General features: G+C 36.9%; 3 protein-coding genes and 2 long non-coding RNA genes across 13 annotated transcripts; 3 read left to right on the top strand and 2 right to left on the bottom strand.

Moving 5' to 3' along the window:
- Positions 1-48,163: 48,163 nt before the first annotated feature.
- CCDC102B (coiled-coil domain containing 102B) lies at positions 48,164-227,534 on the bottom strand. Of its 7 annotated transcripts, XM_087736415.1 has the most exons (9): positions 226,914-227,534; positions 218,439-218,506; positions 213,128-213,748; positions 211,048-211,262; positions 205,635-205,743; positions 204,128-204,201; positions 176,591-176,695; positions 119,793-119,828; positions 112,199-112,519 (listed from the first exon to the last, which is right to left on the bottom strand). In XM_087736415.1, the coding sequence occupies exons 3-7, from the start codon at positions 213,731-213,733 to the stop codon at positions 176,599-176,601; spliced, it is 1,101 nt and encodes a 366-aa protein (XP_087592541.1). In that variant the 5' UTR covers positions 213,734-213,748; positions 218,439-218,506; positions 226,914-227,534; the 3' UTR covers positions 112,199-112,519; positions 119,793-119,828; positions 176,591-176,598. The 7 variants fall into 7 exon arrangements, with proteins under 7 accessions (XP_087592535.1, XP_087592550.1, XP_087592541.1 ...); XM_087736424.1 differs by lacking the exons at positions 112,199-112,519; positions 119,793-119,828 and adding an exon at positions 48,563-48,690; XM_087736432.1 differs by lacking the exon at positions 204,128-204,201.
- A 3,702-nt stretch (positions 227,535-231,236) lies between these two features.
- Positions 231,237-235,073, bottom strand: LOC148057398 (uncharacterized). 2 transcript variants are annotated; one of them, XR_015699662.1, is made up of 4 exons: positions 234,952-235,019; positions 234,672-234,714; positions 232,987-233,047; positions 231,237-232,793 (listed from the first exon to the last, which is right to left on the bottom strand). It is a non-coding gene; the product is annotated as an uncharacterized LOC148057398 (long non-coding RNA). The 2 variants fall into 2 exon arrangements; XR_015699661.1 differs by lacking the exon at positions 234,672-234,714 and having other exon boundaries at positions 234,952-235,073.
- A 3,486-nt stretch (positions 235,074-238,559) lies between these two features.
- LOC148057397 (uncharacterized) lies at positions 238,560-250,754 on the top strand. The gene is made up of 4 exons (XR_015699660.1): positions 238,560-238,799; positions 246,934-247,034; positions 250,357-250,429; positions 250,509-250,754. It is a non-coding gene; the product is annotated as an uncharacterized LOC148057397 (long non-coding RNA).
- An 11,501-nt stretch (positions 250,755-262,255) lies between these two features.
- On the top strand, positions 262,256-294,958 carry TMX3 (thioredoxin related transmembrane protein 3). 2 transcript variants are annotated; one of them, XM_087757534.1, is made up of 16 exons: positions 262,256-262,378; positions 262,647-262,701; positions 267,133-267,172; positions 268,462-268,585; positions 271,778-271,823; positions 273,400-273,480; positions 274,883-274,982; positions 275,235-275,312; positions 277,560-277,626; positions 280,220-280,318; positions 282,330-282,387; positions 283,257-283,310; positions 283,630-283,686; positions 287,256-287,385; positions 289,618-289,686; positions 291,943-294,958. In XM_087757534.1, exons 1-16 carry the CDS (start codon positions 262,330-262,332, stop codon positions 292,207-292,209), a joined length of 1,374 nt encoding a protein of 457 aa, XP_087613660.1. In that variant the 5' UTR covers positions 262,256-262,329; the 3' UTR covers positions 292,210-294,958. The 2 variants fall into 2 exon arrangements, with proteins under 2 accessions (XP_087613660.1, XP_087613651.1); XM_087757525.1 differs by lacking the exon at positions 291,943-294,958 and adding an exon at positions 290,858-291,691.
- A 20,093-nt stretch (positions 294,959-315,051) lies between these two features.
- Positions 315,052-330,345, top strand: LOC104018229 (protein-glutamine gamma-glutamyltransferase 5). The gene is made up of 13 exons (XM_087736366.1): positions 315,052-315,142; positions 317,500-317,679; positions 317,980-318,222; positions 319,215-319,333; positions 319,842-319,970; positions 320,203-320,380; positions 321,305-321,437; positions 322,457-322,560; positions 322,665-322,907; positions 324,374-324,700; positions 325,569-325,726; positions 326,057-326,190; positions 327,159-330,345. Exons 1-13 carry the CDS (start codon positions 315,136-315,138, stop codon positions 328,855-328,857), a joined length of 3,654 nt encoding a protein of 1,217 aa, XP_087592492.1. The 5' UTR covers positions 315,052-315,135; the 3' UTR covers positions 328,858-330,345.
- The last annotated feature ends 197,589 nt before the right edge of the window (positions 330,346-527,934 follow it).

The following is a 527,934-nucleotide window of genomic DNA, read 5'->3' as shown; positions in this document are numbered from 1 at the left end:
GGGCCTGTCTTCATCTAATATGGAGCAAAGCTCTGAACTTTGAACTCAGATTTCATCCAATTGCTCTCAGTTACAAAGGGAAAAAAAGAAAGAAATAGAGGGGAAAGAGAGGATGGATTAATTTTGTTAGTCTCATTCTGATTTGAGAAAACAAGCCAAAGAAACTACCACCAAAACCAGTATCTTTTGAAGACCTATTCAACAAAACAGCATACATCAATAGAAACATATTTTGTTAAAAACATTGTAAAAGCTGTAATTAAATTATTTCCAGTGCTTTAGCTATATGATTTTATGTGGTGTTTCATGATAAATTTTATGTAGCAGAAGTACTGTTATCTTTTTCACTGCTGAATATATATTCAAAGACATTTATCTAGGGGAAAAAAAAAACCAAAAAGTGTTTCGGAAAACAAATGTTTTCTAATTACCCAAAAATAAAAAAAATAATAAAAAAAATCCTTAAAACGCACATATGTACAGACACATATACATACACATATATATGCTAAGAATGAAAATTAACTTCAGTCCTATGTAAAATCATTTATTGTTTACCATAAGATTACCATACTGTGATAGAACCTCTCTGTGCTTCTTAGTTTAATGTAATGGTAATATCCTACTGCATGTCCAAAGTTTGACAGAAGCAGTACCAAGGAAATCAGCAGGAAACATAACAGCTGCAAGAATGAAGATGCTGAAATCAGTAATGCTGTGGCTCTGGGGAACAGTGGGATGCCCAACCCCAGGTTGGTATCCCCTAGGCTAGCAAAGTTTGCTTTTTCCAGATTAAGCTTGGGATACAAGTACAAACTGAACTTGAAATGTACAATTCTAGGTAGCAAGGAGGAAGAGAAACACTAAGCTTAACTGATGAGAGAGAATGTAGACAGATATTGCAATAAGCAATCTGCTCACTTCAGTATAAAGATGGAAGTAAGTGGGCTAAAGGGAATGCAAGAAAGCTTTCTGGGGAAAAGTAAAGCAGAGGGCTTACTGTTTTATGGTTTTATGCTATGTGCTACTTATTGTGAAAACAATACATTAGTAATCTATTCAGAACCTGTTTTCTAGTCATTTTAATCACTTTGTTGTTCATTAAGTCCTGGAGGGGGGAAAAAAAAGTATATTTGCACCAGAAAACATGTTTGTGAAAAGAGAGTCCAATACATCTCCTCATTTAATTAGTGGCAAAGCTGTGCAATTCCAGAGTTAAGGGAAATGAAGGCTGTCAGATTTACAATATACAGGCTTAAGGTATATTTGAAAGAGCCTGGCACCTGTAAAAGACAAAAAATATAAAAAAAAGACAAAAATATATAGCTAGCCATCTGCAGTTTATGACTTGTCCATTGCTATCAACTTTTGAACAAAGAGTCAGAACTTTTTTCTGGTGAGCAAAGATAGTGTTTAAAAGGAAGTTTTGAATATTGGTGCAGGGACCACTGCTATTACTGCCATTAGTATTTTCATGACATACATATTTCATGCAGTGGAAGGGAGAGATTGCTGTCCTTAGGCAGTAGAACAGGAACCTGAATTACACTCTTCATTATTTTCATGGCTCAGACAAGACAATCTTAAGTCTATCAGGAGACAATCTGATGAAGTAAAAGGCAGCAACACCAACCTGTTTTTTTGAAAGTTGTCTTCAAATACCCCAAATTTGGAAGACATTGCAAATAAAGCAGTGTAACCTTGTAGTAAACTATATTTCCTACCTATTAATCCAAAAGCTTACTGGGATTCAGGCTGATATCCGATATGTAGATACCCACAAAATAGGTATATAGTCTTGATTACTCTTTAAGATTTGATTTTACACTACAGCATGATTCTTCTGGTTAATTGTTTGCAAACATTTTTCATCTGCACTTTATAAACAGAAATACAAAGGTATTTATATAAATTTCTCTACCAATTCTTTCTGGACCAACAACCTGTCACACCAGAACAGTGAAAAAGTTATCTGCAAAAGGAAATGAACTGTATAAAAGAGAATAATTCAGAGGGGAAGAAAAAAAACCAACCCTAATTTCCTCAAGGGATTGTATAAACCATATGAAACACTGGATAGGAAGGGTAAACTTCAATGTTGTCCTAGAAGTGAAAGCTCAGCAGTTCTTTCAAGAAAGAACATAAGATAAGGTAGATCAAGGGAATTTGTCTATTTGCATTTACATCAGCTCTTCAGAATCTGTTTTTTTTTTGTTAAAGTTAGTTGCAGTAGCCAACTGACAAAATAATGAATCCTTTCAAGTTCTGCTGAACAATTTGGGGCCCTTGGGACCTTATGCCAGTGCAATAAATGTTGTAAACGGCTGTAAATCTCTTACTTGATTTCTGTTTCAATGTTTTCCTTTTTTCAACTCAAAGTTAAATTTAAAATTTCCAAACAGGGAGTAGCAACTAGTTTTTGAGTGCACACAAACAAGTATAACAGTGAAAGAATAAAAAAAAAAAAAGGAGGAGAGAGAGATTGAGGCAATATATTAGTAACAAGTATCTATATTGAATAGACTATATAGACTATAGAGAAGAGAGGACAGGCGAGGCGAGGTGAGGCGAGGACAGAACAAGACAGGACAGGACAGGAGAATACAACTGCAGTCAAACTTATACACCTAGCATTAATTCATGAGTCTAAAGGGCATTAGCTGCTGTTCTTTCAAATAAAAAATATTAAGGAAGTTCCAAACAAATGGAAAAAAGTCCACAAAATCATACCATGAGCACAGTGCCTGGACCCCCACTGAATGAACTCAAAACATGCCATTGGCTGTAGGCAATACTGATTGTTGTGGCTTAACCCCAGCCGGCAACTAAGCACCACACAGCTGCTCGCTTACTGCCCCCGCGTGGGATAGGGGAGAGAATCAGAAGAGTAAAAGTGAGAAAACTCGTGGGTTGAGATAAAGACAGTTTAATAAGCAAAGCAAAAGCCACGCATGCAAGCAAAACAAAACAAGGAGTTCATTCGCTACTTCCCATCAGCAGGCAGGTGTTCAAACAATCTCCAGGAAAGCAGGGCTCTATAATGCATAATGGTTACTTGGGAAGACAAAATGCTATCACTCTGAAAATACCCCCCTTCCTTCTTCTTCTCCCAGCTTTATATGCTGAGTATGATGTCATATGGTATGGAATAGCCCTTTGGTCCGTTGGGGTCAGCTGTCCCAGCTGTGTCCCTTCCCAACTTCTTGGGCACCCCCCGCCTACTCGCTGGTGGGGTGGTGTGAGGAGCAGAAAAGGCCTGGACTCTGTATAAGTGCTGCTCAGCAGGAACAAAAACATCCCTGGATTATGAACACTGTTTCCAGCACAAATCTAAAACATAGCCCCATACTAGCTACTATGAAGAAAACTAACTCTACCCCAGCCAAATCCAGCACAGTGATGCCCACAGTGAATCAAGCCAGTCTATTCCTGTATAGAGATCAGTATACCTGGAAATATTGCTTTTGTCCTTGCCATTCAGAACGTTTTCTTTGGCAATAAGGAAGAAAATATTCTCTATATTCCAACAATATGAAGAAAGCCTCAAGGTGAAAATGTCACCTTCAGTCTTTTTAAACTTCCTGTGAGTACTTTAAAAAAATAATGGGTTTTGTTTGATCTGTAACCAAGTCGTCTGACATGGTGCAGTAGCACTGAGACTGGACCTGCAAGATGTTCAATCAGTGCTGGGCACAGGGTCAGGAGTTCAAAAAGGTACTGGTACTAGGGGATGTGAAGGCAAATGGATGGAATTTATTTGTGTGTATATATATTTATACACATTTATATGTACATACACACATGTATATGCATATATAGCGCTTTAAAAATAAACAGCCCAGCAACGCCTATTGAGATTACTTACTTATTGGAAGGAAAAAAAGAATGTGATTCTAAAATATGGATGCATATGAAAAATATGTGCAATTTTTTCTATATGAAGTAGACTGACCCAGAGGTCAAGTGCAAGGAACCCCCTCTGGGTAACATGAGGAGCTGAACTGAATTTCTCTAGTGCACAGGTCATGGTACACCAGATTTTGAGACAGCTACTCTAGTGGATGGCAGTACAGAATGGATTTTATAATCTATGATGGACAATAGCTCTTTATTTATTCTATTTTTCCATGTTCCTTTAAAAAGGGAGAAATTTGGTCTGGTGGAACTCCCTAAAAAGGTGGAGTTTTGTCCTCTCCTGGAAGAAATTGAATAAACTCAGGGAGAAAGTCTTTGAGACTGCAGATTTTGAGACAGAAAGAGCTAATACAAGGAGCTGGAAGTTTGCAGCACAAAGAGAAACTGCTGAGGAGAACAGATAGCAGCCAGGAAGATCTCAGATGAAACAGCAGGGACTTTCTGCAGATCAGTGGAAACTGAAGTATTTGTTGCAGTTTGGTATTTATAACGTTCTTTTAAAATTTTTTGTTCTGTCTTCTCTTCTTTTGAATCATCTTTTTCTGTGTAAATTCTAATAGAGATTGTGTTTAGTCCTTACTTATGTCATTTAGTCTTCTTGGAGATCTCACGATGAGGAAGAAGTCAAGACAGATTCATCCCACAATTCCAGCTGACTTCAGTTTAGTCAGCCCATTCCTTAGGGATTTTTATGGACCTGTGATTGCCAAAAAAACTTTTTAAGTTCTCTTTTCTCCCCTACCCCATCTTTCTAATCCTTTTCTTGTGTCAAGTACCAGCAGTATTTTTGCTCCTATCCCTGTTCTCTCTCTACTTAGTATAATAGTATGTATATAGTATAATATAAACAAAGCATCAGAAATGTTCAGGACAGCAATTACTTTGGGTACTTGAAAGTAGGGAAGCAAAAATACTTGTAGTAAGGCCATGGTGTGCCCATTCATGTTTATATTAAAAATAACCTATCTGTGGTGAAATGATTCACTCTGTTTTGGATGAAAGGATTTGATATTCGAGCATGGGAAGTGGCTTGCAGTACAGCTAACAAAAATATTTTAAAATTGCATTCTTGAGGCAATATTTTGCTTACACTGATAACTGCTCAAGAAATCTAGTACATAATTTCGCGTAGGAATATGATATTGTCCTGGTTTCAGCTGGGATAGAGTTAATTTTCTTCCTAGTAGCTGGTACAGCACTGTGTTTTGGATTTAGGATGAGACTAATGTTGATAACACACTGATGTTTTAGCTATTGCTAAGTAGTGTTTATACTAAGTCAAAGACTTTTCAGCTTCCCATGTTCTGCCAGGTGCATAAGAAGCTGGGAGGAAGCATAGCCAGGACATCTGACCCAGACTGGCCAAAGGGCTATTTCATACCATATGACGTCATGCTCAGTATACAAACTGGGGGGAGTTGGCTGGGGTGGGCAGTGATTGCTTCTTGGGGACTGGCTGGACATCGGTCAGCACACGGTGAGAAATTGCATTGTGCGTCACTTGTTTTTTATACTTTCTATCATTATTATTATTTTCTCTTCCTCTGCTGTCCTATTAATCTGTCTTTATCTCAATCCATGGGTTTTACTTTTTTTTTTCCAATTCTCTCCCCCATTCCACTGGGGGAGGCAGGGAGGGTGAGCAAGTGACTGTGTGGTGCTTAGTTGCCGATAGGGGTTAAACCACAACAGATATCTTTTAATCCTAAAATTTAAAAATCTGAAAAATCAAATGTGAGTCATTAAGTGGGAAGAGAGGTCATGAACAGCACGGTAATAAAATATTAAATTTTTTTCCAGTTATGGGTATTTCAGTTTTACTTAACACCCATTGACTGAAGAAAAAAAATCCTCACTAGTGTTTCCCAGGTTAGAAATGATTACAGAAGATCAGGATTAGAAGGATAAAATGGAACATAGATCTTTAAGGACAGTCTGTTCTCTGACCTATGGGACAAAATGTCAACAAAATAAAATGAAATTCTGAAAAAATTAATACTTTAAAGTGGATACTGAGGGTTTATCATTTTTCTTAAGAAGTAATAGCATAACACTCTTGCACTAGGGATCAGGGTAGAGCTGAAAGCAAGAAAGGAAGGATGTTAGAGCTTGCAGTTTTCTAATACTTTATTGTATTTATTTATTTTATGTTTAAGTCTGTGGCTTCCTGCCACACAGAAAAAGAAATGCAGTAGTTATCAGTAGCTTGAGGGCTATCAGAGTGCACACCATCTATTCCAGGGCAGTCAAAGTGACAAGAAATTAGTAGCCTGCTAAAGGGTGAAAGGAAAGGAAGGAGACAGTAAGAAGATAGTAAACTACAGAACATATGAGGGGAGAAAAAATGGTAGAGGGGTTAGTGTAAGTTCAGCACAGTGACAGAAATGAAGTAAAGAGGTTAAATAGTGAGTTCACTACCAAAAAGTGATTAGATTTTGTGTTACCCAAAACATTTGCGAAGGGATCCACCTTTGGAGCTGGATAGCCAGCTGAACCAATGCTATTTTAGAGGATCAGTCAGCTATAATGTACAGAGCCAAACACAAAAAGCAAGATAAGAGGAAGCGTGAGACATCAGCAATTCCTAGAACGAGTTCTACCACACAGGCAGAACAGGTAGTTGCCTAGGGCAGCAAAATATTAAGGGCAGCAAATGGTTTAGTGACCATTTATTGTGCCAGTGGAGGTTCACCTGCATGAACATTTTCCAGATTGCCTGTGGCAGCAAAAACTGTAAAGCAAGTGCTGCCAGTTTCAGCTAGATATCATCAGTAAAAAACAGAGATTAGTTTTTCTTAAATGAGGGAAAAAATGCTAAAATTACTCTTCAAACCTAGAAATGAGAATCATGGGAATTATTCCCAAAAGTTCATGTTTGTATTTCACAACTGTAGTTCCCATTGTGTGTGCATGTGTGTGTGTGTGTGTGTGCATGCCTCTGTTCTTGGTTTGTGTGGTTGGTTATTTTTGTTCAAAAGCTATTCTGATGCCAGATCCTATTGCTTCTGGAAAGGCGCACGCTTGTCTGAGTCCTCTATTCTAGCATAAGTGCAGTCATCCTCAATACTTAGGGATCTTTCAGTGTCCTTGGAGTCAGGTCAATGAGGGCTGAATTAAAGCATTTATTTTTTTGCATCACAATATAAAGTGTAAAAAAAAAAATCTGTTTCTAAATGCTACCCCTTTGGAATATTTATATGCAATGATTATGGCCAGAAAGGTTTTGGATTCTAGTTTTTTCCTCTGTACCATATTCCATATTTTCATACTTGTATGTGAGAAATTGCCCTTTATGTTTTAAAATAAGTTTCTGGTTTTCCATTTTCACTTTTGTTACTGTCTTATTTTCTTCCAAGTTCAATATAAGAGCTTTTGCATTATTTTAGACCATAGACAGAATTTTTGACTTTCTGAAATAGGCTAGTTTGTTGAAGATCATTACAATAATTTTAACTTGCAATCTCATAAATTACAGAAAAAACTCAATACTATATTTTTTGTTTGTCTTATACTTTGTCTTTAACAGAAGCAAACTAACCAGGAATACACAAAAGCATCTGTTATGACCACATTGTCAAATGACAGCTACATACATCATGTTCATCAAATGGTTTCTCCTCACTAAGTCTTTGGGGTTTTTTATGAATAATTACAACTTTAGGCCAGATTTGCTTTCCTGTCCAATTCTATGGTTTGTACCATTAAGTAAACATGAAAGAGACTCACTTAAAAAGAAATCCGATAACGTTATTTTGAGAAAGAAATTAGAAGCAACAGCAGCTCATCTTTCATCAAAATTGTCAGTTTGATGCACAAAGAGAAAGAAAATGCTTCAATGCTGCAATAATGACCTTAAAAATTATTTCTTTGAACTGTGAGTACTGCCTTCCTCAAACACTGTCTTTTGGTTCCACGCTGAAGAGAAAAAGAAAAGAAGATTAAAGTGTCTGAATACTTAACTAATGTATGTTAAACATTAATAAAGTAAATAAATACACAAAATTGTGTTGCTTTTCTGATGCTGTGCATATTTTAGTTCCTTCAGAAAAAGATCATATCTTTCTTTCTTTGCAGAAGATTGATATTCAATAAAAAATGTAGGTTGAAAGGATAAAGATTTATGTAAAATTAAACAAAGGAATCAATTAAGGGCAGGAAGAGAACTATAGGGACTGGATAATTGATGAGAAGAATTGGTAAGAGCTATACTTTATACACAGAGCAATAATGTATAAAAGCAATAACTGAGAGTAAACTAAGAATATTAAGTGCAAACAATAGAAAATCATCATACTCTATGAAAAGAACATTGATTTTTTTTTCCCCACTGTGTTTTTTTTCTGTCTAGAATGCTGGGTGTTGAAACAGTTTTTGTGCAGAGCATGTTTTCTGCGATTATACGATTATACGATTTTTGTGTGCATTGATGTGCATAATGTGTTAATACTTGTTGTCGTGAAAAGAAAAAAAAGAATTTTTTTTTTCCATCCATCACATCTACTGTGACATCATTGTGTTTCATTATATAAGAAGGGATTTCTCAGAGTAAGGGAAAGCATCTGAAATCTATCATCTCCTGTGGTGTAAATATGTGTAATTGCTTTACACTTTTTTATGAGATTAATTAATTTTTATACAGTTTTTTCCCCCTCCTCCTTTGAGATCTTGACCATTTGCAAATACTTCTCAGCGATCAATTAGAGTTCACTTCTACTTCATTTCAGTTTGTCTTATTCAAGGAAGAGATTTTAATCAGAAATTATTTCAAAGATTCTATTGCAGGTGCTGTTAACAAGCCTTATGGGCTTGTAACATCCTGGAGACTGGTCTAAATAGTGCTGGGTTCTGAAAAAGAATTCTGATGACATGCAGCCTGACCAGGCTCCCCGCAAAACAAGTTGGAGTGATTTTGCTGACTCAGGGAGCTAGAGCATTGTTGGAGACTGTAAGCTGAATTTGCAAAGTTCTCTGCTTTGGCTGCTTTTATGGAAGTAAATGAGAATATCATCTCTGTTACCATTCGTGTAACTAGGAAATGGTCCCTGGGTTGGGAAACATACAAGGATCACATCAAAATGTCAGAGACACCACCAGGAAGCTCCCTAGGCTGGTAAAATTGTCCAATTATTATCCACTATTGGTAGTTCAGGTTGGCAGCAATGAGGTAACTGATAGAGGCACAAAGACAATCAAAAGAGACTGTAGAGAACTGGGGCAATGACTTGAAGGATCAGGAGCACAGGTAGTGTTTTCCTCCATCCCATCAGTAGACGAGAGGCATACAGAAAGGAAGACCCATCTCATTAACACATGGCTCAGAGGCTGGTGCCAGCACTGGAATTTTGGGTTTTTCAATCATGGGGCAGTTTACAGGGCACCAGGCCTGCCGGAGACAGGTGGGGTTCACCTGTCACAAAGGGGGAAAAGGATTCTGGCTCAGGAGTTAGCAGGCCTCATTGAGAGAGCTTTAAACTAGATGTGAATGGGGACGGGGATAAAACCAGGCTTGCTAGGGATGAACCTAGGGGTGGCATGCCTGTGTTGGAGAAGAGATCAATAGCCCAACTGAAGTGCACTTACACCAACGCATGCAAGCATGGGCAATAAGCAGGAGGAGCTGGAAGCCATTGTGTGGCAGGAAAACTATGATGTGGTCGCCATCATGGAAACATGGTGGGATGACTCACACAACTGGAGTGCTGCAATGGACGGCTCCAAGTTCTTTAGAAGGGATAGGCAAGGAAGGAGAGGTGGCGGGGTAGCCTTGTACATTAGAGAGTGTTTTGATTGTCTAGAGCTCAACAAAGGTAATGATAAGGTTGAGTGCTTCTGGGTAAAAATGAGAGGGAAGGCTAATAAGGGAGGTATCCTGGTGGGAGTCTGTTATAGACCACCCAACCAGGATGAGGAAACAGACGAAGTATTCTACAAGCGGTTGGCTGAAGTCTCACAATCTCTAGCCCTTTTTTCTCGTGGGAAACTTCAACTTACCAGATATCTGCTGGAAATACAACACAGCAGAGAGGAAACAGTCTTGGAGGCTCCTGGAGTGTGTGGAAGATAACTTCCTGACACAGCTGGTAAGTGAGCCCACTAGGGGAGGTGCCCCACTGGACCTGCTGTTTATGAACAGAGAAGGCCTGGTGGGTGATGTGGTGGTCGGAGGCTGTCTTGGGCTCAGCGACCATGAAATGATAGAGTTTTTGATTCTTGGAGAAGTAAGGAAGGGGGTCAGCAAAACCTCTACCCTGAACTTTAGAAGGGCAGACTTTGGCTTGTTTAGGAGTCTGGTTAACAGAGCCCCTTGGGAGGCAGTCCTGAAGGGCAAAGGAGTCCAGGAAGGCTGGATGTTAGTCAAGAAGGAAGTCTTAAAGGCGCAGGAGCAGGCCGCCCCCATGTGCCGTAAGACGAGCAGGTGGGGAAGAAGCCCGGCCTGGCTGAACAGAGAGCTTTGGCTGGAACTCAGGAAAAAAGGGAGAGCTTACCGCCTTTGGAAGAAGGGGCAGGTGACTCAGGATGTTGTGAGGTTATGCAGGGAGAAGATTAGAAAGGCGAAGGCCCAGCTGGAACTTAAACTGGCCACCGCTGTTAAAGACAACAAAAAATGTTTTTACAAATATATCAGCGACAAAAGGAGGGCCAGGGAGAATCTCCCTCCTTTGTTGGATGCGGAGGGAAAGTTTGCCATCAAGGATGAGGAGAAGGCTGAGGTACTTAATGCCTTCTTTGCCTCAGTCTTTAATAGTCAGACTAGTCATTCTCACGGTTTTCAGGCCCCTGTGCTGGGAGATGGAGATAGGATGCAGAAGGAAGCTCCAGTTGTCAAAGAGGTAACAGTCACTGACCTGCTCTTCCACCTGAATGCCCACAAGTCCATGGGGCCAGATGGGAACCACCCAAGGATACTGAGGGAGCTGGCAGAGGAGCTTGCCAAGCCACTCTCCATCATTTATGAGCAGTCCTCCTCAACGGGGGAGGTCCCAGCTGACTGGAAGATAGCAAATGTGACGCCCCTCTGCAAGAAGGGGTTGGAAGGAGGATCCGGGGAACTACAGGCCTGTCAGCCTGACCTTGGTGCCAGGGAAGGTCATGGAGCAGATCATCTTGAGTGCCATTATGCGGCATGTGCAGGACAATCAGGCCCAGCCAGCACAGGTTTATGAAAGGGAGGTCCTGCTTCACTAACCTGGTCTCCTTCTATGACAAGGTGACCCGCTTAGTGGATGTCCTGGTTTCAGCTGGGATAGAGTTAATTTGCTTCTTGGTAGCCGGTATGGGGCTGTGTTTTGGGTTTAGGATGCGAACAATGTGGATGATACACTGATGTTTTGGTTCGTGCTAAGTAGTTGCTAAGTGGCGCTCGCACTGGTCAAGGCCTTTTCAGCTTCCCATGCTCTTCCAGGTGCACAAGAAGATGGGAGGGGGCACAGCCAGGACAGCTGGTCCAGACTGGCCAAGGGGCTATTCCATAACACATGATGTCATGCTCAGTATATGAGCGGGGGGAGTTGGCCGGGGGACGGGGGGCAATGATCACTGCTTGGGGGACGTGCTGGGCATCAGTCAGCAGGTGGTGAGCAATTGTACAGTGTATCGCTTGCTTTGTATTACTATTGTACAATTATTACTTTTTTTTATTATTATTGCTATTATTACTATTACTACTGTGCTATTTTTATTTTACTTTAGTTATCAAACTGTTCTTATCTCAACCCACGAGTTTCCCCTTTTGCCCTTCTGATTCTCTCCCCATCCCACCAGTGGGGGAATGAGCAAGCACCCGCGTGGTGCTTAGTTGCCAGCTGGGGTTAAACCATGACAGTGGATGAGGGGAAGACTGTGGATGTTGTCTACCTGGACTTTGATAAGGCCTTTGACACTGTCTCCCACAGCATTCTCATGGAGAAACTGGCTGCTCACGGCTTGGATAAGGGCACTCTGCGCTGGGTTAAAAACTGGATGGACGGCCGAGCCCAGAGAGTGGTGGTGAATGGAGTCAAATCCAGGTGGTGGCCGGTCATGAGTGGTGATCCCCAGGGATCAGTGTTGGGGCCGGTCCTGTTCAATATCTTCATTGGTGATCTGGATGAGGGGATCACGTGCACCCTCAGTAAGTTTGCAGATGACACCAAGTTGGGTGGAAGTGTCCATCTGCTGGAGGGTAGGAAGGACCTGCAGAGGGATCTGGACAGGATGGATCGATGGGCCCAATCCAACTGTATGAGATTCAAGAAGGCTAAGTGCTGGGTCCTGCACTTCGGTCACAACAATGCTACAGGCTAGGGGAGGAGTGGCTGGAGGGCTGCCTGGCTGAAAAGGACCTGGGAGTGTTGGTTGACAGCCACCTGAACATGAGCCAGCAATGTGCCCAGGTGGCCAAGATGGCCAATGGCATCCTGGCTTGTATCAAGAATAGTGTGGCCAGCAGGACCAGGGAGGTGATAGTGCCCCTGTACTTGGCACTGGTGAGGCTGCACCTCGAGTACTGTGTTCATTTTTGGGCCCCTCACTACAAGAAAGACATTTTGGTGCTGGAGCATGTCCAAAGAAGGGCAACGAAACTGGTGAAGGGTCTAGAGAACAGGTCATATGAGGAGCGGCTGAGGGAGCTGGGGTTGTTTAGTCTGGAGAAGAGGAGGCTGGGGGGAGACCTTATTGCTCTCTACAGCTACCTGAAAGAAGGTTGTAGTGAGTTGGGAGTCAGTCTCTTCTCCCTAGTAACAAGTGATAGGATGAGAGGAAACAGCCTCAAGCTGCACCAAGAGAAGTTTAGGTTGGATATTAGAAAAAAACTTCTTCACCAAAAGGGTAGTCAAGCACTGGAACAGGCTGCCCAGGGAAGTGGTTGAGTCTCCATCCCTGGAGGTATTTAAAAGACGGGTAGACGTGGTGCTCAAGGACATGGTTTAGTGGTGGACTTGGCAGTGCTAGGTTAACGGTTGGACTCGATGATCTTAAGGGTCTTTTCCAACCTTAAAGATTCTATGATTCTATGATTCTAAAACCAGTAAAAATCCTGTGGAAGTATTGTTGTCAGCTGCAATATGTGATGACTAACAAGAAAAGATACAGGCCAAACCAAGATAATTTATCTGAAACCACAAACTAATCCTTACAAATATGTAAAACTTTAAAAATCAGACATAAAATACATCCTGCCTGAAATTCATGGGCTTTGAAATGACATAAAAAAAAGAGGAAGTAAAAACTAAAATGAAAATCCAAGCTCTTCTCATTAAAAACACAAATAAAGACCACAGAAATCAAAAACAACAATGAGATCTGCATAGAAATTTGAACCCCAAACTTTCAGTTATTTTGTTCATTTGGGTAACAGGCAACTAGACAGAGGGCAGCATTCTGAGCAGCTGCAGGTTGGGAAAATAGCTATGGCATTCTTCCAATAAAATCTGTCTGCCTGGAAAGTTATCAAAAAGTGACTTCAAGCAGAATGTCAGTTCTAGCAGAAAGACGTCTAGGTAAACAGAGAGAATAATAGCTTTAAGCCACCACTGCTGGTCTTTGACTATCAAGAGATGTCATACAAAATTCGAAGCAATTTTGAGTAGACTCTCAGTTCTGCAGGTCAAAAGCCATATCTCTAGTTACCTAACAAACCAGAACTGTATTTCTCACAAAGACTGAAAGAACAACTTTATCACCTCTGTGCATCTTATTGTTGTCATTTGAATTACTTTAATACCACTTTATCAGCAATTGATCTCGTATGCAATATTTAAATTCTTATGGGATAATGCCTTAATATTTTTGCTGCTGCAAATATGCCATCTCCCTTTCTGCTTTAATAAACTGCAAGCCCAGCCCATTGCCCTCCAGCTCTTTTATGCCTGCCTCCCTCAGAAACATGGGGTGAATCTTCACCTTTAAGTTATACAAAATCAAGATATGAAATCCATGAACAATCTTAATTGATAATAATCTAAATGTAAATTTTTATCAACAGGCACTTTTTGTTATTTCAAATAACATTAATCTCATTCTGATTTGTGGGTCTAAAAAGTCCAAAAAGGCAAATTATCAAAACTATATAATCTTTATAACTGCTACACATTTCAGAGTGTTTCCGAATTGCTCCAGATTAATCCTTTGGCATGCGAAAACTCAAAGGAATGCAAATCTTTAAGTAGTCTCCACAAAACTGCAAATATTTGCCATTAGTCAAGAGAGCTGAAGAAGAAACCTTCTTCTCTACAAAGAACTATTCCATGATGTTTTTGTATTGTTAATGTGCCTGTAAAGCCTTCAGCAAATAAAAAACACTCCAGAGACGTAACGACATTTTGGATTATTTCCCTGATGAAAGCATTATTGTCCCCAAAATTCACTTTTGCTGTTATCCTAGCAATTTGTCTCTTTACATCCTAATTTTAATTAGCCAACAAAGTAGTTCACCATCATTGTAACATCATCAACAACAGCATGTTTTTTTCATTAAATCTCAAAGCAGATTGTCATTAAACGCTAGCCTGTTATGCCTTTCACAGATATTTGTGAAAACCTGTGTTTTTGCTGTCTAATGTAATTGCAGCATAATTTCCTTTTCCTAGATGTGGGAAAGGATTTGTTTGGTTCAGTTTTTTTGTTTTACTAAGGTTTGATCCAATTGAGTTTGTACCCCCTGAGGTCTGTAATTGTTTTGGAATAATGATATACTTGCACACAAACCTGACTATTAGCTGACCGCCATACAAACCACACATCTGCTACAGACCCAGCCTCAATCAGTAATTCTGTGACTGATCACTGCATAGCTTCTTCGAGTTTGAAAATCAACCCAAGTTTTATATTGAAGATTTTGTACACTTCTATTCAGAAACCACAGCAGAAAATACATGTAATATCCCAGGAGCCCAGGAAGAAAAAGCTAACAGAAGCTCTGGGCAAAAACTTGGCTGTGAGGAGCTGACTAACATTAGAAGGAATAGTGCTTTTCTGGTGCTCACTTTTATTCTAGTCTTGTTCAGCTTCAGAAGACAACAAATCTTTCTGGATTCCTTACAGTTGTCACAAGAAAAACTATTGTGTATCTCCCAGCTCTTCCAGTGAATTATTTATTAGATTTCCCTGTTAGATTTAATTGTTTTTCATTCTTTACCAAAGCACTGTGACTACAAATTCAGTTAAACATTTTTCCATTTATAAGGGTAAACAGAGACACTACTTTTCTTCTTAGTAATAAGAGTCTAATTTAGTCAAAGTTTTTAAAGCAAAGCTTAATCAAGATCCCGTTGAGGATAAAGAGAAATCAGATCCACAAAAGCACCTAAATGGATTTTGATTACTTTAAAACTGTGGTTTTAAATTCCCATCTCAGTAGCTACCAAACTTTAGACACATGCAAATATCTTTGAGGCCATAAGTTTTATCTTACAGTTTTCAGATACTTTATATTTTATCTTTTTGCCTGTTGTGAAGAAAGAAATTCTACTCCAGGCTGAACTCTCTCTCATGTCAGCCTGATCCATATTTAGAAATCTTCACAGATTAGGAGAGCACATACTTCTCAGAGCATGCCTCTATACACGTAGATGAGCAAACTTCTCACAAAGTATGGGCTAAGATGCTTTGGAAGTAAGAGATAGGTATTAGGTCCTCGCCAAGGCCTCTTAACTGAATACTCTCATATGTAAGTTTATGGAGGGAAAAGTAAAAGACAGCAACATCATTAGCTCTGAAAAGAGTGACTTTAATTTTTGAAAGATGTCAGCAAAGGTTGGAAAGAAGTGCTTCCCTGTGTACAAGACACTGGTAGATCAGTATTTCTTTCAGGCCAACAGTAGGTTCCAGTCTGATGATAAAGCTGGTTCTTTTGTATTCCTTTTTAAAGCACTTATTTTACATATATATACATATATATATACAAAATATAAATACATGGGATGCCAAATTAGGGTTCTAGGGTTAAAAAACAGGAAATTATTTAAGGTCAACATCTTTTGACAAAAAGTGTGCAGCTCCCTTAGGCCCTTCTTGGCTGAACTCCAGAGATCATTAAGTGGTTCTACTCCTACATCTGTAAATTTGAGGTTTGAGGATATGTTTCTTTATGAGGTGTATTCTTTTTATAATTACACTATTGCATTTTCAGAGCCTTAAATAATTAATTTTAGAACAAAATCTCACCATATTTCTATATGTGCTTATATTTGAGTTCCAGGGATCTACTCATACTTCAAACAATAAACACATGCATGAGCCATTCCAAATTTAGGTCTCTATTGCTTCATATTAATATATATTAATGCTATAAAATTATCTTTCTATAGGAATATAGACAATAACTTTCATATCACTCCTGATAGCTTGTGGAGAAACTAGGAAATTAATATTGAATGTATGTACGTTATTTATAGCAATTGTCTTGCAAAAATTTAGCATTATTGGCATTAGGCAAGAGAAAATGGATTCCTGAGGGAAAGAAAAAAACAAAAAGATAACTGGAGTGGAAGACTAAGTTTAATAAGTACTTTATTTCAGCTGCTGCAAACTTGCATGCAATTACAAATATTTACAACTCCTAATTTTGGGAATGGTGTATAAAACTAAAACCACTGAGAACAGTTCTGGGTCCCAGTTCTAGCTGCTTTGCATAGCTTCAAAACAGCTGCTAGCAAGTTGCTCTAAAGACTCATTCTAGGTTTTCTCAGAAATGTATACAATTATCGTGTACAGACCTTTAATTCATGAGACAGTGGCGGCTCTAACGCTTTTCAGCCATTAGGAATTTCAACAGAAAATTCTACAGTATATGTTTGTGTGTGTTTGCATGTTTGTAGCACAGAGAAGGTTTAAAGGAAAAATATTTCACAAACAACAGTATAGGTCATTGATTACAAAGACAATACTAATAAGATTAGAATATTTAGTTGTAATATGTTGGAAAACAGAAAATTAGGTCGTTATTACTTTTCTGCTTTCTCCTATGCACCTCTTGTTGGCTTAGCCTGAATTGTCATATGTCCATCCCTGACACCTTAGGCATAGCCAGAAAATTCCTGAGTGAGGGCTACTGTGCAGGCACACAAATGCAAGAACTTTGTAATGCATTTACTAAACCTGATTTTTCTAGACTAAAAACCTCAGTTGTTCAAGCTCATCATAAGGAGGGCTGAAGCATACAGTTATATAATAGACTCACACCACTCACCTCATGGACAAAATCACAGGAGAGCTGGGATGCTGGGATCTTCTAACTTTCTCCTCCATGCTGTTTTTCATGCTCATCCTGAGTTGCCTCATGCCCCTCTCGCTAACTTTGGGTATAACCAGAACACCGCCCGCGCCGCCACCCCCCCCCCCCCCTCCCAAGTAAAGCTGTGTAACATGATGATGGACTTGATGATGGACTTGATGATAGCATGTATACTCTCTGTGCTTAGCAGCAGGCAAATAAAGCTCAAAGAGTTATAAAAGTGTGTGTGTGTGTATGAATCTTACTATCCGTAAGGTAAGAGCTACTCCAGTATAAGAAAAGGAGATGAAACACTAAACATAGCTAAAGAGATATGGCACAATATATAACACTCAAACAACTTCTGGAAGCCTAATAGCCAAATCAACTCTTGAGGCAAACTGGCTGTAGTCTTCCACTGTCACAGGTATCTTGTCACCCCAAGCAGTATCCCAGCCATGAGCCTGCAGCTGATCTGAAGACAAGGCAAAGGAGAGGATTTGTCTCGTTATGAGGAAAAAATGTGCTTGTTATTTTACATGGCATATTTTCTCTCAATTATATCACCCTAAGTGCTCCTGGAGTGGAGGATGAATCATCTAAGAACAAATGTATATTTTTATTCTTAAATCTCTGTCAGAACAAGGAGGCCAAAGGGTTAAAAATGTGCCTACACAATTAAGAGCGGGAGTTCTCTGCAGCTGAGCTTCTAAGTCACTTACATATCGTGGACATTTTTCTTTAGGCCCTCTGTAAATTGCTGTCATTCTTTCAGAGTCAACAAAGTGATGATAGCCTGTAATACTGGGAAACCTGGCCCTATGTTTCTAATGTCATAATTATTATCATATCTTTAAGTAGCTGTGCTTCCCTGAAAACATTTTCTCGTTATATATTTTAAATGTAAAGTATTTCCATAGGATATAGTTGTCAACAAACTGTAGATTTAAGAGAAAGTGTTTGCTTTACAGAACAGACCAAGATGAATTACAGACTTAAGTTTTATCTTACAAAGGTTTATACAATGGTGCCTTCACACAGACTATTGTAGAGTTTTTACCTATTATAATTTTTCTTACATGTGCAACCTTTATGAGACCACATATGACCTTGGTCAATAAAAATGTGGCAATTTCAAAACTTCACTTCACTCCAGCTCAGTTTTCTCAAAACTCCTTCTTTTTTTTCCCTTAGCTTATCAGAGCTGTAAGATTTAGATAACTGCAATAAAGTAACTGAGAAAGAGCAATACATTGATTAATGTAAATCCCTGTACTTTGCTTGGCTAATAATGGCTGCCTGCAATTCAGAGTATGGGAATTTGCATACTATAGTAAATTTCTAAGAAGTGTGCTATCATTATGCAAATACAAGTGCAAGAAAATGAGTGACTAAAAAATAAGAATGTACACTGAACTGTAAGGGTGAATTAGGTAAAAATGTAACAACATTCTTGAATTCTGACTGGTTGAAACATTTCCAATTTTGAAGCAATAGTGCTGCGATAGTTAAAATATGTAGAAATATAAAATAGGGAGAGGAGGAACAGAACCTACAACAGTTTTCAGTGACTTTCCTAGAAGTTAATTTTCTGCCAATATTCCTATTGCAAAATGAAGATAATGTTTGTTCACTTTATAAAGATGTCTGGGCTCTTAAACCAGTAATGAGCTCTGAGATCCTTAAATGAAAGAGATAAGCTGGAAGTCTTAGGTGCTACAACAATGATGATTAGTATTAGAAATATGCTAAAAAATACAATTATTTTATTCATGCTTCTATTTAATTTTTTTTTCTGAGTAATAGTATGTTTTCATGACATTTGGAAATTATGCTGAATTTTGACTATTGTTTGAACTTAGGTATATTTATTCTGGATGTAAATATTATGGAATGGGTCAAAGTGTATCACAGAAATGAGTCTTTTCTTATTCTTTACTCATATCTTATTTAAAGCTCATTAAATGGCATGTCAAGGTAAACATTCGCTATGCATTCTAGATATTCTAATTGTAAAGGGGACCCTTCTCACCTCAGATCAAATTATACAGTAACTATTGCTAAGATGATGTCAAACCTGTTATACATGATATAATAAGGGGATCTAGGAAATGGATAATTGTGTTGACTTCTTCTGTACCAGATTTTCATGACATTTATGCAAAATTGTCATAGGATAAGTCTGCTGCCCGAGAATACATCAAAACTATTGATCATTAAGTAGACTGTATGATTCAGCATGAAGTTGCCTGGCATCTAGACCTCAGGACTTCAAGGAAGCTCTATCTCCGGGAGATTTTCCCCTGACCTATTTGCTTGTTTCAGCAGCAGAATGAATAACCAAGCTCATAACATTTCCTTGGACATGTTAGCAAACAATAAAAGAAGCTGTTCTAGAAAATTGTCGAGAAACACTATGGTTTTTGCTGTTTACATCATTGTTTACATCCTATATTTTAAGTTAGACTTGCTTTGTTTTTCTTTTTTCACTTTTCAAAATTGCAATCATGACATCACAATTAATTTTTCTTGTTAGAATTGTTGTCCTATGCCACACTCTACAGGGATGTTCTCACACTTTATGCCTGCACAGTCCCAGTTTACAAGCTCTTTGTTGCAAAAGGATTTCCACTTCTGAAGTTAGAGCATTGTCTGAGCTCGAGCAAAAGGGGAAGGAAAGGGATGGAAATCAGGAGAACCAAAGGTAGGTATGCATGGCATAAGACCCATGGAATGCCATCCATCAGATCATGTTGCTGCAGCGTGTCAATGTCATGTCTACAGCAGGTCAAAACTGTCAAGTAAGCATTTTGCTGTCAACATGGCATTTTATTTTCCTGTTGACTGATACTTTCCAAGAGAAAATCGCAGATGCAAACAAACCATTACCATAAGCAGCACTCACAACTATGAACTGTTGGTTTGATGTGGTACTAAGAATACTTTGAAAAGCAGTAACAGAACCTGGAGAGACACTTAGCAGTGACTCTTCCTCCAAAGGCCCTAATATAAAATCCACATGGCAATGTCAGGGCTTTAAACAGTTGTCTTCTTCAGCGGAAGAATTAACATTTAGAAATGATGAGGAAATTTAGGCTAATGGAGAGACAAATGTATCCATAGAGAATTTCCTTTGAGGTCTTTGGAGCTACTCCAAGATTGATTTTTTTTCTTGTTGTCTGTGAAATGAAAAGACATAGCCATGTGTGTAATAATGAGAGAAGTAATCACTAATTTCAGAAAGGAAATGTGTAAAAGGACATCAGGTGAAAGTGAGAATGGGAGCAGATTGTAAGGAAAAAGTTAGAGGAGACAGATGTTGAATATGAGAGGTTTAATTTCTCACCACATGTCAGTCTGATCTACGCTACTGGCCAGAATAAAATATATGAAATAGGGACTATATGAAATAGGGTACTTTATACATTAACTTCCCATCCTGGAGCTTTGCAATAGCTAGCAATGCAATTATAACATTAAGAGATTTAAAAAAATGTTTTATGCTGTAATATCTCTCCACAACAGTTGTTTTTCTTAGTTAGAGGAAGATGGTGCAAAAAATATACCTGCAAACATTGAAAGATATTGCTATATCTTTTCTGTATTGGTCACTGCAGTTAAAGATAACAAAAAATGTTTTTACAAATATGTCAGCGACAAAAGGAGGGCCAAGGAGAATCTCCATCCTGTGTTGGATGCAGAGGGAAACATTGCCACAAACGATGAGGAGAAGGCTGAGGTACTTAATGCCTTCTTTGCCTCAGTCTTTAATAGTCAGACTAGTTATCCTCAGGGTATTCAGCCCCCTGTGCTGGGAGATGGAGATGGGAAGCAGAATGAAGCCACAATAATCCAAGAGATAACAGTTAGTGACCCAGTACTCCACCTAGATACTGCCAAGTCTATGGGCCCAGATGGGATCCACCCGAGGATACTGAGGGAGCTGGCAGAGGAGCTTGCCAAGCCACTCTCCATCATTTATCAGCAGTCCTGGTCAACTGGGGAGGTCCCAGCTGACTGGAAGTTAGCTAATGTGACAGCTGTCTACAAGACCAGTCAAAGGGAGGATCTGGGGAACTACAGGCCTGTCAGCCTGACCTCGGTGCCAGGGAAGGTCATGGAGCCCCACGACACGGCACGTACAGGGCAACCAGGTCATCAGGCCCAGCCAGCATGGGTTCAGGAAGGGAAGGTCCTGCTTGACCAACCTGATCTCCCACTGTGAGAAGGTGACACACTTAGTGGATGAGGGGAAGGCTGTGGATGTTGTCTACCTGGACTTTGGTAAGGCCTTTGACCCTGTCTCCCACGGCATTCTCATGGAGAAACTGGCTGCTCACGGCTTGGATAAGGGCACTCTGCGCTGGGTTAAAAACTGGCTGGACGGCTGAGCCCAGAGAGTGGTGGTGAATGGAGTCAAATCCAGTTGGCAGCCCGTCATGAATGGTGATCCCCAGGGATCAGTGTTGGGGCCAGATCTTTTCAGTATCTTTATCGATGAACTTGATGAGGGCACCCTCAGTAAGTTTGCAGATGACACCAAGTTGGGTGGAAGTGTCCATCTGCTGGAGGGTAGGAAGGACCTGCAGAGGGATCTGGACAGGATGGATCGATGGGCTGAGGCTGTATGAGGTTTAACAAGGCTAAGTGCCGGGTCCTGCACTTCGGTCACAACAACCCCATGCAATGCTACAGGCTTGGGGAGGAGTGGCTAGAGAGCTGCCTGGCTGAAAAGGACCTGGGAGTGTTGGTTGACAGCCGCCTAAACATGAGCCAGCAGTGTGCTCAGGTGGCCAAGAGGGCCAATGGCATCCTGGCTTGTATCAGGAATAGTGTGGCCAGCAGGACCAGGGAGGTGATAGTGACCCTGTATTCGGCACTGGTGAGACCACACCTTGAATACTGTGTTCATTTTTGGGCCCCTCACTACAAGAAAGACATTTTGGTGCTGGAGCATGTCCAAAGAAGGGCAACGAAACTGGTGAAGGGTCTAGAGAACAGGTCATATGAGGAGCGGCTGAGGGAGCTGGGGTTGTTTAGTCTGGAGAAGAGGAGGCTCAGAGGAGACCTTATCGCTCTCTACAATTCCCTGAAAGGAAGTTGTAGTGAGGTGGGGGTTGGTCTCTTCTCCTAGGTAGCAAGCAACAGGATGAGAAGAAATGGGCTCATGTTGTGCCAGGGGAGATTTAGATTAGATATTAGGAAAAATTTCTTCACGGAGAGAGTGATTAGGCATTGGAACAGACTGCCCAAGGAAGTGGTGCAATCACAGTCCCTGGAAGTGTTCAGAAAATGTGTGGACGTGGTGCTTAGGGACATGGTTTACTGGTGGACTTGGCAGTTTGGTTAATGGTTGGACTCGAACTCAGTGGTCTTTTCCAACCTTAATGATTCTACGATTCTATGAATCTATGATTCTGTTTTAATCTGCATTCCATACCGTCAGAAACAATGTCAGCTGCAGAAATATTTAAAGATGCAATTGTGACATGATGAAGTAAGCCAGCTGAATTTTTAAATGTTAGCTATTAAACAATATAATGATATGATTCTTCAGTTCTACAAGCTTTCTAAACTTTTTTTAAAGAGATATCTGCCAGCATCTCACTATGATTATTTTTATTAATAAGTAACTGTAAGTAAGATTATGACAAATAAATTAATAAATAAAGGATTCTAAATTATCAAGTTCAGGTCTAAAATATTTCTCTTTCAATTTGTTTGTTTCTTTGCTTGCTTGTTTTTGTTAAATTCAATTTTGAGCCAGTTTCCTCCTACCCAATTTCTGATTTGGAAGGCACAGAGGAAGGGTATAAGAAGTTGCAGCATTTCAGGTAAAAACACAATAAATTTTTCACTTATATTTGTCACTTCATCCCTTCAAAACAGCTTTCAATGCATGTTGAATAATGTTAAGGCAGTGAACCATGAATGGCTTTCCTGCAATGGAGACAGTTTTTCCTAACAGTACATTAGATTCATTCTGACACAAAAGAAGAAAAAGCAATTTTATTGTCTTTTATTCTCAGATATTTCATGGTGGTACAGAAATATTTGGGAGAGAGTGGTCACAGGCATACTTCCTTTGATGGCAAGATGAAGTAATAGCCACAGGAATTTAAGAAATAATGCTGTACAGTACTCTGACCTACATCTCAGTTAACAGCAACACATAGCATTATTTAGACAAAGAGGATGAAGATTAGGGAACTGTACATAGTCCCTAGGTTGAGCTAGAGAAAAGGGGAAAGTAAATAGCAGAGAAATAGCTAGCAGAAGAAAAAGCAGGGGAATTTCTTTTAGGACATTGAGTTGGGATAATGGCTCAGGAAATGTGAGAGTAGCCTTCTTCAACACCGCATTGCTGTAAACAGCTTTAAAGCCAGAAACATTAGGTTTCTGACAGTGAGATAACTGGAGAGTTTCTGTGCCGTATTTTTTAGAGCTGCAAGTCAGGGAACAGAAGCCTTCAAATAAGTGTTGATTGAGTAAAAGGGATGTTTTGTATTAGCACTTTTGTGAAATGAAAGTTTGCCCACAGGAAAAAATGTAATCAGCATCTTTCACAACCAGGACCACTCTTTCTATGCCTAGCACTATCCATCCTGTTTGCTATTGATAATTCTTTCAGGGTTGGAATAGCAATAGCAATCTAATGTCCTACCTTACAACAGCTAGGAAATAAACTGATGGCTTATTGGAATTAAAGCATAATTTAGGCCTAGATTCTGGTAGACACTCACCGGTTTGACAGTGCATTCCCTTTGTTCCTGCAAAAAATGGATGCAAATTTTTGCTACTCTGAGTAGGTAGTATGTTAACCTAGAACAGAATTCAGACTATCTAACATTAAACACCCAACAGGCCAGTGGCATCTTTCTAGAGGATGATTCAGAGGACTCAGGTTAGAAAATTCTCTTATGTTTCACATACCCATAACTCATGATATTCATTCCAAGAAAAGGTAGAAAGTTCACGCAATAGGTAAGCAGATATTATGTTGTCAAGATATCTGGATCCAAAAGAATGCATTTCCATTGATGTAGCATCCATGGAAAAAGAAAGAGATCACGTTAAGTGATATTTAACAAATATTGCTTCAGAAATTCCACAGACTTAGAAAATTCCCAAAGGCTTAAACCATACTTAAAGTTCATAGAATGGCTGAAAGTGTTCATTAATTGTTCCTGGCTTGCCTTTGGGCCATCTGGTTTCTAATCGGAGAAAGTAACGAGAAGGGATCTATTTTGTCATACTTTACAATGCCTATACAAAAGATAAACATCCAGAATATAAAAAAGAAAGAAATGTATATAAATTCAAATGCATCTTTTCCTCACTGATATCTATGCATCACTTTTGTTGTGTCCCCCTTAATGGGAGTCCATGCTGTTAGACAACAGCTTTCTCAAAGACCTCAATCTTTGACCAATTTCTCATTTTGCCAGTAGCCAGAGAAAGTGCTTTTCTTTGGTTTTCCATCTGTTGCAGACGGTGTCAAAAGAAACACTGACCTAAATGACTGTTGGTGATCACCATTGTCGTTATACTGCAAGCCGAATGATGTCAACTGATGTGAAAGGGATAGAAGGCAGAGAAACGATTCTTCCCCTAGCTAGACAGTGAGAAAGAGGTTGCCTTTCTTAACAGCTGTTTACATATATAGAGGCAAAAGAAAGGGCTTAAGCCTATAAAGTTTGGCTATGATATTTCCTCATTGAAAAGGTGGTTGTCTTCTTTTGCTCTGATGTTTTTTTTCTTTATCCCATACTGCTATAAGAGATGGAATTATCTGCAGAAATAATATTCAGGAAATAGTTTTCAATAGCAAATGTATTGGATAAAATTAAATTTATTGAAGAATTAAAAATTCATCTAAAATTAAATTTCTCTAAACCAAACTGCAACTGGAAGGAGGTACCGGTTATAATTTAACAATGTGTATATAGTAGTTTATAAGCACATTTACAAATGATGGGTGCAGCTCTCAATTGCATGCTTCCTAATTACAACTGTAAAAGATTAATTACACATCTCAGTATATATTCCTCAAACTCCCATTTTTAAAGAGACTGAGAAACACAGCACCTCATTTTCAGTCTGGTCATGTTCATAAACAGGACTTTCTCCTGGATTTCTAGTGTGAATGTCTGTCCAACAGGTATTCTCAGAGGATATTTAGCATTCACCAACTTCAGGAATTACTTTCAAAATGATTTTCTTTTGAAATGCTGCTGGAAGTATCAGTAGTGCTAGTATTCTTTACAGCTTTAGTTAATGAATTGGTGGTGGCAGTACTTACAGCTTTCAAACATTTATTTTTTTTCTAGATTTGCAGACATGTTTTGTTTAACTAGAGGTCAAAGAACTGAGGCCAGCCCAGGAAGTCTCTTATATTCTCAAATTGAATAAAGAGAATGGTGTATTTCTTTATCTGGATAAATAACTCTATTTAAAAATAATACAATAAGTAGTGAAAGGCAAAAAACAGATTCTGGAATTTCTTTTCATGGTTGAAGATGTGAAAAAATGGAGAAAAAAAAGCAGTTTGATTACTGAGTTATTCAATATAGTGAGAAAATGTCTTGCTACATATTAGAGCTTTTTCCCATTTACGCTACTGGAATGAAATTCACATAAAGAAGTATGTCCTCAAAATGACCTGTTCACAGAGAGCCTGGAAAATGGAGAAAGGTCATGATAATACACAAGAAATCTTGTGGTCTAGAGGTTTCTATTGGATACAACAGAAACATTTCTAAAAGACCAATTCCTATGGTGTTTAGTCATTCTTCAGTTACTAGTCATCACGTCATGTCCCTAGGAAAACTCAAGAGAATTTTTAGGAACTCAAGTAATAACTAAGCTATTCACTAAAGACAGATAATGCAAGTTTGCTTGGTATCTCTGTGTTGACATCTTAAGATCTCAAGAGGAAAAATATTTGTATGCAGTATTTTCAAGAGGCAATACACAATAGTACAATCTTTGCTCCTTTGTTGTTTGATGAAAAGGAACAAAAAGATAAGATTTTCTAAAAAATGGTACTTCTCAATCAAGGAGATATTTATTGCATGCTAGAAGAAAAAAACAGACTCTATGTTTTAATGCATTTTTAAAGCCATTGAAATGGAGCTAGAAGGATATAAACTGTTACCATTTGTTTATGTCAATAAAAAAGGTGAAAACCGTAGGAGAATTCTCTGCAGAATGTCATTTATTTTAAGAGACTGTATGAAAACAATATGTCATCATTTTTGTACTGAGACATCTACTTCATGCTGCATAAAGTCAATTGTCATAAATGGGAATCCATATGTGAATTCATACTCTCCTGACACTGACCAAGGTCTAATTTTTATATGTCCTAACCTCCTGTTGTTCAGTGAGTTTTAGAACTATGGAGTTCAGATTGTTGAGCTTACTTGGCCTAACCAAAATTAATTTTACATTTATATCTAACCATAATAGAAACAAGCAAGACCATGACTTAAATAAACAAATGACCTGGAATAGATCTGCCATAACACATTTAAGAAATGTCAGGGTTATAAACAAAATTGATTTAGTCATTTTAATAGTTTCAGGGGACCGAAGCAGTCTTCACAATTAGTACAATTTTTAAAAACTTTTTAAGAAAGAATAAACTGATATTTACCAGGGGAGGATAAATCAGATAGTGAGATGACAAATACTACAAATATTGTCTTTATGCAGTCTACAAGGTGTTTCCTGAATATACAGACTTAGCCTGAATATCTGCTAAAAGAAACTCTCATTATTGTGTTTCTCTCAGGAATTATCATTTTTACAGTGAAACCTTGCGATCAGTTTAATCATATTTAATTCATGTAGCAGAGACAGTGGAATAGAGCGATGCCCCCTGCTTCCTGACTTGAAAATGCAATACTTCTTCATTGGGATATTCAGAAAAGAGGTCATTCACAGAGCAGAGAGAGAAGCATTAAGTTCTGACTTAAAAAACAGGTTTCAAGCATCTCATGTGTTCATGCCAAAAGTAAGTGAGGAATATCAATATGTCTCCTATGGTCTTGGGAGTTAAAAGAGAATTATATTACAAAAGCCTAATGAAAATCAGGCTTCATACACATTACTGTAATGGAGAAATATAGATTACTCCAGCTGAAGACACGTTCCACAAATGAATGTAGCATGTGAAACACAAATCAATTTTCCATCTCCTCTTAAATCCTAGAAGCTCGAGAGTATTTCAGAAATCAATCTAGGATCAGCTCCTTCTCTCTGGAGAGACTGATTTCCTATCAGGGAAACACTGAACTCTAATAGAAGGTGAAAAGTATATAATACTGTCGCTCTCCCTGATTTATGGTTTTACCATTAAATAAAACAGACAACAGTGTAGGATTACTGGCACTTCCATATTGCTGTTATCAGCATGCTCCCACTGGACGCTTGGCCAGGGTGATGCCCAGGTGTCCCTAGGCATTACCCCAGCCAGGGGGAGACTGAATGCAGCTCTGAGAGAGAGAGAGCCTAGGCACCCAGATGCAAGTGATGCCATCCCATTTGGCCTCAGGACCCTGTACAAGTGGCCCCTGGCCTGTTTTATTTAGAGAGATGTTACTGTTTGACTATTTATCAGCCACCGAGAGGGTGTACAACTGAAAGATGCTGTGCAGCATGTCATACCTGCATCCTCACCATGTGACTGCAATAAACACTCTGCAAGCTGCCCGAACCTGCAGAAAACCATGTTCAGGTATGCTATGGTGCATGTCAGGCTAGAAGCCATGATTAGGAATTTAGAGGTCCTGTGCTCTGGAAAGTTGGTCGGGCTGTGCCCCAGCCCCAGCCTGCAGGCTGTAGACGATGACAACCTTGGTCTTAAAATGCTACCGATCTGTCTGCTAGATATACCTTTGTTCTCAACTAGTTTGCCAGATTTTCTGGAGGAGATTCTATCAATGACTCCTGAAAGGTAAGGTTATAGATGTAATTTGCCTAAAATGCAGTTGGAATCACTAGGGCATATTAATATTTGTAGTCTGGTCAGTCTGTAAGTCAAGTCACTCATTCCCTTTCAGCATCTGTGTCTTCAATCCTTTTTAAGCATTATTCCACCTTAGGCTTTATGCTGCTGAACAAATGTAAAGGAATACATATGTTTCTTATTCCGCTTCTAGTGATACTCAGTTTTTTTTTCCCATCTTTTCTGTTAAAGGAAGACTCTTGCTCAATTTAGCTAGGACATGTCTACCCATTACATAAAATGAGAGGAAACAGATGAAGTGATCTCATTTCCCTTCACATGCACTTGACATTAAAACAGAAAAACTAGAATTGCAAAGCAGACATAAAAATGTAATGAGTGACTCTAAAACCTGATGAAAATTTTAAATTTAGAATTCAATTACAACAAAAAGGAGAAATGAAAAGAAAAATCCCTCAGAAATGGCAATACAAGCCACAAACATTTCTAATTATCACCAATCAAACAAAGAAGGCATTTTTTCACATGAGAACTGCCAAAATATTTTAAAATGCATATAATTTTAACTTTTAAAGCACATACACTCTGCACAATTTTTCATTTTTACAATGTAATAATAATAATAGTAATAATAAGAGTAATAATAATCTGGATTTCAAAGTAATAAACACATCTTCACTGAATAATAAAAAAATAATTAAATTATTATTTATGCAAAATGTCCTGATTTGGACCATTTGTATCAAGCTAAAGAAGGTTTTTGAGAAAGGAGAACCATGACATGGACTTTGCTGATTATGTTCCCTATCTGTTGATAAGTTCTATATTCTGCCCTATAATTCTCAGGTGTGTAGAGATATCCTGGAGGTCAACTGTACCTTGTCTGCTGTTCTTGGTTTTCCACTGACTTTTTGAGATTTTTAAGAGGCTGAATGAGAGAAACTATGCTGAGGTTGAGCAGTTCAGATAATCTGCATTATAGCACTTGCATATAAAATAAACATAATAGTTTTAGGTTATATAAACTAAAGTTTTTTAGTTTTTATATTACACAAAGATAATTTAAGAAAAAAAACCCAAGAAGATGTTAAAAAAACTAACATTCGTACATTCACACAGCACTGCATTTTCATAGAGGGGTTTATACCTCATTTTAAAGACACCAACTGTGACATATATGAGATTAGATTATCCTACGCATAATAAAAATATTATTTTTATCATGAAGAGAGAGAGTTAGAAGGAATCTTTTAATGCTAAGTGAAAGTAAAGCCAAATGTTCAGATTTTTTTTATAACTTTATGGATAATTCAATGAATTCAAGTAAAATAACAAAGTATTTCATAGCTGCAGAGAAAGCTGAAAAGGAGTCAGTATATGACAAATCAGAGTATTTAATAATTTATATAGAATACTTCCCAAAAGAACTACAATTCCATCTGATAGGGTTTTTTCCCAGGTTATGTATTGAGGAATGACAGGAAAAATAGTTTTCCCTTAGTTTTTGCTACCGCCAATTTGATACATTTAAGTGCATTAGTTGCCAAAAATAAAAACTTGACTGAACCTCCAACTGGACCTTGATTATATCAAACTTATATAGGAGTTCATAATTCTGCAATGTTTCATATAAAAATCAACAGAAATAACTAATTATCACTATTGTCTGGAACTCAGACTAAAAATGTTTTCTGGGTTTGCCCATCAAACATAATGAGCTCTGAAATCATTAAAGTACTTCAGAACATACTATTTTAATGACAAAAAAGTAGTTCTATAAAAAAAAAAGAGCAATTCTAGATTGAAATAGAAAAGATTTTAGAACACATTGTAAGCACTGACACAAGACATTCATGTATTGAGAAAAATGTTATGACTACTTACACATAGAGATTTTCAAGTATTGTAAAGCCACAAGAAGGACTAACTTGAGTCGAAAGAAAACTGGAAGAAAAAAAAAATTCTATACAGTGATTTTGCATTGGCCATGAATCTAGAACACAAATACTTCTTTTCGCTTTCCTTGAACTCTCAGGAAATCACAGATGATGATTTAGGACTCATAATGTGGCTGTCTCTTGAAGTGCCTCTCTGGATTGCTGTTCAAAAAAAAAAAAAAAAGTTTTGCTTAACTACCCATATTTTTTTTAAAGTAAGCAATGTTTTCCTTACTCTGCAGTTCTTTGTGCTTTCTTGGTCATGTTCCAAACCCTGATAGGCCATAGCTTTTTTTGATGTGCCAGCTGGATTCAAGTTATTTTTACAAGATATAGACTTGGCAACTCTTTATTCACTGTGAATGAAAACGTAAAAAAGTAAGTAAGTTTCTTCAATGACCATTTGCATTTTCTATACACATATTAATAAAGGTAAAATCTGACTAGTAAGTTATTATTTCCATGAGGAATAACTTTATGAACTTACTCAATTCAAAACTTTAACTACGCAGTACTGAGTAAAAAATCTATTATGTGGCTAGTTTGCTAGTATTGATTTGGGCTTGAGATATATTCTCACTTACTCTATTATACCTTTATTACATGTGATTTATAATAATGTCTACTTTCTGCTGTGTTCTGCATCCATGAATCTCATTCTATTCCCTGAATTCTCACTGGTTTCAAAGGTTAAAGTACGCTTTTCACACTGAATTAAGACTACTATTTATATGTTTCTGGAGGAGAATTTACTCCTTCTGTGTCAATCCGTAAGCAAGACAAAGTATGACTGCTTTAATAAAAGTTTCTAAATACACAGAAAGGGGAGATTACAACTGGAAATCAAAGCAGGACTTATAACTCATGGGAATCCTGTTGCAGGAATGTGCTGATTTTGGCTGGGGTAGAGTTAGTTTTCTTCACAGTAGCTAGTATGGGGCTATGTTTTGGATTTGTGCTGGAAACAGTGTTGATAATACAGGGATGTTTTCATTACTGCTGAGCAGTGCTTACACAGAGTCAAGGTCTTTTCTGCTTCTCACCCCACCCCACCAGTGAGTAGGCTGAGGGTGCACAAGAAGTTGGGAGAGGGGACACAGCTGGGACAGCTGACCCCAACTGACCAAAGGGATATTCCAAAACTTCCAGCAAACATCAAATCCATCAAAAGAGCCAGGAGTACCACATTTTTCTGGTAAATACATATACACACACACAAATATGTGTGCACTCACACTACCCTTAGGGATAGGAAAGAGATGGAAAAAGAAAACAAAACAATTTGCTAAAACCAAAACCAAAGGGATATGATATCATTTTCAGCATATAATGCTGGGAGAAGAAGAAGGAAAGGGGGGACGTTCAGAGTGATGACATTTGTCTTCCCAAGTAACCGTTACGCATGATGGAGCCCTGCTTTCCTGGAGATGGCTGAACACCTGCCTGCTGATGGGAAGTAGTGAATTAATTCCTTGGTTTGCTTTGCTTGCATGACTGGATTTTGCTTTACTTATTAAACTGTCTTTATCTCAACCCATGAATTTTCTCATTTTTATACTTCTGATTCTCTCCCTCATCCCACCCATCCTCCCAGTGAGCTAGCAGCTGTATGGTGCTTAGTTGATGGCTGGGTTTACACCTCAACAAGGAAACACTTACCTATGTGGCCTAGGTATGTGGGGACTGTACTCCACCTGTACTTCTGTGAGACTTACTCATCTGGAAGGATGAGGCTTCCTTAAAATGGAGCCTAAATAGCTAACAAAAGCACTCTACTCAAAATTCATCAAAAGATGTCTAGGATTTTAAAATTCATAGTTCTCATAGAAACAAGAACAAAAAAAAAATCATTTCATAACACATTATAATATTTCCATCAGCCTATGTCCTATTAATATTCTGCAGATGTTTTAACACCTCTCCAGCAGGTTTCATAGGTCCTGTCTGTACAAATAAATAAACCAGGGTCAGGTTTGAGATGGTACCACAATTATGGTCTGCAATTGTATCATGGTTATAGTCTGTTATTACTGCATGCTCAGTCATTATCATGGTCTTTCATACATTGGCTCTGGCCAATGTCAGGTGGCATTCTGCCATGTACTGCCCAAAAAGAGTTTGACACAAAGGGCCGTTCCACACAAGCAGTTTTGATGTTGCCCACTTCTTTTGGGAGAGAAGAGAGTACAGGCATGTGAATGTGAGCTAGGCTATGTCATTTTGATCTCAGAGCCAGTGAACAGTTCTTGACATCTTTTATTGACAACTATACTCTTAGCCCCAGGGACCAACAAATGATCTGCATCCTTGGAGAGAAGAAATCCGTTGGCTCCTCCAAAAGCCTTTCTGTCAAGTTTCTAATTGATTAGTGCAAATAAAACCATCTATGATTTCATGGATGTTTTGCAGCCAGTATAAGAAGTTCCAGCCTCAATGCCATGTCCTACTACTTCTAGCAAAACTCTTGTAGCTACATGTTACAAATCTATAAACTGAAAATGAAATGTGATCATAGTTACAATAATGCTATCATTTAAAGACAGTTTTGGAAAAAAATTAGTTTTTCTGAGGATTTTTATAAAGCTGTGGAGGTTGGAAAAGATACATGGGTTAGGCTGCAGTTCTCTAACATGAAAAGTGAATGTATTATTGTAGAAGGAGTACTGGATGAAAAGGATAATGTTTGAATAAATACAAGTGTGAAAATTAATTTAGATTTTGAATTGAACAGTGACACTGGTGCAAAAAGGGAGGAAATGTATTTGTACTAGTGATGCTTTAAAACGTTATGTAATAATCTAATTTATTCCATTGTGATAAATTTCTGTTTGCCAATTAAGAAAGGAACACTGTACCAAAAAGCAGACTAATTCCTCATTTAAAGTGAAGATGATATGAATAATTACCAGATTTGGCCAGAAAAGGGGAATTCTATGTCATTAAAAATTATAAGTTTAGAAAACAAATTCTTTTCTGGGGAGTGAGGGGAACTGAAGACATCCTGAAAAAAAGCCCATACTGAGAATATAGCTCATGGCCTGGTGCTTATGGCTGTCATCTACTTTGTGGATGGCTGAGGTCCAGCCTCTATTATGTAGGTAACATGCAGAACATTTCAATGTTCTGAATAAGCGTATGCTGAAAAACTCCCAGAGAGCACCAACTGGTTTAGCTGTTGTTCCCACATAGAGATCTATTCTTCTGCTGTTGCCTAAGAAGCAAAATCTCAGTTTGCCATTGGGCAGCGTAGAGTTGATGGTACTTTACACCTGTAGAATGAAGACACAGAAGATAAAATAATTTAGGCAACTTTTTCCTATAGTCAGTCCTAAACTGTTGTTAGAGGGACAGAATTCAGGCCTCTTGTGTTTCTAGTCACTTAAAAACATACTTGAATAATATGTATTTGAATGTTATGACAACATTTGTCAACACAGAGACTGAGTGTTGTGGAGTAGGTTAAGTGTGAATCTGTGGCTATCTAGGGTTATTTCAAAGCGTAGATACACCATAATTCATAGGTCATAGAATCATAGAATCTTTAAGGTTGGAAAAGACCCTTAAGGTCATCGAGTCCAACCGTTAACCTAGCACTGCCAAGTCCACCACTAAACCTCAAGCACCACGTCTACCTGTCTTAAATACCTCCAGGGATGGAGACTCAACCACTTCCCTGGGCAGCCTGTTCCAATGCCTGACTACCCTTTCGGTGAAGTTTTTCCTAATATCCAACCTCAACTTCCCCTGGCGCAGCTTGTTACTAGGGAGAAGAGACTGACCTCACCTCACTACAACCTCCTTTCAGGTAGTTGTAGAGAGTGATAAGGTCTCCTCTGAGCCTCCTCTTCTCCAGACTAAACAACCCCAGCTCCCTCAGCTGCTCCTCCTAAGACATGTGCTCTAGACCCTTCACCAACTTTGTTGCCCTTCTTTGGACATGCTCCAGCACCAAAATGTCTTTCTTGTAGTGAGGGGCCCAAAACAGAACAAAGTACTCGAGGTGCGGCCTCACCAGTGCTGAATACAGGGGCACTATCACCTCCCTGGTCCTGCTGGCCACACTATTCTTGATACAAGCCAGGATGCCATTGGCCTTCTTGGCCACCTGAGCACATTGCTGGCTCATGTTCAGGTGGCTGTCAGCCAACACCCCCAGGTCCTTTTCAGCCAGGCAGCTCTCTAGCCACTCCTCCCCAAGCCTGTAGTGTTGCATGGGGTTGTTGTGACCCAAGTGCAGGACCCGGCACTTAGCCTTCTTGAATTTCATGCAGTTGGCTTGGGCCCATCGGTCCAGCCTGTCCAGGTCCCTGTGTAGGGCCTTCCTACCCTCCAGCAGATGGACACTTCCACCTAACTTAGTGTCATCTGCAAACTTCCTGAGGGTGCACTCGATCCCCTCATCCAGATCACCAGTGAAGATACTGAACAGGACCAGTCATCAACCTTCTCTTCTTAACACTTGAGAAAAGCCTCTGCTATGTCATGAAGTCCATTCACGCTCTGTGAAAGGCAGCAAGCCTCTTCTGCCTCTATGAAACAAGGATTTCTCTAGAGTTCACCACACAGCCAGGGCGCAGGAGTGGTACAACATACTGTTTACCTTGCCAGCACTGCTTGACTCGGTGGCAACAACTGCAGGCTGACCTGGCAGTGGCAGAGCCAATTGTTTGCTCGGTTTGATGATTAATCCTCATATGAGATTCAGGGGCATTTCAAACATATCAGAAAACTTTGTCATGCAGTCTACCAATTCAAACAAACAATTTACTTCTTATATCCCAAAGGATGCAGAATTTCTGACACTGTAGTCACTTTTAGTTAACAGGCCTATAATAACACACTTCCCCTTTGCTTGGACATAATTTACTGTTATCATTATTTCTACAAGTTTAGATACAGTATTTCTTAAATACCTTGGAGAACAGATATCTTGGAACAGCGTGATAGATGCTAGCATTATATTATTGCAGCCAGAATGCACCGTTACAGCATGCAGCCCAGTTGATGCATAACTGCAGTCATTCAATCACTTTCTATCATTCCTAATACGTCAGGCTAAGCTCACACATTAGACTCCAGAAGATATTGCAGTCCACATTTCCATCCCTTTTCTAATAATATTTACACTTCAATTTAAATAATTTTCAAATTTAATGCAATCATTGCATCATTCATCTTGTAACATATCATGACCTCACAAGAAAGGATAGGGACATTGTTCTAGTTGTGAAGATAAATCTTTCTTAGTCAATTTATGGTCATACACTACGGCGCTGCCATTGTTGCGTGGCTTATATAGTTGCTTTCTCCCACATCCAGTGTGCTTCTGCGTCCTCCTAGTCTTTGTATAGTAAGACAAAACAAAAAGACCTATTCTAGTCAAATGAAATGTTCTTCATGTCTATACCTGTTTTATTAGCCCTTGACTGTAACTGTTCTGATTTGAATTCAATTTTCCTGAACATTGGCAACCAGAATTATAGGTAGCATTCCAGACATGGGTCCTCCAGTGCCTCTCATTACAATTTCCTCTACAAACAGCAAAGCGCTTCTGAAACTTGCTGGTGGCTTGCTTGCCCTTCTCATTTTAGACTGCATATGTCACAAGATTTAGGAGAAACATGATTAGTTTCTAATTACACAAACTTGGATTTTGTACTGCTGTAGATCTTTCCATTTGTATTACTTAAAGTCACTGGGTTGTTCAGTTCTATTTCATACGTATATGATATGCTAGTTTTGTTTTGTTCGGACAATACTGTCTTTGTTTTGTCAGCACTTTTATAAGCATACCATAGGTTTTGTGCCAAAACCATTAACGACCGTATAAAACAAGTTAGATCAGAAGACCAATACTAGAGGAAATCTATTAATGTGCTTTACAACCTCGTTTGACATTATTATAAACCAGTAAAAATTAGTAAATAAAGACTTCTCAAAAACATACATTTCACTAAAAACATTTATGAATTTAGTAGTTATGCACCTGATAAACTTTAAAACCTTCTGATTATTAGATTTAGTTTAAATTAATCTTTCAATCACTTTTACTGGTTCAAATATCAGTAAGATTTTTTTTTTTCCCAGTAAAAATCCTTGTCAGGAAAGATGATTTTGATGGGCTTTAGAGGGTTAACTTGTAAAAAAAAAAATCAATCCAATCATACTTTTTTTTTTCATTAGTCTAATCAGATCTGAGAAAATACATCCAGCCTATTCCTATATTGTCACTTCTGAAAGTGGAAAATATACTCAAAAAGCCACAATTAAAACCAACCAAACAAACAAAGAACAAAAAGGGTGAGAGTGATATTTTTTAAAACAAATCCTGAAAATCCAGACCATCTGCCCATGGTAGCTATTATTTTCAAATGCTGAATAGCAAAAATGTGAGAAATTATATTTTTAATACAACTTAAATTATACCCTTGGGAATTGGAAAGCATTATCTTTCTTGTTAGACTTGTGATAAACAGCCTAACTATGTACAGTATGGAATTATGGCAATGTGTCCCTATGACCCACTTTCTCCCTAAAGTTCATGCATTCTGCCACACAATGTTTGAAATCTGCTGGAAGCAGATTTAACCTAATGAGTCCCAATATACTGTGTAATGTAAGGATGAAAAGTCTATTATGTTTCTGTTTTGATCATTTTATAGGCAATTTTTTTAGCATATTTGCTTATGTTACTGTATATGTATTTATAATTCTCTTATAGCTCTTATATTTAAATATTTATATTTTAGTTATTGCAAACCCTGATCATAAAGAATAGTATGCTTTGGGCTAAATTTGTGTTGTTCCTTTTGTACACTTCTGCTTTTACCTGCATTAACCGTTTTTAGTTTCCTACCCCTTTCTCTTCTCTCTTCATCATTTGGTCATATTCCCTAATTTTTTCTTAATTTTGGTCACTTTTCTTCAAATCCATGTGACTTGAGGAAGAAAAGTAGGACATTTGACTATTTTCCTTGAATGATAAGCACCAGAAAAGATACATTAACATGAACTTGGAGTAGTTCTCCTAAGTTCCATATATTTTTATACCTTTAAAAAATGTTGCTACAGACTTTGTTACCAAATCCATAATAGTTTAATTCTGTTTTGCTAACTGATGTCAAATCTAAAGATAAGTATGTAGCAAAGAAAAAAATTGTGATTTAGTTTATATGCTTCTACCCGCACACATGCATATGCCATTGTTCTGAAGATTTTATTCCAGATTTCTCATTGATGGAAGCTTTCCATGAGTAAGACCAGAGGCTGTCAGGACTTCTGTAAATAAAACAGTTATAGATCTTCCTTTACATTTAGATTCAGATGCATTCACCTAACCTTATGCGGTTCATCAAGCTTCTTGGTATCAGTGCCTTAAATTATGCTAAATGTATTCAATCATCTCTAGGATTGCATTGTACGTGCTGGTTGCTGGAAAAGGAGGTGAGCAGATCTGTTGTACATTTCAAACATATTTGTATCTCTAGTAAGCACTTAATTCTTTTTTACTCACCAAAAAAAATGTTATTCTGGCCTGAAGTGTTACAGTGCTATGACCCATGAGTTAACAGATTATGCTCTTTAGAACTTGTCTTGTTTCTTAGGGTCCTGTGTTCAGCCAGATGGCTTTGATGTATGTTGGAAGAAGATTGCATTCCCATACCACTTTCTTATGATCTTTTGTGTTTGCATGCAACAACACTTACTTGCTTTTTAAATTCAATATAAATATATTATAAAAATAATTTTCAGTGAGAGTGTTAAGTCAACAATAGTCCTAAATCTAAATGTTTAGGACAGAGGATATGGAATTGTTAGCTTAAGAAGCAATACAAACAATGAACTACACACTATTGTATTACAATTCAGCAAAAAATATCTTTCCTATCATTTTCTCCTGGGCATAAAGGTTTCCCTTTTGTGTTATACCTTTTCTAGCTTGAATAAGATGTGCATTAACTAACAATTAGTGGAGTATTTTCATATTAAAACCCCAAGATTTTCTGGTTTATTTTTCCTAAATGACCAAAAGCTTTCATAATGTATGATCATGCTGTACATATACAGCATCCAAATCAATATACTGCATTAGTTTGATATGCTTAAACTAATAGCTTAGATGGTTATTGCATCAAGGCATAATTAGAAACTAACCGTAAGAAGAATCTTTCATTCTAAAATATTATAGGTCCAGTTTATTTTTGGCCAAATCAATAAAATATACCCATTCAACAATGCTTCAGCAAATTGTGCTGTAAAAATAAAAATATTTAGCAAGAAAAGACTATCTTTTGAGCTGTAGCATCTACTTTTTACTGTCTAAAAATTAGTTAGGAGTAAAAATTTCGGCTTTCCTTTCCTTGTCTCTCCCACAGGAAACTGTCTAAAGAAAATGATTAAATCTTCAGCAGTCAAATATATCTTTTCCCATGGGTGAAATGTTTTACTATGGGAAGTCAGGCCTGAAGAAATGGCAATTAAAGAGGACTTTGAGTTATACTGTGCATTAGTTCTAAAGCAAAATGAAGCAATTTTTTTCCCTTTAGGATCAGCTTCGAGAGTGATACCTGTAACAGTAAAAGGGTTTTTTTTCACATCATAATGACAATAGTCTTTAGTTGCCCCTTTTCATGTGACCCTTACAACTTTCCCAACATTCATGTTCAGAAATCAGCAGACAGAGATGTAGGAAAGTGTAACTGGCTTAGCCAGGAGTTGATTTTTTTTCTCTACCATTCTGAATTTTTCTCTCTTTTTCTTTCAGAGTCTGAATACTCCATTTAAGAATTTGAAAAATATCACTTGCCATTAATCGCAACATGCTAAGTCTTGCTAGCTGTAATTATAAAGTTATTTTATTTTTTACTTTTGAATAATGTAGTACCTGGTCTTAAGAAAAAAAATAAAGTTGTCTAGTATTAGAGGTGGAACTAGGCTACACATAGTCCCTCACATGAATTTATTATTTGTTTTCTGAAACGAATTTCTTTCTAATTTTTTTTTACCAAAAAGAAAAATATTGAAACATTTAGAATAGGGATGAATACTTTTGACTTTAAACACAAAAGAACCTCTTTCTGCATGTCTCTTATTAGTTTGCAAATAAATACCTAATAAGACAACAGACACAGAAAAACTTCAAATTTCTGGAAAAAAACACATGGAAAACTGAATCTAACTTCCCTGTCTACATACAGTTACTCAAGGTGTTATGTGGACACAAAGACAAACTACAATACTAATTTTTGAAGGAATAAACTTCACCTTACTAAGACAGTTGGGAGGACCGAAGCATGAAGTCTGTGCTTCTACATATGCAAACAAGGTGAATAAATGAAAGAATGAAAAGAAAATTCATAACTAAAATATATCTTCATTATGACTTTTGTGTCGGTGTTGTATCCAATTATCTTTGGATTTTTTTCCCCTGAAAAGTCTGGAGTGATCTTTGATTAAAAAGGACTGTGAAAGTGGAGTCTCCTTAATAATCTGTTTTCAGCTCTATGGGCAGCATTTTCAGACTAAGATAAACAACTACAGAGCAGTCACATTTATAGATTCTGGTTATATTTTCCAATTACATATATTTTTAAACAAATTTTAAATATACAAGACTTCCAATAGCCATCCAACTCATAAGGTTCCCTTTTCATTTAATACATTAAAGACCCTGTCCCGACCCAATGTCGGGGGAGGTTTCGATACGATCCCAAGGACGAGATTAAGACGCTGGAATCGGTCAGATGTCGTACAACCTTTTACTTTTATTTGGGGGGAGAAGAGAATGGAGGGAGGAGCAGGGGCAAGGGAGGAGAGGAAAAGAATAGGGGAGAGAGAGAGAGAAAGAGGAGTTTATCACCACCACTTCGAGTCCGATGATCTTCCACTGGGGGGGGGGGGGGGGGGGAAGCCTTGAGGGTGCAGGAACGGAAGGAGTGGTCTCGCAATGTGTACGTGCGGTTCGCCACGGACGTGCTGCCCGCGCCTCGGCTCTTTTCGCGCCTTTAGTCCCTGCGCAGGCGCACGAGGCTGTTTTTCTCAAAACTGTGGAGAAGAGGGTTTTCTCGAAGCGCGACGCTGGATGGCGCTACAGCGGCAGTGTCGAGACAAAACCGCATTTTTGGTGATTTTCAGCTTTTAGCTCCCAGCTACCTGGAACCTGCCAAGTTATATATCTAGTCCTCATTATCATTGAAGAGAGTACTGTTTATTTTCCAAGAACATTCCTGCATTTTCTCGTACATTTTAACAATTTTTTTTTTGCTTTTAAGACAAAATGTGTAAAAAAATGTGTCTGTGACAAACACAAATGAACAAAAATAACAGTAGCAGATTTACAGAGCTAACAAGAAATAAAGAATTCTCATTAACCTTACTACACTTCCAGCTTAACTTATGCTTCTTTTAATTTTTTAGAAATGAATGTAGAGGTGTATTCAGATCATGGCGAACAATCAAATTTGGACCCTAGGAATTTACAGTAAGTTTAAAGATTTCATGTTTTCCCTTAATACATCTGTAACACTCACCCTTTTTCATATTCAGTATTTTCTAAGCTAGTGCTGCTGTTTGCATATTACATGATACAAGGTTTGAATAATGAGATAAAGCAAAGGCAGTACTGTGAACCCGAATGCAGCAAAACCAAAAGGTTGACACTGTCTTTTGATGGAAGAATGTGGAAGTGATATCTAATATTTCTAAAAAAGACGTTCCAGATATTACTTGCTGATGACATCAAATTACATCTTAGGTTTCTTTGGACTGGACAAAATGTATCTATTTGTAGAACTGATAAAACTACTATAAGCATCTTTGCACCTTGTGAAAATTTTGAAAAAAAAAATCTAAAATTAGATTAAAAATAAAATTTACATTAAAAATTAAAGAAAAATGAAAATTTAGAAAAAAAAATAAAATGGAATTGTATGACACTATTACCTCCATGGCTACATAGGACATATCTAGAATTTTATAAGTAGATATTCCTAAACTATCTTGTACAGACAGAAAAGGGTTCCAAAACTTGATTAATCAGAAAACCAAGGCAGTTAAAAAATATAGCAGTACATAGGACATAGTTGAGCATAAAGGAAATAATATGAGTTAATGTAAACTAAAAATACAATTTTGTTACACACAGGAATGTTTTTTAACTGTGCAGGAAAATCATTATTTGCAGAATTTAAAAATTTGTTAAAATCAATATATTAAAATTTGATTGCAGAGACTGCAGGGTTTTTTTATGAGCAAGGCAAAAGCACGAGTAGAATAACTTTGTAGTGAGGAGCGAAAAGCTCAAAAAGCTCAAAAAGCTCAAGTACTTTGCACATTAACAAGCTGAGAAAAAGATCAAAGGCAGAAAGTGATGAAAGGAGCAAGAGGAAGAGTTCACAATTACAATGCTTATTAAAAACAAAATAAGTAAAGTTGCTTAGCACTGGAGAAGAGAATACATATGGAAAAATAGCCTTTAATTTTTTTTTTTGTTTAGTCTTTTGTTTTGCTTTGGCTATACTTGATAACCAGGTGCTGTGAAACTGAAACTGTGAGATGCTTATATGGTAATTTTGGATAGATTCCTTTAACTATCCAGAAGCTTATGCTGTTTCATGCAGAGTATTTAAAAAGGATTGAGATAATTGATTCTTCAGTTTGGCAGCCAAACTGGGGAAAAAGTACTTCAAAGCAGGGAAAAAAAAAAGTAACCTTTCCTTAGCAGAAAGAAAAAAATTGAAAAAAAAAATCAAATCATATTGTTATTGAACATGATATTTTCTGTTCATCCTAAAGCTCAGCAGTTTGAGACACTTAAAAAAAAGAAAAACAAATGAAAGGTAAGGTTCATAAATCACCTGTAGTTACTTTTATTTCAAATCTCAGCAGTTAAAGTAGTCAACCAGGGTGCAAGACAAACAAACAAAAAACAAAAACACAAGAAGAAAACCGGTTCGTGCTCTCTCCAAGCAGAATTTTCTGCTTTCCAGTGGAGCGCCTTTATCTCATAGTTACCAGGCAATACTTAGAGGATAACGGCACTATAAAAAGAGTTTTCCTCAACTGTTCTTTCTGGATCTATTCCACTTTGAATAAAATACGTATTTTTTAAGCATTAGATGTATCTCTCATTACAGACTATTTGTAGTTATGTAAGTGAAGAGAAAACCATAAGATTTTATCTAGCATACCCATGCCAGGGTTGAATGAAACTGCTGGAAAAGTCTGAAGCTCTAGAAAAGTAACTCGTCACATAGTATAACCTATACATGGTACTTCATAAGTTATACAAAGTGGCTGTATTTTTATTAAGAGAACAGAAACCCATGGTATGTTTTTTTGGAAACAATTGTAATTTACTAGTAATAAACTAGGTAAGCTTTTTCTATTATTGTTGATCAAGTTGTGTTATTCTTGTACACTTGAGTTTTCATTGCCAATTAGTGTAATGAATGACAGTATTGGAAACTACTTTTATCAACCATAGAGAAGTATATTAAATTTGACCACTTTGGAACAGTTCGCTACACTGGAGCACAGCCAGGATTGTATTGGATAATTCATGTAGCCCAAGAAGAACTGATACAATGATCAAGAGATCATTCAGCAAGAGATCACAACAACTGAATAGTGGTAGCACAAATCTGTTTAATTAAGACAATGGGGTAAGTTGACTCTAACTTATGTTTTATCCACTGTTCAAATTACTCCAGAAAGAAATGTTTTACTTTTAGGATAAAGACACTTTTAATGGGTTTATGTGGCAACGTTTTGGTAATGGGAGGGGGCTGCAGGGGTGGCTTCTGTGAGAAGACACCAGAAGCTGCCCCCATTTCAGACAGAGCCAGTTCCAGATGGCTCCTAAATGGACCTGCTTCTGATCAAAGCTGAGGCCATCAGTGGTGCTGATGACTCCTCTCTGATGACGTATTTAAGAAAGGGTTAAAATGTTGCACAGCAGCTGTGAGAGAGAGGAGTGAGAAAAGTGTGGGAAAACAGCCCTGCAGACACCAAGGTGATCTAGATGCTGGAGCAGAAGTTCCCCTGCAGCCCCTGGGGAAGACCGTGGTGATGCGAGCTGTCCCCCCGCAGCCCATGGAGGACCCCATACTGTAGCAAGTAGACATGCCCTGAAGGAAGTGGCAGCCCATGGAGAGCCCATGCAGAAGCAAGCTCCTGGCAGGAGCTGCAGTCTGTGGAGAGAACTCCATGCAGGAACAGGTTTTCTGGCAGGAGCTGTGGCCCATGAAGAATCCACTCTGGAGCAGCCTGTTCCTGAAGGACTGCACCCCGTGGAAGGGACCCATGCTGGAGCAGTTCATGGAGGACTATATCCCATGGGAGGGACCCCACGCTGCAGCAGGAGAACAAAGTGAGGAGGAAGGAGTGCCAGAGAGGAGCTGTTATGGACTGATGACAACCCCCGTTCCCCATCCCTCTGTGCTGCTCAAAGGGAGGAGGTCGAGGAGTCAGGAGTGAAGGAGTGAAGTTGAGCCTGGGAAGAAGGGTGAGGGGTCAAAGGTGGTTTTAGTTTTGTTTTTTATTTCTCACTATCCTACTCTGTTGTTAATTGGCAATAAATTAAATTTCCCCAAGTTGAATCTGTTTTTCCCACGACAGTAATTTGTAAGCAATCTTCCTGTCCTTATCTTGACCCTCGAGATCTTTCATCTTATTTTCTCCTCCTCTCCTGTAGAGGAGGGGGATAGAGAGTGGCTTGGTGGGCACCTGGCAGCCAGCCATGATTAACCCACCACAGTACTGCAAAAACAGAATCTGATCAATGGTTATTTATACCTAATTATATGTAAGCTTTCATAAGGCATTTAAGGTGGAAAACAAATAATTTTTCCATTTAATGTAGTAAAAGCCTTTAAACTTCCTGTTCCACTTGATATGATTTTTAACAATATATGTGACAATACATAAGAGCAAAATAAGATGCAGAATTAGCATACAGAAAGGAAAGAAAAAATACGTAATTAATCATATATTTATAGTCTTATGTCAAAAAACTTTTGGGATTTTTTTTGTTGTTGTTTTTAAAGGTGGTTGTTTCAAAATACATGTCTCAGATACGTCAAAAGACAATAAAGAGACTGTGTTTCCTTGTTTTATCTTTTAAGGGCAGACACCTCAAAGTTTGAGATTCTTCCTTGTTCTGATTTGTTTTCTTAGAGAATTATCATGACAGTAACTACTGCACACAATTTTTTCTTTTTCTTTTTTTTTTCTTTTTTGAGAGACTTATATGGTTTCATTGAGCTCTAATCAATGCCAACAGGACATTAGGGAACAACTGAAGTGGCCTTCAGAAAATGCTGCCATTTCAAAACTCTCAAAGCTGTGCCTCTTAAATTCTGTTTGTGGATACCAATAAAATAGTGCAATGTGTAATGAGACGCTATGTAGAACATTGGTTTTTGAATCCATTAGTATTTTTATTGATTATCTGACTGGAAGAAAAGTGTTAATTTCTTAACAGAAATATAGTCTATTGTACATGTACCATAGCATTTTGTTGAGTTAATGAGATTAGCAAATCCACTTTTATCTTCTGCTGTGTTCACTGATTGATGGTATGCTAATACCTCTTAATTTTAGACTCTTTTACAAAGAAAAAATTCAAAGCTTAAATGATAAGTAGCATGGCTTTGTTTGTCCTTTTCTTATCTGCGTTTTCTCCCTTTCAAATGTTAATAACCTTTAGAATTATTTTATCCAATCTTAGCATAAGCAGTCATTCATGGTCCTTTTCTAATTATGATCAATTGGCTCCTGAAATGACATTGCCTGGAAAATACTCTATTCATGATTAAACCAGGCAACTGAATCACACTTGCAATCTAACATAGTTATATTTGTTGAACACATTGAGAATATCCCTTGAAATTAGTGTTTGATTTTTAGATCATTTTCATTTACATTGTACAAAAATATGAATATACCTTTTTTATTTCAGTTGAATAAAATTGCTTGCCTTTTTCCTGAAGTTATGTGATAAAAGGTCTGTAAGGTACAAGGCATCCAAGAATCTTTGTAGTTCCTGAGAAAAAAATATGCCACTTGCTTACTGGCATATTTTTAATTTATTATTTAATTTAGAGGATTTTTTTCCCTTTAAAATGAGGAAAATAGACTCAGGTTACTCTGAGATAACCCTTCAATTATGGTAAGATTTAGGTGTGGAGGTCATGGAGGCAGTAGGACTTGGGGAATAAAAGGGTAGAGGTTTCAGTAGGAAAAAGTCACCAGTTTTAATTAAACTCTGATAGTTCTGATAGCTACTGGAGGCAAAGCTCAGGACTGGTCATATACTCTTCGTAGTTATTCTCTACTGTTTATCAAGTGAACAGTGGAATAAGAACATATTGTTTTGGCAAGCATCTTGAAAAGTGTTTACAAAAGTACTGTAGAGAGAGATTGAGACATCTCTCAGAAAAGTAGCACTTTATTTAGGAAGGAGGAAGTATAACACAGTGTTAACCACGGTATCTCTATTAACTACTACATGACCACCAGGCCACATAAACCATTCTTTCCTATCTTTCTGCATTTGCACCAATATTAAATACGCATTTGTGGTATTAAACAAGGTTTAATGGAACTTGCCAATTGTGAAAATTGTTTGTAGGTCTTTCTACTACTGTGTTTATAATCAGTTTGTATATCTGATCCACACAAAACAACCATGCTATTTATCATCTTAAAAAAGAAAACAAGAAAGACTATATTTTGTAAAGTTTTTCTAGAGGCACACCACTTTTTTAGGCACCACTCATCTCAAGAGATGAAGAACAGATCAGTGGTTTGCAGCTAGATTTAGGGTTAGGAGTTTTCCCAACTTTCCTATATTTATCCTTAGTGACCTTGAGTGAGTCACTTTTTCTGCACAAATCTGTGTGTGTTCGCTGCCCACGAGTAAAATATGAAGAGGAATGGATAGGAATACTGGTGTATAGCAAGTATCATAAATGTATATTCAAGATCATGAGACATTTTAGTATTATGATGAAAAGGTCATAAATTAACATTTTCTGACATTCTCAACTGCAGTCAGGGCAATCACGCATCCTCTTATTTTAGCTTACTTTCAAGTGACTAATTTAAGGGTTTACTTCTTTGCAGAGACCTCTGAAGTTCTCTGTGTACATAGTTGCTGAAATAAATATTTTATGTACTTAATGGAAGTAGCTGAGTTTTCTCTTACTCAGGGAATAGGGAGAAATTATGAAAAATGAAAGCATCTTGTGTGATCTATCACAGTTAAGCAACAAAACTTAAATAGCACTACTGAGAAGGAGGCACTTGAAAGTAATATATGATCAATAAAGTGATTACAAAGAAGTGGGTGGGATAAATGTATTAACTACTCCTTAAGAAACTATAGTTTCCTCATGAGAAAGATTGATTTTTAGCCACAGATATTACTGTGGGCTGAAAAGATACCCTGGAGCTTAACGAGATTTTGCCCAATTGCTGAAACCCTAGGGCTTTATCTCTAAAAGACCCATATCTCCAATGGCTTGTAAGAGGAAAAAAAAGGGGGGGGCAGGGGCCTTGTCTCTAAAGCTTATCTAAACCATACAAGCTTTTATCAGTACGCTGTTGTATGGCATTACTGTATTTTCAAGTGCTTCACTGTAACCATAGGAGCACATTTGGCTGTTACAGTGTTTGAAAATCAATAATTATGCACTTTCCCTTTCTATTGTGCACATTGACATTTTCAATACAGCTATGTTGCACACTGGGGTGTCCTGAAGATGCTGGCATAGGAAAAGCTGATGGAGTTTTAGAGAAAGTCAGTGTGTCATTTCACAATGCATGGAACAAGGCCAGAGTTCTTTTGTTTAATATAAAACCTTGAACCAGTAAGCTTAGAAAGGGAGGAAGTTTGGATTAAAAAAAACCCAAACCTATTATGAATCTTATTTTATTGTCAATTCCTATAAGTTTTAAATGTTTAAACTTCATTTAAAAATAAATTGTCTCACAGTACCTCTGTATCTTGTTGACGAACTTGTATATCAGCTACTGGCAACAAAGGCAGCATCCTTTCATCATGTATCCCTTAGTGTATCCTGAGAGGTAATGGCTGGGATTAGGTCAGCATTTGTAAACATGAAAGAAGGTTAAGAATATAAGACAGTCAAAACACAGATCCTTCTATTTTAGCCTCCCATCTCCAACAGTGGCCAAAAGCCAGTGCTCAGGAAGGGCCATAAGAACAGGTAAAGCCTGCTGGCTGATCCCAGCCTCCAACCTTTTGCAGCTCAGGGGATTCCTGGGCAAAACAAGGTTCCTATGTAATTAATAATCTTTAATGTTTTCCATTCATGAGCTTAACTAACCTCAACTTGAATCTAAGCACATTTCTAACTATATACACACTGTCTTCACAAAGCCTTCTACACCACAATTACCAATTGTGGAAATAGTAGTTTCTTTTTGTATGGTCATAGGTAAATTACAAGAGAAATCAAGAGGAGATGACACAATCTCTGCAGCAGACTTAGAAGGAGAATTCAGTATATTAGGGGCAGGAGAAATACTGTTGGATTTAAATATAACTAGAATTTTCTTAGAAGTTTTCCATTTATAGGGATATAAGGTATGAAACAAACATATTGCTGAGAAACTAGAGCAAATTCACAGAATCTCTGTGAAACAGAATCTCATGTACTCATTAACAACTGTATAAGGCAAAGAGCAACCATTATAATTTGTGTCTGACTTGGTGGTTGAAAGTTGCTGGCATTTTTATAACTCATGAGTTTTCTAAAAGTCTCAAAATCTGCTTTTGCAGTTTAACTTAATATATTGATGTTACTTCCTATGTGATATTTACAGTTTTTACATGGATAATTAATAAACTCAAATTTAAATAGAAATGTGATATATACTTTAACATAAACTTGAGGTGCACTATTTCTACGTATTCCTATTATGTCTTCAGTATAAGAAACACAAAGAGAAACGGTACTTTTTAAATCTAAATGTATAAGTGGTAATATTCAGCTATTTTAAATAAAATAACTTCTTTAAATATTATGATTTTTTTTTAATGAAAGAAAGGTGTAATACGCATGTCACCCTGATAGAACTGGGGAAACAGAAACGGAATTATTTGCCCATTGTATGAAAAAAAAAGGCAGGAGCAAAGCAAGAAACAAACCATTGACTTCTATTTCAGATTCATTGTCTTCCCAGAACTGAAAGTGAACCTCTCTCCTATGACATTTACACTCTAAAGTATTTTTCCTAAAGATAAACTATGGGCCATGTTAACTGAAGTCCACCTTTTGCTTTACAAGAGAGTAATTAAGACACCTGTAAATGAAGGACAGACAGCTGCCAACAAAAGTTCTAAGTTGGTACACACTGACACTAGCATATTTTCCTTAGTTCTTATTGAAAAATCTGGAATCCATAGAAACAATGCATACAGTGTTCCTATATATGTCTGACATGCACTTTTTCAATGAAATTTTCCTGTAAGTCTTTAGGAAGAGCGTAAGTTCTTTGACCCTCCTCTTTACTGTTAGCCTTGTTGCTGCAGGGCTGTTTGATGATTCACTGCAGCTTCACTCACTGTCTTGGTAGAATCTCCAGCAACATACAAGGAACTTTGCCTGGTCCCAAATCCTGAGTTTGCTTTCTTCTATCTCTTTACTCTGAAATGAAATTTTTAAAAAAGTGTGACCACAATACTAATCAGAAAAGCCAGTTTAAGTTTAAAACAATTGCAGATCAAATCTCTTATAAGAAAAAAGTTTCAGTAGGAGACAGTAGAATTTAAATGAGACAATCTTTCAGTATTGTTAACTTTATAGTACACATTGGGTACTTTTTCAACTGATTCTTTAATAAAGAAGAAAAAAAGTATAGGGTTTCAGAGCAATTACTTGGAATTGCCTTTCACAGCAAGAAGCAGGCTACACTTGCTTCACTTTTGATGACTAGGAGCCATTATTTATTGATTGACAGTTCTGAACTGCAGTACTATTGCTATTCAAGATACATTTAAAGTACTTACGTACAACTCATGGGCCTTTTTATTGGAAGAAGGGAAAGTGAAAAAGAGTGAAAAAGATCAAAGATATCTCAAACCTCTCATTTGACAGAGTTCTAGCCACTAGTCCAGCATAATGTCTTCATTGCATTAATGGCAATAGGGAGTTATTATTTACAAAATCATATTCGTCACAAAAATTATAATTAAAACATAATAATTATAAAAATATATTAGTTTTTATAAGTCTTGGTTTGATAAATCACATTTTCCAATAATAACGTGCAACAGAACAAGAACAGCCACTCAAGTTGGGCACCAGAAACAGGCTATTATGTTCTCCAGAATTCAGAACACAGTGAACAGGCACTCAGTAGCTCTACACAGAATAACACATGTTTATCAAGATTTACAAGCTCAAGTACTGCCCAAAGTAGCTACACTACAAACTGATTCAAGAAGAGTGCATGTAAGAGTGTGTCCTGGTTTCAGCTGGGATAGAGTTAATTTTCTTTCTAGAGCTGGCACAGTGCTGTGTTTTGGATTTAGGATGAGAATAATGTTGATAACACACTGATGTTTTAGTTGTTGCTAAGTAGTGTTTACACAGAGTCAAGGCCTTTTCCTGCTTCTCGCCCTACCCCACCAGCAAGTAGGCTGGGGGTGCACGAAAAGCTGGGAGGGGACACGGCTGGGACAGCTGACCCCCAGCTGACCAAGGGGATATTCCATACGATGTCATGCTCAGTATATAAGCTAGGGGAAAAGCTGGCCATGGGTTCACTGCCTGGGAACTGGCTGGGCGTCAGTCAGCAGGTGTGAGCAATTGCATTGTGTACCACTTGTTTTATATATTCTTTTATCATTATTATTATTTTCCCTTTCTTTTCTGTCCTATTAAATTGTCTTTATCTCAACCCACGAGTTTTACCTTTTGGTGTTTTTCAGTTCTTTGCCCCATCCCACTGTAGGAGAGTGAGTGAACGGCTGTGTGGTGTTTAACTGCCTGTCAGGTTAAACCACAACAGAGTGAATAAATCCTGGCAGATCTAAACTGTTTCTGTATATTACTGTTTTTTGTCTCATCCATGGTTAATTGAAAATTTCCTGTGCTTTAAGCTTAGGGGCATACATCTCCAGCTCTCTCCATATCATCTTTGCACTTTCATTGAAATCCTGTCACAAGCCACAGTGCAACTTCTGTGTTTCTTGTCTTTTTTATACATCTTGAACCGGTTTTCAGAGAAAGGAGTTCACAAACCCATTGGTATAGTCTTGACTCTGGGAACCTAAAAGTCTTGTGAACAATGTCTGAAAAACAAGTCAAGGAACCTGAGAGTTTTTAGCAAACTGTGGAACACAGTGGTCCCCAGTTACTTCTTTGTAGCTGTAACCCAATTCCTGGCAGTGTGAATGCATCAGTCACGCATTATGCATAAACATCTATTCTAATATATCTATTATTTAAAAAACAAGTTAGCCCATTATGTTCTTAGAAAAACCTAGCATCACATATTAAAATCACTCTGGGCTATGTAAGCTAACAAAGTGTAAAAACCTTTGAGCTAGCATAGCAATGTGATTGCTTACAGCATCACAGACCCCATGATGTTCCTGTTCACTGGTGAACATGCCCACTAATCATTCCAGATACAGACTGATTGCCAAGCCCTACATCAGTAAGAATCAATAAGCTGGCAAATTTCTCACCCTGCTGGATACACAAAACTAGTCTGATCTGAAACTTGGTTGTCGTTACTGAATTTCACTGGAAATTTTTTGAAACAGCTGGCTGTTTCCTTTTTAATCACTTTAATTTAATGATTTCCAATAATAACTTTTCCTCATTAAAAATTCTAGATAATTTCTATTAACAGCTCCTTGTTATTAAAAATACTTCTGTGAATATATTAGTGCAATGTCACTCAGTTCTTTCCTTTTCCATTCATTTTGGTAATCTAAAAAATATTAATATAATCTAAAAAAAATCCTTAAAACTAGCAACTGAAAGATTTTAAAATTAAATTTAAAGAAAAGAAACTAAAAAATCTGAAAAATATTAGTCATAACTGATGAGTATAGGCTTAAATTATGTCTTGTTCCCCTGGGAATAAACATAGTACCTTTTCAAGACAAATCAAGTTACTTGTTTTTAAAATATTTCTTATTTAAACATTTTAGAAACACCTAATCCGGTGGTTCTAGATGTAATGTTAGTCTACCTAACATCCATAAAACAAGAAGAGAGTTTCATTCTGACTTCTATTTCATAATCAAATTAATGCAGTTACACATATAATGAGCTACTACTAAAACCAGTACATGAATACATACACTGGTAAGCTTTGAATGTTCATACAAAAGCATACACACTTGCCAGAAATCACTAGCATATAGACGATATCTTATTTAAAAGACTAGTCCCAATCTGTAATGAGTCACAAAACTTAAAAGTGCCTAGTGGCAAGCTAATGTACAACAACTTCCTTTCATTTCCCATCTGGTTTATAACAGTCTTCAAACACCTCCTCTAAGAACCCCTGAGATCACTGCTTTATGTAAGAGAATTTTTGCCAAGGTATAACTGGAGCATATTACTTGTATGTCAAAAGGGTTTGGCTCAATTGTTCTTCTCCGTTTACAAGACATAGTAGTGTACTTGGCGGTGTTATGTTTACAGTTGGACTTGATGATCTTAAAGGTCTTTTCTAACCTAAATAATTCTGTGATGCTGTGATAATTCCCCTCAGTAGTTCTGCACTTTTGTGATTTCAGTGTGTTTATTCCATGTGACAGCAGTAATGAATAACCTATTTAAATCTGAATATTTATGGAGTTTGTGCCATAAAAAAATGAAGGAAATGTTTCCCATTGGTAGTCTGCACCAGCCGACCTTGACAACACCTGGCATCCGGGAAGGGTTGGGGCAAGAAGTTGTTCTGTTCTGTCCCTCAGCCACGTAGTAGAAGGGCACTAGGGAGCCAGGTGAAATGAGAACTATCTCTGCTTCCAGTTGGAGCGTGCTGAGGTTCCTCAGGGCAGACCGGGAAGCAGCCGAGTGCACAAGTGCCCATCCGGGTTGTGCAAAGCCTGGTCAGCTCTGCAGCTGCTGCTGTTGCTTTAGCCGTCTGTTTAGCCAGCACTGAGAGTGAGTCAAAACCCCTCTGTACTTGGAATGACTACACAACTGCCAAACTATTGCCAGACAGGGACTAAAACTGTAGAAAGCCTAATAATAAAAGTAGAAAAAAAATTTTAAAAATTGGGGTACAAATGAGTAAGCAAAATATAACGCATAGGTTTTGAACTCCAGATAAATGAGCAAAACATTTTAAAGCCCTTTTCCTAACAGCAGAAAAATAGAAAATGCTATCAAAGTCAGCTAACAAAATCATGAAAATGCACAGGCATATAAAAAGGCAGCACACCATATGTCCACCGATATCTAGTACAACAGGAACATTAAGAAAGCCATTAAGGTAGTGTCCCCATTGTGCCCAGGTATACAATAACATATGGTACATTTCCTGCTTCACTGTGCATTTCCTTGCTTTTGTTGTTTAGCATCACTAATTTAGAGCTTAATTAATATAGTTTGTGCATGCATTTCTCTGCAGAATATTTTAAAATTCTTCATAGCTGCTTAAAATTAATCTTTCTTTAGTGCAAGTGCACAGTAAGTATTAACGTAAGGTAGGATTTTTTCCAAACCTTAATTAAATGGAAGAAATAAATAGAATTATTTTAAGGTAGCTACACATGATACTTAAATTATTATTGTCTTCTTATTTAAGTCCTCACACAATTTGCTGTAATGATGCTACAGAGAGACATTACAAGGTGGTTGTTTGTTTTAGTCAATGAAGACTTCCGAAGGACAGATATGGATATCTCTCAGGAGTGTAGATTAGAGGCAAAATAGTAAGGGACTAATGTAGCAGTGTTAAAGAAAATACAGCAAGAAATATAAGGTGACCATGTACTGATAAATGTCCACGTGTACATGTGGAGAGGAGAGGGAAACCAAGATGTCTGAAAGATTTTTCTGCTTCATGGATATTTATTCTTGAAAACCTAAAGAAGCTTAAGGAATCTCAGGATTCCCAAAAAGAAGATGCAAATTATTTGTAAAACACATTGTGTCTCTCTTTGATATTAACGGATGCCACATCTCCTAGAAGAGCTGAACTTTCTCACACTAGCTTAATCCTACCAAGGTCCTTATTTGATTTCAGGACTCCTTATGAAGAAAATAAGATAGTTCTCAGTGGAATCTTGTTAATTAACTTATCTGCTCTTCTAAAAGATTCATATACTGTTTAATGAGTTTGATATAGAAAATGAAACTAGAGTGAAAATAAAAAAAAATCAACTTCTCAAATGTTTGCATCAGAAATGTTTAGATCAAATAACTGATTAGACCAAATAATTAATATCCTGAATACTTAATTTTAAAAGATAAAGGGTAAGAGTTCACTTAATAATAATAAGTAATAAACATCAGTCCAGATCCACTAGGATTTGCCCTTTACTGTCTCACCCATGACAGTGGCGCTATGCAGTACTATTTGAAAAATCATGCGTATTTTATTTCCAAGCGTAGATGGAGAAGGAAGGGATCTTTGGTCTGAAACCAAATTAGAATGAAGAAAGGAAATCATTACAAGCTTGAGTTAGTATCTTCACGGGTATAAACTATACCTCAATTTTAGACCTTTATTAATGTCTACAATAATTAATATTCTGCGTGGATTTACAGGTTCCTGCCCAAATTATAGTAACATAGATTTATGTCAGATTCTGATTTAATTAAAACACACTTGCCATTTAACATTAGGGGACTGTTACAGACCATGAGTGAACATATGGATATTGAATTAGGTTTCATATCTTTACAAAGCAGAAATTGCTCAGACGCTGTGTAAACTCATCTACTATATGATTCCAATATCTAAAAATACTATATGGGCTCTCAAACAGTATGACTTTTTCTTTGAATGTTGTGTTTCCTTTGAAAGCCACAAGACCCCAAGTCATGTTTTCCTGTTTTTTCTCATTCAATTATTTTTATTTCCTCAGAACTCATGCAAAATTATGTTTTTTTGATTTTCCTTACAAGAAAAGGTTTATGTTTTGCCGTATAAATATATCCCCTTTTAACTTCAAAATTAATCTCAGAATTAATTTCCCTAGTACATTTCTGGGTACAGATTATTACAATAGCTACCACTGAAATTTACTAAACTGTTACATTTAATATTTTCCCTAGGGTGCAATATGACAAAAATGACAATTTTGATCAAACTTTAGCTACTGCAAACTAGAAACAACACTTTGCAACTGAATCACTGTAGTCGTACAGATCAGAACCCGAAATTGATATTTCTGGAGATTGAATAGTTTAAGTCACTCACTTTAAGCACTTTAGGAATGGCAGAGGATGAACATTACCAGTGGGTACCTAACAGAGGACTCCTTCAAACACACATTCATAAATTCAGGTCTTGTTAACAGTGAGATTTTCCAAAAGAAGAATCATTCTCATTTATAACTTAACAATTTCACCATTCTGGCACATAATAGGAATTAAGATGACCTTTAAAAAGGTCTGTTTTTTCTTAAATTGTTTTTTCCTTAATTCTCAGATAATCACATGTTTTTGCTCAGTTAACTTTGCATAATAACATCTTTCTTCAATTGTAACATTTTAGAATCTGATCATGCCAGGTTATGGCATGCCCAAATAAAACTATTTTTCTGAAGAAAATGCTTCCTTCCAACTACATGATAGAAGAAAAAATCTACCCACTCTCCCCAACAAAATGAACACATAAATAGTTTCAGCTTTTAGGGAACCGACAGTAACCTTCTGGCTTTTCTAGCTTTGTTTTTTAGAATACTCTGAACCTACTGGAATGAACAAGAATATCCATATCACCTACTTTTACAGTGAAAGAATGCAGAAAAAGTACACTTTTCACAACTTGTTTGAAAATGTTTTTTTCTCTATGTCAGTCACTATTTATCTGTCTCATGTAATTGTGCCAATAAATATGTAATTCCTTGCATATCACAACAAGAGAGCAGAAAATGTCCTTATATTTGCATACAGAGCATGCTTCAGATCTTTTGCTATTGCTAAATGTACATTAAGGTTAAATACAAATTGTTTTTGCCATTATTCTCTGCAAATAGTTGTGTTTGACATTTGTATTGCAAGCACTCAAAATTTAAATACATTTAAAAGTAAAAATTGAAAAAGAGATGTCAGAAATACTGAATAGTGATCAACACAATACAGTCAATATGTTTTTATCGTTTTTCATATGGTCAGATTAAATTAGAGGAAAAAAAAACCAACCCATGAACTTTTAGCTAAATGACTTACTTATTGCTAAAGAAAACAATCTAAAGTCTGTCTGGGAAAGTAGATACTATAAGTGGCTGTTTTAAGACTTGTACGTAGATAGTGTAAGACTTATTTGTGTAACATGATTTAATGTTCTTTACAAAATGCCTTCTGATTTCCAAACACAGGAACAGTTCTTCTAGTCCTAAAGAGAAGAAGATATCAATAATATATACACTCCTTTCTAAGAAGTGTGATTTTCATGGAAGGCTTTTTGTGGGCTATTTTTTAAAAGCTGAAAAAAGGATAAGAAAGTACACTTGGCACAAGCTCTTTTCTCATTCCTTTTTTATACATTAAGATTCACTTTCTACAGTAACATTTTCACCTACATAATCTCCAGCCAATAAAAAGCATGATCATTTCCCTTGCCAGTAATTACATGGTTGCCAGCTTCAATTTAGTTCCATTTACCCTTTCAGAATTCTTAACTTTTAACAGTTGCTCAACATGCATCTTCATTACTTTCCTCGTACTTCTTCTAGGTATGAAAGGTATTCAACTCTGTAGCAGACATTAACTTTCCTCCCTGCCCATTATCCACTTCCTATTCTCCACCTTTTGTCTTGAAACTAAGTAGGGTATCTTCAGATTCATGTCAAGTAAGTTCTTTGTTATGTACTGTCTTTTTCACACTGAAAACACTATGCTACACTAATATTTAAATTGAAAAAGAAGTTCTCTTCAAAATAAGGAAAAAAACATGTACACTCAACAAAAGAAACCATTTAGTTCCTGAAAAAAATACTTTCTATACTGCAATATCATTCAATATTATGCCTCCTAGTTATAGTCATTGAATGAAAATTATATTAGAGTTCTGGGAAGCACTGGAGAGTTCCGCCATACACCATGTTCTGCCTTGGACCATTGCTCAAAACACTTTTCATCTTTGACAGTATTAAAGTCTGATATCTCTTGAACCGTCTGGAGTAGAAACAAATGCTGTGCATCACTGCTGTGCTGTGATTACAAGCTTTGCAACAGTGAAAGCATTTCTTTTAAAAGCTTGTAAGGCTGAGAGACAGAATGTGAATGTGTACATCACCAGTACTTATTCTTCTCTTTTCCATTCCTTTCAGCTTCAAATTCTGACATGATAGTGGCTACTATCTCACAAGCTGTTAAAGATAGCATGCAGCTAGAAAATTATCTAACTGGAAGTTTGAACCTCGATTTTCAAATATCACAAAGCACTAATCTCTAGCTCTGTGGTTTGTAAGGTTTTGACTGCTGAAATCATGTGGGAGCTGAAGTGAAAAGCAACAAATGGTGATGGTAATCTGGTGATGTGAAGGTTTCATTATCTTAGGACCTACCATGTCTGATAAAATAGTACAACTGTTCTCAGGACCAGTAAAATTATCTTAAGTATGCAAACAGCAGGGGGAAAGCACTGATCCCTAAATGGCAGTAAAGCAGACAAAGGAAAAAGCAGACAAAGAGTAAAGCAGTTAACAACAAGAGGTAAAACACAGTTAGATAAGATATAGATGGATCCTTGTCCATTTTTTGTAACAAAGTTTTATTTATTTACCAATGTATTAGAATAACAAATTGGTATTTGCCAAATACCATTCATACTTTTGGTTTCATATTGGAAAAAAATATATTATGTGTTTTCTGAATTTTTCAGTAAGAAAAGATGCCTCAAGTTTTTCACATCTCAGTTACATTCATAATGTACCTAATTCTCAATACAGTTCAGGACAAGTTGACCTATTATCTACAAACTCCTTTGAAAAGCCTAATTTTAGTGTCGCTGACTGTGACAGTGCCAGGACATAAGCTGGCTGTGTTTCTACTGGTTATTTTTCTGGTACTCTTCCAGCATTCAGGACCACTGTATCAGGAATGTTTGAGGATACATTCCTGCTTAGTGCTTTCAGGATGCTTTTATTGAGCTGTTCCCCAGCAATTCAGATAATCCCTTTTGGAACCAGCCAATATACTCTGCCTGAGTAATCTCTTAAGACAGATTCACAGCAATGAAGTCCAAAATAATTTTCGTGACCCTTTGTAGACTCCCTCCAGTATGTCCATGCCTTTTTTATACTGGGGGCCCAGAACTGAAGCCAGCACTCTTGATGTGGTCTCACTAGTGACGAGTAGAGGGAAAGGATCGCATCCCTCAACCTGCTGGCCATGCTTATCCTAATGTTGTTGTCTTTCATTGCCTTGAGGGTGCATTGCTGACCCATGGACAACAGAACACCCCAGCTCCCTTTCTGCAAAGCTGCTTTCCAGCCAGTTGGCCCCAAGTCTGCCCTAGTGCAAGGGATTGTTCCTACCCAAGTGCAGGATTTGGCATTTCCATTTGAACTTTATGAGGTTACTGTCTGCCCATTTCGCGATCTTCTTTAGATCCTTCTGAATGACAGCACAACTACCCTGTCTATTAATGACTCTTCCCTGTTTTGTATCATCTGAAAACTTGCTGAGGGTGCACTCTGTCCCATAATTGAGATGATTAATGAAGTTAAACAGTACTAGCCCCAGTATTGACCCCTGGCGTACAGCACTAGTGACTGCCCTCCAGCTGGACTTTGTTTCACTAACCACAAATTTTTTAGCTCAGCAGTTCAGCTAATTTTCAGTCCATCTCACTGTTCATTTATTAAGTCTGTACGGCATCAGATTGTCTATGAGTATGTTATGAGAGACAGTGCTGGAAGTGTTGCTAATGTCAAGATAAACAACATGTATTGCTCTCCCATCATCCACAAAGCTAGACATTTCATTGTAGAAGGATATCAGATTGATCAGGCATAATTTCCCCTTTATAAATCCATGCTGACTGCTTACAGTCATCTTCTTGTCCTCAATATGCTTGGAAATGGTTCCCAGGATTAGCTGTTCCATTACCTTCCCAGGGACTGATGTGAGGCTGACTGGTCTGTGGTTTCCTATATCCACCTTCTGTCCCGTTCTACGCAAACGGCTGCACAAACTGCTGCACCTATTTGCTGCCTCTGTTATTCGTGCTCTCCTCATGGCTTCAGTGCTACCTAGATCTCATATTTGGTCAACAACAGTGCCACGCTCAGCTTATCCACTGCCCTCATGATTCTGTAGATCTCATTCATACCCCTTTCATCTCTCTTCTCTTCAAGTGAAAGAGTCCAGAACTCTTTCCTTGAAAAGCAACCTATTCATCCATTCGATCCATTCAGAAGCTTGAGCATATACAACTGTGGTTTTATTGTGTATTTATGCACAAAAGTAAAAAAAAAAAAAGCATGTATACATGAAGATGGAATATTAGCAGCTCAAATTATATGTAATTGAGGATAGTTTCACATCCTCTGCAATTTTATTTATAACTTTCAGTGAAAGAAAAGGTTTTATATCTGAACATACTTGCTTTCAGTATCAATAGAGAAATCTTGTATTTTCTCTTTTTTATCTGGATAGATTAATTTTATTACTGTTGAGATTCTGGCTGTCGCTTTGAAATTCTGTGGGTTTTTATATCTCTAAATCTTTTGCTACTTCCACAGATCGAATCTGTCACACTATTCTTTAGATGCCTGAAAACCTCTACTTTTAAAAAATATTGTTGCAATAAAAAAAGGAAATATGTTTATCTTTCTATTTATGGCATCAAAAATTAACAGAATATTGGACTGACGTGCTATGAAGCTCTTCTGTGACCAGAAATAGAATCCATCTTTTTGTTATATTGTTAAACCAGGCATAACTGATTCAATGTAATCTCTTTATTTCCTGAAAATTATGAATCACATCAGGTGATTTAGAGTGAGCATCATTCTACTGGGATCAGAAATAACAAAAGCAGGTTGAGAAAATTGTCTGCATAGTAGATGTAAGGTCTGCATAGTAGATGTAAGGTAAGGATGGGATCAGGAAGGCCAAGGCTCAGCTGGAGCTGAACCTGGTGAGGGATGCAAAGAATAATAAGAAGGGCTTCTACAGGTACGTCAACTAGAAAAGAAAGATTAAAGAAAGCGTACCCCCTCTGACAAGCAAAACTGGCAAGCTGGTAACAACAGATGAGGAGAAGGCTGAGATACTCAACAACTTCTTTGCCTCACACCTCCCAAGTCAATGGACCATTTGACGGGGATCAGGGGGCAAAGTTCCTCCCACTGTAAGTGAAGATCAGGTTCACGACCACCTGAGGAACCTGAACATACATAAGTCTACGGCTCCTGATGAGATGCATCCCAGAGTCCTGAGGAAACTGGCTGATGTAGTTGCCAAGCCACTCTCCATGATATTTGAAAAGTCATGGCAGTCAGGTGAAGTCCCTGGGGACTGGAAAAAGGGAAACATTGAAGCCATTTTTAAAAAGGGTAAAAAGGAGGACCCTGGGAACTACCGACCTGTCAGCCTCACCTCTGTGCTTGGGAAGATCATGGAACAGATCCTCCTAGAAGTTATGCTAAGGCACATGGAGGACAGGGAGGTGATTTGAGATAGCCAGCACAGCTTCACCAAGGGCAAGTCTTGCCTGACCAACCTAGTGGCCTTCTATGATGGAGTGACTACATCAGTGGATGAGGGAAGAGCTATGGATGTCATCTATCTGGACTTCTGAAAGGCCTTTGACACGGTCCCCCACAATATCCTTCTCTCTAAATGGGAAGGATATAGATTTGATGGACGGACTGTTCAGTGGATAGCTAACTGGCTGGGTGGTTGCATCCAGAGGGTAGTGGTCAATGGCTCGATGTCCAGATGGAGACAAGTGACGAGTGGTGTCCCTCAGGGGTCCATACTGGTGCCAGTGCTGTTCAATATCTTCATCAATGACATAGACAGCAGGATTGAATGCACCCTCAGCAAGTTTGCAGATGACACCAAGCTGAGCAGTGCAGTTGACACGCCTGAGGGATGGGATGCCATCCAGAGGGACCTGGACAAGGTTGAGAAGTGGGTCTGTGTGAACCTCATGAGGTTCAACAAGGACAAGTGCAAGGTGCTGCACCTGGATCAGGGCAATCCCTGGTATCAGTACAGGCTGGGAGATGAAGGGATTGAGAGCAGCCCTGAGGAGAAGGACTTGGGGGTACTGATAGATGAAAAGCTGGACATGAGCCGGCAATGTGCTCTCGCAGCCCAGAACGCCAACCGTATCCTGGGCTGCATCAAAAGAAGCATGGCCAGCAGGTCGAGGGAGGTGATTCTGCCCCTCTGCTCTGCTCTGGTGAGACCCCACCTGGAGTGCTGTGTTCAGCTCTGGAGTCCTCAGCACAGGAAGGACATGGACCTGTTGGGGAGGGCCACAAAACTGATCAGAGGGATGGAACACCTCTGCTATGAGGAAAGGCTGAAAGAGCTGGGGTTGTTCAGCCTGGAGAAGAGAGGGCTGCAGGGAGACCTTATTGCAGCCGTTCAGCAATTAAAGGGGTCTTATAAGAACAATGGGGGTAGTCTTTTTAGCAAGGCCTGCTGCAACAGGACAAGGGGTAATGGTTTTAAACTAAAGGAGGGTAGATTTAGACTGAACATAAGGAAGAATTTTTTCACGATTAGGGTGGTGAAACAGTGGAACGGGTTGCCCAGAGAGGTGGTAGATGCCCCATCCTTGGAAACATTCAAGGCCAGGCTGGATGGGGCTCTGAGCAACCTGATCAAGTTGAAGACGTCCCTGCCAATTGCAGGGAGGGTGGACTAGATGACCTTTAAATGTGCCTTCTATCCCAAAACATTCTATGATTCTGTGATTCTGTGATTCTATGTTCTTAGATTTTAGGAACTTTTACAGCATTTTGTAGAAGATACAGAATCCACATAGTTGTTAGAAAGTAAATGACACCACTATAGAATGTGTAGAAGTCAGAGGCACATACATTATCTTTGCTAAATTTAAGAAACAAAAAAAAAGAAACTGAAAAAGCTATTCTTTTCATTGTATGATTCTGAACTTTTTTCATATGTTGTGTTGTAGATACTGGATTTGATCAATTTTGTGCCAGTATAAATCCATTAACTTCATAAACTGATGCAAGACGAGTATTAGAAATATTCACTGTCAGATTCTAGTAATGGATGTCCATGTCATTTTGGTAAAGTAAGCAGCTCATCTCTTTCAAGTTATATTAGATAAAATTGAGGGTAACATAACGATATATGAAAATATAGACAGCTGTTTGTCACAAATACATGTATGTGTATGAGTTAGTTTACCTCTGAATATGAAGTCATAGCATTTCATTATTCCTAAACCCGATATCAGAAATATTTTTTTGCCCTGAAAACTGTGAAAGAAGCACCACAGACAGGTCCACACTGATGTATCTTTAACACTCATTGAGTTATTTTCACAAAACTAACACAAACTCAGAGCAAAGGTAAATCATTTCCATGGAACAACTTTTTTAGTGTTATTAAGAATTTTTGAGTTTTCTTAAGCCTTTCCTACTTATAACCTAGAAATTTGGAAACAATGGACAAATAATATGAATAATCTTAGCTCAGCTTTTACTTTACAGTGTTTCAGTTTTGCACAAATATCACTTGGGAATTTTTGTGACAAGTGCCACTGTAGAGGGAAGAGAAAGAAGTTCCTTAGTGGCATCTTCAGAATGAAGCACTGAAAATCCCTCTAAGAGGAATACACTTGCATTCTCCAGGTCTGAGATACTGTTTGGCTTAAAAGATCTTAAGTCTGGGTGAGGACTATATGCCCAAAACATCCTCCCCCAACAGATTTCTTAGATTTGAATCTAAGAACTATGAGAACCTTTGATTGCTACATCTTCTCTTTTCTACTCATTTTCTAAATTTTGGAACATATCTCAGTTGAAGCATGAAAACGATAATGAAAAACTAACTTTGACAAATACTTTACAGGTAATAGTAAAGAAGCACAAGGTTATAAGCAGCACAAATGCTGACAGGCCCATGAATATCCTCCTTGCTTCTGTTCATTTTTCGTAGATAAAGATATATGCCTGTGTAAGACACATCATAATGGATACAGAAAAAATACATTACTATTTCTCTGTCTGGAAAGGTAGAAGAAAAAAATGCAGTATTTGGAGTTTGCAAGGCTCAAGAAACAATTTCGCACATCATCATTCAGAATCTCTAAAGGATGGAGATGAATTATAGTTGCTCACAGTGATATGGAAAAGAGTTTTTCCTTGCTCGCTTTTAATTTGTCTTTCAAAAACAACAACAAAAAAACTCTGAACAACTTACATGCACAATTACATAGCCTTTAGTTAAAACAGTGATCTTGAAAGATGTCAAGCATTTTTGAGCAGGAAGAAAGTATTTCAATTTGTGAATTACTAGACTTACCTCTACTGTAAAAATAAACTAAGAAGTTAAAAAGCAAAGATTATTTTTTCAGTTCTTTTGTATCTTGCCTTTTAACTTCTTTGTTTCTTTATTATCTTCCACTGTAAAATTTCCTATATATATACATGTATATGTTATTGCAGTCTTTCATGTATACTTTGCTATGTGGTTAGGAAAGTAACTCTGTGCATACATTTGATTAAAATCCCATGTAAATCTATATACAAATTTGGCGTGAGTTTTGGACAGATGGCAAGCCGCCCAGTGGACAATCAGACTTTAAATTTTTTTCTATTGTTGACCTAATGTAGTGAAATGAGAATTTTTAGAATGTTTTATAACTAAAGAAAACAGAAAAAAAAGAACATAACTGATAATATTAAAGTGAAAGTTTACAAACAGAGAAGATTTCTGGAATAATTATTTTTTATCAGTCTTTATGTAGCAGAACAGAAACATCCAAATTGAGGTGTTGCACAAAATCCAGAAAATGTTATAAAAAAATTTTAATAAGAAAAACTTGTGGTATGGAAAAATCTCCAATGTAATGGAATTAAGAACAGAAACTAATGAAGGTTGTAAAAATATGTCTGTAAAGATGATAGTTTCAGGTCAGTGAAGTGACAGTGAGATCAATTCAGTGAGAAGTGATCACTAGACTGCCAATATTCAAAAAAGAAGAAAAAAGTCATATAGGAATAGCTAACTTCTGATTTGAGACAAGTAGATTCTAAATAATCTGAAGGCAGGACTGGAAGTAAAAAACTTCTGAATTATTCCACTTCTAAAACTAACTGCTTTTTTAGTTATCTCATTGCTTTTTCAGTGAGAACATGTTGCTCTTTTCCTTGCAAGAGAAAAAGTTGTTAATTATGCAGAACTTGAAAAGCGATAAGATAATTTAAAAATGCTCTGGAACAGTAAAGGAAAAAAAAAAAGATGTAAACTATTAGAAGAGAAATGGAGAAAACAATAGTTATTATGCTACCATATTAATCCAATAAAATAACCACATCTTGACTACTGAATACAATATTTACTGTATCTGAGAGAAAATCACACACATCAGGAAAAGGTTTGCAGAACAACAAACATGCAAATAAATGTATGGGATGGTTTCCACAGGAGGGATGACTAAACAAACTTCAGGATGCATATGATGGAGTGAACAAGAACAGGTCACAATCTCTAACAATACAGAAAGTAGGGAGCATCAGATGAAACCAGCAAAAGCAGGTTTGATGCAAGAAAGAATAACTTTTAACAGAAGACAATTAAGTCTTGAGACCTCTTGTAGTAGGCTGTTACAAAACCTTTACAGGGGTTCAGAAAGCTATTGAACGATTTAATAGAAGAAAACTCAATATAAGTCTTAAAAGATACCATCTCTGACTGAAGAGTCCTTGACCTTGATTTTCCTGGAATGTGGCACTGTACTCCTGGGATGTATGTCTACCTGTCTGCTTTGCTCTTACAGTCTTACACAAATCCACTTTTGTCCACCACCAGAAACAGTATATCAGTTTAGATGGAACTTTGTGTGGTATTATTGTTATATTCATTAAGCATTAATAAGCATACAGAACAACATTTGAAATTAAGATTTTTTTTTTTCAGACCCATACTTAAGGTTGCATCAGAAGAATTATAAATGTGAAAGGCACTCTGCTAGGACTTCGAGGACTTTTTGTTTCAGCTGTTCTTTTCTCCAGCTACATTTAAGACACATAGCCTTACTCACCATGGAGAAACTTTCAGACTTATAAGCATGGGTTTCTATTTTACATGAAATCAGTACCAATGGAGAAGGGAGTACAAAGTTCATTCTTTGGTATTTCAGATTGTGACATCTCTCTGTCCAGTAAAACCCAGTGATATTTTGTATGTATTATGACTTCAAGGATGAGATGAAGCTTCAGTTTCTCCTTTGGAAGCTGTCGGGCTTATATTTCATTGCAATCAATGTTAATTTTCTTGTTAATATGATGAATTTAAGTAATTCAGATAATTATAATATATTTTATTTTCTTTTTGAGATTAAATTTTGCCTAACAAAATGTCAAAATAACATCTCCATATTTCTCACTTAAGAATTAAAATCTATTAGAATAGTATTGGACTCCAACAAAGCTGCACCTTGTTAAAATATGTAAAACTGGAAGCATCACAATTCTCTTGCAACTTTGCTATATATGTTCCAGTTTCAAATATAGCTCATTTGGCACAAATTTTGCAATATTGCTTCTCTGGCTCTACACTTTCCCATCATCCCATCAGAAGATATTTCATTTTTCGTGTCTTATGGAGCCAGCTTTAGTTGCAAGCTTTCACCTTGAAAAGGGCCATGGCACTAGAATATGGAAGTAGATCTTCTAGGTACTTATGAAAATAATTAATCATTCAAATGACAGGTTTCCAGGACCTTCTGCAAAGTATATTATTGCTTATAAATCCCAGCAGTTGGTCATACATCACTTTCTAATTAGTTTACCTCTTTCACACTACTTTTCACATTCTCAATTTAGTATTGTGTCTCTTTGTTGCAACTGTAACAATTAATTTCTTAATTATTCTGAATTCATGTACTGTGCAACAAATGACAAGCCTTCTGGTAGTTCGGTTCTGGGTAGAAGTATTAATTTTTCATGTAGCTCTCAGACACTAAAGTTTATGTCAATAATTCCAGTTTGTTTATTTAAAACTACAATGCCATAAAAAATATACATTTATATTTACTAATTGGCTCTTAAATGAAATGACATGTCATCAAAAACTGATTTGTGTGTGTTAAGTAAACAGTTTGGCTTAACTTTTAAAAATTTGTACTTCAGAATCTAAATACTGATCATCTGGTTTCCTCATATTTAGGCCAGTGATTGCAAATACAGAAGTTTTACTGAAAAGTAACTTTACTACAGCTACTGCTGTGATGGGTTGATACCACACCCTGGTGAATTTTCTCAGATTGTATTGTGAGACTTGTCATAGAATTTTAATTGGTAATGGTGGTCACTACAGATCTATGATAATGCTTCAAAAATCTTCCATGTGTTTTGTATACTGCTATATTTTTAAACATGCCTCCAGTGTGGGCAAGCAGACAAAATCAATTATTTAAAAGCATCTCAGAAGCTTCTTCCAAGAAAAATGAGTAACGTACACTAATATTTTTTGCAAGTGACAGTAAATGCAAATCACAGCAGGAGGCTTTCAAGTAGGGAGCTGATGGATGACAAACATGTTACCCTAAAAAAAGTGTATGCAATGCAAGCTTTAACTTTTTGGAAATATTGTTGAAAGAAGCTATCTCATAAAAATGCTTCACATTGCTGTCTGAAAATTAGAAGAAAGTGACTCTTCTGGTCTCCAGAATAAAATATAACTGAAATATGTGCTAAGAAGTGGTAAGCACATCTAAAAGATTTAATTAAAGCTCTCAGGAATAAAGAAAAGAGCTACCGACACAGAAACTGTCATGACAAATTATCTGTTGAAGAATCTTTAAGAACTGGAAAATACACAGCGGACTACAGAAAATGTTTTAAAACTCTTACTGAAGACAATTAGCTGATCTGGGCCACGGTACACATTTATGATGTTCACTATAAGGTCATCCACTTACTCTGATACATTCAGAAAAGTTGAAATTTGAAATGATTTGTAAAATGAAGTTTCATTCTTTTATAACTGATATGCAGCAGTGTGGATCTTTAAAAAAAAAATCCATAAAATTACATTTCAAGATTATAATATTTAGTATTAGCCGTAAAGCACTTGGCTGTTTAATTACCAAGCCAGTAACTCTATTAATCATTCTACAAATGGTGTTTGTGTTTAGTGACAAAGCTTCAGGAAAGATCGATGACTCATTTTAAGAACAATCATGGTAATACTCCACCTTTTTTTTGAATCCTATATCTAACAAAATCATCCACTACTTCAGGTTAGCTTTCAGAATAATACACTGGTTATCTCTACTTTATATAATAATCATTGAATGAATTCAATCCCATTGAAAAAAATGGGTAATTGACATCAATAAAAAGGTTAAGAAAAAAAAAATCACATATTGAATCTAATTGTTCATTGCCTTATGTTAGTGATTTCACCAAATACTTGCTCCACTAGTGCCCTAATCACTTCTAAATAATAAAGTGAAATAGAAAGGATTTGTCTTGTTCATGGAATCATATGTCAGGTTTTTCCTTTGGAATCACTTATAGAATGATGTGAAAATGCTCATGCTTACTGGGGTGGATATTTCATTCAGATACAAAATACAAAAGAAGATAATGTTAAGGAAACATTCTTTGCAGATAAGTAATATATTTGCAGATAATAATATATATGCTGTTGATATTGGAGATAATCAGCATAACATAAAAATATCCTCATATATTGAACTTATCCAAACCCATAAGAAGCAACGTGGGTGATGCTGTGGGCATTACTACATTGTCAGTCAAAATGAAAAAAAAAATGGACTTGGATTATTGGATTGCTAAATCTTTTTTTTCTAGTGTAGAAAGTTACTTCTGTGCTGACAATTAAATCACTAGCATGAACAGGTTAGCAACTTTTGAAGCTTTAAAGAAACTGATGGAAGGTTCATATAAGAGGGGATAAGTGCAGAGAAGCAGGCTATAATTTCAACAGATCATTTATCAAAGACTATTGTTTGGCTTTCCAATTTAATAGAGAGGGCAAATACAATAATAGAGTGTTCTATGCAACTCAAAGAGCATGGAAACTCTCTTTCTGTTATGTTCCTCTAAATGTTCATATATAATCCATCCACCACCTCCTTACGTTTGCTTCTTTATAGATTCTATTAAACATCAGAAAACTTAAAATTAGTGATAAGGACACTTTTTAGAGATTGCATGCATGCAAACAACACAACGATGTCTTATGAAATGCTTGTTCAAAATCAGCCTGCATTTTTAAATTTTAGAAGAGGTATCAAACAAAAACATTTTGCGCAAGTGTATTTCTCATTTTCAAAGAGCTATAGGTGAAAGTATTCGAAAAGAATGGCAACTTAGCTCAGACCCTTTCTAATTAAATAAAAAGAATATAAAAAGAAGTAAAAAAGAAGCAAAATTTATCATTTCCTTTCCTTAGTTGATTTTTTAATTGAGTTAAGGACCTGGGGAAATGCATTTTTCCATCTGCATCGGACGGATAATTCCTCATAAACTCTATGAATGAAAACAAGTTATTCAAGATCTTAATAAATATGTAATGAGATAAGTTCATTGCTGATGTCAATTTAGAAAACAAATTCAATTTTGAGAACGAAGGATAAAGAAAATATAATACATCTAATTATGAATTTAAATTTTCTGGAAGACCAATTCTAAAGCTATAGAGAAACAGTATTAATATTTCCTTATTTTGCAGAAGTTAATAGCACCAGGATGCTGTACAGTTTCTCCTTTGTCTGGGATTTTTTGTCTGGTAGAATAAGTATGCAAGATCTTGTCTTTACAAAACTGTTATATATCACTCAATGTTCTTTTCTCACATTCAGTTTACACAACATAACATAATCTCACATGTTTATTGAAGTAGTATCCTTGTGATTCCTGCCTGCCAACTTGGTAGGTCAAAAAATGTGATTTTAATCTCTAGATTAGAGGGAGAGTTGCTATGGTACTACAAGTTTAGAATCAATCAATCCCCATGAAGTGACTCATTTCCCAAGACCTACTGATTCACAGTTCTTTGAACTGTCACATCCACTATGATAATAAATACATATAACCATTAAAAAAATAAAAAAAATATAAAATACAATACAATACAATAAATAAATTAAATATCCTTTCAAGGTACTTAATATCCCCTCTGCAGTGGCAACAGCGTCAAATGCAATTCTTCACACTTTTTTGTTAAGGGTGAAGAATTGCATTTTGTTTTGCTCTAAAAAATCCTTTTTAGAGCCAATTTTCAAGTAAATGTTCCGTTTCAAATTTGATACAAACATAAACCTTTAGCAACTTTGCTGAAGTTACAATCTATTAATTTTTAACCATAATTTAATTCTCCTGCAGGAGATAATACTGTAGAATGCACATCATTTAGATTTTGCTTCTTCTGGGCTTTGTCAGTTCCAAATCTCAAGTATCTAGCTTTACATTAGTGAAACCTTCACCTTTCGTCATTCCCTGAATATCAGGATCTGCTTAAATACATTTTTTTTAGGAGAAAAAGTTATTTAAATGATTATTTCAATACTTATTCTATAGATTTATTGCTTAATGCTGTTGGTAAGCTAATAAACTATAATTAAGCATTGTTTCATTCTCCTGTGAGTGTAAATATCTAAAGAAATATGATCAAGTCCTCATTGAAGGCTTTTATCCCATAAACACAAAACATGGAAAAGAAAGCAAACTCAGAGTAACTAATATCTAAATATTGACTGAACATCAATGTTTGATGGCTATTAGGGAAGGCAAGTTTTCAGTGAAAGAAGGTTAAACTAGGTAAAATAAGGTTACTTCCCCTGTAAGCATTTGAATAATTCATTTTTCATATAGTCTGAAACCTGGAACCTTATTTCCAGATCCCAAATTTCATTTCAAGAAATGAAACTTTTGTATATTCTTTTCAAACTACTATTCCATGGAGGTAACTCGTATACTTCCAACAAAGAACTGAATTACTCTGGAATGCTGATTCGTAAGATCACAGACTGGAGGTTAAGAGGTCCCTTAATACAGACAAAACACTTATTTTAGTTCTTTCAATCCTATATAATAAAAAGTTAATTTTCTTCAGTAAAGATGGAGATATTGATCAGTTTAATCAGATCAGTCATTCTGAAAAGTTAAGTCCACCTTCTCCTCCTCCCTTGCTCTTGGAAGACATACTATTACTGGCAAAAGACAGAGAAAGAATTAGTCTCCATAGCCATTTTGACTGGAGGGAAGTGATACAGAACTTCAGATTTTATCCTCCCCTAAGCACAGGGAAAAAATGAAAAATTCAAATGGTGAAGGAAATGTATTTTGGAAAAGTAAGGCTTATGGCTAGCCTATTGCCGGTTGCTACAAAACCTATAGAGGTGTATGGTTACAAAATCAAACATCTCAGAGGCTAAAAATTACAGAATTGAGATCTCCAACATTTTGGTGCACCAAAATTTTACTTATAATACAGTCTTACATGTATGGTTGAAGACTGTTTCCCTATTCCAATCTACCCTGTTAATCACCCTTTCTGATCCTATTCTCCCTCTGTCCCATCTCCTCCTGCTATCTGAAACTTTTTTTCCCCCTCCTATTTTGCTTCTGCCCCCAGTTCCTTCCTCCATTCTGCACCATGTCAGGCCCAGCCCTGCTGCCCTTTACCAGTGTCAGCCATGCTACTCTTCCTCAGGATGTGGATGTCAGAGGGGGAGTGAAAGCAGAACCTACCCTGAAACCCGTGGCTTCCAGATGTCCTCTGTGGCTGGAAGGAGCAGATGTAGCAAATACTTTATTACCTTGCAAGTCAGGATTGACGTACACCAGGTACACAGAGAAGCTATGAAGAAATTTGCTGCAAAACTCTAACAAATTTCCGATGAATGTGGGAAATTGATTTCTACAGGCTTCATCAGAATATTCAGGTTTTCATGGGGAAGGCAAAAGACATATACCTGACAGCAGAATAATCAATCTGCCTAATTTAAAGTCCCTACTCCAAAGCATTATGAATGAAAATGTTTAAACTTAAGAATTATTTTAACATAAGCAAATCAGTACATTTTCCTGGAGGCTGCCAAACCCTTATAGCAACTTTATATAGCTGTATACATGCACAGAGGCACATACACACATAGCTTCAGGCTGTCCAGGACAATATAATGCTCTACCATAGAAGTTTGCCAAACTTATAAGCAGATGACAGACAAAGGATTTTAATTGTTACTACTATTATCATATCCAGGTGCAACGACTGCTATAAGCATAAGCTGTTTTTTAATCAAACCAATATAAAAATAATGTCTTTTTTTGTATACAGACAACCATAGGAGATTTTGAAAACAGAAGAGTCTACCTTATAAGAGTCTGATCCATCCAACTTTCTGAATATCAAGATTGGTTTCTCCTGTTGTCTACAAGCTGTTCATGCATGCTACCCTGCTGGAGCAGAGTTTTTCAACATTTATGGGTACAGTTTTACTGATGTCCACAGGGGAGTTGTTGTGAAATTCTCTTCGTTACCAGGAGGTTCTTTTCTAATGTACTAAACACAGAAATAAAACTGTACTCGTTGCACAGCTGTATTTTTCATTAATTTCAGAGAGCTGCAGGTTTCTTAATAGCCTCCATGGCCTCCTCTGGCTTAAAGTCTAAAGTGATTACAGGAGCTAAAATATTGTCATCCTTCCCTTGTACCCTGTAGGAGAGAAGGACATGAAGCTATGACATACTTTCCAGTGTGCAATAAAACCCACACTTACATGGTCACTGGTGAAATTAGAACGGGAAGAACTGAGGCAATAGAAATGTTGATTAATGTATTTCAAAAGAGATTAATTGATTTTGAAGGGGAAAGTCCAGCATTTTCCTGTTAGGCCAGTTTTAAAAGCAAATACACATTGTATTATATTCTGAAATATAATCTTAAAAAAACCCCACATCTATATTTTGTATTGTATTATAATGTGCATTTGGTTACTGGTCTAATTCATTTGGGGATCTTTTGGTTTGGTTTAGTGTGTTTTCCATCTTTTCAGTCATTGTCTAATATCTGTAAGTAAACGGGAAATACACTATATGAATAGCTTGTGAAAAGGAGTTTCAAAGGACGAATGAGTCAAGAGTTTGAAGTCCAAAACAGATGAGGCTGAAAAATGTGCTAATGCAAGCTCTGTAGTATTGATTTGTCAACTAGCTGTTGAACTCTCAATCCAAATCAAAATTAGTTCACTAAAAATCACAACATGTATGTGATGAAGAGCACTGGGTGGTGCAAATGGTGTGGGAGAAAAAGCATACAATGATTTGGTTTTTCTGTTCCTTAAGTTTTATTTGGTGGTAATTATGCTATTGTAGCAATTTAAATAACAAAACTAATAAAGTAGGTATCAGTTTAATCTCTTTTCTTAAACTACAGAATAAACTATAGCAATAGTACTAGAGGAAAATATATAAAGCTGGACAAATGTGAATCTTTCTACCAGGAAAATTATCTGGCATTTTCCTCTACTATTTTGAGGTTTATTATACAATTGCTAAATTTTTTTGAAAGGTGTCAGTTTATAGATCTCAGGATAGAAATAGCAATATGCAGAAAAGTATTGACAGCTTTCTGTGCTGCCTGTGTGCACTCTGTATTCACTTTCACTTACTGTTAGTAACAAGCAAACATATGGGTTACACTATAACAACATCACCTAAAAAACTAATTTCAATGCTGAAGACTTAATTAAGATATTTAGGAATAATATCTGGGCAGCTTAAGCTCCTCACTGATGTCAAATCTGGCATATAACTGTTTATAAATTCTTGATTGTAGTCCATGATACATGTAGTAAGTACTGAATTAACTAACAAAAATGGATATATACAGAATGCCAACATTTTCTATTTATTAAACCCATTTTAGAGATCTTTTGTCAATAACAATAAGGCATATGCAATTTTATATTTTTATAAAATTAGAATTTTATATTTTTGTAAAATTACATGTATAATCATATGTTTTCCCATTATTTTCATATATATATTAAAAAACATAAAATAATTTAACCCCTGTATTAAAATGCCATCTCTCACTTTTAACTCCAGCACTGTGTCTATAGAAGTTATCAAATAGTATGGATTTTACTCTGTTTCAGTTGTTTTATCCAAAAGTAAATTTTAATCAATTAAAACAGGAAGGATCTTACTACCAGGGACAGCGGGGTCCATCTCCACCATTAACTCTCTAACCTGCTGACTCTTTCTCAGACTTATTTCCTTTTCGGACTTAATGTACTGGTACTAAGCCTGGCACCACTGCACAATGGAAAAGGAAGCATACGCTAGCACAGGCTGGATACTGTGCCAGAGCTGTAGCCCTCAGAGTGTGCAAGGTGGGAGGGAGAAGGATGACCCTCACCAGCTAAAACAATAGAGACAATACTGAGTTAAAAATGAACCAAAAATAAATCCACTGAATAAACCTTACAGTTCAAGAAGTCAAACATAAGTTTTACATCCCCTGAAGGGTAAGCAAACTTAAAAATAATACTTCCCTAGTTATTTCAGGTTTTCACTACAAATGGAGGTGTCACTGAAATACCTGCAAATGTTTTTCGTTGTTCAAAGATAATTTTTTTAATTTAAAAAACCTTAATTGAAGGCCAGTAATATCCAATACAGACTTAGGATGAGTATTTCAAAGGTTTTATGAGACATCTCTTAAATGTTTCCATTTTCTAAGTATATTGTGCAGCTACATCTTGTCATTCAGCATCAACAGTTTCAATGAAATTGCATAAATATTGACATTTTATATAAAGGTTTTAACAATATTATTTTAAAAACAGAGCACACTAGTAGTCTGAAATCTATGCATTTGCTTTTAAAATATTTAAATTGATATATATTTTGTTTGTACTTATTTCCCCTGAAAATTAATAGGACTAAATGTTACTAAAATTTCCAGTTGATTCAGAAAAAAACAAAAAGAAATTAGGAGTCTCCCCCAAATTAGATAAATTTATCTGAAGAATCAGGTTATGTATTTCTAAAGTATTTTCAACAATCTTGAGAAAGCTGATGGATCTTCTTGATGGCTCTCCAGGATATTATATGCATACAGGAAAACAAATAAAACACTAAAGTCTTTTAAATTGGAAATGTTCTATTTCATAACATTATAGTGTTTATATTTTTAGAAAAGCCAATATGTCATATAAACAAAATAAGTTACATTCTATTAGTATCTTGTCTAACAAGGAGATGTAATCGTGTCACTTATTTTCCTCCAAAAATGATTTGCTGTTTCAAAGTGCAGCCTTCTTCAGGCACTGCAATAGCTCTACAAGATGTCTATGTTGATCAAGTCAGTATACTTTTAGTGTGAGGATTCCCCTCACCCCTCAGATAGTATCAGCCATTTTATAAGAATATATATGAATTCTACCAAAGGCTGATTGTGAATAATATACTTATGTAATAGATGATGTTTAGTATTTGCCTTAATCCTGGATTTAAGTTCTATACACCCTTCCCAAATGATTTGTTTGCATAGGCTGACTCTGTCTTGTCATCCACACAAAAGTCCAGTCCCTTTCTAGTCTTGCTAATGCATTTCAGAATGTATCCTTTAGCATCAATGGTGCCACAGGTTTGAAATATACTTCCTGATAATTGGCGCCTGACATTTACCACATAGGTTGGTTGTGATAAAGATGCTAGGAACTCACTGAAGTATAATACATATGAGCGCGTTCCTCTTTGGTTTTGCTTTGATATGAAAGTGTTATAATAAGCAATTTTTACATTCCTAATACTGGTGCTTTGTTTCTAAGACGTTTCTCCTTGTTCTTGGTGTTATTATTTTGCTCTTCATTCATTTTATCCTCCTTTAAACAGACACATTAACATTGGAATACACATGCTATTCCATCATATTTCTCCAGCTACTTCTAGCTGCTTTTTTAATGCAGATACTTCAACAGCTCTAGACTACTGTCATTCATGGTTGTTGTGTTGGAAATGACAACAGCTGTCACATAAGTTAAAAAAAAACCCAAACCACAAAATCCTGTATAACAGCAAAACTTATATTTTGAGTTTTATCTCTGGATAGAAATGTAGTTGCTTCTCAAACTGCTTCCTAAATTCAGTAAGATGATACATCACTGTTTGAGAATAAATTACTTTATGATGTGTCTCAGAAGATGCCTTTCACATCACAGTAGAGGCATGCTTGCTTTCTTTCTGGAAGCTGTAACCATAAAAATGGGAATATATGTAATGTGACTTTAACATAAAGACTATTGAAATGCATGAACTGTGGAAGCAAGCCAGGTACCATTCAACTAACAAAAGTACAACTCTGCACCCTGCAACTCTACCTTTGTGTCTCTGTACAGAATTTGTATCTTTTCTCCAGATTATTAAGGATTTTAGTTCAGGTAAAGTGAAACACAGCTCCGAAACAGAAAGCAGATTGGATTGGTGCAGCATGCAATCAAGTAAACTTTCCTTTAAAACACTGATCTCCGGGGACATTACAGAGAGATGTCTAAGTAGTATGCCAGTTATGCTTTAAATTTCTTGGCTGTCAGACATGAATACAGTCTAATGATGCTTATGGCCTGAACAGTATTTCTTTTTTCTCCATTCACATTCATTTGAAGCTTGCAGAACCTTGAGACAGGTAATACAAACTGAAGCAGAACAAAAGATAAAAATCAGGGACTTTAATGAAGGAAGAAAGCAGTAAGACTCCCCCTGGAACAGGTCAAGGCTCCTTGGTGCTCTGTATGGCAGCAGTAGTCAGCTTGGGCATATAAACAGGGGATGGGGGATGGAGAAAGAGTTACTGGTTATGCTGTTTTGCAAGGACTGTTTCATCAATTTGCCTTTGGCCACACAGCAGATGTGCAGTCTGAGCAGAAGCTATTAGAATATATCACGAAGATGGCCCAATTGAATGCAATGCTCATCTCAACTGCAGTGCCAGCTCTTGAGATTCTAGCTCTGCAAGGTGAGAATAAGGACTATCCCAGGAAAAGCAATACTGTTGCCAGATGCAGTAACCAACTTCAGAGTGCCACACAGATGGCTCTTTGGAACAGAAAAGACATGCTTACATGCTGCCATGCCTTTGCTTCTTGGTCTGGGAGGCCCAGCAACCTGAGCCCCAACTGAGCAGGATGAGATGTTATAGAGAGCAAAACAGTTCATGCTCTAGAGATTGTCTAGACCACAGGTAATCAGGTAAAAAATTAGCTGTGAAGGAAAGATGGAATTGTATTTACAAGGAAGTAAACATTAATTCTAAAATATAGAAAGTGCCATAAAAAAAAAAAAAATAGAGCAATACTTCAGAAGCCAAACTTAACTGTATAAGGAACTCAGATTTACAAAGGGTGAATGACAACAGAAGACAACACTTTTTATTTTGTATAATACTCAGGAAATGTCCAATGATGTTTCTTTCTGCCCTCCTGGTCTCTAGAAATGTATGGATCAGACTACAATAATATAATAAAGTCAAAGAATGAGGGTAAGGAAAGGGTTTAATATACTGTTTTAGTCCCTTTTGTACTTTGCTCTTTCAACAATCAATTTGTGCAATGAAGCCTTGACCTGGTGGAAAGGTCCTACATGAAACACAAAGCTCATAAATCTTGTAATAACACATTTAGTAAAAGAATATGCAAGTGTGGTGGATTGACCCTGGCTGGATGCCAGGTACCCACCAAAGCTGCTCTATCACTCCCCTCCTCAGCTGGACACAAGAGACAAAATATAACAAAAGGCTCATGGGTCGAGATAAGGACAGGGAGAGATCATTCACCATTTACTGTTATGGGCAAAACAGACTAAACTTGGGGAAATTAGTTTAATTTATTACCAATCAAATCAGAGTAAGGTAAAGAGAAAATAAGAACTAAATCTTAAAACACCTTCCCCTCACCTTTCCCTTCTTCCCAGGCTTAACTTTACTCTTGAGTTCTCTACCTCCTCTCCACCAGTGGCACAGGGGGATGGGGAATGGGGGTCGCAATCAGTTTGTCACACGTTCTCTGCTAGTCCTTTCTCCTCAGGGGGAGGACTCCTTACACTCTTCCCCTGCTCCAGCGTAGGGTCCCTCTTATGGGAGACAGTCCTCCATGAACTTCTCCATCATGAGTCCTTTCCATGGATTACAGTTCTTCATGAACTGCTCCAGCGTAGGTCCCTTCCATGGTGTGCAGTCCTTCAGGAACAGACTGCTCCAGTGTGGGTCCCCCACAGGGTCACAAGTCCTGACAGCAAACCTACTCCAGCATGGGCTCCTCTGTCTCCACAGGTCCACAGGTCCTGCCAGGACCCTGCTCCAGCATCAGCTTCCCATGGGGTCACAGCCTCCTTCGGGCATCCACCTGCTCCGGTGTGGCGTCCTCCACTGCAGGCAGCAGGTGGATATCTGCTCCACTGTTAACCTCCATGGGCTGCAGGGGGACAGCCTGCCTCACCATGGTCTTCACCACGGCCTGTGGGGGAATCTCTGCTCCTGTGCCTGGAGCACCTCCTCCCACTCCTTCACTGACCTTGGTGTCTGCAGAGTTGTTTCTCTCACATATTCTCACTACTCTGTCTGGCTGCAATTGTTGTTGCACAGAACCTTTTTTCTCCCCTTCTTAAATACGTCATCCCAGAGGTGCTACCACCATCGCTGATTGGCTCAGCATTGACCAGTGGCAGGTCTGTCTTGGACCCAGCTGGCGTTGGCTCTGTCAGACACAAGGGAAGCTTCTAACACCTTCTCACAGAAGCCACCCCTATAGCCCCTCCGCTACCAAAACCTCGCCACGCAAACCCAATACATCAAGAAAGAGTTATTCATAAAGCTCTAACACCGTAACAGTGATAGTGTATGATCACATCTATTACGAAAAAAAGATAGCAAGTAATAACATTTATGTATGGGATAGTTTATTCTTCATTATTATCTGCTTCTGCTATTCTCCTCATAGCTACTCAATAAACTGTGATTTTAAATATAATAAGACAAGTTTTTTTTCTCAGAGAATATGATATGATGGATTTCCATTTACTGTAATTACTGAACCTCCAGTGATTTAGTTATATGTAGAGTTGTTATATCTTTGTAGAAATAACCAAAATTATGTCTTATTAAAAGTAATTAGGAGCTGATTAATTAAAGAAACCCTTAATAAGAATGATCCTCTTTTCAGCAGGTTTCCCACTTCAGCTACAGTGTTATTGATTCAGAATACAGATACTTATAGGTTTTACTGATATATTGCCATGGAAGACTTGGAATAGTTCATGTCACAATTAGAGGAATACAAAAATGTTCTGATAATTTGAAGAGAAATGTTGTTGGAAAACTACTGACAGTGTGATGGCCAAGCATCATTAACAATCTGGTGCTTATTTTTGAACAGGTGTACAATTTAATTATCAAAGCCAATGGGCAATATTAATGCCAATTTCAGAGAAGCAAAACACTGCTGGAGGTTCTGAGCCAATGAGCGAATAAATATCTCATTTCAGTCAGACAATCTAGGATAATCAGGAGTAGTCAACAGTGCTATGGAAAGTACTGCAGGCAAGAAATAAAAATGGTACTTTAATTCTCTGTGGTAAAAATAAGCAGTACTTGTCATACTGACACATTCCTGCCAGAATATTTTGCCCTTCATTAGCCCCTGAGATAATTCCAGGTCTCATGCAGAATTACAATGGGCAAGATCTAAATAGATAAGATACACATAAGTACTACATACTATTATTTGGATTCTTTTCCTTTTTTATTAATTATCTTAAGTAGCAAGCTTCTAAAAGTTTTGACTTATAATAATTTATCCAAGAAAACAAATATATGAGTCTAGAAGATGCAATTTCTTTTGGTTCTTAGACAAAAACCCTTCTAGATACTGGAATGAAATAGCTTTTACTTGTAAACTCCATTAAATTTTTGAATACTATTGCATTGTACAGAAAAACAATTTTAGTTAACTTTTTTTGAAAAATTCCACTAGAAATTGCATTAGTATTCTTGGACATTATTCATAGCAAAAAGAAGTATACCCTTTAGTAACACTGTTTAAATTATTTCCTCCAAAAAGGAAGATCTTATTCTAACAGATTCTTCCATCTTAACTTTTTGAGATTCTTTAAAATTTTTAAGGTATTTTATTCATAACATTCATAACATGTCAAATATTTTTCTACACTTTTTAATAGGTAATTTAAAAACCATGCCCACCCTCCAATGTAGTCTCATATATCAAAGTCAAAACCATTATTTGTTCACAAATTGTTTTTGCTTACATAGCTTTCTTATTCATGTTGACGGCATAGACCTAAATCTTCATCTAATGGAACTGAAACAAAAAGTTTTCCTCAAACTTCTATTGGTCAATTTTTACAGTGTTTTATACTTGAAAGCCTCACTGGTGTTTTGGGGATTAAATAGCATGAAATTTGTTCCTTTTGCCAGATCATGAAATTTACATGGTCAGGTCAAAATCACACGCAAATTGAACTTAGATTAAAAGAAATCAAATCTGAAACCTTTTCTTGGGCATTTCTGCTTAACATAAAATATAAATCCCATGGCATTTATGGGCAAGACATATGGCACTTATAAGGCACAGGCAAGGTGTAATAAGTTTAAATAACCAACCATTCCAACCAGTCTGCATAGGTCATTGTTCTGTGATCTGCGTAAGCTTTAAATAAACAGGGATAACTCATCTGCATTACATACTATGTGATTTACAATCTGGTTCTCCTGCTGCTGCCATAGTTGAAAAAAGCAGTATTGAAACTGGTGATCCATGGAATTAAAAAAAATTTAAAATGAAAAGAGGGGAAAAGACAGAGAGGGAGGGGGGTAGAGAAAGAGATAGTGAGCGAGGGGGAGAGAGTGATGGGAGGTAAGAGAGCAAGAGGGGAGGGGAGCTTGCGAGACAGGAATGAACTAATAGTACTTCTCTCTTAGCAGCTCTCCGTTTTTGTACTCTTGCCTTGATCTGACAGAACTGGGATTTGTCAAAGGACACACTGAAAAGCAAAATTTTCCCCTAAATGTTCAGCTCTGCCACTCTGAATTTATACAGCTGGTGTGAAACATACTGCATCATTACTACACTTCACTTTTTTAATTTAAAATATTAGGCAGATGCTTCTTTTTACATGATTGCACACTGATCAATTAAAGAAATTACTTCTGTACACTATATTGTCACCAAAATGTTCCTAGAGACTACGTTAGAGGACAGCTGTCAAGTTAAAGACCAAATGATTTTTATAAGTTTGTCAAGGGTTTTATTATCTTAAACTGCTTTGCTAAAGATGTGCAAATTTTCCTACATAATTGAAAGGTGGTTTGCAATGTCCAGCTAATGAAGTGCACTAGCATGGTCCTTACCTAAGGAAAGGCTCTTATTCAAATCACAGAGAGAAAAAGAAACATTCTGGAAAAACTTTGTTCCTCCCTTTCTATTGACAAAAGATTCAACAGATAAGTTAGCATGTATGTTAAAACCAAAACAAAGTCAAAACCCAAATACAGATTACAAAAATATCTGAAGCATATTTTGGTTATTTTATTTCCGTAACATATGAAATGCAGAACTGAGGCTTAATAACAGAGTATACCTTTATTCTAGCCAGACAAGCTTGTTCAAAAGTAATCTCTTAATAGTAAACTGAGAGAAAAAGTATTATACTAAGGTGACAATCAAAGTTAGACTCCTGTTCTATCCTGACCACTTGGTTTACATCAAGGAAGGTTAAGGACAGTAGTGTCACTGACTAATATTAGTTTTCATTAATATCTACTCTTTATGGTCATATATATACATCAATTCTTTTTATGTTCAGCTCACTTCTTATCCACCATTAAATGTTATTTATATAAGGACACAGGAGATATATTAGTCTTAGAAAACACTTGGAGAATATTTAAGGTTTCTCAGAGTACATTTTGACAGCTATTTCACAATCTAACATGGACACCATCACCTAGGTTTTTATATAATTGTCAAATATCAACCCCACTTTGCGCTCATATTTCAGAAAATGGACTGTTCTCTTAAATCAGTTGCTGAGCTACTAAGAAATACACATTTCAAGCAACAACATTGTGACTGCCTCCTCAACTTGAAATAGAAAGATGTTTTAATAGTATTTTAAACAAAATAATTTAATATGCTACAGTTGAGCCACTAATTGCTCTTTATACACAGCTATGCTTTATAAGAAAAACAGACATTATGGATAAATCAGTCTATTTTAATTATTGTTGCCTTGTTTTTATGGAAATAGAAAGACTACAGCCACTAAGTATTAAGATGATGAGTTCAACCAAAATGTCATCTATCAAAATAGCAAACCTCCCCTTTTTTCTACCCCTTTCTTCTTCAGCCATTTTTTAATCTTCCAAAAGATATATATTAAGGATATGTTAAGGAGAACCTTGAATGTATGGAAGTCAGCTATGGTGATTGTGGAAGCCCTGTCGAGTGCCTCTGGGCCAAAATCAGAGGGGTCATCTCCAAGGGGGATCTTAGAGTAGGCATCTGCTGCTGACCTCCAAACCAAGACAATAAGGCCAACAAAGCAATATTTGGGTCACTTAAGCAAGCTTTGGGTCAACAGAACCTGGTTCTTATGGGTGACTTCAACTACCCAGACATTTGTTGGAAGAACAATACAGCAGCTCATATGTCATACATCAAGTTCCTGGAATGCGTAGAGGACTGCTTTCTCATGCAAATGTTAGATGTGCCAACGAGGTCCAAGGAAGACCTGGATAGCCTGGAAGAGTGGACTAACAAGAACCTTATGAAGTTTAACAAGGACAAGTATAAGGTCTTGCACCTGGGAAAACATAATCCAGGAGTGAAGCACAGGCTGGGATCTACCTGACTGGAGAGCAGCTCTATGGAAAGGGACCTGGGGGTCCTGGTGGACAACAAGATCAATATGAGTGAACAGTATGCTGCTGCTGCAAAGAAAGCCAAAAGAATGCTGGGTTACATCAACAAGGGTGTCACCAGCAGAGATAAAGAAGTCATTCTCTCATTCTACTCAGCGCTTGTCAGGCCACACCTGGAATACTGTGTTCAGTTTTGGTCTCCGCTATGCAAAAAAGATGTGGCCAGGCTGGAGAGGATCCAGAGAAGGGCCACCAAGATAATCAATGGACTGGGAAGCCTGCTATATGAGGACAGGCTGAGGGAATTGCGTTTGTTCAGCCTTGAGAAAAGAAAGCTTAGGGGACACGTTATTGCCATGTTCTAGTATTTAAAGGGTGGCTACAAAGAAGGTGGAGACTCCCTTTTTACAAGGAGTCACACGGAGAAGATGAGGGGTAATGGGTACAAGTTACTCCTGGGGAGATTCCGACTGGACACAAGAGTAAAATTTTTAACAATGAGAACAATCAGACATTGGAATAATTTCCCCAGGGGAGTGATGAATTCCCCAGCATTGGACACTTTTAAGATTCAGCTGGACAGGGTGTTGGGCCATCTTGTCTAGACCGTGCTTTTGCCAAGAAAGGTTAGACCATATGATCCTTGAGATGCCTTCCAACCTGGTATGCTATGATTCTGTGATAAAGGGGCTTGTTAACCTTCCATGACACAAAGCCAAGATATTTTGGGAACCTTACAGTTGTTGACTATTGTAACCTTTATTAATTCTTTTGGCAAATCACTACTTGCAAAGGACACAGTAATATCCAACCTAACTCTTTAAATACTTTATTCTGTAATTAACTTCATAAGTTACTTAATTGCAATATTTCTTTCTTTGGTAGAGTGGTTGTGACTATTTTTCAGGTTTTTTGTTTCCCTATGTTATATTTTGTGTATGTGTGTTACAATGAAGTTTATCCAAAATATTTTTTAAGCTTGAATATTATGAGCTTTTTCAGAGATTTTCTTCATATTTGTACATAACCTCAACTAAAATCTGACATTTAACAATGGCCTTTCTTAAAAGGGTTTACCTCTAGATCTAATCTTTGTGCCAGGAATCTATCGTTATTCACATGACTCACATTAGTATTCACATTAGTTTAAAAATTCAAGTAAGAAATTAGAAATTTTTGGGGGAGCATAAGACATCACTAGGGGATGGCAACAGTGGAAATAAGTCAAGCAGCCTGCAATTTATGCTTTTTTAAGATAAAATAGTAAAACAAATACGAAAATGTTTTCCCATGATGTGATGCAAATATACTTCAACCACATCAGAAATGGAAAGAGTTGGGGTTTTGTTGTTGTTCTTGATGTTACAAAAACCATAACAATACAGACACAAAACAAAGCCAGCACCCCAACTATTCCAAAAACATTTAGCTCTGAAGAAGGCAATCTCAACAATAATAACTTAATCAGGCAGTCTGGCAGTTTAATACATAAACACAGCTACTGTAGTAGAATAAAGAAAAAGCAACAACCCAAAGCGCAGCCTTCTCACTCAGCAGGCTGAGTGGTGTCACTCCTGACAGTAATTACACGGTGCTCTGCTACATACAGCACATAATTTTGTGTTTAGTTGATATTTGTAAATTACAAAAAAGCCAACCCAGCAGCCATAGTTTTGAGTCATACATTTTAATCATTGTTTACTGCAAGCATTTGCAGCTCATATTAATCTTAAAGAACTACATAAACACTACATTCCTAGTCATCAAACTTTTAATTAAAAAAAAAAAAACAACAAAAAACCAAAAAGACTGTAAAGTAAATTTACATATGCATAGATTTTTTTTTCCCCCCAGTGCTCAGGGTTTAGTGATGACCTCCAGCATATGTAAGAATATCACTCTGACGCTTATATAGCGGAAACTCACAAGGATCCAAGCCAATACTAACAGGAAACTCAAGAAGCATAACTGATTTTGCAAGCCATACAAGGCTGCATACTGTCCAAGACTTTATTAAGCCAATGCAATATTACAGCCCAAGAGAGCTAAAAATTTGACTTTCACACTGGAATTTGTACCTTTATAAAATATTCCCATGGATTTTTCTCCATGTGTCCAAACAGTTGACTATGTATTATAAATTAGAATTTCTCAACACTACTAGGAAAACCATTGCTACATTCTGATGAGACTGCCAGATATCTCTTATTTAAAAAGGAACAAAACTCCCTAAAACAGAGCTGTAAATTAACTTCCTGTTAGTGCTGTGAATATTTAAGAAAGATCTTTAGCTTTTGAAACAGAATAAAAACTATGAGAAAGTTAATGTATGCTATAAGTAGTTCCTTCTCAAATTAATTACATTTTAACCTCAAATGGTATGAAATTTCAGAACATGACAAGCGTTACATAAAGTTGTGTTAATGAATGTATCATATTATGATAACAAGATCTGTAGGGGCTTAGCCTTGAGTCACTAAGAACACCTGGTCTTTGATTGTTCTGAAAACTGCACATTTTTGTGTGCAGCACATCTGAAAACTGATGTCATTTGCGACACAAGTCAGACAGACTAAGGAGGCCGTGTTATATTTTGACTGCAGTAAGTATGAATGTTTTGAAGCTATGCAAGTATGCTTTCCTTCATAACCTAATTTCCTACATATGACAGGACAGAAAACATTCAACTTCTTTTTCCAGTCAGAAACTCTGAAACCAAAAAGCTCAGGAGAAGAATTGGTTCTTGCCTATATATTCATCAAAAGAAAAGAGAGCAAAAAAATGTTGATAGATTTTACTATGTAAATTATTTGAAAGCACTTGACCTGTATAGTGAGTATTTCCATATGTAATGTGTTTCTGTTTGCTTACATCTCAAATAAGTCTCTTCAGCATTACTTTCCTAACGGCTAAAATGAAGGATGTTTGAAGATAACCTGCTGTAAGAAAAGAGCAAAATCAAAAGGGAGACCACGACTTAATCATACACTGACTAAAGGTTACAGGCTGGCAAAGTATGTATTCCTTGCTTTTTCTCAGTCACCACAGTATCTCTAAAAATCATGCTGGTAGTTAATTTATAAACTACAGCCAAACTTCTGACAAAAGTTTTTCATGGAGTATCAGTATAAGAAAAAGTCTATTTATTCAATTAATTTTCTGCCAAGTAACTCCACTACAGTAGAGATAATTTACAAATAAACATGTACTGTTTTGCGATTCAAAAATATAACCAACAGCTCTAGAAATGAGCATTTTTTTATACATGAAATATTATTAAAATTACTATTTGCAAAATAAAATATCTTCTGCACTTCAATACTCACACTGCATATGATTTGACAGACAGGAAAGGTTACCATAGAGCTGAGGCTGAAGAAATGCACTGAAGAAGGGGCTCCAACATTTACTTTTCAGTTTCATAGCTGGAACAGTAAATTGCTAATCTGAGTAAAGCAAAGCAGAAATCCAACCCGTGGTCTCCTGATGGGGATCCTCATCACTGAGCTATTACAAGGTGAAGGAATTTCAGAGTATAATACTTCTGTAAGGAACAGGTATTTAAGAGCATGGGTAGCTCCTAATTGAAAATAATTAAGAACAAAAGTCCAGTGAAAAACTTCTTTCCAGATATGTTTATAAAGATAAAACTCTTATTTGTCTAATGATGTGGGGCTGATTGGCAGGAATATAGTATACAACAGCACACTATGTCTGGTATTATCCTGTCTGAGGCTGTTATTAACAGATTACATTTGATTAGCAGTATTATTTATCTGAAATGCTGCATTTAATCATACGTACCTCTAGCCCTGGGAATAGTTCATAACACTTTTTGGTTTGTAGTGCTAATTTCCACCCTTGTCTGTCCCTCCAGTTTTCTAAAGGACCTAGTCTTGGATTACAGGTTTGCATGAAAGCCAAATTCTTGCTTTCTTTGCTATCTGCACTTTTGAGCTTCATTTTTTATTCTAATTTTGACATGAATAATTTCTCAGTACTTTTAGCTATGAAGTGTTATAATAAAATGCAACACTGAAGAAACTGGTTATTATAACTCTCATTATAAATTCAGGGTGGAAGTCCCTTCATCAGTCCTTGCTTCAATTCACATAGAGAAACCATAGTTTTCGCATTAGTGGCTACCCTAATTAAAGCGTAGTAAGAGCAAGGGAAATAAAACAGGACACAAAAGAAAAGTAAAGGATTCCTCTCAACTAGAGAGCTGGACACAATGTCCAGGATGCTGTTTCATAAAAAATAAATTGGAACCTAATAATAATAGTAGAAACCTGCAATACCATCTGAAAAATGGCATAGACAATATTTCTTTGTATTTTGCTTACCTTCCAATACAAGCGCTTCCATACTAGATTTCCGTATTGGGAAACTATTTATTAGCAACCTTAAGCAGTGACACAACTACCACTGTAGAGTTAAATCTTGTATTGATATGCAATGTAGCACTGAATCTGTTTAATATGTCCAAATGTCAGTTTGGTATCTATTTGTCCCTTCATCCTTTTGGAAGCATAATTGGAAGGTACTAGAAAAAGACTGTAGGTTTTCTTTTCATAGTCTTTCAACTTTTTACACTTTGCAAGTGCAAACATTTGATCTGAATTATTTAGATGACTGCCTGTGTTATAAATTAGAAATGCCAAAGCAAAATAAGGTTATCAAGCTATGAAAATGACAGTAGTGTTGAAATATCTAGCTGGATGTAAAATTTGGATGTCAGATCTTTCTCTACAGAAGGTAAGGGCTGTTATGAAAATGAATATTACTTGCTGGAAACAATATATAGAACAGTTCTAATTTATTGTTCACATATGCCTTGAAGCACTACATAACTCTAAACTTCCTCTTTAGTCTGAACTCTGATCTGACTACAAAATTCATATAGGCCTGTGCACAAACTCAACCAATTCCTGATTAGCCATGGGAAAATATTGATTGATGAACAACTCCATTTTACTTTTATTTTACTGTTTATTCAAGGTTTTCTTTCTGAGCAAAAATTTCCATCAGCCCAAGTTTCATGCCATTACTTTATGTTCTATGTAGCCCCTGCCTTGCGCTATGCATTGTTCATTACGTAGATAAAGACTGAATCTTATATCAGAGAAGTGCTGTTGGTAGCAATGAGACCTACATTCCTAGAAAAAAGGTTTCTGTTCTCCAAATATTTGTAGTCCCAGTTTTGTTCCAAGAGGACAAGTGGATTTTGCAATTGTTGTAAAGCATAAGCATCAGAAAATTAGATTTTTGGAAATTACTCTTTTGGAATTCTCACTTCAAGAAAGATAACCCTGCTTGAAATATGGCCCTGCTGAACTCATTGACTTCAGAAGACCAGGGTTTTAACCTGTGTTTTAACAACTGACATTTCCCTGTTAGCTTGTCTCTTTTTCTCAGGCTGGTTCCCGAATAAAAATGTGCTTTACCAGAATGCATACATTCCTTCCATGTAGGAGAAAAATGGGGGTCCTTTATGTACTGTACATTTGCATTTAAATTGCTGCTATGGAATATGGGGAACACGTTACTATTTAACTTTTTCTCTTATTAAAAACTCATACTATCAATATTCAGTTATTGTGCTTCCTTCATTATTAGCACAGAAATACAGTGAGTTAATTAGTCATTTTAATAAAATGTGACTGTTCCCTAAAAGATAATTATTAAGCAGAAAATTACAGCTTATCAGCAAAATATTAGCTTTTCCTCCAATTTTTTTTAAATTGATTTGTCTCTATGAAAGATTATTAGATTACTTCAATTTTCTCATGTTTTTCCTTTATTTATGCTCAAATTGGACAACCATCATTTTTCCAATCTACCTTTTATGATTTATTAAGAATCTTTAATAGAAATAACATTTTTACTCATTAGTTATGTATGCTCATTGAATGCTGATGTGAACATGTGGCTTCAGCTTTATGAAACCAACAGAACTTACTTAAATTACCAGTTCAGTGCATGTATTAAGTGGACATTTTTCATCTTTCCAATTTTCTGAAACAAAGCTTACATTGGGCATCCGATCAATCTTCACTTATTCTGATGAAAATTGTCTAGAATTAGGAAGAATCAGCACTTTAATAATGTAAATTTAAATTCCCATGAAAATATTGCTGAGTGTTTTCCTTTCTCATCACTTACGTTTAGACAGTTCTTTATGTGTGCATTTTTTAAAAGTGAGGTAGGGTAAAAAAATTTTTGACAATAGATTAAGACTAAGCAGAATGGTCGCTGGACATCCATTTGTCCATCATTTGTTTTGTCATTAACCTCTCACTTAAATTAAGAACTACAGATTAACTAAATTAATGTCAATTTTATGCTTGTGTGAAGCTAGAAACCATTGCTAAATAATAAAATGTACATTCTGTTGTACACAGCCAACCTCTTTTTTCTCTGTATTCCTTAGATTCTGCTATATTCAGAGTCTGGGGGGGGAGGGAAGGAGTAAGCTAAAATATAAACTAGAGATAATAATTTTATCAAGTACCTGCCCTTGCCTTCTTACTTTATTTTTAAGAAAGAAGTTTTAGAATTTTAATACCATCATTTTAATAATATTCCTCTTTTTTTCCTTTTTTTTTTTTTTTCTTTTTTTTCAACAAGGACATCCATATCCACTTGCTGGCAAAAAATGGTGTACACAAAACACAAGAACATTTTGCTATAGAAAGCAAACTAAGATATAAAATGTAAAATGGTGACAGTTCAGTTGGATTTAGGAAGTGGTTATATTTGCTAAACAGGTTTTCCATAAAGCTAGGCTTATTAAGTCTTCCATCCCTAACCACATTACTAATTAGGTCACAGTGACAGAATAAAACTCAGACTACAATACAGAAGTTATACAGTGTTCTGCCTTGCATATTTTGCAACAATAGCAAGGGATTCAACACCATTAAAAAACAGTTTACTTTTGTTTTAAAGATATTTAAAAACTGTGATGAAATAAAATAATTTTAAGTGAGCAAAATGTGCCTCATTCCTCTGTACCATATGAATGTCAAACGTGGCTATTGGCCATGTCCCTGGATTAGTACAGATTCTCCCAGCATACATGTGATTTTTGTAACAATATACATGAGATGCACATGTTAAACTGTCCTTATTTTACTTCTTTATTTCCTCAAGAGAAAAAATAGGTCTAGCTAATGCATCAATAGTTTAAATGTGATCTTATGTACCAGCAACAGGTTGTCACGATGAAAAAATTTGTTAAATTTTACTGATACTAAAATAAATTCTAAGGCTTCAGTTTATTGCCATCTAAATTTTACAGCACACTTTTCTTATGGAAATTATTATAAAATGCTAAAGCAGTAATGAAAACTGGTCTTTCCTGAGATACAAATTTTTGTTTTAAAAAAAGATATTATGTCTTCTTAACTCTAAACACAAGAAAGTTGCTAATTTGCTTAGCAGCAAATATTAAGAAATTTTAGAAACCATTCACAAAATGAAAGGAGGAAATTTTTACAGATAATGCTTCATGACCTTATGAGAAGAACAGATGGTAGGTGCATGCAGATGCGGCTGAAGGCAGATGACTACTGCTCAGTTTCAAGTCTTGAGGTAAACAATAATCTAATTACTGCAATGGATTGTCATTGTAATGAGAGTAAACAGTAAAATAAAACTGAAGCATCATAATTTTCAGGAGCAGATGCATGCTTTAATGAAACTAAACAATACTAATTATTATATGTAAATTTTGTTAGTGTCAAGATAGGACAAAGTATAAACTGAATTGGTAGGATAGAAGCTACAAGAAATATTTCCTCCCCTTGACAAGCAGACGGCCAAAGATGCCATATGCCATAAAAAGGACACAAAAACATATACCTCAAAAAGACCCCCACAAAGTACAACTATAATATAGTCATACTCTAACAGTTATGATTACATGTAAAGGGAGACTTTTGTTAAAGAGAACAGAAATACAAATATCTGCTAGGAAAGAAGAGCAGAAAATTAAATGAATAACATTATGGAGTAATACATAAGATCTGTTACTCAGCAAATAAATCAGAAAGGCTAACAGATATTTCACATACAGTAAAACGAAAACACAATCATACTTGAAGTTCTTCCTCTCCTTTTTTTTTACCTTTGTCAGCTAAAACTCTAGATAAAAATATCAGTCCAATATTGATACACAAATTGTCTTCTAGCTCACTAAGCTCATATAGGCTCAGTGACCATTGTTTCTCTTGAAATTCAAACTGAGTAGCCAATAATTTGAGTTGTTATTATTATTAAAAAAAAAACAAAAAACAAAACCAAACAGCAAACCCAAAACCTTCTTCCATGCTTATGGAAGTGTTATAAGCAAAATAGACAAGTGAAAGACATTATTTTGTCTATGCTTGTTGCTTTGAATATGTCTTCTGTTGTATTTTCTCCTTTGGTTTTCCACATTTTGACTGACAGGAGCGATTGGCGTAAAAATGTAGCTACGTATTACATCAATCTGCTATCAGTGTTCAATTCCCATTTCAAAAACGTCCATACTTTTGAAAAATGAGTACTATGTTATTCAGCTCTTCATTTTAGACATCTCAGTAATAGCTCCTCATATTAATTTTGAATGACAGCCTCTAATGAAGGGCAACTCCATTAAAATGGAATGGTAAATGTGTTTACCTATGAAATTCATTTAATCATTTTGCAGATGGAACATTTAGTCTTGGACAACAGGGAAAAATGATACAGTAAGCATCCATGATTTGGACAGCTGCAGAAATGATGTCTGTTTATTTTGACTGCAAGGTAATTGTTTTGTTCAGAACACAAACTCCAGGATGCCTTTTTCCCCACTTTGAGAGGCAAATTCACTTTGGCATGCACCAAGAGCCTATACTGACCATAAAAAAGTTTATACAATGAAATTGTATATCTAGCCTCTTGTTCCAGCTCTAGTCCAGACATATATCTATCTTGCCCTTTCCCTCAGTGCTAGAGACAGAAATCTTCCTCCCTGACTGTAACAGAAACAGTATTAGCCCTAATCCTATTATATGGTACCATGTATCAGTTTTTAAGTTTCAGAGTTTCTTATAAAAAAAGAGAACTTCTATTTTACTCTCACATATTGTGGAAATAATGGAGTCACTATAAAGATTTTCCTTCATCTTTTACAGCACTGGACTTTGAAGCCTGACTATGATTCATGCTTTCAGTATTTTTAATGAACAACAGTTGTCATAACCAATACCAGTGAGAAAAAAATTTAACAAAATGATTTATATAAAAGTTAAGTGATCTCGAATAAATAGAATGTAACATTAAATGAAGAAATAAGTAGATGGAAAAACATATAAACCAGGAAAGTAAAAAAATACCTTAGTTCAAGATTACAACTGACAAGGTTTAAGGAACCTCTTGAGCTAAGATAAAAATGCATTGCTTTGACTAAATCAATGCTATTATACTTGCTTAAACTAGATATGGATTTAACCATTTCTTTTACTTTCTTCCAATCTTTTAGAATCCTCTTAAAAACCTAGCTTTGCTTTATTACCATAGAACTGTTGCAAATACATAGGTAGTTGGTATCTCAGAAGCAAAATGTGCTTGTTCCCTCAGACAATATTTTATCAGTCATTTGTTCATCAGTAGTTAGCTTCCTCTCAGAAGTTTACCATATATTGTGTTTAGGACGGGGACTGTTGTTGAATGCACACATGTAAAGTTCCAACAAAAGAGGTTGCCTGGAGAAGTTGTGGAGTCTTCGTTGGTGGAAACATTCAAAGCATTGACTGGGTAAGGCTCTGGGCAACCACATTTATCCTTGAAGTCAACTGCTTTGAGCATAGGGTTGGGCCAGATATCCTCCTTTTCTTAGGTCCTTTTCAACCTAAATTATTCTGTGATTCCAAAATGCTACTGAAACTTGCCTTGAATATTTAGGTCTGACTAAACCACAAAACTTCATTTTTCAATAATTCCTTCTGCTGAAAAAGTAGTGATTGTTAAGCACTTTGAAATGTTTGGAAAACACAGCAACTTGATTGATTTTTATTACCAAATATTTTAATTAGAAATAAGACATGATGCTAGATTCTACAACAGAGAATCTTAGGTACATTAAGGTATGTTGACTATTTTCCAGTGTGTTGTTAAGCATAATCAGTTCACATGATTTACATTTAATAGTCTGATTTGAAGTAATATACTGGATTGATAATAAAAAAGATGTGGATGATTAATCATTTGCAGATTAGTTACTGCTAAAGACTTTAGCATAAGTATGATATTATTTGTAGACTAAGGATCAAAACCTATCAGATTTGAGCCAAGACTTGTATCAGTTGCAATTAATTTGGTTTCAAAATTCTGAAAACATTATTTCATTATCTACATGAGTTCCAGAATTTCAGTTATCTTCCTTATTAATTTCTGAAGGAGAGAGGATTTAAATTTCCAAAGACACAAGGCATGAATATGAATTTGCTTAGGTAACAGCTATAACTTACTAAGAATAATCAGATCTTCTGTTGTACAAACTGCAAATCTGTTATTTTATGTTGTTAAGTGTATGCTATAAATTTTACAGGAACTTTACTTCATATTAAGGAAAAATAGCAATATCAGAATTTAAACAGAAAAAAAGAAAATGTGATATATAATTTAAAGTATAAAGGCAATATTCTTCTTTCAACATGTTATAAAAATATATAGTCTTTCTCTTTTTCTTTTATTTTTCCTCAAAAATAAGACTAGAATTGTTATGTAATTCTCAGTCGCTTCTCCTGAATATTCTGAACTATATTTACTTTTATGCAACAGTTGATTAGTCTTTTGAGAGCTGTGTTCACAAAGTTGCCTTCTTTAAATACTTATTTTTTATGTTTACCAAATTGTCTTTGCACATTTACCAAAAAAAAAATATTGATAAAGAAACACTGATCACTCATCTTGACCAATGGATAAGTGAAAGGGACTACTTACATAAAAAGGTGTCATCCAATAAGTAGGAGTTAACAATTTATTCTCAGAGGAGCAACATATGCAGCATATGACAGTGTCACATTTAAATAATCTCTTTTAGAATAGAATTGCATTTAATACTCTTTATTTATCTGTATAATGGCAGCAGTAATAGAATTTTCTCAAAATTTCTCTGCTACCATTTCCCCATATGTCATATCTTCTGATAAGAGCACTAGCTCTAGGCTCCCTGCTGAGATTACTAAAATAAATTAAATAAAATTAAATTAAAATAAAATAAATCAAAATAAAATAAACAAGTCCAATTACCAGTTCTATGCATTTTACATTACAATGCAAACAGGTTATCTGGTCTTATCTTTACTACAGTAGAGACCCTTTTGGTTCCTGCCATAAAAATACAGGCAAAAAATTGCTAATGAAAAATGTTAATATACAAATTAAATGAATGAAGGAATCAGAGTTCTGTTTTTTGACTAACTATGAAAAGATGGGAATAGACACATGCTCAGATAACAATGCTGGTTTCTGGAAGGAATGACGTACAGGAAGGAAACAAGCTAGAGCAAAGCCAAGGAAAAAGACTGAGAAGAAATAAATTTGTATTATCAGTGCTATCATGTACCAGCCTAGTCTTGAATGTGGATCCTACAAAGGGCTTTCTGATTTGGTTCCAGGCTGCATGTAATGGCTGGAAGTGGTTTGAGTCTAATTAATTGACTATAAAAGCCACTAGAATTTGGTGTGTTTAGAAGTGATGAATTAGGCTCTTCAGGAAAAGAAAATATCAATAACCAACACTATTTTATGTAATAACAGCAAGATACAGAAGTTCTAGCAAAGAGAAATGCAATTAAAATTTCTATTACTGCAGATAAACCTTAGATCTACAGGTGTATACTGTCAAAATTTGAACTTGCAGAGCCATAAAACAGTATATCAGAATAGGCAAGGCTCTCAGAGCACTCACAACCACTTTGTTTTTAAAATGGACACAAACAGCAAAAGTAATTTGTCAGTGAACTAACAAATTAGTGTGTTACAGCAATGAGACTAAAATCCATTTTTTGGAAACACTATTTCCTAGCACAAAGGAAAGAAGAAAACATGGATAATTAAGCTGTACTGTACAGAACTAATATTGAACTTGGAAATCTTAAACACGAAAGTAAGAGAAGTATGAACTTGTAGCAGTTTAGATATATTAAGTTTGAATTGTTATTCCATAAATTGCAAAGCAACATTGGCTTTATATGCAATGGGCAGTTTTACATGAAACTAATGATCTACAAAAATTGATGTTGGAAAGCTAGGACAGTGTGAACTACAGCTGGGTCTTGGCAACTAAAACCACGAGGGATGTAATAAAAACAAACAAACAAACAAACAAACATATAATCCTAAAGCAGAAATCACCGTTAGAAGAAGGGAAGAAAAAAACAATTAATGCATTAAATGAGATAATGTGTTAAAACCACAGTATGAAGAAATAAAAATGGTTCATGAGATCTAAAAGTTTCTTCATCCTAAGGACTTAAACTGGAATGTAAAAGCACCCTAAAATATACTGAAAACACTATATAACTCAATATTTTTATGTCAAACAAGGTGTCACTAAAAGGAACCATTATTAGGGATACGAAATATACACGCATTACCATTACCTGGGCAAGGCTATTAAACAGGAAAGTGTCATAATCCACGAAGTCATCAGAAAAAATTAGAGTAACTCCTTGCAAATGCAAATTTCAATTCTGAAAAATTTTGTTATAACTAGGACCTTTTTTTCCTTGTCATTTGTAATTCAAAAAAGCAGACCATAATACACTGTCAGATTCAGACCTCTTACCTTGAGCAGGAGCTGATTCTTTGGTGGCAATTCATTACCCTTAAAGGTCTGGAAAATATATGCTGCTTTTAGGGAGGCCTGGAAAGTCAGCTGTTGCATACATTACATACAAGTGAATTATTTCGGAGGTTAGAACTCCGGTTATAAAAGTTCTAGATTCAATTCTTTCTCTGTCTAAACAGATTTGAACCCACATTTTCCACTTAATGGAACTCTTAAGTTACAAAGTAAATGTCTAAGTAAAGTAAAATCAATAGACTATGTGTCAGAATACTTTGATTCTGTAATGAATAAATTAAAATCCAGGGCAAGAGTACACAGGAACTTCATGGCTAATGCTACTCATCTAAGAGGACAGATTCTTTGATTCTGTCTTTCATGAGGACTGTCTCACTATTCTACATAAAATTATTATTTGACTTGAATATAAACAAACAGAAATGGGTAAAGGAACTTCAAGTCTGCTCCCTCTTTTCCCAAAGTCTATTTTTAAAAATTAATTTTTCTTACTAATAAACTGGAATATATCTGGTAACTGAAATGCTTCAGTTATTTTGATGCAAATCAGAGTGAAACACCTACAGTAATAAACTTTTCTGATCAAAATGCCTGTGACAGGAAAATTAGGAATAAGAACACAGAGTATGCTAAAAACTAAAAGTTAAAAAATTAGCTTTATTAATGGATGAGGGAAAAAGTCCTTTGGGAAAAGGTATGAACAAATGACTTCAGTGGCTTGGACAGAATGGCCGGTATGTATATGCACTTTACATTTCTCCACAAACTTACAGGGTAATTATGGTTTTCTTGGGCAGAATTATCCAGGTATTCAGTGAGAAGTTTCCTTAAGAACAGAAAAAAGAAAACCATTCGTATCTTCCTACTTTTGATCAGAAATATTTCAGTGTGAGTACTTAAAGTATATTTTGAATCAATTACAGTCCATATACTTTTAAAAAGTATATTTATCAGAAAGTGGTTCTTGTTGGTAACCATTAACTTTTTCTTTTAGTGGTTCAGTCATATATGTCATTATAACGATTAATATTGACATTTCAACAATTATAGGAAAAGAATGTGCATCTGTAGGCATGGCACAAACATAATCTTTGACTGGATCAGTGCATTTGTATTTATGTTTGACAGCATAGTCAAGTTATGCCTCTGGTTTTCTTTATTGTTTTTGATAGATGTGAGAATATTGGCATTCAGTTCAACATTACAAATGCAACTTCTTATTATCAGTTAGACAACTGCTAGTTAGTAACTTAGTTTTAAGCTGGAGCCAGCTAGTATTCATCTAGAGTTGCTTAGTAATGTAAGAACTGACTCTTCACAAAAAAACACAACTTCTCTAGTAGCTAGATTCAACCTCCTTTAAGTTGAACACTACTGTCTTCTGGGTAACATGTGTTTCCTGCAAATTATGATTAAAAAATAATGTATGCATTTCTCATTAAAATAATCTTCAACTTTTGTTATCAAGCATTCACATTATTACTTTTATTTGCTTTAAGCTTGCATTTTCTGTCATTTACAAGCACCACATTGGTTATTTCGTTTTACAACATATGTGTTCTATTTACTGGATATACATGAACCTTCAGTTTTTCTTTAAATTTCGCAAATTTCATTTTAAAGCTTAAATCTTAAAAAAAAAATCATAAGTAAATTTATTTTTTTCAGGCTAGAACACCTCTACCAATCTTCAAAACTCATTAGAAGTATGCTGCTTTTCCAAAGCTGCTAAATGCTTTTTTAATCAATTGCAAAGAAGATACAACATTTGTAGGATCAGACACAATAAATAATTTCAAGTGTAGAACAACAGTGAATATAAATAAAAAATTACTGAAATGATTCAGCCTGATCATTGTGTTGCTGTATAGTTCATGGAAACTTAAGAGTCTAAACCCATGAGGTCCTGAAATGTTTTGTCTCCATGCAATTCTAAAAAAAAATATGTAAATACTTTGATACATAAAAGATAATCAAATAATGAAAGAAATTAAAAAGAGCACTCATTAACTATATTAGGGAACATGATATGTTCTTATTATCAGACTGAGTAGTGCTAATGTAAATGCTGCCTCACTGTAACAATGATTTCAAATAGTTTTATTATATTTTAGAAAAAATAATTAAGATTTAATGTACAGCCTGATTATTCATTCATGAGGCTTGATTAAATATGATTTTTATATTCTTTTGTGACACAATGAACTTAACCAATAGACCATGGAGTTTTTCTTTATGCATTCTTCCCAGCCAATTCATGCAATAAGGCTGGAAAAAAGTTTATTGAAAAAAAAAAATTCCAAACAAATACAAAACACAACCCCTAACACAATTACAAAATGATAGAAAGAGAAGTTTCTTCCTCACTGAGATTTCTGCAATTTGGGTTTCAAAGTTTCTGTTAGCCATAAATCTTTGTCTGCAGGCAGAGGTTTGTAACAAACACTAAACAGAACCCCCATGTGCACATCTAAATCTGTGCTCATTTACTAAACACAGCCATACACTTTGAAGATCAAAGTCAGTTAAAATATGCTCTATTTTATACTAGCATTAAAGACAAAGAACTTTGAAAGACAAACTATTCAATACTCTGTCCTTGCATTAAATCATCAACATCCACAGACTCGTAACAGCCTACTGAATGTGCAAAGAGAAATATGTTTAATTAATTTTCAGAATCTTTTGTTTCTTATTATTCTACTCCAACTCTTCATTACCTGACTTTTTCATGAGAGGTCTTACTGCATCTACGATTTGTCCATTGTAATAACACCAATGCACAGCAGCATGTCCTCATTTTTCACTAGAACTTTAATTACAATTGGAGCTCTAGATCACTAAAGACAACATATTATAAAACTTACTTACACTGAATTTAAAAACTTTTGTCTGTTAGGATAAGCCAAATTACATTTGCTTAACAATTTCTTTCTTAAAACTTACCTGAGAGTAAGATTCAGAATGAATACAGAAGTTGAAGGAAACAGGAAAGTCCATAGCTTTCAAATACTCTAATACATAGTACTATTCTAATGTAGTACAGGTTATTATGTTTGTTGAAATATGGTGTTGCATATTTGAAGCTCAGCTGTTTTTTCCTTGGTTTCAAATGCTATATAAATGTTACACAAGGAAATACTATTTTGCACAATGGGAAGAATGAGGTAGTCAGAAATAACTGGAAAAATCATTAATTTAAAATCTTTTTTCACTGAGCCATTTTATATTTTCATGGAGAAATTTGGTATAATTTCATTTTCATCTATCAAATGAGGTTTTTTGGGAGTTACTATTGAAATTATTTCAGATTTTCTATGAAATTATTGAAAAGCAAGTTATTACATAAAAGTATTATACATACAGGCTAACATACAAACACCTCCCTTCTTATCCTGCCCCGTTCCAAAGAGTCTGGAAACTTCAGAAGCTTGTCATTCATACAGAGTAACTTCTATAAAAAAAAGAAACTTCAAGCAATCATGTCTTGATTTTCTCTTAGAAAACGTTCTGTCTGTGAAAATATAAATACTGTTTCTGAAGTCTGGCTCCAAGTCACAACTGCTACCTTTATAAGAATTTGATAAAAGAGTAATGAACTTGATCACATTTGTTACACATAAGTGAATGTGAAACACAGCAAGTTGAACCATTTTTGTACGGTTCACCTTAAAATTTTACATAGTTCAAATAGCTGTATGGGCAGGATTTCAAAAGTCAAACCCAAAATGTACAGAGATACAGGAGTAACAGTTTACTGAGAGAGTACATCAAATGTGAACAGTAAAGTATACCAAAGTTCAGAGTGATCTCACAGATGGAGCAGCGTACTAGTCAGTACTCACAGGTGCATTTCATGGACTCTGACTCTAGCTCAAGGAAGAGAACTATTTTAGTACACAGATAAAAATATATAAATGGTTGGGTATTAAAAAATAAGCTAGTTGACAGAACAGTGCCCTAATGAAAAAATGGGAATAAAAGTGTTTCTGGATGATTTATTATCAGCATCCTTTCTAAAATGAGATAAAATGCCTGGAGAGATACATAGCCTACTCCCTGACCTTGCTGAGTATATGTCATATGAACAGCAGAACCACAAAGCACATTCTCGAAGGAAACAAATAACATATTTATGATTTACTTGTCTTCATTTACTAGAAAAATGGTTAGCTAGTGTTATTGTCCTACCTTGTGAATAAAAGTACTTGGAAAAGTTAGTAAGGTCATAATGCACTGAGAATTATTGATATATGTAATCCATAGCTCAGTTAGTATTACAATGAAAGCTTCTACATTAAGTCATTGAAAAGTAAATCTAAACCTTGAACACATTTATTTCTCTATTTTTTTAATCAAGTGAGCAGAGTTATAGAAAAGAAAGAACACACAGAAAATTTATCCATACAGAGAAACTGAGACATTATGCAATTCTCAAATATCACCTAGCCCACCAAACCTTCCTAGACTCATTGTAAATTTGGTATCACAATACAGTAATATACTTGAATTTTGTTTTGTAAAAGTTTTAGTAATTTAACTATGATTAGAAATTATGTTTTAGTACAAGGCTGGGATTCTTTGTTACAGCTAAGTTACAACTAGTTACAGATAAATACACCTCAAACTGAAATGAGCCACTCAAAATATTTTTGTGTTTTGGTACCAACTGTAGCCAGATTAGATTGTGTAAAGATGTTGAAATTAAGATATTAACATAAATTAATCTTAAGACATATTGTTAAAAGTATCATCTCTGACTGTCCAGAAAACTGTATATATAAGAATTTAACTATTGTATTGTAATACTGTGACCACCAAGGATTAGAACTATAGCAAGATTTGCACAAAACACTTACAATTTTATTATTGGTTTTTGTTTGTTTTTTTTTTGTTTGTTTGTTTCATAGGGCATTTTAAACTGATTTTTCTACTTTACATTTAAATATCAAAATTCTACTTTACATAAAACATCAAAGTTCAAAAATCAGCACGTTTCTTTATGCTTAATGCTGCTTCTCCAAAACAATACTAAAGCAGCTTCCTTCTCAGAGTACAGTATCAGTGCACATTGTTACCACCAGCTGACTATGAGGACAAGGGTACAGTACACTACAGACATTCCAGACAGAGATTCTCATTTCCAGCATATCTAAACAAGTGCAGAGTAAAATATGTCGACATGTTTGTTGGCATTTGGTTCTCAGATGACTGAGCAGCAGCAACCTTTGACTTGATGGAGCTTGCTTTTATGCATTTGTTTTATACACTGGTACAGTTATTCAAATACTGATGTCTGTATGTAGTATTGTCGTAACCTGTATTTGAGAAGACAGAAACTTTTCTTTTACATTGTCTAACTTCTAACAAAGTCAAAATTTCATGAAGTGATTCCCATGGTATCAAAAGAAATCTGGTAACTTCTTGTCTGCCTTAAACAGAAAAACAACAACCAAAAAAACTACCAAGAAAATGAGACTGAAAGAGAGAATAAGGGGTTACTATCCGCTTGCTGCCTGAACACCATCAGTACAAAAGCAGAGGAATGAGCAAGCTACCAGGCAAAACAGAAAGAGGCGTTAACAATCTTCCTTCTCACCTGGAATGAAAATTCTCATTGGAAAAAATAAAAGAAGAAAACAAAAATAAAAGAAAGAGAGAGAAAGTGGAGGGGAGAGGGGGAGAGAGAAAGAAAGAGGCTAAGAAAGTGGTTGGCTGCAATATCTTTTTTCCTCCTCAAGTACACAAATAAGAAAATCAGATTTGCAGTGGCCTCCAACAATAAAATGTAGAGATGTTCTGAGAGAAATTTCATGCTAAAAGTTTTAGAACCTAGCAGGCTTAATTTTTACAGCATTGACTCAGGAAAGCTATTTTATCTTAAACACTTCATATAATTGTAATTATCACAACCTCAGTTTAAGTCCTTCAGGAATATTTATATCCTGAAGTGCTAAAATTACAGCTGAATTTAAATCCCAGCTGTTCTAGAGGTTGCAGAAGAATACAATAAGCAGTATTTCATAGTCTAAAAAGACAAGAAACTAAAATGAAGAGACAAAGATAGGATGCAGAAGGGGGAAGAACAGGCCCAGAGAAGTGATTGATCCGAGATGTACTCAGAGTCACCATCAGAGAACAGCGTGTCCCAAATCCTAATCTAATCAGTTGACTGGTAACCCAGAGCAGTAGCATTCATGTCACTAAAGGGAAATGGTGATTTCATAATATAATGAATATATCTTATCCAATAGACATATATAATTACACATAATGAGAAATGGAAAGAATATTATATTGAGTAATACTCTTTTCATATATCAACCCATTCCTTTTCCTTTTCGACATCACTATGCTTTAGCTGAATATTTCAAAGTCACATAGCTTGAAAGTAACTGCGAACTGCCTTTCCCTAAAAGTTGCAGCAGCTCTAAGGGAGGCTTTTTAGTTTTATGTAGATTTTATGAGCTCAGTAGCATCCCCAATAAAAAGATGTCACCTTTTTGACATCAAAAGCCAAATTTATCACAGGTTGATTTGCATCTTTACTGGGAAGCTGAAGTCTGTTTTCTAGGTAAGTGTTACCAATCTTAAAATACTGTCAGAAAATAAATAAGAGAAGGAGGTAATGACCACAGCCAAGATCCTTACTGTCTAAAGGCTAAACGGTGAACACTTTGTGTCAATAAAGGTACTTTGATTGAAAGTGAAATGTAAAGTTCCTTTAAATGAAATCAGTGGATGAAGACCTTTACTTAGGACTTTAAACTTAGTCTAGTTAAGGGTAATGTGCAAAAGTAGGGCAAAATTTACATATCAACTTTGTCTCTTACAATCTGTCTCCTTGAACTGAAGCTATTATTCTACTAAATCTAACAGGCATTAAAAGTCACCTTTTTGAAAATATTCTTTTATTTGTTTTAAATATAAATCATAAAAAATTTAAAAAAGATCAGCCAAAGATGGAAAGATCCCTGAAGTAACCTACATTTCTAAAATAATTTTGATTTGTATCAAAAATGAATAACCTCATACTCCTAATCTAAATCATATCTGTGTTTTTTATATACTGTAAATTGGTTTTATGGTATCAGGTCATAGATGAAATCTATTATCCAAAGATGAAAAAAGAAATATGTTGTCATAAAATGGTCTTCAGGAGGCCTGAAGATTCTCCTACTGAAATGCATGATGATAGTCCAATTGGCTGCCCTTAAGACTCAGAGAGAAACAGATTCAACATAATATTCTCTTTTAATGAAGAACACTTTCATATTTATTTAAGCATCCTGATTCTTTCTTGACATACTATTATCTCCTCACTATTAACTCAACTTAAGATGCCTACTAGCTTTTAGTTGACTGCATGGCAACAACAGGACATTTTCAGCAGAAAAACTCTGGAAGATATCTTGGACTGGTTGGCAGTTTAGGAATATATTTAAAAATTCAGAATCATTGAGTTTATAGGAAGCTGCAGACAAGTGTTAAACATGGTGCTTAACTGTAATAATTCTGTTTATGATCATAATGCAATATAACATGCTAAGGCACATAGAAGATAAGGAGGTGATTGGTGGCAGCCAACATGGCTTCACTAAGGGCAAGTAGTGCCTGACAAATTTGGTGGCCTTCTACAACGGGGTTACAGTGTTGGTGGATAGGGGAAGAGCAACTGATGTCGTCTACCTGGACTTGTGCAAAGCATTTGACACTGTCCCACACAACATCCTTGCCTCTAAACTGGAGAGACATGGATTTGATGGATGGACCACTCGGTGGATAAGGAATTGGCTGGATGGTTGCACTCAAAGTGTTGTGGTCAACAGCTCCATGTCCAAGTGTAGAACAGTGACGAGTGGTGTTCCTCAGGGGTCGGTAATGGGACAGGAGCTGTTTAACATCTTTGTCAGCGACATAGACACTGGTATTGAGTGCACCCTCAGCAAGTTTGCTGACAATACCAAGCTGTGTGGTGCGGTTGACACTCTGGAGGGTAGGAATGTCATCCAGAGGGGCCTTGACAGGCTGGAAAGGTAGGTCCATGAGAACCTGATGAAGTTCAAGAAGGCCAAGTGCAACGTCCTGCACATGGGTCAGCCAATCCCAAGCACAAACAGAGGCTGGGCAGGGAATGGCAGCCCTGAGGAGAAGGACTTGGGGGTACTGATAGACGAAAAGCTGGACATGAGCAGACAATGTGCTCTTGCAGCTCAGAAAGCCAACCGTGTCCTGGGCTGCATCAAAAGAAGCGTGGCCAGCAGGTCGAGGAAGGTGATTCTGCCCCTCTGCTCTCGTGAGAGCCCACCTGGAGTACTGTGTCCAGCTCTGGGGCCCCCGACATAAGAATGACATGGACCTGTTGGAGCAAGTCCAGAGGAGGGCCACGAAGATGATCAGAGTGCTGGAGCACCTCTCCTATGACGACAGGCTGAGAGAGTTGGGGTTGTACAGCTTGGAGTAGAGAAGGCTCCGGGAAGACCTTATAGCAGCCTTCCAGTACCTGAAGGGGGCCAACAAGAAAGCTGGAGAGGCACTTTTTACAAGGGCATATAGTGATAGGACAAGGGGTAATGGCTTTAAATTGAAAGAGGGTAGATTTAGATTAAAGGAAGAAATTCTTCACTAGGAGAGTGGTGAGGCACTGGAACAAGGTGCCTAGAGAAGCTGTGGATGCCTCATCCCTGGAAATGTTCAAGGCCGGGTTGGATGGGGCTTTGAGCAACCTGGTCTAGTGGAAGGTGTCTCTGCCCAAGACAGGGAGGTTGGAACTAGATGATCTTTAAGGTCCCTTCCAACCCAGATCATTCTATGATTCTATAATAACTAATATCCTACAAATCTTATGAAAAAAATAATTCTTTATGTTAAAAAGATACTTAATTCTTCTGGAATGGTATATTTTGAAGCTGCGTACAAAGACTAAGGCAGTCATAGCCATAAAAATCTCTATGTATCTTAATAGCCACATAATGTTCTGTAACAATTAATCCTGTAAATTTAATTATTGTCTACTGGGACTTCATAACTCTATCTTATGTAACTTAACATCGGCAGGAATATTTACTCTCTGATTCTGGCTATTCTATTGAAACTTAATAACATGAGAAAAAAAATTGCATCTTGGGTGCTAAAGAATCAGTATTGAAAAAAAGAAAAAAATCCTCAAGAGTTTGAAAAGCCATCTGCAATATTTGCAAAATAAATAAACAGTAATACACAGATAAATTGTTTGAAAAAGGATGCTTTTACATTCAGGGTAACCATGGATACAGAAAACAGCTGGTCATTAAAAACTCATGGAACTGAATAACTCCAGCAGTAGCCCAAATTTTTATTGCAACCCTGCATTTTCAAACAGAATCCCATCTGCTGGTATGCATATAGAGGTCTCCTACGTGGTTTGGAGCTTTCCTATTTCCTGCAGATTCTGTCAGAAATACACTCAGACACAAAGATGTCTGCCAATTTTAGTATATGAACTAACACTTTCTTGGTTTATTAAATCCATAAGCCTTCAACTATCCTAAGAAGGTAACACCACAAAAGCAACAAGAATATTGCATTTAAGAGGTTACCTGTTTACTTGTGGTAACCAGTTTCTGCAGCATGGCTGGCAGCATTGACATTAAAAAGCCTCACATTGCCTGCTGGTCTGCTGTTTAGTGAAGTAGGGGCAAATAACTAAAAGGATATTTAGAAACAGAGTAAATGTTAAATCTTTTTGATTTAACACATTGCTAATTGTCTCCTTAATAAAGGAGCTTTCATTCAGAAGGCTTAATCTTTAGGAGATCTATAGCACGCAGACTTTGCTAAACCTGCAAAGTACATCAATGTGCTGTTAAAAAGAAAAGAGCAGCTGTTAATTTTGTTGTGTCACAAATACATTTGTACTACCATCAAACAATGCTATTTCCCTGACCTTTCATTGCCTACTGTGATCTGTCAAAAACACGCTGTCGTGTTTATTAGGATGATCTGGTGTTACGAGGTGAACACTTGGACTTCACAGAGATCATCCACAAAAAAAAGAAAAATAATGTGTTACTTAAGCATAAGGCAGCTGACCATTGCATTGTATCCAATAGACTGAAATTGATTCTGAGTGTGGTAACATAAGGGATACCAAATTTTGGAGTAAATTGAAAGGTATTTGATGTAACCAAACCATGTTTATGCAATGCAAATATGCTATGATAAACTCAATATAGTGACTGGGTGTATTTCTGTGACAATGCAGGAGAGTCTGCTCAGTCCTAGGGTCAGCTATAACCTGTAGGAGAAAGAGGCTTGCCTAGGTCAATGTTTATTCTTGCACAAAGGTAAGTCAAGTTTCCTAGAGAGGTTTTTTGAAGAGTTTTTTAAAAATTTATTAGTTTATTCCATAACATTTTCATTCTAATTAACTTCCTGGAGTATCGAACATGCTGTTATTGCTATACAGAAGCATAGATTTAGATTTAGATTTAATTGTTTATTATTATATTAATCTATGTAAGAATTGGCACTCCTCATTCAGCCTAAGACCTCTTTGAGGTTGTACTTTTGTATTGAGAAGTGAACCAATTATTAACTGGGTTATCACGAAGGGGTATACTTTCAAGGATCAGACTTTTCTATTATAAGTTTCCACATCAACTTCCTTTCAATTAGTCTTTTTATTGTCATTAAATTTGTTTTTGATACCACTTATGTAGTATCTATGCCAAATACTTTTATTTTCTCCAGGAACAATTAGGAACAGCATGTATATGCACAGCCCAATTTGTCCCTCATGAAGTTCATTCCCCAGGAGCATATTTTTTTTTCCTTTCAACACCACCACCATTTGCCTGTATTTTGTCTTAACATTGTTACATCTGACCCTAAAACCAGCATTTTAGATTTGAAACACAGATGCAGAATAGAAAAAATTAAAAAAAAAAAATTCACTATAAATATTGTTGTAAACTGCAAAGCAAATCATCTTCACTTAATCTACCTATTTTAAAATCACCATTGAGACTCAACTGTTAGTGTAATCTATATACTTTTCAAATGCCTAAACTGATTTTGCAGATTTTCTTTTGCTTCTGTCTGATTATCCATGCACTGTTGTAGCTTTTGAATCTAATTTAGCAAAACATCAAGCTGAAAATACAGACTGATTTTCAAATATCCTAAGCACAGTTTTACTTTGATGTTAGTTATAATGCAAAGTAACATCCAAGAATATTTGAAGCAATCTCTATGTATATTTCATTTTTTAAAATGTTTAACTTCAAAGACTAGTATTCTGCTTTGTATGCCTTAAAGTTGTCAGATTTTGTTGCATGTATATTGTTGTACTGTATATTCTAGGCTACACACAGAAATCCCATTGCTTTAGCTACCTTGAAATTCTTCCATTAAAATGTTATGTGACACTTTATGGACAAGAAGACATTCATACAACTTTTCTTCTAATCACAGACAAGGGCATTTCTTTATCTTAATGTATTTCTCCAGTTTGTGTGCCGCTGCCAATAAAATATTTTTCACAAGACTGGAAATGCAATATAGTACAGAGATGGCTGAGAAATAGGCCATATGTAACTTTCACTCCAGAACTCTAATTTGAGCCCTATGAAACCTCTGCAGTGAAAACTGATAATGGATGAAACTCTTTTTTTCTGTTTTTGACAAATAAACAACAGATGTATGACCAGAATTTCTGTAAAGGCTCATAAAAAAAGTTCTATCATCTGAGCTTGAGCTGATTTCAGTGCTCCATGGCTTTGCGTACTTACAGAAAATTGTTGATGGACTGAGGCATGTATTCTCACACTCAAGAATAAAAATGAGTTTCAAAGGACGAAGTGAATATAATGTGGCACTTAAGTTTCTAAAAGGCATAACCTGGGGGGTCAGAAGTTTGCATTTATATTTCCGAAAATAATTCTGAATGTATTCATATGTATGCATACCCATAATGGCATAACTTGACATAGAGGAAAAGCTTTTAATGGGAGGACTGACGTTAGGGCTCAGAAACAGTTCTGATTCAGGACCTTCTTTGCAATCAGTGTCAAGCTACTTGTAAAATATTCTGATTCTTTTCTAAACAAAGGCAGTAAAAGAATAAAATGATTGGTATCCTACATTATTTCTTGTTCATTAACAATATGTCATTTTGGCCAAGATGATTCAAAAGCATTTCATAATTTGTCATATTACATAAATTGCCATAAATTACAATTTTTGAAACATTTCTTATTAAAAATAAATATAAAAGTTTGATATGCCTAAATAAAAAAAAATTGTTTAGTTAACTAAACTGACATAAAATTATATATATCAATTTAGTTAAAAAAATATTGATTTTCTGGAATGGTACTCAATCATGGTCTAGTATGTTCTCATTAATCAAACTGTATGTGCTACGCAGCATTACATGAGACAAATTTACATCACAGGAAACATGACTCAGCCATGAACAATGTCCCGTATTAGAAAAGTGACTTGAAATACTTGAAAGAAAACTTGTATTTCCGTTCAGCTTTCATTCCAATAGTTGCTAAACAGAAATAATGTGTATACAATAAATGTATTTAAACCAAAGAACATCTTCTAAAAAAATGAAATACCATTGAGTAAACTGTGCTCCAGGACTTCCCTCTACTCTCATATTCTTATGACTCCATACAAAAATAGCATATTTTTCAGTTACTATGATTGTGCTGTATTTCTGACTGTTATCGGTCACAGTAGAAACAGCTATTCTTCAGATCCTGTTACTTGATTACCTTGGAAAAAAGGATAATATATTATACCATCAGTTGTCATGTCAATGCCATTGACATAGTAAATAGATTTCCTCCCAGCTATATATTAGGACAGTTATTTCTATTTCTAACTTTACAATTCTATTTTGTGTATTTTTTTTTTTATCAAAACCTGAATGCAATCATTTCAGTGACATAACTCCTGCTTTGTTTGCTAGTTTTGAAAGGTAGAAACTGAAAGTAGTCAATCACTTTGAAAAAAAAATATTAAGATTAAACTCTTGTCTTCAGGAATTTTGCACATGATTCCTTAAGGAGATAAATTTCCAAAACATTCCAGGTGAAATTCTTGATCTTGGGTTGTTGGGTTTTTTATTGTTGTTGTTGTTGTTTTAAAATTTATTTTAGATTTCTTTTTTTAGGGTTTGCAGAATCTCACCTTATTGAAGAAACCAGAAGTATTTCTTTTCAGGAAAAGTCAGACCATTTGAATAACAATGAGCTTTTAGAAGTTGTCATACTGACTTTCTATATCAGTAGCTGACTCCTGTCACTAGTATCAGCTTTCATGAGAACATTCACCTTACTAAATCCTGTGAGATTTGTTGTTGCATAGTATTTTAGGAACTAATCTTAAAGAACTTGAATAAAGGTATCCTCTCTATAATGAGATATAGTGAAAAAACCAACCATATAATTTATACACTGTCGCCAAATAAATCCATCAAAAATAAGCCACATGTATGAATCTGATGAAAACGAAGATAATGTTAGGTCATCAGTTGAGAGTGCATTCATTCCTGTTTGAGTGAGTTCTTCCTCCTTTGCTGCAAGTGTTGCACATGTTTCTTCCTGCTTAAATAAGACATTTAAGCCTATTGTGAACAGTCAGAAGAAGATAAAATGGTCTTTTTGTCCAGTAGTTTTGAAAAAAGAAAGGACATAATGCCTAGTGGAGACCTGCGGGATGCTATTTAAATTGTTTGTGAAATTGTACTTGGTTACCAAGGTGTGAGACATAAATATACCAGAACTGAATTTAACAGAGTACTCAGAAATGGATAGGAAGAGAGACTGGCAGTTCTGCTTAATGAATGTAAATATTTCAGTATAAGGAGCACTACTTCTTGGGTCAATTTGGAACATGAAGAAAGAATACTATTTCCGTGTTGTTGATTTTTTAAATTATTCTGCCTACAAGTAGAAGGCACACAGAATTAATTAAGTTTTTCACTACTTATAGCAGTTTTGTCTGGCTTCATTTCCAAGTAAAGAGCAGCCTCACTTTTATGTTTTGACCAAAAGTGAATAGGACCCTAGAAACTGAGTGCAAAACAAAAAACTGATGAGTAGGCAATAATTATATGGGTCATTTCTGCACACAAGTATGAATAACTTTTTCTTGTCATGTTGCTCATGTGCATATCCTAGAGCTATTCAATAACTCATTGTTTTCATGAGGGAACTAAATCTTGATAATAAAGTTCATCGTCAGGACTTGACAGAAATAAGAGTGATAGGCATCCTAGTAACACTATGAGGAAAGCAATTTTCTACAAGAGACTGAAGAAAACTGGTGATGTTCACTGATAATAATAAAGTAATACTTCTTGTTCTCAAGAATCAAAAACAATAAACAGGCAGCTTCTGAATGGGAGAGAGAAAGGAATCATTTGTGTTATTCAGTAGTTTTCTCAGAAAAGTGAAACTAATTTATTTAAAAGGAAAACAAATGAAATAAGCATGGGCAACCTAGACTTTAAAACAAAGAAAAGTTTTTCTGAGAACTGTTCACAGCAGTGTTTGGGATGTTAGCAGTTGACATGGTATGGTATTCACCACACTCAAATTGGAGGGAACACAAAACAGACTGAGTGTTACCACTTTGATGCCCTCCTGTTTCATGTCTAGATGTAATGGACAAGTCTTCAGTTTAAAAGATCATATGCTCGTCTGCATTTCTCAAATTACCTCCCAAGAATTAGCAGTGCAATTCATATCCCTCACCAAGTCTGCATGAATGTTGCTGGCAATAACTAGTAACACTAGTGACAATGGCTAGCATTCTGGTAGAGGGAGAAATCCGTCATTCTCTTCTCTTTATGAGTTTTCAGTGTACAAGAGAGTTCCTCCTACACATAATGCACATAGGGAGTTTCACTGTATGCAAAATACCGCAAATAGCTCATTTCATCCAAAGCACGCTTGCATCATTTCCTATAAGTTCTATTCACATTGGAATAACATCTTATCTGGGAGGATCTAAGTATCATTAACAGAAAGTTTATTGCAAACAAAAGCCACAAAAATGAGCTGTGTTAGCATAGTCCCTAAGAAATAATAAAACATGTCCCAGCCAGGTGATTTAGTCACAGTAAAGGAGTCAAGAGAATAAAGCTCTTTAAAAATGGAGTAATTAAGAAAGTTGAAGATACGTAACTATCTTTCCTAATCATGACCTCTGAAATCCCTGATGTTGTGAATTTCTGAGTAGCTTCAGATAAATGGATTTAATGGGTATGATACATGATAACTTAATTCCTTACTACAGTGAATCTTCAGCTGCAAAGAAAGGAATGTAGTCACTCTCAATATCTTAATGAGATCATATGTAGAACTACACTGATTGCATCAAATAAATGTAAAAGTTAAACCTGGGGGCTTTTGGTGGGATACATACTTTACGATTTGTAATGATGGATGATGTTAAGAGGGTACGAATTAAAAATATATATAAATACACAGAAAATGGAAAAGCTGATAAGTACTCCAATGTGATGGACTCTAAATCACTTGGAATATCTATTGGAACTGTAAGCCTTCAAATCCAAAAATCTTAGATCTCAGTATGGCTTCATGAGAACACAGAAAGATACAGGAATCTCACTGTTGCTGAATTTAATTTAAAACTAAGGTTATGTTTACAGTCAAATAGTGAAGACTAAATGGTAAACACCTCAAAACAGTATCATTAGCCTAATATCTGGTGAAAATCTTCACCTTTAAGTGAAAATTCTTTTTTGATACCTATGACAGGGATTAAAGGAGGAGGAGTGGGAATTCTTCAAGGACTCTGAAAAGGATGTTTCTGAGTTAACATTAATAGCTATGAGATCAAGGCTCTCACTAAATCTAGAATTAGTTCTAGTAAGATTTGCAATCATTATAACTACTTTTGCAAGTATTTTTTTAGCCTATGCTTAAATGTGTAAATTTTTCTGCACATAGAGATATTAATTTCCTGTACTCTCATTTCTTTACATGATTTATTCTGGATATTGCTTTCCCATCACATTTTAGGGTAGACCTTAGATCAGAATTTTCTTAGTTTGCATCTGCTGCTCCTAACCACAATTACAAAAGGACTGAAACAAGCCAATAGTAATACACTTTGGAACGTAATACTACTTTGTCAACAAAAAGGATTTTGTTTTGTTTTCTTTTGCTTTGTTTTGTGTTTTGGTTTCTGTTTTTTTTTTCCAGATGAAATAAATGTTACTTGATGGCAAGATGATTTATTTAAGTTCCTCTACAAAGTACAGCATCCCTTATTCAGTTGGGTTGCAGGACTGGAAGTGGTGGCTGTTACAGTGATAATGAATTTGACATTATATAAACAGAGGTCCCAAACAGACTTTAATATATTAGAAGTGTAACAAACTAATTAGACTCTAAGATCCTCAAGATCTGCACTGTTTTTGCTTCTGTGTAGACAGTTTCTTAGCAATAACATGAGCATGAGTATGCTGCATTGCTACAAATAAAAATTACTGGTTTAACTATAGAAAAATATAATCTATACAACACATCCAACAGAAATACAGGTTCCTCAAATATGAAGGCTGCTTAGCAATGTAGGGAATGAAAAATACTGAGTTGAACTGAAACTGTACATAACTAGTTATGTAGAATGTAATTACCCAATTTGGAAGGAGGACAGGGAAACAGAAGACAAATTCTGCCATCTGTTACTGTCATATAATCTCACTAAAATCAATGGGCAGAGTTTGCCTCAACACTGGTTAAACCCTTTGAGTCATGGGACTTAATCACGGCAAGTGGTCAGGACCTTGGATCTGTGCACCTTTTAAAGAAGGAGTAGACATTCGACAGATTATCTTTAAACAGCTGACTCTCATAGAAACCCTCCTGATCTTCTAAACAGTAAGAAACTTCTATTGCCACACAAACGGCTTAGAACATGATCTGTCAGGCTGGAGGCATGGGGGAGGAGAACCAGGTATCACATCTGAAATGGTCTGTATTTTAGACTGATAATACTTCTTTCAGAGAATTAAAATTCTGAAAGAAAAGTAATCTTTTACTTATGAATTGGTTTTGTCCCATGGTTTGCAGCCAGTTGACATGGTACATCATAAAAATGTCAGTATATCAGAAAAGATCTGACACAGAAGACATAGGCAATTATCTCTTTTTTAAAGAGTGTCAATTCAAAGCATGGAGAAGTGACTCACTCGACATCATAACACCTCAGTGGCAGAACTAGAATGAGAATTCAAGGTTTCTGAGCCTTAATTCAGTGCCCTATCATCTGTTGCATACCAGTGCCATCCATGACCTGAAATGTCTCTTAGAAGTTTTTACAGCATTTATCTAAAACATAATTTAATGAAAATATTTGATTAATCTTACTTTTAATGTATCTCTGAAGTTTATTTTCTTTCTTAAACTTCTTGCCTTTCACTCTGTCAAGTGAATTCATACTCTTTTGAAGGACTCATGGTTCAACAAATGGAAGATAAATTTTAATTCCAAACAGACAAAAGTGGCCCTTCTTATGGGAAAGACTTTTGCAAGGGGGGGTGACCTTGCTTTTTCCATGTAACTACTCTTTAGACCGTGATAGCAAGCTTATTTTAAACCTTCACCCAACCAACCATAAAAACAAAATCTAAAACTGTTCATATACAACAGTGCACTCTTATTACACACACCTGAATAATGTTTGTGTTTGAAATAGTGAAGGAACTAGATAAACTGTATACCACAGTGAGCATATATTAAAACAGTCTACCTTATGGCAACTGTTGAACAGAAATAAATACATTGAGCCATTTTTTGTTAGTATTTGTCTTAAAATGTCGGGGGTGTAAAGTTGCAATAGTCAGTGAAGTCAGCGAAAGATAAAAATATAAATCTGTGAGTATTTTGCTATTAGACCTTGGAAGGCTTACTTGGAAAATATTGAGCTAAATATGAGGGGTATTATTTCTTGAGGTATGAAAGACATTATTACTTATTTTCAGGAAAAGCAATTAAGAACAGAAACAGTGGTAATTCATTTTTTCACCCATAACAAGATCTCACTCTAGAATAGTAACAATTTATTTATATCCTTCCAGGTATAGACATCCTTTTTTTCCTTCCTTTGCAGGAACAATATTGCTCCTAAGAGCTTTATGGATGGCCAAATATTCTGCTAACAGAATTATTTATTAAAATCAAATGCTTAGTAATGCCTAAGACCACTCAATAATTTCTTATGCTTGGATATCATGTTTTAAATTATTTTCCCTTTATTATCATCACGAATGTGCAGAGAAGTTCCTGTTGAACCTGTTATGCAGACTCAAAGTCACCCGGAATCCTGCAGAAAAGAAATGGGAAAAAAGTCTGACAATTTATCTTCTCAAGTCTGTTGGTCTGAGAATTTGTCTTCCTTTCAAATAAATGCTAGCATGATACTGTACATTTAATTTCTCCTCAGAATTCATCAGCTTTCTTGGCTATATGAGTTATGTGTTAGAGATCATTGTGAGAGATGTGGGGCCATTATCATGTCTGTTCTTTACCAGCACAAGCAACAAACTTATAAATCTGCTGGATTGAAACTGGGTACCTGGTTTTGGACAATTATCACACATTTACACAGTATATTAGTGCACTCTATGATCCTACTAAAAAGGAATAAGGAAAAAAAAGAGAACTTTTTATTCCTTTCATAGACTTTGTCACTTAAAAACTAGAAAAAACTGCATTTGCTCCCAGTAATCAATCAGCTAGATTAGTCACATAGACTCAGTCAAATATAAATATTGCAGTATAGAAAGTATAATTTAGATTAGTCCTTCAGATACTATCCATATGCTTCTTCTAGATATCTTTGCCATAAAAAATAACCAAAAAAACTTTTTGAAGGCACATATGGTAAGGACAGGTCTCTTCTAAACTCTTTAAAAAATAAGTATGAAGAATTTTTGTAGCTCCAAACTCTTAACTGTACTTTATGGCAAGTTCAGCTGATCAGAAAGTAACCTTCAATCTTTCTGTTACTTCTACAGCATTTTTAATATTGCTTTTTTCCTTCCACATTATTGTGTTTTATCTTTTGTTCTTCCTCCTTTTTTACTGGCCAATATTATTAAGATGGACTGCCAAGATACTTTCTCCAGCCCTCCTTCAGAAGAAGCACATCTTTTCACTCTAGACAGTCCAAAGAATCCTTAAAGTGTACTAACAAGCATGGTCTTATTACAATGTTTTCTAAGTTACATAGTTTAATGCCCATAAGATATAAAAAAAAGATTTATAGATTAGGCAAATTATTACCAAAACTTTCATTTATCTTCCAGTTGACAGTGAAATGATTTTCCTAGTGGTTAATTTTCAGATGTCTTCTTCCACTTGTACTTGATTTTGCTCACAGATACAAATTTTGAATGAATAAGGCAGCAAGCACTTCAGTTGGTTTTTGGTTTTTTTTTTTTTTTGTTTTGGTCACTAAGTTGTCTTTTCCATTCAGCAGTGGGCCCACATTTTCTCTGAATGGTAGCTGCTACAATCCCTTCTTGTTATCCTTTGAGTTCCTTTCCAGTTTTAGATCCTGATGGGCTTTTTCTTTCCTAATTTTATCTCTAAGTGTCTGAGTTTTATGACTCCTCCTTTGTAGACCTGGTCAATTTACACATCTTGAATGCTTTACGTTTTAGTTCATTAAGAAGGCTATGTCATCTTCCATCAAGTTTTTCAGCCTTCCTGCACAAGGGGATGGTTTTTTTTCTGAGCACTCAGTAAGTTTTCTCTAGAACTCAAACAATTCCCCTGGGCATTCTTCCCTTTATGGTAGTTTCCCAGAAGATTTTACCTTATAATTTCCTAAACAAGCTGGAATCCAGTTAGGAAACTGGAAGAGTCTGAACTCTTCTGCTCACCTTGGAAGACTTCCTGCAAATCCTGAATTCAGTCAGATCATGTTAGCCGCACCCCAAGCTGCCCAAGATGACCACATTTGTCACTGCTTGGGAGCATCAGGTGAAGCAGAACATTACTCATTTGGCCCTGAATCTTTTAGGGGAACAGTTCCAGGTGGAGATGGAGACCCTTCCTTCTGCTGGCAGAAGTCACAAGCTCCTGCTATCAGAAAGTGCATGCTCTCTGAGTTTTACGACTCCTCCTTTGTAGACCTGGTCAATTTACACATCTTGAATGTTTTACGTTTTAGTTCATTAAGAAAGCTTAATTGCGTGTTTTTCATCCCTGAGATGGTGGAAACCTTCTCACCTCACGAAGCTGTCTCTCCAGGTGCTACAGTGAGTATATAGAGTATACCTCCCAAAGGTGAGGCTGCCAGCACCTTTAGTCCTGATCCTGGCACTAGTGTGGAGAAACAGGCACTCCCTGAAGCCTAAGTCTGTAGTAGTGAGAGAAGCAGTGGATACATTTGCCAGGGCATGGGATCATGTTGTGTTATCACCATCATCTGTTGCTCTCCCTCCCTGAGCAGTACTTCTGGGTGATCCCCAAATGCTACACTGTTTTATTTCTGTTTGGACATCCTGATCAATGGATCTCCTTAGTGCCAGGTATAAAAGATGGTGGACATGAGTTCAGTCCATCAGTCCACAAGATTTTGCACTAGCAGAGAATTTTTTGTGCTTTCTGTGGTTTGTTTTGTTTTGTTTTGTTTTTTCAAACTTGTCACTGGTTAGTCTGCTGCACTCTTCCTCCTCGCATGCTGCAGGCCAAAATAATTTGTATCTTTAGTCTGTCCTTCTTTTCTTGTTTATCTTTTGGAGCCATTATATCTAGCAAACAAACTGTAATCAATACCAAAGTGTGAAAAACCTGAGTCATGATCCTGCCTAACAGGAGTTTCATTATCCCATTTGCAATTGGAGGCTCCAAGGCTTCACCTTTATGTACTTATCAATCTGAATGCACTCTGTGTCATTTGTTTCTGTGTCGCTGTAGACCATACTGTTTTAAAATGAATCACTAATTACTGATACCACTTGCAGTTCAATTACATTTTTTTTTTTTATTTCATTTTGTGCTGGTCATACCTCAAAACACATGCATTTTATTGATTTAACCTTCATCTGGACTAACATGGTTGAAACAAACAATTTCCAGATGCTTCTCATCTACAATAAGTATTGAAACACCTCAATTATGATGATGTGTTATTTTAGCTATATGTTTTGTTCTGATGCTAACCTGCCATTCTGTCATTTTCAAATCTCTCTTGATTTGTTGATGTCTGCCCCATCCGTCGACGGCAAGTTGAACATGAGCCAACGGTGTGTCCTGGCAGCCAGGAGGGCCAACTGTGTCCTGGGGTGCATCAAGCACTGTATTATTGCTACCCGGTTGAGGGAGGTGATTGTCTTGCTCTACTCTGCACTGGCGCGGCGTCATCTTGAGTACTGTGTGCAGTTCTGGGCGCCACAGTACAAAAAGGATACCAAGCTACTAGAGAGTGTCCAGAGGAGAGCCAGAAAGACGGTGAAGGGTTTGGAGGGGAAGCCGTACAAGGAGCTGCTGAAGTCATTTGGTCTGTTCAGCCTGGAGACAAGGAGACTGAGGGGAGACCTCATCGCGGTCTACAGCTTCCTCACAAGGGAAGGAGGAGGGGCAGGTGCTGATCTCTTCTCCCTGACGACCAATGATAGGACCCAAGGGAATGGCAGGAAGATATGCCAGGGGAGGTTTAGGTTGGATATTAGGAAAAGATTCTTCACCCAAAGGGTGGTGGAGCACTGGAACAAGCTCTCCCGGGAGGTGGTCACGGCGCCAAGCCTGACAACATTCAAGAAGTATTTGGGCAACACCCTCAGACATATGGTGTGATTTTTGGGGTTGTCCTATGCAGAGACAGGAGTTGGACTCGATAATCTTTGTGGGTCCCTTCCAACTCAGGACATTCTATGATTCTATGATCAAAAGAAGGGGCTACATTTACCTAATTCCGTGTTTATCAACTATTTCATTTCACTGAAGATAGATCAAGTAAATGAAGAAGAGTTCATGGAAAGGAACTGGCTTTGAGGCATTTTCTATTTCTTCTATTTGCATTATCCACAAGTCTTCTTACATTATGACTTTTCCCAGAAAAAAAAAAAAAAAACCAAACCAAAACCAAAAACTTTTCTTGCCCATTTTTTCACTTGAGCGGCATCAACATGAAAGGTTGAAACAGTTATTCTTACAATTATTGTCTGCTGTTTGACAGTAGACTATATCAACATTGCTTAAAACAAACATACATGCTACCACATGAGAAGATTTTATACAAATCTTAGGCGAACCGTTTACATATCAGGATTTCTACACACCTGTTTCAACCTATATTCTGGTGTTTGTGAACAAATGCATGAGAATGACCTGGTTCTGATAGTTCTTCAAGGTGGCAGTCTAAAGAGATTTTAATAAACCCTATTGAACTGAATGAATAAAATCAGCATCACTAGTATCTGCAAACTGCTATCATTTAAAAGACATGTAGATTTGATAGAAATTAAAATTAATGGACTATTTTAACAATACATTACAAAGACATCAGTATAGAGTGAGATAAAGTGTGTAGGAGAGAAAAATGAGGCTCTTTATCACAGTGAGGAGCAGAATTGAGATCAAAAGCAGGCAAATACAGCTAGGAAAGGAAACAGCCATGGTGTTGGAAGTTTTTCTTTGCTTTTCAGTGAAAGGTTAACAGGCTTTTTTTCTTGAAATGTTCCATGTGATCATCAAATTGAAAACCTGTTTAGAAAAATTGCTAATCTGCAAAAAGAAAAGGCACAACTCAGTTTAATGATTGCAGCTTGTGTAAGTACAGGAGCTGTGAGAGGCATTTGAAAAGAAATGGTTGAAGGTGAGAAAGGGAGTACGCTGTTACTCACCCTTCAACTAACTGTAGTGCAAAACCCATCAATGAGATTCCTGAATGAAATAAGACCCACAAGCAAATATTTCTTATATAATCCACTCTGTTTTCTCAAATGTTTTTTTATATGAAGACAGTCCTGTCATTGCATATGCATATGCACATGCATTGCATATTGCTCAGGTTCAGATCCTAATACTCACAAAATTAACCCAATATCTAGAACCATACTATGTTTGACAGGTTCTTCCTGCCCAAGTTGGAGCTAGTTGTAGCTGATTGCTTTTCACCTTCCTTTTGGACTGCCAATTGGATATAGCTCCTCTTCCACTCTTTCTACTTTAACCTCCAGAGGACACAACATGTTAGCTGAGAAGCTAATTTAAGAGATATTTTATATCCACAAAATTAAAATTTAGAACTGTGTTATCTTCATAGCATATCTCATCATTCTGTTTTACTGTATGAATTTTAATACACTGTTTTACTCTATATTACTAAAAGTTCTTTTTCTAGTCCTTGTGAAATACTCAAAGCAGTCTGGAAAACAAATAATTGTTTAATGTTCTGACCCTGGTTCTAGTCACCTTAGAGTTTGCCTTCACAGAATCATAGAATGGTTGAGGCTGGAAGGGACCTCTGGAGGCCATAGGGTCCAAACCCCCTGTTCAACAGCTGGTTGCCCAAGACTGTGTCTAGAAGGCATTTGAATATCTCCAAGGTGGGAGACTCCAAAACCTTCCTGGGCAACCTGTGCCAGTACTCGGTCACCTTCACAATGAAAAAGTGTTTCCTGATGTTCAGAGGGAACCTCCTGTGTTTCAGTTCATGCCCGTTGCCTCTTGTTTTGTCACTGGGCACCACTGAAAAGAGCTTGGCTCTGTCCTCTTTGTACTCTCCCTTCAGGTATTTATACATTGATGAGATCCCCCTCTCCAGGCTAAACAGTCCCAGCTCTCTCAGCCCTTTCTCAGGTAGAAGATGCACCAGTCCCTTCATCATCTTAGTGGCCCTCTGCTGGACTCTCTCCAGTATGTCCATGTCTCTCCTGTACTGGGGAGCCCATAACTGGACCCAGTATTCCAGGTGTGGCCTCACCAGAGCTGAGTAGAGGGGAATCACAGAATCATAGAATCGTTAAGGTTGGAAAAGGCCCTTAAGATCATCAAGTCCAACCGTTAACCTATCACTGCCAAGTCCACCATTAAACCATGTCCTCGGATCATTTCCTTTGTCCTGCTGGCAACACTCCTCCTAATGCAGCCCAAGATGCTATTAAAATTATTTGCTGCAAGCACACACTGCTAGCTCATGTTCAATTTGGTGTCTACCAGATACCCAGGTCCTTTTCTGAAAAGCTGCTTTCCAGCTGGTTGATCCCCAGCATGCACTGGTGCCTGGGATTGTTCCTCCCCAGGTGCAGGACTTTGCACTTCTCTTGTTGACCTGCATGAGGTTCCTGTCAGCCCATTTCTGCAGCCTGTTGAGGTCCCTCTGGATGGCAGCAAAACCCTTTGGTGATCAGCCGCTCCTCACAGTTTAGTGTCATCAGCAAATTTGCTGAGTGTACACTCTGCCCCATCATGCAGATCATTAATAAAGATGATGAACAGGACTGGACCCAGTATTGACCCCTGGGGTACACTGCTAGTTACTGGCCTCCAACTAGAGTTCATGCCACTGATCACCACCCTCTCAGGACATCCATTCAGCCAGTTTTCAATCCACCTCACTGTTTACTCATCCAGTCCATACTTCATCAGCTTCTCTACAAGGATCTTGCCGGACATAGTGTCAAAAGCCGTCCTGAACTCGGGGTAGACAATATCCACTGCTCTACCCTCATCTAACAAGCCAGTCATTTCATCACAGAAGGTGATCATCAGGCTAGTCAAGTACGTCTTCCCCTTTGTGAATCCACGTGTACTACTCCCGATGACCTTCTTGTCCTCCTTGTGCCTGGAAAAGGTTTCCAGGATTATTTACTCCATCACCTTTCCAGGGATCGAGATGAGGCTGACTGGATTGTAGTTCCCTGGGTCCTCCTTCTTGCCCTTCTTGAAGATAGGAGTACCATTGGCTTTCCTCCAGTCCTCAGGCACCTTTCTCAATCACTATGATTTTTCAAAGATTATTGAATGGCCTTGCAATGACACTAACCAGCTCCCTCAACACTAATGGGTGCATCCCATCAGGGCCCATGCAGCAAAATTCTCTTCATTTCTAAAGAGCTTCATTTTATGTTGTTTTGGGGATAAAACATTCTATTTGTTTAAAAATAACTGGTATTACTTACACCTTGTTCATTATGTATATTCTAGTTGTGTCTGTTTTTATACATCAAAAAATATTTGATGTGAATCTTTAAAGGAGTATCTCTTTCTCATCTCTCATGAGAAAAATATAGTTTTCTTAATTCATCATAAAGAAGTTAATCTACAACCACATGATTAGAATCTAAACATTTATAACCATAGGAAAAAAAGAAAACTTACTCCATTGTACAGGAAGATATTATAATAATCAGCTATTACCTTGTTTCAAACAAGGTAATATTAGTATTTGCAGCATTATCTAGAGCTGTATGTAAACATGATTTCACATACAAAGCTTGAAAGTTCTACATATCATTACCACACATTGTAAAATTTATTTCACTTGAGAATAACAAATCTAAAGAAAAAATGAACCCCTTTATCCTCAAGACTGGAGAGTTTACTATCAACTCAATGACAATAGTGTTTGGAATCACACTTACCTGAGAAAAGACTTGATCACTTCAATGATTCATGTCCTAAACAGTACATAAAATAATGAGAAAATTTGACAGCACCTCAGATTGCTGCATTAATCTGCATAAATCAGATTGAGCATTAACTACATGTCAAACGTCCTTTCAAAACCTGCTAGGTTAGGCTATGACTATATAAATGTACTCCTAAGAAGGCCAGTGAAAATTAATATGGGTCATATACTAAAATAAAAAGTAGCAGTCAGAAAGACTGAGAACTTTCCATCTTCCTATGAGTCTGAGAATACACATAATCACATTGCACATTTCGTCTGAATACACAGGATAATATCCTGGCAAATGAAACAGAGAAAACAACAAACTACACTTTTGTGGTGTGTTAAAGACATTGCCTGTAGTGTTAAATACAATTCTTTTGTGCAATGTATATTGACAGTGAACATACTGTAGTTAAGTGCTATCTAAAGAAACTTGCATTAGCATTTAGTCTTCTCCCTTTATTCCTACCACTCAGATTTAAACTGAAAAGAGGATCTTCATACTTTAGTTAAATCACTGATAAACTGCTGCGTTAGGGAAAAGAACATAAGTGTAAATGTGATACTTTCTCTAAAAATACAAGGTATCTCTCTCTATATACAAGATTTTTTTTAAAACAATAACGGAAAACATATTATTCCACTACTGGAGGCATTTTTCCTTTGTTCTGCTTATTACCCCAGAAAGACTCAGAGAGAAGATATTTACTAAGTATCAGAGAATTCAGTAGGTAAACAACATCAGGACTTGAACTCTGCCTTTTCACACAACAAAAAAGGTTCAAGATGAGCTGTAGTTTTATAAAATCCCCTTACAATACTGTAACTTGTATATTTTAGTAAAGGAAGTTAAATTATTTTGTATTAATTCCTTACATAAACCCTTTGCTGACACTTCTAGCAGATGTGCCAATTAATTTCAGAACCACAGAGTCACAGAAATGCTGAGGTTGGAAGGCACCTCTGGAGATGGTCTAGTCCAGTGGTCTCAAAACACTTTTGATCATGCACCCTTATCATTAAAAAATGTTTGAGCATATCTCTGGAAAGATAACCCTACTGACTGTATCTCAATAGTTTGTGATTCTTGATGTGCTACCCAGATTTTTAAATAACTTGGAGCCTGTGACAGTTAAAGTTATGAGCAGTTGCATGTGTGCAACTAATCTACAAGCAAGCTGTTGGGTCACCTGTTAAAGCAGAGGTGAGGTTCAGATCAAGAACTAAGAAAGATCATCAACAAGCAAGCTATGATACAAATTTCAGTTTTTCCAGCTAGAGTGGTACAATTGAAGTTTTTAAACAGGAATATATATAGCAAGAGTTTGAACTCTAAAAAAACCCCAACCAACCAAACAAAAAAACCTATCAATGACCATCATCCTGTATTTTCCTATTAATCCTACCATTCCTATCTTTTCTTTTAGATCCATTTGCTCGGGTCTGGTCTTTGGGTGTATTTGACGATCAGAAAGTCAACCACAGGAAATGAAAAACCTTCTAACAAAAGCGGAAGGAAAAAAACCCCACTTATTCTTCAGGGTAAGGAAAGAACTTCTTTTTTAGTTCATCTTCACTTGAGTTATTACACATTGTGTTATTTTATAAGAGTCATATTGTTTAATAAGAAAATGTTTATCTTTACACACTTCTATACAAGAAAGAAAAACTCAAAGGTGAATGGTAAGGAGACGTCTTCTTTACACTATATTATGACTATGATTTTTATAGGTTTCAAAATGCAGCTAGTAATTCACCTCTGTCTGCCCCTTTCCATGAAATCAGAAGAGAGCGAATATGTGACTTCTATGCACTTCTAGAGGAAGAGTGATCCTTGAAATGAAGTGTAATAATGTAAGTAAGTCCAGCCATTTTGCAGAGAATGGGAAAGGCAGCTACTTTCATGAGCTAAGAATATTTTACTAACAAAAAAAAAAAATTTACTCTGAGACTGGTGAGAAAGCATTTTGTAAGCCGGACTGTTTTCAGAAAGAGGACAGACAGAGAAGGAAGAACACATACCTGGCACATACAGTTTTAAAGGAAAAGATTAATCTCTCTTTCTCATAATGTTTCTTTTGAGGGAAGTATAAAATTAAATATTCATGAGTATCTTAAACCTGAATTTAAAGAAACAGCTAAAAATTATTTACAATTACAGTTAATTAAAATTGTTTCTGCCCAATACCATTTTCTAGTTACCAAAATTTAGTTTAATTCACATCTCATTAACAATTTTAATTTATGACTCCTTCAGTCCCCTTCAAAGTAAATCATTCTGAGATCTGAGCAAAAATCAACTTGTTTTAATTTATGCTAACATGACTGTTGAAACTTAGTTAACTGCATTTTAAAACATGTATTAATATTTTACCACCAAACAATGCAGTGTTTTATAAATTACTCTGTCGTAGTCTCAATGACTTATAAAAACATTGACAAAAGTTTCAAAGTTTATACATACAAACACACACAGAGGTAGGAAAGCAAATATGTGTATAGAGGAGAGATATAGAAAGAACAGTATCAACAGTGGATTAGACTGATCCTTGTCTAAATTCAGAGTATAAATCTTGATTAATTTCTGATAAATATATAAATTTGAAAAATTAATAGTATTATTTTTTCATATGCCAGTCAACTGCTGCTGACAAAATAGTATACTACTGGTCACTTCTACTTTGACTGACCTCAACTTTTGACTGTTTTAGCTTCCTATGATTTCCTAAGAATTCTCAGTATTTTATCTTCAGTTGCATGCTGCTTACATCTTTGCTTGCATATATCAATATAAGTTCTGCTACTTTTTCTTGATACTCCTTTTTTAACTTGGTGTAAGCATGCTGCAGATTTTGGGGCTACTTTTAATTAAGAACAGAAAAAAATACAAATGAGAACCCAAGACCTTATCTAGAGTTATGGGAAGAAATCCAACTACTGCTGGGAAAAAAAGCATTATAACATTTCCCAATATGTATGGACAAAGACACTGTATAATAGCACATAACTGAAACATATATTGTTTTTTTTTGAAATCTGTATCTGACCACATTTGCTATATTATCTAGGTTTCTAGGGTAAGCCTTTCAGAGACAAAGACTTATTTAAGACTTATTTAAAAAGATTCCTACTTTATTTATGCTAACAAGTATGTTTCTGTATTTGGAATGTAAGCAATGGCAGAGATTATTTGGAAAAGATAATGGGATTTAAAAAACAAAACACTGTGACATATTTGCAGCTGGTGTAAATTGTCAAAGGTCACTGCCACAGTTTATCACAACATGGTGATTTCCTTGTTCCAGACACTGACAAAGAAAGAATAGTCCTTTCAGCAGAAAGACCACAGAACTATCTAGCTATCACTATCATCTTGTGCTTTCCTACCAATCCTGTGCACAATCTGCTATTTCCTCCTGAGCACTAGTGTTGTATACGTACATTGAGATGATACTGTACCTCCCTTGTGATAAAGTTGGCACTTGGTCAGAAATCATAAAAGCAGTGCAGGTGGGGGAATCATAAAAGCAGTGCAGGTGGGGGAATGACAGCAGGGCTTATTTTAAGTTTATTTTATGTTTCTTATCATCTTGGTGCTTGGTGCCATTACACTACAGTGCAGTACCATACAGTCTGGTAAGAGCAAGCAGAAAAAGTAATCATTACTCTGAACCACTTAGAACACAAATAAAATGAAACTTGACTGAAATTAAAATTTGAAGAAATCTGGCCCATCACCTGCAAAGTTGAACAATTATTATTGACTACCATACTGTTAATTTTTCTTAATATTGGAAAAAAACACATTAGTGATTATATAAAAGAAATGGTCCATAATTCCCATCTCCACCATCTATTACTGTAATTTTCAGCTCCTGTAGTTCCCAAATGGTCAACAATATGTCAGAATGACATTTGTAATGACTGAACTGAATAAAATTTGTTTTGAGCCTGTAAGTGCAGTGAACTAGTCATTTCTAGACCTTGCACACTCATACCTCATCTACTATGTTTATGTTGCATGTGTGACTTGTTGGATAACAGAAATTTTCAGAGAGACATCCACTTTAGGATGAAATGAACTGTATCCTAAAATAGCCCATTCCACTAAATTAAGTGAAATGAGTTTCATTATTTGTATCCCAAGTTACATGTGAAGCCTGAGCTGCATTCATGCAGGCAGAGAACTTGCGAACAGAAAGAAAGACAAAATGAATATTTCTAGTCTATTAAAAGTAACTGATAAATACTACTATTATGGTGTAACATAGTAAATGGCTTTACTAAATACACTCTATTTTTCAGGTACTTGCTCTGTTACCAGCCCACATTCAGAAGACCAAGGTTACACAACCCACATCTTTTCTGAGCTAAGGTGTAAAAACATTCACCCTCCTTCAGAAAGTAGACCCTATCGCTAATATTTAGTTAGCTACAAACACAAATTAGAATTCTACAGCTATTTAGTATTGCCAGGGTTTAATTCCTTCCCTTCCCCCACACAGATAAATATGTATAGATAGTATTGTCAGTAAAAATGGCCTGGAAAAATTCAAGAGCCATGATTTGAAATAGGTTACTGCATCTATGGCTTTCAAAGTTGACAAGTTTCACTCCAGATACTTGGAAGTACTTATGTCCAATTCTCTGACAGAACCAAAAAGCACTTCACACATAGCAGTGTCTATAAAAAGTTATGATTAAGTAAAGAGATTTGCAGAAAAATAGTATACAAAATTTGTCTGTGAATTCTGAATGTTAACAGACACATAATTTAAAAATTGTTTTAATTCCTCTATATGTCTACATTTTACTTGCTGCAAATTAGTTCAGCTGCTATAAACACATGTTGTGGTTTAATGCCAGGCAGCAACTAAGCATCACACAGCCGCTTGCTCTGAGAGAATTGGAAAGGTGAAAGTCAGAAAACTCATGGATTGAGATAAGAACAGTTTAATAATTGAAGTAAAATGAAATAAAATAGTAGTAATAGTAATAATAATGATAATAATATAATAATACAATAATAGTATACAAAGCAAGTGATACACTATACAATTTCTCACCACCTGGCTGACCGATGCCCAGCATGTCCCCGAGCAGTGATCGCTGCCCTTCAGCCAACTCCCCAGTTTATATACTGAGCATGACATCATATGGTATGGTATAGCCCTTTGGCCAGTTTGGGTCAGCTGTCCTGGCTGTGTCCCCTCCCAGCTTCTTGTGCACCTGGCAGAGCATGGGAAGCTGAAAAGTCCTTGACTAGTGTAAGCACTTCTTAGCAAAAATTAAGTGTGTTATCAACATTATTCTCATACTAAATCCAAACCACGGCACTATGCCAGCTACTAGGAAGAAAAATCAACTCTATCCCAGCTGAAAATAGGACAACACATGCATTAATTTGTCTGCAACAGGTTATAGTTTTCTGACTATCAGTTCTGCATTCTGTATCAATTGATGCAATAATATTGACTAGATGAGGATAGCTGTCTTTACTTATGAAGTAAAATAGAAATTTGTTTTACATAGATGCTGTGAACTTCATGAGATCTTGAAGAATCACAGGAAATCACCTAAATGTCAATCCCAGAAGATCATCACTTCTCAGAAAAGCAGCCATAAATGAACATTTATTCAGGTTCTTCACTCAGAGCCAAATAAATAAGAATTTTCTTAATAGCTAGAACACACTGGGGTTTTTTTGGGGTGACTGAAAAAAAAGATATTTTTCTGAAGTTGATAGAACTTGACCTCTTCTTTGTAAGTCAAGCCCATAAGTGAAGAAATGGGGAAAGAGTTGAATATTGGCATGCAGTGATACTATGCACACTAGAGTGTTTCAGTCCTGCGAACACATGGTAATATAATATTAGAAGTGATAGCTGAAGGAGGAAACAGAAATGATCTCTCAACATGGCTCTAATTTTCAATCTGGAAATTATAGCAAGAACACTTTTATCAGTTCAGTACCACAAGTTTTGCCAAGATTTTGTGCAATATGGAGTATACTGGATATACTAGGCATACCAAGAAACTGCAGAACTGCTGCCTTCTTTTGCTTCACAGGTGTGGTATTCAATCATATCAATTTATATTGTTAGATAATGAGCCATCATGATAGTCTTAGATCTGTTACCTCTTAACATTTCTAATATCCTTTTGTCAAAAAAAGCCAGCTGTTTACATGAAGTGGTAAAACAGTAACTAATACTAAAACTTTTATCCTTCTTACCTACCAGAGAAGCCAACACAAATATAATCTGACTATAGGTAAACCAAGAAGTGCTGAGTGCCTACGTGTAAAAAAAAAAAAAACAAACCCTTGCAGTGAAACTAACATTTGTTTGAAAAAAAATCTAGCAAAACAACAGCAACAAAAAACCAACAGCAACAAAATTTGACTGCTATTTGTATTTATCTCTGTCACAACTCTCCACAGCACAAGCAAGCATTGCAAAGAACTCTGGGAATGTGCGAATACAAAGATTCTGTGTGTGTGTGCATGTGTCTGTGTGCATGTGCACGTGTGTGTGTGTGTGTCCACACAGAGAGCAAGAGAAGCAACTACATGGGAATAAATCAGCAAGGTCTGTATTAGAGTATGCACACACCTGTGGTGGGTTGACCCTGGCTAGATGCCAGGTGCCTACCAAAGCCGCTCTATCATTCCCTCTACTCAACTGGACAGGGGAGAGAAAAATAACAAAATTCTCGTGGGTTGAGATAAAGACAGGGAGATCACACAGCAATTACCATCACAGGCAAACCAGACTCAATTTAGGGAAAATTAATTTAATTTATTAGCAATCAAATCAGGGTAAAGTAATGAGAAATAAAACCCAAATCTTAAAACACCTTCCCCCCATCCTTCCCTTCTTCCAGGGTTCAACTTCACTCCTGATTTTCTCTACCTCCTCTTCCCGAGCGGCACAGAGGGACAAGGAACAGGGGGGTTGTGGTCAGTTCATCACACATTGTCTCTGCCACTCCTTCCTCCTCAGGGGGAGGACTTCTCACACTCTTCCCCTGCTCCAGCATGGGTTCACTCTTCCCACGGGGTCACAGCCTCCTTCAGGCATCCACCTGCTCCAGTGTGGGGTCCTCCACTGCAGGCGGCAGGTGGATATCTGCTCCACTGTTAACCTCAGTGGGCTGCAGGGGGACAGCCTGCCTCACCATGGTCTTCACCACGGACTGCAGGGGAATCTCTGCTCCTGTGCCTGGAGCACCTGCTCCCCCTCCTTCTTCACTGACCTTGGTGTCTGCAGAGTTGTTTCTCTCACATATTCTCACTCCTCTCCTCCAGCTGCTGCTGTTTTGCTGCAGTGTCCCCCCGTCCCCCCCCCCATTCTTAAATATGTTCTCACAGATGCACTACCACTTTTGCTGACTGATTCGGCCTTGGCCAGCAGCGGGTCCATCTTGGAGCCAGCTGGCATTGGCTTTATCGGACATGGGGGAAGCTTCTAGCGTCTTCTCACAGAAGCCACCCCTGTAGCCCCCTGCTACCAAAACCTTGCCATGCAAACCCAATAGAACACCAGAATATAGTAATTTCATTTTGAACTGTGTAATTCTTTGTAAGTGCAAATCTGTACCCAGATACATTTTACTTAAATTCAAATCAATCATTACCCAAAAGCTGTCAAAAATTAGCATCACTAGCTCAGCTCTGGTGCATTTAGCTGTAACGTTTAAAGAGGTTTCGACTACTCCTGACCCTATTGTCTTTTGGTTTCTACCCCCACAACAGAATTTGAAGAAAGAAATACATGTCTATGTTTGACTTCTCCAATTCATAATTTAATTGTTAATGAAGTTGGTGAGAATTTGAACTTGTATGCTAGTTTGTGAGCTTAAAGGATTCAAGCAAAAGTGCTAATTCCTCCCAAACCACTTGTACTGCAGTGAAGGAGCCCAGCATATTGAGCTAACACAGATTCGCTGAAGAACATCAGCACACTTGCTGTATTTCTGCTAACCCTACATAGCTTCCACCATTCCTGTTACAATGGAGATCCTATTTTCTGCCTAGGTCACCTTTACAGTGGTCAGAACATTCTGTCACACCAGTAAGTACATGTTATAATTGTGATTACTGGAAGAGTCCCCTAAAAGAGGAAAGAACAATAGAGGAACGCACACTTTTTTAAACAGCTATAAGACTGAATTTGATACACTGTGGTTTTACAAGTGCTGAACACTATGGACCACTGGTCCTTGACTGAGAGTTTAGCTACTACAGCAATAAAAATAAATACTCACTTGGAAGTACATCTTTGGCTCACTGTTCTGTACTTAGCAATTGTCCTTTTAGACTATCTATTAAGTAACTACTAATAAATATTCTCATATGAATATGAAATAGAAAAAAACCAGAAATGAAAATACAACAGAAAACTGAAAACTGGCAATTAAGTATTATAGTTATAATTGCATCCAATATATGAAAGGATAACAAAGTTAAGTGACAGCTGTCACTAATGAAATGCCATTCCAAAACTGAAATATACCCTCTAACATCAAGCATCAGAAAGCAAAAAGCGAAATTCATCCATTACATAAGTATCAGCTATTATCCTGGACTGCCAGAAGATGGAAAACTTTCTTGGAAATCTCGGAAACCTAGAAAATCTAACTTATCTCATAATTAAGCAGAATGGGTGACATTTTTTCACATCTGCCACTTTGCAATATCACACATATCATAACCTAAGTCTGTACCTTAGGCTACTGGGCAACTATGAAAAAGTTGAAAAAACATATACAGACAGCTCTGATAGGGAAAAATATAATTTCCTAACACCTTTTTGTGTTGTGTGGCACCTATCATGATCTCCATTTATCAACCAAAAAAAAATTCCTCCTTGAAGATGCAGTAACAGTTTTGTTTTCTGTTGAAGCATGTGATGTAACATGAAAGCAGAAGGAGAAAGAAAGGCCTTCTTTGGGCTTCAAAGAAGTCACATTTTTACAGCAGTCTTCATTTTAGCCAACAAACCACTCATTCAATTAATGAAGTGACAGACATTTGAAGTAAACCTTACTTTAACTATTTACCCAAAATATTTTGTATAGTCTGTTTACAGAGAGTGATTCAGAACTTAGTTACAATAGAGAAGGGAGAGAGAAACACCTACTAGATATATTGGGACTTGGAGATTTTTTATTTGGTTTTGTTTGGCTATTATATGTAGACATTATACTAAAGAAATTTAAATTTTTAACATCTATTGCTGGATTCAACAGAAATTACCCATGTTGTTCTTTCTTGTCCATCCCACACTCTTTCCAAGAGTAAATTGTAACATAAGATGAATGTTTGCATTTGGTCTTATTTCCACCCATATTTATTCTCACTCTATTCTGGGTAATTTTTGGTAGTTTTTAACTGCTATCATTTAAAAGCTGAACAAAGGGTAGACAATGTCATAGGAAATGTAAATTACTATTATCCATAAATGTAGTTTTTATAAAGATATTTAAGTTATTTTTGGTTTTGATATTAAGAGCAAAGCTTTACATTTGGATGAAATGTATGACATGCAAAACCCTTTCTTTAACAAAAAAAAATTATTACAATATGTTTTTTGAGAGTTTGGAAAAAGACAGTGCACATCCAGACATCTAATATTAATAAAGCTGCAGTAAAACTGAAAATGTTTTATAGGAGCAGACCAAATTGGGTCCTCTTAAAAAAAAAAAAAAAAGGCAATTTCAGAGAAAAGTGATTGAAGTTTCTCCATGTTTTTTAAAATTTTCTTTTTGAATAGCTTGATCATATCAGCACCACATGATGAAAGGAGTACCATCTGCAGTTATAACTGCTATAGTTATCCCATTTTTCAGGGAGAACTTGTTTGCAGGTCAATAATAAAGCTTTGTTCAACAATTATAGTAGAACCATTCTTTCAAAACTGTGTCCTGGTTGGCTGCATCGTGCTGATAGCCTTGTTACACTCTAGCTAGGTTTAATAGGGGCCATATACAGGAACAGTTATTCTTCCATGGAAACAAGTTGACTCAAGTGCAGAATGTACTAACACCATAATCAAAGCTGTTCATTTGAAAATGAGTTAAACACATTAACCATAAGCCAAGAAGAAGCATATAATAAGAAAAAAACCCAACAGCAGACAAAGCATTCTGCAGAGTATTGAAGAGTGTCTGGTGTCTCTGGGCTTGGTCTTATCATATTCAGACTTTAACTTCAGCCCAGAATACAATCATACATGAACTTCATTAACAGAGTTCAGGCACTAAAAAAACCCCAACAACAAAAATTCAAAACTGTAACAAAAATTCTCTTTAGAACAATTTTTTTTCCAAACAGCCTCCCACCATTATTATGAAATAGATTTGTTTATATTAAATATTACATTTCTCTCCTTTTCCATTGTCATCTGATTTTAGAAAACCTACAACAAAAATTCTAGAAAGGTCAGCATGAGTAGTCAAGAGAACTAATCAGTAAAAAACGATAACATGCCAATCACCTATCACCAAAATATTTTTTTAAAAAAGAATGATTAAAAAAAGAAAAAAAACCTGTTAAGTAAACTCACATTTTAACTACTTACTTATATTTGCAAAGGGAGCATAGACCTACTGAAGTTTTATTTGACAATTAAGCTAATTTTAGCCCAAGTTTCTGTTCATACTTTGTAAAACTATCAAGCGGCTCAAGGAGATTCCTAAAGTATGTTTTTTAAATTGGAAGAGAACCTGTTATTTGTCAGCTTCAGAAGGAGAACAAGTATGCAACATTGAAATTTCTAAAGAGAAAGGGGAACAGAAGTTTAACTGGTGAGGACTAGGAAAGAATAGCTGAATGCAGTATTTCCAGCAGATTTGCATGAATCACTTATTGCTACATCTTATTTATTTTTATAAAAATTATACAAACAAGACAATTTCTATTATTCACTAATTCATCGCCTAGTGCTACTGTTTCAAAAATGCCATTTAAATCCATACTCTCAAATACTCAGTTCTAGATTTGATTTGATTTGTGTCCTTTCAAGTTCATTCCTCATTCTGTAGTTTTACAGAATGCAAAAACTACACAATATTTTTAAAGTAGCTTCCTCAGTATTGTCTTCCAAATTCTGTAAAGACCATTTGGTTACAGTATTTTCCTATATAATTTCCCATTTTAACATTACATGCTACAAAATAAAAAAAAAATCTCACATGGTGTCTTCATATGCGCTAAGTCATCAACAAATTTATCCAGTGTTGGCTCTCAGCTTTATAATGACCATATTAGTTTTCTCATTTTCTATTCATTTCTGCTTTACATAGTCAAATTTATATTACACTAGTGATGGTGACATATAGGATCACAAAAAGTGCCATGCCATCCATTCTTTCCATGTGTTTTGTCCTTGCCAGTGATGTATCATGAACACGATGTTAATCTGTACTAGCCGCTAGTTTGAGACTCTGCAATCATTTTTGTAATTGATCACAGAAGATAAAAAAGTCTCAAATAATTCAGTTACCACATTACATCCAGGCATTTTTTCCTAACACTGTAGTTCTGTTCTCACACCAGGAACTTTTAGTTCAGATATTGTAGTACACCATCCCCCCTCAGAAAGTAAAGTGTTCTACATGAATGCTTTAATGACATTCAAGCTTTAAAGAAATGCTATTTTAAAAGATGTACTTTCTAAACATGCTCTTCTAGAGCCTTATCACACAGCAACTTAAGATAGCTGCAACAGTTTGAACTCCTTTACAGTATGAACTCTGGGTAAGTTCTTACTGAAAAAATCCTTCTTAGGTTTAGGAGGACTTCACCAAAAGCCCTTAATCTTCCAAATCCTAAACTGTCACTAATTTTTATTTTATTATTATTATTTTTTTAATTATTTTTTTATTTTTATTTTTAATCTGGGCACTCAATTCAATGTTTTACCCCTCCAATAAATTTACCCTCGGTGTAGATTTTAAAGTCACAATATGTTTCAGAACATCATGCCATTATCAGGGTGTGTAGTTCTGCAAGTGTGGTAGGGTATTCTGCTCACACCTCTGTTAAACTTTTCTAGAACTCCAAACAGAGGATGTAGTCCAGACAGAAGATACCAAAATTGTTAAGAGCCAACAGCCTAGCATTTCATACTTAAAGGGAATCTGCACACTCTCTTTTGAAAGGGACAGCTGGATTATGTTTCCTTAGAACTTTCATTTACCAGTTTGAGGAATCAAGTTTGAACATTACCTTCAGTATATGAAAAAAAATGCAAATTAGATAGGACTAGTACAGTTGGACTAAGCCATTCATTAAGGCATTTTTAGTGACACCTGACTGTAATGCCTTTTTTTACTATATTGCATAACTATTTAGAGAACCCCAAGAAATATGGTAACCTCCAGCAGAAATAAGATGGTCCACTTCTTTAAATGGTTCTTCTGGCACATTTTTATACCACAGCACACTAGCTTATTTCCCACATTTTAATCAAGATCCTTGTGATTGTTACCACATCTGCTGTGGCCCAGCATTGCTCTCAGTAAGATTTTAGCCATGAACGACGAGGTCAGTAGAAAGGAAGTGTCTTCTTATTTGTCATTCACCTGAGAACTGTCCGATATGTTTTGACTTTATTTCTGGAATTGATCTACTAGACCAGCCTGAAGAGTAACAGAATTGTTAGGACCTGTTGCATCAATACTACCACATCATGCCTGCCTGGCTTCAAGCATGCCATCAGGATGATGTTAATTTAAAGGCTTGCTATTAAATATCTTGTGTACTGAGGATAGGATCTGCCTTCACAAGAATCACTGTTCAAATCCAGGATCTACTAGCCCTAGAATTCACACTCTTTCTGCTGAAATTAGGAGATTACACCTAAAATGCATTAGTTAATGTGTGGTCAGGCTGCACCAGAAGAAAAAAATTCTTGCACCTGTCACCCTTTTATCTGCAGGTGAAAAAGTTATGGATATCTTCTCCATCAAATTTACTCTCTCCTTCAGTTATGATGCTGCTAGGTTTTGATGCATTGGGACTTTCGATGAAGAAAGTGAAAAAAAATCATTGACCCTAAAGAAACAGAAAACAAAATCTCAGGGCCTTCACCCCACTCCAAACTCTTGCAAGTCCATAAAGCTTCTTTAGTTTTTCGTGATGGCCTCTGCTACTAGTCAGTTTTCAGGAAGTTTTCCACTAGGCATCACTTACTTTACACCCACTGGCAACAGACATATTCCCTCAAAAGGGTCAACAAAATTGCTCTAAAGGGACTAGCATGCTACTTGCCTACTTCACAGAAGAACATACACTTCTGAATCCTTAAACAAGTCGACTCCTTAGGGCAAGAATCTGCAGCAGCGTCTACTCAAGCCATCAGTGCTCTTTGGCTGACTCCTGTATGTTCTGTGTTCTTTCTTCACAAAATGAGAGAAGTAAGGGCAGTTAAAGGGCTCTTATGTTTTACTAAATAACTGCCTACCCAATGAGCTAGGCAATGGCTCTATACAAGTAATTACTGAGGGGCAGGGATTGGGGTATGTGTAGTATGTGAGAGCACACTAGGTGATGGATGGAGTTGGATAATAGTGCAAGATGGGGCAACTCATTACTAATTTAAAAGAGTAGGGTCAGGCCTAGGAGATAGTATGAGATTTTGAATATAACTTATTTTACTATCATGAGTTATGTGATAGCAGAGTGTAGGGACTGTGGATATGGGAGGCATAGCTCTGCCTATTGATGCCCCAGCCTGGCAAAGAGTCAGCTACTGCTGTTTCCCAAGTGTTAGTGATTCCTGCTGCTAATAATATTACATGAGTACAGAAAGTGTTACCCAACCCACCACTGATGGCTGAACACAAATATCTGTTCAAGAAGAAATGTCAAATCAGGTTTTTGTATTGGTTATTCCAGCAACTGATTAGACATTATGTAGATTTTAATTATAACAGTTTTCCATTCTCCACATTACACTTTTCTTTGTGGTTATAAATTCAAAATATAGAGGAACCTTAATAAAGCAAACCAGTTCAAGTTTACTTTTTTTCATTAGCTCCTCCAACATTTCATAACTGACAAAATCTGAATTTCAGGATATTTCCATGTTCATTGAGCTGTAATATTTTAAGGCGAGGGGTTTTATTACTTTACTTCCATAAATGATTGCCTAAAGAGGCCATAGAAAAAGTACGCAAGCTGATACAGATAGTGGTAGTATACAAACACTTCTCTTTTATTGCTTTAAAAACAGATAGTTAAGGGATTTGCCTATACTAGTCTTCTGAGAGAACCCTCTGTGGACAAAATTAACCGTGCCTAGTCTTAGTACTATTTCACCTACTCGTGCTTTGAAACTAAATGTTTTTCAACTCACTTTTAGTTAAATAAATGATCAATCTATCTAGTTTATCTTGAACATATTAATTTACTGTTTTGATCTTTATGATACTTCATTGTACATCAAGGGAATATGTATGTACTCTCCAGCAAACAATATTCTTGATTTTGTTCTCCAGCCCCATTTTGATGTTAATACTAATATGTAGCCCCCCACATTGACCTTGTACACAGTGGAGTAATCAGGAACAAATTCTTGTAATAATAAATGTTCATCAAACCTGATACTTTCCTATTCAGACTGAGAACTTCTTGAATGCAGATGATTGAGGAGAGTAGTGAAAAATTAATATACAGAACCTGGAAACTAAAATATTAATTGATCAGAGAGGAGGCGGGGGGGGGACCTTGAATATCCAAGCAAATTGGTGAAGGTAAAATAAGGGGGAGAAGAAGGAACATAACAATAGTGACTGGAGTTTTAATTATCAGCTGTCAAAGGACATTTGAAAGTGGAGAGGAAAAAAAACCCTAAGAATAAAGTTGTATTTCAAAGTCTGGTGTACCTCCAGATAGCAAGCAGTGAAACAGAGTCTTGTGGGGTAGGAAATGTGGTCAAGATGTTCTGGAGGATCACAGATATTTTATGAGAGACAGAAGAAGAAGGAGATTGTCACCAAACTGGAGGAACAATGCAAACTATATCATGAGGTCCTGCTTCCATTAAGAGACAATAAAGTCTGCATCTATGACATCTTATTTTATCACACTAAGGATAGTTTGAACAGACATATCCTCTCCCACTATTTGGAAGGCAGGAAAGGTAAGAAATGAATAGGTAGTCAAACTATTCATCTTAGACTCAGTCCTTGAGGTTTTTGATACCCAGTAACTTCTCTCACACTCTGATGTAATGCACATAACACCATGGTATGTGTTCACCTCTTCAGATAAGCTAAAGTAGCTATTGGTCATGTAAGTCCTTGTAACCATCTTTTCTCCTTCCATTTGGCTACTTACAGTAGATAGACCCACCAAATTGCACAAATTCATTTTCCTTTAGTTTTCTAAAGTACCATATAAAATATTGCATAGTACATTAGACAGAAAATTTTAACATAATGTACTTGGAAGGTCAGAATGTAGAGAAATGACTAGCTTTATCAAACTAGTTAATAAAGAAGATATTGTTTGTTTTAGAGGAAAAGAAAAGCACAGAAATATTTGACTCCCTATTATAAATTATCATCAGTTTATGAAATCTTTTATTATGCCTAGAGATTCCCCAGCAATCTGAAATGAAATGGCCTACCTCTGAGGTGCTATTAGGATAAGAATAACTTACAGAAAAAGCTTTGCAAGACACATAGAATCAATCATTTTTACTATTATAACCAAGACAAATTCCCATTAGAAACCATGCTACACTTAGAAGTATCTATTTTAAATTTTTATATACTTGGTGTGCCCAATATAGCAGCACTGTGTCTCAAATTACTTTTGTAAATCTCATTGATTTAATAAATTCACATTTAAATTGCTATTCAATTACTTACTCTTCTTTTCAGCAATTTTACAATCTTGAGCATATAATAGAATGAGAATATAATTAAAGGGCTTATTCATTAAAGAAATACTTCTTTGCTGGTAGGTCAGCTGGGTTTTTCTCAAGATATTCAAGCTACACCAATTCTCTGTAAAAAAGGTATCATGGAAAACTGGAAAATTATAAATATTTGGTAATACACAGAAGGAGACATGCCTCATCATGCAGTGAGTGTAGAGAATTTTTATTTATCTCATATGAACATATATATTCATTACAGATTCATTCGTAATGTTTATTAAGTGCGTATCTGTGGCCAACTAGGTCTACATACATTTTTTCAATTTTTTTTTATAATTTGCAGTTTTAAAAGGGCCACAGCTTTCATATAATTATGTATATGAATGATGTATAGCTAAAAATCAAGCTGCAAAGTTCATCTCCATGTGTGCACATAGAAATGAAAGGTAAAGCTACTTACAGCCATTTATGTGTCACACAGGTGAATTTCTTAAAAGCCAAACAAACATGTGGGCCAATCACATGGCAGAGATCACAACACAGTGAAGAAGTATTAGCATGCAAGTATGTAGAGGTACTGGATATTAGTATTTTAAGTTTCTCTCTGGTACTGTGGACCCACACTACCTAGAGGCTCTATGAGCGATAATTTTTGTTTATAACAAACTAACAAAGAAGGAAATTATCATCCATTTTGATTGATGAGAAATCTGAAGCAAGGAACCACTACCTGTCTTCTTCAAGCCTGTACAAAATTGAACATATAGCACAGATCAATTAATCATTAGGACAGTGCTTTGATCAAGTCCACCACATCCTCTTTTTTTCTTTTTTTTTTTTATCAAGAAACTTGTTTCAGCTTGAAGCTACAATAAATCTTGCTAAAGTGAGATGTTACTCCTCCGAGCACAGCCAGATTGTCATTTTCCCACAAGCAAACAGTCTGCTTGCTCTGCAATTCCAGCTTCCTGCTGAGCATTGCTTAGAGTGCTTTCCCAAAAAATCTCTGCTACCTAGAGTAAATGTGGAGAGGGAAACACTGGCACTACTTCTGCCTGTGGGCTAAGCAAACTATTCCAAAGAACAGCTTGACTCTGCTAGTATGTAGTGGATAAGGTAATTCAGCTTTTCCTCCCTTTGCACTTTTCACGAAAGTTTGTATATCACTCATTCTTCTCTTATAGATGTTCATACACAGATAAAGACTTGATACTGCTTTCTGCATTTGACTTTCTATATTTTATTGTAATGGAATATTTACAATGCTTAAAGATTTCAGGTAGATTCAGAAAGAGGAAAACAAAACAACCCTACATATGGAATATGACTTTTTCTCTTAATACATGAAAGTAACACTCTTATTGATTTCCATATGCCCTGAATTAGAGTATTCACTCTCTTAAATATGATCAATCCAAAAGAAAATCAACTGCAAAATAAGAATTCTACAAATTTACTACAATTGTATTCACTGCAATTTTAACAGCGAAATACAGACTAGTAAAAAATTATCAAAATATTTTTGTAGAGCTCTCTGAAGACATTTCAGTTCTCTAAGCTAACATATATTAATTCTTTAATTAGCATATATCCTAATTTGTTTAAGCTAACATTCCCTCAAAATAAAAATTAAAGCAAATATAACTTTTACCTAAATAAACCTGCTTAAGATTATTAAAAGCTTTTTTGGTTTTGAAGCACTTCAAAAACAGTACAGACACTTATAAGAAGTCTGGGTTTTAGACCAGTAACAGATTTAATGCTACAGTCTTTAAGCTGAGACTTTGACCAAAATTGTGTGTTTGAATCATACCTGACTTCTGCACAAAGCTTTTATACCATAAATTTACTTCGGAAAGTGATGGGTTCAGGGGTTTCATATGTTATTATAAGGGAAAGGTTTATTATCTTCAGTGTTATCAGTTACCTTGACATTTTGATGTACCAGCATTTTTTTCCAGACCAAACAAGTTAAACTTTTGTATGATCTTATCTGACTGTTAGATAAATCTTACAAAATGATTACTGGGGCTATGAGGAATGGTGCCTCTGTTCTACAAAATTTTAACAGGATCATACTTACGTATCACCTGTATGCATCTGAAGAGCTTCACTGAAATATGGACTACCTGCACATGGGATACTACTCTACTAGCATTTTCTTTTTTTCTGGAAGTTGCTGTGCTTGATTGGTAATACAATGATACAATCACTATAAAAACATATATTTTCTAATAATATCTAAGCAATGCAGACAAATACATAGAAATATGCTGGCACTCTTGCATGGAATCTTTCTTAAAGAAACCAATTCCAAAACATTTTTAGTACAATTTAGTGTGTTTTATCTTTTTTAACTTATCTAAGAAAGATAATTTTCCTATCTAGAATAGAATATGAAGACACCTGCTTATATGTATGTACTTTTTTGCACCCTTGTCCCCACAACCCTTTGTAAAACAGAAAATGAGTACGTCAAAATGTTAAGAAGGAAGATCTGAAAAAAATGTTCTTAAAACATCAGCATCTTCTTCATCTCTGACATACTTCATCCTCTTTTCCTACCTTCATGAAAAAAAAATGATTTAAGTATTATGAAGATGACAAATTCCTGTTTTGAACAAGGTGAAAATGGAGGGAATTATAAAACCCTAAAAGAGCAACTCACAATTTTCCTTCTTAAAACAGGAAACTGAGACCTTATATACAGAAGAGAAATGTGGTTCCTTATCAGAAAGAGTAATTTAGCTAGCACTCAAACTGCTAAGTCATTTTAGGTCAAAGCAAAACATTTTAATCATCACTCAACAAATTGATTAGCAGTCAGCAGTGACTGAGAAACTCAGTGATCTTTTTGCCTGAAACTGTTTAGTAATTGGACTCCCTCTCATTTTACAAATCTCATCAATCATGAGAACCATGATGAAATCTCATTTTCATTTCTTCTCACATAAAAGGTATTACACCATTACATTCCACTGAGCTTCTGCCAAGTAAACCTGACCACATGCAACCATATATGCAACAGCAGAAAGATAAGCATTAATACTTCCACACCCACAGCCTGAATACCCAACAATCCACACTTACTTCAAGCATTCCCTTTTTTAGCCCCTGCTTATCCCATTGAAAAGAACAGACAACCAAATGCAAGAAAAAATGCCCACTGTTACTTTTCAGATATATCAAGCACAAAGCATAGCCCTTCTAAAGTTAATGATTGCTGCTGCAGTCTGCAGTTTTGTCAGCAACGTTTCATACTTGATTGTTTCCATGGTAACCAACAAAATAAAGGAACTGTTGATATTCTGCTACTATCTGTTGCCAACGGAATCTTAATACATTACATTTATTTCTTTATTCTACCCACATCTAAAACCTAATTGGCTGAGGTTAAAAAAAACCTTTTGGCACTGTAAGAGCTGTTTTCTGCAGCTGACTCCTCAAATAATCTTCACCCAATAGCAGGAGATAGAGAACAAAGCACTACTGAGTATTGCACTGGAATCACACATTTCTTTCTTCTTACAAGCATTAAGAGGTGTTTGGAGCACGGGACTCATGCCTCTCCCCTCAACCACGATGTCTACAGCAAAATAAATGCTACGGATGTAATTCTCATGTAACCCACTTAGTTTCTACCTTCAGGTCCACAAACTGTCACACAGTAAACCAAACTATGATAGCTTTTACCTTGCATCCCCTACAGTCCCTCCCTCCCAAATGCACAGAAACCTGCTCCATATAAATAAAATATTTATGATTAATTGGAAACTTTATCATGAAAAAACTGAGGAGATAAAACCAGGTTGCATTATTTAAATTATGGTTATATTAATTAATTATTTTTACACAGCTATTTTGGAGACCAAACACATTTCTATGAATAGTAGAATTGGTCCACTGTCTTATGTGTGATTTGCTCTTTAACTTCTCTTATCTTCCATAGGACACATATTGGATAACAAACAATACATACTGTGACTAATCCAGAATTTATGTGCAATGCTGACTGGCTGGTCAGCTGCTGCCACAGATAGCAAATACCAGTCAAATTTTGTCTGTTTTCTATACCCACTTCCACTGAGGACCAGGAAGGAAAACTGATTTGGGTCTTTTTCCTCTTGCAGGCAGGATGATTTTCACAAAGCCTGTAGGAACTCAGTTATTGGGAAGCATTTATCATTTGATTTAATCATTTGACTGTTATTGGCTAACAGGTTCAAAAGTTATTGGAAGGAAAGTGTAGATACATGTAGCCTTACTGTCATTTCTTGGCAAAGCAAACTGAAAAAGAAAGAAAATACTATGATGACATATGAATGTACAGTGAATAAATTAAAAATCTCAGCAGATTGTTCAGGTGATGCAAATGTACCCAGGTCTAGGGAGAAGTTGATACACCTAGGACAGACATATGGTGGTGGTGAAGTGGTAGAGCAGCACAGAACCATTTATCTTCTTGCAGGATGGCCATGTTAACTAATCAGCAGTAGTCCTGCTGCTACTTAGCAATAGCCAAAAAGCTTGTTTCTGGCCAACCTGACTGGGCCACCTGTTTGTAGGGAAGTACTCTTCAGGCTCTCACAACTCTAATGATGTTATCTTTCACTTTTCTGATCTGTTCAACAGTTTGTTGTACAACTGCTCTGAATGGCACCTGAAAATGTCTGAAGAGTCTCTGAATTGCATCCAAGTTAAATACCATGGGAAGATGATGTCACTATCCTTTCTGCATTTTTTTAAAATTATTGTTATATACAAGTTGATATTCTCTCCCTGTTCTTTGATTTTAGTAGATGTACTTAGGTGTGGAATATTTTTCAATATGAATGATATATCCTTACTGTTCACAGAAAATTAGATTCATTTCCAGCTTTGATGTTTTACAATTTATATGAAACTAAAAAAGGTTTAGAATGTGGGTAAATATTAAGAGTTCATTTACCGATGCTAATCCAAAGGCTTGCTTAATTTTTCAGCTTCATTTCCTCTTGTTTAAATTGCAATCTTTGCCACTTTATCAAAGTTTTGATATTGTCAGCATGATCAATATGCAGAATCCCAATAAATTCAGTATATTTCTTATAAGCTAAAACCCACAGATTTGCAGCTTTATCGATTCTTCAATTATTTTTATAATTCACTTTAAGTATTTAAAGGTTGTTTTTAAATCAAAGTAATGAAAATAAGGAGAGATCTTCACAAATAAAACACAGTTAAGAATCAAGATTTAAAAAATGCCTCTCTGCTTTGGAGAATTATTAGTGGAGGCTAGCTAAGCAAAATTTAGGTGAAAAACAACATATATAGTAATTTCAGAACCTATCCTATTCAGTTAGTGGTGGACTCCCTGCTAATTCCTGTTATAAAATTATCTGGGGAGACTTTGATTACTTAAGCCAAAAAAATCATTGAAGATATAGAAACTCTATGTCTGAGAGTCCTCTATTGAAGTACAGCATGCTGAAATTTAACTGAACGTAGAAGTTTTACTGATGATAACCCAGTATGATTAAAGTTCTTAAAATGAAAATTCTTCTTTTCATGATTTCTTCCTTATTTACTTTGGTGGAATATAAAGATATATATACATATAGCAGTTGCTGACACCAAAAGATCCTCTGTTCTTTTACCCTAGTTTTCTTTGAATTCTTATAGCAACACTCAGAAAAGAATCACAGAGATTAAAAAATTTCCCCATCATAAAAGGGACTGTAGCAGTTGGTAAAATTACCCACACAACCAGAAATTTAATGCTTAAAAAATCACAACCTTGCAGAGACCTGCTGAGTTTATTGCAGCTACTTACAATATAGTATATCATGCTAAAGCAAGCCAAGAATCTTCTTTTCACTTTTATTCCTGTTGCATTCATGGTCATCTCTTTGCAATTTCTTACCTTTGAATGATTTCTCAGCTACAGTTGCCAGATTGTGTAAATGTAAATCAAAATTAGCACCCCTAAAGCACAGAGGACTAAACATAATCTCAAAGCTAAGCTTTATTGGTGTGGATATTGTTTTAAAACCTTATTCAGATATCATATCTTGGAGCTATGGTAGATACAGGAAACATTGCAAATTATTAAACACTACTCATCTAATATACTAATGTTGGCTATTAATTATTACTGATTTACATCAAAATCTGAACAATAATTAACTGAATATTTTACCTTCTAAGTGTATCTCTTAGGCCCTCTGCATTCATATACAAATTTGGTAAGAGTTAAATTTGACTTTGCAGTCAATTTTATGAGATACAGATATTCAATCAGCAAAATTTGGGGTATTATGAAAGATAAAGTTGTGCTGAATGAATGATATGCTTGAGACAGAGCAAATAGTCTCTGTTGATCTTTTAAGACATCCATTAACTTTTAGAGAAAGACGTGTAAGCAGGACGTTGTTGAGGCTTAATCCAGTGCTTCTTTTCTAAATGACCACCTCATTAATTATTGACAAGGAATGATATTCAACATGCAGCAGCTTTAAGGGGCAATTCCCTCAATAAGATCATTGTGTGGGGGGAGGCAGAGGATAGGTACCATTACAGAGCTCAAGTAGGAGTTCTTCTCTTAAACTTCATATAACTTCAGAAGTTTGGAGACACCACTGCAATATGGTTCTGTCTTTCAAAATAATACCCAAAAAATTACATCACATTGATGTCATGCAGATATTTATGGTAAATACTGTTGTGACCTCTCACTTGTGCCTCCTATTGAGGACTATCATTGCTTTCATCCTTGGTCAGGAGCAAATAAAGAAAAGTGAATTTTTAGAGTACTGTAAAAAAAAGGACTGCAAATAGTCTATTTATTGGTGTAACTTACGTGCATTCCTCTCACAATGCTTGAAAATTCTACAGGGCAGGTATAAAAGGCATAAAATACAATGTACATCAAAACCTTCCATACATATCGATTGTCAGTTTGGTAGATGCAGTAAATAAAAAGCTCATATTATCATATAGTTTACTGCTCTTAAGGCACTGAAACTTGACTTCAAACTATTGTTAATTACTTCCAATAATTATTTCTTTTAACTCCCAGAGGTATTTTCAACATCATTAACAGATATATCAAAAAGACCAACAAAAATCAGGGGGCAGGAAAATTATTTACTTGGCATAATTGTCTATCCACAAATTTGCAAAAAGGAGTGTAAGGAATTGATGTTACCAACCTTCTTTGCCTAAAATAAAGTCTCTGAGTAGATCCACATACCTCTAAACTGGGTCAAAAAGCAGTTGCCTGTATTACTTGTACTTTAGCAAATATGTCTACATGCGGATTGAATTCAAGCTAAGACCTCCTGACTTTACATCTGACTTTTGCTAAACAAGGGCAGGTCTCCACAGATGTAAAATGCCAGATAAGAAATTCTGCTTACCAGGCATGAAGTATACCCTGACAACAGCATTACACTGCTATCAAGTTTATTGATGCAAACATTGTAAAATTATGAGTCCCTTTTCCTGTTAAAAATCACACAACCAACCATTATGATTCATTTGTTTGACAGTTCTTCAGGTCTGTTGTCAACAATTGTCAGAGAATGACAGGAAGAAACAAAAGAAATTCTTATACAATCATCTGATTCACAGAAACAGAAAATAAAAGTCAACAGCAAATGTAGCTTTTAAGACTGCACTACAGACACTTATGGTGGTATAGTGATCCATATCTGCAAATTTGAACAGGCAAAATCCATCAAATGTGACCTAAGTCACAGCATTGTCTTAGTTTTTTCTACCCACAGGAGTTCAATGCATCAAACACCTAGATTTTCCAAGTAAAAGAATTATTATCCTCTTTTGTCAGAGGACATAAAGAACTGTCAGTTTACTGAATCAAAAAATTCTTGAATTTTAATGAGTCAGAAGGACAAACTGGGGAAAGAAATTGCAATTGCTACAATACTTCACTACAGAAATACTTAATAGTGCAAAAAGGCAATACAAAGATAATTTTTAAACCTACTAATACATATACACTGGGATTACAACCTTCTTTCCTTGCTTTTTCTTACATTTCTCTGTTAAAAAACAGTAAAGACTGTTCAAAGGTTTAAATCCATTCAAAGCCATAAGAACAAAGCCAAAATTACTAGTCAAGGCTTCTTGCTAAACATAACATTTTTGTTTGTTTGTTTTTCACATTTATTGATGATCACTCATAAGATTGAACTTTCAAGATAAAATTGTCCTTTTGACTTTTTTCCTCAGCCTCAATTCTAGCAAATTCCTTTACAAGTAGTGTCTTGGAAATATCTTAAGAAAGAAATTATTTGTGACCAGATGAGCCTCTCCTGCTACTCCCAAGCCAATCACTTACTCTTCCAGGTATCAGCTGATCAACTTCCCGGCCCTTATAGGTCATCATGTGATCAGACTCTGCTGGGATGTGGTGTAAACAGTTACATATGGGTTTAAACAAGCTACCTTCAAAAGAACTCACAAAACCCAAGCCATTCAGTCATAGATATTTACATCACTGTAGCAAAATTTTTTGTTCAGTTATCCATGTTCCTTAGGAAGAATGAGTTTAAGCAACAGGTGTGAGGACATGTACATAAATACAACTAAATGTTATTACAATCTGGAAGAAAGTATTTTAGAGCAAGGAAAGAGACACATCTTTTTTTATTTTGTTATCAGTTAGGAGCTGGGAAAGCAAAAAATGAGAAAGGCAGACTGTTCCACTGAAGCTGTTTAGTTTCACAATATACCTCTGGAGACATCACTTTCCCTCACTCCTTTTAAATGAAAAATTAAAAAGGAAAAGCAGTCATTGAGTAAGACTGTAGAATATCAAGCCTTGCATCTTTTAAAAAACAGGAATGTGTATATATATGCTCAGAGGTTTCCCTCTGGCATTCTATATTGAATTATACTTCAGTTTCATTTTTTCAAAGATTAAATTTTTATTAGTCTTTTTCTCCCAAATACTCTTAACCTGTTGATAATGAACCTGATGCAACTTGATTTGGAACATTCAGCTAAATACAATGAAAATTATACTGCAGATTGTCTATAACTACCTGCTAGAGGATCAGCAGTTAAGCTTCCAAAAAAATTCTCTTTCATTAAGTAGTCTCACTCATTTAAATTAAAACAAGCAAGCAAACAACAAAAAAAAAAAAGCGGGGGGGGGATGGGACCAAACCAAACTAAACAAATGAACAAAACCCAAATGAAAAAATCCACACAGTAAAGGGTGTCTACATTGAAAATATTTCAAGGTTCATACTGAGAGCATGGTGGTGATGCCACTACATGTAATGATTTGCCATTACTAGTAGAAGGCCACAAGATTTCTATTGGCAGTGCAGTGTCTCAGGTCTTGTCTTGACCAGAATTGAGTTTAGCTTTGATATAAAGTCTAGCAGTCAAGTGACTATTGCCTGTAAATATTATTTATGGAAAAGGTTTAACAAATCTATAAAGTTAACGAGGAACAAACACTACCCCTTTATGTTAAGTGGGGTTGGAGGAGGCTATCATAGAACCTAAAGTAATAACAAAGGGGTGAAGACCATTACACTTTAGGTAGCTACCAATGAAGAAAAATCAAATAAAGAGATGGTGATTGAAAACACAAAAAATCATTCCAAGACAGACTCAAGTCTGAAAAGAAAGAAATGCTCACCATTAATTGTATACTCCATGCAAAGAACTCAGGACACAGATAACTTTCTGTAATGCTCACTGTCACCCCATCCCCCCTGAGGATGTCTACAGACCTTAGATACTAGACTGACACCAGAAAGATGAACAAAACATCAGAGAAAAGGAGTAGAAAACTTGGGTAATTTTGGTACAACAAATTTAACTGTATTATTACTGAAACTTTTCTTTATTACCTAGATATTTTGGCCTGTAAATATTAGTGTCATTGTAATGGAGATAGTAACTGCATATTTGGATTACACAGTTAAGACTTTAATTAGACTAACAATAAGTTATTGGCTCTGCATGTACAGTGTGTTCACTTTTGCCCTTGAAACTTCAAGCTTTAAGCAGCTCCTCTTTAAACAACACATAGTGCAGAGTATATAGATGGTTAAATGGAAATGAGGAGTTCTGAGTAAGTGGAGCCCTTCAGGAAGTGAAACCACTCTGTTCATCTCCCTGCCTACTACTCCTACATCACAGACAACTAGATTTTTTCCTTCAGAACAAAACTGCCCATTGTGTTCTGTGATATACAGGAGATATAAAGCGTGACTAGACATTTTAAAGAAGTGGTTATTTTTTACTACAAAAAAAAAGGAGAGTGAGTTGCCTGAAAATTAACTTATGCTGTCATGCAATTTTTGCCTCCGAGGAATATCTACATAAGGCCTTCAATTTCTGCAGTAAAGCTGAGAACATATTTTGTTAAAAAATCTTTTTGATCTCATATGTATTTTTAAATGCAATGTTCAAAGTACAGGCAAGATGATGAATACTGAACATAAAAATATGCAAAGGGTTTTATTCTAAGCGGCTATCCTGGTTCCTATTAAAATGTCATCAGTAGCTTTTGGATGGTAAGCCTCTAGATATGCAACATCATCCAGAGGTATTATAACATAATCTAAAGTGTGGATGAGCTTCCTGAATTAGTACCACCATCATATGCACCTCCTAAGTTCAAGATATCCTCATTATGAAATCCTCTTTTTACTGTTTTATTTCTTTGTCTTGTTCTGATACAACTACCACTCCACAACATTCATCAATCACTCCAAAAGAAACAGAAATAAATTAGGGACAAGTTCAAAGTTCATTATGCTCAAAATAACACCAACAAACTGATTTACTCGCAGTAGTGAAGTCCAAATCTTAAACAGTGACAGCTAATTTTCACTGAAGAATGTGATAAAATAGCATTTAATTAATGATTTCTTCTCTAGTGCTTATGCCACTACACCAGTAAAACAAAAAACAAAGAAACGAACAAAAGGATCAGCATTCTGAAGAGACTACATATTTTTTTTCTTGCATTTTTTTTTTCCTTTAACAGGACAGGTATTCTTCAGATCCTGGAGCACCTGAATGCTATCTAGACACATACTAATAATTGTTACTTTACCTAATCTATAGCTTACTGACAGAATTCAAAGTAAAAAACCACCAGCCGCAGTAACATTCTTTATTCTGCTTCTCCTAACTCTTAGTAAAAGAGAAAAAACAGAGAAGTTTGAAAAATTCCTATGCAACATTTATTGCTGTGGATCAAGAAGCAAATGAAGTTTGAAAGTGAATGTCCTCATTGCTTTTAACAAAAATGTCCATTTATGATACAGAAGAAAAAGACAATTTTTTTTTATTTTTTTTTTTACTTTGGATGGATATTCTATTTATTAAGCTAATAATTTGACAAACTGACAGACATGGCAGACCTAATCAGGTGTTTTCTGCTTTATTCCAGCCTTCTTATTTTGACATGTGAAGGAGAACGTTACACACCTATAGAAAAAGTGCATTGCATGCCAACTGCATGTCCCTCAAAGAACAGGAAGAGATGGGATTTAATGCCATTCCAGAGCTCAGTTGGTAAGAATAAAATCCCATTCAGTATTCTGAATGCTGTTGATCTATAATGAAGTAGCAACTGAAATAACAGAGCTGAAGTGTAATTACTGGTATTTTATATTATTTTTTTTATGTTGATGGTATCCAGGCCAAGAAGAAAAAGATTTTAAAGAACAATCTAAAATACCGCAAGGAGACAGTAATTGGCAGTGGTTTTCTTTTTCTGTCTTTAATCCTGCCAACAGAAGAGACGGTCTTAAGAAGTGCCTGTAATGAAATGCTGGCATCGCAGCTAAGATTGAACTATGGCAAACAAAGAAGGAATTATCTTGAAAAAGTAAATCTTCAAATATGGTCAAGTAATTAGAGAGAATTATTATTTAAAAAAGACAAATTTTATCACAGAATAATTGCTAAGTAGGAAAAGAAGCCAATTAAGAACTAACCAAGCTGCTCATTTTAACTTGTATTGCAAATTCCATCTTTACCACTCTAAGGTTGGTGTATTAGACTTTCAAAATACAAACTTTAGAGAGAAAAAAAAATCTGTAATTTTTCTGATATTCAAGCAGAATTTCAGCTATGGTGTGTGTCCCCCTACTGTGTCAATTACTCAATATTTTAAGCTTTTATTATGCCAGATTCTAAACATAAAATTTATTTAAACTGAAGTGACAACTGAGATGGTCCATATTTTTACTTATTAGGAGCACAGAGTTTCTGGCATGCTGAAAAAGGGCTTTTGGGTGAGTCAGGAACCATATGATAGAATTATTCTTTAAATAGATTTAAAAAATTATATCAAATAAAATTTAATGTGCATTTTACTATTTAAATTGTTACATATGAATTTCTGGCCTCTTTTTCCTTTAGTTTGGCTTTGTTAACATTGAATTATCTAGAATTATTATACCAGCTGTTTTCTAATGCAATCTTATCCAAACCACAAAACTTCTCATATTACTACAACACTGCCATAATGTTACCACAAACATCATAGATTTTGACCAATAAAATATATTTTTTGCCTCTGTAATATATTGTAATAGAGCAACAGTAAGAGAAACCCACACTGCTATGCAGTCATCCAACCAGAGAGATGGTACTTTATTTCCTAGGCATTATTACTTTGCTATTGTCACCATACGTTATGTAAAAAAAAAGGGCAGATGGAACATTTATTTTTGAATAAAGAGAATACAAGAATCCTGGTCCATCTCCAGATCATAACTAAAAGCTGTTCTAAAACCTGTGAATCTATATCTGACAAAAATGTACTATTAGAAGCAAATGTCCAATTAGAAATGGATAATAATAGTTTTTCCATAAATATATTTACATAAGCATATGCTGTTCACATTGTTTAATTTCATCCACTCTTTCTGTTCATTGCCTAGATTATATCACCATAAAGATGTAAAATAAATTATTGAATTAGATGCTTTAAACAGACAAGTAATTTCTCATTTTAAGCAAAGTAATACTGCTTTAACTTGTCTTTAAAAAAGAGTAAAATGTAACCTGAAGGAATCTGTCATAGATATACTGGTTTTGGTTGGGATAGAGTCAATTGTCTTCATAGCAGCTCATATGGTGCTGTGTTTTGTATTGGTGACCAAAACAGTGTTGATAATGCACCAGTGTTTTAGCTATGGCTGAGCAGTGCCTACACAGCGTTACTGCCTTTTCTATTTCTCACGTTGCCCCATCAGCAAGTAGGCTGGGGGTGGGCAAGAGGCTGGGAGCGGACACAGCTGGGACAGCTGACCCCAACTGACAAAGGGATATTCCATACTTTATGACATTGTGCTCAGCAGTAAAAGCTGGGGGAAGAACAAGGAAGGGGGGACATTCGGAGTTATGGTGTTCGTCTTCCCAAGTAACCATGACACATGATGGAGCCCTGCTTTCCTGGAGATGGCTCTACACACCTGCCTACCAATGGAAAATAGTGAATTAATTTCTTATTTTGCTTTGCTTGTGTGTGCAGCTTTGCTTTACCTAATAAACTGTCTTTATCTCAACCCATGAGTTTTCTCACTTTTACCCTTCCAATTCTCTCCCCCATCCCACAGGGCAGGGGAGTGAGTGAGCAGCTGTGTGGGGTTGAGCTGCCTACCCGGGTTAAACCACAAAAGATTACATGAACCCTAATTGGATTACTAAATTAATTCTTAGTTTCTAACCATAGTATCAAGAAGCAAGACTGCACAGAAAATGAAGAAATGTAACAGTCATAAGCTCAATGCACAGCATGAAAAGAAAGGGAGAAAAAAAATGCAAAACTTCTTTAACAAACATCCATGCACCACATCATAACTGCATCCATGCATCACTTCTCAGGCATGTCATGAAATGAACTGCATTTTGTTTGTTCCTCAAGCTCTGTTCCTTGAAGCATGATTTGGTGCCATTAACAAAGAACTACACATATTTAAGGTAACAGAATCATGGTAGGGAAATAATTCAAATCATCCATTGTATCACACCTTGAATATGTAGGAAAGCTACATAAGAAACATTTGTTTTTATCACCATTTACCTTTCTCAGGCAGTTCTACTGCTCTAGTGTCCAGCACATGTACATGTGCTCTATTTAGCACATAAGTACAGTGAATCAACATTTCCAAGAAGTCAGATCTATTGGTTATGACATGTACAGATGGTATGAGCACATTCAGGAAAGCCAACACATTTTTCTCACACAAAGTTTACCCTGTATGGTCAGACCCATGATGCAGAGCATCTGCAACACAACTTCTGCATTTCCCAAAATCGGAGCATCACTGCAGAGGTCTTATGAAGCTGATCTGCATAATGGACATGTCCAAGATCCCCAGATTTTCAGCTATGAAATTTTGTAGTCCATTCAAGACTTGTACTTTGAACAAGACCACTCCCAAACATAGAATCATAGAATCATAGAATCATAGAATCATAGAATCAGAGAATCAGAGAATCGTTAAGGTTGGAAAAGACCCTTAAGATCATCGAGTCCAACCGTTAACCTCTCACTGCCAAGTCCATCACTATACCATGTCCTCGAGCACCATGTCTATCCGTCCTTTAAATACCTCCAGGGATGGAGACTCAACCACTTCCCTGGGCAGCCTGTTCCAATGCTTGACCACCCTTTCGGTGAAAAAGTTTTTCCTAATATCTAACCTAAACTTCCCCTGGTGCAGCTTGAGGCTGTTTCCTCTTGTCCTATCACATCTATCAACAAGACCTTTGAATGCCACTGGAATGCAATTTCTGGGGGTGGGGCAGGGGAGAAGAGAGATGAATGCCTTAGCCTAAAACAATCAGGTTTTTGTTTGATTGTTTTTTAATGCAACCTTATACTACATCTTGAGCTGGATGCTAGCACATTGACGAAACTATTAGTTTTGCCAGTGTATACTGGTGTAATTACAGTCCTGTAAGTACAGTCCTTCTGTAGTATACCTTATCTTGTATATCTAATGGGTATCTTGGTCTAGTTCAATTTACTAATTCCATGCAGCTGCTGCATATTTAAAACATATGGAAAAGTTAAAAGCAACCTTCCCATCTAGATTATCTTACTGACTTGTGTAAGCAGTGTCATGCAGTTGTCCTAAATACACATTAGCACATCATATTAGCACAATATATTATTTTATTCATACTTTCTAGTTAAACTTTTCTGTCTTACTGATCCACTGTATTTGAATGTATTTGTAAACGGAGAGCTTCCCACCTCACAGCAACAGAATAACATTGGTGAGATGGTTGTTTGCTTGTTTTGGATTTGGATTTTTTTGTGAACAACAGATCTCTGCAGTAACCACACAGAAATGCTACCTGTCTAAAAGGATCAAAAAAAAAAAAAAAGAATACTGTATAATTTTGATATTTTCCTAAAAGCCATTGAGTTAGTACAGAATTCAAATAAGCAATTTTCAGATCACATCTAAAGCCTTTTTACGGGATAATATTGTTATTTCTGATCTTGAAAAAAAAAGTATGTAGCATTATTCTTCCCTCAGATGTCCCAGAAGGTACCTCTAATGTGTGTGCTATGCAACCAGTAAGGCACTTCTGACAGCTCTCTTGAGCAATTTACCTGAGGACTATTCTAAAGCAGCATAATTTTCCTGTCAACTTTTGCTGGTGTCATCAAGGGAATTATGCCTAGTTTGGCAGCAGGCTAGAGTAAAAGGGTAAGAGGACACAATACACAGAAAAGTAAAAAAGTTTAAAGATGGAAGTCTTATGGCTGCCTTCTTGGTTTCTGAAGACTATGCATAGAAAGATAGCATGTTTCATAAAAGTTTTTAGTTGATACGTATGCTTTTCCACCATTTCCCATATATGTTTCTCATACTAAAAATTCCTCTTTGCCCGGTCTAACAAGATCCATTTTTCCCCTCCTCAGCGGGAATTCTTTGATCAACCATTCAACTTCTGCTCAACTGTTTCCTACCATGCTAATGACATACTTTCTACCATATATATAAATAGGGGAAATCAGTGATCTTGACAAGCAAAAAGATATAAATATGTTTAAAGTTTGGATAAAGTGACTGACACAATGTTGTGGTAACCTCTGGCCCCAAAATATGTGAATATGCTAATTCAATGAAGACCATAATAGATGTAGAAAAATGGAAATTTTAAAAGATTCGAATGAATAATAAACAATGTATTTTGCTTGTGAAAATGAGATTTTTAAAGATATGCAGGACACTGGAAAATCTTCAATTTGACACTCAGCATCAACAATTTGTGGCCATTTCAGATCATGCAAGACAGCAGACTACTCTGTATTCTTTATTTCTTGAGAAGGCCCAGTGCCTAGATAATAACTACATTTATAAAAACAGAGTATTCTTCGTTCTCTGTATTCTCTAGACTACCTTAAAACCAAACTACTAGCAATAACTATAGTGCTACCAAAGCCTTGTTCAGTGGGCATGCTGAAAGATCACTTTCATTTTAGAAAGAGAATAATTTTAATGATGTTTCTTATGTTTTAAGTAGGGAATACAGACAAATCTTTCATCTGAAATGAAGTATAATCATAGCGCACAGGTGCTGATGACCCTAACACAAAGCATCATGAAACTAATACTGATAAATCAGTTTTTCTTTCTCTGGAGACTGTTTACAGCATATTTATAATCAAATACTTCATATTAGTTGTTATTATCTGGCATAATACAAGATAATTCATGGGTAACTACTGCATAAAATGTCTCTAAAAAGGTAAATCTGCTTGCAAATCCAATGATTTTTTTTTTATTACCATTTAAATAATAAAGCCTCCAAATAAGAAACAGGCTATATGACCACATAATTTCAACAATAAAAATTTTGAGTGAAAGGTTATATTTACTTTGAGATATATTAGAAAATGCCACCATATCATAGGTGACATTTCTAAATATCAATTTAGCTGATTTTATGAAACACAGCTCCTATTTCTCTAGAGCCAAACCGAACAAACACTCTAGCACAAGAGAAATTCCTGAGCCCAGCAGCACCATTTAAGAATAAGAAAATTACAAAGCCTTATAATTTTGTCCACAGTTCAAAGATGGATATGAAATACTCCAGTCCACATACACATCCAAGCTGGACTTTATCAGCCTACCCTCACTAATTCAAAACCACAGTTTACTAGTCTATACACAGAGCACTCATTTTATTTCACATACTGAATATCAGAATTTATAATAATTCTTGTGTTAAAAGAAATATACACCATGTAGAATAAGAGATTGCACAGTATCTATTTCAGAGTTCATAAACAGTATTGTCAAGCATTTTTGATGAATGCTTCTACTATTATGCTGATTTACTGCTTGGACCTGTAAAAAAGTGAATTCACATCAATGTACCTGAGTTTTGGAACATGCCATGAATTAGATGATTCAGAGTTTTCCTATGATTCTCCATGACTATGAAATGTGCTTGTTTATCTTTATCTTTATCTTTATCTTTATCTTTATCTTTATCTTTATCTTTATCTTTGTCTTTGTCTTTGTCTTTGTCTTTGTCTTTGTCTTTATCTAGCTTTATCTTTATCTTATTTATATTTAACTATATGCATATTTATATTAAAACAAACTATATACTACCTAGGAGTATGCAACAGGGCTGTATTTTATCAATTGCTTTCTCTGTCATTAATATCAAGTGTTTTAGGTTAAAAAAAATCCCAAAGTTTTATACTTCCCATGTCTCACCCATGATCAGAAAAGCTATTTAGCTATTTTTTGTCTTCTGTTTAGGAACAATCCTAACAAAAAATAGTTTATTTTAAATACCATGTACATTTCCAACACACCAGCTAACAACTCTTTAATTTTCATAAAACAGTCCAGTTGCAGTTTGGAATATGCTTTCAAGCCGAACACATTTACCGCCTTTTTTTTTTTGCGGGGGCGGGGGCTCATGATTTTAAAGCATAATTCCATTCTCCTATTTTTGGATCAAAGCAAGAAGCCCCATATAAATCAAACTTAATTTTTACTGTGTCTAGCTTTGTATGACCATTTATAGAAGTTTTGTAATTACAAGTTATCCTAACATCATTTCTTTATTTTTTTATATCCTTTTCAGGATAAAGAAAACCCATTAGTGTACTGTATTTAAACATTTAATAATTTAGAGAAGGTAAAGAACAAGTTAAGTCTTAGCTTACACTACTGAACACAAATATTTTTACAACTTTTTCAAATACTTTAGTATTGCATTGTTTTTATTATAGATGTGTTTGTTTTTTTCATCAATTGATTTTATTACTTCAGTATGTGAACACATCTTTATAATGGACAAAGTACAGATGCATGGGATGAATAGACCTATTCAGAAAATTATAGATTATACAGAACATATTTTAATATTCCACAGTACTATACGCAAGTTAGGGAATCATATCTAAGGTTTAGAGAAAAATCTTATTTTCATTAAGAAAAAAACCCAATCTTTTTCTCCACAAGAGGAATAAATGGGATTTGAAACATTTCTAGTCATTGCTCCTCATAAACTCCAGCTTTCACAACTTGTGTTTGATTGGCATACGACCTTCAGCATTCCAGAGTGCAAAATTTCTGCTTCACACACACGAGCCTGATTTGTTCTTATGAAATTTAATGTAGGAATATCCTGAAGCATTTCATTTAACATTTCTGTGCAGGTCGCGTTCACTGTTCAATGGAATTAACCTATCCGCAATTAGAAGCTAGTAAGCACCACACACACTGAAAGGTCTCCTTGAAAACCTCTTGTGAGTTGTCATTATATATTTGGGTCACTAGTAATAAATTCCTTATAAATAAATTAGAAGCTGAATTTCATGACCTGTAACAGTTCAGAAAAATAAGCACTTGGAAAAAAAATGAAAGTAAATTGTTCTTGGATAAGAAATAACTAGTATTGTGAAAAATGGGCCTGGAAATTAAAAAAATGTGATTTCTAATCCTTTGTTACCTAATCAGCTAGTAACAGATTAGTAAATTGTAGTCACAATAGTTTCAGGTCATATCACTTCATTTACATTTATTTTCTTCCTATTTCACAGAATGCATAAATTCATAAAAAACCCTGTAAGCATTCAAGGCTTTTAATTATCTTCAATATATGTCATGTCTTAGTATTAATACGACAATTTTTCTACATTATGGAAGCATTCATTATTTCTTGATAGAAACAAACTTAGCAGTTTATAATATACAAGTATTTGGTGGAATGTTTTGAAAACATAAAAGACAAAAAGGGTAAAATTAGGTTTTGTAGAGAATTGTAGGATTTTTTCCACATCTAGCATCTTTTCTTTAACTCACTTTTTTTCTAACCTAAAGTCTCCCATTCCAAAACCAATCATTTCCAAAGCACTATGGTTATCAGTTCAGATTTTCACCACTCTCCTCTGAAGTAGGAACAGATTCACAAAGGTCCTTACAAAACTATAGCTCCATTGCTAAATAATTTCTAGTACCATAGACCAATTAATGCTGTTTGCCTTACGTCTGGACCATACTTATTTATTCCTTCATTATAATAACAATAAATCCTCATTATTTAGAATATCTTCTTTCTTAAGCAATTGAAGACCACATGGAAGTGTTATGCACTGCTATAAAATAACTGAAGACAACATAGTTATAGAAATACTAGTAAAGCAAACTTTTTGGTATTGAAAAATATTAAAATATATTTCATTAATTAACAGTAATTCAAATAGCATTGAACATAACATCCATTGGATTTGCATATGGCAGATTTGGTTTATGAGTTTGTTGTCCCATACTTTTTAATTTTTATACAGAAGCATGAGTGGCACTAGATTATTTGGGGATTTACAGTTTCTTTACAATTTATTTGTTTAAACAGACAACCCACTCCCCGCCAGACCCTCAAAAACACATACCTCCCCTCCTTAAATCAATATCTTGAGTTCTCTTACAGTCTAATGATTTTGGGGTGTCTCCAATGGAGCAAGAACATAGCAGTTTATCAGTTTCTTTAATACCACCACCATCATTTCAATTGAATTTGAATAAATTCTGATGCAAAATATTGGCAAGTTTTTTTCTCTACAGTACTTATGAATATACATGACAGAAGTGATTTCATATACATATAGGGCTACAAATACAGTTGTCTTAACTAGGAAGAAAGCAGTGCAGAAACACTGGTGTTTAATGTTTTAGGACAAAGAAGCAGCCACATGCAGCCACAACTGTAGAAATGACAAAACGACACTGCTATATAAGCCCATAACTCTGGTATTTCCTCATAGATAAACATGGACAAATTGCTTTCTCCTCATTTTTCTACAAGATTTTCTACAACATTATGACAAATGACAAATACTTTGAGGTTGCAGTAAGCCACTTTATAAAAAAATCAGTTACCATCCATTATCTACTAGGAACCAACAGCGGTATTATAAACAACTTTGAACGTCTGCAAGAGAGTTACATGATAGCTACATCATTAACTACACACATTTTATTGTATGGTTTTCTCTTTGTTGTATTAAAACAACACACTTTATTTGTACTGAATAAAAGACATATGAAGTAGAAAAAACTTTGTAATTGTTACAGCTACTGTGTTTGTCCAGAATTACCTTACAGATGTGGCAAATTAGAACTCTTTTAAATTAATGCTTCATAGATCTTTTTCTTTTGCACTTCAGAACAATACACAAACATATTTATATTACCTAGAGCTCTTCTTAAATTAAACCTTATTACCCAGGCATGAAAAAAGACATTAAGATGAAGTTTAAGGGTTTAATAAAATGGAACATGCATCTCAAAGAGTGTAAACTCACTGCCATCCCTTAGTCCTTCCTATGGCAAAACTGAGAAATGTTCTATACTACAGTATTTGTGTCTCTATAGATTGTAACACCACTGGAATATATTTCAATATTTTTCAATATAGTAATTTATGCCATGTCTTTTTTCAGAATACTCTTCAGGACTACCCATCTTTTATTCTTTAACCCCAGTCTGCTTTTTTTTTTTTTTTAGAATATTGGACCAACACATGTGCAAACATGCTAAAATATCTGATTTATTTCTTCTTTTTAAAAGTTACCCAAGTTACTTTTTACCTAAATAATTTTTACCTAATCTTTTTATTAATGTTTCAGATAAACAGTGCAACACTAGAATGAAGCCAGCTATCACAACTTTTGCCACATACACATTCGTTAAGAATTTACTTCTGAATTAAATTTATTAATGGAAAGGAAATGAATGACATAACCATCTAAATACAACATTCAGCTGGATTACCTCAGAATATAATATTGAATAAAGGATGAGGAAAAAGATGTTAAGGTGAGTTTAAAAGTTGCAGCTCTATGAAACAACGAAAGATAATTTATTTTTTATGTTTTCCTCCATCCCATCAGTAGACGGGAGGCATACAGAAAGGAAGACCCATCTCATTAACACACGGCTCAGAGGCTGGTGCCAGCAGTGGAATTTTGGGTTTTTCAATCATGAGGCAGTTTACATGGCACCAGGCCTGCTGGAGACAGATGGGGTTCACCTGTCGCAAAGAGGGAAAAGGATTCTGGCTCAGGAGTTAGCAGGCCTCATTGAGAGAGCTTTAAACTAGATGTGAATGGGGACGGGGATAAAACCAGGCTTGCTAGGGATAAGCCTAGGGGTGGCATGCCTGTGTTGGAGAAGAGATCTATACCCTAACTGGAGTGCATTTACACCAACGCACGCAAGCATGGGCAATAAGCAGGAGGAGCTGGAAGCCATTGTGTGGCAGGAAAACTATGACATAGTCGCCATCACGGAAACATGGTGGGATGACTCACACAACTGGAGTGCTGCAATGGACGGCTCCAAGTTCTTTAGAAGGGATAGGCAAGGAAGGAGAGGTGGTGGGGTAGCCTTGTACATTAGAGAGTGTTTTGATTGTCTAGAGCTCAACAAAGGTAATGATAAGGTTGAGTGCTTCTGGGTAAAAATGAGAGGGAAGGCTAATAAAGGAGATATCCTGGTGGGAGTCTGTTATAGACCACCCAACCAGGATGAGGAAACAGACGAAGTATTCTACAAGCAGTTGGCTGAAGTCTCACAATCTCTAGCCCTTGTTCTTGTGGGAGACTTCAACTTACCAGATGTCTGCTGGAAATACAACACAGCAGAGAGAAAGCAGTGTAGGAGGTTCCTGGAGTGTGTGGAAGATATAACTTCCTGACGCAGCTGGTAAGCGAGCCAACCAGGGGAGGTGCCCCGCTGGACCTGCTGTTTATGAACAGAGAAGGCCTGGTGGGTGATGTGGTGGTCGGAGGCTGTCTTGGGCACAGCGACCATGAAATGATAGACTTTTCCAATCTTGGAGAAGTAAGGAAGAGAGTTAGCAAAGCCACTACCTTGGACTTTAGAAAGGCAGACTTTGGCTTGTTTAGGAGTGTGGTTAACAGAGTCCCTTGGGAGGCAGTCCTGAAGGGCAAAGGAGTCCAGGAAGGCTGGATGTTAGTCAAGAAGGAAGTCTTAAAGGCGCAGGAGCAGGCCGCCCCCATGTGCCGTAAGTCGAGCAGGTGGGGGAGAAGACCGGCCTGGCTGAACAGAGAGCTTTGGCTAGAACTCAGGAAAAAAGGGAGAGCCTCCCACCTTTGGAAGAAGGGGCAGGTGACTCAGGAGGACTACAAGGATGTTGTGAGGTTATGCAAGGAGAAGATTAGAAAGGCAAAGGCCCAGCTGGAACTTAAACTGGCCACCGCTGTTAAAGACAACAAAAAATGTTTTTACAAATATATCAGCGACAAAAGGAGGGCCAGGGAGAATCTCCCTCCTTTGTTGGATGCGGAGGGAAAGTTTGCCACGAAGGATGAGGAGAAGGCTGAGGTACTTAATGCTTTCTTTGCCTCAGTCTTTAATAGTCAGACTGGTCATCCTTGGGGTTTTCAGGCCCCTGAGCTGGGAGATGGAGATAGGATGCAGAATGAAGTCCCAGTTGTTGAAGAGGTGGCAGTCACTGACCTGCTCCACCACCTGGATGTTCACAAGTCTGTGGGGCCAGACAGGATCCACCCAAGGATACTGAGGGAGCCGGCAGAGGAGCTTGCCAAGCCACTCTCCATCATTTATGAGCAGTCCTGGTCAACCAGGGAGGTCCCAGCTGACTGGAAGATAGCAAATGTGACGCCCCTCTACAAGAAGGGTTGGAAGGAGGATCCGGGGAACTACAGGCCTGTCAGCCTGACCTCGGTGCCAGGGAAGGTCATGGAACAGATCATCTTGAGTGCCATTACGCGGCATGTGTGGGACAATCGAGGGATCAGGCTCAGCCAGGATGGCTTTATGAAAGGGAGGTCCTGCTTCACTAACCCGGTCTCCTAAGTCCTAAGGTGACCCGCTTAGTGGATGAGGGGAAGGCTGTGGATGTTGTCTACCTGGACTTTAGTAAAGGCTTTGACACTGTCTCCCACAGCATTCTCCTGGAGAAGATGGCTGCTCATGGCTTCAATAAGTGCACTCTGCACTGGGTTAAAAACTGGATGGACAGCTGAGCCCAGAGAGTGGTGGTGAATAGAGTCAAATCCCGTTGGCGACCGGTCACGACTGGTGTTCCCCAGGGCTCAGTACTGGGGCTCGTCCTGTTCAATATCTTCACTGATGATCTGGATGAGGGGATTGAGCGCACCCTCAGGAAGTTTGCAGATGACACCAAGTTGGGTGGAAGTGTCCATCTGCTGGAGGGTAGGAAGGCCCTACAGAGGGACCTGGATAGGCTGGATCGTTGGGCTGGGACCAACTGTATGAGATTCAAGAAGGCTAAGTGCCGAGTCCTGCACTTCGGTCACAACAACCCCATGCAACGCTACAGGCTTGGGGAGGAGTGGCTGGAGAGCTGCCCGGCGGAAAAGGACCTGGGGGTGTTGGTTGACAGCCGCCTGAACATGAGCCAGCAGTGTGCTCAGGTGGCCAAGAGGGCCAATAGCATCTTGGCGTGTATCAGGAATAGTGTGTCCAGCAGGACCAGGCAGGTGACAGTGCCCCTGTACTGAGCACTAGTGAGGCCGTGCCTTGAGTCCTGTGTTCAGTGTTGGGCCCCTCACTACGAGAAGGACATCGAGGTGCTGGAGTGTGTCCAGAGAAGGGCAACGAAGTTGGTGAAGGGTCTAGAGCACAAGTCTTAGGAGGAGCGGCTGAGGGAGCTGGGGTCTTGATTCCAAACACCGACTGCTCTTTTTCACAAATTATTTATTATGTTTCAGATTAATGTTGTTTTCAGATCTGTAGGATTAAACTATTTATTTGAGAAGCTTGGCACTGTTGGAACTGAGCATCAACAGCCTTCCTACCCATGATACTGAAAGACAAAAAATTGCCAGCTTATGTTGGAATAAGCCCAAGGACTTGAGTGGGATGTTGCTTATATGTATTCCAGCGTGAAAAGCTATACAATGAAAGACGAACAAGAATAAGATACACGTGGTCTTCGTAGTAGCTTAACTGTTAGGCTGTTCAAGCTGGATAGGAACTGAACACCTCAATCACATCTACAGTGATTTATTACGTGTGGAAGAGCAGCACTGACATAGTCTAAGAGGATCTACCCCAGACTAGATAATATCTTAGATTTCCTGTTTCTCATGTTATTTAATTCTAGGATCTTATGTTTTTTCTCTTTCTCTTCATAGCACATATTCCTCAAAACTTTGGATTTATGGAGTTGATATTTTCTAAATCTTAAAGATTATTCTTGTATGTAAAACCAAGAAAACTTCTTTATTAGATTTAAGAGGTCCCAGTAAGGCCAATGGGAAAAAAGTTTACTCTCAACACAACCATCAATTTCTGAAACAAACAGAAGCATCAATAGCTTTCTTCATCTAATCACTGCAGCCAGATTGATTTTTCAGAAGGCAGACTATTAGGTATGTGTGAGTACCATGACCTTTCAGATTTTATCAACAATATTCTTCATGTAAATTGATCCATCTTATACCACTGGAGCCAGGGATGCAGAACTGCCAAAAGCACTCACTTCCACTTAGTTAGCTGTAAATACAACTTCTCATGAAAAAGTTGCTTCTTCAGTCATGGTATCTGCCTTCTGTATGTCATGTGATGAGATGTAAATGTCTAAGACAATTCAGAACTGCAGATACCTTTACACCTAGTAATCATAAAAGCACAAGAGTGTGAATGTAGAGTAACCAATTTAAACTTAATCAGTTCTAGGCCATTAGACTTGGTAAAAGGTAGTTCCACTCAACTATACAGAAGCCCGTTACAGTCGTTTCCATTTGAAGGTCAGCAACCACCAGAGTTGACCTTCAGTGGGACATAAAAGTTATTAATCGATGAATTTATCTGAATAACCAATAATCACAAAATAATACTAAAAAACAGATCATATTTAATCAATCCGAAGACAAAAGGAACTTAATATTTTGGTGAATTAGACTAGACAGGGTTGAACCTCCCCCTGTTCTACTGCTTTGTACCCTCTTAGCCATGCTCTAATGGTGATACAGTCATTTGATACTAAGTGGGGAGCATCAGGGCTTTAAGGGCATCCTACCTTTCCTGAGATTTGGCTGCCTGAGCTCAGGGCCAATTTAGAGAGTATAGCTGAGTTCATGCCCCTACTCCCCTCTTAGAAAGGACCTTAAGTAAGGCTCTTCCAGAAAGCTCTGCTGGAAACTAAAAGCAAAGGCTGCTCTTCCTTTCCTTGGGAGCTTTTGTGCTGAGGCTCTCCCATGAGACTTGCCTGAGCTCCAGCCTCAGCTGCATCAGAGTCACTATGGACTTGCTTGATGATCTGGACTTTCAGCTGACCCTGGGTGCCCCCACCAGACCTACTCTGCTTTGCTTCCTCAGGTGCTGTGGGACTGGGTAAGGTCTCTGCCTCTCCTGGCCTTAGTCCCGTGCTCAGCTCTTGGCTCCCTTTCCTTTAGGGACTGGGAGCCCCTCTGACATTTTGGGGTAGAGGTCAACATACTGATTTTGACACTGATACCAAAATTACAGTAGTACAAAGTAAGAGGAATTCTGGATTCCAGCCACAAGATATCTATACAGCATTGGCAAAAAAAGCACTCTCCATGGACTAATCACCTGCTAAGTAACAAAAACCTCTTGCAAAAACTACAATGACAGAAAAATATTTTCTAGACAGCTTTTGGAAAGGTTTCTACAACCTTACTCAGGCAGGATATACATTAGTGTATTAAATATAGTACACTATTCCATACTAAAGAAATAAAATCTCTTTCCAACATGGTTGCCACTCCTTTGTATTACACATTTAGTAACATGAAAATAAGTCTCCTTGGTAAGATGCATGGCTTGAAGTAAGTAACCAAACAATGTCAACTATCTGAAAGAAGCACAGAAAAAAGATGCAAAAAGGACTGCAAAAGCAAAATGGAATGAATCAGTGAGTGAGAAAATGTGTGTAGCACAAGCTGAGACCTACAGCAATCACCCCAAATATCCCAATTAGAAACTGGATGAACCACTACTTATTTTGGTATCTAAGGGTTCTTGCTAAATGACTTCTTGACTGATATTTCTGATCATAGACAAAAGGAAAAATAACAATGAAGATTATTTATTGTCCTTTGCAATTATGTTATATGACAACACAGATTAAGAACATCTTGATTTTTTTTTTAACATATCCACTTGTCCTGGTTTTGGCTTGGATAGAGACAGACATATTAATGTATGTGTTGCCCTGGTTTCAGCTGGGATAGAGTTGATTTTTTCTTCCTAGTAGCTGGTATAGTGATGTGTTTTAGATTTAGTATGAGAATAATGTTGATAACACACTGATGTTTTAGTTGTTGCTAAGTAGTGCTTACACTAGTCAAGGACTTTTCAGCTTCCCATGCTCTGCCAGGTGCACAAGAAGCTGGGATGGAACACAGCCAGGACAGCTGACCCAAACTGGCCAAAGGGCTATTCCATACCATATGACATCATGCTCAGTATATAAACTGGGGGGAGTTGGCTGGGGGGCAGTGATCACTGCTCAGGGACTGGCTGGGCATTGGTCAACAGTGGTGAGCAATTGCATTGTGCATCACTTGGTTTGTATATTCTTTTTTCATTATTCTTATCCTTATTATTCTTATCCTTATTTTATTTATTTTTATTATTATTATTTCTTCTGCTGTCCTGTTAAGCTATCTTTATCTCAACCCATGTGTTTTACATTTTTTTCCGATTCTCTCCGCCATCCCACTGGTGGTGGGGAGAGGGTGAGGAAGTGGCAGTGTTGTGCTTAGTTGCCAACTGGGGTTAAACAACAACAGTACTTTTCAACTATAATTAAACAAAGAGACTAGAAATATTAAATATTCTGCACTTAAAAAAAAATTAGAGTAATTTCTTCCACAATGTTTCTGCATTAGGAAGGGCAGATGTAAGGTACAACATCGTCTTTTAAGGAACCACCTTTATCATCATCAAGTATTAAATAAAATTCTGGTCAAAGCATCTTAAAAAAAAAAACAAACAACCAAATTAAAAAGGATTTTAACTTCAGATAGAGAAATAACTTTAGTTATCTTACATCAACTATTATTTTCTTCCTCACAAATTTTCTGAAACGGAGAAAGACAGAGAGGCCAATGTCCCTAAATTGAGAAAAGCAAAGCATACAGGAAGTGATGGGGTCAGATGAGAGGTGTTCAGCTCTATAAATCAATATTTATGCCATTTGGGGACTGCCTGTCTCCAATGTACACAAATGACAAGGTTTGTTTTTCAGCAGTCCCTTGACAAAACTACTTTATCTAATAACAAAATAAAAGTTGTTATTTCTGTTATCTCCTTTGGCGCAAGACTTAATTTTTTATACAATTCTTAAACCTTGAGGTGTTTTGTCTTTTTTTATTTTTAAATAAGGATTCAATGAAGAGTTATATCCTCTGAAAAGCATGGAAATAAAAACAGTAGTATAATGAAAAGACAATGCTCTGTAACAAACAGTTTAACAAGAATTGGACTAAGTGACTCCAACACTAACTCAAATGAGCACAAAAGGCAAGTGTCGAACCAAAATCAGACTATTTCAAATTAGATTACTCTCCTCATATACTGGGATAAATAAACCAAAAAAAAAAAAAAAAAGTCTCTGCTTTACACAGAGACATGCCTTCTACACAAACTTGACTAAAAGAATTAGAAAGTGAGAGGGTAGTTCAGGGATAACTGACCCCCATGGTCTCCTCAGTGAACATAATAATCAAAGATAGCTGTCCTGAAAGCAATAAGGTATGCATAGCACAGCAAGACAAAGCACAAGATATCCCAGGTGTCTACTGCTGGCTGTTTAAAGAACTGAAATTTCCAAAGTTGGTAAGAGATATCACAAAATACAGTTCAAACCCATGAGTACACATTTTTAAGACTGATACTGCTGACAAACAATCCCTTCCGCTCTTTTTTCCAAGACTGTTAAAAGATGCACAAAATGGAAGGCTGAATTCCTGAATTAGCTTCTCTTGGCTTTTTACATTTCTTTTATTTTTCTTAAAAAGGAATTTGTCAACAAGTGAATTTGAAATTTTGCTACTTCAAAAAAGTCACAAGTCAGAAATTAATCAGAAGAACCAATTTCAAATATTCAGTAACTGTAAGAAGTACCTTGCCAACTGAGACAAGGTTACAGATATTCCACATAGGGCCAAAGTTTCTACCTAACTGAACTGATGATTAATCAGTGAAACTGTCAGATTTGACAGGCTGAATTTAAAGGAATGAAATTTGAAGTGAGCATCAACACACTTTGATGCATACACCCCCCTTTACCAATTGACAACTTACTTAATCATGAGACAAAAAAAAAAGGGGGGAAAATTCCTGACCTTCTGTCAACAGCAATAATGTAAAGAACATATTTCTAGAATGAATAAAATAGCGGGGGAAAAAAACAGGATTAGAATCATAGAATCATAGAATCATTTAGGTTGGAAAAGACCTTTAAGATCATCAGGTCTAACCATAAACCTAACTCTGCCAAGTCCACCACTAAACCATGTCTCTAAGTGCCATATCTACACATCTTTTAAATACCTCCAGGTATGGGGACTTAACCACTTCCCTGGGCAGCCTGTTCCAGTACTTGATAACTGTTTGAAGAAATTTTTCCTAATATCCCATCTAAACCTCCTCCAGCACAACTTGAGGGCATTTCCTCTCATCATATCATTAAAGAATTAAAGAAGTTCTGAATTTTATTTTTATCACAGATTTTGGGGAATAGTCTGAAAACACATTCAAGTCTGAGAATAGAGCAGAAAAAAGTTTAATCAATTTCTCATACATATATTGTGGGATGGAGTCTACTGTATTTATTTCATAAAGGGAACTATATTGTATCACGTAATATATCATAACTAGCTGTTTACAAAGGGGAGAAATAGAAAAGATCTTAAAATCTGGCAGTCTTTTTGAAAAGATATAATGTGGCAGGCCAAATAAGATATGAGGAGCAACTTGCAGAAGTTATAAAAGATATTATTAATCCTTTTTCTAATAAATCAACAGCAAGAAATCTGATGGTCTGTTGATCATTACACAATCAATATGAAAAATGAAGGAAACGAAAGCTACTTGAATTTCCTCTATATTCACATAGGAGAAGCATGGAAATAATCCTGTGCCTGTATTTTATATATGGACTATATCGTAAGATCTGTTGACAGTTGAACATTGTCATGAAACAAACAGACAAAATGGGTAGTTAAAAAACCCTGGGAACAGATACCAATCATTAAAGAATTCAGAAGGCCTAGAAAACAGCTAGCATGATAACAATTTTTAAAATGCTTCAAGAAGGTATCAAAAAAACCCAAAGACCTAATACCTGTAATAGGAAAACTGACATTCTTAATTACAAATAAGATGACACATGGACAAATATGATATACTGAAGAAGAATCAAAACAATTTCTGTGCAAGAAAACTTAGGTCTTTACAAATCTATTTCAGTTTTCTGAATGCGTCAATAAATTGAGTCTGCTGGGTCAGAGGTCTAGGCAGGCCTTCAAAAGTCATTTAACAAAGGCCTTCCGCAATGATTCTTATAGAAACTTAGCTGACTTTGAAAAAGAAAAGGCCCTCACATGCTGGAATACCTAGTTGTTAAATTAGGAAAAAATAAGGGAGAAGGGACAAGAAGAGAGCAATAAATGTCCCGTTTCCATGCTGCAGGAAGATCATGTCAGTAGACACCCAAAGGGAACCATGTTTGGCTTTCGACACAGGAAAAAAAATCAAAATTATTTAGGAAGCTAGGTAAATACAAACAGAAGTAAAGATACTAGGGGATTAAAACTGGTAAAGGCCTTCAATACTTAGTGGTGAAAAGAGAAAAAACATAAAGTAAAGAAAATCAAAACATAGTTCTGATTCTACTGATAGAGGTGCAGCTCTGAGTTTACTATTATCACTAAAAATGAGATCTTACAATTATAAAAGTACCCTTATCTAAAAATACCAGCATTTTATTTAAAAAAAATATATTGTGCAATAGGAGCAAAAAAGTAAGCAGAAGAGTAAGAGTTATTAGGAAAAGAATATTAAGCATAACAGAAAATATAATTATTTCATTCATACATTAACATGTTCAATAGTGTTTTTCTGTTTACTATTGTGTCCACCCCACACACACTCCAATTGTATGTTTGGAACTGGAAAGTCAGAGAAATAACAATAAGCAATTGATAACAAGGAATTGCTGGTATATGATAGTTCAGCTGGAGCGGAAAAAAAAAAAACTGAATTGACATATAGGATCCTGCGGTGGATGGAGTGAAGGAAGAGGGAACTGAATTCATTTTCTATTCCAATATAATGAAATTGCAGATGTAGATTTAAAGCAAACAATGTAAATAATTCACCCAATGTACAGATAAATTTATAATATTTCATGGCAGACCACAGGGAATGTTAAATGTTTACATGTGTTCAAAAAATAAGTGGAAAAATTCACAGAAGAAATATTCAGTAAGAAGTATTGGAGTTGAAAAACACCACTCTCATTCTGGAACTTTCTAAGCCATGAATTGCTAAGAAGCCATGACAGTGCTCTAGGAAAGTATTTTTGCTCTGCTCTCAGTACATCTTCCATACATATCCATTTTTGGTCAATGTCAGAAATGGGATACAAGGCTAGGTGAATTTTTGTTCTGATGGCATGCAAATACTCTCATGCTACTCCGCCAAAATAAAAAAGGTAACTGGCATTTAAAAGAAAGCATCTCCAATTGGCTGGGAAAAAAGGGAGAGAGGTGGTGCAATAAAGTTGAGAAATTAAACAATTTTAAATTAAATTAATTTTTTTCCCTTAATTTTTCATTTAAGCATTCTAACTTTTGAAAAGCTATGTATAGAAAAATGAAGAAGGGGAAAAAAAACCCTCAATGCTGGCTTCATGAACTTCATAAGAAAGAAAAGACAAAATAAAAGTTTTTCTGAACTGCAAAAACTCTCTCATTGTTATAAATATGTAATTTACTGTTTAATGAAAAGCTTGGGTGGAGACATTGCGTTTTGTAAACATCTATAATTGCAAGGATGATAGTCATATAGGTGTTTCTCTCTCATATGCACTTCAAGATACTCAGTCTGCCACGAATAGCTGTCTCTTTTAAATAGAAGACAACACTGAGAAATTCAGTATAAAAGAAGGAAATATTCTAACTAGTATAGATAATACTTTTTACATTTCTATGAAAAATTACAGGTTTCATCACTTTGGTCTCACCACTGAGCTTGAGGTTGAATAACTGAAGAGATCTCCAACTAGATCTGCGATTATTTTATGGTTAGAATATATCCCTTAATAAACTACCACATTAAGATATTCATGCTGCTAAACCTATTTTATGAAAGCTACAGGCCAATACTAAATATGTACCCTTAAGTGAAATCAAAACCTTGTTCTAATTAAGAACAAATACAATATAGAATAGCTGATTATACACACACATTAGCAAAACCTATAGTTTTTCTGTTTTTATAATTGCTATAAAATGTGTAATTCAAAATTTTTATACAATCTGAAAATTTTATCACTACAATTTACAGACCCATTCAAGAAGTTAGAAAACAGGAGATAAAATATTAAACTTAAATGAAAAATTTGAAGCATACTAGTTATGCCACTAGTCACATGCAAATGACAGATTCATTTTTAAATCTGGTCTTTGACTTTCAGCTTCTTCTTGTTAGGAATTCTGAATTAAATATTTTTGAAACTGGAAACAATTTGGTGAGGCAAGTACAGAGTGCTTAGTGTTGATCCATGCTAGTTTGTAACCTAGTAATTTTTTTATTATTATTAAACATCAGCATAATTTGCTAGAGGAAATGAACACTTCTGTAAAAATCTCTTTTTATTTGTTTTTAGCTCTACACTGTAGTGGGTTTTCTAAGGAACTGAAATGAGCATTTCACCAGAAAAGTAATGGGAAAAAAAATATCCTATAAAAACAACCATATCCCAAGAGGTAATTCTGACAAAACATATTACTTTTTAAAAATCTGCTAAGAGAGAAAATTGTGCATCCAGTACTGCTTTATCATCACAATAACCAGCCCCATTGAAACAAAGATGATTCTCCATTGGATGAACAGTGCTAAATGAAGTATCAAAGTGTTTAACAATAATACCATAATTATGTCTTCTCTTGAGTTTTGTTCTGATGAAGAGTAAAAAATATATTAAAAACTCAATCCAAGAGATCTGTGACACAAAACCAGGAATGAAACACATGGCAATTAGTATAAGCTGTTACTATTCAAACTTCTCCCACATCATCTGGGCAAATTATAAAATTTCTCCTCTGTACTGTTGTGCCTCCTCCAAACACCTCTGGCAGATCACATGCATTCAGATAGCGGGTAGACAGATCACTGTCTACTGTGATCACTGTTGACATGGAAGCAATTTGCATCTGTTTTTGTATTTGGCCATATTTGCACGAGTAAGTCAGCACAGCAGAAGTCTGTAAGTAGACTACAGCAGTAGGTACTGACGCCCATGCACAAACACAAGAGCCTAGGTTTTGCCTGCTCCTATGGTCCTTAATCCACATGTGATATGAGGCCATCCCCAAAACTGGAATTGGTCCAGACCTGCCCACTCCGTTAGGGCTTGGAGCAAGGAGGGTGAATATCTGAAGCAGAGCTTCCTACATAGTTTCCTTCACAAGGAATGAAGCGTGCACAAAATCACTCTGAATTAAAGCAATACCTATTCAAGAGGGAATGATGAGGGAATCTGCCTTGAAGCCACATTAATTCTTTGAACGAAAATATTAAAGTATGTTAATGCATTTCCAGCAGTTGTCACCTTATCTTATTCCATTTATTTTTCTCAACCACTTCTTAAATTTTATTTCACAACTGTACTTATAAATACTGTTCTAGTTAATAATTTGTAATAAGTCTGTACGGATCTTAGAGTAATAAGGCTATCTCTTGTTAAAAGTGTTCTGCTGTGGTGGGTTAACCTTGGCTGGCTGCCAGGTGCCCACCAAGCCACTCTCTCACTCCCCCACCTCAGCAGGACAGGGGGAGAAAACAAGATGAGAAACCTCATGGGTCAAAATAAAGGATGTTTAATGAAAAAACAAAGGCCATATGTGGAAGGCAAAGCAAAAAACCCTCAAAAACTCCAACCCGTAAACGGAGATGCATTCTCTACTTCCCACCAGCAGGAGATGTCCAGCCACTTCCTGGGAAGCAGGACCTCAGTACACACAGAAGTTGCTTCAGAAGACGAACACCTTAAAAACAAATGCCCCCTCCCACCCCCATCCCCCCAGTTCTCTTAGCTTTTATTGCTCAGCACAATATCATATAGTATGGAATACCCCTTTGATCAGTTTGGGGCAGTTGTCCTGGTTGTGTCCCATCCAAATGTCTTGCCCACCCCCAGCCTACCAGCCTTTGTGCAGGAGGTTGGAGGGACAGCCTTAATGCTGTGCAAGTACTGCTCAGCAACAGCCAAAACACTGGTGCATTATCAACTGCATTCTAGCTACAAGTGCAAAGCACAGCACTGCATGGGCTTCTGTTAGGAAAGTTAATTCCATCCCAGCCAGCCCCAGTACATCTACATTCCAGTAAACTGTTGGAACAAATAAAATTTAATAAAATTTAAAATGATCCAAATATTTCCGGGAAGAATAAAATAGAGTATAAATAATCTTTTTATCTGCCTGTATTGAATATTTTATATTAATTTTCTTAGCAAAAGAGAAAAACATTTAATACTTCAGTTGCCAAAATGGTAACAGAGATTTTGCTTTCATAAATAAATGTAATATATGTGATTCATATACCATATAAAATACATGTTACTAAGATGTGATCTGATCCAACAGCTTCTCATCCAAAGGATTTACATGTAAGTAGTGGTAATCCACTAAAACAGCAGACACTAGAAAAAAAGCGGTCTGATATATACAGAAATAATTTTAAAAAAATCTGTTCCTAACTAGAGATGAAAAATAGCTGGTAGTATTTTTCCCTGAATCATGAAGAAACAGAACCTTATGATGCTGCAAGATTAAAAACTGTGGTCTTTGCAGTTCCCTTTCTTGGGAATCACATATGTAGCCATTACTTCCATGAATTTAGTGTCTTTTTCCCTTCAGTTAACAGTCAATACTTCAGTCACTTTGAAATCTTTGTCATACAATTGCATACTAAGACAGATCACAGCATATGTACTTTGGTAGTCTGTTTCAAACAGTTGTTTTATCTATAGAGAAAGGAAAAAAAGGTACTATACTGATAATAAATCTGGAAGTGAGTACAGGCATGTTATAACATCTTCCTTAGAGATGTACAGAAACAGAGAATTTTGGATTTGAAATTTTTGTTAATTTGATTTTTCTAGATCTTAAAAAAGGAATTATTGATTTTTGATTCCTTATTCAACTAAGAAAATAGATTTAGGGAGCAGCAAATTAGTCTCACAGCCTTTACTGGTGTTTTTTAATTAAAGTTAGTAAGCACATCATTCACGTTGTAACTATGGTTTAGTGGTGGGCTTGGCAGTGTTAGGTTTGCAGTTGGACTCGATGATCTTAAAGGCCTTTTCCAACCTAAATGATTCTATGATTGTATGATTCTATTCCCATACCAAAAGTTTGTGTCCATAAAAAATGGAGTTTACACAGATTTCTCAGTGATAATGTGAAATTACAAAGATTTTATAACTACAGCAGGACAACTAGTTTCTCCCATATAAGAAACACATCATCAAATATCTCATTTTGTAATTAAGAGGAAGAAATACCCCTTTCACATCTTTTATCTAAGAAAATGGAGAGAGTAGACATTGTCCCTCTTGTTAAAAATACAAAGAAAATCAATCTCATTCAAGTTGCTATCATAAAAATGACTTTTTGCCTATAAAGTGTGAGGAACACAGCCACCTACTTCTGACACTGTGGTAGGATGACCTTGGCTGGTTTCCAGATGCCCACCCAGCTGCTCTCTCACCCCCTCTTCCTCTACAGGACAGGGGGAGAAAATAAGACATACGGGCTTATGGATTGAGTTAAATTACTTTCACAAGAAAAACAAACTCAACTCAAAATTAATTTATCAATAATTAAAAATAGAGTAAGATGGTGAGAAACAAAGATGAAACTCAAAAACGTCTTATTTCCCCCTCACCCTTCTTCCTAGGCTCAACTTCACTCCTGACTCCTCTACCTCCTCCTTCCACGCCAGAGGCACAGGGAGATGGGGGATGACAGGTTATGAGTCAGTCCATAACAACTCCTCCCTGCCACTCCTTCCTCCTCACATTGTTCCCCTGCTCCAGCATGGGGTGCTTCCCATGGGATACAGTCCTCCATGAACTGCTCCAGCATGGGTCCTTCTCACAGGCTACAGTTCTTCAAGAACTACTTCAGAATGAGTCCTTTCCATGGGGCAAGTCTTTCCAGAACAGACTGCTACAGCATGGGTCCCCCACAGGTTGCAACTCCTGCCAGGAGCCTGCTCCTGCCTGGGCTCTCCACAGGCTGCAGTTTCCTTTAGGGCATATCCACTTCCTCTGGCATGGGGTTGTCCATGGGCTGCAGTATGGATATCTGTTCCACCATGGTCTTCCACGGGCAGCAGGGGCAACAACCTGCTTCACCATCATCCTCCATGGGCTGCAGGGGAAACTCTGCTTCAGCGCCTGGAGCATCTCCTCCCCTCCTTCTTCTCTGGCTTTGGTGTCTGCAGGGCTTTTTCTCTCACATTTTTTCCTCACTCCTCCGTATCACACACTACTGTTCAGTGTTTTTACTGTATCTTAAATGTGTTTTCACAGAGGTGCCACCAGCACTACTGATGGGCTCTACTTTGGCCAGTGGTGGGTTGCTTTTGGGGCCACCTGGAACCAGTTGTGTCTGGTACAGAGCAGCTCCTGATCTCTTCTCACAGAGGCCACCCCTGCACCCCCCGCCCCGCTACCAAAACCTTGCTATACAATACAATAAACCCAATACAGACAATTTTTCAAATTATTCATGTAAAAAATTGAGTGCTTCCTACTTTTGAAAAATGAAACCTAAAATGCTGGTGATTTAAAACCCATCTTGTTCGGTAATGTTAAACTAAAATGGTTTCATCTGAAAAATACATGTTGTCTGTCATTCCGTCTTTAAAATCTATGGAATTTTTTCCTAAGAACATTATAACCTTATCATATTAAAGACGGAACTTAAATTTAAAAAAAAAAATTAGTCTATGCATCCACAAACTCCACAGTTTAACATTTTGTACTTAGATTCCGTACAAGTCCACTAAAAATATATTCAATGAATCAAATATTTAATAACGACATATTTACAATAATAATTAGAGATAATACAAAAGAACATTTATTATTCCTCAAAATTAATTTAGAAGTTTGTTTCAAGGTCATATTCACAGATGAAATAGAAAATCTCTTTCCATAAACAGCATGTTTTTGGTATTGATCTATACCATCAACAAGGTTTTTTTTCTTCATTTTATCCCTTCCTAAATGAACCAGTTAGGTCCATTTGTTATTTGTTGCCATGCTATTTTTCAAATAATACGGCTATTAATTTAAACGGTATTCTCCATTCCAAGAAGTACGATCGATAAAACTGCGTAGTAACAATGTCTGATCTCAATTGTTTCATCAATTTTGCTCATCTTATAAAACAGAAGTTAACCTTTCAAAAACTGCGTATGGAAATATTTTAAACCAACATACTGCCATCTAAGAATAATATTAAGGACTCACATTTTGTGCAAAACATAATAAATTTTAACTTTTGTGTTCAGAACTTCAATTTGCATGATCTACTACCATGCAAGAGATTGTACTAATTCTGTATTCTGTAGAGGTATACATATTAAAGAGTAAGATAATTAAATGTCAACATGAACTCTTTTAGACAAGGACATAAGGACTTCACGTCTATATTTTGATACCATTTTTAATCTTACTAAAACTGTTATTAAAGACAAAATGTTGCCATTGTTCGTTTATAACCTTTAAAAGTATAAATCAGCCATACATCAATTAATAACACTATATATTGTTCTAAAAAACTATAATGGATCTCCCAAATCATCTCACAAATACAGGGTTTGTAGAAGCTAGGGTGTTATGCAACTGTGTTTTGCTCTGGAATTCATTCCATAACACATTACGCATATCTCTTGTGTCTACTTGCTAAGCCCTAATCATTCAGATTAAGATGCACAAAGATCTTTAAATAGCTGTGGTTTCATCTAACCATCACCCATATTTTACAGAAATCATCCTTCTGCACTGTTCTAACCCTGCATATAACATGTTACTTTATTTGAACTCCAGCTACCATCCCAGAAAAAAAGGCTCCTGAATCAGAAGTCAAAGCCATTCTTTTCATGTTATTGATGGTATTAGACAAAATTAGATAGAGACAGTCTAAGAAATTAGAAAGGCCCAAAAGTGATATTTGGATGTCTCTACATAGGAATAGACAGGTTCCTCCTAAGATATAACTTGAGTTAGGCTAAAATCCTTGAAAAAGCCACTCTCTCCTTCCTTAACCCTTGTTTTTCATTTAATGGCAGCAACAAGGTTAAAAATTGTGGTAACTAACTCTACAAACCCATCTTCTCCACATATGGCTGGCCAGATCTCCAATGCCATGACCGATTTGGAGATGAACTCTTTGTAGACTGATTTTTCTCAGATGGCTGTTTCTGTCTTACTAACTTTTTGCTGCTGTGAATACAGAGTTCACTGCAGCATTAAGGGCTGACCACATTCCTTCTTTCCTCTAATACTGTTGACCTGTTATTCTACTCATGTTGTCAATGGGGTTTTGTTGCCACAGAAGAACGTTTATGGTGGTACCGTTTACTCTGTCTGCAGCCAGAGACCAGGAGGCCTGGAGACAGTGAGCAATATGATTAGGATACTATGGGAAGCCCTGGCAAGGAGTCCTGGCTGGAAACACTGCTGAAGACTACAGGACTGCTCAACCTTGGTGGTGACAACTACAGGGCATGGTTCCCAGGCCAAACTGGAGAAACTGCTCCTGGCACAGAAGATGCCTCAATTCACATCTCTGGATAGACAATGCTCCCATCAAGGTCGCGCTATCTCCCACTGAGGCTGGGGCAGGCAGAGGCAATAACCTTGCCTGTAGATGCTGTGCTCCAATCAAGGAGCTCCTTCACCAAGCTGAAGGAAGGGGCCAACAGGAACCTTGTGAAATTCAGCAGTGACAAAGTCCTGCACCTGGGAAGGAAGAGTGCCTTTCAGCAGTAAAGGGGTGGTGTTTTTTTCCAAAGTAGCTGTTGCTTGGAAACTGGCTAGGCATCGGTCTGCTGGTGTTGTGCGATTGCTTTTGTATGAATTTTTTTTTCCTTCACTTATTAAACTGTCTTTATCTCAACCCACGAGTTTTTTCTCAGTTTTCCCCTTCCAATTCTCTCCCCCATCCCACTGTTGGGGAATGAATGAGGACTGGGTAGGAGCTTACCTGCCAGTTGGGGTCAACCCATCACAAACGGGCTGCCCAGAGAGGCTGTGCAGTCCTGGAGGTTTCTGAGACCCCACTGGACAAAGCCTTGAGCTACCTGATCTGACCTCAGAGATGATTTTGCTTTGAGCAGGAGGTTGGACTGAAGATCTCCTGAGGTCCATTCCAGCCTGACTTGTTCTGTGATTCCATGATTTGCAGTTCTTGTGAATCAGGCATAGAAACAGCTGCAATTAAATCAGTTCCCACCCTAGTCTTTGCATGATAACTGCTACCAATCCACCATCTGGTGGATTACATAGTTTCAGCTGACACTAAAATACAATTTTTAATTTTCTCCTTTAAACTGATAAACAATAGTTTTGAAAAAATCTTATCCTAAAATCATCAGCTATGAAAAGGGAAACACTGCAGGGACATTCACTTTTATGATAAGGAACCAGATGACTGGGCTCTGTCATGACCTTTTGACTTTGATAAAAAGATGTGAAGTTGCGTCAGTTAGAGGTGTGATACTAACGGACAGAACTGATCACACATGTCTAATAGTCTATGTAAGTAACATTTTAAAAAACAAACAAACAAAAAACCCCAACACATCCATATAACTAAAACGTATTTGAAATACAGTAACATGCCTTAACAAATAAGCCTCTCTCTGGCCACATCTCCAACCTCAAATTACTTGCATTATAAGGAAATCATGACAATGCTGATATGATATGGCATGATATGGTGTGATATGATCAAATAAATACCAGTAAAGAAAAATCCAAACCAGGTATTTTTATGTAAGATATTTTATAAAGGCAAGCTATATACGTGAATTGCAATTTGTTGTTGCTGAGCCATCACAGAAATATAGAAAAATCATATTATTACATTTAAAAGCAGACCTCAAGTACAGAACCTCTCTCTCTTAGTCTTTCCCAAGAGAAATTACCAAGTGTAACTATACCCCAAATCTGGTCCTAGTTACTCAGACTGCCATTATTCAACAGTAAATGCACATAAATGACATTAAATTGTTTCCTATTTAGTCAAATAAGAATGTTACTGTTTCACACTGCCCAACTTGTAACATCAAGTATGTACATTTACTGATTGGTTGGGTTTTTTTGGTTTTGTTTTGTTTTTTTTTTCTTTTTCTTACACACCTTTCAGAGCCTAAATGAAAGTGGGAGCTTTCTGGATTACTACTTAATTGTTGGCATAGAAAACCATAAAATAAAGGAAATACCCACAGTTAAGAGTCTCTGAATAATTTATCACATCACGTTTAGCAGTACAATAAGGTTGAAAAGTAAACAAATCTTTAGAGGAATAAAAAATAAGAAATAAGGTTCTTACTTCAGTTCTTGCTTCCCTAAGAAGAGATTCAATATCAGCAAGACAGAGAAATCATTTGTCTCACAACTTTTTTGCTTTGACCTTCATCAGGACTCTGTGGCTACCAAAGCTTACTTAATCTCTTCTGTTCCTTCCAGTCTTCACTTATGCTCCCTAGTCTTGTCAGACATGTCATTTCCCCCCGCCACTTTTAAAAATGAAAAGATATTTCTTTCTGTTTCTGTACTCTACAGAAATTCAAAGTCACTGATTTCTAATTGTCCAGGTCTGAGATGCAGACAAGAGCTGTTCTGTCTTGCACAAGCCTTGTTTTAGAGACACATTTTGACTTTATGAAATAGTAATTCTTTTTGAGAATGCTCCTCAGGTAATCAAACTAAGCAATGCACATACCTTATTTTTAACCAGCATTTTACTTTGTGTATTTTGATGATCACAACTCAATTTAGTTAGTGTTGTTTTATTTTTCATCTCCAGAAGTTCCTGAATTTCTTTTACCTGCAATTTCAGTCTTCTGTTCTCTTCTTCCAAACTTTGCTTTTCTGCTTCAAGTCTCTCTCTCTTACCCCATTCAGAGGTATTCTCAAACTGCAGTCTTTCCAGCTGGGAAGGGTTGGGGTGGGGAAAAAAAAAAAGAAAAAAAAAAAAAAAGAGAGAGAGAGAAAAAGGAAGAGGATTAAAACCCCCTGTTCTTTACAGAGTGAGGCTAATGGTCTCACCTCAGAGTAAGGTGGACATCTTAGAAATCAGCCCAAGATATAAGTTTTCCATGTTTCATAAAATTAAGTACTTGAATTTGAAAAGAAAAAAACCAAGACGTACATTAATCGTACCTTTACAAAAGTAAAGCATAGGTAATATTTTAATATAGTAACTGGTATTTCTTTCCCTGCTATTTATGGAAAAACAGTATAAAAAAAATAATAAAAATTTGTTTTAAATAACATTGAGAGTGATTTTGGTCTGACAGTGTCAAAGTTTACTTTTTATTCCCCAAAAGACGAAAAATCGGCATGTTTTTAGTTACAGTCTGTTTACACTTTAGAAGGACTATCATGAATATTCATTAAACTGAAGAAGTTCTAAAGTATGCCTTCAGTACTAGAAACCGCTATCCTAATAACTAGAGGAAGGACTTTTAAGTTTTCATACTACTCATTCTTGAGGTCATAATTAAGAGTCTTGAGGGAAATATTATCTTTTATGACCAATGCTGTAACCTTAATTTAGGATAACCCAGATTTCTGAATTTATTTATCTAATCCACATATAGGGTGAATTAAATATATCAATAAAAAGCCACATTACTAAGTCATATAAAGTAATTATCTAACAACTGATTTCATTTACTCCTCAGAGACAACTAGACAGAGGTTTTGTCAAGAATGTATGAAATTTTCCTCAGATTTCAAAAGAAAAACTGGTAAAATTAATTTATTTTTATAGCATAAAACAGGTACTTAGCAGGTACTAACACATATTTATCAGAAGATTATTATTGACAAGTACTTATTATTAACAAGTTATTATTAACTGGTACATATTAGAAGATGAAAAGATATTAAGATAGATTAAAAACTGTGAAAATGAAAGATTCCAGTTCTTTCAACTGAGATGAAAAAAGTAGATAAATGCTAATACATAGAAGTAAAAATTTTAAGAACTTTACAATTTTCAGTTCTATGAGAACTAAAATGGATTATTTGACAGAAGTAGAGACTGACAACAGTGCAAGGCACTTCTTCATTGAAGAAACAGGATGTCGGTGCCAATAAGGCTTTAGAAAGAGCCAGAGAGGTGTACTTTTTCAGATATTGGTTACTTTTATTTTAGTATCAATTTCTGGCAAATAATGAAAAGCTACTAAACATGAAGCAAAGAGAATGAGGTGTTACAGCATCAGAGAAACATAATTCAGACACTGTGAATTGTTACAATGTGATTATCTATGTAAATCAAATAGTAAACTTGTCTGTTCCCACCTTATTTCTGAGCAAATAAAAACAGTTAGAAACTCTGTAAAGTTAAAGAAGCTTATTCGGAATTTCAGAGGAAAGTAGAAATACTTTTTGAGTCTCTCTAGTAAGGCCAAAAATCATATTCAATGGAATATAATGAGTGATTTTTTTATTAACAATGATAATATTCTTCCAGATATTTCTCTAGCTAGTATTCTATATACGATAAACTAGAGGATTCCCCAAAAGACTGAGTAAAGTAGGGGGGGGAATAACGCTCCACAAGCTTCATCTTCTCATGATGAAGAATGATAAAAGACAAACAGCAGTGCTGATGTTTCAAACAGTTTCCATGTATAGATCAGACCCTGACCATAAGCTTATCCGTTTGAAAATTAGGTCCATAATGTCCAAAGGCTTACATTATTTAGGTATGGGTACTTTATGAACTAAAGTTGCATCTAAATACTAAAGTATAAACCTTGGAATAAATAGGAAATCAAAGACAAAAGATCTAAGGCATTACAAGAAAATATTTCATTAGCAAATAATTAGAGCCATCTCCAAATTCCATTTCTAAGCATATTCACATACCGTACCGCAGTCACCAACCGTATGAAATTTAAGAGGAGCAAGTGCCGGATTTTCCACCTGGGATGGAGTAATCCTGGTTATACACACAAACTGGGGGACAAGAGGCTGGAGAGCAGCCCCAGAGGAAGAGATCTGGGGGTCTGGGTTGACTGCATGTTGAATATGAATCAATGATGTGCCCTGGCAGGCAAAAGGGCTAAACCATGTCCTGAGGTGCATCAAGCACAGCATAGCTGGCTGGTCGAGGGAGGTGATTGTCCCACTCTATACCACACTGGTGTGGCCCCACCTTGAGCACTATGTGCAGTTTTGTGCACCTCAATATAAACAGGACATCAAACTATTAGAGTGTGTCCAGAGGAGGGTGACCAAGATGATAAAAGGTCTTGAGGGCAAGACTTATGAGGAATGTCTGAGGTCACTTGGTTTGTTAAGTTTGGGGAACAGAAGGCTAAGGGGTGACCGCATCACAGTCTACAGCTTCCTCAAGGGGCAGGTGCTGATCTCTCTCTGGTGACCAGAAACAGGATGTGAGGTAATGGCATGAAGCTGTGTCAGGGGAAGTTCAGATTGGACATTAGGAAAAGGTTCTTCACTGAGAGGGTGGTCGGTCACTGGAACAGGCTCCCCAGGGAAGCAGACACAGCACTGAGCCTGTCAGAGTTCAAGGAGCATCTGGACAACACTCTTCATCATATTGTTTAGCTTTAGGTAGTCCTGCGAGGAGTAGGGAGTTGGACTCGATGATCCTTATAGGTCTCTTCCAACTTGAGATATCCTATGACTCTAAATACAGAGGATGAGTACCAACTACTTCCCTTAGAAAAGTCAATTGTCAAAGAGTTAAAAACTGAATGGATTATGTTTAAAGGCATTTTATTCTACCAACAAAATAATTTCCTCAGACTGTTCCTTCTCATCATGGATTATTTTCTCCCCTTAACAAAGAAAACAACAAGAACAACAAATGAATAACCCTCCCCACACACCCCCAACAGAATTCCTAAAACCTTGGCCAGACTTAACATCATGATACACTGTTGGAGGGTACTATTTAAAGAGAACCCTGAAATATTTCTTAAAACTAAAATGGGCCTTTGATCTAAGATTAGGCATACTAGCAAGTAAGAAAGAAAGGAATGTATTCCTTTCGTACTCTGTATCATATTGGCAGCCTAACTGGGAACTAATTTTAGCTTTTTAAACAATTATGCTATTCAGCAGTTGTCTTTACATTATGGACTTATTCTTGTATGAAAAGACTTTAAACAGCTACAAAACTGCTAGTTTTGGGGGGTGGTCCATCTGGGTAAAGAAAAATACAACAGAGTGAAAGGCCTATGTATTTTATATTCATACTGCCTCACAGTCTTTAAAGGTTATTTACCAAGCTAAATTCCTTAGAATGTGATAAACACCTGTACTGAGATTAAACAGGGAATCAGAGAAGGATAATTTTGTACCCTTGGTTTTGGGTTTGGGTTTTTTTTGGCAAGTCTACCCACTGGTGATAGAGTACAAAATGTTAATTCCAATACACAAGACAATGTTAGATGCTCACATGTTCCTACTGAGGTCTTTAAACTCTATCTACTGAATCTCTGTACAACAACTGGAAAAGAAGGGATCACATATTTGTATTTAGCACCAAATCTTCCCCCCCCCCCCCCCAAATTGTGCAGATTTACATTTGCTCAAATATCATCTACTGAACTGCAAGCACAAAAACTGTATTTTTCTAAATAAATAAGCAGGCATAATGTCTTACAAGTACCCATGAAAAATTTTGAACACAAGAAAGCCCTATGTTCTTACAAAGCATCTGCCAAAAGACACAACTCAAATTTTAAGCCTGAAAGTTCACCTTTTCACAGTGATGACGATAATCAATACCAATTCATTTTTTGCAGACTTCAAGTAAAGAAAAATCACAAACCCATCCAAGGTTGAATTTCAGTCAGACAATTAAGCACAAGATGACTACCAAACCAAGATCTCTGATGTCAAAGATAAACTTACTTATCTTTGTGCCTGTAAAATTTCAATTAATTGCACCCAAGAGGTCTATAAACTCTAATAATGATAAATTTAAATATTTAATATATCATGTACATAAAGAACTCCATAATAAAGTCAGAAAAAAACACTAGCTTGTACAAAATCATGACTACACAATTTTAGTATCATTGATTTTACTATAAATCATTGTCCAGCAAAGTACTAAAACTCATGTTTTCTGAAATACTAATTTTCAGAGTGTTAGTAATCAGGGTTGGTTTGTTTTTCATTAGAGTTCTCCCAAACTATACCTTAGGCTTATTCCAAATGACACTTTTTAAATAATGCTCTCATAGGAAGTATTTGCTGTCTTTCTTCTTTGGTAAAGAATGTGCAAAAAAAGTGAGGTGTGAGATCTCAACTTTCAGATTTCAAGTCAGAATGCTAAGTTCACCAAGTCATCATGTGTAATTCTGTCACTCCCAGCTAAAAAGATCAACCTTCTCTTGAGTAGACAGAATTTGTCTCCCACACCTGTGCAATGCATTCCTAATCGCACCTCACACCGCAAAACCCCTGTCAGGGCCCTTCCAGCTCCAGGAGGTCAGCTGGCAGCACTCAAGGCCAGCTAGCTCATATGAGCTGTTGTAAAGAGCTGGAAGACTCAGCAGAGGGAAGTCTCTCTTTGCCTCGGGGCTGCTTTTAATCTGAATATTCCACCCCCCATTCTTGACGGAGCTATGATGCAAATATTTTCATATTACATTTAAAACAGACAGGAGAGGTTCATACAACGGTAATAGAGATTGCAGAAAACAGCTTTGATACCCCTATTGTTTTATGAGGAGCACAGGTGTTCCTGAAATGACTAGTCTCATCTTTCTATATGAACTTTTCAACATATTTTATCTTGAATCAAATAAAATTAATTATGTCTGAAATTATATATTTTTAACTTATTTAGTGGAAAACTGAAATATTGCTATTAAAAAGGCCATGAAGGAGATTTTTTTTTTAAGTACAAAAATAACTGAAAATTACTGCCCAAGTGTTTGTCGGTAACATCTTTGCTAATTAATCTTCTTAAAGTAAAGAAGGATGTACACATTTATTTTCATTGACAATTAAAGAATATTATTTTACATTACTTTTTCTGAATGTTTATATTCTATATTAATAGATAATCTAATCAAGTCATCACAATTTTTAAGCAGGATACTTCTGGCATACAGAATAATGAGCATGTGTAAATATACATGTTGATATTTGCAGAACAAAAATTCAAAGGAAAAATATGTGCTGCTTACAGTATTTGTCCAATGACACACATGAAGCCAATTTTACTTATTTTTTACTCAGTCATATTTTCAAAACAATGTGAACAACTCTAAGCAATATGGGTATTGCATGTATCAGGTGTGAGAAATATTTCCTATGCAAGTTCAACTACTTGTTCCATGAATTAGCTTCACTCTTTTAATTTAATTAGGAACTAAAACACCTTAATGGCTTACTGATTGCTCAGGATAGAACCAATAGTATATTCAAAACAGCCTAAGAAAACATGTGAATGTACAGTATTATTACAGCTTTTAGTTGTCCATTTGAATCCATAAAAAAACAAAACTGGGTCAGTTATGCATCTTAATTTATGGTTTTTAAAAAGTGACTTAGAAGTTACAACGTTGTAGACTCCTTCTGTTCGCCGTACTTCAAAGATGAAATACAGATATTCACAGCAGTAATATCCCATTCAAGAATCGCACTACTGTTTTTCTAATTGAAGTATGACTTCACAAGGCTAAGTGCTGGGTCCTGCACTTGGGTCACAACAACCCCATGCAACGCTACAGGCTTGGGGAAGAGTGGCTAGAAAGCTGCCTGGCAGAAAAGGACCTGGGGGTGTTGGTCAACATCCAGCTGAACATGAGCCAGCAATGTGCCCAGGTGGCCAAGAAGGCCAATGGCATCCTGCTTGTATCAGAAATAGTGTGGCAGGACTAGGGAAGTGATCCCCTGCACTCAGCACTGGTGAGGCCACACCAAAAATACTGTGTTCAGTTTTGGGCCCCTCACTACAAGAAAGACATTGAGGTACTGGAGCATGTCCAAAGAAGGGCAATGAAGTTGGTGAAGGGTCTAGAACCAACCTTATTTTCCAATGACAAGCTCCCTGCCTTTAGAGAAAGTAACTTTCGCACTTAAAAATGAAAAAAAAGAAGAAAAAAAAGAGTAGTTACATATGCTGATGGGCTCTGTGGACTGTTTCATAACTGTTACAACTAGAACTGCTCTGTGAGGGATCTATTCCCCCTCACTGAGCTTGAATGCACCCCTGGGATCTTTTGATCTACTCCATGCTACACAGTTTCAAAAGGCTGAAAATCATCTCATCTATTGTGCAAGTAACTTGTGCAGACCTGCTTTCCTTTCCGTTATGCAGCCAGAGAAAACAAGTGTCGTGAAACTTAATACAGCAAGATGAGGAAAGCAGATAGAAGAACTTCTCTCAGTAATGAAGTTGAGCCAGATGCTATTGAAAATGCAACACAAGGCAAACATTCAAAAAGCATTAGCTGTTTTGAAAAGAGCAAATGAAATTTCTGTGTATATACTTACATGTATGTATATGTGTACACACATAGACGTGTTCCTGTGCTTCTTTAAAGGGAACCTGGCGTTTTTAATTTTTTTTTCCCCTTTTCATTACATGAATTTAAATTAATCTATTGCTGCCTTAAAGTCTACTGTCTCCTTTCACTTTTCACACAAAAACATTTCACAGAAACAGTAATATTTATTTTTCATTTTTAAATTTATTACTGAAACTTCAATTAAAAATGCAAATTGACTGAATAGCAGTGATACTTATCTCACATCTACACTGAAAAGAATTTCAGGCTTTTTTTTTTCCATGTAAAAGATACATTTTCATACGTGTACAGAAAATAAGTATTTTAGATGCTCTTGGGTGGAGCTACAGATTCTGATTTATAAAGAAATTGAAAGCAACAAGTGAAAGAAACCATTTGCAACTCAATGTTACATGTTAAAAAAACTTGGGATGTTTCATTTTCCATTCAAATGTGAATATTTTCTCTCCAGAATACATCTCCACAAACTTGCACTGAGTTTTGCTTTTCAATAGGAAGACCAGAATAATGGTGGAAGCATAGTGAGGTCAAGGTACTGTCAGTGAAGTGGATAATTGCTAAGGTGAATGGTGCAAATGAAGTACAGTGTACTGACCTTTTGAACCTGGATAATTATGTCTTAGAGCTAACCTACACCATTTTATGACTAATATAAAAGACAAAGGCCCTGAGAAAAACAGACACAGAAAAAGGAACTCCTCCTGGTACAGTTCATTAGCAGGAAAATCTTAATGCTGTAGTTGAGTTTAAGGCAACACAACAGTGGTTGAGGCTCAAAACGTTTTATTGAAACAAGTTTTTCTCCTTCTTTTTGGTCAAGGGAAGATGGAATAGGATGGAGGACAACAATTAAGCTGCCTGCTGATTACTTAATGGGAGCACTGACAGCAAGAAAATAGGATGGCGAAGAGGAGATGTAACAATCAATATTATTTTGGATGGAAAACGGAAAATTCTCCACGCACCCCTGAGGAGCAAGGGAGATTAAGAAAGCTGCAATTTTTGTTTGGTTTTAGCACAAAGTTTTGTTAGCTTCCTATAATACTAACTACAAAAAGTTAGGAAAGTGTATTTAGAGAGTTACAATCTCCAGCTTTCTAAAGGAAGCATTTAAAATAGAGATGGACAGAAGCTAAGAATTATGGTAAAAAGCTGTAGTTTTTATTTTATCTGAATGACAATGATATCAGAAAAAACGCCAGTTCAACTAGAAATTCTCTCTGCAAAAGGTTTTTCTTTCACAAAACTGGCACTTTTTAGCAACAACATTTTCTGAGAAAGATTCTCCAAACGTCTTAAAAGTTATCTGTACAAGATACTTCACATTACATGCAAAGCCTTTTCCACAGCTGAATTGACTGAAAACAGAAGAGTTTAATTTATTTATTTACAATCTGAGCCTTACTCAACCACACCAAAACATTAACTTCTAATGCTATCTGTCTTCATACTAATCTACAGGCAAGCCAGATATGGCCTACAAACTTGTGACCCAGAGAGGCAAGAATTCCTGTTTAAACTAATAAAAAGAAACCTCTGGCAGCCTCACTCAAATACCTGTAAAACATCTGTTTCAGTCTGCACAAATCAAAAAAGAATATTTAAAATCACTATGCTTTTGTGTGCTTTAAATGACTACACAGGACTTTTTTGGGTTTTAAAGCAGGATGAATGAATACACTTTTTCAAGATTCTTGATATCCTCACTATATTGTGCATGGAGGTAATTTCCACTCATCTACACTACAATTTATTCTACAAACGCAAATCAAGAGACAGATTGAACTGAAAGTTAAATGAGCCACAAGCTGATTATGAATTAGGGATCATGTCACCCTCCTAAAAAAGAAAACCTATTGAAACAACTCTATAGATTCATAAAGAATTTAGTGAATTTGACTTTTATAGATCTTGTCCCCACAGTTACTTACAAAACTCAGGCACAAGAAAGTTCTTTTTTTTCTGAAGAAAATGTTCATTTTCTGTAACTCACACAGGAATACTATCTCTCAAAAAAACTCATATCCAATGATCTTTTTAAAGCCAGAGCCAAGAACTCAACAGTTGTGCAATTTTGCCAACAATCTTCCAAGTAATTGCACATTGACAAGTGTCATGGTTTAACCCCAGCTGGCAACTAAGCACCACACAGCCGCTCACTCACTCCCTCCCCCAGGGGGATGGGGGAGAGAATTAGAAGGGTGAAAGTCAGAAAACTCGTGGGTTGAGATAAGAACAGTTTAATAATTGAAGTAAAATGAAATAGAATAGTAGTAGTAGTAGTAGTAGTAGTAGTAATATAAAATAATAATATACAAAGCAAGTGACGCACGATATACTTGCTCACCACCTGCTGACCGATGCCCAGCCCACTCCTGAGCAGCGATTGCTGCGCCCTGGCCAACTCCCCCCAGTTTATATACCGAGCATGACATCATATGGTATGGAATAGCCCTTTGGCCAGTCTGGGTCAGCTGTCCTGGCTGTGCTCCCTCCCAGCTTCTTGTGCACCTGGCAGAGCATGGGAAGCTGAAAAGGCCTGGACTGGTGTAAGCACTACTTAGCAACAACTAAAACATCAGTGTGTTATCAACATTATTCTCACCCTAAATCCAAAACACATCACTATACCAGCTACTAGGAAGAAAAAATCAACGCTATCCCAGCTGAAACCAGGACAACAAGAAATGCAAGGACAGAGAATATACCATTTCACAGTGGTAGTTTTGTTTATTTATGAGATGCCATCAACTTCTAAGGTATTGAATTTGTTGCTGCTGCTAGAAGAAACTGCAAAAGTGCAATTTCCTTGAATATGGCACCTAGGTAGATTGAATCAAATAAATTAAAAAACAAGCTCTGCCTGAGAAGTCTACCATCAAGTGGAAGTGTCACATTTCTTCATCAAGACTGTATTGTGAAACACCATTACAATTTGTAACAGTTATAATACTGGGTCTGAAGCTCTTTTATCAATGGTCTAAAAGTAATGGTATCAAACTGTTACAGATACTTTCATTACAACTGGGAGAAAAAAATGTCTGTACTGGAAGATTAGGAAAAACCTGATAGAGGCAGAAGCATCTTCAAAGAGATATTATATACAAGCAGAAGAGATCAGTTAGATGGCTGAATCTGATTCTCTGAAATCTCTTTTGGCTTTAGGTCAAAAGAGTCTGTAGAACTTGGAAGATGACAGTGGTTCCATCCCACTGCATACCTCCCTTTGGAAAAGGTGTAAGAGGAAGACAGGCTTCACATAAGCAAGACACTCATGTCCAAGTGGATAGGAAATACTTTCAAGCATATACCACAATATACCTTTTTTTTTTGGGGGGGGGGCGGGGGGGAGTGTATTTATTTTATTTGTTTTGAGATTTCTACTGCTAGAAGCCTGTAAGAGTTTAGTGACAACTGCAAAAGGTCCTAGGTCTGAAAAGAAACCCCTCAGCTTGCCTGCTTCCAAGCTCAGCACTGCTGCGCAGAGGTGTGATACTTGCTGGCAAGCAAAACTATTACTCATCATGTGTGACACTAGGCAGTTTTGTAATGATTATTTACAGTGTATGTGACTGTTTCTAGAATTCTTTTCCTTTTTCATCTAAAAGAAGTAATCAAAGACTACCAGAATCCATAGCACTCCTTCCACAGGAAAGGGAAGACAAATGTTGGCTACCTTTTTATTTGACAAGTACTTCAATATTCAATATAGGAAAAAATAATTTACTCTGCTTTTTTTCTTATCGTGAGCAAGTCTGCCAAGAGCACCATTTAGTCCATCAGAAACTATACTGAAAGCATGATAAATGTTATTGTGCCTGACAATATCTTGAGACACCAAGCCTTGAAACAAATTGAACTTTTTAATGAATGCTTATAGTCATAACAATGGATGTATCTGAGCTCCAGCATGTTTAGTAATTAAACATTTCTTTCTTCTGGTACTACTCAAATGTTTATCTGCTGCAAGCTGATATCATTGCATTATGTTGACATTAAAAGAAAAGTTGCTCATTAACTGGCATTTATTTTCCTCTTCGCCATCTGCACACAGAGAAAATTCTTTTGTGTGTATGACTAATTTACCACAAGAGATTTAGGCAGGAATATAAGTTGTCCATAGACACACAAAAAACTTAAAGGCTGAAACTTTACAACAATCATGAATAATATATGCAGAGGCATAAATAAGTTCAAGAAAAGGAAAATGCTGGGAGTGAGGTGGGGAAAATTACCCTTGATCCCACAGATCTTTCTTTGTATGTTGATTCCGTCACTGCTTTTATGAATTTCTTTTTAGTTCAAATTGATACGCGCTATGTATTACATTAAACTAAATAAACATTAACTTCTTCACTGAAAAACTGGGAATGGTGTCCATCTTAAATAATCCTTAATGCAGCTTTAACAGTCCACATGAATGTGCTCATCAGCACAGGAGAGTCACGATATTTCAGATGATGTTTGTTGCATTCATGAATCAAACATAGCATCTGGATGGATCATAATGTATCTGATGGAGCTCCACTTAAAACAATGAATTCACATGAAGAATTGTTTAGTATCAGCTACCTGCTGTTCCAGAGAATCTACTATGCATTCAAGAAAAAAAGTTTTTCTGTCAATGAGTATCAGAGAAAATTATTCATAATGCCAGTCCAAAATTCTACTTTCACTAATTGTCTGAAATTAATTAAAAACTTCAGAGTAACTACTTTTACCTATCTAAACTCTTGAGATCAGTAGAGAGAACAGCAAGAGATCATGCACACATATTTACTGTAAAATTATGAAGTCTTTTTATATTTTATCTTATTTTAGACAAAAGATATATTTACATTTTTCAGGTGGCAAAAATAAGGAAGATGACTAAACAAATACAGAAAGCTTTTTGCTATATGCTAGCCTTCTTCACTGTAATCATAATTCATAAAAAGATTGAGACTAGAAGAATATCCAAACCGTCAGTGTCTACCAAGTTGTACAGTACTGCTTACTTATTTCACATTTTCATACGTGAATAACATGCTATTGCAAAAAATATCTAGGAAACCAGTTAGAACTAGAAAGGACTGTTATAATAAAGATATACAAACACATACTATAAATAAAATATGAGAGCCATAAGATGTAAGGACAATTCTGACAAGTAGACATTCTTGTAGGCTTGCCAAAAAAGCATGAATGTTTGAATGAATATTTAAAAACAAATAAAAGTACGATTATTTTTTCTGACACATCTTGTGCTATTTTAGCTGTCTCTTCTCCAACATAATGTCTATTTTTGTATTTACATAATTAATTACATGATCCCTGTTAGAACCCTACTATCTCAGATTCCCCCTGGTTTAGTATAACATTAAGTAAATAAAAAATTCTTTATCCCCACTGGCCCCAAGATAGATTTTCCTGTTGATGAAGAAGAATAGTACATCTGTCAGGTAAACTATGACCTAGCTGATGATTAGAGCTAGGATTTAAAACTGAAGGGAAGTAGCTGGTTTCCTTCTGACATCTAGGTCCATCAAATGAAATTAAAAGACAAAAAATCTGCCTTAGTTACACCTGCAGGAGAAAGAATTCTGCACTTGCACTACCTTCAGGCCAAAAACAGGTCTACAATAACAATACTTGCCAGTGCCCAAACCTTGGTGGCAACCAGACTGACTCAAAGGTCTGTCAGAAACTGAAAATACGTCTTACATAGCCAAAAGACTGCAGTGTTTAAATGATTACAATTTATGATTAAGAGGCTTGCTATAAGTATATTTCATTTTGCAGCTAAACCCAATTAGCCTTAATAAAACTAGGTCCACTGAAAAACATCTACAATCTCTTCAAGAGACAATAGCTCCATAAAGCTGTGGTCTTTAATTCTACAGCCCTACTTATAAAGTCTGGTAGATAGGATCCTGAAATATGTTAATCCTTTTTAGGAATCAATCAATCAATCAACAAATAAATAAATAAATAATGAATTCTGCCACGAGGATCCAGGATGCTTGTAATTGTGATTGTATCTCCTCAGTCTTTCTCTAATAGCTGGTGACCAGTATAGCAATAAACTGCATGCGAAACAGTGTGGTATCAACAGAAGGCATTTTTCTAACGGGGGGAGGGAGGTGGAGAGATGGGATATTATTATGGCAACAATAATATACTTTTTTTCTGAAGTAAATAAGCTTTATGAAGTGCTGCTGCCTGTTCATTAGTGTACATAATCAGAAGCTACAGACTAACAAAGAATTTATACAAAGGACCTGTGCACTTACCCCTAAAGTAATATGAAAATCAGCTTTCCAGAAGATCAACTGGTATCAAAAGGAGTTATCAATCATAAATTAAATTAAAACAAAAACAAACAAACAAAAAAGACCACCAAACAACAGAGGTTCCCATTCAATGTTTTTGTTTGGTTTGCGTTCTCATATTAAAAAGAAAAAAAAAAAGCAATCTGATAAAAGGCATGTATTCTTGAAATACTGAAATTAACATTCACACTCACACTATGTGGAGAAATCACATATCTCATGTCCTTTATTTTAGTGAATGTATCCAGGGGAAAAGGGATGATTACAGGCATTCCAATAGCTATATAACGTTAAAGAATTTTTCCACACAAGAATACTGAAGAATGAAATCTTCTTACATAAGAAAACACTTCTATTGAGATATAAGCCAAGGGGTAAACCATTTGTAGGCTGTCTTGGAAACTGAGGAGCTTTCACTCATGGTGTGAAGCGAACAAATACATAAATGCTTTATTCATTTTTATAGCCAGGCAATATATCAAACATGTCCACATGTCCTGATCAACTAAGTTACTAATACACATGAAAAATGAACCATGTACTTTATTGTCTTTCAGAACAGAACTCAGCAATCTGTAGTTCAAGATGCAAACCTCATACATTACCAGTCCACACAAATATTTGTAATTTTTCTAATCAGCAAGGTGTGTTTCAGCTGAGAGGAGACACACACAAAACTGATTCCTTGGTTACATATATCTTAAAAAGCACGCCTAATTATTATGAGCACTAATGCATCGCCTATATGCAAATTTAATTAGTGAAAATAATAAAAATAATAAAAACTAAACATGACCATCTTCATCCACCTTGCAAAATAAAATGGAATATCTGCCTCATCTCAGTGGTCATTCTCAGTGCAGCTTTGTGTCATATTTGCTGATATAAATATTTCAATATTTTATTACCATTCCTGGTTGGGGAGCTCTCATTGTACGCCCGTTTGCAGTCGAAAAGGTAACAGGCCATATATTTGCATACGTCAAAATAAAATATTTGTGTAAGACCCGTTCCTGAATTTTAGCATCAATACTGATATTGACTGAATTTCTAAGTAGCCTAGATGAAATAATCCCTGCGAGTACATTCTCCAGGTTAAAGTTGAAAGTATTCTGTCTTCTTGAGTTTCTGAGCACTTTGTGAGGGATTGTTGGGGGATTCATAGGAACCCTCTGAGGAACTTGTGGGTACTGCTGCTGCCACGTAAGGAACCACTGAATAACTGTCCCTTCACTATCAGACTCTTGGACTCAGACCTTCAGAAGGAGGATGCAGCTCTGCAAATGTCAGGCTGCAGGGAATCCCTTGAGCCTCTTGCTGGGCACATGGTGTCCATGACTGCAGGAGGTGTGTAGTTGTCAAGGGGTTGTGCTTCCTTGTGAAAGAGCTGTGGGGAGAGGCCACCAGACTGCACAGCATCAGAGAGGATGAGAAACAGATGGACCAGATCTTCTCTGAGACCTTGCAGCTTTAAGAGTCCAAACCTTCAACTGTAGGGGAGGGGCAGAAAGACCTTATGCCTATGAAGTTGGAAAGTGGGAACTTCCGTGATGATGAAGGCTGGAAGCTGGTGACTTCTTACGGTAGGAAGAAGGTTCATGCCCCACCAGATAAACTGCACTTTCAGAACAGGTTCACTGCCCTTGCTGTTGATGAGAAGCATCTCCTCTTTTTCATTCTGCAAACAGCATCCTAGAATCATAGAATCATTGAGGTTGGAAGGGACCTCCAGAGATCATCTGGTCTAAACTCCCTAGCTCAAGCAGCACCTCCCAGAGCTGGTTGCCCAGGACCATGTCCAGATGGCTTTTGAATATCTCCAAGGTGTGAGACTCAGTAGCTTCTCTGGGCAACGTATGCTAGTGCTCAGTCACCCTCCAAAGTGTTTACTGATGTTTAGAAGTAACCTCCTGTGTTTCGGTTTGTGCTCATTGTCTCTAGTCCTGTCACTGGGCACCACTGAAAACAGCCTGGCTTCATCTTCTCTACACCTTCTCTTCAGGTATTTACAGACATTCATAAGATCACCCGATCATTCTCTTATCCAGGCTGAACAGTCCCAGCTCTCTCAGCCTTTCCTCATATGACAGATGCTCCCATGCCTTTGTCATCTTAGTGGCCCTCTGTTGGATTCTCTCCAGTATGTCCATGTCTCTCCTGTACTGGGGAGCCCAGAACTGGAGCCAGCATTCCAGGTGTGGCCTCACCAGTGCTGAGCAGAGGGGAAGGATCACTTCCCTTGACCTGCTGGCAACGTTCCTCCTAATGCAGTCCAGGATACCATTACAATTCTTTGCCGCAAGGGCGTATTGCTGACTCATATTCAAATTTTACTTAATAGTCTCTATTTTTTTCTTCATCCCACCCCCAACACCAACATTACTAGACTTTCTCTTTTGCTCAACCCTAATCTTATTTTCCAGTTCTGACCGGAGCTAAGACTCCCACCTCTGGCTCACACCATAAAAGCCCTCACAGTACAGATCTCTTGGCTGTCCTAACTTTCCTTTGGCTGCCCTAACTTTTCCAACAGCACCTGTAAGCTTTCTCTTTTGCTCTGAGCTTCTGGCTCAGACTAAGACAAAGAACCTCACCTTCAGAACTTCTGTCAGTATCACTCGCAACCTTGCCTGCCCTGTATTTCTTATTTTAGACACTATTCAGATATATTGCCCTCCTACTTTTATGGCTTTGCTGTATTTTAAAAGTAATGCTTGTGCTACAAAATATACCAACAAATACATCTAAGGTCATATTGGCCTTACTCAGCTGTGCGAAAAAGATGCTACGCTAGCTTACTTCGGTAATTTGACTCTGAAAATTTACTACATGGCTTAAGAAAGTCCCCTTTTGCTATGGTCTTTCAGGCTATCCCATATTAACTTTCTACTTGGGATCCATTCTAGCCTACTTCTTCATGCTAGCCACTTCTAAGGTTTCCCACTTCCTTGAAATTGTTTGTAAGTCAAACATTTTTCATCCCTTCTTGTACAAATCTGAAGAGTGTGACCCTCAGAGTAATTCGTGACTGCAGAAACCAAAGTTGAAGCCTTGGTTCCAATAGAATTCAGTAACTATATACTCATAACTTTCATATTAGGTATCCTTTAAGTAGCCTTTGACTTGAAGGTTGTTTTTTTGAATAATGACAAAACCACTCAGATTCAAGTGCTTCCCACAATTAGAAACAGAGATTGAATCTAAACTCCTTTGGATGTACTGGACATCTGTTTGTAACATCCTTTTTACTGCAAGCTCTTCAAGTTATCAATTTTTTGTTATGTTTAGCAAAATATTGGTGCCTAGATAAGCATGACCTCACATAAAAATGGCATGTACAACATACCCATTTGCTATATTCCTAAATGAAAGTGATATTTGAGATGGGATTAATACGACTTAATTCTCAAACTGCATTTCCTTTTTGCCTAAAGCTGAACATAATAATTATAGTTCCAACCAAGATTAATCTAAATGAACATTGTGGTTTAGGTGAATTTAAAATGTTCTCTAATCTCAGTCAAGAAAAGAATTCACATTTCAGCTAATCCCTTGGAGAATATTGCTTGAAATTTATAAGGGACACACGTCAACCAAACCTCTCAAAACTTCACAAGCCATCACTCATCTGGACAATCAGAACTCCAATGTGCTAACAAGTGCGTAGTTGCTTTTGCTGTTATGCATGGAGAGGTTACATTTTTAATCCAGGCAATAAACAAGCAAAAATTCCCATATTAGCTAACAATCAACTGATCTAGGAAATGTATCTGAAAATAATTTAAAAAAAAAAAAAAAAAAAGAAAAGCTCTTGACATTCACACCAAAAGGGGTTTGTTTGTTTGCTTTACAAACAATGGCATGCTTTTCTTGCATTTGATTGGATTTTGACAGAACACAGTAGGGGTGACAGTGGTAATAGATTAAACAAACCGTGTTAAAAACCCTAAATAAATGGCAAAGATCCTTTTAGGCATAGGGATTATAGCAATTATTTCTCCTAATTTAATTTGAAATCTCAAAGGGCAGCTGGTTTGTAGCATTCTTAACCAAAAAGATCTGAAGCAAAGCATGAGCTTTCATCCCTTAATTTGCCTCAGTGATATCTTAGCTTAAAAAAAAAAAAAAAAAAAAAAAAGACTGCTCACTAGTTCCCCAGTGTGCTTAAAGTTTCAATACTAGACATTTTGGTTTATATTTCGAAAGAAGGTATAATAGGTCTCTGCTGAGAACATTTTTTTTTTTTTAAATGACACTTGAAACCTTTTATTTAACTCTGCTTATTTTCCTTTTCATCTAAGTATTGTTGCAATGGCAAGCTGAAGTTGCCCAGTTTAAGAGTTCTTATGATCTGAAGTTAGTTTACTTCTGTTACTAGTGTTGTTATCAGGGGGAGGGAACTGGGGGTGTGTGTGGTCTTTCAGGCTTTTTTCCTCCCTAAATCTAATACAACAAAATTCTTCCCAAATTAAGGAACACAGACTACCCCCTTAGAGAGCTGAGACTGACTAGTGCAAATCTTTTCCAACATCAAGATAAAGAACAGATTTGTCAGTTTACATGCCTATGAGAAGAAATACATATATAGACTGTACTGGAAGCAAAAATAAGCTTCTATTCTATGGAAAAGGATGACTGATTAATTTTTTAGTCTTAACTCTCAGAACAATGATAATTTATCTGTAATTTACCAAAGATAATTTAAAAATTTGGGATTTTTACAGATAAACAGGATACAAATTTAATTGTAGTTCAGACTATAACAGCCTACCTCACTTTGCTTCAAGTAGTTATCTATTTCTGTGTGTGTAATAATGCTATTAGTTATTATTAGTAACTAATTCAGGGAATAGCCATGAGCTATTATCTCAGTTTACAGTACATTTTTTTATGTAACTGATAATGAATCATACCAACAATACACCAAAACTGACAGCAAGTCAAAGTGCTCTACATTTAAGTCAGGAACTATGCAAGATCACTTATCTTACAGACGAAGACTGTTGACTTTTCAGATTAATAGTTAAGTGGTGCTGGGAATAGGATGTTTGCTGTAATTGTAGATCTCTGAAAATAAATATATCTTAGATAACTAGAATACTAAGTAGTGTGAAACCACACTAGAATTTGTAATCATTACCTTCCATAACAACATACATAATAAAACAACATACGTAATAAAAATTTGCAAGTCTGACTGGACATAATATTAAATTTTCAGGAAAATCAAGACTGCATCAAAGTTGCTAGATGAATACCAGACTATTATACCAACGTTACTTAAAGTGCAGGTAATTTGTACTATACGCTAGATTCCAAAAGTTGCCATGTTCTGGTGCAGTGAGCTTTCTCCTTAAACAACAGCCTATGCTAAAAGGGACAGATTAAACCAGTATTTAAGCTTATTTTCTCTTCTAAACTGAAAGTTCAACAGGATTGAAGAAATGCAGGGGCTGACTTTGTTCAAAGAAATTTTGAAGTGTTGTGTTGCTTAGACTTCAGAGAAGTATGGGATAGAACATTGTTTCCACAGAATATGAACCTGAAATACACAGCTTTAGTCATTTGATCTAGATAAGCAATTACGTAAGGTAATTTCTGTAGTTCAATGGTCTGGTGGCAAGTGCCTGTAGAAGTAGTTCTGCTGTTTTCAGTACAGTTTACATGACACCTCTTCTGAAAACAGTAAATCAATAGTGATCAGCATGATTGGAAGCACTCAAAGCAAGTTCCAATTGTCATCAGTCTCAAGAATTTCCTAGATTGTATCAGTTTTGTCTGAACCATACCTACAATAACACATTTTATCTTGGTATTTTGAAGCTACAAAGGTCTCTGAAGAATCTCCTGGCACAGTTTGTATATCACCTGTTACTACACAGTTTAAATTAGGAACTGATCCAAAGTTCATTGGCATCAGCAGATTTCTCATTGACTTCAGGATATCACTCATCTTGTTGCTCAAAGAAATATGCAGTACTCCACTGATGTTAACAAGGAAAGTTTTTGACTGTATCCAAACAAAACACTCATTAATTTTTTCTAAGACTGAATCCTTTGTTTGAAAGGAATCTGAAAATGTAATACTTCAGTGCAGAGGCACTTACTTCATTGCCAGATAGTTCTCTTTAAGCATGAAGACCAAAGAGGAAAACTTCTATCACACATTAAATAGAAAAAACAAAGCAGGGGAAAAAAAAAAGAGAAAAAAAAAAACAAAACAAAAAACAAACAAGCATGGCTGGTTTTCTTCTTTTCCTACCTCCCATGAAAGTACTACTTTGTTCCGAAAGCAATACAGCTGTCTTGTATATGCTATAGCAGAGTCAAAAAGAACATTCCAGTTCAGCAGCCACAATGAAACAGTAAGTCTGACTTTTTATTCCACACACGTAAGTGAGGAAGCAAAATTACCTAACCATCCTGAAAGCTGAATATAAATTAATATAAATGTATCCTAGATGGTAGGCATGAAGCTACATTAATTCTAACACTAAATGTTTAGAGACCTTCTTTATTTCATAGAACATGACAAGATCCTTTAAAAACAAGAAACTTCATTCCAGCTCTTCATGTGTTTTCCCTTCAAAGGCATGCAAAAAATTACTTAATCCATTTACCATATAGTAAACCTGAAACTCTAGATTACCACACAGCAATGGATTTCACAAACCTTCATGGCTTGCACAGACTTGTGACTCAACATAGGCAGTGACTCCTAACAGTTCTGCTGAGTCCACAACAGAAACTGTTCATAAGTACAAAGATGTTAGATCCTGGATAAATAAAGTACCACTTACACATTTCTTATTAACATTATGACAGGAGCTTGCAAGGTGACAGGGTTAGTTTCCATGGGGAAAAAAAAAAAAAAAATCCAAGAGATAGGAATTTGTTGTTTGTCGGGTTTTTTTTTCCCCCAAAGAAAATGAAGCCTCTTTTTTTTTTTTTTTTTTAGTAGGAAGACCAAATATTTGTAATGCCTAAAAAAGAGCATTTTATTTTCAAAAACTAAGAAAGAGAATGTTCTAAGGCTGTTTTTCCAATCAAACCTCCCCCCCAAATTAGATTTTCATTTTTTAAGTGACACATTGCTACCCTTACCTGGATAAAGATAGACAAAAAGCAACTGCCTCATTAAGTACAAAATTCTATATCTTTAATTCAATGTCTTTAACATGTCAGACATTAAGTTCAATTTTGTACGTTCTACCACTTGTTACATTTAATTCATCAGTGTGGCTTTTTCTTTAAAAAAAAGAAACTTTTTATTTTAGTCCAAGTTGATTTTAAGTGAATGAATAACAAGTAAGCCTACTAGCAAAAATATTTACTTAAGCAAGAAGCTAAGTGAATACTAAGATATAATTCTGAAAGGCAAATTCAGGATATTTAAACATATTTAATAAACCTTTTTCGGGGGTGATTTTTTTGAAACCATACACTGCAAAAAAATAATTTCTGATACAGAACCATATGGTGAACTGACCACATTAATACATTATTAAGAAGTAACTTTGTCATCATTGTGGACTTCCCAGTCTAAGCTATGAATAACTGATTTTGTTAAAAATGCAATGTTAACCTCTAGGACAAAGATTGCTTCATGTATACAAACACATATATACACACATATATATAAGTGTGTGTATGCGCATATTGCTCCCTCATCTTCAAAACATTTCCTCACCAGGTTATCGTTTCGGCAGACCAACAGGAAAAACAAGTATCTACAAATTATGCAGTTTTGGCACAGTATTCCTTTCACAGAAAATCAGTATGCACAGATATGTTTCGGTATTGTCGTAGTTTAACCCCAGCCAGTAACTAAGCACCACACAGCCGCTCGCTCACTCCCCCCTGGTGGGATGGGGGAGAGAATCACAAGAGTAAAAGTGAGCAAACTCATGGGTTGAGATAAAGACAGTTTAATGGGTAAAGCAAAAGCTGTGCGCGCAAGCAGAGCAAAGGAAGGAATTCATTCACTACTTCCCATGGGCAGGCAGGTGCTCAGCCATCTCCAGGAAAGCAAGGCTCCATCACGCGTAACGGTTACTTGGGAAGACAAACACCATCATTCCAAACGTCTCCCCCTTCCTCCTTCTTCCCCCAGTTTATATACTGAGCATGATGTCATATGGTATGGAATAGCCCTTTGGCCAGTCTGGGTCAGCTGTCCTAGCTATGCTCCCTCCCAGCTTCTTATGCACCTGGCAGAGCATGGGAAGCTGAAAAGTCCTTGACTGGTGTAAACTCTGCTCAGCAAGAACCAAAACATGAGTGTGTTATCAACATTATTCTCATCCTATATCCAAAACACAGCACTCTACCAGCTACTAAGAAGAAAATTAACTCTATCCCAGCTGAAACCAGGACAGGTATGCACAGATATGCTTTTTCTAAACATATATCCTCACAGAAATAAGTGAATTTTCATCCTTCAGTTGTAACAGAAGGCCCTTAAATAAAAAAAAAAAAAAAAATTCCTGTTCTTGGTCTGTATTTTCATTGCCAAACATGCAATGAAGACCCAGGAAATACTGGCAAGTACAACTCAATACAGTTTAAATATCTTGTTAGAAGACAGTATAGGGGAAAAAAAGTCAATGAAACAGTAGATTTTACCAGCATTTCCCAAATTACATTTGTAGGAAAATAGGCAATCAAATGGAACCTTGACATTATGCACCATCACAAATAATACTTTATGTTCGACAAGAAAAACATTCACATTAAGTACATAATTTCTAGAGATAACACTATATATGAACTGGTACCTGATTTATGAAAACAGTGGAAAGAATAGTTAAGGGTCTACAAAAATTCTTCCTTAAGCAATGCTCCAGAATTCTTTCCTTACTCTCAAGCCATCTGTAAGATATTGTAATTTAGGCAGGAAAAAGAATGTCTAAAGCAATTTTTAAAGTATTTTTATCAAACCACAAGTCAGATGTGTGGTAACATCATCATCTCATTTCACTGTCTGAAAATCACATCAGCCTCTCAGACAAATGAAGCACTGAACCCAGTAAGGAACACTCCAAATTTTAGATCTAGTCTAAAAATAATGAGATTTTACCACAGGAAAATTAACTGCACTGAGTTTCCGCTCTATAAAGTCATTTGAGTTCTCAAATAATTCAGATGTTGTTCTCAGAAAATTGCCTAATGATATTTTAAAACTCAGCCTTGATGATTCTGACATCAAGGTTTATAAAGACTCCTTTAGCTCACTCAAACAGACTACTGGCTATTCTGTAGTATATAAAATCACAAATTTAATTTTTGGGACATCGTTTTATTCCTATGATAGCTATGCATATTATGGAATATTTCTGTGCATCTTAGGTGAGAATTAAACAGAACAATTCACAGTAGCCAGTATAGCCATTAAGGCTACTGTTTTATGTCTGATAATTATTATGTTTTCTGCAGGATTCAGGGGACAATCTTAAGGCGTATTTAGAGTCAGGCAAAGAGTATAGGATAGAATAGATGGTCCTACTACATGTATCTAAGTTTCCTGTAAGATTATCAGAGTATCACTATTTCTAATTCATGTATGTACTAAGTGAATGAAAATAGCAATTATAGATAAGCAGCTCTGCAGCATCTTCACACTATAAGGTAATTTCCGAATAAAGGTTTCTGGAAAAGGTGGAAATAATGCAGAATCTTTAATAAGAACTAGCTGTTAACAACCTGAGTCTCCAAAAATGCTCTTCCATTTTAAACTGTATTTAAACGTCTACGGTGAGAGTAGGAAACTTGATTTATCCAGAAGCCTCACTTGCCTCAGTGGAGTTTCCTCCATCTGGGAAACAACAGGTAGGGAACTGTTACTGTTCTCCTAAAGAAAGTGACGCACCTAAGTAACAATACATAGATACATAGATTGCCATAATATACAGTGTAAAACATCTATATACTGAGAGACAGAACAGAAAACATTTGTTTTAAAAGATGTTTAAAGATATTTCTTTGGCTCTAGTGCAAAATCAACAGTGCTGGTGACTTACCATCAACTCTGTGCAAAAAAGAGGAAGAACAGAAATGTCTCTGAATAAGATACAAAATGCTAACTTAGCCTGTGATCCTTTTCATCTAAGGATACTTCTTTTGACACTGATGTTCCAATAGGCTTTAAGTACCAATTAGTGTAATTTTTGTCTCATATCCCACAAACTGGGATATGAATTTCCCTCATTAATGACCAACACACTAGACAATGTAGAGTAAGGGCACATTCCGTACTTCAGGTAACAGAAAATTATTTTAAACAACACAGAAGTCACTGCCTATAGTGGCTTTTGTAAGTCTACAGTGCACACCAGTGGAATATGGCAGTATATGCATTTTCTTTACTGTTTTCAGTGTAACGTAAAATTGACTTGTAAATATTCCATCTTATTTAACTTTTAAATCACCAGAAAAGCATGTCCTTCAGAAATGATAAAGACAGATATAAAATGTTGAGGAAGACTTGAAAAGAGTGTAAACAAGAATGTTTTATTGTGCATGTTATAAGATTAAATGAGCGTTCTAAACCCTAAAACTTTAACTGTCTTGCTAACTACAATTCTGTGTTTACAAACATCAGGGCAACACACCAAGGATTCACTCTGTTTTATGTAGAGTCCAAAGACCTAACTAATCAGACTCAGATACATTTTTTGTGTCTTTCAGACTGTAAGGTTAGTTAATTGATCTGTAAACTAAGCTGTATCTGACAAAACTGGATAGCCCATTTCTGGGGATGTTCAACTAGCAATGTTATTGATGTCAAAATTTTTGTATTCTTCAGAGAACTTAAAGATTCCTAGTTTTTCCTACAAAGATTACTTTAAAAACAAATATATCTAATGTCAACACCCTTTATTTAATGGTTTTACAGACTTGATCTTTGCCCTTCTGTGGATTCTCATGCAAACACAACAATAATGCAATTGAGCAATTGCTTCCCCCTTTTTAAGAATTAGGAAGTGTTTTATAGTTGTTAGTAGGTTATTTGTAACATATGTGAAAAGCAAGGCATAGGAAATATTAATTGATTTAGTATCCCACTATGAGCTGCAAGCTCTTCTAGAAGTAGAACTGAAGCTTATTAACTAGACAGTATATACAAAATGTTTTTGACAGCTAAGAAATGTAGACACATAAATCTTAGTTTAAGATGTGATCTTATGGACTGAATATTGTGTAACAAGCCCATAAACAGGTCTCTTCAAAAGCCCCAAATGTATCTAACGATCTCTGATACTGATAGCATTTTTAGGCCACAAATTCACAATAATTTGTAAGATAGGCAATACATTTTCCGTGCAATAAACACAAAATGTAAGGAAGGGACACTCGATTTCCATTCCTCCTTTCTCCCTGGAAAAATATTTGCTATACATAAAGTCTTAATGCACTAGCTCTCTAAAGAAAGCCAAGACACAATTTTCACTATCTAGTCAGCCAAGTAAGGTAAAATTTAATCCCTAGTCTGTAGTGAGGAGGTAATTTTTAAGAAGAATAGCCAATTAGGACTTGGTTTTAAACTTTTATAATGAAAGAATACTTGAAATTAAGGAAAGGTCAGAGAAAACTAAATGAATGAGGACTTCTCAGTGTCTTTAGAGAAACAGACAAAATCACATGCAGTAAAAACAGATGACATTTGACTTTAGCTAACCATTCCTAAAAATAATTTAATTGGCAGTGGCTCTGTCACTTGCAAATCAAGTATTTTTTTTCCACGTTCCCAGCGGGACCGCCAGGTGATTTACCAAAGGAAACAGCAGATTAATTTATGCATGACTGAAACCAAAAACTCTTAGTCAAGGACATGAAAATAATCCAGAGGTAATAATTAATCTGTTACTAATCTAGAAATTCTTTTGTGATTTAATTTTCAACTGTGTATGCAAATCAGATTCCATGCTTAGCCTAATACTTGTCTGCACTTTCATTTCACTTTCAAATTTTTCATTGTCAAAAACCTTGTATGTTCCAGTATCCACTTCTCAACAGTAATATATAGTGACATTCACACACACTTCGCCAATACACAAGATTTGGTTTTGTTTTTTTTAATAAAAGAAGAATTTTCACTTACAAAAAAAACCCACAAATACAAGTAATTTCATTCACATTAGTCAGATTCATCAAGACCAATTTTTTCGTGTAATTTAAAAACTAGATGTATAAGTCTTATAGATCTGAGAAGACAAACAGAATGCTCAACATATCACCTCCTGTTATCAATTAAAGCAATTCAGCATGTTCCCAAGAAAAAAGTAGCAACACGAATATAGGTGTATATGCATGCACATATATAAAAATTGGAATCTATCGATCTCCAACTAATTCTCAGCAAGTTTTTACTTCTTGTTATTCTGTTCCTGCTGACAGTGCCATAAAACAAGACGACTACATTTCTTAAGCAAAACAATTAACTAAATCTAGACTTCCTCTGTTGTGCAAAAGTATGACAAGCTAAAATCTTAATGAGCAAGCAGAAAACAAAGAACTAAAATCTGAAAGAACTCAAATATGACAGAGATTTTAATTTGTTGCTGTGGATGTTCATCTATGAAGGAAATTCCATTTACATATGCAACACCTTGTAACGAGAACTTGGAATTTAATAGACTGGTTGCAATCTTTTCCAAAACGTGAAAATAAAGTAATTAATTTTCCTGGATTATTCCAAATCTGAGATGTTAAATTTATAGGAAATTTTAAATTCTCTATCTATATTTAGTTATATAGGTACACATTTTGGGTTTTGTTGGATCTAAGAGGTCCTCAACCCATTGTTCTGAAAGCTAAATCTTGAAAGCTGCAACACAAACATTTCTTATTCTTCTACTCATGAACTTGGACTGAAATGAACACTTCTTTCCTAACACCATTCCTATGTAACTAGTGAATGTTCTTAAATTACTTGTTTGAAGGCTGATCTCCTTTATAAAAGTACATTGCTTTCTGGCATCTGAACTCCACCAAGAGTTCCCTGTTAAGCTAAATCAGTCTCCTGACACACTTACCTGTTCTCCTCAGTATTAGGACAAACCTTTGTTGCACTTGGAAGATCCTGTACTTCAAGACTTGGCAGCTTTGGTGAACTCCTTTGTTTACCATTCAGGGCTGCCTCCCATGGGATCCTACACAACAGTTCCCTGACTAAGCCAGCGTCCTGCTTTCCTTTCCGGGTCTGTGCTCTGTTGCTTGCCTTTCTCACTTCCTTCAGGACCACAAACACCACTATTTCAAAGTTATTACAGACAAGGAAATTATTCTTCATCACATCCCCAACTAATTTCTTTCATATTAGTCAACAGCAGGTCCAGCTATGCATCACCACTGGTTGGTCCATTTAATACCTAAAGCAAGAAATTATTCCTGAAACCCTCCAGAAATCTCTTTGATTGCAGCAGCCATGTTGCCTTTCTAGCAGCTGTAGAGTCCGTCCCCCATGAGAACCAAGGTCTACAACTCAGAGACTTGAGTTCTTTAAACACTTTATTTGCTTCCTCATCAGGTGGTCTGTAACAAACTCCCACCACAATGTCACCCTTACTGGCCTCTCCTCTGATCCTGAGCCACAAGTCTGACTATCACCCATCCCACAGGAAAGCTCGAAAGATGTGAGCTGTTTATAGATGTGAGGGCAACTTCCATCCCCTCAGCCCTTCCTTGCTAGTCTTTCCTGAAGTCCTTCACAGTACTCCAGTTGCATGAACTTGGCACAGTATCTTAATTGCTCCAACAATATTGTAGTTCTGTAACCACAGACAGCTCTAATTCTTCCTGCTTGTTTCCCAGAATGTGTGCATTTCTGTACCAGCACTTGAGGTAGGTGTCCCTCCGCTTTATTTTGTCATTCCTGAAGTCTTTCTTGGTCCTGTCAACCTGCATCCTGAACTTTCCACCCCTGACCACCACTTCTTCACTTTAGTGTGGTCTGTAATCTCCCACCCCTACCGTTCCTAGTTCAAAGCTCTCCTCATTAGGTTGGCCAGATTGTTGGACCAAGGAGACAACACCTGAGTCCCCATGACCTCAACCCCAGAGCTGTGTGGTCATTCCCAATATGCACCCAGGTGATGTCCTTGTGGATGTGCAGCAGGGAACAGTAGTAAAGGGCTGGACAGACCTTGACAATCTCTCTGCAATGTTCTGGATCCAAGCCCACAGCAAGCCACATAACCCTCAAAAAGGCAAGTGGGACACACAGGGGTTTCTCTCCCCACAGGAGGGTCTCCTACTACTGCCGCTCACTGCTTCCTCCTGATGTTAATGCATGGTTCAGGTTAAAGCTTGCTCTGATGCATCCCCAGTCATGGCTTTCTCCTCCTACTCTGCTACTAGGCTTTTGAACCGATTCTGCAACTGCAGATCTGCATGTGGAAAAAGCCATCCTCCAGCTGCTGGAGATCGTAAGTTTGCAGTTTTCCTACTATGGGACTCTATTAACCTTGCAACTGATCACAGTCTCTGGCTGTCCCTCTTGTGTGGTTCAGACTCTCTTACCTCTGGGATCCTGTGAAGATCCTGTTAATCTCCTCTTTGTCTTCCCTGAGCCTGCCCAGCCTTCTCACTTCCTCCTGCAGCCCAAAAGAGGCAACACATTTCCTCAAACAGTGTACACCTCTTGTAGGCATGGACACCCCTTTCCTTTGCCCCAGCCTCAAGGGAAGGTGTCAGGCACTGCCTGCAGCCCAAGGCCTGGGGACCTGCATCCTCCCTCAGCATCTCTAAGCTGAGGTCTCTGCTGTGCCAGCACCAGCAGCCCCAGCTCGTACTGGGCACCATGCACCAGTGTGCCACTGCTGTTGCTGATATGTCTCACACTGCCACCAGCATGTTTCCAGCCCCCTCCCACATGCAAACTGCTGGACAAACCACCGCTCCTCACAGACACAGCCTGGGACCTGTGCACTGGACCTAGCAGTTACACAGCTCTCCCCCAGTGCCACCTAAATGGGCACTCAGCTCTCCTTAACCAGGAGTCACCTCTCTTCTCGGGATGCCCCCACCACATCTGAGGATGCCACTCCCCTCCTTGCCAGGCTGCCACTGCCGCCCCCACCATGCCTACTTGGTAGCCTGGGAGCAATGTCCTCACGGTGGCGGGGCTTCCCCACAGACCCCCTTGCCCCACATGGGCCCCTTCTGCCTGAATGCAAGCCCAGCTGGACCCTGACCACGGCTCGCTGTATATCAGAACCACCACCCTCACGACACATGGGGACGAGGCACCAGCACTTGCCTCCTCCGGCCGGTCCCTTCCTGTGAGACTATGGAGCTGTAGAGAACCGGTACCAAATGTGGTTTTGTCTCGACACTGTCGCTGTAGCGCCATCCAGCGTCGCGCTTCGAGAAAACCCTCTTCACAGTTTTGAGAAAAACAGCCTCGTGCGCCTGCGCAGGGACTAAAGGCGCGAAAAGAGCCGAGGCGGGAGCCGCACGTCCGTGGCGAACCGCAAGTACACATTTGTGATCCGCGCATGCGTGAGAGCCCCTATATAAGGAGCACACGTGGCCCTCGGCGGGGGCGGCGGCGGCGCGCACGCTCCTTCTGTTCCTCGACCCTTAAGGCCCCCTCCCCCCCCAGTCCCCGACGAAGCTTGAGGCCACCGAAGACTCAGCGTCCTCCCTCCGTTCTTTTCTCCCCTCAAATAAAAGTAAAAGGTTGTACGACATCTGCCCAATTCCAGCATCTTAATCTCGTCCTTGGGATCGTATCGAAACCTCCCCGACATTGGATCGGGACAGGAGCCACCTTGGTGTTGCCCTCGCAGCACCCCAGCACCAGTGCCACCATGGCAGCACATGGTACCTGCACCGGGGCTCAGCTTCTCCACACGCATTCAGGAGGTCCCTCTCCCCAGGCTATGGGGATAAATAGTTCATAAATGGTGGTTTTATCACTTTTCATAAACCCTAGATACAATTTTACTCTTAGTTGCAACACAAGAAATCAGAAGTCTCAATTTTATTTCTTACTCCATATGATAACAATGTACTGCTAACATACCTGTTTCAGGCTTTCCAGCTTGGTTTGTCTCAGTTCTTCATATTTCCATTTCCAAAGAAATAATTCATTTTCTGTCTTTTCCATTTCTTTCTCCAGAAATACATTCATTCTGAAAAAGTAATTTAAAAGTCAATATTACATCTTCTTGAAGTTGACAACGGACAAATTACCTTGAATTTCTTTTTCATAGCTTGAGTTATATTTTGCTGCCTTTGTCAACCATATATATGTTTTTTATTAAAAACCTATATTATCATCATATAATTATTCCAAGAGATTTACCAAAAATAATAGCTAAAGAGAACAAAGAAATCTGGTAGTATAGAATTAAAATTTTAAATTAAATAAGATTTTGGGATAAACTGAAGAAAATTTGTGAATGGAGTTCAGTTAGTGATTCTTGTCACCTAATACATGGCGAGTTAGTGAAGATTCTCAGAGAAAAGATACTGTATCACTTTTATTTGGGTACAGACACAAGATTATTTTAAACACACGTATACAGGGGAATATATACAGTATGTAGACTACCAAAGATGTAGAAACCAAAGATGATCTACTTTAGATGTAAAAAAAAATATTAAAATATATATATTTCATGTTTCAAAAAATGAGCGTTCTTGAAAGAACATGCTAGAAGAATTTTAGGAAAATGGATTATTTAGCTCAGAGGTACTACACCCTCATTAAGCATTTGCCTCTGGAATGTTATTTGAGCATGAAGTCCATTACTACATTCAGGAAAAATATTTAGGATACACAATTTACAAAGAATGTGTGATGATTCCTTGGAGAAAGGTACTGTATTACTGAAACAATGAACTTTGATATTTACTTTTAGCCCTCTTCTAACCAATCAAAATATTTTTAGTCATTCAGGAAATAATGAAAGATATATGAAGCAGAAGAGACACTACAGATGTTCTTGTCTTTGACATCAATTAAAAACTAATTTCTGTGTTCACAACAAACACTATTAGCCAAGTTCCAAAGACAAGAATGAATTTGTCATAATTTCATTTTGTGAAATTCCTTCATAATTTCATTTTATATTTGTGTAATGCATATGCATCATTTTGCAATTTTGCAACAAAATAGAATTTGGAGTATAATTAAAAGTGAAAAAAAATCTTAATTAGAAATAAAAGCTTTCAAATTTTATTTCTAAAATTTCTATGAAATTGAATCACAGTTTAAAATCCTGGAATACTCCATTTCCTATAAACATCAATATAAGACTAAAGCTTATGGAGTCAGGACACCGAAGAAATTTAAAATCTGAAAAAGAGTAAAACTGCATAAGTACTATAATGTTGGGAGGTGAAAAGTTTACATTGTATAAATTCTGTGAAAATGAAGGGATGAAGGCCTACTATATCAGAAAAGAGAAAAATATGGAAATACTTGAAAAGAAAATTTTAATACTGGCAATTAAAGAAACTGATGTATGCCACAGTAGTTATTTTCTATTCTGAGGCTAATGGAATTTGTCAAACTTTTTACTAAAGATATTATTGCCAGACTGACTATAACTACATTCCGAGAATATTTGGTTTAAAATTCATCTTCCACAACAGCATTATTAACTTTAAGGAATTAAAGCAAAGGGTATTGATGAGATTTGTCTGAGGCATATCTATGAAGCATACTGCAGGCTAGCGCAGAGATACCAAAAGTTACCACTGCCTGGTCTGGCTCAGGTCCTGGCAGCAATGTTAGCTACATTAATGAAGCAATCCACTTGAGTGAAGTATCTTCTTGTTCTTTCTTCTTTTACAACCAAACCTAATGCTCTTGAACCAGGGATCTCCTTTTTCTGCATAGATATAGCACATAGCACAGCTTATCTTAGTAAACACCTATGGGTCCCATAACATTATAGTAATAAAATAAACACCATCACTCACAAAGTGGAGCAATATGACTTCTGTCAAGTAAGGTCTTTTCCAACCTAAACGATTCTATGATTCCATATATAAAGAACTTAAGACATGCATTTCAACTGAATAGTTTTCTTCTAAAGTAATGGGATATCTCAGTGGAATGGTATCATGATTTCACTGGGGAACTATAAGAGTTATTAAGAGGGATGTTTAATACAGTAGAAAGTGAAAGCATGAAAAATGACAGTTTAATACATTGAACAATAGTCTATTGACTGTACTGAATGCATTGAGAGTCCTTAGAAATGGCCTAATCTGAAAAGTAGAAGAGGAATATCCAGTATGTGGTGCTTACTTAGAAAATACTACTTTTATTTTGTGTTACAGTACCTCTTAAGTGAGATCAGGTCCTTCTGATGCTACTTAATGAAACAGATGATCCTGGCTACATGAAGTTTACTATTTAAACAAAGAAAACAAAGAGTGGAAGAAAGAATATAGCAGAGATCAGTGAAGCAGCTTATTACTACTTAAACAAAAAATCAAGATCAGAGAATTTTTAATGGATCTTGTAACAACCTATTTTAACTCCTTATTATCTAATTAAATAACAGAATTACACAGAATGGTAGAGGTTGGAAGGGGCGTCTGGAGGTCATCTAGTCCAACTCCCCTGCTCAGGCAGGGTCACCCAGAGCTCGTTGCTCAGGACCATGTCCAGATGGCTTTTGAATGTCTCTCAGCAACCTCTCTGGGCAACCTGTGCCAGTGTTTGGTCATCCTCACAGAAAAAAAAAAGTGTTTCTTGATGCTCAGACAGAGCCTCCTGAGTCCATTGCCTACGTCTACCCATCCAGCCCTAAGCAATTCCTCTTTGATATTATTGACTACCAGTGTAGTTGTGGGCTTTTGGCTTTAGACCAAAGAAACAGTTTTAAGTTCAAAATGGAGCAAATTAAGACCATGAAGACATTTAGACGACAACATTGATACAAAAGATGACTAAAGATAGCTATTTTAGGAAAATGATTCTTTGAAGTGCTGAACAACTCGTAAGATCTTTAATTCCCATTCATGTCAATGAGACCACAAATGTGTATTTGATATGAGCCACAGTGCCTAGTAGAGGATTTTGGTGTGTGATTTTACATTGTAAACCTAACCCTGAAGTTCTTTGAAAGTCAAAACATAAACTTTGAACTCTTTGTTTTGTTTTGTTTTTTGTTTTTTAGAGATCTTTTCTTTTTGTATTTTGCAAAGCCTGATCCATGGCTTAAGGGTATATTGGCATTGCTGAAGATAGCTCTAAACAGAATGCAAGAAGCATAGGTCTTCTCAGGGTGAGGAAGCAAAACATCTTATGGAAAGATTAGTCAGGTAACTACAGGCAAGTCCAAACAATGGATCTGCATGAGCTAACTTGACTCTGTAAAGAATGCAGCCACAGTTCGGGAGTACTGCATGTAAACCAGAAAACTCTGCTAAGAAGTCCTGTGCTGTATGAGTAAGATCATACTGACTGCCTTTGGCCTTGGGGTTCAAGCTGTCTGTGATCCAAGCTTGCTTTTGATGCAGCACAGCTGTCTGTCCTTGGCTCAAGTTTACTGAGAAAATTACTAAGTTGTGAGGAAGAAGCTGTGAGAAAATACTTACACTAGAGCCATGCAAGATAAGAAAAGTAAAAATGCAAACAGGGTTGAGATTGTTGAGATAATCATTATTAGTAGCTCCAGAATCCAGCAGCAAAAATACTGACATGAACAAGTATAAAACCCTAAGAGGAAAAACTGGGAATCTGAAGATGGAAACTCAGCAAAATAAGCCCATTCCAGTAGGTAGCGCAGACCAGCACTTTCTGAGCTGGCAGATGATGGCAGAACATCTTTGCACATGGGAAATGTTACCCAAAGTGACCTAGAGAGGGAGTTGTTACACCAATGTCCGCATTTATGTGGAAATCACTGCTCTGTGAGCATTTGCTACCTGAGCTTGGCACTGCCATATCTTGCACAGTGTAGACATGCCCCAGTTCTTACCATGTGCCAGTAAATTTACTACCTTATACCACAGTCAGTATGTATTTAGGGATAAATGGCAAAATCTGCCTCTCTGAAGTACAGTTACAAATTGGCTAGAGAAACACATGAACAAACCAAAACCAAGAGGCAGAAACAGGGCTTATTAAAATTTTGTCTAAGAAGTGACTAAAAAATAAGAGTTGAAAAATTATCCCCTTTTTAAGCGGAAAGTTTTATAAATGCATGTATGTATTCTGTGATTGCTGTTGAAAAATGAAGTACATAGGACCCTAAATATTTCAATCAGAGGAGAATGGGTGAGGCATCAGTCTCTTAACTCACATGAAATACCATGACAAACTGGAAAATTCAGGCATTCTGGGATTTTTGCTTCCACAAAACACTAAATCCTTTTTAATGAGATAAAACATACTTCTGGTCATCTGCTGCAAGATGATTCAAATAAAGAAGTATTGTGTGCTTTCTACAGCTATCTAATTCATATAACAGAACACAGTAAATACTAGTTAGGAATTTAAAGAATTTTTTTTTTTTTAATCAGATTTGTACTATCTACAGGACAATTGTGAAAAAAACTGACAGGAAATAAATTCTTTGTCATAGCTTACCATTACAGACTCTCTGAACTAAAACTGTTGAATGTATTTGCAACAAAGGGGGCATTTTCTTCCTTTTAATTTTCTCATTAACTTCAGCTGTTTTTGAAGTTACAGTCACATAGTGCCTGAAGTCTCCTACTAAATCCATCATACATCACATACAGCATGTTTCCTTGGAAAGCCTTTTTGGTGTGATTCAGTCTTGCTCAATACTGATCATCTATATGAAACATCAGGGAATCCTACCAACACAGAGACGCGCATGCTAGCATATAGTGTGTAATCAACATATGACTCTTTTAGGCCACCAAAATGCATATTTACTATTTATGCGAGGTAAATTTTATATGATACAATAAGCGTACAATGTGTGTTATTCTTTCTCTGTTATCTGCTTTTGACATAGACCTTACTACAAGTGAAGAGGTTAAGATTAACAGCATTTTGCAGCTGTATTCATGTACTTTTAATTCAAAAACAGCCTTAGTCATTCTGCAGTTGGACTCTTTCAAAGTCTGCTGGTCGAGTATATGAAAATTTGTTATTATGCACAAAGCACACCAATAAGTGAGCATAGCATACATTAAATACTACTTCATTGATACCAAATTACTAGTAAGTATAATTTTTTAATTAACTGTATGTTCTTAACAGTTCTGTATGGAGCACTTCTTATTTAAATGACAGACAAGCCAAGGAAAACAATAAACACACTATGCTGATTTTTTTCTCTAAATTCTTATCAGAGCCTTGTAAATGGCAATTAATAAAGCACAGAAATGAGAACATATGAGCTATAAATGCAAATATCATCATATCTATTTTAGAAAGTGTCTTAAAAACCTTTGCTTTTAATAAAGATTTCCCCAAGTAGGATATATTTTGCACTTACTCTCTTTCCTTCTGTAAGATTTTCCGCATCTCAGCCAAATGCAAATGCAAGACTGAACCATGTATTAAATCATTCTCTGTTGTCTTAGCTGTACTGTCCATATTTTTTTTAGGTTCCTCCAAATAGATGTTGGGAACTCCACTGTGAAAGGAATCAGGAGGCTTCGGAGCTATTTTTTTATTGTGATTGCTTTGGTCTTTCATTACCTCTACATCCTGAGAAAATAAAAATATGACATCCAAGAAAAACATAAATGAAGGGAAAAGTCTAACATAACTTCTGCAGGGCCTACCAAGGCTCTTCTAGACATTTAAGTCATGCAAGAGAATAAGTAACATCTTATACAGTTGCACTGTATATGGATAGAATGTGCAAAACAAGTCATTGTAGTTGGATCACTGTCATTTTGTGACATTTCATACCTTCTGTTATGACAAACTTCATATCGAAAATATTTTTAATGTACCTTTACTAAAGAAATAGAATCCAGTTATCATTAGTTGGCTATAACTATGGTAAAGACAGATTCCTGGAACTCACAAAACCAGGAAAGCAATTTATGCATACAAATAATATATTGAGAAACTCTACATTAAGAACTCTCAGACTTCTAATGTAAATCATTTTGAAGCAGGTGATGGACTTATACAAGTTTTGTATAAAGACAAAAGTTACCTGCATAACATACCAATTTGGATCCCATTCAGAAACCAAAAGCACTATAATACCTATTTTGAAGATACACATTTTGCATACAAAACATAAGCAAAACTAATAACAATTAGAAAAAATCATTAGAAAATAAAACACATCTCTATTAGGAAGATGAACATCTCTTATAAACAATAGTTTCCTTTAGAAATGTATTTAAGTTTTACCACCTCTGACAAATTATGTTTAAAAGCCAATCTCATTTTAGTACCAACAGTACTATTTCATATTACTCTGCCTTTTGAGCTTTTAGAATAATGCCTGAAATCTATATCAGAAAATACTAGAAGCTGCTGAAAAGACATGACTATTTTCCATTCATATATAAAGGTTTAGTTTTAAAGTAGTGCATTATTTTATACTACAGAGAAAGAGAAAAATTTAAAATATATTTTGTGTCAATTTCTTCCTATGGCGCATTTGTCTGCCCAAAAATATGAAATGCATGCATTTTTTTCCAAATTTATTCTCACTACTAACACTATGGTGGTTTTTTGTTCAGAATTCACAGGAATGTAAGGTAATGTAGGTGCATTACAGAGCGAGTGAAAATTCTGAAAGTAATACATTCAGGCCTAAGATCCCAATAATTTTCATTGAACTGAAGTAAAACATTTCCTACATCCTACAATGTAGGAAAAAACATTTTCCAACAATGTAGGAAAAAATTTCCTACATCTACAATGACTGCTATCCATCAGACAAATAACAAGTATAGTTTTTACATGGTGCTGTCTATAACACTATATAATACATGCCAAGGCACAGAATTAAAACTGGTAAAACGTGAGCAAATAGTTCCATTTTGATGAATAGAATTGATTCTTTTGTATAGAATTAGAAGCTGTATTAAACCATGCCCATACTTGATTGTTTAATTCTATGTAACAATGTAATTGTTCTCCTCGCCAAATAAAAATCTTGCCACTTTGCAGAAGAATTTGCCTCACCTCTTCCCTCATTTCAGAAGTTGCTTTAAGGAAGAATTAAATTATTTTATTTTAGAAGGCAGGAACCTACATTACTTTTTTGGAGATAAAAAAAAAAAAAGTACACAAAACATGGAGAATTCAGGTAACAGAGATAATCTGTTACCTTAAAACATGAGGGGGAGTCGGAACAATACTCTAAGTTATTGGATATAACATTCTGCCTCTGTTACTGAAATGTTTAGCCATAGTTGAAGGGTATGAATTGTTTTCCATATTTCTCTATATTAGGAATATTAGATAGGTGAAAAAAGTGGTTTTATTATTGAATGGATGAGGTAATATTTTGGTCAAAATCCTTGAAAAATCCCATTTCTAAATACACATCCATAATCTCCAACTTCCTCATGAACTAAAAAAAAAAAATCCCCATTCTTTACCTTCTTTGTGTCTTCTGCCCCAGGAATCTTGTTGGTTTTGCTCAGTTCTTTCACAGGTTCTTGTTCCAGAAATGTGAACTGGTTTAGGTCTTCTTTATTATAAGATATTTCTGAGCAACTGAATTCTGTTTTCCAAGCGGTTACATTTTCTAAGTTTTCCTTCTCACCTACTAAATCTTGATATTTTTTTTTAAGCATACTCAGTTCTTCTACAACACTGTCTAATTTGATTCTCAATTGTCTTGCTTCCTCTCGGGCTTTATTTCTTTCTGCTCTAACTTTGCTCCATTTCTCCCTCCAGTTAGCTGTACAATCTGACCACCAGCGCATGGTCTTCTCCATTTGGGCAGCTCTGGCTTTGACTTCTTCCAGTTCCCGAATTCTTACTGCTTCAAAAATTTCCCAATCACTGCTGTAATTTGTATGCATATATGGATAATGAGATGGATATGGGTAGAAACTTTGAGACGGCAGATTTGAATTACACAGATGGCCACCTGGTTGGCAACCTCCAGCTAGTTTATAAGGTTGTCTTGGTTGGGTCCCAAAAACCTGTGTCTCTTCCATTAGTTTCTGAATGGACCTTAAATTCATGTTTTGATTCATAATCTAATTTCACTCCTAAAAAAGACAAAGAAAGACAATAATTTAGCTTCCCTCAATTAAATTATATGAATAACCTCAAACAGTAGTTTATTTTACTACTATAATAATGAGATAATCTTAATAATAATGTTGATGGTTTAGAAATGTGCTTCATCATCAAGAAATAGCTATTAAAATATATTTATGTAACACTTTTTGAGTACAGCATAAACAGACATTCTTATTACTTGACTAGAAATTGCTAGAAAAGGAAGTGTCATTAAATGATCATAGTGCTCTCAAAAATTTTTGAGTCTAGAGAAACCAGGCAAAAGCTTTCTTCCTTCAAGACAAGATTAAATTGAATCAATATATATATTAAATGTCTAGTAAGAGGAAAGTATTTATCTAGAACCACAATCACACATTCACGTGCCTTCTTTCCCAAACTGTGGAACTTCATACTAGGCAAAACTTACCTTATAATAATTTGCCTGCCTAAGCAAAACCTCCCCCCCAAAACAAACAAGCAAACAACTGACCTTTGGATTTTCTTTGTTCCATGAGAAAAATCAAACATTTTTATAGGGGGCTTTATTTTGCTGTCTACAGTCCAGAAGCTTTCCAGGAAGTATATTCTTATATTATTTTTGAAAGGGTAGCACTATCCTACTGTACTGTATAGCGTACCTCATGATGATATGACTCTGCTAGCAAATCTTGTAGTGTTCCTTTTCATTATTTATCTGCTATTACTCATTCAGCCCAGAGGAACACTAGTGTCTCAGAAATTGCTTTCCCACCCCAGTGCTGAGAAAATGTTGGTGTGGACAGTCTGTAGAGACTAGTCACTTATACCTTCTTGGTTTTTCCTTTTGAGTATCTTAAAAAAAAAGAAAAATCTTGCTATACCAGTAGAAGACTAAGTTGTTTAAAGTAAAAAAAATGTTCCTATATTCCAACATCCATCTGTAAAAAAAATCATGCTTATATGTTACAGCCATTAGTGTTAACACCTGTAATTGAAATGTAGAAGTCCAATTCAGTAAACAAAATACTGAAGAGTAGATAGTCTTCGCATTATGATTCAGTCCTGTTTCATTTAAGCTGAATAGAAGTTTTTGCAGTTTTTGGTTCCAGTTTCCCAGTTATTTTCAGCTTTTCAGTGCTTTCCAGGACATTTATTTGCCATTTGTTAGAAGCTTCTGGAGAACTGTTGTAGTCAAGTATGGATGTGAGAGAAGAGAAGGAAAATGACAGTAAAGGACTCCAACTCCCTTCACTGCTACACTGCCTGGTGTAGCACCACCAACACCCACAACAACACTACACAGATGTAGAACAGCTGCTGCCGAAGGTTGATAAAGGTCAAGTCTCTTTCTTGTTGCCTGACCTACTCCCAGAAATTCTTGGGAGTGGGGGGGGGGCAATTAACCCTGTTACCCCATTCCAAATTAGATATATCTCTACATATTTTTTATGTAGTGTATAATTATAAAGATGAACATGATACAAAAAGGCTTCTCCACAGAATGGATTCATAGTGTATAGCTAAGACCTATTTATGAATTCATTTATAAAGCCAAAATGATCCAACTAAATAAATAAAACAGGGAACAGCCTAGAAAATCGGACTACATTCATTATCTCTATTTTAACTGATATCTCAACTTTTAGAATACAGCATAAGCACATTAAGCTTCTTTGTTCACCATTTCTTAGAGATAAGTAGGGTTGACGTTGTTGATGTAACGCTCAAATGCACAGACATTTATTTCAACAAAGTATTACAGATGTCACCTAATAACACACATTGTACCTGCCCAAGGTTTTGATTTATCCACAAACTTCTAAATTAAACTTACCTCAGGTGAAAAGAGGACATTTCTTAACTGGAAGATAGTCAAAGGAGATTTCTTATTATTGAAGAATTATTTGCTCTTTAATCTTTAAGTAAGGTCTTCAGCAAAAAGGATTTTTTTTAATATAATTGCTTAATTTGAAAAGAAAAAAACCCCTCAAACATCAAATTGCAAAGTGATAAAAACCTGTAAAACCATTCAAGATCTGGCGGCTTTATAGAATCATCCCTCTAATTTTTCTTACTAGTGCTTAAAATGTAATTCAAATAGAGACTTGTAGAACAGGTTGACTAAACTGAAGAACATTCTTGTTAGTTTGTAGGATAAAGTCTTGGGTGGGGGCAGGAAGAAGAGAAAAAAGCTAGAACTGTACCATGGAGCAATTCTTTTGTTCAGCAGGTAGGGTAACTTACTGAAGAAAAACTCTTGACACCTATGAAGGCACATTGTATTTATATTGGTAAAAACTACCATTTAACTGGTATCTGACCATGAATAATCTTAAACATCAATGAAGTAGATAGAGTAGATTAATGACTAGAAAAACAGACCTTGTCTTTGGTCTCCCCTTTGACAGAGGTCAGTCAAATAGCAAATCATCAATACATGCTTAAATTTCCCTACTTGTAAAACAAGGCTAATTTACTGTTTGAAACAATTATTGAAAAGCATTGCCCAAAGAATTATGCATTGTTATTGCTAGGTGTGCAAAGATTTTTTTCTTTTCAAATAGAAAGATGGCACTGAAGGGTCTACAACCTGAATCCATAATTGTTGTATTGAAAATACAGGTTTGAAATATCTTGGTGTTTCACTATGTAGAAACACACGCAAACTTTCTTTGGTCAGGTAGTCTATTTTCACCCTGCTATATGTACAAATAATTAGCAGCTTTCATTGCTTATGGACAGATTGTTTCATTCTGTCCCCTTTGCACACAATGCAGACAATCAAATATTATCACTGAATCACAGAGGAACTGATTAAGTCAAATTCTCAAAAATAAAAAAATGAAAGGTAACTAGAGCCCATGAGTCACTGAAGGCTTATCAGATCTCTGTTTCATCCATGGGATTTTTTTCTATGCAATTTATCTTGGAAGTTTTATCACTTACTAAAAACAATAGAGGTGTACAAAAGTGCAATGTTTCTTTGAAGTCTTTTAAATTTATTTTTTGTTTAGTGAGCAAGGTGCAGTGGAGGCCTCTTAATCTAAGAAATACCTTATAATTTAACATTACATTTAACACAAGAGAGAACATGACTATATAGAATGTGGGAAACATGATTCACGACTTATTCTGATTTTAATAATAACCTCAAGAAAAAAAAAATCACACTACTGTTTACTTCGTTGAATTTCCATTTCATTTTATAGTGAAACATCCACAAGTCGTCTGCATACAGCCCTGGTTTACCTGAGGTAAAAGGGTGTTTTCACAATGGCATTAATGAAATTAGTATTTTCTGCTTTGCAGAAGTGCTGTACTTTCCTGACCAATGTAACCCAGCACAAATCCACTGCTGCTGAAAAGACAGCCCCTCCTTTCTCACACATGCATCTACATGTTCTTGACTAGGTAGTTTTTTCCCTTAGTAAAACCAGTGAAATAATCAGGTCAAACAGATGCAATATTCGTAGCTAGTAGTTTTTCAGCTTCATCAATGCCCTCATATTTCACTAGTGGCTGCATGAAACCTAGTGTTTCCACAAAACATGGTGTAGAAATACAAGATGGAAGGAAAGTAGGACTGTCTTGTTTGACATCATCACAGAACTGTATTCAATTTATAGAGCTAGTGGAATTACATAAGTAACATCCAGGGAGCAACAGCCAAGAGTTTGTGAACAAAACAAAACAAAAAATCTACATATTGTATACAAGATTATACTTAAAACATGGTATTTGACTTTTGTGAGAATATTGTATGAAACTGAAAGAGGAAAGTGTATTTCAGTGATGACTAGAGCAGATTTGCCCTCCTATGGAGAAAAGGCTTGTGCAGGAACGTCTTTTTGGCTAAAGTGAGTTTTTGCCTACAAACTTCCTTTCTTGGCAAACAACTATGATGTATTATGCTAATCCACTACGGTAACCCTACCTGTCAGGTTAGTCAGCCTCCAAGACCATGGGCGGTGAAAGCAAATGAACTACCCTTTAAACTGCCACACATCATTGTAATGGTATTTCCCAACATTTTTTTTTATTATTATTTTGTAGAAAACTCCTAGAATGTCTAGAATTGAACATTGTAATGTAATGTTTAAGTTTTCTGCAGATATTTTTCAAACATTTACATATAATCAGAAGACTAGCTTCCCATGAGTGTTAAAACACAAGGCTAATAGCATCAAGGATGAATATTCTTACGCAGCTAGTTTAATATCCATGTCTGAATAGAGCAACTCTGATAAAAATGGCAATAGGAATTCTATTTCAACTGTGAATGACTAAGACTTGTGCTTGTATCTATTTTAAAAGAAATACACTAAAATACTAGTCTTGAAAGGAAGAAAAGATTTAAAAATAACAAAAATGTGTTCATTACCATAAAAGTGCCTGAAATGGTCAGAACCTCACCGTTCCAGAGGGATGATTAAGATGGGCTTTTTTTACACGTCACATAAATCTGATCTTTTATTTCCTCAAAAATACCGCACTGATTAAATAATCATAATAAAAAAAAATGTTTAACTGAAGACTGTTGTAATACTGAATCACTTGATACTGAATCTTTAATCATCCCTGTAGTTACAGTGATACTTCTAAAAAATTTTCTCTTCTCTGGTATATGACCACCTCATAGAAAAATAATTCAAGGTAAAATGCCACATATCTACATTGAACCTTGAAAACTCTCACCTGTAGAATATTGCCAATCTATTCCAGGGAGGAACAAGAATAATTTCTGAGGCATATGTTGAAGATAACTAAAAGAAAGCTATGTGTTAATATTGTTACAGACACAAACCTCTAAAAATCAGAAATTTCACAAGTCTGAAAACTGAGGGAAAAAAATAGTCTGCAGCTATTTTTAAAGTTGCTAGCTTGAGTTTGCAGCAGCAGACTAGCTAGCACAGCATATGGAGCTCAGTGAGCATAATTACTTAATGAGAGATAATTGGATGGAAAGGTAAGATAAAGTTAGGGAATTGGACGAAAGTGAGGATTTTCTGTCCAGGGAAACCTTCTGATAGTTCCACTCAACGATTCAGGGATAAGAAGTAACACAGAATACCTTTTAGAGTAGTTTTTCTTAGCTGAATAATCTAAAATAAGTATGCACAAAATATAGGAAGCAACATTCATTGTATCATGCAGTGGGCTGGGGATAGTATGAAAGAAAGAGAGAGCGGGAGGTCCGATGGTTCTCAGAGAAAAAAAAAAGGTGCAGACATTTGGCAAACACTACAAGGAATATAGGTCTAACCCATATTTCATTATATTACAACCTTTGCTTATTTACCTAATGATCATAAACACCAGTAAGAAAAAGAAGAGCTCTTGATTTATTATTACAGGCTACTATTGTTAGGGGCAAAGAGAAATGTATTAACCCTTGGTGGCACAGTTAACAAAATCATCAGGAGAGAAAAGAATTATTAGGCTTTCCCCATGTTAATACCTGCTCACTGAACTCAGGTTTTTCAGTGAGTTCAGTAGCTAGGTCAGCAACTTGAGGATAATATTTCAACACCGTTTTACTAATCGCATGACTTACTTAATCTTTAGTTACATGACTCTTAATTATGGAGACCTCAGCCAAACATTTTTTTAAAGGGATCCTATATCTTTACAGCAAATGTTTGCTTCAGATTAAGCCAGTTAATTTTCTTTGTCTAATCTATAAACGTAATTGGACAAAATTAACCATTAAAACTGCACGTGTGCTTTTGTAGGTGCTACAGGAAAGTCGGAACTTTCCATGATATTGCTGAAGCTACCCCTTCAATCAACAAACCCCTGCAAAGGAAGAAGGCTTCGAGAAGATGGGCAGGGGTCATAGGCTCATTATGGGAAGAATATAAGGAGCAGCTGACTGTCACTCCCTGAAAACTTGGCCGTTTACAAAGGGCTGCTAACTACCGAGCCATCAACTCAAGAAAAAGAAATCAAGTTACATGTGCCTATTCCTGTTGTAAAATTGACTTTAACTAGTAAGCCCTTACCCTTAGGGGTTCCACCCAGTGGCTAGAGAATTGGGTGTAAAAATATTGACAAGTAGAAATATATGGGGGAAAAACCACCACACTGGAAAGTGATTTATGATATAGCTCAGTCTAAGAACACATCCATAGAACATGTATCTGGTCAACAAAGCCCTAAAGATCCAGAGGTAATAGAGAGTCAGGTGGCTGATCATTTGACTAGAATAAATGTAGCACAAAACTCTGAGGCAGAATGAGTACCTGGTTACAATAATGGCTTGGACACACTGGTACTTATGATTTATTTCAACAGGCTGTAAGGAGAGAATGCCCGGTGGCAAAAGCTCTGGCAAAACAAATTGTAGATTTGTGCCATTTTTGTGAAACAGTGGTACAGCACATCACCAACATTTTTACCAACTTCAGGGAAGGTAAACAAATCTGGGAAACTTGACACATAGATTATATTGAGGAATACCATCTGTAACACCACATTGACAAGTATTGGCAACAGGTGATAATGTTGCATTAACCCTAAGATCTAAAGTTAACCTGAATTTAACTATATGTAGTAACACTGGATGTGAAGATGTACATGGTTGTGACAAGAGTGAAATGAGTACTACAGACATGTAAGTAAATCATACACTAGTGGCCCACAGTAATTACCCCAGTACACAATAACTGTACACAATGAGAAAATAATACTTGGCAATTTTTTCCATAAACATTCTTAATAATCACTGGGCAAGTCAACGTAAATGGACAAAATTAAGATACCATTTGTTCTTGATTGTGTATCTTAAAAAACAATCCAGACAACTTCTTAATAAAAGTACCCTTCACTCAATGCAATTGCATGATAGACAAGAACCTATGATTATGGCTCCAAAATTAATGACATCATGTGTACATTTGAACTTAACCAATGTAAAACTACTGCATGGAATAAAACTTGTATTGATCACCTTTATGACTTGTGGCTACAAAGTCATAGACCAACAGGACATAGAACTAAAAGAGATATTATTCAAACTCTTGTGGGGTGAAATTGGTATAAGAACTGAACTTGATACTGAAACCCTAGCAAATAAATCATCAGTATAGGAGAAACTGAAGCTAGGATAACAAGAATGACCTGGAAAATGCTTAGAGGAAAAAGAAGTAAAAATATGATAATAATGAACACACAGCTCGTGCTAAAGCCTGATGTATGCTGGGAGCAGTGCCATTAGGTCAAAACGAGAGCAACACGTATGTAGGCCACAGTGGACAGGAAGAGATAAGGGCTGATATCTCCTGCAGCCATCGTCTCCTACATCTTTGCAAAGTAACTGCCTAGCATTTTTTCCAGAAACCGCTAACTCATGGAAATGCTATAGAACAAACTTCTGAGCTGAAAAGTATGTCAGCTTACCCCTAAAGTTTTTGAAGAAGATGCAACAGCAGTCAGACTGCTGAGGCTTTTGTGCTTGCCAGTGTGATACAGGGGACACCCCCACCATGACAGAGGAGGAGGAATGAGCACTCTTACCATCAGCTCAGTAACTATTTTACTCATAGGTAAGTTACAAATTCAATAACTTGTGAATTAGAGAGGTCATGAATTAATGAAATAATGAATTAGTGAATTCATGTATTGGAGTAGTCTGTACAAAGATGATTCAACCATCGTTTGATGTCTTTCTATGTTTTGGTGGGGGGTTTTGCTGTGGTTTTTTTTGTTTGTTTGTTTGTTTGTTTAAGTTACAGGCTATTAATTTACAGAATGCATTGTTTAATTTACAGAGTACATTGTGCTGTAAATTTGAGAAATCCAAACAGACCATGACAACATATGCAGGTTATCATAATTCCACAGTCTGGGTCTGATCATGGTCTCTGTTAGCAAATTAAGAAAATTATTATTTTAGAACTGAAAATTAAAAGATGGTGATAACAAGACTTTTCAATGCACAGCCAAAGATCATTGTGTTTATTTTTTCCACAGCTATAAAGCATAACAATATTAAACCATATAGTATATTTTTAAGTTATGTTGTTTCCAAACATTATATTCCTTACATGCGTCATAACTAAAAATCAGCCAAAAAAAATGTCCTGAAGAGACAAACCATGCAAATTATTTACTTCCTGTCAGGAGATATCTGCTATTTCCTTTTTTTCCTTTTTAGATTTCTCTAGCTACATTCCTTTTAATATCAAAATATCAACACAAATCTAACTTTTTTCTAAATCCCACTTTATTGACTTCTTATGTCTGGTAACTAAAAACACTTATGCTGTGAAAACCGTAAAATATGAAGTTATGTTTCTCACTTCACAAAGAGAAATGTTCGTGGGTTTGTAGAGTTTTGTCTTTTTTTTTTTTTTGGTCCAATTATGAAATCTGTAAACTGCCTGAAAGAAACAGGTTTTTTCACTGTATCAATTGGGAAAGTATGGTTTGTTAAGTGTGTCTTTGAGATCAAATGAAATCACAGCCACAATTCATTAGTGTCCTGACACGTAAGATAAAAGTTATGCTTATCTTCCTTGTGTAATCTATCCTCAGCCGGAACTTTTGAAGTGTAAGGGACAATGTCAGGCCTAAATCTTAATTTCAAATTGCCTTAATTTTCAAAGTTCCTAAACGACAGGATTAAAACTCAGATCTTTTATCAAAAAAAAAAAAAAAAAAAGACAAAACTGAGGGAAATGGTGAATGGAGTCAAATCCAGTTGGTGGCCAGTCACAGGTGGTGTTCCCCAGGGCTCAGTGTTGGGGCTGGTCCTGTTCAGTATCTTTATCTATGATCTTGATGAGGGGATCAAATGCACCCTCAGTAAGTTTGCAGACAACACCACGTTGGGTGGAAGTGTCTATCTGCTGGAGAGGAGGAAGGCCCTGCAGAGGGACCTGGACAGGCTGGATCGTTGGGCCCAAGCCAACTGTATGAGATTCAAGAAGGCTAAGTGCCGGGTCCTGCACTTGGGTCACAACAATGCTACAGACTAGGGGAGGAGTGGCTGGAGAGCTGCCTGGTGGAAAAGGACCTGGGGGTGTTGGTTGACAGCCACCTGAACATGAGCCAGCAGTGTGCTCAGGTGGCCAAGAGGGCCAATGGCATCCTGGCCTATATCAAGAATAGTGTGGCCAGCAGGACCAGGGAGGTGATAGTGCCCCTGTACTCGGCACTGGTGAGGCCATACCTCGAGTACTGTGTTCTGTTTAGGGCCCCTCACTACAAGAAGGACATCGAGGTGCTGGAGCATGGCCAAAGAAGGGCAACGAAGCTGGTGAAGGGTCTAGAGCACAAGTCTTAGGAGGAGCGGCTGAGGGAGCTGGGGTTGTTTAGTCTGGAGACGAGGAGGCTGAGGGGAGACCTTATTGCTCTCTACAACTACCTGAAAGGAGGTTGTAGCGAGGTGGGTGTCGGTCTCTTCTCCCTAGTAACAAGTGATAGGACGAGAGAAAATGGCCTCAAGCTGCAACAGGGGAGGTTTAGATTAGATATTAGGAAAAACTTCTTCACCGAAAGGTTAGTCAGGCATTGGAACAGGCTGCCCAGGGAAGTGGTTGAGTCTTCATCCCTGGAGTTGTTTAAAAGACAGGTAGACGTGGTGCTCAAGGACATGGTTTAGTGGTTGGACCTGATGATCTTCAGGGTCTTTTCCAACCTTAACGATTCTATGATTCTATGAAAATAAACCCAAAATATTTAGACTGGCTGAGAAGGAGTAAACACAGAAGTGCTGAGTAAAGCCTTATACATTTCCTATAGGTCTGGCCAAATATAAAATCTTGGGAAAACTGAATATCACTATTTTCCTTATTATTTCTTTATGGTATAAACACCATTGCCTTGAAAATAAATAAAATTTAAACTTGGCAGAGGTTAAAAAAATTCCAGAGGCAGTAAAAGGAGTAGGACCAAATGTAAGTAAGGACTTGTGAACAGACTCTGTGCAGAATCTGGAGTCAGATCCCACTTCCGAGTTGATCACTGGTAGATGGTGGGAAGGAATAACATGACAGAGAGAAAGAAGACAAAAAAGAGACTCAAGTTTCAGCTTGGTCTTCTGTTGAAAAATCCAGAAACAAATTTTGTTAACTACTCTATCAAGCCTAAAAAATTCAAAACCAGAAAGTAAATTCAGGAAAATGGTAGCTTGGTAGGGAAAATTGCATTTTACTACTACATAAAATGTTGTGACAGACAAGGTTATCAGCTCAAGACACGGCCTTATTGAACCTCATGAGGTTCAGATGGGCCTAAGTGCAAGAGCCTGCATCTGGGCCAGGGCAATTCCCGGTATCAATATAGGCTGGGGGATGAAGGGATTGAGAGCAGCCCTGAGGAGAAGGACTTGGGGGTACTGATAGATGAAAAGCTGGACATGAGCCGGCAATGTGCTCTTGCAGCCCAGAAAGCCAACCGTATCCTGGGCTGCATCAAAAGAAGCGTGGCCAGCAGGTCGAGGGAGGTGATTCTGCCCCTCTACTCTGCTCTGGTGAGACCCCACCTGGAGTGCTGTGTCCAGTTCTGGGGTCCTCAGTACAAGACAGACATGGAGCTGTTGGAGTGGGTCCAGAGGAGAGCCACAAAAATGATCAGGGAGCTGGAGCACCTCTGGTACGAGGACAGGCTGAGAGAGTTGGGGTTGTTTATCCCGAAGAAGAGAAGGCTCCAGGGGGACCTTGTAGCAGCCTTCCAGTACTTAAAGGGGGCCTGCACGAAAGATGGGGAAGGACTACTATCAAGTAGTGTAGTGATAGGACAAGGACTAACGTTTTTAAACTAAAAGAGGGTAGATTCAGACTAGATGTAAGGAAGACATTTTTTACAATGAGGGTGGTGAAACACCGGAATGTGTTGCCCAGGGAGGTGGTAGATGCCCCATCCCTGGAAACATTCAAGGTCAGGTTGGATGGGGCTCTGAGCACCTGACCTAGTTGTAGATGTCCCTGCCAATTGCAGGGGGGATGGACCAGGTGACCTTTAAAGGTCCCTTCCATCCCAAGCCATTCCATGATTCTGAAGTACCCCCAGAAAGTGAACTATTATATTAGCAGTCCATGTATAGCTAAATTCCCAGGAGACAAGGTACAGGACGAGCACATTAGAGATAGTGACTTGAAATGCAATAAGCCACAGAGGGATTAGTAAGTGAAAGGGCTACTCGGTAATAGATGAAGCTTTTACTGTTTTAGTCAGAAACAAGACAGGATTATCCAGAAACCAAAGGAAAATAAAGCAATAACCAGAATGCTGAAATAAGCATTTTATGCCATACATCAATATTAAGTATACTGCTACTTGATATTCCAGTACTCATGGTAAGAAAAAAATTCTTTGACTCCAGAGGAGGAATTCTTCCTATTGTTTATAGGAGTTTGCTTTTCCTGAAGGTTTTAATAATTCACTTGAAGACATGTAGGGTAAAATTTTATATATATAATTTATAATTTCACAAAAAGAAATGTGAAGTGACCCTGAGCAGCCCTCAGGCTGGCCACACCAGTCACATTGCCAGTTTACCCTCATTTCCTATCCTTCCTCATATAACCTACTCCAACCCTTTGAAATAAGATTTACAATTCGAAGTGGAAATGGTCCTGCCCATTTTAGAGAAATTAAGTTCTCTAGACTGACAGCAGTTCTTTTGAAATAAAGGCACGCTATATAGAAGTCCTGAGTAATCTGCTCTGAGGAGGAAGCTGGATTAGATGATGTCTAGAGGTCCCCCCTAACCTCAGTCGTTCCATGATTCTCTGAGCAGTGTGATTTCTGAGGAACTGTATATGCCTGCTTCTCCCAGTTTTAACAACATTGCCTTAACAGCCAGGAAACACAAAAATCAAGATCACAAATTCTGTATCTCTGAACACATAACTTTTAGCAAAATGGTTCGCAAAACACTATGTAAGTAGAGAAGTGCCATAAGAAATAAACCCATTTTAGGACAACACTAAACTGCCTTAGAAGCAGCAATTCTGTGTCATTGTCAAGAACCATACAGTATATCCACATTTTTCACTTCTGCAACTCTTCCAACTTATTTCTTTTTAAAAATCAAGTACTTTTATAATGTAAATAACTGTTAATAGGAAGAATATAGGAATATTTTGATTTATTGTTTTTCATGTGAACACATTCATGGTCTAGAACTTTGTTCTAACCAACTTGATTCTTGAACTTTTAAAAAACATCAGCAGATTATGTGAAAAAAAGTTTTTTGTTTTCAATGTTGCGTGTTATAAATAACGATTTGTTATTTACATACTTCTAAATAACAAAACGTTGATATTCCATTATACATATTAGCATCAGAATTCCCTCACACAGTTATTGAAAAAATAAACACATTGTGTCTCCTTAAGAATTCAGTGACATATGGAAAAGATTTTCTCTTAACTATATTCTCATTTAATCCATTTTCACTGTAATGATTGAAAGGTAAACCCAGACTATCTGCTTAAAGAAACCTGCCAATTTATCTTATATTTCAAGGGAAGTAATGTAGTTTCTTGGAATGTCCTTGCTTCCATTCCAAACTAAAATATAAAACAAAACCAAAAAAATAAAAAAGCCAAAAGTATGCAACAGTTATTTAAGACTGCTACAATCCACTCTTGAAAATCTCTAATTTGCTAAGAATTTGATCATTTTATGGGATTACATTTATATTGCTTCTGTAATAGATATAAGGGTCTACACACTGTCATCCATCCATCCAACACATATATTCTAAATAGAAATGCAGTTTTAAAATAGCTTGAGATGTGAAACCTGATTGCATATTAACAACATAAAATTCAACTGGGTAACTTTCCCACTTCTATTATTCTAAGTCTGTTTGCTTCTTGTTTCCAGGGGATAGAGAAGTAGAAATTCAAAGAAAAGGTTTGTTCTTAAAATAAGTTTGCAAAAAGCAAGAGATGCTCAAAAGAACATCTACTCCTCACACACCAGAAAAACTCATTTGCAGATTCAAGCACTAAGTATTTAAAGCTTGGCATAATTTAATACTTGGCTACTTTGGAATCAAGCAGCAACTAGCAAGACAAATGCTGGATATAGGCAAAACCAGAGATTTATTTCATTAAGTATGAGCAAAATTTTAAGAAAAGTTAAATCTAAATAAGTACTACAATACGGAATTACTCTGAAAATAAGGACTGTTACATTATATTTCACATAACTTACTTTTTCTTGAGGTTGAGGGGTAGCCAGATTGTTTGCTCAGATCTGCAAGACAAATCCCTGTGAAAGATTACCCTTTTTCATCTGTAGATATTTCTCTTCATTTCTGATAAAGGATCTATGGTGCATGCTTAATACTTATTATTCTTAGGGATGCAGATATAGAGATATGATGCCACAAAATTTTCTTCTGTCCCTCTTCATCATTTTCTAAGATAATTGAATTAGAAGCAAACTAATAGTCTTATTTCCACTGCAGGGTGGGCCCTGATACAGCAATGTGGAAAGGCACAGCTGTAAGGCACAAGGAAAAAGAAGAAAGAAGAATGTGTATAAATCTTGGCTTTATCCCCATAAACTTGTTCTGCCAATATAAACTGCAAATATGCAGAGCACTGTGTGTGAAGAAAGTGGTGAAAAAGAGAATCAAGCATTCCCAGATACTTCCCAGGCTGAAGGTCAATTCTAAGCACAGGTGGAAACAATCAAGATATATCTGTAAGCAACAATTAGTGACTTGCAGGAAACATTTAATTTTCCATAAATTTCCACAAAATTTTATATTTGGATTGATGCTTTTATTGAAACTATTACCTTTACTGTTATTCCTGTAACCATGAGGACTTTAACCATACATTTCTCTCAATGTGTGAATTGCTTCTGTAAAATATAGTGGAAACTTCCTATGCCAATAGAATTTGACCACAGAAGCAGTCAAACCAGGATGGCTAAAAGCTTTTAAGTACTTTTTTTTTTTTTTCTCCTTTCATTAAAAGAATAAAAACCCTCTAGGTAAAAAGATTTTGTTCTTTCAAGTTACAGTAAGACATAAGATGCCAATAATTAAAAGCAGTAACTTAGAGCAAGAATTCTTCCACAGCATGTCTTACATTATTGTTGCCAATGGTGGTCTTAGAGGCTCTTGCTCAAAATGAAATGCTGTAATTCTCTTTGTAAAAGGATGTACCAGAAGAGAGCTTGGTCCACTTCTCTGTGGCCCTATGTACTGCTTTTCCATTTAACATTTTCTCCTCATGTCTAAATATCCATTTTAAAGTAAAATCCTGTTCACTGTTTCAGTTTCTTTTTAAACACACGAATAATATTTTATATTATATAGATTATATACATACTGTACACATAGACATTCATGAAAAAGACAACTTGGAAGGTAGTCACAGATTACAGTAAATTTAAAGACTAAACAAATTCTATTCTTTTTTTCCTTTTTTGGCTGCCACTTTCAATAAACTATAAGCAGTTTGGATACTACTACTTCAAGATGAGAAGCAGTAGTATATACTCATTGTGATTTAGGTCTACAGGTTAACACAAGACATTACATATCATTGCAATATCTTCCAAAATCTTTTACATAAACAAACTGATGTTTCTTCACGTCTTTGAAGTTGTATTCAAATCCTTAAGGTTAAATATGGGTAACATAAATATTTTTACATAGAGGTGTTGCCATTCACTACCCATAAGGCCAAAACAAGCTCTGAAGTACTGCTTTAAATATCATTTACAGTAACTTCATTTCCCCGAGAATGTTTTGTTTGATTACAAATCTTCATAATATATCAAGCAGAATTTTTATACCTTTGAGTCTGTAGAATTGATACTCATTTCTCAGCCACCACACTTGAAAAAATAAGTTGTATAATCATGGGGGGGGGGGGAGCAGGGGGGAGTGTGTGTGAAACAAAAAACTTTCCCAGAAAATCTCAAACAGAACTAAGTATTAAGCAGAAGCCAAGACAAGCTTAACACAATTTAACTAGCTAGCTGTAGCTTTTGAGACACAACAGTTTGCTTGGCTGGCTCCCCTTTGAGGTTGCCTATCACTTTTTATTAATATATGATCAATAAAAAAAAAAAAGGCAGTAAAAATGAACTTCCGAGGTAATTAGTATAAGTAGGAACTGTCAAAGTTTTAGATCTTTTCAAGTAAACCAACTTACAAACAGGTTTACAAAACTTAGTGTAAACTTCTAAACTAAGCAAGTAGCCAACTCACCTGAGTGCTAATCTAATCTCATTGATTCTGTGTGGAGATTGGTAACCTACTATAAAGTACCTTTGTTTTCTGAATGATGCTCTCTGTGACTGTTAGGAAAGACAGGCTATGAATAATAATCTGAATAACAACTTAAATTCATACCAAATTCAGAGTGTATTTAAACTAAGGCAATATTAATTCATATAAATGAATTCACATCAGTTATAGGTCTGGTCTAATAGGCATCTTCTGAATAGCATAGAGAGATTTTTTAGAACAATAGCAATCTGTTCCCAAACTTGAAACAGGTAATTGCTTCAGAAGAAGAGAGTTCACATTAGTTAATATTAGTTCAGTATATTGAAACACTATCTTTTTTAATGCCTAGGGCTAAAGATGCAAATGAACACTTTGTATGATTTATCAAAACACCTAGACTTCTTGTTCTTCAGACACAATAAGATTTGCTTTTAATCACATTAAAATGGCTTCTGATATTTTTTTCAGCTGAGGCAAAGAATAACCAAGTGCATGAGTCTTCTTCCTCTGTTTCCACAGAAAGAAAAGTTAGAGTGAGTGTTTAACGTGACAAACATTTTTTTACCCCACATTGAAACAAACAGTGAAAGTGTCGTAGTCCCTTTATTGGAGACAAGTAGGCTAAGCAGGTAGCTTCTTACACTGCTGAGCTCAGTTGCAACAGAACCAGTTGTCAGTCAACAACAGAGAATCTCAAAAGACTTCACATAATCAAAATTGTCAGTGTGTTGTTACAGGATACGCAGCTCAGCCAATACACACATGCACTGTCTTACTTATACTGACAGACAGCCCCTTGACACGGCACAGAACAATATCCTTCATGGATTTGCTCTGAATTTTCCAGAAAGATGGAAGACTCCAGAAACATACAGGAACAATATCCAAGACATACATCATCCACAAGGTTAGAGCTGCATTTAAGCATGTCATTCATCATTGGTCTTAAAAGTATTTTTAAAATTTGTGAGCATTAAAGCCAGTTGGAAGTTAAAGTCAAAGAAGAAAAGAAAGCTGAAAAACATCTCATTCAGCTGTTTGTTTTCATCCAGGCTGTTTGTTAATCAATTTAAGATATCTGAAACATAAATATTTGCAAGTAAGCTTTAAATAAGCTTACAGTGCACTATTCAGACCAAAGACCATGGTATCATATCAGGTTCTCAATGGTTAGATTCCTTTCCCAGCAATTACTAACATTAGCATTCTACTATTTAATGTTTTATTTATTTATTTTTAAAAGCCAAATTAATGTCTTTGTGAAAGCCTCTGTAAGTTCTTATTGGGTACAGCCAAAATTTAAGATGCTCAGGTACTCCTAAATGGCACTGGAGACTTCAAAGACCTTTGGGTTTTTTTTCACATTGGGCTATAAATCAGGTCAGCTGGGCTCCTTTCAGTTTCAAAAGGAAGTTGAAAGAGGCAACTGAAGACAGACTTTCTTAACATGAAGAGCACTTTACCGAACAAGAATTAGGTCAGACACAATGCTAAAACCTGTCCATCCAAACAGTAGAGGTCACTTAAATGTATAGAGAAGCTTCATTATTTAAACAAAAATCATCGCAATTTTATTTTCAAGAATCTATACCACATTTCGAACAACTTTTTGTATGCTGATCAGTTGGAAAGTGACTTTAAACTGGATGGCTTCACTTTCATTTACAGGCTTTTTTGCTTACTAACAAAACAACACTGAGGGATTTTTTTGCTTGTTTTCAATATGTGAGGATGTAAAGGCATATGCCTGAAAAAGTTTTTAATCCCTGCTTATATTCTGAGAAATTCTTCTTTTTTTTTTTAATTCTTTACAATATCTTAAAATCATATGCTTTATGATATGAGAGATTAAGAATTGTCCTGTTATAGTTGTAAACACTTATGATTTTTTTCTAATCGAAACATGACCTACTTTCAAAAGGAATTTTGTAACACTGGAAGTAGGGAAAATTAATCACAGATATCTGATGCATTGTTTCAGACCAAGACACATAAAACATTCCAATGTTTATTAGGACACAAACCAATTTTTCTTCAAAACACTACTCAGAGTCAATCTGGAAACAAGTTATTTTCCCACCCACATAAGCAGACAAGTGAGAATGCTCATGAACATTTTTTTTTCCTCTTTGGGTCAGAGTCTATGCCTTTGGCTTGTTCAACTACTTTGATATAGTTGTATCAGAATTAACAGTTCTGTTGTGCAGAGATATGCTCAGTTTTATCAGAATAGTTTTAGAAGCCATTTCTTCTATAATTAAGTCTTTAAAAATATTCTTTTAAAAAAGAGATTACTTCTTGGACATTTATATGTAATTATTCTTAATTGTCCTTAACCACTGTAGTGTTTTAACACCATCTTATGTCTTTCAACAGTTCAAGGACTCCTTTGTGGGATTTAATGCCGTAAGATAGCATCCTGTGATGACTCCCAACTCCACTAAGTCTTCTTTGAGGGAAATGTACTTAAGAAATAATTCATATTGTCACATAAGCCATGGTTCTACAATTACTAGAGTGATCACATAAAATAATCCACAAAGTACCATATGTTATATCCTAGAGGTCACTTAAATGCATAGAGAAGCATCTCTGTCTGTTCTCTCAGTGCCCACAGTAGGCCAATGAGTAGTCACACCAAAAGAGAAGAAATCAATTGCATAAGTAACAGTTACTCAGCCTGGCTCCTTCTGCATACTTTCTTTTGATTATTGTCCTCCAGACAGAAGGGAAGTTGGCATCTTTTTGCCAACCTGGATACCTAGGAAAGTTATGGAGAAACCTTCAAGGCAACTGAAAATATATTTAAAAAAAAAATAAATAAATCAAAACAATAAGAGCTTTCATGGCACTTCTTCCCCGGTATTCCTCCAGTAATGTGATTGACATAAAATAAGAATGGATTTGGCATATAACCTGTCTTATTTAACTCAATGTGAATCAGACCTCTGTTTGTGCCGATTTGAGTAATCTAGAATCAAGCTGTTCAAGGAAGATCATTTTCACAATAAACCAGTCAATGAAAGATTATTGTATGGACTAAAAAGGGAATAGGAGCAACAGTGTTCTTTGATTGGAGACCTGCTTTTCCAAAGGAAGGCAGAATATGGTTTCTAGCATGTCTTAATAGGAAATTAATACCAAGATAATGTAGTTTCTATGTATTGATACATCTTTATGTGATGTCAGTTAAAAAAAAAAGTAAATCTCTGTTGTACAATCCTGGTAATACCTTTTTAAAAGACAGAGGGGGGGGAAAAAAAAAGGCGTTTCTAACGACTTGAAAAGAAAAGCACAGTAAGGGTCCCTAAAAATGGAATGGACTACTAATAACAATAAAAATGTTGTTTAAAAGCTAATTTGCTTATTTTTTAGTTATATAGAAGCTTACCAGACATAACTGTAACTGCAATAAAGATCTCTTGTTTTGGGAATGCAGGAAAATTTTTTACATTAAAGCAGCCCTTACAAAATTGTGAGATTAATGTTCGGTTTTCAATTACCGTTGTAACTAACTGAGTTAAGTAGAGTGGAAGATTCAAAGCTGAGAAAGAAGTGAAGAATAAGAACAAGGAAGTTAAAGAATAGACAATCATTAAAGAGGATGGACACTGAGAATTTAAAGGAATACGAATTATGAATCAATCCGTGTTAGGAAAACAAAACACACAAACTTAAACTGAGGATTTCAATATTACTCAAAAGTTCATTATTCTTTCTTCCCTTTTCTCCATTTGGCTAAAATATATAGTTTCATATAAATGCAAATAAAATACTTATCGCTGTTTTCCATGGAACTTCCCTTAAAACTGCTGTTTCCAAATGCAGATTGCCTGGGATACCTGCACGATAGAGAGGTAATTGTGTTTAGACACACTGGCAGCTACTTATAAAATGGATGACGTTTATGGAATTCATAATGCACCATAACCAGACTCTCAGTCTTTTCAATTAAAGTAACAATAATGACATTAGTAACAGCAGATTTCACATGTATATAAATGATTTACTGGCACAGAAGGAACTGTTTCCTACCTCCTCTATGGAGCCAAATTTCACATCTCTCTCTGAAGTACCTTGCATTGCATAGAGATTCCTGGAACGGAAAAGTTCATGCTTGTGTGACTTTTTTAATACCTTGATGAAACTTTTAGTGATGGACAGCAAGACATGTCTACTAAGCAACCCGGCAAGCTTGTACACGCTTTAGTGCCCTATATTCTTTTTCTTGATGCTGGAGTGTTCCGTGGGTTGCTTGCAGTTGTTCAAGTGGATGAACTCAAACCCAACAGTGAAGAGCTGCACTATACACTTCAGAGAACAAGCTACATATGCCTGTTTACAGATCCAATTAGTGTAGCCTGAATGTCAATGTTAGAATTGCTTTTACCTTGGAATTCTGCTTATACTTTATTCAGCTGTACTATTGTAGCGACTTCACCATTTATTAGCAATTGGTACAAGTATTTGATATAGAAAAAAGGCAAAAAAGTAGAAAGCAGTATTTAAATAAAAATAATATATACTTCACTATAAGAATACTTTATAGGTTACAAAAATATAGCTAGTTGAATTAAAATCTGCAACAGCAGTTTTTCCTGATAGAATATTGCCTTAAATGTCCATATGTTCTTGCCAATTATAGTTCAGAGGAAAAGGGTAAAATAAAACTTGTTTAATAAAAGTGGTAGTAGACATGTTGCTTTATTTTGAAAGCTCTATGAAAAGTGATTTAAAACATAAATTTTTAATTTTTCTGTTTGTTAAGTTTAGCAGATTCTAATGGAACAATTGTTATCAATATGGAATTATTATCGTGGGTAACATTAGCTAGTCTCTTCAACCCACAGAAGAGTCAACTAGTAGCATACGCTATGGATATGACTAGTTCAATTAACAATACCTAATATATTACAGAAATCCTTTTATCTTCATTATATTATGCAAAGAATTGCATTCAGAAACCCCCCCAAAATGTACATTTTCTAACACAGGTAATCTGAAACAAAAGCTAGGCTTCTACCAATAGGATTATTTATAGCAGAGGCTGCTTCACAAAAAAGTTGTAAGAATCAGTGAAAAACAAGACAGACAAAATGCAGCTATCTGGATAGTCAGTAGGAGGCTTGTTAGTACTATTGTTATATGTATTTACTAAACTCATCAACATTACTTTTGAAATTTGATCCTTGGTTCTCATTGATGATGGATCATCCATACAGTGTCATACCATCTGGTATATTTGCCTTTCAAATAATGACAAACTATATATCCTTGTCCATCATCAACAAATCAGAGCACCAATAAATTGTATTTCATTGCATTAAAATAATATCATATAGCTACGAACACACTTTTTCCTTATCATATCATCAGATATTTTCTGAAAGAAGTTAGGATTATACAACACATTAGTGGAATTTATGAAAATAAAAACATTGTGAAAACACTGCTTTCTAACAAAAAAATGCAATATAAACTGCTGTGAACTCATAACAGTATTGTCATGACACTTATGTTCATACTACCAATAATGATTAAAAGTTACCAGAGTTTTAATAATTTATCCTGTTGCGGATGCATTTCACACAGTGATTAAAAAAATTTTCAGTATTGAAACAGTATAATCCTTGAGCTTTCTGCATTTATACTAATTTCTAAATCAAAAATAAGAAATAACCATTTAACAAACTGCCACTTTGAAAATTTTGAAAACTTACCTGGTTATGGTAAGCAAGGATCCTACTATATCTGAAAAACAAGCTACATTTAATGGAGTGTTAGAATTAATACTACACAATAGTAGAGAAAAGGACAGAAGAGAAAAATCTATCTAGAGCTAATTTAGCGACATATTTCAAATACTATCTGCTTCAGTACGTTTCCTGTGTATTTCAGATTGTTTTCCTCCTTACCATCAGCATGATAGTAACCCATACTTTGTCCCTGAAGAAAAATATAAAAATTAAACAGTAAACCCACAAGCTTAAGATCCCTTACCCTCTGGGTTTGCTGGGCTCCTCTTGCTTCTCAGTGTTACAGACACATGTGTAAACAACAGAATTTCCTGCATCCTTTTCTCATCGGCACAGTACTGGGAATCGGCCAATGGGATTATGTACAGAATTAAGGCCATTCCACAGTAACTGAAAATGAAAAAGGAAATAGCTTTGCATTAAAATTTAGAGTTTCAGTATTAAAATAGGAGGCAGGAAATATTTCTTTAAAGAATATAAGCTCAAACATTTTTGTAACTGACATGTGACAAATCATGACACCACTGTCCCAAGGCCAATATCACAGGCCACCTAAATGGCAGGTCCTTGAGGCATAAAACTGATATGGTTAGACACAGCTGAAATTATTTGCCATAGCTCTGAAAAGCTAAATATTTCTAATTAAAAAACCTCATCATGTACAGAATACTTAACATTCCTATGTCACGATCTGAGGCTGTGGAGCCAGATTTCCTTACTCATAGCTTTAAGGAACATATCTCTATTTCTCTACTAACATCCCACCACCTTTTAACAGCAGTATAGCAGGTAGTCTTTTCATCATGAATGGTAGCTATGGCTGCAGGACTCTTCACTTAAATAAGGGGATTGTCTGATACTAGGATTTTATTTTTTTTTTAATTTATTTTAAGGAAATGAACAAGCAAAACCTCACATTCCCATCAATTACATGGACACTATGTGACTTTTTGTGACTCACAAAATCTACTCCACTGCCAGGAGACAAAAGACATTCAGTAAAAAAGGTGAGTAAACCGCTAGACATTCCTAGAAAAAACAAAACAAAAAACAAAACAACAAAAAAACTGTTGGAAGTACTGCTAAGTATTTGTTAAATTCTTTGCTATGGATGTCTTAAAAAAACCCAAAGCCTCTTTTTGAGTTCTTTTATTCTGAAGATTCATTTAAAAATAAAAACAAAACAAAACAAAAAAAACCCACAAGCGACCACTGTAATTAACTACTTTTTGGGAAGGAACACCCTACTCTTCAGGAAAAAAGACACAAAAAAGAATTATGCATAATAGGCCAATAATAAAATAGACCAATAGTAAAACTATAACCAAAAGGTGCATTCAAATTTAATTTAAAAAATTATACTGTAAATTTGGGAAGTTACCATGTGAAATTGTATGGACCAGACTATGCAGATGATATGTTTTATAAACTTTGATGAAATATATCATCAACTTTGATAAGAGAATCAAATTTAAAAAAAAAACAACAAAAAAAGCAAACAAACAAAAAAAACCCCAAAAAACCCTCAAAACCTTTTCATAATAAATAAGCTTGTGGATTGCAACTTTTCATGATGCTAGGGAACTACTAGGGAAAGTATTATAAGGTACTATTAGGGAAAGGTAGCAAGGAACCTGACACACCTATAGTGCTAGATTTGATAACCAATTTTAAATGTTTATTGGAAAATTAAGTGGAATAGTCACTTATTTTTATATTTTTGCCTGCAAATATATTCTTCCTTTTTACTCTCATTTGACCATTGTCCTTGATGTTAGGCCTATCACTGTAATAATTACAGAACAGTTGTTGCCAACATGCAAGCTTGCTAATGCATGACCTTCACGTAGGGAGCTGAATTGTCTTCCTAGAAATCTCCAGGTACGTAAACAATTCTTAGTAAGTTTATACTAAAAACACTGATGTGCTCATCAAGGGAATGAGACTGTGGTCTGTCATTATTTTTGTAAGGAAATTGTACTGAAAAAAATAAGATAAAAACTGTAGGCAGCATCAATAATCTAGAACATATGTTTTGATACATGGCATTAGCTTTCAACTGGACTGTTGCATGCCTGATTAGCATGTGATAGACTCCATTCACTTTGAGTACATGTGAACTTTGGCAGCCTGCCTGACCTGCTTTTTCCAAGATCCCCAGAGAAGCATTAACAGAACGTGAAAGCCAAATTTTGAATTTTTAAATGTCAAGACCCATCCCTTTGGGGTCACAAAGGAAGAGACCTGATCCCTTTCAGGATTACTGAGCCAATGAAGAAGATTATTTAATTTGCCTCAGAGGAGGAAGATAGAGCAAGTCTTTTTCAAAGCATAGACGTTAACTATATTTACGCAAATTCCTTAACAGACATAAAAAATTAAATTGCATTACTGTTCAAACCAAAAACAATAAAGCACTTCAAGCACAAACAGCAATAAATCGGGACATTCCTATTAAATAAATTGGCAAATAGAGAGGGGTATAAAGCACTAAAATTGTAACCTTTTGAAACTGGGCTTCCTCAAGTATCCTCCAAAAACACATAATCATGCCAGTTCTTCTTTGTTGATGAAATTCATTTTTAATCTTACTATTATTTCATATTATTCCACATAATTTCATAAAAGTGAAGCAATAAACATCATGATGCATTTGCAAATATAAGGACAGAAGGTCATCCTTTCCTGTACCTCAGCTGCAGACTGCTCCCTTAGACAACAAACATAAATAGAAGACAGTTTGAGAATAGAAGGTACCTTCAAGGTATGAAAGAGAAGAAGACAGAGGCAAAAAAGTCATATAATTTTTAATCTCTGCAGCAGCAGCAAAGCCCAAACTTACATAACAAAAAAGCAAACCTGTAAAGATATGATTAGTTACAGAAGGGATAAGTTAGTAACCAAAACCACCAGCAATGTGACGCCACCAAACCTCATGCATAGACTAGTCAGTGTGGAAAAACATGGTGTGGTTTTGTTTCTTTGACACACAGACTAGGAAAAAGACACAGTTAGTATAATTATTTTCTAGAATCTCTCTCTAAAATTAGAAATTCAAAAAAGGGATAACTTTTCTCCTGTCATTTTCTTCTAAGTTCTAGCATGTACTAAACAAGCAATCATAAGAAAGTTTTTCTTCTATAGGCTTTCAATTCAGCAATATTAATTTGACACGACCCATTAGCGATGCTAACCTAAAAACTTAACTAGTGATCTTTGAACAAAATAATCATCACATAACAAGGGTATTTGTCATAAAACCTTCAAAGCAGGCAACAACAGGTTACACACAGGGATAACATGAACAAAATCACTTAGGTATTTAACACCTCTCTCCTACCCAAAGTAACTTTAAAACAGAACATAAAACTTACAAGCAATAGCATTGCCTTGAGAAAACTTCTTAGTTTATTCTGTCACAGTCATAAAGCATAACAGGAAGTTTATCTAGAGGTAATACTTTGCTCAGCTTGTTAGTCCTATTCTGACTTCACCTGTGCAAGTTAAATTGATTCACAAGTGCAAACAGTTACAGCAGATAAATGTAGACAATTTATCTTGTACAGGTCTGTGCTGCTGATTGAAGTTCTTTGCTTATTAAAAGTGAAACAGGAGAAAACTACATATTACATTTGAGTGGTGTTAAGCTATTTAATACTTCACAGTATTGAAAATTACTTTTTTTTTTTAAATATTCACTGTAAATACAATCTTTACTTTCTGTAGTTCATTGCACTCTTTAGTGAAAATTAACATATAACACCTGAAACTGGATTGCTCATTAGAGATAAGTATACTTCAACACGCCTCAGTTTAGCAAACTACGACTGATTCCCAATATCCATGAAATATAAACAGAGCAGATTATAAAATAGGTTCTAAAGTTGAAGATTCCTGTGCCCTGGAACTTATCTCTACATGGCTGCAGAATTTGTGTTTTATGTTTTAAAAAAAAAGTAAAGAAATCAAGAGAAGCCAGCTCAGTTATTTCAACTGTTCCTGATTTTATTCCAGGTGTCTCCTGACCAATTAATGGTTATTTTATAAGAAGTTATGGAATTTGCAAGAGAACAACATTCTGGCAATTTTAAGGTGAGAAATAGAAGTAAAAATGCAAGAATTGTTCTTTTGTGATACTGTGTTCTACTGAATGCCTACAGAAATGTTTCCATTTTCCATGCATTATAAATAACTCGGCAAAATAGTTTCCAAATAAAGTCTCAATAAAAAAATCATTAAAAAATTCTGGTACATCTGATAGAGAAAACACTAATATAACTTCGTAATTTATATTTATGACTACAGTTTACTGTTGAAATAATGTTGAAATAGCAGCAACATACTTTAGAAGAATTTTAAATGGAATCAAATTAAGAATAAATTAAGCAGGTTTTTTTTTTATGAAGGAAAAAATATTGTTTCTAGTTTGATATTTCAATATGAAAAACTAAAACCAATTGTGTCAAAGAGATATGGTTATTCTTGCTCTTCAGTGTAACCAGAGTGTATGGAGAGGTGGCGTTGCCAAACCTTCCATTCACTGCACACAGGTGTGATGCTGCTGTGAATTCTAGATTTGTTCACTAACGCACTGATGAGAAAGACATTCACATGTAGGTGCAAAGAAGACAGAGACTTAGCACAATTTTTCATTTCATCACCTTCAATCAAACACAAAAATCTGACTTTCAATGCATCAGTACTAATCAACACATCCCTATAAAAGAAATCAAGTTATCTCTATGTATATTTCTGATGAAAAATGTGAAAGGTCCCACACTATAACAAAAATTATGAAGCCTCACATTTTTAGGGTAAATATATTTCTTGATGAATCATTCATATGCTCAGATATCTCAGTTTGCTTTCCTCAGATATCAATCATAAAATAATTTTTTTTTCAAAAAAGTTGACAAACACTGCAATGAAGTGTATGAAGAAGTATTACCGCAGGTATTCAATATTCAAACAGCAACAGTGACTGCCACAAAAACTTTAACCATTGTAAATACAGTTACTGAGTTAAAAAGTTACGGTTTATTCACTTTTACAAGGAACAGTATCTCTCTGGCTGTAGGGTTGCCATTCTCAATAATGAAAACATCTTGTTTCTTCAGCATTTTAAGTGACAAAATTTGGCAAGATTGAAGGTTCTATGTTATTAATAAAATGAATGTTTTCATTTAGGTTCCTGAATATCTGGACTTCATCTGTATCTATTTTGGAAAAGAAGCTATCATAATTAGGTCTTTAAATCAGCAGATTATAAATAACATCCAAAGGAAGACGTGTTCCTGATTTTTTTCCTGTAGTCCAAAACGAAGATTAACATCAGCTGCATACAGATGTTGAAAATTAGTGTCTTAGCACTACTTATAGGTCAACAGCAGTTTAAACAGGCCATGAAAAGAATGAATGTATTTAAGACCTTGGTCCACACTCCTGTCATGACTTTGATTAGATCAGTTGTCCTTACCCAGGATTAAATCAAAATTAGAACCCAAATCACATTTATATGTAGAAAGTCAAGCATGAGTCTGTTTTTTGGTTTTCGATAGGATCAATGTAAATTTTTTTTGTTTTTCATACACAAATAATAACTACAGCAATAGAATACTTTTATCTTTCTGCAGTTTTGTTTACTCAAGGCTATTCTGCACCACTAGAGCATGATCAAATATTTACTTCTTTTGGATAATTCAATAACCAATTTTAGTTATTAAGTAATTTCTCAGCAGCCTAATGAGAAACACAGGAATCTCTTCTTGCAAGCTTTTACTCTATTGTTTGTTAACCTACCTGTTATTGTTGTAAAAATTAATCACAGCTTCAAAACAAACATTATTAATCACCTAAGACTATTATATACAGAGTAAGACGGTACCACGAAGAGATACGCAAACTTTTTCCAACAGTATTGCTGAAGAGTATAAAAAAAAAGAATGCATTGGTCTGGGCAGAGAATCACACAAATGTCTTGAATTAAAGTTGTGGTGCAAATCACTTTTCAACTATGACAGCACAAACAGTATTTGTGGATGTACTTGTATGTTACAAATAAGCTGCAAGTACTACATCATACCACATGCTAGAAGTGGTTGTAAAAAGCTGACATTAATCTAAAGACATGAATCTTTATTATAGTTTAAAAATACCCTTAAAAGTACTATGCACAATTTATCTGGCTCTTTCCATGTAGTCTCACAGCCATCTCTATTAACGTTTCAAATTTTACCTGTCAGCAGTGGTCTGAACAGATGAATACCCATGAAAACAGCATGATGCAGCTGAGGGTCAAGATTGTCAGAAATGTCTTGCATCTGAGATAACCCACACTACTTGCAGAACATCTTTTTTAAAAAATCTCTTCCACATAATCCCTCAGTAACAAGGAACACCTTGGTAAACCAAGCCATTCTAACTGTACTCTTGACAGCCCTAAAGTTAATACATATGAAAGTGACTGCTATGGATTAGCTGGAGAAGTACATCTGTTTCCCAGGAAATTATTAAGATTACTGCTGAGTTGATTGAATTTTATTTTGAATGGTTATGTTCAATGAGAACATGTCAATAGGAATTCTGACTCCAGTTTAAACTTTATTTTCCATACTAGTGAGACCAGAGCTGTGGCCATGTTGTTTTATGACTTTTTGACTGAAATGGAAAAGGACACTGCTTATTACCTGCATTCTGGGCTTGTCAAGGATTTATGTGTCTTCATCATTTCTAACGGAATACTACAGATTGATGTGTATACATTAAAAATATTTACTCTCTCATTTAACACTTTCTTTTACATTTTAATTTCTTCACCTTTTTCAATAGCAAACTGCTCAGCACAATCTTGTACTGCTTCAGAGTACCCTCTCACTAATTATGCTTAATCTGGTTATTTCTTTCTGTTTTTAGTGCCTTTCCATCATAATTAAGCACAGGGTAGCCCAGCAGAAATGAATGGATGAACTTTCCCAATATCCAAGATCCTATCACAGATAAACCAAAGAAATACATTCTGTACTGTTTAACTTGACATATGTTGATGGCTAGCATTTCTCCTGAACAAGAAGAAAAGGACAGGAAAGCAAGAAACAGAATAAAAACTATTCTGTAGAAACTTTGCTCATTAATGAAATTCAGACAGGTAATGTGAGCAGCTACAAGGTTAATTTTCAAAAATCTAAAATATTATTAACTTAATCCCTCATTCTAATATTTGGGATAGTTAAATGAAGGCGAGAATAACCTACGGAAAGTGTGTGTGCTCAGGGGGAAACTAAAGCAAACCAACGAAATTTATGTATGAAAATATCTATAAGTAAGGATTCCTTCACCCTTACAGCAGCATCTTTATTTGTATTCTAATAAAATTAGTTTTGTCTTGCAGTGCAAGCATCCATTCAGAAAGTATTCTTTGGTGAGACTTTTCTAGTCCTTGTTCTGCTAAATCTCCACTCCATTCCTTGCCTAAAGAAAATCAGTGCTAGAGTTGAGAGAGATCACTTTCTAACATGAAATGAGTTCTGTTCTCCACCCCTCATAGTCTAGCTATGAAGATTCAGCTTTAATAATCACTAAAAACCGTGTTGTTGTAAACAAAAAACATGCTTCAAAAATATGGATTTGCAATGAGAAAAAATATGCAGGCAAATTTAGACATCAGAATTAGAAACAGAAACCATCAATAAACTAATTTAGTAACTCAACCATACATAGATTACTGATAAATTTATTTTTTTAAATGGGTGGTGGCTACCATCAGTCTGTCACACTGATAAGCCTTAAATCTTTTAGTGCCTGATGAGTTCTGTTCTACAAACAGGGACTGAAAATTAAGGCCTGCCTAATTCCTGGACAGGTGATCTGCTTCACATGTGTGAGTTTGCCTAGGATCAGCATCATTTTGACTTGGCCTTAGCCAAGTCTGAATTCATCTAGTGTTAGAAGTTTAAGGTTCAGTTGAAATCTTCTAGGTAATATAGTCTTGAAAAATGTTGAAATAAATTAATTAATTACAAAAAGTCTTATGGAATGTTAAAAGAGATTTGTAATCATATCTGTACATCTAGAGGTTTTATCTACAAAGATCAAGGGAACTGTATAAAAATGTATAAAAAAAGTTATAAAATTTTGCTGATAATATGTCTCTGCAGACACAGAAAAACTCAATATACAACTCCCATTGCACCTTCCTTGTTTCTTTTTCTTCTCTCTGCCCACCTTTTCTAAGAGAACAATTAAAGACAGAAAGGTGATAAGAAAGGAAAACACAAGAAGTTTTAAAAACAAAAAATTACCATTGTATCTGTCTGATATTTTGATGTATTATGTGATGTATTGTAACAAGTTAATCTACCACAATGAAAAGATTTAGTCACAAGAGGAATGTCTTCCTGATAAAAATCAAAACTATGCAAGTATTTATCTTTTTAAGCTAAAGTAGACAAATTGAAATGTAGACAGTATTGTGAAGGGATGACAGCATCAAGTGAAGTGGAAATCATTGTTTGACTTCTCAAATAAGCAAAACAAGAAACATTCCAATAAGTGTTAATTTTGTCTAATGTATATGGCATTTAGAGAAAGCAACTACAAGTCTGCTCTCAGAACCCTGGATATAATAACCTTTTTCTCATGAAAAAGAAACAATGCCACTTTCTGTTAAATTGCCAGTACTTGCTTTTATTCAGCTGGCAGTAAGAATTACTGCTGATGAAGGTAAGTGGTAGAAGTTCCACTATTTCCCTTTGGCTAAATACATCTGTTGGCAACCCTGAACTTGAGTGATCTAGTTGTCAACAGTCCCATGACTAAAGGAACAGATTTAAAAGACAGATAGATCACTTCTTTTTCCATTGATTTTTTTTTTCATATGCACATATTTTGTATGCAGTGGGATTACATTTTTTTTTATATCTGTGGCTGATTGAAATCCATTGTGGTCAATCTTAAGACATTAACTTGTTAGTTTAAATTATGTGTGGTTTTAGCCTTGTCTTTATTCACAAATAAGTGCAGTGTTCTTTGATGTATCTTGTGATGAAATTATCTCTCTAATGCAGAAAAAAACCCACACTCATGCATGTGACCGTGGATATATTTTAGTTGAAATTAATTTTATAGTCTGGCTGTGAAGTATTTTAATTTATATGAAAAGAGAAATTAGATGGCAATCTGATACTCACTGAAATAGGAGATGAAACCTACCAGCAGCTGATTACCATTCCTGAAGGTTGTGTGTATAAATAAAAGGAGAATATACAAGTATATAAGGCAGAGGTAATTCAAATGAATCAAAAAGATTCATAATCCTGATACTAACATGCTTTCATACTCAAAAAAGCACTCATGAAATAATAAAAACACCTTAGCTTTGGCATGAGCTTTTTCTTCCTTGTTGGTTTTAGCAAATATTAAATTCTAAGAGGAGACACATGACATCAAGTTATTTAAAATAAACCACACGCTTTTGGCTTTAAACTGTTCTTCTTTATGCGTACCAAGATCTGACATCTGACTCATAATCCATGAATTCTGTTTTATAAATATAAATGAAATTGTAATTTGACCTGTTAGTGCTTAGTTATTAATTTTTCCAGTTTGAACATCACATATAGTTAGAACATATCTTATATGTGCAGAGGTGGCTTGTGCCCTCCAATGCCAAGTTATATCATTTCCACATTAAAGATAGGATACCACTTTCAGAGCATGTTTACCTTACTTTATCTCATCTAAAAGATTATTATCTTCCAAAGCTCGAAATTCTGAGCGATATGTGAAAATGGCTCTGCAAGATTTAATTAGCAAGCAGAAGGATAGAGAAACTGGAAAAACTACTTTGAGCAGATTATAAATCTGTAGATGTCTGATTTTCATGATGAGTGAGAACACCTGCGTTGGTATTAGCTTTTACTGCATTTCCTGCTGTGGCTGTCCCTGGGCAGCTGTGGGGAGACTCAGCCAATTGTAGATCCTTTCTGGCAAGGAAGGTAGAACTGCCAAAGTTGCCTGGCCTGAGTGCCTTGCACTAGAGCCCTAGATTTCTCCCCAAGGATAGAAAATTACTTTCTTTGAATCCTCTCCCAGTCACTTAATACTTCCCTTTGTTCTCTCCGATTCATGCAATATATCTAGATGAAACCAAGGAGGTAGATACATGACAAAATTTCCTCTCCTAAAGTTCATTCCATATTTTTTATATAAGGCTGAGCACACAGTAAATATGTACTAGTATGGCTTAGTAGCATATAATATTTCATTGGAGGTATGTTTGATTAAACTAAAAATATTTTCTTTGCCATTTGGAAACTAGATTTATCTAAAGTCAGAAAGAACATTGATAGGAAACTTTTAACTTCTAACTAAGGATAAAAAGCAGAAAAGATTATGATTATGCTGATATTTTGTGCTACAAAGGAATCACTGTCAACCAGTGCCAGCAACTGCAACTTGAAAGGTAGAACTTATGTAGCTTGTCTTCTTAATGTACTCCATTTGAGGAAAGTAGATAATGTACAGAACCAAAGAAGTGGTGATAGCTTGCTCCTACTTTGCCCAAGTATAATATTTTTAATGTTTGAAGACACTGAAAAATTTTGCATTTTGCTGATTAGATTTCCTGTTCAAGTTCTCTTCAAAGCCTTGTTAGATAAATGATCACCTAAATATATGAAAGAAGCAAGATCTTTGGGAGAGGCAACATATCTTAGAAAAGCTTGCCCAAAAATATGACTTTTTTTTTTTTGCAACAATGTAAAAATGTCAAATACAAAATATTAACTACCTGTGTAAATATTGTCTTTCTTACTCAATATTTATGCATTTATGTATTTTATAATTCTCCTAATATATCTATGATGTCTCAATTGCCATACTAACATAATAAATACACAGACAAACTTAGGTTGGTAAAAGTCAACAGAATACAACTAAGAAAGAGAACAGGTTATCTAATATTAAACAGCATAAGGTTATAATCAGGCTTTCTATATGTGTTTCCTGAAGTAGACTACAACTAAAGTTAGAAGTTATTCTGATACCTCTTTTTTTCCCTGTAAGCACATAACCACAGTTAGCTCAGATTTTCTTCTCCTAATAATATTAATATTCTAGAGTAGGAGAAATGGATAATTTGAATAGAAACAGCTAATAAAGCAGTTTAAAGAGCATTTATGTTATCTATATGAAATTGTGCTGAAATCAAGAAAATCTTTGCTTAAAAAAAATCTTCTGTATATACTATGATACAAATAGTCTGCAAGCTTGCAAAGCTGAGTTATGGAAACAACTAGAATTTTTGAGAATATTTTTTTATTTAATTATTGTTTATATAATATTTAAAATAACTATTTTCCTAACTATTTATCTTCATTTGTTTCTTCTGATAGTGACCAAAGTTTCTCTAGGAAATACTTGCTTCTGGAGCAATAATTATGCTGCAGAAGTCATTGTTTATAAATCTAATGAGGTGTGAAGCAACAGATCCAGATTCTGACAAAGAAACCTTGACTATAGTTACACTAAAATGATGGCTCTTGTCATCATGGCAAAATACGAAGAGAAAAAAAATGTTGTAAAAGGAAAATTTTTTAACTTCCCAATAAAACTGAGTCAGCAGCAAAAATGTGCTGTCATTTCCAAACATGTGAAAAACATCAGTTCTGCCACCTTTTGAAGATTGGACATAGTGTTTTCAGATGGTTTTTGCTCAATTGTATGGCTACACTCTGGGAGGGATACATGTTTCCAGGTAGTTAAAAACATATTCTGTTTCAACTTTACTCCATGTGGCTCCTGAATGGGAAAAGATTAAATCAGCTCCTATATCAGTTTTATTAAAACTTTTTATGGTTCAGTTAAGAGAGTCCTTACCAGCAGGTTATTCTGATTGGAGCTGACTAGTGAAGCTGAGACAATGGTACAGGCACTTGGGCTTAAGAATAACCTGTTTCAAATGAAGGGTACCAAGGAAATATTGATAAACACTTAAGTAACTTTGTAAATTATTTATCCATGATGATGTTTACAAGACTTAAAAATTAGTAACAAACAATGTTTTGCTGTTCTGTGGAACACTATGCACCTTATGCGCTGTGAGTCAGACTATAGTATTGAAATTCAACACTACGGTATGATCATATATGCTTTTGTACTGTCAAAATAAGCTTAAAAATCAAATAATGTATAATGAATAAGCCAGAAGTCTTGCCTGGTTCTTTTCCAGAAATGTACACTGTGAGCAGACACTGAAGAGTGAAGATGAACAGCCTTATTCACCCAGTTCCACCCAGCCTGAACCTGCCATAAGACTGGGACAACACAGAGGTATTTGAATAATAATTCAACCTGTGTATTGGTAAAGCACAATAGTTATTGAAATTGTTCCAGCAGATTTTGGCTAAGGCATATCATGCACACGTATGAAATAGTAAATATCAGTTCTTTGTCCACAGATCTCAGCAAAAAAACCCCAAACAAATCTCTACAAAGCAGATTTCAACAAAAGCAAAACTATCATTATTCTCATCTTCCCATAGAGAAATTAGATGGAACGTTATTTGACTTTATCATACTTATGAGCAAATCAACAACAGAACCATGAAAAAAAAAATAATGTCCTGAGCATCAATGCAGTAGTACTAACCAGTATATATTACCTCATGAGTAAATTTCACCTGCTCTTTGAATTGATACTAATATATTTGTTATGAGACTGTAACATTTCTTTTGGACATCCTGTGCCTTGATGAATAGTCCTGCGGGTAGGATTTTTTACTGCTAATATTCTCTGAATACAGTTCTGTGCAAAGTGTCAGGGCACCATGGGGCCAGGAGGGCAACAGAGGCTCCCCACAGGTCCGTCAGGGCAAGGCCAGGCAGCTAGGGCCCTGCCCCAGCCAGGAGCAGGCAGCCGGGGGCACTGGGGCACCTCCCTGGGGATGGGGATGAGGATGGGCTGAGGCTGGGATATGGGCTCGGCTCTGGGGGCCTATGGCCAGGCAGGGCAGGGCTGTGGGGAACTGGAGACCGGCCTGGCTGGGGTGTCGCTGGGGCAGGGGCCAAAATGGGGTGCTGGGCTGTGGGCAGGGTGGGGGGAGCCCCAGGGGTGGGTAGGGACAGGCAGGGCTGGCAGTGCCTCAGGGCCATGACACAAGGCACTTAATGACATCTTTTTTCCCAATTCAGTCAATATCAGATATTTTAAAACAAATCAGTATAAACCAAAAATGTATTACAGAAGTCAACTTAATTACATATATGAATTTAAAAAGATATAATTATCTTTGATACATTTAATAGTTATCTTTCATCATCATACCTTGATACTTGGCCATGACTTCATACCTGCATGCAAGGACATGAAATTCAAAGCTAGACTTTCAATAGATCATACTCATATGATGAATCCAGTGTCTTAAACCATTTATGCTATGCTCTTTTGCCTATTTTTCCCATATCTGACTTCAATTTTTTGTTTCACTGCCTTCTTGGCTTCTCTACCCGTACTTTTCTCTCAGTAACTTCTCTCATTGATTGCTGTGTGACCCTCTGCTGTGGTATTCAGCCACCCGAGATCCACAGTCCTAGTTTGTATGGCCCCTCCACCTGACCTTGGCTCCAGTTCACTAAGAAAACTTGTTTAGGTGTGAGAAAGCAGGCAAGCTAAAATTAGGCAAAATAAGGAAAGTAAAAGCAGATGGAAGTGCAACCGTTGAAGCAGCAACAGTTAACAGCTCCGAGACTCAAGGGAAAAGTACTGACGTAAAACTGTAAGACCTTTCCCTTCTGCCAGCTCCAGGGAACTGGAAGACAGTAACTCAGCAGCAGCAACAGGGCAGGTCAGCCTGTTTGGTGGAGCCTGGCCCTGCCCCAGCCGACTGACAGCTTGTCTGGCCCGTGAGGACTCAGACGCTCTCAAAGGGATGGTGAGAACATGAACATCTAACCTAGGAGCTTGCTAGTCCTAGCCTGTCATCACATGTATTATCCAACAAACAATCCCTTCATACCACTCAGTTGTATCTCTACAGAGATAAAAATATTGAGGAAAAATTCAGAAAGGATAAAATGCGAGCACTTAATGTCTTTATGTAGACTTCTCAAAATTCAAAATTAGTGACTGAAAAAGTAAAGATATTTTATTCATTTTCAAAGTAGTCCCATTTTTAGAATTTAATCCACCCTTTCTTTGCATCCATGAAATATTAATTGAAGACAATGGTTTTGCATCAACAGTTTTGTTGCTGATATGCATTTTTAGTGAAAAACATTTTGCTGAAAATTCCTACCTAGTTCTTTTGTATTTGGTGTGAGTTTTCCATTAAAACAAAGCAGATTAAGGCATGATAGCTCTACAAAACTGAAGTTGTTAGAAACTGTATTCATCTAACAACACTATGGAAGACTCCATATAGAAACTAATTTTCAGTTAGTGGCACTCGTGTTCAATGTAAGCAACTAATAAAAGTATATCTAAATCAGCATGGAGTGACACAAACCTGATGAAATCCTGTTAAGAAATTCCTGCAGGTATCTGGAAACATAAGATTCTGAGAATATCTAAATTCTTGCAAATTTATGTTAGCACACTATTTCCCTTCCTTGAAACTAGGACCCTAAGACACAGTAAGTATGATTTCTCAGAAAGAAAGTCTCTGGAGTAGCAGGTTGTTAAATTCTGTCCTTTAAATCCTGCTCCAGACTTTACCTGGGACCCTGCCTCTCACATTTTCCTTGACGTTCATGGATATTTCAAATTCATCCATATTGTATTATGAGGTTTAATGATAAAACTATTCTTATAAAGACATGCTATTACAAATACAAAAAGATAATGTAAAACTATACTTTATAAGCAATGATATCAGAGGAAATTTAATATCCGGGATAAAGGAATGATAGAAATTACGAAAATTTTATTTCATGTAATGCGTCAACTTCTCCCACATGCCCTTTTCACTGTATAAGAACTTTAAGAACTTAGACTCCTTAATCTTTTTTTTTTTTTTTTTTTGCATATTGGTATGGGTGTAATGCAGGGGATAACTATGAATTGTACATAATATTGAATTATTTAACTCAAAGCCAAAGTAAATCATCCCAGAGTGAGATTTTTAATTATATGTGTAGCTTCTATGTTCATATTCTTTAGAGCTAATGTTCTGAACAATATAAATTTTCTCTCATGAGACTTCTGAAAGGAAGGGATTAGAGTGTGCTTTACAAACATTAGATCCGACAACACTCTTATGATAATAATATTTTTATGTGTCTTTGCAGATGAAGTAAATGCATACAGTGTATGTCACACGGGAATTCAATGACATAGATGACATGGAATTCAGACTCCTAAACTCTGTCAGATTAGAATCTTTAAAAAAATGTGCACAAACCCAATTCTTAAATATAGGAGAAGAGTGCCAAAGCAAGCAAATAAATTTAAAAGAGAATAAATAAAAATGTTGGGACTTATTTTGTTCTAAATTCAAACAAGATTGTATGATTGCCTACCAGAACATAATGTTTTTAGATCAATAAAAGCAGAATAATTTCTCACGTGGAATCACGAAGAATCAGGACAGAATAACAGCAACCCTCAAAAATATTTTTATAGATATCTCATTTAGTCCCTCATTATCTCTTCCAGTTTCTGCTGCTGCTAATAATCACAGGATGCTGACATGTGTACAACTAGTTTCTGCCAATCCAAGCAAACTGTAGTAAGTATGCTGTAATTTACAGTCCTGAGATGTCGACAGACTGGTTCACAAGCCAACAAAACATTACTTTCTTTTGCAGCTTCAAAGCCCGAAAGGAGGACATAGAGTTCTGTGAAAATCAGTGGGATGCTGGAAAGCTAAGGCATAAGCTAAGCTGTTCCTTACAAAGACTCTGGCCATCATTCCAGAGGGGATATCACAGATCTATCTTCAACAAAACATCTGGCAACAGAGTTGTTTTCTACACAGGCTGTAAAAAATAGGCTGAGAAAGTTTTTCTTAGGGGCCTCAGCCTTGCATCCAGCTGTGTGTCGTTTTTGTGCACCACCAGTTATGTAAAACAGTAATATTTATCCATGTATATTGCATTGTCTATCTAATTCTGTACCTTGTGCAGGTATTTTCCTGACAAGATAAGTGTGTCCTTTTGAAATTTTGGTATTTCGGGACAGCATTTAGAAAATTCTTCTGTAGTTACTCTTCTGTCAATTACATGAGGTTGGAATCCTAAAAATCTCTCTAGTTGCTATTGAAACTCTTGTCTGGCAAATGCTGAATTTTTGCATGTGTAATTGTGTCTCAAAACCCAAAAAGGATGGATATGTTAATACTTTCAGATTACTTTAAAGAAAAACAAATCTTACTTTTGAACCATGGGAAAACATTAACCTTGATTCTAAGCCTCTAACCTCAGGACAATGGGAGATTACAAACAAAGCTAGGACAGAGCAAAGGTCATCACAGACTGGATGCCTACTGACAGAAAATGTCTGGCTCTAAAAGAAAATTCACAGTACTGTTATGTTCACTTGCATGTTTAAAATACCAAGAACTACTTTTGTGGGTTCTGCTGTATCCTTCTACTCAAACAGAACAATACCGCTTGCACTCTGCAGCCACCAGCCCCTAGCCCAGCGACACTCCAGCAGGGCTGGTCTCCAGCTCCCCACAGCCCTGCCCTGCTCTGCCCACCCACGGGCCCAGGGAGGTGGCCGACGCCTGGGGCTGGGGCTGCCCTGGTGCCCCCTGGCTGCCCTGCTCCTGGCTGGGGCGGTGGGACGGGCCCTGGCTGCCAGGCCCTGCCCTGACAGCCCATGGGGAGCCCCCACTGCCCTCATAGCCCCCCAGGGCCACCAGCCCTCACAGCAGCCTGACGGTTTCTCCTTTCATGTTGCACAGACTCAGAGACTCGGGCTGTTGGTGGATGCCCCCATGGAGCGCTCTTCAGCTCTTCTGCCCATGTGCAACCATGGAAAGACGTCCTGCATGAAAGATGGTGAATGTAACATGGTTTAAGTCATACTGCAGCAACTCTCTTTCAAAAGAAGACAACTTTTCTTATGCAAAAATCGTAATAGTTACCAGCCAAAGAGGTTGGTTTTCTTTACTACAGTGTCTGTTTTTTATCACAGATATTACATAGCACCCCACAATCTACTTGCATCCTGTGGGCTCTACAAATAGACCTCTGCAGATGTTTGCTATTATCCACAATTTAGAAACTATTTCACCAAAGAAAAAAACCCTGGGAATTAATCACCGTCTTTGGCAAAGGGCCCTTGAAGAAGCAAAAATGTCAGAATCATTACAAACAAATAAAAAACTGCTTGCATGTCCATCTAAAACAATATGACATTGTTCTTATTAAACAAAAATTAATTTATTTTTAATATTTTTTTTTACCATGCAAGTATTTTACAGTCCATGCTACAGTATGTCTATAAAAGCTCTCCATTAGAAGGAGGAGAAAGAAAATACTTAGGTGTCTGGTGATACATGGACATGTGCAGACCAAGAGTAACAAATTAACCTATTCAAATTCAAGAAGGGTAGTGGTCATCAAACACATAGTGACACATAACTTCCATAAAGTAAATGGGATTGTTCTTCTGTAGTTAATGACATCTAGAGGTACTAAAATTACAGTGATCGGTATTAAGAAGTTATTTTACTCACATTTAATCAGCACCTTAACCTGATATTGCAAAATTTATTTTAAACATAGAAAATTTTAACCATGGAGTTGCCAAGGAAAGAATAATTAAGCTTTAGAGCAATTATAATTATGTTTTGTCCCAATTCCTCATGCAGATGTTGCATAGTGTCTTGTTGACAATATGTTTTCCACATACATGAAACATAGAATCATAGAATTGTTCAGGTTGGAAAAGACCTTTAAGATCATCAAGTCCAACCATTAACCACCACCAATCACCTCCTGGCTACTCTAGGTAGTCTCCCAGTTGGGCAGGTATTTTTTGTTACCTTCTTACATTTCTAATGTTTCCACTTACTGTATAGGTAACCTTAGTGCTGGATCGCACTAAGCAAAAGACACATCAAAATTAGGAGTTACAGGCTGAGCACTGGTAGGAATAAACCCTTTTATGGAACAAACGCTAAATTACTAAAGTGAGAAAAGACAAATTATTTTTTTTTTACTAGTTCAGCTCTGTTTAGCTTTGTATTTTCTTGACAAATGAAAATAAGCTGGTTATATTTAGTTTTCACCTCTTGACTCAAACAGGGCCTAGTGAGGGGTGAAATCAGATTTTTCACAGTACCAAGATAATAACTTAGAGTAAACTATTTAAATAAAATAAATTTAATTTTTTTCTTTCTTTGCATTTGTTACAATTGTTTCCTTCAAAATATTTCTGTCCATTTATCCTTTATGTAACTGACAAATGATATCTATGCAATTTCTAGTCTATGCATTCTGAGCATACCATTAATTGCGAATAGTAACTGACTGCTTTGGCTGGTAGGCTTAAATAAGATTAAAATCAAAGTTCTAATAGAAATGCTTGTTTATTACATTTTATGTCAATAGCTGTGATATTTATGTAGATTTGCTTACTGATGACTAATTATGAGAATTAAATTGGGCACATAAAAATTAAAAACTGATAGAAGTATATTTTAAGTAAATTGATTACAAATTAAAACTATTAGCATCTCATTATTCACCCTCTAATGAATACAATATTTAACAACTGAATAATTAGAAAATTCTACTAGCAACCTAGCTACTAAAGCTGTATTCTTGATTGCGCAGGCATAAGTAATTTCTTCAGGTGAAAATTACATAAAATAATATTATTATTAGCTGGACTCTTCACAAGTGAAATGCCCGTGTTACAGAGTAGGTGCGATAAGAATTAAGTCATATTTAGCAAAATGCAACATTTCAAACTAGAAAATGTAGTCTTTATACTTCAAATGTATTTGTCACTAATTTTGAGATACAGTATAGGTAAGTTCTAAATGTATGCTGTGACTATTTTCAAGGCAGTGTAGTTATCACAGGAGAAAAGATCTTTGGCATCATTTTTGTAGATTTCTCCTTTTCATATAAGACACCCCTGGCTCATTTGCATTTATCTTTCCTTGACCAATGTAGTATACTTCCCAAACATGTAGCTGAATGGCTACTTGTTAGAATTAGTGATTTTGCACTCCAGGTGCTAGTTTTGGCTTTTGATGTGGTTTTATTTCAGGATTCTGTGTTATCTCTTAAAGCTGTAGTGCATAGACACCTCACTTTCTTTTTTTTGTGTGTCTCAGTTTCCCCATCCCCAAAGCAGAAAATTGCTTTAAGATTTTCTGAGAATTTTGCTTTACAGAATCTACATATTGTTATTTATATGGGAACAAGGAGCGGGAGGAAGCAAGAAACTTGAAAATTTGAAATATTCTCTGCATCTAAAGAATCAGGAAACCATGTAAACTTTATTTTATCATCAGAGGGCAGCTATGTTTTGATTAATGAAACTGTTACACAGAGGTCCTAAAAATAAACAAACAAAGATGGCCTGCGGCATGCCCAGACAGAGCACAGCTCTTCTGTAAAGGCTGTATCTCAACACTACCTGCTTGTTACTGTATGACCATGTGTCAGCTGGCTAGAACATGATTTAGCCCAGAGGGAATTCTTAGTCCCTTGAAGGCACTAGTCAAGGTAACCCTCTCCACCTACCCGATTTTTCTCTAGGCCACAACTGGAATCTTTATGTAATCTGCAGTTCACCAAATTTAGTATATTTGCTTCTTGTCCTCATGATCAGCAGTTACAGATCCGCTCTGGTGTGACGGGTGAGGGATGCTTGCAGACACACGGCACTGCCCACAGAGGCAGCCCGCAGACACAGCAGGTGGCAGAGAAGGGCACACAGAAAGGGCCAGATGCTCTGCTGAGAAGAGCATCCCTGCGCTCAGCAGTGGTGGTAACGTCCCACAGGGTACAGTCCCCAGCCTCCACTGGAGGAACTACCCCCACACAGCAGAAACCTCAACCCAGAGCGAGCTCCTAAAGGAGCTGCAGCTCTGCTGATCTGTGGCTGCAGGAATGTCTGGAGCCTCTTGCTAAGGCAGACAGGCTCCTTGCCTGCTTGCTCGTCTTGTGACCAAGCAAAGGAGCTGTAAGAGGAGGTCACCAGCCTGTGCAGAATCAGAGATGATGAGAAATAGATTGGTGAAAGGGCACATGGAAGAGGAGAGCACCTGCTTCATTAAGGTCATCATCTGATCAAGGACCTTTTCAATGCATTCATTGTTATTTACTCAATAATTAGTAAAGGGGGAAACCATAAACAAGAGCCCATGGAGACACAAACCTGGTCATAAACAAGGGATAACAGAGACAATGCCAAGGACCAGAAGCCTCCAGTTGCTAATTGATGGGCCATCAAGAAACTGCAGGCGCAGCTTTGGAAAGGGCCAACCTGAACCTTGTAACTGGTAAGAAGTAGGAAACAAGAGGAACACAAGGATTTGGGATATTTGAGGGCAGCCTGTGGGACTGTGCAAAACTTTTGAAGAAATGTTTAGGGGAAGGGGATTGGGGAGGAACAAAGTGTGAAAGAGACAGGAAGGGCTATAAAAGGGACCAGTCACTTGTAAAACATGGCTGGCCAGCCTGCTTGTCTGACCAAGCTCTGTGCCTAATCGCCACAGTTTGTCCTATCCTTTCATTAAATCCTTTCTTCTTAACTATCTTTCTGTAGAATCTCACTCTCTATCTCATGTGTGTGAGTGCTGTAAGGGCTAGGTGACAGCTACAGACGAGATAGGTGACAGCTACAGACGAGATAGGTGTCAGTGGGTTTGTTGCCAGCTACTGGAGTAGGTGAGGGTTGTAGCATCGGTAGCTAGAGGGGGGCCATAGTTCTTGGGAGCAGAATGACACCACCAGCTGTGTTAACTACCATTAATTTAAAGCATATCTTCTTTTGTTTTCTTGTTCTTTCCTCCTATATCCTGAATACTTTTGCAAGAAAATGATGTGGCTAAGTTGGGGAGAAAATACTGTTGAACAACTCTTTACATTTCCTCTGGATCTCCCAAAAATATCATGATCTGTTCTGGTTCCTATAGTCAGAGTGATGGGCAAGTTTTCTGGCAGCCAGCAGAAGAGTCAAATTAAAGTATAAGAAAGTTAAATACAAATCTTGCATAGGAGAGCTCCCTAGAGTTTCATACATTTCTTTTGCATGAATTATTCTTTTGGAGTTTCAAACTATATCAAATCAGTGTTGTAATGTACAGAAAATCACTGCACTAAGCATAACAGAAATTCAGATGTGAAAACCACTCCTTTGAAGTGCAATTGTAAGCATTGCAAAAAATCACTTCAAAGTGTCTGTAAAATTTAAAAAAAAAAAAAAAAAAGAAAGACTGCATTAATTAGCCCTTAAAGACTGTCAAATGACATCATGGGCACAGGTCTGATAACTGCCAAATGAAAACAAAACAAAACAGCCCACAAAGATAATTTCCAATAAAAATAACCACAATGCCCGTTTTGTTTCAGTAAGGTAAAAGCCGTACAACCACATTCTACATTTGGATAAGAATGTTCCTATGTTACTTGTATTTCTTGAAGTGAATAGTGTTCATTTTAGCTGCAAAAATTCAGTTCGATTCCCAGCCATCCCCATCGAGAGTAAAATACATAATACCTAGCATTTAAAACTCACTTTGTAGTACATGCTCATGTGGAAAAGGTGGATGGGGATTTTTTTTACCTAAAAGCCAAACCCAGCTGCTGGTTAAGAAGGCCATGGCTGGATGACAGCGCCTGTCCACCTGCTTGCAGCTGCTTATGGTCATGCCCAGCTGCATTACGAGAAAGTCATGAATCTGCTGGAGCTGTGCAAACAGGTTGCTGCTGTGGGTGGCTGTCAAGAGCTGCTGTGGCAGGATGACAGGGATGGAAGCTGGAAGAAGCTGCTGTAACACCAGAGGCATTGCTCCAGGGTCTGACTGACTCTGCCTGACAGCCTGGGCGTGGTGTGAGAAGAGATCTAACGTTAGCAACCCACGTAATTACCTATTATGCTGTGTAATTACCTGTAATTGCCTATTATTTATAAAATGCCATATGCATGGAGTATTATTAAAAATTTTCTGTGGTAGCATAGTCCTGTTCTTGTCAGTGTTTCTTGACAGTCGATCTGGACATTAAACTGGTTCTGACATAACTTTTGGTCATCATTTCAACCTCTTAAAACGGACAACTCAGAAACAAAACACATAAACTGAATGCTGAAAACATGAAAACCAAATACTGATTATTCTAACATTAAATTTTGGAAGAAATATATTTTTACTTCGCTTAGCCCAAATCTCTCCTCAATATAGCTCTGATAGGGAAGATGCAAGAAAAATACCTATCATCAACCATGAGAATCAATATCCAGTACATCCTGAACAATATGTAAATTATGTAGGAGGTTCTAAATATAAGTGATATATTATAAATGATACAGCAAACTTTAAACTAAACCCAGACAAAAAAAGGAAAATGCTACTTTTGTAAATACATCCAAAGACCACCAGGTGTCTCTGTAATAAAAGGAATGTAAAAATGTGATTTAAAAAAAAAAATATTCAATCTCCAACCACCCCCCCCCCCCCCCCCCAAGGATCAATCCAAGCTGTTCTAAAAACTAAAGTTATATGGAAAGGTGAAATGTTAATACATGATCAGCCAAATTCTGCTGCCAGTGTCAACAGTATTCATGCCATCACAATTATGTTCTTAATTCAGATTCTACTTCATGTTGCGTCTTGCAAAACCTACAAGCATTCTCATGCAAAGCATGTAAAAAGATCCCCAAAGTGTAACAGAACATGTGCAATTATCTGTTCTTCTAATTAGATATGAAATTATTTCACTACAAGTTTATCACTACTTTGAATTTAACTATGATTAATGACGATCGTGTTACTGGTTTAGTCCATTTTATGAGACAGACTTAGGCTGTATCTATAGGAAGGTACTGACACAGCTGAAGTGGTGCAAACCCACTATCATAGATGCAGTCACCATGGGAAGATACTACATATCAGTACAGCTTATTCCTCTAATGGAAGAGAAATAAGCAGCACTAATATCAACTATTTATAGCAGTGTAACTTTGGATATTGTCTATTACAAAATTCAATACTGAACAATAGTTACTGATATTCTTGTCTGTAACAGTACTTGTATTACGCATGAAGACAAACACTTCTGTAGCTGGCCTGTAGTTATAAGAGTGCATAGAAGTGTTTTGTAAAAATGTAACAACACAAGAAGTGTTGGTTCACAAATGTACACTTATCACTTTCAAATTAAAGTACATATCCTCCATTCCTCTTCATTCCTACAGTCTATCTGGTTTATGTGAAAAGCTACTTGAGTAGTATTTATTTACATTTTTGTTTTGCTTAACACATCTTTGACAGAAGTTCTTAATTGTGAGCGCTGTAATCTTAACTGTTTGATAAAAGGTAAATACCAAGGAGGTGAATATTCTCAAAGTACAGAACACCTGTACCTTACTAAGTAATAAGAAACATATTTTTCCATACCTTGAAAAAGAAAACTCTTAACTTTGAAATTACTAAGTTAATTCTGGGACTACTTCTACTAAAATTGAAATATATGTTTTTCCACACATTCTCAGATTTCATGTAACAGCAGGGAAAACATGAATAGCTGGAAAACATTTTGTATAAAATCTTTGTGTAAATCTTCAGAAATAACATTTTGTAAACTTCATTTTGATGTTTACATGTTTCATGTTCTATAATAGCAAATATTTAGTAAATAATATACAATGAAGTCAAAATACACAGCAAAATTTATATAAAACAAGTAGTAAAATATACCCCAAAACAGTAGCATCAAGAGATACTACTGGTGGCAAAATTAGAAGGCATGTGAATTTCTTGGTTTGCCTTCTTTATTAGATAGAACCCATTCTCTCTTCAGCTTCTCAGCTTCCTGAGTTTTCGTAACTCGTAACTTCTTCCCTCCCTGTCATAAGCTCTTGATGTAGGCTGCATTATCATCTTACCAACAAATCTAGCTCCAAAACTTTGTCCATCTCAGAATGCTCTTCCATCTTCTTCTATGCCTCTTTTTCTTGTTCAAGCTCTCATTTTGCCTTCTTTCCTCTTTTTTCCCCGTCTTTCTTCTTTTCTCTCTTTCCACTCTTCCATCCTCTCTCTACACTTTTAGTCTGATCATTCCCTACAACCTTTCATGCCTGGCTGGGCAATGCTGGGAAGTCTCCTTTAGCATGGTGTCACAGATATTCTGTTCACTGTATAATAATAAAGATGTGCACAAAGAACTTCAATATTCTAAGGATTTTATTTATGCCTATGTGTATTGAAATCGACCTTGGTATCCTGTTGACAATGTTAATGAATCTTAGACAGGAAATTATTTGAAAGAGATTATTTCTATTAAGGCAAAATTCCAGACATTCCAGTAAAAATAAGTCCACATTGTATAATCTAGACAGAGTTACAGATAAGTCCTCTTTCCTGCCCTTCACACAGGGCAAGAAGAGTGGACAACCTGCACAAACAGACTGAAAATCTTGCAACAGCAAAAAAGCTCTGAAAAGCAGCCTTCAGCAGGCCACGAGGCAAAGCTTGTATCTTGCCTTTGTTGAACCTCCCCATCTATTAGACTCAAAAAAAGAACTATCTGGGACAGGAGGACCATTAAATCTTCCTACACAACATGGATTGGAAGGAGCCTTCGAAACCTTGTACGTGAACTTGTCTGTTCAATTTCCAATGTTTCATTGATTGCTGATCTCCCTATAATTCCCACTTTTTCCTGCAGTACCTCCCAGGATTTCAACAGTATTCTCTGTGGTTTTTGCTTTTTATCCTTCTCTGTCTTTTCTTTCATACCTCCTGCTCAGTTCATTTACCAAAGTCATCCCTTTTCTTCTCTGATTATCTTTCTTACACTAAACTCCAGTGAGTTTAGTAATCGATTAATAGTATTTTTTTCAAATGAAATGTTCATAGTAGAAATAATACAAACACAAAACCCCCTTGAGATTTCTCTAGACCTCATCTGTCATTATCCTATTTATTTCTTTTGCATGTCACATGCTTTTCCCACGATACTTTGTTACTTGGCTTGAGTGCAAGAACTATCTTTTATATGCATATCACATCTTAGGCAGTAAAGCGGCACTTAAGTTGTATAAATAAATATAGCATAGTATTGTGTTCTGGGTGTACATAAATTTAGTTACAAAGAAGTAAATATACAGTGACTCCTTCAATTTCAAAATAATATAGCTCAAGAACAGTGAACAGGCTTGCAGAAGACTTTGGCTCACAAAATGCAAAAGTTAGGAAGAGCATATTCCATTATTTGCAGAGAGAATAAACTTCAAAGCTGACAAAAAGGACTTAAACGATGTGCAAATAGCTTTATTCAAATCTATACAAAACTATATAAAATGTTTCTTTCACTTTAAAAGTTATTTAAAACCAACTGTGAACTGTCTGAGTAAGAGAACAGGATTATGCTAATTTAACAGTTACTTGGCTATTCCCATTTTCTCCCATATGGATTTTCCACTAAAGGATTGATGGGGTAAATTGTTTTCATTGTCTCAGTCTAGACAGCAGCTAGATTAGGATCAAAACAGATGCCAGCTCTCATTTGGTCAGGCATACAGACATCACTTAGCTAACTGTGGTATACAGAAAGTGAAATGCTGTGGAACAGAAATTCTCTGTATTCAGCGAACAATTCTCATAGTTTATCCAATACAGATGTTAGCAACTTATGAAACTCCTATTGATGGGGGGAGGGGGGAAAAAAAAGTGAAATAGTCTTATCAAGACGTGTAAATGCTGCATAATCTTTCAGTGAAACACGGCTAAGAAAAAGACACGTCCACCATAGGCCAGAGTCAGATACTTTCGAATTCTAATGTGAGCTGTGGCATACACTCTCAGGTCTTGACCTGTTTCTCAGTCAATAAACCTATGATTGGCAGTTGGCTTTTCCAAAGGGCTGGACAACTCTGAGGATCATTTGATGAATCCAACGTGCTACACCCACAAAGCATTAAGCGATGGCCTCACTAGGCCAGGTATGGCCTAGTGAGGAAGGTAATGAATAGCCAGGTTTTTTTATTTTTATTTAGCATTTTTATTTTTTATTTTTATTTTTTATTTATTTATTTTTTATTTATTTTTATTTAGCATTTTTATTGCTAGAGGACAATGTGCATCTACAGATGTGCAGAAAGACGCACACATGCGCGCACACACAGAGCGGCTCAAAAGTGAGGCAACTGCAACGTTTGCTGCTTGTAGACCATACCATTAGAAGAAGAGACATCAACACTAAAGTCAGAAGAACTGAATTGTCACTGGAAAGAATCTAAGCTGCTCCAACAAAGACAGCAAACATTTGCATGTACAGCTGAGGAAAGGAACTCCAGTATAGGGCAGGAAGACGTATGTAAGAACTTACACTGAAGGAGTCAAAACTGGAAAGGAACAGATCATGGAATCACAGAATGGCTGATGTTGGAAGGGACCTCTCGAGGTCATCGGGTCCAACTCCTCTGCTTGAGCAGGGTCACCTAGAGCTGGTTGTTAAGGACCATGTCCAGGCAGCTTTTGAATATCTCCAAGGTGGGAGACTGGTGGGCAGTACTCGGTCACCCTTACAGTGAAAAAGTGATTCCTGACATTCAGAGGGAGCCTCCCGTTTCAGGTTGTGCCCATTGCCTCTTGTGCTGTCACTGGGCACCACTGGAAAGAGCCTGGCTCAGTCCTCTTTGCACCCTCACTTCAGGTACTTATACACATTAGTAAGATTCCCCTAGGCCTTCTCTTCTCCAGGCTGAATAGTCCCAGACCTGCTCTAACTGAACTTCTTAAAAAAAGGTTTCTCAGCTGGATTACTTGCCCTTCCAGGACCTGCAGATCTGTACTGAAAGAAAGACAAGCTAGTTGAAGACAGGAAAGACTATAACAGGTTTGAAAGAATGAGGAAAGCTAAAGAGAATGATACGGACATTAAGCAGCAGGCAGCAAGCCCGTGTTTTTCATAAGCGTGCTGAAGGAGGGATGATGACATAGCATCATCTGTCAGCGGTACGGAATGAGCTCTACCCATGGAAGACAGCTGGCAACATGACAGGTGCTACACCTTTTCTGCTGAAACTCACCTTCCAAGGAATCAGAGTATTGATTTTATTGAATGATAGAGCCTGGCGGGCTCCAACTCTGCAGACCACTGGAGGTGACAACGTCCACCCACGCCGCGTCCCGTCACCGTGTCACAACTGCCCCCCCCCCCCCCGCCTCCGCGAGCGCCCTTCGGCGGCGCGGAGACCCGGGAGTCGGCGGGGCCACGCCGCCCCCGGGCCGGGCCGTGGCTGCCGTTACTCCCCTCAGGCAGAACCGCCGCCTCCGCCTTCCCACACGCACTCCACGTCAGCTCGCACAAACCGGCCTGCAACGGCCGCTCTCTCGCCCCGCGCCCCCGCCCACGGCCGCCGCGCCTGCGCAATGGGGAGAGGTCGACACCGCCGCGCGCCGCTTCCCCTTCCGGGCGTGCCGGGACTCCTGTCAACATGGCAGCGGCGGGCGGGCAGCGCCGGTGGTGGCTCCTCTGGGCGGCAGGTAACCGCCGGGCGGCCACCAGCTGCTCTGGGCTGGGGGCTGTAGCCTGGCGGGCGCAGGGGGGAGAAAGGCCGAGGAGAGCAGCGGGCAGTGCTGTGGCGGCCGGGAGGTGCGGGGCAGCGGGGAAGGCTGGGACTGTGGGAAAGCGTTGGAGGTGTGAGGGGAGAGGGGGAAGGGCACGCTGGCGGTGAGCCTGTCAGGCGGCATGAGTGAGCACCCCCGGTTTGGTTTGGAGATCACTCACGGTACGCTTTTCCTTACCTCGCAGTGGTTGCACATGTGGTGGCATCAGGTGCAGGTTTTGTGGAGGACCTAGATGAGTCGTAAGTACTGGGGTGTCTTGCCTTATTACTTAAATATTGGTTGGCTTTTTGCGGGGGGGGGATGACCCCAGACTGACAGCTTTGCGCAGGGTGTGGTTGTCAAGAAAGCTACGCTGGAAAAGGTTGTCTTTTTCTTAGCAGGAATGGCAGAAAGATTGTGGCCTGTATTAAGTAGGTGCAATTAATAAAACTGAGAAACACTTTAATTTTGCAATTTTTTTAAAAGCTATTATTACAAGTGCTGTTGCCAAAATGTTTTCAGGTTTCCTTGCTCTTTCTTTGTGGTAGAGTAAATATATTGGTGGATTGATGCCTGCCCCAAATAAAAGCTGATTGCGTTTAACCAAATTCTTCATTAGAGTTTGCTGTGTAACTGCTGCAAGGAGTTGGGAGAATGAGTACAAGTGCATTCATGCATGGCCAGAAATGGAAAAGAGAAGGAGGCCTGCAGAACTAGTTCATGGCTGCTTGAAGTGCCAATTATATGCCAGTGTAAAAATGTGCTTTTACAACAGATTTAGCCCTGAGATTGTGGAGGTGTTGAAATGGGTAGTTCTGCCCTTAACTTGGTTGTGTAGTGTCATTGTTCGTGTACTGCCTTGCTTAAGCAGTTTGGCTATGTATTTGCTGTTCCCAATAAAAACTAACTTTCCAAAAATCAAATTAATTTTTTTTTTTTGTCAGATGAGCAGGTCAATCTAAAGTGCTACAAAGGAGCATGATTATTAGAATTGAAGTAGAAGGTATAGAAAATACTAGTTGGTAGGGGAGGAGAAGATGGCTGCTTTATGATAAATTTAAGCCAGTCAAAGGTGATGTTTTCATGAGGGTTCAATCCATGATAAATTGCATCATAGAGCTAAACAGTCAGAAAACCATTCACTTTTTTACCATATTGCTTATTCAGCTACAGCAGATAATCATAGGATCAAATGAGGTGCAGTGGAATTATGGGGGAGGGAATGGGAATGTGTGGAAGCGATACTGAAGAGGGATACATCAGCATCTCTGACTGGTATTTAAAGTGTTGTGAAAAAGCAGCTGAAGCACATGAACTGCTTGGACTTGATTTTTCAAAGCTTGTTTTTGAAACATGCCTCATATTTTCAAGGACTGAAGATGAAGAGGCTGAGTGAATAAAATAGCGTGTATCTGTGCTCCCACATCACGTTCCCATATCATGTTTCCACAGGTGTAAATTTAAATATAACTGCTGTTTTAGGGTGAAGAAGCATAATTCTGTAGTCACATAACTTTTTTTAAATAGCTGATAAAAGAAAATCCTATTTTAGAACACTTGGATTTTTCAACTACAAAACTCTACAGAGGCCTGATTTGCAATTGGGAATAAGAATTAAATGGTGAGTTGTTCAGGACAGTGGGTTGGGTTTTTTTTGTTTGTTTGTTTTGGTTTTGTTTTTTGTTTTGTTTTTTTTTTTTTTTTCTTTTTAGCTAATTGGCAAATGGTGAAAAAGGTCAGGAAAAAAATTTAAAAAAAAAGATTGGGAGCAGTGAGTGGTGAAGGTTTGAAGTTTTCCATTTTATAGATACCTAAACATTATGGAATTTTTGCTGTTGCTGAAAACTTTGGGGTTTATTTGAATTTTGGTAGTTGCAAACAATGTCTACTAGCACAAGGTGCAGGTCCGTTTCCCAAGCTTACAGGATACAGGAAAACAAGTAGCAGAGAAGAACTAACAGAGGTGCAAGTTACCCAGCATCACCCAGCTGCGCTGTAGAAGGGATGAAAAATAAGAGCTATGGTTCCTATCAGCTTATGCCGATCAAACTGCTGGCTACCTCAGATCAGTACTCATCTTGTTATATTTGCTGACTTGTTCCAGTGTGATAACGAAGTAGATAAGTAACCTGACTAAAGGAAATACTTTTCTGTCTGTGAGGATGCATTGGTGGCTCAACCCAGGATCAGAAGCATCAGAAACAGTGCAAGGAGGGTGAGAAGGGAGACAGGGAGGAATAGAAGCAGCAGCTGTGTTGGTGTAAGGCTGTTGGAATTGTGGCTTTGGTCTTCAGTTTTGCTTCATGCTGGTTTCTTGTAACTGTTAATGATTAAGTGGGATGCATGGATTAAGTAGAGATTGAGACAACATTTGTAGTGCCAAATGTTGGGAAGTTGTATGTATTTGAGACAAATAGTTTTTGATTCAAGGATACGCAACTCCTATATCATCTCTCCACCACTGTGATTGTGCCTGTGTCAGCTGACAGAGAATTGCATAGGACAGTTAAAAAGAGAGACTGAAATTTTACACTCAGAAATGTATTTATAGGGCCTAGAAACAGCACCTTCAGAAAATGCCTAAGTACCCATTTGTACAGAGATTTCTGTTTTTCTTCAACAGTATGTTGAACTTTCTTAATATTGTCTAATAATTTAATCATTGACATTACCAAAACTAGAATGGGTTTGATAGTTCGTTTTAGTCACACTTCAGATTTTAGTTTCTGCGGAAGCTGATTAAATAGGTGCTTGTAAATGCGTGGTACAACTTGAAAATTATTATTGTAAAAATGACAGGTTTTTTTATAATATCTTAAGCCAGAGTTATTAAATTCCCTTGGAATGTTCTGCCTCCAGATGTTTCCTTTCTTTCCCTCTTTCCTTTCTGCTGTCTACTGGTTTTGTAGATTTCAGTCTACCTTTCTCAGTGCTTTAATGCTCTTTGCAGTCTCCCGTAACAGTCATACTGTGGCAGCGGGAGAACATTTCATTGTAAATTCTTCTTTTACAAACCAAAGGTGATATTCTAAATTGAAGCACAGCCCAGGATCTCATGATTCAGTAGCTGCTTTCTGCCTCTTGCATCATAACCAATTATTTGACATTGTAATTGTAGTTAGCTAGAGCTTCATTAGAGTTCTCAAGAGATGCTAGACTCTAACTAGTTCTTTCATTAGCTCTGTAACACTCTAGGGTGGTGAAGTAAATTTTTGGTGAAGTGTCGACTAAGCAATTCTGTGACTTAAAAATGCTGCTTTCCTGTAGCAGTTTTATGTTAGTCGCTGCAAATACCTTTTCTGCTGTACAAGAATTACAACCTTGGTATGCCATCAATAAAACAAAAAAGGCTTGAATTTAACAATGAAATTCTGAAATTCTAAGTTTCAAACACTCAGCACTGTAATTAGATTATATTAATGATTTCTGAATTAATTCTTTCAAACACTAGGCCAGCATCAGCATTAGTATTTCTTCAAGATCCTTGTGGACCGTTACAAATCTATTCAACTTGAAATAAAATATAATAAATGTTCTCCGATTCTGCTGATTGCCTATGAGCCATTTATAGGCATGCTGCATATTGGGAATTGATGAGTTGGGCTATAACTTCTATTAATTGGGTATTAGCTTAGAGTGTAGGTCACACTCTTATTGTGTAATTATATATATATTCATCTTCTTTCATAATAAGTGTTACAGTAAGAATGTTGTATAATGTATTTTATAGCATGTGACATTACTCCCAATTCTAGTCACTCTTACAAAGCCCATCTTCTACAAAAATAAACCTTACATTAAAATTCTGGCTTATTTAATTCTCAACATAGAAATAGTTAAGTAATGTGATAATTTCTATGATCTTGTAGTGACAACAGTTCAGTGAAATGTGTAAGCAACATTTCAAGAGGTACCAAGGAACTTTGATTTATCATGTTCTATTTTTGTTTTAGAGGTTTTAGCATTTAGTGACAGATTTAAAGTTAATAAAGCTAGTCAGTTCATTAAGATGTCATTTGTCTAGCATTAAGTGTTCAGTAGTACTTGTGTATCTGTTTTTATCAATATCTTGAACATTTTTATTCCTGTAAGTTGCTTTCTTGTGTGCACCTTTGATAAAAACATAAACTGGCAGACCTATAGTACGGTGTTGAAGGAGGTCGAACTAAAATTGCTTTGCATGTTAACATTAAAGATAATTTAGTTAGTCTACATTCAGTAAAGCTAAGATTAACAGTGTAGACCAATGCTCTAAGAGTCTGTATTAGTTGATCTATAAAAATGCAACATTTTCTAAACAGTCGACCACAGTATTTAATATAATTAGAACAGCTGCAAAATACTTCTTCCCCTTAGATTACATATCCTAATCAAATATCTTTTGTATGTTTTGATGTGTTTTCTGATTTCTTACTGGTTTTCTGTTGTGGATTTTTTTTTTTTTGGTCTTAGCAAATAGTTATAGAAACCTAATTAGTACAACTGTGTATGTGGTATCATGTGCAGGGGCAATCTTAATACTGAAAAATAACTATTTCCTCCTTCCCTCCACTCCTAAAGAAAGAAACCAAACAGAATTCTTGTATCTATAGCTTTATACCTACTTAATTGTAGACTTTGCTTGTTTCACACACGCACTTCACTTATTTTCAGATATATCATATATTGATTTCTTTTTTTTCCCCTCCTAGGTTTAAAGAAAACCGTAAAGATGATATTTGGCTTGTAGATGTGAGTATATGAGAAAAATGGGAAGACCTGCTAGTGGAAATCAAAACACAAAATGTACAATGCTACACTCTGTAGTAAGGCTGCTTCATCATTTGGAAAATCGTTTATACATGGTGGAGAAAAATTATATGACAGTAATTCTTCTGACAGGATGGATAAGCAATCTGTCTCTATTGTTTAGGAGGAAACAGGAATTAGACTGAGTACTGGATGCAGACAGGCTTCATCCTACATTTTACAGTCCTTAAAAAAGGAAAGCGGATTACCTAACACTTACAGTCAGGAGGTGATAACCTCTGTTCAGAATTTTTACAGTGCCATTCTATAGTTGTACCAGCTAATTTGTGTTCTAGACATTTAGCACTACAACATCAAACATATGAGAGCCTTCTTTTACTTTTCTAACATATTTGGAAGGATTCAGTGCTCCTTATTTCAGAGGCAAGGAATTATTAAAAAGATCGAGCTTGTTTGGGAATGAGATTAAAATTCTTTTTAGCTCACCCAAATATGAACCGTAATTCCCAAATTGTATAATTCAGATCTGTGATTTTTGAGTGGGGAAAACTATATATGCTATTCAGAATTGATCAGTAATGTATAGTAAAACAAAACCAACTTTGTCAAGTTGTGACTTGATCTTGTTATACCAAAACACTATCTTCCTGATTAATTTCACTGAGGTGTTGCAGCAAGACATAGGCAGAAAGATGAAATGAAGTCTCTCAGCTCTGCTTGGCCCTAAGAAAATGGGATCAGTTTTACAGTGTGGTTGTATAAAAGTAGTTGCTGAAGAACTGAAATCCAGAGGGCAGCTTGGGGAAGTATACATATATATATTGCCCTTCCTTTCAGAGAATAATATTCCCCTATTGGCAAATAAATTCATATTCCCAGATAGATTGATTACATGATCTTTTAACCTTCAAAAAAAGAGGAAAATACTCCAAAAGAGATTAGATTTTTTCTTAAATGTTACCACACAGTCTATTTTTAAATAAGAAATCGTATAATAGTATAGCAATTGAATTTATTCTTTCCAAACTTGTGCTTTCATATTAAAAATGGCACCAAATCGTAAAAGCTCTGTTTGTTACTCCAACTTTGTAATTAATTTGCAGTTTTATTAAGACTTAAAGAACACAACGACTGGAAAATAAGCCTCGCTCGTGTATTTGAGGGTTAAACATAGAATCAACTTCTCTTAATTGCTCTTCATTAACTTCTCTCTCTCTCTCTCTCTCTTTTTTTTTTTTTTATTTTTTAAATCGAATGTATTTGCTTCTCAGTTTTACGCACCTTGGTGTGGCCACTGCAAGAAACTGGAGCCTGTGTGGAATGAAGTGGGTATAGAAATGAAAAACATGGGCTCTCCAGTAAAAGTTGGGAAGATGGATGCAACTTCCTTTTCTAGTAAGTATGGTTTGGTTAAGGGTAATTTCATGACAGCCTCTGTTTTAAAACTGTTCTTAATTTTTTTGTTAAGTCATTCTTCTGTGTCATAGCAAATGTATGCAAACAGCCACTGGAGCACAATTTCCTGATCTTTTTCTTTCTACGTGCTGTAGTATGCGTTTATCACACTTGTTTCTGCTTTGTGTAGGGAATTCTTCCTGGCAAATGGAAGGTAAAAGCTTTTCAAAGATCCGCTTTTGATATGCTTCTCAGAGTACCGTTACACAAACATCTTTACGTGGTGTGTCTCTTGACAGCATCCAATTTTAGGTTCCTTGTATTACTGTTTGACAAGTGCTTCTGTTCTTGGTGTCATACTTTTCAGGTAACCAGTCCTTAAGATGTTACACCAAAAGCCAGCTGGAGTCACTGAAGTCATTACATCAGTGTTGAGCCAATTTCTCCCCATGTTTCTCTGTAAATGTCGTCTTGAAGAACCAATTTCAGCTATTTTAACACTTTCTTTTTTGATGATGCCTTTCATATGTACTGACCTTTTCAGAGAAACCCCCAAACTTCAGGTATTCAGAGAAGTGGTTTGCGTAGACATGAGAGGATTGTTGCATGCTTAACAGTATTTTCTCAGTTTTAGAGTGCTTGTTTATTGTCATTTCACTTAAATCTATGTTGAACCAGGAGGATATTTAAGAGGGAAGGCATAGGGGGCAGTGGGGCCCAAGTAAGATATATATGTAATAAAACTCTGTTAATACACGTAATGTTTTTGGTTAATACATGTTAAACCTGATTTTTCAGGATTGTTATATTTGCATAAAATATTATGCAGAATACCTTTTTCAGTGGTATTCCAGTTTTTCTGTGCTTACATATAGCAGAGTTTGGTCTTTTGAGATGAAAATGATCTTGTCTCAAACACCAATTTTTTGTATGTAGCTTTCTCTGTAAAACCACATAAATTTGACCTCATGTTTCATCTTAAAGATACTTATTTGCTAAGGAAAAATAAGTCTGGAGAATTAAAAATTTCAAGATCATGCAACCAGGTAACTTCAAAACTGAGAATAGATTTGGTGGATCTCTAACATTCCAGTCATGTATATAAAATTCTAAATCATATAAATTGTATAAACTCTTACCCTGAAATATTTGCATCTGTCATCCTGATACTAAATTTTTGTATTTGATACCTAGAACAGAATTGGCACTTTGTTTTTGTTCTAAAATTCAGGTTTGCATATTTAAAAATTACTGAAAACTGCAAGGGTACCTTTGTGCCCTAGAAATGTTTTTTTTCTCAGATTTGTTACCAGTTTTATGAAGAACAAAGTCCAATAAGTCTTTTGAAATAGTGTCATGCTTTTATTTTGAAAGTGGAAATTTTACAACATCTGGATATGAAAAGCTCAGTCATCTCTGCTTAATACCTTCCCAATCTAAAGATTCTTTGAAATCAAAGTAATTCAATCTTGAGAATATCAGAAGGAAATGCAGCTGGGCACACATGCGTAACTAGGAAGGAACATGAATGGTTGGCTCTGCATAGTTTGTGTTCCTAATAGGAATGTGAAGTAGTATGAAAAATCTAAACTTTGGGTAGCTTGTCATCAGAGAGTTGAGATCACAGCTGAACATATAAAGCATCCAATAAGTGTTGCCTCTGGTAGCTGTGTGGAATGAGGATACAGCAGTTATCTCAACAGAACAGTCACCCAGTGCGATATCAGTTGAATTTTCATAAGGGTTAGCCTCAGAAGTCCACTGAATGTGAGTGAAGTAGAAATACGTCACACCTGGGACTAGCATAGTTGCTGCTGTTTGCCTATACTGCATTCTTCATATCGGCAAGTGGAGGTAATGATGTAAATAAGTAAATCACTTCTGTGATGTTGAAAGGATTTTAGTAATCTCCGTGGCTGGGATGTTTAAAAAATATATTAAAAAATGTCTATTTTGTAGTTCTGACTGTACCCAAGAGCTGTGCAAGGAGAAACTAACTGCCTGTCGACAGCTCTTGTGATTCGATGTTTTAATACAGATTTTAATGCATTATAGTTCTATGTAGTACAGCTATGAGGGAAAAGGATCAGAATCAAACTGATCCTAGTATGCATATTTCTTAGATCAGTCTCCTTTGACTAAGATGGCAGTAGGTGAGCTGCTAGTTTTATTTATAGTTCTGTGCAATTATGGTTTTGATCCAGGCAGACAACCTTAGGATCATGGTTTCTGAACTGTTATTCAGAGCTCTGCACACAGGTCCTCCCACATCTGCTGCTCTGGCATGTGGTTGGTAGCTTCAGCATGTTTATGTTAGAAGTATTGAATCTTGGTGCGTTTTGAATGCAGGGGTTGTTTTTCAGTAGGGAATTGCACAAGCATTGTCAGAATTTTAGGCTTGTATTTAGCCTTTTTTGAAGACTACTTAGTTTAACTTTTGGAAAACAATGAATTGACTGGAAAGTGTAGCTTGAGGTGGCAGTTGCTATGTTCACAACTGGAAGCGTGGTTGCAAATCGTACTCTAATTGATGGGAGCAAGTTACAAGGTTTTAAACAAACATGAGGTGGGGGAAAAAGTTCTGCAATTATCTTACTTTTTGCCACTTTAGTAAGCAGCAGCTAAGTAACTGATTGCTTAGACAGTGTCTGTTTCGGTCTACAGTCATCAACTTCACCATTTACCTCTGCAGAATATGCTTTAAAAACTAACTTTTTTGTAACTACTACAGTATGATAATGTACCTTTGTTGTTACCCATTACTGTAGCACATGAGTAGTTAATTGTCTTTTATATTTCTCTTAAGCATTAATATTTCCAACTTTACATCCATGAAGCTTAATTCTTGCCTCTGATATTTTTAGCCAATTGTATGTTCATATTAAATGCATACTACCTTTTGGTGAAAACTGACCCAGCATGTCTATTCAGAGGATTCTCATGCCATTTGACTTGTGACATACGAATTGAGAGCCTATGCCAGAACCTTGCAGTACCTCTGAAAGAGGTCCAAAATTTAATGATGTAGCTTCATAACAGCAGCTTCCTGAAAGCAAGTAAAATAATTCATACTGAACTAAGTGGTAGATTTTTCATTTTTTTATGTGGTTTGAATAGTAAACTATGTTTAAAGATTAAGGTAAGAGAGCAAGAAAGTCTTGGTTCACTCTGGCATTAACACATTTCTTTCAGGTATTGCATCTGAATTTGGAGTGCGAGGCTATCCAACAATTAAGCTGTAAGTTGATGCTTCTCACTGAATTTCTAACAGTTACCTATCCTACCACTGATTTCACAACAGTAAAAAATAGTCCTCTCTTGCTTAAAAATCCCAAGCAAACAAACCACAAAAAAGCCCCAAAACAAAACCAACCAAACAAAAATACTCCACCATCTCATTTTGACATTATCTTTGATTTCTACTGGACTGTTTTGCTTTGAAATTCAGTAATATCAAGCATCTTACTTAGAAACAGAATTCTTAAAGGCAGGTTAGCAAATTTGGAATTCATTTAACTGCTGTTTGCTATGCAACTTTGTAAAAGTGTGTGTATATAAATATATATTTCAAATATAAATATATATATAAAATTATTAAAAGGAATTTCATGCACCCATTGATGTGACACCTTTAGCGTGATTCAGGCAGTAAGTGCATACCTGAGTCTTCCTGTTAACTTTTTGTGAGTTGTTGATTGCATTTTCTTATTTTTAATTACCTCTCTCCTCTTCAGTGTACCTGAAAATCTTATGTAAACGACAGTAGCCATTACTATATAGGGTGAAGTGTGAGAGCAGTTATTTGACAAGAGAAGTATATGTAGATTTTTTCTTCATGTAATTAAAATAAAAAAAATCAATGGAGGACAAAATTGATAGGAAAATACCAGTCTGTAATGATATTATACGTACTTACTTATAACATGTATAGTGTATAGTCTAGTACAAGGTCATGTTAAATAAAGGCTTAATAATTTTGAGTACTTTTTACTATGAACGTACTGGGTTTGTTAGCAGGTTATTGTTTAAGCAAATAATATTCATAATGTATAATAAATCTTAAGTTAGTTTTCTCAAAAAGGCAACAAAGATGTTTAGCTTATTAATCTTTAAGGATGAAAAACTTTATTGGCATATAGAGGCATAGAAAATGGGGTTTATGATTACTTTTTTCCTGTGAGTTTCCTAAGCCTATATGGATTCATAGAAAGCCTGTTAGAATTTGTAAAACTTACTCAACTATCCTTATAATGCAAGCATGCTATACCCCCTGTCTGCAGAGTATAATAAACTAACCAAGACTTCACGGAAGCTTAATTTAATCCATAAATTCAGAAGGTTTTGCAGGTCATTTGATACTTTTCAATTATAGAAAAGCATTAAAGAAGGTTATATGTTTGTCTTATACCACTTAGGAATTAGTCCTTGTGAAAATGCTGAATGTTTGGGGTTTGCTTTGCGTGTGTGGGGTTTTTTGTGTGGTCATAAGCAAATGTTCCAAATGATCTGTGTGTTTACAAAATAAATGACTGCTGTGCACTAGAAAAAAATAATCATAAAAGAATGTTAATTATTTTTAGAAGTCAGTAAATCAGATATTGTGTAAATAAGTTTTTACTCCATAATTGCGTTGTATTGCATTATTGAGTTTTATATTTTGCTGTTTCTTTTATCTGACTATTTGAAAAAATACCTTGCTTATCGCTTGCTAAAAGGTGACTAATAAACATGTGAAGATTGAGTAATTCTACATGTGCAGACATAGCTTAGTTGATTTCAGTTCTGTTCTTTTTTTGTCTTTCCTATTTATCTAGCTTAAAAGGTGACTTGGCATACAACTATAGAGGACCTAGAACCAAAGATGATATAATTGAATTTGCTAATAGAGTGGCAGGGTAAGTATACTCTTCTGTGAGACTGGTTCTCGTGGCTTAAAACTTCTGTAGGATTTTGAGGTGGGCCAAAAATTAAATCTATTTAAAAAAGAACAAGACATTGACCTGAAGTTAAAAACTGTATGTACTACACATGCGATTGCATGTGAGACTGGTGGTGAGTTGCACGGAGGAAGTAAGTAGAGACTGGCTAGTCACAATACCTTCTTTACAGTGCAAGAACTAAGGGGCTTTTCAAAGTAGTGGAAACTGAACAAATGAAACTCATGGAAGCCAGAAACAAGAGTACTGACCTAAATGTTGGCTGGTAGGTAGACAGCATTACTAAGGCAGAATCTGTTTAATACTTGAAAATTATCTTAGAAATATCAGTTTAATATATGCTTATGCATCTGAAAAGTTGCGGCAATTGGCAATATAAGGAAATTGCTTTTACAGAATTGTTCATAACAATTTCTGTTGGCTTTTTCTTCCTTCCCTACAGTGGCCTGTGGCCTCAAAATGTTATGGACAGTAATCTTTATGAGAAAAAAGAATCACATTTTTTCCTTCATTCTTAAATATACTTAAGAATCATTCATATAGGTACATAATTATTGTTCAGAATTCTGTAGTTTAGGAATGTCAGTGATGTCTAATAATTCACCAGAATTTTGTAAGATTATTTATTTCTAAAACCACATTTTTTAACTGCTGTGCTTACATTCAGAATTTTATCTCTCAAATCACTGAGACCTTATCGTTGCTGGGAAGACCTCATTGTGGCCTTTCACTGTATAAAGAGGGCTTATAAGAAAGATGGAGAGACACTTTTTATCAGGGCCTGTACTGACAGGATAAGGGGCAACGGTTTTAAACTGAAAGAGGTTAGATTCAGATTGGACATAAGGAAGATGTTTTTTGCTCTAACAATGGTGAGACACTGGAACAGGTTGCCCAGAGAAGCTGTGGGTGCCTCATCCCTGGAAGTGTTCAAGGTCAGGTTGGACTGGGATATGAGCAACCTGATCTAGTGAAAGATGTCCCCGCCCACAGTAGGGGGGTTGGACTAGGTGATCTTTAAGGTCCCTTCCAACCCAACCTAATCTGTGATTCTGTGGCCAGTAAATGGCATGCATGTTTACATCATAGCAGCATTTTGTGCTAAGATATTAATTTCAAATTTAAGTATGCTATTTGAGGAACATAACAGGTTTATTTGGGGGGGGATTTTTAGTTTTTTTCCTTTTAGTTGAAACTGAAATAATAAATTGAAAAATTAAATGAGTTTGCATTGGGGAGTTTAGTTTAAAAAAAACAAAACCACACAAAAAACTGTATGGCATTTTCTTGGGGATTTCTATTTGGGTTTTTCAGCTTGCAGAAACTGAGATTTTTTTTCTCTTTTTTTCCCTCCTCCCAGACCTCTTATCAGGCCACTTCCTAGCCAGCATATGTTCGAGCATGTTCAGAAGAGACATCGTGTACTTTTTGTGTATGTTGGTGGTGAATCTCCTTTAAAGGTTTGAAGCTTGATTAAGTAAAGTTACTTGTTTTGGCTATTCACAGATGTAGTTTAAAATATCTTCTAAAAGACTGAAGTGCAAGCTTGTAACAAATTCTCATCTTTTTTTACATTTATTGAAGTGTTTTTACAATCTTGTGTCATAACTATATTTTCTAATTACGCTTTGAAGATTAGGTATGTCACAAAACTTTTGTTGGAAGCATAATAAAAGTTCAGAAATTAAAAAACATTTTATGTTTTTTTGCAGGAAAAATACATTGAAGTTGCTTCAGAACTAATTGTTTATACGTACTTTTTTTCTGCCTCAGAAGATGTGCTGCCTGAGGTAAGCTGTTCCAGTTCCTACTATTTCCACAGAAATGGTATAGTTCTCGTATATGTAGTTTTACTGTTCTGGTGGCACAGAGATGGCTTCTTACAATGTATTTGGCTTTGATAAATTTCAAACTAATTACACTGAAACATTTAATTTTTGAGTCTATATGGGGAAAGAATACAAACCAAGTTTCAGTCTGTCATTGCTTTTCATTGTCCAAATTACTTGCTTAGTCATATTTATAAAATTAAACAGAAGATATGCAGAACTCAACGTGGACCGTACCTCAAGAAGGTAGATACTTTGAATTTTAGCCAATGCAAAGCTCTTGTTGCTCCTGGAGCCTTTTCACCAACCACTTTTATAACTAGTTTGGGGGTCTGTGTCATGGAGTACTACTGGTACCCTAATAATCAGAGAAGTAGGTGAAAAGGTAAGTTATTTTCACCTTGTGCAGTACAGCTGATCAGAAGATTAGTCTACCCAGGGATCAACCTGATCCAGTCTACTGGCTGCAGAATTCTCATGTGGCTCTTTGGAGGATTCTGTAACAAGGAAACTATTTACAGTTAGTCACAAGGGTGGAAAAAATTGCTATTACTGTTGTTAGTCTAACCATGTTGCTTATGTGTTGAAGCAAAATCAAGAGGCTTTTTCATTTATTGTTATCTCCAGTTGGGATCTAAGTCTACTCCATGCCTGATAATGTATGACTTTGAAATTAGTTTGGGATTAGCAGAGTGAGAACTAGCATAATTTATTTTTCTAGGCACCTGCATTTTCCAACGTCATAAGTAGAACTGGCCTCATTATAAATAGTGTATTGTTAGATTTCCAGAAGCCTTGTATCAAAAATTACCTCAATTTGAATATTGCTATTTGCACTTCAACCCCAGCTGAGCAAGAAAAGTACTGTTCGCTCGTGCAGTGGAAAGAGTGTAAAAGACTGGAACTTTTTGAGATTCTGTGATCACAGTGATGTAAGCAGTGAGCTGATGTTCCTACTGAATGTAATTTCGCACAAATGTTATTTAAACTGAAGTAGTGATGGTATGCAATATTCTATGGAGAGAAGGAAAAATGTTATTAAATCACTGGTTGCTAGTTGTAATGAGGCTTTGCATGACAGTATTCACTGTTAGGCTTTTTTTTGTCACCTTAGGTAATCTCGTTCCAAGCTTCAGGCATCTTTTGCAAGCCATAAGCTATACATAGACTGATTTACCCTTTAAAGATGCTAAACTATGTTTTGGGCAAATAACAGAATAAAGCGACATATAGGATTACCACCTTCTTGCTCATTCATATGAGCTGTTACATTTATAAACATACTGCTTTTACATTTATTTCCAAGAAAAATAATGCAGAATAATTACAGAAGGCGTGTCATTTGTAAAAGCACTCATGATACTGTTCTTATGTTTCCCAAACGTATCAGTAAATTAGACAATTCAGCCAACATCATCATCAAAACTAAGCTCATGATACAGTCCTTTCTTAACAGCAAATGCTATTAGAATTTTAACTTAGAATGGTAGCAAGCAGTAAGGAGTAGATGCAGTATTTCTTTTGTGGCAGTTTACTGAAAACATGAGCTGAATAAGATTCTTTTAAGTTCCAAGGGAAAGGTTTCTACACCTTGTATTTTATTTTTTTTTTTCCAGTATGTTGCTGACCATCCTAAATATCATGTTTAGAATGGTAATGCAGGCATTTGTTGTTCTGTTGGCCTAAATTAGGCCTATTTGCAGCCCTGTCTGCTGAAGCTGTGGTTTTATATTCCCATCAGCCTGAACTACAGGAAATAGCCCAGATTTAGTGGGACATGTTATCAATGTTACTATTTTACTTTACAATATTGACTGTCCATTTAGTAGAAGTAACGGTATGACAAGTATGCTGACAACAGCACAAATTGGGAACAGAGAGCATGATTGATAAAACCCTCAAGTTATGATCTCCTATCTAAAGTTCATGTCCAACCAATAAAATATTTTTCATGCTACTGTAGATACTAGTAAAAGTCCTGCTTCATTTACACTTTGAGACCTACCTCTCCAATACATTTATGTTGTGTTATTTTTAATACGTGGAAACTGATAAATTTATTTTAGTAAATGCAGACAGAAAACATTTAAATGTACTTTGAAATTTTCCCCATGGGCTACATTTCCACAATTTAAGGTTTCTTTTGTTTGTTTTTTTTTTAAAAATCTTTTAATCTTCCATGCATTAATCGAAAACCACCTCTTTCAGTATGTGACATTGCCTGAATTGCCTGCTGTTGTGGTCTTCAAAGATGGAACTTACTTTGTTTATGATGGTAAGTAAAAGTGGACATTACCTTAAGACAAGATATTTAAAGTATATATGGAGAAACTGGAACAGTTGGGATTTTTTCGAAGATTGTGTTTTGGTGCTGGGAAATTCCCCAATTTTATGATAAATAACAGCTCTTTCATGAGGGAGAAGAGAAAAAACTAATTAGTTCTTACGGAACAGTATGCACCTGAGAAGGAATTAGTTTTAGCAATACTGATGTAGAAGTGATGGCGTTTGCTTTGTGTTATCAGTAAGCTGTAGCTTCTGATACTATTGCTTTGCTGGCATTAGTGCACTTATAAAAGTTAGCCCTTCACGCACTGTCAAAATTCATCATATACAAAATAGAAGAAAACTCTTGCTGAAGAGGAGTCACACATAAGATTAATTTATATTTCCAAATGGTTAATCAGATTTTTTTTAAGTGCTCTTCCTGACAGTCAGAGCTCTCTCTCTTGAAGTTAACTTGATTTTTTTTCAGATGCATACTCTGCTCAGAGAGTATGTAAAAGGGTCCAGTTTGAGCTTTTTGTGCCTTGGGAATACAGGCTGTATACTTTCTTAGTATAACAAGCCTTCCTTCAGAAACTGTGAAGGAAGAGGAAACTGATTCTGCCTTTATTCCCAATATTAAAATTTGGAAGGCCTTAACTGATAGCTTTGAGCATATGTGACTTTCACATTTGTGTTACTTGCCTATTGGTAGTGGGAAAGGGTCAGACAGCATAACCTCTCCCTATATAACTGATGGAGCGTACTATGCATACATAGAATGGTTGACCATTCAGTCTGTTTTTCCTTTCCTGAAAGTGTACCCTCACAAAAAGGGGTTATGGAGATATCAACTGTTGTCACTGGAGCAGTTGATATGCAATTTTAGTCTAGATAAACTACTTTAACTGGCTTGTTCAGCATGTAGACTGTAGAATGGTCACCTGAGACTAGTAGTGTTTCATAACACCACTGACAGCAGTACATCTGCCATTTATATAAAAACTGTATATTGATATGTATGGATATCCATATATAAGTGCTAGATTATACTCAGACTATTCTGTGAAGCACATGCTGTATAGTCTGTTCGATGCATGTACACACACGCACTTACATTGCATATAATGGGTTGGCTTATAGGTACACTGCTTATTTACAAAACATCTACTCTTGATTTAGATTATTTTAAATTCAAGTTTTTACTTTAAGTTGAACAGATATCACTCAGAAGATGGTTCTGCTGTTTTAGTTTCTGAGGATCGGTAGTACCACAGCAAAATACTCCAGATGAGCCATCAAGGATATTCTTTGTAATTTCATAGAATGGCTGTACTTGTCTTCCTCTTCAGTCTGTTGCCTTACCAGTCATCCTCCAGATAAAAATTCACTCTATAGCCTTCTTGATTTGCATTTGATTTTTTTTTTTTTTTTAAATGGGCCTGGAGAAGGAAAGCTTGTCAAAGAGAAACACTTACGAAGTGCTTTTTGCTGTGTGGCCCGCTTGCTTCTTCCACACCTTTCAAAACAAACACAAACTTGTAATAATCCAGGCTTCTAATTTACTTTGTAAAAAATCTACTCTTTTATAATATACTGGAAACCTTACTGTAAATCAAACAAGTTACGAAGACACAGTATAAGAGACTGGATAAGGTTAAATGTGCAATTGTTATGACTGGGGCAGAAATATGAAGAGCTCACTATAAGAAAAAGTTTTAGCAAAATCCATTTCAATGCTCTGGCCTTGTCTGGTGTTTTGTTTTGTTTTTTTTTTTTTTTCTTCCCCACAGTAGGAGTATGGGATGCAGATCTACGGGAAGCTTTATGTTTGGAATTGCTTGCTACAATCCTATGACAATTAATTGTTAACCTGAAGCTATTGATAATTCACTCTATACAATAGGATTTAATACAAATTTATTCATTTAATGTGCATTTATATGTGTGTGTACATATATGCATCATATATATGTTTATGTACATTTTTCTTTTTTACTTGTGATTAAGATCTAATTATAATTGTGTTGGTGGAATGTGTTTGATTCTATATGGGTTAAAACATCTAGCATCTGAAACTGTACCCTTCAGTATAATTGATTCTGAATCATATGTAAATATTTGTTCATTTACATTCACAATGCTGTTAATGCATCTACTTTTTCTTGGTTTCTATTTCATTTCAGGACTCTCACAAATACTGCTTTCTGTATTTTTGTATCTCTTTACTTTGTTTGAAACTTGACACCCCACCCCACCCCCTTTAAAAACAGGGATTGAAACTGTTCCTTTCAGCACTGGGTCACAGTTCTCTTCTAGAATAGTATTGTTTGTCCTCGATTTGGGAAAAAATAATCACCAAATCAGTTTTTCGTGCTTTGCTATATACACTTAGCTTTTGTTGAACAATTGAAAATAGCTTTACAAGTGTTAAAACTGAAGAGAAATGTCAAGAAATGTGTGAGATCTTGTCTAACAACAGTAAAAGGAAAAAAGGGGAAAAAATAGCATCTGCCTCTATAGTACTGAAATAAATAAATCTGATTGCCCACCTTACAAAAAAAAAAATTCTAATGCATTCTTTTTTTTCTTTTTTTTCTTAGAGTATGAAGATGGTGATTTGTCATCCTGGATAAACAGAGAAAGATTTCAAGGTTATCTTAATGTAGATGGCTTTACGCTGTATGAACTTGGAGATACAGGTGAGATGCTGCTACTACTAAACTCTTCAGCATCTCTTGTACTTAACACTAAGAAAAGTTAAACAGCACTAAGAATGTGTTTTTTAAACCTCACAGTTAGAGTTAATAGTGGCAATCTTTTTTTGTTGGTGGTGAGACCTGTTCTATTGACTGGAGACTTCAATCCAAAGCGTGCACTAGTCCTTTCCTCACAACATAAAAATTAGTATGTCTAATCCTGTAGTATTCACAAAAAAATAGACGGACTTTTAATTTAAGAGCAGCTTAGGTTTTGCATAAATTACATATTAACTCTTGGAATAGCTACAGGAAGTTTTATGACTGGATTTAGAAGTATCAAATATGGATGGGTTTAGATATGTCTTACATCTAATGGATTCAGATGTCTTTAAAGTAGATACGGTAAGGAAGGGAGGAGGGCATGTACCAATGTGGACCTGTCCTGGAATACTTCAGGTTTTCTTTAGTAAAGATTTTTTGCAAGCCAAATGAAAACTTTGCAGCCAAGTGACTTCTGGAATAGACAAATGACTTGTACTGCTCTTAAGTTATACATACTCTAAAGTAGCAGAAGAAATGCTTTAAGTGTTGATTTTTCCAGGCCAAGATACCTTATAATCTACATTCCATTTCAAAAGAAATAAGTTCATATTCACTACACCATTGAGTTCTTCCAGGTTTTAAAGGTTATGAAACATCTAGGTTCTTACACGTTTGTGAAACTAGTATTGTTACACCTACATTTTAAAAGGTTATTTGCAGAAGTGCTGTTACAAATTATTTAAATGTAGCGTATTTCTTCCTCTTACATTTTTGTCTAAGAATTCCTCAAATTACCAAAAAAAAAAAATTGACTTTATTAATACAATGGAGAAGCCATCATTTATTTTTAAGAGCTTTATGTATAAATACACAGTACTTGGAATTTATCTACATCTTCTTTTCCAGTCTAAAAAGTAGCTGTCTCCTAGTGTATTCACTAGGTAGTGTCTTAGGGTGTGGAAAGAAATGGGGAAAAGTGAGAATTGAGGTATGGACGAAGCGGGACAGGGGGAAGCTATTGCTATTTCACAAGAAAGCCTGGGAATGAATCATTGTTCTCAGGACTCTTCAGTATTAGTTGAACAAGAGCGAGTTTCTTTTTTTGAGGGGAATGCTTCCTGTGGCAGGGTGATAGGTAGGCATTGAGCAATAGATTGGCTTGGTGGGGACGGTTTTGCGTGAATCATGGCGTCTAGAGAGACTCAAACAGTTCTTCTGCACTCTAGAGGCTTTGGCTAACCCAGCTGATGACTACAGTGTTAACAGATCTGCTTTGCCAACAGGAAGTGCATGATCTGGAGAACCTTTGGCCAGTTTTCCAAACATATTTTCATCTGGTTCACCTTAGGAGGCTTTGTGAAGTTTTTCTGATTAAAAGAGAAAAAAACCAAAGTGAATCATGAAAAGATCAATATATTCTTGTGTTTGGTCTTTAAGCTCCTCTGACAGAGGTCTGTGAACTAAGTTGTTTTTCTGATGTAATGAGTTCTGGGCTCTGCCAGTAAATTTTCCAAGTTTTTTTTCAGTAACAATAATATCACACATTTTCAATAGTGTGAAAAATAGTCATTACTGAATCCATACAATACTGATTCAGTCACCTAGAATCAGCTTGTAATTGCCATTATATAATAAAAGTTTCCATAGCCTCATATTTGGGTATATGCAAATATGCAGCTTGAGTAGGGAATTAATTTTTGTGTTTTTCACTTTTAACTTCTTTCTATAGATAGGCTTTTCCTCGAATGCTAGTGGTGTGACATTAAGCCACATCTTAATTTATTTTCAGTAGCTTTAAGAAAACCACAGTTTGGTCAGCTAGAAGAGGGTATTTGGCATCGAGGTTGGTTTATACTTAAAACTAATTCCTATCCCTGGAGAGTATCTGATCTTCTAGGCTGGAGTATTTTCCATCTGAGAATGCATGTTTCTTTTTAAATGGTTTCAAGTGTTTTATTCTTTATTTTAGGAAAACTTTTGGCTATTGCAGTCATTGATGATAAAAACTCTTCAGTGGAACATACCAGGTACAGAATTGAGTATTGGTGGCACTATGGGAGAAATGTTTTGGTATGACATAGAGAAGTTTGGAAGTTTTTTAAATATTAAGAAATGCTAGATTAAATGAATGGTTTTAACTTGGGGATGTTCTCTAATTTATGACTTCAGCATACTGAATTTACTTAATTTATGGCTCTGTTGAAGCACATGTGAATTCAATGAGATGATGGGAGTTCCTGTATCACTCTTCTGCCATTTGTTAATGAGATCACAGGAGCAAACAGAGATTGCGTAGCTTTTTAAAGCTGTTATGTCACCTTTTAAACATAGATGACAGTACTTGAGTTCAGATGACTTTGAGATGAACGGAGTAAGTTTAAACAAATGACTGTTCTTCAGCTCAGTTGCATTAAAAATTAATTTAGTGCTGCTTATATATTAGTTGTGTGTGGAACTTGTATTAAGAAGGGGCGTTTTCCGTTCGGTTGGAGGTTGCTGAAGAGACTGAGAGGAACAAGACCTTCCCCTGTCTCTTTCTGATGGCATACATAATTAGACTAAGAAAATATTGTTCAAGTGCTGTGTATGGTATTTTCCCAGACCTCTTTGGATTTTCTTCAGAGTCACAGTGCCGTATCTTCAGAAAGCAATAGATGGATTGAAGCAGCCTGACTGTCTGTCTGTGTTTTTCTCGTATTGAGACTACATGGTAGATAGCCTTTCAACACTTAGAAACCAAACAAGATGAATGAGGTGGTTTTTGTTAATGGAATAGGGAATCCTTATTGCTGATGAGATACTACTTGCTCCTTACTGGGGAAATCTCAATGTTTATTGTTTGTATTTTGAAAGAGTATATCCTGAATTATCAATGTCACTTTTTTTTCCCCTCCAGACTAAAATCTATTATTCAGGAAGTTGCTAGAGATTATCGGGATCACTTTCACAGGTAGGCACGCATGGTACTATGATACCTTAAATGAACTTCTTCATTAACATTTCTAAGACAGCAGTCATTTTTTTTCTACATTAAAAATGTTATAGTGCCTTCTTTTATATTCATATACGGATATTTAATAAGACAATTCCATTAACTGAGTGTGTTTTGGGATGATGACTGTCTTATAGATGGCCAATTTTTGAATTACATTGCTGAGCGTGTGCTCTCATCTTCAGTTACAGGAAAAATATTTACGGAAGAACTTCTGCTGAAACCCACTATTCTGTTTCATTTTTCATCGTTCTGTTTTTCACTGCTTCTCTTACAGGGATTTCCAGTTTGGCCACATGGATGGAAATGATTATATTAATAGTTTACTAATGGAGTAAGTAAATTCTTATTTGAATACTCTTTCTTCTCTTCTGTTTGTTGCTAAGTATATTTAATTGAAAACAATCTTATGAAGAATTCCTGCCTTTCATGTGTTAAAAAAAATCGCTGTCCTCAGAATTCAATATGGATCATAGTATCAGTTGTTTGTTAAATTAAACTGCGTAGTTTACTGTTAGAAGTTTGGCTTACTGATAATGCTGATTGAGAAAGCTTATCTTTTAGGTCTACCTTGTTAAATTAATTATCCTATTAGAGCTGTGGTGGGTTTTTTTTCTTTTGTTAAGTTTAAGGGGCACTAGACAAATTTAAAGTTATGTCAATTTGTAACAGGAGATGTAAATAATGCTTATGCATTATCTATGTTTTTTATTTCTGGAGAGGCACATTTCATTCTCAATGCATTTTTAAGACATGCATAGAAATATGCTTCTGTAGAGAAGCATCAAATGCATGGAAGATGCTGTCTGCACTTGATATGTACATGGTACATTTTGAAATATAGAAGTAGTTTAACAAGATGGTTGACATTTCCCCTTATTCTGATCCTTGTCTAAAAACGCATAATTGGAAAGTTAAGTTGCTTGGCTTTTACAGTTGACTACTTGTTCTCCTCTGGCCTTTTGAGTGAAAGAGGGGGAAAAATAGGGGTCAATATGCCAGCCCTCTAAGTTTTCAAAACCCCTTTCTTGGGGATCAAAGCATGATCAAAGCATGTGTTCGTGCCCCTAAAGGTTCTAGGAGCTTCATGGGGACTCAGGAGGCATAAAGTCTGTATTTCTGTGGAATGTCTGTAGATTAACACCCGAATACAATTAATTTAAAAACAGCTGTCTGTCAATTGAAGTTAAGTGATGTGATTGATCCGCTGCTCTATAGTTGCCAAAAGTGAGACCTTCCTCATGTTGTTAATTGCTTCTCCTGTGCAGGCTCTTATGTCTGACTGTCTGCTGAGCTGTTTCAGTCTGTCTATTGGGCAGAAAAGTGTTTGCTTTCCTGGCTAGGCGAGTAGGGGAGTTTATTTTGCTGATCCAACAAAACCCTTAAATGTCTTTCCATGTATTCTGCTGAGTAACAGAACTGGTGTGCAAAGAAGCAGGGGAGGGAGATGAGGTTCCTGGGATGAAGAAAATGAAGGGGAAGAAGACAGAACTGCCTCTTACAGCAGTAGTGATCTAGTGGCAAGAGCTGCTCAGCTGGATTGTTCAACTTAATCTGCAAAATGCCTGATTTTATCATTTTTAGTATATGGGAAGTTGCTGTTAAAGTACTCACAGGCTTTTAATTATTTTCTAAACAGAGTGTATACATTTCCAGCATAAGTGGAAAGCAGCAAAAGAATGCAGCAAAATATATTCAGTGTTATAAGTAACTGCTCTTCATGTGGCTACTTGAATAATTTGAGTAAAACCGTATTGCAAGTGCTTCAGTTTTCCACTAGATGGCAGCAAGTGGAAACAGAAAAAGCCACCTGAATCGCGAGACCTCTATTGCAGAATACTTTTTTTACTGTGCTAGATGCACATAGGAACAAATTCTGTTTCTTCACAAAGGACAAAATATTGTATGATTCGTGGGGAAAGTAGTAGTATTCCCTAACAGAAGTACACTTATGAGCTTGGTTGTAACTTCATTAGTAGGCATTATAATTTATCTGTCTCTTCAGCAGTGGATGAGCATGCTTTTGTTGGATTAAAAATGGCATAGTTAAAACCATGCACAAAAGAAGAAAACAGAATATTATGTATTTTACTGAAAGCGAAGATACATCTTTGTTTAAGCTAAGGTATATAGCATCATTGGAATATCAGCTATAGGTGTATGTAGAGTATTAATTCCTCAGCTCTTGGAAGAAATATATTAAATGTGTTTTTATGAATCTCTGTATAGCATATAAAATTTGTATATGGAGTTTATCTTTCAGCTGTTCTACAACCAGCTTCAAGAATGTCAGTTACCAGACTGTTAAATGCAATAGAAGTAATTTTTTTTTTTTTTGGGGGGGGTGGGGGGGGCGTGGGGGTGGGGTGTCTTTTCTGCATCCAAGTAAAAAAACATGTTCTCTTTTAATTGGGATGAGGTATTTTGGCAGAGGTTGATAACTTGTTACCGGGCACTTGCAAAAACATCTGACTTGGTTTGATTGCCTCCTACTTATTTCTTGTTTGTTCCTAATAAATAGAGAATGAAAATGTCCAGGGAAAAATTGTATTTAGACAATCTTATGTTGCACGTTGTCCCTGTTGACAAAGCTTTGTTGTGTGGTTGTTTTTTTTAAAGTTCCTTTCAAAAGATAAAATTATTTTCTTATCACTGTAGTTGGCCTTACATTTTCTGAGGTGCCACCATGCTTTCAACTTGAGTACTGGGAACGTGGTCTGCACCTTAAAATATTCAGCTTTCTAGGAGTTTAGAAAATTTTCATGTATAAGTATTAAACTTGTTCACTTCTAGGTTTGGAATTGAATTTAAATTAAAAAAAACAAAACACCTAAAATGTGTAAGAAAATTTAGAATAATTTCTATGAATTCAAAGAAAAATGGGAATCTTGAGTAAATGCTAAAACAAAATTTTCATGAAATAATTGAATAAGGATTGATAGCCGCAGTTAAGGCTGAAATCATCATCAATATTACATGGATTACAAACGTACATGTGGGGCACTATTAGACAAGAGTAAGAATGCAGAAAAAAAAGGTTTGCATTGCTTCTGCTGTGAAGGAATGCCACCTATTATTTATATTCATTATTGATAGAACTGTAGAAAATTGGAAAAGAGCACAGGAGATTTTTCACCTTACTTATTTAATGTATTTTAAATCTTTCTTGTTGAACAATGTACCTGTGCAGTATTAAATTTTCCTAAACCTGATTTAATTTTGAATTTAGGGCCACTTTGAACAGCGGATGATACTGGTTTATCTCCAGAGATAATTTCTAATCTTTTTCCTTTTTTTTTTTTTTTTTTTTTTTAATTTCTCAATCTGTGATACTAAACAATGCTTATGCATGTGAAGGTCAACTGCTGAGTAATAATTGTTTAAAAACTCTGTAGATCATCTGCCATATCTAAAAGAGATTTAGAAAAACTTTGGTTGGTATGGCTTATTCTTCTGACTTGACAGGTAGAGGTCGATTGATATTGCTGGTCAGTTGGACCATGGCAGTATGGGATTGAATTTTTGGATTATGCTTTTGCCTTTGTGCACTAAAACACTTAATATGTTGTGCTAATAGTACATTTCATCATATACAAGGCTACTATCTGTGATGTCTTACTAATTGGCAAGTCATAAAGGTACCAGATTTGCAGTCACTATAGGTATGTAAAATGCAATAACCTTCAATAGCGTCACTGACACAGATATGAAGGAAAAAATATTAATGAGGAGTGTGCTTGTACTATTCAGGTGATTCTATTCCGCCTTCCCTCTTGCCTTTAAGGAACACACACAAAGTGAAGATTAATGGATACCCTTTTAAATGATGTAGGAATTATTTGAATTGCAGTGTTTTACACAGTAGTTCTTTATATGTATAAACTGTCTGTTTTATGTTTCTAGTGACTTGACAATCCCTACTATTGTTGTATTGAATACCTCCAATCAGCAGTATTTTCTACCAGATAGGCACATTGAGAACACAGAAGACATGGTTCAGTTTATTAACAATATCTTGGATGGTACAGCTGAAGTAAGTCTTCATTGTGACTTGGAATATGTTGGTTGGTGTTTATTTCCTTAGATGCTAAAGCAGGAAAAAAAATTTGGTTACTCTGATTGTTACTCCATGTGTTTTATTTTCCTGTCCTGTCTTTCTTGGGATCTGTCAGTGAATGCGTGATTGTGAATTTTTGAGGTGTGCCTTTGCTCGCTGTTCTAACTGCAGAACCTCTTGTAGAAAGCAAGCTTTTTTTTCTAGCATAATGTTAGCTAACTTCTCTTGATATTCCTTTTACTGGTGTCACTGGTAAATGGAGAGCTTTTTATTCATCTCCTGGTTTGCTTTAAATGCATTTGTTTAAATTTTTCTTTATAGTGTATAATTCAACTCAAACCTCTCTTTTGGGAGATAAATTAATAAATCCGATAGCTTGATGAATGACAGGTTCAGATTAAAAAAACAGTGGTATACTTTCTTTGCATATTACAAACACACTTACCCCTCTCTCTCTGCTCTAAAACTAAAAATGAGCTGTCTTTTGTTAAAACAACAAAATTAATAAATCCATCTGGAATTGATGGCTTGGACAATTTTTTAATATTGGCAAAACAAACTCAGGTTTGCTTATTCCCTCTGCGTACGGTAAGTTGGACAGAAGGCTATGTTGTGTGCATGAAGAAAGAGATCATGGATCAGAGTTTTCATTTGCTGTTATGGGGCAAGAAGGCTTTGCCATGAAGGGGAGCAGTGCCAACAAATCGTTTGGCTGCCTCCTGGGAGAAGCCTATGTTGGTTTAAGCCCCAATTCACTGTATATTGAATGCTTACTGTGTTAGCTGAATCCCACTTTACATTATGCCAGCAGTTTTAGATCATTGGGTGGTAATGACAAGTAATGCTGTAGATAGTTTCAGTCATATAGGGTGCTTTGGTTTATTTGATCTGACAAATTGATGTAGCAACATAATATAGGTGGATTTGCTTGCTGTTCATGACTTTACTGGCCATGCTTCCAGTTGCGAGTTGAGGGGTATTCCTGTAACTTATTTGGTGGTTCTTTGTTATTCAATTCTCACTTTTTTAATGCTTTGTTAATTGCATTGAATTATGTTATGAACATCTATTTGACTCTGTTTAAATATATCCTGGTTGAAACAACAAATGAAATTGGTTTCTGCCTGTTTTTTAATGTTCAGGAAATTTGTTTGTGATGCCGTGTGTTTTTTGTAATAGTGTCACATAGGTCTTTCTACCTTTTGTTTGCAGTATTTCAGCTACAATGATTAAAGGTCTGTCTAAATTCACATCTCTATATGTATGTGAGAGTGCTAATACGAGACAGACAATATAGCATGTGACTTCATTTAAGCTAAATGGTGTCTATAGACATAAAATAGCTCTACTTCGGCTATGTTCAGGCACAAGAAATTGTGCAGCTGTTGAGGAATGACAGTCTTCAAAGTGTGCTGGTAAACAAGTACTAGGATGCAGACTTTCTGAACCACAGTGAAATTTGAGAAGTATAACATTCCCCCCTCCCTTCCTTGGGAAGTGTTCGATTGTTCACCTTGACTTTCGTGTTATTTTCTGAGAGTCTGTTTCATCTTTGTGGACTTTTTCGTAATTTGAGGGGTTTTGGTCAGGGTCAAGTGCTAATCAGTTGACTTCCAAAATGCATGTTTTCTTCCCATTTGTTTCTCTGGCAACTCAAGACATGCGAAAACTGGTCCTATTCAACAGACAAATTGCCTTCGGATTCATGTAGTTATTTTGAAGACTGCTAAATTGGGTGGTAACGTAGGTATAGTCTGTCATTGCTTGACACAAGTTTTCCTTATTACACCTTCGTATCTTCTTGTTACTTAGTTCTTAGATTATTCTAACTGCTTCTGTCATAATCCATAAATAGATATTCATCAGCTGCAGGAAAGTTCAGAAGATCTCTGCAATTTTATAATTGTTACATCAGGACAGTTGGTAGTTTCTCTTAGTGTTTCTCTATGGTAAGAGAGCTAAGTGCTAGTCCACTGTTAAAGTTTGCACTGATTGTTTAAAAAAAACGTGAGAGAATTTTTCATGTGACTATTGAAATGTTTATCCATGCTTGAGAAGCTGGAGTGTCTGGGCATAATGAGATACAAGAATAATTACTTTTCATTTCCTTCTAAAGGGACTTAAGATTGCAAGGTCTGAAGAATGAACTTTTGGAATCATAACTGAAAAGTGTCAGCAGTTTTGACATGGTTCCATTTGAAATTTCAGGCACAGGGTGGTGATGGACTTCTGCAACGAATCAAGAGAATAATCTATGATGCCAAGTCTACTGTAGTGGTAAGTTTTATTTTTTGTTAAATTAGATGGTGCCGTTGTCAATCAAGATGCAAATATTTTCAGAGGGTTCAGAAATATTTTTATGTTTATATTATATATATTGTGTATATATTATAGGTGTATATACATTAGGTTTAAAGCCAAATGAACTTCTTGACTAAAGTTTTTAACAATATTTTCCAGTGTGCTAAATATTCAACATATGTTAATTTCTTCATTTTTCACTCCTTTTCTGCATTAGTCTGACACATATTTTAAGGGATAGAACAGGGAGGATTCAAAATCTTTTCCATGACCCTTTTGACATCCTTTCACTGAAATTGATAGCACTTTCACATTCTGAGAAATGTTATGGTTTCAGTCTAACTAGTTAGAGCATAAGGGGATTAAATACTATAGAATCATAGAATTGTTAAGGTTGGAAACGACCTCTGAGATTGAGTCCAACTTGTTAACCTAACTGCCTGGTGCACCTCTAAACCATGTCCCTAAGCACCACGTCTACCCATCTTTTAAATACTTCCAGGGACTGACTGTACCACTTCCCTGGGCAGTCTGTTCCAATGCCTAACCACACTCTCTGTGAAGAAATTTTTCCTAATATCTAATCTAAATCTCCCCTGGCACAACATAAGCCTATTTCCTCTTGTCCTATTGCTTGTTACTTGGCAGAAGAGACCGACCCCCACCTCACTACAACCTCCTTTCAGGTAGTTGTAGAGAGCAATAAGGTCTCCCCTCAGCCTCCTCCAAACTAAACAACCCCAGCTCCCTCAGCCACTCCTCATAAGACTTGGTCTTCAGACCCTACACCAACTTTGTTGCCCTTCTTTGGACATGCTCCAGCACCTCCAAGTCCTTCTTGCAGTGAGGGGCCCTAAACAGAACACAGTACTCGAGGTATGGCCTCACCAGTGCCGAGTACAGGGGCACTATCGCCTCCCTGGTCCTTCTGGCCACACTATTCTTGATACAGGCCAGGATGCTATTGGCTTTCTTGGCCACCTGAGCACACTGCTGGCTCATGTTTGGGTGGCTGTCAACCAACACCCCCAGGTCCTTTTCTGCCAGGCAGCTCTCCAGCCACTCTTCCCCAAGCCTGTAGCGTTGCATGGGGTTGTTGTGACCCAAGTGCAGAACCCGGCACTTAGTCTTGTTGAATCTCATACAGTTGGCCTTTGCCCATCGATCCAGCCTGTCCAGATCGCTCTGTAGAGCCTTCCTACCTTCAGACAGATCAACAGTCCCACCCAACTTGGTGTCATCTGCAAACTTACTGAGGGTGCACTCGATCCCCTCATCCAGATCATCAGTGAAGATATTAAACAGGACCGGCCCCAGTACTGAGCCCTGGGGAACACCACTGGTGACTGGCCAGCAACTGGATTTGACTCTATTCACCACCACTCTCTGGGCTCAGCCGTCCAGCAAGTTCTTTACCCAGCAGGGAGTGCCCTTATCCAAGCCGTGAGCAGCCATCTTCTCCAGGAGAATGCTGTGGGAGACAGTGTCAAAGGCCTTACTAAAGTCCAGGTAGACAACATCCACAGCCTTCCCCTATACTTGATGTAGTTTTAAAGCAAATATTTTTATCATCTTTCTTATAAGTTAATTATGCTTAACAGAATTTTATTTGGAAGATGTACACAAATCCATGTCTTCACTTGTCCTACACAAGCAAAAAAAAACCTGTGACATGAATTTAAATTGAAACTCACGTGTTTCTGTATGAGTGGCTTCCAAACCTCTGTGAATGTGCAACATGTAGCCATCAGTTTCTGAAACCAAAAGTCCTTCCTCCTGTGCCATTAAACTACTCTTTAATAGGAAGCTGTCTAGTAACATAATGTTTCAGCAGATCCCTTGTTACTCAAACTAATTTTTGACAATAAGACACAAACAAGGGGTGAAACTGGTTGCTTCAAAGTGTTAGTTTAAACTGTTAGTTTAACAATTGTTTCTCAAGCTTCACACAGTGAATAAGATACACAGTTGGCATGTTAACATTAACTATCCCAATGCAACATTGTAATATTTGAACTTCTAAGTCTTTTTCTATGAACATATACTAGGAATTGTTAAAATGAAGTCTTCTCCTCCTTTGTGGGGGGGGGAAAAAAAAAAAAAAACCAACAACAAAACCCCTGACTGTCATTTTAGAAGTTTCTGAATAAATACAGAGTAATAAGAGAAGTAATGCAGTAATTTTGTATATTCACTGAAAGTGTTCTTTACTTCAAATTTGTATTTCAACAGTCTGTGTTCAAGAGTTCACCACTTCTGGGATGCTTTCTCTTTGGGTTGCCCCTGGGGGTCATCAGCATTATGTGTTATGGAATCTGCACAGCTGATACAGATGGAGGGGTAGATGAACATGAGGCAGCTAAAAAGGAAAATGGTGATCGTGAGCTCACAGACGAAGGCAGTGAGGAAGAACAAGAGGAAGAAAAGAACGGAAAATATACAGAACTTTCAGATGGAGAGCTTAAACAGAAAGACATAATGGAAAAGAAAAAAGACTAACTTGTTTAGCAAAAGAATTCGCTAGAATTTCCAAATAGACTTATTTATTGAAGGTAGTCATTTATTGATGATCTTCATGAAAGAGGACCTTTTTGTCTGCATTATGGTAGTTTTGACTTGCATGTATTCAAATTTTATCAGAAATTGACAGGAAAAAAAATTATGGATGTTCTCTTAATTGTCTTTAATAGATCAACAAAGAGCAATTTAAACGGAAGAAATTTGCAGGTACAGTTCTACACCGTTTTTTTTTTAAGAGTTTTGTATTGGTCATTTCCAGAACAGTGAGATAATGTTACTTGACCTTAGTGTATGTCATGAACTACTGCTAATGTAGCCCAGCTGAACACTCATTTGTATAAAATTAAGCCTGAAAACTAAGAAGGATTAAGAGATCTGTAAAGTCTTTCAGAGCCTGATAGCTAAAGACAGCTTAAGAGTTTTCCAAGAAGTCATGTGTTCTGCCTGTTGCACATTATTTTGGAAAAAAAAAAATCCCAAACTTTTCTATTTTCTTAAGTTAAATGTAAATTGTTAGGAATTGGAGGACTGTTTTACCATGTAATAACATAATTATTGGCAGTCAGGAATGTTTACTTGATATAAGATGTGGGAGTTATATGCTAAATTAAGTCTTTATTAGCGCTTTAGCAGCTAAAAATATTGGAAAACTACATTATAAACCTTTTAGAACACGATTGCCTGTTAAATTGTTTTGTGTGAGTGCTTACACAAACTTATAGTGAAAATGATCTTTAAGTTTTCTGAATCCACAGTACAACTTTGATAAAGGAAGATGTAAATATAAACACCCTTTCACTATTTTGCGTAACTCTCTAATGACAAGCTTTTTGAAGGGTGTAAATTTGTTTTACAGTGTTTAATTCAGATTGTTATATATCTTTGAAGTAGTTGGTGTTGATACTTTTGTTTGAGACTGTTACCTACTCTGAAGAAGGGAGTTAATGGAGCATAATAATAACGTTCATAGAGATTGTTCAGTATAATGCATTTTTTTACCTGTTTAATCATAAAAGTCACTTTTAATACAACCCTGTGACTGAGAAAAGGACTAATTTATATCCAGGGTTAAAATCTCCAAGGATAAGCCATAAAGCAGCCTTTGGCATCGATGTCAGGGAGAGTACCACAGAAACAAAACTGGCATTGCTCTTCCTCTTAGTATTCATGTTGGGTTGTTTGTTTGGTTTTTGTTTTGTTTTGTTTTTTTAAGGCTATATTACTGTACAATATAGATTATGATGTCCTCCTTATAAGGCAGCTTGATCACATAAGAAATTACTATGCTATAGCACTAAATTAAGTAATTTTAAATAAAAAACATGGGTAGGCTTAAATAGACAAGTTCTGTGTTTGAGTAAACTTGATGATGATATAAATCATAACCAGGAAAAATGTATTGCATCCTTTTTCCTTGTAGGAAAGAAACTTATTTCTTCTGTTTAAGTAGCTTGGTAACAGCTGGCTTCATGTTGCAGTGCAGAGTACAGTAAGTAGGTGCCTGACTTCAAGGCTCTGTTGTGAAACGGTATAAACAATATCTAAGGAGATTAGAAATTTTTTTTAGAAAAATTCCATGTCTGATTTTGAGTCCAATGTTTTTCTGCTTGGGAAGAGAGGAAAAAAGCCAAGTTCACTGAATACTGAGTAGCAGGTGTCTGGTATGGGTTTTTTTCCCATTTTAATTTTCTCCTTTTTTTCATTTTTTGTTGTTATAGCTAGTTGTACATAGTGACTTGAGTTTTCTTGCTTTTTGATTTTATTTTATTGTTTCGGCAGAATCTTTGAGATGTAGTTTTAGCATATATTTGAAGAGTGAGATGCTTAAAAATGTGTTTAGGAAGTGTTTTAACATGGTGTAGAGCTCTTGAATTGTTTGAAAAAAAATAAAAATAAAAAATCACTGAATGACAAGCCTGTGAATTTCTTTGGAGTTTCACACGACTCAGTGCTGATAGTCAAAATGTAGGACTATTAAGGCAGTAATATGTTTTCTTGATTTGTCTATTAAGACTTGAAATACAGATCAGTTACATATTTAATTTTGGCTCAGGCTGGAAACCTGCAGCTTTTAACTTAATAAAGAAACTGAAGCGGTCACTGGAACACTGCTGTTCCTTCTATGGCATGTAATAAAAAACAATTCTGAATTCTGCTGCACTGCTAAGAACTGTTTCAACTATGAGCCTTCATTTTTGTGGTTATTTTTGTTTGTGTTTATAATCAGTAGTAGCCAAACAACTTGTTGAGAAATCTGAGATATGGACCTGTATATGATAAATACTGTGTAAGAAACAGATCACACTGGGATCTGTTAAAACTGTAATGCTCAACTGCTAGAGTTAAGAGGAAAACATGTCTCAGTCGCTTCTGAACTGTAATATCAATCAGATGTGTACTGAACTGTTGAAAATTAAACTTAGAAAAGTACTACCATTTTCACCAAATCCTTCTCCCAGCTATATTCAACAAGATACGGGGAGAAAAAAAGCATACAAGTCATATACCGGGTGTCAGAACTGATGTGAAATTAAGAGTTTTGCTGTGGTCATGCAAGTAATCTAGAATGCTGTCTGAGGGGGGATCTGGCATTTTATTTTTTTCCTCAGTCTCTAAAGGTTTCTTAAAGCAACTTCACTGTAATAACTTTGAATTCACTAAATAATGCTGCTTTTTTTAAGTCAAGTGTAAGCCTTTTGTTTTTCTGTAATAAAAACATTTAAAAGAGCTTGTTTCCTTTGCTTAATTTACACTGTGTTGAGCTTAGATACTACATATTGTGTAGGAGGCTGTGTCTCCTGGGACACTCATAAGCATACTTTAGGCCCTGAGTAACACAGTAAAGAAACGCAGCTGGTAGCTTTTAAGAAGAAAAATTAGTTCATCCTGTCTGATACCTTCTTGACAATATTTTGAAAATACTCCCTAGAAGTAGGAGTTAATGTTTACTTGTCTTTTATTTAGTGAGCATTCTAGCAGTATAGAACTAATGCATTTCTGAAACAGAAATTTTAAAATACCAGTTCATTCCATTAGCATACTCTCAAATTCTTACAAGAGTTTAGTAGAAAAGGGAACCTGAGGCAGACTGTTCTAGTATACATTTTCTTCTGGAAGAACTTGCGTAGCCTTGAGACTTGGACGTGCACAATCTTACTGCTTCATTATTTACCTAGGCTGTTTTAACAGATACTGTCCACACTGTGGTGCTCACTGCTTAAAGGATGGAATGGTTACACTCTGCTAGATCTGATGTGTTGAAGATGGCACAGAAGTGCTTAATTAATTTGAAGTATTTAAGTAAGAAGTTTAGCTGGCTCTGTCTTGGCCCAGAACTAGTTTACCCCGTTCCTTTCTTGTCAGCATGTCTGAAGAAGTGGTTGTACTTGGAGGAGTGGGAGGGTGGAGAGTTGTTCTGATGACAGCCAAAAGCTCAAGTTGGTGAAAAGGGTGCAAAACCAGAATGCACTTCCCTTAAGCTGTTAAAATCTCATGAGACTACAGGTGTTTCAGGTTGTATTATAATATGACAGAGTGGTACTGGCTCTCAAGTCTTCTCAGGAAGCAAAGCAGCTTTCTGCTGTTTTGTTCTCATCCCTGAGTACATTGCCAACAGATTGAATCGTATGAAGCTGTTGCATGTTGTATTGCTGTAATTGATGAAGACAATTTTGACAGTATTGTGTTGAACGCTTTGTTGAACTCTTAACTTGAAAGGTTTTTGTCGTCTGCCTAGGCAGTGTAGACGTTCCTGAAACAGTTCTATCTCTCTGATTTCTGAAATTTTAACCGTTTTAAAGGATTACTGCTACTATCCTGTGTATCAATTTACTGACATAAAGCACCATTTAGCAGCTGATGTGAACTCTCCTGTTGATAGCAAACTTCCTTCTGCTTATACACCGAGGAATACAGAAATGTTTGCAGTTGTTTAGCAAGGATAAATAGACTACAAGTATTTTACATAAAGCATTTTTGAATGGAGTATTGTGGCTTTTAACAATAAAACCTGAAAGATCTAGGAGGCTCTTTGAAGAGGAGCAAGGAAACCTTTAAGACGATTACTAATTGAGAGGAATAGTATTGCTTTCTCCATAAGTTTAGATTGGAGAAGAGAGAAAACATCACTGAATGAGTGTGTAACTTGACAGCTTATTTGTACTGAAAACGGTTTTGCTTTTCTAGCGAGTGCTTCTGTCATTTCACTTTCATTGCCTCACTTCTAGTACTCAGTAGCCCCTGTTGCAAGGTTGGTGTAGTCTTCAGCTGGGTTAGTGACTGTCCTGCCCAAAATGGTGGGTGGTGTTAGGCTGTTTTGAGTTAAGAGATTGAAACTTTGGTAAGCACTAAGGCTGACACATGAAGGGGGTGAAAATGCATAGGCAGGAGAAATGGGAATGGGAGAAGGGAATGGAGCAGGGCCATGTATTCTCATATCTGTGTCTTATGTTTTGATATAGATGAGCTACATTTAATATACATGTATAGCTAGTGGGAGTTTAAGTCCTTCCAAAAGAAATTCTTGTATCTCCATTTACTTTACAGAGAGCCTTTGGCTGGATAAGTTTGCCTGACAGAGCAAGTAGCATTACTACCCAATCAAGGTTACTTATGGATGTTTTTGCTGTTTCTCAGCAGAAACATATACTCCAAGTCACTCAAAATAACATACTTTAATGTTCGTTTGTTTGAAACAAAAAGCAAAACCCAACTCTCTTTCATCTTAGGTTGCTACACCACTACTTTAAAGGAATGATAACTTAGAGTATATTTAAATTCTTACAAAGGTGGCAACTTGTAGTCTTAATGCTTTCAGGACTTAGATTGATCTAATCAATAGTGATTTGTATTTTCATCTTAAAGAAGTGTTGGGTTTTTTTCAAATAATAAAAAAAATATTGCAACAGTTGCTGCAATTTCATTCTTTTTACTTGATTAGTGAATGTTGACTCTTAATCCAAACCAGACAATGTGCTGTTCATAGACTGTAAAAACTTTAAGTGACTCAATATTAAAAGAAAACAAAAAGACTTTGGGACTTCAGTACGTAAGTTTTTAATCCCCTCTCAATGTAATTTTTTTTCTTCTATACTTGAGTCATTTTGACTTAGAACTGACTAACTCTTTAGTTAATCTTTAATTTTTTTTCTTAGTATGCGTCTTTAAAAGAATTTGTCTGAATATCCTGACAGTACACTGTACATTAAAAATTGAAATGCAGACTGGTGTTTTGGATGGCCACTGGCTAATTTTGTTTATTTCCTCTTTGCTTTTGTAAAATATGTCTTTTTTCATCTTACCTTTGCACATCGAGCCAGTTGAGCTGCTTCTACTTAGCACTTCTTGCAGGATCACACAACTCCCTAAACATATGCTGTTGTCCTCAGGTCTAAGTTAAAATTTATTAGATAACATTTTCTAAAAGCAGACTCGGAGGGGGAAAAAAAAAAAAAGATAACACTTCGAAGCTATCAAAATATCAGAGTGTTTTTGTAAGACATTTTTTGAGATTCTTTTTGTCAACAAACATTTAAATCTTCAAGTATCAGAATAACTTTCCTGTCCCTAAACAGAACATTTGTTAGAAAAGGAGGAAGGTTGTTCTATGGTAGACTGCATCTCAAGTAGGGGAAGGCATGTAGGTGGTTTGTATAGAAACATAAAGTTTCTAGGAACAGAATTCCCCTTTGAAGTAGGAGATCTCCTTTTATGTAAACTGGAAGAAAGCTAAGGCTTCCTTCTTTTCAGTCACTACAAAAATTAAATTTGAGGGTATTTCCTATAGAAGATGGGAGAAATACTTGTTGGCCCAGACAAGTCCTTGACAATCCATTAGTTGCTCCTGAGCTGGAGAAAGAGATTGCCTTCAGCAGATTTATCATTTAATAGCTGTGTCTGAGTCTCAGTGGAGAAAATAAATTATCCTGTGCCTTCATGCGAAATTATGCTTTATGCAAATAACACTTGAGGATTGAGTTAAACCTTGAGGTGGCAATACTATGGTGCATATCTTTGCCCTTTTCTTCCCCATGTTTTAAAAATATATCCTTTTTTTAAAAAACAATTGCAGAAGGAATGCATATTTTTATTCTTCACAGCTTATTTATGAAATCCAAAAATGCTTCAAGCACATCCCAAATGCCATGGGTTGCAAGAGATGATGCAATATATTGTGGTGTTAACTTTTTAAGATCTATCTGATCCTGCTGTGAAGTAAGAAGTATCAAAAGGCTTTCGGAGTGGGTTACAGAAGAGGAAGTATTTTCTAAAAGATAAACAGAAGTATTGTTCTGTGTTGAGTGCCTCTGACAGACAGACCTACCAGAATATGAAAAATACTCTTTGGAAGAGATCTTTTAAGTAGCTGGGAGCTTCTTGTATCACGTTGTTGTAATTTAAAATTAGAAGGATTTCTAGCAGGGTGAGAGTAAGTAATACTTGGGTTTTAGAACAAGATTTAAATGCAGATATGAATCTTGACCTGAACATAGTATATTTCTATTTTTACACTTTGCATCATGTGGTGTTATAATTTAAGTGGTCTGTCTTAAAGAGGAAAGCTGTCAGTGCGTTCATGTGACTCTATGTTGGGTTTTAGTTTCCAGAGAGTTTCCACCTGGAATTCAAGTATAATGCAGAAGCACAGGGTTCTTTCAGTGGGCTGTAACTCTGCGTCAGCTTCAGTTGTCAGAAATCTAAATGCTAAGACACACTAGAAATAAGACATCGAGTTGCTCACTTAGCCTTGCAAAGGCTCAAGCCATGTATGGAAAATTAATCAAAAGCAGGCGTCGTGTGTTAGCTAATGGAGAACAATTATCTATGGCTTAAACAATCCCAAGGAAGAAGCTGCAAGGCTTCTTTTAGTTTTGTAAATAATGGTTATGAGGTGGGAGGAATTTTTCATCCTGACATCCTTAACTGTTGCATCCAAAAGGTGTGATCTGGAAACATGCAGCATGGCTCACAGGGGAATGAAGTTCACAGTGAGAGCTAAAGGCACAATGATTTTAAAGTAAGACTATTCCTCATGTTAAGGTGCAATGGAGGCTGGGAAAGAGCTATAAAGGAAGTGTATAATAAAATAATGAAGCCTGTAAGATTCACATTCAAAAAATATGCTACTCTGTCATGCCAGTCTTCTTAAAAGAGTGTTGATAAGCCTGAGGTTACATCAGGATATGATGCACCATGTAGGTAAGAAAAAAGTGAAAAGTTCCCATAGAACTGGCTGTTCTTTTCATTTCCTCCCTTTAGAAGAAAAAATGCTTCAGTGCAGACCCTTGGTGTGAACTAGCATGGCTGAGCTCCAACATCAGTTTCTTTTCCCACGTCATTTCCTAGAAGCCGGAGCTCAACTGCACAGAGCAGTGGGTCTGGTAGCCTCTGTTGCACACATGTGGGTTAGCCCCAGTGGTTTGCAGAAAGAGCTGGAAGTTGGCCATAATGAACGTGAGCCTGAAAAGTGGCAGTAGCAGAGGCTTCAGGAGCCCCAGCTTTGACATGCAGGACGTGTGCTGCTGTGGATAGTTTTAATGACCATCTGAAGACACAGGGGAGAGGACTCTTTCTAAACACTTTAAAAACTCATCATTGCATTGCTGTGATGATGTATCATAAGGTGAGGAAGAATACATGAGGTAGAGAGGTGAGCAGACAAAAGCCTGTGGGCTATTTCCTCTGTTCAGGCCCATGCACGCTCATTTGAAGCTAGGACAAGGCCACTCCATTTTGGAGACAGTGAGTTCATGATCACAGATGTAGGTTGGTCTGTGCCTGTTGGTCCTTGGGCAAGTGAACTTGCCCTGTCATGTTTAAATTAGAGTGTAGACAGGCCATGGAGCATCAAGTTCAGTTTCTGGCCATCTTCCTTTGACGTGGAGTGCAGTTTTAGGCAAGTTACTTAGGCCATAGTTTCATTATACTGCAACTTTAACTGCTGGCTTAAGGAGTTTTGATCCTCATGCCTTTGTACACTACCCTTCAAATTACAGACACTGCAGCTGTTGGAAAAGCAGTGCTGTAAGTGGGTAAACTAACTGATCCAGGTCAATACAACTCTTTGGACAGAACAGTATGCCAGTGTATGAGAGAGCAACAAGGGTTTGGAGGCAGCAGCAAAGTGGGAAACTTTTTAAGGGTATTTCATGACACAGTGGCTGTGCTGACTTAGGTATTTATTTCATCCTTTGCTTAATTCCTCCAGAAAACAAAGGTGATTTGGCCGAGTCCTTACAGTGAAGAAACTGTGGGTTGCTATCCCATGATCTCTCTTTGAGTAGTGCAGTAACATTGTTTGTAATGTATCTTAACCTCTCCTTGCTAGGAGATGGTTAAAATGGAAGAGGAAAAATCTCAAGTCTTGTCATGTTAGGCAAAATGCATCTTGCACAGGATATAACTAGGTAAGAGTGGGAAGGATGCATTTCTCAGAGTCTAAGTGTGGGCAATCATTGTCATAGTGATAGGATGACTCACTAGGTTATACATTTGTAGATAAATTCTGCTTCACAGTTCTGCATGTATGTTTAAAACCACAGAATGCTTGAAGTATGAGTCCAGACTCAGCAATCCTTTTCATTTGTGCATGACCTATGCAAATAACTAAGAGAAACAGGAGCTACATTATAGAAAGGGACAGGGTTTTCAGACTTATATTTTAGGAGAGAAATTTGGTTCATGTATAGAGAAAAATAATTACATAAATTCTAGACTAATCTGTCTGGCATGTAGCAATTGCAATTGTTTTGATAGAATTTTCCTAATGAGAATCAAAGAACTTTGTGAGGTGGATAGATTGAAGAACTGTTGCAAGAGAAGGTCACATGATAATCTTAAATGTCTGCAATGCTTTAATTTGGAAGCACTTTTCTGAAGTTAGATGAGAACATTGTGGTTGTAACCTTGGAGAAACAGAGGATACAGTACCAAATGCTATATATATTATGTTCCTAGTAACTTGACAGAAAAGCAAAAGGCACCTTTAACCAGCAGTGGCCAGATGTGGCTGATGACTAGCCACACCCTTGACCACTCCTCTTGGCTGAAAAGAATGCTTTCTTCAACCAGTTGGTCACTTGCCTATTATATCTATTAATTCATTCTGATTTGTTTCCCTTCTTTTCCCCTCTCCTCTAATTTTCATTGTCTCTTTTCCATTTGTATTGTACCCTCTAACTCTTTTACCATCTCAGTTTCCCATCCCCTTTTCCAAGCTTTTCTTGATTCTCCTTTCTTTCCCTCCCTATATATTAGCAATCAGAAATATACAGAAAATGTCAGACAATGGTGAAACAATCTGTAGTTAAAAATCTTCATTCAGGCTACTGCTTGACCTCTCAGATTATTTCATAATGATGATATTTCCTCAGTGGCCCAACATGCTCAGTATTCTGGTATCTTACATAGGCTTGTTCATTAATTTTGACTGGGTGAGTTGAAATTAATAGGATATTTTATTATTAAAATAAGGAGAAAGCTTGTTATAGGTAACTTACAGATTTGAGATTTAACAGGTTTATATGCAGTACATAAAATGTCTTGTCTTTAAGCCTTCCTCTTGGCAGTTGTCACACTTCACTCCTATATTTAGAAAACAGAAGAATTTTAGATTTATCTCTTTTGAATTTTTACTACCATTAATGAAGAATTTAACGCTTCCTTTCAATGAAGACCACACAGATAAGCATTTGCTGATTAATTTTGTCTTGACCTCAGATGATAAACATGGTCTTGCAAATTGCTTCTTTCCCTCTAGCCAATTATTAATTTCTGTGATTAAAATACTGTAGATGCAAACTTATCTGCTACTCCTGTTGTTCATACAGTTAATCTTTGGATCAGCAATTGATGTCTAGTTAATTAGAATATGGACGCAGAGCATATATTTTTCAGATTGAAAAAACAATTATTTTTTTCAGAGGGCTTTCCTTTCACCCCTGTCTCCTGTTTTTATAGTTTTGAGTGAAATCTAGAGAAAGCAGATAATAATGTGATCTAGAAGTGAGTCATTTTAATGCAATGCCTATGGAAAACACAATGGTTACTGTCAAAGAGCAGTTGATATGTTTGGTCTCTTGGCAAAACTATTTTAACTGAGCATAACTAATGCTCTTTGTTTTTCCAGAATGCCATAAGGGCACTCTGATTCTCATCTAGCCAAGGTGTATTCATGGAGACATCTTTCTCCTTCCCCTTCTTTGTTAATGAAAATATTAACATAGAAACAAACTACTGGGTCCTGTGCAACTGATAAGCTGTGTGGGTAGTTCTCATAATGAAAATATCTCATTTTGCTTGGTTTAGACATGACCAGTGCTTCTGTAATATTCACAAGAATAATTCCCAATTAGTCCAAATAGTTTATGCTTGAGCAGAACTATAAAATCTCTATGGATTCTTCAAAGCTTTCTACCACTGTAGTTTATTACCTTTTTGCAAGGTAATTTTTTTTGTGAATTGCTTATTTGTCAATGGCATTATGTTAGCAAACTTCTGTTTGTGCCAGTTCTAAATTTCTGTGCAGCCTACAGAAATGGAACAGGAAAAATCATGATCTGGCAAACTCTCTTTTATGATACAACCCCCAAATATCACAAATTAAAAGTTAATTTGCCTGTGATTATTAAAGCTTAGGCATTAAAACTGCTAGTTAGTATAATTTCTAGTATCTGTGTCTGCTGCAATGAGCTGAAATGTTTGATTTTTTTTTTTTTTATATGGCGCAGTTTAGGCTATTCCACAGCTCAGGTATCCCAGAAAAAATTGTGTTAGTCTGGTCCTGCAGCACCAGAGTTGAGGTCTGGTAAACTGTGGTTCATTGAAATATTTGAACCATGGTGTCTGGAGATGGAAGACTGAAGTAATACTTATTATAATCTTATTAAAGATTATAACTGTCAATCATTTGTATAGTGTACATGTGACTCAATTACTGGGGAGGTTAATAGGGAAAATGTAGATTGTCTTCCCTGAAAAATAGATTTGGAATACCATGGGCGGTCTGTTCCACAGAAAATTAAAAGAACACCTCTGTAGTTAACACTATGCATTTTTCAACAAAAATTAAGACAGTTCTGGACAGTTGCTTGTGAAAACAGACCATGGAATTTAATTGGGTTTTCAAGTCTTAATCTTCCAGCAGTGCCTTTCTGTTAATATGTTAATATTAGTAAATGCCAAGTCTCTGAATCTAACTCTGTGTGTTACTGTGGGATCTTAATAATTAACAGCCTAATGAAGTCCTCCTAGTGCAAGGCCACTGGAAGTCGCTGAAATATAATTATGTATTTAGAAATAATTCAATGGAAAAAAGCATAGTGTTTTTCAAAAGAATTTTCAAAAAATAATGTTTTCAAGTCTCTTCCTTTAATGTTTTCTCTTTGCAAACATTCTAATATGTTCCCCTCATGATCCCCACCACTCAGAAAGTGCTTTGTGACTCATTAGTTACAACCGACTAATAAAAATCAGAAGTGGATTTTAATGCTTTATATTTGAAAATAATTGGTGGACACAGTTTAAAATTCTAACATATACATTTGAGAGAAAGACGATTGTTAATTAAAACCCCCTACTAATCAAAAGAGAGACTACATTGCTACAATGAATCATGGGTTTCATTCAGCTCTAAAATAGTTTCATGCATTCCACGTTTAACTCTTAGAGGTTTAAGATAAAGTTGTAATATTAGTTGTAGAGCTAAGTTCTTTTTTCTGTGCCAGTTTCACTAGTAGGAAAAAGACAAGGAAAAAACCCATGGGTTTGATAATGCAATTCTTTTGAAATTAATAGCAAATTAACTAATTAAAGGTGGACTAAGAAGTCACCAAAAGGTTCAGCAATGTGCCATATATACCTTACTTGCCTACATTTTTTCACTTCTGATTATAATGAATACTTTTTATTGTATCATGGCATTTAAAAAAAAAGGCATTTTACTCCAGTTGTGTTTAGATTACCTTTTAAACCAAGTGTTTTATAGTGATTCTTAATAAAAAATGAGAAGTTAGTCTTGGAAGCTAACTTAGAGTACAGTTAGCATTAATTTTTTTTATAATCATTAAGTCATGTGGTTTTTTTCTATTTAATGGAAGAGCTTTTATTTTTAAAAAATTGACTGCTTAATCTTTTTAAATTTCTCTTTTCTTAAGTTTGGGAAGGAAAAGTCACAGTCAGGTTAATAATATGTCTGGTAGGGAATAATGCTATTTTCCTGTTATGTTCTGTCATTTTTACTTACTCTAATTACTCCAAGAATTTCTGAATATACTTTTTAAAATGAATTTGAAAGAGTCTCAGCTGAGTGTTTCAGAAAGTTAAGTGTTTAACATGCCAGATATAGCCAAACTTTTGTAAGTTTTATATTGTACTCATGGATCGTTAGAACAGATACTTTTCAAAGGTCAGTACAATAGCAGAATACAGATTTAAATACAGATTTTTCATGGTATAAACCAGGATTGATATATAAGCAAGATTAATTTGTATTAATAGACACTGAAACACAGGAAAGCATTATCTAATTTTCAGCAGATACTAAATGACTCCAAAACAAATGAGTGTGGTTCATAACTTCATCATGGTTTCCCCCAAATCATAAATATGAATTGAAAGTGTATGGGGAAAATCATGGGAAGAATATATTTTGGTTAGGGATATAGGCAGACTTTAAAGGATGTGTTGGATCTACTTAATTAAAAGATCTAGTAAATCTCTGGTTTTCGATGTGGGAAAATCTATTGCAACTTTTTTACACAAAGGGAAAAAAAGGGCAATGGGGAGTTAGGTATATGTTCAGTATTAGAAAAGACTGGTCAACTATATATCTATCCTAGTATAACATGTAATATGTAATTTATGATATGTATTTGTCCATAGAAATAAAAATGGTTAAAGAAGAATACTGTCGTAATGACAAACCACTTCTAAGATCCTGATCAGCCCTGATGTTTTCCTAGATTGGAACCTCTTTGATCTCATAATGAAGGCAGTGGAATTTCAGTACAAATGTGTAACCTGTTCTGCAAGAGTGATTTGTTGACCATGGTAAATGACAAATGTTAGATAGACATGCTCTTTGAGGTGCTGCTAGGCCTGTTCTTTCTGTGCATGAGGCTTTTATAAAGTGTTCGCTATTATGCACGGCTAAATGGGAATATCCCTATAATTACAGTTTTGTAAGTCAAACATCAAACATTTAAAAAAATATATATCTCTGGTTATTGTGTTGGAATTAAACCGTGAGCTGTGTGTTATTAACTTGCTTGTAGTGCTTAATGCAGGTTGTAACTAAGGTGTTTGTAAATCTTGCATAATGCCCTAACACAGTATTGTTCTAATTTTGTGTCCTATCTTTTGTAATATTTTACTGGGGTTTTGTTTAAATTATATTGCTGTGGAGCGTTATCAGTTTTAAAACTTTTTATATCCCAAGTATGAGTAGCAGCCATCACACTTGTGGAATTTCTTCAAAGTGGGCAATAACATGCTTCAGGAATATGTACAAACCTGCTTCTTCACGGTGAGGTTGATGAAATACAATGTGTTGCTTTGTGTCTTAACATGCCTGTGGTTTGTATGCAGTATATTGGTTAACAAATGCAAAACCTGAAATGTATTATTGCTTGCAGGAAGAAAAACAAATACTTGGAAGGGGAATAATTTTGAATAGACTTGATGACATTCACTTGTTCTAAAAAAAAAAAAAAGGTTGGTCAAAGTATTTGGAAAAGATGGGAGAATTTCTAAATTAAACAATAGTCTCTCACTCCTGCTTTGCTCTTTCCTTCACAGCTGACATATTCTATGTTCCAAAAAGTATTTTTCTGAACAAGTTCAAAATTAACAGTAGATGAAAAAAATGGTTTTCACTGGAATGTGCTCACTCATTGAGGGGGAAATTCACAGAAGTTTGCTGTACTTGAGATTAAAAAAAAAAGAGGGAAAAAAAAAGAAAAAAGGAGGTGCTTATTTAATTAACACTATGATTTTTCACCTAAAGGGTGGAGAGACGAAAACTTTGCAGTAAGGGCTTTAGGATTAGATCACATACGATTTGGGAGATAAGAGTTAAAGTCACAGCTACACTGTTTGGTTTGAAGTAGCTTCTCCTATATCTCTGGAAGCTGGTTCTCCTAAGCCCCAAGAAAATCTTATTGTTATTGCTGCGTTGGTCATATAACAGATTGGCATGTGTCACTCAAAAAACTGCAAAGGTGGTACCAGTTACCCATGTAGTGTTAATTGAAAAATAACAAAAACAATACCAAGAGTTGGCAGTAATTACTTTGTTTAAATGTTTATTTGACATTGAGACATTAAACCAAAAAGACCTCCAGATTCTTGTTCGTTAGGTACTTGTTACCCATGTATGTAACAGGAATGACTCATGTTTCCAGTGCAATGGAGCAGTGATACAGCCCAGGAGGTCTTTTTCGTTCCTCTTGGCAATCAGTTCACACTAGTATGTGAGTATTAAAAATTGGCCTGATTAGAAAAAGGAAAGCTGGTGATGATTCAGACAGAGAGGTACTCACACGCGTGTGCTCTTAGGTGTTGATTTAAATTATTATAATGATCAAAGATATACAGATACTTTTTGTATGAGATGGCCTTTGACTCTCTTTGCTCCACATAATAAGGATAGTGTAATATAAAGATGTTTTCCCAGATCAATAAAGGGAGAGAACATGGGATATTTGTCTTTAAGTATTACCAATAATAAATAACAAGATGAATTACCTGTACTTGTTTTCTTCTCCAAAGAAGCATGAAGAATTTTAACTTTTGCATCATCATGCTTTCTCTTCCAAAGGAAGATGACAGAGTTTGGAGCTGGTGCACAAGGCTGATGACAGCCACTGTACACACCCTTTGCCATTTTCCTTTTAATGATTTACTATTTGGATGATCATTAGCTGAAAAGAAAAAATGTTTCCATAAGAATACAAGACATCCAGGCTCATATCCCTAATTACTATTCTTTGGAAAGATGACAGCACATTTCGCTGTAATTATTGCTCAGCTGGATGTGTGCTTATGAAAAAAGAACTCATTTCAGATTATTGTATAGAATGTTAGGATGGCACTCTCTAATGTGTGGTGTTCGAAACCAGCAAAGAATAGACTTGATATTCTATTGATTTCTAAGCATAGCAAAATTATTTGCAATAGATCTTGTGAATATTCAGTTTCTTTAAACAGAAATTGAGAAACTTGATGTTAAAAAAAAGTTTTAAAACTGAATTGAAAGCAGGATTAGACAAAGACATTACTGATGACAGCTGGATTAGTTTAAAAGGCAGCAAACCAACGTTATGGCTACTGTAACTTCATCATGCAGAGAATCCATGCTTGAATGTGGTAAATTAGCCCAAAGCATTTTAGTATGTCCTTAAAACATAGTCCTCTTTAAAAGCTGACCAGAAAAACTGGAAGGTGCTGCTTGAAATATGTGATACCTGGGTGTGTAGGTGTCTCCCTGCTTATTTTCATGATGCAATTATGTTGTCATTGCACTTTTTTTTACTGGCTAATGAAGTCTTTTTCACTGTGTGAGCTGGATTTTCTTTCTGTGTATCAGCTGAAATTTGGAAGGTTTGTGCACTTAGGAATGTATTAAAGCAACTATAAAAGTAACTGAAAGCAGAATCTTACTCTGGATTTTCTACTGAAAATAATTCAATACACAAAAAAATCAGCGTAATGAATTTTTGCTCAGATGTGTTAGGTGAAGAAGTTGCCTATGTATAATGAGGAACAGTACTTAGCCAATCATATCTGAATTACTGGTCATCTTGGTATAAAAGGATGCATATTCAGTCCTATGCTGTATTTTTCTATAATATGTGAAGGAATTTCATTGAATTGCAAAAACAAGTTGTCCATGCCAATTTTCAGGACAAAACAAAGCATGACTTGATGAAACTAGCACCTTACACTTGTCTTAACTTAGATCATTAACTTACTTAAAATTCAGTCCAGTTAGCATAATGACTGCATCCTGCTAAAAAAACCCAAACAACCAACCAAACCAGCTATCTTCTTTTGAACTCTCTAATATCTTTTGGTAGTATAAATTGATGCTGAATCAAGAATAACTACACAATGTTTTGCCAAAACATTTGCATTTTGTGCAGTACAGCTTTTCTATGATGTCTAATGCTTACTGAATAAAAGCTGTATACTGAATCTAAGTTAAGCTAAGGTGGTTCCTTTTGTTATGATATCTTTTCATTTTGAAGATGGTAGCACCTACATAGCTTTTATATAATATGTTAATGGATATTTTGCTTAGTAAAGCTTAATAAACTGAAGTGAGTATCAGAAACTATTGTAGAAAAGATAAAATGTTATGAAACAGTCTTGTTAAAAATCTGACCATGGCCACTATATATTAAGGTGCTAAAGGACGCATCAAGGATCATCTTGCCAAAAGGCAGAGATCTCAAAGCAAGCCAAGAATGTTTAATGAAACAAAGAAAACCTACTGACTCAAGAACTTCTAGTAAAGGGAGACGAGGGCCTTCAAAAAAAGGTGTTGGCATTTATACCTGTGTTTGTACAGCTGTATTTGTAAAAGAGTTGGAAGTATTTGCTGCTGCATTCTAAGATTATGTTTGTACACCATGCTTGTACAGGAGCTGGAAGTATTTACTGCTTCATATTGAGAGACATCAGCTGTCTTCATGCTAGTCCTGGCTTACCTCCTTTCATACATTGCCATTAGTGTTTGAGTTGACCTGCCTGTACCTTATGACAAAGTAATGAACTAGAGGTAAAAATCTGTTGGAGGAGCAGAATTTGAGTTGGATGAGCAATCAGAAGTGGAATGGAGCCTATTACACATCTAAAACCAGTCCACGAATATACTTCCAACATGGGGCAACAGTAGCTATCGCTTTGACTTGTGCTACCGCCTGCCTTCTCCTAAACCAGCACTTCCAGCTCCCTATCCCCCTTTGACACGTTTCATTCCATGTCTTGTGCTGTATTTATACTGCTGAAAACAGAACTCTGTGTTTCACTAAAATCAATTGCTAATCCCCTACTATTGGGAAGCCTCTGAAAGCTGAGGCAAATACCATTAGAGCAATGTCATTGCCTGGTGTTCCAGTAAATGTGTTAGTTTGTCTGCCCAAACCTGCTGTCCAATCATTCTTGAATGAGCAGAGAAATCACCAGCTGTCAGGCCTGATAATCTTAAAAAAATTTAAACCATTTGCAAATTAGTTGAAATGTATTTGGTTTTTTACCCCCCAAAAAATGCGACATTGGAGCCTACAAGTGATTTACTATACTATTTATCATTGAAGGAAGTGTGTGTCTGTATATATATTTGAAAAGAATAAAAATTGGGGTTTGCATTTCTGCAATGCATGGGGCCTTCCTTACTCTTTATACACAATACTATCTTCTTGATACACCATGTTGTGTATATGTGTAAGATATCCACTATAGAGATCTGAAACAGCCAAGAATCTTGAAAGTCTATCCCTGCTAATTTTAACTTATGAGTCTTTTACTCCCAACTGCTTAAAATAAAAATAGAACATAACTATAGATTTTTAAACTTCAAAATAAGCAATGCATGGGAAATTTTAAAAATCTTGAAATAGTTAGGTCAGGCAGGTATGGAACTCAGCTTGTCAGAACCAAAATACTTCCTCATCTCTGTTTTTAACATTAGATAGTTCTCAGGTAAAAACAAGTGCTCTTTATATTGTAAATATCAGTACTCGAGACACTTTTTTGCTGGGATGGAGCTCTATATTTTAGATCTGTGCCTCAAGATGTTGAGCTCTGCTCTTATATAAAGAAATTTTAAATTAACATCTACAAAAAAGCATTAAAGGAGAAAATGGATTTTTTTAAAACAACAAACAGGCTTATTTAAAAGTTGAAGGTTTAAATTAGGAAACAGAACAGGAGCCAACTTGCATTCTTACAGAGAGCCTCAGACTTCCTGTGATCCAACCCAGTAAATGTCCCTCCTTGTTTTATTCTTCAACTCACACTGCTCAGATTGAATCCTTTCCAATTAGCATTGCCTGTCCAGGTAAAAGATCCATGGTATCTACTCCACTTCTTGGGCAGTTAGACTGGTGGGTTATAATCACAGGCCTGGTGATTTATAGGTTTCTCTGTGTGGGAAAGTTACTGCTCAGTGAGCTGAGGTTTGAATTTACAGTACTGCTAGCTTATTCCACTTCCGTTTTTAAATACAGTTGTGAACAAGCTCATTTGAAAGTGAATTTACAGTCCTCAGAGTAGGTTACCTGGCAAATTACTCAGCTACAAATTCTAGCTTCAGTTTGTGAAAAGAGGTTGGTTTCTTTTTTTTTTTTTTTGGTAGACAAATCAAATTTTTCTTTTTATTGAAACTTATTAAATGCAATTTATGCAATGTTTATAGCTTTATTCTATTAAGTTAACCTGGTCACTGTTGCTACTGTTATTAAGGTACATGAGAAAAGAGCCAATTAAAAAAAAAATACTATGGAAGTGCTATAGAGCAAAGGTGAAGTACAGAAGTAAAGCCTACAGTATGACTCAGGTTAGCATTTTAACTGGGTTCTGTTCTAAATATGATGACAATATGCCTTAAGCACAAATGATGTTGTTGCTTGCTCTTATAAGGTATACATCCTATAATTGTTTGACCTTTCTGCATTCTGCATATACTATGACATTATAGGTGTGTGTCTTTCTCATCAGCACTGTGGATATTGGGAAAAAACATCCTAGTAAATGGAGCAAAAAAGTGGCTTACAGAGTTAATGGAAACCCAGTAAAAGGCTAAGAGACAAGAGAACGAGTAGCTCCACCAGAACGCAAAGCGAGTCTGTGAGCCACTTGGATGGGCGCTCCCTTGAAGGAGTTTTTGGGTTCTTTGTATGAAGACGGTTGGTTTTGTTATGTCAGAAACCACCTATAATTATTTAATGCTACTAATTTCCTCCAGCTTCTAGAAAGACAGCACTGCCATGTACTTCTTAAAACACACAGGCTTCTTGTTTAGGATTTCATTTGAAGCATTTCTTTGCCCTAATTAGTCTGTAAATAGGGTGTTGTAATACTTGCTTACACTCAACAGAGTAGCTGCAAGTGCTTTCAGGTTCTTTAATGAAAGGCACCTTCATTGCAAATTGATTTATGAATTTTAAGAAACTTCTGGGTGTGTTCTGTGACAGAGTTCATGTTAGTTTGCCAGCCTATTGCCCTTGTAACATGAAGCATCTAAATGTTGGATGTGGATTCCTAACAAGCAAGCTTATTTTAGAGTTAACCTATGTCATCCAATTTTTTTCTTCTCTGTCCCCTTTCCTTGTTAGACGTGAATATTCCTGAATTCTTGGGAGCAAATAGTGATGCCAGTTAATGACTTCAAATATCCCAACTTGACAGGTAACTTTTTATTCCATCACTCATTGTTATTTCTACAAAATTGTAAGTTCATTAATAAGGTGAAATCCAAGTTCAGTGATCAAAGGAATACAATTATATGACCAAGTGCAAAATGTGAACTTTAGGGTTGCCTATTGACATGTGCTTAAGTTGAGTACCTAAAATGTTTTTAAGCACCGTAGTTACCCCAGCTTTCCACTAGATGACACTTTCACCAAAACACTTTAGTCTCAATTCACGTATTTTCTGATTCTTTCCTTTATTCCCTGTTAGGCTGTCATTTTGTGTTCCTTTTTCTTGAAAGGATTCCTTGGATGCTTGATTACTGCGACTTCTCTGTTTTTCCTGAATATATTAGTGATGCCGTGGAACTGCATCAGTGCTGTGCACAGGTGTTCTTTCTGTGATTGAAATGACCTGTTCTTCAATCCTCACCTTTTCCTAGTGGCATGATGGGCAATTGAAAGCTATGAAGATTTCAGAGCCTTAGCAAGCACACCATTTGATTTGGCCAATTCTCATCATATGTCAGTCTATTGAAATGCAAGTAATATTTAAAATAAAAAATGTTGTAAAAGGTAAATGTAGTCTGTACTATTGTCAGTACCAATTACTTCAGAAATTAAAAAATCCTCTCTAAAGTATTACTGCATAAATGCTTGTGCAGTAAGGACCAAAGTCAAAGTCTTTAAAGAAACTTAATAACCTAAATGGCTTGAATTTTGGAAGTGCCTAAATCCTCATAAATGTGCTATCCTGCAGAATTTTCAGGCCTGCATCAGGCATATCAGCTGCTTTGTACAGTTCAGGGAACGTTGGATGTGTAAGTAAGATACTGTAGAAATGTGGAGAGGACGGCTTGAGTGAATGATGAGTGAGGCATTAGGGAAAAAGATGGAGGCAGAGAGGCAGGCACCACCACCTGGGACCAAGGCACTATCAACCTTAGCTTGGCGTACCTCACTGTCAGGCAGAGAGGGGAACTGTTTCTATCCAGGAGGACACCCCTTGGGTAGAGGGCAGCCACCTGCCTTGGAGATCAGCAATCCGGAGACAGTTGTTTAGGCAGGCCATAAGCTGAGAAGCAAAACCTTTCTTTGAACCATATCTCTATTTCCTGTTTGTGCTCAGTCTCCCACGCCTCTTTCTTTAGGGTGGTGGCCCTATTGGATGGACTACCTGAGTCCAACTCATATGATGCAGAGCTTGGAAGGCAAGAGGGGTAAGAATAGACTGAGTGCACCTAGAGAGCTAGTATGCTGTGATTTTCTACCTTGTTAAAGATTCTTACTTTGGGCACTTGGGACTTGGGCTTGAGTGAGAGGATCAAGCAGTCTGATAGCTGTGTGCTGGTAACAGCAATTGGGTGGCTTTGCAAACACTAATCGTCAGGAACTTGGGTATCTGGGAGGCTTTGCTTTGGGACTGGGTATCTATATAGTGATTCTGCAGAGACAGATTGGCACCAAAGCAGCTTCAAGGATCTAAGCAAGCATACTTGCTAAAGTCAGTGACTCATATCCATACAGAAAGTGTTCCGCTCCTGATTCAGGCCTTTATTATTTTAAACTCTTAATTAAGTCTCTTTGAACCCACAGGTGCAGCCACTTACTGATGCTTATTTGTTTTCTTTTATTTGTCACAGGCTTTCATTTACCAGAATATTTTAGGCAGACGATTGAACTAGAGGTATTTGAGGGGATTTTAATCTGTTCTTGGAAACTGTGACCAACTTGTTACTTTTCTGCTCTGTTCTCTGGACACTAGTATGGGCATAAGTTTGTAGGCAGGTCTCCAATAGGTGATTAGACCATTACCATTCCCATTTACAGGCTGATTTAAAGTTGATTATGTGTTTATGGCTGCTAAAGTATTTCTTATGGAATAGTATTGTTTTTAAATTTTCAATAGTCAAATATTAGGAAAAAGAAAGTTTTCAGATATATGACAAATGAATGAAATATTTGGGATTCACATGTTTTTTCATGTCTGCCTACTGACTAGCCAAATATTTACAAATTTCAAATATGAACACATTGAATATTACGTTCACTTTCAGATGCATCATACAACTATTTTAACCACTCTCTTCCAAACCCACTGTTGATGTGCTGATTTTTTTCTTTGCTTTAATTTCTGTGAAGTTATTTCACAATACCTGAGCTGTTAAATTACGCTTACTAAGTTATTTCACTCTTAGTTAAGTTGTTTCATTTTATGATTTCTTAAAGCACTGTCTAGAATCCAGGCAGTAATGCAAATCACTGAACTTCAGTCATTGTGTTCTTTCTGTATCGATGAATGATATTTTGGGTTTGAGTTTATTTGGGTTTTGGGGGGTTTTTTGGTTTGGGTGTTTTTTGTTTGTTTTAGGGTTTTTTAATCCAAAGTAGAATAACTTGGAGGGATTCAAAGGACATCTCATGGAGTAAAGCTTGGCATAGAGGCATAAGAAGGATAGGAGGCAACTGTAACAAATGTTCATTCTGGGTTTGGCAGAGGAAATTTCAATCCATCTCCCATATCTGCAGGTCAATGTCCTCATCACTGAGTGTGCAGAGAGAACACTGTTGTAGTTGTTTTGGTTTATTTTATTTTATTAAATATGTCTGGAACCTAAATAAAATAATACATTTTTGTGTCAAAATATTTAAATGTTTTCTGTTGACAGAAATTATTGGAAAAATCTCAAACGGTTTTCATAATTTTGGGGGAAGGGAGGTGGAGTAAGCTAAGAAGTTGCAAAACTGATTGTGTGCTAGAACATAAATGCACACAAAGTATAAATAAATTCTGTAACTTTTAGGTTAAATTTTACTGTCAACTTCAAAAACATTTAATGCATGTCCTCTGTTTATTTCACAGTTTAGCTGGGAAAGTTTGTAACTGTTCATTTTACTCTGACCTCCACTTGGAGGGAGTGCTATGCAGACTTTCTGAAAGCTGGGACTTCTGATTATATTATAATACAAATGTCCACTGGTGATCATATTCAGAGAGTCTAAATTCGGCTTAAGTCTAGTGTTCTACATTGTTTTCCTATAGGTAATTGAAGATGTCTACCCAGAAGAGAACAGGAGGTGTTGGGATTTATGGAACTTTAAAAATAATGGCTTATGCTGAAATACATTTAGATTCATCCTAGTCTTAAAGTATTTTTGAAACATGGCAAGTTGTGGGACATTGAGAGTACCATGCTATAGGTGAGGTACCAAGATCTCTCCCTCCCTTCAGCTGCAGGACTCTCCCTAATAATGCTGGAAGTTAAAATGAATCATTTATGAGCATCAGTAGACACATGGGTGGGGCCTCTTTGTAAACTGGTATTTTGTTGACGCAATATGTGTGACAGCCTTTTAGTTCTGAATATAAATGTTACTGAGAGGAAATTAGGTTGGTACGCAGAGGAGATCAGCCAGACCTTGCAGTGAATCTTTCTGAAGGAGCAGGTACCTCCACCAGAACTGTGCTTCAGATACTAGTACATGTAGAAGAAAAATGGAAGGTGAGTGTCTTGAAACTTTACTATCACTTGACTCAGTTCTGAAAACGGAAATAATTAAATGGTCGGGTGTAAGGACATAAATTGTACATATTGCTGTGTGGAATCAAGTCTAGGGATTACTTCTATGGTTTAGATTTTATTGTGGACTTAATGAGAAAGAAAAAAACCAACTTTTGGAAAAAACCTTTCCTTTTATAAAGGCAAAAGAGAGCTATGGAGAAGAACTGGTGAAACAACAGCCAATTCTGAGAATAAGAAAGAGCATGGAAAAGAATACATTTTATTTCCAGCATAAACTACAAAGTACTTGTTTTCAGTATTCTCATGCTAGAAGCAATTATTTCACAATGGGTACCTGAAGTATCCTCTCTGGAATGGAGGCAAAATGTGAATTGATAGAGAAAACCCAGTGACTGGTATTGAAGGTCAGGTTTCTACCAGAGAGAGAAAACCAGTAAGAGATGTGAAATTGATTAGCCTTTACTATTTTCTCTGAGCTGCCTTTGCTTAAGAAAGCAATTGTTAGCTCCTTTGTGATCCAGTTGTGATAATTAACTCTGATAAGCAAACTGTGGGCTGACTTCAGAGAACTTCCCTGGGAAACATGTAATATCTCAACTCCCTGATGTTCCGGTTCAGCTGGATTAATGAGTGGATGAAGTGTAGTTGTCTTGGTTTATAAATGCCTCCAAAGTATGAGCGAGGATCTATCAGGTTCTTTCAGTGTTCTTGACCACAGGAATTCATCATGTGTGCTATAAGCACTTCTGATCCTTTCTGTTCAATCAGCACACTTTGTGTTATGGTTGACAACTCTCATTAAGATATGAGATTTTCAGTTCAATTCTGTTACTCTTTCTTGTCAGCAGGTATGATGCATTCATGAGCAATAATGATGTAATGCATTGCCATATTTTTTTATTGTTGTTGATAGTGTGAATGTTTTTAACATGGGTAACGCCCAGGTCTGCATTTATCAGCTGATCTTTGCTGAAGAGCTGAATGACCAATTCATTACCAAATTTAAATGGTTAGATGAAAACTGGAATTATTTTCGTTCAAGGAAACAAATCAGAAAAAGTTGCCTTCCCCCCCCATCCATCCTCCCCTCCCAATTAATTTAAATTATGATTTACTTCAGGATGTGGTCCTGGGAAAATCCACTGATTTGTGTTAAAAGTGTCTAGGTCCCATGGGCTTAGCTATGAGTCTCCTTTTATGTGGATACACCCTTAGTTCTGGATGGGAAAAATTAGTTTCCCCTAAATACCAACTCTGTATTCAACTTAGTGCCGATATAGTTAGGGAAGTTGCATTGTTTGTTTGTTCTGCAGGCTTAGCAGGACCAAACTTAACCCTTAAGAATTAAAATTATGTACAAGACTTTGTAGTTCAGTAAGTCCTATTTCCAAAACTGCTGAGAATCTATGGCTCCCATTGTCTTCAATTAGAGTGAAACACTTTTGAAAATAAAAAGTTATATGCAAATAAGTAAAAATTAGTGTTGCCACCCATCCTTCTGGCACCAGGATGATAATTACCCCTATGAAATGACTGATATCCAGGCAGGATGCCTAAGGGGGGAGCAGCTTAGATTTTTGTCAAGCTAATCATAGAACTTGGGATAGCTTGTCAGCATTTTTTAAAATGTCACAATTTGTGAATATTTCCTTCTCCATTAAGGTCCTCAAAGATGTCTGCAAACTTTTTGTGACTTTGGGATATGCAAGTTGAGACATTTACATGCATATTTAACAGTATTTACAGTTTCAGAGGGATATTTATTCGTATCTATTTCTTTCATAACTGATTTGGAGTGCCACTTAACCTTTCAAACACCTACATTTCTTATCAAATCTTTTATTTGTTCAATTTACTTTATTATTTTATTACTTGTATAAAAAACAACTTTCGACTGATAGCATGTGGAAAATGTTTCTGTCTAGCTGTGGTTGAAAAGTAACTGTCTGTAGACAGCGTGTTTTGATGTGGAGAGAATATTACCATGCAAAATCAATTTTTCAAGTAGAGATACTAATATCATACTTTGGCATCAGGTATTTATAAAGCAAGAAGACACTATTTAAAAGATGTGAAAACTGTAGCTCAGCTTTATAAATCAAAGCGTTATGCAAGTTTCCACCTGCAAGGTAGGGAAGTAGTGAACTTGTGAGGATACTTTTATGGATGTATGTCTCAATCTCAGTGTTGCTGAATTTTGAACAAACTCTTGAATGAATTTTTTGAAATAGTTATCTCTCATCATTATCTCCTCTTTCATATAATCTTGACCTCAGGCAATGATGGGAACTCAATTATCTTTTTTTTGCCTTTGTGTTCCTTTCTCCATCCTGCAGTCATTGAGCTGGGAGAAGTCGACCTGAACTGTCCTTCCAACTGCCAAATTCATAATACCCATTTCTTCGGAACCGACAGACAGATCATAAGGAGAGGGCAAGCCTTCAGCTTTTATGCTCGCTTCCAAAATCGGGAATGGGATGACTCTGTGGACCAGGCCATTTTCACCGTGGAGACAGGTACTCACTCCCAAGCTCTATGTAGTCTTTCCCAGTCCTTTGCTGGTGAGTAATATATCCCATAGTCTTCAATGACAAATAGTATCTACTCATTCATCCTCTGTGTGAAGAGACTACCTTCCCCTAACTCAGGCAGTTCTGCTAACATGTAAAGTTTTCTCACTCTGCTACAGAAGTCACAAGTGAAAAAGAAATCCACCCTTGGGAGCTTTGCATTGCAAATGATGGCTAAGCAAATTACTTGCCTTTTACATGTGTTTTGTTTAGTCTGATTGAAGTTGTATTTATTTTCCTGAAAAGGTCTCAGACCCTGCGAATCAAATGAGACGAAATGTACCTTCCCAATGGGCAGATGTCTAGATCAAACCTGCTGGAGTGCTTCCTACAAAATTCATCATCCAAAATGCATCAGTATCAGCGTGTTTCCTCCCTCCAACGCCTGTGTTGGCCGTTATATTCTCAATATGCAAATCACATCTTGTGGTCACACATATCAGCGATGTCTTGGAGATTTCTATGTCCTTTTTAACCCTTGGTGTGCAGGTAACAACTCTAGTGATGATCAGAAAATTTTAAGACAAATGTTAGTGATGAGTAAAAATATCGAACTTAGCTGTAAAAATTTAGTAAAAATATCATTACTTAGCTGGTAAGTAAGGGATGGAGTCACAGAAATAATGAGAAACAGGGAGGGATTTTGTTTTGTTAGTTTTTTTTTTTTTCTCTGAGTTCAAGACTGTCTCAAGACAGTGTTTTGATTTGGTTTCTCAATGGTAGTAGGGATGTAGTGTAATTTCCCCCACACACACTTTTACAATGTCTTGACAGGACAAGAAGCAATGGGCACAAACTGAAACACAGGAGGCTTCCTCTGAACATCAGGAAACAACTTTTTACTGAGAGGGTGACTGAGCTTTGGCACAGGTTGCCCAGAGAGGTTGTGGAGTCTCCATCCTTGGAGATATTCAAAAGCCATCTGGACATCGTCTTGGGCAATTGGCTCCAGGTGTACCTGCTTGAGCAGGGGGGTTGGACCAGACGACCTCCAGAAGTCCCTTCCAACCTCAACCATTCTGTGATTCTGTGAATTCTGTGGTATCACCATGAAATAATATAGTACAAATACAAATGAAATTCCGTAGATCTGGCTCTGGTAGCAAGCAATTCTGGAGTCTGCAGGACCTTGCCAAAATCATTACATGGCAAATATTCACATTGTCTGTGCTTTTAATTTGATCAAAATCAGATACCTAACTCTAAGTGCACAGTGTTTGACTCCTAGAACAGCTTAGTGTGAAGATAAATTGCAAGCTCTGTAATTCAGGTGTACTACAGCAGGGAGAGACTTAATAAGGATAATATCTAGCTGTAAGTAGAAATGAATTTGTGGCTCTTTAGAGCCCACACCCTTGAACATGTTTAAAAGTATAAATCAAAAATAGGTAGGAAAAGAAAGAGGGATCCATTGAAGTAGAAGATACTGAAGTGCTAGAAATGTACATATTGTCTGACCAATAGCTTTACATATTTTCCAGATGACCCTGTATATATGGACAATCAGGCCCATAGGGAAGAATATGTTCTGAATGAACATGGGATACTGTATGAAGGAGTTCACAAGCATATTACCTCTCGCCCATGGCACTTTGGACAGGTACTTTTTGAAGACTTGTTCAGAAGTAGATGTCATCCATATACAGATAAATGAAACGTTATCCATATATTTTCAGAAATGCATGCTATGTTATGGAGTGTGAAAGGTTTTTAGGACCAGCCCAGAGCATGCATGCACAAAGCAAAATGTTTGGGACTCTCACTGTAGCCCAAACAACTGGAAGGAAGTTTTCTGTTGTAAAATTAAGGAAACTGCAGAGCGTTCTTGGAAAAGGGGAAACAGAATACTGTGCTTGTGAAGGAAAATTAAATTATTCCATTGGTCAAGCATAAGCAAAAATGACATATTTTTCCCTTTGATTTTCCTTCAGGCAGATAGTCAAAACCATGCAGACCACTAGGAGCTGTGCTTAACCAAAAAAAAAAAAAAAAAAGGCCAGGGGTGGAGAGAGGGAAGCTCATATGCATGAAAAAGATTGGATTGACAAGAAAGGAACTTTATCAATGTCAGAATACCATGATACCTGTGTTGTCTTCTCTTTCCTCAGTTTGAAGATGGGATTCTAGATATCTGCTTGAAGATCCTAGACATGGGTGCAAGTTACCATCATGGCTCTGACCGTGACCATTGTTGGCGCAATGATCCTGTGCATGTCAGCATGGTGGTAAATCACATGGTAAGACCTCCAGTGTGACTTCTGAATAGATCAGGTCGCGCTTCATTATATTATAGAAGGACAAATTGCATTGTAATCTAACATAGTACAACTAGCAGGGAAAATCCTTTCTGTGCCCAGATTCACAGGAAAAACTTACTTGTAACACTAATCTCTGAAGATTTGTGATATGCTGAGGATGTGAAGACATGGTCAGCTATTTGAAATGGTTGTTTTTCTTTTCTCTTTCTAGATAAGCAGCCATACCACTAATAGTATCATGAAGATTCCAGAAAACAACGATTACCTGAAAGGAACAAAACCATTTTGCTGGAATGGAAGTGTCTCTATTCTTCAGCAGTGGTACAACGGCAGATGCAGGCCAGTCAGATATGGGTACTGTGGGTCTCTTGCTTCAGTAATGTGCACAGGTATGATATTTCAGTCTGCCCTTACCTAGTTATCCGAAAAGGAAGAGAGAAAACCAGAATCAAAAACTTCTGACCCTAAAAACCACTAGAAGAATACTGCTCATAAGCATTTTATTAGAAAAAAAATGGGATATTTTTCTCTTGTTAAGATATGGCATGGCTCCTAATGCAGTGTTTATTATCAACCTATTGCTTTCCTATACAGTGTGAAGAGCAAGAAGAAAAGCAGTACTGTCTTTTCTGTGACGTTTATACCATGCAGCTATCAATACTGCAGCTTTTATTAAAACACAGAGCAAGTACAGCATTGTGGAGCCAAAACTTATCCTTTGGGTGAGGTTTGAAGGATGAGAAAAAACACTAAGTTATGAACAGGAAGAAGACCTCTAGCAATGTCTCCTCCAAAACATAAAAGCAGCAAGCTACTATCTTCTTCTACTGCAAAGGATGAGATAATAGTGAACTAAACTCTACAGACTCAGAAAAAATCTGAGTTCTGACTTTATAGCATTTATTTACTAAACCTGCTTCTACATTGAAGAAAATTAAATTGGTATTCCATAGATGAATCTGTGTGTATTACACTCTGTTTGCAATAAAAAAAATGATGGTCTTTTATTAATGCAGGATCAGATTCATTACTTCTGAACTTACAACAGATTTGTGTTTTGCTATGTTTTGTTTTGTTTTTAAAGCTGGAAGACTAACAAGCTATTCCTTTCTGCTAGGCTCTTTTAAGACTGCTTTTCAACCACTAAAAAGAAGTTTTGAAGACAGAATCACTGCATTCCAAATATTGCCTCCTATCCATTGTGTTTATATAATTGGAAAGTAGAATATAGGAGAATTATTTATAAAATAAGTGAAGGATTTGCTTGATTAATTGCAATTTGTAATGACTCATGAATATTTTTTTACTTACAGTGATGAGGTGTTTGGGAATTCCAAGCCGTGTTGTCACGAACTTCTGTTTTCCATGCTCAATTGAGAATCCCCTTGGTATCAATGAGATTTTTGACTATACTGGAAAAAACCTGTGTGGTAAAGACAAGCTATGGTAAATAAGAAATAAAAAAGCTCTTTTGGTTTTGTCAAAAATTAAATGATAGAGAGACTAGTATAAATCTAGCAGATCAGTGTATCTCTTTCTTTGGTGTGGCAAGGCTGTTCAGTTTCATAATAATACATTTCAAAAACATGAAATTACTGAAAAGGCTCAATCTACATTTTCAAAAAAGAAAAAAAAAAACACTTGTGAGAATTGATGCTACCTGCTTACCCTTCTCAGTTGAAAGAATAAGTCCATCAGTCTTAGTAGCTTTAAAAATATTAAGTAGATCATGAAATGCAAGGGAAAATTTATCACAAATTAGGACTATTATCTTCAATCATAATCACTGAGTTGATAATTATGTTGTATTCCTGAGATTCCTTATCATGGATTGCTTCATTCTTGAAGCATTGAACCTTTCAGTTCATGTTCGTATAGCTATGACATTATCACTCATCATAGCAGAATTTCATGTTTTCACCCTTGGCCTGTATGTTCACGGTTTCACTGCACCAGCATTTTGTTTGTATCCAAGTCTGATCCATGAGCGCTTTTAATGTATTTTCTGCCCTTTCACGCATCAAAAAGATGAGGTGAAACTGAAATACTAAGGGAGTGAGGATCTTATTTTAGCACAAAAGATTTAAGGGTTTATTCTTTGTTAAGCCATTAAAAAGAAGACTAAGACAGTATGTGATTTTCCTCTAAAGAACCAAGAGGAAAATGTTAGGGGAAAAATAATAGTTAAACAAAAGAACTGTGTTGGCACATTATCAACTAAAAATAAAGGGCTATAAGAAGAATGTTTTGCAATCAGGTCTGCAGGGTCCTGGAACAAATTTCCAGTCTGAGTGATATAAAGCAAAACAAACAACTCCTGTCCCCAAACATCATTACTGGTGTTAAGACATAGAGAGTCTTTAGTTGATTAAAAGGTTATCTCTGACATGATTTTCCTCCATCGTAAGGCATTGAACCTGATGATCCAAGAGATGTCCTTAATCCTATATTCCTGCATCCTACAGGCGATATCACTGCTGGAATGAATCTTGGATGGCTCGCAGAGACCTAAATCAATGCTGTGGTGATTGGCAGTGTCTGGATCCAACACCTTTGGAAACAGGCAGAGGTAACTGTTTACTATAACTGTAATTGTTTTCCTGAGCTTATGTTGTTGAGTTTCTCTACTACTCAGATTACAATTTATTATAACATTTTTGTTATCTGGCTTAGGTTCAGCTTGCAGCGGTCCTACATGGGTTCGAAGCATCAGAGAAGGGGAACTGGACTTGGACTATGATGGTCATCATATGTTTTCTCGAGTAAATTCAAACTATGTTGGCTGGCTTTCCCAAAACAATGCTAAAAAAACAAAATTTTTCTGCGATGCTTGGCCATGCGGACAACATCTAATCACCAAGAGTGTGGGCAGTGAGCAATTCGAAGATATCACTGGGGCTTACAAGTATGAACTAGGTATGATGAAAAGTCATTAAATGGGTTAGAGGAAATTTTAAATGATAATCATATAAAATTATCAATGTAATCTCTCATGTTAAAATGAGTAGAACAATCTGAAGTTATCTTTTTTTGAGAAAGAGGCCTTTCTGTTCAAAGATCTTGATTCTTAAACTTCTAAACATATTTAGATCATTCAAAGAAAACACACAGTAATTACATCCATTTAGGACAGGACAGGACAGGACACAACAGGACAAGGTAGAATAGGACAGGACAGGACAGGACAGGATAGGATAGGATAGGATAGGATATTTTAGTTGGAAGGGACCTATAATGATCATCTAGTCCAACTGCCTGACCACTTCAGGGCTGACTAAAAGTTAAAGCATATTATTAAGGACATTGTCCAAATGCTTCTTTTTAAGGCACTGACAGGCATGGGACATCAACCACCTCTCTAGGAAGCCTGTTCCAGTGTTTGACCACCCTCTCAGTAAAAAATGTTTCCTAATGTCAAGTCTAAAGCTCCCCTGACACAGCTTTGAGCCAATCCTGCACGTCTTATCAGTGGATCCCAGGGAGAAGAGATCAGCACCTCCCTCTCCACTTCCCCTCCTCAGAAAGCTGTAGAGAGCAATGAGGTCACCCCTCAGCCTCCTTTTCTCCAAACTAGACAAACCCAAAGTCCTTAGCCGCTCCTCACAGGACATGCCTTCTAGCCCTTTTAATACTACTATTCGTATGTACATGTTTTAGTTTCACCTGTACAGTAGTTTAAAATATTAACAGAGTTTAGATAATCTAAAAAAACCTAAATTCTTTTAAACCCAGGATTAACTTCTTACTTGTTCCTTCTTGCACCAGGTCTGTCAGAAAATATGCTTACTTACTAAATTCGTGTATTATTAGGATATTCTGCTGTTCTTAACTTTGGGCTACTGATTACTCATTTTCATCTTCCAGTAGTAAGAAGGAATCCAACCAGCAAAATTGCCTAAAGGAATGAAGAGTGGGTCACAGCTGATTGTAACTTTACAAGCTCTGGGTTGTTTTTTTTAATAGGACAAAAAAGAAAAAAATTGATAGTTTCTCTGTTTGAATGGTGTATTTTGCCTTTTGAATTCACTTTAGGGTGATCACTCAAAAATCAGCATAGTAACATTTCATATTCACCCTAACCCTTATAAAGAGTTATATTTTGAGTTTTGCACTAACTATACATTTTGAGATTTATATGACCATTTTTAAATTTAACTAATAAAAGTAAAGTAATTTTTTTAATATTTTTTTGAGGTATTTATTTTCTTCTATGCATTCAGACTACTGTATCTTGTGTTTCATTATCTGGTGGATTTGTTCTACATCAAGCCACTACATTAGGTTTCAGGAAGGAGGAGGAAGAAATTTAATTATCATTTATTTGGGTAGATATGACTTCTTGTGCCTCCAGCACGTTCATTATCATGTATCTTCTTCAACAGGTTCTGTGAAAAACAAAGAAGCCTATTACCGGGCTTACAGACGAATTCATCCAGGATATTGCAATGCTTCCAACTGTCATATTGAGAGAGACTTATCGTCTCTGAAAAACCCTTTTTTGAGTGACTCTGGTATTAACATGAGGTTAAAGATGGCTAACTGCCCAATGTATGGTGAAGATGTCCAACTGCACTGGCTGCTGGAAAATTTGCGTAGTGAAAACAAAACCCTGAAATTTAATTTGTCTGCACAAATAATAACCTACAGTGGTTGCCCAATGGATCAGTTTTGGAAAGACAGTGTGAATGTCACGTTGGGTCCAAGGGAAGGTAAGAAGATGAATTTGTCTAATACCCTTTTGTCCACTGTTCTTTTCAGGAGATAGTTTGTTTTTTAGGATTAGGGGAGACTTCCTAATAGTGGTGGGAAGTGAAATGAATACAGTGTTAAATATTGACAGCTGAATTCACTTTAGGGTGATCACTCAAAAATCAACACAGTGTCAATATTACATGTATAGTGACAGGTAAATTGTAGTCTTTCCTTAATTTCTCAAGGCTTAGAGATTCTTCTGATAATTTAAAAACTTATTTCCACTAAAAGTTTCATTCTGGATTCTATATTCAATACAAAGATAAAGTTGCAACTGTCTATCAGAAAAGCAATTTGTTTGCTTTGGCCAGAAGATATTAGCCAGTGTAAAACACTTCTTTTGAGCACTAAAGTAGTTATTTCTAAATATACCATATGCTGGGAAGTGCAGAGGTGTAACAGAACACAAACACTTGTTTTCATGATTAGTATCCTTTTCTGAAAGAAAAATGACACATCATTATAAGACAAAATCTCATACCTGATATTAACATTCTGTTTTACTAAGCTTTATTTTGCCTGCCTTTGAATTATTGCTTTAAGAATTACACTGGAATGAAAGTTTTCAAATTTTGAATAACAATAAACCAACCTCCTTGTAAATGCACCAATATAGTTATATTAACTGAAAACTGTGAAGCTGGTTGTGGAAGGTAGCAATGTATCACCCTAAGCCAGGAAAAATCATGTCTGTTTTCAAAGATGCTGTGATAACTTAATATTTAATTAAGCCATTGTAAGTGCCAGTTAAACTTTAGGAGGAAGGAAAGTGGAAATAGTAGCCAAAAAAGCAGAAAAAATAATTAAAATAAATTTGTTTTACAGTGAAAAAAATTCCACTGTGTATATCATATAGTCAATATGGACCTTATCTCTGTGATCACAACATTATGAAAGTAGTTGCTGTCTCAGATCCAGAGTGTGGAGAAGTTCTGATGGTGAGCAGGGATATCGTGATCAACAGGCCACCTGTTATCATAAAGGTAAAGAACTTTAATTATGGGATTTGTGATCTAAGGAACAGACTTATGGACTCTTATTGGCCGCTTCCTAGGTACAATGCCGATAAACTTGAAATTCTTTCTTTTTTCCTTTTCTTTTATTATATTTTTTTTTTTATTTTAGCAAGATCAGTGTGATTTTAAATGTATAACAGTTGACTTAGAGTGATGTATAGAGAACATAGAAGTAAATCAGAAAGAAACATGTACGAATAATCATTTTTTTCTTTTTTTTTCTTACATTTATTTACTTCATTTTTAATTTTGTAAGGGTTACAAAACATAAAATATGTTTGTTTATTTTCTGACTAGCTACTGAGCCAGCCCAGGCTTAAAATACCATGTACTGCAGAGATCTCCTTCTGCAATCCTCTCCAGGAAGATATGAAGAACTGCGTAATGACGTTAGAAGGCTGTGGTTTATTCAAAGAGCCGCTGACCATTGAGTAAGATCATCAGTTATTTAAATGGAGATAATAGTGGGTCTTGACTAAGGTGTGCTAGATCAGAATAGGTTTTGAAGAAGACGATAGTTCTGATATTTTTGGTGTTTAGCACCTGAATAGGAGTTTTTGCCCCTTATTACTTTGAGACTCCATTAAAAGTCTCACTCCTCTTGAAACTGATGGATCATTTAGAGCTGGCAAGATATGCTGCTGCCTCATTTTTTTCAAGATTTAATTTATGTCTGTGTTTCAAATTTCTGTCTGAAAGGGAATGCACTCTTTTCTTTAAAAGAAATTCTAGCCGCGTCCCCCATCCCTTATAATCCTATTGAGTTTATGATAGAATTCCTCTAAATATTCATGAACTGGCACCACATATGTGAACAATTAGAAAATGACAGAGAAATAGCAATATACATTCTAAGCTTCCAACACGTTAATCACAGGAAGCTGGAAACTTCCAGGATGCTGTAACATCCTAGGAAAAGTAGCTGTTCATTAATATGCATTGCTGTTCTTCATGACAAGGAGAACTGACAGAAGTATGACTAGTTTTGAGGGGAAGCAATTAGGAATTGTTCTCTCTGAATAATAATGAACTTGATTCCACAAAGCTGCCTGATCCAACTTAGGCTACTGGAAGTGAGAAGCAGTAAATACATCTTTGAGGCAGAAGGGTGCTATATTTTTGAAGAATTCAAGCGTATCATGAATGAGTTTCCAGTTCCAATTACAGAACTGACTATGGGAGTTTTCCAAATCTTCTTTTGGGACAGAAGTTGTTACCATGCTTTTCACAACACAGAATGTGTTTTTTTTGAGGAAGGCAAGAATAACAAAGTTGTCATAACATTTTGTCTCTGAAAACATGTTGTAGCAAATCAAACCTAATCGTGTGTGCTCATCTTGTAGCACTTCAGGTCTCTGAGCTACCCATGGTCGTAATTCTTTTCCTTCTCTTGGTCCAGTTTGGGAACGTTGGCAGCCAACCAACAGGCACGGACCATCGTGGAGTTCACACCTTACAGGCTTGGCAGCCACCGCCTCCTGGCCAACTTCGGATGCCACAAGTTTGCCTACTGCAAGGGATGCGCCAAGGCTGAAGTGTGTTGCCCCACAGGCCAGAACGGCACCCTGCCCATCAGCCAGAATGGGTCGCTCCCAGTGTGTGAGAACGGCTCCCTCCCCATGAACAACTCTGGGCCTGTTCCCGTGGCAGATCCTGCGTTCAACTCCACGTGTGAATACATATGTATCCCAGTGTGCAACCCAAACTGCAGTGCAGGAGGCCAGCCTGTGTATGACTTCGTGTACCTCCCTGCAGGCCATCCCTTATGCAACTCCATCTGCAACCAAGGCTTCAATCCAAGTGCCAATCCTGGTTTCAACCTGGGAAGCGATCCTGGCTTCCGTGTCATATGTGAGACTGTGCCTCCCGCTACGTGTGCCCCGATGCCTCCGTCCATGTATGGCTCCATGCCTGCCCCAACATCCAACCCCGTGTGCCCCCCTATGCCTCACGTGGTGTTCGAGACGGGTCCTGCTCCCACGCACCAGCCTGGAGGCGGAGGGGGACCGATGTCCTACTCTGTCTCTGTTCCCACAAATAATGCGGTGAGTGCCCTGCTGACCCACTTCATGGCTGGCTCTGGTCCCACTGTGGCAACCCAGGCAGTCCCTACCCATATGTCTGCTCTGCCATCCCACCCTATGTGCTCTCCAGTAGCCCATGCTGTCGGCAGTCCCATGCCGCCACCAGCTGCTCTTTCAGTGCCTGCTGCCTCCATCTCGCATGTCGTCTGTGGCTCCGCACCCTCTCCCACTGCCCAGCCTCCGTGTGGCTCAATGGCCACCCTGCCCTCCCAACCCCTCAGCACCCCGGTAGCCCATGGCATGTGCTCCCCAGGCCCCTGCCCAGCAGCTTCCCCGGTGCCCCACTCTGCCACCCGTAGTGCCACCCCAGCAGGGCTGCAGATGGGGAGTGCCCCGGTGGCCCATTCGCTGTGCTCCCCGGCTCCCCGCCCTGTGGGACCCCCAGCGGCCCACTCGCTGTGCTCTCCGGCCCCCCGCCCAGTGGGGCCCCCCGCAGCTCACTCACTGTGCTCCCCCACCTCTGTCTCACTGGGGGCCACGGGGGCCCGCCCCACCAGCTCACCTGCTGCTCGCCCTGAGGACTCATCAGCAGCCTGCCTTCCGTGCCCCCCGGCCCCACGCCCCCTGGCAGCCGCCACAGCCCGCTCCCTCTGCTCCCCCACCTCTCGCTCAGTTTCCCGGGTTGTGGGCACCCCAGGGTCTCGCTCAGTGTGTGGCCCTCAGTGGGGCCCCTCCTGTGACACCACCACTCGCTCAGGCTCCCACTCCACGTGGGCTCCCGCCTCCCGCTCAGTGTGGAGCCCCACGGGGCGCTCTGGCTACTCCCCCTTGTCCCGCACTGCCTATGGCACGCTCACGCGCCCTTCGTACAGCTCCTTGTCCCGCTCCTGCTACAACACCTTGTCCCGCTCTGCCTACACCACACTACCCCGCTCCACCTCTCCCTCTGCCTATGCCACCCTGCCCCGCTCCAGGTCACACCCCTCCGGCAGCACCCTGCCCCACGCAGGGTCCCGCACACCCTGGAGCCCCGGGAGGAGCACTCTCACCTACTTCAAACGCAAATACCTGTAATGGAAAGTAACCTAGGGAAAAGCCAAAGCCAGTGAATTAAAGCCCATGTGCAGATGCTTTGAAAGAGGTTAGAAACAGGGTGATGGAGAGCAGCGTGCATAATCCTGGGTATTTATCCACACTTTTGCGATGTGCCAGAAAGCAGGCTGATAGCTGACCGCTGAGAGATGCATTTGATGTAATACTTGTATGTCTTGAGATATGGTATGGAGGAAGGGACAAATGAATGTGCTCCCCATGGAGCCGTCGTGACAATAGTTGCACAGTGCAGGTAATCAGACTTACTTGCTCAGTCAAGCTGTTTTATAAATGATGTGATTTCACTCTCTCTCTTCTCTTGATTTCTTGCAATGCCTATTTCTCAGATCTCCCTGGGTTACAGTACTTGTAGCAAATCTCTCTCCCTGCATGAAATGTGCTGTCCTTGGGATGCTGCACAGAGGTGGCACCAGACCTGCCTAACAGACGTTGGGCCACTGAGTCCTGGTATTGTGGCTCAGGTCAGTTCTGCATGCACTCATATATCCTTAGTTATGAGGCAACAAAAACTGTGGAGGTCATGGAGTTACTAAATCATTACAAATCAACTGAAGAGTTTAAAAAACCAAAAAAGCAATTATAATAAATATAGTATTACTACTCTGGCTGTATTACAGTTCCAGTATCAGGAATCCAAAGGTCAGATTAGAAAGGCTGCAAAACTTGATGAACAATTAATACCAATTTATTGGCTTTCACAACTGAATGTTTTTCATGTAGCATATTCCAAAACTTTTCTCATATATATTGCATGCATTTAGGTACATGGGACAAGCTTTAATTCCAAGGCTGTGCCTTTTTGATTCAGTATAGCTAGGAAACTTCTGCCACCAGACCTGAACTAGAGAAGGAAGTATGACACTATCCTTTCTTTCCAACACCCAGCCCTCCCAACTGAAAGGTTAAGAAGGTGAACCAAAATGTGTTACCTGTTCTTCAGATAATTGGTACCGTTTCACTGCTAACCTTCTCCCAGTGTTTTAGGAATCAAAATCATACATTGTCATAATGGAACTGTCCCCAAATTTTGGATTTGCGCACAAGAATTTTGGATTTACTGACAACACCTCCCATCCCTCCATTATTTTCCTGTAGTGCTCTATTATTTTTAGTAGCAACTGTTAGTGGGGTTTTGTGGTAAGATAATTTTGCTGGTGCTGCAGAATCTTCAGCCATGTAGCAATAGTATTTCAGTAGTATCACTGTAGTTCACACCCCTATGCTCTGTGATGAGATTGAGTAACCTTCCAGGGATTTTGAAAAGGTTTGGTGTCAGATGGTAGCTATGAACATGCCAACACTATCAACTACATAGTAATTCTGAGTATGGTAGAATAAATATTTGCCTGGACATTGTAGTAAAGCGGTCATAACTCAGTGATTTGTTTTTTACGCAGTTTCAATAGTCTCTGTTAGGTATTAGCTGAGAATTTACTTGCTTGACTGACAATAAAAATAGAAATTTAAAACACACCTGTAATTCTGTGGTTTTGGTTTCTTTTTTCAGTAATACCTCTTCAAAATTGGGGAATAAATCTTTCCAGATACACTGGAATGTGAAATCTTCCTTCCACTCTGTTTCTGTTATATTTCCTCTTCCTCGCCCTAAAATCTGAAACCAAGGCTTCAAAATAAGATCTGAAGTTAGGGGAAATCTATAGATTGCCTACTATACCTGAAATACTTAGTTTGGTATTAGAGGAAAAATTCAGTCATCCTCTTTGCTCACAATAAAGCTTTCCACTTAGAGATGCTGCATGAGTTTTTCCTTTGTTTTCATGGTCTGCAAAACTCACAATCCACGGAAGTGCCAAAATGAACAAATCTTTGGGTGGCAGAGGAAGAGATAAAAAAGATACCGACACTATCTACTTAAGAAAAATTGTGATTTTTTTTTAGAAAATATTAATTGTACATGGCACTTACGTCATTATCAAATAACATTTCCGATTTCTGTTCCCAGTAGTGGTTTGACTTCTCCAGTTTTCTTCATTTTTGAGAATGAGCTTGATTGCATATTTCAGCAAATCCAAAGATTTGGTCCCAACCTATTAATGTCACTGGAGCTGTCAAGAGTGTGTGCAAACTTTACTCCCTGCTCTTCTTGCCACACACATTGCTTTTGAAAACTGTAGCAAGTTCATTATAATTAGAGGATAATAGAAATCCTTTAAAGTTCAAAATGATCCTAATACTAAAGAAATTATCTTGAGTGTGTTGTTGTCACATACATCCTAGAAATAACAAAAAGTAGGTTGTAGTCTCCTAGCAAAGTCCATTTTAGAGCCTGATATTCATTTGGGGGGAGGGGGGGGGGAATCTAAACAAAAAAATCCTCAACCTAATAACAACAAAAGAACCCAGCAAACAACAGGATTTAAATTATGTCATTCTTAAATTTTTATGAGTGAAAGGCCCCAACCTATGTTTTATAAGGTATCTCCTGTCACAGGAAGCATGGTTTAAATTTCCACAAAATTACTGTTCTGTTTTGTTTTGTTGTGGGTTGGTTTGTTTGTGGTTTTTTTTTTTCCCCAAAACTGACATGTCTGGTTGTCTCAAATGCACTTTCTTGAAGTAGAACCCACAAGAAATTCAATATTTATTTTTTTTGCCTAATGTGTTTAACATATTGAAGATTAACAGTATTCTGTAATGTGGTGTGATACATAAAGAAGTCTAAGAGAATGGGAGGCCAACTCAAGCATGACAGTTATAGTCATCAGATATTGAATACAGTACTATCATATTTATGTGTTCAGGAACACATTTTAATTTTAATCTCAGTTCAGACGTATTTTATTTAAGTGAGAGAAATATATTCGCTTGTTTCTAGGCCAGTGAAAGTGAAAAAAGGCAAATTCTCATGTATTATTATAGTTACCTTTTCTATGATTTAACATGATAAATAGGAGTACTGGAATTTATTTTTTTTGTGCAACTAAAATAAGGTTGTATTTCTTTTAAAGATGAGGAAGAAACTAGTATGTGATAATTTTCAGTTCTCATCCCTAACAGTTCATTAGACATTTACAAATCTTTTTTTAGATGAGAAGTTATGAAGATTTAGCTGCAAGTTAACTGTTTCAAACTTCAAATGTTTAAGGTTTATGCTTCTTTGGACATTTGCTGGTAACATACCATAAAATGCCTGAGTGAAATGTGATTTATTTTTATGTATTCCATTACCTGCAAGAAAAATATTGAAATGTACAACTCAATGAACCCATTTCCTACCAAGCATTAGTTATAGAGGTAAATTAAATTCAATATATTGTATCAGACAAGAAGATTAAATTAAGGAAACACTATATTCATTTTACTTAGTGTTAAAAACAAACAAAATCTTTTGGAACGTGTACTATGAAGTGTATAAAAATGAAAGAAATGAAATATGCTGACCAGGAAAACATGTGAAAGTATTCAAAATTCAAAAGCTGACAAGGATTTCTTTTTTTGTTATGCAGCAATTTTATGTCACCTGTTGTACATTTCCATTATATCTCAATTTTCAAAACTCGATTTTTTTATACTGCATTTGCAGAAATGTTTTTATAAGCAAAGGTCTTTATTTGTAGAAGGAAATCCTATTCAAATATTTTACAGGCATCCCACCTCTTTCTTTCTTTTGATGTGTTAGATGAGAGGAATTTCTTCCACGCCTCTTTTATATTCCTCCTGGATGATCTTGTTCAAGCTTTTAAATTCTTTGTCTTTGAACTTCAAGGTATGTTATGTAATATGCATGTATGCTCATTTGTATTGGATAATTTTCTGACTCTGACTAACACTGGAATAAAAGTTTAGTACAGAGACCAATGCAGAACTGAAAACATAAAGTGTTCCCAGCCCAGGGATCAAATGCAGTGTACACACACAACTGAGCCCTTGTTACTATTCTGTTGCTTGTTTATAGTAATAATTAAGTCTTCTACCACATTAATTTGGATTTTAAATCTGTTTCAGATATACTAACTGGCCACACCTGTCTAACTTTTCAACTAACCATAATTTTTTTCCTGCACTTCTCTCCTGAGAAAAATTGCCATTGATGGTGCTCAGTAGACTGCATTAGTTATTTGAGCGACCTGTACTTTTTCGTATGTTCACTTCCAGCCATCATACATCTGAACTGCATGTGTGTTTTCTCTGTAAGGTGTATTTTTAGTGCAGGCTGTCTATCGGTACTATGGGGTTTCAATAAAGAGCATTCATAGATATATATGACTTGGTTGCAAAAATTAATAAAAAGAAATAATATCTAGAAAACCAGGAGTTATGTGTAAAGAAGGGAAAATCTTTATGGTGTAAAGAAATGTCACCACTATACACCATTTTCTTTTAGAAAATCTCTTCTATAATTCTGGTGTTCTCTGATTCCTCATTCTGAATATCAAACCTCAAATTTTATTAAAACTATAACAATATGTCAAGTTAGCTTTAGATTAATTAGAAATAGAGAAATGTTGGTGTTTGAGATAAATATTACCAGGAATCCTTGTTGCTCCAATATATTAAAATATACCAGTAAACCTAATCCATCATCTGCAGCAGTTTCTGGGTATAGAGCTCAGACACTGGGTATTGACCTAAAAATACTCTACAATTCTGGCTAAGCTAAATGTAGCATCTTCATCTTCTAATTTTTGCTTATCTTTTCATTTCATTTTGACCTTTTTTGGCCTTCATCCCTTTTCCATGCAGGTGGAACAATTAGAATGGCTAGAGGCTGCTCAAATGCAAATATCATCAAAATTGCTACAACAGCCTTCAACAAACATTTCAGAGTCTCTAACAGGGAATTTTGTCTTCGAAGCACAAACATTATAAGACTGAGAGACTACTGAGGTTTTTGTAATGATCTTGTTTCTTTCCTTTAGGTGATCTCAGTCAATTATATAATAGCATGAGTCATTAGGGGTATCAACTGCACATTAGCTGAATACTAACATGTACACTTTTCTGCATCACTGACTGAGGCCATTTGCCAAGGACAATATCTATGCAGAAGGAATGATAAACAGGATTCATTGCGATCTGGTCTATAATGACTTCACAGTGAAACTTCATATGCTCCTATAAAACTAGGTATAAAGTTTATTCAAAAACTATGGATCAAATAGAAATAAGATGTAGAAGGGTTATCTGGTATATAAGGCAAAAATTAGGCACTAAATGCCCAAGATTAAAATTCTGAAAATTTTGTGATGGATACTGCTTAATCCTGGTAACGTCCAAATCCTGCAGGAGCTTTACTATTTCTTTTTAAAACCTTGAGGTGTCTAGATTTGTGTCCCAATATGTATAGATTTTTGTCCTAGTCAGAGTTGGATTGATCCTTATGTGCTCCTCATTACTCTTAAGCCAAATCGAGGTCCAGAAGCTAGATATTTCCAACACCTAAATTCCCTTAGTCATCTGATCCTTGAGGTGGTCACAATGCATATAACATAAGCATATCCACAAAGTTTAGAAATAGCCTTCATCATTTGTATTTTATCTACTCTTTAACATCCATCTATAGTTTAATGCAAAATGCAAGCACAGTTCTAACCTAGATCCAAAATCTAGAACTTATACAGCTAAGTGCCTTAGCAACATGCCAAAGGACTTAATTTTCCTTCTGTTTTTTTCAACTATATATATATTTTTTTTTTCCCCAGCTGTAGCAGGAGGGTGCTGTCTTTCTCTTCTTCATTACAAAAAAGAAGGTAAACTTCTCTGTCTGTCTTGGAAGGGCATTTCTGGAGACAAAGGACACATTCAGTTCCAGTAAACAAAGAATCAAATAGGAAACTACTTCTTGATATAAATATTCTAGGCGCTTGATGCTGGTTGTACTTTAAAGGAAAGCTTTAGCCTTGTTGTGCTGATTCCCAGAGGGACAGACATGAGTATTGCTCTGAGTGAGGCACATAATCCTCACAGCATAAAGTTTTTCCACATGCTTGTTTGCTAAATGTTTTCTTCTTGGCTGTCTATAGAAAAGTGAAGGCAACTTGTTCTGGATACCTGCCAGCATTCACTGGCTCCTTGTCCGGGCCACTAACACTCTTGCCATCCACATAGCATCATATTCTTGATTTATTTTAGAGGGAAGTGAGTGAATGAGGGAGAAAACTTGTAAACATTAGTCACTACAGTGATTATGTAGAAAAGGCATCACCGGCTCAGTAGAAGTTTCCTGTTCAATTCTTCCCATATTTACTGAATTGAAAACTGCTTCCTTAATCCCAAGAAAATACATTCTCCAGAAGGGCAAAAAGTAAGTTTGCATGATTTTTTGTGGTGGGAAAAAGGAAAGAGGGCAGTTTATTGTTGATTCAAACCTTGTAATATGAGATAACACAGCTGTTCACACTCTACCAAATGAAGTTCACAGAGGAAGGTTGTCCAAATCTGTCCTGTAGAATGACTTAACTACTGAACTTTTTCCTTATAAGCCATGGCTACCCTGAAATGATGAAGCTATCACCTATCCTTTTATGAGTATGGCAACCACTCTGATGTCTGAAATGGATTTTATGTCAATGAAGTATGAAAGGAGTGAGGACTTTCGAGCAAATGGAAGTGTTCAAGCAAATACAAATAATAAATATAAATAAATGTAAATGCTCTTCTGTTCTAAGTGCATTCATCTCTCGGTTGATTTCTTTCAAAGCTTGGCTCGTATGCTGCTTTTTAGCAAGAGGCTGTCTACTAGAAGATTTAGTTTGTAAAGCTGTAAATTCTTTGAATTGCTTTTAGATGTAATATTTAGTTTCTCTGTCTTGGCTGGTAGAGCTCTAGAAAGCTGACAAAGGAAAATCATTGTGAAAAAATTCTGCCAGGTACTGACTTTAAGGATGAAATAATTTTTATAGGTAAAATATATATATTTATATTTCCATCTGCATAAGATATAAAATTCAGTAGAAAAATGTTAATTGTGAATAAATTTTCCTCACTGAAGCAGTCTGCAGTCATTCAGTCTGTGCAGCAGAGAGTCTCAAGCATGTACAGAATGTTAACAGGTGCCTTCAGCTCCATGGTTCCTGCTACTGCCATGGCTAAAGGATGAACACACACAGGTATTCTGGACAGAGAGGTGCCATATCTGGAGAATAGGCAAATTTGGGGGATAATTACCTGAAATTATTTGGGAATCTCTATTCAAGGTCAAGTGGTGGAAGTATTAAATACTTTACATTCATGTTATTTTGATTATATAGAAGAGTAAGTAGCTTTAACTTCTTCCTCCTGTTTTTTTTTGTTTCAGTAGAACAACTAATAGTACTAAGAGTACTAGTAAATAATACTAATAGTACTAATAAAAGTAAGGTAAAACAACTGCTGAATGTGTGGATCATAATTTTCTGTTAATTTCAAAGCTTGTGATTTATTGACCAAGTTTTTGTTAAAAAGTTTAGTTCTACTGAGTTTGGTCTTGAGTTTGAAAATAAACTATAATAGGGCTAAGGCACTGATGATCTTCCTTTCACAAGTATAGACACACATATATTGGTATATCAGAGCTAAAATCTCTTGCATATAAATTTTTAAAAATTGAAAGATTATAATCTCTGTTCAAATGTAAGGAATTATTTGACATTTCTGCAGTGGAGTATTGCCTCAACAGTTAATCTCCTCTTAAAATTGTAAAAAGTCTTTTAAATTGCCAAATTATCTGATTTTTTTTGTGAATCAACAAACATCTGAAAAAAGAATGAAAAAAAATCAAATATTTTTATTATAATAGAAAAGCAGATAATGGAAAGGAGAGTATACTTTTTTTTTTTGTTATTATCAGTTCATTTTAAAGCACTTCATAGCTAAGAACATGGAAATTTCCAGCAATACAGATCGGATATAGTGCAAATTGTTTGTCGTCTTAGGACTCAGGTAGGAATAAGACAAAATTTGACAACCTATATTTAACACAGCTAGACTTTTCTGCATTAATTGAAAAATTGAAGAAGTAAACTTAATTTGGATTGCAAATTTTATGATGTTTTTGCTAAGCTTTTACGTGAGCACAATAGTTTTTTCAGAAACTATTACAGTGTAAATTGCAGCTGATAAACCCCTAATATTATTCTGAAAAAAAAGGAACTCTGCCTTAATGAGAGGTCTGAGCACTTCCTCATTATTTGGCACAATGTTAAGTTTGATTAAAAGATACTGACGTTAGGCAAATAACTATTTGGATTTGAGTTCCTATTACAAATGGATACCTGTCATAAATCTGTGTTAAATGCACTTAAGTAAGATAATGTTTAACTAAGATAGTAAGCATTATCTTCATCTGTCTCACTGAGACTGGTAAGCGCATTTAAAATACAGCAACTGCTTAATTATTTGACTGAGTCCTACGTGATGTAATGCTACTATTCACCACACGGTTTAAGAAATTCCTAGTAAATAAAGTGTGAATGCTATATCTGAGAGAGAGTGAAGTAAGAACATTTTAATTCTAAAACATATGCCTCAGATACTAAAAGAGAGAAAATTAGCAAGTGATTCATGATATTGGATTGGAAGAAAATAATTATTTGGTTTTGTTTAAAAACAATATATTATGTTACAAAAATGCCCTGTATTGAGAATTTCTATGGCACAAAGTCTGATTGAAATAATTACTAAATAGAAAAAAAGTAACATAAGCACTTGTGTATTTTCATTGTGCTCTAACTAGAAAACATCCTTTGTGTTGATTAGAAGTCCAAGGGACTTGGGAGGCAGGACGAAGATGTGTATTTTTGTCTAAAAAAATGTTTTAAGGGATAACACTACAATATTAAAGTATTTAGAGCTTGAATGTGTAAGACCTGAAAATTAAGCCTCATCAAAACATTGAAGCAAGGTATTAGGGAGGAAATAATTGACATCCTGTCATGGACATACTTAGTTTCCAAGATCAGAATATAATGATGCTCAAATAGCCCCTTCTAATGAACAAATTTTGACATCTACTTTTCAATGGCTGGTAGATTGTACATACTCTCAAAAGAGTAAAGATTTCAGTTGAAAATACTTGATTTACCATTGAGAAAATCATAGAGTCATAGAATCACAGAATACCAGGTTGGAAGGGACCTCAAGGATCACCTGGTCCAGCCTTTTGAGGCAAGAGCACAATCTAGATGAAATGGCCTAGCACCATGTCCAGCTGAGTCCAGCGTAGCAGAGTCAACCACTTCCCTGGGGAGATTATTCCAATGGTTGACTGTTCTTATTGTGAAAAATTTTCCTCTCATGTCCAATCGGATTCTCCCTAAGAGTAACTTGTACCCATTACTCCTTGTCTTTTCCATGCGCCTTCTTGTAAAAAGGGAGTCTCCACCTTCTTTGTAACTACCCTTTAAGTACTGGTACATGGTGATGAGATCACCTCTAAGCCTCCTCTTCTCAAGGCTGAACAAGCCCAGTTCTCTCAGCCTATCCTTAAATGGCAGGCTTCCCAGAGCTTTGATCATCTTGGTGGCCCTTCTCTGGACCCTCTCCAGCCTGGCCACATCTTTTTTTGCATAGCAGGGACCAGAACTGTACACAGTATTCCAGGTGTGGCCTGACAAGTGCTGAGTAGAGTGGGATAATGACTTCTTTACCTCTGCTGGTGATGTCCTTTTTGATGCAACCCAGCATCCTACTGGCCTTCTTGGCTGCAGCAGCACACTGTTCACTCATATTGAGTTTCCTGTCCACCAGGACCCCCAGGTCCCTTTCCACAGAGCTGCTCTGCAGCCAGGTGGATCCCCGTCTGAGCTACACTCCTGGATTATGTTTTCCCAGGTGCAAGACCTTACACTTGTCTTTGTTGAACTTCATAAGGTTCTTGTTAACCCACTCCTCCAGCCTATCCAGGTCTTCCTGCAGGGTGGCTTTCCCTTCCACAGTGCTTGAGTGCAAAATCTGCTTGAGTTTTTTTGCGAATGCAGAACTCATACTCCAATTTTTGACCTCAGCTAACATCTGTTGATGTTAAAATCCATGGTCTTAAGTTTGCTAGATTAAGGATTTTACATTAAAAGTGAGTCTTACTTCATTTTATGTTATTTATTTCCAAGATTATTGAACTGAGCATCAAACTCTTCCTTTGACAGAAGTTAACTGGGAATATTTCTCCTTTTTAAGATTCTAAAAAATTTTAATTTGTGTAATATAAAAGTGATGATGTTAGTTGTCTGGCCTTTTGTAATTGCTTTGTTATCTGGTGTTTCACTCTGGAAATGTTACCTTATAATTTATGACCATATGACTAAAACCCCAAGAAGTAGTAGCATAACATTTCAAAGCCTTCCTGTGTGCAAATCTCCCACCCACACACCCACTTGTAGGGGCTTGGCCTGGGCTGGGGTCCAGCCTGGTGCAGCTGCATAGCCATGAAGCAGTGCTGTGTGCAAGTTGCTGAGAGAGGTGAGGTCCTTCCTGGCTTCACTTGGGACCTGTTTTAAAGCTGCAGTTCTCACCCTTGCTCTTGCCTGAGCTAGGTGGCAGGTGCCCCTGAGCCTCCTACCTCCCCATTCCTGACCTTGACCACCACCCATGGGCTGACATCCCAGCTTGGCTTCAGCCCATCCCTGTCCCCATGTCCCTGCCCAGCCATCCTGGGACTGTGACCCCTGCTCTGGCCTTGCTCTGCCCCTCCTTGCTCTGGAGCTGTAGGACCAGTTCACATGCTGGTGAAGTCCCTGCCCTGCTGGCAGTGCTGTTGCACCTGGTTCTTGGCTTGCCTCCCTCGCAACTCCCTGACAAGCACGCTGACCTCCATATGGAATTTTAATTCCTCCCATTTTCTCCTAAAACTGATTTTGCCAAATATTACTTGGACAGGCTGCTTTTATTTCAGTGTCCAAAGTCCCACCGGGTTCAGTGGAGCAGCAAGAAACCTGTGGAATTGTAGGGGATGAGCTTGGTGTGTATGAAGGGGGTATGAAATCTAATAATAATGTTTGAGCACCTGAAAAATTGTATTCTAAGTCTAATATTCATTACCTATATTTCAGCAAGGCTTTCACAATGCATCTTATTTTTTTCATTAGCAGTATATCATCTTCTTCATTAGCAATATATCATGTACATAATAAGTATTTATTACAGTCTCTTTCTGGGCTGAAATTATCTTTCAGAATGAAAATAAAAATGATTCATTGACACAGAAATACTAATTACTGACAAAATCCCTGGAAAGCTGGGATAACATAAAGCTTTGGCAATGAGATGTTAGCATCCCTACCTCCAATAAATTTTCATCCTTTGTGTGTGTCTATGAAGAATAAATATCAGTCACAGCCTTACTCATAATAAATATTGAGAGATAAAATGTGTCTCAAACTAAAAATGTATGTAGTAGAACTTTTGAAAGAATGAACTGGAGATAAAATAATAAGCTGATAAGCTGATTTTATACTTGAAGTGATCTATACTTGTATGACAAATACTTTCTGTTGAAAAATGTAGTTATCTGCTGGAAAGGCAGAAGTTCTTAAAGAAATCTTTTTTCCGCTCCCTCCATAACTTTATTCTATAATAATGATTAGGCTTTTAAATTGTGAATCCGTTACTACTTTTATTATTATGACTATAATAGTTGTTGTTGTTGCTGTTGTTGTTGTTGTTATTATTATTATTATTATTATTATTATTATTATTATTATTATTTAGTAATTGTTATTATTAATTACTATGATCTGGCAGTTTAGGCCCCCGATGTATAATTTACGGATAGTTTACAGAAACCAACAAGAATAAGGACAGATCCTTCCCAGATAGACAGACTGCCTCAATGCTTACTTTTTAGTGATCTAATTCCCCAAATGGAACCAAACATCCAAAGCCATAACATAAGTTCGCACACAATGAACAATGGAAATCACTTGTCTCAAAGTTGATTGTGTCAAAATTGGTTGTCAAAATTGTCATCAAACTCAGCATACCAAATGACTCTGGAACTATCTAGTAGGAAATACTGAGTAGAAGAACAAATTAGGGGGGACTATAGGTGATTCAGACTGAGTTAAACTATAACTTTACAGGGTAGAGGTTTGGGTGGACGGGGCATCTGGTCCTCAGCATCACCTCTATATTTTACCCAGTAGCTGCTAAAGTATATAAGAAAAGCAAAAACAGAAGATGAGTTTGGAGTAGGGACAGGAAAACAGGGCTTCTCTGTTGCCAGGTCAATATCCTAAATATTTGGTTACAGAGGCATGCTCATTGCCACTTTGTAGCTCAGAATTTTCATAGCTCTTGCATTTCTTTCAGTTCAGAAGCTGAATTTCAAATTGAGAAGTGAAAGGTATTTGCTCAAAATAGCCTATGACGAAGTGCTATATCATTCTGCTGGATAAGGATATTTCCATCTCATGTTGAGGATGAGCTAATATCATCTCCTCCCCCCCACTCCCCAAAGGAAAATAGTAGCTGCACTTTACAGGAAGATCAACCCTATAAGCGCCAAGTGTGCTAAAGAATGCTTAGCTTGCAGATCTTGACCTGGTTTTGGCACAAGCCAGCTGCTTATGCTGCTCAGCTAGCAAGAGTGGGATGTGCAAACAGCAAGGTTTGGCAAATATAAAGGGACAAACTAGGTACATGCAGAATTTCAGTGCCTCCAAGATAAAGTCCTCGGAACTCTGCATGTAGGTGCTTGCATTTACCAATATCTCACTTTAAAAGCTTAAACCCATTGTGAAATTCACCTTTATTTCAGTTAAAAATAACCAATGCTAAGGATAGTTCCTATGATGGAAGATACCTAACTCTATTTCCTTACTTATGCAGGAAACAGAAGCTGGATTGAAAAATCACATATCTAATTTGCTTTTTCATATATGAAATCTTTACAGATTTCCTGCTGCTTTTTTAAGCCATAGATATATATGCTGGCATTGCATTTTACCATTTTATATGGCAAGCGGTCTATGTGATACATTTTTTTTACTTCAGGTTTTATTGGTTTACTTTAAGCCAGGTTATTTTCTCTTTGTTTTGAGTAGCATTGTATTCATTTTAGTTAATAGCTCTTTGGAGTGCACAGAATTGACTGAATGATGATGTCATTTTATGTTAGTTTAAATCTGCATAAGGTGGCACTACTACCTGAAATTCTTGGCAGTTTTTTCTTGCCCAAAACATTTTCCCTTGTGCCGTCAAAAATAAAAAAAGAAAAAAAAACCCAGACAGCTGAAGAGGGTTCTTTGAAAAAACACCTAGTTGGGAAAGGAAGGTTTAAAAGTCTTTTTTTGTTGTTGGTTTTTTTTTTCCCCGGGTTAATTATCTCAGATGACTTCCCTGAGGTAGTTAATTGCATGGCTGTATGTGCCTGCAGTTATGGGTGGAGAAATAAGTACCCAGGAATGATGGGGTGGTGGGATGACTTTTTAATGGGTGAGCTGGCTTATGTCGTATTAAACTAGTTATGCAACTACAGTGTAAACCTACTCCATTTAAACATGATAGTCAGGGTCTGTTTCTATAATTTATAGAATTCTATAAATTCTATAATTTACACAACAGCAATGAGCAAAACCAGGAACAGTAGAGGAATGCAGTTAGATAAACATAGTTGCCACTAAAATGGTCCCACTATTATTTATTTCTGAATGGATTTTGGTAAATAGGCATATATACATGAGAAGATGCATGAAATGAAACTCAGCAGGCAAATAATTGTACTCTTCTGTTTTCTCAGAATGTCTGTGACTTTAATAGAACTTCTCATTGAAACTTAGAGCTTTAATTTTTTTCTGGCAGGATACCTATGAAGCTAGTAACTGTCCCTCTTCAAGAAGATAATTTCATTGCTAGTGCCTGCTCTGTGCTTTGGAGAGTTTGATGAGTATGTTTACCACCATAACATCTATTTGAACATTCCTCTGAGTCTGACTCATTTTCTTGGCTTTTACCTGAATAGTATAGGACATTTCTTTACAAAAAATAAGAAAGGCAAATCCCTATTTTCCCTCAAGCAGTTGCAAGCAAGAGTTTTTACTGCAGTTATGAGTATGTAATTATAAACTTATATGCCTGTTTTATTTTGTAGAATATATGAAACCATCAAAGAATGTTCCTCAGAAATGCTTAGTTTTTCTCTGTGCAGGCAAGTAATCAGAATAATCTGAATGATTTCTCTAATAAAATGTGTAGGGCAAGTAAGAGCATGAAGTATTTGCAAATGTTTATTTGCATGAGTGAGTCTGACTCACTTGGATAACATTTGCAACTACTTTTCTTAAACAAATACAGAAAAAAACAACAGTGCAAGCAATTTTTAATCCTCAGAATATTTAAGAAAGGATTTGTTTGTGAATGTCCATGCCGTTAAGAACTTAGTCCAGATGTCTGTGTGTCCATCTTTGAACCTTTCCAGAGTCCTTCCTCTAGTTATAAAAATTGCAGTCATCCAGTGCAGGAAAAATGCTATTTGATTAAGACAAATGAGGAGTACACATAACAGTAAGTTAAAAACTACTGAAAAAGAACTATTCTACTGAAACATGTTCATGCAATTCTGAATAAAAAAAAAGTATAAAGCAACTGATGTTTTACTTTCTTCCTATTCCAGGTAGACCTGTAATGGGGTATCAGGAAATAGGAGCTGCCTTCTAAGAAGTACACTAACCTCCCTGGGTACTGAAGAAGCTTCACTGAATACAGTCTATATAGATCATTGTGCCCACTAACTTTCCCCTTGGGTCTAAAAAGTATGTCTATGTAGCCATACAAGTGAACAGAAGTGAATTTGTAAAGCAGAACTGTTGATGCTGAGGATCCAATATCCCACGAATACATGCTTCAAGAGTGCACATAAGTGGGTGGAGGTGATCTTCCAGGTTCACTCACCTAGAAGAAATGTTGTCCATGTGTTCTAAGATGACTTTGAAATATAAACCAAAGCTCATAACTGAGATTTGAGAGATTAGTTTTAAGAGCACATCTCTGTCCCATAATTCTAGTGCAAATGCACCCAAAATACTCTAAACATATGTGTATGTATCACATAGTGACCTTGCACCACTGGGCATTGTATTCACTCCCTTGCAATGCATTCCCTAAGGCCTCTGCCTGTAGTCAGTTGGGCAGTTCTTTGTCCATACTTGGTTTCTCTCTCACCTCCACATCATGTTAAAATATTAGGTGAATGAAATATATATTTCCATGAATGCTTTCTAGGTTCTTCCTCTGACTGCGATTGCAGAAGCAACTGTTTGTGGTGGCTTGAATAGGCATTTTTCCTTACCAGTTCTTCACATAGCAGACTATGTCGTGCTGTGTCCTGTCAGCATACCATTGGGAAATGCTACAAACATATTCATTCACCAGCTGGAAACACTGCATATGCCATGCATTGAACTCACACTCTAGTAAGAGAAGATGATTTCAGTCAAGTTAAGGGCCTATCAGTCACAATAATTTTTGAGTCACATAAACCTGTGTGATTTTTGTCAGGATTAATTCCTTACTCTAACTGCTTTTTAAGAGAAAGAACCTGAAATAACCTAAATATTTAATAGATACACCATTTTGCTGCAAACCTGAAAAACCCCATACGGCTTACATTTTTGAACCATTTAAACCTGTACAATTAGGTCAAGAAACTATTAAGTGTCAAGATCGGATATGTAAGCCGCTGGGAACTCCCTGCCAACACATAAAAAAGCCATGCCAAAATTCCATCCCTCTTCCACCAGCAAGGCGCAGCTGAAGTTAACATTACTTTCCCAAGTGAGTTTACAAGCATCAGGAAGTACAGGGTGTAGCGTTACCCTAAATATTTCCATTTTATGGACATGACATACATTAAGAGTCTTCTATTTTGGAATGTAAATACCACTGAGAAGAGACTGGTAGCCGAGCTGAGTCATCAAACAGGAGATCAGCAGAAGGTGCAGAGAAACTGAACCTGCTGCATGTCCTGTTTTGAGTGTGGTGCACTGCCAAGAGAAGGTGAAGGTGGAAGCACGGTGGAAAGAAAAAAGTGGTAATCAAGCTATTGCCTCATTTTTTGCCTCATCATGCATATAGGCAGAATTTATGTCCTATTCTTTCAAAATGGTCTCCACATTTATCATGTTTATCCCTGATTTTCTATATATTTCAACTTAAGACCAATGTAAATTTTAAGGTACATTTACTCAGAGAGCATTTTGCACAGATGTGAAATTATATAAAAATATATTTTACAGTTAATGGAGTAAAATGTTTATGATATACCTAAAAAATTATGTAATTTACTGTAGTTTTTATCTTCCAGTAAAAAATATTTTTTCTCCATGAAATCAGTGACGGAGTAAAAAGGTGTGGAGACAACAAATGGTTATTAATTCCAATGCACCCAGTGAAACTGAATAGGGATTTTCATAATCGTTACTAAACTACAAAGAGGGGAGAGCATCTCCTTAAGCTAGCTACAGCCAAGATGCTTAGCAGAGCATGGAGAAAGGGTGAAAGAAGAGCAATGAAACATAAACTACCAGGGAAGAACAGAGACAGGCTGACATGACAGTAGGTAATGACTGGGAAGGAGAAGGAAAACAAAGAAGCAAACTATGTGTTTAAAGCATAAAAAGAAGACAAGCAATGTTTCACATTTCCTGCTGATGGTGTATTGTTAAGATACCTGGTATTTATCAGAGAGAGAGGGACTGGGGAGTGGGGGGTGAGGGACTGAGTCAGCAGGGAGGCTGCTAGCAAGGTCACCTGAGGGACCAGGGACCCAGTTGGGATCTCTGGAACTGGCTTCTCTCTTGCAGTGCATGAGAAATGGGGTTTACATACCACACAGTGCATGAACTACATGCAATCTGTACGTGCCCATTTTGTGGTGCTATAAATTGGTTTCATTTTAAGCATACACACTAATATTGAAAAGCAGCTCCAACTAGTAAACGCACAGAACTTAATCTTTCAGTTTACCCAATAATGAAAAAGTGTAAATCTGATTTTAACATAAGTTTAGCCAAGTCATTAGCTGAGATCAAAAAGACTTACTGAGTCCTGTAACTGACAAATGCCTCCAAATGTCAGTGTATAAATATACAGCTTTTAACTATGGAAACTTGCAGCCCTCCCTCTTATAATTTTGCTCCTTAAAATTTCATTTTTCACTGAGGAAAGAACAGATCAAACTTGCTTCTGCAGCCCTTTTCTTCTGTGCATTTTATCTGACATGCTGACAGATGCTGCTATGTGCACAGAAAGGAAGAGTGTTGAGCTGGGAGGAGTAGGTAAGGCATCAGGACAGATGATTGCCTACCATCTGTACCATCTTTATATGTCTAACTGTTCAACAGGGTGGGAGAACACATTCCTCGACACTAGGCAGGAACATTTTGTTGCATATTTATTGGCTTATATTAACTTAGAAACCTAACTTGGGTTAAGGGATATGACATCACCCTTTCCTCTATAATGTCCATATACTTTCTATCCTGCAGGGTTAGTAGTAGAGTTTTTTTCAATTTATTAGCCACAGCTGCTATGCTGTTCTCGGCCAAAAATTGCACAATTGGCCAAATGTAGGACAAAGGTACAAAGTCTTGCCGATGGGAAAACTAAAAAGAATTCTGAGAAATACTAAAGTTTTGGGTTTGTATTCTGAAAACATTTAATTCAGACCAAAAAAAAAGTCCTGCAGAAGGTCTTCAGGGAGTCTGTTGTGGTTCCCCAATTATGACAGCAGATCTGCAGTGATGTTTAGGACAGTTCAGGTCCTGACTCCTATAGCTGATGCCAGCTGGCAGCTTCTGCAAGGGATTGTTCACCAGCTAGAGACAGCCTGAATTTGGTGCTTGCATTCTCTGATACGCTTGTGGTATCACCCATGCATCCCTTGTAATGAGGAGGTCACATGAGTTATTCTGCATCTGTTAAGGTTCCCCCTCTTGCTGGGGGCACTCACAGCTGCCTTAACTGATTTCTAGCCCCGTGCAGCTTTAGACCAGTAAAATACTGTGGAATAAACAAGAACCTCTGCTCAGTTGTCTATTCAATGTTTAGTTAAGTTTTTCAAAGAAAGATAGCCCCAGTGTTCACTGTATTGGGATTTCTGCACATTTGATGTGAGTGGTATGTCTTGGCGGAACATTATAGCTATGAATGGAATTGAAATGGCTGGTTTAACATATATGACATATGTTGGTTTTATGATACTCTAGTTTGTGGAAGTCTTAATAGATCCTGCAAGTTAGAATTTCTGACTCTGTTGACTATATAATGTAGTAAGTAAGCAAGAGTTTTTGTTTTGTACTGAATAATACTATTGTTTAAGCTACTGTTGTATTTGATATAGAATCCTGAAGTTGGAATATTTGATCCTTTGCTATTCTGTCTTTTCTGTGTACTTTAGTAATCAGCTTAATTGGGGTGGGGAAGCTAAATCACAGCTAAGAGAATAACTGAAAGTCAAAGCTAAGTGGATTTTCAAACCTTGTAAGATGCTCAGATTTTTTTTAAAGAAACACCATGTTCAAGAATATGTTCCTTTAATAGTAGTGTATTAAAGGTGGAGACGGACATCACCCTAAACACATTTCAAGCTGGTCTAAAAATCTTACATTTGGTTCATATAATATTTAGTTTCTGAATTTAAAAAAAAAAAGATATACATCATACTGTGTATGACTTGTGGGATACTGTTATTTGGGCTACTTAACTTTTTTCCTTAGAGATGAATTATAATGTTCAGTATAACAGGTGGCCATATTTGTAGTGTCCCTGCTGGTGCCAGTGTGTCCCAATGATGTAAAGGAATGAGAACAGAGGTAAATCTTTTCCTCAGTAAGTCTTGGATGCTGCTCTTGGAGGCTGGGATTGCCACAAAGTGTAGCCTGCAAATGGGGAGCCACAAATATGGTGTCTGACTTTTGCAGTCTACAACACTTGACCACCCAGGACTGCAGAAAGTAAACTCATTTTTCTTTTATTTCGGTGACAGCTTTGAACACCCAATTGCTGAAAAACTACAGAAATGCCCTTGAGGGATAGGCGTAATCCAAATAAACTTTGTGAATTCATATGCTGTATTTCAAATTTCAAATGAGAGCTTTTACACAACAGGGAGGCATAGTTGTGTATGGCTTTTTATGTTTGGTTGTCCCCCTCCCCTGCCCCAGGAAGAAGAGAATAGATAACAACTAGTTTACCTTATACCTCTGTGTAATTATTTGCTCTGATTTACCTATTATGCCACTGTGTGTTTCCCAAATGATTCTGTCAGTAGCAGCTCTTTCTGGAAAATGCTTTTGTGTCCAAACTGCAACATCCTAAATATTCTAACAGTGTCCACCCTAGAGAGGGTGTCACCTGGCACCTGACTGTACAAAGACCTACTTGTGTCACCAAAGCTCTCACAGCAATTGGTTTGTCCCACCTTGCCTGGACTGTGCACATCTCATGACTTCCATCTCCCTACCCACACTTTCTTGTAAATATATAAGGTACTACCCAAACTGTCAGGGTTCTGGAGGCAATGACATGCTCTAATTGCCCTGATTGGTCTGTAATGTCCTTTTCTTGCAATCCTTCCCTCTGCAACCTCCCCACCCCCCAGGGGGTTTGCAGCCTGTGCACAAACTCTGCTCAGAGATGTTGCAGCTGTAGCTTTGGCGCATCAGATTGCTGTGAAAATACACAATTTGGGAGAAAGAGCTGTGGGAAGCCTCATCTGGTGCCTCTGCAAGTGAGGTCCCTGCCCTGCCAGCCCTCCTGTCACCCGTCACTCCCTTTTCACCTTCCCTTGCAGAGCCACCTACCCTTGTTTCTCCTTGGCACTCTACTGCTCGGCAAAGTGACCTTTCTTCTCCAGATTCATGTTTGTCATATTGGGGAGCTGGAAACCTACGGTACCTCTAGGAGGTACAAATGGTATTTAGGCCTCAGGAGCATTCCCATTCCCTATTTGTTTTTGTGAAGTCAATGTCCCAGAGAGCTGTCCTGCAGCCCAGCCTTCAGTATACCATCCAAACCCTGTCTACACTGAGATAAGGTGATTCCTATTGTGCACTTGTGTTGTTTTTCTACTCATCAAATATTTTCCATGGAGAAGGATCAACTCTGGCCCTGCTCTGGGAACATGCCTCCTGAAAAGGCAGCACTTATTTCTCTTCATCCAGGGTGGCTGAGCCTACTGGTCAGCCTACTGCTGACTGCCTACAGCCCATGGGGATAACATCTGGTAGCCACTCAACTCCACACAGGGACCAGCCACCCGCTTTCTGACAGTGGGTTTCTCCTCTGAGCAAAGGGGCTCTGTTTCAGCTCCATGTTGGCTGCTTTGCCCTCAGAGGAAGCCTCTTATAGTGCCTGGCTGGTGGTCCTTGCCAAGCTGTGGTGCTCTCCCGGCTAATGGAGGTCATGTGTCTCAGTCATTAAGCTGTGGCAATAAAAGCTCACAGCTCTGACTGTGTCACTGGTATTCACTGTCAACGTGCTCTAGGTGTGAGACCAAGAGATTTTCTTCCCCTTCCTCATCAGAGTCTTCTCAGACAAAATTTGGACAGCAACTTTACTCACATATAAAAACTCTGTGTGAAAACATGATATTACGTGAAAATCTGTCAAACAGCAGTTGCTAGGAGGCCAGCCTTTCACACCAGCGTTAAGAGTGCATTGGGAAGTAAAGTACAGCCAACATTATAATAATATGTTGAGTAATACAGAAATATTATTTTAAAGGTAACACCTATCTAATGACATATAGACTGTAGGGTCTCATACATGCATAGAAATGTATGCAGCCAGTCGCAATGTTCTCAGGACCTATTATGGTTTCTCTCTTATGTTTTCTTTCTTCTTTAGTACAGTCATTGAATTCATTCCCCACTGAAATGGGAAAACACTGAAAAAAAGCTTTGTGCAGAAAGAACCCTTTTATTTATTGCTGCTGGTGTTCTTGCTGTGTTTTGAAATTACACATTTTCTGTCAGCTATTTACAAGAAAAGTATTAGCAGAAGCCTCAGTTTAATAGTCATCATCTTTGTAAGTCATGACAAAACTCTTAAAGATATTCAACTTTTCAAGACCCAGAGCTCATCTATGTACAGAAAATTTAAAATTCTGAAGGCAATCAAAAGTCTATGTTGCAAACATATTGAACAAACATAATGTACTGGCACTGGCCTTGGCAAATGACCACATTGTATTTGTACATCTAACCACGTAATTCAGACTGCACTTCTTAAGTGCTTAGGCTCATGCCGATGACTTCATAAGTCAAAGTGAATTGGCGTATATTTGATAACTCTTGTATTGAATCCAAGTCATACCATTATCATGGCAAAAACTCCTTTCAAGTCTGAAGGGCTTCCTCACTTGTTTTCCCCACTTGTGTGCCAAATTCTCTCCTGAATTTTACTTTATCTTGTCACATCACTTGCTTCTCAGTGTTGCCCTTCCTATAATAGTTCACTACATTCTTTCAAGCTGTTTTTAAGAAAGGATAAGAATTGCCTACTCCTTTCACCTGATTCATCATTCATTGCAGAGATTTTTTTTTTTTATTTTACATTCCTATTTGAGATGACCTTTTTCTCATATGTATCAGTACATGTATAAGTAACTCACCTTTTCTATGTATACAGCTATGATTTTGCTGAAAGACTGAAAAGTAGATGAGGTGTACCATTGAAGGCTTATGGTAAGCCAAGGCAGATAATTTTATCTTTGTGCAACAATACGATTAGATGCAGGTCGATTCTGCCTGGCAGAAAGTAGAAAAACATTTCCTTTTTACACAGTTTTGGAAGATCCCTGGCATTTCTTTTATTGCTGCTTCCATTGGTTCCATAGGCATTGTTAAGGGGTTTTTTTTTGCGTTTTTTTTTGTTTGTTTTTTTTTTAATCGAGAATAGAGATGGAACTTAAATAGGAAGTTTAGAAAAGCCATCTGTAATTCATGATATTCTTTTTACAGCTTTTCAAAGGTGGAAAGAAAACTTTCCTTGTGCTAGCACAAGTAGGTGGCAGTAGAGACACATACATGTAATGACATAGATCGTAGAGCACATGACAATACTATTTAAGTAGTAAGGTTGCATATTTAGGCATCATGAAATGACTTTTGATGAATCAATATAGATCAGCAAATGCCACACCACTCTGCAGATCCAAACCACTGTTAGTTTTTGGTTAGTATTAAAGATGCTCACAAACCTCAGTGTTCAGCTATATAGTTTGGATATTGAGGTAGACCTGGAATGATTTAAACTATATAGGTCTGTCTTAGCCATTCCTTCCTTGGAAGAGGTAGAACTTGATTATGAAACTTTGGAGTTGAAATCCAGATCCACTATTTTTGTCTTTTCATAGTGATTGGCAAGGCCTGAGCTTTTTGCTCAGGAACATCAATAACAGAAGTATCAAATATGTAGTACTTTCACTCTAAAATGCTGGACAAAAGCAAACTCATTGGTTTAGAGTTGCTCACCATAGCTATAAACAAGCTTATTCTTAAAAATGAAGATAGAAGGCGTTTTTTAATTTATTACAAGTGTATGAATACTTAGAAGTTTATAAACTTTCCCCATTTTAGTACTTGCCTTGTGCTTCTCAGATATAAACTTATTGTAAGGTGGAGTGTGAACTGTGTGTTAGCAGACACACATATCACTTCTGATTAAAAAAATCAACAAGATGTCTGAATTCAGAATTCAATGTCTACACATAAGTAAATGCATACTACATGGAGGAGTTCACTGCAACTGCAATATAGTTGCAGAAACACAACTTTTTTTTTATTTTATTCTATTCTTCTTATAGTGTTTATTTAAAGGTAATGAAATATTTGTATAGAACAGAGCAGTTACACAAACAGTGGCTGGTTTCCTAAAATGAAGTTGTATCAAGAAAAAAAAATGAGAAAATGGCAGTAAAAGGGATAGCAGGAGAAGCAAATGGAAAACCATCTGTCAGCTGAATTTGCCAAAGTGCCAGATGCTGCCTCTAGTAGACTATGTTCCATTGCTTCGGCATCTGGATAGTCCTTTGTAATGAGGCAAAACTTTGACAGTTACTGAATTTTGTGAATGTGCTTGGTTTAACTCTGTTTTCTGCAGAAATCAAGCTTTAGCAGAAGCCACCAACTAAGTAGGTACAAGCCTCCAAAAAAATAAAATACCAACAGATAATGAAAGTATTTTGCATACATTATTTGTAATTCACTTAAGAAAGAGGTTTATGTAATTTTTGTCTCTTTATAGTAAGTCACTATGGAAGATCTATGTAAACTGCTGTTGCTCTTTAAAGAACTGCGTTAATATAAGTAAAATAGAGCATACCTTTAAGCAGGCATGCAGACAACAAAATTAAAGAAAATTTGTTATTCTATTTATGTGATTTATAGAACAAATCAGAAGAACAGAGTTTGGGAAACAATTAAAATATTCTACCTGGCTGAATAAGAAAAGCCTTAGAAAAATAAACTATGTAAAAATACATAAATAGTTTCACCCTTAGAGTACTTTTAAAAGCTAATCAACAAACAGTATGCTAAGCAGAATTTTTTTACTTTAAAAAAAGGAGAAAAGTCTATGTTCCATGAGTTCTTCTCAGAACTCCATTATTTCTGTCAATACATGGGCTTAGAGGATATTCATACCATGATTACAGATAGTATTTCATCATTTTGAAATATAAAGATATATTATAACATAAAAAATAGTGCTGAAGTGTAATATCATGTGTAATACCATACAAAATTTTGGAGCTTAAATTTTCACAAGCCCATCTGGAGCTCCAAATAGTTAACTACCTATCTTTAAACAACTTTAAGGAATTGTTTTTAAGCCAGAAATGTAAAAATATGTTTCCTGATTCTCAAGTTGATAATCTTAAATCAGAAGCATTAGTTGCTTGAAAATCTAGATTTCGGTGTGTATCACAAGTGTGAATGCACTGTCTTCCTGCCATTAAATGTGCTTGTGCTGAAAACCTGAGCGGAAAAAAAAAATATCTAAAAATTTCTCCAGTACTCTTTGAAAATAATACAATAACTTTAAACTTTGTCAGAATTGGGCATAGTGGACTGAAGGCATCTCAGTGGGCAGACGTAGAACACAATATTCCTTTGTGTGGTGTTACCTTTTTTTTAACTGTTGAAATTTCATAAATATACCACACTTTGTGAAAGCCAGGCATGCAGGTGCTCAGGAAGCCTGAGAAGGGGGTTATGAATTTCCCTGCTGCCATCAGGACAAAAAATCAGAGCCTAGATTGCTGTTGTTGTCTCTGAAAACACATACAAAGGCTCTATGAAAATAGCACTGCAGACTCTGGAAGCCTTTCAAATTCTCTTTCCACTTTCATTTTGCAAGACGTTCTATGCCAAATAAAAAGATGGTCTATTATTTCTTCCTCAGAATGACTTAAGATGGACAGTCAATGTTGTGCATTAAAAAAAGCCAGTGGCAATGGGTGGGGACAGGAAGCAGCTGTTATTAAAATTGGGTGTGATTGTGTCTGTCCCTCTGTGTGTGTATGTGTGATGTTTTGTATGTGTTTTCAGTTTTGTTGTTCATCAGTTTTTGGGTAATAAACAGCTGGCACAGAATGTATCTCTCCCCCCCCCCCCAAAAAAAAAAAAAAAAAAAGAAAAAAGAAAAAAGAGTTTATGTTCAAGACAAACTCTTCTGACTTCTTTTTGTCCTGCTTATAAACACTGAAGAGTATGTGTTTAGCTTTGTTAATCATGCTCTAAATAGAAAGAGAAGGCTTTAACTCATGCAGAAGGGGACATGTTATTATAAATAAGTTGCTACATATGAATATGCAGAACTTGGACTCATTTTAAGGTACTCAAAGTGACTGTTAATGGAGAACTGGAGGACTGGAGCAAACTGTAAGAATGAGGAAATCAATGGGGGCTGTGAGGAATTTCAGTACTGGGTGGCTGCAGATGTTCAAGCAAGATAATGTTAACTTGCATATCTCTCAGGAGATGGAGTATACATTTGTGGAATGAACTGTAGTGTAGGGCAGCCAACAGGAAGGAGAGCTGTTAAGAAATTTGTAATTAATACAGCTGAAATTTGTGTCAAGACAATTAAAGGGCAATGGTGGCATGTCTGGTTTTCAAGAAAATTATAACTAATTCCATCACATGGTCATTCAACAAATAACCTAGTCATTTAGCAAATAAGGATGACTTGTACTGTTTGTCAGCAGGACATCATGAACCTTTTAAAGCAATTTCTTTTTTTAAACTCTGTGTTCTGTCTGTGGATAAATGTGCCTTTTCAAAACAGTGCATCAAGGAATAACTCTGGTACTGAAAAGACTACTATTACTAGAAGCTAAGTACCAAAAGGCAATACTAATATAGTTCTATAACCAAGGTTATGTTTTATGTTGGTTACATCCAGAGAATGTCTGGCTTCACTCTTGACAGCATATGCACTTCAGTCATTTCTTTCATGTTCAGTGTTTGAGGTTGTGAACAAACTGGTTAAACAGCAATAGTCTGGCAAACAGGAGTTTAAGTGCATCTATACTGTGTTTTAACTTAAAAGCATACCTTGTCCCTTTAAGGCTCAAATGTTAGTACCATAATGTTTCTCTGCTAAGTAGCTAAAAGTAAATTCAGTAAGGGGTAACTTGCTTCAGACGACCAAAGGATGAGACACAGCCCTGAAGTTATGCTCAGTTCTGATATTCCTTCTCCTTCACCTCCTTTGCCATAGTTTCTGCATAATTCCTTCCCGATCAGATCAGATTTCTGTTTCCAAGGAAGCTCATCAACATGTTTTGCAAAGAAATCTATTTCTTCCAAACATTAGCAACGCCCCATGGCAGCAGGGTGTAGGTTTGTTTCTTGTTCGTCTGTCCGTTTGATTTTCTACTTTTGTGTTACTATTAAGATGTCTTTTATCTTCCTGGATAAGAAAACAAGCGTGTAAATTACACCAAACTGCACTGTACAGCATAAACAATTAGATTTTAAAATGTTTCCTCAGAACTGACTTTTTCAGACCACGCTCTTTCCTTTCACTCCTGCCTCCTCATGTTGTATGTGAACACCTATGGAAATAAATCCAGAAAGCAACAAGAGAGAAGTTAAACTAATTTAGTGAAATGCAACATTTCATGTGAAATTTGGAGAGCAGAGCACCTGCACCTCTACTTACATTCACTGTCCTGTGGTCAAGGCTCGTTTTAAGGTAGTGTGTCATATGCTTAGGCAACATTTTGTTCTTCTAAAGACTTTCATGCTCCTGTATACTATCAAAATCATCTCTTTATTTCTTCTCAGGAGAAATGCCTTTATGAGCATTGTATTAGCTTCTCCTCTTCAATTATTTAGTAAGTGTATAAATTGAAGTCGGTAGCTTGGACATTTGTTTCTTAAGTATATCTTAGATAAACCTCTAGTTTCTCATTATTTCAGTAACTGATCCTAAAACTCTGAGAATTAAATGCTGAAATGAGAGATCTAAACTATCTTCGAGGCTGTTTGTGCCAAGTGGAGTTTAATGATAGTGTCTTAATCCTCCAAAGCAACATCTGTGATATTGACTTATATGGGCAAAAGTATAGTGTTACATTTAAAAAAAATGGTATAGGGAATCCCTTTCTTTGCTGTCAAGACAGCATACATGCAAGCAAACAGGGAAATCTTTTCAAGCATACTGGTTATTCACTAAGGAGCATAGACAGGAAAAATTAAATCTAGTTGTAGAGGAAAGGTAAGTGCCAAAATCAATCATAATTACCGTAGTTAATTGGCAGGTTAAACATAGGATAGAGGTAGGTTGAGACTGCAACAATGCATATTTAGTGTTTATGCAGCAAAACCTGTAATTTAGTCTTTACTTATTGTTGAAATGATTGAGTCTTTTCATTGATAACAATTTTAGGCCTGTAATTAACAGCAGATTGTGTACAGGAATATAAAAGGCTTCTTGATTTCAAACCTGACTGTGAAAAATAAGTATTTTTTGTAATGACTGCTGGTTTTGGGGACCTCAGTTGATCATTCTCCTTTGATTTTATTCCTCATGAATATGGGCTCTTGTTTTTAAATGTCTTTGGAGATGAGTCGAGTTATATGTGAATGCCTCTTAATACTACAAAAAGTCTGTCCTTAACTGAGTATCCTTGTTATTCTGTGCACTGCTCTGAGCCAGTCCTGCGCTGGACACACCTGGTAGGGTTTGGGCAGGGCACTGCAGGTGTCCTGTGTGGGAAGCCATGATCCACATCTGCCACTCATGAACTGCCCCAACCAGCTCCGACGCCAATGGGAACAGGCCTGCAGCCCATCGGGCATCCCCAGCGCCCCGACCCTGACATATTTAAGAGAGATCCATAGCCACTGTGGGGAGGGGACATATGAGGGAACAGGTGAGGAGAAATGGATGGGCCATTGAGTCATGGGTGGGGACATGGGTGGAGACACACTTTGGGAAGGATGTGCTCCCTGCCGGGGGAGGGACTGTTGAGGGACCACGGCTGTAGGTGACCCACGCCAGGGAGGGGACACTCTCAGGGGACTGCAGCCGTGGTCGACCCACACTGAGGGAGAGGGGAAACAAGGAAGAAGCCATGAGCAGTGAATGAAAATGAAGTAAAGAGTGGCAGAAAGAAATCATGTTGCTCGCAGTCCCAACCTCCTGCTCTGGCCCTTGCCTCACCAAAGGGATTGAGAGTGACTGAGTGTAACAAGCAGCAAAAAAAAGGGGAGGTGAGAACAGGGAGTGGTGAGGAGAGGTATTGGACTGAAATTAGCCTGGGGAAGGTGGACAGAGGGTGTTTCCCTAAGTATTTGTTTATGTTTTGGTGTTTTTTTTTTTTCCTAAATAACAGAATCAGTCATCAAAAGTTTGTTTTAACTGTCAGTAAATTACATTAAGTAAAATTCTCTGAGTTGGTACTGTTTTGGCCATGACACCAACCTCCTAAAAAAAAGAGAAGATAGGACCCAAAGAAAGGAGGCCACAAAAGATGCCAATAAATTCTCCATAAACCCAGCATAGTTAATTTCTCTACTCAGTTTTAACTGTCCCCATGCAATGAAGCAGGATCTAGTGTGCTTTCTGGAAGTACTGACCCTTTGACCCCAGCATCTTTTGTGTCACCACAGACCCCATGGATCTAGCTCAGCACCTCTGACAGAACAGGGTATCTGAGGCCAACAACTGCCATGATTAACTCAATAGATGTTTCCTGCTCCAGCAAAAGCATGTTGTGCCATAATCCTCCCACTTTCTACTCCTTTCTCATCTCTCACCACTTAGCTTATTTCCTCTGGCACTTCTTACTTTCCATGTTTTTTATCCTCAATTCTCTTCTCTACCTGCAGATTTCTTCCCCTTGATCTGTACCATCTAGGAACCTTCCATTCCCTCCTTTCTCAGCTCAACCACCAGTTCCTCTCTCTCTTATCTGCAGAAATGATGCTACTTTTTTTTTTTTTTTTTTTTTTTTTTGCTAAATTAGCTTCATTCTCAATCCTTTTGTCTTCTCAGACACCTCAAATATTCCTTAGCTGAAAACAGGACAGGTACACCTCATTACAAGCCATTCAAAAGGGATGCAGTAATTGCTGAACCTGCTTTTAATAATTTGTCTTGCTTCTTGCTCCTTCTTCTTTCTCCTTCTTTTTCTTTGTTCAGAGGAACCTCTGGGATTTCAAAAGAAATAAAGGCAAAAAATAACACTAACCTTTTTTACCTATCTGGGTGTTGACTAGAAGGGTCTTAATATGTACAATACCAGTCAACCAGTGACATCAGATGGAAAAAGGGCATGCAATACAGATCTAGAGAAGGTTCCACTGTCTGCCTGGAGAAAATAAGCATTTGGCCCATGACTAGTTACTTGGCATGAATATGTGTCTTCTTGGCTGAACTTTTGTTGCTGTGGCCAGTTCCTGGGACTCCCTGAGTTGCCTCAGGCAGGGGCAGTGCATGAAACCTAACACTCTCCAACCAGTAGAACTTGGTTCCTGTCTGCCCACTAATTACCTAGCTGCATCTACAGAGTTTCATTTTGTATTTCCTCAATGGTCAGTTTTCAACTTCCTGGTCTTCTCTTCTTCTGAGAAGGAATAATAGCCCTGTAAGCGCCTTTTTAATGATGAATCGATGATGTGATTTTCGTCTGTCCTTTTTTTTTTTTTTTTTTTCCTGACTGGGCATATTCAACAATAAGATCTTGGATTTTCCCAACCTGAATTATCCATACATCCTAGGGGGATCCCCACCCCCAAGAAATATGGCACTGCTGTCATTGCAAGTAATTGTTCCACAAGTCAGTAACAACTGTAAAAGTCTCAGTGCACTGTGTGCTAATAAAGCAAATTAAGCCAAAGGAGCATGCTTCCACACAGAAAACAATGGTGTCAGGGCAAGGGAAACAGGTGAAAACAGGAGCTTCTGTGAGGCTGCTCTCATAAAGCAGCTGCTAAAAAAACTGATTAAGCACTGCGATATAAGTCTGTCTTTGCGCTAACTCAGTAAGAGGTTTTTGACGTGAAGGTCCTGAGCTGTCACCTGATGTTGATTTAAAGAGACAGGTGATTACCCACAAAGTGAAAAATAATGTGGCATTATTCCCTGAGGTATAAACTCCAATAGCAATCAGAAAAGAGAGAGAGAGAATAGGAGGCTACTGTATAATGGAGGGAGCGCAGTGCTGACAGTGGTGGAGATCAAATGAAGTTGACAGGAGTTTCATTTTGATATTGGCTGCACTGATGTGGCTTAGGTAGTTCCCCGTCCCCATCCCAGCTGTCAGTACCACAGTCCTGAGCCTGTCTCTCTCCTCCATCCCCTCCTCTGCTTCAAGCCCCAATGTACAATTAATACTTTAAATTAGCCCGCTAATGCTTACTATGTCTTATTTCAAAACGTCAACAAATGGGCTACAAGAACCATCAATATTTCATGGCCAAGTTTTTTCCATTAGCTTAAGAAGAATGACTGTTTTATTGCAGGCTACTGTTCACTTTTCTGTGTTTCTCTTCTTTCTCTCTGTTCTATTCATCTTCTATTTCTTCCCATATCTTTCAGTGTCAATACTTTATAAATTATGAACAACATTCTTGTTGCAAGAAAACTAGTTACTCCTTATCTTCTGGGCTTCTATTTGAGAAAACTTATATAAGGAAATTAATGTGAAGGAAAGAAAAGCTGAGGATGAAATACTGTTAGAAAAGGAGGAAGATGTAAAAAATAGGCACCTTAAAAATATTTCTGTCTTTGCTCTCCTCCTTACTTCCACTCTGTTACAAATATACTCTCAGGTACTTCACTAATGGGTAAATTTTTCTGTGACATACTCTGGACACAACAGGATTTTTTTGAATGAGTATTTATTATTTTTATATTTAACTAAAGATCTTTGTGCCCATATTTTAATTAAAAAATTACTCAAGAATTCCATGAGATTCTACCACCTGTAGTAACCGCATATCTTGTCATTACTACAGTCATTAACATACATACTTATCAGTCATTCCTTTTGCCAGCAAAAAGTGGCCATTCTTTTACATATCAAAGGAAATTTAAGTAGAGAAAAATTATTTTCTTACCTTTAATTCAGGATCTTGGTGTATCATCATGATTGCAGCTTTTTGCACAAATCCATATAAGGTGGAGATCTCTTACAGATTAATTCTGTAGATTTGTGCTCTCCAGTATACGCAAAAGAAGGAATAATATTCCACTTATTTCATATGTCATTCCTATATATATGAACTGCAGTGCTAAAATGAAGCTTTTTTCTTATTATCCTGCCAGAAAACACACATTTTATTGTAATTGTATTACATGAGATGCATATTATATTTTGACCAGGCCGAGAGAGGTATGAAGTAAACTCTGGCTTAAAAAGGGGGGGCCATAAACACATGAGATTCTGATGACGCTGGAGCTACTACCTGCCTCAAAATTTCTTGTAGACAATTTGTACATTTTCTCTTTTTATTTCAGAGTCGTTTAGCCTGCAAGTTCCATCCAATTATACAGCTAAGTTAATGATCTTGCATATTCTCTGCTGTCAGTCATAAAGGAGTGTTACACAAAGGCTAATAACAATAACAATAACAATAACAATAATAATAATAATAATAATAATAATAATAATAATAATAATAATTTTGGCTTTCTGTAGTTCTTCTACACCCTTGAAAGAGTTCAGATTTCCCCTGGTATTCTTAGTGCTTGAGTTATGTTGAGACAGTGTGCAATGAAGACTTATTGTTATTAGCAGCTATAACTTTTGTTGCCTTGGTTTTGCATATTTGCTAGGCAAACTTTTTTAACCCATGTTGCCAAGGAGTGAATTTGACTTGTTTCATAGTCTTTTCACCCATTATAGACAGAATTCTCATTAAGTGCCTGATATTTTTATTCCTGAAGCATCTTGATGTTGCTGGAAGCATATCAATTGATAACAGAACACCTTTAAAATAAATTCAGCATTAAATAAACACCTGTTCATTAAATTTGTAGCCCTGTCTATGCAGTTTGGTAGCAGATGCTGCTGATGATAATGATACTGAGTGACAAGCAAGTTAAATACTAATGGACTGTACTATCTGCATGGACGACTGAAAAATCATTTTTGGTTTAAAAAAATGTTAAGATCCAAACCATTATCTGATATTTGAACCAGACTGAATTCTCCAAGGATTCTGGCTTTCCTTGAGCATTTTATTTTCAGACATGTACTCTTGCATAAAAGGATTTCTGGTCAAGGGAAATGAAATTTCAGAAGCACAGGTAGGAAATGGAGTTTGTTGTGATAATACTGAGCCGTCTAGATAAACTGAGAGATGCTGTTAGTCTTTTGCAAAAGGCTGACTTGAGATGTCTACACCAGACAATTTTATACAAATGCCTACTGTGAAACCAGAGTCAATCTTTCTTTTTTTATTATGGACACAGAAGTAGCTTGAAAGTCATAGGAAGGGTGAGTAAAATTAAATTTTTCTTCAGTGCTTTGCCACACTGCCAAAAAAATGTGTGGTGTGACCACTAATCATGAATAGAATAGAACAGAACAGAACAGAACAGAACAGAACGGAATAGAATAGAATAGAATAGAATAGAATAGAATAGAATAGAATAGAATAGAATAGAATAGAATAGAATAGAATATTTCCGTTGGAAGGGACCTACAATGATCCAACTGCTAGTGTGACCTCTAAGCGGAGACTGTGAATCAGGAGAAAGATCAGAGCAGAGTCAGGCTTTCGTTTGTATCCCTGGCATAAAGGAGACTGCCACTGAAAGACAACTCCACTTGCTCCTACCTCCATCAAGCTTCTGCTCTGCATCTCTTACTCCCTCAGTAGCCTATAACGGCAGTAGACACCCTCTTCGCTTCCAGGTTTTTGCCATTAGTAAGAATGAGTGAGTCTGTTGACAAACACAGTTCCTTACTTCAGCTATGTCTACACTGAGCCCTGAAAGTATTCTTCTTCTGTGCATAAAGCTTAAGACTGGATTCATCTTAAGAAAGAAGATAGAGCAATTAAGTGTTGTCTCACAGGGAACCACCAATAGCTAAGAACCTAAGCTTCTTGGAATAAAAGGGAAGGTCCTTACATGGATAAGTAATAGCATAAAAGCCTGTAAAATAAACATAAGAATAAATGCTCATTTTTTCCAACAGAGATTTGCACTGAACCTGTGCTTTTCAGAATATTCATTTATGATTTGGGAAATTATATGGGAAGTAAGGTGAAGAAATGTCCTAACCATGTAAAGTATTCAAAGTAAGAAAAAGCCTGTGAGAAACTGTGAAAGGGCTGCCTGAGTCATCTGGGGACAAAATGGCAGAAGAAAGTCAATGTAGATGCATGCGAAATGGTGTACAGGGAACTCCCACCCGAAAACCTAACTTTACATATGCAGTGATGTAGCTTAACCAGCTATTTAGGAACGAGATCTTGGAGTTGAAACAAATAGTGTGCAAAAAAATTATATGAACTCCACTCCCAGTATTGGTCAGAAGCAGATAGGATATTAGAAATGATTAGGAAGAGAAACATGATAGAAATACCCCTATGTCTTTATTTAAAATCATGGTGCACTAACATGTGTCATACTCTGTGTCATTCTTATTTTTTTCTCCTCAAAAATATTACACCTTCAAAGTGTCCAGGGAAGGACAGTAAGAATGATCAAAGGTATGAAATAGCTTCAAGTAAATGAAGAACTAGTACTCTTCTGTCCTATAACTATACTCTTCCCAAGGCATTTCCTACGGGCTTCTGTTGGGGACAGGATGTTGGGCTGTGTGGACCTTTGATGTGGCCTAGTGTGGCAGTGCTTTGGCTCTGTTGTGTCTGTTGTGGAGGAAGAGTATGGCACCAGGGAAACTGACAGAATTAAATTCCACTGAAACACAGTATCCACTGCTGCTTTCCTTTGAAGAAGTGCTGCTTTCCTTTTGTAAGTAAGGTGTGAGAATGCATAAGGCTGTAAAGGAATTCAGATTAAGCACTGCCTCATCCTGAGGAGTTCAAACACACACCTTCCATCTCTAAGGGAATTTCCTCCCTAACCGGCTGGAATTAAACCCATTCTCCAAATAAATATTTAATCTGACTTTTGAGTTGCATTTGGATATGTCTTCATTAGCAAGCAGCACAGCAGAACAGGAGCAGATCTGTAGAGTGAGTCAAAAGGAACCCAGGTCATGTGCCAGAGATGGCTCCAGGACGTGAACCATAGCGTGGTAAGGAAGACAGTGGAAGGTTTCATTTCACAGCCATAACCCTGATACAACACTACATGCTAATATGGACATGCTCTACCGGAATCTAGTTCTTAGCCCTGTGAGTGAGCAGACTAGACATTAATAGGAGACACAATCCTTATGCTGCTTTTCTCCCATACAATAACTCTTCAGGGTTTTTTTTTTGCAGTATAGCAAAATTTGAACAGAAGGAGGGGTGCAGAATCATCTGTAACCAAGTGTCTAGGACAGTCACCAGAGGACGATGATATGGGTTTGAATGCCTTTGGACTTAGAATAACACTGAGCAGTGGAGTGCTTCTGAGGTATTGCACTATTACCATCAACCTCTCCTCTCAACCTCTTTTAGAATAAAGGTATAATCCCATCTCTACTGCCAAAAAAAGACATTTTAAGCAACAACGACTAGGTGTTTATGAATTTTAAAGAGATGCATGAAGCTCTATCCACCTCTTCCTAAAAGAGGGTAGAATTGCAGGACACTTCAGTTTCTTCAGTGTTTTTTATTGTCTAGTTCTAATGCCTGTTAAATCCTTCTCTGAGGTATATAACTTTGCCTAAAATTACATATGGAGTTAATACTTACACACAGCATAAGAAACTAAATTGTGAATTTCACCTTACAGTTGTAGAATAGAGCCTTTTTTTGTCTCTAACAAACAGGAAATAATGATAAAAAAATGACAATCAAGTTCTGTTGAGGTATTTCTGTCATATTTGACATCTTAAGGTCTTCCAAATCCTTGCATTATGCTTTACATTTCTTTTTCAGTTTTATTAAACACTTAAATGAATTGCTAGAAAGAGCTTTTCCTAAAGTACATGTAAACAGTAACTTGCTGTCTTCACCTGTATCTGGCCTAGGTCATCTTGGAGCTCAACACTGACAGAAGCCACATCCCTTGGACCAAGAGCTATTTCAGCTTGCAGAAGCAGCAAGGTTGAATTTTGTAGCAAGACGTCAACCCTAAAACCCATTTTCACGCCAATGAAAATGTAATTTCTTCTTCTGTTATTATTTTTGTAATTCTTATACTGTAGCTTAAAGACTCATTTGGGGTAAAGCCCCTATAGACCCTGTTGCCTTTAGATACTGAACAAATGCCTCTGAACAGTAACCCCTGACACATTTACAGACATTTACAGACATAAGTGTTGTCTAAATTGGTAGCCATTTCCTGACAAGGATGGTGAAAGTAAGAGCTTTAGCCAAGAACACAAGGAATTTCTCAGCTCCTTATGTTTCTTACGGCTTTTTCTTTTTTTTGGTTGTTTCATTGTTTTGTTTTGTTTTTTTTTAACTCACAGCAATTTTCAGACTTTTTTTCATGACACAGTTCATTAACTAGCTCCTTTAAACATCACCTGGCAGTAGTATAAAATATCTTTTGGATTAGTTGTTTTGCTGCCAGGAAGTATGATGGTTAAGCGCAGCCAAAGCATGCCCCAAGTTCCTAACCGATCCACAGGAGCAATGAGGGCTTTGTGCACAACACAACGTTCATTGCATTATGTGAGGAATGCCTCTAAATTTTTCTGAAGGCTTCCCATGGTAAGCAGCCATCTATCCTGTGTTATTACTTATGTTTTACCCTCTACTAACTTTTCCTTTGGGAGAGGAAGCTGTCTGGCTGACAAAATAATGCAGTCCTCTTGGTTTTGATTTCACTGGAGAAATTAGATGGCTAAAGTATAATCCCATTAATATGTGCTTGAAATATCTCAAAGAATTTGCTTTTAATTGCTCCCTAATAATAGCTTTGTATGACCTGTAGTTGAAAACACTTTTCTCTCAGGTTTCTCCTTAATTGCAGCATTAGCTTTTTCCCCACAGTATAACCGCATGAAATAAGGACAAATGCTGGATTCTGCACCTGGGACAGTGTAACGCTGGATGCCTGGATGTACATATAGACTGGGGGACAAGAAGCTGGAGTGCAGCCGTGCAGAAAGGGATCTGGGGGTTTTGGTTGATGATAAGCTCAATATGAGCCAACAATATGCCTTGGCTGCCAAAAGGGCCAACCTTTTCCTGGGGTGCATTAAGCACAGTATAGCTAACTGGTCAAAAGAAGTGATTGTCCCACTATACCTCAGCATTGGTGAGGCCTCAACTGGAGCACTCTGTGCAGTTTGGGGCTCCACAATATAAGCAGGATATAAAAATAGAATGCGTCCAAAGGCAGGCAACAAAGATGGTGAAAGTAGAGGGCATGACTTACAAGGAGTGGGTGAGGATACTGGGTTTGTTCAGCTTAGAGAAGGCTGAGAGGTGACCTCTTTGCTGTCTACAACTTCCTCATGACAGGCAGAAGAGATGGAGGTGCTGATCTCTTCTCTCTGGTGTCTGGTGATAGGACATGAAAGAAAGATTTAAAGCTGCATTGGGGAAGTTCAGATTGGATATTAGAAAAAAAGTTTTTTGCTGAGAGGATGGTCAAGCACTGGAACAAGCTCCCCAGGGAATTGCTCATGGCCCCAAGCCTGTCAGTGTTCAAGAAGTGTTTGGACAATGCTTTTAGATACATGGTTTAACTTTTAGGTTGCCCTGTGTGGAGTGAGGAGTTGGACTTGATAATCCTTGTGGGTGCCTTCCAGCTCAGGATATTCTGTGGTTCTGTGATTCTAATATAATGGTAAACCTATCCTTAAAGCCTTCCAAATGGACTGCACTGTATTCTGAGTATTTTTCTTACACTTTTGCTTCATTATACAGTTAAAATAGAAATTGTAATTTAATTAAACCTTAATTAGCTACAATTTTTTAGTCTTTCTAAAAATGACAACAGTGCTCAAGAAATGTTTAATCCTAAATATATTTATTTTAGCTGCTCTTAAATCCAAGATATATTTCACCTTTCAAGAGATATAAATTCACAGCAAAATACAAAAATAGTCTGAAGACAGGTTAACTAATATTTACAAGCTTTTGTGCGTATATGTGTTTGTTTGTCTCTAAATAGTATAGTTACTGTTTTCTGCAAACTATTCTGTATGGTCTCAGGGAATACAAAAGTCTTTTTTCAAGAGTATGATATCCTATGAAAAGTTATAGCAACCTCATGGACAAGTAGAAACAAGTCATTTATACTAATGACGGAGTTACCCCCTGATTTACAGAATTTTGGAAATTGATAAATAAATTTATAGAGTAAAACCTCTGAAAATGAAAATAAAGCAATAAAAATGTACTTCTCAATTTTAATTTATGTTTGCTTATAAGAAATACTTTTGTGTTTATTACTGCTTATAGCATTTCCACGTAAACTTAATTTACAGTGAAGTTTGTTCTAGTAATTAACATAAACCTTAAACACAGGGAAGAACAAACTAATTCAATTCAGGTTTGGAATATAAAAACCTATAGAAATGTTAAGATAGATATTTTCTAATTTTTAACATATTTTGCAAATTAAATCACTACCCATTTTAGCAAGAAGTTTTATCTCTGTCTTATTTTAAAAACATTTTTAAAATATCTACCTCTACTTCAGAAACAGAATTTTGTGAAATATAAATTTTATTATACATGTAGCTATAGCCACAGATCTTTAAAATTTGTGTAGTTCCATTGAAATCTCTGTAACATTAAGCAGATGAGAAACTGGGCCCTTGAAGTCCCTTAAAATTAGTCTATAATTAATGAAAATGTCACCAATTAGATTAATCTAAAGCAGCTCCTGTTTCATTTCAAAAACAGCTGTTTGTGTATGGAAAGATAAGGAAGTGTGGATCCTGAAAGTTCAATGGAAGGCAAATGCTGAGACAAATTAATAGTTTATGGATAAAACTAGCATTTAAATTACACGTCAGCATGTGAAATCCTTTGAAGTCAACAAATTAAATCCTTGTACTGTCAAAGGCAAACAATGTTCACAAAGAAAAGATACTTATGTGAAAGATTTTTAAATAGATATGAAAAGACAGAGAAAGAGAGGGAAGAGTGACAAGTCAATTCTTTTTCAAACTTGCTTTAATTTAGGCAGTTGGTCATGTACCTTTAGCTGTGTCCAGATTGTCTTTCAAGTGAGTCTCCAAAGGCAAGAGGAAAAATGGTTTTATTGTATGCAATTCATGCTTGCTTGGATAAAGATGGATATAGTCTGCCTGCTATAGATATTCTTTTTTAATTCAAGAGACCCTATTTTCTTTGTTGTCAGTTTTTCCCTCCACACTTGCATGACTGGATTTGGATTGGGGAAGACAAAAATCCTGCTACCTTTGTGTGTCATTTCTTTCTTCTTTCTCACTGTTGTTAATACTTTATCTTGCTTCTGAAGATGAGATATCATTGCAGTCATTGTGATTCTGCCATTCTAGACAGTTTGTTTACTCCCACTGGGTATTTTTTAACTTATCTCTTTAAAGAAAGGTCTTTCTTTTCACTATCATCAGGCAGAAGAGAGAGTAAAGAACAGTCCATAACACTGAATGCTCAAGTCCTTGGTTTCAGCTAAGTGTCTCAGGAAAAGCAGAATTTTATCTGTTAATTTTAACTTAATTTAGCTTCATTGCTTTTCTAGTTATTTAACTACTATATTTACATTTAATCTAATTAAGATTTTCTTAAGGATGATAATCTTTTGCCACAGCATCATTTTGGTACTTCAGCAGTTTCCCACTACAGAAGATATACCATTTACTTTCAAAAGCAGAGTTTGCTTGAATAGTCAGATAAAATTGCATACAACAGAGAATTCTAAGCATAACAAATAGCTTAAAACATATTTATTACCACTCAGCCTCGGTGACATTGCTATGAAAGCAAGGTCTGCATTTTATCTCTCTTCTCATAGTTTTCTTTCCTTATTATTTGGATTTATATTAAGAATACCTTTTATGGTAAAATTGTGACCTATAACCTAACACTTTTCTAACAATGCCTTTTTTGAAAATCACTTCTATATATGTCATTCTAATTCAGAAGAAGGTGTTTTCTAGAAAGCCTAAAAATACACTTCATTTTTGCATTACTTTTATATGTTAGATGAATATCATTGTATGAACATACTAAAACTGATTTTGGAATAAATGTTATTGAACTCATGGGAGACTTGTAACTTCATCAGGATGAAGGACTTCCCTATTGACATAAAACTACTGTGTTAGATGCTTGAGAACTGAACTGTAATTTGGGAGAAAACTATTCTACTACTTCTTGTTACAAAGTTATCAAAGTAATTTAACAGTGAATTTCTCCCCTGTTGCTTGCAGTTGCAGTAATCTTGCAGAATATAAAAGCATTTATTAATTAATGGAATAAATTTGAGTTATCCCTCCCATCTAAAGATCATGGACTCCTGCAGTTAAACTCTTGGAGCTACTAAAACAAAATGAAAGTCTCAATCAAGTTCTGTTTTCCTGCAGAAGAAGAGAAGTGTGAAGAAGTTTTTAATGTGCTGCTCATCTGGAGAGTATGCCATCTTAAAACATTTTAATCTTTTTTGATTCTGAATTCCTGAGCAAATTCAAAAGATTAAAAACAGAAGAAATTTGAAGTATCTGTTGATAAAGATGTTCTAATTAATTTTGGTTTCAGAGAAAGTGTCCAATGAAATTAAGATTACTTTACATTGTTTTTTAGAAAAGGCTAACTCTGTTTTACAGACTCTGCTACAGAGAGCCAGATGATTTCTCATCTTCAATGACACTACTCTCCAGTTCTGTCTTTTCAGGGAAAGCACACAGAATCCACACAGCTGACCCTATTCAGCTTCACATCAGTGGTTACAATCACATATAATTACTTTAAGTAGAAGAGCTCCTCAGAGGGTGCTATTCAAGTGCTGCCTCTATCTGCATTATATTTAAATGTAGATATTACTGTTATGCAGAAGGAGGGTAACACACAAAGTTTTGGTATTTCTCTGGAGGGTTTCAGAGTTTTACTTGAGTAACACATGAATAGAAAACAATAAAAAAAAAAAAAATCAGTGCTCTCAGCCTACTATGAAATCCCTGTTATAGTGTCTTAACTATTTAACTTGGAATTCTGTAGTTAAAACAAATTTCTCAGGGTATCAGTTTTCAAAGACCATTTTAGTTATTGATAGCTAGATAACTATATATTTAGAAAAACTGAATATATTAAACATGAAATTTAATTTTATTCTCTCTTGTATCTGTCTGGATGGAAAAACAAAATAAAAAGCTTTCATCTGAATGATGATGTTCTGTGTCATATCATTTCAGCATCTACCATACACTTCTTGGAATGTTATCATGAAACCTGGATGTTCTATATGAATATCAACAGTTGCTTTAGAATATTTGTGTCTGATATATAATTCAGAAATTAAATTTTTATCTACATATTGGTTTAATATTGCATGCATGACTCAGATATTTAGAAAGACTAGTAAATAAAATTGAATTCTCTACCTTTCAATGGTTCATTGCCCATTAGACTGACTTCAAATTATTTGCTTCTCTTTATGAGTCTAACATATATATATTAATGTTTATTGCTTACAGCTTTGGAAGATTCTGGTTTACTCCTAATTCAAAAATCTGTGAGACTGAACAACTGTTGTGATCCTGTTAGAAATTAGATTTCTACTTTATTTTTGGTTTGTTTTGGTTTTTCTTTTAGATTGATGCTAGTATTATTAGTTACAGCCGTAAGTCATTTACAGAACTGCAGTACAACAGGGCTGATAAGTTTTTTTTTTGTTTCTTTTTCTTTGGCTGGACATCTGGTGTCCATTAACAACCAAACATTCTGATGAGTTATTCATCTGTGCTGATATTGCACAAAGGATTTTGCCACCTGTTCAATTTTTATTCACTGCTTCAAATATATATTTAGAAGGGGAGCTTTTAATACTTTTGAGTTAAATGTGAAGGACATAATATCAGAATGTGTAGTTCAGCAGGCAGAGCTCATAAAACATACAAAATCCCACAGTTTTGAATCTCATGAGGTTTTTTTCTTCAGTTAAGGTTCACTTGCTATTATTTGGAACTGCATATTTGTTTACAGACATTGAATACTGTGCTGAGCAAGACTCTGTCTCAGAAAGTATAGCTCAGTTTTTCCCCTCTGATATTTGAAGGCTTGCATTTTTAGAATTGGAGGGAACCCCCACTCTGGCCCTACTATTGATGATCTACAAGGTGGCACTGATTATTCTTTATTAATTTGAGATCATGGTTGCAGACACTCTGAAGATAATAAAGGGATAAATCCACTATCAAACTTTAAGGAAATGTGGTTAGAGAGCTAATCTCTCTATGTCACCTGTACACCAAATGGAACAAGAGGAGGTCTTCTAAAACATGATTCAGGAATTTATAATGGAAATCTAGTCTACATAGCTCAAGTAAAGAAATGTCATCATAAATTTCAAGGATCCAGTGAAATTTGGTATTACATCTAGAATAATGTTGAAACTTCTGAAGTGGTTAATAGACATGAATGACTTTTTGAAACCTTCCAGAACGAGAACATGCCCAACTTAGTTTAGTAAACTTAAACTTAAACTTAGTTTATCCCCCCTAAATTAAGGGGCTAATTGCACAGAAGACAATGCTTCTTTCTGATCAGTGTTAATAAAGAAAAGCTATAAGTGTTTTAAAATGTACAAAGTCTAAAGGTTTAAAATCTACAAGTCTAAAGGAGATGAGACACTTGATATCTTGTGCACAAAAATAAGGTGATGTTGGTCTGTTTAAAGTTGTGGTCATTTTGATGTGCTCAGCATCAGAAAGACTAACGGCTTGGGAGAGGATAAGTCATGTCATGTTTTGGTAAGAAGGAACAATATTTTGCATGTTGTGAATAACATAGAATATGTGACACTTTTTATCAATTAAACAAACTTTACCTGCCAGTGATTATCCCACAGCTGTAAATATGTTTGTTTATGTGTGGAATCCTAAGACAGATGAAGGCATTTCCTAGATATTTAAAAAATAACAAAAAACATCCCTGCCCTCCCCAAACACTGGAATAACTGTAATTTCAGAAGCCTACAAGTTTTACATTAAGCTCTCATTTCAATTAAATATACATCTTAATAAATTTACTTTTAGCTTGTCTTTTGCTATAATGTAAGGGTTAAGGCCGATGAAAATCTCAGATACATAATTTCACTTGGGTTTTGGGGTATGTTCTGCCTCGATGCTCACAGAAATTACTTACAGTGAAACACTGTTTCTTGTAGAGAAATGACTGAAAACCTTAGAACCTATGGCAGTTAAGATGTCTATTATCCATTTTGGACACCTTAATTTGCGTTTAAATATATATATATATAAAATAATAATACTAAACATTTTATGCCATCTGAGAAAAGTAACCTTACTCTATTAAGTCACCTATACAATGTAAGTGACATTTGAAGGTTAGAATGGCTTCAGAAGTTGTAAATTTGAGTGTTTTCTTCCATCCCTCTTTATATTCTCTGCTACTTATACTAATAGGAAGACATAGGTCAAAAAGGGAAAAGAGGCATTGTAGATCATCTACTCCAAACTTGTCCAACTTCAAAGCTAAATTAGGATGCTCAAAGCCATAGTTATACAGTAAGCAGGGGGATGGACTAGATTACCTTTAAAAGTCCCTTCCATCCCAAAGTATTCTATGAGTCTAAGTGATTCCAAAGTTACATTTCTTTGATGTTTCTATGTACTAAAACAGACACCTGTTTGCTGTTTCAAAAGTATGAAGAAAGCTTGTTGGCAATCCTAAGATTTCTTTTTTTTTTCTCTAATTGATTTCACTATCCCACTAAATAAACAAAAAAACTGTTTATTTATGAAGATAGAACTATATTGTTATGACAAAAAACGGAGCAATCTCTTGATATAAGCTTTATAAAATAAATGATAGATCACACATCAAAGTCTATAAGAAGTACAGTTCACCAAGCTAGACCAAATTTGGTTAATTCAGTCTAAAGTACAACAGGAATGTATCATATTTCTTTCATCACAGATAAAAATCATCATTGTAAGTTGGTTAAAATTGGAAGACAGCTGTGTCAGTGCAGATCTAAAAATAGCAGAATATTCTTTAACAAAAGAACGAGATAGAGAACAAACTACAAGCAATATAGGTCCAAAGTCTTCCTCTCCACCAACAGAGGCATTTTATTTCTCTCAAATGATGTTCACATAATTGTTTATGTGCAGAATTACCCGCAAAATGTTAATTTTTCGTAGAACAGAATCACAGAATCATAGTATAGTTTAGGTTGGAAAAGACCCTTAAGATCATTGAGTCCAACCATTAACCTAGCACTGCCAAGTCCATCACTAAACCATGTCCTCAAGCACCACATCTAAATGTCTTTTAAACACCTCCAGGGATGGGGACTCAACTGCTTCCATGGGCAGCCTGTTCCAATGCTTGACAACCCTTTCGGTGAAGAAATTTTTCCTAATATCCAATCTAAACTTCCCCTGGCACAACTTGAGGCCGTTTCGTCTTGTCCCATCACTTGTTACTTGAGAGAAGAGACCGGCACCCACCTTGCTACAACCTCCTTTCAGGTAGTTGTACAGAGCAATAAGGTCTCCCCTCAGCCTCCTCTTCTCCAGACTAAACAACCCCAGCTCCCTCAGCCGCTCCTCCTAAGACTTGTGTTCTAGACCCTGCACCAACTTTGTTGCCCTTCTTTGGACATGCTCCAGCACCTCAATGTTCTTCTTGTAGTGAGGGGCCCAACACTGAACACAGTACTCGAGGTGCGGCCTCACCAGTGCTGAGTACAGGGGCACTGTCACTTCCCTGCTCCTGCTGGCCACACTATTCCTCATACAAGCCAGGATGCTATTGGCCTTCTTGGCCACCTGAGCACACTGCTGGCTCATGTTCAGGCGGCTGTCAACCAACACCCCCAGGTCCTTTTCCACCAGGCAGCTCTCCAGCCACTCCTCCCCAAGCCTGTAGTGTTGCATGGGGTTGTTGTGACCCAAGTGCAGGACATGGCACTTAGCCTTCTTGAATCTCATACAGTTGGTCCCAGCCTAACGATGCAGCCTGTCCAGGTCCCTCTGTAGGGCCTTCCTACCCTCCAGCAGATCGACACTTCCACCCAACTTGGTGTCATCTGCAAACTTCCTGAGGGTGCGCTCAATCCCCTCATTCAGATCATCAACGAAGATATTGAACAGGACCAGCCCCAAAACTGAGCCCTGGGGAACACCACTTATGACCGGCCGCCAACTGGATTTGACTCCATTCACCACAACTCTTTGGGCCTGGCCATCCAGCCAGTTTTTTAACCAGCAAAGAGTACATCTGTCCAAGCCATGAGCAGCCAGTTTCTGCAGGGGATGTTGTGGAAAACCATATCAAAGGCCTTACTAAAGTCCAGGTAGACAACATCCACAGCCTTTCCCTCATTGACTAAGCAGGTCACCTTGTCATAGAAGGAGATCAGGTTAGTCAAGCAGGATGTGCCTTTCATAGACCCATGCTGACTGGGCCTGATCACCTGGTTGTCCTCTACATGCGGCGTTCATGGCAGTCAAGGTGATCTGCTTCATAACCTTCCCCAGCACTGAGGTCAGACTGACAGGCCTGTCGCTCCCCAGATCCTCCTTCTGGCCCTTCTTGTAGAGGGGCATCACATTTACTAACCTCCAGTCAACTGGGACCCCCCTGGTTAGCCAGGACTGCTGATAAAGGATTGAAAATGGTTTAGTGAGCACTTCCGCCAGCTTCCTCAGGACCCTTGGGTGGATCCCATCGGACCCCATAAACTTGTGTGTGGTTTAGTGTCAAACACAATCTCTTGATCAGCTTCTTGATCTTCTTCTTCGCCAGAAGGGATGTGGCAACACAGACGGATCTCCCACTAAAACATGCAGCCACCCAGGTCTCTGGCTGCAGGGAGTGCTAGAGCCTTGCTCTGGTGATGGAGGACTGCCAAGACAACACCTGCGTGAGGTGTGAACAGGTGCAGGATCTGCTCAGCATGGTGGCAAAGCTGAAAGAAGTAGAAAGACTGAGGAGGATCAGGGAGTGCGAGAGGGAGATAGACTGGTGGAGCCACTCCGTACCATCCCTGAGATGAGCACACCAGATGGAAGCATCAAGAGAAGGAGAGGCTCCCCTACCCTCTTGCCACCAGGCAGAAGGAGGGGACTTAAGAGAAGGAGGAGGATGGAAACAGATCCCTGCTCGGCACAGCAGGCAAATCCTCTCCTGGCCTGCCTCGCCCTCCCAGGTGCCCTTACACAATAGGTATGAGGCTCTGGAAGTTGAGGGCCAGGAGGATGAAGATACGGACAGTGATCCGTCCAAGGGGTTGACTAGGGAGAACCAGTCAGCCCCACACATTACAATGGCCACTGGTAAGAAAAAAAGAAGGGTAATTGCCATAGGCGACTCCGTTCTGAGGGGAACAGAGGGACCCATACGGCGACCAGACCCATCCCATAGGGAAGTCTGCTGCCTCCCTGAGGCAAGGATAAGAGACATTACTAGGAAGCTCCCTAGGCTAGTAAAATCGTCCGATTATTATCCACTAATGGTTGTTCAGGTTGGCAGCAATGAGGTAGCTGATAGAGGCACAAAGACAATCAAAAGAGACTTTAGAGAACTGGGGCAATGACTTGAAGGATCAGGAGCGCAGTTACTGTTTTCCTCCATCCCATCAGTAGACAGGAGGCATACGGAAAGGAACAGGAAGACCCATCTCATTAACACATGGCTCAGAGGCTGGTGCCAGCACTGGAATTTTGGGTTTTTCAATCATGGGGCAGTTTAAAGGGCACCAGGCCTGCTGGAGACAGATGGGGTTCACCTGTCACAAAGGGGGAAAAGGATTCTGGCTCAGGAGTTAGCAGGCCTCATTGAGAGAGCTTTAAACTAGATGTGAATGGGGACGGGGATAAAACCAGGCTTGCTAGGCATGAGCCTAGGGGTGGCATGCCTGTGTTGGAGAAGAGATCAATAGCCCAACTGAAGTGTACTTACACCAACGCATGCAAACATGAGCAATAAGCAGGAGGAGCTGGAAGCCATTGTGTGGCAGGAAAACTATGACATAGTCGCCATCACGGAAACATGGTGGGATGACTCACACAACTGGAGTGCTGCAATGGACGGCTCCAAGTTCTTTAGAAGGGATAGGCAAGGAAGGAGAGGTGGTGGGGTAGCCTTGTACATTAGAGAGTGTTTTGATTGTCTAGAGCTCAACAAAGGTTATGATAAGGTTGAGTGCTTCTGGGTAAAGATGAGAGGGAAAGCTAACAAGGCAGATATCCTGGTGGGAGTCTGTTATAGACCACCCAACCAAGATGAAGAAACAGACGAAGTTTTCTACAAGCGGTTGGCTGAAGTCTCACAATCTCTAGCCCTTGTTCTCGTGGGAGACTTCAACTTACCAGATATCTGCTGGAAATACAACACAGCAGAGAGAAAGCAGTCTAGGAGGTTCCTGGAGTGTGTGGAAGATGACTTCCTGACACAGCTGGTAAGCGAGCCAACTAGGGGAGGTGCCCCACTGGACCTGCTGTTTATGAACAGAGAAGGCCTGGTGGGTGATGTGGTGGTCGGAGGCTGTCTTGGGCTCAGTGACCATGAAATGATAGAGTTTTTGATTCTTGGAGAAGTAAGGAAGGGGGTCAGCAAAACCTCTACCCTGAACTTTAGAAGGGCAGACTTCGGATTGTTTAGGAGTCTGGTTAACAGAATCCCTTGGGAGGCAGTCCTGAACGGCAAAGGAGTCCAGGAAGGCTGGATGTTAGTCAAGAAGGAAGTCTCAAAGGCACAGGAGCAGGCCGCCCCCATGTGCCGTAAGACGAGCAGGTGGGGAAGAAGCCCGGCCTGGCTGAACAGAGAGCTTTGGCTGGAACTCAGGAAAAAAGGGAGAGCCTACCGCCCTTGGAAGAAGGGGCAGGAGACTCAGGGGGACTACAAGGATGCTGTGAGGTTATGCAGGGAGAAGATTAGAAAGGCAAAGGCCCAGCGAGTACTTAAACTGGCCACCGCTGTTAAAGACAACAAAAAATGTTTTTACAAATATATCAGCGACAAAAGGAGGGCCAGGGAGAATCTCCCTCCTTTGTTTGATGCAGAAGGTAACCTTGCCACGAAGGATGAGGAGAAGGCTGAGGTACTTAATGCCTTCTTTGCCTCAGCTTTTAATAGTCAGACTGGTCATCCTCGGGGTTTTCAGGCCCCTGAGCTGGGAGATGGAGATAGGATGCAGAATGAAGTCCCAGTTGTCGAAGAGGTGGCAGTCACTGACCTGCTCCTCCACACGAATGCTCACAAGTCCATGGGGCCAGACGGGATCCACCCAAGGATACTGAGGGAGCTGGCAGAGGAGCTTGCCAAGCCACTCTCCATCTTTTAACAGCAGTCCGGGTCAAACGGGGAGATCCCAGATGACTGGAAATTAGCAAATGTGACGCCCCTCTACAAGAACGGTCGGAAGGAGGATCCAGGGAACTACAGGCCTGTCAGCCTGACCTCAGTGCCAGGAAAGGTCATGGAACAGATCATCTTGAGTGCCATTACACAGCACATGTGGGACAATCGGGGGATCAGGCTCAGCCAGGATGGGTTTATGAAGGAGACGTCTTGTTTCACTAACGTGGTCTCCTTCTATGACAAGGTGACCCGCTTAGTGGATGAGGGGAAGGCTGTGGATGTTGTCTACCTGGACTTTAGTAAGGCCTTTGACACTGTCTCCCACAGCATTCTCCTGGAGAAGATGGCTGCTCACGGCTTGGATAAGGGCACTCTGCGCTGGGTTAAAAACTGGCTGGACGGCCGAGCCCAGAGAGTGGCAGTGAATGGAGTCAAATCCAGTTGGTGGCCGGTCATGAGTGGTGTTCCCCAGGGCTCAGTACTGGGGCTGGTCCTGTTCAATATCTTCGTTGATGATCTGAATGAGGGGATTGAGCGCACCCTCAGGAAGTTTGCAGATGACACCAAGTTGGGTGGAAGTGTCGATCTGCTGGAGGGTAGGAAGGCCCTACAGAGGGACCTGGACAGGCTGCATCGTTAGGCTGGGACCAACTGTATGAGATTCAAGAAGGCTAAGTGCCATGTCCTGCACTTGGGTCACAACAACCCCATGCAACACTACAGGCTTGGGGAGGAGTGGCTGGAGAGCTGCCTGGTGGAAAAGGACCTGGGGGTGTTGGTTGACAGCCGCCTGAACATGAGCCAGCAGTGTGCTCAGGTGGCCAAGAAGGCCAATGGCATCCTGGCTTGTATGAGGAATAGTGTGGCCAGCAGGAGCAGGGAAGTGACAGTGCCCCTGTACTCAGCACTGGTGAGGCCGCACCTCGAGTACTGTGTTCAGTGTTGGGCCCCTCACTACAAGAAGAACATTGAGGTGCTGGAGCATGTCCAAAGAAGGGCAACAAAGTTGGTGCAGGGTCTAGAACACAAGTCTTAGGAGGAGCGGCTGAGGGAGCTGGGGTTGTTTAGTCTGGAGAAGAGGAGGCTGAGGGGAGACCTTATTGCTCTGTACAACTACCTGAAAGGAGGTTGTAGCAAGGTGGGGGTCAGTCTCTTCTCCCTAGTAACAAGCGATAGGACGAGAGGAAACGGCCTCAAGCTGCGCCAGGGGAAGTTTAGGTTGGATATTAGGAAAAACTTCTTCACTGAAAGGGTTGTCAGACACTGGAACAGGCTGCCCAGGGAAGTGGTTGAGTCTCCATCCCTGGATGTATTTAAAAGACGGGTAGACGTGGTGCTTGAGGACATGGTTTAGTGATGGACTTGGCAGTGCTAGGTTAGTGGTTGGACTTGATGATCTTAAGGGTCTTTTCCAACCTTAACAATTCTATGTTTCTATGATTCTACCATAGAACAGACTTTCTATGTTCATGTGTGACATCCAAATAAACCTTGTTTTCATGCTGTCACACTGTCCTTCAAATAAATCTGCTAGTATACTAATAGGGCTCCTTAGATGTTTTCTCCCACTTCCTTGAACCTATGCTAAATCAGATATGGTATCCATTTCATGGCAAAAATTTCTCTGTTCTTGTTTAACTTTTGAAATTTTAAATGCTATTTCAAAATACTATGATTACTGCTTGGTAAAAAGATCAGAGGAATTTAAAGAGTTGCCTTGCAAATACTGCAGAATTCATCTGGATCGCTGTACCACTCTGTTTTCATTTTCTTCCACATAATTAACAGGAAACAGGGGGACAGCTCCATTCACTCCACAGAACTGCATGAGAGAAAATATTTTAAATCTGTAGCCAGTCATTTACATTTCAAAGTATTTTGAAATCTAAATCTGGTTTTAGATTTAATTTTCTCTTTTCAGCAAGCTACAGAGAGAACTATCTATTTATTTAGCCTGAGAATGCAGGGATATTACAAGGTATTCAAAGTTAGATCATTGCATAAACAATACCCAGTTTTGCTCTTTCTGGAACAGAAAAAAAAGATATTTTTACTTGAAATAATGCGTAGTTAAATTACAAATGAAATGAAACATGAAAGAACAAACTAAGACATCACATGAACATTTTTCTTTGAGGTGACAATACTAAGTTATAACAGTTTTTGATACCTGAAATAAAGATGGTATTCTTAAGAAAAAATGGCATAAGATCTTTTAAAAAGTCATTTTATTATTATGGGAACAATAGATGTGATTTTTAATATTACAATTTAACTGGAAGGGATAATTCAGTGCATTACACCTGAACTTGTTTTCCCAGAAGTTGCATTTATATCACTGTATGTACAGTAACATGAATGTGGTCATTCTGGAGATATAGTGTCCAGAATCTGCCCTCAGTAACAGCTACTTTAATGGATAACACTGGCACTGTCATGCGCTTATTTGAGGTCACAGATTGGTCCATGATTTTCAAATCCATGCTGCTGATTTTGTGATTATTTGTATTTGAGTATCTTAATTCACTTTAGCAGTCATACTGAATTAATTGTGCCCTCTGAACAAAATCATTACATGTACCTTTTTTTTTCCTGAATTAATTTATATTTATTATTGCTGTCAATTTGTAGTTAATATTAAACTTTTTAATCCGTCCTGGACTCAGAAGGCTGAGTATGATGGCTTAGCTCATATATATTCCTTGCAAGGATTTAAACTCTGAACAAGGAAAAGAATCAGTGTGGACTTCACTTTGGAAAATATGAACTTCAGGAATGAAACCCTGCAGATTTCACTAGCTTTAACCTGGATTCCATCCAAGATCTTGTGAGTTCCCATGTGGTGAGTTTGGATGATAAAAGGACAGGCTGTATGAGACTGTGCTTCTCATTACAATGCAACACCGATTCATTGTCCCCAACAGTTTAGAAATAGCTAAATTCTACTTAGGTATCAGAATAACTTAATGAAAAGTTATTTCAAAATATTTTTTAATTATAAATATATTTTTGTGATAGGCAAATTTCAATTCTTTTGCATGTGCAGAACCCAATTCATTTATCAGGTATAAATGCACATTATCCAGGCCATGGAGAACATTAATATCTCATTTTAAAGAGGACCTTACATGTTATGACAAATTTAATCTTATCTAAAGCCTTATTATCTAAAGTCCATCATATCTCTGTCTGATAATACTCTAGCAATTTTTCTTTTATTTTGCTTTGGTTTTTTTGGCACTGTCTAATATTTTGTTAAAACAACATCACCAGAAAAAGTAATAAAATATTTTGCGTGTGATAGGCATAATGGATAATTTTAAGCTTGTGTGAAACATTTGAATTATCAAGTAAATACAAGATACACCAAGCATTATTCTGAGTTTCAGAGACACTAGCAAAGAAGTAGGAACATTCATTCCCTCCCAGTAGGAGACAGGCACATTCATTGTCCATTTGAAAATAAAACCTGTGTAAGTGAGGTAACTATTAACCACATCTTTAAGGCCACACATTTTGGTAAAATTCCTTTAACTTTTCCTCAAAAATTCACTTTTAGCATCTGCTGATAAATGTCCTTAGCTGAAGCATGAAAGTAGTTCTTTTCCTGACATCAAAATGAAGTTCATTCTTATGTATGTAGCAGAAGAAATGAAAATACTGAAGGAGTTGACTCAGTTGAGTATTCCTCAAGACATTAGAGGAATAATGTCATGAGTAGGGTTATTTACAAGTTCCTGAAGTATTGGACTTTGTTGTTTGTATCTCTTACACTCCCAAATAAGAGAGAAAGTACTTTAAAAAATAAAGAAACCTGATGCTAAAATTGTTTTAAAAAGTATCTTGGGACACTCAAGGGCACTTATTTTCTCAGAAACTCCATTAAAGTACTCCATAAAAATTAATATTATCATGCCAATGCCCTTTATATTTTCATATAGTTCCTTGTACGGTAACTTTCTGACCATCAAAAAAGACAATTTTTCAACAATGTGGTTAGTTGACACAAGGTTAATTCTCACATAAATCTAAATGTAACCAATAACATTTCCATGTGGGGCTGACTGAATTCTGTTTTCACTGTAGGTACTCAAGTGAAGTACTTAAAATATGCTATGCATCCTTAATAACTTTATGAGGAAGCTGGTTTGGTTTGGTTTGGTTTTCAGATTCCACAGAGAAAGACAACATTTTTGTAAGACGTACAGTTTTATTTGCATTTTGTAATTGCATTGATATTTATCTTCCCAAAGGACTACAGCAGAATCTTACTTAGTGTACATGGTACTATCTGTAGTACTTACCGTAGTACGGATAGGTGCATAAAATATATAGCAGACAGGAAGAAGGATTATATTTAGGCAATAGAGTGATTGAATGATATTTTCCAGAAATCCTGGATGAAAATTGTCAAATGTTGGTCTCAGATTCACCTCACTTGCTCAGGCCTGGGCATTGAAAACGGAACCTTATTTAGGAAACTTATATTGTTTTTAAAGCTAATGGGAAATCTCAGATTCTTTCACTGCAGAAATCAAACATCTAGGCTGAGGTTTAATATTAACTACAATGCTATGTTTCAGAGTGTTCAGCATCCAGTGCCTCCCATGTAATTGATAAAATACTCAGCAACTCAAAATTACACTTGAAAGAAGGATCTGTTCTTCATCACCAATATTTTAAAAAAATAATAGTACCTCTACAGGTGAGGAGAGTTTATTTGGCTACATGTACCCCTCTACCTCTTCACTTTCTGGGATGAGAGTGTCTAAAACATAAATTCATAGAATCATAGAATAGAATCATAGAATGCTTTAGGATGGAAGGCACCTTTAAAGGTCATCTAGTCCATCCTCCCTGCAATTGGCAGGGACATCTTCAACTTCATCAGGTTGCTTAGAGCCCCATCCAGCCTGGCCTTGAATGTTTCCAAGGATGGGACATCTACCACTTCTCTGGGCAACCGTTCCAGTGTTTTGCCACCCTCACTGTAAAAAATTTCTTCCTTATATCTAGTCTGAATCTACCCTCTTTTACTTTAAAACCATTACCCTTTGTCCTATCGCTATTAGCCCTGCTAAAAGGTCTGTCCCCATCATTCTTATAAGCCCCCTTTAAGGACTGAAAGGCTGCCATCAGGTCTCCCTGCAGCCTTCTCTTCTCCAGGCTGAACAACCCCAGCTCTTTCAGCCTTTCCTCACAGCAGAGGTGTGCCACCCCTCTGATCAGTTTTGTGGCCCTCCTCTGGACCCACCCCAACAGGTCCATGTCCTTCCTGTGCTGAGGACTCCAGAGCTGAACACAGCACTCCAGGTGGGGTCTCACCAGAGCAGAGCAGAGGGGCAGGATCACCTCCCTCGACCTGCTGGCCACGCTTCTTTTGATGCAGCCCAGGATACAGATGGCTTTCTGGGCTGCGAGAGCACATTGCTGGCTCATGTCCAGCTTTTCATCTATCAGTACCCCCAAGTCCTTCTCCTCAGGGCTGCTCTCAATCCCTTCATCTCCCAGCCTGTACTGATACCAGGGATTGCCCTGATCCAGGTGCAGGACCTTGCACTTGTCCTTGTTGAACCTCATGAGATTCCCACAGGCCCACCTCTCCAGCCTGTCCAGGTCCCTCTGGATGGCATCCCATCCCTCAGGTGTGTCAACTGCACCACTCAGCTTGGTGTCATCTGCAAACCTGCTGAGGGTGCACTCGATCCCGCTGTCTATGTCATTGATGAAGATATTGAACAGCACTGGCCCCAGTATGGACCCCTGAGGGACACCACTCGTCACTGGTCTCCATCTGGACATCGAGCCATTGACTGCCACCCTCTGGATGCGACCATCCAGCCAATTCCTTATGCACCGAACAGTCTGCCCATCAAATTTATATCCTTCCCATTTAGAGAGAAGGATATTGTGGGGGACCGTGTCAAAGGCCTTTCAGAAGTCCAGATAGATGACATCCATAGCTCTTCCCTCATCCACTGATGTAGTCACTCCATCATAGAAGGCCACTAGGTTGGTCAGGCAGGACTTGCCTTGAAGAAGGACTTGGTGAAGCCGTGCTGGCTGTCTCCAATCACCTCCCTGTCCTCCATGTGCCTTAGCACAGCTTCTAGGAGGATCTGTTGCATGATCTTCCCAGGCACAGAGGTGAGGCTGACAGGTCAGTAGTTCCCAGGGTCCTCCTTTTTACCCTTTTTAAAAATGGGTGCAATGTTTCCCTTTTTCCAGTCCCCAGGGACTTCACCTGACTGCCATGACTTTTCAAATATCATGGAGAGTGGCTTGGCAACTACATCAGCCAATTCCCTCAGGACTCTGGGATGCTTCTCATTGGGACCCATAGACTTATGTACGTTCAGGATCCTCAGGTGGTCGCAAACCTGATCTTCACTTACAGTGGGAGGACCTCTGCCCCCCCAATCCCCGTCAAATGGCCCATTGACTCGGGAGGTGTGAGGAGAGAGGTTGCCAGTGAAGACTGAGGCAAAGAAGTTGTTGAGTACCTCAGCTTTCTCCTCATCTGTTGGTACCAGCTCAGAGCTTTTGCTCATCAGAGGGGGTATGCTTTCTTTAACCTTCCTTTTCTCGTTAGTGTGCCTATAGAAGCGCTTCTTATTCTTTGTGTCCCTCACCAGGTTCAGCTCTAGCCGAGCCTTGGCCTTCCTGATCCCATCCTTACACAACCGGGCAGTGTCCCTGTACTCTTCCCAAGATACCAGTCCCTTCTTCCACTGCCTGTGCCTTCTCTTCTTGCCCTTTAGTTTGACCCACAGGTCATGGCTCAGCCATGCCAGCCTCTTCCCTTCCTTGCCTGATTTCCTGCACCCGGGGACTGAGAGCTCTTGTGCCCTATGGAAAGCATCCTTGAAGACCTGCCAGCTCTGTTCTGCTCCCTTGTCCCTGAGGGCCATTTCCCAGGGGGTTCTGTTGATTAACTCCTTGAAGAGCTGGAAGTTTGCTTTCCTAGCTGGAAGTTTGCTTTCGTTTCATGTTTTTCTTTCATGTTTTTCCTTTCACGCTCTACCTCTCCAGAAATCAGCATGTACCTTCCTTTAAAGGTTGTTGAGATTTGTTGAGATTTGTTGATGACAGATACAAATAAACATTGGATAACAGCGCAGATCTGAGCGATTTTCAGTGCAGAAGTGTCCTGTTATATTTTTATCCATAGGGAGATTCACAATATCTAGATTAAATTTCTGATCTAAACTACCATCCCCATGGGCCATTTTCTCCATTGACTATCTGAAAGCCACCTTTGCTTTATACTAGCTTGTCAATACAGCTCCTCACTCCAGGACTGTTAAATCTGGTAAACATCACCTAAAAGGGTGGACAACTTTAAAAGGGGAGTTGACCTGCTACAGAGGTTCAGGAGGAGACTGTAATTCATTTCTCATATGAAGACCAACTACCATGGTCTCATGGAGTAACTTTCAAGCAAGTCTGCTTCAGATTCCTGAAGAGCTTTTCGTCTTCCTGTGCTCCCTTTCACAGGTGCGGTGAGGGTTTAGAAAGTCAGAGACAGAACAGGGAGTTCTGATTACTAATATTCTATTTTTCCTGTGATTGAAGCTTTTTTTTTTTTTTAGTTTAATGGATTTAAGCACCAGAAGGTCCAGTTTTTATAAGACCCATATTTCCTTAAAACTTTCATGATTTAAACTAACATTTCTTTGTGGTTCTTGTTTGCAAAAGTTGCTTATCACTGCAAGCTTTTCATCTACTAAACAAATCAAATTTGTTCTGCTTTCATAACAGTACACTACTAACACCACACAGTGTCTCTGGCATTTGCTATTTTGGAAATTAGTTTAGAAATACCTGTGGTGTTTCTTAATGAAATTGTTGTCAATAAAGGATTTAGCAGTGATGACATTTAGATATTTATAAAAACCACTGCCTTTCAATAAGATGATATTATAGTCAAAAGAAACCCCTGTGTATTAAACACAATGTGCAGCTGATCAGTTATGTGCTATAATGTCCCATTATTTCATAATATATCTTCTGTTAGTAGGTTTTGTGTTGCAAATCTATGATTAGCTGCCAAAACATTTCATTAGCTAAATGAACCATGATAGAAAGTAGATGATCTGCGTGTATTGGTAATCATTTATGTAGTCTGAAGTGAGGCATGTTCCTGAATCACCACGTTGTTACGTGACTTTTCCTTATCACTTCTGATCATTCTGAAAGCTGTTGAAAAATGCAGCACTCTTGGTAGTAGCCTGCTTACTTTCAGCATTTAGGACATCCATTAGGGCTCCACTTCTATTGAGAAGGGGTGGGATGAGCATGGGGTTCTGTGATAACTCTGCTTAGAGCATTTTATTTCCTGCTCTGGAGGCTGCACTCAGAAACAGACCAACTATGAATCTGTGATGCATAAAGATAAAGCAGTCTGGCCCTCAGTAGATACAGTGGATAATCTGCCCTACCAAATCATTTAAGCATAGCTTATTTTATTTTTCCTGAATATATGAAAGTCTAGGGCTGAGCAAGAGCAGGAGACAGGAACACAACAAAGTCACAGTCAGAGTCAGAGGTGCAGTAGTAATCCCAGGGAAAGAATCAACAGGAAATTTATCAATATTGAATAGCAAAGATGACAGGGCATCTACATAACTGTATACATTGAGATTTAGCTAATACTTTACCACCTTAATCTATGGCAGTGCCAGTATTTTCTAGTCTTCTGTTGTCAGTGTAAAAGTGTTCATTGATGCACCTTGTTCAGATTTGAAAGATACTTTCTTCGGTATTACTAAATGCTCAGGTGTTGCTTTACCATCATTAAAAGTGTATATAGACAACACTGAAGTACCACAGAGGCATTTACTTTCCCCTCGTGGCTGATGGAAAACTCACAGTTTTAGTAGATGCTTAACATGCAAAAATCTTTTATAAAGTTTATGATTTGCTGTTGATTGTATTTCTAACTAATATAACAGGAATCATTCCCAGGTGGATATTAGTTTCTTATATGACCATTTCTATTATATTTAAGTGAATGTGAGTGGTTTAAAGGCTGTATTTGAATTTTTCAGATACTTTTTATAGATTTCTTTCTTTCTGTTTTCAGTTCCTTACAACTTTGTTAAAATTTAATTAATTTAAGCAGACATTTTCAAGAAGAGATTTCTGGCATATGCAGAAAGTTTCAAGGAGTAGTTCAGATTTAAAAAACTGGCATTTCTGAGAACCAGGTTAGGGAAAAATTATTCTTATGTCCATGTTGGAAAAAATTAGTTCGATTTTATATTGAAAAGCTTTTTTTTTTTTTTAAGTTAAAATTAAATAACATCTTAATAGCAGTAACGTGAATTACCCAGCTTCAGTCACATTATAAAAGGTACACAAATTATTTGTTGCCTACACAGAGATTTTTTATATCTTAGCTAAATGACAAGAAAATATAATTTTGTAAGTGTTGATAGGACTGTAGAAGACATGCATGTTATTTCCAGTCTTTCTTTTCCTGCCTTTTTCTTCCAGTTGTTCCTCGAAGCTTTTATAGTCCATGTTTGGGGGTAAAAGAGCTGAAAAGAGTTGGGAAGAGTCTCTGTCTTCATTTATCATTACATCTGCTGTTGGTAGCTAGTGAGCATAGAGAATAAGAGAAAGGATGTGATGGGAAAGGTGAGAAAGGAGTAATGGACAGATTTGGAGGGAACAATAGAAAAAAGTTGCAAGGACAAGAGCTGGGAAGTAAGCGAGGGTAAATGGTGGAGCACAATATAAATCAGCACAAGGCTGAGAACTGGCAAAACTAAAAGGCAAGAGGATGAGGAGCATGGGGTGGGATTGTAGAAGGATGTCAGTAATCATGCTGTGTAAGGGCAGAAGCTAGAGACAACAGGGAGAAAGGGCAATGTAAGAAGCTATGGGATAGGCTGAATGATTGCTGATCACTGCAGAAAATTCTTCTTCAAAACGCAGAAGTGAATGGAAGACTGCTGATATCTACACTTTGCTGCTACTAGCATAAATTTGTGAAGTTGGATGGTGAGATTTATATCCCACTCCATTTTATGGGAGAGTCCATGGAAAGGCAAAGATCTACTGCTGCTGCTAGTTATTATTTTAACTTGACTGAGTTCTCTGCTGTAGAAGCAAAAATTTCAAAGGCTGATGACTGTGTACAACAGTTTTACTCTTTATTTTTCTTCTTTTTTTTTTTTTTAAGCATTAGGAAACTACACTGGAATGAAATAAGTTAAGAACTAGGCAATATTAAAGACATGCTAATTTAGTAAATCTGGTTTTGAAAATCAGAAATAAATTTAAAAAGATGGCCTGTGAATTCAATTTGGTTTGCTCAAGCAAAGACTCTTAAAGCATTTGGATGATAACTTCTTGGTACAAGAGAACCAACCAGGAAAGGTGCCTTCCTTGATTTGCTGCTTACTAACAGGGAGGGTCTCATGGGTGAAGTGGAGATTGGTGGCTGCCTTGGCCACAGCGACCGTGAAGCAGTCAAGTTTAAAATCTATGGTAACAGGAGGAAAACTGCCAGCAGGACCTCAACTCTGGATTTGAGGAGAGCTGACTTCAGGCTGCTCAGGGAACTACTTAGTAAGGTCCCCTGGGAAAAAGATTTTGAAGGTGCTGGGGTCCATCAGTGCAGGTCACTTTTTAAGTACCACCTCCTAAGAGCACAGGAGCAGGCAATTCCAAAATGTCTGAAGTCAAGCAGGCAAGGTAGAAGGCCGGCTTGGCTGAGTAGGGATCTTATGCTAGAACTAAGATGAAACAAGAAAATTTATAGCCAGTTGAAGCAAGGTTAGGTGACATGGGAGGACTACAGAGTGGATGTTCACCACTGTAGGGAGGAAATACGCACGGTCAAAGCTCAACTAGAGCTGAAGCTGGCCAGTACTGTGAAGGACAAAAAGGGCCATTTTAAATATGTAAATAGCAAAAGGCAGGCCAGAAATAACATTGGCCTGTTACTTGACACGCACAGTCACCTCACAAACAGGGATATAGACAAGGCAGAGACGTTTAATTCTTTCTTCGCCTCAGTCTTCAACACTGATGATGGGCTCTGGGACCCCCAGAGCCCTAGACCAGCAAACCATGACTGCGAGAATGATAAACTCCCAACCAACCCCAAATTTCTGCGGGATTTGCTGCTCCAGCTGGATCCCTATATAAGGTAATGGGGCCTGATGGGATTCATCCAAGAGTACTTAAAGGGCTGGCTGATGTCATAGAGAGACCTCTCTCAATGATTTTTCAATGCTCTTGGGAATCTGGAGAGACCCCAGTTGACTGGAAGCTGCCAAACATTGTCCCAGTCTTCAAGAAGGGCAACAGGGATGACCCTGGTAACTACAGGCCTACCAGTTTCACCTCTGTGCTCGGCAAAATTATGGAGAAGGTTATTCTGGGAGTTATTGAAAAACACCTGAAAGACAACGCAGTCATTGGCCCCAGCCAGCACAGGTTCACGAGGGGAAAGTCCTGCTTAACAAACTTCATTTCCTTCTATGACAAGGTTACCACTTAGTTGACCAAGGGAAGCCAGTCGAAGTAATCTTTTTGGATTTCAGTAGCGCCTTTGATATTGTCTCTCACAGTATCTTCCTGGACAAAATGTCCAGCATACAGCTCGATAAACACATATGCAATGGAAGAGCAATTGGCTGATGGGTCAGGCTCAAAGGGTTACAGTAAATGGAGTTACATTGAGCTGGTGACCAGTCACTAATGGGGTTCCACAGGGATCTATCTTGGGGCCAGTGCTCTTCAATATCGTCATAAATGACTTGGATGCAGGACTTGAAGGTTTGCTATCTAAATTTGCCGATGACACAAAATTGGGAGGAGCCGTTGATACTCTCGAGGGCAGAGAGGCCCTGCAGAGAGATCTGGACAAATTAGAGAGCTGGGCAATCACCAACCGTATGAAGTTTAACAAGGGCAAGTGCCGAATTTTGCACCTGGGACATGGCAATCCTGGATGTACATACAGGCTGGGGAATGAGAGGCTGGAGAGCAGCCCCGCAGAGAAGGACCTGGGGGTTCTGGTAAATGGCAAGTTGAACATGAGCCACCAGTTTGCCCTGGCAGTCAGGAGGGCCAACCGTGTCCTGGGGTGCATCAAGCACTGTATTGCTAGCCAGTCAAGGGAGGTGATTGTCCCGCTCTACTCTGCACTGGCGCGGCCTCATCTTGAGTACTGTGTGCAGTTTTGGGCGCCACAGTACAAAAAGGATACCAAGCTACTAGAGAGTGTCCAGAGGAGTGCCAGAAAGATGGTGAAGGGTTTAGAGGGGAGGCCATATAAGGAGCGGCTGAAGTCACTCGGTCTGTTCAGCCTGGAGAAGAGGAGACTGAGGGGAGACCTCATTGCGGTCTACAGCTTCCTACAAGGGAAGGAGGAGGGGCAGGTGCTGATCTCTTCTCCCTGACGACCAATGATGGAACCCAAGGGAATGGCAGGAAGATATGCCAGGGGAGGTTTAGGTTGGATATTAGGAAAAGATTCTTCACGCAGAGGGTGGTGGAACATTGGAACAGGCTCCCTGGGGAGGTGGTCACGGTGCCAAGCCTGACAACATTTAAGAAGCATTTGGAGAACACCGTCAGACATGTGGTATGATTTTTGGGGTTGTCCTATGCAGGGACAGGATTTGGACTCAATGATCCTTGTGGGTCCCTTCCAACTCAGAACATTCTATGATTCTATGATTCTAAGCGTGGCTGTGGGATATTTTCCTTAATAAACATGATCCTTTTTTTTTTTTTTTTTACAAATATCCTTGTGTAGTTCAGCACCCAACATGAACTATTTGGGGATTAAATTCAGGTATGCAGGGAAAGAGGCTATTTTATGAGCTATGCTCAGTTGTGGTAGAAATACACATTATGTAATATATTATGGATTATTAAGTGTATTTTATGCAACTGAAGAAACAGAAAGTCTGGTCTCATGGTTAAACTTTGATTTTGTTTCTTCCTTTGGTGCAGGATTCCTACAGGTGGTTGCTCATTTCATGTGAAACAAAGCTTTTGGAATTGGCCACTGCCCATTTTCTGGGTTTTCAACAGGAGATGCCAACACACATTTTGTGAAACTGTTACATTAATGCAGCTGCATAGGAAATAATGTACAAGTGCCAAGTTCTCTGAAATATCACGTCCTAGGTGTTTCCAACTGAGTATTGCAAATTCTTGGATATTTTAAGTTATTTTGTTCTTAATTTCTTTTTTACTCAGTTTCTTATTTATAAAGTCAGGAATTTATCTCACTGATATACTGTAAAAAGAAATATATTAATGCTTGTAAAATGGTTAGTTCCTATGGTGAGAGTACAGGAGAAATCTGTGTGAAGAAATTCATAAATTAATGTTCAGCTCAGGGTTTAAATGATATATTTAATTAGTCTGGAAATGCATATTATAATAGGGCAAAAATAATATTGAATGATGGAATAAAAATAACAGATGTGAAAAATAACATATCAAGCTACAGTTACAAATGATCAAAACACATGAATGTAAGAATTCTAGACACATCAGTTCTGACAAGTCTTAACTAAGATCTGAATTTTGAACCTTAGACTATTTTTTACCTATTTTTGCTATTTCTCTTAGTATTACTGTAAAATACAGATTCTTATTTTGGCCACAGAATCATGGAATCTGAGATTTCTGTCTCTTGCAGTTCCTATGACAACACACCCAGCTTACTGTTTCTGTCATTTTCTAATCTAGCCAGCACATCCTTTTTCTTCTTTTTCTGGTTTACCTGTTTCACAGTAAAATCAGTTGACAAGTACAGATAACTAGCAGAGATTGCTCACTTCTTAAACCTAGACCTCATAGCATCAACTACAAATATTAAGTGATATATCTGCAACTGTTTGTTTTAGTGCCATTGATGTACAACAATATCAGTATCAAACTGTTTGTGCATAGAAAGGATGATGTCTGGGTCAATTCTGACCAGTGGAGCAGTAGATGCATTGACTCAATGGTTATGAGGTTATTTGTTGCTGCTTTAAAAATTTGAAGGTAATGTTACTCAGTTGTGGCCAGCTGATATTTCCGAGTTGAAATCTCAGCTGAATTTGTTTACTATTCTCATTTTAGACATTAGGAATGATAACACCTGTTGTGATAAAACAATCATTAATTAAATAACATCAGAATGACATAGTCTCTTAGAAACAGAGAAACATGTTATAAAAAAATCTTGCATAACAGTAGGGCCTCTGTAATTGATTTTTCCAGGGAAGCAAAAGACATAGTTCACATATAATCTTTTTACAGCAAAACAATGTTTTCTTTGCAATAAAAATAACTGTACTGCAAAAAAAAGACATAATAGCATCCTGGCATGCTGTTTTGAAATTTCTCTCTCTCTCACTTCCTGAGTTCGAGGTCTATTTCTATAGCATTATAAACTGTGCAACATAATTAACAGATGCTGGCATTTGGTTTTGCAATAAAAAATATAATGAAAAATGTAAGTGGTTCTGCTTTGACTGTGCTGAATTTTTCAGAATATGGGACAGAAGAAAGGAATAACTCTCTGCTTGGAACACTTCCTATTTAGCCATGAGAATCTTTTCTGTACAAGATCTACATGAAGCAATCATATCTCACTCCAACTTCTATATATTTACGTCTCCTAGACATGCCATTGATTTGCAAATGAATGCCATTTAGTGGATGTGCAAATCTTTGCACAGTCAGGACATCAGTTTTAAGAGCTTCACCTTTTCCTTCCTTTTTCAGGAACAATGCAGGTTTTCCTTAAAAGCTAGTGGGACTGAAGGCCTGTTTCTAGCTTGGTTTCTTAAAGTAAAAATTTTGCTAAAATGTTCTATAAAGAACACTTTCTGATGAACACTGAATGGATCTAATCCTGTGGGCCACCCTCCTGAAATCCCTGTTCAGTGACAGATCATTTTTTTAATCCAGTAAGTTGCTTCATGTCCATGAAGATTCTCTCTGGTTCCTACCCCATCTGTGTCAGTACCTTGTCACACTCAAACTTTTCCCCATCCTCTCACTGCTACCAATCCTTTAATCTTTTTCCTCCTTTTCATTTTTTGTCAGTTCTTCTTCCACCAGAAACTAGATGAAAACTCTAAAAAAAACCCAAAACATAAAAAACTCAGGACTTAGAGATCTACTACCATTATGCTTTTTCTTCCTTTTCTTTTCTTTTCCTGTAATGAACATATTACAAATTTTTTTTCCTAGCTAGCTCACAACGTAAGTCTGGTGTCTCATAACTAGTTTTTATTTGATGCATCAAGCTTTTATTTTCATTTTTTTTCTGCTGAATTTTGAGTTACCTGGTTTGGGGAGAAAATGAAAACTGAGTAGGTATTTGACATCTCCCAAATGGCATCACTGTAATAGGTATTGCTCTCTGATTGACAAAAGATTAATTACAAGCATTCAGAGAAATGGAAGTTACCTTCTAATCCAAGCTATCTTTTCTGATGTTGTATTAATGATGCAGTACAGTGTGCTTCCTGCCACCTAAAATGTATTATGGGAGTATCTCTATTTCTCACTTTTAAAGTACTAAAACCGTTATCAAGTCATATCTTATCTAAGCCAGACACTACCTGTATTACTTTTTAATTTGTAAGAATTTACTTTCTCTGTTACAAATTACTTCCATGTGTGTTGGTTACCTGTAAGATGCTGCTACACTATCTCTCTTTAAAAAATCTGTGAGGGCTGTTTTGAGAAAACTTCTTAATTCCAGTCATCCTTGTAATTTACATATCACACACCCCCTTGTAATCTGTTATTATCTCATCCTGGGTTATAGTTAGGCTCTACCACTTTTGCCTTAGTCATAGAATAATAGGCTGCAAATGTGTGTTGTCATTCTGTCAGTTTTTGAGAATGAAAAATATCATTTGAAACTATTTGGTTTTACTAAATGAAAAAGAGCCACAACTAAATTTTGACTAACTTTTTTTTCCATATCTGTGTTCATTTCAAAGTTATTACTAACAGAATAATGACTTAATTTGGATATACTAGGATAATTATCCCCTGTTTTGGCATATTCGGTTTTCCATTGTTTTAAATTAACAGTATATAGAGGTATTTAATGTGTGCTAGAGAATGCATCATAAAAGAGCCATTACATGTTCTAACATCTGTTGACATCTAAAAATCTCATTATTTTACAGCCTCCAGGGCAGTTCCATTTCACTCCTTCTAATTCTAATATAGCCTAGAAATATTGTTTAAATGAGCTCTTTAGCTTGTTGTTTGTATTCTCTTAAATCTTCCTTAGGCACTTGAGGTCATTATCTTCAGATGTACTGCAAACAAAGCAAACTCAGCTCACCTTAGACACAGTTGCAACCAATTTTATGGCCTGTGTTGGGTTCATGTTATGATGTCTATACTTTAGAGGTGTCAGTCCTACTCTTTGATATAGTCTTTGCATCCATGTTGCTTTAGAGTAGTCATTTCTGGAATGCACCAACCAGCATGAGTTCAACTGGGAACACACCCGAATGGTACTTATTTCATTACCAGTTCAGTTTTATCACATAATATTGTAATGAAACAGTTAATATATGAGCTATATGGAATGGAATTGTCATCTGCAATGTTTATGAACCAGTCATAGGCCTTTCCAGCCTCCTCCTCATGTGATTGCGAAACAGCAAGCTCCATATAAGACCACATCTGACATACTGCTGGCACCTCTAATGCCCCTGACTTGTTTTGTTTGTTGTGTTCAGGAAGCCATGATATGTTTTTAGTTGTGCCTCATTCTTCACGACCCAGTTAGATAAGCCACTGCTGCATGACCGGATCCTTCATTATGGTAGAAATAGTAATCTAGAACTTTAAGAATATGGAAATCAGTTCCACAGATACAAACATTGGTTTGTATCTGTGGAACATCCATGTTCAGGTGGATTCAGGATTCTGAACATCCATGTTCAGACCACATCCATGTCTGCAGGTCACAATGGATTGCATTTGCAACCATGTCTGTAGGGAGGATATTTTGGATCTTGAAAAAGTAGTGATTTAAAATAAGATACCATTGGTTCATATACTTGCTATGGCCATCAGTAGATCTGGATATCTAGATGAAGAGAGAAATATATGAGATATTTCTGCATGCATTATTCAACATAGGTGTACCCTATCACTGTAGAGTCTTGCAGTTCATGTGTCCCAGTAGCTGGAGTGCAGCTTGGGACAAGCAAGTCCACCATAGGCGTGATTGTGGCTTCTCCACATATAGTTTATGGCTCCTGGATTAATGATAACAGATATAAGTAGCTGGGTCCCCAAAATGTGGATTTGTGATATTATTACAGTGGAAAAATAACTATTAAAAAAAAAAAAGGTAAAAAAAAGGCTGCAAGGCATGGCATCAGCTCTGGCTTGTAGATATTTATGTCATTATACTTTCTTATGAAAACTTGCACTTTTTCCCTTCAACAGCACAACAGATAATTATAACATTTCTCAAAGTGAAAAGAGGGGATTCGTATCTCAGAGTACATTTACTCTATTTTAAAGTAAATCTGTGGTTTAATAGTTCCAGATGCTTTACTGCTCTGTACACGTGGTTTCCCAAATACATAGTTCCCCATGGTCTTTCTGTCTTCTATTCTTGTGGCACAAGGTTTGGTCAACAAATACCTACTCTTTCCTTGGATGTTCTATTAAGTGCATGCACCAGCAGGACAATAAAGAATGACTGAGTATCATCACTGATGTGAGATCATATGAAATTTAGATGGAATTCAACATTAGTCTAGCACTTTGCATTTTCATTAAAACACTTGCACAAATATATATTCAATAGAATATATTAAAGAGACAAAGATTCAAATATTCATAAATAATATTACAAATAATATCTCCAGATGAAAAGTAAATATGCATATAAAAGTAAGTATGCAGAAACTAGATGATTTCCAAGGCAAAAACTGAAAGATTCTCATTTGATCAGAATTTGGATATTGAAATAAAGCATGAGGAAGAAAGGGTCATACTCTGTTTAAGTAGAAAATTCACAGCACAGATGCAAACAATCATTTTAAGTGACAATAAAATTGCTGTATATCAGAAGGCTGAGAGCGGTATATCATGAAACTGTTGAATATACAGAATGCTTTTCATGATGTTTCCTTAACAGTAAATATTACCTTTGCAGACGTGTTTGGAATGATGAAGTTTATGAAAACAAATGGATTCAATTTTTATTTATGATCATATTTTTTAACGATTTGTGATTTACATATTTATATTTTTATTGATTAACAAACGGACCTAGTATGTAGAAATACAGGCTTTCAAAGTGTATGCAATGAGGTTTAGAGGAGATTTTTCCAAGCTTTAGTTTATTTGTGAACTGCTTACCCCAGTATTATATAGTTGCTATTCACGCTACATGTTCGGTCACTTAAGACATTGTTCCTGTTCTTTGCCTGGATGAGACAATGTCTATAATATGATGATAACAAATGATGTTTATATGATTCATAATTGCTGAAACCTGAAACTTTGCTGATTTACTAACATTTTCTAAAATGCCAAGAAATCACCTTGAGAAGAATCATTGCCACTATAGGGAAGAGTAATTTTCTGAATTATAAGAATGTTCTGAAGTGAGAGAACTGACAATTAAAGTAATTGTAAAAGAACTAATAAACCCAGGAGACAAATGGTAGATCTAGAAAAAATAAAATATAAACAATTGTCATTTTATAACTTTTTTTCTAGACTGAAAAACTTTTTATACTTTCAGTTTGAGCACTAGATTAAAAAGAATAATTAGCAACACATTTTCAGGAGAAGTGAACCTTAATTATGTTTCACATCTTGTAACTTGATGGATCAACTCTTCACAAAATAATAGCAATCTGAGACTATTGAAAGAATATACGGTAAAACAGAAAACATGATCATCATAATAACTTATCACGTTATTTAACTTTTCCTGTTGCACTGATTTGATATTGGTTTCTGATTATAACAGTGCAGATATTTTTTTCTGTCTTAAATATCGGTCCACTGCAGGGAACTCTGGAGTTCAATGTATGTAGTAGCAGATTAAGTTAATATCAGTTGCAGCAGACAGTATATTGTCGAATGTGTTCTTGTGAGAAGACAAACTTTTAACAGAAGACTTCCCTTTCCACAGAACTGAATTTAGCACTGTCAAAAATAAAACATATACTTAAATATAGATGAAACTATAGATAGAAAAGAAGCTATATTATGACATATAATACCCAGTAGTGAATAATTTGTCTTTTATTTAACTAAAGAATATTAAGCATTCTGATTCTGCTGGTTTTCTCTCTTAAAGCAACTCAGTATCAATTGTAAGCCAGCCTAACTACTTCTCATGTGTACAGATACTACTGGAGAGCTCTCCTCCTTGAAACTGTTTTTGCTTTGTGTGTGTGTGTGTGTGCGTATATGCACTTGTCTGTATTTGTCTGTGGTGAATCCTATAGATTTTAAATTATGGGCATTAACTGTTGAATATTTAGTAAGAGAATTAAATCTAGACTACATACCAGAACCACCATTTCCCTTTTCCCTGATAAAGAGGCAACCTTTCACTTTAATGATGAGGAAAACAAATGTTTCTGATCATGGATAAGAACACAACATGAATAGGATATGGAAACAGGTCACAGGTCACATTATAATCTGACCACCAGCGTACACTACTGAAATATGACCAGCAAGCCTTTGGACAGGTTGCTCTAGACCATTAACACACAGCCACACTGCTAATGAGTTATTCTATGCAGAAAAGCATGTGATGAATGTTAATATTGAAAATCTAACTCACAGATGTCCTGTGCTGTGAGACATTTTTTATTGCTGGATTCCATCTATGCCTCTTAACATAATGTGCAACAGTTAAATGTTTGGGGCTTGATTTTTTTAGGGGCAAATCAGCCCCATGGTTTTGTTGGAGTGAGTTAAAGGCACCCTTTTACATGAGATAAGCATTTGGTTTAGTGTTAACTTTGCTCAGATTGTTTGTGGACATTTAAGAGAATTTTTGTTCATTTTATTGTCTTTAATTAAAATGTTAAAAATACAGGATCACAATGAAATTCCAGATATACTTTGTGGATTTCAAGCCTTATTACTCTCAAAATTACTTGTTACAGTGTACCGAGTCTGGCTGGGATGCAGCTGATTTTCTTCATACAAGTCTGTATGGTGCTATGTTTTGGACTTGTGACTCATACAGTATTGATAACACACTGATGTTTTGGCTCTTGCTGAACAGTGCTTGCACAGCGTCAAGGTTTTCTTTTTTTTTTTTTTATTTTTCCCACTCTGTCCCACCAGCAAGCAGACTGGAAATGTGCCTCCAAGGCAGCCGACCTGAGCTGACCAAAGGGATATTCCATACCATATGATGTTGTGTTTGGTGATAAAATCTTGGGCAAAGGAAAAGGAAGTACAGGCATTTGTGGCTATGGAGTCTGTCCTCCCAAGTAATCATTAAGTATGCTGAGGCCCTGCTCCCCAGGAAGTGGCTGGGAATCTTCCTGCCAATGTGAAGTAGTGAATAAATTCCTTATTTTGCTTTGCTTGTGTGCACAGCTTCACTTAACTTATTAAACTGTCATCTTGAAAATGTTTGCAAGTAACAAAAAATTACTTTCTTCTTAGACATTATGCCAAGTCCTACTTTCTCTCACAGTAGATTCAATTAATTGAATCAAACATGAAATGCGTATCTTTGTCCATGAATACTAGCTTTACAGGTCTCTGCTTTAGTGCTTAGATTAAACAGAAGAGTCTGTTACTTCTCAGATTCTGATTTTCACTTTTGAGAAGTTTGACAGTATTTCAGAGGCTACAGGGAGTATTCATAGGTTTACAGCAACAAGGACTCTGTGGCCTTGGAGGTTAAATGCAATAAGGGCAAGAAAGGGAGATTCAGCTTCCCTGGTAAATTTTCCCTCAGTTGACTTGGCTTGGCTATGTTCAGAAAATATATTGTGTCAGGAATGAGCAGAAGCTTTGTTATATTTGTCTGAAGAGCTTATAATTAAGTCCTTCAAATACACAAGATGTTGCTTTTCAAAAAGGTAATAAAAACTAATCACAATTTCATGCTTATTGATATATATATTTAAATAATTCAGTTGGGGGAAAAAAAAAAAAAAGCATGAAATGCCATAACATCCTACCAAGAGCTGGGCTGTGAAAATAACAAATCCATTCCATTTTACCAATATTAACAGATTTAATAGAGAATAAAAAAGTTAATGTTACTAACAGTGAAAAAAGTTTAATAAATTATGCACTATACAAAATTGCTGATATAATTTTCTCTTGGGTTCTGTTTTTCAAAATAATTAACTGTTTTCCTTCTAAAAGCCATTTTTTGTCTTCTTGGTAAAAATAGGAAGTATTTGACTTTCTTTCTAGCTATCTACCTATCCTTTTTTAATTCCTTCATTTGTTTTAGTGCCAGATATGTGTGATTTAGAATCATAGAACAGCTGAGGCTGGAAGAGACCTCTGGAGATCGTTTAGTCCAATCCCTCTGCTTAGATCACGGTCAACTTGAGCAGGATGTTCAAGGTTGTATCCAGTCAGGGATGGAGATGGCACAACTTCTCTGGGCAACCTGTTCCAGCATTTGACTGCTCTCACAGTGAAAAAGTTTCTTCTTATTTTGAAATGGAAATTCCTGTACTTCAGATTGTGCCCATTGCCTCTTGCCTTGTCTTTGGCACCACTAAGAAGACTTTTGCTGCCCTTTTTTTGCTTCCTTCTATGAGGTATTTATATAAATTAATGAGATCGCTCCTGAGCATCCTTTTTTTGGGGCTGAACAGTCCCAGCTCCATCAGCCTCTCCTTATATAACAGATGCTCCAATCTTTTAATCATTGAGAAGCTAGCTAGCTAGAAGCAAATCTAAAAAAATTTAATGTCCACAACAAATATGAGAGAAGCAAGATAATCTTTCTGTGTGTCAAGCTTTGAGCATCCATTTTGAGAACTAAAATAATAGAAAATGTTATGCTGGTAGTGATTGCTGAAAACATGGTCAGCACTTGCACGATATAAAAAGTATGGATAATGTGAATTGACTAACTCATTCCAAAGTAAATGCGATTACTACCACATATCTCAAAAATATAAATTTCATTAATGGTATGGCATGGTTAAAGGAAATAAGTTAGTACTTACCCCTCTTAATTTTTGTTATCTGCATGAGTGTAAAGTCAAGAATAAATCTTGTGCATGACCACTTTTTTTTTTGTGTAGTTTGCTGATGCTGCTTAACAATGCTTTAAAAGAACAGAGAAAGTCTGAACTGAAAGAATGGATTTTCCTAATAAGGCCAGATAACATTATCATTTGAGGCAGGAAAATTGTTCATAGATTACCTACGTGAATCTATGTATTCAGAAAAATCTCCAGTAAATGGAATTCCACAACTTCTCCATTGCTTATTCTTATCTTAATAATTAGGAAGTTGTTATAATATCTGGTGAAACCTTTACTATAAAATTACTTTTTGTGAAATTCGTTTAGTCCTACTGGACATATCAATGGAGATATCAAACAGAATCTATAACTTTTTCTATCAACTATTCTTTTTCTTTTTGAAATCATATTTCTCTCTTTTCTCTTTTCTAGACAAATTGTGAAATAACCATCAAAACAACACCAAAGAATCCAATAATTTCCCTACACTTTGTTCCCAAAATCTCTTACACTTTTGCTGCTCATTTAGATTTTTCTCAACTCCTCTAGATCTTCCTTTAAGTAGATGTCCCAGACTTGATGTAGTTCTTGTGCTAGAGTTTTAATTAGCAGGTATAGAACAGGGTAGAATAATGACTTTCCCTTGTCTGTTATTCATTACACCGATAGATTCTTTTCTGCTCTGCCGCTACCTCCATATTTGTGCTTTGGTTTTCATCTCCTACCTAAGGTAAAATACAGCATGCTTCATCAAAGATCATCTTATTGATCACTGTATTGTGTATCAAGATCACTTTGAATTCTGATGCTGTTCTTCTAGTTTGGTCCACAAACATTTTATTCCATTCCCTAAGTTGCTAATAAGGCACTAAATAGAACTGGTCCAAGGCAGATTGTATATGAAGGTTCATAGAATCATAGAATCATAGAATCATAGAATTGTTAAGGTTGGAAAAGACCCCTAAGATCATTGAGTCCAACTGTTAACCTACCACTGCCAAGTCCACCACTAAACCATGTCCCTGAGCACCACATCTACATGTCCTTTAAATACCTCCAGGGATGGAGACTCAACCACTTCCCTGGGCAGCCTGTTCCAATGCCTGACTACCCTTTCGGTGAAGAAGTTTTTTCTTAGTCTAAGGCATTGAAGATCAGTTGAGGTTCTTACTCCAAGTAAGTAAAATAGTTAATACATTGAAACAAAAATTCCAAGTATCTTTGGTTTAGTCTTGTTTATAATGAAGAACCAGAGCCTTATGTTGGAGTCAGTATTGGCTTTTTCTGCTTTATGATGAAATTAAAAATAAGATTGAAATTTTTCATCCCAGATGGCCTTAATCTTAAAACATATCATCAATGCAACCATGAAGTATAAATTCAAAGGCATGGTAGTTGTTCCAGAGCGATTCATTACAGTGGACGTTGTATTTACCTGTGAACAGTATTGGAACAAATAAGGAAACAGAAGTTCTATTTTTGCTCAGTGTATGCAGAAATCAGTATGTCAGGGGCTGAATGTGGATGCACTGTCTGTTTCCTCCACTGAAATGGTTGACTGAGAAGCATACTTCTATCTCACTGGACCCAGAACATAGTTTTCCAACTGAACAGATTGGGAAAGAGGTCGTTTACGTCAACATCATATTTATAGTAAAATGCCTGGTGCAGGATTTGTATCTGACATCATGGCCTTCTAGGACTTATTTTTCTTTCCACTTTGGTTTTAGTGGTCCACATTTTAAACAGATTACTTTGATTTTATTTTGCCTTTAATGAGATTTAATGTCATCCCCTAAAGACAAGCAGCAGTAATAAAACACCAAATCAATTTATTGTTTTCTTAGGCATTTGGAACATAAAATGCCAAAGGCGTTAATGTGTTTGGAAAATGTCTACAGATTTCACCACTGACAAAGTGCAACAATTCCTGTTTCTGTTTTTACTCACAAATATTCAATCTCTTGTATTAATGTTGTCTTCTTCTCCAACATCAGACCTTTTTTTATTTTTTTCAAGTGCTCTGAAGATCCTGGCGTGTTGCAGTAGATATTTACCCATCCAACAGAAATTAAGTCTTTTTTAGTGTTTCAGCATTTGTACAAAAATTCTTAGTAACAATGGAATAAGAAACAAAACTAAGCAGGCTGCACAAAATCATTTTATGTACTCACACAGAAAAATTCTGACAGTAAAATCTGACAACTGTTGTGAGTAGTAGACGCATCTTCTTATTGAAATTAAGACAATCTTTGCTTTTCTGTTCTGTGTTACCTTTTACAAAGTCTTCTGTAAAATCTAGACACGTACTTCCACGTTTCTCTGTGCAGTTTTCTTCCCATTCATATCTTGAATTGCCGAAGGATTTTAAGTCTTGAAATGAGTGATAGATGGATACCAGGGTACTTGTAAAAGTTTGGCTTTAAACAATTTGCAGTAACAAGCCTCTATTATACAGCAACAAGCACAGATCACCTTAGCCACTACTGTCTCTTAGAATGTTAACATTGGAAAGCCACAAATCAGAAATCTCAGATGGGAGTGACATAAATATAGTTTTTTGATGTCAGTAACCAGGGGCTGAAGATATAAATAAAGTTTCAGTGAGTACCCTGATCAGCAGAGTAGGAAGAAAACAGATGGTTTTGTCAATGACACAAGTAGGTACTTCACACTGAAGTTATTGCTGTCAGGTGGTGGTAATGAGGTGTCTGCTTGTCTGTCCAAGGAGGTAAATGCTTCAATGTGACAAACACAAGGGTATCAAGTATGGAGATGACGGGTCTAAGATTAGGCATGAATTTCCCACAAGAAACAGGGAGATATTGAAGTATATTGGCATACTTCATGGACCAGTGACTTTATTTTCATCATTTCCAAGTATTTGGTATTACATTACTTTTTTTACAAATGGCAAATAAAAGAGACTAAAATCAAAAGTATCAATTAACTTGGGCTAATTTAAATAATCAGAAATCTTTTTTTTTTCAAAATTAACAATTTAGAGCATTTTTCTTCTTAATGCACGAACATTTTAGGGGCTCAGGTTCAGAATTCTCAGCATACAGAAGCATACAATTACCAGGCATCCAGGGAAAGTTTAATTTTAGGTGATTTTTTTCCAATAACACACTGTAGCTCAGTGGTAGATTTAGAGAAAAACATGCAGTTTTCCAGGGCAGCAGTTAACTTACTAATGTGTAAGACTATGGCTTCTTTTCTTGTAATCCCTGCTTCATTCTATATGCTCTTGCCAACTTTGGTGACAAATTATTCCACCTCAAAGCACAGTCCAATCTGTGTGTTGAATAAGGCATCAGTCATGGCTTCTGGAAAATTAATATGTGAGCACATAAAAGCTGGAGGAGTATCAGACACAGTACACCTACTTTTGATTGCATAGAGAATGCATTGGGCATACATTTCTAATTCTCAATTCATTTCAATAGATGCTTTTTAAAAATTTCCTCTGAAACTTTATGGCTAGAATGAAGGAACATGCCTATTCTTTGTCTTTGGTTGTTATGTACAGGAGCTCTCAAATTCAAGTTCACATCTTTTCATACTCTCCTTGGCACACATGCAGCCAAACACAATTTCTTTGATGAAAGCATTTAAAAAGAAAAAGTTTCTTGCCATTTTTCCCCCCTGGTTCCCTTATAGGGTAATTCTGTTGCTAAGCAATACTTTAAATCTGCTTGATTAGCAAAGCAATAGGTTTTTACACACCATTCCAAACTAATTGTAGAGTCACAAAAGAATGAGTCACACCGAAGCAAGGGTCTAAGAGGGCTGCTGATGAACTCACCATAACCTTATGTTCTTTTCATTGATTTTGTAGAGCATGTCTGAAATGGCAGTAGCAGCACAGCAGGTGCTGTCGAGCACCATCAGTGATGCAATTAAACAGAACAAATCACATTAATTGATTAAACATTAATTTTTATTTGCCTAGTATCTCAAGATAATGTTAGACCAGCTCAACCTGACACTTACCTATATATAAAAGATATAAGCAATTTTTATTTTTCCTCCTATTTTTGGACAGGGCAATGTTTTGGCATACAATAATCAAATGTGATTTCAAAGAATATTGATTAATCTACAATGTCTCAGAAATGAAGGAATTTGAATAACCAATTTCATATTTCTTTTTTTCCTCTCATGACTTGTTTGAAGAAAATTTTATCTAAACATTGTCTCTGTTTTGGAAATCAGAAGTTTAGAGATTTAGTAAGAATGTATTTCAATGTGGAGTGTATCTACACATGTATTGACTTTGATCTATGGAAAATTCTCTGTTAAGATTTTGTCTGAATATTTTAACCCAAATGAAAATTCAGTTTCCCTCCAGCTGATAAGTGTCACAATGCAACAAAAAATTAGCTGTATTGGGTTTATGTGGCAAGGTTTTGGTAGCAGGGGGCTGCAGGCCTGGCTTCTGTGAGAACACACCAGGAGCTGCCCTCATGTTGGATAGAGCATGTTCTAGTCAGCTCCAGCTCCAAGACAGACTCACTGCTGCCCAAAGCTGAACCCATCAGTGATGTTGGTAGTGCCTCTGTGATAACATATTTAAGAAAGGGTAAAAATTGCTGTGTAACAGCAGCTGCGAGAGAGGAGTGAGAATATGTGAGAGAAACAGGCCTGAAGACACCAAGGTCAGTGAAGAAGCAGGGGGAGGGGGTGCTCCAGGCACAGGAGCAGAGATTCCCCTGCAGCCTGTGGTGAAGACCATGGTGAGGCAGGCTGTCCCCCTGCAGCCCATGAAGGTCCATGGTGGAGCAGATATCCACCCTGTAGCCTGTGGAGGACACAATGCTGGAGCAGGCTCCTGGCAGGAGCTATGGCCCTTGGAGAGGAGCCCACGCAGCAGCAGGTTTTCTGGCAGGACCTATGACTCCATGTGGGACCCATGCTGGAGCAGTCTTTTCCTGAAGGGCTGCACCCTGTGGGAGGAATCCATGTTGGACAAGTTTGTGAAGGACTGTATACCACGGGTGGGACCCCATGCTGGAGCAGGGGAAGAACATGAGTAGGAAGGAGTGGCAGAGATGAAATGAGCTGACCACCACGCCCATTCCCCATCACCCTGCACCAGTCAGTGGGAGGAGGTAGAAGAGCTGTGAGTGAAGTTGAGCCTGGGAAGAAGGAAGGGGTGGGGGAAAAGTGTTTTTAGTTTTGTTTTTTGTTTCTTACTATCCTACTGTGTTATTAATTGGAAATAAATTAACCTTATCATAGAATCATAGAATTACAGAATAGTTTGGGTTGGAAGGGACCTTTAAAGGTCATCTAGTTCCAACCCCTTCTGCAATGAACAGGGACATCTTCAACTAGATCAGGTTGCTCAGAGCCCCGTCCAACCTGACCTTGAATGTTTCCAGGGACGGGGCATCTACTACCTTTCTGGACACCTATTCCAGTGTTTCATCAAGTCTTCCTCAAGTCAAGTCTGTTTTGCCATGACAGTAATTGGTAAGCAATCTTCCTATTCTTATCTCAACCCATGAGCTTTTCATAGTATATTCTCCCCCTGTCCTGTAGAGACGGGGGAGTGATAGAACAGCTTGGTGGCCACCTGGCAGCCAGCAAAGGTCAACCCACCACATAATAAATGTTTCATTAGAAGTATTGTTATGTCTGCAACATAAAAAGTGAGAAGTAGAGAGAAGAAATGGGGAGCTATGACCTAAAATGCACAACACTGGAGTTTTCTTCTGTCTGGTTAAATCTATCAAATGTGCTGATTATTCTGTATTTTCTCTTTTTTGCCATTTATTAAATATCTTTTCATCACAATTATTATCATGAGGAAACAAATAATTATTTTGCAGGTGCACACATTGAAAAAAATCCTTGACAACATGTTGAATCTAACAGAGACAATTCCACTAAAATTTGCATTAGGAAGAGCCAGTCACATTCTTCCTTTGGATTTCACATTGGATTGTGAACTGGACCATAAAGAGCAACTCCTGCAACATGTATCCAATAATTTTTACTGAAAATTTCAGTGCTACAGGTACCACTTGCAAGAGAATTTCCAAGCCCTTGATGTTATCCAATACATTCAGAACAAGCTTTTCCACTTTCTCTTCATTCATATTTAATAGTCTAAACCTTAAGAAAAAAAGTCTTCCTTGGTTTCAGCAAATGGATTTTGCCCACTAAGGTAACAGAAAGGGACATTAGCATACTCAACACATAAAATGATAATGACTACCACTTATTGTTAGCCTTTTGTCTTACATTTCTTTGCTAAGGCTATGTGGACTATCTGACAAAACTCATAAGAGCAATAGAACTTAGAGGAGATACTTTAATTTTATTTTAATTAAAGCATTCTACAAAATGTTTAGCAGTCCATATGGACACCCTGCTCTTTTTCATACACTATGGGGAGAGACTTGTGTCTTCATTTCCCTGTTTTTCAGGTTTAAATTAGCCCCATAGTGTTACATTTGTTTTCTCCATTTTTTCCGTGAGTTTCCTTAAGTATGTGAGAGAGGACTGACCTCCTGCTGTTATGGATTCATCCAATCCACCAAGAGCAGAAGGAAATCTGCCCACAGTGAACATTCAATTCATGCTGGTTTGCATCCTGATTTCAACTGGGAAAGATACTATATAAGCAAATAGCTGCTCTTTAAGTGGAAACTAAGTGCATAGCACGTTCACTTTACATACTGATTGTGTCATTGGGTACTTTTGTACAATATCATAGAACTTAGACTCATATACACTGTTTATTTTCTCTTCTAGTCACTTTAATTCAAATGCAATCACTCCTTCTTTTCATTTTTTTTTAATTAAAAATGGCAACAAAAATCACCACATTCTTCTATTGAGGTTTATTGAAGTCTGTTTCATGTGTCATTATATTTGTCAGTGTATTTTTGAAGACTGTGAAAAATCATTTGACAAAAGCCTGCAGAATCTGATGAGTACCAATACTACATCTGAGAATAAATCTCCTGATGTCTATCCTAATGTATACTGTCGGTGATGTACTTAAAATCTTGTGTCTCAACTCACAGCTTTAGATGGTGGGGATTCTCAACAAGTATCATGACACATAATTGTCTTTCACTAGTATTCTGCATTACGGACATTAGCTTAGCTTATGTCATTACTTCATAGGTGATATAATAGCTGCTACATTTCTAATTAACTCCTGGACTCTGAACTGCAGTTATTACCTCAGCAGCAGAATGGAAACAACTGTAGACAGACAAGACTCATTTCCTGACCAGGTTCTGTCTCTCTGTTGCACTCCGGTTGTCATGCTTTGCTGGAGCAAGGATATGGGAGCAGTGTCAATAGTGATGGCCTGTTCAAGTTAATTGCAGCTGCTGCAGAACAGGGTAAGGATTGAAAAGTTCAACGAGCACTCTGCATTTCCTCTGTCTTCTGTTTAGAATAATTTTTGAATGTAGTTTTGGAATATTCTCTTAAAAAGAGAAACAAATAGAAGTCGAAAACCTCAATAAGTATGAAAGACGGAAATGGAAACTGGTTGCTAACTCCTAAATTGTTATGTGGCCAGAATTTTATCCTGTGAACTGGTATGGATTTTTCTATGAGGTTGGATGAGCACCTTCTGCTCCATGACTTTTTGAATAGAACAGATAAGACAAAGCATTTACACAAGAGCTTAAAGGTTGTTCCCAACTTTCTTGGAATTCTGCAAATTGATAACTTACTAGGGAGAGGCAGGGAAAGGAAGATCTCTTTAAATTGCCAGGTGAATAAGATATGTTTCAAACAATACCATGGAAGTATTTTCTAAAAGAGAGTTAAACTTTAAAAAATTGCTTTATATTTGTACTCAATCTTTACACTGATCTCAGTGAGAGGTTTTGAATGCTCAGCAGGCATGTAGCTCTGAATTTCGTGGTCTGACTTTGAGTGCAAATGTGACATTTTTGTCTTTTATTTTTATCTCAGATTTTGCTCCACTTGACTCTAATTTTAACACTTTTGTCCTTTTCTTTCATCCATTCATGATCAGTAACAGCTTTTAAGACGCCAGCTTTAATGAAGGGCTTTTAAGACTTGGTATATGATATTCATAAACATTTCTTCATCTTGTTCCATTTTTCACTCACAATACACAGCATGAGAATACAAAAATCTACAAGGTAGAAAGAGTCAATAATATCTAGCTGCAAAAGTGACTTTTGTTTGACAATTTTGCTGAAGACTGAAGGGATATATAAAAGTACAGCAGACAAATGGGATCCATAGGGACCCCTTTAAGATCTTTATGAATATTTGAAAGGGCATCTGGATCCATGGCTACACAGGGCAATCAATTGCTATGAATTTTTATTTCCCTAAACACTCAAAGGGAATGGCATGACAGGTATGTATTATCAGCAAGCTTCATTTAAAGAAACGTGGAGCTTATTTTGATAGGACCAAGGGGGAGAAAAAAACTCATCCATAAGTAATCTCATTTAAATTGAGGTTGGCAAAGCTGGTTATTTAATTACTGCAATTATTTTAAAATTGAATGCTTCCTATTATTTTTAGATGCTGTATAGTCTTTTTTGAATTTCAGCACTGCTTCTTTGGAAATTTGAAAAGCAGTCTCAAGAGCCTACAGAAATGAATAATGAAAAGAAACCTTTATATGAGAATGCAAAATCAAATTAGAAATTGGGATTTTGAAGGTGTCCTTTCTTCCTCTATAGAGACTACTTTTCAAAAAACATTGAAGGAGAAGAGATCAGACCTTTAAGCTTATCTTGGCAGTCACCAAGTATTTTAAAATTAGAGATTTTGTCAGAGGCAATTAGAAATGTTATTGTGTCACTGGAAATCCCATTGCCACTGTCATTTATGTATTTATTTTGTGGTAGATGTATTTAATAAGCTGAACCACATAAACATTAACTCATACTTGTAATAAACCTGTAAGAAGAGGCAATATTATATCTATTTAAACTAAACAACAGCACAAGGTACCTTCTATTTCTTTTTACCTTTTTTTTAGAAGCCTGGTCAGGTCCAAAATGTTGTTTTTAACAAAGCCCAAGCTCAAAAGGTGTAGAAGTAACTACAGTCAGAAGATCAAAAAGGAGTAGATATGCTGCAGAGATACAATATAGTGTATACAGTATAGAAATGCAGACTGTGGTTTGCCTGTGTGGGTACTCAATGACATATATAACCATTGTTGTGTATGCAGCTGGCTTCTTTGAGATCTTAAATTCACTCCCACAAATCCAGCTATTTAATCAGCCATGACATTACTGGCTCCAGAAATTATTTGTAGAAGACACAAGTTGAAGGACTTGATGCAGAAGGTGTCACAGTTATTTTAAGTTGCCCTAAGACACATACTCCTTAGTTTTGCCATTTTTCAGTCAGCTCAAATTTTTAGGAAGACTGTAATCCAAAACATGTTGCTAGTGTGTAAGTTGCAAAAAGTATAAATAAATAGTTGGTAAATTCTAAGAAGCCAGTAGGCAGATATTAATATATGGAATAAAACGTTTGCTTGGTGATTATTCAGGGTCCTCAGGGCATAAGGTTTTTTAGCCAAAAATCAGTTCCGTTGGACCTTGGTCTTAGAGAGAACTGTTTTTTCTTTACAGTATTTCTTATACAGAAGCCACTGGCCATAAAAGGTATTGAATCCATTATAAGCTTGTAGAATTTCTCAAAATCATGTCACAGCTTAGTTTCTTGCCATTTACCCAGATCAATTCCAGAAGCACTATTTCTATGAAAGTAGTCTTGTTTTTTTAAAAAATGCCTAAAGCTAAAATATGGAACATACACATCAGTGATTTTGATTTAATTGGAGAAGAAGATTTAGCTTGGTAGTTGTTTTTGAATATCATGTACTGAGGTTTCACTTCAAGCTACTTTTGATCTACAGATAGCCATTAAAAGATTGTTGACCTATGTACACATGAAAACCTAGTTCAATATTGAAATATATAATTGACTCAGAGGTTCTCCTGATTAAATAACAAATGAACGAAAATACCCAATACCAACTATAGAAACTTTTAAACATCTTTTTTTCCCCAATTTATTTCAATTAATTCATGTATTGGATTTTTAGCTTCACCATTTTTGTTAAAAAAAATTAAAATACAGAATACAAGCTGCCTTGCATTTTCATAACATAAATGTTGTTCAGTTAAATGCTAGGATTTTGTTGTTTATGGATACTGAAATCAAAATTTCAATACTGATATTGGCTAATGTGTGTACTGCATAAGAAACACCATGCTACTTATTTCTGTTTGCTGATGGACTGGATACTTTGCTTCGGTTTGTTAGTAGTGTCCCATTGATTTTAATGTCTCTTGTTTTGAGTAGATGAATGTAAAAATAGCCTGACTACTCAGAATACCCTGTGTATGCTGATTATTCTCACATCTCACTTTAGCTATCAAATTTCCCTTTGAGGAAATGACATAAGTAAAATTACATGTGTGATATTTGTTTTGTTGAGTATTAAGCCATGAAAATCTATTGAAGTCACTGGGATTGTAGCCTGAGAAAAGCATACAGGATCAGGCTTAGTTCCAAGGTATGAACAACAGAATTTCTTCCAGAATTTCTTGCATGAATTTTAGAAACAATTTTGCATTCTTCAAACAATTACTAAGTCAAATAAGGCATTTTTCTTTTCTAAACTATGTTGAAATATAATTCTGTCTGTATGGCCTTAATCTTGAACAACAATTATAGGTCAGATTCTACTTCGCTACCTCTGGAAAAAAACTAAAGTTTCTGTCTCAGGACAGAGGTCACAAGATAATCCTTCTGCCTGCTTGTCATTTTAAAGTAAGACAAAAATCTGCAAGGAAACTCCAAAAAGTAAGACACCTAGAAGACTTTTATCAATAAAATTTGGGGGTGAAGGTTCAGATGAAAACCTCTGCTAGCACCCTGTCTATCTAAGATATTGATACATTTCCATTCATCACCACAGACTTGAGCTTGTCATGCAGAAAGATTCCAGCACAGCAAAGAAAGTGAACAAATATCTCCTAAGTCCAGGCTAACATCCTGTCTCTTAGTTCACCTTTTTTTTTCATTTATGGTGTGGCATACAGTTGTTCAGGTACCTCATTGTATAAGACTGTACAGAGACAGAGATAATCCTTTTCTGAGAAGATTTCTGACTCCCTTCAAAAATCTGTTTCAATGGTGGAAGAAAGAATCAGCTCATACAGACATAAATGTAGGGCCTGATTTCCAGAAGATCTGAACAGTAAACAGTAGATTCTGAAATTAAGTGTTAACACTTAAAAAATCAGCATTACCAACACCTGAATTCAGGTACATTATGTGAACATTATGGCCTCTAAACACATATTTTGGAATTGCCATTTGTCTTTCTTCTGCTTGCACTTGTTGAAAAACAGAAGATGTGTAAAATCATGGAAATATTTCCACTTCTTACTTACCCCTTCTTCTGCCAGTTCATTAAACATTGGTTCAGTTCATATTTGTTACAACATAAGTTTTTTTCACTGCAGTGAATTTTGTTGTGTATAAAAATATTTTGATGCCAGTTCAGACAAAGCAAGGAAATTACACTGGATTTTTATTTAGTCTTCCCCCCCCCGGTATTTATTTAATCCTGATAAATTATTTGGTACAACACTAACCATTTTCTCTACCTAAAAGCAGTTGAAGAGTGCTGTGGAAGCTCTGATCTACATTCCCAAGGGAGTATGACACATTAAATCGGAGCTGGGAATCTTTAGTCACCTTTATTTTCATTGTAGGCCAACACAGTCATTTAAACAGGAACTTGGCTACTAACCTTGTTATTTGAATCTCTCTATACTCTTCTTTTTACTGTAGTTGGCAACTCTGTGTCTCTTACATACCCTGTCATTTGCAGATCCTTGCTTTCTGCTTCCTATTCTATGTTTAGCCTGTTATTAGAAACATGTTTAACCCTTCATTTTCAGTGATATTGAAAATCCTTGCCAATGATTTAAATTCCCATATTACAATAACTCTGCACGGGCAGAATTTGCCTTCGTGGCTTCAATGAAGTCTTATGCTATAGAGCTGAATAGTGAATTGTGTTCATTTCAGTGTATGTAGGGGACAACTACAGCTACAATGATTCAGGCATATGGAGGCTACACGTATCTAAGAGTCAGGCCTTAGAACAGTGTTCTTAGTTAAGGTCACAGAAGGAGAAGGGTGTTAAGATAATTAACATAAATAGAGACAGTAAAAATAGTGATAAATTGTAAAACTTTAAAAAAGTTTGAACATTGAAGAAAAAGGTGGTCATGGTGGTCCCATCACTTCAAGTATTCAGTCAGAGCCAAGCTATGGACCCATAGACTAAAAGCAGGCACAAGAAGAGTTTTCTCCCATCTAGCCCTGATGGCAAGACTGGAGACTCCTTTCCAGTCTCCTGTCTCTCACTGTTATTGCAGTAGTCCCTTTGCTCACCGTAGCTTCATGCAAGATGTGACTGATTTGTTCCTCTTTCAGTATTCTCAACATTTAGTCACTTTATTGATCCCTTCATTATTCAGTCTTTTCTCATAGAAATTTCCTTAATCCTCTCTTCCAAATGAGAACATTAGCAATAGAATACTGCTCTAGTCTGGAGGATTTGGCTTGAAAGCATCTTGTGATAAAATATACTTGAACATAGGAGATTTTTTTTTATATTAAATGCCAATAGAATACAAAACAATAAAGTAAAGGCATTCTGACTAGTGACTTCTTCACTACAAAGAGTCAAATGCATTAACACTTTAGAGACCAGCAGTGCCTAAAGGAAAAATAGCTGAAGTTTTCCTGGCTCATGCTAAAAACTGGAATTTGCAGTTTTCAGTAGTTTCTACACAAAACTGTAACAGACTGAGAAACTCGGATGAAAGAAGTGCCACAAGAATAAAAGCAACAATAGTGATAGCCAGTTCATGTGAGTGACCAGTACTCCTTGTAAGTATGATGTTCTGGCTACAGGTAAATATGCAGAAAAGTTATGAGTTGAATTCTCATGCCTCGGTACATATATACTAATACAAAATTACTACATGGTCTGGTTCTTCTTTAAAAAAATCCTTTTTAGAATTATGATATAGCTTCATTTGGTGAAGGCAGTTATCTGAAAGACACAATAAAATCCTTGTTGTGGGGCTATCATGGTACTACTTATTTATGTAAGTAAGACAAAGGTTCTCTGCTATCCCCTTGTGTAATTAAGGACATCAGTAAATAGGACTCACTTGTCTTAATAACTGGCATTCTAGAAGAAGCTAGTTTAGGAGCTACAAAACAGCCAAGGAGCTTGAAGGAAAGATGATAAATTTAAATAGATTTGCAATCCAGAAAAGAGGAAGAAGAATAAATTCAGCCTTATTTTCAGGGAGAAGTTCCTCAAAACCAGGTAGGAACGCAGTGTACTCACTAGGTATAGAGGTGGGTTGTTTCTTAAACATGTGAGTGGATAATGTTGCATATCTTGCTGGGATACAGAGGGGTTTTTGATTAGTTTTTCTCTTGTTCATCAGATGGACATGTCCTGTCTTTCTGTTAGACTAAGCACAGAGAAATGTTGTACTGATGTGGCTGTGATATTGAGCAGTCCTGGCTGGCAGGAAGCTAAAGAGACTCAGATTTCTATGCTTGTTTTAAGTCTGGATTTCTTTGCCACATTTGAATGTTCCTTAGAGTTAGGCTGGTCTTTCAAGGCCTTGAAAATCCCCCTCCTGCAAATGACCTTTTTTTTTTTTTTCATACCATGAAGTTTCATGCTCAGGCTTCAAGATGGTTTTCATTGTCCTCTTTTTCTCTAAATTAGTTAATAAGAATCTATGCTGTAGGTGATCTAACTGTTAGTAATCTCCTTGGAGTTCAGAGTGAAAAAAGAACTTGTTTGCTCTGCTCAGTAGCCATCTTTTTCTCTGAGCCTGCTCTGTTAAAGCAGACAAGAGCCAAAGCTGAGCAATCTTCTGCTTTCAGCTTTGTGCCTTCCTCATCATTCCATCCTGATTTTTGTCTTTGTACTGGTTTTGGCTGGGATAGAGTTAATTTTCTTCCTGGTAGCTGGTATAGTGCTGTGTTTTGGATTTAGGATGAGAATAATGTTGATAACACACTGATGTTTTAGTTGTTGCTAAGTAGTGCTTACACCAGTCGAGGACTTTTCAGCTTCCCATGCTCTGCCAGGTGCACAAGAAACTGGGAGGGAGCACAGCCAGGACAGCTGACCCAGACTGGCCAAAGGGCTATTCCATACTGTATGATGTAATGCTCAGTATATAAACTGGGGGGAGTTGGCTGGGGGGCAGTGATCGCTGCTCGGGGTCAGGCTAGGCATTGGTCAGCGGGTGGTGAGCAATTGCATTGTGCATCCCTTGGGGATTTTTATATTCTTTTATCATTATTGTTATTTTTTTTCCTCTTCCTCTGCTGTCCTATTAAACTGTCTTTATCTCAACCTGCGGGTTATACTTTTTTTTCCTGATTCTCTACCCCATCCCACAGAGGTGTGGAGGCAGGGTGAGTGGTGTTTAATTGCTGCTGTGTGGTGTTTAATTGCTGCCTGGGGTTAAACCACGACAGTCTTAAAAGAGGAGCATGATGCAGCAGAGAACAAACACACGAAGTGCTGCTCTAGTCAGGTGCAAATGACCAGGAAGAATCTGTGCTAAATCTTATGTGTAACCTCTATATAGATAAATTCTGCAGATCAGGTGTGTGTGTGTATATATACACATATATGTCATGTATATGTATATAAAAAGAGAGGATGGTGAACATTAAGAGCAAGAGACAGTAAAAATCCCTTAGGATCTACACACAATAAAGACAATATGTCATTAACTACTTTACTTTACATATCCCTATGACAGCAGCCAAGTCACTACAATGATACTATAATACTACCCAAACCAGTGAAATTTTCAATAACCCTTTCCACAAGTTATGCTTTTTTGTTTTGTTTTGTGATCCACAAAATAATGTTATATTTTGGTGTATTTATTACACTTGTAATTGTATCAGAGTTACTGTTTGTTTATGATTGATCTATAATAAATGATGTAATCTAAGAGGAAATAACTAGCTCTGTTACAAACCACTAATTTTCATGGACCAAAGATGACACTCTCCAGATATAATTTGCAAGTCTAATGCAAGATTTCTTTTTTTTCTCCTCTCCATCCCCCTGCCCTGGTTCTGTCTTATTTACAAGTGTCTTGGTTGAATTAATAAATAAACAATAGCTGAAATATTTCATTTTAATTAGCATAAAGTGGCATTTATATAGCAATGTTTAGCAAAGAGATCCAAGGTGCTGTCAGGTGGAGGATTAACACTGGAACAAAGATCTGAATAAATACATGGTATTTCAAACCAAATTCACTAACTACACATGGGATCACATTTTTAGATAAGTCTCTTGCATTTAATATGAGATAGTACAACCCTGCTGTTTGGACTGTGATAAATTACTCAGTGCATGTCTGCTGGGATGTAAGATGACAAGATATTATTCTTAACCTCAGAACTGTCAAGCCTGATTATTTCCTAAGAAGCCTGACAGCTTTGGGAGTGATAAAAGGTAACCTCTGTAGGGAAGAAGGGAGGAAGGAGAATAGGGGAATGTTCTGCAGGTGTTTTTCATATTCTTACTGGAAATAATGCAAAGCCTGTGTAATTACAGTGGTTTGTTTTGTTTCATTTTTTTCTTCATGGAAAACAAACCTAGGAAAATGGCACTGGCCATACAAAGGTGTGGTTTTTGCTATTAACATCCTATGTCTGCAAAAGTGAGTCATCAAGAAAGGAGTAGTTAATTCATAGCAGAGCTAATACAAGAAGCCCATATATATAGACTGCCTGTGATCTCAATAGATTTTTCACTGCCTGGACACCAGGTCTGTGAGGTCCCTGTGGCAGAGCTTGGCTTACAGTGGCTGCGGTTGCTCACATGCAAGCAGGGTGTGCTGCTTTGCTCTCAGGCTTTGAACGTCGAGCAGGCTTCTCAGGAGCTTTCTGCCCAAGCTGGCAAGTGGGTGCATGTGGGGTGCTGGGGGAACAGAGAGGGCAGATGCCAGGCTCAGGTTTGGGATGGAGGAGGTGGAGGGAGGTGGCAGTCCAGGCTCAGATCCAGTGGCTACAGAAAGGTTAGACCTTACAGGACCTTGACATTGTTGCTCTGTTACGTATGGCAAGAATATACAAAACATTATGGGAACAGCATGCACAGGCCATGTCTTTACTAGCAGGCTGGCTCAGCATGTTTTTACATGATATTGGAGGGTGTGTGCTTGAAACCTTGATTCCCCACCGCCCCTGCCCAGCCCTGAAGCAAACGTGAAACTGCTGGTTCTTCAAATATCCAACCTCCCTGAAAAGAGAATGTCAACATTTTTTCTTGGGTTTTTCTGGTCTGATTTCTTATTTGTGTTTATGTCAAGAAAGCTAGCTTCTCCACTGCTCTTTGCTTCTTGCTGATTTTTTGTTGGCTGTTACAGTTGTCAGGAAAATGAAAGGTCACTGAGGACATTCCATGCTGTGTGCCAAAGTATACCAGAAATTTTAGTTCACTATTAAGTGAGACTGAATAGAGAGTTTAACAGAGCAGTAAGCAGCAAAAAGACCTTGAGAAGTGCATAGAAAGACAGGGAAAGGGCTGTTAAGTAGGGTTTTATCAAGTAGGAAAGAAATAAGACTATATGGGTATGAATATTGGCAACATTCTTCCAAACTAATTGCAGATCAGCAAAAGGGAAGTGAGGCACCTGTAGGATGCCTGTCCCAGGTCTACTGTCACACTGATAAGAAGTATCCAAGTCTACATTTAATCCTGAGAAGCATTAGAGGCTGGTTAAAATTTTGGCCGAATTTCTTTGCTTTTCAGAAGCAACTGACCTTCAGCAATTCATTTCTTGATTCTCTCATTGCAGCTACCTGTCATAACATAAAAATGTTCCAGTAAAGACTTTTGTTGACAAAGAATTAAATTGTAGAGTAATCAAACTTTCTCAAGATATTTAATTGGATTACAGTTGTTAGACATCAGAGAAAAGACTTCTCATCTCTAATGTAGCTAAGCAAATTTTTTTTTTTTTTAATGTGTAGGAATTGCAATAAAGTTAAGCTACATCATTCTTTTTCCTCTAGGGCTTCTCAGGAGAAAGAACACTCCAAACACTGTTTTAAAATAATATGAAGAATAAATGAAATAAAATTAATAAAACCAACATGATTTAGAGGAAAACCTGTGGGAGAAAGGTAAAGATGCAGTGGAAATGTTATGATGATCAATTGGTGAAGGGGGTCCCAGGTAACATCTCTTATACTGCGTCACTGCTCTGGTCCAGGAAAGGATGTCTGTACAAGAAAAGAAATAGTGTCTGCACAGTGATAGATACCAATAAAGGAGAAAAGGAGCATGAAGAATACAGGCACAGTAATACATCAGGAAACATTTTTGAATAGTAATATTTCATTTTATGACTGAAAGATTCATTTAAACTTTGAGAAGTAAATACTTATATAATTTTTATGAATTTATATGTTAGTGCTTTCCATGAAGAGAACAATATAAAACCTGGTCCTCCCCTGTTCCTTTTGTGTTGAGTAGGCCAGGCTGATTATGTGCCTTTAGCTTTGGACAGGAATACGCAGCCTGAAGACATCATCTGCCCTTGCCTCCTACAGCACTCGTAACTTTACTAGCTAATTTTAAGCTTTGAATTTTTGCTGCAGCAATAGGATATTTACGAGGAAGATGTACTGTTCTGAATTTGAGTTCAAGCAACAAGGAATCCATTAGATACCTAAACAGGTTTCTTCACTGCAAAAACAAAACCCAGCAAAAAGTCATGCTCTATTTCCTAGCTTTGACGGAATCAAATGATTAGGTTTAATGAATGTCTAACTTTAGTTTTTCATCCATTTGTAAAACTATGCTTGTGTTGTGCTTATACAAGATGGCTTAGGTCCCTTCAAGAGTAAAGAAATAATCACTAAATACACTCCTATTCCTTTCACTTGGTGAGAAGTCTAGCAGTCTGATTGCTTTCCCAGGAATATAAGTATTTTTTCAACATCGTTTTAAACAGCTCTATAACTGAAAAGCTGGGAAGCAGAAAAATATAATTTGACATTACACTTGTGCCTTTCCTCCAGAAAAAAAACCTTTTGAATTTTCTTATGAGAACTGATATATGAAATAAGGAATCTTTGAGATTCCTTAACTGATATATGTAACTAATATATATATAGTGTATACATACAGTTATTTAAGGAGAACCATGAGTATTATAATTACTATGATGTTTAAAACACTCTTCAGCAATGTTCAGAACAAACACACGTCAACATATACATGCCTGCAGGCTAATATCGATGCAGAAAATATTTATTATGATTAAGACAGGAATCTCTGTGAATCTCGTCTTTATTTGTGGTGTATTTTACAGTGAATGGAGCAAATTATTCTGTACATCCTTTTCTGTTGTGAATTTTTTAACATCATAGTAATTGCTGAAGTATTTCTCTTCTAGATTTCAGAAAGCAGAACTGATTGAGACAGTCCTAATGCTTTGCAAAATATTTCCACCTTATCATATCCCTTTATTTCCAAATGTTATACTTTAATAGTACATTATAGCAATCTAACCAGGAGGATATTTTGATACTTCTTGGGATGTGTGGTCCACCAAGCCCACAGAATAAAATGCAGGGATAAAAGGACAACTGTCATTCCTATGAAATTTTACAGTAGTTTGGGTCAGCTGATATGTAATTGAACAAAAATGAAAAGTATCACCAATACCAAGAGATTGAATGCTTACCCTGAAATTCACTTAATTTCACTTTTTCATCTAAAAATTGGAATATTATTTCATTAAAACTATCCTGCTCTTAAAAAAAAAAAAAAGGACAGCAATCTCTCAAGCACCTTCATTTATGCCATAACGATACACTGGTTCAGGATGGCTGCTCTTATTGCAGCTTTCTATTTTATAGCTTGAATTCCTCATTCCTTTGGAATGGATTGCAATATAAACCTTTAGAAGGCTGGAAGCAAACAAAAAATATGGATTGCCAGATTTAGAGTTGTGTGTATGGATCACACACTTCAGATTCATTTTGATGTTAAGAATTAACAGTGGTGAGAAGGTTATTATAGTCCTTAAAAGTTCAGGACTAGGGAATACAGGAGAAATGTTAATTAAGTTTCTGGGTCCTTTGGACTCTGAAAACTGAGGGCTGTTTAGAGCCAGGTTTTTCTTTAGATTTTTCGAAAGAAGCCAGAAGCTCAAGCCCAGATCTGAAGAAGACTTTGACCATGATCTGAAGCTAATTTGAGTTTCTCTTCTTCTTTCACTCACTTGTTCTTTTGGTTGTTCACCCTTTTGCTCACTTGCTCTTTCCTGCTCAGACTTCAACCTTGTAAGCATTTCTCAATTCAAATGGAAGAGTGGGATAAAAAGTCCTGGTTACTTCATTTGTGTACTATGTCAGAGATTCCTATTTTATATTGTTATTTGCAGTGTTTCAGTGGATCTAAAAAGGCTTAAAACTAAAGAAAATACATTTTTACATAGGTTGGGGAGGTGTTTGGTTTCTTGGGTTTTTTTTGGGGGGTGGCATGGTTTTCATTTGGTCGAGTTTTGGGTTTTTTGGTGTTGTTTTTTTCTTTAAATTTAAGCTCTACCATATCTATTCCTTAGTGCACTGGGCACAGAGTGGTGGCATTAATTTCACTCTCATTGTGGATTATGTTGAAAGCAAAGATATTCAGTATTATAATATTAAATTTTTTATTAAGGGGAAAAATGGACATACCAAAATAATTTTCTTCAAAAACAGTATAAGACACATACTTCAGTAAAGGAATAAAACTGAAAAAGCAAAAGCAGGATTGTCAATTTGCTTAACAGTTATTTGAAGTCCATTGGCACCCACCTTGAATGTGTATCTAGCTGAACAGAAAATGGAGAAAGATATAGATGGCATCTGATTCGTGCAGTGTAATGTAAAAAACATTGAATTATAATGGAAATGCCCAGCACAAAATCAAGATGCCAAGAACTATTAATCAAGACTATAAGAAATGTGAAGAGGAGAAATTATTTAAATCCAATGGACAGTTGAGTAATAAACAGGAGGAACTACCTACCAGGTAGAAAAATTCATATCATCTGCATATTGAAATAATTGTTCATAACCTACTTAGATTGAGTGGGCAAAAAGTTTGAGGGCAGTCAACTGGAGTGAAAAATGATGTTGTGTGTTTCTAGAATATTGAGAGCTCAGAAATAAATGATTTTATTTTCTTATGGGTCTCCATCTTAGCAAATGAAACACGAGACATCTCTAATCTGATAGACAATACATCTACTACAGATCATCAAATCTGGCTAAAGAAGATAAGTTATATCCCTAAGCACTGATGTATAAAATATAGTGGTGGGGAAAAACTATGTTGTTATCGAGACTTCAGTCTGGGTTGCTTGCTTAACACCTTTTACTTACAAGGCCTGTATCACCTGCTGAACTTAGAGATGCCATTTTCCTAACTTTAGAAAGAGCTGCATACATCACAGTAAAATTTGCTTTAGTCTGTATTTTAGAACAATAAGGGTGAGTTCATCACAGAACTATACAACTTGCAGTTGCTGTCTCAGGTGACAATGACTTGATGACATCCATTATGTGCATAGAGAGCAAAGTCCAAAACAGAAATGTAAATTTTTGGCACTTCAGAAACTAAATTATTTTAATGCAAATCAACTAGGAGAAACAGTTAAAACTAAGAAGTAGTAATAATAATTGAGAAATATCTAACAGCATTAATTGTTAAACAGAAAAAAGGCAATTCCATTTTAAAAGAGCTTCCATACTGGCTTTAAAAATTGGGCTATCTTTAAGGAGAAGTTGCCATAAAAAAAAAAAAAAAAACCATGTTGTACTGCTTTTGGCTGGGGTAGAGTTAATTTTCTTCATAGTAGTTTGTATGATGCTGTTTTGCATCTGTGATGAAAACAGTGTTGATAACATAGGGATGTTTGTGAAAGCACTGCTCAGCAATAACAAAGAGTCAACACCTTTTCTGCTTCTCACACCGCCCTGCCAACAAATAGGCTGGGAGTGCACAAGAAGTTGGGTGGGGACACAACTGGGACAGCTAGCCCCAACTGACCAAAGAGATATACCATACCATATGGCATCATGCTCAGGAAAAAAGGCTGGGGGAAGAAGAAGGAAGGAGGGAATGTTCAGAGTTATGGTGTTTGTCTTTGCAAGTAACCAGTACATGTGATGAAGCCTTGCTTCCCTAGAGATGAATGAACACCTGACTGACAATGGGAAGTAGAGAATGAATCCCTTATCTTGCTTTGCTTGCATGTGTGGCTTTTGCTTTACCTATTAAACTGTCTTTATCACAACCCACGAGTTTTCTGGTTTACCCTTCTGATCCTCTTCCCCCATCCTGCTGAGAGGGAGTGAGAGAGTGGCTGTATGGGGCTGAGCTGCCTTACCAGGGTTAAATCACCACATATGTGAAAAAGAAAATTAATAATTATACCCTAGGTACTAGAAAGTGAAAATATAAAATGGTGAAGGTGCACAGTGGAAATATGTAGCCAGAAGAATTAAGGTCTCTAAGAATGAATATCTGAAACATATCTGGTTTAAAGGTTATGCTCAGTAGGTTTTGGATGATTAATAAATCGTAGAGTTACAGAGATGCCGATATTGCAGAAAAAGCAGGATTATTCATATTCTCCTGGAAAATAGGCAGGTAATGTATTTTTATTAATGATGGTGCCAGTGAAAAAGAAATAGTTTCTGTTCTAGAATTAATATAATAGGATATCAGGAGTAAGTCCTAAAGCTGTCTTTTCCTAAATCAGCAGGCCACATGATTATATATGTATGTGTGTATATACATATGCGCCTGTAAATAACAATATGTATATATCAGTATGTATCAGACTACAAAAAAAAAATTGCTTGGAGCTTTCCAGATCATTTGGGCATATCTAATGAATTGTGGAAGAGTGAAGATGCTTGAGAGAGGTAAAAAAAATACAGACATTTTGCCAAAATTTTGAAAGTGTGAAGGGGAGTGATCTCTGCTGCTCTGTCAGTGATGACACACAAAGGAATGGAATGGCTATCAAGGAATTAAGTTAACAAAGACTTAAGGGGCAAAACATAATTAACGTCATAACTTTTACATAAAATAAATGTTGTAAAACTAACCTGTTATCTTTATTATAGGAATTCACATAACTTGATGATGAAAACCAACTGATAAATACACAGAGACGTCTGCAAATATTGGAACTGCGTAACATCTTGATTTGGAAAATGGAATGATACAGTACCACAGAGTCATATGCACGCAAAATGAACTAAAAACTGTTAAAAACAGTTTGTTCAGATGTATTCTGGAAAAGATACACTCCAATTAAACCATGTCCATTGGAATTGCACAAGGAACTAATTCAGGAATTTCCTATGGTCTGTGTTATGCAGGTAGTGATCAAGGGTGATGGTGACAGGGCCTCCTGGCTGCATAATTTATTGAATCTATTAATTTTGACAATGCTTCATATGACTTAAATTTTAGGCTTTCAAAAGGCCAAAGGGAGTTACATTTTGGCTTCTGTTAACTTCTAGTAAGAAGATGGTCCTATACTCCTTCTTCCACTTTGAAAATTGTAGCTGTCTTTTGTATATAGACTTCACACGTTCACTTCCTAGTATTGGCTCCTACAGCTAGAAGGTGAGTTTGAATACAGCCCAAATGACAATAACATACAAGCACTGGAATCACTTAGGTGCTTTGGAAAAAATTGCCCCATAAAACTTGATCTACTTATTTTTGGTATTCCTTCTTTGTATTTACCACACAGGACATCAGTTAGGGACTTCATTAACATAAAATGAACCAATTACTTGTTATAAAATGTGAAATGTGAATAATAATGTATGTTCATGTGTGTACAGCACTATAAATTACTCATTTTTATAATTATTTAAGAAGATAAATGTTTTTAAAATCTGAGAGTTTTCATTTTTGGATCAGTTATTTTGATGTAATAGTTTGCATTTTAAAAATATATTTTGAAGAGTTAGAGGTTTTTATGTTCAGATAACCTTTTGATGTCTGATCATCATCTATCTTTTATAAAAAAATATAACATTTGCTTGATATCATTGATTCTTAGGAAACTGGAATAATGCCTTCCTTTGAGCTTCCCAGTGACATTATTTTTAGTGATTTTCATAGAATCATAGAATCACAGAATCATAGAATGCTTTAGGATGGAAGGCACCTTTAAAGGTCATCTAGTCCATCCCCCGCTGCAATTGGCAGGGACATCTACAACTCGATCAGGTTGCTCAGAGCCCCATCCAGCCTGGCCTTGAATGTTTCCAAGGATGGGACATCTACCACCTCTCTGGGCAACCCGTTCCAGTGTTTTGCCACCCTCACTGTAAAAAATTTCTTCCTTATATCTAGTCTGAATCTACCCTCTTTTACTTTAAAACCATTACCCTTTGTCCTATCGCTATTAGCCCTGCTAAAAGGTCTGTCCCCATCATTCTTATAAGCCCCCTTTAAGGACTGAAAGGCTGCCATCAGGTCTCCCTGCAGCCTTCTCTTCTCCAGGCTGAACAACCCCAGCTCTTTCAGCCTTTCCTCACAGCAGAGGTGTGCCACCCCTCTGATCAGTTTTGTGGCCCTCCTCTGGACCCACCCCAACAGGTCCATGTCCTTCCTGTGCTGAGGACTCCAGAGCTGAACACAGCACTCCAGGTGGGGTCTCACCAGAGCAGAGCAGAGGGGCAGGATCACCTCCCTCGACCTGCTGGCCACGCTTCTTTTGATGCAGCCCAGGATACAGATGGCTTTCTGGGCTGCGAGAGCACATTGCTGGCTCATGTCCAGCTTTTCATCTATCAGTACCCCCAAGTCCTTCTCCTCAGGGCTGCTCTCAATCCCTTCATCTCCCAGCCTGTACTGATACCAGGGATTGCCCTGATCCAGGTGCAGGACCTTGCACTTGTCCTTGTTGAACCTCATGAGGTTCCCACAGGCCCACCTCTCCAGCCTGTCCAGGTCCCTCTGGATGGCATCCCATCCCTCAGGTGTGTCAACTGCACCACTCAGCTTGGTGTCATCTGCAAACCTGCTGAGGGTGCACTCGATCCTGCTGTCTATGTCATTGACGAAGATATTGAACAGCACTGGCCCCAGTATGGACCCCTGAGGGACACCACTCGTCACTGGTCTCCATCTGGACATCGAGCCATTGACCGCCACCCTCTGGATGCGACCATCCAGCCAATTCCTTATGCACCAAACAGTCTGCCCGTCAAATTTATATCCTTCCCATTTAGAGAGAAGGATATTGTGGGGGACCGTGTCAAAGGCCTTTCAGAAGTCCAGATAGATGACATCCATAGCTCTTCCCTCGTCCACTGATGTAGTCACTCCATCATAGAAGGCCACTAGGTTGGTCAGGCAGGACTTGCCCTTGGTGAAGCCATGCTGGCTGTCTCCAATCAGCTCCCTGTCCTCCATGTGCCTTAGCACAGCTTCTAGGAGGATCTGTTGCATGATCTTCCCAGGCACAGAGGTGAGGCTGACAGGTCAGTAGTTCCCAGGGTCCTCCTTTTTACCCTTTTTAAAAATGGGTGCAATGTTTCCCTTTTTCCAGTCCCCAGGGACTTCACCTGACTGCCATGACTTTTCAAATATCATGGAGAGTGGCTTGGCAACTACATCAGCCAATTCCCTCAGGACTCTGGGATGCTTCTCATTGGGACCCATAGACTTATGTACGTTCAGGATCCTCAGGTGGTCGCAAACCTGATCTTCACTTACAGTGGGAGGACCTCTGCCCCCCCAATCCCCGTCAAATGGCCCATTGACTCGGGAGGTGTGAGGAGAGAGGTTGCCAGTGAAGACTGAGGCAAAGAAGTTGTTGAGTACCTCAGCTTCCTCCTCATCTGCTGTTACCAGCTCGCCACTTTTGCTCATCAGAGGGGGTATGCTTTCTTTAACCTTCCTTTTCTCGTTAATGTGCCTATAGAAGCGCTTCTTATTCTTTGTGTCCCTCACCAGGTTCAGCTCTAGCCGAGCCTTGGCCTTCCTGATCCCATCCTTACACAACCGGGCAGTGTCCCTGTACTCTTCCCAAGATACCAGTCCCTTCTTCCACTGCCTGTGCCTTCTCTTCTTGCCCTTTAGTTTGACCCACAGGTCATGGCTCAGCCATGCCAGCCTCTTCCCTTCCTTGCCTGATTTCCTGCACCCGGGGACTGAGAGCTCTTGTGCCCTATGGAAAGCATCCTTGAAGACCTGCCATCACTGTTCTGCTCCCTTGTCCCTGAGGGCCATTTCCCAGGGGGTTCTGTTGATTAACTCCTTGAAGAGCTGGAAGTTTGCTTTCCTAAAATTCAGGGTCCTGACTATACTCTTCACCTGACCCTTACCTCTCAGGACTGTGAACTCTCCCAGCATGTGATCACTACAGCCAAGGCTGCCTCCAGTCCTGACATCACCGATGAGCTCACATTGGTGACCACCAGGTCCAGTACTGCATCCCCTCTGGTAGGGCTATCTATTACCTGGCTTAAGAAGTTGTCCTCCATGCACTTCAGGAGCCTCCTAGATTGCCTACTGCCTGTCGTGTTACTTTCCCAGCAGATGTCAGGGTGGTTGAAATCCCCCAGCAGGACAAGAGCCTGTGAGCATGAAGTTTCCTGTAGTTGAAGAAAAAAGGCTTTGTCAATAGGCTTCCCTTGATCAGGTGGCCTTTAGTAGACCCCAACCACAAGGTTCCCTTTGTTGCCTTGATTTTGCTCCTGCTTTCTGTCTTCCATTGCAAATTTGAAAAGTGGATTGCCTTCTTTCTCTGTAAAAGTTGCAAAACTGAAGAGAAAGCTAATCCTGAGGTTGACTTAATAAAAAGTATGAAAGCACCTTCCAAAGTGTTCAAGATCAAGGAGACAGCTGCAATTTCAAAAGTGAAGCTTTAAAGCTTCAATATATGTGAAGAGGAAAAAGCTTCCCTTAATCTGTCATAAAACATCTTTTGTAGTAGCAAGTAATAATAAGAAGACTGAGAACTAAGCATTACCACAGAGTATACCTGTACTTTTGAGTAACTGAAAATTAGCTGCAATTTAACTGAGAAAAACTTGTGTTTTGGCAGCAATACTCTCCAATAGAGGGAGAAAAAAAAAAGCAACAAACCAAAACATACACATGTATCAAGAAACAAACAAACAAATTTTGTCAAATACAAATTGTATTTTGGGCTAGATTTTTCATTTTTACCCATGAAAAATAAAATATATCAGCTATCTTGTTCATGAAGTAAGCTAAGGTAGCTCAACATTAAATAAAGGCAACAAAATTTGAGTTTATTCTCTGAATATCCAATCAGACTGAGTATCCGGTATACTTGGTGATAAAAAGACTACTTAAAAATTGATCAGATGTTAGAAGAAATGATAAATAAATAGAAGAAAATGGAGAAAGGGAATTTGAAAAGGTAGCACAAAACTGGAGTAACTGGAGTAGATCTGAACAAAGTTACCAAGATAAAAGTCTTTTCTAAAAGCTATAAAGAAGAATAACTATTAAATATGTTACTGAACACTTGATCACCTAATGAATTTGTTAAATTTCAGGTCTGCTTTCAAGGAATTCCTGTATCATGGGTAATTCTGCTAATAATTCAAGTAAATTAATTTTTGAAACAAATCCCAGTCTGTTGTTCATGTCTAACTGGTTGTTTTGCATTGTCTTTCCCTTGCTGTGATATAAGGACATAGCACTCACAGTGCATATCTCAGTCTACAAAGAATATTCTGCTGAATGTTATTGTATCTTTTGGTACCGTTGTATCTCACTGTATGCTTGATTTTTTAAATGAGAAATTAGAATAATTTTGTGTTTATGAAATAAACTTATTTTCCACTTGTACTAGAGTTTTTCCATTAAACTCATGCTCTTTTAGTGCTTTTTCTGTAACCACCTAGCAATGTTACTTTCAGTCTTTGGTAGAACCCTTTACATATATTCTGAGACTTAGTGTATTAATAATTCATGTCTTGAAGCCATGACTGAATAACAAAATCTGAAGCCAAACAATAAATTAAGTTCTTTAAACCTGGCCTAAGACACGTGGGTGAACACTTTATTAGTTAATGGAAGTACAAGTTCTTGTTTTGCAGACCTACTTATGGACAGTCATGACAGATTTTTTTCTACTCCTTCCAGGAATACAAATAGCCACAAAATTTCCGATTAGTGCACAGGTAGGACTTCAGTGACTTTGCAAAATTAATTTTGTAAGGTGCCACATGTTCAGAGTCCCCAAGAAAGAGTCCAAAGTGACTGACTGCCTAAACCTGACTGCATACAGCCTAAGTAAGACCTTTTTTTCAAATTAACCTTCTTATAAACAGGTTAATGTACAGTTTAACTGTAGACAGGAAAAGACAAATGCACAAGTGATTACAAAGTTTAAATAGCATTGTTGTAGTACCAAATAAGGAGCTAATCTATTCTGAAGATGTCTTTTCAAGTTTTACTGAGTATTTTTGGTTAATGGCTTCATAATAGAATAGAGCGTAGCCTCACAAAATTACCTGATGGTTCTGTTGTGGGATGGGTTGCACTTACTTTGAAGGGTAGTGTCAGAACAAAGTGGAACAAAACAAGTTTCTTAGATACCTAATTCCCTGATCCATATAAGTATCCAACTCCAGATGGTTTGCTGCTCTTGCATGACAGAAGGTACAAATTCCTGTGATTTCTTTAATTTATCTTACCATAAAGGTAAGAAACATACTCTCCAGCTCTCAAGTGTGTAGAAATATTTGTAATATAGCGTACTTCAGCTAAGGGATGAGCAAGCTTGTAAAGACCTATATTTTCTATGGAATTATAATAATTTTATTAATGATAATTTTAGATACATGTTTAGGTTTCTTTTCCATCATTAATAATGAATGTTACAGGTACTCGAGTTTAGTAAATCTATACCTGCTGCCTTCTCTTTCTTCCTTGTCTCCTTAGCTTTGTTACCATAATGAATTCTTTTCTTTTTAATAATGTAAATTTGACTATAATAAAGCAAATGTTACATTATAGTCACACCTTCAGCAGAAAACTCTCAAAAATTAATGGGAGACAATGTTTCTGAGTAGGGAACATAATTGATATTCTAGGAAACCTTTTAGTATAAAGCATTTGAATGTGTATTCATGCACATCGTTGTGGTGAACTGAGGAAAGGGTGTAGTCTGAAATAATTTTCTATAGTCCATAAATTTTAATAATGCTGAAATCAATTGCCATAGAGAAGATGGAGAACCTAGGCAAAAGGTGCAGGAAAAGGAGTAGTCAGGATGCACATATTAGGGAGACAAAGATAAATGAGTGGAAATTGATCATAGAGAATTATTATCCACATAAAATAAAAAGTGATTGGAACACTCTGCTCCATTTATCACGTGCTACACCCACAGGCAGAATTTTGCTAAATGCTTGTACTTCTTCTCTGATGAGAGGATTTAAATTTAAATTCTCAAGTCAAAGATTTTGCAGCATTAAATTTACCTTCAGCTAAATTAAACAAGTCTTATTTTACATTTTATTTAGAAGATAGGGATGGGAAGGCTAAAGATACAAATGTCAGGAATATATCTAGAGGCTCTGAGGGCCAATTCAAATAGGTTAGCACAAAAGTGGGCTTTTTATTACATTACTCCCAAGAGATGGTGCAGTAAAACCCCCTTCTCTAGTATATGTCAGGAAAGTGAACAACACTTCATTTCACTTTTTGTTTGTGAATAACACAAATGTATAATACCATCAGTCTACAAAGAAAGAAGATATCTGAAAGAGACAAGGGCCAGCAAAAAATGTTTTTGATCTCCTTGCAGAGTATTCATGTTATTAGTGTCCTTGTTAAGAACAGTCGAACAATCTGGTGAAGCACTGAGACAGGATCTGAATATGGAGGACCAAACTGAAGAAGAAAGCAGATTAATTTTTAAGCTATGGCTTAAGTATAGGGAATCTAGAGAGCAATCTATCACAACAGCCTCTCCTTCTTACACAGTGGTGTTCAGACAGAGATGCAGATAGAAAATTCTCTAAGCAGGATTTTTAACCAATGTCAAGTCTTCACTTCTTCCAGGAACCTTAAGCCTTTGAGAGTATGTAGACCAAAGCATAGTACCAGGTATGATACTTTTTGAAATATCATCCGGCACTTCTCTTATGAAGAGTAATGTTATGGACTTGGCTTTAAAAAAAACATGTTCTGTACATTTCAGTGAAAGTCATCAAAGCTCTAAGCATCTTCACCTGAGTCATGTGTATATATGACTTACCATTTAGATAATGAGAATCAGCCATTCAAAACCCTCAAAACAGTTTGCATATTTTGTCAGGACACTGAGCAACAAATCTGGGTGTTTACATTACTTTCCCTGCACAAAGACCTATTGCTTGTTACTCTGATGCTTGATGACGATGGCAGGGTGAGACTGTCCTAACAAAGAGATATAGTTAATTGGACAGTATAACCAATATACAAATGGCATTCAGGTACTGTTGATTTAACCAGTTGTACTTAAAATACAAGTTTTAGTGATAGAGCAATTTAAAAATGGACAGAAGGAAATAGTTAAGAATTTTCAGGCCAAATCAGTTTTCTGAATCCAAACAAGCCAATATTATAAAAGGCTTTTTTTTTTTTTTTTTCCTTCACAGTTTTCAACATTAGATAGTGAAAGGCTACTGCCTCTCATGATACAGTTGGCCTGGGGTTAGTCCAGTAAATACTGCTTTTGATTAGAGGATAGTGCAGCAAAGGTGTCTAGATGGCTGTTAAGATAAAAAAAAGATTAGTGTCTAAGTGCTGCTGGTCCTTAAGACTCTGAAATAGGTACATAACATTTCAGGTATTTTTTTCCTCAGCATGGTTACTTTCAGTGGGTTTCAGAGCAAGCTGTGGAAATGACAAAACAGACAGGTGGTGCAACTTTTTAAACCCTATGCTGTCTTGAACAAGACATGCTCTTCAAAGGTTGTTTGTTGCTGCTTAGTCTAGGAGGAGAATGACAATAATCACGAGTAGCAAGCACAAATAAAATGTTGCTGAGTGCTTCATAATAACAATTTCCATAATTTCCATGAAATGACCTTAACATAACTCCCTGCTGAGTTACAGAAGCTTAATAGTTACCCTAAATTATCTGTAAACACATAAATGATGCTGAAGTTACTACATTTTTAATCTGGAAAAGGAAGTCTCTTGGCAATGCTTAGTTTTTTCTAAATATTGCACATCAGGGATATTTTTGGTTTTTTATCCTTTAGGAGTGAGGACCTGCCTGCAGAGCACAGATTATTACCCTGACTCGTACAATCAATTAAGAACTTTCTCTTCTTGTCAATAGCTATACTGTACACAATAGATTTAGAAAAAGCTCTCAGATTTCTACTTCCTTATTTCTAAACATAATTACAAGCATTCTAAATAATCAAACAATCTTACTCTCTTCAGAACTCACGGATTACATGCATCAGTATTTCTGAAATTAATTCCTTCCTGAAATTTCAAAGTAAACAAAGCAAAAGCATGCTACAGACTTGAAAAATACTAACTGGCACTATGAGGAATGAGGTGGAAAGTAGAACAAAAATATTCAGTTATGCCTACACATACATGGTTTGACCCCTGCTATGATTTGTTTGATGTCTACTAAATTTTGCAGCATGCAGAGCACAAGAAAAGTTTTAACTGATTTGTTAAGGACAATTTTCCTAACAGTACAAAACTTTTTTAGTGCTGCAGTGCAGCAACAGCTTTATATTGTATAAACTTTAGTATAACTGTTTGTCTAAGTTCCAGGGACTGTATCAGACATGGGAGGTAGTTTTCACTTACTGCTGGTGTCAGTTCGTTTCCTACTACCCTGGCTTGAAATTGCTCCTCAGCAGGCAATAATTTGCTGGTATTTCCTCTAATTGACACTGGTGGTGGAAAAGTAACATTGTAAAGCATCATGTGGTCAGATAATGCTGGTTTGGAGGATCTTGGTGAACACACACAACTCTTTCATCTTTTGTCCTTTTCCCATTTATAGTGTGTCTGGCATCATGGTTTTGTCACAAAACCTAAATTATTTTTTCTTCCCTGTCATCCACACTGTACAGGAAAATAGCTCATTGGTGACAGGATGAACAGGGTTTTTTTTTCCAGAGCTTTAATCCTTTTTTACCTCCTTTAAGCCAACTAAACTGTGAAAATGAAATACGAATTTAAATATTGAGGTACAGATGCATGATGATAGTATTTAGGGAACATTTTCTCACATGTCCCATTTAAAGCAAGCAAGTTAATGACAATTGCTATTCAGGTATCCTGTTATTTTTAACAGTGTAATTCTACAGTTGGTGTAAATGGAGTATACAAATATACTGGTATACTAGACAACAGTTATGTGACAGTGTACCAATATATTTAGATAACATGGAAAGTTATTTAAACTGTAGACCCTATCAGCCATGTGGTACTCATATGCATATATTCTAGTAAAAGTTTTGTGTTCTTAACACATTTTTTGGAGCATGGGTGGGCTTCATTCTTGAACGAGTAAGATTTAATTGCACTGTAAAAGTATGTGCAAATTAATGTCAAATGTAGACTATTGGACCTCCAGTCAAAAAAAGGCAGAAGTGGAGGTAGTTTGAAAATTGGGCAATTTGTAAATTAGTTTAGTTCATTTCATAATTTAGATCAAATTGAACTGAGTTTGCAGAAATTAATATATATCTTGGGAAAAATGAACAGTCATAAATAGTCTTTTGCCATGAGCCTTTTTCAAGCTACAGGGTAAACTGAAGGGACAACAGCACAAATGATATGATCTCTCATTGAATTTCTGGTTTGCTGGACACACCAGCATCAGAGATTAAGAGCGTGGTAGGTTCATAAATAAGTTTTATAGGTTAGGTTTATTTTATTAATGGAAAAGCTGTTTTAGTTCACTTTAAAGCTTCCATATCTTTCTCTTTATATATCCTTTGTTTATGTGAATGAAACACATATTGCTACAACCTTATTTACCTTCAAAGACAAGGGAAAAAAAAGTAATGCTTATGTATTTTTAAAATGTCTTCAAATATATAATGCATACCTGTGCACAATAGACATGTTATGGAACAATAATTTTAGTAAAAAAATTCAAAATACAAACCTATATTTTATAGATATACATGCATATATGAAACCTTATTATTAATTTAGTCCTTGTGATTATTCCATTGTATTCAGGAATAAACTTATTACCCTTTTGTTTTTAGGTAACTCTGTCCTGACAGCAACCAACTTCACTAGTTCAAATCAATGTGGTGAGGAGCCTTGTTCAAAAAACATAAAAGCATATAAAAGAAGCTCAGAGGATTTTTTTTATCCTTCCACTTGTAAACAAATAATGCAGACATAGAAAACATGAATATCAGCTTTTTTCACCTAGAAAGACTGAGGTACAGGGATATTAAGCAATTTTTCCAGGGACTCATAAGGGTTAAGTTTCAAATTACCTTTCTATACGAAAGAAATATATGTATGTGTCATATGACTATTATATACATGACTAAGCCTTAATTTTAAAAAGTAACTGTAGCTTCACTTCTCACTGGAGTAAAGCAGATGCTTATAAAGACAGGATGGTACTGCTGCTCATAAAGTTTGGACAAGAAATTTAATAGAAATGGATGTTAAGTTACAATAATAGTATAGAGAAATAACTCCAAGGAATGAAATGTATTATCTAATAAAAGATTAACTTAAATGGAAAGAACTCATCTTACAAAATTTTGCATCACTATTTTGAAAAAAAATAATCAATTTTTCCATCCAGAAGTTTTCATTGTTATTTTAAATAGCCTGCTATTAATTCTATTTTTATATTTCTATACTTACTTTAAAAAGTTCTGTGTTTTCTAAGTATAAACACTTTCAGAGGTAATAGAGCAGACCAGGAAAAGCACTGTATGAGGATACACTCTTTTAGCAAAACTAGAAAAGATGTTTAGATAGTATTAGGTGACAGAAGGGCAATAAAGATGTTCCAGAAGGAAGACACTGGCACATTGGAGAGAAGGTTAAAGTACATCAACATATTGTATTACATAAAGTAAGGCAAAGCGAAACAGTGAACGAACAAAAAAAGTATTTTGTGATTCTGGTATCTTCAGAGTTCTGAATTCTCATTTTCATTATACATTTATTTGTTCACTATAAATTCTTCATTGTGTACATAATGCACAGCCTCTCTTGATTTTAGCTGGGATGTAGATCCTTTGGATTTAGTAATTCTGTATTTGTCTACACCTAAATTACATATAAAAGATAACGATATATACTTCTAGGGGTAAAAACTGGATTTATACACATATTTTAACTATAGTACCTTTAAACTCAAAGAGATTGTTCATATGAGCAAAACTAGACATGCAATTAATGTGGCTGAAAAATAATTAAAGTGCACTCTGGTTTTGTTCTTTAATGCTGTGTTTATAAAGATGAAAGGGCTCATACCTTTACAGAAAAAATCCTTTTTTCTGTAGCAGGGTGCAGTCTGTTTAAATTTTTATGCAGTAAATGTTTCCACTGGCTATTTTAGGTTTTCTTATGTTTGAAATTATCATACATTTATATACCTTTATGAAAGAGGGTCCTAATCTGTAAGTTGCTGCTTCCTATGGTTGATTTGCCCCCTACAAATGTCTCTGCTTCTTATCAGCCTACGAGTAACTCTTAAATTAAATCACAGATAGGTTCTGCATAACAGGCATTTTACACTTCTCAGCAGTGTACTTGTCTCATACCTTATTAACAATCATGAGGATAAGTGAGACATCTCTACTTTTAACTGAAATATTCTCTTTTGTCCTAAGATTCTTGAGCTGAACAGTGTTTACTGGTAGATAAGAATTTGTATGGGTTATTTTGGACTGATTGGTGTGATATCATAAAGTATAATATGGTATAACTGAGTTTTACTTGCAAAGTTTTTTGCAATTTGTTTCAACCAACATCGTATATCTAGATTTATGATAGCATTGCAGTCTCTTAATGTGTATGGTTTTGATTTTATTTTATTTTACATGGTTTCATAAACTGGCCAGGTCTTGAAATACTAAGCTCTACTTTCATACATGATTCATGAAGAGATTGGAAGCTTACTAAATAAAATAGTGAGTAGACTTCAATGTTGAGGGAAGATTTCTTAGAATTGTCTTGTTGGCAAGCCCTTCCATCTGCCAATATTTCTGTTTCTTAAGTAGTCATCTGTTTGTTAACACAATACCCAAGTTAAAAAACAAAACAAAAAAAAACAAAACAAAACAGCAAAGAAAGCAGAGAGCTTTTGAATCATAAACAAAAGCTACAGTCTTTTAAAAATGTTCACAGAAAACCAGAAAATGGCTTATTACAATTCAGTCAATAACCTTTTTTTCTTAGATCAAAGAAAATATTTTGAGGGAGAGAGATCTAAATTAGGAGCCCATAAAAATATTTCTGATATATTAAATAATGTGGTAGTTGTGTTATCATTATTTCACTTATATAGCATGCTTCATTTTTTCCAAGGGCCTTTCAGACCTAGTTAGCACTTTTCTTATGAGACAGAACATTTACTAGAGAGACAAAGGTTTACGGAAAGAATATTTGTACCTTGGACACACTTGGGCCCCCAGAATGCTCGACTGTATTATGTGCAAAAAACCCATAAATGCCTATAACAGAGTGGAAGGCAGAGACACACTTTTTTGGGTTCCTAACATCAATGAATTCCTTTAGTGTAACCTATTGCTTCAGTCCTTGGCACAGCCAACTTGGGAAGAGCTACGGTTGTTGAATGTAGAAAGTATAGACACTGCCTTCTAATATGTCTCATTATGAAGGATCAGTTGTGCATGCATTTCACCTATCATATCTCCCACCGTTCCTAAATATGTCTCTCAGAATCCACAGTGACTCTTCTGAGTGATAAATTGCCCCTGAACAACCTTAACAGAATAGTAAGTATTTTCAGTGCAAAATTATGCAACACATCAAAAGTGAGAGTTTGGGGACAGTCTATAGTAAGCAGAATTTAATAAGAAATTAAATCAAGCACTGTACTGATTATGTTACTCATTTGCATATATAATTCAATAAGCCTTCTTCATTCTCAATGTACTGGAACTCATGAAGACTTTTCATCCTCCTTCAGTGACATACAGCACAATGACTTATTGGCTTACTCCAGACAGCTATCAGTCAAACTCACAAACTACACCATCATGTATTCCAGTTAGACACATTTTGCAAAGAAAATAAATGAACGACTTAGAAAACATTTAATAGATTAAAAAAACATTACTGTTTAGGGGAGGAGTTAGGTTTTTTCTTTTAGTCCATTTTTTTGTAAACTTCAATTTTTGAACCGCCACACAGATTGACTGAAGAAATATAGTTCTTCATCTGAGACACTATTCTGATGGCTTTGCCAGCCAAACTAATGTCTCGGGACTCTCGATCTTGTGTTCAACAAGACTTAAAGATCCAAAAGAGTATTTCTGAGTTTCTTAAGCTTTGTTGCCAATGATTTACTGGCGATTGGAGCTGGAAACTCAACGTTTGAATTATAAAGATGGATAAAAATGTTCTTTGAGATTATACTCACAAAATTGTTGGAATGTATGTTGGTACATGTTTTTTATCTACTAACTCCAGGAGGAGGTGAGAGTCCTTATCTAGGAAAAAGGAAATTTAAACAAAATTCCATCTTCTGTTAAAGAACAGTTAAACCATATCTTCAAAATTATTTTACTGAGCTGTAGAATCATTCTAGCTATTTCAATGACTATTTATATATTTTATATGTAAAGGATTTTTCCAAACAGAAAGCTCTGTCTGTGAAGCTCAGTTGAGGACATTTATCATGCTCAATAAATATACTTTGCTATTGCATGTATGATGGGGATATCCCTGCAACAAATTACATTTATTTATATTTCTTTTCATTTTCATTCTGCACACTAATTCATCTCTTGTAAAGTTGGTAGTTGAGATGCTCACCTGAGCATCCTTGATTTTAATTCTCTCTTTGTCATAGTCCTGATTATCTTAACTAATGGTTTATAAGAAAATTTATTCCTGTACAATTTATGACTAAGAGGAGGACTGGTACATTATTAGAAGAGGGAGAGATTGCTCCTCATCCAAAAATCTGTGGTTTGCTTTTTTTTCCTCACAGAAGCTCCAAGTATATTTGTATTTGTTTCGATTTTTCATGGCATACAAACTATTTCTTTCAGAAAAAAATCAGTAAAGGAAGAAATGTTTCAGCCAGAAAAAGCCACATACAATTGGATTTAGGTCAACTTTCTGTGTTTGGTTGTGTGGGTTTTTTTGGAGCATGTGTCCTTTGGTTTAGTGTGGTTTCAGAAGCTAGGCTGAAAATCAGTTGAATACTGTCTATTCACTAGTCTCCTCACATAAGATTGTGGAGAATAATTTTTTGTCCCCAGGAGTGCATCTCCAAAAGACTTTTTTGAAGCTTGTAGAAAGTTCACATAAACTAGCCATAGCTCTAAGGGAGATGGATTAGTGGGCAGAGTGAATGTTAGGAAACATACATGATAAACACAATTTGTCTCATGGCTATCCTTATCATACAGGCATACAAGAAAGTGTATTCACTGAGCATAATAAAATGCAGTCACCTTTGCAACATTACTTATGCAACAACTGTTTAACTGTGCACAACAACATAGCAGTAATACACAACCACTTTAGTGGCAAAATATTCCCTTCGCTATTAGAAAATTATGCAGAGAGATAACAATAAGGGGCGCAATGCAATTAGGAACATTCTATTTGAGTACATGAAGTACAGAGCATCCAGCTAAAAATATGCTATGGGACATATAACAATCATAATGGACAGGACATCAATTTGTCTAAAAGAGCAGTCCTGATTTTGGTTTTCTTAGGTAGTGTGAAGAACTCTAAAAAAGGGTGGAATCCAGAGCACAAACATCCAACATAAAACACACATTAAAAAAATGGGCAAGATGTTGCCTTGTGGAAATGTGGATCTGTCCTACACTTTTGTATATGTGCAACTAGAAAAATAGTCTTCCATCATGTACATTTATAGGACATTTTAGTTATATAAAAAGAACTAGAAGCTCAAAGCCCCAGTGTAAAGCCGCTAAAAAAGATCAAAGTGTTTGAGGTTATGCAATAGTGAGGTTTGCAAAATGAAGTAGGAGTTTGAACTCTGAAAGCTTAAATTTTCACATCAGCCTAAACTTCAAAGGATTTATTATGTCCTTTCAGAAATACATTTGGAAAAAAAAAGGCATAGGTTGACATCTACTTATTGTCCCCACACTGGAAATTCTTTTCCTTTGACATGCCTTGTCTCTGAGGCTTGGATTTACAAGCAACTAGACACAGCTACACAGCAATTTTCAAATCCATAAAACTTCCTTTGAGGAGAAACTAATATGTCAGCCTAAGGTTTGTGCTTTCAAATGAACTTTCATCCTCAGCTTTTTTTTTTTTTCCATTATTTGAGGGTTAGTGCTTGACCTTGCTTTTCTGGAACATGAATGAGGACTATATTGATACAAATTGTTCAGGAGGTAATTGTCCAATTCATCATTAAGAATACAATTATAAAATAAAATTAAATTGCTGTCCTAGAGAGTAAAATAAGTAGGTGTTATCAGTGTTAAATGTCAATCAGGATGGAAATGGCTTTGCATTTGTATCACTGTAACAAACTAGGTTTCAGGAAAAATAGTATTCTTATGTAATTCCAGAAAGCATCCTGTAAGCACAATAGCTTGAGAGGAAAAAGTTACTTTTGGCAAATGTTAAATAAGAAAGGCTTTCAAACATGCAGAAGGCACTTAATAAAACTAAAATTTGAGCTATTATTTACATTTATTTACAAAAATGAAACTGAAATGTTCTACTTATGGTGTCACCAGTTTTTATGCCTCTGCTATGTCTTTACTTTGATGCCACTTCAGCATGATCTTTACATTCTTTAGCTTCCTGAAAGCATTATCTTTTCTTTTGATGGGTTTCTGGGTATGTAGCAAAAAATACGTTGATTAAGCTTTCAAAAGGAAAAGTAATTGAAAGACTGAAGTTTTTACTGGCTGTGGAAAAGCTGGTAATCACATAAGCTTAACGTCAACAGCAAAATTGTGTGTGTATGTGGTGTCGGTGTACATAGATTTTTGCTTGCTACTATGTGTAAACTGTGAACTTGACTTTCTGAATTCCGTGTTAATTAGAAACTAAAAGCCTCAAGTAAATCTGATAGTAGATGGCAGAGATGAGATCATGTTTTTAAAATTAAAGAAAGGGACATTTGTGACTCTGGCTGCATGTTTATTCATAAATATTGTGGAGTAATAGAGGCAAAGCTGTAGAGTGAAGCAGGTGGTGTTGAGGATCCAAAATCCACACTGCCTTCTGAGGATTTTACTTCAGAGTAGATCTAGTCTGATCTACTCTGGTCTGTTGGATTTACCAGCAGGTGAAGCACATTAAGGTCATTTATGTAGTGCATCTTCCAGTTTAGTTTCCTCTGAAAGGAAACCTGTTTATATGCCTCATATATTGTTCTCTGATGTGAACCACATAGCTGGAGTGGGAAAAAATCAGGGTTCAGTTCAAGAGTGCATTCCTGATCTGAACTAAAATGCTCAGGCAGACACATAATCAGAGTAGCATTTGATTTCTAATCAGCTGTTGCAACAGCCTACCTTTCCACTGTGTGGACTGGCAGTACTGCTACTGGATTGTGGAATACCCAACGGTAACCCAAATGAAGCTCCATCCCCCTCCCTCCCCACACACACATAAGATGGATAAGTAAATGACTATGGTAATCCAGATGCTATCTACAAAACTGGGTAGAATTTGTCAATTAACTTGAGCCATAAAAAAATATTTAGGATTAAATTTTGGATCAAAATTTTGGCACAAAAACACGCTGGTAGGAGAACTGAACTCAATTTCTACTTATTTGTAAGGAGATTTTAACCTCTCCTTTCTCATGGAGTCTCATGATCATTAAGCAAAAGACTACTCTCAGCCCCACCCTTGAAAAGTTTCCACTTCATATGAGTAATTAAACATTCACCAGGACAGGGATCAGAACCCAGTTGTTGCTTGCTATGGATAAAAGTACAAAGCCTCAAGCTAGAAAGTCAGGCTCTTTTCCCCTGCTTTATTCTCCCTCCCTTACAAAGTCTCTGGATATTTTTTGATTTACTTGATCTTCCATGTAAAGTTTTTTTTTTCATGGATAAAATTTCTGATTTCAAAAGGACATTGTTGTTCTCTTCACTCTTCCGACATTAGTGAAGTGCTGTTCCTTGAATTCATAACATACACATTTCAGGGGTTTTTACTATGGATTAGTTTTAGTCTAAATGTCCTTTTGCATTTACAGTGCATGAAGTGGACTCCTGTAGCACATTTTCCAGCTTTTTTTTATCCATAAGGAATCCAGTTCACATCACAAATCAATGGATAGCAAGACAGAGGTGACTGCAAAGTATGATTCAGAAGTGCAGTCTGAACTATAACACTGATGGAATTGCATCTCTTATGTACAAAACTCTACAAATGAAAACCAATACTAATCCCTGCTTGAAAGCAAATTTAATGTCTATATAGAAACAGTACAACTGGCTACACGAGATGAATAATCAAGTCTTTTACTCATGGTTCTTTGGCATTTGTTTCCCACAGATATTGCTGTATTTTTCAAAATGTATCTATGTATCTATCTTTCCCTTAATTATCCTCTAAATTGAATCTAATTTTTTTACCTTGTTTTCATCAAGAAAAAAAATATAGTCTGTTGATGAAATTAAACCCCTATCTTTTATTAATTTATTTCATCAGTTAAAGAAGAAAAAAGATTTGCCTTATCAATGAAGATATTAAATGTGTTCTTTGCCTTGTACATTGGTTGCATGGAAGTATTTTTAGCTCACATTTCCAGCATCTCTCATCTAAGAAAGGTGATCAGCCTGGTCTTACTTGCTTTTTACTTCAGCTCTCAGGTAATATGTGGGATCTGAGTATAAATTTTCACTAGCTGATATTTCCAGACATTAACTCGAAATTCCAAGTAAGGTTTCATGACAGCCTTGCCTGAGGATTTTGATCCTTATTAATACTAAAGATAGATTTTTAAATAAGACATCATTATAATGTTGAAAGGATCTTAAATCTGATTTGTATGATAAACTTAGTCTTTAGTCATCTTCTACTATTCACAAATAATTTTAGATTGATTCAAAGTATCTCTCAGACAAGAAACTAAGCCCAAAAATTGTACTCCAGGGTATACTTAGATGATGATAATTAGCATGATGGCTTTCTAAAATAAAGTGTCCATGCTGCAAAGACAGATAACACTAAAATCCAAACTCTTCTCTTTTGGTAATCAACAGGCAGAGGTTTGATAAATTTTACTGTGCAGGTTTATAATTTGATTATGTACCAAACATGAACATTCTAAATATAAACATTAAGGCAATATTAAAATGGAATACATACTGTTTTACAGTCCCCAAAGACTTGATTTCAGATGGCTTTTTTGTCATCCTTCCTCATTATTCTTACCACTTTGGAAGACTAAAAAATATCCCTCAGAAGTCTGAACAGCTTTACTGAAGACTTTTTACCCCTTCATTTGTTGTTCTCTTCTCCCTAGTAACAAGTGATAGGACAAGAGGAAACGGCCTCAAGCTGTGCCAGGGGAGGTTTAGGTTGGATATTAGGAAAAACTTCTTCACCAAAAGGGTTGTCAAGCATTGGAACAGGCTGCCCAGGGAAGTGGTTGAGTCTTCATCCCTGGAGGTATTCAAAAGATGGGTAGACATGGTGCTCGAGGACATGGTTTAGTGGTGGACTTGGCAGTGCTAGGTTAACGGTTGGACTCAATGATCTTAAGGATCTTTTCCAACCTTAATGATTCTGTGATTCTGTGATTATGATTTCCCACAATTTTTAAAGCCACCTTCACAGATCAGAACTGGCAGAAGAAAGTCCAGATTAATTTAAGAAAATGTTTATTTGGGGCTTGAAGTAAATTAATCGAATAAAAAAATGAAACATTTTTTTCCCCCCTTGCAGATATAGCCTTGAGGCAATAATTTTAGTGTTAATTACTGTTTTTTTCATCAACAAGATTGAAGAAGATGTGTAGATTAAACAGGAAGTAAAACTTCTCTCTATCACTGATATGTGATCATTTTTATCTTAGTTTCCTTTCTTCTTCATTTGTTCAGGGTCCTTTTTCACAATCATTTTCTTTCCCTGCACACCTCTGGGCATGTTTGCCTGCTTTTCTCTTTCTCTCTGCTTTAGTGATAGCCTATCTTGAGAAACGTACAAAATCTCTGTCTGGCGCTGCTGTTGTGTAAAGGCAATAATTTCTGTTTCTAAGAGGTGTCAGAGAACACATTGTCTAAGAAACTTGATTTGTGTTTGAGAGATGCAGCTTTCTATTGCAGATTCCACTGTTGGCTGGAATTTGGTCTCAGATAAATCATACCAACCAGAATTTGCCTACAGTCTCTTCTAGCAAGTACTAGTAGCTAGTATGTGATTATAAACTTGCATGGGCTTTTGGACAGCACTGTAGTGTGAATGAATACTGGAAGGGAAGAGTTGGGAAGAACAATAATATTAAAGTGTGTTATTCTGCACTGACTATTTTAAGATACCATTCTTAATTGTTTCAGAAAATGTGTACTGATGTAATTACTCAGAAAGAGTTACAGTGCAATTCCAAATTATTTACATTATCAGTCAGGCTACTTAAACATGGCAAGATTTTTTTCTCTTTGCTAAGTTATTTGATGCCTCCATAAGTGTTTTTTCTCTGGAAAGGAATGGAAAAAGAGAAAGAAGATTAAAAAAAAAAAGTCCGTAAAGAAAAGAGAGGTCATTCGCCATAATCAAAACTACTGATTAGTTGGCATTCAAGCATTTGAAAGTAAACCAGTGAGAATCTTTAGAACATTTTATCATAAACACCACTTTTTAAGGAGCAAGAGTCAAAGAAAATACAATCTCACTTAATTATGGGCAACCTTATTTAATCATTCATAGTGAGACATACCCCTTTATTAGTCACACTGTATGTGACACTACTGATCATGTTAATGTGTATCAGACCTACTCTCTCACACTGCCAATCAGCATGATACTATCAGTCAGCTTGATAGTGATATTTCTATTTGCAGGTGCTGACCATCATTCATTCAATAATTTTAATTTGTACCATCAGCAACAATCCTATCTCTCTTTTGACTATAATTTGAAATCTAATGATGATGAGAGATGATGGATTCACAGCTTCATGGTGCAGTTTCTCACTGTGGTACTGAATGACAAAATCTTTTAAATACTGACCTTTATATATGCTTATCACAAAAATTATGTATTATTATTTAAACTCCTCATCAGGATAGCAGAAAAAATAATTTTCTCTAGGTAAGAACTTTATACAATGAATATTAAATAGTTTCTTCTTTGCATAAGTGAGTTAGATAAATCAGTCTACCTTATACTCAATTATTATTTTAAAATTCAGGCTCAGATTGCAGTTTCAAAGTTAGGTCTTGTCCCAGTGTTCTTTAAATTTGGCAGTTAGATATCTTCTCTGGAAGAGCTATTCTTTTTTAAAAAAAAAAACAAAACTGAGAACTGTCAGTACATGGTCCTAAAGAAATGCAAGTAAAACACACTATTACTTGCAATTCAGAGAGATAATGAATAGATACTACAGTTTTATTCAGACTTTTAATTAGTTCAGACAAATATACTCTTTGTATTTAAAAAAGTACTCTTTTCTTCTTAAATAATATATATTATTTTCCAGCACAAAAATTTCTGGTTGGTCTATGTCATATGGAAGGAGAAAATATGAATAAAACGGTTGCATGAAGATCTGAGTATGTTTCCGACATTAAATCATGCTAATACACTTATCCAAATACAGCATCTTACTCTGAAATTGAAGATGCCTGTAGACAAGAGGCATAATCTGTGAGCACTTAGTAGTTAAATCAGTTCCCACTTCTTCTGGCAGGTGATATTAAAAATAATGTTATGGTTTTGTGTATTTGTACTTAAAGTCCACTATGTAATCAAGGAACAATAGCCCACAGGGACATTAACTTTGTCAGAGAGTTATTGTAAGGCTGGCTTAGTTAATGTTTTTTCAGATCATGTTTTTGTTGTACGAAAGATTCATCTGCACTGTTGCTGTCATTAGCCTGTAGTGTGTATTTATTTTTTTAAGGTGAATTGATTTCATATAGTACTTAAAAAGATAATATCAGACAGGTACAGTCATTCTGATCTTCTTTTCAAGTACATAGTGTATTTAGACATTAACATTCCCTAATTTTACATTTATGTTCAGTCTTTTTTGTCCAAGCTGTTGATATTAAACAGAGCTGAAATTATAAAGCTCTTGTAAATATTTTTGCAGTCTTAGAATCATACCTGTCTATTCAGTTAATGAATGTTAGGTTAGTTTCCTTAACAGACTTGTATTTTTAATAGCTTCTCTGGCATTAGTAAAACAAAAAATTATAATGTCGTTCTTTTCTCATTAAATGTTTTCATAATTTTAACGTACCAAATTGTCTCAAGCTTTAAAACATTCCCAGGCATTTTTTATCATGAACTGGAAGACTCGTCCTCTACGGGATGTAGTTTTCTAGGTTCTTAGCCAATACAAAGTACTTTTCCAATACACTAATATACCTCCTGAATACTTTTGACTTTTTCATACACTGGGTGGAAAACAGGAAATCAGGATGGATTTCAGCCCTAAAACTGATTGACTGAATACTTTCAAGTAGCAAAGCAGCAACTTATTTTTCTTCCAATAACCTATGTTCAATAATAAGCTTTATTTTGTTACAATAGCCTAAGGCAGTTTAAGGTGTTCTTTACATGGCATAACTCCATGATCAGAATTTGCAAATGAGCCTTGGAAAAAATTGCTAGTGCCAGCAGACAGAAGTAATGTGTAGAGTTGATGCTTCCCATATATTTTCTATCATAGAGGGAAAAGAAGCTGAGATAGTGTTTGTGTGTTGAAAACCTGTATTATTTTTTTAGCCATGTTTTAAAATATCTTAACTTCAAAAACCTTTTTTTAACATACTTTACTTTTGAATCTCTAAAGCTTTGACAAAAGACAATTTCTCCAATATTCTGCAGCGATTATTTAAAAACATGGGGGAAAATTTTGTGGAGTTTTGCATCAGTAATATTATTTTATTTCCTAGGTAATAATACTGTTTTCCTTTCCCCAATCTTAGTCTTTCCGATTGAGATTACGGAATGAAGTAAGATTTTGGGAGAGAGATTTTCTAGTTTAAAATGAATATTTCAATCAAGAGACTACCATTTCATAATTAGTAAAAACTTACATATTTAAAAATCTACTTGATTAAATTATGCCCCACCTCCCCTTGTTTTAAGGAAACCAAACCAAAACAAACAATAAAAGCACTATTATTAGCTTTAAACTGCTCAGAATGAACACTACATAATCAAGAGCTCTTAATGTTATTTGAAGCCATTGCATGCTGCAATGGGTGAGTAGGCACTCTTTATTTACACAAGTGATGATAATTCAAAACAATAATTTTCAGCCCTGTAAGTCTCCCTTTGGAATCAGTTTACAGAACCTGAGAAGTTACATCAAGAACTACATGATCTAAAGAACAAACACGTGCATAATGTTGAGGGATCTTCAGGATTCCGCATCAGAATCACTCGTGATTGCAGGAGCATTTGAGAATGTACAAAATATAGACCGGTCATGCTCTTTTTACATTTTACCTCTTAACTGTACACTACTGAGTTAAATCTACACTTCTAGCGCTCTATGCAATATGTAATTATCATTTATTAAAGAACTATAAAATGAAAACTGTCACCTGAAGAAATGAAGACAGGTGGGTTACTAAGTCAGGAGATTTCATATGTGTAATAAGACTCTGTGGTAAAATTATTATAAAATGAGTAAGAAATGCATCTGAAGAAACAAGCAATTGGAATGATAGGAGGTGCTTTGATTAGCTTTCTGCTTATGCTCATTTACAGCATGACTCTGGCTTCAGTCTGTCATTTATGAAATGAAAATTAATTACATTTTTTAATTCATGTTATGAAAAATTTTTTTAAACTGAATTCAAAACTAGCAGTGTCTCACCTGTAGTTATGATTTAGACTTCACACATGGAAAGCTGTTAATATTTTGTGTGTGCAAGTAATCGGGTACAGGTGTTCAGGTGCTGGCAGCAGGCAGCTCCAGGGTGATACCAAGTTAAACCTTTTCATATTTACCAGTGATGAAAGATACTTGATGGAAAAGATGTAGGTGTTTTCTCTGTTGCACAAACTCTCAGACTGATTGTTGAATGAAGACAGAATCATAGAATCATAGAGTCATAGAATGTTCTGAGTTGGAAGGGACCCACAAGGATCATTGAGTCCAAATCCTGTCCCTGCATAGGACAACCCCAAAAATCATACCCAATGTCTGACGGCGTTCTCCAAATGCTTCTTAAATGTTGTCAGGCTTGGCACTGTGACCACCTCCTGGGGGAGCCTGTTCCAACACTCCATCACCCTCTGCATGAAGAACCTTTTCCTAATGTCCAGCCTAAACCTACCCTGGCATATCTTCCTGCTGTTCCCTTGGGTCCTATCATTGGTTGTCAGGGAGAAGAGATCAGCACCTGCCCCTCCTCCTTCCCTTGTGAGGAAGCTGTAGACTGCAATGAGTTCTCCCCTCAGTCTCCTCTTCTCCAGGCTGAACAGACCGAGTGACTTCAGCCGCTCCTCATATGGCCTCCCCTCTAAACCCTTCACCATCTTTCTGGCACTCCTCTGGACACTCTCTAGTAGCTTGGTATCCTTTTTGTACTGTGGCGCCCAAAACTGCACACAGTACTCAAGATGAGGCCGCGCCAGTGCAGAGTAGAGCGGGACAATCACCTCCCTTGACTGGCTAGCAATACAGTGCTTGATGCACCCCAGGACACAGTTGGCCCACTTGGCTGCCAGTTGTCCCTCTTGGCTGCCAGATGCTATTTTTGCCATTATTTTACACATATCATACCAGTATCGGGACTATAAAATTTGAATGGGGCTTTGTTAAAAAAAAAAATCTAGATAACATAACAGTCTCTTGACAAAGCTGATTCTAGGGCTTTTTTTTTTTCATCTTAAATAAATTCTTCTAACCATGTGGAGTACCTAAAGGGAAGAAGAGATAGATGGAAATGTGGCTTATTTACTCAAGAGGAATTGATGGCTTTTGGGAGCTAGTAAGGTGTATGCAGTCACTGAGGAGTGGAATGCATAGTTATTCCTTTGGAGTCATGGATTCGTATTTTCAAGGCCAAATAGACAGTGAATCTTGGAAGAGTGTTTGACAAACTGAGTCAAGATCCCTGATACACAGTTTTTTGAAAATGCAGAGTTTGTCTGCATCTAAAGGGATGTTTGAGAAAAATATCGTCTGCTGTAACTGGATTTTTAGGCAATAAGGACAAAAGGGACAGCTAGCATTGTTTAATCTTCTACACAGAGCTGTCAGAGTGTTTCAGTCTATAATTTCTATTTTGACTTATGTCTTTAAAAAGGCATTCAGACTTGATTAAAATGCCAATTTCTGCATTAACATTCAGCTGACATGCTGTGGTACTTTATTAGCAAAAACTTATACTAAAATGAAAAAACAAACAGCCTAGATCAAATAAAGTTGTCTGATGCCTAGGAGGTATGTACTGCAGCAAATAACTTTTGGGTATTTTGACTTTGCAGCCACATACAGAATTCTGTGTAGTGCACTCAACTCCTTAAGCAATTTGTTTGACCCGGAATGGTGAGCTAAATAGTGCCGTGCATTTATTATTGGGAGTCGTGCAAAACCACTCAATAGAAAATGTGGTAAGCAGGCTTATATCCTAAGATCCATTCTTCTCAGAAGTTTAGAAGCTCAATGGATTTCAGAAAATGTGTTCATCCATTCGAGATCCTGACCTGACTGCAGCAAGTTACATCATTTGAAAGACTGAGCAAACACCACCCCTCCCAAAGGGGATGAAAAAATGGAACTGTGAGGCAGGAAATAAAATCTTTTAAAATCTTTCTTCATCCTGAGGAGGTTCACACTCACATCTGCCACCTGCCAGGGTTCAAATGAAGACAGGATAAAACGTAACTGTAGCTGATGAGATCCTGACTATTTTGAATAATAGGTCCTGAAATATTGACAGAGTTGATATTTCACTTTCCTAATAGAATGTAATCACTGGTCTGCAGCATCACACTATTCCCTGTATTGCTTTAGTTTCTTAATTTCTAGATGAGGTCTCTGGCTGAAAAAAACATTAGTGTTGAAAGCATAAAGTCTCAGTTCATCTTGGTGGAGGTGGTTCACTTTCTATAAGTTTTATTTAAAAATATTAACCATTAGAAGATTTGAGGTGTTTCCTCATGAAGTTGCAATGGTACACAAAAAGCATTTTTCAGGCACACAGCAAATCTTTGAGAATTTATAATGTTGGAATTCTTTTAATAGAGAAAGAAGAGAAGATAGACACTGCTTTTAATGAAAGCCTTCAAAACCCAGTGTTGATTTCATCTCTTGAAACACACAAAAACTTTCAAATCTCAAAATGACAAGGCAATATGTATCCCACCTTTCCCTAATTAACACTTTAGGAGAACGGGGAAGATTTAACATTTGATAACGGTGCTGTAAACATTTAAGCTTATTTTCCCCTGAAAAGCGTGGAGATAACAATATGGACAAGAACAGATTCTTATTTCATCATTCCTGATAGGCCTTACATGTGACTTTTTTTTTTACTTCTTTTTTTTCCCTGAGAATAAATTCTGAGAAAAATTATTGAGAATAAATTTTCTATTAGAAGGCAGGTGAGAAGCAAGTGGTTTGATATGTTAAAGCTGTATAGCCCTACATTGTCTCTCTTCATCTCTTTTTTGTCTAGCAAGAAACTATGGCTTCTGGATGAGTTTTTTGCTGTTGGCTCTTAACATGGAAATAACTATGTGGTAAGATTTTATTGTGCTGTTTCTACTGTCAGCATCCTTATGAATAAGCTTTGCAGTATGAAAAACACTTTTTATTGTTATTACTGGTGAAAAATCAAATTTACGAAAAGAATGCAATCTGAAGGCTATTTTATATATTAAAAAAAAAAAATTACAGCTTTTAGCATGTGTTTTTCATGACCTACTTTTCAAGGGTAGTAACTCTGTTGCTACCAACATGTACATACATATATATACAATGCATGCATACATAGAGCCAGAAATCTGGCTGTAAGAAAGGATTTGAGCTTTTGAGTAGAATATGTATCCTTCTGATGGTCTGTGAAGCTTCTGAGGGGTTATATAGGAACTACTTACCTTTCAGAATATGTTCTGAAAGAGCCATCAAACAGGAATGACAGCCTTAAATTTTCCTTTAAATATACTTCCTTCTCTAAAATGCTGATCAGGTCTCATTTCTTTATTAGTGTGTTCTTTTTAGTATGTTGCTTTAAAAAAAAAAAAAAAGTGCTATTTTGATTGTTCTGTTTTCTAACAATTTTTACTGCCTAGGCTGGTAGTAGGAGATCCCCATTTTTTTCCTCTGAGGAACTGACTATATATCTCAACTCTTCAAACTGTGCCCAGGCTACAGGGTTAGAGACTCTTGCAAATGAGGATACTCACGAACATTTCTGCTTCGGCTGTGTGTCTGTAAGGAGAAGAACTGAGTGGTCAGTGGGCAAGGTGGGTAGCTGATATTTGTTTAAGGGTTAGGCTGCTACCTGGGCCAAGCAAACTTGGATCCTGTTTGCTCTGTTGGCTTCCTGATCTTTCATCTGGGTTTCATCTGAATGGGTGGCAGGGAGACTTTAACTGCAGCTGCCCCAACTCCCCTGACTTTGGTGTCTTTCCCAGCCTTTCTCCTTGGCAGGAGAAGATTCCTCCCTCTGAGACACTTGAAGTTTTCTTCAGCCTGTGTGATGGACCAGCTTGATCCATAGTTTCTAAAGCATTCTCCAGAAGGTAAGTTTGATGATAGTTGGAGACTGAATAAAGTTGGTTTAATTAATATTTTTAAATATCTTCCTTCATAACAACTTTAATAATTTTTATTTTCACAATTAGAACAATGCAACAATTTTTATTCATGAAGTTCTTTGCAGAAGTGAACTTCTGACTTCCTTAATTTGCTTAGAGATTCTTAGCTATTCTAAAGTTTTATTTAAAGAATTAAGAAATAACACTTTCAGGGAATAAGAAAAATAAAATTTAAAAGATGTCTCTGAATGGGCTGCTTAAGACTTCCTTAACATAGGAAGCAGAAGAAACTAAATTTCATTCAGATTTGCATTATATTCAAACAAAAAGAGAGATAAATTGAAATGTATAAATCCATACAGCATAAATTTTACAGCTCTAAAAATAAGTTTGTGATAATTGTAGTGATTTCAAAGGGTGGATTGCATAAAGCACAACCTAACCCCCCCCCAGCAGTTCTTCATCATAATTAACATGATTGTGGTTAGTTTCCTCACAATTACAGGTTCCTAGAACTTTCTAGAAATTTCTGCTCTGGTAAACATCATTCACGTGCGTAATGAAAAGATGACCTTTGTCTCAAACAGCGTAACATAGTCATATAAATATGACATGACAACTGTCAGGATGGTCCAAGAAGGATGGTGGAGATGCACTACAGAGAAACAGTGGGACCATATTGGTCAGCACAGTCCTGTTCTGGTTTCAGCTGGGATAGAGTTAATTTTCTTCTTAGTAGCTGGTATAGTGCTGTGTTTTGGGTTTAGGATGAGAATAATGTTGATACACTGATGTTTTGGTTCTTGCTAAGCAGTGCTAAGCTGTTGCCAAATAGTCGCTAAGTGGCGCTCACACTGGTCAAGGACTTTTCAGCTTCCCATGCTCTGCCTGATGCACAGGGGACTGGGAGGGAGCAGAGCCAGGGGGGCTGACCCAGACTGGCAAAGGGTTATTCCATACCAAATGACATCATGCTCAGTATATATGCTGGGGGAAGAAGGAGGAAGGTGGAACGTTCAGCGCAGTTGTGTTTGTCTTCCCAAGTAACCGTTACGTGTGATGGAGCCCTGCTTTCCTGGGGATGGCTGAGCACCTGCCTGCCGATGGGAAGTAGCGAATGAATTCCTTGTTTTCTTTTGTTTGCATGCGCAGCTTTTGTTTTACCTATGTAACTGTTCTATTTTATTTTACTTCAATTATTAAACTGTTCTTATGTCAACCCACGAATTTTCTTCCTTTTACCCTTCTGATTCTCTCCCCCATTCCACTGGTGGGGAGTGAGCGAGTGGCTGTGTGGTGCTTAGTTGCTAGCTGGGGTTAAACCACGATAAGTCCTCAGTATCATCTTGGGGTAACCACAGTTATACAATATGATAACCTTTTAAAGCACTGCTTCAAAGAGAGGAGCAATGAACATAGGAGAAAAAATTTTTAACTGGCATATCCTGGTTAAAATCAGTGGTGAGCTGGCAACAGAAATTTGGTGATAAATTCTATGGTATGGTAGAATTCACTGTGTATGAAATGTCTATGTTTTCTTATAGTTTTCAATCATGTTATAGTAAAACCAATCATTTTCTGTAGCATTTCAATCCAGTAAAGTTAAAAATAAATGGACACAAAGTAGTATAACACTAGACTTACTTTCAAGTACTAAACGAGGGGGTTTTTTAATCATTTCTCAGTATAAAACTAAATTTAAAGGAGTTCACTTTGGGTATAGAAAACAGGAGGTTTTCCAGGCAGTGGTTTTTAATGCTGTAAAACCTAAAACTTTCCTGGAGAACTGAAATAGTATATGGTGGGGTTTTGTGGACATGTACCTTCTCCTATACTAGAGTTAGTTATTTCTTTGACATACATGGCAAACGAGTACTACTCTTGCTGTTTAATCTACTTAAGATACTTACAAGTATAAGCAGGCATAGAGAAATTTATGATGGAAGAATTTAGGCATGCAGGAAGCTTTAATGATTAAAAATGTCTGTGTTTGCAAGTTTTTGAGTGTCTGAAGAATCAGAATAACTATATTTTGGAACTAAACATCCAAGTCTCACCTAAATTCTGCTCCACAATTTAGTCCATTTTAGGTCTGGCCCTATTTGCTGTCTGTGAGAACTGTAAGGTTTCCTTTCACCCCCCTAAATCTTGGTAAAACTACAGACTCTTTTTATCACGTGATCGTTGATTTAATTGATCAGTAGGGAGTTGGCTGGGCCACTTTTCACATAACTGTTACTCAAAGTTGGATCTGAGACAGAGGAGAGATGATTTAAAAGTTTATTCCTGACTCTGTTGTGACATGAGTGACTCTTATAACCAGGAGTATTTTTATGATTCAGTTTAAAGTGAAGCTGCCTAAACAGTTGCATTGGCACAGCTGAGACGTGATAGGCTCAAAGCAAGAAAAGAAATGGGAGGGAGTGGTTGCAAATCAGCTTTTTCACAGAACAAAACGTACCTGTAACAGCTTGAGTTTTTCAGTACTCCCAGGACTCAAGAATATTTTTCTTTCACACATGTCTTTTATGAAAATTTGATCTTATGGCTAGAATTTAGGCCTTGGACTTCTAAGTAAGGAAGTTACTAGCTTGTGAATTAATCTGAATACTTGGCAATGGATATAAAAGCAATTTAATCTTTCCAACGATGAGAAATTGGCAAAGTTTAGTGGAGTCTGATGCTTTGGACTTTCCAGATAGGTTTGTATCCATTTTTTTTTTCTCTTCGTAGACTTTTTTTTTTGTCTGAAATGGTCTGAGCTCTATCAGTTGTTAAAGCTACTCTCTAACCTCCATTTTTACCAAGAATAAAAAACACCTACCATGTACTTTTTTTTCCTTTGTTATTTTCCAGATTAAGGAGCAACTGTATGCCAATCCCCCCACTACCAACAACCATCTTAAGTCACATGTTGCTATTTCTGTTAGCTTTATGATTGGAGGTCCATTAGAACTGGATAGACTGTGACTCTTTTGGTGCTGTATCTGAAATGCTGTGTATCAAAAAGAGCTAGTTCATCGTTAGTTGTAAGAAAATTGTTAGAGAATGAGTTCTCAGGCCATGGTGAGCAAGATCTCATTCTTCTCAAGTCAATCACAATTATCTTTGAAAAAAGGAATGCACTATTTGTGCTTTTGTTTTATTTTGTTTTGGTTTTTTATACAGTACAGCATTTATATATCTTTCCTGTCTCTCCAAACTTTTAAATAAATATTGGGCAATTAAAATTAGAGAAATCAACTTTGTAAGGAAAGGTAAGTACAACATAACTGAAATCTGATATAACTGCAAGTAAATTCAAGACTGTAGGACAAAAAAATAAATCTGAGTGTAAAGTTATGCTCGAGGGTCAGAGTTTCTCATCTGAAGTCAATGGGCATAATTTAAAACCTGAGATAATTCCCTGTGTAAACAGGGCTAGGTTAGTCAATTGTTGTTTTTCTGTTTTGGCTGTGCATGAAACCAGACTGCACATACCATATGATCGTTGTGAAATGATGTGTGCTGTATACATGGCTTTATTCCACACCAATTAGTCATGCCTGGTTAAAGATATGCATGCAGTAAAAATAATAATGATTTCACAGTGAAGACCCCTGTGATCATGCAAATCAGACACCTGAAGTTCAAGAAACTAATTATAGAAGAGGGAAGAAAAAAATAAAATAAAAACTGTTATAATGGGTCAGTAATTATATCTCATCTCTCTGATATGGCTGAGACATTTTTTCAGGATAAAATAACAAAATGTCATATGTGCTATGGAGTGTAATATGCAGCTGAAAATTAATAGGAGAAAAGATATATGCACTGAATGTTTGACCTGGAAATGTACAAAATCAGAGGGTTTAAAAAGAAATAAATGCTGAAACATCTGCTGTCTTTGTAATTTAGTAGATACTTTTGTTTTGTAGATCATTCAAATTCTTTCTGATTATTGTAGTCTTCTCTAATGTATACCAGTAGCTGAAATAGTGAATAAGTATTTGCAAAATGTCAGCTTGTTTTCTATTTAAAAGAAGAATCCTTTTATGTTTTCTCAGCTGCTGCTGGATTTAATAACTCTACCAGATGTCACATTTAAATTGTATTTTGCTTTTAAGGCTTTGAAAGGCATCAGAGCAGAGACAACCTTTAGAATTTCAGTGGCTATACCAGACTTTCTTAAAGTTATCCAACTTTGTAATTATAAAAAATCCTTAATCGTTAAAAAATGAGGCTTAAATAAAATGTAAATATGCAACAATGTTGTGATTTAACTCCAGCCAGCAACTAAGCACCACACAGCCACTGGCTCACCCTCCCCCCCCACAGTGGGATGGGGGAGACAATCAGAAGAGCAAAAGTAAGAAAACTTGTGGGTTGAGATAAGAACATTTTAATATTTGAAATATTTTAATAATAATAATAAACTGTAATGAAAAGGAAAACAATGAGAGAGAGAGAAAAAAAAAAAACCACAGGAAAATCAAGTGATGCAACCACTCACCACCCGCTGACCAATGCCCAGCCTGTCCCTGAGCAGCGATCACTGCCTCCTGGCCAACTCTCCCCAGTTTATATACTCAGCATGATGTCATATGGTATGGAATAGCCCTTTGGCCAGTCTGGGTCAGATATCCTGGCTGTGCTCCCTCTCAGCTTCTTGTGCACCTGGCAGAGCATGGGAAGCTGAAAAGTCCTTGACTAGTGTAAGCACTACTTAGCAACAACTAAAACATCAGTGTGTTATCAACATTATTCCCAACCTAAATCCAAAACACAGAATTATAACAGGTACTAGGAAGAAAATTAACTCTATCCCAGCTGAAACCAGGACAAACAGTGTACTAGATAAAACAATGAGACGTTATTTGTTACAAATATGCAAAGGGATTTATGTAGTTGAATCTACTTTTCTGAACAACAGAACTACCACTTTCTCTGGCACTTTGGTAATGGCAGGAAGGCTAAACAACATTAAAAAAAAAAAAGTATCTAGTTTAAGGCATTGGTAGTATCCAGAGTATTTTGTACTTCCTATGGAAAGATAACATCATTCTCAAGTCATTAGCAGCTGACTGCCTTTCAAACTCCCACTGAATACAATGGGAAACAGATCAGGACACCACCTTATCCCACAGAACTTTACTGAAAATGTCCCTGAACTTCAAATTCAATAACAAATACCTGGCAAAACTAGAGTTCCTTATCTTGATTTAAGAAATTTTGTATTGACTTTCTTTTCATTTGGCTAAGTGTATACATATACATGTATGAAAAATGCACACTCACTCCTGAAATATATTACCTGTTTTTGTTGCATACATGATCCATATACCATTGAAATATTTTCTGTTTGTTTGTTTGTGGGTTTATTTTGTGGTTTTGTTTGGTCTTTCACAACTCATTTTGTTTCTAATGCACCACCTATCGATGTCAGGTTTTGAAACCTCTTCACAGGTTGCAATAGTCCTGCACTGTTGGTATTTGCATTCTAAATAGTAATAAGCTGCAATTTCTTCCTCTGGTGTCAAGCAATAAGCTCAAAGTAGCAAGTTCTTATCTGCGAAGAAGTGAATGAATCCTAAAATGTCTCTGATATTATCGTGCATATATGACTATGTGTTAGTTTTCTCATTGTAACAACGTGGCAACACCACTATGAGGTAAAAAGGTAACTTGTTCAACCTCCCAGGGTAATAATTTTTAAAGCAGTAAATGAAATATTTTTATTTTATATTAAAATATTTCTGATTAAAGGAAAGTATTTTTTGGTGACAGAGACTACTTCTTGCCAGGAGAAAATGAAAACTGTATCTAAGATAATAACAGGAATTCAGTACCAAGCTGAAAATATTTGTTAGTTATTGTACTTTTAACTTTAGTTTTAGTTGCATGTGTCCCTGCAGGGAATATTGTAGGAAAGACTTAAAAGAGGCAGAAAAAAATGGTATGAAATCAAATATGTTTAATTTTGCCTCCTCATTTTTGATTTCTTTTCTTTTTTGTTTATGCATTCTATTTTCCTTCAAAGTAGTTGTACTTTATGGTTGGCGAGGGGAACACTTTTCCAAGGGTGAAAGAAATGTAACACAGGTCAGAAGTGGGATGTTTACTCTTTATTGTATGTGTTCCAACGTTTCTTGGTCTCAAGTTTGATGTTAAGGTTTGAGCGAGATCTCGTTGTGGTAGAAAGATGACGTTCATTTCCCCCAGTCTGGCTGTCTGTTATCTTCTCTCACACTCTGTTTGTTGGATGAGTGAACAAGTTAGGCCTACTGAAAACTTTATATATATATATGTGTTTTAAATATATAAATATGCATATTTTACGTGTCTCTGTGTGTTGGATTTCAGTTGGATAAGTAACCTGATCTCGTTTACACTGTGACATCACAGTCCTCAGAGCTGAAGCAAGGGAGAGTTAACTGTTCTTCAGGTCCTGAGTGATCTGGAATCAGTGTTGGGTAACAGCAAAACTGCACCATAGGGGGAAAGAAGATGATTCAGTCAACAGAAGTGACAAAAATACTCTTTTTTTTTTTTTTTTTTCTCAGCACTATAAATGCTGCCTGTGCCAGAGGAGAGAACATAGAATCATCGAATCATTTAGGTTGGAAAAGACTTTTAAGATCATCAAAGCCAACCATTAACCTAGCACTGCCAAGTCCACCACTAAACTATGTCCCTAAGCCCTACCTCTACACGTCTTTTAAGCACCTCTAGGGATGGAGACTCAACCACTTCCCTGGGCAGCCTGTTCCAATGCCTGACAACCCTTTTGGTGAAGAAATTTTTCCTAATATCTAATCTAAACCTCCCCTGGAGCAACGTGAGGTCTCCTCACGTTTCCTCTCATCCTTGTTACTAGGGAGAAGAGACCGACCCCTACCTCGCTACAACCTCCTTTCAGGTAGTTGCAGAGAGTGATAAGGTCTCCCCTCAGCCTCCTCTTCTCCAGACTAAACAACCCCAGCTCCCTCAGCCACTCCTCATAAGACATGTGCTCTAGACCCTTCACCAGCTTCGTTGCCCTTCTTTGGACATGCTCCAGCACCTCGAAGTCCTTCTTGCAGTGAGGGGCCCTAAACAGAACACAGTATTCAAGGTGCCGCCTCACCAGTGCTCAGTACAGGGGCACTATCACCTCCCTGGTCCTGCTGGCCACACTATTCTTGATACAGGCCAGGATGCTATGGGCCTTCTTGGCCACCAGGGCACATTCCCAGCTCATATTCAGCCAGCTGTTGACCAACACCCCCAGGTCCTTTTCCACCAGGCAATTTTCCAGCCATTCTTCCCCAAGCGGTATCGTTGCATGGGGTTGTTGTGACCCAAGCGCAGGACCCGGCACTCAGCCTTGTTGAACCTCAGACCTGGCCTTGGCCCATCTATCCAACCTGTCCAGATCCCTCTGTGGAGCCTTCCTATCCTTCAGGCAGATCAACACTCCCAGCCAACTTGGTGTCATCTGCAAACTTACTGAGGGTGCATTTGATCCCCTCATCCAGATGATTGATAAAGATATTAAACAGGACTGGCCCCAATACTGAGCCCTGGGAAACACCACTTATCACTGGCCACCAACTGGATTTAACTCCATTCACCAAAACTCTTTGGGACCAGACAGTCAGACAGTTTTTTACCCAGCAAAGACTACGCCTGTCCAAGCCATGAGCAGCCAGTTTCTCCAGGAGAATGCTGTGGGAAACGGTGTCAAAGGCTTTACTAAAGTCCTGGTAGACAACATCCACAGCCTTTCCCTCATCCACTAAGTGGGTCAGCTTGTCATAGAAGGAGATCAGGTTAGTCAAGCAGGACCTGCCTTTCCTAAAGCCATGCTGACTGGGCCTGAACCCCTGGTTGTCTCGTACGTACCACATAATGGCACTCAAAATGATCTTCCATTGCACTCCATGACCTTCCTTTTCACCGAGGTCAGGCTGACAGGCCTGTAGTTCCCCAGATTCTCCTTCCAGCCCTTCTTGTAGATGGGTGTCACATTTGCTAACTTCCAGTCAACTGGGACTCCCCTGGTTAGCCAGGACTGCTGATAAAGGATTGAAAATGGTTTGGTGAGCACTTCCTCCAGCTCCTTCAGGACCCTTGGGTGGAGTCCATCTGGCTCTATAGACTTGTGTGTGTCTAAGTGGTGTAGCAGGTGCCTAACCATTTCCCCTTGGATTATGGGGGCTTTGTTCTGGTCCCTGTCCCTGTCTTCTAGCTCAGGGAGCTGGGTACCCCGAGAACAACTGGTCTGCCTATTGAAGACTGAGGCAAAGAAGGCATTAAGTACCTCAGCCTTTTCCTTGTCCTCCGTCACTCTGCTTCCCCCTGCATCCAATAAAGGATGGAGACTCTCCTTAGCCCTCTTTTTGTTGCTAATGTACTTATAGAAACCTTTTTTTATTATCTTTTATGGCAGTAGCCAGATTAAGTTCCAGTTGGGCTTTGACCTTTCTATTTTTTTCCCTGCATAACCTCACAACATCCTTGTCGTCCTCCTGAGTTGCCTGCCTCTTCTTCCAAAAGTCATAAACTTTCTTTTTTTTCCTGAGTTCCAGTCAAAGTTCTCTGTTCAGCCAGGCTGGTCTTCTTCCCCACCGGCTCGTCTTTTGGTACATGGGGACGGCCTGCTCCTGCACCTTTAAGATTTCCTTCGTGAAGAACATCCAGCCTTTCTTGAATCCTTTGCCTTTCACGACTGCCTCCCAAGGGACTCTGTCAACCAGGTCTCTGAACAAGTCATAGTCTGCCCTCTGGAAGTCCAAGGTGGCAGTTCTGCTGACCTGCCTCCTTACTGCTCCAAGAATTGAAAACTTTATCATTTCATGATCACTATGCCCAAGACGGCCTCCAACCACCACATCACCCACCGGGCCTTCTCCATTCACAAACAACAGCTCCAGCGGGGCACCTTCCTTAGTTGGCTCACTCACCAGCTGTGTCAGAAAGTTGTTTTCCACACACTCGAGGAGCCTCCTAGACTGTTTCCTCTCTGCTGTATTCTATTTCCAGCAGACATCTGGTAAGTTGGAGTCTGCCACAAGAACAAGGGGTAGCGATTGTGAGACTTCTCCCAGCTGCTTATAGAATACTTCATCTGCCTCTTCATCCTGGTTGGGTGGTCTATAACAGACTCCCACCATGACATCTGCCTTGTTGGCCTTCCCCCTTGTTCTTACGCATGAACACTCAACCTTATCATCACCATCATTAAGCTCTAGACAATCAAAACACTCCCTAACACACAGGGCTACCCCACTGCATCTCCTTCCTTGCCCAACCCTTCTGAAGAGTTTATAGCCATCCATTGCAGCACTCCAGTTGTGTGAGTCATCCCACCATATTTCTGTGATGGCAGGTATGTCATAGTTTTCCTGCTACACAATGGCTTCCAGCTCCTCCTGTTTGTTGCCCATGCTGTGTTCAGATACTGATAAATGTTAAGTTCTTTAATCCTTGTTCTGGATAAGCTGGCTGAAAGATGTCTTTGTGGTCTGTGGAAGTCCATTAAATTGACGAAGCTCTAAATAGATGTCTAGTTTTGTCTAGCAGTTCTCAGTGCAGAGTTGAAGTTTAATCTTTAAAATACAGCAAATGATACACCCGAAGCATGAAATTTTTATTATATTTGAATTGAACTTTACCACTGCCATGAGCAAAGAAAGGATATCATCCTGTCCCTCTGTTTTTCAACTGTCTCTTTTGATGGGAGAAACAATATTTACACATGAAAAAATATCTATTTATATGGTCAGGCAGAACAGACAAGACTGTATCTGATTGTTTTGAAAACCAGAATCTTCTGAATTTCCCACTGAATTTCAAATTTGGGAAAGAATTATTAAGTTGTGTTTTTTTTCTCTGGTTAAATGGATGTCTACCCTGCAGAGGTACAGCTCTGGATCTGGTCATGCAAAACTACTTTTATGAGTCAGAGGAGTCTAGTCTACAGTTTGCATCATCCTAAAGTAGAACATCAAGACAAGCCAAAATTATACTCCAAATGTGATTAGATACAGGAACCTAGGGAAATTGCCTCAAGCAAGCATCTGTACTTTATTTATCTAAAGTTAGATGAGATTAGTCCACTCAATAAAAATCAGAGGTTTCATGTCATGCAGTATGAAATGTTTGCCATGTTCATAATTTTTAAACATTGTAATTATATTTAAATTTAGGAAATCCTTTCAAAATGCATATATTAAAAAAAAAAACCCAACCCTAAATTCCTTTATTTTGACTTGTTAATTTTCTCCCCAATTGTAACAAATGTAATATTCATTCACAAATCAGATGAATTTGAATGGATTTTAGAGAATATGCTTTCACACTTATGGAAAAGAAATACGTACACATTTTTCTCCAGCTATAGTTTATGGCTTTAAACACATCTATGGTGGCCAGAAAGAACTTGTTGTAGGATTACTGTTGCTAATTTTTCATTTCTACTGTCAAGATGCTAGTTTGCTATTACATAAGTTGTACATTTATGCCACAGACATGCTAGAAGCTTTACAAGTCTAGAGCGCATATGGAAAAATTCACTTAATTGGATTTTGAAGTTACTCTGGTGCACGACCTTCTGAACACCTAGCTAGTCAGGTTCTGGCAGCTATGACAGTTTTGGAATATATTAGACTATATGGAATCTCACATACTTTGTGACTTCACAACATTTTTCAAGTGTTTAGGTTATAATACAGTATTGAAAAAAGTAATTTTCATTCATGTACTTTACCTCCTTCTGTAATTTCAGTATCATATCTGAAAACAAATAATAAAATTATCAGTCTATGCATTTAGATTTTCTTTTTTTTTTTTTTTAATTCTAACATTTGTTGGATGAGCACTTTAAATATTCCACTTCTAATGAGCAAGTAGGTAATGTATTACACTTAGTAGCATGCAAGGAAAATACTAGTTTTAATTTGTTTAATGCAAGTGGAAGAGTTAGCATTGAACTTTTTGGGTTTTTTTCCCCCACAAAGGAGGTAGTATATACTTCTATACTAATTTCAAAGAAAAGTGATAAAAAGAAGTCACTGACCATAGGGAATTTTGTCTTTTTCTTTTTTAAAAGTTTATACTGTCATGTCTTAACTGTACCTTATACTGCATAATTGTCTGTAATAGAAATTCTGCTTTGATAAAACTGTGATTTTCCCTAGCTATGTTTCTGCTGGTTAAAAGATACCACTTTCTATGTATTCCGAAGATTTTATAATGAATCATAAAAAATGCTTTGTACTCAATGTACAAGCCAAGACACAATTATTCCATCTGTGTTTTGCCTGTGTGCATGGAAAAAGTACAAATTATTGAAAGAGGTGCTATTGGAGGAAAAGCTGGGAAACTGAATTCTTCCAAAATGTACAGCATAGAAAGCGTGCGGATGGGGCCCCTACTGCGTTTCTGCATGTTCTCCTGTCTTTACAGCCTAGGTCTGGTCATCTCCAGTCTCTTAATCGTGCAATGTTACCATCTACATATTCTTGATAACTGTGTCTCTGCCCACCCAGACTACAAATCTATGAGGGCTAAACTATATGGAGGAGGGAATAGCAAGAGAGCTTACCAGCTGATTCATCAGTAATAAATGACTATAGAGGTCTGTGCAAATGCTAACAATGTAAGACTCCATTAGAAGAGTCCTTACTCTTCTATTGTTATTGTTACTAGAGAAAACTACGCATTCAAACTTGTAAGGGTTTTTTTGAAAAAGGAAGAGTTCTAGTGACAATTTTGGTGTCCAGCTTCAACTAGGTTTTCGTGGTTTTTATTTGGTTTGGTTTATCCTTAACATGAAAAAGTAAGACATATGATCAGCAATAATTGTTTAGAGAGATAACTAAGTAAATACATGTAAGTTGAAGGGAGGAAACCTTGGGTTTATAATAATCACGGGAAATACCCTATGTATCTGAGTTATGCTGTCTCTGAAACTGAAGATCATTACAAGTCTATCAAGAACTTCTGAGTCACAAAATAATACAGTGCTGTTTGACAGGTCTGGTGGGGTTTGCAATCCAACAAACTGCTTAGACAGGAAATGAAGAATTATGTCTGGGGGATTATAATCATAGCAACCATGCAGCAGCTGCACCATTACACAACCATCTACTCAACATATCCATAGAATATAGGTCATAAATTTATATGGAATATAAAGAATGAAGGATGTATTTTTCTGACAAATAATTTTGGTAGGCATTTTGGAAAAGAACCAATTTTAAAATTACTATCCATATGTTACAACTACATAGATAATAAGGCAGATACCATATTCTATATATGCCATTATTTGGATTTAGCTGGCTCAATATACTTTATTTAGCATCTTGGACTTAACACTGTTTTTCTTTCAGTATGTATATGTTTTTTTCCACACATATGAGCAAGTTAGTGAATTTTTTTCTCCTTGGCTGTTTCATAATTCCATGCATTTAATTGCTCTTACAGTGTGCATCAAATTAAAAACATGGAACACATTGCATAGAGCTTATACAAATTGATCAGGATAGCTGAATAAGATTCTAATATTCACTTCCCAGATACTAGTACATATGATCAGAGAAACACCAGAAAACTCAAAAATACTGGAGAGAGAACAACTGGAGAGCTGAGCTTTTAGAAGAAAATAAATGAAAGGTGTATTAGTAATAAGCAGAAAACAGTTCAATATCTCATCTTTTTTGTGATGTCCTCTGCCTAAATGTCCCATGTGTTTGTTCCCTTTTGGTTTGTAGCTGAGTGATAAGTTTTCTGGATAGGAACTATCTTCTGTGCTTAGACAGTGCATATCACAACAGACTTCATACTCATCAAGGGAACTACTGCTATTGCTGCCGAAAAATGAGTAAAACTTCAAGAGTTGAATAGTACAATAAGTCAACAAATCATTACTGCAACTAAAAACTGAAGATCATAAAAGTTAGCAAAAAATTACATAGGGTTTAACATCCCTTTTTGCACTGGTAGCTGGTAAAGAAAGGAGAAATCCATGAAAGCAAACCTCTTGAAGGTTGCCTCCAACAAATCAGATGTATATGAGGTTCTTCTTACTCAGCTTCCAAATGTCTAGTAGGAACAATGGTACAAACTGCCCACCCCTCCATGCTATTCAGTGCAGTGGCCATCCTATCCTGGCATAAGCTTTTCCCTTCAGTCATTTCCATTATTGTGTTGTCTGGAAAGAAGATCATGTTATTTTCTTGTGCAATATTTTAGCCACTTAGGCTTTTTTTCCATACATGGGGACATCACAGCAAAAGACAAGCAACATTGTGAAAATTATTAACTATAATTTTTATTCTTAAGGTGAGGGAGGGACTACAAAATTAAAAAAAAAAAAAGTTTTAAAATATGTACATTTTTTTAGAATTAAGCAAAACAGCTTATAGATGCATAACTAAGTTTTAGTGAATTGTATATATGTGAGCAAATATGAATACCCTTAACCAAGGTTCCTTTAAAACCAAAGTTATTCATAAAAATGTATTCAAAGTATTATCTCAAGAGAAGATATTCTGCAAGAATCAGGAACCTTAAACCTAAGTTAAATGCATGTTTGTCTCATGTAAGTTTTATATAGGTTTGCATTTAATGATGGAAGCTGTTTGTAATGTAAATTACAACAGCATTTTAGTATCCCATTTATAAAACTGCAAGAAAAAAATCCTCTCTGTGTGTGTCCTGTGTGTGGCATGTTCACACAGATATCATCTTCCCTCATGACAATGATTCTTAGTGATGGCATATTTTATAGAAACCGCCCTGAACACTCACTGAATTTTTGTGTTGCATTTTGTTCTCTGTATTTTTACCTGTCTGGCTGCTACAGATATGGATACATAAAATGAGTTTTAAAGCTGAATAGAAGCAGAGGGAGGCTGTTCAATTTAGAAGCCTTTCAAAAACTTTTCATAATACCCATCTCAGGTTTAATGTTTTTGAAATCTGCCAACATAACTCCATGCTCAGCTAGTCTGTGTAACATTTTCATAAATGTATTGTCTGCTTGGTGTGTATTCGGCTGCTTATAACAGTGTTTATTCTGTGGCTGAACATTGCCAGACAGTCTCTGCAGTTAGTTCTTTAATTTTTAATTTTTCTAATAATTTTCTGAAATTTACTTCATGTTTCATCTGGCATTAATAGCAATTTAAATTCTGTTGCAAGGAAGTACAAATGTTATATATTTATATTCTGACTCTCATAACTGTTTTTATATTTTATTTTTAAAGACAAATTTTAAATTTGACTAATATTTTAAAAAACATCATCTCTCCTTTGGATAAACCACTTTTGAGTTTTGGTAAGTAAACCACTTGGCTATTCCCAGTGCCTATTGAGACAGATATTCTGTATTGCAGCTGTATTGTTGTTTTTAATTAGTAACTAATCTAGCAACATCAGTGTAATTTTACGTTGTAATGTTAACCATTAACATTAGAGAGTTATTATATTGCAAGTTTTCATTTAGATAAAATATGTACAATAACATCTTTACCAGTTGAGAAATATTCTGTAGTTTGTATTCCTGAAGTGAAAAATGAGTTGCATATGCTATGGTATCTGTAGTTTAATTAAAGCTTTTAGTAGTAATGGTGCTGTAGGCATAGCAAGGAAATACAATTAGGCTTTTGAGAAGCCTAGCTAAAATACCTGTTTCTTCATGTCTACTTCAACAAGTAATGAATGGCATCAGCATTTAAGCTGTTATGGAAAAAAAACCCAACCCTATTTGATAGTCTTATTTCTGTATCAATACTAGACGTATTTTGAATGATTTCACCTTATAAAATCATATTTAATATATAAATAACCACGTTTACCTTTAATGCTGTGCATTTTGGGGGCAGGGTTTGGGGAGGGATGTTTGGAGGTCTTTTTGGGAGGGGTGGGTATTTTGTTTTGTTTTCCTGCCTGGACCATCCTCAGGGAGAAGCTTCTTCAGAGATTGTTGGGAATTTGCATGGAGGAATAGGAAACTTTAATGTAGTGGTCACAGCTAATACTTAGAATTCAGTATATTAATATATTTGGTTCTTGGCTCAAGTGTAGGGTTTATTTTTTTTCTTTTTGTTCTTTTCCCTGTGGAGCTTTTAGCAGATTGTTAGTATTCAAGTACTACTAATAATGAACAAATGTCCTTGCCAGCATTTTGAAGACACCCAAGGTGCAAATCACCCCTCCAGCCTCTCTCCCTCTCACTCTGTGATAGTGAAATAGTGGTTAATGCCTGCCGTTCATCTCTCACAAACTTCATTACAAGGTATAAAACACCTTGACAGCTTAATGGATGTTTAAAAAGATGTTAAGATACAGGTGAAATATCCCAAATGTCTAACACTGTTGCCTCGCTATGACTGATCAAAAAAAGGATATATCAACTGACTGGATTTACTTGTTATTTCTTGTCCATATGCATTCAAATTTGATTGTAAACTCAGCTGTAAATTCAAATTCACCTTTAAAGCACCCTTCCACACATCTTTGTCTCAGAAAACTTGGTTACTTGACTGATTATGCTTTGAATTACCCAGTTACTTTATGCCTTGAATTAGTTTATTTAATTTGCATTCATTTCTCTCTTTTGTTTTACGTTCACTTCAATTTCCTCCCCTTACTTTTCCCAGCTACTAACTGTTATATTCACTTTATTCCAGTGCTTTCCAAACCTCAAAACAAATGCACAATACTGAATGTTCTAGAAATTCAATAAGTAAGCCCATTGATTGTTTTCATATATGCTCAAACACAAAGAAAATAACTTAATGATTATTGAGATAGGTGCAGTAAATTTTAAATTGTAGACTGAAGTGATGTAAATCAATCAATAAACTAACAGATTATCTCTCTTTACTAGGGGAAGAAATATATTGTCAACTATAGGAAATATCTGGTTCTCCTAATAATTGTATTTTAGAAAAAACAAAACAAAACAAAACAAAACAAAAAACACAACAAAAAACACCCCACCAAATAATAAACTGAAATTTTTATCATATTGAAGTTACATAAATGTCAAAACAAGACTACTGGCACATGATGTGTCCTGTGGTGCAACATAGTTAGTCATAGTTAAATAAGGACCTGAACAAAAGCAAAGCAGATGAACCACTGTGTGGTTCTCCAGATGGTATCTGGTATCTTGACCTGATCTTATATTTTGGAGATGCTTCCCATAAATGTGCAAGAAATCTATATTTGCCCATCTCTCTGTCTGTGACACACACACACATACACGAAAGAATAATGAAACTAGGAGCATTTTTGTTGGTTTCTCACACAGACATTACAGCTGTTTCTGTGCTATGAGCAAAGAAAGTAATTTAGAAAACTTCTGCATCTGCATTGCCTCTGAGCTATGTGGACAACCTGTAGGAAACTGATGAAGAGAGAAAGGATCCCTGTTTCACTTATTGTAGTGGCAGCAAGGAACGACAGCTGAAAGTAGTTGTGCTCCAGTGTTTTCAAGGCAGTAGTGTGTTTTGGGGTTTTTTTGCTGTATTCATAAGATTTTTTTTTAATTAGAATTTCTTTCTGTCATACAAGTTAGAGATATATGTTAGTGGAATGCTCACAAAGTTAAATTCCTTAAGCAAAAATTAAAAATGTACCTAGAATACAGTTCTCATGTTCAAATTGTTTATCCTAGCATTAACTGGTTTAGAGGTAAGTTGCCTCTCAGCATCAAAACAATAGTTGCTTTTAAGAATATGCCACACATGCTGTAAACTGTGAATTTCTTACAACAGGTGCACCTTCTGACAGGATTAATTTACAATCAATGCTGATCAGTCACCCCTCAGTTATCCATCTCATTATTAGAAGTTAAAAACTACTGATGTTGTACTCATAAAGGCTTTAAGCCATGTTTTTACTGCCTCCATGGATAACATCTGAGACAGCTTTTATGTTATAGATATTTTTGTTTTCTTTTGGCCACACATGGCTCCCTTAATCTTCTTCAACTCAAATAGCATATATCCTGGTTTTGTACTGAAGGTTTGCAGCTTAGAGCCCAGCAGGGGCAGATTTCTCTCACTGCAACCAAACTGGAGGTTTCAACCCCCTCCTTTGGTAGAGTTTAGCAGCTAGAGTACCTGCTGAAGAGGCAGACGTGCCAAGCATTCACTAAATTGGAAAATGTACCTTGCTGTTTGTAAAGGAGCAGGGAAGGGCATATTGATATTATTAGCCTCAAAATTAAGAACTAGAGAGAGGAATATAGTCCTGGCAGCTCACCTAGGCTTTCTTAAAGTGTCAATGTCGCTCTTTGGAGGCAGAGATCTCAACTGGAACCAATTTTCTGACACAAGTGCAGAAGATAGTCTTGCCCTTCTAACGCAAGCTGCTCCACATTTCCCTGTCCTCATCAACATTTCTGCAGAGCAGGAGGTGGTAGCAAAGCTTTTGTTTGTGACCAAAAGCTTTGTATTCACAAGCCTGAAATAAAATTTTAAGAACATGTTTAGATAATGTTGCTTGGCTTATGCTGGGATGCTTCTTTTCTTAGTGCTCATCTGCAGACTACTGCTACTGATCATGCTTGTCTTTTGTTTCACAAGTCAGATAATCTCTTGTGTAACTTTAATGATAATAAAATCATTAAGGTGTCACATTAAGGATGAATTTGACCCAGCATTTCACCCAGCAGAGCACAGACCGGCCTGTGCTCAAACTGCGTTCTCTAATTGTGTTTTGCTTTCCTCAAATGTGCCTTGCTCAGTAAGTACTGTTTGTAAGCTAATATGATCTCGCAGCTCTGTGTCTTTCACAATCCTTTCCATTTGCCCATCATAGATGAACATGTAGTCAAAACATTGTGTGAACATTGAAAACAAAACAATTAATTTTCTGTGAATGTTTTTCTAAACCCCACAAAACATATGGAAATATACATATTTTATTGGAAGGGAACACAGTGTAGTTACTAAGTATTAGTCTAATGATTATGTTTGAATCGATCCAAATGTGACAGTACTTTATAAGGCTAATCTAATTTTAACACTGCTGTATGCTGGAGGTAATCAGGATATTGCTAACTGCATTGACTAATTCCCCAATTTGTTTTTTAGAGGGGAAGGGCATTGGCTTTATGTTCTCTGCACAAAAATAAGAAACAGAAACACTAGGAGAAAAAAAAAAATCAGTATAAACACTTAAAGCTTTCTTAGATCTCACATTCAGTCCACCCCAAATGGTGATACAATAGAGCTGTGTCTATATATTTTATTGTATTATTCTTTAATAAGGGTATTAATCCAGTCCTTCCTCTAGTTACACCTCCCTCCATCTCTGCTGGTAGGGATCTGTCAGTGTAGATGTCAGCATCGTGGAAGGATGGGACTGCTGGTGTGTATGAAATGACACTTCTTTGATTAGTCCTGTACTATCACTCTGCTTGTGGCTTCAGCTTACAGTACATCTCCTGATTGTACTCCCTAAGCAGTGGCTTATGCTACGGATTGACTCTGAAGGAAGTGTGTCTGGAGTAAATAATTTGATTGACACATGTTCATGTGGTAGGACCTGTTCATATGTGTCTCTGTTCCTTCAAACAGTATATACAGAATTGGCTTCCGCAGCTTGAGACCTGACCAAGTGATTACCTAAAGGTATTATACACACAGCTTCTATGCAGCTTCACAGAGGCTGAGTAAATGATCCTAGTCATCCTTATTCTTCCTCTTAAAGCTCAGTCAACTCTGTCAGTTCCTGGGAATGGATTGTCTTAACCATTGGATCTTTTATTTTTGGCTCTGTTCTTTGCCCTTGGCTTCACTGATGATTCAATACCCAAACTCTACTCATGAGTGCTCTGCTACCTAGAATTATTAGGGCAGGTCCTTCTGCATTTCTGCTAGTCTTTCCAATTACTGTTTCTGTTTTACAATCTACATCAGATGCTTCTCTCAGCAATTTACAATTCTTTGTCCTTGAATGCAGTGTTTTTATAGGAGTTATTCTTTACTTGACCACTGTATGATACTGTATTTATATTAGTCTTTCCTTAATCTTGGCATTATTTTCTCTTAGTTGTATAAACTGAATGCACTGTCTTTCCAGTCTTTTTTTCTGTCATTAAATGAACTACAATTTCATTTTCTATCATACAGATTGGATCCAGAGATATATTTGCAATTTCTTTGATAATTCATTTCCACCTATCTACCAGCTGCTGCTTCCATGTTTGATTCCCTCATCTCTAGGAGTATTGTAAGTTTTCATTGCCACATTTCACTTGAAAATTACAACTTCATATCAGCATAGAGAATTGGCTTGTTAATGCTTTATCCCAGGATTCTAATGTGCTTTCTGTTTGGAGCTCTGGCTCGAAAAATAAAGTTATTTATCCTAAATGAGGAACTATTGTCATTCACTAGCATCCATTAAACATTTACCTACTCACTTATCAAAATGCAAAATATAAGTAATAAAATATCAACCATACTGTAGTCAGTGTTTTATCTTTATTCCTAGAGAGGCAATATGTTGTTCCTTAAAATATGTATTATATTAATTCTGTTTTCACGTAAATATCTGCAGCCTACATCTTGCTGGCATGCTTTACACAGTAGGAGAGTTTTATTTATTTCTATCTGGTCAAGGACATATTTTTTATTATTCTGAGAGGAAGACATTTGATCTTTTGGTGGAACAGGTGATATAAATTACTTTGGAAGCTTTCATAACTGGTGTTCCCGATGCCCCTTTTTTTGTCTCCTTTCCCGAGTATTTTAAGTCACCGAAGGCTAAGGAGGTACAAAGAAAACAATTTTTATATACCATTATATCATTCAAATTTAAATATATTTTTATATATCCAACACTGAGTGTTAGATATATAAACTGGCTTCCGAGTAGTGCAGATCATTGTGGGCTTTACTACCATATCATATAATAAGGGAGTGCTGCATGTATAATCTTCTTAACCAAGTTCCTTGATTGTGGGGTTCCTGTAGTTTATAGTGTTCAAGTAAATAATTTGTCTAATAATAAAGTCAGGCAACAACATGTTTAATACTAGTGTCTCAACAGGTGATTCTGTTTATACATTCTCTAACATTTGGTCAATGACTAGAGCCTTATATAAAATATGAACTTTTATGAACTGTACTTACAAGTTAGTTTACTTAGCTAAGTAACCAAAATATACGTAATATATTATTATATAAAAGATGAATTGTTTATATAAAGTGATGGATTATTATAACGTAGCACTTAGTTCTGTAGTCACAATGCCCTGTGAACATAAAGTGTCTCTTGAACGGATGTCTAACGTCATTAATATTTTAAGCCATCTGAAAACTTGAAACCTATGTTCAAATAAAGCCTTACTTTAAAGTGTGACCTAGATTTATGTTTGCATAAAGAAAGTGAACACCTTGTTTATTGATACAGTCTTTCCAAGGGTTTGTTTTGACTTCATGGGTGGTTTTTTTTCTTCTTCCAGTCAACTTGGATGATGCTGGAAATATATGCAGATTTTATGACAATTTAAAGAGTGATGACCTGTTGATACTGATCGTTTTTTAAGTTACTTTCTATGACAGGTTTTAGTAACGTAGCATACGGAACTGAAGAGCAAAGGAGCACTTGGCTAACAACATATGTGGTTATTTGCATAATGATTGGCATTTGTGCTAGTGTCTCTATCTCCGACTGTAAATGGATCAAAGACTTCAATCAAAGTAGGGAGCAAAGTCTACCACTCCCTAGCTTTATGCAAAAGAAATAGAGATTGATGGGAACTGGAAGAAGTAAGTATTAGAATATCTGGGCTTTACACTGCAGCGCAAAATATGCCTTTGTTTTGCTTTCATACTCATCACATATTTGACCTCTTTTTCTATTTTGAATATTTTATGTCACAGTTTTCAGAATAGCAAATGCTTAGTCCTTAACTTGAATGGGAATGTTCTGTCTTATGGTAGCATAAATGGGAAGTGTAGCAGAAAACACAAGCTTTCCTTTCTCCTTTTAAAATAGGGAAGCTTAACCTAATTTTTTATATCACTTACATTTCCACCCTTGTGTGAGGTTTTAAAGGAATCTTATAATTTTTCTTTTATCAAAACAAATTAGCTCATTCTCTTCTAGATTTGACATGTTCTCATTCACTTCAGGATTGATGCTCTGAAGTGCTTTAAGTAAAACCGTTAGTATACTCCTCATTAAGGCTATGCTCATGTCTGGTGCTCTGGTTGTGCAGTGCCTAGTGATGGTATAAAAAATGTAACAGAATTCTCAGTGAAAAGATTTGCCTTCAAAAAGTAAAGAGCCTCTCAGAACTGTGATTTTTTTTTCTTCTGTGTGTATATATTTTGTGGATCAGAATACATTGACCTTTCTCTCCAGCACATTGTGCATATTTCTGCACTTGATGTTAAAGCAAAACTAAAAGAGAAGGGACCTCTAGAATATTGCCATGGCACAAAAGTTGCTCTATTTAACGTATTTCTCAGAAAGCTAATAATGGTGGCTTAGGTACCTCTCCTGTTGTAAAAACTCAGATCTCCAAGCTAGACAATTTTTTTCTTTGTTTTGTTTTTAAGTCTGTTTTCATCCATTTTATGTATGTGTTGTAAGAAGATGAGAGGCATTGTACTGTTGTCTTTCTTCTTAAGAGTAAGTCTTGATTTTCATGTTTTATTTTTCTTTTCTCTATTTGAGTGAAAGAAAAGTTCAGTCCTAAAAATACTGGATTGGAAAGGATTTTCTGTGTGCTGAAGTCTAGCCATGGACTGTCATGAGAACCACCTTATGTAATCCATAGCATTGCTTTATCAAGTTCCATTTAATAGTACGGGTTTTTATTGTACGTTTACCATCTCTGCTGTCTTTTTTAAGCCTGTAAGAGGTCTGTGGTCAGCTTGAATTTATGTATGGTCAATCTATACACATGTGTTTCTGTGCCAGTATTGTTGTTTAGTTAAATAGATAACCTCCCCTGTAGACCTTATGTGTTCTCAGCTGATGCACTTACAAAACAGTCACCATATTTCCTCTCATTCATCTTTTTGTGGACTGAGCAAGAAGAGCTTTTAGTATATTGAGAAAGCAGGTTCCTGATTCTCCTTAACATTTTTAGTTTTTTAAAAGTATTTAAATAACCATATTGAAAGGCTTTTTTTAATTGTACGTGTGATAGAGCAATAATATACTTCACAGGATAGTGAACTATGAAAGTGAAAAGTGCATTTGGGTTATAACCATTTTGCACAGATTTTCATCTGGGTGTTTGGGAAGAGAAGGACACCTGCTTATCTGTTTGTATTTTCCCCCTCTCACTTTTTCCCTTGCTTTTGTAGCTGCTTAGACCACAGAGATCAAACTGGACTGAATGGCATCATGGCAAGTTCTGTAGGGATTTCACAACCCCACCCCACAAATAGCACTTTTTTCCTCCTGTTTTCAGAAACATGATCACTGGTGGAACACTGGTCAGCACTCACAAAGTGTTCCCTTTCCCTGCTTCTAAAGCATACTGAAAGCTGTTAATGGTATATGTTGTTACCCAAAGTCATACTGTCAAATCATAGTAATATTCTGGACATTTTTTTTTCTAAAAAAAGGAGGATTGAGAGCAGTTAATAAGATATTTCTTTTTTTGTTTTTGTTTGGTTTTTTTGTTTTGCTGGTTTTTTTTTTCCTAGTGTGCAATAATGGAAGGCTAAAATAACTGTGAACTATAATCACATTTTATGTAAGCTTTTGTTTTGAAAAGAATCTTTCTAGTTTTCACAACAAGTCACAAAGCTGCATCTTTGGAGGAAAAAAAGAATTAGATACAGTGAAGGAACCTAGATACAGTGAAGGAACCTAAAGCAAAATTTTATCATTTTAGCACAATATCTTATTGGGTTATAAATAGGACATCCTTGTAGATAAGTATCACAAGCATGTGTCTTCTGAGACTTTTTTTAATGGTCTCTGCTGGTTTATAATTTATACAGTCAGAAGTTAATGTAACAAAGTGCCATAGTAGGACATTTTAACATGGAAAGGAGGAAGTTGAGCTGCAAAATACGCATAATAAAGATTTTTTTTTTCCCAGCTGCCAGAAAATTTATATTCATGACTAAATTATTTTCTAATAAATTATGCACAGACTTTATGAAGTTAGTAAAAACATGAACCATACTGCTATAGATATGTTACCAGGACTAACTGCTTTGCAACAGTTTCCACAAACCACTATATTTTTGTTTCCTCTGATACAGTTAATATAAACATTTATTTCTATGATAAAGGTTTTATTTCTTAGTTGTATCTTAATATTTTTAATAGCTTAATTCAAGTGTTTTCCTTTTTTTTTTTTTTAATTTGAGAGTAAAGCTTTCAAATATTCAAGTTCCAAGATGGTCTTTAATACCTCTTATAAATGACGTTGATCAGCCTTTTTTAAAGAACAAACCAAACTAGGTCATATCTTTGTTACTTAAAAAAAAATTGGGGGGGGGGGGCAGGAAGAGGGTCAATATCCCTGTATCCTCTTTCAATACTATTGTTTGATTTTTTTTTTTTTTAAAAGGTTAAACTCCTTTCTCTTCAGAGTTGTCTAAGTATTTCTTCATTAATTAGAAACTGGTGTCTATCCTTTAGATGACTAAATTAGGACATATCTATCCTCTCTAATTATCTCTATGGCATTCAAAAACCCAGTTACACTCTCCACAGGTATCCTCTGAATGATCCCAAAGGTTTATGGGGAAATATTCATGGCTTTACCCACTAATGGCTTTTCACCTTTACAACATGACCACCTCCTGAATAACAAGAATAGCTCCAAGTACTACCTTCTTATTTCTTTTAAAATTTTAAAGAAGGCTTTCTTATAGTTTTAGTGATCCTAGCAAGATATTATATTTGATTATCTGCTTTTCCTTTTCAAAAAATCTTTGTATATAACTTTCATAAATAGAGAAATAACATACACTTGACTGTGATAATTCAGCTTTGAATGGCATGTCTCATGCAAATGAAACAGTTACTGTTGAGAGGTGGTGTTTGGTTTTTTTTTTGAGTTTCTTCTTCAGGTTGGGCTTGACAATAATATTGCATTTCAGAAGCGGTCCTTCCACAGGTCACTTCACTGGTTAAATTCACCAGGACAGAAGCCATCTCTTTTGAATTCAGTTTTGGTTGCTGAAGCTGAAGACAGAGAATTGTCTCTTTTGCAACAAAACAGCTTATGCTGCTTGTGGAGATGACACTGATGTATATGGCACATATGAACAAAAGGGTGGAAAATTATTCTAATAATGACACCAGGCAGTGTCCTCTGTTCTGAATTTCTGCTTATTTGTATTATTGTTAAATAGTACTGAACTGATGTTCCTGACATTGGGATGTTCCTAACACAGGGATGATGTTCCTAACATGGGGATAATGCTCCTAACATTGTAACTTTGTTACTATTTAAAAGACACATGACATAGATCTTTACAATAAGATATATGTTGTTTGTCACAAGGGAAAAAAAAGTTTGCATTTTTTGTAATTTTTAAAAAGTAGCGTTTATTTTATGTCAGAGAGAAGCACTAATTTAGATACTAAAGTGAGAGTGTTTTGTTCTTCCACTATTGAATGATGAGAATTCATTCTATACTAATACTTGTGTATTTAAAAAAAAAAAAAAGTCTGAGAAGTATATGGATTCTAGGAATAAAATTACTGTCTACTCAGAATTTTATATTTAATTAACTCCCTTTTGCTGTTGATATAGAATGCTGCACTTTCATTTAAAATACAAATAAATACTGATTACGCAAGCAAACATAAAAATGAGAGATATACTGAACAATAACTTTGGCTAAACTTTGCTAGGGAAAATAGGAGAAAGGACTTGGGGAGGGGAAGTAAAGACTTAGCAATCAGTATTTTCAGGTAATTTTTGACAAGTATTTCACAGTAAGAAGTATATCTGTGATAAGGAGAGCACTGCCAACATCTGTCAGTCTGAGGGGACTGTAGAATGCATAGTCTGATTTTTCAGCTGTTTTTCAGCAAGGCTTTAGAATAGAACATTATGCAGCACATAACTGTCTTTTGTTTTAATGAGGTGGATCTTTGACACTTTCAGTGATAATGATGGTAGTTCAAAATAGCCATACTGCACTGCCTGCTCTAACAGCAGTTCCAGTGGATCATAGAGCATTTTTCATATAATAAACAGAGGCATGATTTCCCCCTGCATAGAAACAGGGATTGTGATTTGTGTGGGTTTTTTTGGTGGTGGTCTGGGGTTTTTTTTTTGTTTTATTCTCTTGGGAGGTTGTTTTGTTTTTTAAATACTTGCAGGCAACTACCTTTTGTTCAAAGAAAATATTCTGTTAAACTTCATACCTGTTCTTGCTTTCACTCCATTATTTGAAATAACATTAAGAAAAAGTATGTAAAACGTATTATTCTCTGCAACTAGACAACCAGTGAGGCAAAGTCAGTGACAGCTTAGGAATTTAGGGATTGGCTTGGGAAGGATAAAATAATCTAATGTTGTAATTTTGGTGGAAGAGGAAAAAGCTTTAAATAGTATCATATAGAATCAACATCAAAATAGTTATGCTTTTTCCTATGTAAAGTTACTCCTTAATTTACTTAAAGTGGCTTAAAGCATAAGTGGGAGTAAATACCACAGTGTTTTCGAGCTGGTATTTAGCAATGGTTTTTTTTAATTTTTTTTTTATTTATTTACATCTTTTACACTTCTTCTGGCTCCAGAGAACCTTCATATACTATTTGTAAATGGGCTCTTAAAGTATGAAAGCAAAAGTCTTAGACTATCAAAGTCAGAAATTTGATTCTATGTATCTTAATGTTTTGGTGAGAAGGAAAAAAATGTTTAGCCTCAAAGCAGTCCTTCTGGTGTCTGGGCATAATTGAGAAAGCTTATATATTTATACTGAAATGGGATTCACATTAGAACAATTTATGAATTTTCAGTTTCTGAAATTTATGTGATACTGACTAGTAGGAAAATGATGTAAATCAAGTTATCTATGACAATGCGTGGGTTATGGTAAAGGAAACATAATCCCTTTGGAATGATGAACATGGTAATGTCCAAGTTCAATCGTATTTGATGTTGGAGGCATGAGAAAAGTTACATAACATAGCTTCATCTTGCAGATCAACATGTTACATCAATTCTAAGCCAGCAGGCTAGTGTGGTGAATAAGCAGATTAGACCAAAGGAGAAAGTCATGAAGCAAGGAGCAGTTTAATTTTCCTCCTTATTTCTATTCTTCTCTAACAGCTATGCTTGAACAAATAAGGGTGATTTCTGTGAGTGGCATTGTTCATTTTTTTTTGTTTTGGGTTGGTTTTTTTTTTAATTCTTGAGGCAGAGATTTTTCTAGTGCATGGATTGAAAAAAACAGGAAAAGCAAGTGAAGACACAGCCTCTTATTAGAGTAGTGCACAACCTCAAGTGAACAGAAATGAAGAACTAAAATAGATTTAATATGTAAAGGACAGACTAAGGCAAAGATGAGAACAATATCAATATTGGTAAGACAGGTATCTACCTTCATAGTTGGACTTTGTTGTTGTTTGTTTATCTGTTGTTACCTGCTTATGTGCTAGTTGTTTCCTTTACCTGTCATAAACATGGAGGCAGCTGTGTTTGGAAGGAGTTTAGTGTTATGGACAGCATAAGGGTAAGCATGTTTTAATACTTAATCCAGCCAGTCATTGGAGGTGTCTGCATCTAGACATTGCTTCATATACAGAGGATACTGTGTTCAACACACAACTATTACTCATCTCATATTTTCCCTACTGTATGTCTCAATGCATGCTGAAATATGCTTTTTCATAAGAGGAATGACAATTTCTCTCATTGTCAGGAGATTAGTTCTAATGTGGGTCCATTATTTCCCTTTTCCTAAGTTGTCTTTTCTTAGAGAGACAAGTTATCCTACTTTATGGGAAATAAAGACTCAAATCTGTCATGAGCATCCTAGGAAGGGAAAGTTTGAATATTACATAATTTTGAAAAGTGCTTAGAGCATTTAAGATGAACTGAACATCTGACTCAGGCCTGATTAAGGAAAAATGTCTTCAGAGGCTAAGTAATTAAGTACTTACTGTCTGACGAACTCCTCATGTTTCTTTCTCAGTTCCTCAGATCTCACCTGTGAAATGAATACAACAGCATTTCCAAGGTATTAGGAAGAAAAAGTAAATAAAGATGATGATGCAATGCCATACGTAAGGATTTAATTTTCTTTTCCCCTATATAAACTTTTGCTATTCCATTCTGCACTGGCCCTGGGAATTATCTGAATTAATGCAAAGCACTCTCCTTATGTAGGCTGAAGCATCTATAACAAGCCTTCCAGCTACGAGTCTTAAAGTTTGTATCCCATTTGCTTAAAATGAGCTACTGCAATACAAGAATTCCTGTCATGCAGGAGGTGTAGATTGGTGTACCTATATACACAACTGGGTACTCTCAACAAAATGTGCCTTTAAGTTGTTGTTATAAATAGTCTGGACTTCTACAAAAAAAAGCACATTAAACTGAAGATAAAAATGAATGCTCCCCAGCTTAATCTAGTCTACCCTTATTTATACTGTTTCAATTAAAAGTAACTTCACTAAAGAGTAAAATTACACCAGTATGAAACTCATGTCAGTAAGCCCAGGATAATCAGCTAAATATGTACGTTTGTGCAGAAAGCTCAGTATGCTTACAAATGAAGAGCAGCCTGATGAAGGAAAGGGAATGTAGGGGAGAGTCTCTTCCTTGAAATTGCTTCTTTCTCCCTGCTAATTATAGTCATTAGTTGGTTATAGCTGGTGAAAAGCACCAAGTCTTCAAAAAGTTAAGGCAAATTGAAGGGTGTTTTGGTTTGGGGGGGATTTGAGGTGTTCTTTGGGGGGGGGGGGGGGGTTTTTTTTGATAGCTGTGATTTTTCACACACTGAAGATTGCCTCGTAGTTTTCCTGTCACAACAAGACTAGTCTCTGAGTTGACCTTCTCCTGAGTAGACTGAGGAGGGAATATAAATTACATGACAGGAATCTTCAAGTGACCCATTATGATACCACTGGTAGATTAATGTAGTTAAATTGAAGCCTGTCACTTAAAAGTCAGTCTTACCTCTCTTTAATCACCTCTTTATCTGGATCAATCTGGTTTGAGGGATTTAAAGTTATGTCTTTCAAAGATGTTGAGTGCCAAATAACCAAAAATATAGATAGGAAGAAAATAGTATCTAGGATTAAATGTATTTACATGTGATTGTTAGTGATTAACAATTATTACTAGATTTTCATTATACTAGTTACAGAATATTTAAAATTAGATTACTGATTACTGGTTTTATGGTAACAATCCTCATAATTTAACATAGTATTTGGCAAGCAGTGAGACATATCATAAGAAGAAAACTTTGATTTTTTTATTAAACTAAAAAAATGAACTTGTAGCATAAGTTATAAGTTGTATTCAACTTTATTAGTTGAACTAATAAGCAGTGAAAATGAACTCAAGGTCCCCAAAAGATGGCGAATTAGGTGCACTGTTTAAAAAGAATGAGCAAGGGGAACAATGCCTCACCAAAACAATTTACTGTGAAATTCCTGAGCATAAAATATAATTAAAACAAGGCTTGATTTACAGTCTTTAAAGATTTAAGATAACGGAAATGAGCACTTTCAATAAATAATGTTTTGAAACAACCTAGTGATCAATATTAAGAAATGTGTGATTTGCATTCATTTGTCTAAGAAAGTCTCAGAGAAGACTTCCAGTGACAGAACATTGAAGAAGATTCAAACTATAGAGGAAACTATAAATCAAAATTACATGAAGAGATATGCTGTTAGTATATGAGAGAGACTAAATATTGACACAAAATTTTAATTAAAGTTATGTTAAAGGTATCGATTCAGGATTTTTTTTTTGGTTAAATTTTCATTTGAATAAAAAATGGTATTGTAAATTATCTAGTTTTTATCACACACATGCAGAATGAAATAAATTATCAGGACTAATATAATTTCAAAGTTTCAGAGACCATTTACCACTGCTCCCACAAAAAAAAAAAACAAATTCTTTCTTTAAAGGAAATGGTTCACGCTGTCACGAAGATCTGTATCTCATAAGTCATAAAGAAGATAACAAATTGAGTTTGCAATGTTCAAAGTTTATCTGAAGGTCACTTAGATTTTCCTTTCATTCACTAAATATACGTGTAAATCAAAATTATTTCTTAATGCATTAAATTGATAATTTTTAAGTTGAAAATCAAAATAACATATTTGGGAATCAAATTGACCCTTGGATACCGTAGTACAAAATGTCTACAATAATTCACGGAAGGAATTAGGTTTTTTGATATAAGCTGAAAATTTGTTTAACTCAAACTTTTGTGATTAAATTTGGTATGTGCTTGGCAAGCAGGAGAAATGCACTCCACTGGACTGGAGACTCAGTCATATGGAACATGTTTGTCTTGCCAAGTTTCACCTGTGTTTTGTATAGCATTTGCTCTGTCACAGAGTGCAAGCTCCTTTGGGATTTGCTGTAAATTATGAATGCCTGTATATAGATTGATAGTGAGCTCTTACAAAGTGGAATGGAAGTGATTGTGATAAAACTACTTGCTTTTTCCATCACAAACGAAATCCTGGGGCACCGTCTCATTTTTGGCATCTGATTATTTTTTTTTTCCTCACTGCTGTAGTAGCAGAAAGACAAGCACTTTCCTTCCTGTATTTCTTTCTTAGGTGCATCAGTATATGGTAATGAAGAAACTTTAGGTAATGAAATGACTTCACATAAACTCCACAACTTCATTACTTCAAGATTGTACCCAAACAGGTAGACTGCTGAATAGTGTGATGCTGGAAAATAACATTTTCCATGTCAGCTGTGAGTTGCTGGCATTACACTGCATGAGTGCTATGAAAACTTGTTGTTGAGAACTTAATTGAAAAGCTATGAAACAGAATGACCATGGCAACCTTATTTTAAATTCTTGAAGGACCTTCTTATTGCAGCATGATTACTAAAGACAGGTATATTATTAGGAGCAGAAAAAACAGTATTATAGCAGGGTAAAAATATTATTACTTATAGTAAATGACAAGGGCGCGATGCATGTATCTTCTAGTGATGTTGTATTTTTGTTATCATTCTCAGTACAATCAAACTAAGGAAGTATATTTTTCAAGTAAATGCTTGTAGTCTGCAGTGGGTTAACCCCAGACAGTGGATAAGCCCCCACACAGCTGTTCACTCACTCCCCTCAGCAGTGTCATGGAGGAGAGACTAGAAAGAGTAGAAGCAAGAAAATTTGTAGGTCAAGGTACAGACAGTTTAATAAGGAAGGAAAGAGAACAAAAACAACTGATGCAAAGGCAATCCCTCACCATTCCCCACAAGGAGACCAATGCCTAGCCAGTCTCTGAGCAGCAGCCACTTAGGAAGACAACTCCTGCTCCATTTTTTTTTAATTGCTGAGCATAACATTACATGGTGTGGAATACCTCTTTGGCCAATTCAGATCAGCTGTCCTGTCTGTGTCCCCTCCCAACTTTTTACCCACCCCCAGCCTACTTGCTGGGGAGGGAGGAGGAGTGAGAAAAAGAGAAAGACTTGATATTGTGCAAGCAATAGCCAGCATTGATGTATTATCAACACTGTTTTAGCCAGAAATCTAAAACACAACACCGTATGGGCTGCCATGAAGAAAGCTAATGCAATGCCAGTCACACCTCGTACATATTCTAAGAACCTGAATATTTAAATGTGGTTGGTGGAAGGGTCACACTTCATAGTCACACTTGTCTTGGATGATAAACAACATTTTTCCAAATAATAAAAAATAAATTTTGGTAATTATAAACAAAGCATCTGATGTACTCAATGGAGTAACACTATTACAATTGATTTGGCTTCTAAAGGTTGAAAAGCAAAGAAAGAGGAAGAGGACAATGCTCTTGGGTAAAAGTGGAAGAGTGGTACTTCTGTTTAGAGAAATTGCAGTTTATGACATCAAAATCTTAATATAAACACTTTCTCTCCTGAGCTCATGTCTAAGGACAATGGTCTCCAGGGGTGGTTTACCTTTTTTTCTAAGTACAGATTTGCTTTGGGAAAGTGAGAATTTGTGTATTGGATTCTAAGGGAAATGGGAAACTCTCCCAGGAGCTGGGGAGGAAAGTGGTTTCTGACTTTAAGGAAATAATTATGCCTAGCCCTGTAATGCAGACTGATAAGCAACATGAGTTCTGTCTTAGGAGTAGTTTTCCCTAAATACACTTTTTGTAAATTAGTAATACTCTGCTTTCAGGAAGATAACACTGGTTACCCGTCATTTCACAAGGAGGAAGATTGCCTTTTCAGCACCTCCTGAAGTAGTGGTGGCTCTCGCATAGAGACTGAAGAAGGGCTTAATTGTGGAAGTGAAAGTCTCACAAGATGCGAGTAGAAACTTCACGACACTACTTCAAGCCAGCAGAGACTGTCTGAAGGCACTGAAAATAGTAGTTTATGATGACTATGTGATCTTTCACTTGATAATTTTGAAATTATCCTGTCCTGAATCTAACATATCTTTATTTCTGAAAATGGTGTATTCAGCTGCTAGTATTATTAAACCTCTTGAAGTCAAACAGATGTACTTGAATAGTTTTCAGTAGTGGTTTAAGCTCAGTTTGCCCTAAGGTAGCTTGTATAGAATTGTGCCCACTTTGGTTTCTGATGGATTTACCATATGAATTGCAAGTCAGTTGCCTTTCTGCTGTCTTGATTACTTAGATTAGGAAAGAAGGATACTGTTTCTGTGATACCAGTTGGGAATGAGTTTACTGGTGACTGTTCTGAAAAGCATTTGAGCTTTCAGTCAATTTGCTGAGCTGCCCTCTCTTTCTCTATCTTTGCTTTATTTTTAAAAAAGATGGGTGCTTCGAATCAGTACCTTATTTTGCACCATTTAAGGAAAACTTATTTCTAAGTTCTATTTCTAAAACTTCTATTTCTAAATTTCACATATTGATGTAGCTTTTCCTTTTTTCTATCCTTGTATTTTCATTTAGACATTCTTTCTAAGTGTTCAGAAATGTCATTTGTCTTTGTTTGTGCTGGTTTAGTTTAATTATTTAAAAGCTAAATTTTAATCCAAGTGTTAGAAGCCTCCAGAGGTTAGATTTTCAGCTAATAGCATGTTTTGTGTTAATGGGGTAGTGGTGGAGAATCAGTTTTCAGTTTCATTTAAATATTCTATTCTTTCTTGCACCCTGTTGCTCCTTTTGAGATAGCCATAATTTAAATAATTGATTCAATAAAAAAAATTCAGCAGTGTAAAGCTTAACAGTCTATTCCAAAAAGGTCAGATACCAATTACTGTAATTTTGCATAAAATGAAATAAAAAAGCCTGCCCCTTTCACTCCCAGGGAAAAATGTTAGGATAATCAGAATTCTTATGGGGCTTTTACAATCAATAAATGTTTCAGTCAATGATTGCAGCACCAAAATTGAAAAGCATTGTTCTCTCTCCTGCAATTATACTAATAAACCCCTCCCTGGACTGGGAGGGGAGAGGTGGAAGAAGGGATTATCAGTACAAGACAGGGAGAAAGAGAGGAAATGGTTTATCTAACTTACCCCTAAGAAAGACTGGGTTTCTTTGTTGTCAATAATACTTTTTTTTTTTTTTTAAATATTTTATTATAGCTGCTTTGTGCCTTTTTTTTTTCTTTGTGCCTTCTTTTCTTTATTTGCATTTGTGGTTTCACTTTTCAAAAATATTTTTATATGGTTTGATAGGCAGTGTCTACTTAGTTCTGATGCCTGAAACATAAACAGCAAATAATGTTTTGTAAATTTTATTTTAATCCTTCACGCCATTCAAGTCCAACTACACATCACAAGGCAGTGCCATCTGCAGACAGAAGAGCAAGCTCTGAGCCAAGTCATTTCAGTATCAGAAGTCGTCTAGTCAGGCTAGTGTGGCATTCTGCCTGGGTTCATTAGCCTACTGAGTAAAGTACGTTATTCAGGTAGAGCACTGTGCCAATATAACTACAGTACTTTCAGCATGCAATCAGTTTTCAACATCTCTATGCAGTGCAGGATTATGGCATTGAACACGTTCTATATTGATTCTTTAGGTGAGGATAGCCTCCATCAACTCATTTATGTCATAAAGCTTGACTTCTGGCAATGTTTTTACATGGTCCAGAAATCCTACCAGGTAGGCAGTTGAATTTGGTCATCTTTTGGTTTGGTTTGTTCAGAGCACCTGGAATTTATCTGCATCCTGCAGGCCTCCAGGACAAGAAGCTTGTGGCCTTCCCACTGTTCCTTCTTCCTGACTGCCATCTCCTCTGCTTCTACTCTCTTTTTAGAAACCTGAACAAAATTTCAGGTAATTAATCCACAGGTCTATTTGCTTTGCAAATAAGAAGCAGATGAGCAGACAGATTTATCAGAGACAGCTATATAAAATACAGCTAAGGAAAGATACCATATGTGGTTTTGGACTATCTGAGGGTAACATAGATATCTAAATAGAGAGTCCTTCTCTTTGTCCAGCCTGTTCTGTCTACTTGCCTTTGAGTGCTGTTTTTCAAGTCAGTCTTTTTGATTGTCCTACATGCTGCAAAGTATTGTTGCAGAGAGCTACCAGGACCTGTGATACCAGCATGCAAAAATGGGTGAGAGCATTGTGTGGACAGTTTATTTTCAACTGTAGATTCCATAGCAAATGCATACGCACTTAAACAATAGTCCTCTGGAAGGCCAAAGAATTCCTATCATTAGCTAGGTTGTTGCAAAACAGTTTGCTCAGATGCACTACAGTATGACAATTCATACACCGTGTCCCGTCCCACTCGATGGGAAACGGGGAGGTTGTTCTGAAATCTCTGCGCAGTAACAACAATTACCCAAAGGTTCAAAAAATCTGATCGACTTCTACTTAATGGCAATTATGACAGAAATGTAACTGAACTGAGATTTGGCAAGGATATAAATGATTGTAACACCTGTTAAAGACACATTCAAATACAACATCTGGCCCTTATAGTGAGGTAGAAGGAGGAAAGAAGGAGAGGAAAGAAGAGAAATGAAAGAGATAAAAGTATGAGGTAGAGTGTAAAGTTATCACCACCCCGGGAACCTGCATCAGTAAGATGTGGTGTACAGGTAGGTCCTCAAGGTGGCGGGCGCATGCTGCCTCTTTGCCTGGTGGCTCTTTTAAAGTCTCTTTCCCCGCCCCTGACAGGGCGGGTTTACTGAACACCCAAAGCATGCACACTCTATGATAGGAATCTTCTGGAAATGAGTCAGGGGGGTAACACCGGAGCATGTGCATTTGTGGTAAGAATTCTCTAGAAATGAGTCAGGGGGCTCCTGGCATCAGAGCATGCGCACTCTGCCCACTCGATGACTGATCATCGACCCCGTCTGGCGCACAAGTGCAGAAACAAAAACATCACATGAAAGTGGAGGCAGGCTCAGAGACACACCACCGCACCCTCGTAGGATGTCGTCCCCTGCTCTCCCTGCTCCTTGTCTCACTCAGGCAAGGCGAGTGTTTAAGACACTTTGCAATGTCTCTGCAGCCATATGCTACACCACGCTGTGGCTTAAACAGTCGGCTTGATTTCTTCCTGAAAGTCATCTTCCAGGGTGGTGATACTTTACTCTCTACCTCATACTTTTCTCTCTTTCATTTATCTTCTTTCCTCTCCTTCTTTCCTCGTTCTACCTCATTATAACCTCATTCTACCTCATCATAAGGGCCAGACGTTGTATTCGAATGTGCCTCTAACAGGTGTTACAATCGTATATATCCTTGCCAAACGTCAGTTCAATTACAACATTTCTGTCACAGTTGCCACTTGCCATTAAGTAGAAGTTGATCAGATTTTTTGAACCTTTGGGTAATTGTTGTTACTCCTCGCTGCCGCGCAGAGATTTCAAAACAACCTCCCGTTGTCCCACTGAGTGGGATGGGACACAGTGTCTTATGAAAAAAGTAAAAATTTTTTTTCCCTACCCTTCAAAATATGTGATTCTTCATCCCTTTCTCTCTCTGGAGCCTTTTTTAAAGGGCCACTGGCACAGAATCATAGAATGTTTCAAGCTCGAAGGGACCCATAAAGATCATTGAGTCCAACTCTCTGCTCCTCGCAGGACTACATAAAACTAAACCATATGACTAAGAGCATTGTCCAGGCGCTCCTTGAATTCCAGCCATCTTGGTGATGTGACCACTTCAGGGGAGCCTGTTCCAGTGACCGACCACTCTCTCAGTGAAGAACCTTTTCCCAATGTCCAGTCTGAACTTCCCCTGACACAGCTTCATTCCATTTCCTTGTGTCCTGTCAATCCTACTGTGATGGAATTTGATTCTACACAAAGTGGTGATGATTTTTTCTTCTTTAATTATTATTTTTTTTTCCTGGCTATATACTACTTGATGTTATGAATTATCTTCAACAGAGCATGTCATGTTTTGAAAATAATGTCTTAATTGAAATTCCTTTAATCTCAAATGAACTTCTGAAAGTTATCTGGAACCAACTGGTAAGTTGTGTGCCTTCTAACTATTTTATAAGGGCTTTTTTCTGGCCTGATTGTTGTTTCCTTTAGGTGCTTACTTATCTTCATCTCAATTTTGCACTTTAGTTTTTCCTTCTCGCTTTACTGGGATGCAGATCTGAAGACGAAATAACAAGAAAGTTGCTGATTAAACAGCTCTACTGTAGCTCATTGAATGTACAGATTCTTATGGGTCCATCAATGAAAATTCTAATTTACACATAATTTCTATTTTACATAAAAAGTTTTTTGTAGTCTATTCAGCCAACTATTTCTGGTCATTTTTAATAACATAATTTTTTCACTGCTTTCATTACTCCTGTTCTATTGTACTGATATATTTCTTCTGTACTGATTAGTTAAAGCACATTTTTTTCCTTTTTCATTATTTCTGGATAGCTAATATCTCTGCTTAAAAAAACAGAATTAGATTGTCTGACAATGTCTATTATTAGTGATCCACTGATGTCAGGAAGTATTACGGAAACCAGTGAGGGAATACTCATTTACACTAGCTGTGCCTCATTAAACTTGTTTAACATGGACTTTCCATTCATTTCTTTATTTGTGAAATCACATGAGTGTCAATGGTAGCACAATGTGAAAAATGGTTTTGGTTAATAATTTTCAGACTGGGAAAAAATTGTAATTCTTAAAGCAAAACAAAATTACATTAAATACAGTGTCAAAAGTACTTTCCCTCCTGAGCTATGCATTTTTGGAAAGAATGTAACTCTTGACCTAGAGCCATTGGGTGAAGAGTTGAAATTGGTAATGTGGTATCTATGCCTCATTTAATTAAACAAATGTCCACATTGCTGGCCTCCAAGGGCATATATTTATTTGCAAGTAGCTTTGCCTGAAAGGATTTTTGTGTATGTGTCTTCTCTTTAACTCACAGTATCATTGTTCAGAGTTTAGTTCAGCTGCTTTTTTTTTTCCCCTACTTTTTGTAGCTAGATTTTGGAAACTTTTATGGTACGCTTAGTTCTAGTGGTGTTACCCACTTCAATTCTTGTTATAGAAAGAATCCCTTTCTGCAGTTTGGAAGTGAATGGAGAAGCACTCCACAAATTGATTATGATAGGAAAAAAACCCTAGAATTAAAATGACACTTAAAGGATGTTAAAACGAAGTACATGAGTCTTGTCTCTCTTAGTAGTACGATTCTGTAGAGAGTATGACTTATTTCCAGTTAAGTGAATTCTCAAGAATTGCTTTCTCTCATAATAAATATATCTGGACAAACTGGTTAATGTGAAAGACATTAAACCAAAGGTTTGCTAACCACTTCCTGAGGGTCACTTTCTCACTCTCCACCTGAACAAAATATTATTGTTTTTTTAAATTTTCACACAAATGGAAAGGTAGACTTCCCCCCCCCGCCCTATATATTTTCTATAAAAATATTTCAAATTACAATTTTTGCATCTTTTTGTTTGCAGGGTAGCCCTTGGGAGGAAAAAAGCAAGCATTTGTTGTTGGAGATAGGGGCTATTATGTCTCTGATCATCTAAACCAATCTACATTAAGTACCTGTTTAAATTCTGAAAATGTATTTACAACAGAGCAGTGCAGTAACATTCATTTAGCTATTTCAAAGACGTTTTACAACAATTCATTCTTTCTTCTTTCTTTTTTTTTTCCTTACAGAAAATAATATTGTTAGCCTTTCTATTTTTTTTTTTTCTCCAGAAGTACAAACATTAGTTAGTAAGGATATTATGAGTGATTCCAGTCTCCTTTTTCATCACTTGTATTCCAAACTCTCCATCCCCCTGCCCTTTTTGTTGTTGTTGTTCAAAGAACCCTTAAGTAAAACTCAGATTTAAAAGGATTTCACAGTGAATAGGACAGATACAACTAGGAACAATTCAGAATAAAATTTGAAACAACCCCCCCTGAATAAGCAGAGTTGAATACCTGATAAGCCTCCTTATTTTACCTGGAGCAGAGCTATTTTGTCTTGTAAGGAATACAATTTTTCATCAGCAGTAAGTTGTATTACAAGAAAGCAATCATGAAACTTCTAGGAAACAAACATATGTTGGGCCTGATCAAAGATCAGCTCTATGCTCTGAACAAATTTTCCCTTTTCCTGAATTCTGAATCATGTCATAATTCCTTACTGATGCTATAAATTAATTCCTGAAATCCGGTCTTCTGAAATGTTAATCTTCCCTTACAATTCTCTTTCAAGAAGGAGATCAGGATGTTACAGAAATTTCAAAGAAGCAGGAGAGACGGGAAAAAATATTTACTATTCAAGAATATGTTAAAATTACCTATGGCTAAAATCTGGAAAACTCTGCAGTGAAGTTTTATGAATACTTAGGTATTAACTAATCTGTAACATCAGTAGGTTCTACAGGGTCTTGTTTGTTTTATTGGTGTCATTGTACTGTTAAGAAAGACTGAGCCCCAAGGAAATGGTATGGCCTAAATATGCACTTTCATGTTCCAAGCATGAATGTCAAATTTTCCTAGCAGTACAGCTAGCTCTAGAGAAAGTCAGGATATTTCTGAAGATCAGACTTCACATCTAATATCTTTTACACAAACAAAGGTAAGGGTTGATCAACCTGTGCTGTTAATCAAGTTTACTCTTGATATTAGATACGAAATGGACTTTCCTTCATTCACTCTTCAATCCGTCTCAAGACTGAATGTTGTCATCTATGCCTTCATTTTGGAAGAGTACAAGAAAGGCAGGCAACTATATCATTTGATTTTCATATAGAACATGCATCAGAAGTCAGGTGGTAAAAAAGGATGATAGAATTGCAGGTGTTCTATTTAAAGTAAACCAAAGGAGGAACAAAAACCCAAACCAAAAAACCCACACCCAAAGAAAAAAAAAAAAAACAAACCTATTCTTGAAATTTCGAGATGTGGACTTTTTTATTACTTTATTTTAAAATATTTTGTCTTTTCTAATTCTATAAAGAAAAAAAAATCTAAATTAAAAAACTTCCAAACAACAAAAACTATAACAAACTGTCATTATTTCATGATCTTGTTACCTGTCAGTATCAGAATTCAGAAATCGCTTTGCTTAAAAGGACAGTGTATGTTTCTCACCTTCAAATATCAGCTTACTGATACTTAAATAAATTGGTAATTTTCCTATGAACAAACCAATTCAAACGCCGCTATTTTCTGCAGTAATGCATTTGGTGTAAGTGTACTCAAATATTCACTATTAGCGACTGTAGAACTCTGTTTTAAGGAAGTAGATCCACAAAAATCTTTGCAGTTGGATACACATATTGATTTGTGTTGTTTCAAAGTGCAGCGGTAGTAATGGTTGGGTTTGTCTACAAGTAGAGTGTGAATGACAAATTCCTACCGTAGACGTAAGTCAAGTCATTTGTTAAACTTGAAGAAATTATTTGTTGCCTTGTTTAATGAAGGCAACCTTCTTTATCATTTCCAGACCTCCCATATGGGAGGACTCTTTAGAAAATAACCTGTCATTAATGAGGCATTTTTATTTCTGCTTATAGCAACTTTTTTTTTTCCTTCTATTTACTGTGTCATATTTCTGAGGATGAAGGAAGTATGACTTGCAGCAGGCAATCTTTTGCTTGTTTTTTCACCCAGAGGCAGAAAAAGCTTCTAGGCTTAATGATTTACCAAATGTCTTCAATGCTAATTAGACCTGTTTCCCTTAAAATCCTTAAGAAAACCTTCTAATTTACTGCCATTGAAATAGACTTTTCTTTTTTTTTTAATTGTTACCCCATTCTAGAATTTATTTCTAAATTTGCCTTCAATTGATGGTACCACAGTGATAGCGCATGATGATACTATGATAAATACATCAATTTCAACAGCCTTTTTTCTGAAAACCAAAATTGTGAACAGATGTCTATATGTGAAAAAAGCCAGAAGTAAGAAGTGTGCTCTTTCACAATTGAAAAAATACTTAAAAACTTGTTGCAATGAGATTCATTGCTGGAGACCACAGATAATCAGACCGCTGAAAGTTTTTATTATCAGTTTTGTAACTTAAAATCCTCCCAGTTCACCAATGTTTCCAGTCAGTAGCCCTGCAAGCTCTTAAAGACAGAGGATAGTCAGATGCAATTCATTCTTTCTTAACCATCGTTATAAATTCAAAGTACCATTTCCATTCCTGATTTTTACATGTAGTTATTTGACTTACTGGAGGACTCTTCAGGATGCACAGAACTAGAGAAAGGGAAAGTGTGGAAACTTTTTTTTTTCCTCTCTCTCAGCAAAACATTTATTGGTGGCGATGGTTAATGCCAGTAAGACTTGGCTATGTTATCATAGTTGGTGACTTTTCTGAAAACGTATTATATTCAGTAACCTACTTCCTGAGACCATTTTCCAGTCTGCATTTCTGTTGTAAAGGATCTGGAATTGCTGAAGTGATAAAACAATAGAAAGTTCCCAGTGGAACTGTTTTCTCTTTTCCCTAGTTTGAGAGAGGAATGTGTCATCTCTGTGCTCATGTGGTCTGTGTGGGTTATGGAAATGGTTAATTAAGTTAATTACTTAATTCCTTAGTTTTTGGGGCAGTCTTATTAACATGATTAAACTTCTATGAGGATCTAAAGTAATATATTTACTTGCTGGTTTGTGGTAATGTAGAGGGTTATGAATGTCTCTATGGATGCATTGTGGATCTTTGCTTTGTATTTCAGTGATGGGCATGCATACCTCAGGCTAGCAAGTTGTGAAGACCAATCACGTTATAGATACTCATAAGTATTAAATGTTAAGTATATTAGGAGCCAGGCCTCTGGTGAAGATATGCGACTCTGCAGAAAGTTGAGATGACACGCGCTGCAACTTTGCAATCATCAAATGTTGTTGCTGTCCTTTGATTTCTTAATCTTGCTTTTTTTAAAATGTTATCACTTATAATGAGGCTGTACATATTACTTCCCCCCCCCAAAAAAAACAGACCAGCCAGAGAAGCCCTGACAGGATGAAACCCTGCTCCTGCCTATGCAGATAGGTAGGGACAAAAGATATTCTGTATAATCTACAGAGCTACCTGTTTTCAGAAGCTCTTTCTTTCTGGCATCCAGAAAATTTCTAGCTACAATGTAAGAAAATGTGTTGCCAGATAATTAAAGGCACAACATGTGAGGGATTGCAGCCATATGTGTTGTAGGGGTTATGATTTTCCCCAGAAGCATGAAGCATGCTGTTACTCCAAGAAAGAGCTATAAAAGCTCTCCACAGTGCAATTGCAGGTGAACTGCCAGGTAGAATTCTACCTGCTACAAAAGTAAAAGTGTTTTTCTTTTGTTGCTTGTTTTTTCAGTCCTAGAAATGCCTCTTTGTCTCTATCCACTGTGTAGTGGCTCCCAGACCAGTTGTACAGCTTTATGCACTGTGGTGCAATTATCTGGGAGAACACAATCATAGGATGGGATATTTGTTCATTCATAAGGGGGTTGATTAATCTTTTTCTAAAAGATTGGATAGACAGAATGACAAGTAACACCTATTTTATTTTATTTTACATTCAGGATAAGGAGATTCTGCATCTGCTTGTTTACATCCCTAATTTTTGCATATTTGAAGATGCTACTTTTACTTGTATGTAAGTGAGGAATAGTGTATAGCATGCAGTGTCCTGTTCATAATTAACTGTAAAAATGTCTTTTTGCTTCTTGTGATCATTTCAAATCTGAAAGAAAAAGTATCAAACTATATTCCAGAATCCTCTGCTTTTGTAGTTTGAAAGGAACACAAAAGCCTGTGAATTCACTTCTATTTCTTAATAGAAAACAATTTCAGTGAAAGTGAATAGCACTTTTGTCCTCTAACAATATTTGGTGTTCAGGATTCTGAGCTTTTTGCTTGTTAGATTCAGCAGGACCTGCAGAATCATGATGGATGATTGAAGCACTGTCCACTCTTTCCCCCATATGTCTTGTAGATTGCACTGAGGTTCAGTTAGCACAGTCAAGGACTAGATATATAATACACTAGCATACAGCTGAACGTATAGCTATGATGATGAATAGTGGGTTTTAACTTCCCTTAATAAGACAAATGAATGAAATCTTCCTGGCTTGTATCTATTAATTGACAGTTATTGAGCCATTACAAAAGACTGCATTGCATGTGGTCTTTTCAACACCACTCTGATTTGTTTATTGTTCAGAAAAGTGATACAATGAACTCCTACAATGCAGAAGAATGACTGGCCAGGAGTGAGCTATAGGTGATCTGCAAGGCAATGCAAATATTGATATGTGGGTGAAATGGTATCCAGGTACTATGGGAACTGTACTCTTCAGTTTAATCAAAAAAGGTGAATAGTAACAATGCTTTTCTGCTTAGATTGTAATTATTATTTTTGTTAATTAGAATAGTCCAAGCTAATGAAAGCGTTGTTGATGGTGACAATATGAGGCAGTCACTCAACACTGTATTTTTTGAACATCTCAATTTTATATGAGAAATGAAACTTATAATTTACTTTTTTTTTTTTTTTCCTTAATTCTACTGTGGTAAACTCAGGAGCTTCATTCATGGCCTGGACTAAATAGCTGCAATTCAATCCATCGGATTGACTGTGCAGGAGTCGATGACTCCTTATCTGCAAGCTGTAGACTTGTCAGCTGAACAAACCTTAAATTATTTTTCATGACCGCTTCTTGTGAGTAGCTACAAATCCTTGGCCTCATCCTTGAGGTAGAGAGGTCAGCACCTCTTGTCTTGTCTGGTTTAGTCTTCTCTTATCTGCTTCTCTGTGTGTAAAAGGAAAAACAAAACGTTTGTTTGTGGATCCCTTTGACTGAGGGGGGAAAGAATAAAAATACTCCTTCCCTTCCCAAATCCTATAAAGCCAAAAGGTCACATCACGTTTTAAAAGCTCTCATATTTTGAAAAAGGCAGCTGCTCATGTCTTAGCCCACTGGTAGACCAGGTAAAATGGTTGTGATTGAGTGAAAGTTCCTTAGTACAGGACTGTACTCCTGGGTAAATGGGGTATTAGCATTAACTACTCAGCTGATGCATCTTCACAGCCATCCTCCTTCTCTTTCCCTGACTCAGTGAAGCTTGTGCTCTTTTCTGTACAATTGTTTGGTTTCTACAGAGGCAATGGAGCATGACTTTAATTCAAATTAGGCTTGATGATTAGGGAGTTGTTGTGAAAGGCATGAACCATCTCAGGTAAAAAAGGATTTGAAACAGAGCTGGTCACCTCTGGGATAAATGTTCTGACAAGTAGGTCTAGTCCTGCATGTCTTCATGGGTTACATCTGGAAGAGGAAAAAATTGAAAAGCTTGCTAAGAAAATTATAAAACTCAAAAGATCTTACAAAGTAGGCAAGTCATCCTACCTCTGTGCAAATAATAAATAATGAGGTGATTTAAAAAATAAACAAACAAAACCAACTGAAACTAAAAAGACTTTTTTCTGTACAAACTTTACTGTAGAACTCCTTAAATGAGGTGGAAAATGGTTTTTAACAACTGATTTAAAAACTCATTATCCCTATATTGACAGGCATACCTCATCATTATTTCATAACATTTCCATCACTTGTTACAATATCAGACTGAAATTGAAATGCATGCAAATTCTTAGGTATGAAAACTGAAAAGAAAAACACCTTCTGGGTTTTTTTTTTGCTGGTCTTTCCTCCTGAAACAAAGTAAATTTACACTTTTTTTCAAGCAGGTAAAATATTTTCATTAGCATACTAAACCTATAAAATGGAACACTTGCTAGGAGCTTTTCAAAACCATAACTGGCTAAATGCACAGCTGGAAAGGAATCTGAGTAAGGACTACAGGCTGATGACTCGGAGTTGTTTTATATCACTGTCAAGTCTGGAAGACAATTTTCTTCTTATTTTTATTTTCTTCTGTGTGTTAGGGGCCTAGCCCTAGTCCCACTGGAGTGTGAAATACTCTCCACTTAGAAAGGTGTTACAGTTCCGCAATTTGTGTTTGTACCCTCCTGAAACACTTTGAAAGACAGAGGCTTATATCAAAGATTGCATCAGTCCTAGATGTATCTCTTTATATATTTCTAACCACACAATAATTCATAAAGGTATTATCAAGTTTATTTCTAATGGGGACTATGCAAAAACACTAAGAACTGTACAACTTTGGGAACTTGTCATTTCAATAGTAGGTGAAGATTCGTGTTAAGCAAAAGATATTAATTCAGTCAAATACATGAACTAAGTCATTACCGTATTGTAAATCTGGATAATTATAATCCCTTTGAAGTAAATTAGGCTTAATTATGATTTCAGCTCAAAATTGCTGCAACAATATTGCTTCTTTAAATGGTTTGTTTACTAAAATACTGTTTGTTTTGTAAATTGAATTGTAGATGACATAGGTTCCATTAAAATCACTTTAATAGTTACTTTCAGACCGCTTGTTGGTGTGAAGAATTCTGACACTGGTTTTATAGTGACAATAGAGATTTGCTCTGAAATGATGATGAATTCATTTGAAGATAGATTTTTAAAAATTTTTTCAAATTACACTGTAATTGAAAAATGTATTTTTCTAATGCTTTTAGTCAAGGTTAATGTTAATTCTATATGAAATGTCACATTTCAACTGAAGCTTGGGAGGGTTTTTAAAATTTCAGATCCTGATTTTTAAAGACTAAAACCCAAAAGATTTGACAGCAAAATTACAGCAACAAAAATGAATTATGTTATTTAAACTCTACGAAGAGTCTGGCAAATTTTATGTTGGAAACATATTTTCTTGAAGATGAGAATTCTAAAACCACAATGACTCTCTAAATGCTTGTGAAAGTTAGTGTTAAATATTAGTATTAGATTCTGCCGCTCTCATACAAAATCTTACCCAAACAGTATTTAAATAACTGGAGAAGACAGGCTTCTATGGATTTAAATGTTGTGGTCCTGATTTTGACTGCAACTGGGATTTTTTTGGATCTATTATTTGCAAGTGCATAGTTTATTTCCCCCAAAAGACATCTGCACATCAAACTACTTAAGTAGTATTCAGTTTCAGCTGGGGAGTATGATGTGGGGTGTGTGTGGAAATCAGATGTGTTGAATCGACTTGTTCTGAAGTTTTTCAAAAGCCTTTTCTAATTTGTATGTCAGGTTCTGTTTACAAAATGGAGAATGTCATCTTGGTATTCTCCCTTATATGCTTCAGCTCAGTAGTTAACACTCTAGAGAATGGGATGGGATGGGATGGGATGGGATGGGATGGGATGGGATGGGATGGGATGGGATGGGATGGGAAGTTCAGATCCATGGCATGTGTGGGGAGGAGAGTTATGTTTATTCTTTGATATTCAGAGCGAGGATTTGAATTGCAATGTACAGATCTCATCCACTGAATTTGGGATCTGTGGAGTCTCTCTAAGCTTTTCCAAATGGTAGATATGTGATTTGCTTTTCATTAGATTACCTTGAAACCCACATAGAAATCTATACTTTATGGTCTAATAGAATATAACTGATTGATACAGACAGGTTAAGTGAGTACTTTTTTGTGCTGAAAAATAGGTTGTGGAATCATTTGAAGTGCTACAAAAATGGATGTTAGCAGAGCTGACTTAAGAGAAACCACCCTGAATGGATAAATATGAACCTGATATTTTTCGCATGTCCTGAATTCAGAGAGAGGGTGTCATGATTCTATGATTCTATGATCTTTGAAGGTCCCTTCCAACCCAATGTCATGGGGGGCTCATTGACAGGGCTTTAAACTAGATTTGAAGGGGGAGGGGGTTGATATCAGGTTTGCCTGTGATAAGGGGTGGGATGGCACGCCATGGTTAGAGGTACTAGCAGGGTACTAGCAGGGGATGGCAAACTTAGCAGGGGGCTCTTGAGGTAATAGGAGCCAACAGGGAAATATCAGAGAAACACCTCAAGGGAACCAAGGGGTGTTTATCCAAGAAGGTGACATGGATGACAGCCCAGCTGAAGTGCCTCTAAGCCAATGCATGCAGCGTGGGCAACAAACAGGAGGAGCTGGAAGCTATCGTGCTGCTAGAAAGCTACGACCTAGTTGCCATCACTGAAACTTGGTGGGACAAATCCCATGACTGGAGTTCAGCTATTGAAGGCTACAGACTGTTCAGAAGTGATAGGCGAGGTAGGAGGGGTGGAGGTGTTGCCCTCTACATCAAGAAATGGATAGAATCTGAAGGATTGTCCCTGAAGAATAGCCGTGAGCAGGTTGAAAGCTTATGGGTAAGAATTAGAGACCAAGGCAACGAAGGGAACCTTGTGGTTGGGGTCTACTAAAGGCCACCCGATCAAGGGAAGCCTATTGGCAAAGCCTTTTTTCTTCAACTACAGGAAACTTCATGCTCACAGGCTCTTGTCCTGCTGGGGGATTTCAACCACCCTGACATCTGCTGGGAAAGTAACACGACAGGCAGTAGGCAATCTAGGAGGCTCCTGAAGTGCATGGAGGACAACTTCTTAAGCCAGGTAATAGATAGCCCTACCAGAGGGGATGCAGTACTGGACCTGGTGGTCACCAATGTGAGCTCATCGGTGATGTCAGGACTGGAGGCAGCCTTGGCTGTAGTGATCACACGCTGGGAGAGTTCACAGTCCTGAGAGGTAAGGGTCAGGTGAAGAGTATAGTCAGGACCCTGAATTTTAGGAAAGCAAACTTCCAGCTCTTCAAGGAGTTAATCAACAGAACCCCCTGGGAAATGGCCCTCAGGGACAAGGGAGCAGAACAGTGATGGCAGGTCTTCAAGGATGCTTTCCATAGGGCACAAGAGCTCTCAGTCCCCGGGTGCAGGAAATCAGGCAAGGAAGGGAAGAGGCTGGCATGGCTGAGCCATGACCTGTGGGTCAAACTAAAGGGCAAGAAGAGAAGGCACAGGCAGTGGAAGAAGGGACTGGTATCTAGGGAAGAGTACAGGGACACTGCCCGGTTGTGTAAGGATGGGATCAGGAAGGCCAAGGCTCGGCTAGAGCTGAACCTGGTGAGGGACACAAAGAATATTAAGAAGCGCTTCTATAGGCACATTAATGAGAAAAGGAAGGTTAAAGAAAGCATACCCCCTCTGATGAGCAAAAGTGGCGAGCTGGTAACAGCAGATGAGGAGGAAGCTGAGGTACTCAACAACTTCTTTGCCTCAGTCTTCACTGGCAACCTCTCTCCTCACACCTCCTGAGTCAATGGGCCATTTGACGGGGACTGGGGGGGCAGAGGTCCTCCCACTGTAAGTGAAGATCAGGTTTGCGACCACCTGAGGATCCTGAACGTACATAAGTCTATGGGTCCCAATGAGATGCATCCCAGAGTCCTGAGGGAATTGGCTGATGTAGTTGCCAAGCCACTCTCCATGATATTTGAAAAGTCATGGCAGTCAGGTGAAGTCCCTGGGGACTGGAAAAAGGGAAACATTGCACCCATTTTTAAAAAGGGTAAAAAGGAGGACCCTGGGAACTACTGACCTGTCAGACTCACCTCTGTGCCTGGGAAGATCATGCAACAGATCCTCCTAGAAGCTGTGCTAAGGCACATGGAGGACAGGGAGGTGATTGGAGACAGCCAGCACGGCTTCACCAAGGGCAAGTCCTGCCTGACCAACCTAGTGGCCTTCTATGATGGAGTGACTACATCAGTGGACGAGGGAAGAGCTATGGATGTCATCTATCTGGACTTCTGAAAGGCCTTTGACACGGTCCCCCACAATATCCTTCTCTCTAAATGGGAAGGATATAAATTTGATGGGCAGACTGTTTGGTGCATAAGGAATTGGCTGGATGGTCGCATCCAGAGGGTGGCGGTCAATGGCTCGATGTCCAGATGGAGACCAGTGACGAGTGGTGTCCCTCAGGGGTCCATACTGGGGCCAGTGCTGTTCAATATCTTCGTCAATGACATAGACAGCAGGATCGAGAGCACCCTCAGCAGGTTTGCAGATGACACCAAGCTGAGTGGTGCAGTTGACACACCTGAGGGATGGGATGCCATCCAGAGGGACCTGGACAGGCTGGAGAGGTGGGCCTGTGGGAACCTCATGAGGTTCAACAAGGACAAGTGCAAGGTCCTGCACCTGGATCAGGGCAATCCCTGGTATCAGTACAGGCTGGGAGACGAAGGGATTGAGAGCAGCCCTGAGGAGAAGGACTTGGGGGTACTGATAGATGAAAAGCTGGACATGAGCCAGCAATGTGCTCTCGCAGCCCAGAAAGCCATCTGTATCCTGGGCTGCATCAAAAGAAGCGTGGCCAGCAGGCCGAGGGAGGTGATTCTGCCCCTCTGCTCTGCTCTGGTGAGACCCCACCTGGAGTGCTGTGTTCAGCTCTGGAGTCCTCAGCACAGGAAGGACATGGACCTGTTGGAGCGGGTCCAGAGGAGGGCCACAAAACTGATCAGAGGGGTGGCACACCTCTGCTGTGAGGAAAGGCTGAAAGAGCTGGGGTTGTTCAGCCTGGAGAAGAGAAGGCTGCAGGGAGACCTGATGGCAGCCCTTAAAGGGGGCTTATAAGAACGATGGGGACAGACTTTTTAGCAGGGCCAATAGCGATAGGACAAAGGGTAATGGTTTTAAAGTAAAAGAGGGTAGATTCAGACTAGATATAAGGAAGAAATTTTTTACAGTGAGGGTGGCAAAACACTGGAACGGGTTGCCCAGAGAGGTGGTAGATGTCCCATCCTTGGAAACATTCAAGGCCAGGCTGGATGGGGCTCTGAGCAACCTGATCGAGTTGTAGATATCCCTGCCAATTGCAGCGGGGGATGGACTAGATGACCTTTAAAGGTGCCTTCCATCCCAAAGCATTCTATGATTCTATGAAGGGTGGAATATAGACCAGCTCCCTCTTTCTATTGATGTCAATGAAGTAAAATTGCATGAAATACTTGATAATGTATTGCTACAGGATGCTGAAACAAAGTGTGCTTGGTGAGTGATTTCTTTTATGGCAAGGAATGTTTATGCTTAGTCAGAATGTTACCCTTACAATTGCTGCATTGCAACTCATCTGCCTTTCTGGATCTCCAGAGAGCTGAAGAAGAATGTAGAATAAAGGACACTGCATTAGTTTTCTTAACTGCCAACTAATTCCTTCCTAGAAGTGGTTAGGCACAGCGTGTATGTCTATAGCATCTGTTGAAGCTGTCCCAAAATTAGTGTGAAGACCAGATTTTCCTATATTCTGCGCTGTATGCTTCAAGCGTGACCTCAGTGAATGGTCCAATTGGATCAGATTTTGTGCAGACCAGTACATGTGTGCAGCAGCCATGACAGGTTCAAGATGTTTCAGAGTAACTCAGCCAAACTGGCTGGACAGCAGCCAGGTGCCAGGCACCGGGCACTGCACCTTGAATACACCTGCTGTATTTGCATGTGGCCAAGCAAGGATACGAGTGAAACAAAGCCATAGGAAGCCACAGCCTCTTCTCTGCCTTGAGGCAGTAGCAGTTTGACAGAGATCATGTGAAGCAATGCTTCAGAGGAATATCTTTTCATTAAGGTGGCATTACTTGCTTTGGCAGGCAGTGAGGAAAGCTGTTTAAACTGGTAGCCACATCACTCGTAATCTGTGGATGAGTGAGGGGCTTAAGCTATTGCCAAGTTTGTAACTTTTCCACCACTATGACCCAGGAGATGCCTTAAAACATGTCTATCAGTGCAGGCAGAAATAAAAATAACTTTAAAACCATTTTAAGACATGATGAAAACCTTAAGAGGCAAAATACATCAAACTCCAGCCAAAAAGGGGGATAAGTCATGACTGTAGTGTTGTTTGATTTCTCTTTTATTTCTCTTTTTTTTTTTCGTTAGATTTTTATAAAACAAAAGCTCTCTTTGCTGCACTGGTTTAAATGTGGTGATGAGAGGGGAACAGAAACATTTTTCACAATTAAATTTCAGCATGTCTTTCAGTGACTTCTGGGTATATGCATCTATTTATTTTTACTTATATTTACTGTTTCTTGTTGGTCTGAAGAAGTATTTTCTGTGCTTTTGAATCACTGACAGATTTCATATCTGTTGTCTTTGATGTTTTAGAAAAATCAATAAGAGTAAGTATATCTGTACAGTTTTCTTAGGAGCCTTAATAGGAAAACAAGCGGTCTGTTGTAGTTAAAGAACCTCTCCAAATCCAAAGGAAATACCTTTTAAAATACCTGTTGGAGAAAAAAATGTGTCGTTGTTTTTTGTGTTGGTTTGGGGTTTTTTTGTTGCTTTTTTGTTGGTTTTGTTTTTGGTTTTGGTTTTTTTTTTCCCTGGAGAGGTTCCTTGCTGACAGTTAGGAAACTAAGTAGCTCTTAAAGATGAAAAGATGTAAATGAACTCAGTAAGTACTTGAATACCAGTCAGTTATTTGGTGTTTTATTTCATTACTTTTTTCATTGAGTCATCTTCTTTGTTAAATGATAGTCTTCTATGATCAAATTGAATTTTTTATAGCATAGCATCAATAACTCAGTACTTTTCAAAGGGGAAAAATAGTCTAAACAAATCCCACTGTAAATGTCAGTCTTTCTTAATGCCTTTTTCTTTTTTTTCCCCGGAACTGTAAGACATAATTAATGGCTACGTCATCTCCTTGTTGTTCATAGGGAGAAAACAGTGCATGAACTGACAAGTCCCTAGTCATCTCTGAGAGATTGTTTGAATTTCAGAAGTAGATAGAAACTATGCAACACAGAATTATTGCCAGCATTTTGGCCTATAAACTTCACAAGCAGTTGAAAGAGAGGAGTTTGAAAAAGATTCTAATATCTCCAACCATAAACAAGTCTTCCTAGATGGGGGGGGGGGGGGGTCAGGGAGAGGGGAAAGAAAAAAGTTTTAAACTACCCAGCCTTCCAGGTAATAGTCTGAAGAAACATCCTGCCTGGGTTCAGTAGCTGAGGCGGTCTAGGGTTTTAGTGATTCAAGTTGCATTGTAATTTTGGGTATCTGGACCAAAACTCTCATTGTTGAGTCAAATTTGCATAATTTCGGTCAGCAACAATAAGAAAGAAGGATTGCATAATTTGAATATTTTTTTTATTGACAAAGAAAGGCAGTATTTAGAAAGAAAACTCTTCCTAAGGGTTTCAAGAAGCTGTTTTCACAGTCTTTTATAAGTGTCACATTAACACTTAGTGAATGACAATGTGAGCAGATTACCCTTTGTGGGTGTTAACCTGATGAATGCTGCCCCAAACTAATTAATTCATAGGCACCCTGAATGTCAGTGGGAGCAAAGTTAATTACCCAATTCTAATTGATGGGCTCGACACCAAAAGTTTTGAATCACACTGGCATGATCAGTGGAGCAGCTGATAAACTGTAAGATACCATCCTCTTACATCTCTGTAAATTGTCTGTGAGCTTTCTGTAAGGAGAAAAATAAATGAGAAAATATTTCATAATCATTTCTCCTTCTCTTAGTGGCAGAGACAGTTTATGTTAATGTAGAATGTATATGAAACTGCAGTCTAGATCACTGTGCTTACAGTAATATAGACAGTACTTTGCATTAACAGTGTGGAATGGAAAATAGTATTTACACCAGGCATTATGGATATGATTACTTACCAGCAATAACATTGGTAGAGGACAATATGAATATCTGATAAAAGTTTTTAATTGCTAATATTATTTTGACTATATTTGGAACTTAAATGTTTTCCAATGCATTTTTGAAACCTAGGCCTTCAACAGTTAACTTCGTGTACTGATTCAATTTATAGTGTCCTAATTGCCCTTCATCACTTTCCCCTGTATAAATTTCTTCTTTACATTTCATAATTGTAAAATGAATGTAAAAAAAAAAAAAAAACTAAAAAAATCCACCCTAAAAAACCTTTCAACTGGGATTTTGAAGTGTTTGGAGTGTGAATTATGAAAGACTTCTGAGAGCATATAATGTACTTATGCAGATTAAACCAGTTCTCAGAGGGATTCTTGCAAGTTAAAAGACATGTAGAGACAAAATTTAAAAGGCTCCACAGTCCGTTTCAAATTAAATTTGAATTGCTTTCAAACTTTTAAACACCCTCCTTTGTTTCACTTTCTAGAAGTCTAGTTATCTCATAGGCTATCTAAATTGCATGATTTTCCTTCAAGATATAGTGCATTAGGAATTAGACTTTTTCAGGTGAAATGACCTTTGTATTTGCATTGCCTGGGAAGGTGAATGACCTTTGCGACTTCTTTCATCGACTCATTCTAACCACAGTATGGTCGGGTATTCAATGTATTACTGTTGCAGATCTTTCTCTCACTTTCCGTACTAATCTATCATAGAATCATAGAATCATAGAATTGTCAAGGTTGGAAAAGACCCTTAAGATCATCGAGTCCAACTGTCAACCTATCACTGCCAAGTTCATCTATACCATGTCTTCAAGCACTGTATCTATCCGTTCTTTAAATACCTCCAGGGATGGACACTCAACCACTTCCATGGGCAGCCTGTTCCAATGCTTGACAACCCTCTCGGTGAAGAAGTTTTTCCTAATATCTAACCTAAACTTCCCCTGGCGCAGCTTGAGGCCATTTCCTCTCGTTCTATCGCTCGTTATTAGGGAGAAGAGACCGATCCCCACCTTGCTACAACCTCCTTTCAGGTAGTTGCAGAGAGCAATAAGGTCTCCCCTCAGCCTCCTCGTCTCCAGACTAAACAACCCCAGCTCCCTCAGCCGCTCCTCATAAGACATATGCTCTAGACCTTTCACCAGCTTCATTGCCCTCCTCTGGACATGCTCCAGCACCTCGATGTCCTTGTAGCGAGGGGCCCAAAACTGAACACAGTACTCGAGGTGCGGCCTCACCAATGCCGAGTACAGGGGCACTATCACCTCCCTGGTCCTGCTGGCCACGCTATTCTTGATACAGGCCAGGATGCGGTTGGCCTTCTTGGCCACCTGAGCACACTGCTGGCTCATGTTCAGGCAGCTGTCAACCAACACCCCCAGGTCCTTTTCTGCCAGGCAGCTCTCCAGCCACTCCTCCCCCAGCCTGTAGTGTTGCATGGGGTTGTTGTGACCCAAGTGCAGGACCTGGCACTTAGCCTTGTTGAATCTCATGCAGCTGGCCCCAGCCTAACGATGCAGCCTGTCCAGGTCCCTCTGTAGGGCCTTCCTACCCTCCAGCAGATCGACACTTCCACCCAACTTGGTGTCATCTGCAAACTTCCTGAGGGTGCACTCAATCCCCTCATCCAGATCATCAGTGAAGATATTGAACAGGACTGGCCTCAGTACTGAGCCCTGGGGAACACCACTCATGACCAGCCACCAACTGGATTTGACTCCATTCACCACCACTCTCTGGGCTCGGCCGTCCAGCCAGTTTTTAACCCAGTGTAGAGTGCGCCCATCCAAGCCGTGAGCAGGCAGCTTCTCCAGAAGAATGCTGTGGGAGACAGTAACATGGCAGGAAGCCTACACTGCAGTAAAATATTGAAATGAAGTATTACTGTTTCTGTGTCAAAAAGGAAGGAGCAACATTTTGCCTTTGCGCAAAATAAAGAGAAATATTGAATAGAAGTCAGTTTTTGAGAGTGTTGCACACTGACTTGATTTTATACAAATATTTATTGTAAACTGAGGAGAAAAATAACCACTTTTACATAACTGTTTTATTCTGAAGTGTTGGGTTTTGCTTGCGGGATGTTTTTAGTAGTAGTACACAATGTTTTGCAATTGTTAAAATATAGCACCTGGATGACTTAGAGGACATACAAAACAAAGTTCCCTCATAGATCAATTTTGTTACTGTTTGCGTATATGAAAGTTGAAGTCTTAAAATAATTCGTTTTATTCATATTCCGAAATTGACTGTCACATCATTTTCTTCATCTCTTATATCCCACAAGGCTCTTTTCCCATTATGTCTTTCTTACAAGAGTGTTTTCTGGTCCAATAGTGAGAATTTTTGTCAAGACACTTAAGAAAAATCATTCTACTTAGTATTTGGAAGAAAGTTAGGAACTGTCATGATGCTTCCCTATAACTAGCCAGATATTTTGGTAGTAGAGCAATTAACAGTCTAACAGCTAAAAGAATTCAAGAAAATGTTGAATGGTTAGAAACTTATTTTATTTTTTGTAACTGGGGATATGATAGCAAGATTGGAACTTGTAATGATGACAGACACAAGATACCATTACAGAGGAAAATATCCTAATAGAGCCTTCATATATGAATGTCCTAGGTAGGTTTACCCACTTATCCACATATTATGTTCACTGGGAGATGGGAACTCACGTGTGACAAATCTTTTGGTTTATTCTCCCAATGACAGAGTTTATGTAGCTGACAGGAGTCAGATTTCTTTAAGTCTGTAGGAAAAAAAATATAGTTGTGATGAAGAACCTCTGCACAGAAGTACTCTTTGCAGGTGAAGAATTGGACTAAAAGAGTAAAAAGTTAAAAATACAGTCTGGATGATGTGATGTCTTAAGCTTTCCAAAGATTAATTTTTGACATTGGATGAGTTTTTTTCAGGAAAATTATTCATACTGTTATAAACAGAATGACAAAAAGAAAGGTCTTTATTTTGAAACGAAAAAACATTTACAGATATACTAATATGGTATTTGTAATGTCAAATCAGAAGATGATTTTAACTTGAAGTAATTTCCATTCTTATCCAGATAATCTTGCAAAGAATGAGAAAAACATGGAAAACCACTTTCTGATAATGTGAAGTTACTGTTAAATTTTTTTTTAATAAAGAATGACAAATTTTCTTGAATCTCTGAAGATTTAAGGAGAGATATATGACCTTTTCATGTGTGGTCAGACAGTATGAAATTCAGTGTGATATAATTCTGTGCAGAGTTTTTAATACTTTTTTGAGCTAGATTAAAAAATGGGAAAAAATCTCATTGATTTTCTAAAGACTAGAATTTCCAACTATCCATATCTTGAATTTCCTATTAAAATAGATTAATTTCAGTTATTTAATTTTTTTCTTCTGCATCAAAATCAAGAGTTTTTCTTAATCACATGCATTTTACAGTTAGTACCTTTATTAATGTGCTTTATAATGCTTAATATTATTATACAATTAATGGATTAAATACATCTATCAGAGGTGTAAGCATGTGCAAAACATTAATTGCTAACTTTGTAAAAATTATAATAAAGTCTTCTTATCAGTCACTAAAGGGTATCCAAGCACAGTCAGAACTTATTTAATATTGAAATATACTATAATTATATAATATATTTTTTCTTTTTTTATTGACAATGAGTAGGATGTAACTGAAAAGAAGTCTGCAACATGTAACAATTAGATAATTAGAGGAGAGTGGATTCTATAATTTTTCCCCACCCACCCACTCACCTACCCAGGATTTGACAATGTTCTGTGGTTTCAGAAATTCAGCATTATTAAATTATCTTTAGTTTAAAAAAAAAAAAAAATAAAAAATTGGCAGAAGCTATTTAAAAATATTGCCCCCTAATAAAAAAAAAAAAAAGAAAGGGTTAAGAAATTAGCTGATGTTTGCCTGAGGTTATCGACCATCCTCAGCACCAAAGTACATGGTTCTGCACTACATTAAATTGCCTTGTCTCCTTTAAGAAATAAAATCAGCAACCAAAATAACATCTTAAATATCTACAGTCACAAAGAAAAGAAAGGGAAAAGTCAATCAATTAGAAATCCCCTCTAACAAAAAAAAAGTAATTATCCAATAATTGAATATAAAAATTGCACACCTATCTGAGAGACCAATATGCTCATGTATTGCAGCTTCTCCATATAGACAGGTAAAGCAAAGACTGCAAGTTTGGATGCACAGAATTAAAAGATATAGCAGAAATCGGAAGAACCTTGTGGTGATGATATGTGATGGAAACTTTACTACAAGGTTTCCTTTTGCAGCTGCGCTAAGGTATTGTCAACAAAATAAACATAAGGGCTATATGATGACTATTATTAGTTTAATACCTGTCATATTACTTAATTATCACATCATACACAGCATAAGGACATCCCTGCAGCTACAGAGGACAAGCTGTATTGTGCAGAGCTTCCACTTCTGTTTCACAAGAGAGTTTTGAAAAGAAAGAATAAGGAAAGCCTAATAGGGAAAAGATATTCCTTATTATGAATGCCAAATATAAACATTTGACTTAAAAGTTTTGCTTGACTAGGATGCTGTTCATGCTGATTCTGCTTACCCTTTTTGGGGTAGTGCTGAAGTCACCTTACTGGAATAACTCAGGCTGGTGCCAGCTTAGGCTCACTGATTGGTACAATCATGCACTATGTTGTGTCGTTACTAATAATTTTTTTGTGAGTTGTTCATTGCCTTTTTTCTTTTGTGGATGAAGCACATAGCAAAAATTTTAGGCAGCTGAAAGAGATAGATACTAATGTGAAAAATGAGCTTACTGCACTGAGAATCTAACCAGGAAAGATGAAAAAGGCACTACAGACCTTTGATTCTAAATCTGTATCTTTCAGAAATAAGGAAAGAAGACAGTTCTTAACCTAAGGTCTTGTTTTTGTCTATTTCTTTGGATTATTTGTTAAAGTTTTCTTTTTACTAATTCCTTATACTCTCATTATTCAGCTCAATGCTATTTTCACATTACTCAGTCTCAGTGAGTTGTCTTACACCCTTCTCAACCCCCTTAAACTCTTTCAGATTAATATGGATTGCACATATACGAGAGACTTTTGTATGCAAGACCTTGTCTATTTTTTTCATGGAATTATAATAAATTGCTTTGAAGAAAAGAGTAGGCACTGAAGTGATGATTCTCTTGGCTTCAGCTCCATACACCACCTGCATTAACCTACTGTGAGATGTGTTAGTTCTGTTAGGTAGAATATGGAACATATCTCCTGCCTCAGAAGACATGCTGAAAGCATGTATAATTCGTACTCTGCTACGCTTCACTTTAGAGCATATATTATGCTTTTGTTAATCTCTGGTGTTATTTCCTCTTCAAGAAGGAAAAAAAAATTCCCTATAGTGTATTCCTTAACTGTGAAGCTCTGCTGAAAGACTCTGTATGTATATATGTGCCAATGCATTTTATATAGCTGCACTCATTCTTGGAAATAATGTAAAAGCTTCCATATGACAAGGGTATAATTTACTACCCTTTCTATAATGGGTGAGAAGTTACTGTGTGTTTGTTTACTGTATTCTTAATGCTTTCAGGTGGGTTGTGAGAAATTTAGAGTTGATAAAAGCCTTGGAGATCTATGCTTTAGTTAAAGTTATCACTAGAGGAAAAATAATATCATATACCAAACAAACAGTAAATCGCTGTGTGAACCCAGTGGATCTGATAGCTCTTCTGAAATTGGTAGAACCAGGTTATTTATATTAGCTGAGAATCTGGCTTCTTTGTCCCTGATTTCATTTACTTTGGCAGTATTTTGAGAGAATATTTTTTCTGCTTATATACACAATGCTTGCATGAATGAGAATGGAGGTGAACCTGAGGTTTTATATATCTATAAATACATATATAATAATATATATATCTGTGTGTATGTGTATAGGTTCTTTTCCCCAAAAAAATTGTGCATGAAAATGTGCCTGGCTGTATGAGAAGAGAAAATGAAGGGCTTTATTTCAATGATTCTTTGACTATGGGGAAAAAAAAAAAAATCTGTGCAAAGAACACTAAGACATTTAAAAAGCAGCTTGTCTCAAAGTCCTCTTAGTAGCATGTTAGCACTGTTGCTTTCAAGAGTGGCACACAACCATGACAATTACTGGAATTCTTCAGTCATGCTTCCATAAGAGTTGGGATAATGATCAATCATCCTGAAATGCATTAACTGAAATAAGTTTGTATGGGGTAACCAGAACCCGTGCTACACCACAGGAGACCTATCAATGGAGTATTAGTACCCACCAGGAACCAGACTGTTGAAACAGCATTTTCTTTACACTGAACCCTGTAGGGAAAGTACATTAATGTTATCACAGGTAACTCTTTGTTACAGTAAACTCTTCGTTTACCCTTTCCCTGACCCATCTTCTAAAATACCTAGTTGAGTGTGAGACAGGCATTAGATAAAGTGTCACTCAAGATTCCAAAAATCATCTATAGTCTGTGACCTGAGTCAATAACCACTGGTAGCGTATTTCTAGATATGGGAATTTCTTCTTGAACATTTCTTAAGCCTTCAAAGTCTTCAGTAGGATTTCTAGCTACCTAAAAGTTCTGTCCAATTACAATTCAATTTATTTCAGTGCTTCAATCAATATAAAGATGTATTAGACCTCATGGTAGATATTGATCTTGACTTCGCTTAGTCAGTGTATAACTTTTAGCCCAAGGAATCATACCAGTTAAGAAGGATTTTGCTTCTGTAGAGTCTTGAGAAAATTTATGAGCATTTCTGCTTAGAGGAATGGAAAAAGTCTCCTTCTACTGCCTGGATCTGATCTTGGAAGATCTAAAAGAGGCAAAAGTGAATAGTTATTCATGGAAGAAATAGTGCAGAATATTTTTGCATTTCATTCACACTTTAAGTAAGTCTAAACATAAACCAGTAAGGAAAAATTTGACTCTTAGAAACGTTATTATACTACAATGGTAAGATTCAGGTGGTCTGTTTTTATGTGTCAAGGAGAAGAGAGACTATCCACAGCATAAACTGATCCATTTGGCAATTCTCCAAGAAGTGAAAATCCACTTCTCCTTAGAATTAGTAAGAGAACTGTGACCTCAATTAATTTATTGCATTCTGTGAATCTTCACTCTTTCTCTCTGATCAAGCACAGGTCAGCTCTTTGTCTGGAGGTAAGAGTAGTTAGTGAGAGGCGTATTATCCACCTTTGCTCATGCAACTGAATAAGAGTTTTCTGAAATTCCAGCTTCCTGAGAGGAGCTATTTTGGTCACTGATTTTTTTCTTAAAATAATGTGTTGGGGTTTTTTTTAATTAATTTGTTTTTTTGTTTGGGGATAGAGCTGGCATTGTTGAACCTACAGCAACTGTGACCAACCATGGCTTTTGACACTGAACAAGTATTTTGTAAAGGAAGATTAAGAAGAAAAGGGAGACAGTCAAGCCACAATAGAAGAGTAAACATTTACCTGATTCTCCGTACAGGTTGCTGATTAACAGTTGGTCTCCTACTGAATCCTTGCAGTAAATGTGAGAAAACTGTTAACACCTTCTTATGAAGAATTTTCAGAGTATATGACAGAACATGTTTTTTTCTCTTTACAGTACATACTGTCAGAACACTCACAGAAACATTTAGTTCCCAGCACTAAGCTTTCAATTTCAAATTTCTGATCGCTTTTAGGTATTGCTTTATTATATACTGTGTATGACTTTCTCTAGAGAATTCTGCATTCTGAATCAACAGCAACGTGCTGGCTGAAACTCCAGTAGACATGTATGATAACAGTAGCAATTGGTGGTGTAGATTTGTAGCAGACAGGAACCTAGCCCCTGTTATGCTATGTACTATAAAATAAGCCACATAAAAAAAAGACCCCAGGTTCTGTCAAAGCAACTCCAGCTGGAGAAATGTTGGTAAAACAGTGTGTGTGTGTGTGTGTGGGCGCGCGCACGTGCGTGCATATGTATGTGACAGAAACAGAGGAGAAAACGGGCATTGACAAATGAATCTAATTTCCTTCCATGAGAAGGAGAAGGGCTTATGGATTAAAGACTGACAGAAGATACAGAATGTTTTGACTCAGCTGCTTGATACTCTGTCTTGATTTTCTTATGAACCAGTTAGGGGAAATATAGTATAGAAAAAAAATGTTAAAGTAAATTTACAACCAGTTAGAAAACTCTACCAGGAGAGAAGTAATAACTGATTTGCTGTCAAAATGAAGACTGGCAGTATATAACCACCTGTGATTCTGCAGGCATCTGGTCTGATCTTTTTTCTTTTCTTCCTTTTTTTTTCTTTTAATTGTTGGTATTTTCATGGATGATATATTTTCTGGATGAATAGCAAACTCTCTTACCTAAATTGTTGACACAGGTGAAGAAGGGGAGCAAACATGCTGGCAAATAAACACATTGAATAACTGATTCCTGGAGTAGATGGATTATAGGGATAAGTTCACAGTTCTGCATACATGTAGGAATAACCTAACTTATAAGTAAAAATATGAGACACAGTTGGCCTTGATGCAGCCTTTGTAAAAGAATATAGGGGGTAAAGTAATTAATAAATTTTATTTTAGTCACTAGTACATAACAATAATGATGATCTTGCTAAAAAGACAAACATTCTTCTGGGCTGTATAAATAGGTGTATTTTGTATGATGCAAAAAATTATCTTACATCTGACTCCGTAATGGTAACGCTTTCCTGTAATACTGTGACCAGTTTAAGACACCTGTACCTCAAGAAAGATGTGGACCAGTCAGAGTCCCTAGGAGACAAATAAGAATGACCAAAAATCTGGAAATAATGATCCAAGAAGAGCGACTGAAGTAACTGAGGATGTCTAGAGAACAGGTGCTTAAGAAAAAAATCCAGGATAATGCATTTTTATACACAAAGAATTCTGCAAGAAGATAGGAAGTAATGTGCTCTTTGTGTTGTTTTTATCTATAATACAAAAGCACATGTAATGACATTAAATGACAATGAATTGTTTGTGTAGAAAAAGCTAACACTACAGTAGATGGATGAGGTAAGCTGTGGAATATCCATTTTTTTTCAGGTTCTTAAATAGAATTTAAATGGCACGACCTTGGACAGACCAGGAAATTCAGAGGGTAGGTTTTTAGATTTAGTTCTGTAGAATTCTGTGGTTATAATTATCATAATCTCAAAACAAAAGTTCTGAATACACATGATTGTCTAGGCCCTCTGACATACCTGAAAGCTTAGGAAGTTGTGGTGGGTTGACATTGGCTGGATGCCAGGTGCCCACCAAGCTGTTCTATCACTCCTCTCCTCAGCAGGACAGCAGGGGAAGAAAATAAAATGGAAAAAAAACTCATGGGTCAAGATAAAAGCAATTTAATAAAGCAAAAGCAAAGGCCAGACACAGAAGCAAAGGAAAACAAAAAATTTATTATTTACTTCCCATCACCAGCCAATGTCCAGCCACTTCCTGGGAAGCAGGGCTTCAGTATGTGTAGCGGTTGCTCTGGAAGATGAAAGTCATAATAACGAATGCCCTCTGCCTCCTTTCTCTTAGCTTTTATTGCTGTGCGGACATCATATGGTATGGAATATCCCTGCGCTCAGTTTGGGTCAGCTGTCTTGGCTATGTCCCTCCCAAGATCTTGCTCACACCTGGCATTACTGGTTAAGGGGGGAATGTTGGAGAGACAGCCTTGATGCTGTGCGATCACTGCTCAGCAGTAGCCAAACCACTGGTGTGTTATCAACTCCTTTCTAGCTACCAATACAAAGCACAGCACTATGAGGGCTGCTATGGGGAAACTTAACTGTAGCTCAGCCAGACCCAATACACAAGTGAACAAAGAGCATTGGCAACGGTTAATTCTAGGGATCAAAGCAAATCTTTTTTACAGTAGCTTCCTGGAAACCACTTTCTGCCTTTTTATACTTAAACGCTTAAAGACCTCAGAGTACAAGTCTAAAAATCTCCAGATCCCTGTAGTAACTTCCATGCATTTTTATCATTGTTTAATAAGAATGTTGAGGATTAAGATACCCTACTTGACTATGGGTTGAGCTTTGAAGTTTAGGGAGAAATTAGAGTTTTCCCTTTTACTATCTAAAAATACCTTGCCTTTCCAAAAGTTTAATCAGTTCTAAAATGTTTTTTGGATTGTGGATGTTCATAGCAGTGTTAACGCTTACTTAAAGGGCAGTATCATAACTGTTTTATTAATAAGTTGTTGTTTTTTTTTAATCTGCTATGTGTTGAGAATATTGTCCCATATAATTTGTGTTTCTATTTCTTCTGGCTTAAAAAGATATATTTCTTTGCTCATTACGTTCATTCCACTTCTGCTCAAAGTGGGGCTAACTATATTTTTTTGAATGCATTTTGTCATAATTTCTTCCATTCGTTTGAAAATGCAGCTATTATACATAATTAGACCACACATGAGAAGAGTCAGAGCTCAAAATCTATACAGATTGTTCATGTAAATTGCAAAATATTTGTTCATAAAACCAAAGCAAAACCCTTCTTTTTTTTTTTCCCAAACTCACTACCTAAGAGCTGTAATTTTCAATTCTAGCACTATGATATTGAGTCTCTTCATTCTGTAGTTACATTGACTGAAGCAAACGATCTGTGTTTAAGCTAAACAGTATGCAAATGAAAAAATCTCATTCTCTAATTGCCTCATTGTGTTCATTGATTCATCTTATGGATATTCTACCAGAAAGCAGGACGAACATGTGAACTCATGACCAATCGTCCTCATCCCATTATTCCTTCTTTTGTCACTACAACCAGACACCCATAATAGCCCACTGGAGACAAAGAACAGACATTTCTTTTTGGTTTATCTGAGTGTAAAAACTGAAGTTCAAAAATGTATTCTTCACTTTATATTAATCTTGGCAGTTTCTAATCAGGCAGAAATGAAGTGCCTTTTTTATAATTAATGCTTTACTTTAAAATAGCCAACTTCCAACACAAGCTCTTTTATGGTCAAGGTAGTCTAGTTATAAATTTAAAGGTTTTGGTATAAGTCATGTGTTCTGTTGCAGATATCGAGGCAATGAAAAGTAGGCTGATAAAAGATTTGTGTCATATATTGCTGCAGTTTGCTTCTTTAAAGTTCTCAGCTTTATCATTTTGTTCTTATCAATTTGCACAACTGTGTGCAGTGCAGGTATGTAACTCGTAATGCTTCAAGTGGTGATGAAACCAAATACTTTCAAAACTATCATATTGTGAAATATAAACACTGGACTTCTTATGCAAAAATATCAAATCAATGGTCTCGTTAATTTGCATTTAATTTCTACTGATTAATACATTAAAAAGGGTTGAGGTGAAAGCTGGTCAATCTCCATTTCTTTATTTTATCAGTTTAAATTTTGAATAAAAATATATATCCTTTTTGGAATGCAATCCTACTAGCAATGTCAAATAGTAGCAGTTCTTCTAATTAGGTATTATACAACTTTGCATTATATTAAAATAATTCCAAGGACATGTGACTCTATATTTAGGATAATCCAGTTTGTGAAGGAATGAAAGAACTCACCTGTGTTCTGTACTAGTGCAAAGGGGGTAAAGTATGCATTTTACTCATTTTAATACTTATGCAATTAGCTTACACATTTCCTTACTAGAAGTATACAGAACTGTCTAAGCTTGGTTTATTTAGCTTTTTTCCTTAATTTTTTTTTTCTTTTTCCTATGCTAATGTAATTATTTTTAACATTATTGTCATCAATGTTGACACATTGGCCTGTGTCTAGCTTAATGGAAATATGTCCTCATACTTTTCAGAATGACAGTTTATTTTTACTTCTGTACTGCTGCTATGAACATTCATTCAATACAGAGTAATCTCTTATCATTAAGCATAACTCATGATATCTGTTGTTATCCTCTTCATTTTTTCTTTGTATATTGTGCTGGCACTTCCAAAATCATAGAATTTTTTAAAGTTTTTTAATCTTTTCCCAAACACTAAGAAGTTTTTGGTCTTTCATTCTCTGTCTTTTTTTGTGAAGTCTTTGTCTTTTCCTGTAGTACTTTTGATTTTCCCAATTTAAGACCACTTACTACATCCAGACTCTTAGCTTTATTCTGAATAGTTATTTGCATAACTTAACAAATTATAACTGTTTTATTGATTAGTGTAGGGTTTTTTCAGATTTGTCTCCAAATACATTGTTCTAGATACTCATCTAGAACTCCTTTGGTCTCATCTGATTTTTAATATGCACATTTATTTTATAATCTTATTGTAAAGGATTATTCATACACTTCTTTCCATAAAGTGTGGTACTCCTCAAATTGTGGTAATAGTTTCCAGTGGTAAAAATAAGATCATAAACTTCGCAGAATAAATTTAATTTCTTTCTTTTGAAAAGTTATGGCATATACATTTGAAGTGTTTCCATAGCATACCACCATCATCAAGCCTGTTTTGATCACTGATGGTTTCACAGTTGACCTTCACTGCCTGGATAACTACATATTGTTCAATGTCACGCACACAAGTCTCTATTTCGACAACAGATTGTTATTGTCAGCAGTATGCCCTGGCAGCCAAGAGGGCAAAACCGCATCCTGGGGTGCATCAAACACAGTATAACCAGCTGGTCAAAAGAGGTGATTATCCCTCTGCATTCAGTGTTGGTGCGGCCTCACCCTGAATACTGTGTGCAGTTCTGAGCCCCACAATTTAAGAAGGATGTGGAGGTCCTTGAATGTGTCCAGAGGGCAACAAAACTGGTGAAAGGACTGGAAGAAACGTCCTATGAGGAGCGACTGAGGACTTTGGGTTTGTCTAGTTTGGAGAAAAGGAGGTTGAGGGGTGACCTCATTGCTCTCTACAGCTTCCTGAGGGGGAAGTGAAGAGGGAGGTGCTGATCTCTTCTCCCTGGGATGCACTGATAGGATGCATGGGAGTGGCTCAAAGCTGTGTCAGGGGAGGTTTAGACTGGACACTAGGAAGCATTTCTTTACCAAGAGCGTGGTCAAACACTGGAACAGTCTTCCTAGAGAGGGGGTCGATGCCCCAAGCCTGTCAGTGTTTAAGAGGCATTTGGACAATGCCCTTAATGACATGCTTTAATTTTTGGTCGGCCCTGAATTGGTCAGGCAGTTGGACTAGATGATCATAGTAGTTCCCTTCCAACTGAAATATTCTATTCTATTCTATTCTATTCTATTCTATTCTATTCTATTCTATTCTATTCTATTCTATTCTATGCCATTCCGTGCCATTCCGTGCCATTCCATTCCATGCCTCAATACTATCCAATGAGTCTTTGGTACAGCTGAGTATGTTTCCAGTGTTTTTTATAAGAATCACTTAAATACAATAAAAGCTCTATACACTCTAAAGAGCATTCAATTCAAAAATGAGTGTCATCTTCAGATCCTTGCTGCATTGTTGGCTAGACATATAATTTAACTTTCCCCTAACGCACCTCCCATTCATAGAGAAGATTTGTAAGTGCATTTATATGACACTTTAAACTTGAGGTAGCTAGTCTAGAAGGACTGTAATGAAGACTGGGATCTCCTGTTAATGTTTTATTTGATAAAGTAGTCAGTGTATAGTATGCCTAATTAAAACAACTCACTCATTTCCAAACTCATCCTTATGCTAATCCCATAATTTTGTGCTCTTAATCAAAATGTTCAAGAGAAAATAACTCTGCAAAACATCAGAGATGTGCAGAGTCTATTGCCTCTTGTCCTATCACTGGGAACTACTGAGAGGAGTCTGTCCGCCTCTTCTTTACTCCCTCCCATGAGGTATTTATACACATTGATAAGATCCCCTGAGCCTTTCCTTCTCCAGGCTGAACAGTGCTGGCCCTCAGCCTCTCCTTGTAAGACAGATGCTCAAAGACCTGAGTCACCTTTGTGGCCCTTCATTAGACCCATTCCAATATATCCATGTCTCTCTTATGCTGGAGAGCCCACAACTGGACCCAACACTCCAGGTGAGGCCTCACCTTCTTTTCTGTTAGGGTGCACTGATGACTCACAATCAGCTTGCTGTATCTAACTCATCAAAGAGACAGGCAGGCAGAGCTCAGGTCACATTACCTACCAAAAGTAAGTAAGAGCCATTTATAAATAGTGCAGTAAAATACTTTTTTACAAGCTATGAATTATGATTGATATGTGATACTAATATAATACAAATAGTAGTAGTAGTAAAAATTACAAATACTAGAATTTGACGTTAATCTAATAACAGTATAATTTAATGGTAAATTAATGCTAAACAACATCTGCCCATTTATGGGTATTCCAAGTGCACATGGCATTAATTAAAAGTAAAAATTCATGAAATATTTTTAAATGTGAGATTTTTTTAAAAAAATTCAAATGGAAAAATTAGGAAGCTCACAAAAATTCTGAAATGAAAAATCTGTACTGGTGTGTGTCTTTCTGTTATTTAATTTTTTTCCATTTTGGTGATGGGTAACTCTAAGTCAGTTCATAATTTTCCAGAAGTGGTTTTATGTTTATGACAATTGTCTGTATACTCCCTTTCTTCCTCCAAAACTTTGATCCTATTTACTTAATTAGGGTTTTTTTTTTTTAATTTGATTTTATTTTGGCCTGATTTTTCCCTTTAGTTTTCTGTTGCATTTTAGATTTACCATACATCCGTAATTTTGCTGGCATGACTTTCTCTTGTGGTTGAATGAGCTTGTATTCTCTGGATAGATGTGCTTATTGACTGCATTTTATGAAGCATGTTGTAGTCTATCTCTGCAGTTTTATTTCTCAGCTTATTTTTTTACTTCAAAGCAAATTTGCTTTCTGGGCTGACTTGCTGAGTTTGCTGCTGCCGAACGTTGCAGTCTTATTTTGTTCATCACTGAATTCTCTGAGGCTGCAATGCTGTGTTACTGTATTTACATCTCAGTATAAGGCCCTTTGTTACTAGTTTCTTGGATCATTTGCCAGGAACTTCATTCAAATAAATCTTTGATACTGAGGCCAAGATATTTTTGAGAATAACCTCACTCTTGCTACTGACTCTACTTTCAAAGAAGAATTTTCTGCAGGGTTTTGTATTGTCACACAACTGGTCATTATAATTTCTTTTTATTCTTGAAATAGAACCTATCCTTTACTTTTTTTGTTTTGTTTGAAAGTATAAGTTATCTAACCACTTCACCATTACAAGTAAGGCACCAAAATAAGAGGATATAGAGTTGTGCTGATGGGCACAGTATTATGGGTGATGTTTTGGTTTCATGTAAGGCTTCTATCATAGTTTCTTACTGACTAGGCTGTGTTTTCTTCAGAATTTGTGACTATTATATTGATGAAAATTTCACTACAATTTTGCAATTTTACTCTGTGTTTACATATAGTATTTTCTCTTGTACACTATCAAGTAATCACTAGGTCATCACTGATTAACATTCAATATATGCACATTCAACACTTTTAATTTTTTTTAACCTGTGGATGAAAATAGTGGTTTGAAATTTGTATATTATATATTCAGTAGCTACACCATCTTAGAACTCCAAAAGTCTAATTTGCCTACTTTTTCCTCATGGGAGGCAACAACATTATGATTAAATTGTCTGCAGTGCATAAGCAGCTTTATTTAAGGATTTCTCAGGCATTTATGTCCTTCACTATTTTATTTATTTAAGGCAGACTATCAAAGGGAACATAATGTTGTATAAAACTAAGTGAAAAAATGTTAATTTCTTTGGTGAAACATACAATTATTAATTTTAGATACACTCTAAGTCTACTTTTTTCTTCTTCCTTTGAAGAAAATTTTCCAACCAGACTTCTTTTTCTCCATTACCCTTGAATAAAAGCTGTGATCATTGAGTTTTTATCAAAGATGTGAATTAGAAGTTCAAATATCTGCATAATTTAAAGAATAGTTTTCTAAACTACTGGTGACTGGAGCCTTTCCTGTGTTAGTGAGGCATTTGCTGAGAAGGCGTGATGGATCCGGCTCTACCAAGGACTAAGTAGTTTTCTGTCTGTCCTCCAAGCGCATTATGCTTGGCTACAAGGCCTGGTCTTAGGATGCAGAAAGAAGTACACCAGCTCTCAGCAGACTCTAGACTTCTACCAGGCCCAACACTGAAATGATAAATCAAAGATATTCAGGTTTAGGCTATAGCCAAATACAGAATTTTTGGGTACCAGGAATAGAATTCAGTTGAATTGTGTTCCCCACTTTTCTGTGTTTTATGTTTATGCTTTCAATTAAGAGTAAGTATAAAATGAATTTATATAAACTCATACTTCAAAGTGGGATGCTTTAACTGAGACACCTAATGAAACTTGCACATGACTGTCAAATGACTTCTGAATTCACTTTAAAATATATTCCTTCATAAAGTCTAAAATCAACTGCCATTTCCAGTAATGCAATTTTTTGGAATGGCTGTCTGAGCCCTACATATTGGTTCAAGTACAAAACAATTGTATTAATACCATAATCAGTCTGAAGGTTTCATATAGAGGTCTAAACCCGCTTTGTGGGCTTACTACAAGTAAGAAAAGTGCTAATTTTAAATTATTAGGTGCATAATTTTTAATATAGATCTGTTAGTCTTAGAATTGTAGTCCTGCAGATGGCTGGCTATTACACACTGTGATTTTATTTACATCCTGCCTTTTTGTAGTAAGTTATTATTGTGGTTATATACTGGGTTCATGTGGCAAGGTTTTGGTAGTGGGGGTTGTTGCAGGGGTAGCTTCTGTGAGAATACACCAGGAGCTGCCCCCATACTCAACAGAGTCCAGTAAGCTCCAAAATAGACCTGCCACTGGTCAATGTTGAGCCCATCAGTGTTGTTGATGATGCCTCTGTAATAACATATTTAAGAAGGGAGGGAAAAATGCTGTGCAGCAGTTGTGAGAGATAGGAGTGAGAAAAATGTGAGAGAGACAGCCCCACAGACACCAAGGCAACAGAAGAAGGGGGGGGGGAGGTGCTCCAGGTGCCGGAGCAGACATTCCGCTGCTGCCCATGGTGAAGACCATAGTGAGACAGGCTGTCTTCCCGCAGCCCACTGAGGTTAACGGTGGAGAAGATGTCCACCCTGCAGCCTGTGGAGGACCCCAAGCCAGAGCAGGTGGGTGTGCCCTAAAGGAATCATAGAATCATAGAATGGCTTGGGCCGGAGGGGTCCTTAAAGATCATCTAACTCCAACCCCCCTGCCATGGGCAGTAATGCCACCCACTAGACCAGGTTGCTCAGGGCCCTCTCCAACCTGGCCTTGAACACTGCCAGGGACAGGGCATCCACAATCTCTCTGGGCAACCTGTTCCAGTGCCTCATCACCCTCTGAATAAAGAACTTTTTCCTAACATCTAATCTAAATCTCCCCTCTTTCAGTTTGAAACCGTCCCCCCTTGCCCTATCGATGTCTGCCCTTATAGTCTCTCCCCCTCTTTTATATAAGCCCCCTTTAAGTATTGGAAGGCTACTATAAGGTCTCCCCGGAACCTTCTCTTCTCCAGGCTGAACAACCCCAACTCTCTCAGCCTGTCCTCATAGCAGAGGTGCTCCAGCCCTCTGGTCATCTTTGTGGCCCTGCTCTCTATCCATTCTAAAAGGTCCACATCTTTCTTGTGCTAAGGGCTCCAGAGCTGGATGCAGTACTCTAGGTGGGGTCTCACAAGGGCAGAGTAGAGGGGGAGAATCACATCCCTCGACCTGCTGGCCACGCCTCTTCTGATGCAACCCATGATACGGCTGGCTTTCTGGGCTGCTGGTGCACATTGCTGGCGCATATCCAGGTTTTCATCCACCAAGACCCCCAAGACCTTCTCTGCATGGCTGCTCTCAATGAGTTCTTCTCCCAGTCTGTACTCATGTTTGGGAAGCTGTGACCCTGTGGAGACTGCATGCCAGAGCAGGCTCCTGGGACTGTGGTCCCATGGAGAGAAGCCCATGCAGGAGGTTTTCTGGCAGGACCTGTGGCCCCGCGGGGGACCCACACTGGAGCAGTCTGTTCCTGAAGGACTGCACCCCATGGAGAGGACCCATGCTGGAGCAATTCATGAAGAACTGCAGCCCGTGGGAAGGACTCATGTTGGAGAAGTTTGTGAAGGACTGTTTTGGTGGGTTGACCCTGTCTGGATGCCAGGTGCCCACCAAAGCTGCTCTATCACTCTCCCTTCTCAGCTGAACAGGGGAGCGAAAATATAATGAAAGGCTTGTGGGTCGAGATAAGAGCAGGGGGAGATCATTCACCAATTACAGTGACGAGTAATACAGACTCAACTTCAGGAAATTACTTTAATTTATTACCCATCAAACCAGAGTAAGGTAATGAGAAAATAAAAACTAAATCTTAAAACACTTTCCCCCCACCCTTCCCTTCTTCCCAGGCTTAACTTTCCTCCCAATTTCTCTACCTCCTCCCCCCCTGCAGTGCAGGGGGATGGGGAATGGGGGTTGCAGTCTGTTCATCACACATTGTTTCTGCTGCTCCTTCCTCCTCAGGGGGAGGACTCTTCACACTCTTCCCCTGCTCAGCTTGGGGTCCCTCCCATGGGAGATAGTCCTGCATGAACTATTCCATTGTGAGTCCTTCCCACAGGCTGCAGTTCTTCACGATCTGCTCCAGCGTGGGTCCCTTCCACAGGGTGCAGTCCTTCAGGAACAGACTGCTCCAGCGTGGGTCCCCCATGGGGTCACAAGTCCTGCCAGAAAACCTGCTCCTGCATGGGCTCCTCTCTCCATGGGTCCACAGGTCCTGACAGGAGCCTGCTCCAGTGAGGCTTTCCCATGGGATTACAGCCTCCTTCGGACATCCACCTGCTCCAGTGTGGGGTCCTCCCTGGGCTGCAGGTGGATATCTGCTCCACCGTTAACCTCCATGGGCTGCAAGGGCACAATCTGCCTCACCATGGTCTTCACCGTGGGCTTCAGGGGAATCTCTGCTCCTGTGCCTGGAGCACCTTCTCCCCCTCCGTCTTCACTGACCTTGGTGTCTGCAGGGTTGTTCCTCTCACATATTCTCACTCCTCTCCTCCAGCTGCAGTTGCACCATTATTTTTCCCCCCTCTTAAATGTGTTATTACAGAAGCACTACCACCATTGCCGATGGGCTCGGCCTTGGCCAGTGGTGGGTCCCTCTTGGAGCTGGCTGGCATTGGCTCTATCAGACATGAGGGAATCTTCCACCAGCTTCTCACAGAAGCCACCCCTGTAGCCTCCCCCACTACCAAAACCTTGCCACACAAACCCAATGCAACTGTTTCCCATGGGAGGGACCCCACGCTGGAATAGGGGAAACATGAGGAAGAAGGAGCGGCAGAGATGAAGCATTATGAACTGACCACAGCCTCCATTCCCCATTCGCCCACCCTGCTTTGGGTAAGGAGGTAGAAGAGTTAGGAGTGAAGCTGAGCCTGGGAAGCAGGGAGGGGTGGGGGAAAGGAGTTTTTAGTTTTGTTTTATTTCTCACTATACTGCTCTGTTATTAATTGGTCATAAATTAAATTTATCTTCCCCAAGTCGAAACTGTTTGCCTGTGACAGTAATTGGTAAGTGATCTCCTTGTCCTCATCTTGACCCACGAGCTCTTTCATCTTATTTTCTCCCCCTTGTTCTGTAGAGGAGGGGCAGTGATAGGGCAGCTTGGTGCACACCTGGCGACCAGCCAAGGTCAACTCACCACACTGGGTAGCTATGTTAAATTCAACAAATTTGTCACCATTCCTCATTCACTATTGTATAAATATCAGCAGGAGCATGTGTAGGAGGAAACAGAATACGAGCTGTTTCGTAAGACAGAGCAGATCTAATGGGCTGCTGTAGCAATCATCCTGTGCCCAGAAGGTGCAGAGCACTTCATGTAAAGGGAAATGATGATAAAGGTGATGTCTTCCTCTCTCACTGCCCTGTGGCCAGGGTGAAACCTGAAGAAAGAAACCAGTGGAATGAAAGAATGTTGCTAAATCACAGACCTATGGACATGCAGGGTACTGTGCAAGTAAATTAAGCAATCTTGGTGAATGTTCCTGGGCTCAGTTGTTACTGCTGGTAAACTGGTAGAATTGTTTCCAATAGGGCCAACTTGCACTTTTCCAGGCAGTTGTTTAGCCTTGCTTAGGAGGTAACTTGTGCTCCAGTGGCTGTTTTTTTTAACATTTAATTTGCTCTCAACAGTGACCTCAGCTTCTCTCCTATCTGCATATCTTTCTGTTGCATTACTTTTCTCTCCTCTTTTCCTGTATATCCTGCCCCACTCCCTTTTTACGTACCTTGTCCCTTAAGTATTTCACTATATTTTTGAAGTAGCTTCACAAAATGAATAAGTATGAGCTAACATGATATCTGGTGTTCTAACATTGTCATGTGTAATGTCTCTTTCTTCACCTTGTGTTACATAGCTTGTGAACTCTGTGCAAAGCCTATGTTTGCATAATGGGACTTCAGTCTCGTCTGAAGGCATCTGTGTAATAAATGTGATTAATATAGTGCATCAGTGGTAACTGCTAATTATGCAGAATAATAATAAAAGTGCTTTTTGCAAGTCCAGATTCCTTCACTGGATTTGTTTAAATTTAGTAAGCATTATAAAAACTGTAAAGTGTTCCTGATTTGCATTTCAGAATGGTGAAAAAGCATAACAATGGGTTTTTAGAAGTGCAAATTTCTTTAGTGTCTTTCTTTATCAGGGGATGTTCCTGGATTAGAAAATCAAACTTGATTCACCAAAGAAATAACATCGAACCCAGAGCAATTTAGTTCCTTACATAAGTCTTAGATTATATGAAGAAAGAAAAACTTTATTTTTTATTAGCCACTATTCAAGTACAATATTACAAACCTATTTTGCCTTTCAGTCAAAGTTTTTTTACCTACATTAGAAGATTTTTTTTTTAAATATGAAATGCTGTGTGTACCTTCAGTTTTTTTACCTACATTAGAAGATTTTTTTTTAAGTATGAAATGCTGTGTAGGATTTTTTTTTTATTTGTCCTTTGGTCTCTAATTTTGTCCCATTTCTCTTTTTTACTTGAAGATTAAAACTTTCTTAAAGGGTTAAACTTTCATAGCAATTTTATTCTTGATTCTGCAACTGGAACTCAATATAGTTGAACTAGTGTATCAAAATTGAGCACATACTATTTCTATGGGGAATAAACTCTGAAGTTCTTCGGAAGATTGATTCTAAATTAACCTGTGATATCAGAAAAAAATGAAGGTTGCTTTTATGCTGCAAAAATTCTTTTCTGTTAAATAGAATACAGTTAGTTTTCCTCACTTTTTAAAAATCTCTAAACATGATATTTCAGTATTAAGTCAGACATAAACTCTCAAATGAGTTCTCTCTCTATAGCAGAACTCAGTCACTTCTGCAATCTAATATCCCATTCCTACTGCATTAGAAATTGTTTTCTAGACAAGAAAAACTCATTCATTGCTGATAGTATGTGGTACAAATAAACTGCTCCAGATTGAATTCATATTCAGTATATAACCAAGACCAAAGCTAACATTTTCTGTAAAAGTGCATGTGTGGCTTGAAAATGATGACTGCTGTGATGTATCCAGGGTTTTAATATAACTTTATGGATTATATAGTAATGAGACAAGTGGAGGTGGAGTATAAGGAAATAAATGTTTCTCTTTTGTCTAATTTATAGTAGATCTTAGAAGTTCTGACGTATTTAGTTGTCATTTACATCTTATGAAATAATGCAAATAGATGATTGATGTAAAATCAATAAGTACCCTCATACAGTTTTTTCATGCAACTCTTGTCACTTGTTTAAGGGCTTCACCTCTTAACCGTAAGACAGGACAGGACATCACCTTGGGGAACTTCGTTATTTTCATAGGTAGCAATTACAGCCTTGTGCTTCCATTAGGGCCATTTCTCCTGAGAAGGATAGTTGAAAAATCTATGCTGCTAAGGGAGTTCAGTTTTATTGCCACATTTGGCATTTATTACATGGTTTGGTAGCAGTTTTCAGTTTATAAGTGTGTTTCATTGCTGTGGAGACATGCAGTGTTCACCTGCAAAAAATCTGATGGCAGAAGGTCTGGTGGCTGCTCATCATGTTAGTGTTTGCTTTTCAGATGACTCTGGTTAATTCAAGGATTATGTGATTTCTAGTCCTGTCCCTATTCCCTGCCCCGCACCTGAGGGCTCTCTTTTGTAGTTAATGGAGATTATGTGGTTACATTAATGAATACTGGAATTCATTGCCAAAAAGGATAAGCAACAGACATTTCTTTGTCATGCTTTTTGCATGTGGATTTTTCAGGAGGGGGGGAAAAAAAAAAAAAAAGAAATACCTGCTCTGAAGGATTTGGTCATATGATATAGTATAACATACAGAAATCCAGCTCATTTTCAGATCCCATGGGTTTGCTTTTAACTTTGGAAATAGTCTTCTCTTGGGTGGTGAGAACAAGGACACCTGTATATTCAAATTACTATAACTAGATCAACATTAATATGAGCTGTCATATAGTAAATAGCTTCAGCTGAAAAGTTCTGCAAAATTTTATTTGAGCATTAGATATAAGGGAAAGTCTGAAGCATCATCTATTGGGCTTAGCACAGATATTTGGGACACCTTCTGTGCTGTATTTTTTTTCTGATGGGCTTTTCCCAGTTGATACTGTTTGACTAAGACCTGTTGTTAACAGAATATTTGCTGTGGGGCATCCTACAGATGAGATGTTGCTTATACAAGTGCTTTAGTGCTTCTGCTTTTTTTTTCCTTCCTATTTACTTGCCAAACTGTCTGAACATAAAACTAATAGCTTTTGTTATTGCTTGAATTGAAGTGCAACATTGGTTTAGAAGCCTGTTCATAAATACTTTATTATAAATCACTAGCAGGGTTTCGTAGAACTGAAAACAAACTTATTTTTGTAAGATCAGGAACACTTCTTCTGCATGGGTATATACCTGCTTGAGACAGATAGATTTAGTATGGTAATTAAACTAATTAAGACACAGCCAATTAAGAAATATTAATCATTTTCATTTGAGCAAATCAGCAGGTTTTTTGACTTTTTTATAAATGTCATTACATAAAAACATAATTAATGATCTGATTACAGGGCAATTATTTTGAATGAAATCCTCTTGCCAGAAGTCCCTATCTTGAGGCAGAGCAACTCTAAATCAAACAGAGCATCTCTTCATTAAGCAGAGCAAAGCCTTAGCAGAATTCTCAAGACCTGTAACACGTATGTGCCATAAACAGGAAGAGACCAATATCAGCCCTCCATTCGGATGACAACTATAATTTGCTAACATTGGCTGCTTAAACAGTTTAGCAGTTTTACAGTGTAAGAGAAAATTAGTTTCCAGAATTTTTCAGGTATCTTACATCTCCGATCAAGAGTTGATGGTAATTAGTTCAGTGCAACAGAACAGGGAACAAAGCAATATTTCTTCCTCTAGAACCTGACTTATTTGGCATTTAATTCTATGAAAGTGCCTGTAATTCTTCATTATAACTGAAATGGCTCATTCTCCCTCTCTTCCTTTCCCCTTCCCCCTGTCTCCCAGAAATCTGTATGATTGTACTGTTCTTCAGGCATTGGAGAGCTGAAGAAGAGTAATTATATTTGTAGTTCAGTGTTCACTGATAACAAATTGTAACCTTTAAGAGTTCTTGATTATTGTGATAGGTGAGTTGTGTTTTAAATACGTAAAAGCAGCAGAACAATTTACCTTTCAAAGGAAGAGGCTAGAGGTATTTTTCAACATGCACTTCATTCTCTATGATAGACACATCTTCTGTCTTCCATAGCCTTATCATCTACTACACTAGAGAGTCAAGCTGTTTTTTTCCCCAGTCTGCAAATCAGTCCTAAGAGAATATCCTCTTTGTGAGTCATTTCCTGAATTTGCAAATTTGAATGCTGTCTATCTAGAAATGGTAATGCATATGATTGCTTATGCAGAAATAGAGTGCAAGGAGTAACATGGTACAAATAAATTCTCTTCATTGCAGTTGCAGCCACTGCTTTAATGACCTCTTATCTGTATTATTTCTTACCTTTTGAAGACTGCAAGAGTGGGTTAGATTTACTTATTTATCTTTGTAATGAAAATTGTTCTGGACTTCACAAAGTCCATTTCTAGAGAATCACTGGGGCACGATAATGAATAACATAATTCAGACAATGGAGTCAAACTGGATGTCAGTGAGAATGTTGTTTGCATAAGGGCAGAAAGATTATGCATCCTTCATTCATACATAATTGTATTTGTCTTTGGAAAGGGTGATATATTTGGTTTTCATTATTTTCCTCAGGATGTAATATGTCATAACTTTAAGAACAAGTCTGCAGGTAGCACTTGCTGATGTAACAATCCAGATGATGGGAAGATGAACCTGAATATTTTACTTCCTCCAATTTGATCTGACTTTGTCTTACTGATTATGACTGTTTAAAAAAAAAAATCTCAGAATATTCTTCACCCACTCCTAAGATAAGTATGCTACAATGTGGTAGTTTGCAATAAGAAAACTCACAATACTTCCTTCACTTACTATAATGTAAATAATTAAATGTCCCTTGTACAATAGTGAACACATACACTCTTTTTGCAACACTGAGGATATGCATCATGGTCTATGTAATAGATACCATTTGAGTTTGCTCAGAAATAATCGGTTCTGTCAGGAATCTCAAGAGAATGCTCCAGCAACACTTCCTCTTTTAGAATTATGCTAGTCTCCTTCAGTTCTATCAGCTCTTGCCATTCTGGCATATATCAAATTAACACCAATTTAAAGACTTCTTAGTTGACAGTGCAACAATTACTGACACCAGAATAGGTAAAGTAGTGGTTTATGGACTTGGTTACTGTTAATATTGCTAAGATTGGTATAAGTGCAATTCCAGACACGCAATTTTGAATTTTTGCAGGAATATAAATAAGTTTAAAATCACCCAGAAGGTCTCTGTGGGGCATATTTTTCCTAGATTTCAAAGAAATATCAAAATGATTGAATTGCAGTTTGTTAAAAAGAGCACTTCAGAAAAAATAAATAAGGTGCTGAAAGGCTGGGCTTGATGAGTAAACATTATCTTTGCTGGATTTTACTGCCACAGAAACAATTATGGGAAACTGGCATTTCAAAGCAAGCCAAGTTTTCACTAAAAAGATTATTTTAGATTACTAAAATATAGTAACTTATGTGGAAAGAACATTACTGTTCAAAGGTTCAAAGAACCTTTTTCAAAGTTGTTTAAATGTGTTACAGAAAAAAAGCGTTTGTAGCAAAAGGAAAGGGGGGAGACAGGCTTAAAAAATATTAAAATATTTGTCTTATAGTGCTGTCTTCTTGCTAGTTGTATCAATACATAATGAAAATGAAATTAAAATCTTAAACTGAATTTTGTCAGCTCAGGAATTTTTTTTTGGTTATATGTTTTCATTGAGCATGTAGAGATTTTGGCCCATAATGGTGACTCCTAGGCACTGCATGAATGCGTACAAATGATAACATAGTGTTATACTTTGTGTGTAATAGGTAGTTATTCCAGACCACTATAATCCAGAATCAGCTCAACATCATTGTGCGTAATCCTGGGTAAAAAAATATAGTAAGGAGCTATTATTATTATAATCATACAAGTTATAGGGTATGTTCCTGATGCTTTCTGATTTCTGAACTCTTGACTTTCTGATCTTTTAACTTCCTTTTCACATTAACATCAACATTACCATTGCGGTAAGGAAATGACTTTCAGATATTGATAATTTCCAGGTGTTTATACTGTATCTGTCAGTATGTTCAATGAGTGCTGAAAAGTTATTTAGTCTCAACTCTCCTTTTCCTTAAGTACTTATTTAAAAGGTGAATTTGATTTTCTTGATCTTCTTCTATTAATTGTTATTTAATCTGCTTTTGGCAAGAAAGTGGATTTGGGTGTTACCTTAGGACAACCATGTTTCAGACTCAAAAAAGTATGTTTTAAAAGGAAATCAGAATGTCCAGAGAATTATTGTATAGTCAGATTATGTTGACAAGTTTGTTCCCATATGTATCTGTAAACTTAAAACTAAGTTTAGCAAAAAACAGATGATCTTCATCCATTTGTTATTATGGTTTAAGAGAAAAAGACAGCTGTTGTTTATATCTATGGTGAGATAGATACAGAGCTGGAAAATATCCATGAACTCTTGGCATTTGTAACCTTAGCATCACAGAGTCATTGATCATATATTGAATGATATGGAAGCAAAGCTGCCACTTCCCAGAACTGTGCGATTGAGTAAAATGTGAGTTTACTCATCCAGAGATTTTGGTATTAATGTGAACAGAACTGTCTTTATCTTTTTTTTTTTTTATATATTCTCTTAAAATTCTGAGGTTTTTTGCCCACATTTTCTTTCATACAAGAAACCACATGTAGTGTAGCACAGTAAAACTGTTCTAGACAGTGCAGTGGTTTTTAACTTTTGATGAGACCTTCTGTCTGTACTTCTAATGGTAGTCATGGAAAAATACTGCCATTAGTTTCCTAGTAAACTATACAGGCATGGTCCTGTGGTCATTGATAATGTTTATTTTTAGTACAGTCACTAACGTAGTCTTGGCGTATGCTAGCTACCATTATTCTAGATGATTACCAGGCATGGTTTGGCATTTGCAGAGATCAAGACAGGGTAGTATGATAAAACCACCTTGCTTTGAAAGGGAAAATTCACTTTAACACCTTATATATAATGAGTTTTACATCCCTGTGATGGCTTCAATCATATTTTATGGTTAAGCTGACAGAAGAGCAGTGCATATATATATATCTGTATATTTGTACAAATCAGCCATCATGTTTGTGATATTGAACAGGAGCTAATAACACATGCTGTAACAACCTCATCCTATTTTTTTTTTAGCAAGAGGGGATTTTAGCATCATGGCACAAAGTCTTCTTACAGGTGTGTTTTATGTAAGCATAATTTCAATGTATATATATAGGTATTAATCTTCGACCCAGGTTTGATTTCTAATCCATGCATTTTTCATGGTGAAACACAATAGTAATAGGGCTATATATAGTTGGGTTTTTTATGCATCTTTGAAACAGAAGAATGAAACCATGACACATCTGAAATCAGGAAAACGCCATGATCATACCTTTACTATACAATGGACTTCGAGTATATTCCTCTAACAACATGACAAAGTGGATTATCTCTTTGGTTAAAGTACCTATTGTTTTTGCACCAATAATTTCAATTTCATTCTGGTACTGTATAACACAAAGCAGGATATTTAGACATTTTATTCGGTTGGGAGGGGGATTCTTTTTTTTTTTTTTTCCCCAGAAGCAATATAAACTGGCATCTCAGAGCAGGAGCAGTGCTGTTTGCCTACTCAGTTGCTTATCAGAAAATAAAAAATTCATTTCAAGAGGGAAATATATCAAAAGTTCCATCCAAATAATTTTGTAGTCTCAGTTTACATTATAATAGCTATGAAAGTAGTAAGCTCTTCACACAACATACCTGTATTGACAGATTTTTAGATTTTACCAGATTTCTTTACCAGATTGTCAGAAGATTAGAAAGGTGAAGGCCCAGCTGGAACTTAAACTGGCCACCGTCATCAAAGATAACAAAAAATGTTTTTACAAATATATCAGCGACAAAAGGAGGACCAGGGAGAATCTCCCTCCTTTGTTGGATGCGGAGGGAAAGTTTGCCACGAAGGATGAGGAGAAGGCTGAGGTACTTAATGCTTTCTTTGCCTCAGTCTTTAACAGTCAGACTGGTCATCCTTGAGGTTTTCAGGCTCCTGAGCTGGGAGATGGAGGTAGTATGCAGAATGAAGTCCCAGTTGTTGAAGAGGTAACAGTCACTGACCTGCTCCTCCACCTGGATGCGCACAAGTCCATGGGGCCAGACGGGATCCACCCAAGGATACTGAGGAAGCTGGCAGAGGAGCTTGCCAAGCCACTCTCCATCATTTATCAGCAGTCCGCGTCAACCGAGGAGGTCCCAGATGACTGGAAATTAGCAAATGTGACGCCCCTCTACAAGAAGGGTTGGAAGGAGGATCCGGGGAACTACAGGCCTGTCAGCCTGACCTCAATGCCAGGAAAGGTCATGGAGCAGATCATCTTGAGTGCCATTACGCAGCATGTGTGGGACAATCGGGGGATCAGGCTCAGCCAGGATGGGTTTATGAAAGGGACGTCCTGCTTCACTAACCTGGTCTCCCTCTATGACAAGGTGACCCGCTTGGTGGATGAGGGGAAGGCTGTGGATGTTGTCTACCTGGACTTTAGTCAGGCCTTTGACACTCTCTCCCACAGCATTCTCCTGGAGAAGCTGGCTGCTCACAGCTTGGATAAGGGCACTCTGCGCTGGGTTAAAAACTGGATGGGTGGCCGAGCCCAGAGAGTGGTGGTGGTGAATGGAGTCAAATCCAGTTGGCGGCCGGTCACGAATGGTGTTCCCTAGGGCTCATTCTTGGGGCTGGCCCTGTTCAATATCTTCATTGATGATCTGGATGAGGGGATTGAGTGCACCCTCAGGAAGCTGGGGTTGTTTAGTCTGGAGAGGAGAAGGCTGAGGGGAGACCTTATTGCTCTCTACAACTGTCTGAAAGGAGGTTGTAGCGAGGTGGGGTCAGTCTCTTCTCCCTAGTAACAAGTGATAGGATGAGAGGAAGCGGCCTCAAGCTGCACCAGGGGAAGTTTAGGTTGGATATTAGGAAAAACTTCTTCACTGAAAGGGTAGTCAGGCATTGGAACAGGCTGCCCATGGAAGCGGTTGAGTCTCCATCCCTGGATGTATTTAAAAGATGGGTAGACGTGATGCTTGAGGGCATGGTTTAGTGGTGGACTTGGCAGTGATAGGTTAATGGTTGGACTCAATGATCTTAAGGGTCTTTTCCAACCTTAACAATTCTATGATTCTATGATTCTATGATTTTAAGATTAAGGTTTTTTATTATGGTAATGAATTAATAGAAACAATTAGGAAGGTGAGCCCAGAGGTTTTCATGATTCCTTCTTTTTTCTTTCTAAGGGACAGATTGTGCCATGCTGGGCAATTGCAGAGCTGCATTAGCATATGAGCTTCATCTCCTCTGAAGAATACAAGTTAAAGTACAGGCTTTGTATCTAAGCAGCAATGCTGCCTGATACTGAAGGAGGACATCATCTCTCATGCCTAACTATTCATTTAACATGAATGAACCCCTGGAAGCACTTGGATGAAGACTTGTCTGTGTTCAGGAGCTGCCATACTGCAAAGTTTCAAATATAGTGCCTTATTTCCTTTAGTTTAACACAGTTCTTCAAACAGTCACAGGAAAATTGAACTAGCTCAATAAACGACTGTGTTCTCATCAGGTATTTAGATTAATACTATGTCAATCCTTACTTCAGTCAAAACAGTTGTTCTTCTGAAGTCAGCATTGAAATCATGACAATCAGGTATGGTTACTGTCAT

Source organism: Nipponia nippon, unplaced genomic scaffold, assembly GCF_047370975.1.
Source record: "Nipponia nippon isolate SJK-2023a ecotype South Korea unplaced genomic scaffold, ASM4737097v1 scaffold_1, whole genome shotgun sequence".
Lineage (NCBI taxonomy): Eukaryota > Metazoa > Chordata > Aves > Pelecaniformes > Threskiornithidae > Nipponia > Nipponia nippon.
This window is presented reverse-complemented; position numbering and strand designations above follow the sequence as displayed.

Bases quoted from the DNA above. Each gene is read 5' to 3' on its own strand.
- LOC104018229 (XM_087736366.1), top strand. The intron at 319,334-319,841 runs GTACTTTTTGAA...CTCTTTCCTCAG, and splicing joins GCCCATGGCACTTTGGACAG to TTTGAAGATGGGATTCTAGA. The intron at 326,191-327,158 runs GTAAGATCATCA...CTCTTGGTCCAG, and splicing joins AAAGAGCCGCTGACCATTGA to TTTGGGAACGTTGGCAGCCA.
- CCDC102B (XM_087736398.1), bottom strand. From the start codon at position 213,733: ATGAATCAAAACATGAATTTAAGGTCCATTCAGAAACTAATGGAAGAG. The intron at 211,263-213,127 runs GTAAAGAATGGG...TTATTTTCTCAG, and splicing joins GGGCAGAAGACACAAAGAAG to GATGTAGAGGTAATGAAAGA. The intron at 176,696-205,634 runs GTATGTTAGCAG...AACCCTTCCCAG, and splicing joins AGCTGGAAAGCCTGAAACAG to CTGGAAAGACTGCAGTTTGA.
- TMX3 (XM_087757525.1), top strand. From the start codon at position 262,330: ATGGCAGCGGCGGGCGGGCAGCGCCGGTGGTGGCTCCTCTGGGCGGCA. The intron at 262,379-262,646 runs GTAACCGCCGGG...CTTACCTCGCAG, and splicing joins GTGGCTCCTCTGGGCGGCAG to TGGTTGCACATGTGGTGGCA. The intron at 273,481-274,882 runs GTAAGTATACTC...CCCTCCTCCCAG, and splicing joins TTTGCTAATAGAGTGGCAGG to ACCTCTTATCAGGCCACTTC.